The 492,898-nt window shown below is 41.4% G+C and overlaps 2 protein-coding genes, 4 long non-coding RNA genes, 1 other non-coding gene and 2 pseudogenes across 10 annotated transcripts; 4 read left to right on the top strand and 5 right to left on the bottom strand.

Annotated features, from left to right (window-relative positions):
- Positions 1–18,869: 18,869 nt before the first annotated feature.
- LOC118146778 (uncharacterized) lies at positions 18,870–311,821 on the top strand. Its single transcript, XR_013525587.1, has 8 exons — positions 18,870–19,119; positions 20,961–21,120; positions 136,101–136,306; positions 250,548–250,674; positions 289,848–289,941; positions 292,008–292,102; positions 301,453–301,510; positions 311,437–311,821. It is a non-coding gene; the product is annotated as an uncharacterized LOC118146778 (long non-coding RNA).
- Positions 139,647–139,746, top strand: LOC118147030 (U6 spliceosomal RNA; annotated as a pseudogene).
- LOC144578852 (uncharacterized) lies at positions 174,491–185,315 on the bottom strand. The gene is made up of 3 exons (XR_013525279.1): positions 184,988–185,315; positions 176,956–184,563; positions 174,491–175,753 (listed from the first exon to the last, which is right to left on the bottom strand). It is a non-coding gene; the product is annotated as an uncharacterized LOC144578852 (long non-coding RNA).
- Positions 269,292–287,918, bottom strand: LOC108587928 (ubiquitin-conjugating enzyme E2 variant 1-like; annotated as a pseudogene).
- Positions 311,822–338,125: 26,304 nt separating the features above from the next.
- LOC100896570 (uncharacterized) lies at positions 338,126–342,257 on the bottom strand. The gene is made up of 3 exons (XR_613137.5): positions 342,069–342,257; positions 341,084–341,126; positions 338,126–339,016 (listed from the first exon to the last, which is right to left on the bottom strand). It is a non-coding gene; the product is annotated as an uncharacterized LOC100896570 (long non-coding RNA).
- Positions 342,258–342,450: 193 nt separating this feature from the next.
- Positions 342,451–357,057, top strand: PPP1R3B (protein phosphatase 1 regulatory subunit 3B). Of its 3 annotated transcripts, XM_035270230.3 has the most exons (3): positions 343,368–343,459; positions 345,701–345,830; positions 351,978–357,057. In XM_035270230.3, exon 3 carries the CDS (start codon positions 352,003–352,005, stop codon positions 352,858–352,860), a length of 858 nt encoding a protein of 285 aa, XP_035126121.1. In that variant the 5' UTR covers positions 343,368–343,459; positions 345,701–345,830; positions 351,978–352,002; the 3' UTR covers positions 352,861–357,057. The 3 variants fall into 3 exon arrangements, with proteins under 3 accessions (XP_008977500.1, XP_008977501.1, XP_035126121.1); XM_008979252.5 differs by lacking the exons at positions 343,368–343,459; positions 345,701–345,830 and adding an exon at positions 342,451–342,660; XM_008979253.5 differs by lacking the exon at positions 345,701–345,830 and having other exon boundaries at positions 342,451–343,459.
- On the bottom strand, positions 346,582–352,220 carry LOC118146777 (uncharacterized). Its single transcript, XR_004732740.3, has 3 exons — positions 351,859–352,220; positions 347,964–348,028; positions 346,582–347,053 (listed from the first exon to the last, which is right to left on the bottom strand). It is a non-coding gene; the product is annotated as an uncharacterized LOC118146777 (long non-coding RNA).
- Positions 357,058–423,704: 66,647 nt separating the features above from the next.
- Positions 423,705–423,766, top strand: LOC118147048 (U7 small nuclear RNA). The gene has a single exon (XR_004733221.1). It is a non-coding gene; the product is annotated as a U7 small nuclear RNA (small nuclear RNA).
- Positions 423,767–463,312: 39,546 nt separating this feature from the next.
- Positions 463,313–492,689, bottom strand: ERI1 (exoribonuclease 1). 2 transcript variants are annotated; one of them, XM_002756910.7, is made up of 7 exons: positions 492,431–492,689; positions 487,539–487,714; positions 483,746–483,956; positions 479,218–479,301; positions 477,217–477,326; positions 475,184–475,298; positions 463,313–464,422 (listed from the first exon to the last, which is right to left on the bottom strand). In XM_002756910.7, exons 1-7 carry the CDS (start codon positions 492,536–492,538, stop codon positions 464,180–464,182), a joined length of 1,047 nt encoding a protein of 348 aa, XP_002756956.1. In that variant the 5' UTR covers positions 492,539–492,689; the 3' UTR covers positions 463,313–464,179. The 2 variants fall into 2 exon arrangements, with proteins under 2 accessions (XP_002756956.1, XP_078203563.1); XM_078347437.1 differs by lacking the exon at positions 463,313–464,422 and adding an exon at positions 464,433–471,477.
- Between the last annotated feature and the right edge of the window lie 209 nt (positions 492,690–492,898).

Below are 492,898 nucleotides of genomic sequence, written 5' to 3'. Positions count from 1 at the left end.
AACCATTTTCTGGTTGACAATTGGTTGAGTTTGTCTAAAGACCTGGTATTGATAGAAAGGGAATGTTCAGCCTAAGATAAAGATTGTGGAGACCAAAGTTCTTTTGAAGTCTTATACTGGCTGCCCTTAGAGATTAGAGATGACAAATGTTTTCAATCAGATCTTAGTTATCTCTTTCGGGTTGGAAGGGTCTAGAAGAAAAAGATCTAGCTTGTTAATAAATTTTTGGCCAGGTACAGTGGCTCACACCTGTAATCCTAGCACTTTGGGAGGCCAAGGCAGGTGGATCACAAGGCAGGTAAATCACAAGGTTGGCATCCTGGCCAACATGGTGAAACCCAGTCTCTACTAAAGAAACCCAGTCCCTACTGTTATAATTTTCTAAAAATGACTAAAAATACAAAAATTAGCCGGGCATATTTGTGCATGCCTGTACTGTAGTCCCAGCTACTCGGGAGGCTGAGGCAGGAGAGTCGCTTGAACCCAGAGGTGGAGGTTGCAGTGAGCCAAGATCACGCCACTGCACTCCAACTTGGTGACAGAGTGAGACTCCATCTCAGAACAAAATAAAATAACATAAAATTGAATGTAAAAATAAAAAATAAATTATTTAAAGATGCAAATTTCACAGCTCCCCCACCCAACCTCCTCACAGATAACAGCTTTACAGAGCCATTTCAAAATATGGCAAAGAAACATGTTTTGGGGTAAACATGTTTGGGGTAAAATATTTTTATTTTCTTATTTGTCTCATAACGTTATGCCAGAGTCAGGCTGGAAAATAAGTCATGATATATAGAGTTAAATAAAACCCATCTGATGGGAATTTATGATTTGTAGGGCATGACTTCTCAGACTCCTTAGATAGGATTTGGGCAAGATAAAAAAGTCAGAGTTTAGCCCTCACTCCCATCTCATATACTTTATATAAACTATAGAAAGAGAGGAAGAAAATGGGAGAGGAGATTTTCTTATCTCTGCTGGATTCTTGTGTATGTATGCCCTGTTCATAAACCAGAGTGAATTGCTTGTGTTCAGAGGGATGGAGGAGCATTATTAATACATATAAGACTGTTGCTGGTAAACTGAGTTCTTTTCTCACTTTGTATTAGTCACAAAGGAAGAACCTTCTAACAGAAAAGGCAATCAGGTTTTATTCACTAACTAGGGAACCAAGGAGGGAGACTCTGGCTCTCAATGCTCCTTTCTGCTGAACTGCAGAAGGCATGGGTTTTTTTAAGGACTAGGTTCAGAGTGGGAGAGGCATGTTTGCCTGTGCCAGGCAGGACTGCCGGGCAGGACTCCAGACATACCAGTTGGATTCAAACATGTGTCTTCATACAATGCATATACACAAAAGAGTGGAGATTTTCTTTTGGGGAGAGAATTTTAACATTATAATTCTACATTAATGATTTGAAAGCAAGTTGGGGCACCTTTTCCTGTTTGCTCTGGTTTGTGGGGTCTTATCTCCCTCTGGTTCCTAGTCAGGGGTCAAGAAGTTCTGGTGCCATGCCAGGCCATCTAGTTTCTTTAGGTAACTATGCCTAGAAATAAAGGGACTAATGAAAAATGTAAGAAAAAGAACTTTTCCAGTTAATTCATCAGGGCTGTCCTGGTAACAAAATCACAAACAAGCTAAAGCTATTCCTTGTACTGTTTTCCTTGTTACCAGTAGTATTTCCAGTCTATCTTTTGCTTTTTTTCTGTTTTGAGGTTTTTTTGGACACATGGTCTTATTCTCTCACCCAGACTGGAGTGCAGTAACGCCATCACAGCTCACTGTAGCCTCAAACTTTTGGACTGAAGCGATTCTCCCACCTCAGCCTCCCAAGTAGCTGGGATTACAGGTGTGCATCACACCTGGCTAATTGTTTTTATTTTGTTGAAGGAAGGTCTTGCTGTGTTGCCCAAGCTGGTCTTAAACTCATGGCCTCAAGTGATCCTACTGCCTCAGCCTCCCAAAGTGTTGTGATTACAGGCATGAGCCACCATGCCCAACCTCTAGTCCATCTTAACATCAGGCTACATCACTAAAGTAAAGAAGTGAGTGTCAAAAAATGTTGATCCAACTTTGGAGTCCTTAGATCTGTGCTGCTATGCAGTTTCTGTCCTGTGATATTTCATTAGATAGCATAACTTTGAACTTCACAGGAAATTCCATGCATGAGTGTGTCTAGAGATATGAAATACGATAAAAACTAGCACCCAAGTACTTGTCAGAATGAAGATTCATTGACGGCATTCTCCCCAGGGCTTGCTCCTCTCCTGCAAGTCATCAGCAAGGAAGATGCTCCTGGGATGGAAAGATGGAAACTTTCCAGGCATTGCCAGTCTTTGCAGAATCTGTGCTTGTTTATACAACAGGTCTAGATAAAGAGACAGGCTTGGATGGGCATAGGGAAAACACATGACTTCCATTTCTTTTCTCATTATTTTGACAGCGTCTAACCTAGCCTCCCCGCATCTTCCCTTCTGCTTTTTCAATTTATTTCACATATCACTGTAAGAATTCTTCCATAAATATGTGTCTAGTCATATTGTCTCACTTCAACCCCACCAACTCTCTATGGTCTGCTGAATACATTCTCAAGTCCTTGCCACTGTATTGAAAGAACTTCATGGTGTGGCTTCAGCATTTCCTCCCAGCCACATTTCTAGCCACCTATCAATCAAGGGAAAGTCTGTTGTTCCCTTTTTGCCCCAAATCTAAGATCCATCAGATTCTAAAGTTCTGTGGGCTCTATAAATGCATACCAGGAAGTAATGCATTCTATTCAAGTAAATTTTTATTGAAATATATACACACAAAAGCACACAAATCGTAGGTATATAGCTGAGTTTTCAAAATGAACATACCTGTGTAACTCATACGCTGATTAAGAATGAACAATTACCAGCACCCCATAAATATCTTCATACTCCCTTCCACTCCTTCCCTGCTCCCCTGACTCTCACCACTAGTGATGTGTTTTCTTGTTTTTGAACTTAACATAAATTAAATCAGCTGGATGAAGTGGCCCCTACCTATAGTCCCAGCTACTCCTGAAGCCTGAGGCAGGAGGATCACTTGAGCCCAGAAGTTCAAGACCAACATGGACCACATAGTGAGACCCTATCTCTAAATGGATGAATGAATGAATAGATGGATGGATGGAATCCATCATACAGCATATACTCTTGCATCTGGCTTCTTTTGCTAAACATTATGTTTGTGATGTTTACCTGTGTTAATGTATGTAACAATAGTTGGTTTATTCTTTTTTTGTTGTTGTTTTGTTTTGAGATGGAGTTTTGCTCTTGTTGCCCAGGCTGGAGTGCAATGGTGCAATATCGGCGTGCTGCAACCTCCGCCTCCCGGGTTCAAGCGATTCTCCTTCCTTAGCCTCCCAAGTAGCTGGGATTACAGGCATGCACCACCACGCCTGGATAATTTTGTATTTTTAGTAGAGATGGGGTTTCTCCATGTTGCTCATGCTGGTTTCGAACTCTCAACCTCAGGTGATCCACCCTCAGCCTCCCAAAGTGCTGGGATTACAGGCATGAGCCACCGTGGCTGGCAGTTTTTTCCTATTGCTGTACTGTATTCCATTTTTAAAATCTGTTTTATTTTGTTGGGCTTTGAATTGTTTTCATTGTTTTGCATAATGCTGCCATAAATATTCCTCTACATGTGTTTTGGTAAATAAATGTATGCATTACTGTTGGATATATACCTAGGAGTAAAACTGCTGGGTCACAGAGTGTGCATCTCATTCACTTTGGTAGATGCTGCAAAACAGTTTCTAAGTGATTATGCCCATTACATTCCAAGCAGCAGTTAATGAGTGTTCCATCTCCTTCACATCCTCACCATCACTTGGCCAGGCATGGTGACTCATGCCTATAATCCCAGCACTTTGGGAGGCCGAGGGGGCAGATCACCTGAGGTTAGGGGTTCGAGACCAACTTGACCAATGGCAAATCTCTGTCTCTACTAAAAAAAAATAATAATAATAAATTAGCTGGGCATAGTGGTGTGCTCCTGTAATCCCAGCTACTGGGAGGCTGAGGCAGGAGAATCGCTTGAACCCAGGGTAGGGGCAGAGGTTGCAGTGAGCTGAGATCACACCACTGCACTCCAGCCACCTGCGAGATAATGAGACTCTATCTCAAAACAAAACAAAACAAACAAATTCTCACCAACACTTGGAAATGTAGGACTATTTCATATTAGCCATTTTGATGGATGTGGAGTGACAGTTCAATATGGTTTTTTTTGTTGTTGTTGTTGTTTTTGGTTTTGGTTTTTTTTTTTTTGAGCTGGGGTTTCGCTCTTGTTACCCAGGCTGGAGTGCAATGGCGCCATCTCGGCTCACCGCAACCTCCGCCTCCTGGGTTCAGGCAATTCTCCTGCCTTAGCCTCCTGAGTAGCTGGGATTACAGGTACGCGCCACCATGCCAGCTAATTTTTTGTATTTTTAGTAGAGACGGGGTTTCACCATGTTGACCAGGATGGTCTCGATCTCTTGACCTTGTGATCCACCTGCCTCGGCCTCTCAAAGTGGTAGGATTACAGGCGTGAGCCACCGCGCCTGGACTCAACATGGTTTTAATTTGTGTTCCTTGGTGACTACTGATTTTGAGCACCTTTTAATGTATTTATTGTTCATTTTTGATTTTTTCTTTTGTGAAGGGCTTATTCAAGTATTTCACCCATATTCCCTCCTAGAATTATGTACATGACCTATATATAAGACATTTTATATATGTACACACACACACGCACACATGCACATATGTGTATTTCTTGCATCCTGTGTCTTGCTTTTTCTCTCTCAATGTTTTTTGTTGGGCACAAGTTCTTAATTTTAATGAAATTCAGTATGTCAAGTTTTTCTTAAGCCTTTTGTGCTCTGTTGAGAAATCTGCTTGCCTCATGATTAGGAAAATCTTCTCCCATCTTAGAATTACTGTTTTACCTTTTACATTTAGTCAGAAGTTTTTTAGAACTAACTTTTTTACATGGTTTGAGGTAGAAATCATAACATGGTTTTTCCATGTGAATATCCAATTGACCCAATTAATTTTAAAAATCCATCCTTTCCCCCATTCACTACAGTGTTACTGTTGTCATAAATCAAGTAACTGCATTTGTTGTGGATCTATTTCTGGATTCTGTGTTTTGTACCCTCAATCTATTCATCCTTATGCCAATACCACAATACCTTAATAATTATAGTTTTATAGCAAGTCTTGAGATTGAGTAGTGAAAGTCCTCCAGCTCTGTTCTTCAAGGTTAGCTTGGCTATTCCATATTCTTTGCATTTAATATAAACTTTAGAATCAGTTTGTCATATTTTCACAAAAATAGATTTTGATAGGCATTTCATTTAAACTACACATCTATTTGTAGGAGAATTTACATTTTTATAATATCAAATTTTGAAATTGGTACACAAGTTTTTTATTTAGGCCTTTTTAATTTTTGTAAAAATGCTTCATTATTTTATTGGTCTTAGATAATAAAGTGTTTAGGATTTCAGCATCTGTGCTCCTGAGAGATGTTGTACTGAAATTTTCCTTCGTTGTAATATCAGTTTTGGGTTTGGCTACTAAGGCTATGCTGGCTTCATAAAACAAGTTGGAAAGCATTTCTGCTTTTATATTCTATGAAGTTTGTGAAGAGTGTAGTTTGAATGAATTCACTGGTGAAGCCATCTAGCTCTGGTGTTTCTTTGTGAGAGAATTTTAAATTACACATTCCATTTATTTACCATATATATGATTGAAAAGTTGTCACTTATTTTTCTGCCAGTTTATCAAATTGTATTTTCCTTTTTTTTTTTTTGAGATGGAGTCTTATCGTCACCCAGGCTGGAGTGCAATGGCACGATCTCAGCTCACTGCAACCTCCACCTCCCTGGTTCAAACGATTCTCCTGCCTCAGCCTCCCAAGTAACTGGAATCACAGGCATGTGCCACCACACCCAGCTAATTAAGCCTGTCTAATTTTTATATTTTTTGTAGAGACAAGGTTGCACCATGTTGGTCAGTCTGGGAACTCCTGAACTCAGGTGATCTACCCTCCTCGGCCTCCCAAATTGCCAGGATTATAGGTGTGAGCCACTGCGCCCGGCACCGAGTTGTATTTTCTATGAATGTATACATTTTGTCTAAATTGTCAAATTTGTTGACCTAAAGTTGTTCATAATCTCTTCCTACCAGCTTTTTATTATCTACCCTAATCTAAAGTCATGTCTCTTTTCCAATACTTGCGATTTCTGTCTTCTCTTTTTCTTATCAGTTGTGCTAAACATCTATAACTTTGGAATGTCTTTTCAAATAACTTTTGGCTTTGTTGATGTACTTTATTGTATATTTTCTATTTTATTAATCATTCTTTTTTATATTTTTTTCTTCTGTTATTAGAATTTAATTTGTTGTGGTTTTAAAAACTGCTTGATGTGGATACCAGTAAGACATGCATTGAACATACTCTCTTTATAGTAGTGATAGGTTGTATCATTTCATTCACGTTTTTTCCCCATTATCCTTTGTGTGACCAAAAACATGTATTTTCAAATGAGAGCCCCTTAATAAACTAGGGATATATATTGTTAATATGAAAATCTTATTTTTTAAGGGGACAGCTCTTATAGTGTAGAGCTGTGGCCATAATTGTAATTAAGCATGCAGCAATTCAAAACATTGCCCAAGGGTCTGATTTCCGAGGATTACGTATTACACACACAAGTTATTATATGGTAGGAAGTGACTTAGCACCAAGGATAACTGAGCACTGTGGCTGTGGCCTTGGGTAATGCCACTTTTCATCTCCTTTTGATATTAATCTATTAGGAGTACTGTATTAGTTTCCCAGGGCTGGGAAAAGTACCATAAACTAGGTGGCTTAGGAAAACAGAAATGTGGCAGAGTGCAGTGGCCCACACCTGTAATCCCAGTACTTTGAGAGGCCAGGGAAGGGTGATCACTTGAGGATAGGAGTTCGAGATCAGCCTGGCCAACATGGCAAAACCCTGCCTCTACTAAAAGTACAAAACTTAGCTGGGCATGGTGGCATGCAACTGTAATTCCAGCTACTTGGGAGGCTGAGGCAGGGGAATCACTTGAACCCAGGAGGTGGAGGATGCAGGGAGCTGAGATCATGCCACTGCACTCCAGCCTCAGCAACAGAGTGAGACTCCATCTTAAAAAAAAAAAGAAAGAAAGAAAGAAAGAAGAAAAACAGAAATGTATTATATCACAGTTCTGGAGGCTAGAAGTCTGAAGTTAAGGCAGAAACAGAGCCGTACTCTCCCTGAATCCTATAAGGGAGTGGTGCTTCCTTCCCTTCTTATTGGCTTCTGATAGTTGGCTGTCAATATTTGGTATCCCTTGGCTTGAACATGCATCACCAGAATCTTCTGTCTTCATATATCCATCTTTCTTCTTTGCATGTCTGTCGCTGTGTTCAAAGTTCCTTTTTTTTTTTTTTTTTCAGACTGAGTCTTGCTCGGTCTCCCAGGCTGAGTGCAGTGGTGCGATATTGGCTCACTGCAGCCTCTGCCTCCTGAGTTCAAGTGATTCTCTGGCTTCAGCCTCCAGAGTAGCTGGGATTACAGGTGCACACCACCACACCCGGCTAATTTTTTTGTATTTTTAGTACAGATGGGGTTTCACTATGTTGGCTAGGCTGGTCTCGAACTTCCAGCCTTCAGTGATCCACCTTCCTTGGCCTCCCAAAGTGCTGGGATGACAGGCATGAGCCACGGAGCCTGGCCAAATTTCCTCTTTTTATGAGGACATCCGCCATATTGGATTAAGGCCTACCATGATGATCTCATTTTAACTTGCATCAGCAAAGACCCTATTTCCAAATTAGGTCACATTCTGAGGTACTAGGGGTTAGGATTCCAACACATCTTTGGGGAAATACAATTCAACTCATAACAAAGACAATTCCAACATCTGTTAAGAAGGCTCCACAGGGCTGGGCATGTTGGTTCACGCCTGTAATCCCAGCACTTTGGGAGACCAAGATGGGTGGATCATTTGAGGTCAGGAGTTTGAGACCAGCCTGGGCAACATGGTGAAACCCTATCTTTACCAAAAAATACAAAAATTAGCTGGGCGTGGTGGCGGGCATCTGTAATCTCAGCTACCTGGGAGGCTGAGGCAGGAGAATCTCTTGAACCTGGGAGGTGGAGGTTGCAGCAAGCCGAGATTGCATCACTGCACTCCAGCTTGGGTGATAGAGCAAGACTCTTATCTCAGAAAAAAAAAAAGAAAAAGAAAGAAAAATTATGTTTTAGAAAATGGTCAGATGCTAATACATGTGCTTCTAGAATACACTGAGGCTTCTCTCTGGTACTTCTTATGATTCAGAAATTTAATACCTACTCTGCCTCTGTAATGCTGTTGGTTTTCTGCGATGTTTCTTTCTAAATCGCATTTTAGCAGTCTCACCCGCTAGGCAGCATCAATAGATTTTTAAGATCAGAAAGCAGAAGGGCAAATGAACTACTAAGTATAGCTACATTTCTGGGTCAATTAAATCCAAATTGACATCTCTAGTGCTTCTGTAATGCAGTAATGATGATGGTCTACCTCATAGGGATGTTGTGAGGAATAACAAATTAATGATTGTAAAGCACTCTGAAAATAGAAAAGGCCCAATAAAAGCTTGTAATTATTAATGGTAATCATTTGCAACTGACCTAGAAATTACTGTTAAGTTACAATACACATCTTGTAATCCATTATTTTGTTGTAATTTTGGACTTCTAGCTCCAAGCTCTGTGGAGAGATTTTATGCTGCTACGCTGCAGCCCCCAACAGCCTTCTCAAGAGAAATGTGAAAGCAACACTATCCTGTGTCTCTTGCCTCTAAAGTTTTCTTTTTCTTCTTTATAGTTGAGATTGGAGATAATTCTTTTATTTATTTATTTTTGAGATAGGGTCTTGCTCTGTTACCTAGACTGGAGTGCAAGGGCTCAATTATAGCTCACTGCAGCCTCAAACTCCTGGGCTCAAGCCATCTTCCTGCCTCAGCCTTCCAAGTAGCTGGGACCTCAGGCACACACTACCATGCCCAGCTAATTTTTTAATTTTTAATTTTTTTTGTAGAGGTACGGGTCTTGCCATGTTGCCCAGGCTGTGAATTCCTGATATTCATTCATCCAACTGTTATTTACTGAGCATGCCAGGCACAGGCCTGGATTCTGGGGACACAAAGATGAAAAAGAAAGGTAGATGTGGTGCCTATTCTCTTGAAGTTAATAGTCTAATCAGGGCCAGGTGTGGTGGCTCTTGCCTGTCTTATCAGCACTTTGGGAGGCCAAGGCGGGTGGATCACCAGAGATTGGGAGTTTGTGACCAGCTGGGCCAACATGGTGAAACCCTGTCTCTACTAAAAATACAAAACTTAGCTGGGTATGGTGGCCAGTGCCTGTAATCCCAGCTACTCAGAAGGCTAAGTCAGGAGAATCGCTTGAATCTGGGAGGTGGAGCACCGCATTCCTGCCTCGGCAACAGAGTGAGACTCCATCTCAAAACAAACAAACAAAGGAACAAATCTAATCAGACATAAGATAAAATAATCAGGTGATTGTAAAACTAATGTACTAAATATGCTGAAATGGGAAATGCAGAAGAAATGAGGAAGGGCAAATAACCCCACCCTGGGAGCAGGAGTGTGTGCCAGGGACTGGGTTGATTGGGAGTCAAGGTGAAACAGCATGCCTCTCTCCCTTCAGGAGCATTTTGCTCCTGTCCATCACACTTTCCTAAAGAACCGTGCTTAGAGAAAAATTACTCTCCCATCTTACTTCTTCAGGTGATGGTCGCCCAAGGTGCTTTTTGCTTTCTCTCTTTAAAATCTGAATGGGAGAAGTAGGTCTTTTACCGGACCAAAAAGAACTTGCCTTATCTGCTCAGCTATACAGGATTAGTAAGCTGGTAACCAGCCACTAGGAAGGTGTGCAATAAGCTGTTGGGTTTCTGGTTCTGCCAGACCTCGGCATTCTCTATGAAGAATATGGAAGCCCTCCTGCAGCTTCCACTGGATTTTATGATGAATAATTACCTGAATTAGGGGAATATCCTAGACAGAATTTTGGATTATTCATCCTGGTGACCTCAATGCCTCTGTGTCCTGGGAACCCCAGTCTCTCCATCTTCTGAGGTCTGGGTGATTAAGGTCCTAACTACTTCTCCAGTCCCACAGAGGCAGGATGTATTCCTTATTCCTCTTGTGCTTCCAAGAACTGGATTTTCCATTTTGCATCTCAGACTTTCTTCATGATGGAAGAGTCTGTCAGTCCACATCTGCTGGTGAATGGGTCCCTAGTCATAAGCTCGTTCCTGACAACTTCCATTCCACAGCTGGGCGCTCAGCTGTGGCTTTTTCTGTCTCTTCCTGACACATAATTCTAGATTCTAGACATGTTTCAGATGTTTAAATCTGGCCCATTTTCTCCTTCCTTTCCTTCCTGTCTTCAGCAAATATTTATCAAGCCCCTCTGATCCTCAGCACTGGGCATGACTGTGGCAACACAAAGGTTTAAACTAACAGTCAGACTTCCCTTCACAGCTTTCTCTAGAATCACCAAATATTGGCGGGATCCTTGGAAGGACTCATGCAGTTTCTCAGCCTCTTAGGGTGAAATGCATTTAAAATAAGGTCAGATAGGTCAAGATTTAAAGCTATCACTTCAAAAAGTGACTGCTTCCTGGGCACTGACCACAGCAGCTGCCTGCTGGCTCCAACCAGCTTGGGTCTCTCTGTTCTGAATTTTGACTAATTCAGCTTCCTTTCAGCTTCACTCAGCTCTCGTCTCTATGCTATGAGCAAGCCTGACTCAGTGAATGGCTATTCTTTCTGTTCAGTACATCCTGTAATTGTTTCTGGACTCTGTAATAGGCTTTGGTTGTAACCATAAATATTTTTCCAGGGTTTAGTTTCCCCAAGGTCCCAATGGGAAGTACTTTATTCTGTAATTTCTTGGATTTGAACTGTTGGGTCAAAGCTTGAAGAGTTTAATCAAATATGTGGATCCCTATACATAAATACCATTCTTACTGCTTGGACCCCAAAGCTGCTTTACCTCCTAGACCCATCCTCATGCTCCCACCAGAGCAAGGTTTTAGCAGAGAGGGGAGGACACAGTGATCACTCCCCTAAGAGTTGCATGAAATCATGGAAGGGATGTGTCCTGAGCTATTGAGGTATCGCTGTGAAATCTGGCTCTACCAGTTATCAGGTGAACTTCAGATTCTACTCTGTTAATTGAGGGAGATATAATCCATTTCAGTAGTTTGTTGTAAATATTTTAAAATATAGTAAACGGGCTGGGCACAGTGGCTCGTGCCTATAATCTCAGCACTTTGGGAGGCCAAGGGAGGTGGATCACTTGAGGTCAGGAGTTTGAGACCAACCTGGCCAGCATGGTGAAACCCAGTCTCTACTAAAGATACAAAAAATTAGCTGGGCATGGTGATGGGCACCTGTAATCCCAGACACTTGGGAGGCTGAGATAGGAGAATCGCTTGAACCCAGCAGGTGGAGGTTGGAGTGAGCTGAGATCACGCCCTTGCACTCCAGCCTGGGTGATAGAGCAAGACTCTGTCTCTAAAAGAAGAAAATGTAAATATAAAATGTCTAGCACAAAGTCAGGCATATATAGTAGGTGCTCAAAAATGTAGGTTCCTTCATCATATTTATAGTGGCCGCTTCCAGTGTATGGCATCAATATAATCTCTCAAATCCCCATAAGGTTCATATTTTGTTTACTTCAGATTGCACCTTATTATTGTCATTAAATACATTTTTGAACTAGATGTGGGGGCAGGAAAAGAAACAGCTGGTTGAAATCAATAAAGATTAAAAACTCAAGGGAAGAGTACGCATTATATCTATTTTCTTTAATTTCACATGACTCAGAATAATGGCACGTCATAATCCCCAGCAAATAGCAGAAGCCTCTGTCTCCTTACATGTGTAATTCAAAAATCAACTTGTAGACCTCTACATACAGGTCGGCAATGTCTCTCTCACTGCCAGATTTCCCTCCTTCCCTTCTCTCCCTCCCTCCGTCCCTCCTTCCCTCCCTTCCTTCCTTCCTCCCTCCCTTCCTCCTTTCCTCTCTTCCTCCCTTCCTCCCTTCCTACCTTACACTCCCTTTTGAACAGAATCTCACTCTGTCATGCCTAGGCTGGAGTGCAATGGCACGATCTTGACTCACTGCGACTTCCGCCTCCCAGGTTCAAGTGATTCTCCTGCCTCAGCATCCTGAGTAGCTGGGACTACAGGCATGCACCACCATGCCCAGCTAATTTTTGTATTTTTAGTAGAGATGGGGTTTCACCATGTTGGCCAAGATGGTCTCCATCTCTTGACTCTGTGATTTGCCTGCCTCGACCTCCCAAAGTGTTGGGATTACAGGCATGAGCCACTGCGCCCAGCCTCACTGCCTAGTTTCTAACAGGATTTGAAGAGAATCAAGGCTTTTATTGATTATTATTATTTTTTAAAAGTGACTGCTAAGGGAAGCTTGTAAGGCCATACTTTAGTACAATTATGAGGCTAGATTCCAGAGCTGCTAACCTGGCAGTCCTGTGACCTCCCCAAGGACAGATTAATTTAAAGTAGGTGAAGAAGAACAACAATTATTACCTTTTGTAGGACCTAGGAGTGCTTGTTAGGAACAAAATGTGCAATCGAATGCTAATAATGATTCTGCAGTCTGAGCATTTCTGAATAGTTTAAATATACAAATTGCTTTTGGTTGATGTAACTGTTTCTTGTGATATTTGCTCCTCTAGGGAAGCGTAAAAGAAAAATGAAACTCTTTCTTAGGTTTGCTGTTCAGGGAAAAATGGAATTGCTCTCATAGAATAAGAAATAAGGTAGGAAAGGGGGATGGCCCTATCACAATTATTTATATCTATTTTTCCATTTGTATTAGAGACAGCGTTGCTATTAATCAGGGACATTACAATGGCTAGTTTCAAAATATAAGTCTTTAGGTGATGTAGCAGAGATATGGTGAGTTCCTTATGAATTGTTACCAAAGGAAGATATAGCCCTAATTCTTCAATTGTTCTAGACAGAGCCAGGCTTCTGTGCTGCTTTTACATACCTAAAGGTTAAGTAGTATGACACTTATTAGAAAGGCAGGTGATGAAGTATGGTAATAAACCAACAATAATACTCTGAATTTGTGAAATGTCTTTCTTTTTTTCTTTTCATTTTTTTTTTTTGAGACAGTCTCGCACTGTCGCCGGGGCTGGAGTACAGTCGTGAGATTTTGGTTCACTGCTACCTCCGTCTCCTGGGTTCAAGCGATGCCCCTGCCTCAGTCTCCTGAGTAGCTGGGATTACAGGTGCCCACCACCAAGTCCGGCTAATTTTTTAAATTTTCAGTAGAGACAGGGTTTCACTATGTTGGCCAGGCTGGTCTCAAACTCCTGACCTCCCCGCCTTGGCCTCTCAAAGTGCTGGGATTACAGGCGTGAGCCACCGCACCCCCCACCCCGCTGCCTTTAATATCTTTCTTTTAAATAGTTTAAGAGACTTTCATGTATTTTCTTTCCCTTAAGAAAACTGGAAGCTGGGCACAGTGGCTCACTCCTGTAACCCCAACACTTTGGGAGGCCAAGGCAGGCAGACCACGTCAGGAGTTTGAGACCAGCCTGGCCAACAGGGCAAAACCCCATCTCTACTAAAAATACAAAAAAAAAGTCGGGCATGGTAGCAGGCACCAGTAGTCCCAGCTATTTGGGAGGCTGAGGTAGGTGAATTGCTTGAACCCAGGAGGCAGAGGTTGCAGAGTTGCAGTGAGCCAAGATGGCGCCACTGCACTCTAGCCTGGGTGATAGAGCAAGATTGCATCTAAAAAAAAAAAAAAAAAAAGGAAAGAAAGAAAGAAAACTGGAAACTGGGCACATAGTGGCTCACTCCTGTAATCCCAGCACTTTGGGAGGCTGAGACAGGAGGATCACTTGAGCCTAGGAGTTCAAGACTAGCCTGGGCAACATAGTGAGACCTTGTCTCTACCAAAAAGTAAAAAAAAAAAAAAAAATATTTAGACAGGTATGGTGACACAAGCCTGTAGTCCCAACTACTCATGGAGCTGAGGTGGGAAGACCATCTGAGCCTGAGGAGCCTAGGCAACAGACTGAGAACTTGTATCAAAAAAAAAAAGTAAACTAGAAATATTTTCCCTATATGCCTTTGTGTGTTAGAATAAAAATTGTGTGGGCTTTATTGATTCCTGAATGACAGGTTTATACACTCCAAGGTACCCATGTCCTGCTCCTTTAACAACAGCCCTGTTGAATGATTAACCATGGATCTGGAATCTGAAACAGATAGTTTTTAGTAAATTCCAGGCCATCATGTTGCTTCCAGTGGATTTAGGCAAGTACTTTCACCTCTCTGTGCTTTCATTTGTCTCTCTAGGAAATGGGGGTAAATATAGAAAAGCCATTTAATTTCTTGGCTAGCATTGTTACCCGTGTAATTCGGCATTCAGGACCCAGGAGTACCACATAAGCCTCCTCTGTGGCTGGGAGGGAAGTTGATGGTGAGAGAATGCAAAAGCTGCTGGTGGATACCCCCACTGAGGGTCTGCTATCCTTACCTTCCCTACCTGCACATAGGACACCCAGCCTTCTCCACCTGCCTCTAACCTGAGATCTGGCCTTCTCATTGAGTAGAGATCTGGCCTTCTCAGTGGCTTTGGTGGAAACAGCCACTGCAGCAGCCTCCTTGTAAATGCACATTGAATTCCTGTGTCCTGTGCAGGGGCCCACATGACTCATTGGGATGGCTGCTTTGCTTCAACATCTTTCACACACCAAAATTTGTGGCCATTTCTGATACGTTTTCAAATTCAGAGCCACAGCCAGTCACTCATAAGATTGTGATGGATATGTTTTTCCACCAAGAACCTCTTTTCTTCATTCTCTTGTCTCATTCTTTATTCCTTTGAAAGTAACACTTCAAGAAAATGCTCGTCTCAAAAGGAAATCAATGAGCAGACCTAATAAGTTCATAATTTTTCACCCAAAATCTTACTCAACTGTGTACCTTTTTGAAAGCCAGGACTTTATATTTGCATATGGTTAAAAAAATCAGACATACTGAATAAAATCTTTTCTATTTCAACTCCTTTTATCTTTTAGAATAACAAAACAGTTAAAAGATTTTAAGATGAAATTAAATTTCCAATGCTACCAAGAATGAATACTACCAACTCACATTGAAATATTATGAGTTTTCTACTCTAGGAATATCCATTCCTCTGTTCACACTCACATTTTAGGCTCTAACTTTTATGGTATTGCACCATGGTATTACAGGTTTAATCCTTACCACTCAACTGTAGTCCTAAACCAATTCAGCAAACTGAAGGGACTCAGCCAAGGTGGATTTGCTGATGAACAGCCTACTTTTATCTCTCTAAGAATCTGAAGCTAGCATACTTGCCTTTGGGTTTCTGCCAGCCTTTTATTTGAAAAATTCAGAGATCTCCTCAGTTGACAGTGTATACATTAGGGAGACTTCTAAACATCATCTAAAAAGACAAGGCTGCCAAGAGATAGTAAACAGCATTCAATAAATAGAACCTGTTTGGGTGAATGCCTTCTGGTGTTGTATGTTTTGATGCAGTACTTGGAAGTTTTCCTAGTTGGTTAATAATTGATGAGCGATCTGAACATATTGAGGCACAAACACACAACTTTAAGTGGAAAAATTTCTATTGTCCTTATTCACCTGTCATTAGCCTTGAGTCATAGTATTCTAATGATGTCCTTCAGGAGTAATCCCAGAGCCTAGGAAGGTATTAGAAGATGGTTTTAGGCGGGGCGCGGTGGCTCATGCCTGTAATCCCAGCACTTTGGGAGGCTGAGGCGGGCAGATCATCTGAGGTTGGGACTTCTAGACCAGCCTGCCCAATATGATGGAACCCTGTCTCTACTAAAAATACAAAACATTAGCTAGGAGTGGTGGTAGACACCTGTAATCCCAGCTACCTGAGAGACTGAGGCAGAAGAATCGCTTGAACCCAGGAGGCAGAGGTTGTAGTGAGCCAAGATCACACCATTGTACTCCAGCCTGGGCACGACAGAGTGAGATTCTGTCTAAAAAAAAAATAGTTTTACTATCTTGATGGATTCCACACACTCTTCAAGGAACTCCCTAGGGTTAACAATATCAGATATTTTTTAATTACTTAAAAAGGAGTCAGTGGGAATATTTCTAGAAAAACAGTTACTTATAAAGTCTTACATGGGACAGACAAGCCAGAGGGTGAATGACTTGGCTTTTATTTTCTTACCATGTTTGCGGCTTTTCCTAGTGTTCTGGAATGTTCAGCCCAGATTTCTCCCTGTTGTGGGATGGGGATGGCCATGGCTGGGGAAACAGCAGATCCTCCCTTTGTTCTATGAGACAGGGCTTTAGCTGCATGAACTGACAAGCTTCAGGGGTACCCAATAAACATGTAAGGGGAAAGCCTCATGCAGAGCCATGAGGAGAAAATCAGGAGAGGCAAGTTTTAATTAATCAACAAAGTAATCAGATTAGGGTTCCAGCTGGCTTGTGAGGTACAGAGCATAAAACAATATAGAAAATATGTAAGAAGAAGAAGAATAGTGGGTGAAGTAGACGAGAAATGAAGGGAAGGATTAAGATAAAACCAGGAGTAAGATAGGTGTGAAAACACAGCTGCATAACCCAGGACACCCAAAGAGGGCAGTGTGATCAGTTACACTGAAAGACCAGAACAAGTGGAAAACGTGGCTGTCCTCCATCTTCTGACCAGAAAGAAATTCCTCTTCCATTTTTTTTTTAATTTGGAATATCTGCAACAACATATCTACATCAAACACAGTGATCAAATTTTCTGTGGTTATTCCAGATGATTCTTTCAACTTAGGTAGAAGAGAGATCACATCTCTAGAGTCAAATAGATATAATAAAGGTTTCTTTCTGAGACTCATGACAATCTAGTTTCTTGTTCTTCTCTCGCGCTTGTCTCTTTAATTCCCTACATAGGAAGGAGGACCAGGAAAAGGAAATGCATACTCATTTTTACTCACTGTAGGTTAAGTGCTGGGCTAGATTTTCATGTGTTATTTCTCTTAGTACTCATAAACCTATGAGGGAGGTGCTATTTTCCCCTTTTTATAGATGAGGAATGAGTCTGCAAGGTTAATCTCTTTCCCCAGTGCTGTTATGTGTCAGAACAGGGTTTGGACAGACAACTGACTTAGATGGTAAATCAAATATAGCTATAATTTCTAGGTTTTTTTATTTTTTATTTTGTTTTATTGCCACTCCTCCCGCCGCCGGAGCTGCCGAGACCCACAACTGGGGGTGGTGGGAGAACCTGCTATAATTTCTGTTTAAATCAATCAGCAAGATCTAAGTGTCTATCATGCGCCCCGCCCTGGAGATGTTCTATAACTCCCTCAAGTTCCCCTGTTTGCTAACTCCCAGCATGGAGGAAAAGGGCATAGAAAAATATCTGTGGATAAAAGCAGAGTAAAAAGGATTTAATTTTTTTTAACATTTCAGTGATGTTTCATTTTTCTATCTTATTTTTTTCCCTGATCTTTCTCCTTTAAGTAATATATATTGTTTAGGATATTAAAAATGAGCAGAAAACCATTTTTTCCCCAGATGTTCCTTATCTAAGCAAGGCATAGCTAGCTAGAGGTAATTTCAATCCATTTTGGGGAAAAAGATTGCCCTCCTTGGCATGTTTTTATCCATAATACCATCAGGCTGTAGATGAATCCAGGACACATTTTCTTCATTGCATTATATGCGAGGGAAACAGAGTCAAAGTCATCTTAACTTTATAATGAATAGCATTTTGTCAGAGTGAATATCTGGCTCATGGGAGGTTAAAGGAGAAACAGGACTAAAACGCTTTAATAGTCCAGAGACTTGCACAGTGAAATGAATTTATTGCTTTTAGGAGAGTCCCTGGTGGACCGCACATAATGAAACTTGCTATTGGATAAGGCTGCCTGGGTGAGGAGACGGGCTAGCAGGCAGGAGCAGCATACTGAATACAGGGCTGTCAGGAAACCTAAGGTGACCCTCACACCTGCAGCAGAGGTGGCAGGCTTTTCCCCTGCCTGGGTGAACAGATATACAGAATAAATGTGCCAAAGTTCCTAAGAGGAGGGTGAAGAAGAGTCACAGGCCTATCAGTGGTGCTGCTTGAGACCATCTATTTTCAGATATGAAAACAGACCATGAAGATATGAGGTAGACAGGGCATGAATGGAAAACCAACAGCCTGGCTGGACTTGGATTAGCTAGAAAATGAATCATACCAGTTTGCTTTCTGAGGGGATTATTTTTTTTTAACAGCCCCAGATGCCCAGGTGAGATATCTGGATGCTAAATAATGAAGTAAATTAATTTGGCCTTTCTGACCTCCACCCAGAAGGCTACTCATTGGTTGGAAGAAAATAGAGAGGAGGACAAACAACTCTTTGGAAGAGGTAAGGAGCTAATGCTTTTTTGGGGGTGGGGTGCTAAGAAAATAATTGTTTTAGGGAGGGGCTTTTCATTTTGCCAATGAATAAAAGGATAAAACATTCCTACAGCTTCTAAGATGGAGAGAAACCCAAGAGAAGCATATATAGGGGAGAAATAGAAACATCTATATAGACATAACACCAATAAATATCAACTGACTGTCCCCTCATCCCTAAGAGGCATATCTTGAAGCTTCCATTTCATTATTCACCCTATTTATGTGTCAGTAATATTAAATCATTTCATAGGCTTATCTTATGTTCCACTGATTTGGATACTACCCAACAATAAAGACCATTACTGGAGGAAGTAGAAATGGTGCGACCACTTTGGAAAATAGTTTGGCATTTTCTCCTAATATTGAACTTTGATATACCTTAATAACTAGAATTTCCACTCCTAAATATAGACCCAAGATAAATTCTTGCCCATATATTTTAGGGGTTAGGTATGAGATCATCCGTAGTACTAAAACCTGGATACAAATGCCTGTCACTGAAGATGAAAAACAAATGATGAATTCAACTAATTGAATATTATATAGTAGTCAAATGAACCACAGCAATTTTGCAAAGGTATGGATAAATTTCTGCAATATAATATTAAGTGAAAAAATGCACATCAAAATAAAATATAATATATCTTTTTTTTTTTTTTTTGAGACAGGGTCTTACTCTTTTACCTAGACTGAAGTGCAGTGGCGTGATCTCGGCTCACTGCAGCCTTGAACTCCAGGACTCAAGTGATCCTCCTACCTAAGTCCCTGAGTGCTGGGACTACAGGCATGCACCGCTATGCCTGTCTAATCTTCACATTTTTTTTTATGGAGATAGGGTTTCACCGTGTTGCCCAGGCTGGTCTAGAACTTCTGAGCTCAAGCAACCCACCCACCTCAGCCTCCCAAAGTGCTGGTATCACAGACATGAGCCACTGCACCTGGAGAAATATACAGTCTTATAAAGTTAAAAACAACTAAGGATATGTACTTTAATTTTTATTTTATTTTATTATTATTATTTTTTGAGACGGAGTTTTGCTCTTGTTACCCAGGCTGGAGTGCAATGGCGCAATCTCAGCTCATCGCAACCTCCGCCTCCTGGGTTCAAGCAATTTTCCTGCCTCCGCCTTCTGAGTAGCTGGGATTACAGGCACGTGCCACCATGCCCAGCTAATTTTTTGTATTTTTAGTAGAGACAAGGTTTCACCATGTTGACCAGGATGATCTCTATCTCTTGATCTCGTGATCCACCTGCCTCGGCCTCCTAAAGTGCTGGGATTATAGGTTTGAGCCACTGCACCTGGCCAGATATGTACTTGTAAAGGACTACATACATATGGAAACAACATCTATATTCTTACACACACTTATATATAAAAGCATGGGAATGATGACCAGAGAATTCAGGATGATGGAAGAAGATGCCAAGGAGACTATGTGGTTGGATGTAGGTTGTCAAGGTGTAGGCTTTTATTTTAGGTGTGGGTTTGCAGGTAATTAATATAAATGACCAAATAATAAATAAAAAGAAGTCAGCCATGCATGGGCCATTGATGAGAGGGTATCTGCGGATTATTACTATGAATCTAGTTTTGGGTACTTGAGATCTAAAGTAGAGGGGAAAAAGAAGAAAAGAATAAATTATGTTGACTTTAGAACACTTCATTTAATACTTGATGTTTAACAAGATTTCGTGGCCATGATGATAGAATATAAATTTGAATCCTGTAGTCCCAGCTACTTTGGAGGCTGAGACGTTGCAGTGAGCTGAAATCACGCCACTGCACTCCAGACTGGGCAACAGAGTGAGACTGTCTCCCAAAACAAACAAACAAACAAAAAATCTAAACAGGCTCCTTGGCAGTAATGTCACTCATAATTAGTACTCCAAGTAGAGTACTTCTTACCTGCTGGTCCAAGTTCACAGGTCTTGAATCAAGTACTGATGTAATTTGGATGAAGAAACTATTTTTTTCTTCATATTCCAACATTTTTTTTCAACTTTTTATAATGAATATACCAAATATATAGCAAAGTTGAAAGAATTTTACAGCAAACATCCATATACCTACCACCTAGATTCTATCATCAATGTTTTACCCTACTTATTTTTTTTTATTTTTTAGTAGAGACGGGGTTTCACCATTTTGATCAAGATGGTCTCGATCTTTTGACCTCGTGATTCACCCACCTCGGCCTCCCAAAGTGCTGGGATTACAGGCTTGAGCCACCGTGCCCGGCCTACCCTACTTATTTTTTATCATATATCCATCCATCCTTCTATCCATCCATCAGTTGATCTTCATTTTTTGGTTGCATTTAAAAGTAAATTGGAAATATCAGTACATTTCTCTCTAAGTACTTCAGCATTCATATCTGTAATGAGATTCAACATTTATTTTCATTCCTTACTTACAGGGGACTATAGGTTAAAAAAAAAACACTCTTCAATAAATGAGCTATGGCATCTGAGAAGCAACATGTCCAAGGGAGAGAGAGCTGTCCCTTCAGCAGAGGAACATAATCAATCCTAAACATGGCCCAGAAGAAACCGAAGCCCTAGCTGGACCACACAAAGGTAAATGCACATTTGAAACTGTAGAGAGGCAAAAACAAATCCCTAAATTCTGAAGAGCGTGTTTACATGGGCTCTACAATGGAAGCACATGCTACCAGCCAGGAACGCTGCTGCTCAGCTTTGTTCTTAGCTGAACCAGAAGTGATCTTCAGCTCAGAGAAGTCTGAGCACAAAGCCTGAGCTCTCACAAGCTAACAAGGCAGACTTTGGCATCTTTTTGTATTTTTTGTAGAGATGGGGTTTTGCCATGTTGGCCAGACTGGTCTGGAGCTCCTGGCCTCATGTGATCTGCCCACTCCCAAAGTGCTGGGATTATAGGCATGAGCCACTGTTCCTAGCCAATGCATTATGTACCCCAGCATTACAACATGATTACCTGACAAAGTGGTCAAGAAGACTATAGCTGCCACTTCCTAACATCATTACCCTTATGCTGGGGACTTCCAGATGGTTGGAGTGATTTCTGTTCTACTTTCTTTAAACTCCAGTTCAGAAGACACTGTAGATTGAGTTATGACCGTTCCAGGTCAGCCCATTGCATAGATCTCTCCTTCCCACCAAATAATTACTCCTCAGAATTGGTCCTGCCAAAATCAATCCAAGAAAACAAATTCTTGGTGTTACAGGCCTTGATCAGAGACCTCCAGTTAAAATGCACAAATGTATGGGGGTGGGAATAAAACATGGATATATTTAGTTTGTAAGATGAACTATAAAGTATTTAGAAGAATGTAGTGCTTTCAAGCAGGAGTTAGTAAGTGATGACTGCTGGTAGATCAAATCTGGTCCACAGGCTGTTTTTTGTGAATAAAGTTTTATTGAAATACAGCCATGCACATTCATTGTTGTATCATCTGTAGCTGCTTTCACACTCAAGAATAATGTTGTTGAATGGTTGCAACAGAGATGCAAAGCCTAAGATATTTGCTTAGTGCCTCTTTACAAGAAAAAATTGTCAATCTCTGACTTAAAGGAGTGGCTTTTGGACAAGGGACATTTTGATGGAATGGAGAAGATGGAACATTTGACTTTAGAAAGTGCTCCCCCAAGCCCTAAAGGTCCTATGGAGTCTACACGGATGTGTGATTTCTTCCACACTCACACTTCATCAACCAAAACAACTCTAGTCTAATTTCTTTTGCACTTTGGGTTTCTATGTAATAGTGCACTTGGACAAAGGGTTCTACAGCTTCTGCAAGTGTTTTTAAAAAACTGTCTGGAGTGGTGATTTTTCAATCCTGTTTACATAATAGAATTTTCTGGGAGCTTTTTAAAAAATATCAACACTCTGCCCCCAGTTCTAAAGATTCTGATTCATTTGGTCTGGAGTGGAGCCTGGGCATTGAAATAAAAGCAAAACAAACAAAACAAAAACAGGTGATTTTACTCTACATACAGCTTGATAAACCTCTGGTCTAGAGAGGAAAAAGGCCTAAGCGAGGTGCCCCACAGAAGCCTTAGAGCATTAAGTGCTGAAAAACTCTCAAGGCTGACATGAGAGAACCCCAAGGGCAAAGAGAGACACAAAATAAAGGAGATGAATCAGAACTTTCATAGGTCAGTCTCTTAAAGTTGATGTATATCTAAGTGTTGTATTTTTGTTGACGATGCAAGTCAACTTAATGTATTCCCTCCAGGCCACTTAAACCAGGATGACTGCAGTTCAAAGGAACAATTTAGAAGCATATTTAATGTTGGCCTTGATTTCAAATAATAACCTAACCAGAATTTTTAAATGTATGGTGCTACTATACATTCATTCTGGTAGCTAGTCTTGTCCTCAGGGCTTTATAGGAGGTCATTTCAGACAAAGGAGTGGATGATAAAATGGCAATGAGGAAGAAAAATGGGACAAAAGATACCTCCTTTGTTTCCACTGGTGGAAACTTATACTGCATTCTCAGGTTCATGTGAGATTCTTTCTAGCAAGTTTCCTAGCTATGCCCCAGAACTTTTTTCCAGGAGTCATGGAAGCTCAGACCTTCAGCTAACACAAGGGAGGGGAGGAGTGTGTAGTGGCTGGATTAGCAAGGCCCTATGGAGGCAGATGGTGGCCTCTGATGCCTTCTCCAGTGAAAAGAATCTCTTACTCTACAAATAAGGAAAAACTGGAGTCACTTGTGATGTCATGATAGGAGGAGGCTTTTTCTTTCCTTTGGAGAATGATGCCTTAGGTTAACCAACCATCCAGAGATTTCCTACCTCTGCCTACTGGAAGCCACGATTCCCAAATGCAGGACAGGAAAGAGAAATGAGACTGTGAAATCGTTGGGAGGAGATTTAATTTTAAAGTCCATCCCATGTGCTGAGGCTGAGGAATGAGCATACAGACCCAGTATGGAGAGCAGGAGCATGGCCCTGAAGGTGCATTCTTCTCCGTCCTCTTAAGAACAATTTCTGAAAATAAAGTTCCACTCTTTATCTCTCTCTCTCTCTTTTTTTCTGAGACAGAGTCTCACTCTGTTATCCAGGCTGGAGTGCAGTGGCATGATCATGGCTCACTACAGTCTCTGTTTCCCAGGCTCACGTGATCCTCTTGCCTCAGCCTCCTGAGTACCCGGGACTGCAGGAACACACCACCACACCTGGCTAATTTTGTTTATATTTTTGTAGAGATGATGTCTCACTATGTTGCCCAGGCTGGTCTTCAACTCCTGGGCTCAATGCTCCTCCTGACTTGGCCTCTCCCAAAGTGCTGGGATTACAGGTATGAGCCACCATGCCCAGCAGTTGTTCCTTTTTCTCAAAATGCCCTTTGCCCTCCTAAACCTGGCAAATATTACCTGTATTTCCAGACCACTTTTATTTTGTTTTTATTTTCTAGTATGGGATACATCTATAAAACTACAGACGTACAAAAAACATAAGTACAGCTTTGTTACATGGATATATGGTGTAGTGGTAAAGTTTGGGCTTTTTGTGTAACCATGACCCAAATAATGTGCATTGTACCCATTAGGTAATTTCTCATCCCTCACCTCCCTCCCACATTCCCACCCTTCCAAGTCTATAATGTCTATTGTTTTACTCCCTATGCCAAGACCACTTTGAAAGTCACCTCCAGTGTGGAGTCTTCCCAGGCTATTCCCAACCTAATTGTTTGCTCCCCTTGTACCCTTATGGCACTTGATTTCTTTCTCGACTTTTAACACTGTAATGATCTGTCTTCAAGTGTGTTTCCCCACTAGGCTGTGAGTTCCCTGGACCATAGGCAGTGTCTTAGTCCTCAGTATACTCTAGCTGCCCAGCCCAGAGGACACACAATGGAGTATTATTACTGAAACACTAGGAGTTCGGTCTAGATCCTGCTGCTCACTACATAGAAAGCCAATCACTGAGACGTGTATTGCCAATACAGAAAGCTTTAATCGGGTGTTGCAGCCAAGAAGACAGGATAGCACTCTCAAATCCCTCTCACTAAAATTAGGGAAGAAATGTAACTATGTGTGGAAAAACAGGAACTTGGGAAGGGTAAGGAAACAATCATGATGAATGAAGGGCCTGGTGTCTCATTTTCTGGATGCAATGATCTAGTGAGTTGCAGTTCTTTGAAACTTTTTGGGAGGCTTGGATTCTCATGATATGGATGTGATGATTTAGTAAGTTTCAAACTTTAAGACCAGAAGGGTCAATTTCTGTGTTTATAAAAAAAAAAAACTATCTATAGGACTACTGGGTAAGTTTCAGTCTCATAAAAGAAATCTACCTTTATTAACTGGTATCCGAAACTATACTTAAATTGTCTCTTATAAAAGGTCAAGTAAATTATGATATAGAAGATACACACAGCTATAAATGTTTATTAAGAATGGACTATGCACCAGGTATTGTGGTCTTTTCGCAGGCTATAAAGTTGAATGGAATACAGTTTCTGGCTTCTGGGGTGTTATAATTTAGTGGGGAGACAAATAATTAGAGGAAAGTGAGCTGAGCTACTTTGCAAGCATGAACAAGGCAGTGTGGAGGTAGAGAGGATGTGTTTACCTCCTAGTTTGTTTTAGGCAAACTACCTCCCTTGATAGGAGAGCTAGTTAAGGGGACTAATTTTAGAGAGTTTAGGTCTACAATCATGGTGAGGAGAAGAACACAGAAAGGTACTCTCAGCTGATTAAGGGGAACCTACTGTCTTTTCTTGAACTACGACGGTCCTGCAGATGGCCATTTCTAAAAGAAAAAATGATTACTCCTTCAGCTCACTGGTTTGACCCAAAATTGACAACCCCTATTTTGAGGGACCATAAGATTGAAAAAGCTTTTTTCCTGTAAAGTGAGTTTGATTCTACACAAGCCAGTTGGCAACAGCAAGGCTCCCACGTCACTTTGTCAGGGAGAGGTCAGTAATTTTAGGGTGGCAACTGATCCATTTACACGAGAGAATTTCCCTCATGTACAAAGTGTTCCATAGCAATTTGTGGTCTCACAGAATGCCATTTATAGTTCCTACAGTGACAGGAAAATTAGGGGGCAGAGTGATGATTACTCTGACTGCAGAGCTGAAGGACGTATTGGTCATCTGGTCTACTTTTCCCTTCACACCACCAAGGGACTGGCTCCTCAGTTTCCCACATTTGAAAAGGCAAAGTAAAAAGTCCAGTCAGTTCCCTGGTTAGATATTATCTTTCAACTTGAGCAACTCTTCATCAGCTGCTAACTGTAGCCTAGGGTCTGAAGTCATTGCCCAGAATAAAGCTTTATCTGCATTAAAAAAATATATTACATGCTTCTTTAGGGAGCCAACCTTGGCTTGGAAAGCTAGGTCTCAATGAAAATGAGGTATCCAAAGAGGCCCTGATGATATTGCATAAAGCCTCCTCATTGTCATTTCCAAACAGTTCATTTAAATGTTGTACTTTATTCTTGCTAAATACTTGGATGGTTCCCAATGTGCACTTCGCAAGGAAGAAATAAACACGCTCTTCCTGTCTGCATTGTGTGGAGAAGTATTCATAGCAGGATCTCTCTTTGTTATGCTCAGCTCATTACGCAGTGATGGATATAAATTACACTGTAGGCTTTCAGGCTTACAGGCTCACGGTCCATTTCTTCAACCTAAAGGAGAAAGGCTGAGATAAATATTAAGAGACTCCAGCCATATCTTTATCTATGAAAATAGAGTCTAAATGGGTAAAATAACCCTTCAGAAGAGCAGAGAGGTTTTAGAGAAGAGGATACCAGTGGTGGCTCCTGCTCAGACCCTGCGTTGATTTTATATAATAGCAGAGGGTTATGAGGAAAATGTTCAGTGAGTCTCACTTAACATGCAAAGAAGAATAGATACTTCTGCTGTGGGAGTAGCAATGTCCCTAGTCTCTGAATGTTCATTCAGAGATGAATAAATGACAGCAATAGTAATACCTTACCTTTGAAAGCCATGTTAAAGTTGTATGCCTTTCTTACATGCTGCCTCCTCAAATCATTCAATAACAAGGTTATTGAGTAGGTCATGTCATTGTTACCAAACACCAGGGGTTTGGTCTAGGTCCTGCTGCTGGTCAATCACAGAAATGACAATTATTGTCAAGGAAGAAGGCTTTAATTGAGTGCTGCCAAGAGGATAGGAGCTGTTTCAAATCTACCTCCCTGACCAACTAAAACTAAGGGTTTATATAGCATGGAAGAAATGTAACAATGTTGGAGAAAACAAGAACTCAGGAGGGGCAAGGAAGCAATCATGATGAATGAGACATCTGTCATCTCATTGTCTGGATGTGGTGATCTGGTGAGTTTCAGTCCTTTTTGATACTTTTGACACTTTTTTTCTTTTTGAGAAGCCTAAAGTTGTTTTCTGAGGAAGGCACTCAGATAAATATAATTTTCAAGCTTAAAGATCAAAAGAGTTAATTTTTATGTGTATGTGTATATATATGTATATACCTATCTATGGGACTATTGGGTCAGTTTCCTTATTAACCCTGACATGAAATTAAAAACCCAAGAAAGGCTAATGGTTCACACAAGCCTCCCTACCAATTAATTGTAAAGCAGACAGATCCCAATATCACTTTTGCCATTAGTCTCATGCTGATGTGGCCGTAGCCAGGAAGGTGTCTTAGCATTCTATTAATATGATTTGTAATTTAGTTTGCAGGCTCATTTTAAGTAGAAAGGTTTTTATTTATGACTTTCTCTCTTCCTTTCTCTCTGTTGCACCTTTGATGCTGAGAAAGTAAAAATTAGTTCAGACAAGAGAAGTAAAATACCTGCCTGACTACTCATCATCCTGGGATGACTGAAACAGACAAGGCCTGCTGCCTTGTAAACAGCCCTCCTGCACCAAACTTACCACCAGACACTGAAAAGTTGGCTCCCTGTTACCTGGGCGTTATCAATTAGCCCAAGAACCATTCCTGACAGTCACCTCCTTTTCTGCCGATTCTGCCCATTGCAACCTTGCAACGTATTTTCCTACTTTCTCTAATCTGCCTTTCTTTGCCTACAACTGTCTTGGTTAACTCTTTTTTTTTTTTTTTTTTTTTCTTTAAGATAGAGTCTCGCTCTGTTTCCCAGGCTGGAGTGCAGTGGCACAATCTTGGCTCACTGCAACCTCTGATTCCTGGGTTGAAGTGATTCTCCTGCCTCAGCCTCCCTAGTAGCTGGGATTACAGGCATGTGCCACCATGCCCAGCTAACTTTTTGCATTTTAAGTAGAGACAGGGTTTCACCATGCTGGCCTGGCTGGTCACAAACTCCTAACCTCATGATCTGCCCACCTCAGCTGGGTGGCTTTTAGTCAAAATCCTTTTTTGAGACTTGTTTGCTACAGAAGATTCAGTAGGAAGAAACAGACCTTGCCTCTTGCCTTTTGGGTTTCCCAAATCTTACCAGAATCTCTACAGTTTTTATTGTTGTTATTGTTTTGTTTTAGATAAGGTGTCACTGTGTCACCCAGGCTGGAGTACAGTGGGGTGATCTTGGCTCACTGCAACTTCCACCTTCTGGATTCAAGCGGTTCTTGAGACCTTAGCCTGCAGAGTGGCTGGGATTACAGGCGCTCACCACCACGCCTGGCTTATTTTTGTATTTTTTAGTAGAGATGGGGTTTTGCTATATTGACCAGGCTGGTCTGGAACTCATGTGATTCCCCCGCTTCGGCCTCCCAAAGTGCTGATATTACAGGAGTGAGCCACTGGACTCAATCAAATCCTTTGATTATTTAACAGTGAGCATTTTGGTTAGGTTGATGGAGAAATAATTTTCTGTGGAAATCTTTCAAGAGACCTTAAATCACAAAGAAGATTGATCTACTTATTTGTAAATCTGGAGGAGGGAAAGAAAATGACATGTGATTTAAATTCCCTGGCTTAATTACTTTCACCAGTTTGTAATTCTGACTGTGTAACAAGCACTAATGTGATGGTCCTCTGATCTTTTTTCTCTTTTAACAAAGCATGTTCTTTGTAGCTCCCATTGTTCTTCCATTTTTCTCTGGTGTTTACGACTTTCATGATATATGTTGCTTGTGGTTATATTTATGCCACTAAATAATACCATTGTAAATTAGGTGCCACTATTCCCTGGTCTTGTTTAGATCTCATCAGTAGAGCTCTATTAACTTGGAGATATTTTCAGTCACAGATAAATTGCTGTGTTCGATTTGCATTTCAGTAATTTTCTGATTTAGACATGGGGTTGGTAATGGGCATAATAATTCAGGAAGGCGAATTGAGGGGAGGGAATTTCCTGAAATGCTTGCATCTTTAGCAACATCCCAAAATAGTCACTTTTTTTTCCACCATGCAGTATCTTCTTATATGTGCATAAGTAAAAGTTAATTATCTTAAAAGGTGGTGTTGGAAATGGTGTTGGCTATTTTCCTTTCTCTGTGCTACAGTTTTCTGTCTATTTGAATTGAAATTGGTTTGGTAAGAAGTTTTGCCCAAGGGGTTCATTTAATAGCAGCATTTCTGATTTGTCATAGTTCGCTCGAATACATGGACTATTAAAACCTCAATTCCAAAGGCCAATCCTTAGAAGGAAAACACTGGTCATTGATTTTGCGGCTTGATTTCTGCCTGTGGGCTCTCAAGTCCCCGTTCTTCCGTGAAGTCTTTCCTTACAATCTCCTGTGTGTTTATATTGTTCTTCCCACCTTTTCAGAGTATGAGCTTCTTGAGAGAAGGACTTAGTGTTTTTACTTATAGGACCTAATCCAAAGCTAGACAAGTAGTAGGCACATGGAGGATTGAGAATTATATATCTAAATCTTAAAGCATACTACTTGTCTAAAGAAAGAGGGGGAGGAAGAGGAGGAAGAGAGAAAAAACACAGACACATACAAACACAGACACACACACACACAGACACACACACACACACACAGCCATATCCCGAGTCCTGAAGTGGTATATTGATTGGTTACTTTGCCTTCAAAATGCCAAACAAAATGATCTGGGTAATTTATTTCCATTATTGAATTTATGTATTTGTATGTAGGGGGTGGGAAGCACTTAATCAACTGTCCTGACAGGTTGTTTTTGCCTTCTGAAAACAGAACTTTTAAATAACAACAAAAAACTGGATCCATTAACTGATAAGAAATTGCTTTAACCCTATGCACTATATAAAATGTTATATATATGTATGTGTGTATGTGTGTGTTTCTGAATTCATACACACCCAGTATTCAAATCATAAAAGACAAAGAAGCTTGACTATTGTCTTTTAAGATGCTTCTCCCTCTCTTAGAAAAGTAAGTCATACATGTTTATGAAATAAAACACTTCTATGAATAAAACAATAACAAAAAATCTCTTTCCCCGACCCACTGGAAATACTCTTCAGAAACAATTGTTGTGATCAGCTTCTTATGTAGCATTCTGGAATTGTTTAATAGACACACACACATTCCATAGAGTGTTTTGCTCATTACCTGAATGTTGTCTATAATGGACATTTTGCTCATATCGGCAAATGTGGTTCCCTCTCTTTCATTTCAATGGCTGCAAAGTATTTCCACGTAATGGGTGTATCAAATTTATTTAACAATTTCATATTGATTCAAATCTAATATTTATTATTATAATGAAGGTTGTGAGTGAACCTCCTATTGTAGATCCATCTTGGCACATGTGTGTAGGATATGTTTGTTTTAAATGTGGGTAAATATTCTTAATAAAGAATGTTGATCTATACTTCCACCAATAGGATCTAAAAGTGTCCGTTTTCTTGCATCTTCACCAACACTGACTTTTATCAAGATTTAGAATTTTTTCAGGACAATCATTCTACATTCCCTTAGTTGATTTACACTCCCACTCTCATAACATAGTCATGCTATGCATTCTCTTCCTGAACATGAAGTTCACTCACAACCTTCATCATAGTAGTAAATAGTAGATTTAAATCCACATGAAATTGTTAGATAAATTTAATATGCCCATCACGTGGAAATAGTGGGCAGCCATTACAATGAAGGAGAGATGGGTAAAATTTGGTGCTGTCTGTATGGTTTTATCTTTCTTTCATTATGAACAAAGTTGAACATATTTTGTGGCCAGTATGTATTTACCATTTATATTTCTTTCATTTATGAACTGTCTATATCGCCTTTGTCCACTTTAATCAATTGTTTTCTCTCTTATTGATTTGTAAGAGTTTTTGTGTATAATGAGAAAATTAGTCCTCTGTTATATTCATTTGTGTGTTATTCAAAAAAACTTTATTGATTAGCTACTATGTTGCAGTTGCTAGAGATAGAGCAGTGAACAAAATAGGTAAAATGTAAGTCATGTAACTTACATTTATTAGGAAAAGACAGAAAATAAATAAGGTAAATAATCAAAATAGGTAGTATGTAACATGAGAGGAGATACGGTGAAAGCTTGGCCCTCCTAATTGCTTCTGTTCTCTCAGTGAGATAGGAAGCAACATGATTTGCTGAAGGTGAAGGTCAGGGAGAAGATGGTGGAGGTTTGAGGAGAGAAGAAAATGCTTGGCATGATTGTGTATGACAGTAGGAGAGTAAATCAACTAAGGAAATGTAGAATGATTGTCCTGAAACACCAAGGACCCACGTGAGGTTATTAGTCATGAGTTAATATGAGACCAGTCCCCAGGGTTGAGGGTACCTTGTTTGATTGGTTTTGTTTTTTGCAGCCAAATACAACTGTACAGCTACACACAGGGGGTTAGCAGAAGGATTTAACTAGCTTGGGATTTGACAGCTGTATTTATTTGTTAGGGCTGCCATAAGAAAATAACACAGACTGGATGGCTTAAACAACAAAAATGTTATTTTCTCACAGTTCTGGAAGCCAGAAATCCAAGATCAAGGTGCTACCAGCACTGGTTTTTCCTGAGTCCTGTCTCCTTGGCTTGCATATGGCTGTTTACTCACTGGCTGTTTACTCACTGTTCTCACATGGCCTTTTCTCTGTGTGTCTCTTCCGGGTCTCATAAGGACACCAATCATAGTGGATTAGGGTCCTATCCTCATTACCTTATCTAATCTTAATAACCTTCTTAAAGGCCCTATCTCCAAAAAAAAAAGTCATGCTGGGGGTTAAAGCTTCACCATATAAATTTTGGTGGTGGCAGGGGAGACTCGAGTAAGTCAGTGACACCAGATGACTTTGAAGAAGCAAGAGAGAGTAGGTAAGTTGAAGCCCTGTGCAAAGGAGTGATTGAAATTATGGAGCTGGGGATTTAAGGTAAGTAAGGAAATGAAATATTCAAGGTGAGTGAGAGACAGGAGGTTTAATGCTTCTCCTGTCTCCTTCTCTGTGTTAAGGATCAAATAATTGTTCACTAGAGAGAATTAGGTGGAAACACAGGAGTGGGTGATTGAGAACAGAATGCTTGCTGTTGAATTGTAAAGGGATGGCGGTTATTGGTAATAACAATGTTTGACCATGCGAGAGTCAGTGGCTGAGACAAGGTGAGGGACAAGAACATTGGGAGGAAAGAGGTCAAAGAACCCAGATGCCAGGTTGTTACAAAGATCATCTCTGCATGCACTGAAACCATGAAGAGTGATGAGAGGAATAGTGTTGAAAAGAATGAAGTGGACCAGGACGTCAAAAGTCTTTAATAAATGGAGGGAAGTGGCCTGGGACAGCAGGTGACTGTAATGAAGAGTGTTGTTCTTATGACATGGTGCTGAGCTTGGGGGCTGATGGCGCAGTCATGGTAATGAAAAGGGGGAGAACACGTACCTGGTTTCTAGGTCTAGAGATTAAGTGGGGAAGGAGAAAAAATAGAGGCCCCTGGACAGGGATTTGAGGAAGCAGTGTCCTCAGAAACAGCCAAGTTGCAGTAAGAGCAGAAAGTGGTTGGAAATGTCCAGAGAAGAAGTTAGACATAGTGGGGTTCTGCTGTGAACTCAGGGCACCAGGGAATGGTTTTAGAATTGAGAGATGGGTAAGTTGTGGGGTCAGAAATGAGATATATGGACTAAATGGGAGTAAGAGTTCAAGTAACGAGGGGAATCTGAGTTTATTGAGGTGATTGATACAAACGGATAAAAGTCATGATGGAGATTAGCATGGATGATCCACTGGAGGGTGGGGAGGAGGGTTTTGGGAGACTGAAGTTAGTAGAAGAGGGAGCTTCGACATGAGCAATTAGAGTTTTGGGTTGGCTTTTAAACTCCTGCTGATGGAGATGTAGAGGCCAGGTGTGAAGTGGACTATGTGTTACAAATTCTTTTTTTCTCAGATTGTCTTTTGACTTTATTAAAACATATTTGCATTATATATTAATACATATTTACAAGGTTTTACTTTTTAAGAAACATTTGAGACAGGGTCTTGCTCTTTCACCCAGACTGGAGTACAGTGGTGTGAACACGACTCACTGCGGCTTCAAACTGCCAGGTTCTAGCGATCCTCTCAACTCTTGGCTCCCTGAGTAGCTGGGAATATAGGTGTGCACCACCAGGCCTGGTTAAATTTTTTGTATTTCTTATAGAGACAGGGTTTCACTATATTTCCCAGGCTGATCTCAAACTCCTGGACTCAAGTGATCTGTCCGCCTTGGTCTTCCAAAGTGCAGGGATTAAAGGCATGAACCACCATGTCCGGCCACCATTTTTACTTTTTGTGATGTAAAACTTACCAATCTTTTTTCTTTTTGGCTTTTAGGTATATTTTATGCTTAGGAATTTCTTCCCTAATCCAAAATTATAACTACTTTTTAAAAAAATAAAATCATTTTTAGATTATTTGTTTTGGTATTTTTATTTTCCATCTGGAGGCTATTTTGGATAAACTAGCATGCAGGAATCTAAATCTTTTATTTATTTATTTTTTTACATGGCCAGATTAATGCTTCAACACCATGTTTTGAAATATCTCAAGTTGCCCTTTGAATTTTTATTTATCATGAATTCACATCTTTCCCTCTTTATTACTCACCAGTCTTGCACTAAGATTTTCAGTTCACAGCCTTATTTAAAGTTTCGGTGCTCTAAGCCTCTGTCTCTCTGTTTATAATAAAAATCTGAAAGCAACTGTCTTTTACATTTAAAATCCAGATGTATTTTTGAACCTTAGGCATTTAGGAGGGTTTGGTTGTACCTGATCCTGGGGTATTTGTGGTAACCCTGCTGTTTGTGCTTTGGAAGCAAAGATGGTAAAATAACCCCTGAAGGAAAATCCTCTCAGTCAGTATTCTCTTTCCTAATGACTTTATTTTGATCAATATACTTTCTCCAGAAGAATGTTGGAATGCAGAGCCATGGGAAAATGGGAATATGATATTCATCAGTCTATTTACTGAATAGCAATTCCAACAGATGTTTATACTGCAAAATCCTATTGGAGGTATTTTTAGATTCAACCAGGAAGCCATCAAGATCAAGTAACATTGCTCTGCTGCCAAGCCCACTAACGACCCTTTTTTTTGTTTGTTTGTCTCTTATGTTTAGAGTTCCTCTGCTTCTTAAGTCCTTAAGGACCTCCTTAAATTTACATGACTTTTGATTCTGAAAAAGAGGATGGAACACCAAGCAGCATTGCCCTAGAGAAAAGAGTAATAGGCCTGCCTCATTGACACTAGCCATCCACCCTGTCATGCAGGAGCTGTGCTCTCCATTCCCTTCCCACGGTCTCGTTCACCCCTCATGCTCTGCATTTTCACTGTGGTCTTCCTGAGTCCAGCAGGAAGACCCTTCTGATGCGTGGTCCAGATGGCCTTTCCAATTCCCTTTCCAACATGCAAATAAGAACATGCTTAAAAAGTTCTCATGACTCTCCACTGGCTGCAGAATGAAGCCTAAGCCCTGGAGCCTGGTAGGCTAGATTCTTAACACTCTGATACTAACCTACATTCTAGCTGGCTCTCCTACCATTCTTTTCCATGGACCCTCCCATTTATTTCTACCTGGCCACATGTTGTCACATCTCAAGCCTTGTTTACTGAGTTCCCCATGCCTGTAATACAATCCCCTGCACCCCCAGATTGTAAAGGGTTGTAATGCAAGAATGCCCCCTTCCACCTCCCAAACCAGGGAAATATAACAGATCCTATAAGGTTCATCTAAAGAGAGTCTTCTCTACTCCCTCAGGCAGAATCTATCTCTTCCTCATTAGTACTTAGTTTATATCATCATTAAAACAGAGCTTTCCATTTCTTTGAGAGTTGATTAGGACACTAGCTTTACTGCTACAGTGGGGTTGTTTCAGTCATAGAAACGTAGCTAAACCTTTTGTATCCAGCATAGTTGCATTGTGGTGAGCATTTTACATGTATTCTCCCACTTTATCTTTCAAACAGTCTTACAAGCCAGGCATTTTTATAGTCTTCATTTTCAAATGAGATAACTGAGACTTAAAAAGATTAAATAACTAACTTGCACACAGATTTATAGTCAATCAGTATATTCAGTACCTGAAACTCAATCCCTTTGTCTGACTTCAAAGCTTATGGATGAGTAAAAGAACCAATCCACGTGCTGCATGCAACTTGGTGTCTTCTCCCAAAGAGAAATTTCCATGTGCAGAACGCCCACGTGGTATTGAGAGCTGCTTACAGTCTGTGCGACCTTGGGCAAGTTACCGAATATCTGAGTCTTTGGGTGTACATCTGTAAAACTAAGATAATGAGTTGCTTAACTACCTCACAGGGCTTTGGAGAGGATTAAATGAAATAATGTATGCAAAATACATAAAGGCTGGCAGAAGAAGTCAGTAACAGACCCCTTCTCTTCCCTTTTCCCTCACTGCCTATTCCACAAAGACAACAAACTCCTACATGGCCTATCTGGTTGCCCTGACCAGAGAGGAAACCACACAGAGGCTGTGGAGATAAATAACCTATGGAATGATGGGTTTGGGCAGAATTAACCATAGCTTATGCTGCTTCCATGCAGATCGTAAATGAATAATGATCTGAAATATACTATACCATTGTTTTTAACTTCCATACTTATTTTGGGGAAAGAAATGGCTTCATAGAATCCCATAAAAAGGAGAGATAACTAGAAATTATCTCTTGCTTGTCCTGAAGGGACTATCTCTTCTTGCCGAAGTATCTCAGAGTTTGGTCACTGGCTTTCAAAATTAAAAGAATAACAATACTTTAGGGATTATTTTTAATGACATTGCTCATATTCTTATCAAATAACTCTGATAGTCTCTGCTTCAGTGATACAATTGCAGATCCCATGACTGCTGAGAAGGCGGGTAAGGAAAACTGTGACAACACTTTTAGGGGTGTGGCTTTATAGAGCTTTGGGGGTATCTTTATTTTACTCAACTTTCAGATATCCAATTTATGCTTGGCATTTCCTACACGTGAAGGGTTACAGGGTAAAGTTGAGAGTCTGTCCCTGGACCTTTCCAAACTCTTAGTCCAGTGGCAGGGGCAAAGAGGCAAACCACAGCAATGAATGCAGAGAGGTTGGTGATTTGAGATAGGTCAACACAGTGTCAGGGGAGTACAAGAAGAAATCTCTAGCTCATCTGTAAGTCAGATGGGAAGGTGGGGTGGTCAGGAGCTGCCCAGAGAAGGTATCCCAGGGTCTGTGTCTCAGAAGAAGAGGAGGCGGAGTTAGCCAGCATAAGAAGGAAATAATCTTCTTATTCCAAAAGTCAAACATGCTCTTAGAAATGGAAACAAACCTTTACTTTACCAAGCACTTAATCCTATTATGAGTTTCGATGACAGCATTTAATTTAATCTTCACACTAATCTTGTGGAGTAGGTATTTTAGAAATACTGAAATATAGCGATGTTGAACAATACTTCTAATGTTCCACTGCTGGTCTGTGAAGAGGCTGAGATTTAAACCCAAAAGACACTGAAATGTTTGGTCTTTCTGTTGCACCAAACTGCTTTTACATAGTTCCCAGTGATATCTGCAGTCACCGCAGGATAATTATATTTATGACACTAACATCATAATATCTTAAAATTGGATTGAGGTATAATTCATATATATTTATTTTAAAAGAACAAGAAAGAAACCTTTCTATGTGTGATCATAGGTTGCAGCGATATAAATTGCATTAATGAGAATATGATTATTCTTGCAAAAGCATGTAAGGATTAGGCCTTTAAAAAAAATGCAAAGCAGAGCCAGGCAAAGTGGTTCACATCTGTAATCCCAGGACTTTGGGAGTCTGGGGTAAGCAGATTGCCTGAACTCAATCAAGAGTTCAAGACTAGTCAGCAAAGCAAGACTCTGTTTCTACAAAAAAGTTAAAAGTGAGCCAGGTGTGGTGGCATGTGCTTGTAGACCCAGCTACTTAGGAGACTGAGGAGGGAGGATAGCTTAAGCACAGGAGTTCGAAGCTGCAGTGAACTGTGTCATGTCACTGCAATCCAGCCTGGGCAACAAAGTGAAACCCCATCTCAAAAAAGAAAAAAAATTCAAAGTATATGCCATTTTTAGAGGTGGGTTTGTTATTCTGATTCTGAACCCACTGTTGTGAATCTAAATTGAATTAAACATATTAGTGTGTATGTGCACCTAAATTAAAATTTCAATGAAGTATGAAAAATTGGAATAAGATTCATGACAATCTCATTTTTCTTTTTTCTGTCACATCACTTGAATCTCATGACACTCCTGTGACTATCTCTCTTCCCTCTTGACAAGGCGGGTAGCATTCTCCCCTAAGAAATCATGAGGTTATGTAGCTTACTCAAAGTCTTAGCTTAGGGTAGCAGCAAAGATATCATCAGAGCACAGAACTTTCAGAAGCCAAAGGAAATAGACCACTCACACTTATATGCCAGGGACTGTAGATGTAATTTTTATGATAGATATTTAATTCTTATAATAACCTTAGGAAGTAGGTGTCCCCCCCCCCCCACTTTTAGAAATGAGAAAATTGGCTGGTCATGGTGGCTCACACCTATAATCCTAGCACTTTGGGAGGCCAAGGCAGGTGGATTGCTTGAACTCAGGTGTTCAAGAGCAGCCTGGGCAACACGGTGTGTGGTAGCATGTGCCTATAACCCCAGCTACTTGGGAGACTGAGGCAGGAGAATTGATAGAACCCTGGAAGTGGAGGTTGTAGTGAGCCAAGATCGCACTACTAGACTGCACTCCAGTTTGGGAGACAGAGCAAGGCTCCATCTCTTAAAAAAAAGAAATGAGAAAACGGCAATAAACATACATATGTATTTACCTTTATAAGAGAATGACTTATATATACCAAGTAATGGGATTGCTGGGTCAAATGGTATTTGCAGTTCAAAATCTTTGAGGAATTGCCACACCATCTTCAACAATTTCACAGTAGCAAAGACATGGAATCAACTCAAATGCCTATCAATGACAATCTGGGTAAAGAAAATGTGGTACATATACACCATGGAATACTGCACAGCCATAAAAAGGAACGAGATCGTGTCCTTTGCAGGGACATGGATGGAGCTGGAAGCCATTATCCTCAGCAAACTAACACAAGAACAGAAAACCAAACACCACATGTTCTCACATATAAGTGGGAACTGAACAACGAGAACACATGGACACAAGGAGGGGAACAACACACACTGGGGTCTGTTGGGAGAGGGTGGGAGTGGGGAGAGCATTAGGGAAACGAGCTAATGCATGCTGGGCTTAATACCGAGGTGATGGGTTGATAGGTGAAGCAAACACCATGGCACACATTTACCTAATGCAACAAACCTGCTCATCCTGGCACATGTACCCTGGAATTTAAAAAAATAAAATAATTTTTTAAAAAAGAAAGGAGAAAACTGAGGCTCAGAGATGGAATAAGACCAAATTAAAGAGTTGTAAAGGGGCCGAGCTGGGATTTGAACCTGGTTTTCCAGAGCTGCATATCTGTTCTGCATCTTTCTCCAAGCTGTGTACATTTTTCACAGCTGTGTTCTAAATTGAGCACAGTACCTGTCACATTGAAGGCACTCAGTTATTTTATGAAATAGTCATAAGTGATAGAGTGTGTACATTAGTGACTAACAAGGCAGGGTGGCAGAAAGAAGTGTATCTGATACATTCTAAGTCCCATATCAAAGAAATGCATATCATGTCAAGGAAATTCTGTGGTGCTTTGTGTTGAAGAGGTTTTTCCTTTCTGCTTTCCTTTCTGTTTAGTGAAGGACTGTTGTCCAACAATAGAGGTAGAAGTCCAGGCCATGGGAGTGAAATGCTGCCCAATAAAAGCTTATTTGGCAGAAGGAAATAGAGGAAATGTTACTGAAAATCTTTCTGAATCTTTTTCTCTGGGTCCATAAGCACAACATTGTACAATGTGCTTCTCTGGGCCCCCAGCCACCTTGTTTATGGAGTCACTGCATCCTATCGTTACTCTAAAGTCCTTACCCAAAACACCTTTGCCCTTTGTCTGACCTTGAAAGCAATGTAGGGCCTCTCCAATGAATGTCTTAGGTTACAGCCCAAATGCAAAATGCCTTTCCTTATTTATTTACTTATTTATTTAGGATGCCATTTGTCATAGATGACCGTCTGCTAATGCATACTATTAGCTTTAATTGGATTGGATTCTCCGTTATGCTATAAGTATTGATTAAATAGCTCTTACACATAAGGGAGGATGTTGTTAACTTTCCTTTAGATGACAGAGAAACCCTGTTGTCATATGAAGTTCCCCTAACTGAGTTCTAGTCCTGCCTCTAGTATCGATGACTGTAGGATCCGGGCTACTGAGCATCTTACTTTGAACATCTGTAAAATTCAGATATTCACTGGATCTTGGCCATGGCCTAACTGTGCCTTAGGGATATTTGGGGATCTGTGGGAGTGTATAGGATCATTAAAAGGACTGCGGGTTGCTACTGGCATTTAGTGCCTGGGACCAGGGATGATAATGCCATGCATTTCAGGACCCAGTCCCCCACCACAAGAACATATTCTGACCAAGATTGTAACCGTGTCTCCGCTGAGAAACACTGATTGAAATCATCCCCATCTTCAGTGTTCCTTAATTTCAGAACAGCGTCTGAGAGGCAAATTATAGTTCTGTTAACTTTGACAAAGTCAACAAGCAATGATGTTAAATATAGGCAAGCCACTGGCACGATGCCTTCCAAGGAGCAAGAACAAAAGAAATGGGAGTATTAAATACTGGTGGTCTCTGCAATGCATGCTGGCAAAGAAGTTGCTAAACTACCATTCATTTTGTAGTACATTTTCTATTAATTATCTTAGATACTTTGTAAAGCAATAGCTCGAATGCCACATGGAATATTAATTCTGCTAATGAATTCAGTGACTGTGTTTTTCCTGGCTTGTCATCCTAAGCTTATCTTCATATCACTTTACTTCACATGAAAGAGCTGTAGACTTAGTAAGCTTGCCTTCATACCACTGAATTTCTTTTATTACAGAAGAGCTATATGCTCCATACTTACTGCTGCCTAATGATTTTATTTTGCCATTAAAGCTAATTGTCAATAAGGGTAATGAAAATGACTCCCAGACATTTTAGTAATTTGCAATATCATGAGCCTCACTGAGCCTGGTGATCGCATGATGTCGGCTGGCAGTACCATCCCAGGTCAGCTCTGTTGCTGTTCACAAGGTATCCCCTCTGGAACAGGTCCATTTGTAGCCCTCTGTGCCTGGTGAGATTATAGGGTTCCAAAGCTGTTCTCAGATGATACAACCTATTTTTAAAACATTGACATATGCAAAAATGTTGTTATTGACCAAATCAGCGTTTCAATATTTTTCTCCCATGTCACTCAGTTTGGGCATGTTTAAACCAACGTGCTCTTCCCACATTTGGGAGGGGATCGAGGAGTGTTATTTCAGGAGTTTTGTTTTCCCCAGTTTTTAGAACTAACTGGCCTCATTTCCTTATTTTCTCTGGACTCAGATATCCATTAGCATCACTGTATTAGGTTTGAGCCGTGTGTGGTCGAATCCCTTACCCCAACTAAACCTGGATTTTGTTTTGAGCAGCCATAAGTGCAGCTGCAGGTGATGATGGATGGTGATTGGTCATGATCAGTTATGCCAAACCTGTTTCCTCATTTTCCAGCCTCTCTTGCAGAGAAAATTTGCCGTGTTAACTAGGTCTGGCCAATGAGACCTTGAAACCTAAAGGGAATTCTTCTGGAGGGATTTCTGAGAATGCTTCCTTTATCTGAAAAAACAAAACAAAACAAACTAAAGGAGGGAACAGATGAGGCTTTGCGTTTCCCCTCGAAAGTGAACATAATGCCTGAAGATGCAGCAGCCATTTTGTGAATAGTAGGTGGAGCAGAATAATATAAATAGCCTCATTCCTTGATGGCATGTTTCAGCACCTGTCTTGACTGCCTGTCCAACTTAGGACTTCTTAGAATGGGAAAAAAATCAACACCTATTTGTCTAAATCACTATAGTAAAATATTCTTATTCACAAATATAAAACTTATTGATATACCATGTTTTATGCTCAGCTGAAGATAGAATTGTGAGGATCTTGGAAATTTGGGGATGAGAATGTTGCTGACAGTAGTATCATGTATTGATGTTAACTTTAACATTTTAAAACTTCTGTAGGTAAAACATTCCATCCTTCTCCAGCTGATGGAGACTTGGGTGCATCAAGCATGTTAGGGTAAAGTAGGGACGTTTTCATTGCCCGAGATGTGCTTCAAGAGGCAAAACCAACTGTTAAATTATGAGAATGTGCAAATGTCGGGATTGGACATCTTCATGCTATTGCTTCCATAAGAAAATGGCACAACTGGGAGAAGGAAGGAAAACATATGTTTGATGGATTTACTTTAATTCAATTAACATATGCAGATCCAGTTGCGAGTTGAGTGGTATAGATGTCATATTACTCAAATGACTAGAGAGGGTTATAATGGTGCTTCCCAGTGGAAGTAATTTACATTTTTATTTTTGGGTTTCAAAGTATACTGAAAAAAGCAATGGACTGAGAATCCACATTTCTGAATCCTATTTTTAGCTCACAATTTTACTTAGTCTCTCTGAGTGTCAGTTTCTCAACCACAAAATGTGGATAATAACTCATGTCTTGTCTACTTTACAGAATTGCTATAGAAATCAAGGGAGATGAAATGTATGAAATTCCATTTTAAAGTATATTTACTATGCAAAATGTAAGATGCCATCAACATCAACATAACCATATCATTCCAAATTTTACAAAACAGATGTGATCATTATTGCCATTTTAACAATTTGACTTTGAAGACAACCTCTGGTTTATTTCCACTGAGGTAAGCCTGTTCCAGGGCAGGTAATCTACCACAAGATGGATGTTGATGCTTTGGACTTTAATATGCTGAGCTAATGGAGATAACCATTGGTATGTTTCTACAGTGTATTGTATCAAAGAAAAGCAATCCCTAGTATTTCTAATTTCAAGTCTATTAATTAAGGTGTTATGGCAGAGAATGCCACTTAAATCAAATGTATGCTTTAAGAAAGAATTAAGGAAATATAAACAACAAGATATGTTTATTTGTGCCAAAGGCTTTTATGTGAGAACATATTCTCTGTTCTTTTTTAAAAATTTTCTTTATTTGATTATTTATTTATTTGTGGAGTCTGAGTCTCGCTGTGTTTCCTAGGCTGGTCCTGAACTCCTGGCCTCAAGTGATCCTCCAGCCTTGGCCTGCCAAAGTGCTGGGATTACAGGCATGAGCCACCACACCTGGCCCCTCTTTATTCTTATTATGGTAGTTTCCCTTGTCCACAGGGGATATGTTCCAAGATTCCTCGTGGATGCCTGTATAGTATAGTATAGTAGTGAGCTCTATATAGACTGTTTTTTCCTATACACATGTATCTGTGCTAAAGTTTAATTTATAAATTGGGCACAGTAAGAGATTAACAGTAATAATGAATAATATTATAAAGAAAAATTATAATAATATACTGGAATAAAATCTTGTGACTTTCTTCTCCTCTCTCAAAATATCTTATTGTACTGTATTCACCATTCTTATAATCTGTCAATCTGATCATCAAGGTGGTGACAAACGGGTAATCCATGTCTACAGCATGGATCCACTGGACAAAGGGAAGACTCATATTCTGAGTGGTACGGGGCCATGCAGGGTGAGATTTCATCACAATACTAAGAACATTTTGCAATTTAAAACTGATGAATTGTTTATTTTGGGGATTTTCCATTTAATATTTCTGATGGCTGTTGTCCTTGGGTCACTGAAACCATGGAAAGTGAAGTCTTGGATAAGAGAGGCCTACTGTATGAAAAAGAAGACAAATAAACAAAAAAAAAAGAGAGAGAGAGAAAGAAAGAAGAAAGTTACAATCCCACCCATCCTTAGTAAACATCCACAATATCTTAATGTAAGTTCCAGAATTCCAGGTGCCTTCCATGTTCCCGGGCCTCTGGAGCTTCTGTGCAAGAGTTTTTGTGCTTCGGGTTGTGTGGTTGTGCAAACCTGGCCATTGCTGGAAATCAGGTGTCTATGACGATCCCAAAGGCAGAAATACACAGATTGGACACCAGGAAACTAGAGGTCTTTGAAATGATTTGGTACGAGAAATCTAACCAGAAAGGGTGCTCTATCCTGAGTGATTTGATTCCTCCTTTTTGAGCTAGGACAGGAGAAAAACAAAGGTAGATGTGAATAGTAGAGAAGTACAGAGGTAAGGAAATACAGAGAGGAAGCAGTGAGCCAAGGCCATGGGGCAGTAGGAGTGGCGAGTAAGCAGAAACCATGGGTTAGAGAGCAGCCCGAGAGGCGTGTGTAGTCATTTGGCAGTGACTGAAGTAAGGGAAAGACCAAAAGGAACTGCATCCTGTAGGAAATAGAATAAAGCAGGGAGCTCTAAGGTGATGACAGGGCAAGCTGTCACATGGCCATCTATTTCTGGTTTGCCAGATGGGAGCATTGAGCCACTGCTGAGTTCTAAACAGGATGAGGTCACTATAGTTCCATAAAGCCTGAATGCACGTCATTCAAAGTTTCCTTTTCATTCTTCCTCTTGTATTTTTTCTTGTATGTCATGTAATAAAACCTAAACCTACCTCTGTTCCAATCATCCCCTTCAAAACATGAATACAGTCTCCTTTAGGTATACATGTATACATGTATATATGCACCTATTTTGTTTGTTAGTATTAAATGGGAACATTCATCTGTCCTGTTTGGTAATATTTCCTCCTTACATATGAATGTATCATGAATATCTTCCCGTATTAATGAATATACCTTTATCATTTTAAATTGTGTGTTGGAGACTTGCAGAAAACTTCTCTTTCTGTGGCCTGCATACAGAGAAATTACAGATAAGATAATAATAGGATATTAAAATGAGCTGTGCTCCAAAATAGGAAAGGGAATCATCATGAACAGAAACGGAGGGATCCCAAAGCATTTTTATTTTAAGTAGCAGTGAGGAGAGCCTGAAACTTTGTGGTTCAATGGGAACCAGATATCTACATCATTCATTAAGGGAAGCCATGCCTAGGGATGCTTGTGAGATTGAAAGGTGAGACCTTGCTTCATGCTAGAGAACAGAGGCAGAAAAATAGCCTGGGGTTACAGCTTGGAATGAAGCAATTGCCAGGGGCCAGGAGAATAAGCAGATTCTCTGTCAAGCTGGGAACCAGGTTCCTGTGACTTTAGGTCAGAGGCTGTGTTAGATGCTCCTACTACTCAGGAAACCACAAAGATCTTAGTAGTTCTGTGTCAGGAACTGGGGTCAAAGACCAAATATTAGAACAGAAGATTCTTCCAGTGCCCCCTACTAGGGTTCTAGAAACTTTATGTTAGGAGCCAGGGGCAGAGATCAGATGGATATTGTTGTGATTTTTCCTCTAATTTCAGTCTGAGGTCTCTCTTTGGAAAGTGACTATAAACTCTAGCCCTACCCTGATTGGAATCCAAGGAGTTTGGTCAGGGATGTTTATGGTGTGCCTTTCATGGAATAATTCTTTATCCTGGTGGATGGCTTAATGTCTAAGTGTCCAACCTGTGACCACGTGTCCTGCTCACAGGAAACTTGTTTATATTGGCAGATGCCCTTGTGGTTCTCCTCTGACTTGTATCCAATTTATTCTTACTGAGGTAGCCACTTTCTAGGAGAGCCCTGACTGGGAAAGAAGTCAGGTTTAGGTGTGCTGGTCAGGTGAGACAAAGGAAGCAGCACAATAAAACATAGGATGTAACAGATGCAGTGTGTTACTTACAGACCCATGAGAGAAGGGGGATGCTGCTGAAAGACAAGCAGAAGATTGCAGAGGGCGGGACAGGAGGAGACTCAGGATGGGAGTGCTTGGGGAAGGAACCAGGCATCATGCTCAACCAGTAGGTGGTCGGGAGGGGCGGGGAGAGAGAGAGAGAGAAAGAGAAGAGAGAGAACAAACCTATGTGCCAAAGTCGTTATTGGGGTCCAGGGCTTTACCCAAGTAGTTTTCCTGTGGGGATTTCTAATTGATGGGTTTAGAGAAAGTGGACATGAGTCTGTAGGGACTATACTGTGACTTCGGACTTAGGAGTATAGTCACTGTAGCGTATCCACATGGTCTATGAGGTTGTGGGGTCTTTGGGATGAGTCCAGTATGTTGTATCTATATGTGTTTTAGGAAGATGGTTGCCAGGCAGTTGTACAGGACAGATACCTGGATTGACCACATGATCTATCCTAGATCATGCTCCATGTGCACTTCAGAAGAATGTGTATTCTGCTGCTTCTGAGTAGAATCTTCTGTGTTTGTCTGTTAGGTCCATTTGGTCTAAAGTGTCATTCATGTCCTCTATTACCTCATTCATCTTCTGTCTGTAAGTTTTATCCAATATTGAAAATGGAGCATTGAAATGTCCTGTTATTATTGTGAGGCTATTTCTCCCTTCAGTTCCCCAATGTTTGCCTCCTGTATTTGGGTGCCCTGATGCTGAGTCCATTTTGATTTATTATTAACTTCCTAGTGAATTTATCCTTTTATCATTAAATAATATCCTAATTTTTCTGTGATAACTTTTAATTTAAAGTCTAGTTTGTCTGATGTAAGTGTGTCCATGCTGCTCTTTGGTTTCCATTTGCACAGAACATCTTTTCCAGGCTTTCACTTCAGCCTATGTGTGTTCTTAAATCTACAGTGAATCTTTCATAGACAGTTTCAGTGCCAGCCTTGCCCCCAAGCATCTGGAGCTTCTGTGCAAGAGTTTTTGTGCTTGGGGTCATGTGGTTCTGCAACCCTGGCCATTGCCGGGGACCAGGAGTCTGTGACTGCCCAAAGGCAGGAATATATAGCATATACTTGGATCTTGTTTGTTTTATTAAAAATTTATTTAGCCATGATGTATGTCTTTTGATTGAGAGGTTTAATCCATTTACATTTAAATTTATTACTTGTATGTAGGGAGTGTCTATTGTCATTTTATTAATTATATTCTGTCTTGTAGCTTTTTTCATCTTTTCCTCTCTTACTGTATTCCTTTGTGTGTTGATCTTTTTTTGTAGTGACATGCTTTGTTTCCTTTCTCATTTTCCTTTGTTATCTTCTATAGGTATTTTATTTGTAGTTACTCTGAAACTTACATAAAACATTTTATACAAATCAATTTTAAGCTGGTAACAATCTAACTTTAATTGTATACAAACAAAAACTACTTTTTTACTTCTCTTTAGTCCTATACTTTGCTATTAACATCACAAATTGCAACTTTTAGGATTGTGTGTCCTTTAACATGTTTGTATAATTATAGTTATTTTTTATACTTTTGTCTTTCAACTTCTTTTTTTTTTCCTACTGAGACGGAGTCTCACTCTGTTGCCCAGGCTGGAGTTCAGTGGTGTGATTTTGGCTCACTGCAACCTCTGCCTTCCAGGTTCAAGCGATTCTCCTGCCTCAGCCTTCCTAGTAGCTGGATTACAGCCTCCCTAGTAGCTGGATTACAGGTGCCCACCACCAGACCCAGTTAATTTTTGTATTTTTAGTAGAGATGGGGTGTCACCATCTTAGCCAGAATGGTCTTGATCTCCTGACTTTGTGATCTGCCTGCCTTGGCATCTCATAGTGCTCAGATTACAGGCGTGAGCCACTTCACCAAGCCTTTGTATTTCAACTTCTCCACCAGAATTAAAAGTGATTTGTATACTACCATTACAATATGAAAGTATTCTGTATTTGTATACATTTACTTTTACCAGTTATGCTTTATACTTTCATATGATTTTATGTTGCTGTCTGCCTTTTTATCATTTCAGGTTGAACAACTTTCTTTAGCCTTTCTTGTAAGGCAGATCTAGTGGTAACGAACTCTCTCAGGTGGGAAGACCTTATTTCTCCTTCAATTTTGAGGGATAGTTTTGTCATCCTCTTTAGAATTAGTAATACAAAAATAGTATTGTTGGTTTGCAGGATTTTTTCTTTCAGCCCTTTGAGTATATCACCCCACTGCCTTCTGGCCTGCAAGGTTTCTATTGAGAAATTTGCCAATAGTCTTAACTATGTGCCCATGTACATGATGCATCACTTTTCTCTTGCTGTTTTCAAAATTTTGTCTTTGATTTTTGACAATTTGACTATAATGTTTCTTCATGTTGACTTATTTGGGATCATCCTAGTTGAAGTCTTTTGGGCTTCTGAGATCTGGATGTCAATTTCCTTTCCCAGATTTGAAATTGTCATCTATTTTTCTTAGATGAGCTTTCTGCTTCTTTCTTTCTTCCGCTTCTGCCACCTCCATTATGAATATATTGGTTCTTCTGATGGAGTCAATAAATTCCTTAGAGAATTTTATTCTGATAAATTTACTCTTTTTAATTTTGCTTTTCTTTTTGCCCCTTTGATTAGATCATTTCAAGTGACTTGTCTTTGAGCTCCCTGATTTTTTTCTTCTCTTTGATCAGGTCTGCTGTTGAGCCTCTCTAGGGAATTTTTAGATTTAGTTATTCTATTTTTCAGCTCAAAAATTTGTTTGATTCTTTTAAATATTATCTACCTCAGTGTTAATGTTTTAATTTTGTTTATGCACCATTTTCTGGAGTTAATTGAGCTTCTCTATGGTGGTTCTTTTAAATTCATTGTAAGGTAATTCACATCTTCATTTCTTTTTTTTTTTTTTTTTGGGATAGTCTCTCTCTGTTGCCAGGCACCAAGATGGAGAGCAGTGACGTGATCTCTGCTCACTACAACCTCCACCTCCCAGGTTCAAGCAATTCTCTTGCCTCAGCCTCCCGAGTAGCTGGGACTACAGGCACGTGCCACCACACCCAGCTAATTTTTGTATTTTTGAGTAGGGATGGAGTTTCACCATGTTGGCCAGGATGGTCTTGATCTCTTGACTTTGTGATCTGCCCACCTCAGCCTCCCAAAGTGCTGGGATTACAGGCGTGAGACATGGCGCCCAGGCGTGAGACATATCTTCATTTCTTTAGTGTCAATTTCTGGAGACTGGTTTTGTTTCTTTGGGCCATGCTTTCCCGTTTTGTCATATGCCTTGTAACAGCCACTTCTCCCAGTCTTTATGAACTGGCTTCATGCAGAGAGAGAAAGACCTTTACCAATCAGCCTAGCTAGAGGCTTTAGGAGCCTCTCACACCTCCGTACATTTGTCTTCTCTGTCTCTGTGCATGTATATTTCCAAATTAAAACAATTTTCTGTTTTCTTTTTTGGGAGCTCATAATCTCTTACCCTCTCTGGTCAAAGCCTTCCATATTGAAGTTTCTCTGGAACTGGAACTTCCAGAAGGCTCCCAACTCAATTTTGTCATCAACAATTTCCAGGCTTCTAGAGTGTGCCAGTTCCTGTCAGAGCTTTGAGTCAGATGAGACAGAAACTGGTCTCTGGGAAAACCCCTGGAAAAGCAGGAACACTGGTTATACATTTCAGTGCTTTCCCTCCTCAGGGAGAAGCCAGCAGTTGGGAGGTTTTTCCTGCTCATTTCTTGCTGACGTCGGGGAAGGGACTATGTCAATTGAATATATGCTAGTCCAAACTTCACATTTGTTTTTTGTTTGTTTGTTCTTTGAGACAGGGTCTTGCTCTGTCACCCAGGCTGGCATGTAGTTGCTCATTGCAACCTCTGCCACCTGAGTTCAAGCAATTCTCCTGCCTCAGCCTCCCAAGTAGCTGGGATTACAGGTGTGTGGCACCACACCCAGCTAAGTTTTGTATTTTTAGTAGAGAGAGGATTTCACCATGTTGACCAGGCTGATGTTGAACTCTTGGCCTCAAGTGGTGCACCCTGCTCAACCTCCCAAAGTGCTGGGATTACAGGGGTGAGACACTACGCCTGGCCCACATTTGTTCCCAGTGCCCTTCCAGCTCTCTCTCATATCATCAGTGCTTGGACTCAGGCAAGAGAGAAATCAGTCTCTTGGGCAACCTCCTAAAAGTCTGCATGTTGGATATATGTTTTAGTCTTCTCTTTCCCTCCCGAGAGAGAAGCCAGGTGCTGAAGAGTTTCTCCCGATTACACTGCATTGAGCCAGGAAGGGGACTATGGTGAACAGTGCCACAGATTAACGTGGCTAATTTTGTGCATCTGGGGTGCAGGAACCTCGTAACTTTTTTCTGGATTTCTCATGGAGGGAATTATTCTGTGTATTGTGGAATCAGTGTCTCTGTGAGGAGAAGGAGGGTCTGCAGCTTCTTAGTCTGCTATCTGGCTTGCTAGATACATATTTTTAAATATTTTCTTGCAGTGTCATTAAAAAGCAGTGTTAAAAACTTCTCTAGCAGCCTCATGTAAAAAAGAAGCAAGTGAAATTAATTTTAATGATATATTTTATTTAACTTTAATGATATATTTTATTTAACTAAGTATATCCTACTACTATTTCATTATAAAATTCTTAATAAAATATATTATTTTGTAATTTTTTTTTAAATTGCATTTTAGGTTTTGGGGTACATGTGCAGAACATGCAAGACAGTTACATAGGTACACACATGGCAGTGTGCTTTGCTGCCTTCCTCCCCTTCACCCACATTTGGCATTTCGCCCCAGGCTATCCCTCCCCATCTCCCCACCCTCCGCTGTCCCTCCCTATTCCCCTCAATAGACCCCAGTGTTTAGTACTCCCTTCCCTGTGTCCATGTGTTCTCATTTTTCATCACCCGCCTATGAGTAAGAATATGTGGTATTTCATTTTCTGTTCTTGTGTCAGTTTGCTGAGAATGATGTTCTCCACATTCGTCCATGTCCCTACAAATGACACGAACTCATCATTTCTGATTGCTGCATAATATTCCATGGTGTATATGTGCCACATTTTCCCAATCCAGTCTATCATCGATGGGCATTTGGGTTGGTCCCAGGTCTTTGCTATTGTAAACAGTGCTGCAATGAACATTCATGTGCATGTGTCCTTATAGGAGAACGATTTATAGTCCTTTGGATATATACCCAGTAATGGGATTGCTGAGTCAAATGGAATTTCTATTTCTAAGGCCTTGAGGAATCGCCACACTGTCTTCCACAATGGTTGAACTAATTTACACTCCCACCAACAGTGTAAAAGTGTTCCTATTTCTCCACATCCTCTCCAGCAACTGTTGTCTCCAGATTTTTTAATGATCGCCATTCTAACTGGCATGAGATGGTATCTCAATGTGGTTTTGATTTGCATCTCCCTATTGACCAGTGATGATGAGCATTTTTTCATATGTTTGTTGGCCTCATGTATGTCTTCTTTTGTAAAGTATCTGTTCATATCCTTTGCCCATTTTTGAATGGGCTTGTTTGTTTTTTTCCTGTAAATCTGTTTGAGTTCTTTGTAAATTCTGGATATCAGCCCTTTGTCAGATGGGTAAACTACAAAAATGTTTTCCCATTCTGTTGGTTTTCAATTCACTCTAGTGACTCTTTCTGTTGCCATGCAGAAGCTGTGGAGTTTCATTAGGTCCCATTTGTCTATTTTGGCTTTTGCTGCCAATGCTTTTGGTGTGTTCGTCATGAAGACCTTGCCTACTCCTATGTCCTGAATGGTTTTGCCTAGATTTTCTTCTAGGGTTTTTATGGTGCCAGGTCTTATGTTTAAGTCTTTAATCCATCTGGAGTTAATTTTAGTGTAAGGTGTCAGGAAGGGGTCCAGTTTCTGCTTTCTGTACATGGCTAGCCAGTTTTCCCAACAACATTTATTAAACAGGGAGTCCTTTCCCCATTGCTTGTTTTTGTCAGGTTTATCAAAGACTGTATGGTTGTAGATATGTTGTGTTGCCTCCAATGCCTCTGTTTTGTTCCATTGGTCTATATCTCTGTTTTGGTACCAGTACCATGCTGTTTTGATTACTGTAGCCTTGTAGTATAGTTTGAAATCCGGTAGTGTGATGCCCCCCACTGTGTTCTTTTTGCTTAGAATTGACTTGGCTATGCAGGCTCTCTTTTGGTTCCATATGAAGTTCATGGTGGTTTTTTCCAGTTCTGTGAAGAAAGTTAATGGTAGCTTGATGGGGATAGCATTGATTCTGTAAATAACTTTGGGCAGTATAGCCATTTTCACGATATGAATTGTTCCTAACCATGAACATGGAATGTTTCTCCATCTGTTTGTGTCCTCTCTTATTTCGTTGAGCAGTGGTTTATAGTTTTCCTTGAAGCGGTCCCTTACGTTCCTTGTGAGTTGTATTCCTAGGTATTTTATTCTTTTTGTAGCAATTGTGAATGGCAGTTCGTTCTTGATTTGGCTCTCTTTAAGTCTGTTATTGGTGTATAGGAATGCTTGTGATTTTTGCACATTGATTTTATATCCTGAGACTTTGCTGAAGTTGCTTATCAGTTTCAGGAGTTTTTGTGCTGAGGCGATGGGGTCTTCTAGGTATACTAACATGTCATCTGCAAATAGAGACAATTTGGCTTCCACGTTTCCTATTTGAATACCCTTTATTTCTTTTTCTTGCCTGATTACTCTGGCTAGAACTTCCAGTACTATAATGAATAGGAGTGGTGAGAGAGGGCATCCTTGTCTAGTGCCAGATTTCAAAGGGAATGCTTCCAGTTTTTGCCCATTCAGTATGATATTGGCTGTTGGTTTGTTGTAAATAGCTTTTATTACTTTGAGATATGTTCGATTGATACCAAGTTTATTGTGGGTTTTTAGCATAAAGGGCTGTTGAATTTTGTCAAAGGCCTTCTCTGCATCAATTGAGATAATCATGTGGTTTTTGTTTTTGGTTTGGTTTATGTGGTGAATTACGTTTATAGACTTGCATATGTTGAACCAGCCTTGCATCCCCGGGATGAATTCTGCTTGATCATGATGGATAAGTTTTTTGATGTGCTGTTGCAATCGGCTTGCCAGTATTTTATTGAAGATTTTTGCATCTATGTTCATCATGGATATTGGCCTGAAGTTTTCTTTTCTTGTTGGGTCTCTGCCGGGTTTTGGTAACAGGATGATGTTGGTCTCATAAAATGATTTGGGAAGGATTCCCTCTTTTTGGATTATTTGGAATAGTTTCAGAAGGAATGGTACCAGTTCCTCTTTGTGTGTCTGGTAGAATTCGGCTGTGAACCCATCTGGACCTGGGCTTTTTTTGTGTGGTAGGCTCTTAATTGCTGCCTCGACTTCAGACCCCGTTATTGGTCTATTCATAGTTTCAGCTTCCTCCTGGTTTAGGCTTGGGAGGACACAGGTGTCCAGGAATTTATCCATTTCTTCCAGGTTTACTAGCTTATGTGCATAGAGTTGTTTGTCATATTCTCTGATGATGGTTTGAATTTCTTTGGAATCTGTGGTGATTTCCCCTTTATGGTTTTTTATTGCATCTATTTGGTTGTTCTCTCTTTTCTTTTTTTATCAGTCTGGCTAGTGGTCTGTCTATTTTGTTGATCTTTTCAAAAAACCAGCTCTTGGATTTATTGATTTTTTGAAGGGTTTTTCATGTCTCTATCTCCTTCAGTTCAGTTCTGATCTTAGTTATTTCTTGTCTTCTGCTAGGTTTTGAGTTTTTTTGATCTTGACCCTCTAGCTCTTTCAATTTTGACGATAGGGTGTCAATTTTGGATCTCTCCACTCTTCTCATGGGCACTTATTGCTATATATTTTCCTCTAGAGACTGCTTTAACTGTGTCCCAGAGATTCTGGTATGTTGTGTCTTCATTCTCATTGGTTTCGAAGAACTTCTTTATTTCTGCCTTCATTTCATTGTTTATCCAGTCAACATTCAAGAGCCAGTTGTTCGGTTTCCATGAAGCTGTGCAGTGCTGGGTTAGCTTCTGAATTCTGAGTTCTAACTTGATTGCACCGTGGTCTGAGAGACTGTTTGTTATGATTTCAGTTGTTTTGCATTTGCTGAGGAGTGCTTTACTTCCAATTATGTGGTCAATTTTAGAGTAGGTGTGATGTGGTGCTGAGAAGAATGTATATTCTGTGGATTTGGGGTGGAGAGTTCTGTAAATGTCTATCCGGTTTGCTTGTTCCAGGTCTGAGTTCAAGCCCTGGATATCCTTGTTAATTTTCTGTCTGGTTGATCTGTCTAATATTGACAGTGGAGTGTTAAAGTCTCCCACTACTATTGTGTGGGAGTCTAAGTCTCTTTGTAAGTCGTTAAGAACTTGCCTTATATATCTGGGTGCTCCTGTATTGGGTTCATATATATTTAGGATCGTTAGCTGTTCTTGTTGTATCGATCCTTTTAGCATTATGTAATGACCTTCTTTGTCTCTTTTGATCTTTGTTGCTTTAAAGTCTATTTTATCAGAGACAAGAATTGCAACTCCTGCTTTTTTTTGCTTTTTATTTGCTTGGTAAATCTTCCTCCATCCCTTTATTTGGAGCCTTTGTGTATCCTTGCATGTGAGATGGGTTTCCTGGATACAGCACACTGATGGGTTTTGGCTTTTTATCCAATTTGCCAGTCTGTGTCTTTTGATTGGTGCATTTAGCCCATTTACATTTAGGGTTAATATTGTTATGTGTGAATTTGATACTGCCATTTTGATGCTAGCTGGCTGTTTTGCCCGTTAGTTGGTGTAGATTTTTCATTTTGTTGATGCTCTTTAGTATTTAGTGTGTTTTTGGAGTGGTTGGTACTGGTTGTTCCTTTCTATGTGTAGTGCCTCTTTCAGGAGCTCTTATAAAGCAGGCCTGGTTGTGACAAAATCTCTGAGTACTTGCTTGTTCACAAAGGATTTTATTTTTCCTTCACTTATGAAGCTCACTTTGGCTGGATATGAAATTCTGGGTTGAAAGTTCTTTTCTTTAAGGATGTTGAATATTGGCCCCCACTCTCTTCTGGCTTGTAGAGTTTCTGCCGAGAGATCTGCTGTGAGTGTGATGGTCTTCTCTTTGTGGGTGACCCGACCTTTCTCTCTGGCTGCCCTTAGTATTTTCTCCTTCATTTCTACCCTGGCGAATCTGACGATTATGTGCCTTGGGGTTGGTCTTCTTGCGGAATATCTTTGTGGTGTTCTTTGTATTTCCTGGATTTGAGTGTTGCCCTGCCTTGCTAGGTTGGGGAAATTTTTCTGGATAATATCCTGAAGAGTATTTTCCTGCTTGGATTCATTCTCTTCGTCACATTCTGGTACACCTATCAAACATAGGTTAGGTCTCTTCACATAGTCCCACATTTCTTGGAGACTTTGTTCATTTCTTTTGCGTTTTTTTCTCTAATCTTGGTTTCTCATTTTATTTCATTTAGTTGATCTTTGACTTCTGATATTCTTTCTTCTGCTTGGTCAATTTGGCTGTTGAAACTTGTGCATGCTTCGTGAAGTTCTTGTGTTCCATTTTTCAGCTCCTACAATTTATTCATATTCCTCTCTAAGTTATCCATTCTTGTTATCATTTCCTCAAATCTTTTTTCAAATCTATTTTCAAGGTTCTTAGTTTCTTTGCATTGTTTTAGAACATGTTCCTTTAGCTAACAGAAGTTTCTCATTACCCACCTTCTGAAGTCTAATTCTGTCATTTCGTCACAGTCATTCCCCGTCCAGTTTTGTTCTCTTGCTGGTGAGGAGTTTTGGTCCTTTGTAGGAGGTGAGGTGTTCTGGTTTCGGGTGTTTTCCTCCTTTTTGTGCTGGTTTCTTCCCATCTTTGTGGATTTATCCACCTGTCTTCTGAGTATCTGAGTAGTTGCTGACTTTTCGATTGGGTCTCTGAGTGGACGCCCAGATTGTTGATGATGAAGTATTTCTGTTACTTGGTTTTCCTTCTACCAGTCTAGCCCCTCCACTGTACGACTGCTGAGGTCCACTTCAGGCCACGCTTGTCTGGAGTACACCTGTAGCAGCTGCAGAACAGTGAGGGTTGCTACCAGTTTCTTCTTCTGCTATCTTTGTCCCAGAATGATGCTCACCAAATGTCAGTCTGATCAGTCCTTTTTGAGGTGACTCTTTGGATATATGGGGGTCAGGGAGCTGCTTGAGGAGACGGTCTGTACTTTATAGGAGCTCAAGTGCTGAGCTGTGAGCTCCATTGTTCATTCAGGGCTGTTAGGCTGCTACGTTTAAGTCTGCAGCAGCAGAACTCATAAAACCCCTTTTTTTCCTCAGGCGCTCTGTCTCGGGGAGTTTGTGCTTTCTTTATGAGTGTCCGTTGTACCATCCCGCCCAGCTAGGAGGGAGTCTAGTCACTATTTGCCTGCTGAGGCTCTGCCCTGCTGGCGTGGGGTCCGCCCTGTTGCTGCGGGCTCTGCTCTGCTGCAGCGGTCTCCACCCTGCTGCCACGGGCTCCGCCCTGCTGCGGAGTCTCTCTGTTATGGCGGGTTGCCTCGGCAATGGCAGGCTGCGTCAGCAATGGGAGTGTACCTCAGTAAGGGCGGATTGCCTTAGTAATGGCAGATGCCCCTCTCCAACTGAGCTGAACCATCCTGGGTTCAGCTGTGCCCACAGTGAAACTCTCCACCCAGAGCATTTCGGATCGCCGTTTTGTTTGTCCGTGTGGGGGTGAAACCCACCGAGCCTGCTCACCTGGCTCCCTGCCTCAGAGCGCCATTTTTTTTTGTTTTAAGTTGAACGGTTGACTCTCTCCCAGGTGTTTCAGTCACCTGCTGTTCGGGCACCGGGATCTGTGTGATTTCCCATGCAGCAACCCACTGCGCTGGCTCAAATGCTGCTTCCCAGGAATCTACTCTATTTTGTAATGTTTTTAAAACGCAAGGTCTATTTTACACTTAGAACACACCTTAGTTTGAATTAGCCACAGTTTATGTGCTGTAAAATCACATGTGGCTAGTAGCTACTATATTGGATAAAATAAATCTATAATATAGATATCTGTAATATAGATTTACTCCTATGAACAAATTTAAAAGGCAACTATAATACTAATTTAGAGCCATTTACAGAGGAGAAAAATCTGAATGACCAAAAACATATGTTAAAGTATTTTTCTTTATAGATAAATAAAGTCAAAAAATAAGATACGTTTTATATCTACTGGATTGTCAAGATGTTTACGGGAAACAGAAGAAAATTATAAAACTTTTGGGTGGTTCTTTGTATGATTGCCTTTCTTGAGACAGAAAATACTATATTTTCCTTCCACTTGATATGAATCTAATATGCATCTCCTCACTGGAAACGAGGAGATGATGGGATGAAAAAATGAGTAATGATACGGTTATATTAGTTTGTTTCTTGTACTTACAGATGGACCTCTATAAATTTTAGCCTCCAGTCAAATTTTATCATACTTTAGCTTTAAAAATGAAATTACTCAAATTCAGTTCAAGTTTTATAGACTTTAGCTATAAAAACAAAAAATATGGTTTAGATTTTTATATATGAAATGTTATTTTAGCATAGGCTTTCATTATAGTCCAAATGATTCAAATGATTATTTACATCTTTGAGAGATTTTAATTTTCTGGTTTTTCTGACAGGTTGATTTTAAATTTCTCTCCAAATTAATTTTTCTTCTCCAGTGAATTTTCCATCAATCTCTCAATTATAGCAAATGATCTGTATGCGACTACCTGTAGAAATCAATCTTAGGAAGAATTCATTTTTGTAAGGACTATGTTTAATTGCTGTCAGAATGTTTGAAAGTTCAGATTTCTACAGATTGAACATTTTTTTAGACAGTGGCTCACCTACAGCAGGTAAAATGTTTCCCAGCCACCAGCTTCAAGATCTGTCTGTATATCTGCCTGTGGTTAGTCTCAGTCAAGCAGAACCACTGATGAGAACAATCATTTTTTTTTTTCTGTGATTGAATAAAAGGACTAGGGGAATTGCCCTTAATATAAGACAGAAAAAAGAAAGAAGCTGTTTTATTCCCTGGGTATTGTCATGGGAAAAGAGACCAGAGCACAATGGCCAAGCTGAAGAATGAGTGTCATTGAAACGAGAAATCTGGGACAGACCAGCCCAGGGCACAAGGGATTGTGGGTATCGAAGTCTTCTGAATGTCACTTAAAAGGGTTCCACCAGGCACACACACCTTAAAATGATGCTCCTACTTGTTCTTTCTTTCTTTTTTTCTTTCACAAATCACAAAGATAAAGTTGGGAAAAAGCACAGCAGGAAGAGCCAGCTGCTGAGCCTGTTATGAGAAGAAAGAACTCGGTAGAATGCTAATTTTTCTTTATTATCTTACTCTCTACAAAAGGCCAGCGGGCAGGTGAACACTCTGCCGAGAGAATCTGTGGAGTTTTGATCAGGAGCAGCAGTCTGTCTGCTCTGGTGGAATTATCTAAAAATCTCCATGAACAGGGTAGGAGAAAGAAGCAGTAGCCTATGTGATTTCCATCAATTCTCCAAGGCCATATATAGCTCGCCAGTGGATTGAGGAAAGATAACAGGCTCTGCTCTCCTTAGCTGAAGACACACGGCTTCCAGAACACAGGCACATTAAAGAGAAGCAGCAATGTGTACTGTAATTAGTCTGGGAAAGAAAACAGGTTTGGAATCACGCTTCTATAGCAAAAGTGGTATTTGCACAAGCTAAGTCTTTGCACTGTGCTCTGCTCTCTCTCTCTCACACACACATACACACACACACACACACACACACACACACCCCCCAAAGTACTCAGCACTGCAAACACCCAGAGGACCACGATCAATTGTTCAAAGTACAGTGATCCTGATCTGCCACTCATGAAATGCAAATGCTGATGTTGGAGAAGAGTCAGGGAATAAGAATTTCCTGTTTAAAGAAAAAGGCAGAGATTCTGTTTTTTTGAACCTCAGATTAGGAAGACAGAAAGAACCGTCCATGTTTTTTCTGCTCAGACCATGTATATAACCAGAAGGCTTCTGCACTGATTCTGTGTTTGATTGAAAATCATGCCAGGCAGGCCAACATTTCTTTTCTTTCCTTTTCCCTTCCCTTTCCCTTCCCTTCCTTTCTTATTTTTTTATTTTTATTTTTATTTTTGATGGAGTGTCACTCTGTCGCCCAGGCTGGAGTGCAGTGCATGATCTAGGCTCAATGCAACTTCTGCCTCCTGGATTCAAGTGATTCTCCTGTCTCAGCCTCCTGAGTAGCTGGGATTACAGGCATGCACCACCATGCCTGGCTAATTTTTTTTTCTTTTGTATTTTTAGTAGAGGCAGGGTTTCACCATGTTGGTCAGGCTGGTCTCAAACTCCTGACCTCATGATCCGCTTGCCCTGGCCTCCCAAATTGCTGTGATTACAGGTGTGAGCCACCGTGCCTGGCCGCCGACATTTCTTTATTGTATTTCAGACAGTTCCCATGGACTACTACCACTTTCAGCTCAGAGAACTACCTCATCTCCAAGAGTTAAAAGTCACAATCAGGGGCACTTGGGGACATTTACTAGTTCATGCTTGGCCACGCACCTTTAGTGCTCAGGTCTTACAATATATTCACTCCAGACAAATTCACCGTCAGGCCAAAGGGAGAAGATGTTGTTAGTCCCCACCTCTGCTAGTCCTAGTTAATATAATTCACCCTCAGTCCTGCCCCATTTACAAATCAATCTTGATGGAGGTAGAAAAATCCACTGCCAGAGTGGGCAGACCAGACTGTGAGATCCAGAATTAGAACTTACTGTAAACTCACTTACTATCCTGGATTTCCTGTTTGCATGTCTGTTTGGTCAAAGATCTCCCCTGACCCCCAAGATATTGCTTATCCCTGCATAATCACATTGGCTATTGTTAAAAATGCAGATCCCTGGATCTCACTCCAAACTTATTAAATACGGGTGGGCCTGGAAATCTGTATTTTAACTGAGGAAGACCGATAGCCTATAAGAAGGAATGACTAAGAATATAAGCTCTGGATATATTCCCTGCTCCTTCCCTTAATCTTTGTGCAATCTTGGGGAAAATTACTTCCTCTGCCTCATCGGTTATATGGTGATAATCTCCTTAATAACACCATCCCCATAGAAAGGATTAAATGAGTAAACTGATTGAAAGTGCCTAGAATGGTGCCAGGCACATAGTAAGGCTTCATAAATACTAATTACTACTCATAAAGTAATAAGCACCTCAGAGAATTCTTAGAATCAAGTTTGAGATCCACAGGTCCAGTGTGTTTATCTTGGAATATAAATCTACTTTTTGCCTGGACATAGTGGCTCATTCCTGGAATCTCAGCACTTTGAGAAGCTGAGGTGGGTGGATCGCTTGAAGCCAGGAATTCAAGATTGCGATGAGCTAAGATCGTGCCACTGCATTTCAGCCTGGGTGACAGAGCAAGACCCTGTCTCAAAACAAAACAAAACAAAAATCTGCTTTTTGCTTAGCCCTCCTGAATCCTCCTGGGTTTGGGACTCTGTGTTGTCTTCCCAACCTGTTTCCCTCAAACTTAGACCCTCTTTGCTCTCTAGTAAATCCTTCCTATCCTACTCTGTGCATGCTGGGAATGGGTGTCTTACCCAGTTCCTGCCTGCCCTTTAGTCAGAATGGACTGGCCACTTAGAACAGAGATGCTACTGTTGGCTTGAGGAGTATCCGCTCCCCAGATGGGGAGAAATACATTTTTTGTATTTTGGCCCCAACCATAGGAAGTCCCTGAATATTCTGTATAACTTGTCGTCAATGACTGTTCAATCCTAGCCCAAGCTGCTATACTTATTTGGGTACAGTACATTAGGAAAGCACCCTTCCAGCTGGGCATGGTGGCTCATGCCTATAATCCCAGCACTTTGGGAGGCCAAGGTAGGAAGATCACTTGAGGTCAGGAGCTCGAGGCCAGCCTGGGCAACATGGAGAAACCCCATCTCTGTTAAAAATACAAAAATTAGCTGGTCTGGGCAGTGCCCACCTGTAATCACAGCTACTCAGGAGGCTGAGGCACAAGAATCACTTGAACCCAGGAGGTGGAGGTTGAAGTAAGCAGCAGCCTGGCTGACAAGGTGAGACTCTGTCTCAAAAAAAAAGACCCCTTCCCTTAGGAATCCAACCTCAGAGTGACCAACTGTCCCATTTTTCCCAGGACTGTCTTGATTCTAGCACTGAAAGTCTCCTGTCCCTGGAAATCTCTCAATCCAAGGTAAACCAAGTTGGTTGATCACCGTGTCCCCTATAGTCACTGGGTTGGGTCACCGGTAGACCAAGCAGAAATGCCTAATCTGACTCCCACTCGTGAGGCAGACACTGACCTGTGGCCTGGGCCTAACCATAAAAAACCTACAGAGGCATGCATCTCAGACCAGGAGAGCCCTTGATTGTGTTGGTTTAGGACATCCAGGTCTGGAAAACATAACAGTACTCTACAAAGCTGACAGAGTAGAGTTGTACCAAACTCTTTGTGTTTTTTGTAACTCAATAGAGATCTGAGGAATCCTACACTATGGTGCTTCGTGGTAGGCACTCAAAGTTTGTATCCTCCAGTCTACCAAGTTTTCTGATGTGAATAACAGCAAGAGCTACCTATCAATTCTTCCCTGGGTCTAGAGATTTATAGGCTGATTACAGTTGAGTTGAAGAATGGCAGAAAGGTTTGCTTTCCTAATTTTTCAGAAGAAGAGATTTGGCAGGGAGAAAACAAGGATCTAGATTTTACAGAGCTGTAGAAATTACCAGTGTTGCCAAGGTAGTTAATCAACCAAAGACAACACAAAATCTCACCCTGTGCTTGCATATGTATTCCTCTAGCCCCAGTAGGTGTGAGTAATAATACTGAAATGAAGGAAATTACTTGAAGGAAATTGCCTGAATGGGACCGTTACAAGAGCAGGGTAGGGCTTACTTAATTAAAGCACAGTTTAATTACTGCTATAACTTAAGGCAATGCTGCACTGTGCAATAAGATGGGAATATGAGAGGCTTGGGCCTTGTTGGATAACAATTAATTTCAAATAGTTTAGGGGGAGTGTTGATAAAGCATGATTAAATATAGGAACAGGCTGATAAATGAATCATTAGGGAAGTACATTTTTAACTACATAGAAATGAGTATAGGAAGAATAGAAAAAAGTCATTATAATTATCATTGTGTGGCCTTGTTAGGGCAGAGAGGGAGGATGGTCTCCAGGTCAGAATAATAGCCCAACCTAGCTTGAGCTCAGGTTCCACCTCTGTGATGGAATACCTTGTTCTCCTGGGTAGTGCTCAGGAAGTAGTAAGCTCATTACAGCAGCAGGGCTGCTCAGAAAAATCCCTGAACCTCCACTTTCCTTGGGCTCATACCTTGCTCCAAACCATCACTATGTTTCTGCTGTCTTCGAGAGGCCAGTGTCCTAGTGCAAAATACACATCAGGCCTCCTCTTCTCCTTGATTACTTTCTGGCAAGAATATTCTTTTCCCAGACTCCAGTCTTTGATTTTTGTTTTTCATTTGTCAGCTGGGAAGAAAAAAACTCATTTCTTACCAACCTCAAAATAAAACTGTAAGATAAAACAACATATAAAGGTATCAGTAAAGGAAGATTTATTTATTTATTTATTTGTTTATTTATTTATTTTTTAGATGGAGTCTTGCTCTGACACCCAGGCTGGAGTGCAGTGGTGTGATTTCTGGACACTGTAACCTCCACCTCCCAGGTTCAAGCGATTCTCTTGCCTCAGCCTCATGAGTAGCTGGGATTACAGTTGCCTGCCACCGCTCTCAGTTAATTTTTGTATTTTTATTGGAGACGGGGTTTCACCATGTTGGCCAGGCTGGTCTCAAACTCCTGACCTCAGGTGTTTGAGCATGAAAATCCCTCCAAAAGTGCTGGGATTATAGGTGTGGAGCCACCACACCTAGCTGGGAAGAGATTTTTCTAGTCAAAGATGAACATGAGACTAGGAATATAAAATGTTGTTTTTCATTTAAGGGAATTGTCCAAGCCAAATGAGAATGAGAAGAACAGAGGAGGAAGTCCTTGACCTATTCAGAAATTTAAATATGTTTCAGCATATTCAAAGAATTTCCATATACCCTTATTCAAATTCACCAATTGTTTTTAACATGTTGTTACCAAAACACCAGGGGTTTTCTTTAAGTCCTGCTGCTTGCTGCACAGAAAGTCAATCACTGAGACAATGGGTATTGCCAGGGATGAAGGTTTTAATCGGGTGCTCCAGTGGAGGAGATGGGAGATCAGTCTCAAATTCATCTCCCTGACTGACTAAAACTAGGGATTTATATGACAGGGAAGAAATGTAACAACGCGGGGGAAAACAGGAACTAGGGAGGAGTAAGGAAAAGGAGTTGGTCAACACAAAGCAGGTGATCGCTTAGGAAAACAGGAATTAGTAAGAGGTAAGGAAGCAGTTATGAAGGCTGAGGAGTCTGGCATCTCATTGTCTGGATGTGGTGATCTGGTGAGTTTCAGTTCTTTGGTACTTTTTCAGAGGCCTGAGGAAGGAACTCAGATAAAACAAATCTAAGTTTTAAGCTTTAAGATCAGAAGGGTCCATTTCTATGTCTATCCAAAATAATGGTCTATGGGACTATTGGGTCGGTTTCAATGTTACCTCATTTGTTTACTTGCGCTCTCCACCCATGCGCACACAGAACACATATTATTATACAGAGTAGGTTGACTATCACTGTACTTAGAACATGTAACCACAGTAGTTAAAAACTTTGGAAATAATAGACATAATAAATACTTTATCAAAGACATATTCCAATTTTGTCAATGGTTCTGATAAGAGCTTTATACCGTGTTTTTTCCCCTCCAATTCAGGATACAGCCCAGGGTCAGGTATGATGTTAAATTGTCACATCTCTTTTTCTTAACCTGGAATTGTCCTGTCTTTCTTTATCTTTCATAATAGTGGCACTTTTGAAGGCAAAGGCCAGTTATTTTACAGAATGTTTTTCAGTTTGGGTTTGTTTGATGTTTCTTCATGCTTAGATTCATGTTATGCATTGATGGCCAGATTACCCAAAAAACAACCTGATATTGTATCCTTCTGGGAGCATTGTATCTGCAGACACACAATGCCCCTCATTACCAGTGTTAATTGTGATCCCTTAGTTCAGATGCTGTCCAGTTTCTCCATTGCAGTATTACTATTTCCCCTTACCACCATGAAATACTCTGTGGGGAGGCACCGTAAGACCACCTAAATAACCTGCTTGTCATCAAACTCCACTTCTACCTCAGATTTAGCATCTATTGTGGATTCTTACCCAAAACAATCTTCATTGTGATCGTTGCAAAATAATGATTTTTAACTCCATTACTACCTGCACATCTATTAGTTTGCAGGGAGTGATACAGTTAAAAATTAGTAGTTTTATTTTTAATAAATGAGCTTTATGAACAACTCTTCCTCCTCACTCTCCTCTCTCTTCTCTCTATCTCTCTGCCTGGTTGTCTACCATACTGTCAGTATAGACTCAGGGTTCCTGTTCTGGTAAGTGGATTATCATTCAGTATGGGTCTTATTTATTTTCATGCTCAAATTCTCCTAGATGAATGAACTCTTATCTATCTATCTATTTATCATCTATCTATCTATCTAGTCTGTCTACCTACCTACCTACCTTCCTATCTACCATCTATCTCTTTATTATTATTATTAGTTACTTTTTTTTTTTTTTTTGAGACAGAGTCTTGTTCTGTTGCCCAGGCTGGAATGCAATGGTATGCTTACAGCTCACTGCAGCCTTGATTTTCCAGGCTCAAACGATTTTTCTACCTCAGCTTCCCAAGTAGCTGGGAGTACAGGCATGTATCACCTCATCAAACTAATTTTTTAAAGTTTCTTGCAGAGTGAGGGTCTTGCTATGTTGCCCAGGCTGATCTGCAACTTCTAGGGTGCAAGCCATCCTCCTGCCTTGGCCCCCACAAAGTGTTGGGATTATGGGCATGAGCCACTATGCCTGACCTATCTAGGTCTTTATTATCAGTAAGGACTCATGGTTCATGAGTTATTTATTTACATGTCCATTCATAAATAAACATTTTCATGCCCAAATGAGAACTCCTTCAAAGTAGCTATGGTATTTAGAAATGAGTATCTGGCTATTAGATGTGCTCATTGCTTTTAGGTCCTTTTAGCAGATAGTACTAGAAAATATCCATATATTTTAATATATTTGGAATATGAGTCTCTACTGATACTTCCAATTTCAACCCAGTCTCATCGTGTTTTTTTCTTGCCTTTCTCAATTCTACATTCTTATATCTTCCTTCTTCCACAGCTAGTTTCCTAGCTTCTAACAATGTCATCATATATGCTCTTTTGCTCAATTCCACAATACATACAAAATAACTTAAGAATTTTTACTCTTAAACCACTATGTTAAAAAAGAAAACATAAAACTCTCTAAGAAGCTCAAGATTTGTTTGCAGTTTTCCCCTAGACTGAGGGTATATAATTAAAAGACTGTTCAAATGTTCCCTGTGTGTATTAGTCTGTTCTCACATTGCTATAAAGACATACCTGAGACTGGGTGATTTACAAAGAAAATAGGTTTAATTGGCTTATGATTCTGCAGGCTGTACTGGCTTCTGCTTCTGGGGAGGCCTCAGGAAACACAATCATGGTTGAAGGTGAAGAAGCAGGAACATTTTCACAAGGCCAGCACGGGGGCGGGGAGAGAGAGAGAGAGAGGAAGGAGGAGGAGGGAGGAGAGAAGAGACATTGAGATTGCATTAAGGGGGAAGTCCCACACACTTTAAAACAACCAGGTCTCATGATAACTTTCATGTGACAGCACTAGGGGGATGGTGCTAAACCATTAGAAACCACACCCATGATCCAGTCACCTCCCACTAAGCCCCATCTCCAACACTCAGGATTACAATTCAACATGAAATTTGGGTGGGGACACAGATCCAAACCATATCATTTCACTCCTGGCCCCTCCCAAATGTCATGTCCTTCTCACATTGCAAAATACAATCATCCCTTCTCAACAGTTCCCCAAAGTCTTAATTCATTTCAGCATCAACTCAAAAGTCCAAGTCCAAAGTCTCATCTGAGACAAGGCAACTTCCTTCAGCCTATGAGCCTGTAAAATGAAAAAATCAAATTAGTTACTTCCGAGATTACAGGCAGAGGGTAAATAACTTCCTTTCCAAAAGGGAGAAATTGGCCAAAACAAAGAGGCCATATGCCTCAGGGCAATCATTAAATCTTAACGCTCCAAAATAATCTCCTTTGACTCCATGTCACACATCCAGGCCATACTGATTCAAGGGGTGGGCTCCCAAGGCCTTGGGCATCTCTGCCTCTGTGACTCTGCAGGGTACAACCCCCATGTCTGCTTTCATGGGCTGATGTTCAAATGTCCTGTTCAAGAACAAGGAAGGTCTTTTGTTTAGGAATTCGTTAAAATTTGTATTAGAATTTTAAATTAATTAGAACTCTAAGTTCAATTGAATTAACATGCTACAATTAAACCCAAGGGGATCATATTGGAGGAATTATGATCAGCATATGGACACATATGCACTTTTCCAAATGGAAGTTTACAGAATACACACAAACTCTAATGTGTTTCATTTGAATAGCAGCTTGTAGAAGAAGTTAGAATTGTCCATTGAGCTATAAACATTTAACTTTCCTTCCAAAATGAAATGAAAATAGCACAGGAGGCATGACCTTTTGCAAACTGTGTGATTTGAAAATTTCATTAAAAATGCAGGATGTTATTCTGATCTTACAAACATTGACCTCAGGTGAAGGAAAGATTCTTCAAAATGGATAGAAAGATCAGAGCTGAATTGCTGATGACCTTATGCAGAATAGTTTCATTCCTGCATGTGGAGGTTAGCAACTCTAAGTTATTATATAAAACTTGTCATTTGTGTGAGAGAAGCACCTCCTTGCTCACAAAATCTGTTTTTCACTCTTGTGGTATGACTCATGAGAGGAATTTTAGAAATAGCTTGTTTTTGAACTTACCTTTGAAATTGTCATTCAATACTGGTTCACATTGTGCTTGTGGCCATTTGATAGACTGCCACATAACCACTAGGATGCTGAGAAGACCATGTGGTCCTCACTGTTGCCAGGAGACAGGGGTCACCAAGCCAGTAAGTTCTTCCACCACGGATCATTAGGCGCAAAAGCAACCCATGCATAAAGCCCATTGTTTCAAGGGGATTGACCACAAAGGAGTAAGCTCTTAAAATGTTGAATGTCTAAACATTAAAACAACATAACAAAAGCCCTGTGACATTCAGAGGGCTATGGACTCTTGGCTTTGAATTTATGAGCTGAATTCATTTCTGCCTTCAATGTGATTTCTCCCCTCAATGTGATTTCCTGGGCATTTGCCTTACCCACTCATTTCTCTCATGAAATGTTACTTGCTATTTCTATTTCTTTCACTTATTCTTTGCTCTTTAGCCCAGTGGTTTAAATGTTGGGTTCTAGAGTCAGACATATTGGATTGAAACTCTCTGCCGTGGTCCTGGCTGTCCACTTTCAAGCTCAGGTCGTTGTTGGCAGGATTCAAATCCTCGTGTACTGTCAGATTGAGTGTCTCTGATCTTTGCTAGCTGCTGACCAGAAGCTATGCTTGGTTCCTTGTCACCTGGGCTTCTTTATGTTAGCTGATGTCATCTAAGCCAGCAAGGGAGAGTGTTGTCATATGTCATCACCTTTAGCAGATCCTTTGTTAGAAACCAAATCATAGGCCCTGCCCCACTCCAGGGGACAGGATTCATAAGGGTATGAATACCAAGAGGTATTTTGTATATTTGAGAACCATCTTTGAGTCTGTCTACCACATGGTGGATGCAAAAGTGATATATAAAACGTCTGGATATTGTTTTAAAAGAAGAATTTGTGCCTTTTCCTTACTTGCTAAAATAAAAACTTGATGGCTGAAGCCTTCACAGCCATTTTGTGTCATGAGGTGGGAACCTCACACTGAGGATGGCAGAGCAACAAAATAACAGAGTTTATGAGTTTCACAGTAGCTGGACTACACTTCACTGTTATTTTGAATTTTCTATCATTTGAAGCCAAAATGAATCCTAATGGATAATTTATTGTGCCAGTTTTAGTCATTTCATATGTTTATAAAATTAATCTAGTGAGATTTTCTCAAGTATTATTATGTACTTTTACTAGCTTATATTTTAAAATCTTGGCATCTAATATAGTATTTTATTAATTGCTATCTTTTTGCTCATTACATTTTGTCTGAGGTTTATTAATAATTATACATTTTCAATGACCCACCATGTAGTTTATTCTTTAATGTATGTTTGAATGAGTGCAATATAGTACAAAGAGCATATTGAAGTGGATGGATTGAAGTGGATGGTGGAATTAGAGGAATGTTTGAAGAAAGGCTGACTTGAGCTCAAATTTCCTTCACAACTTAAAAGCTATGAAGCTGCCTTTCTTCAAAGTTTGTATGAAGCTATGAAGACAAGCTCCACAAACTTCCTGAGACTAGTGTTCTCATCTGCAAAATGGAATAATAATAATAATACCATATTTGAAACCTTGTATGAATTAGAGAATGCATATAAAAGAACTATAAACATATTAGGCACTCATTATAAGGAAGTTCTTTTTATTTTCTCTTAATTATTTCCTTCCTTGGGACTCTTTTTTCCCTACAATTTTATTCTTACAACTTAGTGTGCTTTTTTCTTTTTTAATTAAACAATTAAAGTTTATGAATTTGTTTCTCAATCCTTCCTGGCCTCATATCATGCTTCAATAAGTACTCATTGTTTTCTAAATGATGTATTGTAGCCATTTCTCAGTATCTGAATGATACTGGTTCCAGGAGCCCATTGCAGATGCCAACATTTGTGGATGCTCAAGTCCCTGATATAAAATAGTGTAATACTGTATACTACCTACATATATCCTCCCATATACTTTTTTTTTCTTAGAGTCTCACTGTTGCCCAGGCTGCAGGTCAGTGACACAATCTCAGCTCACTTCAACCTCCACCTCCCAGGCTCAAGCAATTCTCCTGCCTCAGCTTCCCAAATAGCTAGGATTCGAGGTGGGTGCCAGTTTTTTAGTATTTTTATAAGAAATGGGGTTTCACTATGTTGGCCAGGCTGGTCTGTCTCTAAATCCTGACCTTGGGTGATCTGCCCGCCTTGACCTCTCAGAGTGCTGTGATTACAGGCATGAGCCACCGCACCCGGCCTCATATATGCCAAATCATTTCTAGATTACAATACCTAGCACAATATAAGTGGTTATTATATTGTTTAGGGAATAATAACAAAAAAAAGCCGATACTTGTCAGTTACAGGCCTAACTACATGGTACACATCAGTAACAACATAACATTTTCTGGATTTTTTTCCCCAAATATTTCTGATTTACAGTTCATCACATCTGCAGATTTGGAACCCATGGATAGGGAGGACTGACTGTTTTGTATTATTAATCTCCTCCTTTATGTAGTTATTAGAATACTTCTAAAAAATTCAAAATATTTGAATATATTTTGGCTTATAATTTAAATAAACTGCTTTTAGTTTTATCGCATTGTGAATAGGGAATGTGGCCTACCGAACTTCTGCTTTTGTGAATTTATCGAGATTTTCTTCATTTCTGACTACATGATTCATAGCTGGTAAATGTTCTATGGAGCTCTCAGAAAGAGAAGATTTATTTTCTGTAGAATAGAGTAGTATCAGAGGCCTCAGCTAGATCAATATTCAGGTTCAATGATGCCAGAGCATAAGTTGGGCAACCTCCGGGAAACCAGCCATGGGCCAGATGTGGCAAGAAGCCATGTGGGCAACAACTCAAAATCTGTCCAAACTGGGATTTAAGCATATACAGGCACAGTTAGCAAGCTAGGAAGCTGGGGAGTCCATTCAGATTCCTGGGTGGAATTACACGTTTAAGCAATAAAATGGCTGGAGAACTGGTCTTTAGAGCAAGGCTGTGCTACATCCCAGGGGCAAGTACCAAGGAACACTGATGTGCCCTGGGAGCTCCCTCCTTAGCTCTAGGTAGCAGAAGTGATAAAATTGTCCCCATTGCCTAGGGGATGGTGCTGCTTTCTTTCCTTTTCTCTCCCCGCCAGGAAGAGAAGCTTAGGGGTGGCTCCCTACTACAGCAGGCAGATATGGTAGTCACAGAAATGATTAATTGTGTGCCAGCGACATAGGATAACACTGGAATGAACTGTGTGCCAGTGGAGAGGCCTGGGCAGTGGCCCTTGGCAGAGGAAGGCAAGGGCATATGACAGGAGCCTGCTGCTGCAGCAGCCAAAGCTGATGTGCATTGGGCATCCACACTGGAGCAGACAAGACACTATTCAGGGCTTTCTATGCATTATCACAGACAGCTGTTCTGTTATCCTATTTTACTCATGAGGAAACTGAGACTGAAAGAGACAAAATATTTCCTTTCTTTTTTTTTCTTTTCTTTTTTTTTTTTTTTGAGACAAAGTCTTGCTTTGTCACCAGGCGCCAGGCTGGAGTGCAGTGGCGCGATCTCAGCTCTCTGCAACCTCCACCTCCCAGGTTCAAGCAATTCTCCTGCCCTAAGCCTCCCGAGTAGCTGAGACTACAGGCACGTGCCACCACTCCCAGCTATTTTTGTATTTTTTTAGTAGAGACGGGGTTTCACCATGTTGGCCAGGATGGTCTCGATTTCTTGATCTCGTGATCTGCCCGCCCTGGCCTCTCAAAGTGCTGGGATTACAGGTTTGAGCCACCATGCCCGGCCAATGTCTCCTTTTCTTAAGTGAACAGAAGAGCTAAGAAGTGAACCTGTATGTGTGATCCCAGTATTGCTTTTTTTCCCAAAGATCCAGTGACCAGCTACTAAAGGACCTATGTATATCAAAACAATCATTATGTGTTATATAATCAGTATATAATAGATACATATAAATAGATACACTCCAAGATCCTAGCCTTGGAAAGGTTATAATAGATACATATAAATACAGATTAAAGGATCTATGCATACTAAAACATATTTATCACCTTCAGACATACGATGGTGGGGAATCTTTGAATAACTGGTACAATGCTCAGAAAAAAAATCAATCCTGCTAAGCTACTGGACAAATTATCAGTTTCCAAAAAGATCCTAGCCTTGGAAAGCTTATAATAGATGCATATAAATAGATACACATCCAAGATCCTAGCTTTATAAAAAATACATATAAATACAGATTTTTTAAAAAATTATATTGCTCAAATATATTATCAAGCTTGAGGGGCATCTGTTTGATCTGTCAGAGACTGAAATGGCTCATGAAAATTGTATTTCTGCAATATCTTTTTCATTCTAATGGCTTTTGCTCTAGGTCTTTTGTTGCTGCTTTCTTTGATATGTGGCAGTTTGCCATTGTTACGACTTCCATTTTTTTCTTGCATGTTTTATAGGAGTACTACTTTACATACTAATTATGCAACACATATTGAAAGTTCACATGCATTTACACACACAGTCAAAGGTTTTTCAGTGCCCTGTAGTTCCTGAGTGATCCATCATAGTTGCATAGATTCTTGCTTAAGTTTGATATGATCGTGGTATGGTGATCATATGCCATCTTGTAATGTATATCAAAAGCATCTTACATCAATATTTTCTCTTCCCAGATCCAAAAGTAAATGGATTAATATTTCTCTACACTACTTCTGCTATCTCTTAAAATGTGGATACTTCTTCAATGTCTCTAAATGCCTCATTGGTCCAAGGATTTATTTTAAATTATTTAAATGTACTTTTCAGTAGTTCCTGGTTAAGTAATTTATCACCTTTTTGCGATAAAAAGACCGTTGGGTACTTTTGTGTATGGACATTTCAGAGGATATATAAGGGTGTCTCAGATCCAGATGTAGTTTCATAGTCCCTAAAACATGCATACTAAAACATATTTATCACCTTCAGACATAAAATGGTGGGGAATCATTGAATACCTGGTACAATGTTTCAGAAAAAAAAAAAAATCAATCCTGCTAAGGTACTGGACAAGTTAAAAATGTCTAAAACATCACACCAGCTTCCAAAAAGCAATTGGATAATAATCCACAAAGTCTGTCATTGTTATTGCATGATCACCTTCATTTTCCAATAAGTTTTCAATTTCTGTCCATATAAGACTAATAGATGAAACAGTGATTGAATCTAGATTTGGAGAATGTCATTGTAATTTCAAAGATTCTGAAGCTCCTTGGAAAGTAGCTGGCTCTCTGTCTGCGGGAATGATCTTCTGTCCTCCAGTGCCTCCCTCATCCCAGCTGCCATGAGTATAACAGTTCTGGCCATTGTAACTGTTGGACTTTTTGACACAAGTTGTGAATTTATTAGTCATCAGGGATTTGAATACTTTGGTTGCATGAATTTTCCTGTGCTTTAGATTTGTTATTTTTAGATAAATATCCCCTTGAACTGAGATAGCAGATGTATGAAGACAAGAGTCTGATGCTGAGATGCAAGACTGCCTTGTCTGATTTGAAAAGAGGATGGAAAATGTGTATTTTCTGTAGACTGGCTTGACTTCAAAAAGTATCTTTCAGGTCATTTAAAATTTCTTATTTCAAAATTTAGAAAAAGTAAGAAAAGACTGCCACAAAACAGGTAGTATTGAGATTCGAATTGTCTGTGGTTTAGCCTGTTTTAACTTACTCAACATGGACAAGATAATCACACTTTAAAATTTTTTCAACTATTATTTTATTTTATTTATTTGTTTTTTTGAGACAAAGTCTCACTCTGTCACCAAGGCTGGAGTGCAATGATGTGATCTCGCCTCACCACAACCTCCACCACTAGGGTTCAAGCGATTCTCCTGCCTCAGCCTCCTGAGTGCCTGGGATTACAGGCGCCCACCACCATGCCCAACTAATTTTTGTACTTTTAGTAGAGACTGGGTTTCACTATGTTTGTCAGGCTGATCTCGAACTCCTGACCTCAGGTGATCCACCCGCCTCAGCCTCCCAAAGTGCTGGGTTTATAAGCATGAGCCACTGCTGCACCTGGCCTCAACTATTATTTTAGATTCAGGGGATATACATGTGCAGGTTTGTTACATGGGTATATTGCACGATACTGAGGTTTGGGGTATTGATCCCATTACCCAGGCAGTGAGCATATTACCCAGTAGTTTTTCAGCCAGGTCCCCCTCCTCTCTCTCCCCAGTAGTCCCCAATCTCTGTTATTCCCATCTTTATGCCTACATGTGCCCACAGCTTAATTTCCACTTGTGAGTGAGAACATGTGGTATTTGGTTTTCTGTCCCTGCATTAATTTGCTTAAGAAAATGGCCTCTAGCTGCATCTGTGTTGCTGCAAAGACATGATTTCATTCTTTTTAAAGGCTGCATAGCATTTCATGGTGTATGTGTACTACATTTTCTTTTTTCAAGCCACCATTGATGGGCACCTAGGTTGATTCCATGCCTTTAGACAATCACACTTTTGACTTCAAGAATGAGTGACTTGAGATGAGAACCTCCACTGCAGAATTCTAGAAGTTATTTGTATTTACTCATGTTGTGGGAAGAGGCTACTTCTCATTTCCCAGGTAAGGCAAACTTTGACAAGGATTATTCTAAGGAGGCAAAACTTTTCAGGCTTATTCAGCTGAGATCAATTTCTATAGTCCCTGAAGTGGGAGGATGCAGCTCCTTCCAACTCATGACAGACTTCTTCATCTGTTAAACAGGTAGATTCAGAACCCTGGGCTCCCACTTAGACACTGAGGTATATGTGGTGGATTTTGAGCACCATTTGCTGGTTTTCTCTGCAGCTCTGTTTCCATTAGTGGATGGAATATTCCTTAGAACATCTAGGTTATGTACTAGTAGGGTATCTAAATTAAATGAAGGCAATGAATGCTTCATGTATGCTGAGAGTCTTGCCTAAATGGGCAAATAATTGAGAAGTCCGCAGAAGATCAGAGGCTCTTCTTTGGCCTATCTTCACTTTTTGTATGACTTTTAGATATTAGTAAGTCTCACTGGTCTAGGATAACGAGGACTTAGTCTAGATCATCCACATGTCTTGACCAATGTTGGACTTTTCTTCTTGATTAACCTATCATCCCATGTCTAGTGTAATTTAATGCTTGGTGAATTACTCATGTAATTCATCTTCATTACAATTTCTTCAGCTAAATCACTCTCAGCAGACAGTGTTGAAATGCTTTGCTATCACCTTCATCCTCCTTTTATTAGTATTTTATGTGTTGTTCAGTCTCAGCAACCAAAAGAGAGATGAATAAAATGCTTTTGCAGCATCAGTTTTGATTTTCAAAAAGGTTTCACTGAAAAGCTGCTGTTCATATGTTAAAGCCTGTGGGAATTTTTCTATACAAAATCTCATTTGTAGAATTATCAAATTTACAGAATAAAATTACTTCCTTTAACACTTCATTCACATTTTCCCCCTGCCTGGAATACCTATTGTCATCTGCCTGGTAAACTCCTGCTTAAAGAACCATTTAACAATTATCTCCCAGCAAGCCCTTTAAAGAAATTCCCTTTCCTTTACTCAGCTCTTCTTTTTTTTGAGGCAGATTCTTATTCTGTCACCTAGACTGGAGTGCAGTGATGCCATCTTGTCTCACTGGCTCACTACAACGTCCACCTCCCTGGTTCAAGCCATTCTTTTGCCTCAGTCTCTCAAGTAGATGGGATTACAAGCACCAGCCACCACACCTGGCTAATTTTTGTATTTTTAGTAGAAATAGGATTTCACTGTGCTGGCCAGACTAGTCTTGAACTCCTGACCTCAGGTGATCTGCCTGACTCAGCCTCCCAAAATGCTGGGATTATGGGCATGAGCCACTGCGCCTGACTGTACTCAGCTCTTCTCTACTGTTACAGAACCTCTGCGTTAGGAAGCCTTCTTTCCTCTGTGTTTTAGCACATTTTGTACATATCATTTTATCATACATATAATGTTATATCACAGTTGATTATCCCACAGCCCAGATTCAGTACTTCTAGGGACTATGTCTTATTCTCTCTGTCATTATAACCTAGCTCAGAATCTGGTGTACTTAGCATCTGCTCACAGATGTATGCTGAATGAGCACATGACTGTGCAGCACAGGGCTTTTCCATTATGAGCATGAACTGTGATTGTTTTACACCATGACTGTCTCCAGGTGTCTATTTGCATGAGTGCATGATAAGCCTTACAGAAAAAAGACCAGACCAAAATCAGGCATTGAAGGTGGGGAAGACAGTAAGATGTCTATTCCCCAAGACTTAGGCTTGATCCCTTTTTAGAATAGGGGCTTTGGCCAAAAATGAAAAAGCTGTTTTCTTAAAGATCTTGTAGGACTCTGAGCCTGTCAGTGCTACCCAGGAACCCAGAAAGCATTGTCCCAGACCGGGGGAGGAGAGTACCATTCATGTCTCCACCATAACTGTCTGTTTCTGGGAGTGCAGAGATGACTTGAAAAAACTGCACGACAGTTTGTACCTTGAGGTACCAAAACGCTGCTTTGCAAACTCCCGGAGACAGTGCTCCTGGAAGAAGAAATCTCATGGATTGCTGCAATGCCAAAATTAATGGCAGTGACAAAGGCCAGGCTCTCTTGAAAGTGATCTACAGGCAGCTAACATTTAAAACAAGGCCAGCCAGGAGGCTGAGGCTGCAGTGAGCTATGATCTTGCCATTGCACGCTAGCCTGTGTGACAGAGCGAGACCTTGTCTCTAAAAAAAAGAACAAAACAGGCTGGGCAGGCAGATCACCTGAGATCAGGAATTTGAGACCAGCCTGGCCAACATGGTAAAACCCCATCTCTACTAAAAATATAAAAATATATAAAAGTATAAAAATTAGCTGGGCGTATGGTGGGCACCTGTAATCCCAGCTACTCAGGAGGCTGAGACAGGAGAATCACTTGAACCTGGGAGGCGGAGGCTGCAGTGAGCTGAGATGATGCCACTGCACTCCAGCCTGGGTGACAGAGTAAGACTCCTGCTCAAAACAAAACAAAACAAAAAAACAATTTTTTAACTTAAAAAGTCAAAAATTTTTAAAAATTAAAAAGAGACCAAAAGAGAGGACTGTGAGCACACAGGGCTCCTTAGAAAACTCCCAGGATGGATGAAAAGACTTGGGGACAGAGGTTAACGATCAGCCCTCTGCAGGTGGGGCCACCCTGCCAGCACCATGGGCTTTAAAGAGAACATAACATAATTTGTACTATCTGGTAGGGCCAAGGAAAGCTTGGGTTATAGATGAGTAACAGTTTTATCATTTTGAATAGGGGATATACATAAGATGCTAAAAATCACATGCTATTAGAATTATGGTTTGATAGTGCCTTTATAGACATGTCAAAACATTGACTAGGTGGCTCAGGGTAGAAGAAAGTTTCCCATTTCCTGAGTTTACCACCATGGAATCAATCATTTGAGTGGGCGTCGAACATGGAGTGTTCACCTTGAAAGATGAAAGTCCGCAAGAGAAATGTGTTTGACAGGAGGTGGAGGAAAGGGCGGCTGTCTGGCTGCCAGAAACTTCAAAAGGGAATTTACCTTGGTGATTTCACCACAGTCCAGGGGCTGGCCCTTAGTTTTTCAGGTTCAGAAACTGAGAAAATTGGTTTTGTCAGCACACGGAGGTAAGATCAGTTTATCGGGCCCTCAGTCATATGCACCAAGTTCACAAGAGACGGGTGTGTAAATCAAAATGCCATTTTATTAATTTACAATGACAAGCAAAATCAGCCAAGAGATCAGACACACATTCTGTTTTAAGCACATTCTCTCCCTGCAATGCAATCTAGGTGGGAAGTCAAATGATCATCAGAAGACAGCCTGGAGAGGCTGGAATCAGAGTGAGAAGAGGGAGCTGGCAGCCCGATTGGAAAGTTAAATGAAGCCGATGCTTCATTCTCCACCAAAAGGATACATCTAGCGGGGATGAGACAGATAGTATTTTTGGGACAGGTCACCCACTCCCGTACAGACCTGGACATGCACGCCTCCCTCTTCCTCCTGAACAGTTTTGTCCTGTGTTGGCCACACCTCTTGTGCTAGACATGTTCTTTGTTCTGCAGTGTCAATTCCACTGATTAGGTTACAGCCCAGTTCTTGATCTCCTTTGAGCTTCCCTTCACCCTACCTACCAAGCAAAGCCAGGAAATCGACAACTGTCCCAGAGTGGCCCTAACAGCTTTGGGGTCAGCAGTGGCTATCATGTTCTGCTGAAGTGAGGAAACCTTATGTAATCATGCTTTGCCTGTCAATCTTCAGGGCAGGTCGGCAGATCCAGTGGCACAGGGGCTAATGAATTGATAATGATGGGTGATTAATACCTTTATCTCAGAACAGGGGCTGCTGCTTCTCTGTAAGCCATTTGCTACCTTAATTGAACCCAGAGTAAGCTGTGGTTGGGAGCTGAACTGATGAGAGCACTGCTCAGGTCCTAGAATTACAGGCTCATTTTCTGCATTGGCACTCAGACATGGTATCTGAAATGCCCAGGATATTAGCTGACATCTTTGTGGAAAGGAAAAAATTTCCTAAAGATAATGGTCTTGGTTTGGTTTGTGGAGAAAGAAGCCTTCCCTACCTTCATAGCTTTTGGTGCTGCCCGTTTGTTCGAATGTGGTCTGACTTCCCCAGCTCAGCCCTTCCTTAGATACCTCCCTTACCAACAGGATGGCCATGCCAGCCTCTGCTGGCCTTAAATTTTATTTAAAGACAGCAATGCAGAGAGCTTGCCATGTGCTAGCCTCTCTTTGCAGCCCTTTATATATACATTCCCTTAACTTTCACAATAATCCCATGCTGTTTGGCACTATGATTGCCTTCATATTACAGATGAGGAAAGGAGACATGGAAATTAAGAAACTTGCCCAAGGTCACTAGCTAATAAGCAGCAGGGCCAGAATCTAACCTGTCAGCCCACCTTCCTATCCACAGTGGTAAACAGAGCTAAAAGGTTTCTGTGCATGTATTCAACTCTCCCTGTATTAAAATTTTAGCTGTCGATGCTAAAGTTGCCATCTGGGTTTCCAGGAATCTGGTTAAAAAATGGGGTATATTGCCAGCATATATTTGTTTCTGCTGTTTGTCCATTCTTGCATAAGTCATTAATCTTCTTGGAAGTCAGTTTGTTTAAACAGAATGTCTAAGTTCCCTTCTAGTTTTTACTGTCTGAATTTACTACCATGGTCACCACTGCCACCACTACTACTTTGTATTTGCATGAAGTTTAATGTACATAATAATGGGGTTTAACATTCTACATAATAACCTAGGCATGGTGGCTCACGCCTGTAATCGCAACACTTCGGGAGGCCAAGGCGGGTGGATTACGAAGTCTAGAGATCAAGACCATCCTGACCAACATGGTGAGACTCCGTCTCTACTAAAAATACAAAAATTAGCTGGGCGTGGTGGTGCAAGAGTGTAATCTCAGCTACTCAGGAGGCTAGGCAGGAGAATCACTTGAACCCAGGAGGCGAAGATTGCAGTGAACCAAGATCACACCAGCCTGGGTGACAGAGCGAGACTCTGTCTCAAAAAAAAATGTACATAATAATGTACATACCTACATTTAATTGTTATCATTACAATGGCCACTGAGCTAAAAAGTAATTTTTGTTTACCTTTTCCAGAGATGCCTGGTATAGTGCTGTGTGTAGTAGGTACTGTTCACTTGCTTACTAACTAACTTGAACTGATTCTTGTTATCATCCTATAAGATGGGTGGGAGCATTATTATCTTCATTGTACAGATGAACAAACTAATGATTAGGGCAGTTTAATAACTGACCTGAAATCACAGAGTTTCTTTTATGATCTCCTTTGTTTCCATTCATCCATCCCTCGGTGGCGTGGTAAATGTAGCTGTCCTCCTACAGAAACAAATTCTCAAGCAATACACAATAGTACAGAGTTTATTTGCTAGGCAGCTGTCTGCCAGAGAAACAAGAAGATTATGCCTGGCATAATGGGTAACTTTTCTAGCTACTCATTTAACAGAACAAATTGTGCTAAGGTGGTTTTTGTAAGCTATGAAGCAACTGAATGCTATGGGTACATGCCATTTTCAAATTGCATAATTGGTAGCTAAAGATGAACTTTCTATTGCATTTTGTTTACTGAATTAGAAATTCACAATGTTGAACAATGATTCATGCAAGATCGCCCAGGAGCTTTGTGCAATAATAAGATAGCTCAAGTGACTCAGACTTCAACATCTTACAGTGTGTGTATGTGCCTCCTTTTTTGTTATAGCGTAAAGTAGTCCACACTTCTGCAAACCACTAATCTAATAGAGATGAAAACAGCAAGTTAAAAATTGGATCCATATTTTGAGTAAGTAGGGTTTTATATAGATTCATTAATGACTCTGGCACCAAAGTTTTTCCAAAGAGAAAGGACAAGAGCACTAATGATCTTAAGATCATCCTGAAGTTTAATTTCCCTGCAGTTTTGTTCTCTGGGAACTGTGTAGCTCTTCCAAGCTTCACATTCTTCAGACTTTCAGAGAAATGTCGGCCTCAGATGAGATGATCCTCTGGGAAAACAGAGCTCCATAAATATATCAAGTCTAATTACCAGCATGAAAAACCCTTTTTGAGGATGCCTGGGGGTAGTCAGGATCGGAATACAGGAGTAAAGGAAAGGGCTGAAAGAGATGAGAGTTGAAAAAGAGTCATGTTAGCTGGAACGTGGCCCATGGCCCAACCAAAGGAAACGAGTAGACATTTCTGTTTGGCTGTTGGTTATCTGTGTGCTTGCTCTTTTTCTTCGTGAAATGGCTGGACTACTCTGCAACTGCTGTGCTTTTTCAAAATTGCCTTTGTGGGGCAAAAAATAAATATCTAGACATAGTTCTAGTGGGATATTCTTTATCCCATTCACTCACAGAAGTTCCTACACTCAGCTAATAGATTGTGAGCCACTTGAGGGCAGGGACATTTTGACATCTCTAGCCCCTTTTTTCTCTGAATTCCTTCTTACTCTCCACAATCAGGTTCACATTGTTTCTTGAAGGAATCTTCAGTGGAGTTCTAAATAACTTTTTAATTAGAAAATAAGGTGTTGGCTGGGCCCAGTGGCTCATGCCTGTAATCCCAGCACTTTGGGAGGCTGAGGCATCTTGATCTCACTAGATCAAGAGATCGAGACCATCTTGGCCAACATGGTGAAACCTCATCTCTACTAAAAAATACAAAAATTAGCTAGGTGTGGTGGCACATCCATGTAGTCCCAGCTACTGGGGAGACTGAGGCAGGGGAATCACTTAAACCCAGGAGGTGGACGTTGCAGTGAGCTGAGATCGAGCCACTGTACTCCAGCCTGGAAACAGAGTGAGACTCCGTTTCAAGAAAAACAACAAAAATTAAGGTGTCAGGTGCAGGTGTGTGGCCCATCCCTATAATCACAGTACTTTGGAAGGCTGAGGAGGGTGGACTGCTTGAGCCCAGGAGTTTGAGATCAGCCCGGGCAACATAGGGAGAACCCATCTCTACAAAATAAAAAATTAGTGGGCATGTTGGCCTGCACCTATAATCCCAGCAACTCCAGAGGCTGAGATGGAAGGATCACTTGAGCCTAGGAGGTTGAGGCTGCAGTGAGCCATGATTGCACCACTGCACTCCAGCCTGGGTAAAAGAGTGAAACCCCATCTCACAGAAAAGAAAAAAAGAAGAACGAATATAATGTAATAATGTGTCTTCCATGCATAAGATAACATTTCTGTTCAGATGTTCCAAGAGCTGCTAAAGGGTAATAAAACTAGGTATTTTATATCTTGTACTGCTATTATAGGTTAGTTTTTCCCTTCACATTGTATCTGCTAATTAGTTATTTCTTATAGGAATACTTGTTATTTATTTATTTATTATTTTTGAGACAGGGTCTTACTCTATCACCCAGGGTACATTGCAGTGGTGTGATCACTGCTCGCTGCAGCCTCAACCTCCTGGGCTCAAGTTATTCTCCCACTTCAGCCTCCCAAGTAGCTGAGACTACAGATATGTGCCACCATGCCCAGCCCCAGCTACTTTTTGTGTTTCTAGTAGAGACAGGGTTTGCCATGTTGCCCAGCCTGGTCTTGATCTTCTGAGCTCAAGCAATCTGTCTGCCTCAGCCTCCCAAAGTGCTGGGATTCCAGCTGTGAAACACCATGCCCAGCCTCTTATGGGAATACTTACTGCATTGATTAGGGATTGCTGCAAAAATGCCTTACAACAAACCACCCCAAAGCTGAATGGAATACAACAACAATCTTGGATTCTCATGGCCTGTGGTCAAGTGGAGGTGGCGCACAGAGGCTATACTCAGCCCAGTGGCTCTGCTTTAAGCTGCAGGCCCATCTCACTGAGGTTCCTGCTCCTTATGTCTTCATCCTTGGGCTTGGGCTGAAGATCAACAGTTCCCCCAGGGGAGTAATTTTCCTGTTGATGGCACAAGTACAAGAGGCCAAGCAGAAAAATCAAATGTCTTTTGGAGCCTGTTGTGGTTGAACTGTGTGCCCCAAAAAGATATGTCGAAGTCCTAATCCCTGCCCACCTCCTACCTGTGACGATGACCTAATTTGGAATAGGGTCTTTGCAGATGTAATTAAGTTAGGGTGAGGTCATACTAGAGGTGAGCCTGAATCCAGTGACTAGTGTCCTTATAAAACAAGGGAAATTTGGACACAGACACCCAGGGAGAATGTCATGGGACAGTGAAAGCAGAGATTACAGATACACTGACACAACCAAGAAGCACCAAGTATTGCCTGCAGCCACCAAAAGCCAGGAGACAAACGTGGAACAGAGCCTCTCTCTGAACCTGCAAGAAGAAACCAACCCCGCCAAAGGCTTTATTTTGGATTTCTGGTCTCCAGAAGCACCATGAGAGAATACATTTCTGGTTTTTGTTTGTTTTGTTTTTGAGATGTAGTTTCACTCTTTTTTGTGCAGGCTGGAGTGCAATGGCACAATCTTGGCTCACTGCAACCTTCGACTACTGGGTTCAAGCAATTGTCCTGCCTCAGCCTCCCCAGCAGCTGGGATTAAAGGCACCCACCACCATGCTCGGCTAACTTGCGTGTGTGTATGTGTCTTTTTAGTACAGTCAGGGTTTCACCATGTTGGCCAGGCTGGTCTCTAACTCCTGACCTTAGATGATCCACTCACCTCAGTCTCCTGAAGTGCAGGGATTACAGGCATGAGCTACTGCGCCTGGCCCATTTCTGTTTTAGGCCACTAAATGTGTAGTAATTTGTGGTGGCAGTCCTGGGAAAGTAATACAGGGTCTAAGTCATCACTTCTGCCCACATTCCCTTGCCCAAGCGGGGCACATGGCTAAGTCCAAAATCAAGGTGCAGAAAGAACATGCTGAAGAAAATATTTTAAAATAATAATAAAAAAGAAAGAACATGCTGAACTAGTATGAGGAACATGGATATAGGGAGGGGTGGGAAACGAGATAGCACTTTGATCCACCATGCAAAAAATTCAGATTTGTGTTCTGAAGCATCTTTATATTGGACAGTAGAATCTAATGGCTAATAAAATGGGTCTTAAGAGAGAGTTGTTATAACATTTCCCAGCTGCATCATCTCAGGCAGATTATTTCACCTTCAAGCATCAGTTTCTTTATTTGTAAAATAAAAAAATCATATCTATCTTACAGGGCCCTTATTAATATTGATATAGGAGTTAAAAAGGAATTATTTGGCAGATTTTGAGGGTAAGGAAGTCCTCAGTAAGGTTTTCCTATTAAGGAAAAGCAGCCTCCAAATCATTTTCTTTTCTAACTAAGTGCAGCCTGTAAAATCAAGCTACAGACATAGACAAGCCCAAATCTTACATGGGTGAATGCTGGCAGCTGTGCCACTAGGAAGAGGCTGTCTGGGACTAGGTATATTCAAAGTGGTGGCTCCATCTTCCCTTCTCCTTTCCAGCCATGGGTACAGTAAGGAGCAGACAACATAGCCCTAGCCAGGCAAAGATCTTATTGGTGTAATAAGATTAGGGTGGGGTGGCCAGATTCCTCTTGTGCTGTGTAAGCGTCACACTTGGTCCAAACAATCTGTGGGCCCTATGTAAATCAGACACTGCCTCCTCAAGCCTGTCTATAAAATCCAGTACACTCCTCCACAGGCCAGAGGTCCCACTCAGACACCCCTCTCCAAAAGAAGAGAGATCTCTTCTCTTTTCTCTCTCTTTTGCCTAAACCTCCTCTCCTAAACCTACTTCTTGTGTCTGCATCCTTGATTCCCTTGGTGTGAGACGATGAACCCCAGGTATTTATCACAGACAATGATGCCGCTTCAATATTAACTGAATTGATATTTGTGGAGTTTTTATTTCAGTTGTGAACATATAGTAGGGGCCAATAAATGCTACCTGTTACCATTATTATTGTTACAATAATATAGCAGCAAAGGACTTGGAAATACAGGTAGTATTTTTCTCCTGGGACTTTAGAGGTGAGAGAAAGACTGGCTATGCCAAAAGGAATATTTAAATGTTGATTTGTGAAGCACAGTTTAAGATATATGAATGATGCATTGGGTGGTTCTGGCTTGCATCTCATGAAGAGAAGGAAGAGCTTATTTGCCTGGAGAGTACTTAGTTTCAGAGGTCTTTAAACTGAATATAAAGGAGGGTGAGATCAAGTTCCCAACTACAGGATGGGGATTTTTCAGAAAATTTACCTGGGAAGACATTGAGGGAAGAAGGTGGCATGGCTGAAACAAGACTTGAAGCTTTGCCATGTAAATGCCAACATGTAGAGCCTTGAAATTAAGTGGTTTTAACATTAAAATATAATCTCAGGAACTGATTGCCTCAAACTGTAAGATGGAACTTAGGCCAGGAGTGGTGGCTCACGCCTGTAATCCCAGCACTTTGGGAGGCCAAGGCAGATGGATCACGAGGTCAAGAGATCAAGACCATCCTGGCCAACATGGTGAAACCTGTCTCTGCTAAAAATACAAAAATTAGCTGGGCATGGTGGCATGTGCCTGTCCCACCTACTCAGTACAAACTCCATAAGGTTGTTGCAAGGATTAAATGTGATAAAGGTCGAAGTCCTCCCCATTCCACCACACATTTCCACTATTATTTTCCTGGCATCTGCTAAAAGCAGATATTGCCCCTATGTTTCATCTCATTATGAAACATACAGAAAACTCCAGTAGTAACATGGCCTGAGTTTCTTTTCTTTGACCTCTGCCCACAGGTTCTCCCAAATTTCCTAGGACCTGTGGCTCAACCAGCAGTAAACATTTCTCAGGGCATAGGGCCACACCATATCTCCCTTTCACAAGCTGGCTTCTCCTAAAAGGGTATATTCATCTCATCCCCATACTAAAATCCTGAGTTTAATTTTTTTTTCTGTTTTTGAGGCGGAGTCTTGCTCTGTGCAATGGTGGTGATTCCGGCTCACTGCAGTCTCCACCTTCTAGGTTCAATTGATCCTCCTGCCTCAGCCTCCCAAGTAGCGGGGACTACAGGTGCACAACACCATGCCTGCCTAATTTTTGTATTTTAGTGGAGATGGGATTTCACCATGTTGGCCTGGCTAGTCTCAAACTCCTGGGCTCAAGTAATCCACCCACCTTACCTCCCAAAGTGCTGGGGTTACAGGCATGAGTCACTGTGCCTGGCCTCACCTTTCTTTATATTCTGCTCCCACTGCCTAAAAGCAAATAGATCACGTCTATCTTTATGACCATGGGAAAGTTTTGCAAGAAGATGACCCTAAGACTGAAGTGGATGGTGATCAGAGCCAGCTGCTTGGTGCTGAAGGGCCAAGAAACCTGGGCTTACGTGGCCCACAATGCAGGATTAGGACATGAGCCAGAAGGCATATAAACAATCTATGCTTTTACCAATTTGCAAGCAAAGTCACACCTTTGTTCAAGGAATGATAACTACCCTCTTACTATGTGTACTGACATCGTTTCTTGAACCAATTATGCAATTTTGCACCTTTGAACCTTTGAAGAGGCTGTTTCACTGCTTGGAATATCATTTCATCTCTGCTCCACCTGGTAGACTTCTACTCTGCCTTCAGGGCTCAGCCCAAGTGGCATCCTTTTTTTTTTTTGAATTTCTTCTGTCTCCCCAACCAGCTGTGAGCTCTTTGGGGCCAAGATATTGGCTTCCTACCCCGGTCCGGGCACCTTAACTTAGCACAGGACTTGACACAAGGTAAGTATCAATGCATCTTGAATTGCTGTATCCACCAATGTAAGTCCATATGTGATACACTAGCAAATGATCAAGATGTAGGCCAGGTGCAGTGGCTCACACCTGCAATCCCAGCATATTGGGAGGCTGAGGCAGGAGTTCGAGACCAGCCTGATCAACCTGGTGAGAAACCCTGTCTCTACTAAAAATACAAAAACATTGTGGATCACAAGGTCAGGAGTTTGAGACCAGCCGGATCAACCTGGTGAAACCCTGTCTCTACTAAAAATACAAAAACATTAGCTGGGTGTGGTGGCATGTGCCTGTAATCCCAGCTAGTCAGAAGGCTGAAGGAGGGGAATTGCTTGAACCCAGGAGGCGGAGGTTGCAGTGAGTTGAGATTGCACCACTGAACTCCAGCCTGGGTGACAGTGCAAGACTCCATCTCAAAAAAAAAAGAAAATGATCAAAATGTAATAAACAGAACACTGGGCTATTTGTCTAGTGATTTGGAAGAATGCTATTGCTTATCCTAATTGAAAAGCAAAAGTTAAAGATGCATGCAACCTATTTTCTTTTGAAGGAAAATTTGTCTTGCTGCTTTATGCAACTAAGTAAAATATGCTCGTAAAACAATCTGTTATGAGAATGGCAAATGTTTCAGGGGAATAAGTTCTCTGTGATTTCATTACCTAACTTTCTTTAAAGATGACTGGAAAGACAAAATATGATAGAGATGAGGGGAATGGCTCCAAATATTACAGAGGAAAGCAGAATAGCTGAGCAGGAATTTGTCATTAAGAAAGATTTATGCAAATCTCAAGAGCACCTTAAAAGTTAATCTTAAAAATATCCCTTTAGTCTGAGAAGATTATACTTAAGAAAATCATTTTGGCTAAATCTGTGGAAAAATAAATTTTATTACATCATTTAAAGGAAAATAATATACACTTGTAATAGTGGTTTAGGGTTTATTGTTTTAGGTTAAGTCCTGCCCCAAATGTTTTTCATTGATATATCCTGCTTACGTGTTTTAGGTTATTTGTGAAAGTTCTTATTTCAGCTAAAATATGTTAGTTATAATAAATCATTCAAAGTTATTTCTCAAGCAAAATGTTATTTTTTTAGGAAAAACACCTGTTCTTTTTGGAAGATGAGCCAATTAAATGTTGGGTTGTCAGTCAGAATTCATAGGCTAGGAAATGGTGAGATCTAAGTATACAGTTACTTAGGTAGGTATAGAACAAAAGCAACTGTCAAAAATAAATCTCATTACTTGATTCAGACCCTTGCTCTAATCAGCTAAGAAGAAAATAAATCACCACATCTTGAAATGTGAATTTTACATATTTATCTATCTCATACTCCCTGCACAGGGTATAAAAAGAGTGAACAATAACTTTCTTTTCTTGTTTTTTGTTTGTTTGTTTATTCGTGAGATGGAGTCTCTCTGTGTCACCCAGGCTAGAGTCAGTGGCTCAGTTTTGACTCACTGCAACCTCTGCCTCTGGGATTCAAGTGATTCTCCTACCTCAGCCTCCCAAGTAGCTGGGACTACAGGCACGCGCCACCACCACCACACCCAGCTACTTCTTGTATTTTCAGTAGAGATGGGGTTCCACCATGTTGGCCAGAATGGTCTCAATATCTTGACCTTATGATCCACCTGCCTCGGCCTCCCAAAGTGTTGGGATTACAGGCGTGAGCCTCCACGCCCAGCCAATGAACAATAACTTTCAAGTCCACACCAGACATATGGTGGCAATGTGGCCTCCTCCTAAGCTTAGGTGGCTCTGTGCTATTGTCTTTTCTCTTTGTGAGGACTTTCTATGTAGACCTTAGAGATAAAAATAGACTAGAGTCAAATGTAAGCATCAAAAGTATTTCAAAAGATTATTTACAAGAGCTGCCATGTATTGAGTGCTTACTACGTTCTAGTCACTGGAAAGCATCTCATGTGGATTATCTCATTTAGATCTCAGAACTCTATAAAGTCAATATTATCAGCTCCAGGCTTACAGATAAGGAAAGTAAGGCTAAATAAGTAAACGGCCTAAAGTCTTAGAGCTGTGGTAGTGTTGCAGTTTTCTCACTTCTGTTTGGCAAGTGGGAAGGAGTGATACAAGTCTTTCACTCCCACTGCCCACAAGCTCTGGGTGTTTGTGCATGTCCAAGAAGAAGGCATGTGGACACCAGATGGTGAGTAAGGCAGAGTTGGATTTATTAAGGGACAGAAAAGCTCAAGCACAGAGAGGGGACCTGAAGGATGGTTGCCAGCTGTAAGGCTGAGTCTAGGGTTTTTATGGACTGGAAGAGGGAGGTGTATGCTGACTGGTCTGCAGGCCATCTTGGAGAAAGTGCCACACAGAAACAGGTATGACAGTGTAAAGAACCAATTGAAGACAGAGCTGAAGGCTTGGCCTGGACTTTGGCCCAGAACCAATCAGGGGCTGAAGTGAAAGCTTGGCCCAGGACCAATCAGAGCTGAAGTGAAAGCTTGGCTCCAGACCCTGGCCTAGGACCAATCAGGGGCTGAAGTGAAAGCTTGGCTGGAGACTTTGGACCCAGACCCATCAGGGGCTGAAGTGGTGATTCATCCTATGTAAATGAAGACAGCCCATGGCCAATAGCAGAAAGGTAGGCATATTTATAATAGGTGAAAAGTAAGAGCCAAAAAGGAGTGGAATTTGGTCATTTGGTATCACAGAGTAGGCATTTTCATTCAAGGATACAGGCTCTTTCTTATTTAGGGCCTGCAGTTTAAGTTCCATGATATTCTTTGCTTGAATGAGTTTTAGCAAGGACCCATCCTGTGTGCCTGACTGGTTTCTTCCTTCCTCCCCTCTCAGTAGAGCTGGAATTAGGACCCAGGTTGGACCCTGGAGTTCTTCTTGACGTGAATATTACATTATTACATGCTACTTCTCATTTAAATTGCTCTTGCAAAAATCCCACCAGGCAATCTAGGCCACGTTTTAATACTTTCATGACATTAGCAACTCTGTAAGATCAGAGATGGTGTGTTTTTTTTTTCTAACAACTATCTTCAAGATACTGCACACAACCTTGCTAGCTGTTCATTACTTATGGCTGCTTGTATTTGTTATTTTTATTACTTTTTTTGGGAGACGGGGTCTCACTCTGTCATTGAGGTTGGAATGCAGTGGTGTGATCATAGCTTACTGCAGACCCGACCTCCCAGGCTCAAGCAATCCTCCTGCCTTAATCTCCCAAAGCTAGGACTACAGGCAGGCACTGCCATACCTGGCTAATATTACATTTTTTGTAGAGATGAGGATCCTTCTATGTTTCCAGGGTTGGTCTCAAACTACTGGCCTCAAGTGATCCTCCCACCTGGGCCTCTGTAATCCTGTTGGGATTACAAGCATGAACGACCATGCCCAGCCAAGCACAAGCACATTTGTTAAATGAACAAACTCTCTTAATAGGACTTGGGTATATCAAACATTGATGTGTCTGGAACTTGAGTGAATTCATTTAACTATATTAGTCTTCTGATCCATTAAGAAGCATGGCTTTTAACAGATGGGAAACACTGAAGCCTAAAAGGATTGAAGGAGCTAACCAAACTTGTATAGCAGCCAGTGGCTTTTACCAAATCACTTCTCTCTCAGGACTATGCTTGATGCCAAAAAAAATGTCTGTCTCCTTGGTCTCTGATTTTCTATCTCTCCATCCCTCTTTCCCGTTCCATCTCCTACTTCATCTTTCTCCCTTGGAAGACAGAGAGGCAGGGACTATACCATTTTGCATACCTTAATTGTCTCTAAATACCCAGAACCTAGGCAGCTTTATTTTATTTTTATTTTTTTTGAGACAGAGTCACGCTTTGTCACCCAGGCTGGAGTGCAGTGGCATGATCTCAGTTCACTGCAACCTCTGGCTCCTTCAAGCAATTCTCCTGCCTCAGCCTCCTGAGTAGCTAGAACTACCTCTGTGGCACCCCAAGCTCAGCTAAGTTTTGTATTTTTAGTAGAGACAGGGTTTCACCATATTGGCCAGGCTGGTCTTGAACTCCTGACCTCAAGTGATCCACCCACCTCAGCCTCTCAAAGTGCTGGGATTACAGACATGAGCCACCATGCCTGGTCCCTAGGAGGCTTTTAAAAATACTTGTTAAGTAAATGAATGTGTCAATAACTTAAACGTATGTTTTGACCCCAAACACCATCATTCTTTCCTTATGTGGATCTGAGACCACTTTCTGCAATACAAATGGTTTCTGTAAGCCATACTTTTGTGAAACAACATGGAGAAGGTGCAGAAAAAAAAAAATGCCTGATATAATTTGATGACCTCCTGAAGTTTGTAGTTAGTTACATATGTATGTATGTATGTATGTATGTATGTATATATGTATGTATTTGAGACCAGTCTCACTCTGTCACACAGGCTGGAGTGCAATGGCACGATCTCGGCTCACTGCAACCTCTGCTCCTGGGTTCAAGCAATTCTCCTGCCTTAGCCTCCAAAGTAGTGGGGACTACAGGTGCATGCCACCACACTCAGCTAATTTTTGTATTTTTAGTAGAGACGGGGTTTCACCATGTTGGTAAGGATGGTCTCGATCTCTTTTTTTTGTGGGGGTTGGGGAGAATGGAGTCTCGCTCTGTCCCCAGGCTGGCATGCAGTGGTGCAATCTCAGCTCACTGGAGCCTCCACCTCCAGGATTCAAGCAGTTCTCTTGCCCCAGCCTCCTGAGTTGCTGTGATTACAGGCGCGAACCACCATACCCAGCTAATTTTTGTATTTTTAGTAGAGACAGAATTCCACCACATTAGTCAGGCTGGTCCCGAACTCCTGACCTCATGATCTGCCTGCTCAGCCTCCCAAAGTGCTGGGATTACAGTATGAGCCACTGCCCGCGGCCTGTCATTACTTATTTATTTATTTATTTACTTATTTTTAGATGGAGTCTTGCTCTGTCACCCAGGCTGGAGTGCAGTGGTGTGATTTCAGCTCATCACAACCTCCACTTCCCGGATTTCAGTGATTCTCCTGCTTCAGACTACCAAGTAGCTGGGACTATAGGTGTGCACCACCACGCCCAGCTATTTATTTATTTATTTATTTACTTACTTATTTTTAGTAGAGACAGGGTTTCACCATTTTTGGCCAGGATGGTCTTGATCTCTTGACCTCGTGATCCACCTGCCTCGGCCTCCCAAAGTGCTTACTTATTTTTTAATCACTGAGAAATTGTACCTGTGTTAGCTGATTTGCTTCCTCATCTCATTAATTAGTACAGCTGAGTGTAATGTTCAGTACTCTGATCTTACATTAGCCTTCCAGAGAACCTCCGAAGCAATCAGGACTAAAGTACAGATGGAGTGGGACTATGTTGAATTCCACCTTTCCTGAAAGCCACTGCCAGTCCTCCACACATGGCTGTTTGTGTTCTGGGGCATAAAGAAACAGATTTTTTTTCTTTTAGAAATCACAAAGTTTCCATTTTGTAAAAATGCAGGTCATGTACAATAGCAGGTGCAGAATTGCTCATTGAATTCCAGCTCTAAGGACCATATTGCAACTCTTTCATGCTTATAAATGTGCTTCCTTGCTCTTTAGGAAGATTTCAAGAATAAATTTGGGAAATATTAAAAGGTTAGCACCTTGTGCTCATCTGCAATTGGACTAATTTGTGGGCTTTCTTTGGATGAGCTTCTTCTTATTTTGGGAACGAGGTGGTTAAGGTACCTCTAATGATTCCTGCCAAGTTTTGTCTGAAAAAAAGTATTTTTGCAGGCAGCATTATACATCTGCTGTGAGCTAGCAATGCCAACATTAGTGGTAGGAATGAAGAAAGATTCTCAATATTTCGAACAAACTCAAGAAAATCTTGGTGTCACTTGACCTCACAAGAATCACTGGGGAAAGACATTTCAGAGACAATATCTTCCCACCTACAAAACAAATCTGTGCCCGCAGGCTGCTTACACTCACACAAGTCAATGTCATCACAGGTTGTTTCCATCTTTAATGTGAAGAGCTTCCAAAGACAAGAGCACAGTGTCTGCTCTTAGTGTCAGTTTTGTGTTGCACCATAAGCAAGAAAATAAATAAGTAAATAAATGGAGGATAACCACCTCTCTTGTCCTGAAAGTATAGCAGGAAGAACACAAAGCAGGCAAATCTAAGAAGCTGTGTCACCCAGTGCTATTTGGGAAAGTGATGACGGTGAGAAAAGGTGAGGTGAGGCACTTATATGGTCACGTAAGACAGTCTGGGTTGTAATGGGTTCATTTATCCATTTTTGCAGCCCTCATATGTTCACCTCATTTGAATGTGGGAGAGACAGGGTTTCTGTTTTCTAGGTAATTCTGACTCTTAAGAAGATTTTCTAGGACATGGTGATAACAGTTTTTTTTTTTTTTTTTTTTTTTGAGACGGAGTTTCGCTCTTGTTACCCAGGCTGGAGTGCAATGGCGCAATCTCGGCTCACCGCAACCTCCACCCCCTGGGTTCAGGCAATTCTCCTGCCTCAGCCTCCTGAGTAGCTGGGATTACAGGCACGCGCCACCATGCCCAGCTAATTTTTTGTAATTTTTAGTAGAGACGGGGTTTCACCATGTTGACCAGGATGGTCTCGATCTCTTGACCTCGTGATCCACCCGCCTCGGCCTCCCAAAGTGCTGGGATGATAACAGTTATTTTTCTTCATAGTCCAGAAGGCTGCACCTTCTTTCTCTAGTCTCCATCCTGAAAGGAGGCAGAAGTGCTATTGCTCAAGTTGGGGAAAAGGAAGCTACACTTGCACAGAACTTAATGGTTTAAAAGTCCTTCCTGGCTGGACACAGTGGCTCACACCTGTAATCCTAACACTTTGGGAGGCCAAGATAGGTGGATCACTTGAGGCCAGGAGTTCAAGACCAACCTGGCCAGTTTGATCATTACACATCATAGGCTTGTATCAATATCACATGTAGTCCATAAATATGTATAACTTGTGCATCTACAATAATTAAAAGTGAATAATTTTAGAAAGAAAGAATGTCAATCCCAATAATCTCTATCTCTCCTACATGCAAAGTTCACTCACCTGCCTCCTAAGGTCCCCCAAAGTCTCATCCCTTTACAGCATCAGCCAAGAGTCTAGTATCTCATTGTCTAAATTGGGTCCAGGGGAAAATGGAGTTTCTCAGGGGTGGTTCTTTAATAACAGCTCTTCAAACACATTTCCTCTCAGTTGGAAGACCTGTGAATTTAAGAGACAAGTTGTCTGCAGCCACACACCCAACATACATTAGTGAAACAGGAATATGAAAACTGCTAGAAACCCTCCCAGTAAAGAGGAAGAAAGGGAAGACATACAGGAGACAGTGGGCCATAGCAATTGTTAAATCAAGCAAGATGCAGTTGACAGTTTCAGTTAAGACTCAAGACCTGGGCAGATTCTCCATGGCTCTTGGCTATGCCCACTGAGCATTTGTTTCTGCTTTCAGAATCATTCTTCCATTTCCATCAAAGGTAGCCTATGTGTGCAGCTGAGATGCTTTCTCAGCCTGCATTCTGCTTATAGAAGTTTGGGGATCCAAAGTCCTCTTTATAATTTGTTCTCTTTATATTCCTTTTAGTTCAAGTTGGAGGTAGTTTTGGCAATACAATTCTTATAAAATTGTTATATATATCTCCCATGACTCTTATGGCATTTATGTCATTAGACAAAAGCCATATCCAGAAATCTCTTTGATATAAACCACTGGGCTTTTGCTGAGATGAGGAAGGGACAATGCCCTTAACCTTCTTAGAAGCCTTGTCTGACTGACAATGGCCTGAGACACTGCTTTAGATATATCTAAAATTCTAACAGCTGTTTTTATTACAATCAGACCCTCGGGTTCATCTTTACATCATGTTTTCCTCACACTTCCCTGGATTTTATCTGTATATAGATGCCTTTTCTTAATTTTAGGATCATTTGCCATCTAGAGATGCTGGGAATTTTCCAACTATCAAGCTTCATCTTCTTTCTGCTTAGCAGTCTTCCTGTGGCCTCTATACACTCACATTTTATTTTCAGCAGAATAAAGACACCATGTGGTACCATCCACATTCTTCTGGGAAATCTCAGCTAGATTACCTACTTCATTAGGCAGTTTTTTATTTTTCCATGTTAGGACAGGTAACAGTATTGCTAAACTTTCTGCTGTTTTATAACAGCTTTTCTCCATTTAAAAATAACATTTCCCCTACTTTTGTCTTTTGTTCTCAAAGGCCATCAGGCTTCTACTAACAGTATCTACAATATTCTTTAGGCTTTTACTAACACTATCCTCAAAGTCCTTCCAGCTCCTGACCAATACTCAGTCTAGATTTATACCCACATTTTTAGTTTTTTGTTATGACTTACTTGACTTCCAGGTACCGAAGCTTCATAGTCCAAATAAACTCCAAAACGTAGCACCTAAAGCAATAATAAACATTGTACATAGTTTTGGTGTATCAGGAATTCTGGAGTGATGTAAGTAGGTGGTTCAGGTTTTGAGGTCTCTCATGAAATTACTGTCAAGGTGTTGACTGGTGACCAAAGTCACCTAAAGGCTTGACTATGTAGAGTATCTTCCAAGGTGTCTCAGTCCAATGGTTGGCAAGGTATGCTGGTGTTGGCTGGCTCCTGGCCCTAAGACTGCTTGAATGTCATTATTAATTGTATAAGCTGCCTTCTTCCAGGGCAATTGATCTAAGAGAGTAAGCTGAAAGCCCCAATGTCTCTTTATAACTTAGCTTTAAAACTCATATACCACCATTTCAGCAAAATCCTAGTTGTTACACGATCAGCCCTACTGAACATGGGAGGAGACTGTATAAGGATATGAAAACTAGGATGCAGGGTTATTAGGGACTGTCTCAGAACCTGGCTATTAGTATTTTTCTCATTGTTTTTTCCTATAATTAATAATTACCTGATTTGTTTATTCGATTAGCTTTACATGTCTTAATCTTTATTTTTTCTCTAAGGCTTCATCATCTTTCAAATACCTGGGAATTATTTTTGCAAACCTTGAAATGTATCTGATTATTTCTGCTTCCAATGTTTTCTTATGGACATCATTCTTCATATTCCTCCATCTTTTTTGGGGAGTGGGGGGATGGTGTCTCACTCTGCTGCCCAGGCTGGAGTGCAGTGGCTCAATCTTGACTCACTGCAGCCTCCACCCTCTGAGTTCTAGTGATTCTCCCACTGCAGCCTCCTGAGTAGCTGGGACTACAGGCGTCTACCACCACACCTGGAAAATTTTTGTATTTTTAATAGAGATGGAGTTTTGCCATGTTGGCCAGGCTGGTCTCGAACTCCTGACCTCAAGCAATCCCCCTGCCTCTGCCTCCCAAAGTGCTGGGATTGCAGGAATGATTCACCATGCCTGGCCATATTTCTCTGTCTTTCTGCTCCATCCAGGCTCATTCCTTCCTAAGTTTGATGCACAGTTGAGATCTCAGGACTTCCCTTCAGTGTTATATTATTTTCTGGATCCCACATTTTCCTCTTTGTTGAGTTTCTTATTTCTGCCAAAACATAGGCTCCAGGAGTTTGAACAGTGCATGGGAGAAAAAGTTTGTGAGTTCTGTATTTGAAATGTCTTTATTCCACCCTCACTTGTTCCTTGGCTGTCCTTGCATATGTAAAATTGAAGAACTAAAAAGATGACTACAGCTTGGTGAATATGGGTGCAATTCATCAAAGTGTAGGCTCCTTTGTAAGGTATCAAGGAGCATATGGGTTTTATTTTTATTTTTCCATTGGTAGACTGTCAATTTTCATTGTGCAGAGATCATTCTTCTGGTGCTGATTAGTTTCTCCAAAGAAGAATTTTTCACTCTCTTCCCTGGAGTGGGAGGGATATACTCATGACTTCTGCCTTCACGGACCAGGACTAAGGTGGAGGGCTGGGAGCCTCAAAGTTCAGCAAGCCGGCACTCAAACACCCTGGATTGTGGCATCAGGCCTTCTCTGTCTTCCTCTGTGCCCTAATCTTCACTTCAGTTTCTCCAGAATACAAAGCAAATATCTCCCATTGCTCATGGGAGAGTGAGCAGAGGGGCAGTTACCTGACTCTTTAGAGTGGGCTGGATCCTTCTGGTTCAGCAGCTCAGCATGGAGCCTTCCAAAGGACTCACCTGTTTATCATCACCTACCCCCATCTGAACTCCTTTACAATCTACCTTTCCAATCAGAGCTAAATCAATCCCCCACCTGCTTTCTGTATCCTCGTCCCACCCCTTCATATAAATATCTTAGCTTCTGTCTTTTTCCTTTTTCCAGTGTCATTCTCTTTGCCCATGGGTAAATACCTTTCAAAAAATTTGTTTACTGTTTACTATTTTGAGACAGGATCTCCCTCTGTCACCCAGACTGGAGTGCAATGGTATGATCACAACTCACTGCAGCCTTGACCTTTCAGCCTCCTGAGTAGCTGGGATTGCAGGCTTGTACAACAATGCCTAGCTGATATTTTAAAAAATATTTTGTAGAAACAGGGTCTTGAAGTGTTGCCAAGGTTGGTCTCAAACTCCTGGGCTCAGGTGATCCTCCTGGTTCAGCTTCCCAAAGTGCTGGGATTACAGACATGAGTCACTGTGCCTGGCTACTGTGTTTTAAATTGGCATTTTGAAGGAAAAGAAAGAAAAACGTGTGGTCATTTCTTTATGCATCACTATAAGTCCAGGTAATGGATTTAAATTTGTGAAACAAAAACATAACACAAAAAGTCAAACCAAAAAAAGTTGACCTATAACCACTCCAGATAGGGAGCAAAAACTTACTAATGTTGCCCAAAGTGAGCCTGCCTCTCACAGCCCCTGTATGCTGTCTTCCTGAAGGCAGATCTTTCTTTATACCTTCCCTGAACCGGAAAGTTCCATCCCTTTTCCAGCACCCAGGCTGCTCTCAAGCATCTGTAGTCAGCGCTGCCGATACAGACCTCTCAGCCAAGGAAAGCAGATGGCTTTCAGGCACTGATTAATCACTATTCCTCCACTTAGGTTTCCAGCTGTGGTTTACTTTCTCCTTCCTGGCATGGAGGCATATCTGCTGGTTTCTTTGCTTTCCGGCAAAATGTCAGGAGCACTCCTGTGTTTACCAAGTCTCTTCTGGTCATCAGTTCCACATTGCTGGTGATCAGCATTGCTTTTTGACTTATCTCAAAGCTACCATGTGGCAGTAACTTTCATCTGCTATGGAATAAAGCAAATCTGTCCTCGTCTGGTTCCTTGACCTCTGATTGCATGATGGAGCAAACAGGAAAGTCAAATGAAAGGAAACCTTTCTTTGTGTCTTCTGGAGCTAGACCCATGAGAAAAATCACCTCTGGGGTTTAGCTCCCTGTTTAGCCTCACTTTAAAGTTGCAGGACACATCCAAAACCAAAATGGGGTTACGAATAATGAAGCATCAGAGTCTGGCATATGGCTGGCCACATTTTTTAGTGTGGAAGTAGTCCATCTTGCCATGTGATTTTGGGGATTTGGCAAGCTCTTCTAATCACCTGTTTTCTCTAAGCAGGAGTTCTGCAACAGAAATGCATTGTACATCAGGATCGCCCTGGAAACCTTGACATAAGACATATGTCCAGACTTTACACTGAGAGATTATTCGAGCCAAGGCATTTGTGTTTTGAAAACAGCTCTCTCGGTGATTTTGGTTAAGAAGCATTGCTTTAAGAAATATCTCTAGGGCTGGGCGCGGTGGCTCAAGCCTGTAATCCCAGCACTTTGGGAGGCCAAGGCGGGTGGATCACGAGATCAAGAGATCGAGACCATCCTGGTCAACATGGTGAAACCCTGTCTCTACTAAAAATACAAAAAATTAGCTGGGCATGGTGGCGTGTGCCTGTAATCCCAGCTACTCAGGAGGCTGAGGCAGGAGAATTGCCTGAACCCAGGAGGCGGAGGTTGCAGTGAGCCAAGATCGTGCCATTGCACTCCAGCCTGGGTAACAAGAGCGAAACTCCATCTCAAAATAAATAAATAAATAAATAAATAAAAATAATAAAAAAGAGAAATATCTCTAATGTGAGAGAGGCAACATAGTATAATTATTTATTTTATAAAAAATTGAAAACTCCAGATGCATGGGTGTAGGTCCTGGGCCTGGCTAAGTTGTTTCTCTCATTAATCAGGAGACCATATAATTTATCATCCACTTTAGGACATGTTTGAAAGGCAAAGAGGGAGCTATTAATAACTATGTCAGGACAAGATGCATACATTGAGGCTGTGTGGACACACCAGTCACCCTACTCATTACTCAAATGCGAGGTTGAAGTAGAGAACTCTGAGGTCCCTTTCAGACTGATGATTCTGTAATTTATGACAACTGGGACAACTCCATGTAGGGCAGAGTCTCATTCCAAGCGCATGCAGGACAGAGTTGCTGAGGCATCATCTATACTCAGCGAGGCTGAGATGGGCAGCATTCACAGCTCGGAAGCTGAGAACTGATGATGGGTGAGGCTGAGGGGCCGGGCAGATCAAGCAAACAGGAGGAAGTAACCCTTCTGGGGCAAAGGCCCCAAAAAGCATGGGTCAAGAGGGGCAAATTCACAATCAGGGTTCATTAGAGGCAGCTGCTATTGCCATCAGAGCCCTCAAGAATGGGCATGAGTATTATTTGAGGTCTGTTGACCTTTATACATGCTTCTGGGTCATATTCAGTGTGATACTCTTGGACATTTACACACATTTCTGTATTATCTCCCATATGTTACACAAACAATCTGTACAGCTATCTCCTTGGTGCCTTTCTGCCATGTGGCACAATTAAAGAAAAGGGTATTTAGGTTGCTCTAATGTTGTAGTTAATTATAAATTAGTATATAAATTATACCATACACAAATGACCAATTTTCTGAAAATCAAAGTGTAATAAAATGCCCCAACCCTCCACCAAAACCCTGATCGTTTCATCTGTCATGTTTTAGAAAGCACCTTGGTGCTCTGCACTGTCACAATAAAGATCATGTCACATTGCAGCTGGGAAAAGTCAGCTGCTATCATCAACATGTTTCGATGAACACAGATGATTTAAGTTGGGTGCGGTTTTGATTTTAGGACTTCTTTTCTACTGTATTTTTTATGTTGGGGCTTATCAAGTATGAATTAGTGGAAATCTTTAGGGTGAGATATCAGGCCATAGTGAGAGGGCATAAGCAGATGACACTACTGTCACAAAGCCAGTATTTTATCATTTCAGAGAAGTGGGCTCACCTGACTTGTTTGTGCAGTTTTAGGCATCAGGGGAATTAGCTGAGATTTGAAGAGAGAGGCAACACAGAGAGAGAGAGAGGACAAAGAGAAGGAAGGAAGACGGAGAGACAGAGGGAGAAAAGGAGTGAGGAAAAGAAAGTGGGGAACAGAGGAGGAGGAGGGAAAAGAGAAAGAGAGACAGAAACCGAGACAGAGAAAGTGTGATAACATAAACAGAGAAGCAAACAGAAAGATGGGAGAGACACCGAGAGAGAGGAGAGACATACGTGAAGAGTTAGATGTACACACATGAGCATGTACACACGTAAGCATGCACACACATGAGCGTGTCTCCAGGAAAAAGAAAGGTAAGTCCTAGGTTAGAATTTATAGTCAAACCTTGGAAAGGCTTGTATTGGAACATAGGAAATGGAACGGCTCACACAGTTGCTGAAGCTGTTTTCATGAACACAATCCAGTTCATTTCACGTAGATCTAAGCTCATGCTGTTTGGAAGGAAATTGCTCACTGCAGCTATGCTTTAGGGGTGTGATCAGAGGGGCTGGCATTGATGGAAAGCTTCTCCCCACTGCTCTAGGAGGAAGCCAGCAGATTGTGAACAGCTCTGTTCTCACAACTGTGGCAATGTCATCTGTTTGTCAGAATCGTGCCCTGAATGCAGCATTTGGGATGTGCACATGCTTAGCCCAGGATTAGAATTCTCCTGGCTGCAAAATGGTTTTGCTTCTTACTGATTTCTTACCTTTTTCAGAGAATGGCAGCACAGCAAGGAGAAATTGCTATTGTCTAGATAAGAGTTATTTTTAGAGAGTCTTGGAGAGGGTATCTGTCCCTGAGGGAATGCAGGAGGAGAAGGAAGCCAAGAGGTAATCATTTGGCTTGACAGGTGACATGGAGTGATGTGACTGAAGGGCCAGCAGGAGACTGGGGTCTCCAGGAAGAGCTTTGCAAACAGAAACTTGCTTTCACTTGAAAAATGCTGTGCATACTTCTCCCTGCACATCAAAAAGGACAAACTGAGCAGGAGAAGGCCTAGGGATGGGGCCAATGCAAGTTAAGGGCATGGAGGACTGGGAAGATGGGAAGCGTTGGGATCTTCAGTCCAGAGTGGCAGCGGATGAGGAGGGAGAGGACAGATCTCTGAAACAAAGGAAGGGAAAGGGTGGAGTGCATGGGCTTGGTCAGAAGATTCCTGGATATCAAACCTTTGAAGGTTTAGAAAAGTCATTTTAGGAAATAAATAAATTAATAAAGCATGGATTTTTATAGTGAACAGTCAACTTGGGGATGTTTTAGACAAACTCCATGAATATGCTTAGAAATGATAAATGTTGAAAATATTAATACAGGCAGGAAGAGTGTAAAAGACAAATCTCCCTACAGTGCACAAAACTGGCTTTGTCTACTCATATCCCTTGCTAAGAGGATGGCCCTTTCCAGGGTTCTCCTTCCTAGCTAGCTTGGCTTCAGTTTGCCCTTTTCAGGTCCCATGACCAACTGGACGAACCTGAGGCCAGCCAACTCTATCCTGTTGCCATTTTCCCCCACATTCAATCATGCATGGTGCTGGCAGACTACTCTCCCTCAGATACTAGTTTTATTAAACCTTTCTCTCAAGATCCTGAAACAGCTATACTTCAGAAAATCCCATGACCTAAAGAAGACAGTAAATTACTGAAAATATTAATACAGGCAGGACAGGGCAGGGCTCAACCCTCCTAAGAGTTAACTCTTCATGACACTTACTGTGTACCAGGTAGTCTGCTAAGTGCTTGCCTCACATCACATAGTCACATTTAATTCTTATGACTCAATAAGGGAGCAACTATTTTTAATTCTGTCTCATGGAGGAAAAAGTCAAATTGAGAAAAATTAATAACTTGACTGTGAACAGCTAGGATTGGAGCTTCAGTCAGTTCAACTCCTGAGCCCAAGCTTTAGCTTTATACTGATTCCCAGCAACTCTGACCTCTCTACTCCTCTTGTTTTCCTTTTCTGTTCGTTCCCATTCTCTCCAATAATTTCTACCCTTTTCTATGTCATCAAACTTTTCTGACTGGTTTTGAAGCTCCTAAGTGTCATTTAGGATGCTTTCAGTAAAATCATAGAAAACAAAGTAAAATAATTTGAACAATAAAGATGATAAGATTTTTTTTTTCCTTCATGTAACAGGAAGCTTAGAGGTAAAGAAAATCCAATATTTTTCTAGCTAACGACTGCACAATGACAAGTTTCTTTCCATCTTTCTCTTCTACCATCCTTTGCTTGTTGGCTGGCTCCCCTCAGGCTCACAAGATGGCTACAGCAGCTCCAGACATCACATCCTTAAACCTCAGTTTCAGAGAAAACAAACATGGCTCCTTTCTTGTGTGTTTCCCTTAAATAATGAAGAAATATTTCTCAAAAGTCCCTAGCAGACTTTTTCCTCACATCTCATTGGTCAGGATTCAGTCACATGGCCATACTAAATCAATCACTAGTAAGAAAAGTGGGATAACTGCTATTGTTTAGACCAACCATAATATATATGACTCAATAAGGGGACAAATAAAGAGAAAAACAGAAATCAGAATTCTGACAACATAAAAGAAAGCAGGAGTCACTGTCAGGTAGGCAACCACATTTACTTTCTTTTGTTCCCAGCAAACATTTTCTGCTTCAGTCAGCTAGCATCCTTGCACGTGACTCATTCATTCCTGCCTCATTAATTTCTCATGCTGTCATTTCCTTCCTAGATACTCTCTACCCAGTCAGTTTCCCCGAGATCCAGCCTAGGTCTCTACATAACTGTTTATCTGACGTTTTATCCTTACTAGCTTATTCCTCTGTGACTTTCTTATATTTATGGTGAGTGACTTACAATTTAGTGGATTTATATTACTGTGAGTGACTTATAATTTAGCTATTAGCAGTTATGAAACTGTTGTTAGGATTTACTATTTCTCAAAAAATACATTTGAGAAACTTCATTGATAGAAATTAGGATAAATGACCTTTACAGAGACTTTCAACTCTCATATTTTGACTCCACAAGTCTATGATAACTGGTTTCTCTCCTTTGAGACTATTCACTCATTGAGGACAGGGTCCAAGCCTATGTGTCTTTATGTGTTCAACAACATATAACGTGGTGACTGATGCATTTTTGGAATTCAATCAATAATTATTGACTGACTGACTGGTTGATGGCTGCTCTAACCACCATTAACTCACTACTCAAGAAATTCTCATTGGCTTTGGGCATGAACTCTCCTAACTAGATGGAAGCAGGTGGTTGATAATTTGTTTTTCTGTCATGGCTGGATCTTAATTTTGGTATCTGCCCTAGAATATAGGTGATTTGCCTAATGAAATTTGGACACCTGGTGAAAGGTGGAACACAGACAAATGAGCAGGTGTACAGAGCAAGGAAAAGAAGGTGTTCTGGAAGTGAGCTCAATAAACACACACACAGAAACAGCCAGCCTAGACCATGACAGAGAGTCATGGATGAAGGCACAGGGAAACAGCCCTAGGTGATCCAGAATTCACTAGAGAGGGTGGGGGCAGATCCCCCTTGAGGGTGACCCAGGGCCAGGAGCGTTAGACATGTTTAACGTACTTAATGTTAGTGTAATGTTCCTAAAAACAGAAGATCAAAGGTGTCCAATCTGCTTGATTGGTAAAGATATTAAGGAAATAAAGAAAGCATTGTATTGAGCATGAGATAAAAATACTGAGAAACACCAGTCTGGTGTAGATGTTCCCTGCCTGTCTCCCATAGTTACCAGCATTACCCATCCCAACACCTGGCCTGCTTCATAGTAATGGTCTGTTCAGGTATCTGACTCTGCCTGTATTGTGAGGTAAGTGGTGGCAGAAGCCCTGCATTATTCATCAACATGTCCTCTGTGTCTGTTGGATGAAGAGGGCAAGTGTCCACTTGGCTCTAGACAGGATATGTAGTTGTCACTGCGACCTCCATATGTTTCATCTGCCCTTCTGGGGCACTTAGCACCATCCTTGGGGCTCCTCTTCTCTTTTGTCCTCAGATACAGAAGCTACCCCATAGAGGATTCGATATCCTTAGAGAATATGGAAGCCCTATTGCACAGATAAGGAAACCAAGGCTCAGATCAGGAAAGTCAAGGGAAACAGTGAATCCGCAGCACATCTCGAGTCTCAGCTGAGACCACCTCTACATCCTCACTCCTGTTGCTAGGCAGCACTGCCTCAGATTTTCAAAGTTTGCTGAAATTCTAATATAGAATACTTAAATTGGTTTGGTCATTTTTGGCTTTAAGGAGGGCGGAACTGAAAGGGGTGAGTTAATACTTCATCATCAATACTTTTTTATTTTTTTGAGACAGAATCTGTCTCTGTCACCCGGGCTGGAGTGCAATGGTCCAATCTCAGCTCAGTGAACCTCTGCCTCCCAGATTCAAGCAATTTTTCTCTCTCAGCCTCCCAAGTAGCCAGGACTATAGGCACCTGCCACTATACCCACCAACTTTTGTAGTTTTAGTAGAGACGGGGTTTCACCACCCTGGCCAGACTGGTCTTGAACTCCTGACCTTATGATCCACCTGCTTCAGCCTCCCAACATCTATACTCTTATAGATAAGCTTTTCTTTCCCCTGTGACATTGATGAAGAGACATGGATAGTAACATGAGTAGCGCAGAGGTGAGGGGTAGGGGGAAGCTGACAGAAAAGAGGAGCCCAGTGAACCCACTGCAGCCTTTGTCCCCCTTCATTGCTCATTCAGTTCCGCTCCTTAGCCTGGCACTTAATGTCCTTCCTGTTCTTTGCCTCACCTGCTTTGCTGGCTATGTTTTTCCTAAATAAGAACAATAATAACACAATAAGGATTTTCAAATAACTTTCACATTCACTCTGAATTTGATCCTTCCGATGACTGCATCAGGGAGTAGGAGTTGTCCAGGAGGAAAGATCTGGGGCCACAGCAGCCTGTTGACCTTGCCAAGGTCAGTACAAAGCCCTGCCAGATGCTGCCTCTTCTAGATCTTGCCTGAGGCTCTCCCCCAAAGCCCTGGTCTTTCTACACACCTCATTCACTCACTCTGCATCATTGCTACCACTCAGAATGCACAGCTGGGTGAATCCTTCCTCAACTCCTTTATTTTTAATTAGAGACAGGATCCTGCTCTGTCACCCAGGCTGGAGTACAATGGCATGATCACAGCACACTGTGGTCTCAAGCTCCTGGGCTCAAGTGATCCTCCTCCCTTCTTAGTCTTCTAAGTAGCTGGGACTACAGGCACATGCCACCACACCCAGCTAATTTTTTAGTTTTTTGTAGTTATGGGGTCTTGCTTTGTTGCCCAGGCTGGTCTCGAACTCCTGGCTTAAAGTGATCCTGATTCCTCCTGCTCAGCCTCCCAAAGTGCTGGGATTACAGGTGTGAGCCAATGCATCTGACCCTCCTTCCTCAGCTCCAAATTCAAATCCCACTTACTCCATAAAACCTTCCCTGAACACTCTGCCCTCTCTTAGTCCTAGCAACTTGAGCCTGTCCCAGTGGCCCCACCTTATCATGGACTGCCTTGGATTACTAGGTGCCTATGATGTGTTCATGTCTGTCTCTCCTGAGCATGTCGATACAGTGTGCCTCAATTTACCCACAGAGCCATTGTCAGAATCAGTTGGTGACTTACAGTTCCCCTAGGGTTATTATGACAAGGAGTGAGAGTCAAGCTGGCATGCACCAAATGTGAAGACTTGGTCTGCATGGTGGAACCCAACTGACCCCAAAAAACCCCTGCTGCCTAACGTTTGGGAAAATTAACCTGAGACTGGGACCTCAAATTTCATTAATGTTTTCTATTAAAAGCACCATTTCCCATTAATATTTGGATGGTAATTGATCTCTAGAAGTCAGCCCAGGGAAGGACTGAAGGTGTCATGGCAAGGGAAGGAATGATCCCATAAGTCTCCCACTGAGCTGCTACAAAGCCAAATGAAAATATCTCCAGCTCCCTGGGGACCAGTAAGAACATTAGATTAGCACTCAGGTGAAGACTATTTGATGAGTCACACAGTCTTCAGAGGAAAAGCCACAATTTTATTAGCATTGGCTTGCCACAGATAAAACAGAATTTTAAAAACAGGTAGTTTTAAAAGCCCCCAGTCAAACGTTGAGATACTTTATAAACTTTGAACTATGCCAAAATAAATATTGCCTGATCTTATTACATCTGGAAAAGAGTGTGTTTACAAAGAGTAAAGAGGAATTCGTGACATGTTCATATTTTATGACTGTCAATTCAGTGATGTAATTATACCCTCATTTACTTACTCTCTCACAAATGGTATTTTTCAGGATTTTCTCTGTGCCAGGCACTGCTCAAAGGTGAATAAAATCTTATGGGACACTATGCTTACACACGAGTAACTCCTGTTCTAGTGGATTGTTCTTATGAAATAAGCAAAAGACATTATTTCCATTTAACAAAAGAAGAAACAAAATTTCAGAGGGACTTGGTGAATTTCCCATGTCACATCTCAAATAATTTAGAAAGCCTTTAAATAGCTGTTGTGAGACTCTTCCCTCAAACCTTGACCACAGTCCCCAGCTATCTCTATTTTATCACATAAGTCAGTAATTCTCAACTTGATACCTCTATTCTCTCTCCCTGAATCACAGTGAATCTTGAAGTCTGGAAAAAATGGAGTGCTTAAATTAAGATCTGCATGTCTTCAGAATTCAGGATTATACGGCCAAACTCTGTTGCCTCCCCTAGTGGCATGGGGAACAAGATGCCTGAGAACCCGTGCATCCCAGATTTATGTGCACAAGCCATTTTTATACAGACAAGAAACTCTTTTCTTCACCAACAGAGCGAATCTTAGGGTCAGGAATATTCCTGAAGAGTCTGACAGAGACTCAACTCTGGGGCACTGAGTAGCTCATTTTAAGGTTGCATGAGACTAAATTTATTCCTCCCTCACGCTTAATTGGAGCATTCATTTCCGCCCTCTGGCTCCCTGATCTGAAAGAAACATCTATTACTGACATAGAGGAACAAAAGGACATCTCCTCCAATTTGTTAATTATGCTCTGTTCTATGAACAACAACAGGAGAATTAACCATCGAAAAGAGAAAAAAACCCAAGTCCTGGCCCTTCTGTGAGGGGTGCAGCATCTGTATGCAGGAAGAGATGGAGCCATCTCTTTAAAGGACTAATACGTTGATTTTTGGTGGACTTTGTCCATTTTATTTCCGCACATTGGCTTTAAGGGGCACACGCATAGCAGCTTGATTTGGCTGGGTCCCAGTGGCATTTTCAGACTTGTAGCTGGAAGACAAGGATGCCAAGTGGAGAGGAAGTGGTAGGCTCTGTATTCACAGAGGATGACTTATTCCCGACCTGAATAATGTGATGCTTTCAAATGCTGTGTACCTGATTGATCTGTCCTTTTCCTGTCTTCAAGAATTCATGTATAAATGTTTTAGAAGATTGCTAATGTCATGCCAATGAATCTCTTCAAGTGCTCTTTTTTGGGGAATAAATAGCTATAGTCTCTTCTGCTTCAACATTGCTCATCTTTTTTGATGGCATTGTGTGGAATGAATGGGCAACATTTCAACTTCCTGCATGCAGGCACAAACCACACATGCGTGCGCGCGCACACACACACTGTCTCACTCTCTCTGTTTAGAATTTTTTGCCCTTTAGCCTACTTTTTAAGGAGGATCTTTCCTAAGGATGGTCTTAAATTTTATTTATTTATTTTCTTTTTTTGAGACAAGGCTCTGTTGCCTAGGTTGGAGTACAGTGATAGGATCACTAAAGCCTCTACCTCCCCAGGCTCATGCAGATCCTTCCATCTGAGCCTCCTGGGTAGCTGAGACTACCGGTGCACACCACCATATCCGGCTAATTTTTAAAAATTTTTCAAAAGACTGGGTCTCACTATGCTGCCCAGCTGGTCTCAAACTCCTGGGCTCAAGCTATCCTCCTGTCTCAGGCTCCCAAAGTGCTGAGATTAAAAGCATGAACCACTGCACTGAGCCAGGCTTTTAATTTTTTAAAGGCTTACCTGTCCATTAACTCTCCTCAAGTGCATTCTTTCTAGACGATGACAAGGCTGGAAATACAAAGACTTTTTTATCTTAGCTCAATGTTGGGCATAAAACAGGCCGCGCAGTGGCTCAAGCCTATAATCCCATCACTTTGGGAGGCCGAGGAGGGTGGATCACGAGATCAAGAGATCGAGACCATCCTGGTCAACATGGTGAAAACCCGTCTCTACTAAAAATACAAAAAATTAGCTGGGCATGGTGACGCGTGCCTGTAATCCCAGCTACTCAGGAGGCTGAGGCAGGAGAATTGCCTGAACCCAGGAGGCGAAGATTGCGGTGAGCTGAGATCGCGCCATTGCACTCCAGCCTGGGTAACAAGAGCGAAACTCTGTCTCAAAAAAAAAAAAAAAACAGGCAATCAAACTATTGGTGAGGCCCTTGCCTGGGGAAAATTCTTCCTAAGCCATGAGACTTAGGAAGCCTTACTCCTAAAAGAGAGGAAATACTGTAGTGATTTGAGAAAGACTCTTAAGGATTACAGCTCAATCAACAGACAGAAGGCAACTTCATCTTAAGTAGAAGGCAATGCTAGTTTTATCTCTGATGACCAACGTTGTAACCTTGAAAGAGGTTAAATTAACCTTGCTTAAATGTTCTAAGCCTCCATGTCCTTGTCTGTAAAATAGGGACAATATTACTGCTTAGCTTGGAGAGCTGTTGTGAGAATCAAATGATACAAGCATGTGTAGCATGTATAGCACAGTGCCAGTCATGTAAAAAACACTCTATACTTGGGTTTTATAATCATTATAATACTCTGATAATTATTAGAGTAACCCAGAGGCCGCCCAGTGGAGTAGAAAGATCAATGGCTTAGGAGCCAGAAACCGGGGAACCTGCATGTTAAGTATCATTCAAAAGGTAGCTGTGCCTATCACTGATTTCACATATGATTTCCCATTCCCCAATGCAATGTAAATGACAGTGGAGTTACACACATTCTCTCTCCCCACTAAGATTTGAGAAATGACAGTGAAAAGTGAAAGTTTGACAAGGAATGTTTCCATTTAGTATATGGAGTAGGCTACCTTTATGGCCTTTTTTTTTTCTTAAAATGCTTGGGGCTGAGTTGGAAAAAAGCTAATAGGAACATTTTCTGAGGAGAAGTGTTCTACAGGCTTCACTGGAAGAAGATGGACCATCTTTCTCTTTTAAAAGGCTTTTTGTGAGGAGCTCCAGATGAGCCACAAAACAGCAAGATCCATCATTTTGGCAGGATGGTTTTGCAAGGGCCTTCCAGCCCTAACTGTAGCCCTAAATGGCAATCTCTACTTATCTGGGACAATTTCATAGAAAACGAGGAGAAGCAAGACCACTTTTCATAGAGTTTTAGTTTCTTATTAGATCTGTAGACAGCTCCCAAACAACTTCGGAGAAAAGGATAATAGGACATTTCAATGGTTTTCATAATGATTTCCTTTTATTGCTTATTCCTTATTTTTACTCAACATTTCTACACAGCACACAGCTATTTCAAATCTTGTTTTTCTACTTAATATTATGGTATATATATATGTTTTCATGAATTAGCAGAGCTAATTCATCAGTTGTAATGTTCTTCAGCCGTGAGATTTTCCACATGTCATAAAACTAGAATTATTGAATGATAAAGCTAGATAGCCATCTATATTATATCTAATAAAAAGCCAAATTTTATGAAACCCCTACTATGTGTCAGGCACTATGCTAAGTGCTTTCCATATTTATTTCATGTAACCATCCTAAGAGTCCTATGAGGTAGGTCTTACTAAACTTTCCATTTCATAGATGAGGAAACTAAGGCTATGGTGGGTAAATAGCTTGTTCAGAGTCATACAGCTAGCAGGGCTGAAATGCAAACCTACACTTATCCACTAGGCTATGAGCTAGGTACCATATGGTCTTTATGTTTCAGAAGAGGATCCTTGCAGTCCCCGAGAGGTGTGTGAGTTTGCTCAGAGCCATCCAATTAGTTAGTGGCCATCAGTGCTGGAACCCAGTTTTCTGGACTTCGAGCCCCCTGATCTTTCCACTGTATATGTCACTCTGCCTCTCAGCATGCGAGATGCGGCTCCTGTATCTTTTTGAAACTCTCCTTTTCCTTCCTATGTTTGCAAAATTCACAGTGAATACTCTTATGTAATTGAAAATTAAATTTTTATGTAAATTACTTTTGACAATGGCACAGTTTCTGTTTTTTCACTCCGGCTCAAGTTATATTCTCTTGGGGCAGTCTACGTTTTCCAAATTTTTAGATTCAAAAAGTTCCCTTGAAATCCACAGGAACTCTTCTGGAATCCTCAAATGACAGCTCTGAGGCACCAGATTCCCCTGGGACAAGAAAACTGTCCACTCCAGTTGATCAGTTGCTAGGGCTTTGTCTCTTTAGGAAGCAGAAGAGAACCCACGTGTTCTCCCCATAATAGAACCTAAGTGAAGAAAATGATCACATACGAAATGCACCCAGATTCAGATTAAGTTTAAACAAGCTAAACAAGCTTGTTTTCAGCCTGTTCCTTCTAGATATAGCACTGGCATATCCTTAAACAAATGGTCTCAATGTGCATTACCCATACCTGTCAAAATCACATGCGGTCCTAGCCGATTCAGATATCACTGTTTGCTTCCCATGAGGAGAGTGATGAATGAGACCTGGTCCTTGTGTGTGGCATTGTTTATTTACTTTCCAGGTGAATTCATATTACAAGAAGCCTCTGAAATGGTTGTTATCCCTGTAATCTAATTTATTGCTCTGGGGACCTGATATGTTCTATACCTTAAATAATGTTAATTTTATTCTTTTGTGAGCTGAGCCTGGTGTTCACAAAAAGCCATAAGATGTAATTTATTTCTCCCCACTTGCCTTCTAAATATTAATTCTATTGAAAAATGTTAAGTAGATTATGTAAATCACGGTCATTGCAACCACTTTAAAGGTTAATCCTGCCATCATGTAGCCAGATAATTAATTTGAATTCGCTTCCAAGCACCAACTCTCAGGAAAGCCAAGGTATAATGGGTTGGAGTACCCTATTATAGAGGTCACTGTGGGCCTGCCTTTGATAAAATTTGGAAGAAACAAATCTCAAAGTTTTGAGAAAAAAGTTCCTTTGGGCCATTGAAGAGCCCAGCACATCACGGGATTAGAGCCACACTTTGCTCAGAATTTTGGAGACAGGTTTTACTGATACAACTTCTGCTTCCTTGAGTTTTCTTTTCTTTTTTTGAGAAGGAGTTTTGCTCTTGTCTCCCAGGCTGGAGTGCATTCATGCAATCTTGGCTCACTGCAACCTCTGCCTCCCAGGTTCAAGCAATTCTTCTGCCTCAGCCTCCTGAGTAGCTGGGACTGCAGGCACCAATCACCACACCCAGCTAATTTTTGTATTTTTAGCAGAGATGGGTTTCACCATGTTGGCCAGACTTATCTCGAACTCCTGACTTCGTGATCCACCGCCTCTGCCTCCCAAAGTGCTGGGATCACAGACATGAACCACTTCTTTTGTTGGGAAGCCAGGCATGGTTTGGTTTCAAAGATTTTGGGGCAGTCCTGCTGCTTCCAACAAAAAACTTCACCCACTTTCCAAAAATTACAGGCCAGAGGAGACCTTACCAGATGTTGTTATAACTTCAACTGTCTGTTGCCACACCCTACTCCTGAGGATACCCACTGATCAGTTATCCATCCAAGGGTGTCAGCCACCAGCCATGTGACTCTCTCCTGGGTTGATAGAGGATCCCTCATTGCAAGCTGGCTTGGATGCTCCTCAATGATGGATGCTCTTTAGTCAGCAGTGGGGCCAGGTGATGTGCACTTGAAGCTTATTGAATTTTTTAGACCTTCTTTAAGAAAAAGAATAGAAAAATATAAATTTAAAATTAGATGCAAAATGAATACGTACTTAGAATGTGGAAAGAAACCACAGTCATGAATTTAAAAAAGCTAACACTATAAATATCACTGAAGCCGTATAGTGATGCTATTTTATTTTTCAATTTCCTGACATGCCTTTATAATACATTTTTCCTAATTTTTTGACTGTCTACTGTTTGATCACATCTTCGTGTGACACTAATTTTGTAATACCATTTTCTATAGCGAGAATAGGAAGATAATTTCATCTTTCCTCTAGTATAGATCATCAGAATTTGTTTCTTATTATTGATAGGTTAAATAAAAGATACCAGCTTTATACAGACAAACTTGCTATTTTTAATGCAGTTTCAGATTTAGGCCCTGCAAACTGAGGAATTCTGATCAATTCTATTTCACATAATTCCCATCAAAAAAGAAAAAATAAATGTATATTTAAGGTAAGTTTACAGTTCTACATGTTATATTATTGAATATCTCCCTGACAAAAGAGAGCTTCAATTTTGACTAGGTATTGATGCAAACCAAGTCATTCTCCACTTCAGTTTTACTCTTGTGATGATTAGAACTTTCCTAGACTAGCTTGGCTTCAAACATCTCAAAGCTTGTTTCTTCTCCATTACCCAGACACTTTCCTGCCAGTTGTGGTGAATTCATTTATATTCTGATGTGACCTCTGGCCTTGCATCTTTTTTTTTTTTTTTTTTTTTTTTTTTGAGACGGAGTTTTGCTCGTTACCCAGGCTGAAGTGCAATGGCGTGATCTCCGCTCACTGCAACCTTCGCCTCTTGGGTTCAGGCAATTCTTCTGCCTCGGCCTCCTGAGTAGCTGGGATTACAGGCACGTGCCACCATGCCCAGCTAATTTTTTGTATTTTTAGTAGAGACAGGGTTTCACCATGTTGACCAGGATGGTCTCAATCTCTTGACCTCGTGATCCACCCGCCTCGGCCTCCCAAAGTGCTGGGATTACAGCCTTGCCCCTTGTGTTATGATGCTAAGTAAGTCAGCACAGTCAGTGTTAGGTATATTTCTGGAAGTAGTCCTCCACTGAAACGACTACACATGGAAATAATTAAAAGTCATATACAGGCTGGGCGTGGTGGCTTACGCCTGTAATCCCAGCACTTTGGGAAGCCAAGGTGGGCAGATCACTTGAAGTCAGAAGTTCGAGACCAGCCTGGCCAAAATGGTGAAACCCTGTCTCTACTAAAAATACGAAAATAAGTTGGGCGCAGTGGTGAGTGCCTGTAATCCGGCTACATGGAAGGTTGAGGCAAAAGGATCGCTTGAACCTGGGAGTCAAATGGAGCTGAACACTTCAGTCACTCATGCGGTGGTTGTGTGTCCTCGGGTAAGTTCTGTAGCTTCTCTGAGCCCCAGCTTCCTTATAATATCTTTGAAGTTCTAATAGCTGTAAGAATTACACATGATGCCTGTAAATTTCATAAAATGATGCCTGGTGGTTAGTAGGTGGTTTTGAGTTGGTTTTGAAAAGGTGATACTAAAATTCCAGGGTCCCTTGAGGGTGATGCTACTCTCAGATTGTCTCTTTTTAAAGATAGCTTTCAGAGGTAAAACCTCAGACCCCAACACTGCCACTGCCCACCTCCCTTTTTTTTTTTTTTTTGAGATGGAGTCTTGCTCTGTTGCCCAGACTCTAGTGCAGTGGCTCGATCTCAGCTCAGTGCAACATCTGCCTCCTGAGTTCAAGCAATTCTCGTGCCTCAACCTCCCAAGTAGGTGGGACTACAGGCGCCCACCACCACACCTGGATAATTTTTGTGTTTTTAGTAGAGACAGGGTTTCACCATGTTGGTCAGGTCTCAAACTCCCGACCTCAGGTCAGGTGATCCATCCCCCTCTGCCTCCCAAAGTTCAGGGATTACAGGCATTAGCCATCGCACCCAGCCTCTTGCTTTTCTTTTTTGTGAAGAGTATAACATATTTCTCTGGACCTGTGTGTATTGATCATATTTATAGATTGGGCTCTAAAAACGTCTTGGGGTCTGGTGTACATAGTTCTGTCAGTTCAGACACGAAGTGCCACAGAGCCTGACTACAGAGAATAAATATTCATTTCCCTTCCCTTAATTTTAAAAGAAGTTGCTATTATTACGAACAAGCCCACTGGTGACGGCACAAACATCAGCACTGTCTGCTGGGTGAGACAGTGGCAGAATGTTCTGCACATCTCCTCTAGTAGGAAATGTTCCAAGCATTCAAATGCAAATGAGCACAGAGCCAGCCTGCACTGATTTGCATTCGCTCTCTGGGAACCTGGTTTTTCCCTCTCAAATTCACGTTATGTGCAGATACGATACTGCAGTGAACAGGCCAAAGTAATGTTTTGCCTTTTCCACTCTGTTCATTTTATCCGATTTTGCAAAAATCCCCCAAACCCCATTCTTTCACTATATTGTTCAATTTTGCCCTCGTTTTACCAAGGTTCCCTTGTACTGTGCTCCTGCCAGCTCAGCCATCCGCTCTGGCCTCATTCTGTGTCCTAGCTCACTTGGGTGCTTCTCCTTCTCCTGTGGGATTTTGCAGCTGTTCTCTAGTGTTATTCTCCCACCCTGACCTCTTGCCTAAGTTCTGCAAAAAGCACGTGAGAGCAGCCGAGAGTGGACATATGTAGAGGACCAGGAAAGCTGGATATGCCTAGAATCTAATGCCAGACCTTGAGGGATTCAAGGTTCTGTTAAAGCAAAGTGTATTGAGGTCTCACATACATAAAGAAAAGTGCATAAATCAGGAGTCTAGTTGAATTTTCACAGCGTGAGCTCACATGTATAATCAGCACCCAGACCAAGAAATGGAACATTAGGGCCGGGCTTGGTGGCTCATGCCTGTAATCCCAGCACTTTGGGAGGCTGAGGGAGGCAGATCTCCTGAGGTCAGGAGTTCAAGATCAGACTGGCCAGCATGCCGAAACCCCATCTCTACTAATAATACACAAAAATTAGCCACGTGTGGTGGCATGAAACTGTACTCCCAGCTACTTGGGAGGCTGAGGCAGGAGAATCACGTGAACCTGGAAGGATCACACCACTGCACTCCAGCCTGGGTGCCAGAGCAAGACAATCTAAAAAAAAAAAAAAAAAAAGGAAAAAGAAAAGAAATAGAACATTAGGGCATTGCTAGAAAGTCATCACTTTCCTCTCCCAGGGGTAACCACTCTTCTGACTCCTAGACTATAATTTTGCCTAATAATGACCTTGACCTAACAGAATAACACAATATGTAATTTACTATGCCACTGCTTCTGTTTTGTTTGTAAGGTTTATCCATGCTGCTGCTCCTTCTCACGTCTGTGTGCTATCTTCTGTTGTGTGGGTATCTTGGAGTTCGTTTATCCATTCTGCCTGGGTTTTTGGGTTGCTTTCTGTTTGGGGCTATGAACATTCTTTCATGTGTCTTTTGCTGAGTACTGGGACACAATTCTGTTGAATATGTGCTTACAAGTGATGCTGTTGCCTCATAAGTAGACCTCATGGCTTTTCATGAGACTGTTTTGATGACAGGGGTATTTTGAGGAGGTCTGAAGAACTTTGGTAATCAAGTGACTTGTAAAATTACAGGTTTGTTTTGTGTTATGGACTGAATTTTGTCCTTCCAAATTCGTATGTTGAAGCTCTAACCCCAGTATGACTGGGTTTGGAGATAGGCCTTTTAGGAGGTAATTAAGGTTAAATGAGGTAAAAAAAGATGGGGTCTTAATGGGATAGAGTTGGTGGCTTTTTAAGACGAGGAGGAGGAGAGAGGTCGCTCTCTCAACATGCACACACCAAGACAAAGCCCTGTCAGCACATAGCAAGAAGGCGGCCTTCTGCAAGCCAGGAAGAGAGCCCTCACCAGAGCCCAACCCAGCTGGACCTTGATCTAGAACTTCTAGTCCTCAGAACTGTGAGAAAATAAATTTCTGTTGTTTAAGTCACCTAGCCTGATATGGCAGCTTGAGCAGACTGACATTTTGTTTTCTTTTGTTTTTTTGAAGTTGGAAAAGTACCTTTAAAAAAAATGTAGGGGCTGGGCATAGTGGTTCACACCTTTAGTTCCAGCACTAAGGGAAGTTGAGGCAGGAGGATTACTTGAGCTCAGGAGTTCAAGACCAGAGCAACCTGAGTGACAGAGTAAGACCCTGTCTCCACACACACACACACACACACACTATATATATATATATATATATATATATATATATATATATATATTAGGCAGGTGTGGTGGTACATGCCTGTAGTCACAGCTACTTAAGAGGCTGATGTGGGAGGATCACTTGAACCCAGAAGGTCAAGGCTACAGTGAATTTTGATTGCAGCACTACACTCCAGCCTGGGTGATAGAGTGAGACCCTATTTAAAAAATTATTTTTTTTTGTGGTAAAATACACACAACAAAATTTGCCATCTTAACCATTTTTAAGTGTGTAGTTTAATGGTATTAAATACACTCATAATGTTGTCAACCATCACCACCATCCATCTACATAACTCTTTTCACCAGGTAAAATTGAAACTCAATGCACATTAAACAGTAACTCCTCATTCCCCACCCTGCTTCATTCTGGCATCCACCATTTCACTGCCTATCTCTATGATTTTGATTACTCTAATCAACTCATTTAGGTAGAATCATACGGTATTTCGTCCTTTTGCATCTGGCTTATTGCACTTAGCATAATGTCCTCATAGTTCATCCGTGTTGTAAACTATGTCAGAATTTCTTCCCTTTTTAAGGCTGAATAATATTCCATTGTGTGTATAGACTACATGTTGCTTATTCATTCATCTGTCAATAGACACTTGGGTTGCTTCCATATTTTAGCTATTGTAAATAATGCTGCCGTAAACATAGATATACAGCTATCTCTAAGATGCTATTTTCAATTCTTTGGGACTGCATACTCAGAAGTAGAATTGCTGCATCATATGGTGATTCTATTTTTAATGTTTTAAAGAACTTTCATGCTATTTTCCACACTATTTCCAAGTAAAGTGGCTGTAATCATTTTACATGCCTACCAACACTGCACAGAGGTTCCAATTTCTCCACATCTATGCCAACACTCATTTTCTGTTTTTTTTTTAAATAGTAATCATCCTAATGATATGGAGTAGGTGGTATCTTAACTGTAATTTTAATTTGCATTTCTCTCTCTCTCTCTCTCTTTTTCTTAGACAGAGTCTTGTTTTGTCACCCAGACTGGAGTGCAATGGCATGATCTTGGCTCACTGCAACCTCCACCTCCTGGGTTCAGGTGATTCTCCTGTCTCAGCCTCCCGAGTAGCTGAGATTACAGGCACCTGCCACCACACTCAACTAATTTTTGTATTTTTAGTAGATTCAAGGGTTTCACTATGTTGGCCAGGCTGATCTTGAACTCCTGACCTCAGGCAATCCATCCGCCTCAGCCTCCCAAAATGCCGGGATTACAGGTGTAAGCCGTGGTCCCTGGCCTCCTTTTTTAACTAGTTCAGCAGGAACTTATGATTTTACCACCCCACCCTGCCTCCCCTCAAAAAAACCCTTACAAAACCAGAAAACAAAAATAATAAAAAAGATATACTCCAAACTTGTGGTTCAGCCAAACATATATGTATATATTTTTTGTCAGCTTTGGGGTTTGGGACATCAGTGCATTCTGCTAGAACTTTTGCTCACAACTGTCAGCATGTGATTGCAGAAGAACAGGAGGAATTCTGTCCTGATATATCCTCTGCAGTGGACATGATCCTTTTTCTGCCTGCTCTGCCTCTTTTACTTTGGAACTTTGTTTCTATATTTCATATGATTTGTAGGTCCTGTCAGTCAAGAATTTTTACTTCCGCTGCTATGATGGTAAGCTCACAACTGAGTCAGACTGACAAAATTACTCTGGAACTGTGCATAGTCTAGGGACAGACCTGAGGCCAGGCAGAATCCTGTAGTAATGTAGTCCTTAGGAAAGGAGCTTTAAGAGCCGAGTAAGCTGGAAGCTGCCCCAGGCATTTTGCCGGACGAAGAGAAAGTCTAGATAATAAAGCCAAGCAGAGTGAGAGACAGAATGAGAAGAGTGCCCTTGGCTGTTACTGAACCCTATGAAACTAGTGATGCCTCTAGTCCACCCCTGGAACATTCATTCATGTAAGCCGACTATTTCCCCATTTAAAATTGAAGTTGCCGGGTACGATGGCTCACACCTGTAACCCCAGCACTTTGGGATGCTGAGGTGGGAGGATCACCTAAGCTCAGGAGTTCAAGACCAGCCAGGGCAACTTAGCAAGACCCCATCTCTAAAAAAATTTAGCCTGGCCGACATTGATGAGATCCTGTCTCTACAAAAAGTATGTATGTATGATATATATATTAGCTGGGTATGGTGGCATACCTGTAGTCCCAGGTACTCAGGAGGTTGAGGTGGGAGTATCACCTAAGCACAGTGAGGTCGAGACTGCAGTGAGCCAAGATTGTGCCACGATATTCCAGCCTTGGTGACAGAATGAGACCCTGTCTCAAAAAATAAAAATAAAATAAATAGAGCTAGTTGTGTTTCTGTCATTGTGAAATGAAAAGGTCTCCACTAATTTTCCTACCCTCAAGAATAACTAATGTTAATATAAGAGGGTGTGTTGTCTTTCTCCATAAAGCCTCAAAGGAAAGAGTTTTCACCTGTTTCAACAGAGAAACTCCTCCTCCTACAGATCGCTCTAAATTCCTCCTGTGGCAACGTAACTACGATTCCTTTGTTCTTTTCTTCAGTGAATGTGCAAAATAGCTGGTTACCGTCTTCCGTAGAGTAATCTTTGTATCCTCCAGGGAAGACAACTGTCAACAGTTAATAGGTTACCCAAAGCTAGTTTCCTCCAGGCTGGGAATTCTAGTATAATAACTTAAGTCTTTCTCAAAGATTTTTTTTAGTATGCTTCTCTCTGGATTGTGGACTTTTGAACTTTCTCTTTTGATCTGGAAAGGTAAAGGAAGCCCCCAAAATTCATATAGAAGGTCTTTACTGAAAGAAACATAAAAATTCTATTACTGAAATGAAAAATAAATGCCATTTAAGTAAATGGCAAAAAAATTTCAGGCAGGAAAAAATACAAATATGTGTATCTATAAATTTTTTTTTGCTCCATTTGAAATAGTTTAATAGCAGTTGGCAATTTTGTGGAGATGCAGTTAGTGGTTGGGTTTTGCCATCTTATCAATGTGTTGTTGTGTGAAGAAGGAGGTTGGGGCTCGATGGGGCTCCTCACTGCTTGAATCTTCAAAGCTCATAGAGGCTCGGTAGCTCCCAAGTTCTGTAGAAATAAGCATTTCAGGAATCAAGCCAAAATCTAGGCTTGGTGGCACATGCTTGTAATCCCTACATTTAAGAGGCTAAGGTGGGAGGATCACTTGAGGCCAAGAGTTCAAGACTAGATTGGGCAACATGGGGAGACCCTGTCTTGACAATTTTTTTTTTAATTAGCAGGGCCTTGGGGCACACCTGTAGTCCCTATTATTCGGGAGGCTGAGATGGGAGGATCACTTGATCCTGGGAAGTTGAGGCTGCAGTGAGCTATACTTGTGCCACTGCATTCCAGTCTGGGCCTCAGAATGGACCCCATTTCAACAAAAAGAAAAAAGAAAAAGAAAAAAAAAGAGAGAATCAAGCCAAAAGGACTAGAATTACTAAAAGCATGTCTCATACCAGGAAGCTTTAATTAAAGTGAAACAGGTACCGATTTCCTTAAAGACCTCTGTTAAAGATCAATTTGTGACCTTAATGAATAACTGTTACTTCAGAAGTCTTTTGGGCAAGACCCAAAATTTTACCACGAGGTCTTTTCTTCTGTCTTTAGCCTAGGAACATGATACAAAATCCTTTAAATAGAAAACTTGTTAGGTTTAAAGAGAATTCTTCTCTCCATAAAATAATGTTCAGAACAATTAACTTTCAATTTTCTTTAATTACTTTTAAACATACATAGGTTCTGAAACACCATAACAACACTGTGCTCCAGGGAATCCTGGGGGTGGGGTGAAGGCAAGAGGCTTGGTCCTCAGATGACCTGTACTGCAGATAATCAGCAAATCTTGCATGCATGTTCCCCAATAAACCAGATAACAAAAATCAACTGTTCCTTCTTCTCCCCATTACCCCTCTTATCTAGTGTCTAAATATAATTCAATCATAGTTTGAGTAACTTAATTAAATTACCACTACTGTCTTCAAAAACAATATCTATTCCTGGTTAGCTAAATTACTTTGAGGCAAATTGAAAATGTGAACGTGGCTTACCTCTCTAACTGCACATTCACATTACCTGGGGAGCTTTTAAAAAAAATATTAATATCCTGGCTATACTTTTAGAGAGGTTTGGTTTTCATAGAGATGGAAGGGAGGGCAGCAGCTATTTGTATTTTTTTAAAGATCTGCACAGTTTTAAACTGCAGTCAAGGTTAAGAGTCACCAATTTAGAGACTGAAATAGATCAATCGCGGGTTCAAAAACAACTCACCAGGAAGCAGTATGGCATCACAGGAAGAGCACGAGAATCAGTGCTGGGTGTTTTAATCTTGTCTTTGTTCATGGGGCTTGATCAGTGCACACAGCCTCTTTGTGCATCATTCCCTCATTGGTAAAACTGGGATAATTATATTATGCCCACCTTACAGGGTTATTTCAAAGGAAAAAAGCACCTGGCCCATGATTGAACCTTTACAGCAAGATCTGCCATTTGTATAGCATTAACTTTTCCTGAATAAACCATCTTCTCTCCTGTTCCTCTTAGTTCACTCCTTGTGCCAGTAGGAACCCAAATCCATACTGTTTCTGTAAGCCCTGAATTCTTGGAATGTGCATGGATGGCACCAAAAACTATACTAAGGTTGCAGTGTCTTAGGGTTTAAAAGACCTGTTACTTGTGCTTTGCTGAGAACACCTAAAGTAGCGTGGCTCTGTAAAATGAACCTGAAGGTCCATGTTCCACTTTCTTACAAACCTACTGTGTTACCTCTGTTACTATGGAAAAGTTATTAACTAACTCCTGGCCCCTCTGTTCTTAATTGTTAAAATAGGATTTGATTAGACAAGCTCTCAATTTTCTTTTAATAATCAGAGTCTGTAAGCTTTAAAGAGACTGCATGATCCAAGCCAGACAAGCCTGCACATATTTTACCTGCCTACAGGAGAAAAGAGTGTTCAAGGTGCTTCTGCAATGAGGAGGTTCCATGAAGAGAGTAGATTTTTCTTCTGTAAGGCTGATTCTTTTGTAATCAATAGTGGAAAGCCCCTGACTTTTGGCTTGAGGAGAGCATTCATGACTCTCCCAATCAGTCTTGATGAAGAGTAAGCTCTCATGATTGATCTTAGGGTCAAAATGAGACCACATCAGAGCCTCCAGAGAGACTGAGCTTTCTGGTTGCCAGAAAGGGACTTTACTAAATACACAGGACATAGAGATTACATCGCCTAAGCAAGATTTGGACTAAAATTTCCAGTGTAGGTTGCACTTTACAGGCTCTCTGAGTCCACTGTTTCCAAACTGAACATGCATTGGCATCTCCTGGAGAGCTTTTTAAATCCCAGATTCCTGCACCCTACCCCCAGAGCTTCTGCCTGAGGTGGTCTGAGATGGAGTCTGAGGCTTTGCTTTTCAAACAGATTCCCAGGCGATGCATGTGGTACAGGTGGTGCTGGTCCTAGGATCTTACTTTTAGAAGCACTGCTTTAGGTTTCACTCCACGAACTTCTGTGTTGCTGTGTTAGTCTGTTCTTGCATTGCTATAAAGGAACCCCTGAGGCTGAGCCATTTTTAAAGAAAAGAGATTTATTTGGCTCATGGTTCTGCAGGCTGTACAAGCATGGCACCAGCATCTGTTCAGCTTCTGATGAGGCTTCAGGAAGCTTTTACCCATGTCAGAGGGTTAAGGGGGAACAGGGGTGTCACCTGGTGAGAGATGAAGCAAAAGTCAGAAGGAAGGAGGTGCCAAGTCCTTTTAAATAGCCAGTTCTTGTGTGGGGCACAGTGGCTCACACCTGTAATCCCAGCACTTTGGGAAGCCAAGGCGGGCAGATCACAAGGTCAGGAGATCGAGACCATCCCAGCTAACACGATGAAAACCTGTCTCTACTAAAAATACAAAAAATTAGCTGGGTGTGGTGGCACACACCTGTAGTCCCAGCTACTCGAGAAGCTGAGGCAGGAAAATCACTTGAACCCGGGAGGCTGAGGTTGCAGTGAGCGAAGATCGCGCCACTGCACACTAGGCAACAGAACAAGACTCTTTCTCAAAACAAACAAACGAACAAAGCAGCCAGCTCTTTTGAAACTAATAGAGCAGGAACTCACTATTACCAAGGGGAGGGTACCAACCCATTCATGAGGGATCCAAACACCTCCCACTAGGCTCGCCTCCACCATTTAAGTCACATTTCAACCTGAGATTTGGAGGGGGTACTTATTCAAACTATGTCAGTTATTAAAAAAAAATCACCTGGAACATTTGTTAAAAATACCAATTCCCAGGTCCCTTTTGTTTTAGTAGGGAGAGTCTGATTTAGAAGATTTACAGTGCGGCCCAGGCTATTCTTATAATCAGGGGCCATGAGGAAACCCTGAGTTAGTCAACTACCCATTAATTGCATCAGAGTCACTAACTGGGGAGATGTAAAAAATCTAAAATGCTGATCCCTGGGACCTAGTCCCAAGACTCTGATTCTGAAGAATGGAGCTGAGAGAGACTGCATTTTTAAAGCTTCTCAGATGATTCTGATGTGGAACTAAGTTGTCTCATTTTGTAGATGAGGACCCTAGGAAGGGTAAGGCATTGCTTAGAGCTACTGACAGAAGCAGAGCTAGGACCCACATGGCCTAAATCCCTGTGCTCAGTCCATACTATCATATTCCTTCTTGTCTTGAAACTGTCCCTACAGGGTTGATGAGAACTGCAGGCCAGGTTCTGGACAGAAGCAGAGTTATAATAAAGCATCAATCAGCCTTCACTCTGGCCCACTTTCTTCTTGTTAAGTCATGCAGCACTAGATACTAACCTATTTGCATCCGCATTGTTCCTACAGACAGGGTCTCTGACATCAGACTCATAAGGTTTTTGTTTAAGGATCGCTTAAGATGTTTTTCAGATCCTGAATTCCAGCAACTAGTTTGAAGACCCCCACAGAGGAATGAGACTAGCATGAGAATACAGCTTCTTCATTTCCCTGTCCCAGGATTTCACTCTGCCCTCTTTGACTAACCAGTGACCACACTTCAGCCCACTCCAAAACTCTTAAAAACCCTAACTCCAAAGTCCTTGAGAACATGGATTTAAGGTTCCCTCTCATTTCCTCATTCAGTGACCCTATGATTAAACTTCTTTCTCTGCTGCAACCCAGTATCTTCGTGTATTGACTTGCTTTGTGTCCTGGGCAATGAACCTATTATGGTTATAGTCTGGTGAGTCAGAGACAGTGACTATTTCCTCTGCCATTGACTTTCAGATGGAGAAGTCCAAGGAATTGGATAGTACTCTAAAATCCAACACTACCTCCCTGACACCAATTGGCTGTCCCACAATTCAATTCCAACACTGACTACTCTGAGTTAGTGTCAGATCCCACAAGCTAAAGCACAAAGTCCCTAGCAAGACTGCTCTTACCTCAGATGTCAGTCACAAATGGGGTCCCCAGGATACCCACGCTTCGGTCTAATTTGGCTACAAATTTGCAGCTTCCCACAATACAACTCCTCAAGTTTGATAACTTGTTAGAATGACAGAGAACTCAGGAAAGCACTGTGCTTTGGATTACTGTTTTATTACATACAAATGAACAGCCAGATGAAGAGATACACAGGGCAAGATCTGCAAGAGTCCTCAGCCTAGGCGCGTTGGTGTTCATGGAGCTGGGGTGCACCATCCTCCTGGTACATTGATATGTTCACGAGCCAGGAAGCTCCCTGGCACTTCAGTGTCCACAGTTTTTATCTGGGTTTCATTGTGTAGTCATGATTGATTACATGATTGGCCATACAATTGAACTTAATTTCTAGTTGCCCTCTCCTCCATGGAGGTTGGGGAAAGGCTGGAAGTTCTATAACTCCAATCACATGCTTGGTCTTTCTATCAATATTACAACCACCCCTCCCTTGAAATGCTCTAAGGGCCCACCACCAGTCACCTCATTTGCATAAGTTCAAATGTAGTCAGAAAGGTCTTGCTATAAATAACAAAAGATACTCCTGTTGGGAAATTCCAAGTATTTTTGGAGCTCTGTCCAGGAACTAGAGGGACAAAGACCAGATATAATTTTATGATATCCATGCATCTACATTCTTCCAATCTCAGCCTCCCTTATAACACAGCTTCTTAGATTCTCATCTTCCTGTCCCTCATCATTTACAGGGAGTAGAGCAATTAGGAAGATGCCGATGCAGACTGCACACCTGCTCAACTCATTAAAAAAAAATTCTCTTTGCCTTCACGGAAACAGCCTCTGGGTTCCAGTTCTGCTTAGCTCCCTGAGCAACGTTTTCTCTCTGGATGTGCATAAGAGATTTGGCTTGTGGCTAGCCAGGTCTCAGCTGTAACTTCCTCATTCCAAGCAACACAGTTCAGAGAGCTCTGCATCTTGGTTAATAATACCTAACTTTTGTTTATTGCATTACTACTTTCAAAATACTTTATACTTCTAAGTTAGGCTCCACAATGAATGACTCCATGGGACAGGTAGGAAAACGTAATAATTTCCTTATTTTTAATCCGACAAACAACAGGTGCTGTCTGGGGATGTGCTTAGCACAATTGTAGCCACTGAGAGACAAAGAGGAACAAAATGTGGTCCTTGCTGTCATCAGATTGGGAAACTGTAGTTCAGATAAATGGAATGACACCTGCTCAGAGCCAAGCAGACATTCTGACTCTTTTCCTAGTGCTTTTTCTGCTACAGGATGCTAGGAGCAGCAGCCTTTCATTAGAAAAGTCTCAGGGCTAGGCTGACAAGGTGAGCTGTGCCAACAGGACCTGTGCAGGGCATAGTAAGTGCTTCTCTAGGATGCACAGGCCTCTGGTGGCTTTCCCCTTGTTTTAGCTTCTTGTGGCTATTGTTTTAAAAAAAATTACCACAAACTTGACAGTGTAAAATAATAGAATTTGGTCTTTCCCAGCTCCGAAGGCCAGAAATCTGAAATCAGTATCGCTGGGTTGAAATCAAGGTTTCATCAGGGTTGCACTTTCCCCAGAGGCTCTCAGGGAGAATCTGTCCTCTGCCTCTTCTGGCTTCTGGTGGCTGCTGGCATTCCTTGGGTTGTGGCCATATCACTTCAATCCAACATTGTAGAAACTTCCTGTTCCATCTTTACATCACCATGTGTGTGTAAAATTTCCCTCTGTTCTCTCTTATAAGGACACTTCTGATGGCATTTAGGGCCCACCTGGATGATCAAAGGCTCTTTTTCCAAATAAGATAACATTTACAAGTTCCAGGGATCACTTATGACTTATTCAGCCTACTAGACTCCTGCAAACTAAAGCGCACTTTGAGAAGCAGGGTCCTAAGTGTTGATCTTTTCATCTCCAAAGGCACTCCATTCAGAGGCCAGAACACTGGCTCTAGAAGGGAGTATGAAAAATCCAGTCCAACACAAGCCCAGAGAGGGAAGGGCCTTTCACAGGTTTCTTGTGCAGAGTTAATGGTCACAGAAGATGTGGCCTCCTACTTTCCAGTTTTTCAGTCGTGGGCTGTTTTGCAAAGACGTTGAAACAGGCCAAGGAACCCTCTTGGGGGCCTGCTGGGCACCCCTCAACCATGGAAATAAAGAGAAATCTTGAGTTCCTTCAAAGGAAACTCTAGGCACTGAGCCAGCTTTGAAAAGTAAAGGAGCAACTGATAAGCAAGAAGGCAATAATAACCTAAAACAATAGCCAAGGAAGTCAGAGCCATGGAATGTTTGGTTCCTTTATAGAAACTAAAGATAACTTCTTTTTTTCTTTTTTTTTTTTTTTGATGGAATCTTGCTCTGTCACCCAGGCTGGAGTGCAATGGCATGATCTCAGCTCACTGCCACCTCCCCCTCCTGGGTTCAAGTACTTCTCCTGCCTCAGCCTCCCAAGTAACTGGGATTATAGGCACCTGCCGTTAGGCCTGGCTAATTTTTGTATTTTTCTTTAGTAGATACGTGGTTTCAGCATGCTAGTCAGGCTGGTATCGAACTCCCCTGACCTCAGGTGATCTGCCTGCCTCGACCTCCTAAAGTGCTTGGATTACAGGCTTGAACCACTGTGCCTGGCTGATAAAATCTTAATATATGTCCCTGAGTTGTTTCTTAGAAACAACTCAGAAACCCAGATCTCTTCTGGTTTGGACCCATTGGTGCACAGACCTCAGATGTGGGGGAAGGAAGGACTGAAGTCTGGCTGTGATTCTTTATTCTAAATTTCTTCCTGAGGGGCCTGGAGGGAGCCACACCCGCAGGTCAGAACTTAATATTCCCTTTTGCTAACCCCAAGTTTTTGGACAAAGCTTCTCTCCCTTAACCAATTGCAAATCAGAGAATCTCTGAATCTACTATGACCTGTGGGCCCTCACTTTGAGATGTCCCAGGTTTATAGGTAAAACCACTGTGTAGCCTCCGTATATTGATTTATGACTTTGCCTGTTACTTCTGCCTCCCCACCTTTAATGGCAGCCATTAAGGAGTTTGGGCCTTAAACATTAGCTGCCTGATTCTCCTTGCTTAGTGACCTGTGACAAATACCTCACCTTTTCTCACTGAAAATCCTGACATCAATGTTTGGCTTTGCTGCACCAGGTGGGCAGACCCAAGTTTGGTTCAGTAACGAAGTTTTCCACTGAGATCAGGAATATGTACTCTTTACATATATGAACCCCTCCCCTCTGTACTCACTCCCCTTCTGGGACTCTCTCCAAAGGCCTGTTTTGACACTTTACTTCCCCTACTAGTGTGCTGATGTGAGGGCAGAGGGGATGGAGTAGGGGCAGAGGAGGTGGGCAGGAGCTCACAGCCTGGTTGGGGACTGACAGAGGGCAGAGGCTGGACACTGTCTAGCTGGCGTAGGGAAGATCCTTGGTCTGATCCAAGGATGCTCCAGAGACCACAGCTAACTATTCCTTCCCCCACCCCACCTCTAAGCAGTTCTCCAACAGACCTTCCCAGGGGAGCTGGTTCACAGCCTCTCCACAGAATTCCAGGCTGCCAGGGATGATAAGAGCCAAGAGCAAAGGCATTGCCACATCTCATTAGAGCCAGGCTGCAAGGTAAGGGCTCTCGGAATGCAGAAATGGAGGAGCCTTTGAAGTGCAAATACAAAACTGCTGAAGGATCTTGGTTCTTTAAAGAGAGATTCCTCTTAGTGACTGGTTAGATGAAAACTCTGGAAGTTTCATGTCATATAGCATAAAAGCCAAATACTAGCAGTGAGCTTGCCGGAAAGGACAAATACATCTAAAAGAGACCCCAGCCTCTTTCTTAAACTAGCTCCCCATGCCTGCATGGCTGCTAGCAGCCTAGCGATTCTCTGCCCCACAGGCTAAGCCTGAAGGACAACGAATTCTCCATCGTTCCTGATATCCAACCAGCTGGCAAATCTTAGAGACTTGCTCTCTGCAATTCATTTCACATCAGTCCTTTCCTTGTACAACTGCCCTATTTATGGTCCTCATCTTTATTTTAATTACAAAAATAGCACATGCTTGTTTCAGAAGGGGCCAATAACTAAGGAATGCAAGGGTGAGACTTGAAGACACAAAAGACATAAAGGCAAGTTCTCCCCGGAGGCATCTTGACTTAGGACCAGTGAAACTGGTTTTGGACTTCTTACCTCCAGAACTGTATGAGAATAATTGCATGCTGTTTTAAGTTACCACCTTTGTGGTAATTTGTTACAGCAGCCACAGGAAACTAATACAGGTTGTTTACAACTTTTCAGAATTATAAATATTTTACTATCTTCTAAATCTTGATCGGAACCCTTGACTCCAGCCTCCCCTGGCTTCAGTCTATCCCAAGTAACCACTCCTCTGCTCCAGAGCCCATAATGATACCCCTACTGCTAGAAAGTGAAATCCAAACACTTTTGCTCAAAGACCCTCCACAACAAGCCCCAATCCACTTTTTTCTTTCTCTCTCTTTTTTTTTTTTTTGAGATGGAGTCTGGCTTTGTTGCCCAGGTTGGAGTGCAGTGGCACGATCTCAGCTCATTGCAATCTCCGCCTCCTGGGTTCAAGCAATTCTCCTGCCTCAGCCTCCCGAGTAGTTGGGATTACAGGCACCCACCACCACACCCAGCTATTTTTGTATTTTTAGTAGAGACGGAGTTTCACCATGTTGGCCATGCTGGTCTCGAACCCCTGACCTCAGGTGATCCGCCTGCCTCAGTCTCCCAAAGTGCTAGGATTACAGCCCTGAGCCACCGTGCCCAGCCCCAACCCACTTTTCTAGCCTTAAAATCAGCTATTTGTTCTATGACCACTCTACCCTCAACATGCACTTTGTACATTCATTGCTGGCTCATGAGGTTTTCTATCTGCGAAATGTCTTCCTTAACCCTTAGCTCTCGTATGCAGATGGCCTGAAGCTCTAGCTCAAATATGACCTCTTTCTATAAAGTCTCTCTTTGTCCTCCACCCACGCTAACGAGATGTTATTTTTGCCTTCATTGAACATGCATGTACTTTGCATCTCTTTCCTGGCAAATACCAATTTATCTTGTGTTTGAGTTATATTTTTATATATTATGTGCCTAGCACTTAAACAATTTACTGAATTATTTACTCATTAAATATCTGCTGAATTGAATTGAAATGTGAACTATGCTATGTAGAGAACAAGGCCTACTTCCTGCTTGTGTTCTAGTTTGATACTTATGGTAAGATGGAATCACCATTGATTTAACAAAGTTTTTTTAATTTTAATTATTCTGTTTGTATAATAGTTGTATAAACAGCATTGAATTTAACAACAAAAGACAGTCATTAGAAACGACTGGGTAAACTAGGCTTAAATTATGCTTCTAGTTTTTCAAACCTAATGTAAATTTCTCATATTAATACTATGCCTTCAGAGATGCAAGAATAAATATGATGGCATTCATGAGAAAAGACGTGGAGAATATGAGCTGACCCCAAACTCAATAGTGATTCCCCACTGTAATTCCGTTGTTGAAAATGCTAATACCATCTCAGGCTGCATTTTACAAGAGTGCAAATCCAGAACAAAGACGAGATTGTCTCATGGTTCTTTCAGATGCATCTTTTTTGGGAGATTTAATCAGTGTGGTCACTGTGTTTTTTAGACCTGGTAAAGCCTCAGAATAACCTGTGAAGCTGTGAAAAAAAAATACAGACTTCTGCATCCCACCTCCAAGAAATTGTGAATTCATAAGTTGGGCAAGAGCCTAGGGATTTGTATTTTAACCGGCACAAATTATTGGAAGCTCATTAGTCTAAAAAAAAATTCTTCAGATTGTTTTCAATAATGGACCTCTATTACTGAGAATATTGTGTCCAGTCTCTGGTTCCAGAGTCTCAAGCCCCCTGATTATTGCCTCTGCTGGGTCTCACCATAATCAATCCCAAGTGTTGGTCTTTGATGCTGTACCTACTGGGAAATGGAGTAAGAAATCAATTGGCTAGCAGGGAAGGTCTGGGGTTTTAACTAACTGGTTATTTTTTTGTTAGTCACTGTCTTTGTTCATTTGTGTTGCTATAAAGGAATACAAAGACTGGGTCATTTATAAAGAAAAGAGGTTTATGTGGCTCACGGTTCTGCAGGCTGTACAAGAAGCATGGCACCAGCATCTGCTTCTGGTGATGCCTCAGGCTGCTTCCACTCATGTTGGAAGGAAAGAGGGAGTCTGGATGTGCAGAGACCACATGGAGAAGGAGGAAGCAAGGGAGAGCATGAGTGGAGATGCCAGGCTCTTTTTAACAACCAGCTCTGCAGGGTTACTTGAATTGAGCAAGAACTCACTCCCTCCCCTCTACCCCGTCTCCTGGAGGGCATTAATCAATTCATGAGGGATCCACCTCCAAGACTGTAACACCTCCCATTAGGCCTCATCTCCAACACTGAGTATCGAATTTCAATATGAGGTTTGGGAGACACATATCCAAACTATACCAGTCACTTAATGCTCTAAACCTCACTTTCTCCATCAGTAATGTGGGCTGTAGTTCACAAGCTCCAGCCACTGGATTGATTTCACAAAGATGAATGAAATAGGCCTAGAATATTATCACAGCAGAGGAGCCACCAAAGACAAAAATACGTTAAGTGTTATCAGTAGTCTTATGTGTGTGCGGTGGTGGTAAGATCCTCAAGTGGCGGTGGCACAGGTAGAACTGGTACCTTATCTGGGTTGAGCTTATATTCTAGAAGGAGATCTGAATGATTAAAGGGAGTTATATTGCCCATAGCCTTTCCCTCACCTCAGAGGCAGAAACAGTATTAGCCACTCCAACTGCCTGGGGTGGAAGTGGTAGAAGTGGTGGGGGGAACCAAGGCCGTGAGTCACGAGGCTCTGCCCCTCTCTCACTGTCCATTCTAATTTCAGAGATTTACTGCTGCTACCCACATTAGCAAAGCCATTGGAAGAGCCCCATCCAGACAGATGACCAAGAGGAAGGAATCATTTCTCAGCCTTAACGCTATTTGTTTATCTTGTGCCCACTGTCATTAACCTCTGAGAGTGAAAGCAGGCTGGTCCATTTCATTTTCCGATCACCCAGTTAATGGCATCGTTAAAATTAATAGAGCACTCGTCTCAGCACTTAACGAGCAGACCGTGTTGAGGAGGCAGTGTTCCTGGAAAAATACTGGCAGAGGCCCCGAGTGTATTTCACTGTCAGTGTGGCGCAGCCTGGGCGCAGGTCCCATGAAAGTGCTGAGAACAGCTGGGAACCTTAGCTAAGACAATTGCACAGTTAAAATGGGCACTGTACATTCTCAACCCCATTGTTCCTTAGTAGAAGCCACTGCTGAACTGAAGCAGTCCTTGGAGTCAGAGAGGAGAAAGTAAGATAATTTCCACATTGATTTCTTTTGGATTAAAGAGGAAGTGGAGGGTTTCTGTTTGGGATGATGAAAACAGTTCTGGAAATGGATGGCAGTGACGGTTGCCCAACATTGTTCAATATACTTAACACCACTGAAGTGTACACTTGGAAACAGTTAAAGTTTTCTATGTTATGTGTTAGGCCTCCAAGTCCAGGCCTGGCCATTTTAGCCTTGGTGACCTGCACGTACACCTCTGGATGGTCTCCAGGAACCAGAAAGTCTGAAGCAACCACAAGTAACCAGGTAACCACAGAAAGAAGTGAAACAACTTGTTCCTGCCTCAACTAATTGCTCTCCCCCTGCAACCTGCAACCTGCAATCATTGTTCCTGCGTACCTTAAGGAATTTCCCCCTGGACATTGGGTTTCTTAAGACCTCCACCCCTGTAACTGTGTAATTTACCTTCCCTCTGCTTGCAACTGATACCCCCCACCCTTATGATCATGCCTGTTTGTAGTAGATAGCCCATACCCTTGTGACCATGCATCCCGTGTTGCCCTTCCCCTCGCTAAAATAGATTACCACCTTTAACTGACCATTTGCCCCGACCTATAAAACAAACTCCTATCCCATCGCCCTCTGCTGATGCCCTTTTCTGTCTCAGCCCGCCTGCATCAAAGGTGAATAAACAATCATGTTGCTCACACAAAGCCTGCCTGATGGTCTCTTTGCGCGACTGGCATGTGTGACATTATGTATGTTTCATCATAATTTTTTCAAAAAAGAAGGTGGTTCGGCTTATTCATAGACAAGTCCAATCGTAAGGGGAAGGTAGCTAAACACTTGCCACTATGTTCCTTCTTGATTTTAAATGTCACACTGAACACATAACCCTCTGTCCTATCTGTAGGGTTGACTTATCTTGGGAACAGTGACAAAAGCTGCCTCTTGTTGTAGGGACCATGCATGTGCTTTTGCTGATTCTAATTCTGGCTCATTTGAGAGCAAAGGGGGCTTCTTCAAACACGTCAATAGCTTTCAGAAAGGCTTGAACCCTGGCTGGGTGCAGTGGCTGGCGCCTGTAAGCTCAACACTTTGGGAGGCCGAGGCGGGTGGATCATCTGAGGTCAGGAGTTCAAGACTAGCCTGGCCAACATGGTGAAATCCCATCTCTACTAAAAATACAGAAATTAGATGGGCATGATGGCGTGCATCTGTCTGTAGTCCCAGGTACAGGAGGCTAAGGCATGAGAATTCCTTGAACCTGGGAGGCAGAGGTTGCAGTGGGCTGAGATTGCACCACTGCACTCCAGCCTGAGAGAGAGAGAGAGAGAGAGAGAGAGAGAGAGAGAGAGAGAGAGAGAGAGAGAGAGAGAGAGAGAGAAAGGCTTGAACTTTTGAGACAGGAGTAATGCAGTGTAGTTGCCGGAAAATAGAAAATGCCAGGCAAGTTTTACATGACTAGCAAAAGGAAACTATTAAAATAGCTACACAAGGTAGGGACTGCTAAGACCCTGAAAAACCAGGGTGAGGACCAAGCTGACTGAGACTGACTGGACCAAACATGGTGCTAGACTTGAGCCAGGTTTCACCTAGGACCTCACGACCTGCTCATTAACATCCTAAATCACACACTCACCAGTGCCATAACAGTTCCAGGAATAACCATATTTGGTGTAAAAATGGGTAGCACCACAGTTCCAAGAAATCTCCACTTTTTTCCAGGAATTTTCATGAATCTTCTACCCTTTGGTTAAAGAAACCTATAAAGGTAGCAGCCCCGAACCCCCTCGGTGGATCTCTCTCTTGAGTACACCTGCATCCCCTTTTTATGAGTGTGTGCTCTTCTCTTTGCAATAAATCTCTGTACTTTCACTAATACTTCCCAATCCATCCTTGAATGCATTCTTGAAATGGTGTCAAGATCCTGGACGCTGGTTGGGGTCAAGGTTCCACCAGTGTTTGGGGACCTTCCCCAGCCTACTGATATCACTTTTATCCTCTGAAAGATAGTTAGAAAAGCATTTGTTTCTGGAGTAGACCATCCTATTTTTCCTATGGGAATAATAAACAATTCATCCTAGTTAGCATAGGCAGTATACTGTTTGTATGCCAACTCTTCATTTGTCTTGCTCTTCCAGAACTGGATACTTCAAAAGAGTGCTGGACTAGGTAAGGACTTCTGAATTTCTAGTCCAGACACATCCCTCTGTTAAATTAAGTTTAGCCTAAAGCTGCCACCTTACATATTTTAAGTTCAGCCTAAAGATTTTTTCCATGCATCATAAACTATTACCTAACTGGATGTGTGAACAGACTGTAACCTACTCTTTTGCCAGTCACCAAGTTTTGGCCAATCAGAGGCAGCCAGCTGTTCAAACCAGGTTCAAATAAGGCAAACACTGAGCCCTAACCAATCCAGACATTTCTGTACCTCACTTCCATCTTGTCACATGACTTTCCTTTTTCTCTCCACACATCCTCTGCTACCACAGCACGGAGTTCCTCTGAACCTATTGAGGTTCAGGGGACTGCCCAATTCATGTATTGATTTGCCCAATGAAACTCTGTTAAATGTAATTTGCCTAAAGTTTTTCTTTTATCGCTTCTGTCGTATTTAGGCCTCTGAATGTCTTCACCATCCAGAAACAAATAGAATGTCAAGGCTGAAAGAGGCCTGAAGTGTCCACTTCACTGAACTCCCATGCAATGCCTGTCAAAGGCTCACAGTCTCTGGCCTGGCTTTCTTTTGAGAAAAGTCACACCCTGTAACTATTACTTATCTTATATCCTCAGGGAGTCTGCAGACATAAATAAGAGCTCAGACATAAATTAGGTTTCAGACACAAATAGATTTTTTAAGTATCTTCCACGAATCTCTATATCTCTATTGGACTTAGATTGGGTTATTTTAATCTTCCAGAAAGACTTGTAGGTTCAGACATTTCAGATCAATTCACATTTTCTACTTGCAATGTCTAGCTGGAAATCATGTATGGAAGCTGAGTCACCTCCGTTTCTTCTAGAGCCTGAGCTGGCTGTCACCAAAGCCCTGTACATTATGCAGACTCATTCACATGCACACCAAAAGCAACACTTGATGGCTGTGGAAGATTTCCATCCTCACAGGTCATGAAATGCATCTGCACTGGAATACTTCTTGCTTATCACCTACACTAAGGATTTACAACTGCCTAAGTGTTGTATTTCTAGTGACTGTACTCTGAATCAAAAACTCCTGCCCTGAGGCAAGGACAACTTCTTTATTCACATGGAGAAGGATAGCAGGTAAAGGGCAAACATTTTTTTTTAAATCTCTCTTTTCGTATGTGCAGAATAAAAATCTTAGTATAATAAGACCTTTCAAGTGCTTCCTCTCACTGTTCATTTGGGAAGGTATTTCACAGATGGTACGAACACCCTGAAATTTTGCCTGGTCTGAAATCTTTTATCTGTAGCTTTAGAAGAACAAAGGATATAACATATGGAAAAAAGAAACCAGCAGTAGATGGCACCGCTAAGGACTGGGACAGGAATGCAAATTATGGTTCCTGTCTTGAAATATTGCTGGTTGGTTTCTATCCATGGAGGGCCATCTTGGGGTGCAGGGTAGAGATTGTATATCAGATAATTAAGGGCATTGTGATTTCTTGACATCAATGCAGAACTGCGAGCTTTGCAAGTCCTCACCCTTTATCAAAGACACACTTTTTTTTTCTTTGAAAGACAAAATCATTGTTTTATCTGTTTTATGTACCCAATACATTTTCAATGCTGAGTTGAATTTCTACACAATTTTCTTTATCACAGACTCATGACATTTTGGTTTCCTTTCCTTACAAATGGATTTTTTTTATTGCATTTTAGGTTTTGGGGTACATGTGAAGAACATGCAAGATAGTTGCATAGGTACACACATGGCAGTGTGATTTGCTGCATTCCTCCCCTTCACCTATATCTGGCATTTCTCCCCATGCTATCTCTCCCCATCTCCCCACCCCCTGCTGTCCCTCCCCTATTCCCCCCAACAGACCCCAGTGTGTAGTGCTCCCCTCCCTGTGTCCATGTGTTCTCATTGTTCAACACCTGCCTATGAGTGAGAACATGCAGTATTTCATTTTCTGTTCTTGAGTCAGTTTGCTGAGAATGATGTTCTCTAGGTTCATCCATGTCCCTACAAAGGACATGAACTTATCGTTTTTGATTGCTGCATAATATTCCATGGTGTATATGTGCCACATTTCCCTGTCCGGTCTATCATTGATGGGCATTTGGGTTGATTCCAGGTCTTTGCTATTGTAAACAGTGCTGCAATGACAAAGACAAACTTTTAAAAGAAATGAGGAAGGTGGATTTTCATTTTTACAGTCATTGTTGGGATGGGTAGAATTGTGTTTCACCAAACTTTGTATGTTGAAATCCTAACCCCTAGTACTTCACAATGTAATCTCATCTGAAAAAGGTAATTGTAAATGTAACTGATAGATGATACTGAAATAGGGTAGGCCCTAATCCAGTATTACTGGTGTGCTTATAAAAAAGGGGAATTTGGGTATAGAGACAGAGAGAAGACCATGTGAAGATACAGGGAGATGCTATCTACAAGAAACACCAAAGATTCCCAGAAAGCCACCAGAATAAGGGGAGGCGCATGAAACTGATTCTTCCCTCACAACTCTCAGAAGGAACTGGCCCTCTTGACACCTTGATCTTGGGCTTCTGTCCTTGAACTGTGAGAAAATACATTTCTGTTGTGTAAACTACCCAGCTTGTGGTTCCTTGTAATGGTAGCCCTAGAAAACTAACATAGTAGTCAAAGTAAAAGCATTTACTGCAGTGTATTGTTTTTGCAAAATCATAGAAGCTTTTATACCTAAAAGTACAATTTTATTTTCAAAGCATTATGACTAGAAATATTTCTTACTATCTTGATTTCTATTCTATTGATCATGCAGTCCTCATGCACACATGTAAATTTGTATGTAATTCATAGAATCTTTCTCTATTCCTGATTCCTTATGTTTGGAATTCCTATTCTCAGCCCTTAAAAATATTTGTAAAGACTTCCTTTCTTAGACTCTCCTTCCCTCCCTCCCTCCCTCCCTCCCTCCCTCCCTCCCTCCCTCCCTCCCTTCCTTCCTTCCTTCCTTCCTTCCTTCCTTCTTCTTGCCTGCCTGCCTATTTTTCTGCCTGCCTTCCTGCCTTCCCTCTTTTCTTTCTACTTTCTCTCTTTCTCTCTCTTTCTTTCTTTCTTGACTTAATTGCTTATTGGGGCTGAAAACGTTCTCTCACAAAGATGCACAGAGCCAGATGGAACAAGAACCCCTTTAGATGCTCATTTTCATTCCACTCCATTGATTGTGTAAAGGTTTTTGTTTAAATTATGCTGGTAATTTTTATTTTCTCTAATGTCAAGAAGTCCCTTTTCCTAACTGATCACAAGGCACAGTACCTCCCCTTTATCCATGGGAGATACTTTCTAAGACCTCCAGTGGTCGCCTGAAACTTCAGATAATACTGAACTCTATGTAGACTGTTTTTTCCTGTATGTACATATCTGTGATAAAAATCTATCAGTTATGCACAGTAAGAGAATAACAACAATAACTAATAATAAAATAGAACATTTATAACAATATGGTGTACTAAAAGCTATATGAATGTGGTCCTCTTTCTCTTTCTCAAAATGTCTCACTCTTCTATACCTGTGGGTAACTAAAACCACAGATGGTGGGGGGACTACTGTATTGCATTTTAGTATTTTTAACAAATAGGTTAAAAGCTCACTAAAACTCTTTTTGGAAGAATTTTTAATAGCTTTTTGATAGTTTTGATATGAGAGTTTTTACATTTGAAACAGAATTTTTAAGGTAAAAAAATCTCATAAACTTGAAAATGTTTCCAAATATTCACTTTCAAATTATTCTTTTCATAGCATGCATCTCTTCAAAAAGCATCTTCTCACAGATTGGCCATCTTCTTTTAAAATCTGATAGATCATCTCTGATTTTTAAAATAACTCATGATGTGGGCAGATACAGGGCCCACTTGGCAAGTAGGATAAATGTCAGGGCTTCCTTTTTCTTGATGTTCTCTTGTGCTTGTATTATTATTATCTTCAGTGGACTTCTCAGATTATTTGGACATTTTCTAGGTCAGAGTTTTCTGCAGTGATGACATAGGCAACTCCTTTGAAGGAATCGTTTTAAGCCACTTGTTCATTTTGTGAGGATTAGTTTAATCTAGATAACAAAATCTATAAGTGCATTTAACCAGGAGCATCTCCAGTGCAATCTGATAGCTCATGGCTAAGTAAGGGGCTGCCATCATTATTCATTTTTTTTTTTGAGACAGGGTCTTGCTCTGTCGCCCAGGCTGGAGTACAGTGGCACAATCTCAGCTCACTGCAACCTCTGCCTCCCAGGCTCAAGTGATCCTCCCACTTGAGCCTCCCAAGTAGTTGGGACTATAGACATGTGCCACCACACCTGGCTAATTTCTGTGTTTTTATAGAAGTGGTGATTTGCCATGTTGCCTAGGTCTTGAACTCTTGGGCTCAAGCTATCCACCGGTCTAGGCCTCCTAAAGTTCTAGAATCACAGGTGTGAGCCACTGTGCCCAGCCTATTAACATTCGTGATGAAAGTATCTCCACTCTTAAGATCCTGGGAACACTACATGGGTCTCATGATGATGTTTGGGACATATAGACTAAATGAGGCTCACAATTTAATACATCTATTAATATTAGTTAAGTTAAACTTCTTATTTTTTTATAAAACTAAATATAAATGGAAGTTTTAGCATTTTCTCCAGCACTCCAATGGATCAGTGCTGGACATTCTGTTTTGGAGATCACTGATCTAGATCAAGGGTGTTTGGAAGGGCTATGAAATTCTTTAATACTTAAAAGATTGTGTATTTAATTTAAAAAACTGATGGAAAACATAAGGTTTTAAAATATGTCTACATTGTGGAATGGGAAAGTCAAGCAGATTAACATATGCATTACTTCACATAAATCCTTTGACACTTTTGATTAGATTCTGCCACATTGCTTGCCATAGCTTTGGGAAACACAGTGGCGATATGGATGGATTACCATTGTACAGTCAAAGAAACTCACAGTAAAACATCCTGGTCACTTCCAGAGTGGTGGATTACTGGGGCCATCTCTGTTATATTACCTCTAATCACTAAGTGAGTCTCTGCTCCGTTTTCATAAAGTTGTGTTGTTCTTTTAGACTGGCTCCAGTGGGGCTCCAAAGATAAGCCAGAATGTCCAATAGCAAACAAGCTGCCAAGTTGGCCAGAGTGATTTGTTAGGATTTCTTTTTTGGCCAATTAAAAAATAGCTGTCAAAAGCATGACTTTGCAGGACTCATTAAGGTAATGTTCAAATTGTCTTTAATAATTCCTTGACCATGATTAAGCAAAACAAATAACACAAAACAAAAATCTTCCTATTTCCCAGAGTCCTGGGTTTATCACAAATGCTATTAGTTTTAATGAGTTTGTTCTTTGATAAAAGAAGAACCACATTTGGGAATTATCATTACCCTTTATTTTTCAACACACACACACACACACCCCTACATTGGTTTGTTTCTGAGTGATATGTAAGGGAATTTAAAATATCATTTGGTAAATATATGTGCTAAGTGTGAATGGGTAGGAGTTATCACTTTTAAACACTTTATATAATATGAAGTACAAGTAACAAGGCTCCCAGCTGAAATGATTAAAAAGTGATATTGTAGAAGAAAATGTGGTCCCAGACTCTTCCTGTACCAGTGTTACTTGTTGAGATTGTTCCAATCTGCCTATTCTCAGGTTCTTCCTCCAGGATTCTAATATAGCAATAATAGGGATTTTTCAGATGATTCTTAGGAACACTGGAGTTTGAGCACCATTGTTCTAGGCTGTGTGTCAATAGAGATAAAGGTATCGACTCACTTGTGTACACACTGCAATCTGCTGCACTGGGAATGACTTATTTACTCTAGGTTCATTCACAGCTTCTGTTTATGGCCACATTGCTTACCATAGCTTTGGGAAACATTATGACAACAATGCCTCTGCTTCTTCCAGATTCTTGGCTGTCACTATCCTGACCTATCACCTGTGTCATATCCCATTAGGTTCTGTGGATGAGGCATGGTGCCTGGCACAGACTGACACATGTTGGGACAAACTTGGCAGAGCAGCCAGAGCCAAAGCAAAAAACAGGAATGAACCAAGATACAACCTTTGTGGAAAACCCTGTTGAACAAAAGCAACTCTGTGGAGTATCCTCTTAGCTGCAAAGTGAGACAGAATTACGGGGCAAGCTTGGCCACTGATGGAGGTAAAGCCTGATGGGCCTGGGGCTGGGGTGAACAATGAGGACAGGATTGTTGGTTTCAAACCAGTTTCTTTGACTTGCATTTCCCAGCATATGTTCTATAGAACACTAATCTTACCTGATGTTCCAGGAATAAAGGGTTTCATAGTTAAAACCCTTTCTTGGATATCCTCTTTTTTTTTGAACTTTCTATTTTGAAATAATTATAGACTGAAAGGAAATTGCAAAATAGTACAAATAGTCATGTGTATCCTTCGTCCAACTTCTCCCAGAGGGACATTTTATATAGCTGCTGTACAATTGTTAACCAGGAAATTGATATGGTACAGAGTCATTAACTACATGCCTTACTCCATTTTTTTTCTTTCCTTCTTTCTTTCTTTCTTTCTTTCTTTCTTTCTTTCTTTCTTTCTTTCTTTCTTTCTTTCTTTCTTCTTTCTTTCTTTTTTTTTTATTGAGACAGAGTCTTGCTCTGTTGCCATGCACCAGGCTGGAGTGCAGTGGTGTGATCTTGGCTCACTGCAACCTCTGCCTCCTGAGTTCAAGCAATTCTCCTGCTTCAGCCTCCCAAGTAGCTGGGAATACAGGTGCGTGCTACCACGCCCAGCTAATTTTTTGTATTTTTTTAGTAGAGACAGGGTTTCACCACGTTGGCCAGGATGGTCTCGATCTCTTGACCTCGTGATCCGCCTGCCTTGGCCTCCCAAAGTGCTGGGATTACAGGCGTGAGCCACCATGTCCGGCCCCTTATTCCATTTTCAACATATTTTACATGCATTCAGTTGTGTGTATGGTGTGGATGTGTATAATTTGATGCACTGTTATGCTGTGTGTAAATTTGTGTAACCACATCACCACAAAATGGCTTTTTTATACCACCCCTTTGTATTTATCCCCTCTTTCCATCTCTGTCCCCTGGAAACTCTTATCTGCTCTCCGTCTTTACAATTTTGTCATTTCAAGAATATTATCTATATGGACTCACACAAGTAAGTACAATTTCGAGATGGGGTTTTTTCCACTAAGCACAACGGCCTTCAAGATGGGTCCAGGTTGTTGCATGCATCAATAGTTTGTTCCTTTATGTTGCTGAGCAATATTCTCTGGTGTGACTGTACCACGGTTAGTTTAACCATTCATCAGTGAAGGACAGTTGGACTTTAAATCAGCAGTTTGGGGTGATAATAAGATGTGAACATTCAGGTACAAGTTTTTATATGGACAGACATTTTCATTTCTCCAGAATAAATGTCCAATAATATAATTTCCTGGTTGAATGGTAGTTGCACATTTAGCTTAATAAGAAACAGCCAGTGCGCCATTTCAAATTCCCACCAAGGACATATGAGAAATTGAGTTTCTCTGCTTCTTCTCCAGCATTGTTACTATTTTGTAGTTGTTCTAACAGGTTTGTAGTAATATCTTATGGTAATTTTGCATATTAAGTTTGCATGTTCCTAATAGCTAATGATTATAAATATCTTTGCATGTTCATATTTCATCTGTATCTCCTCTTTGGTGAAATGTCTTCTCATGTTTTTGCCCATTTTATAACTGGATTTGGGAGTTGTTTTAATTGTTCAGTTTTGAAGGTTATTTATATATTCTAGATTCTAGTCCTTTGTCAATTGTGTGGTTTACAAATGTATCCTCCCAGGTGGTAGGTTGTCTTTTATTTTCTTAACTGAGTTTCCACAGCACAAAAGTTGTTCATTTTGTTGAACTCTCACTTATTTTGTTTTTATGGACTGCATTTCGGTGTCACATCTAACCTAACCCTGGGTCTGGAAGATTTTCTCTTATGATGTCTTCTAAAACTTTTACAGTTTTACATTTAAATCTGTTTAAATGCAATATATAGTCCTAGTTTTACATTTAAATCCATGATCCATCTTAGATAATCTTGAGTTAATATCTACATAAGGTATGAGGCTTAGGTCAAGATTTATTCTATTTTTTTTTTAAATTCTCAATGCTTTCTCATATATTAAGGGCGAATTAACATTCCAAAGTCAAATAAATGTATTTTTAAGTTTAATCTCCATTTCTGAAACTTGGCCACCTATTTTGTAGCCAGTATTAATTGGGAAACTTCTGTATATAAGGTGCAGGGTTGGATACTGAGAGAAGGGGCAGAACCTCTGTTCTCTATGAACTGGTTTATTTTTATTCATTTGCATACATATATTATTTGTTTACACAATGCCCTTAGAACTATATTTTGTGGAAATGTTACTAAAACACCAGGGATTCAGTCTAGATTCTGTGGCTCACTGCACAGAAAACCAATGACTGAGATGACGAGTACTGCCAAGGAAGAAGGCTTTAATCAGGTGCTGCAGCTAAGGAGATGAGAGCCCTGTCTCAAATCTGTCTCCCTGACCAACTAAAACTAAGGAGTTACATAGCAGGGAAAAAATGAAACAACATGTAAGAAAACAGGAATTAGGAAGGAGCAAGGAAGCAACCTGATGAATGAGGGGTCAGGCATCTCATTGGATGTGGTGATCTGGTGAGTTTCAGTTCTTTGATACTTTTTTGGGAGAGGTTGAAGGTCATTTCCTGAGAAAGGAACTCAGATAAAGCAAATGTAGTTTCAAGCTTTAGAACCAGAAAGGTCAATCTCTATGTTTATCCAAAAAAGCTATCTATGGGAGGATTTAGTTGGTTGCAGAAATCCTTTAGGAAATACTGCTTGAGGCAGCGGATGGACAGAGAGACTGAGTCAGGTATCAGTGGAAGTAAAGAAAGATGCAAAATCAGAATGGCACACAGGCAAGGGCTAGGATCTGTTAGAAACCTGGAATCAAAAGCAAGGAGGGCAGACAAAGGAAGAGAGCTTGGGAGCTGGAGGGAGAGTGCCAGGGATCAGATATGTCTGATGGACTGTGATGGTTCAGTGTCCAGTCCAGTTTTTAAAGATCTGAGGGCCTTTTTCTTTCTTTGTTATTTGCTAGGCAATGCAACATTAGTGTCTGGCAGGAACCAGCTAGGTTTATATACACACACATATTCACCTTTTTTTTTTTTTTTGAGACAGAATTTCACTCTTGTTGCTCAGGCTGGAGTGCAATGGTGCGATCTCAGCTCACTGCAACCTCCACCTTCCAAGTTCAAGCAATTCTTCTGCCTTAGCCTCCTGAGTAGCTGAGATTACAGGTGCACACCTGTAAATTCTTTATCAAATCCTGGGATCTTCCAAAAGACTGAGTAAAATTATAATTTAATTCTACAGAAGTAGAATCTCAATTGAATATCATCTACCAAAGCACTTCAATGTCTGTCTTTTTGGGATCATGTCAAAGATCCTAAATCTGTGCTTACTTTGGTAGCAAGTATTAGTATTTAGTACATTAATAATTGGTGCTTGGAATGGTACAGAGACAATTAGCATGGCCCTTCACAAGGATGCCATGAAAACCTGTGAAGCTTTCCATATTTTTATTGCATTTGCTCAATCATATGTGGGAGCTAAAAGAAGGTGATCTTATGGAGGTAGAGAGTAGAAGGTAGTTACTAGAGGTTAAGAAGGACGTGAAGGTGAAGGAATGAAGAGAGATTGGTTGCATACAAACACATAGTTAGATAGAAAGAATAAGTTATAATGTTAGATGGTAGAGTACAGTGAATGCAGTACATGTTTCAAAAACAGCTAGAAGATAGGGTTTGAAATGTTCCCAACACATAGAAAGAAATACTCAAGGTGGATACCCTGATACTCTGACTTGATCATAACACGTTCTAAAGATGTAATGAAACATCACATGTACATCATAAGTAGGTAAAAATATGATGTATCAATTACAAAAAGACACTAAATCAAGAAGGAAGGCAGGCACCACTGTTGGGGGTGGCCCTGGCACCTTGTGATGAGTACTGGACAGACACAGACACAGGTGGGGCATAGGAGAGGCAGCAAACTGTAGGTCACCTGGTTCAGGAAGCTGTTTTAATCTGTTTTGAATGTAATTAAGTTGTGTTTTCTGTTCCTAAAGGATAGCTTTCTCTTTGCCATTTGTCTACTCCCCATTTTTCTCTACTAAGGTTTCCTTATCTTACACTGATCAGGCAAACAGGCTATTAAATAATACAAGTAAGAAAACATGAGAGAGAGATTGTTTAAAAGTGATCAAATGGCAAAGAGGATTCCTGACCAAAGGGAAAGAGGAACAGAGTGACACCTGCTATGTGTCAGTCACTGTGCTGTGTCTTTTCAACTGCCTGTCTTTATCCATTCTCATTACACACACACACACACGCACACACACACACATACACACACAGGAAATGGGTATTGTTATCCCTACTTAATTGATGGAAATGGAAGTCTGGTGGGCTACAGTAGACTGAGAACCTTTAGTCAGTAAGGGTAAAGGGCATTGCAGTGATTGAAACACCACTTCTGACTTCAGAGCGACACATTTTCTGCTGCTCTGCATCACCTCCTACCACTGAAATAGAACGTTTCCATGTCACCGCCCTTGAACCAAAACATTTCACTCAATTGTTTTTCAATCAGGAAATAAAAATATTAAAAAAGCAAAGATGACCCCATTTCCTCTTAACTATATTTAATACAGGGAAAGTGATAAAAAGAACACAGTAGATTTGGCATTAGCTATGCAAGCCTGGTCATACGGAATTAGAAGGGCACAGTTTGTAGACAGGCTCAATAGACCGTGGGGTCTGTGAAATGAATCCTGAGACAGTCAACATCGATGGGGAAGAAGCCCACCTACTCATAACACTTTGTGTGGGGCCCGGCTTAGTGCCTTAAAGTAGGGATCGTTATGTTTACAATTTGATAGTAGAAAGACAGAAAGGAAAAAAAAACCCTGGGCTGTAGAAAAAGTGTTTAAGCTTTTTAGATTACAAAATAGGAGCTATAACATCCACTCTGATGGCAGAAAAATTAAGTCTAGCCACTAAATCATATCAAAGCCAAAATACAGAAAAGAGGTGTGCTTCCTGTTAGAAGATCCACATGCACAAAATCTAATCGCGTTCCAGCTCAGCCTCTCCAATACCAGCTCCTCCTGGTCCTGTTTCTGGTGCTGCATGACAAGCTCCCCCTAGTGGGAAGCAGGGACATTTTGGCATCCATGCTCAGCTGATTAAGAACAATAGAAAAGTCTCAGGGTTTCCATTTTTGTTAATGCTGCATTAGTTGGACACTGAGCTAAAACCAGAGCCCAAACCAGTGGATTTTCGTGGAATGAAGATAAGAGTGGGACTTTTCACCATCCCCTCGTGTTTATGCTCAGGAAATCCTAATAGGACACACCCTGAAAGTGCAGGAATGTTTGAACAATCCCGTTCATACCTGTGCGCATATCAGTCAGTCTCTCTCAATCCCTTACTTCCAATGGGACCCAACAATGAAATGCATCCTACGTTGTCATAGACACCGTATGTGGTGCACAGAATTGGAAGGGCCCTTCTAATCCTGCTGACACCTAACTTAGGTGGGTAGAAGGCCAGCTTCACATCTGCTTTGCTTTCCACTTTACTATTAGCCTTTGCATGCACTCAAAGGGCTGCTGATAAGATCTGTCCAGTGACATTTTTATGTGCCCTTCAATCTTATTTTACTAACAGGTCAGCAACCTGAACCAAACATAAGGAAACCACTTGCTCCAAATCATCAGTAGAAGGTTGAGCATACTACAACCAAGAGGAAGTGGAGACACAAGGGATGCCAACTTGGAGGCTAATTTGCTATGTTCACTTCTGATTAGCCCTTGTCTTGTGAATGCCTCCTGATTACTACTTAATTTACTGTCCTTAGTGTAAGAACATAACAACCTTGATGTTGTCACACAAATTATAGGCTTTGATGCATGCAGCACTCTTGTCTCTTCTGGAAGGTAGTCTTTCATTGTCTTGCACAGGGCACATGTACTCTTTCCCTATGATATATAAGCCCTGGTTCTGGGGGTAACAGGTGCAGACATCTCCCTGACTTGCTGCCACTAAAGACCATGCTTCCATCTGTAAGTTCCCCCAGTAAAACATCCTTTACCAACACACTGGAGTTGTCTGCCTTGTTCTTTGGTTGCTTGGCTCTTTTGGCATTTGGGGACTGCTTTGCATATATGATCCTTTCATGGAGCAGGCATGTTCCCATGCTATCCAGCTGGCTGCTGACACTGCCATAGGGCAACCCTCAGAGAGAACTGGCCACCTCTCCCTTCAAGTGTTGAAAAGAGTGAGAAGTACAGGGCTACTCCCTAGGCCAAATGACCAATGCTCTGCTGGAGCTATCCAATTCTCACTGTTAGCCTGGGTACTCTCCAGGAGACCAAACATTCTGTACTTAGGCAGCCCTCAAGAATCAAAGAGTTACACCCTCAGCAGTGGAAAAGTTAAACACACTTTCCAAGTTAAAAACTCCTTGTGTTGCAGATCTCAGGATAGGCTAAAGCTCTTCTGGGGAGCATTTATCCCCGTTAATGTGTTGTTATCAGGGTTGGGGGTATAACTTACAGAGAAAGTCATGACACAGTGATACCACATGCTATCCATCTGCCATAGGAAGAAATTTATTGTGTTGCATGGATTTGTGCAATATAAATATTTCTCGAAAGAAAGAAAGAATGAATGATGACATCACTAGTTTTTAGGCACTGATTTTTGAGAATCTGCATATATGGAAGTTGAGTGTTCTGAAATTAGCACATTATGGTTGTGGAAGGAGTCAACTAGCTTAAGGAAACATAAGAAGCTGCAGGGAACCTGAGACAGAGTAGGATGAGGCAAGAAGAAAGACCTAGTGTGGGGCCAGGACTGTGAGACTCACACTTGGTCCTTTTAACAGGGACCTCCTAAGGCCTAGGGGATGGGATTAGCTCCAGATGTCACTGCACCCAAATGTCTCTTCACTGCTAGGGAGAGAAGAAAGGAAGGCAGAGAAAGCATGAGCGAGCCTGGCTGGGGAGGGCTACTAGGGTCCTTGTGGCAGAGATGACTCTACCCACACTTGAGAGACTGATGTGTCAGGAAAGCATGCAGAGGTAAGTGAGATGCTAGGTCAAGGAATGAGAAAAGAGAGTCCGGAGGGATCTGGGAGTAGATATGGGAAGCCATGGTGTCAAGCCAGAGACTAGAACCTGGGCTCAGAGGTTCTGGAGGGTGAGAGGGCAGTGCTGGCCAACCACACAGAGTAGGCATTGGAGTCAGTAATGGCCTAGGTGTGCTGGCTGCAGCCCAGCTCAGAGCCCAGGGGAAGCTGGCTGCACCTAAAGAACTGAGGCACTGCAAAAAGTTATACCCCTAAACTGTGGAGATGTTAGCCAAAGCTCCTTTCAGGAGTGGCAAGAGCTGTGTGTCTGAACCAGTCCTAGTACTGGCCGTGATCCTGATAACGTGTTTATGAGCTCTTGAGTTAAACCAATCTATAGAGGCCATCTGGAGTGTTGGCTTCAGTCCTTCCTTATCCCCACACCATCCCCCTAACGCTTTGCAGAATAGAGACCTCTCAAATACTGTAAGGAGAGTATGTGAATTTAGGTTGGCCTAATTGGTTTTGTGATTTCTGTTTGGTTGAGCTGTCAGGAATTTGTTCTGATGGGCTGGGTTGGGTGACAGAGTTATTCATTAACCAGACCTGAGAAGGGGAGGGAGCCATGTACAACTTGCCAAGCGCTAGTAGTTGACCTCAAACCCTAGAAAGGCTCCATCTCTGTCAAATGGAGTCTTACCACGTAAGTCTCTTCATCCCCCTACTCCACGTCATTGAATACAGAATAAAGGTACATGTTTATAGGCTCTCAAAGAGCAGGGACCACGTGATGTAATCCTTTGCATCTACTATTAGACACTGTCTAATATGGTATCCTCTGACCCCACATGGCTTTCAAACCCTTCATAAAGGGCTACCCTGAATTGAGATGTGCTGAATTTTGAAGAGTTAATATAGAAAAATAATGTAAAACATCTTATTAGTATGTTCTTAAATTAATTATGTTTGGTTAAGGAAAATATATTATTAAAAGTAATTTCTTCAGTTTCCTTTTATTTTATTTTTTTTAATGCAGCTACTCAAAAATTCAAAACTCTGTACAAGGCATGGTATTTCTGGCAGGTAGCACTATTTACTACCCTCTCTGGGGCAAATCCAAATCACAGATCTTATATAATTTGGATAATAAACCCCCTTCAGTCACCAGTGAGCCCACACTGATAAAAGAAATAAACTGATTGCAGAGCCTTTGAGATCTCAACCCAATTAAACGCTGACCTTTGTTCCTTCTTTTCACAGCCAGTTAGGAAATAAATTACTCAGAGGAAAATCTTAACAATTTCTATCAACTGAAAGTCTAGTCTCAGACCCAGACTGACTTTCATTCAATCCATTCTCTGAAATTTGAACATCTAACCGCAGACTTCCGGGGCTCATCTAGCTGAGACAGGGATCCTTCTGGAAAAAATAGGCAAGTCTCTGGGTGCTTCTAGCTTCTGGCCCTGTTCCCTCAAAAGGTCAGTTTCAATCTCAGATCACACAGGTCATGTGCTAGAACTCCTTCTCCCCATGTTCCCTCAGGCGCCTGATCAGCGTGGCAGAGCCTGAGTTATAGGTCACAGTTCCAGCGGTTGTTCTTAGCTCTTTCAAAGCCACACTTAACACTAATCCTGAAGACTTTCTTTTTCTACATCACTTTATGCTTGGCTGGGATTAAATGGAAGACTTATACCATCAGCAAATTGGCTTTCCACACCTCACAAACCAACTCACATGCTTACTCCCAATCCTTGAGAATACTGGGTCTAATTCCCAAAGTCAGCTGGTATTTCAGGCTAAGATCAGCTCGAGCCTCCATCCAAGGCCTAGTGAGAATGCTCTGTTTGCCTAAGAGGATTAAGTGGAGGACAGCCAGCTAAGCTTCACAGAGACTTTTTAATGACTTCAGCTCTAATCGCTTCCTGTTCTAGGCCTCATCAGCCACCACCAGTTATGACCGGGCTTTTTTAAGTCTGATGTCACTAATCTGTTCCACTCCAAGGATGCCAAAGCCCCTCTCTTTGTTGTCTCTTTTGCTTCCCCTTTGTAGGCTCCACTTTTATTCTTCTGAAGAATGTAACCCCTTTGCCCCCACTCCTCTTACCTCTCAACCTGTCTCTCTCATCTCACCAGTTTGGTCTTCTCTCTGAGTATTTTGGACAGGAAGTAGAACCTCATTCACAGGCTCATGTCATCATTTTTGGAATAACTTATTTAAATGGAACATTCACTGTCACAAAAATAAACTTGCATTTTAGGGCCTGGTGCTGTGACTTGCACCTGTAATCCCAGCACTTTGGGATCCAGGTGGTTGGATTGCTTGAAGCCAGGAGTTCAAGGCCAGCATGAGCAGCACAGCAGGACACTGTTTCTACAGCAAATTTTAAAATTAGCCAGATGTGGTGGCCTGTGCCTGTAGTTCCAGCTACACAGAAGGCTGAGGCAGGAAAATTACCTGAGCCCAGGAGTTTGAGGTTGTAGTGAGCTATGACTGCACCACTGCACTCCAGCTTGGATGACAGAGTGAGGCCCTGTCTCTAAAAAAACGAAAAACAAAAATCTTTTTAAAAAAAGAAATCTGCATTTGATCCGAGAAAGCAGAGACAATATGTGTGAGCAATTTCTGGCTCCAGTTGTCTATGACTTGGAAAACCTGTTTATCCATAGTTCACCTCTTGATTGTGATATAACTTCTTTTACTTGGTAGTTCCCACATTCAGCTTGATCCAAAGACTATGATCAAAACTCATGGTGCCTTGTGGTGTTATTGAAATCTTTAAATTATTCTTCTTTTATAATAGAGTTACCTTTCCTCTCTGGTCAAGGAGCTGTTAGAGTGTGTGTCAGCTGGAAAAAAAAATTCTAATTACAGTGTCAATATTTTAAAAATATTTTGGCACTAGGCTTACTAGGTCTACTGTTTTGTGAGTTCTGTGTGTCCACTGTCCAGTTTTGGTATTAGTGTTATGTTGGCTTATAAAGGACATTGGACATGTTGATTTTCTTTAGAAAAAATTTTAAAGTATTAGAATTATCTCTTTCTTAAAATTTTTAAATTTAAAATTTCATTTGTGAAATTATCTGGGTCTGGCATTTGGACAAATTTTTCACTTCATGTATATTCATTCCTTAGGTTTTCTAATTTATTTGCATAGTTAAAAAATGGTTTCTGTCTTTGTGTTATTTCCCACTCTCCTTTCTAATTTTATGTATTTGGATGTTGCCCCTCATTATTGTTTAAGATATTAATGGTTTATCTATTTTATTTAAAAGCAACAGCACTTGGATTCATTTATTTTTCTCCCAAATACCATTTTTTAACTTTATTCAGTTCAATTCTCATTTTTATTTCTTCATTTTGTTCATAATGATCTTGTGTTCTTTTTCAAACTTTTTAAGTTGAATAACTAGTACGTTATTTTGCTTCTTTGTATTTATTAATGCTAAGTGCTCAAGCCTAATAATTTCCTCAAAACGTTGCTTTAATCATGTTCTTAGGTTATGAAGTACAGCTGGCAAATTTATTCATAATTATTATTGTCTAGGTTTTCTTTTCTTTTCTTTTTTTTGAGACAGTTTCGCTCTTGTTGCCCAGGCTGGAGTGCAATGGCACGATCCCAGCTCACTACAACCTCTACCATCCGAGTTCAAGTTATTCTCCTGCCTCAGTCTCTGGAGTAGCTTGGATTACAGGCACCTGCCACCATGCCCAGCTAATTTTTGTATTTTTAGTAGAGATGAGGTTTCACTATGTTGGTCAGGTTAGTCTCGAAGTCCTGACCTCATGCAATCCACCCGCCTCAGTCTCCCAAAGTGCTGAGATTACAGGTGTGAACCACTGCATCCTTGGCCAGGCTGGTCTCGAACTACTGACCTCAGGCAATCCACCTGCTTCAGCCTCCCAAAGTGCTGGGATTACAGGTGTGAGCCACTGTGCCCTGCCTATTGTCTAGGTTTTCTGCACAAATGTGCTGTGCTCTTTACCCTGAAGACCTGCTTGCTTTCATTTTTTGACTTTCCCCTCTTTTATGGTGTGCAGGACTGGTAGAGGGGTTGTCTTTTAATACACAGATGGGCTATCCAAGTGTTTCTTTTTATGACATCCACAAATCCTGATATTCTGAAATGACAAACTATTAATCTGTTCTCATACTGCTAATGAAGACATACACAAGACTGGGTAGTTTATAAAGGAAAGAGGTTTAATTGACTCACAGTTCTGCAGAACTGGGGAGGCCTCAGGGAACTTACAATCATGGCAGAAGGGGAAGCAAACATGTCCTTCCTCACATGATGGTAGGAAGGAAAAGTGCCAAGCCAAAGGGGAAAAGTCCTTGATGGTTATAAAACCATTAAATCTCATGAAAACTCACTCGCTATCATGAGAACAGCATGGCAGTAACTGCCCTCATTATTCAATTACCTCCCATTGGGTTCCTACCATGACAAGTGGGAATTATGGGAACTACAATTCAAGATGAGATTTGGGTGGGGACACAGCCAAACCATATCACAAACTTAAGAATACCACGATATCAATGTTTTGTTGTTTTTTTTTCTTCCCTCCTGTGTCTTCTCTGGGAATGTAAACCTAATTGTTCCAAACATAGCAGTTTGGGATGGATTTCACAGAATACTTTATCCTACTTTCAGAGATATTAACATCCTGCTATAGATGTGGTGAGCACATGTTGCATTCATTCATTCACCAACAGTTACTGAGGGTTAAGTGCTCATCTGATTGTGGGTATTACTTGCTCTTGTTAATTTTCACTCAGTCAGATCCAGATATTCCTCAGGATGGTTTGGGAAGCTATAGATATAATTTTCTGGGTGTTTCAGAAAGGGAAAGTGACAGAATTTTATCCCACCATCTGTTATCGGATGTGTCAGTAGTTAATTTTTTGAAGAGTATTTGAAAAATGTTTTAGACTCATGGAGCTCATGTGAAACTGAAGCTTGGTTTCCAAGTGACCATCTTCTTCAACAGAGGAAGAATTCTCTTGGCTTAACTGTTTACCTAAGCCTTAACTGATCTTTCATCTTCTAAACGCTATGCAGCCTTTATGCCTTTTACCTTCTTCCATCAATCAGGTAGAGTTTATTAGCCAGAATTACTCTGTTGAAAACATGGGCTTGGGCAGGCTGGAAACAAAGACAAGGGGCTCCCTTCTGTCCTTGTCTAAGGAGAATGCCCAGACACTCAGCTCTTTGCAGACTTGACTCTGAATCTGAAAATGTGCTCAGGTTCTTTTGTTCTTACCTAAGTTAGGCTGGCAACAACAGCTGATATGGAAGGTCAATAAGTGTGTCAATAAGCCCCTGCCTGGAGTCCTTTTTTTCCCACCTGCAAAATTGCTTTGGTCAGCAGAGACCCCGACTGAGAGGGGCCCTCTGTCTTTGGGTCATGCAGTTTCTGTTCATGCCCCTGGACAAGACTAACTCCAAAGAAAGAAAATCGAAACCTAATCATAAGTCACACTGGAGGCTTTACATAAAACTGGAAAATAATCAGATGGAGTTGAGCATCTCTCAGTCAGATCTTTGCTTGGGGCCCTCTAACTTATTAATGTGATGGCCTCTTTCACCCTGTGCTGGATGCTGCAGGCTTCTAGAGAGCAGCTTGGGGACTGAGGCCAACTCTACATTCAGGGAGGCCAAAGGCAGTGCCAGGTGAGTTTGGACGCACTTTCTAGCCACCTGCCTCATGTTATGATACTGCAAAATGCTTCCAAGCCAGAGACTCACTTCATAGGCTGGCTCAAGCTTTTGAAATAAAATACCCACCAGAAACAAGCATTGGCAGGCTCTCCTGCAGGGATGCGGTAGAGGCAGGGACGCTGGCCTTGTCTCCTCAGAGCTTTAGCTGATGGAGTGTTTCTTAATTTGGCCTCTATTTCAAACACTTTCTGAAAAAGAGGAGCATAACCAGGATATTTTCAAGGCAGATGATGCTTCTGCTTATTTTTTTCACAGTAGTATGTGAGAAATGGAGACAGAGTGATTGGAGAGAAGAGGATGGGGGAATCAATGGTCTCTGAAGGCCCCCTTGCTTGTGTGAGGGTGGGAGCTCAGGTGTGGGACAGCCTAGGTATGGGGGAGGGCTTTCCTCTACATAAATTTCTGGGGGAAGAAGTGACTTTCACAGAAAGAAGAAATGCTTCCCTTCTGGACCTCACTCTTTTGAAAGGCAAGATTTGTCTAGCTAATAAGGAAGGTAACAGATAAAGATATCAATAAAAGCAACATTAAACTTTTCCCAGGGTACACCAGCCTGGCCCTTCCTGAGAGCTGACAGAGGCTCTGGGTTAAAAATTACCTCTCCTTCTAGAACAATCTTTGAAACACTAAATCTGATTTTTATCCTGCTGACATTTATTAAACTTCAGTGGCCAGGCCACAGGAGATAAATCCTAGGGACTTCACAAAATATAGACCCTAATAGAAGATCACAGAAAAAACTGGACCCCTGGGGCTTATATCTTTAGTATGACCACAAATTAGATAGAAGCTTACTCCTCCCCACCAACTACTACTACTAACCCCAACCACTGCTCTGACCCTGGACATCAGGGAAAAATGTCTTTCTCCAGCCTTAGTACTTGGGTAAGAGAACAAAGTATCTGTCTTGATTATTCAGAAACACAAAGCCATGGCACAATTTTCCGGCTTTAATTCCCCCTACCTTGTTAGTCCCCACAACTCATGCTGAGAATTAGTGCAGAATGCCGCTGACTTGGAAGTGACTCTAGGCTCATGGTACCAAGAAAAGCAAATCCTCACAAAACTCACAAAGATACCATGCTCTAGAAGCATCATACAGCTGAAAAAACAAACAGCCGATTTAGCCTCCAAAAGGTTTCACAAATTGGGTTATCAGACAAAGAATATAAAACAAGTATTTTAAATTATGTTAAAGGTAAAAAAAAATACAGAGGTCTGTGTTAGTTTGTGAGGACTGTCATAACAAAGTACAACAGACTGAGTGGCTGAAACAACAGAGATTTACTTCTCACAGTTCTGGAGACTGGAAGTCAGCTCAGGGTGTCAGCAGGGTTGATTTCTTCTGAGACCTCTCCCCTTGGCATGTAGATGGCTGCCTTCACCATCTTTATACACTCATTTCTCTGTATGTTTTGTGTCCTAATCTCCTTTTCTTACAGCAAGGCCAGTCATATTGGACCAGAACCCACCCTAATAACCTCACTGAACCTTAATAACCTCTTATGTGGAGACCCTATCTCCACATACAGTCATATTCTAAGGTAGTGGGAATTAGGACTTCAGCATATGAATTTTGGGAGTAAACACAACTCATAATAGAAAATATAATATGAATAATGAACAAAATAATTAAAGGTTTTTAAGGAGATTCGAGAAAAAATTCAACTAGAACTTCTAGAAATAAAACATAATGTACCAAAGTTTATATAAACCTCAGTGAGTGGTTTGAGAGTTTAGCATGAGTGAAGAAAACCAAAAGACAGACCAGTAGTTTATCTACTTAGAGAACCAAAAGACTTAGAGAATCTTCTCAGAGAACCAAAAGACAGACCAGTAGTTTATCTACTGCACTGTCCAGAGAGAAAAAGGGATAAAGAGAAATATTCAGGATTAATGAGACTCCAATCCTCAGATTCAGAAATCCCAAGGAACCCAAGCAAGATTTTTTACAAAGAAAGAAATGTACACCCAGATACAGCCTAATGAAACTTCAAGATAGATTACTTACAAAAGAGTGACAGTGAAATCGACTTCTTGAAAGCATCCATAGAAGCAATAGGTAATAGTGGAACATTTGTTGTTGTCACCATTGTTTAATTTTTTTAACTTTTATTTTAGGTTTGGGGATTGTTTCATGGGGGAACTCATGTCATGGGGGTTTGTTGCATGCATTATTTCATTGCCCATAAATTAAACCCAGTAGCCAACTCCCAGTTGCTCCTCTCCCTCCTCCCACCCTCCACCCTCAAGTTGACCCCAGTGTCTGTTGTTTTTTTTTTGTGAAACCATATTTTAAATATGCTGAGAGAAAATGACCACCAACCTAAAACTGTATATGCCGTGAAGATACCTTTCAAAAATAAGAGTGAAGTTAAAAAAAATTTGAAGTAAAGAAAAACGGACAGTGATTAAAGGAAATTCTGAGGGCTTGTCTTAAGCACAGGGAAGACAATTCGAGTTAGAAATATTGAGATGAAAGCATGATGAGATAAGAAAGTGGCAAATGTATAAGCAAATCTTTAAAAAATTGACTGCATAAAACAATGGCAATAAACTTTTGTAAGTAGAGGTATAGTTGTGAAATGCAAAGCAACAATGGCATACAAACTGGGAAATGTAAGAGGATTAAAGTGTTCTAAGTTCATGTAATGTAAAGAAGGAGAGTAAACCTATTAATTAAATTTAGAATATGATAAGTTAAATATACTTGTTAACATTCTAGGATGAGTTCTAAGAGAAGAGAATTTGTTATATAACTGTATTAGTCAGGGTTCTCTAGTGGGACAGAACCAATAGGATGTATGTGCATATAAAAGGGAATTTATTAGTGAGAATTGGCTCACAGGATTACAAGGTGAAGTCCCATGATAGGCATCTGCCAGCTGGGGAGAGAGAAACCAGAAGTGGCTCAAGTCCAAGTAAGAATGCCTTAAAACCAAGGAAGCCCACGGTGCATCCCTCAGTCTGAGACGGAAGGAGATGGAGTCTGATGTCCAAGGGCAAGAGGAACAGAAGTGTTCATGTTTCTTCATCCCACATGGGAAGAAGAAAGAGTCAGAAGACTCAGCAAGCAAACTTATCCCCCCTTCTTCCGCCAGCTTTGTTCCAGCTGCACAACCAGCCAATTGGATGGTGCCCACCGACATTGAAGATGGGTCTTCCTTTCCTAGTTCGCCACTCACATGTCAATCTCCTCTGGCAACACCTTCACAGACACACCCAGAAACAATACTTCACCAATGATCTAGGCCTCCCTCAATCCAATCAAGTTGACATCTAATATTAACCATCACAATAACTTTTCAAGTAATAGAGAGAAATAAAAAATAATCAGTTCAAAGGAAGGCAAAAAGAAAGGGTAGGGGAAGAAGAAAAGAAGAGATATATACATATACGTATGTATATACATACATTTACATTTAATAGTTATGAAAGATAAAATAAGAAAGAGAAATAGGCCAGGCACAATGGCTCACACCTGTAATCCCAGCACTTTGGGAGGCCAAGGCAAGTGGATCACTTGAGGCCAGGAGTTCAAGACCAGCCTGGTCAGCATGGTGAAACCCCATCTCTACTAAAAACACAAAATTTAGCCCAGAGTGGTGGCACACACCTGTAATCCCGGCAACTCAGGAGGCTGAGACATGAGAATCGTTTGCACGCTGGAGACAGAGGTTGCAGTGAGCTGAGATTATGCCACTGCACTCCAGCCTGGGCAACAGAGCAAAACTCTGTCTCATTAAAAAGAAAAAAAATTTTAAAAATCTAGAAATAAAGCATTTCAGTGATTACATTCAAATGAACATGGATTAAATGCCTCAATTAAAAATCAAAACTTGTGAGACTGAATTTAAATGCACTTTTACGAGAGACACATCTAAAACACAAAGACCAAAACATTCAAAGTACACAGTGGAAAAAGATACAACAGACAAATCTAAATTAAAGAAAACAGTATCACTCTGTTTTTAGACTTTAGAGCAAAAATGGTTCTAGAGATCAAGAGGCTCCCAATGTATTGGTGGAAGTTTTAGTTCAACAGAAAAATACAATCTAAACTAGTGGGTACCTAAAAACTTAGTCTCAAAATACATAAGGCAAAATTAAAGAGACCTGGTAAGGAGAAATAGACACCATAGTAGGAGACTCAAATAATTCTCATAGTGACTGGACAAATATATTTTTTAATTTAAGGAAAATACACCAAACTGGAATAATGCATCAGACAAGCCATGCAGAAATAGGTTCCAAAAATCTGTACTGGAGTTCTTGCAGGTCTGTGGCTGAGAGTTCTGCTGTACACACAATGGACAACAACACCTGAGGCTTGCCAAGTAGCACCTGCTATAGGAGAAACAATGAGATGAGAGATCAAGCTAGCAGTGCTGTGGACATGAGTTCTGACCCTGGCAGACAGCAGAGATAACACTTCATGAACACCCCTGAAATCCAGGTCAAACACAGCAAGCTGTGTCTTAAGGGTACAGATGACATTCTAGAGGAAATATTTTCTCTGAAGAATCAGATGCTACATGTTTTAAACTTTGAAGTCCATATAGTCTCTGCTGCAAATGCCCAACTCTGCCATTGAGGCATGAAAGCAGACATAGGATAAGACATAAATAAATGAGTAAACCTGCTTTCCTGTAAAACTTTATTGGCAAAAAAAAAAAGTGTTAGATGTGGTGATGTTGGCACAACTGTGTGACTATACTGAAAGCCACTGATCTATATGAGTAAACGATATGTGAATTATATCTCAATAAAGCTATTTTAAAAAAAAGCAAAATAGTGCACCAAATTTGGCTAGTAGGTCATAGTTTGCTGACTCTAAGAATATGACTCGTAGGCCAAATTCTGCTGTTGCTTGTTTTTGTAATAAAGTTTTATTGGAACACAGCCATGCTCATGTGTGTCCTTACTGTCTGTGGCCGCTTGGATGCTACAATACAGAGACGAGCAGCCATGCAGGCTGTATAGCCTTAAAATTTTAAATATTTATTGTTTGGCCTTTTACAGAAAAAGTTACTGATCTCTGACATACAGCAGTGCCGATCAATATCATTTTCTGTAACAGAAATGTTCTGTAGTTGCACAATTTTAATCTGGTAGTCATTGACCCATATGGCTATGAAAAACTTGAAATGTGACTATGGCAACTGAGTAAGTACATTTTTAAATTTTAATTAAATTTATGTATTTATTTATTTGAGATGGTGTCTCACTCTGTCATCCAGGCCAGAGTGCAGTGGTGTGATCATCACTCACTGCAACCTTGACCTTATAGGCTCAGGTGATCCTCCTGAGTAGCAGGGACTACAGATGCATGCCACCATGCCTGACTAATTTTTGTATCTTTGCTAGAGACGGGTTTTTACCATGTTGCCCAGGCTGGTCTTAACCTCCTGGGCTCAAGAGATCCACTTGCCTCGGCATCCCATCCCAAAATGCTGGGATTATAGGCACGAGCTACTGTGCCTAACCTAATTCACTTAAATTTGATAGTCCCTCTAGTACAACCTACACCATATCCACTCTTAAAAAACCTGTAGGATGATCATGAGAGATGGTTTAGAGAATGAATTCATTAAGACAGCACTTAGGAAACACTTCTGACTTTTTACTTATCTGTAATATGAGAGCATAAAACCGAACATGCACATTCCAAGGTGATCAGATAATAATCAAACTGCTTGCTAAAATGAGAATCAACATTTTTCTGAAGAAGATAGTAGAATCCAGGTCTCTACAATGTATTATCGACAATGTCCAGTATTCAGTTAAAAAATAATTAGGCTTTCAAAGAAACAGAAAAACATAATTGATAATCAAAGCAAAAAACAACTAACAGAAACTGAGGTGGCCCAGGTATTAGACTTACCAGCAAAAGACTTTAAATCAGCTATTAAAAATATTGTCGAGGTCCAGGCACAGTGGCTCATGCCTGTAATCGCAGCACTTTGGTATGCTGATGCAAATGGATCTCTTGAGTTCAGGAGTTTGAGAACAGCCTGGCCAACATAATGAAACCCCATCTCTACTAAAAATACAAAATTAGCCGGGTGTGGTGCTCATGCCTGTAATCCTAGCTACACAGGAGACTGAGGCAGGAGAATCGCTTGAACACGGGAGACAGAAGTTGCAGTGAGTGGAAATCGCACCACGGCACTCCAGCCTGGGCAACAGATTGAGATGCCATCACACACACACAAAAACTGTCAAATAATTAATGAGAGATGTTCAAAGAACTAAAGAAAAATATGAATTTAATGAATTAATGACTATGAAATCTCACTTGAAAAATGGAAACTATTTTTTAAAACCCTATGGAAACTCTAAAACTGAGGTGTATAATACCTGAAAAGAAAAATTCACTGAATAGGCTTATTAGGGATGACAGAAGAAAAACTCAGTAAACTTGAAGACAGTTCAATAAAATTAAATCAATATGACAAATAGAAAATTAATTGAAGAAAATGATCAAAACCTCAGGGATGGATAGGGCAGTATCAAATGGCCTAACTTACATGCAATGGGGATTCTAAAGAAGAAGAGAATGAGGATGGTGGAAAGAGACATTTGAAAGATTAATGGCCCCAGATATTGCAAAAGTTGTTGAAAAACACAAACTTTTAGGTTTAAGAAACGTAGTGAACCCCAAGCAGGATAGACATAAAGAAAACCACATCTAGGCACGTCACAGTCAAATTGCTGAAAACCAAAAATGAATAGTAAGTAGGGAAATCAGCCCGGCACAGTGGCTCATGCTTGTAATCCCAGCACTTTGGGAGGGTAAGGCAGGCAGATCACTTGGGGTCAGGAGTTCAAGACCAGCCTGGCCAACATGGTAAAATCCTATCTCTACTGAAAATACAAAAATTAGCTGGGTGTGGTGGCACATGCCTGTAATCCCAGCTACACGGGAGGCTGAGGCATGAGAATCGCTTGAACCCAGGAGGTGGAGATCGCAGTCAGCTGAGATTGCATACCACTGCACTCCAGCCTGGGCAACAGAACAAGATTCCATCTCAAACAAACAAACAAACAAACAAACAAAAAATACCCAGAAAATACGGAAATCATCCAAAAAACAAAAGACACATTATATTTATGAAAACAAGGTCAAAAATAATTTCGAATTTCTTATTAGAGACAATGGAGGCCAGAAGACCAGAAATTAACACCTTAAAATGCTGAAAAAATCTCACCAGTCTAGAATTCTATATAGAGTGAAAATAAACTTTAAAATAATGGTAAAATTAAGACACTTTGGGATAAACAAAAGCTAATAGAATTTGTTACAGGCAGAACTGAACTGCAGAAAATTTCTCAGGGTATCCTTCAGAATGAAGGGAAATTGTAGAATATATAAACTTGAATCTACAGTATGAAAATGACGATTACTAGAAATCATGCTGCAAAGTATCTGGCAGAAGATAGTGATGAAAAGACAGACATTTTTGTGTTCTTGACTTTAGTTTAATTTCCTGTTTGGAACTGTCTCTTAATTCTGCTATTCTTTTAACTTCTTAACTAGATTTTTAATTGATTAACTTTAAGTTTTTCTTCTTTTTTAACATAAGCACTTAAAATCATAAGTTTCCCTGTACATAATACTTCATTTATGTCTTACAGATTTGGAGGGAGGAGAGGCAGATTATTCTCCTATATATCTTTCTGTTTTGGAAAATATTTAATGGCACAGGAGTATACTAATAATAATACATGCTAAATATAAGAAGTGACTAATAACAAAATACAAACAATATGATTCTAATTATTCCAAAAAGACACATTTGCCTCTTGGTATCATATATGCATGGGAAAAGAAAATGCACTAAAATATATACTGTGGTTGTATTAGTTTATTTTCACGCTACTGATAAAACTATACCTGAGCCTGGAAAGAAAAAAAGGTTTAATTGGACTTACAGTTCAACATGGCAGGGGAGGCCTCAGAATCATGGCGGGAGGCGAAAGTCACTTCTTACATGATGGTGGCAACAGAAAATGAGGAGGAAGCAAAAGTGGAACCCCCTGATAAACCCATCAGATCTGATGAGACTTATTCATTATCACGAGAATAGCACAGAAAAGACCAGCCCCCATAATTTAATTACTTCCCCCAACATGTGGGAATTCTGGGAGATACAATTCAAGTTCAGATTAGGTAGGGATACTGCCAAATCATATCAGTTGTTAACCCAGGGCAGTAAGATTACAAGCATTTTTAGCCTTCTTTATATTTGGTATATGTCTATAATGAGTGTGAATTATTTGTCTAATTAGAAAATAATTGCAAGAGAGAAAAAGAACGAATACTTACAGAATTGACAATTCAACATGAGGAAGTTTACCAGAACGGAAACAGTCTGCTTATGTTGTCTTGAATAAATATTACTGGAATTTCCTTTAAACCCAGCCTCATGGACATTACCATATTCAAGGGAATAATGAATATGCCCCTGACAAGCTTGCCTTCTTTGCCATGTGTCTAAGAGGTGGCCTGAGCCTAGTTTTGTGATCTCACATGCCTGCTTGCTGTGTAACATGCAACCTCACTCTCCTCTCAAAGGCAAGATGAGGTGAGAGAAGATTCTATAGTTGATGACAAGCATTCAAGATTGGGGTCTTAAAAGAGTAACACACAATACTCTAGAACCTGAATGCTTCAAATAACACATAGACAATTTCTGGTGAAATTGTCTTATTGCCATATCTTCCTGTTGAATTAGGTTTGCTCTTTTTCCAGTGAAGCTTTCTACCAGAGAAAAAAAGGCAAAGAATATGGTTTTTCTGATAGAGTCCCATGAGAATGCTCTGATGACACTGGAAAAGCTTTCTCTCATTCATCTACCCACTGTTGACTTGTAAAATAGCCTCTTTGCCTTCAGAAGAGAGAATAATGCTGAATTTTTCTGAATTTCTAAGATGAGAAATGATGTATTACTAAAATGGTGAGCTCTCGCTGAAACAGGGTATCTTCCAGCAGTGTGAGTTTGAGTTTATCCATCCTTCCCTTCCTCCCTCCTCCCACCTGCCAATAAATATTTCATTTTTAAATTTTTTAAAATTTATTTTTTCTAGAGTGCTTGTTAAAACACAAAATGAATGCTTTGTTGTTTACTTTTTATTCCTTTAATTTATTTATTTAGAGGCAGGGTCTGGCTGGAGTCCAGTAGCCCAATCATGGCCCACTGTAACCTTGAACTCCTGGGCTTCAGCTGTCCTCTCACCCATAAGTGTTTCTGTAGAAACAATTATTCATCATACATACTACTAGGCACTCTAAGGAAGAGAATATAAGATAATCTTTGGCCTTGAGGATTTCATGAGCAAATAAAAAGATACATGCACAGAACTAATTATAATGCAAGTTAGACTGAGTGAGTGCTAGTGTTTATTTATCATCTATATTTGAAATGTCGAGGAGGAGATGTTATAAGAACATAAGTCATTTCCCTTGCCTTTAAGTGACTGATCTCACTTGGGGTATAGAATGTAAATCTGCCAGACAAATCCTGGAAAAATTCCCATGAGTGACCTTGGATTCAGAGTTTGAGGAGAGCAAACGAAAAGAAAAACTCTTCCTGGCCCATAGCTGTGCTTTCTCCCCGTCCTCTGGAGCAACAGTGGTATGTCTCTGAAAATGTACATCATATATGTGTGTGGGAAGGTCTGCTGGCAAATATTTTTACAAGCTGTTTTCATCGGCCCTTTGCCTGCTCAACTGAAATTCCCAGGGCTCAAGAGTCCCATTGCTTAACCAGGATAGAGCTGTATTTCCATGTGCAATTGGCAAGCCTGGCATTTAAAGCACTAACAACAGCAGTGTGGATGCCCTAGCAGTCCCAGGAGCCCATTTGCTAGACCAGCTCTGCTCAGTGGAGCTTTCTGCAGTAACGGAAATGCACACATGCTGTGGCCACCAGCCAATGCAGCTAGTGAGCACTTGAGATGTGGCTGGTGAGACCAGGAAAGAAATTCTTAATTTTGTTTAAGTTTAATGAATTTAATTCAAATTAAAACACCTTAATTTTATTGAATTTGGATTTCTCCCATGGCTACTGTATTAGACAGCAGAGTTCTAGATCCTGAAACTGAAGAACAGGAAGAGATAAAGAGTCTTCCTTGAGCGAATAGTGGGTGCTCTGGTAAGTCACAGAATTACGTAGCTATCAGAGTGGGTAAAATCAGACCTTGGCCTTCAACAGCCAGATGAGCCCATGCCACAGGGTTCATCCTCTCCTCTCATCTCCACCCCCAACCCCAGCTTCAATATAGTGGCTTCTAACATTTTTTACCCCCAAGGAATGAAGAACTTGCAAGACCTCTTAATCTGACCTCCATTAACCTGAAGACTAGTCCCCTTTTCCCTTGCCTTGGCCACTTCAAACCTTTTCATCAGAGTGAATGGAAAGATTAGGATACTGTCAGTGACACACCAATAAAGAGTGAGATTGGGGCTCAAAAACCTGGATGATTTAAAATGTTATCTAGGTAATTCTCCCGAGCTGCCAGGTTTGAAAACCATGTGGCTTCATACTGTAAATAGAAACACAGTACAGAACTGACCATGATGACAGCATTTACTCACACAACAAATATTATTAAGCATCTGATATCAGGTGGCCATTCAAAGAAGTTAGGGAAATAGGAGTGAAAAAGACAGACAAGATTGCTTTCATGGGTCTAGTATGGGGAGACAAAAATAAACCATAAATTTAAAAATAAGTTGAGGCATAGAGTGTTAATTGACATGGAGAAACATAGTTGTGACGCGATAAAGACTAGATTTGGGAACTACTTTAAGCTGTGTGGTCAGGGAAGTCCTCTCTTAGGAGACGACGCTGATGCCAAGACTTACATGGTGCACAGTTAATTGTGCTGAGGTCCTGGGGAAAAGTGTTCCAGGCAGAAGGCACAGCAAGTACAGAGGTCCTGAATCAGGAACAAGCCAGGGCTGCCTACAGGTTAGAAGACAGCCAGTGTGAACGTGAAGAGAATGGAGGCACGGGGGACAGGGGTCAGATTATGCAGGGTCTTACAGGCATGGCAAGTTACCTAAATTTTATTCTGTAATGTGATTATAAGCCATTAGCAGGATTTATGCAAGGGAGTGATATGGTAGATTTGCATGCTTAAGAGATTATTTTGCCCGTTGGGTAGCGAATGCATTATAGTAAGGCAAGTGTGGAAGCCCAGAGATAGGAATTCTTGCTATGCCTAGACAGAAAATGACAATGGCTTGGATTAGGGCTGTAGCAGCGGATGTGGTGAGATATAATTAGATTCTGGACATATTGTGAAGTAAGAGAAAATAAGACTGGTTGGTTGAATGTAAGGTATGATAGAAAAAGGGAGTCAAAGATACATGATTGTTAAGTTTTGGATCTGAGCAACTGGGTAGCAGTTGATGGAATCATTTGTTGGGCAAATAAAGAATAGGGAAGAAATAAGCTTTGGAGTGATATCAAGAGTTTCATTTTGGATATTTGAGTTTGAGATGTCTGCTAGACATCTAAGCAGAGGTGTCATTGAGGCCTTTGGATTTAGGAGCCTGGACTTTCGTGGGGTGATGAGGACTGGAAAGATAGATTTGAGAGTCATGAATGAGACTGAAAGAGATTTCAATGAGAGGGGTGCAGAAGAGAAGGTAAAGGGAAAGAGAAGAGGAACAAAGGGAACACAAGGAAAAGGGAGGGAAGGGAAATGAAGAGAAGGAAAAGAAAAGCAAGAGGAGAGAAGGGAAAGGGAAGGGAAAGAAGACAAAGCAAGAGAAGAGATCTGGAGATTTATTTTTGGGGATTCTAGCATGAAGAGGCAGAAAAGTCAAGCTGATAATATGATAGAAGGAAAACCAAGAAAATTTCTTCCCAGAACCCCAGAGAAGAAAAAGCTCCATGAAGGAGGGAGGGGTCAACAGTGACAATAGCTGTTAGGAAGGCCTGTAGGATGGAGCAGAGAGTTGAACTCTGGATCAAGCAAGTGGGTACCACTTGAATAGAATTGAACCGATGGGTGAACTTATTGGGAGAGAATGGGCAGTGAGAAAATAGAGACAGTAATAATCTGTGACTTTTCAGAACTTTTGCTATAAAGGGAAGCAGAGAGATCGGCAATGATTGGATGGGAATATAAGGTCAAGGGAAAGGCTTGTTTTGTTTTTAAGATGAGCTATCTCAAATTAGATGTATTTGTCAATGGGGAGGATGTGGGAGTACGAAAGATTTTGACAGTACAGAATGATGAGCAATTCTCACTATCCTATGAGAAATCAGTGGCCACCTGGAGAAGCCTTACAGACCCCTGCTTGTCCATGAGTCATTCTATGAAAATCGCTCCTGTGGGCACTCCTGAGTTTCCATGTGTGAGAAAAACCTTTAACTGGAATGGATGGAGGCAATAGGGCCACTTGACGTCACAGTCTGTTAACAACTTATGGATCCTGATATCATCAGTTGGCATAAATCTTACCACCCAGGGAGACCTGCTACTCAAGACATGGCCCAGGAGGAGTGGGAGGCACTAGGTGACTCACCAGTCCTGGTGTTCGCTGGAACAAGAGCCAAGCATGGTCCATTGGCTTTCCATCAACTACTGCAATCTAGTGCCAACCCCCACCCCACCCCAAGGTAACATGGACAGGGCTAGGCTTTAGGACCACTGATTTACCTATCTGGGGTTGGTTTTCTTATACCTTGAACCCTGTCTTTTTTTCTTCTTTCTTTCTTTCTAAAAAACAAAACAGTTCTTCCCTTTCCAGCAGTAGACCCACAAGAACCCAGGAATTTGGTACAGGAGGTCTGGGTTATTCCTAAGTCTCTTTTTGTTCCCTCTAGATTGCTCTGTGGTGAGAAGTCAAGTGGAGATGGAACCAGGCAGGCTCTACACATCAATACAGATATGTTCCCACAGAGCCAGGCCTCTTGAGATTGTGTATCCATAGGGGGTAGATGACTACTGCTCTCCCCTGAAACTCCAAATCACAAGATTTTTAAGCAAGTTGCACTAAAGACCTAGTAATACCCATGACAGAGCGAACTGCTGCCCTCTAGATCAAAGACAAAGGAGTGGTAGTAGCAAGAGGTCCCAATCAACCTGTAGAGCCTAGTTCACAAGGAAGAGGTACATGTTCCTGTCTGGCTGGAGAGCTCAGGGCTGCTTTCTAAATGGCACTGCAGACTGCACTCCCATTCCTGGGGATAGCTGCCACAGCTTCACCAACAAAACCACCAGTAATCCATGTCAATGAATGGACACCCCCATGCTGGAATGTCCAGACTGAGAAAGAAGTGGCTCAGTACTATTGTATAATAGTTTATAGGAGCTAGGCATGGTGGCTTACACCTGTAATCCCAGAACTTTGGGAGACTGAGGCAGGAGGATCATTTGAGGCCAGGAATTTGAGACTGGCCTATGCAATGCAGTGAAATTAGTCTCTAAAAATTAATAGCCAGGTATGATGGCTTGCACCTGCAGTCCCAGCTCTACTCTGGAGACTGAGGCAGGAGGATTGCTTGAGCCCGAGTTCGAGGCTGCAGTTAGCTATGATTGCACCACTGAACCCAGGGCCACAGAGTCAGACCCTGTCTGTAAAAAAAAACTAATAAATTTTAAAAATAGCAATAAAGAAAATAGCTGTTAGGGCCACTACACTCAGAGTAATGGGCACTTAAACTAGAGTTTGCTTACCTGAAATAGAGAGGGAGGTGATTGTTGCTACCATAAGAAGCCTTTTGGGGAAATACTAAAAAGCACAGCTGTGTGGTGTCCTGCAGGGTGACTGCCTTCTCTCTGGTCTCACTTGTGTTTGAATGAGAGAGTTCCAATGGCTACTGGGGGAAAACAGAAATACAGATCAGATATCACTATGTAAGCATTAAATAACTTGCTACTCCAGGAAATGCCATTGAGGAAAGAAGTCAAAAGAACAGCCCTGTGCTAGCAGGTTCTAGATGAAAATCTTGCAGGGATTTTGTGTTTTTTCCTTTGATTATTATTCTTGGGAGACCTGGGAAACAATGTGACTATGAAATTGCAGAGCAGTGGATGTACGAACTTAAAAAGCAGTATCAATTGAAATGGTGATTTGCCCCTAGTTTGTGGCTAATAATAGAATAATATCAGTGCACTAATCACATAAATATTAATGAGTGGAAAAGAGCTTGACAACAAAGACAGAGTGTTTCAATCAGAATGAGCAAAATGACAAGCAGCAGGAGCAGGCTCTGGAAAGGGCTCTATGTTCTCATCAAATATGGAGTATCATCTGCTCCCCCAGCTGAGAATTTGACTCATTGACCAGTATACCTGGGAAGGACTCAGCAAAGTGAAGTAGCGTAGAGGGAGTCCTGGGAGTCACGTTTGATTCTGATGCAAAAAATCTGAGGGAATGTGCAACATGCTCTCAGTGCAGAAAATGGGGCTGCAGGTGCTTAGTTGGTTGCTTAGTGGATGCATTCAAAACTACCACTCAATTTCTACATGATCCTGCTTTCAACAGACATTGTGCATCCCAGGATGAGCAGATGTGGAAAAAATTGTGGAGCTGGTTTTGGGCAGCAGCCCCACTTTGGCTGCTCTTTTCCCTCCTGTTACTATGATCCTCATAATCATGCATGCCTTCAATGAGTCAGAGACACCCTGAGAAAAGCAGTATTCACTTGAACTAGCAGCCTGAACTTTGGAGACAGGATGACTGGGCTGGAGACCCAGCATACTGACTGGTTATGTGACCTCAAGAAAGTTATTTTGCCTCTGGAGGCTCAAATTTTCTCATCTGTAAAATGAAGATTTCAATACCTACTTTGTAGGGTTGCTATGAGAATTTGATGATCTAATATATGCAAAGTGCTTAATGCATACAATTATTGGCTTTGGGCAGGCACTCAATATATGTTAGCTATTATGACTATTATTTGATAAATTAAGAACTGCTAAAAAATTAGTGGATTTCTGAGGAGATCTCCCAGAGGTGCTAAGGCATGAAAAACAGGTAGGGTGAAGAGTCAATGCTTAACAAAAGAAATGAATATCCAATTCTGACCTTCCAACCCCACCTTTGTGCCCACTGGGGAGACCTCTTAGGCAGGTAACTCCAAATTATGATAGATTATTCTACCTGAAACTAAGGTTGTCTTGGCTCCAAATTCCTGGGCATGTGGTCTCTTTCTCTCTCTCTCTCTCTCTCTCTCTCTCTCTCTCTCTCTCTCTCTCTCTCTCTTTCCGTTTCTTAAAAACAGGGTCTCTCTCTCTGTCACCCAGGCCAACTCATGATCTAGAAACTTGTTTCTTTTCCTTTCTCCCTTTCCTTCCCTGGCCTTCTGCTTCCACTTCCCGTTCCCCTTCCCTTCCCTTCCTTCTTAGAGTCTCTCTCTGTCCAGGCTGGAATGCAGTGATGTGATCAGGACTCACTGCGAGCCTCAAACTCCTGGGTTCAAATGATCCTACCATCTCAGCCTCCTGAGCAGCTGAGACTACAGGTGAGCATCAGCATACCTGGCTAATTATTTAATATTTTGTAGAGATGGGATTTTGCTATGTTGTCCACACTGATCTCAAATTCCTGGCCTCAAGTGATCCTCCCACCTTGGCCTCCCAGAGAGTTGAGATTATAGGCATGAGCCACCGCACCCAGCCTAGAAACTTCAGTTTTTATGTGTCACTCTGAGCCACAGAAAGTGGATCTCAATTCTTCCAGAAGTCCCTCTAACTATGAGTATGGGGCTCCCTCCCGGCAGTCAGGACTTCATTCATATTTTGCATCAGCAGGACCACTGTTTGTATGGAAATCTATTCTTTCACAGTTCTGGAAGCCAGAAATCTGAAATCAGGGTGTCAGCTAGGACTTCGCTTGCAGAAAGCAATAGAGGAGACTTCTCCTTTGCCTCTGGTCACTTCGGTTTCTGGCAGCTCCTGCTGTGTTTTGGTTTGTGGCTGCAGAAGTCTAATTTCTTCCCTGTGTGTCTCTCTGTGTCCAAATCTCTCTTCCTTGGTCTTACAAAGATATCAGTCACTAGATTTGGGGCCCACCCTAAATCCAGGATGATCTCATCTCTAGATCTTCAACTAATTTTATCTGCAAAAACATTTATTTCCAAATAAGATCACCTATTCTGAGGTTTCAGATAGACACAAATTTTGGGGGACACTCTTCAACCCACTCTATTGGGGAACATATACTTTAATGAGACAAATAACCATTAGCTATAATACACTGTAGCAGAGAAGTTCCATGAGAGCCCTGCAATGAGTTCTGGGTATACAAAGGAAGGGATGTTCCCGTTCATTAGATTTGGGGAAAAATGGGTGGATAAGGTCATTTGAAAAGTAGGTCTTGAAGGATGGGAGACATTTTACAGGACGGGGCATTCCTGGAAAAGGAAAAAATATGAGTACAAAAACAGAGAGAATGGCAGGGTTACTTGGGAATCATAGGATTTGATTCTTGTATTATTCTGAAGAATAAGTATTGGTCACTTTCTATGTGGCTGGGCAACTTAATTACAAGTGTCTAGCATGGCACCTTGCACACACCACAGAGCTGTGTGCAAGGTGGTGATAATGTTTGTTGATGATACCAAGAGAAAGCAAAAGCATAACTGCGCCTCTTCCAATCAAATTCTTGAATTGCTAAGCTGAGCTTTGTGGTCACACGCATTATCTCTCACCAACTGGCACCAAATAATATAATCAATGTAATGATGACAAACATTAATTCCAATAAACAGCAAATTAAAATTGAGTCTAGAAGGGTAACATGGCCCTAATTACTACATTGGTGAATTGTTTTCCCTATTCCTGGAACAAATTCGTACTTCATTATCCTCCTTTTGTGCAAGAAATTGAGTGTTTGCAAAGTGTAAGGCATGGATTATGGACAGTGGTAACGGCAGCCCAACGCGGCCACTACTTTGTCCAGCTCAGCAGTGAACATGCAACCCAATGCCCATGTGCCACCTGCTGGTGACTACAACCTGGACTCACATTTCCTTTCTTTTTCCTTCATTTTTTTAGAGATGGAGTCTTTCTTGCTCTGTCACCAAGCTGGAGTGCAGTGGCTTGATCTCAGCTCACTGCAATCTCCGCCTCCCGGTTCAAGCGATTCCCCTGCCTCATCCTCCTAAGTAGCTGGGACTACAGGTGTGCATCACCACACCCGGCTAGTTTTTTGTAGTTTAGTAGAGACAGGGTTTCACCATGTTGGCCAGGATGGTCTCATTCTCCTAACCTCATGATCCACCCGCCTCGGCCTCCCAAAGTGCTGGGATTACAGGTGTGGGCCACCAGGTCCAGGCCACATTTCTTTTTATACCCAAATTACAGTGACTCTGGGCTCCCACCTGTTATCTTAGCAAGAATTTCCATCAACAAATGTTCCTAAACAGCCACAAGGTTACAAGGTTGGTAAGTTGGTCCCCTTGCCCTCTGCTTACGGTCAAATTGGGAGGACAGAAACTCAGGCCAACCCTCTTAGTATGACTTATAAACCACTGACTACTTCTAGACTCTTCTGCCTGCTGGGCTCTCTCCTCATGGTGCTGGTGCTTGGTGCAGGAGGAGGAGCCTGGGGTCCCTGCTTGGCTTGCAAGAGCTGTCTGTTGCTCATCCAGACATGCTTCAGTCTCCATTTAATGGTGAGAGTCCCCACTAGGTCAAGATCCCCTCTGGTTCCTTGGTGGTTTGATTTTTATGGCTGCTCAAAGCAGGCCATCTCTCTTTCAGGTGAGCCCTGCCTCTCCTGGGTATAGCTGCTTTTGCTCAGCTTTCACTTCTCAGGTAGAATCTACAAAATGGCATTAAATGGATCAATATTTTATAAAATCAGAATTTTATAAAATCACAGAATGCTTTACCTGCAAGGGATTTCACTAACCACTTGCTCCAATGTCTTCATTTTACAGAGATTAAATGATTTTCCCCAAGGCCATACACATAACAACTTAATTTTATTGATGTACCTAAGTTTATTATTGATCTGTTGTCTTAGCTGGCTAGGGCTGCCATAACAAAGCATGACAGATGGGTGGGTTCAGCCACAGAAGTAGATCATCTTACAGTTCTGGAGGCTGGAAGTCTGAGATCAAGGTTTCGGCAGAGTTGGCTCCTACAAGCTGTGAGAAGGAATCTGTTCCATGCCTGTCCCTGGCTTCTGATGACTTGGTGAGAATCTTTGGTGTTCCTTGGCTTGCAGATGATGCCCCACTGTAACATCCGCTTTCATCTTCATATGGCATCCTCCCTGTGTGAGTGTCATTGTCCAAATTTCCCCTTTTCCTTAGGACACCTGTCCTTAGGACACCAGTCAGATTAGATTAAGGCCCCAACCTACTCCAGTAAGTGAAGACCTTGTCTTAACTAATTATATCTGCAATGACCCTATTTCCAAAAACTTCTCAGTGGGGAATGTAATTCAACCAATAATATCTGTCTTCACTCAGATTGAAGGGTGGGTGGGATGGCACGGTCATCTCCACATGCAATTGAAAACTGTCAAAACAGAAAGATCATGAGTTCATCGAAACATGCACAGCTTTTTTGAGACAGTGGTGATCTTTGTTTAAAACCTTTAAAACAAACTCCATCTTCTTTCTGTCTTTTAAACTACTTTGCGTCAAAATGAACATGCACAATGAACATGCACAAGAATTAATGACTCTCAGGAATCACAGAATGTCTTAGCACGATGGGCACAATCGGAACCTCTAAGTCCGTCTCTGTGGCTGGTCAGCCTTGCATTTACAGCCTCCCTCAGAAACTATTGATATTTATTTCAAAACTAATTGTGCTGCGGTTTGGGACACAAAATGGAAAAAGACCAGTTCACATTGCAATCCATCTTGGAATGATATGGCTATTAAGGCACCAGAAGAAAATTGTTCCATTAAGTCAAAGGCAAACTTCAATTTGGAGGACGAAAAGGCCAGTGCCTTGAGATGAGGGTCTCTGTGTTACAGAACCATCACTGCATTTTAGTGGCATTCTAATCATCATGACACTCAGTTCCTTGCACTCATAAAACTCCCTTTTCTTCCTCCCCTTCCCCAAACCAATAATTCTCCATTATCCATGAGTGTTTTAAGCATGGCAACGTTCTACTCTCAGCCTGGCTTGACACTCTTCCTCTGCAAGAGCTGTGACTCCTCCTCTAGCATTTGGGGCTGTCCCTTACTCTAAACTGCAACTGCATTTAAAATTTGGACCCACCAGTCAATACCCAGCAGGAAATCTTAGAGGAGACCAATTTTTCTGCACACGTATGTCTGATTTCTCCCGGGAACATGCTAGAAATGCTGAATCTTCGGCTCCACCTCAGGCTCAGTGAAGCAGATTCTGCATCTCAACAAGATTCCCTGTGAGTGGAATGGATGCTGAATTACAGAAGTGCCACACAGTATCTCTCAGAGTTAGGGCTGAGTTCAGGCCCTCAAGGGCAATTGTCAAGCTAGTGAATGACTCCTTCTTATCTCTCAGGGACTTATTTTGTCCTCTGGTGGCTACTACTATTTGTAGTCATACAGTGTAAACTACTATTAGCATTAATTATTAATATCACCATACCCACTCAGTTCTCTGCAGAACAATCAATATTCACATATGAAACACAGGATGGTATATCTGAATTTCTAGATCAAATAAATGCTTTCTTGATTTCTTTTTCCTGCTGTCTGAGATTCCCTTTGTCATGATTCTAACAATTCTCATAGGATTATCATGATCATTAGTTAATTGGAACTTCTGATAGTTTTAAAATTGAAGATCAGAAAATGTGAACCCTGAAAGGGAACTTAAAGTTTATTGAGATTAACTTCCTTACTTGACAGATGAGGAAACCTAGTTATGATCTAGTCATAGCCTCAGATGAGTTCACCAGTCCCAGGAGTTTCAGGTAGGGACAGGAATCTACAATTTGTACCCTAGGTGTGAGCATTTTCTATACCACACTATACTGATCTGTGTTACACTGGACTGGTTAGTAGACTGCAGAAGGTGTTTGACCTGGTCACTTCTCAATTTCTAACCAAACTGAAGGGACTGAACAATGAATGAAAGTTTTTGGAAGGGTGGAGTAGCTTCTTTATATTCTAGCCTCTAAACTCTTCTCAGAGCTCACTGGTGTAGACTGCAGAGGAGAGTGCATGAAATGGGAGTTCTCATTGTTGTTTTCTTTATGTAATAAAATCGTTGCCTAAGGCAGCAGTCTGCCCACCATCCCTGATACAAGCGACCTGTGCAAAGGAGTGAATTCTGTCTAGACATCCAAAAGTGCTGAGGCCCTGCTACCTACAGTTTCACTTTATTCTTTGCAAAATAACCAGACTTCCAACATGATGTTGCCTCTCCATCTTCTGTGTTTACAATGCCAAAGAACCATCAGCACTAGAATCAAGTTCCCAGGCTCTAATTAGTTCATTCATTCAACTAATTGAGGTCAAGGAAGTTAACTACCTACGTGGCTTCTGGAGGGCAAGGGCTGTGGGGTCTTCCTAAGGGACATCAGCACTGTATTCTCCAAGACCACAGCTCCAGAGAAGCAACTGCACCCACCAGCTCCACCACCTCCACCCTCACCTATACCCGCTCCACCACCTCCACCCTCACCTATACCCGCTCCACCACCTTCACCCTCACCTATACCCGCTCCACCACCTCCACCCTCACCTATACCCGCTCCACCACCTCCACCCTCACCCATACCTACGTGTGCCCAGCCTGAGCTTGGCCCTTTGCATCTGTTACTAATGCCCAGCACTAGCTCTTTCTCCTGATATGCAGCCTGAGGACAGGGGCTGAATCATTTTTATTCCAATGACATCAAGGTAAAACATACATCAGGGCGGAAAAGAAATCGTAGCCTGAGAAGTACATGAAAAGCAGAACAGTGTGTTTCAAGGTTGACCTCAAAATGGCCCAAGAATATCTATGCAATGTTAATATTATATATTTACATATGCTTAATATATACTCTGTGATATATTTTTACATTTAAATAAAAAGAGATGTTGAATGTAGATTAGCTGAAGCTCATACACACATACAAACAAACATACATATCTCATAGATATCTCATACATATATCTACACATATATCCCATGGCTATCTCATAGATATATTTATGTTATTGTTTTCTTTATGTAATAAAAAATATAGATATATGCAGTATCCATGGGATATGTGCATAGGTATATGTAGAACTCTCATATTTTTTATATGTATGTATATATATGTAGATCTCAGCCAGGCACGGTGGCTCACGCCTGTAATCCCAGCACTTTGGGAGGCCAAGGCAGGTGGATCACCAGGTCAGGAGTTTGAGACCAGCTAGGCCAACATGGTGAAATCCCAACTCTATTAAAAACATACAAAAATTAGCCGGGTGTGGTGGTGCATACCTATAATCCCAGCTACTTAGGAGGCTGAGGCAGGAGAATCACTTGAACCTGGGAGGTGGAGGTGACAGAGCAAGACTCCATCTCAAAATATATATATGTATATATAATATATGTATAGAGCTCTGCAGATATGTATAGATCTCATATCTGATATGTAGATATACAGATCTCACATATATGAGATTTCATATGTATGAGATATGAGATATCCATGAGATGTTTGTAGATATATGTAGCTATAGCTCATGCATATTTCATATATGTAAATACATACATACATAAATAACCTGTATATGTCTATGAATACACATAATGTCTGCTACTCTGGGTCTAACGTGCTCATATTCCCTAGGGATATTTTTCTTGGGCTGTGCTTTCCTTTGCATCCCCACAACCTAGAAGGTTGAAGTGCTTGTCAGGAGGAGGATTCATTTTCCCAAAGGACAGTAGTAACCGGAATAAAATAAAATAAAATAAAATCAATGCTACCTGTAGTGAGCAGGTCTGTCCATGAGGTGGTGGTGTTAGTACAACGGAAGCAGGAGGGAATAAGGTCAGGGCAGAGAGCCCCCTCACCCCGCCGCGTTGAATCCACCATCAGGTGGAAGGATAAACCCATGACCCTCCACAAACTCTCGCCCCAAAGCCTGAAAGGTGCCCAGCCACTGGCTGCCAGGATGTAGGAGATTCGCACACATAGCTTCTCAGCAGATCCTAGATCAGCTGGCCTGGAGGCTTGGAAGCAGTCCAGGCAGGGGACACATGAGAAGCCATCAATAGCAATGGCTCTCTCAGGCAGACTTGAGTAGGATGTTCTCATGGATTCGGACACTCCTCACATTCTCTGGCCTGTGTGTGGTTTTCTTTGCCGCCCACTAAGGGCTTCGAGAAGCTTTCCAGCTAACACACAAAGCCTGGCACTGAGGCTCCTCCAGCTCAGCCTCCTGGGCAGGCTCTTCTACCCTTTCCACACACATCTGCAAGCTCCTGCTGTTGGAGTCCACAGAGACAGGACCCCGGCCAACAAAACATCTCTGCATATTGAAAGCACTCCCAAATACCACTTCTTTTGCAAGCAATGGCTGTTAAAGGCTGAACCACACCAAAGTAGATACTCCCTCTCTGCATGGTCTTTGAAGGGAGTGGAGCTGCTATGAAAACAATTCACCACTGAAGCTTTTCCTGGTGCCAGTCTTGCTTTCTAGTTTCCAAGGTTATAATTTTTTTTTTGAAACTGAGTTTTGCTCTTGTTGCCCAGGCTGGAGTGCAATGGAGTGATCTCGGCTCACTGCAACCTTTGCCTTCTAGGTTCAAGCGATTCTCCTGCCTCAGACTCCTGAGTAGCTGGGATTATGGGCATGCACCACCATGCATGGCTAATTTTTTGTATTTTCAGTAGATATGGTGTTTCTCTGTGTTAGTTAGGCTGGTCTCGAACTCCCAACCTCAGGTGATCTGCCCGTCTCGGCCTCCCAAAGTGCTGGGATTACAGGCATGAGCCACCATGCCTGGCCTGAAGTTCATTTCTATGTTAAAAAAAAAAAGGTACCCCGTGTTTTCACCAGAGAGAGAAGGGAGAAGGAATCTTGGTTGATTCTCTGTCTGAGGCAAGCGCAAGATCTATCTTACCACTTTCAGTTCATTTAGCAACCCTGCTCTCTGAGGACTTCACAGAGGGGGAAACTAGGCTCAGAAGGGTGAAGGAACTTGTCTGTAGTCACATGTGTCAGCCACAGAGATAACTGCAAACCCAGATCTCTCTGGTTTCCTTTGCTTTGTTGACTATGATGTAGATGTTAAACAACTGGCTTTCCAAAGAGAAGTAGTAACAATCATCGCATAACACCCCTTAACATCTTTGTGGCCCTCTACAGTATACAAGGTAACTTTCCACCAGGCGAGGTGGCTCACACCTGTGATCCCAGCACTTTGGGAGGCCGAGGTGGGTGGATTTCCTGAGGTCAGGACTTCGAGACCAGCCTGGTCAGCATGGTGAAACCCTGTCTCTACTAACAATACAAAAATTAGCCAGGTGTGATGGCAGGTGCCTGTAATCCCAGCTACTCAGGAAGCTGACGCAGGAGAATCGCTTGAACCCAGGAGGTGAAGGTTGCAGTGAGCAGAGATCGCATCATTGCACCCCAGTCTGGGAGACTCCCAGATGCTGTTGTTGAGATCATCAACAACAGCAACAGCCTTTCCATTGCTGGGCTCAGACTAGCATTTTGCAGACATGCTCCCTTGGTGGGCAACTTCACTGATAGTCTATCAACTGGTTTAGGGTGACAGGCTGTGCCAAAACTTCAGCCCTGTGGTTTCTGGGATCATAAATTCTGGGATGGTAGGCTCTGGAGAGGTGCAGCTCAATGACATCACATTTGGCCTGTCTCTCTGTTTTACCCAGGGCCAGCCTTGACTGATGCTGAGCAAAGTGTTAGTGATGAAAGACTTGTCAACACTGCCTGACTTCCTTCCTCACCTTCCATCAAAGGTGGTCTTTTGTCCAAAGCTCTTTGATTTGAGAATTAGGTCTTATATGTAACTCCCAAGTTAAATTGGACCCAAGAGTGAATTTGGATCTGTATTGAAGAGGGAGCTGACATTTAATAAGTTCTGGAGTGCCCTGGGCTTGCTGCATAATCGTAATAATAAAGACTGACGCTTTGAGCTCTTGCTGCAGGGGAGCTGTGTGCCAGTGCTTCTTCACTCTATCAGCTTCTTACTTCACAACTCTGCTGGGCACAGGCTATTTGTGGCCAGAGAAATGAGACACTAAGAGATGATGCGATTTGCCCAAGATCCTACAGCTAGCAATGGAGGCGTTGGCATTTGAATTTGTACAGTCTGTATTGCCAGAATGGCCGCTGACCTCTCCAAGGCCATGTGGGAGGTTTTCGATGAGGCCTGAAGCTCTGCGGAGTTCCTGGCATCTGGGGAGGCCTCTGTTTACATCCAAGCCTTGGAAGAAGCCCCAGGACAAAGCAGCCTCTAAGGACCACATACGGTGACAGTGCTGTGGTGGTGGCAGCCCACCATGAGTCCTGGAGCCCAGCTTATTTTCTCTCTTTCTTTTCCTTCCTCCCAAATCCTTTCTGCCTTGTCTGCCATCCAGCTAATCAATTCCAATTGATTCCAACTGATAACATGTTATTGGAGTTTTGTTTATTTGAAGGTCAGAAGGACAAGAATGTGGCAGCCTCCGCCCTGAAGGACCATATCCAAGCACACTTTCTTACACTGACTTCAAGTCTCAACCTGGACTCCAGCCTGCAGCCTCTGGGAGGCAGACTATCTTGTGCTCACCCTTGTCTTGGCAGCACAATCACATGATCATTTTGTGCATTTCCCTTTTGGGCCTCTGAGGCTATAAAGTAAATTTGTCTGAAACACAGAAAACACTCAGCAGCACATCTCACTCTAACAGACACTGTCAATCTAATTAGAGGGCTTGACTTATTAAAGGTCCCTGGCCACTTGGAACTGCAGGTCACCAAGGCACCAAAAACACTTGCCTGAATGGCACTGGATTAGGAAGCGGTGGGCTCACAGCCAGTTGTTACTGTGGACCCCCCAAATTTGTTTGATCATGACTGTTCTCAGTCATGAAATGCCACCCTCCTTTCCCAGGCCCTATCCTGCTGACAGAGCCCTGAACTGGCTCAGGTCCTAGCTTCTGGTCCTACCTCTGCAGTTGAATCGGGGTTTTGACCAATCCTTTTTCTTCTTGGAACCTCCGTATTCCCACCTGTACTGTGTGGCTACAAATATTTGCTTAGGATCATTTTAGCAGCTGTGAAGTGTCCTGGGAACTTTGAATGAAAGGTGCTCTGTTCCAGTTTCTGAATCAAGTGATGACTCTGGCCCTGTCCACACAGCAGGACTCTACAGGAGACAGACTGGACCCATTCATCCTTCATACAGGCCTAGTTTTATTCCAGTGACTTACTGTGGGCTGAGGCAGCAGGGCTTGTCAGAGAACTGAGCAGTCTTCACACTTTCAAAGTCCCTTCTATTTGGTAGGGCTGCTTTTTTTTTTTTTTTTTAATCATTGCATATTAGAAAAGGTAAAATCTACCATGCAAGAAAAAGAACAATCATGAAAGGAGAAAGCCCTTCTCAAGGGAGATCTGCTTATTAGTCCTTTGGAAGGTCAAGAAGGCCATTTGCCTGAGGCTAGGATTTATACTATTAGCATAGTAGACACATCTGGGGCCCACCCTACATAAATATCAGGGTGTCATTTTTACATTTATTTTTACATATGTGTGTGTCTTGTTTCAGGGTGTCCATGGTGCAATACAGCAGAGCTGAGAATCGATAGGATAATATGTCCAGGGCCTGCTGGTGATGAATGTGGGTGTTTTGGCCCATTTGGGCTGCCCCAACAAAATACCACGTAGACTGGGTGACATGCAAACAACAGAAATTTATTTCTCCCAGTTCTGGAGCCTGGAAGTCCAAGATCAAGGTGTCAGCATGGTCAGGTTCCGGTGAGGGCCCTTTCCAGGTTGTATATGGCAGACTTCTTATATACTCACATGGTGGAATGAGGGTGAGAGAGCGCTCTGGGGTCTCTTTAATAAGGGCACTAATCCTATTCCTGAGAACTCCACCCTCATTACCTCCAAATGGCTTCACCTTCTAATCCCATCACATAGGGAGTTAGGGTTTCAACATATGAATTTGGGAAGTACACTAACATTCAGTCCATTTCACTGAGTATTTTTGCTTCTTCAAAATGACTTCATTGTTGCAACATATAATCATGCCTCTGTCTTGAGGCTAAAATAGCATTGTCTTAGAGCTGGAATCTCCAGCTTTCTGCAATCCTGGACCCCTCTGCCAACCTCTCTAACCCTTCCCCTCTAGGAGCACTTACAGAATATTGAGTCTCTGCTTAGTCTCCCCTGAATCAATTTCTGCTCCTTCTTCTTTGAACTCCTCACTAGCCTTAGGGGCCAGGCATCCCATCCAGATATCATCCCCAACTGCAGAGAATCTGAGAAACTTTGCAGTCACTGTCTCCCTCAGGGCTCAAGTCTCCACTCCCAATAGGTCTTCAATCACCATGGTTTCCAATCTCACTTTTCTTCTGGGTATGCAGAGCACAGCTTCCCATTGCTTTCAAAGGGAAGTGCAAATATCTTATGCAAACTTACTGTATTCGTTTGTTCTCATGCTGCTAATAAAGACATAACTGAGACTGGGTAATTTAAAAGGAAAAAGAGGTTTAATGGACTCACAGTTCTACAAGGATGGGGAGGCCTCACACTCATGGCAGAAGGAGAAGCAAAGGCGTGTCTTATACCGTGGTAGGCAAGAGAAACGTGCTGAGAAAAAGAGGGGAAAATCCCTTATAAAAGCCACAGATTTCATGAGAACTCACTCATTATCATGAGAACAGCAGCATGGGGGTAATAACCCCCATGATTCAATTACCTCCAACTGAGTCCCTCCCACAGTGGGAATGATGGGAACTACAATTCAAGATGAGATTTTGGGTGGGGACACAGCCAAACCATATCACTTACCGACACCTTACATGATCTAGTCTGTGATCATGTAAGGTGGGGGGACCTTCTCTGCAGCTGGGGATGATATCTGGATGGGATATCTAGACCTTACATGATTAAGTCTTCCCGTTTGACTTAATTTCCTCTTATTCACCTCTTTGCTCATCAAATTCAGCCACATTGTTCTCTTCCTGTCCTTCAAACCCATCCAAGTTTATTTTCACTTTAGGGTTTTGTACGTTTGCTGGTCTCTCTACCCACTATATTCTGCCCACCAAAATTGGCATGCTATCTTCTTCTTGTCATTCAGATCTTTGTTTAAGTGTCATATTCCCAGAGCTAATTTCTTGAGCAGTTTGTCTAAAATAGCCCTTCTCTCTGTCACTTACATCTTATACAGCTAATTGTCTTCAGACATTTAAGATCATTGACAATTATTGATGCTATCTCTTTTCCTCCAACAGTAGAATACAGATTCGATGAGCAGAAACCTTGTCTGACATTTTCCCTGCTATATTCCTAACATTATAGAATGTATATGGTACTTGGTGGTCTCTATAAATACTTGTTGGATGACTCAATGAATGAGCAAACTATAAATATTTGTTATGAACTATAAGAAGTTGCCAGTGAACTTCACATTTGCAAACCTCATCATCTTTATTATGGGCACTAGAAGTCTCATCTGGATCCTGTGCCTAACCAGTAGAAAGTCATAGTGTTGGGCCTGGGCTGGGTTGCAGTGTCCCAGTCACCTAGACTTTGTGGAGCTTACCTGTGACTAGTAGACCAAGGTACCAAGGGTGAGCCAAGAAGCAACCTCCAAAACTCATCAGAAAGTTCAACCTGGCCGCACTTCTTATAGGCAAAGTGGGAAGATCTTGGTATGAAGCATAGGATATAAACTGGGGAAACTAGACCAGAGTTCAAGCTTGGAGGAATTCCCAGAGCCATGGGAACGTGGTCTTAGAAACCTGCTATAGTTTTGGGTGAGGCAGTGAAGGAGCAGTTAGACTTACTTGGTTCAGGCACACAATGACCTCCAATCCTTCTCTTGAAGGCATGAGCTGGCCACAGTTGCACTTTGCCCTGCTGGTGAGGATCTGATGCCAGAGAATGACAATGAGTCAAGGGCTGGGTGGGGAGAATTCATTGCTGTTAAGTCTTTTTGGATACTGAGTAGAGAATAGGTTTAGAGGAGGGGAAGGGAAGACCACAGGAACACCATTACAGAGGTTATTTATCAGTCCAGAAAAAAGAGGACAAGAGCTGGTGACAGCAGAAGGGAGGAAGAGAAAGAGATTCATGCAAGAGAATGACTGCTGCAAAATGTGCAAAATTTAAATTCAATCAGATTAGGCCAATGGAATAAGGAAAAAGAAAGAAACCATGAAGACCAGGAGGATCTGAGTTTGCTCAGCATTGGAGAGGGTGCTTCGTGCCTTGATTAAGTTAAAGACAGCAAGGGAGAGGCACTTGTGTGCAGGGAAATGTGCTTTACCTCTGGACAGGCTGATGTGACAAGCTCATTGGGCCTCCAGAAAGATTTTTTTCCAAAAGTAGCTAGAAATATAGGGCTACAGCACAAAAGACCCAGGAACCAGGAGAATGCCTGGAAGGATGGAAGAAATTATATTATTAAAAGTAAAATGGGCCATGCATGGTGGCTCATGCCTGTAATCCCAGCACTTTGGGAGGCCAAGGCAGGCAGATCACTTGAAGTCAGGAGTTCAAGACCAGCCTGGCCAACATGGGAAGACCCCGTCTCTACTAAAAATACAAAAATTAGCCTGGTGTGGCAGTGCACGCCTGTAATCCCAGCTACTCTGAAAGAGAGGCAGAATTGCTTGAATTGGGGAGGCAGAGATTGCAGTGAGCTGAGATGGCACCACTGCACTCCAGCCTTGGCAACAGAGCGAGACTTCATCTTAAAACAAAACAAGATAAAACAAACAAACAAAGTAAAATGGGGCTTTTGAAAGTAACCAAGAATTTTAGTAGAGGGAGGGGAGCCAGGGGGACATTTTTAGCTTGAATAAAAACTAATGCTGCTGGAGGGAAAGCTTGAAGCTGGAGGATGGTTTCTTATTTGAATGTAGGGTTTGGGATTTAATTATTTAAAATGTATCACTTGATTTCAGAAATCAGTTGTCTTTTGCTTTACAAAGAGGACTCAGGAGTGTCTTTAGAGAGTCAGAAGCCTAGGAAGCAAAATCCCAAAGGGGCCAGACCAGGAAAACCTAGCTCTCCCCAGTAAAAAGGGGAAGGCGCTCCCGTCCAGTGCTGCTTTCTGGGCCACAACCACCTGTGAAGAGCACTTTGGGCAGGTAATTTTGAAAACATCACACCAAAAAAAAGGATCGCATGTTATTAATCATAAACACAAAAACAAAAACAAATGAAGGTTTCTCCTTGCCTTTAAGTGAAGACAACCAAAAGCATGAGAGATGAAAACAAGACAGACACAACATGAAGACTGAAAACCAGATGATACTGTAGGGAGCATGCATCAAATTAAGAAAATAATTACTATGAGACTTAGATCACAGAACAAAAGGAGTCCTAAAAGAACATCCCACCTACAACAGAAACAAACAACAACTTAAAAATATGAAGGAAGTGGGTTGGGCATGGTGGCTTATGCCTATAATCTCAGCACTTTGGGAGGCTGAGGTGGGCGGATTACTTGAGCTCAGGAGTTCAAGACCAGCCTGGGCAACATGGTGAAACTCCGTCTCTATTAAAAATGCAAAGTGAGCCTGGTATGGTGGCAGGCATCTCTAATCCCAGCTACTCGGGAGGCTGAGGCAAGAGAATCGCTTGAACCCAGGAGATGGAGGTTGCAGTGAGCCGAGATTGTGCCACTATACTCCAGCCCAGGTGACAGAATGAGACTCCGTGTCAAAAATAAAATGAATAGAATAGAATGGTGATATTTCATAAGCCAGTATTACATTAATGAGAGAATATGATCAAGGTAGCCTTGGGTCCTTTTCCCTGAGTTTTTATAATAAGCCCCAGGCCAGGGTTACAAATATCAAGCAAAGGGAATACTAGGGAGGTAGGGATGAGGCTCCTAGTCAGGGCTAGAATAAGGAGATAGTCATGTGGGGGTGGGAAATAGGGCAGGTCTTAGCTAAGAACCTCAGAGGAGGCCTCTCAGGTCAGACCCAAGGCTACATACAGGGAAAGGGTCAGCCTCAGAGACGAGAGGCTGCTGGCTTTCCATGGGTGCAGCTTCTGGTGATGTCTCTTGGACTAGTTCCCACAATTCAGGTTACCTGCAGCTTCCCCCAGAAATGGACATTTTCCTTTTGAAATATAGGTTGGAGAGTAAAGTCTATTTCTTGAGAATCTTGAAGTGCCTCCAGGCAGTGTAGACCAGGAAACAGGAGATTTGGTGGTCAAATCAACTTTGAGAAATACTGGATTTAAATAACTTTCTTTGAATTCTCAGTGACCATTGAATTCTCAGTATATGAAAGGCCCTCCAAAGTCCAGCTTTTTTAATTTATTTAATGGGATGGAGACTTGCTCTGCCACCCAGGCTGTAGTGCAGTGGTACCATCTCAGCTCACTGCAACCTCTGCCTCTTGTGTTCAAGTGATTCTCTTGTCTCACCCTCCCATGTAGCTGGGATTACAGGCACCCACCACCATGCTTAGCTAATTTTTCTATTTTAGTAGAGATGGGGTTTCACCACATTGGCCAGGCTTATCCCGAACTCCTGATCTCAAGTTATTTGCCCACATAGGCCTCCTAGAATGCTAGGATTATAGGCGTGAGCCATCATGCCTGGCCAAAAGTCCTGCTTTTTTTTTTTTTTTTTTGAGATGGAGTTTCGCTTTTGTTACCCAGGCAGGAGTGCAATGGCGTGATCTCGGCTCACCGCAACCTCCGCCTCCTGGGTTCAGGCAATTCTCCTGCCTCAGCCTCCTGAGTAGCTGGGATTACAGGCACGCGCCACCATGTCCAGCTAATTTTTTGTATCTTTAGTAGAGACGGGGTTTCACCATGTTGACCAGGATGGTCTCGATCTCTTGACCTCGTGATTCACCCTCTTCGGCCTACCAAAGTGCTGGGATTACAGGCTTGAGCCACCGTGCCCGGCCCCAAAAGTCCTGCTTTTAAAGAAACCAGTTTAATGAATCCAATATTTTCCCCAATAAATGCCAGAAAGTTAGAGAGCCACAAAACACACTTTATCTTTGCTGCCTTGGGGCTATAATGTGGAATAATCACAATATTGGTCACCAAATTGGAGTTGGCTGATGTGATTGGCTGTGCCCATCTCTTCTTACTTCCGTGTTTCTACTTTATATAAAGTTGAAGGGAGCAACTTTCTCGGTGGAGGGCATCTGAGCAATATGTATTCTGGCTAAAGCCTCTCAGCATACTAACAGAGAAGTACAATACAAATTATCAATCTATTTGTAGAGCACTCTGTGTGTTATAAAGCACTTTACTATTATTTTATATAGTAAATATGTAAATATAGTGACTATGTAAATATATGACAGAGTAATATGATGGAGTTGGAAGAAGCTGAGCTGATTGTATTCTAGGAGTGCAATAAAACAAGCTTGGTCCCTGCAAGGTGTATGTCAGTTGGTTCTAGTAAACTGAATATTTGGGATAATTGGATCCCACTTTCTACAGCAGTTTCCATGAGTTGATGCACACCTACTGCTTGCCCTGGGGGTGTTTTCCCACCGATCCCTTCTCAAGGTTCACTTTTTAATTACTTGAATACCCCTAAGGTGCTGACTGAACAGGTTAATTTAAATGGGAAGACCTAAAACTCATGTTGTTTTTCAGCTCCTTGCTGAGGCATCTGATGATTATACCATCGCCAACAGGGTCAAGTCCAAATGCCTTTGCATCCTTTCACAACATCATCTCCCATCATTTTACCTGCACACTGCCTTCCAGCTCCCGGGAACCAGACCCCATTTCCTGACTGGGCTCTGCTTCCTCTGCTTCTCACCCCTCAACATACACACCCTACATTCTGTTCCTGGCTGCGCTTCTTTCCTTTTTCTACCTGCAAAGCCCTCCCCAGCTCCCCAAGGCAGAGCTAGTTGCTCCTTCCCCTGGATCCCATGGCCCTTTCTACCTATGGGCCTCCCATAGTGCCTAATGGCTCATAGATGATGCCCAGGAAACATTCATTGAGTGGATGATTCATTTAGGCAATGTCTTTTACTGCAGTGTCTCCAGATTTGACATTAAGACACCGGAAAGCATGCCACCAATTGCTAGCCGTCAATCAAGAGTGGTGGAAGGGAGGAGCCAGAGCTGGAATTGGTTGGCTGGGGGTGGTGGAACAGGCCTAGGCAAGCGGCTGCCAAGTATAATCTCTTTGGGGAAAGAGATATGATATGGTTTGGAGGTTTGTCCCCTCCAAATCTTATGTTGACATCTGACCCCCCCAATGTTGGAGGTGGGGCCAAGTAGGAGGTGTTTGGACCATAGGGGTGGACCCTTCATCAATGGCGTGGTTCCCTTGGTGATGAGTGAGTTCTCACTCTATTAGTTATTGATATTTGATTGTTAAAAAGAACCTGGCACCTCCTCCCTCTCTCTCTTGCTCCCACTCTCACCATGTGACACATCTGCTTCCCCTTCACCGTCCGCCATTCGTAAAAGCTTCTGGAGGTCTCCTCCAAAACAGATGCTAGCACTGTGCTTCTTGCATAGTCTGTAGAGCCATGAGCCAAAATAAACCTCTTTTCTATATGAATTACCCAGTCCTGGGTATTTCTTTATAGCAATGCAAAATGGTACAAGGAATATGTAAATTTTAAAAAATGCTTTTCTTTTTTTTTTTTTTTTTTTTTTTGAGATGGAGTTTCGCTCTTGTTACCCAGGCTGAAGTGCAATGGCTCGATCTTGGCTCACCGCAACCTCCGCCTCCTGGGTTCAGGCAATTCTCCTGCCTCAGCCTCCTGAGTAGCTGGGATTACAGGCACGCGCCACCATGCGCAGCTAATTTTTTGTATTTTTAGTAGATGGGGTTTCACCATGTTGACCAGGATGGTCTCGATCTCTTGATCTCGTGATCCAACTGCCTCGGCCTCCCAAATGCTTTTCTAAAGGAGCATAGATTTAATGAGGATGAGGAACAGTGGCCTCACAGGAAGAATGGATTCAAAGTAAGCCACATGGCATAGTAGAGGGAGGAAGAGATGGGGCAAAGGACTGTGCCTGGGCCCCACCCGCTGGCAAAGCAGAAAACCTACTGCGGTGCCAGGGGCGCTCCTTATCTCAGGGACAGGACAAGGCTGAGGAGCAGGCTGAAGCCCCTCCCCACCTTCAGCCTCCATCTTAAAGCCAGGGACTCATAGCCAGGTTCTCCTGGAAAAGAAGTAAAGGTAGTACATGATTTGCTACTGGTTTTTTGGCTATTTTAACAATCATTTCCTCTTCATGTTTAACCTTTTGTTATTTGACTAAAATCTCTAAGAAGAGCTTAGTTCCTTATGAGCTCAGTCCACCCTTGTTATCTTTCCTCAAAATTCCTGAACTCAAAGGGGCAGAAACCAGGTTTCTAGACGTTCAGCTCAGCCAGGCAAACAGCCTCTGGTAATTCCAGGCAAGCGCAAAGGCAAGCAGCAAATCGGGCAAACAGTAGAGGTTGCATCTGTTTTCTTTTTGAGAGTATCCTTATCAGAGAGCCAGAACTAGTCATTAAATTATGTTTGTTTGCTAAAGCTGCTTTATCTCGTTGATCCTGAAAGTGCAGCCATGTACAAAAAAGATCATAGACCACTGCAACTAACTGGGACTACGGAGTGTATTTAGTTCCTCTCGTCTCATTTCACAGGGTGGAAACTGATAGGGGAAAAAGGGAAACTCAAATTACAACAGACTTGATAGAATTTTGTTGCTGTTTTCCTCTAGACAACTCAGGCTCCAGTTAAGGTCCTTCTAAAAAGCCACCATTTTCTGATTTGCTCCTTTAGAAACAGGGCGGCAAATAAAAGGATGGGAACAGAAGTGAGAAAGGCACTTTGAAGCAACGGACACAAAACAAGAGCAATTGATGGACTTCCCGAGCTTGGGTAGATACTTCCACTCTGAACCAATCCTCGCATACAGGAAACACCATAAAATATTGATCTATGAATGGGTATATTGAATTGCCCATTCCTTCTTAAAATATACTAATGGACGGATGCAGTGATACAGGTACATCTCAATTGCTAATCCCATAAACATGATCGAGCATCCACTCTACTAAATCCACAGAGATTAAAGTAAGGACATAAATATGCATAATGAGAAGAACAAACATTTATTGAGAGCTACAGTGTTTTAGGTGCTGGACCAAGTTATAACCTTAATAATAAGTACAATTGTTTGTCCATTTTATAAGTAAGGAAACTAAGACTTAAGATAATGAAGTAGCTGGCCTGAGGTCACACAGCAGACAGGTGACAGTGCCAAGATTCTGAATCAGGTTAGCCCAAGTTCCTAATCATTCTGCCCAGTGACCCCCATGACACTAGATCCCTGGAACCTGCAGTATGGGTGGCACATACCCGAACAGAGTGCCAGTACCACGTGATAAAAACTTCAAATGGGAAATGGGAAAAGGGAAGGTGGGTTAAAGAACAGGGAGATTTGCTAAATCATAAAATTACAGCTGGATAGGAGGAGGAATGCCTAGTGTTCTATAGCACTGTAAGATGACTATAGTTAATAGTAACATAGTTTCAAAGAGCTAGAAGGAGGATCTTGAACATTTCTAAAACAAAGAAATGATAATGTTTGAGATGACAGATATGCTAATTACCCCCATCTGATCATTACACCTTCTATGTATCACATCACCATGTACCCCATATATTTGTACAATTATTAGTTGTCAACTAAAAAAAATAAAATAAAATAAAGTAAAATGGATTCCAAATGGGAAAAAAGAAAGAATTCACAGGGAAGGTAACACTAGAGCAGGTGCTTAAAGAATGAGGGAGGAAGTTCGGTGAGGTGGCTCATGCCTGTAATCCTAACAGTTAGGGAGGCTGAGGTGTGAGGATTACGTGAGCCAAGGAGATCAAGACCAGCCTGGGCTACATAGAAAGACCCTGTCCCTATTTTTAATATGCATTTATATTATAAAATTGTTTTTAAAAAAAGAATGAGGGAGGAAATGTCCATTTGGAGAGGACTGGAAGGGAGAAGTGCAACTTAGGAATGGGGCTGAGCTAAATAGGAATATCGTACCTGATGCTGTAGAAGAGGCGAATGGTGCCAGGGTCAGACTAAACATACCCCAGGGCTCAGGTGGTAGCCTAAATCCAGCTGAAGAGAGAGACCAACCTCCATGCAATCAGGATGAAAGAGCTGTAGACCGCGAGGTGGAAACTGCTGTTGGCCATCCAAGCTCAACCTTCATGGAGACTGGTGTACTGCTGCCCACTCAGGTCACCAGCTGGACGCTGCCCCGGAGTAGACTAGCTGGGAGGGTTGTGCAGGGTAGGGACACAGCCAAAAGGAGCTACCAAGAACCAGGGAAATTACTAAAGATGGTGTCAAGTTCTATGAAACAGTTTCCTTTTCTACAGCCCTTGGCTTCATCCAGCCTCATCCTTTGAGATCAGCACATGTTGCAGTCAGGGCATCTGCAAGAAACACAAGAGGCATCAAAGAAAAGGGTGATTCCACATGATATTGATGCCCAAGCATCCAGCGAAGTCAGCTTTCTGTTCTTTGCTCTGTGCTTGCCTAGGGAAGTCCTCAAGTTTGAAAGACCACAAATCATGGCTAACACAGGGACACCAGCCAGCCTGAATGGCCACAGCACCTCTGGCCTTCTTAGAGAGGCATCCCTTTTTTCTTTTGCACACCTTGGAGTTTCTCTTTTTCCATTTCCCACCCTAATCCTCTCTGAGGTTCCCTCTTCCTTTCCCTTTCTTCTTCCTCTTTCCTTCATCAGTCTCTGGTGGACCTGCCCCATGGCTGGCAGCTCTGGGCCCAGGCAGTTGCCAGTTCTGATTCTCCAGCCCCACTTTGGAAGAGCAGCATCCCCTTGTGGTCATGGACTACCTGCATCTGAATCCTCCAGAGAGCTGGGAAAATGCAGAGCCCTGGGCCCACCTCCAACCTGCTGAAATAGGCTTGCTGAACTGGAAGCTATGCCTCCAGCAAGTCTTCCGGGTCAGTTTTTGCTCACTAAGGTTTAAGACCCTGCTCTAAAGACAAAGGCCCTGGAAACTTTGGTCTCTCTGTGTCCCCCATTAACCCTTCTCTAAAAAGTGGAGAAGCTGAGTTGAAGAAACAGATTGAGTTTTTCCTTTTCTCTTGGTCATCTGCCTAGACATCCTTCTCCTCTACTGGATGGTGGGTCTCTAAGGATGGGTGTTATGTTCTACTCAGCTCTGGAACCCTGAGATTCCTGTTATGCCTGGGTCACCATGGGCACTTAGAGAATGTGGAATGAACACATTGTTGATGCAGGGAACGCCCTCTCTCCCTCCCTGCCCCCTCCCTTCTTTCCTCCTCCTCCCCTTTTCTGTTCCTCTTTCTCTTGGGACCCCCTTGGCCTTGGGCACAAAACCCAAATGTTTTAAGAGATGGTTAATGTTTAAAGGGAGACAGGCGGGCACTGGCAGGGCAAGGGCAGGTTGCTCAATGGGCAAACAAATCCACCTTCTTCTGTTGTCTCCTAAGCCAACAGGAAGCAGCCAAAAGACGGACAGATGGTCACTCACCCTGCAAGGGCTTGGGACAGCTGTCCTGCCTGCCCCACGCAGCAGTTGCATAACCTTGCTGCAATAATTTGGAGCTATAAATAGTCTTTACTGAGGAGCCCCAATCTGGGATTGGACAGGCCCGAGGAGTGGCCTTTATTTGTTGCCCCTTCAAACCAGTGGAGAAAAACATTTTTTAAAAGTCTTTCTTATAGAATCTAAGCCTGGGGCAAAGTATTCCATCTTCTTTGAGTTCAGCCTGTGGTCTTATTCTATGACTGCATTGAGAGTCTTCACACAGCTCTTTCTCCTTCTTACTGTGCCAGTATGTGACCCAGTTCCACTTACATAATGGTGCTAATGATGATAATGATGGCCATTCTTTAGTAGGTCTTCTTTCCTCCATTCCTATCACTCTTATCCTTGTCTAGTCTTTCATCTCTTGTGTATGGCCCTTTCAGTGCCTTGTCTGTTGACTGGTGACTCGGTCTCCATCTAGTATATAAGACTGATTCTCCTGAACACTCATTGTTTCATGTTTTTCCCCTGTTCAGAATCTTTCAGTGGCTTCCTCTTACTTATAACAGCCTACAATTCTCAAAGACACCTCCTATTCTTAATGTACATATTTATTTATAAATTAAGTATGTGTGCTACTGTCAGTTCATAGAAAATATTAGAAAAAGTTACTTTCATTGTTAATTTTTGACAAATCATAAATAGTAGTTCTAATACTTTCTCCCTGATCACTGGTGGGTCATTGTGAATACCCCACAAAGGCTATCATGAGGATAGCATTGAATCACTTTGCTGGGATATCAAAAGGCCTCCAAGATCTAGTTTCAGGTCATTTCTCCATTGTCTCCACATTTCTTAGAGACGACTATGGCCAGGCACAAGTCTAGGCTCAGGAGGTAATAATCAGTAGTTACAGCCCCTACATATTAGGAGCTCACAGAAGGGTAGAGGAGATAAACTCGTAAACAGATAACTTTTGGAGAGTCCTATGTATCATTGGAAAAGTTTGCACAAGGCACTAAGAAAGAACAGTGGAAAGAAAAAACAGCCTGTGTGAATCCAGAAGGACTTCACAGATGACTATTTGAGTGGGATCTTGAAGGATGAGTCTTTCACCAAGTCACAAAAAGGACAAAGGGCCTTCTGGGCACAGGCAAAGGCAAAAAGGTCAAGGAAGAGCTTGGCACACCGGGGAAGGGAGAAGCTGTTCGTAGAGGCTGATGGTGCCTGGAGGAGAGGGATGGAAGATGTGGATTGTAAAGGGAGGTTGAGACCAAATCACAGAGGACCTTTTCTGCCATACCAATAAGACTGGCTTGTATCCTGAAGTTAGTGGGAGTCATGGATGTTGTGACAAACTACATTCTCTCCTAAATCTGATTTCTCATGATTCTCCCTGCAGGAGTAACAGACTATAAAGTAGGCAGAATAAAATCAGCATTCTCTCCAGGGTTCCCATGAAGCCGACAGTCTGGGCTGCTGGGGAGGCCCCACACCAAGGCCCACAGCCTCAAAACAGCAGCACACACCTCTCCCCAAAGTCTAAGGGCAAGGTCAAGAGCATTCAGGGTTCAAACTAAAACTAAGAAAAGCGCACACTCCATGACTGGGACTAATGGTCATTGGAAAAGCTTCTCAGGGGTCACTAGAAGTTGATGAGATGAAGACATATCTCTGGTACATTGTCAGGAATAAATCAACCCAAATTCTAATAAAAGAACAAAGTTGTAAAATAGAACACAATGACAGATGCATGTAGTTTAATAAAACGGAGATTGCAGGGTAAGAATTTTTCATCTCTGGATTGCATCATTTCAGGATGGGAGACACCGCTATTTATCTTCTCTCTTTATCACAGTTTTATTAAGAAATTGATGTTTATACAGTGTTCCTACAGAAGCCATTTATCTTTTAAGTTCATTAGCATGTCCAATTCCTCTTCTAAAAAGCTTCACCTCGAAAATCTTTGTAGAGGGGTTTTCATTTATTTAATCAACCTTTACTGTGTGCCTAGTGGTTGCCACGCACTGCTCTTGGCTAAGGTTTTCCTTCTAAAGTATTTCCCTTCATCTGTGAAAATAGTGAAGGTGACCACTGTCTTCATGATGGGGACTTTCAGTTTTGCCCAGAAGGGGTGCTAGACAGACCCACAGACCGTGAGCTGTCTGCTCTGTCCCCCCTGTAAACAGGGCTGGGCATCCCTAAGCTCTTTGGGCCATGTGTGGAGGTGTGGTCTGTGTTGGAGGACTGGTGCCTTTCTCTGTGGGATAGAATTTTCCTCTGCACTGTACTGATACAGCAGCCTTGAGCTTTTAGCCTAATGTGCTAACAAAATGTCATAATCGTCCAGAGAAAAAATGTTGGACTGAATTAGAAATGATAGAGATGCTCATCTGGATAGGGACAAGACTGTTAGACATTATAAGAATGAAACGACAGGCTTGAGGTGCAGTTGTGTAGGGATGTGACCAGCAAGTTACTGACAACCTGAGCAACAGCAGGGTGTCATAGAAGATGGACTGGACTCAAAATCAGAGACTGGAGCACCAGCCTCAGCTCTGAACATCAGCCATCTCCTTGAAAAGCTCACAACCTTTCTGTCTCTCCATATTCCCTTCTGTCAAAGGCAGATGCTAGGTGGTTGCTAGCTAAGACCTTGATTCTAAAGTGCTGCATTTATTTCATCATATTTCCATACTTGTCACACTTGTCTACAAAAGCAAGATGGATTACGTTGCCACTTCCTCTTGTATGGATATATCTGAAATCTAGCTGCTTTCGTCGCTCTAGATAAGTGTTACTGACCTGCCATTTTTCTTTGGAAATCCTTTGGAAGGGAAGAGAAAGAAATAAACATTCTTTGTTATCCACTGTTCTCATTACGGGCTTCATTCTGTGGATCCTCTGATATCTTCAAATAAAGAGTGAGGCTGGGAAAAGGAGAAAGAGACATGCAAAAGGGGAAAAGGGATCTCGTGGGAGAGATGAGAAACGGGAAACATCAGCCCACCTCATCAGGAAAGTTGACTTTAGTGTCTTGAGTACTTTGTTTAAATATCTGTCATCACAATTCCCATTTGCAAATGACAGTGATAATGCAAGCTTATCTCATTAGGGTGTTATGGGAGAAATAATAACAGTTTAAATACACGGTCAACAAAGTACTGTCGTAATGTTCATTGTCACTGGTAACACGAATTGGTTTTTATATGGGCAGTAGTGGCCCCCAAATGAAGATCCTTGTCCCATTCTCCCTGAGAAGGTGGGCATACCAGGAGCTATGCCCAAGCACTACTACCCAGGTAGGCAAGATGGTCTGCTTATGATTTGCTTTCTATAAAGGCCCAGTGAACCTCTTAGGAGTGACAACCAGCCAAGCAGAGGCTGGCCTCTGGCCTCTAGTTTTAAGACTACTAAGCAATTCAGAATAGATGCTGTTTTGCCCAAGAAGGACACCAGACAGACCCTGAGCCACTTCTAGATGGTTGATTATTTCATTTGGTTAGGCGAGGCAATGAAGAACTCAGTAAATGGCAAAATAGTCTAGGAGTACTCAAACAAGGTGGTCTATGGCCAAGGTTCAGATAGTTTCATGAGTGCAGGCCACAAGTCAGAAAAAATCATGTATATGTATATTCCTTTCTATTTATGTATGATTCATATATTATATATTTTGAATGTATATTTAGATTTAGACTTATCACAACTTCTGACCCTACCTCCAATCCTCACCTCTGATTTGCTCTGAGAAGAGGTTGGCAAACTATAACCTGTGTGCCAAATCCAGCCTGTGGCCTGTTTTTGTGTGACCCACGAACTGAGAATTAGTTTTACATTTTTCAAGGGTTGTAAAACACACACACAGGAATATGCCACAGAGGCCTGATGCAGTGCAAAAAGCCTAAAATATTTACAACCTGGCCCTTTGCATAAAGTTTGCCAACCTCTAGCCTTGAGGAGTTACTGGCCTCCTGTGTATGACATACTTTATAATTGCTTTCTCATTTAATCTTTACAGCCATCCTGGAAGGGAGGTAGGATAGTTGCCATTATGTCCATTTTATAGGTGAGGAAACAGAAGGCCAGAACAGTTACATAACTGCTCGAGGTCACATTCATAGTGGCAAGGCTGGGAATAGACCCATGGCCTTCGAATTCTCCATCCAGGACTCTTATCAGTATATCACAAAGAGAATGACTGGCCAGCTCTTCTATACCAGGGGAAGGTTGAACTGAATCCAAACTGATTTGAGGGCATTGGGTCTGTCTACTCTTTCTTAGCAGGCAGCCCATGTGGGGAAAGTCATGAAGAGGATTTGGAAATCCTAGCAATGTTTAACTAGTCTTATTACAGATTTAGGCAAGGCAGGCTACAAAAGTTCACATACTACTCTGAACTGATCTCAGCTGTCCAGGCTGACAGTGCCCCCGACCCCCTACCCTACAGAGGAGCCCCTGAAGACAGTGGCAAAGGGTCGTTTGCACCCCTGGGCTGTCTGCTCTCCTAGTTCAGAATTCACTCCCCTCTGCTCCAGTGAGTGCTGTGCAGAGCTGCTGGAGTGAATGAATGCCCACATTATCTGACTCCCCAGCCTGTTGTCAGCTTCCTGGCCACAGACTGGGGCAGACTGTGGGCAGCTGGCGTGGACTGTAGCGTCCCTGACATAAACAACCCACAGCTGAGTAGTGGCTTGTTCTTATCCCCACCCTAAGCAAGGTCTCCCCGACCCCAGGCCTCCCTGCTGCCCCAGGGCTGAACAGGGGCTTTGTGCCCGTAATTCAGACCAGCTTCTGCCTAAATCCTTTTAACTGCTACCAAGCAGAGACCTGAAATAAAGATGTACATGGGGTTGATCCCCAAGTCTTTTCCAGGCAGGGGGCAGGACTGAAGGGTGACAAGACCCAGGCCCATCTGCCTGTCAGGGATGATTTGGGGAGCTTTGATAGAACAGTAGGAAGGTAGGCAGGGTGACTTTAGAGGCTCTTCTAAGAACTTACAAATCCAAGTCCTCAAATATCTTCCTTTTGGCTCAGTATGGAGTGACAGATTGCTGCTCTCAGAGATTGACCTCTAAGAAACAGAGTCAGCACTATTCATCATATCAGTAAGTACTTTAGCCCTTACTAGGCAGAGACCTGGACCCTAGGGAGGAACAACAGAGAGGGGAAAAGGAGGAAGACCAGCAAGAGTGGGGCTTCTTGGTGCCATAGTGCGAGAGTGCTGAGAATCCCGGCAGCAGATGTCAAGAAAGGGGCACAGTGGGGATGAAGGCACAGCAGCATTAGGCCTTGCTGTCTGTAATTCTTCCTCATCTTCACTCGTGTCACAGCATCTCAAACATAAGGAAGCCTTCTTGCTGTGTTCCCACTGCCACCTTGCCACCTCCACCCACTGTGGCTTCCCTATCCTCTTTCTCTCACTGTCCCAGAGAACCTTTCGCACAAGCCGGTTCCAAACCAGCAACTCTCATCTGAACAATCACATGGATCTGCAGCTCTTTATGCAAGTCTTGGCCCTGCCTGGCACTTTTTATGGCCCTTATTCCTTTCTACCTTGAATTCCAGTTTTTGGATACCTGTCCTATTTCCATCATGAGACTGTGGGCAACTTGAGGGAGAGCCCTGTCTGATTCAACCATAGCACCAAGCACAGTCCTTTGCCCACAGGTAAACCTGCAATAAATATCAGGCTATTTTAGCATTTCCTCATGATTCTTCCAGCCAGATGCTAAGAAAAACTTTAGAACCCTTGGAAAGGGTCAGCCAGGGTCTTTATAGCTGCTCTAATCTAAAAGGAATACTTTTATGCTCAGGATTTTAAAAAAAATTAATGTTATTCAGGACAACAGGTTGCATCAGACACTAATAGATATTTCCAAACTTCTTAGCAATCCACCCATCCAACACTTCTGCCAATACAAACACACCCAATGATGAGGGGAAGAAAGAGCCTTCCTTTTCTTTCAAAGTCACTCACATGTAAAGATCAATTAGGATTTATAGAAGACAGTTCTTACCAAGGGGCTCACTAGGCCTTAGTTCTGAAATCACATTTTTCCTTCTCAATCACATTTTCTGTAGGTCTCTTATTAGACCTGCCAAGACAGGCAATCTGCTGTGTCTGCTTATTTGCTGAATCACTGCTGATGTAAACTCAGCAAACAGCAACAAAAAGCTGTTTTAATGAGATTTTAAAGCTCAGCTGTGAAAATTGAAAGTCACCCAACATCAAACCACCCAACCACCTGAGAATATTGCACGGCAACGTTCTTGTCGCACAGCCATTCTATTTCTGACCAGCCAGTTTACAGTAGCAGGAAGGAAATAGGCAGGGAGGACAAGAAGCAGTTACTCAGGGACAATTTTGGGAGAATTAAATAATGTTTGCAAAGGGCCCAGCATAGGATCTTGAGTCAAATAGATGCTCAATAAATGCTGGTCGTCCATTCTGCAGGCTTCTTTTAGATCTCATATGAGTAGTGTTCACTGTGGTGTATAGTATTCTTCAGTATAAAACTTGGACTTTGAATGCATTCATCTCTTTGAATAATTAAACAAATGCAGCCACTCACACACTTAAAGAAGGCCACGATAAGAGTGTTACAAAGAGTTATAATTAATTCAATTATAGAACTGGATTAATTATAATTATAATTAATATAAAATTATAATATAAAGTTCACCTGAGTTCAATTAAAAACAGAGTTATGAATGAGTCTATCTTTTATTGTTTTAGTCAATCACATAGGCCCCTACTTGCCCCATGTTCAAGAAGTCAAGTGTCTCTCTCTGGGGGCCTCCACTTCTCATTCAAAAAAATACTCTTCCATTCCACATTGCCTCAGTCCAAAGGTGCTGAGGATCAGCTCTGGCTTCAAGGCCAGGCATCTGGAAACTGGAGACTGTTAGTAGTTAACTGTATCTCTTGCATGTTTGTGCCACACAGTATTTCAGATAAAGCTTTATGTGATCAGTACCTGGATGCTTGCCTGCTCTGTGGCAATGCCCTGCCTGGGTTTCTGCCCAGGCCAAGTGGTGTTCTGCTCCTGAGCTCAGATATGCAGCCTCCAGCAGCAGCCACATGATGTGCAGAAACAAATCTTCCCTCAAGTTCAGGGAATCTTAGGCCAGGGATTGAAAGTCACATGCCTATACAGCAGACAGATAACAGAAATGAGAGAAGTAGACAAAATTTAAGAAAAATTGGCATATACACTTCCTCCTCCTTCTCTTCCTCCTTCTACTCCTCCTCCTCCTCCACCACCGCCGCCTTCTTCTTCCTCCTCCTCTCCTCCTCCTCCTCCTCCTCCTCTTTCTTCTTCTTCTTCTTCCTATTTTGAGACAGAATCTCACTCTGTCACCCAGGTTGGAATACAGTGGCACAATCATAGCTCAGTTGAACTCCTAGTCTCAAGCAATCCTCCTACCTCAGCCTCCTGAGTAGCTGGGACCACAGGCATGCACCACCATGCTCAACTAATTTTTTTAATATTTTGTAGAGATGGGGCCTCATCATGTTGCCCAGGTTGGTCTCGAACTCGTGGGCTCAAGCAATCTTCCTGCCTTAACCACTCCAAGTTATACTTATGGGATTATAGTTAAGGGCCACCACACCCAGCCAGATTTAGTTTTTTATTAAACTTTAGTGTTAGCAGGTTATATGTAAATATATGTAGTATTGACTACATTTTCTATGTACAAAATGCAAGTAGAGAATAAGGAATGTTTAATACATACACTTTTTAAATAACTCATTTCTTTTTTAATAGAACTCTGGAAACCACGCACCACTGTTTGTAGAACAAAATGTCAATGTCTCTTCTGTTTTGTGTTCTAGTCATGGATTGCTAGAAGAATTGCACCTTTAGGTTTCTGGGACTTCAATATAGTTATGTTACATTTTCGGTACTATTTTTCCCTAAAATTCAAGTCTATCAATTTATAGTGCTTTCTTTATCCTATCAAGATTAATTGAGGAAAGCAAACTCAACAATGTTATTTGATTTTCATTAAGTTTGAAATACAAGTTTTTTGGAATCTGGTCTTCAAATGGACAATTTTAAAAATAGAGTTCAGTCTGTCACTTCCATTTCCAGTGCAATTAAGTGGGTCAGAGAATTTGCCACGAAATGAGTTTCTCAGATGTAATTTCTTTGAAATGAGTTTCTCAGATATAATTTCTTTAAAATGAGTGCATTGCATCTTACATTTCTTAACTATGGTGTCTAGGTATCTCACACATGGCCACCCTTCAAAACAAATATTCCAAATGTTTGTTTCTGATGGCCTAGTCTTCAGTGAGTGGGCCTGGAAATTTTTCCTTGGATCAGTGAGCAAGTCAATTTATTTCAGCAATCCAAAAAAAACTCTTTCTGGCCAGGCGTGGTGGTTTATACCTGTAATCCCAGAATGTTGGGAGGCTGAAGTGGGCATATCACTTGAGGTCAGGAGTTCAAAACCAGCCTGGCCAACATGGTGAAACCCCATCTCTACTAAAAATACAAAAAAATTAGCTGGGTGTGGTGTCACACATCTGTGAACCCAGCTACTCAGGAGGCTGAGGCAGGAGAATCGTTTGAACTCAGGAGGCAAAGGTTGCAGTGAGCCAAGAGTGTGCCAGTGCACTCTAGCCTGGGTGACAGATCGAGACTCTGTCTCAAAAAAACAAATATGTATCTTTCTAATTTTAACCCTCCTTGACTGATCTACCCAGACTCCATGAAATACAGCCCAATGTAGTATTCTGTTTCAAGAGGGTTATGAAAATCATTGTACTTTCTGCAATTCAAGGCACAGAAGCATATTCCATACTCAGTGCTAATTGCAACGTCCCTGACATTTTTCAATTCTAACCTTTAGCGCTAAGCAATTGCTGGTGAATAATGTAATGAAGAGACTGAAATTCTATGTCCTTACAAATGTCCCCCTATTACATTTCCTACTAAGTCTGAAATTAACACTAACCAGGTCACTTATCACATCCTGTAACCATGTAACCATGCTGTCTCATACTGACTGGTCTACTGTCTGTTCAAACCATCAAGACTCTCCTGGCACCCTAAATAATTCATTTTCTGATATTATGCCTATCATATTGATATATACAAATGATCTTTTAGCCCATGATTCCTAATTAACTCCATGAACAAATATACGAATTTACCAGGTACAGCAAGAAAACACTAGTAGTTGTTTAACTTTCTTACATAACTTGTGCTGTGGATTCATAGCCATACCTTCAATACACACTGCAACAGAATTTCTGGTTGTTTCTGTTTGGGATACATCATGTCTGTTGCATTCAATAGACATTTCATGTAAACTCATCATCTGTCAGTGGTTTCGTGGCCCACGCAGAATTTTCTCTGAAGATATAATGGCATTTAACTAAGGCATTATTTTAACAGATTCAGATTTTTTTTAAAAAAGCCTTTAAAAATACCTGTCCTCTTTTTTGTTTAGTGTTTTTTTATCATGCATTTTTTTTCATACCCGTCATAGCTATGACCATATTTTGTTGCATCACTTATGTTCTTTTGACACAGAAACACAACAACCTTCTCGAGGTATCTTTTGTTTCAGAGGAGCAGCAGGTGGGAGTTCAGTAGATCTGGTGTGTGACATTAAACCAGGCAACTTAACTTCTCCAGATCTCAAGTTCTGGGTCTCCTCTATAAAAATGATGGCCAGTTGCTGAATAACTCTCAAGGTCCTATATGCATGCTAATATGTTTAAATTGTATGGCCTGAAGTCCTAATGGATCCTAGGTTCCTCCTCTATCCCAGAGGCAAGCTGCCTGGAAGAGGGACTTTTTCCTAGGGAAAGTGAGTCTGTACCCCAAGCTATAACAGACATTCACAGCAAAGCAGCAGTATTATTATTCAACCTAGCACTATCTAATCTTAGATGTGATTATCTACAAAGCATTTCATTGCTTTTCACTTTATGCCTACATATACATAAGATTAAAAAAAAGAATAAAAAAGGATAAATGGGGTGAGAGGGGCCTAACATTATGTACCTACCACAAGTCAGGTGTATGCAAGGACTTCTATATACAAGATCTCATTTAATCCTCCCAATAAATCCATGCGGGCTATTATGTTGTCCTCGCGTTACAAATAACAAAAAAAAGCTCAGAAGAGTTCAATATCTGGCTCAGATGACACAGTTAGCAGCAGATCTAGGATCAGAGCAATTTTGTTTGGCCACAAGGCTCATGTTGTATCCACTATGCACACTGCGTGATTCTTGGTTCCTGGGAGTCTTCCTTGCCATTGGGTTTTTTTGAGTTGCCCATCTCCTGGGCTGTCCTTGTTAAACAAGCATGCCATGCTTTATTCTCTTAGGCCCCTTGGGCTTGGAAACCCTGGCTCAATGTTGGGTTGACCAGGTTGAAGACCAAAATGAGGAGAGATAAAGCCAGGATGCAGAGCTTGGTGTGAAGATCAACAAGACCCAGGAGCTGAAGGTCCAGCCGCAGCCGTGGGTCCAAGCTGGGTGCGCCTGTAAGAGGCAGGAGCTGAGAGGCAAAGGTCAGGAGAGGCAGGAAGTGGGCCCAGGACACACAACCTGAATGTGCTTAGGGACTGTTACAGCCCATGGTCCAACCCAAAAGCACTGACTGCCAGAGTCAAGTCCTTTTCAGAGGAGATGGAAAAACCAACCAACCAATTTCCCCCTAATGTTTATCATAAGCATCGTAAGAAGAAAAAAGAAATAATGAAAAGAAAAGGGGCTGGATATGGTGGCTCACACCTGTAATTCCAGAACTTTGGGAGGCCAAGGCAGGAGGCTCCCTTGAGCTCAGGAGTTTGAGGCCAGCCTGGGCAACTTGGCGAGACCGCCATCTCTACAAAAAATACAAAGATTACCTGGGTGTAGTGGTACATGCCTATGCCACCAGACTCAAGAGGCAAAGGTAGGAGGATTGCTTGGGCATGGGAGGTTGAGGCTGCAGTGAGCTGAGATTGCACTACTGCACTCCAGCAGCCTGGGTGACTGAGCAAGACCCTGTTTAAAAAAAAAAAAAAAAAAAAAGGAAAGAAATCAACAGAAGAACTTGCAATGAAAACCCACCCCATTCTTCCCCATGTGTAGCTTTTGTTCCCCAGGGCAAATGCTTTCTGCTCTCAATTCTGGAAGTTACCACCCTGACAATAACTAATGTGCATGCGATTTCTTAACTTATCAATGTAAGACATTATCAAGCTACTCATATCTACAGAAAGCTAAGGATTTAATTCACCTTAACTTCCCTCTTTTCTTCTTCCTAATTTTTGACAATTATTTTGTCTTACTGTTTATTACCTCTGAATAATAATGTAAGCATGTATTTTTACATTCCCTACGTTTTAGAAAGTATTTCTTGATTTTCAACTCAATTAGATGAAGACATGAGGGCCCCTCTTCCTTCCCCCAAATATTTCTCACTTTCTGACAGCTGGAATTTGCTTTTACACTGGGAAGCTGATCATATCACATTTTCCTCTATAACCATATTTAGTCTTCTGTGTTCTATGAGACTGATTCTCTAAGTTAAAAACCAATAAACACTATTTCTGTTATTATAAATCTGCAGTTGTTGATGTATGAATCCTTTTCATAAATATTGAGGCAGGTGCTGAGCTTGGATTACAAGACAGGGGTCACGAGGCAGGAACTGTGCCCGAGGTGCAGTGGATGCTCTTCATCACATTCCGGCAGCGTCCCGGGACCATGTCACCATCTGGCAGGGCTTCACTTTGGCATAAGCAGACAGAGGAATCTGGCCAGGATGCTGCTTCCACAGGGGTCTAGAAGCTCCAATTCTCAGAAAGAATGTTTGTCTCTAGAGAAGGGAGCTCCAATTTTTGCCTGAGGATGGCTGCCACACTTCCAAACTGAAGGATGGGTGAGGAGAAGATGCCCCCCACCAAATGGCCAGTTCTTCCCCAGATAACGAATTATCTCCTCTGCAACCTCACCCCTCCGCCTCCTCCACCATCCATGGAATATGACATCCATGATCTGATTCTCCAACTTGTCATCTGGTTTCTATTCTCTTTACCTGTCCTGAAATTGTGTATTTCTATTCTCTTTACCTGTCCTGAAATTGTGTGGGGATCTCTCCTCCACTGTTTCCTCCCATTACCTCGACCATTACAAGTTTATTGTCGTATTTTTATCTTATGTCTCTGGAGGGAGAAGTAAGCCATGGTCATACGTGTATTTTATTTTTCTTGATTATAACATAGTTTAAGTTTATTATAAACAAAAATTTTAAACAATCAAGAAAAATATAAAAAGGAAAGGAAAACTCCATAAAATCTTGTGCCTCAGAGGTACTCACTGTTAACAGGTTGATGGAAATTCTTCCCTAATCTACCAACTCTTCCTGCTCTGTGTGGAATTCCCAGAGGGGGTTCACATGTGTTTTTATATTGGAGTCTTCACTCCTCTGGGAGGCATTATGCCAAAGGTAGGCATTCACATTAAAGGGCAATGCTCATCCCTTTCTGCTGCAGCCCCAACCAAGGCTTTAGTGAAAAAGAACTTAGTCTGGGTAAATAGTTTTACTCAGGATTGCCCCTTGCTGCTCTACTTTTCCTACTCCTGGCTTCTAGAGCACCTTATGGTGGAGTTGCGTCCCTATGGCTGCATCCCTAAGGCAGCATCCTGAGTCCTTTTGCAGAGAAGGGCCCTTTCCAGCAGATTCTTCTGGAATCTTTTCTTTCTCTGGGTCAGAGTGTGGGAATACGGAAAGTCAGATTTACTGGCTTATGATATGCACATTTCACAGATGGGTCAGCCTCCCAAGTAAGGCATTACCATTTAGTCTCCTCTTACAGGGGAAGGGCTCTTCATGGATTATACAGTTGCTGGGTTGTAAAGAGAGGGCAGAGGACAGATGTACAAAGCTGAGAAAAGGTACTCATGGAATTTCTGACCTCCCACCCTTTTTCCTTTTAGGTACAAGCGCTTTTTCTTTTTCTCATTTTGCAATGTTTAGATTTGTTGGCTTGTTTGGACATGAATTAGAAAAGAGACAATTTTGTCTCTTTTTCAGTTGACTGCAGAGCCAGGGAGAGTTAGCAGGAGCAAGTTTAACTTTGCCTTCTACTGTGTGGGGTGACCCACAGGGTCAGAGACAAAAGAACTCTCGGAAGGTGTGCACCTGGCAGACCCAGTTTCTCCGTCCATGTGAGGGGCCCGTGTGAAGGCATCAGATAACGCCGTGATTTTCTGGGCCATCAGTCAACTCTCCAAGTCTGGGCTTTGCTTTTGACTTGGCCCAAGCTCCTGGCAGCAAAGAGGCAGAAGAGAGGGGAAAGCCTCAATCTCCCAGTCATTCACAGGTTGAAAGAAAAAAAAACCATCACACTGCTTCCCTGAGGAAGACTTTGGGCTTTTTCTTAAATGTTTATGCTTCTCTCCTTCATCCCCAAGTAAGACATTTTAGACAAATTCTACCACCAAGATACTGAGTCCATGGGTCCCAGGTAGGGAGGGTGCAGAGAGGGGCAGAAGGATTCTGCTTGTGGGTGACAGCTTGAAAAACGGAACTTCGCAGGGCCAGGCTCCCTACTCTTATCATCATTTGCTGACTATCCTAGGAACGAGGAGACAAAATCTCTCACATTCTTAGACACACAGATAATCAGAGCACTCTCTGAGACTTTCATCAAATTATACATTTTTTTTTTCCAGTAGTAGTTCTGGTGGAGATAGGGCATTTTATGGTTATTTTGGAAACAATTTCCTCTATATAAAAATGCATTCTGAGTTTGTTCTCTTGGGCAAAAATGTTGTCACTATAGCATGACAATGAACCCCTCCCAGCATTTTTGTTTTTTGTTTTGCAGTATATCAGGTGATTGAACTGAGAGATAAAACATGGAGATAGGAACAGGAAAATATAAAAGTTGCACCTTGCCAAGCTCACCACACCCAGAAAAAAAACAAAAACTGTCAATAAAACAAGGGCCCTGTACAACTACTTTTCCTTCAAGATTGAACTCACCTTCCTTGTTCAACATAGGCTTCTTGGACCCTGCAAAGCAGGATTGAGACTGCTGGCCTCTGTGTGACATATGTTTCTATTGCACCATTTTGCAATGATTTGTTTTGTCTTTTTTTTTTTTTTGAGACGGAGTTTTGCTCTTGTTACCCAGGCTGGAGTGCAATGGCGCAATTTCGGCTCACTGCAACCTCCGTCTCCTGGGTTCAGGCGATTCTCCTGCCTCAGCCTCCTGAGTAGCTGGGATTACAGGCACGCACCACCATGCCCAGCTAATTTTTTGTATTTTTAGTAGAGACGGGATTTCACCAAGTTGACCAGGATGGTCTCGATCTCTTGACCTCGTGATCCACCCGCCTCGGCCTCCCAAAGTGCTGGGATTACAGGTGTGAGCCACCACGTCCAGCCCTGTCTTTTTTTTTTTTTTTTTTTTTTTAAGACAGCGTCTCACTCCATCGCCCAAGCTGGAATACAGTGGCATGATCTCGGCTTACTGTAACCTCTGTCCCCTAGTTCAAGCGATTCTCCTGCCTCAATCTCCTGAGTGACTAGGATTACAGCCGCACGCCACCACCCACAGCTAATTTTTTGTGTATTTTTAGCAGAGACAGGGTTTTGCCATGTTAGTCAGGCTGGTCTCGAACTCCTGACCTCATGATCTGCCCTCCCAAAGTGCTGGGATTACAGGCATGATCCACCACATCTAGCCTATGTCTTTCCTGCCTATTATAATTTGAACCCCGTTGAGAGTAGAGACACTTACCTGTTTTTGTACTCTATCATTGAGTACAGTGCCTTAGACCTATATGGTAAAAACAAAGTCTAAGTGAACAAATGAATGAATGAATGAATAACATACGGATCATAGACTTGTCTTCCCAAAACATATGTCCACAAAAAGATTTTGCCTCACATTATTCTAAGTGAAGTGACTCAGTAATAGAAAACCAAACACCATGTGTTCTTACTTACAAGTGGCAGCTAAGCTATAAAGATGCAAAACCATACAGAAAGATACAATGTTCTGTGGGGACTCTGCTGTGGGAGAGGTTGGGAGGGGAGAGAGGGATAAAAAACAGCATATTGGGTACAGTGTACACATATCGGGTACAGTGCACCAATGATGCCTGCACTAAAATTCAGAATTCACTACTAAGGAACTCATCCATGTAACCAAAGCCAACTGTACCCCCAAAACTATTAAAATTAAAAAGATTGCCTCCTTGAACCATGTTCTTTAGGCCCTTAGTAATTACCGCTATCGTGTATTGGACACTTAAGTGCTAGGTACCATGCTGTGCACTTCATGCACAGTGTCTTATTTAATCCGGATTCCTCCCCTAAGTTAACATAGATGTGATATGATCTCAAAGTGTCTTCTGCTTCTTCATTGTGATACATGTCACACTTACTTTGTTCACCCTCTGTCTTTCTTGGATTGTAAGTCCCACGAGGATAGAAACGTCTTTTCTTGCATGATGCTGAATCATTCAGCATGCAGCCCATATCACATGTGCCATGAAACACATATTGAGTTCATCTTTGTGACTTTTGTGAGTCCCAGCAGATCGCTGGTAGGTGCTGTTCCAAGTATATTCCAGTATAATTATTGCAATCCTAGTTGTCTCTGTTCCTTTTTGATGCTCAGATAGAACATAAAGGAAACTCACAGATTTTCCTCGTGGCAGCTGAAAACATTGGTAACCTCTAACGTCAGTATTTGTCATCTCTAATGTCACCCTTAGATTACTCTGTACCTCGATCCTTGGTAGAAACTCCTTGCCTGCTCTCTGATCATCCTTTCTTTTGGTCTCCATTTCCATCTCAGTGTTGCTGTCTCCACCAACATGACATCGCTTCTAGGTATTGCTACTGCTGCTTTGGGATTCCAGGGATCAGCAGAACTGGAATGAAGTGGGCACCTCCAGGGGCAAGACAGGGCAGGGCAGGGTACAGGGCAAAAAGCATCTGATGTTGAGACTGTGCTCAGCTTAGAAAGCTTCAGGTACTTTTTCCCACTTTCCTGCAGGAGTAAGCTGGGTCCCCATCTCTACCAATCTGATGGAGTTCCCTTCTGCCTTCAACCCCATCTCCCCACTGCATACTACATTTAACATTTCCATCCTAATAGGATTTTCTGCATGGTTTCTATAGATTTGTTTTTCTGCTTATTTGAGATCTTTGCTAGCACCCTAGCTCCCAACTTCTCTCTCTTCCATTTCCAAATGCAATCATCTCACTGGTCTTGTCCCAAGGCCAGGAAGGAGTTGAGTAATTTCCACAAACTAGGCTAAGAACATTCTCACTGTCCCAGGGCACCAAACCAAGTTTCTGAAAGTGGCACAAGTTGGACGTTATTAATATTCTCTTTTTAATTTCTAGAAATGGAGATTTCCTCCACAGATCCTGGACAAACACACTCCTGACCTCTGGAGTCATTGCTATTCTGGTCCAGGGCCATCAAGGATCTAACCATTTCAGAAAAAATTAGCAGAGAGTGGGAGGAGTATTATTTCAAACTGGCACTGATTGCATTTGGCATCTTAGGCCTGCTGCTGGGATCATGCACTAAATCCCTGGTAGAAGAACAGAGGCAACTCACAGTTTCCATGATAATAATAAACTGCAGATGACTATTTAGAGCACCCAGACATGTATTTCAAAGTAAAGACAATAGAAAACAAACTGGACTGCAAGATGGGAGTCTAGGCCACTCACCGTGTGATGTTAATAGAGTCACTCAACCTCCTTGGACTCAGTTTCTTCTTCTATAAAATGGGGCTGTCATCCTCATTCAGCTCTAAGTCTCCTCTTAAAGCAAAGTGATGGTTCTTGGAAGTTATTTTATTTCTCCAATGAGAATCACTTCAATCTTCAGGCAAGATACCTGCCTGTCTCCTGCCCCTCTCCCCGTTCTGTCCCTGGGCATTGTGAAGCTACTTCTTCAGTTTCATGAACCTTGATTTCAGCCAAACCCTTGATCATTCACCTTAGAAGCCAGATTTCCTTTTCGAAGCCACAACTCTGGGAAAGGTCTTCACAGCCAGTTCCTGTTGTTGCTGAGCTGATCTTGTCCACTCTGAGTCAAGGTAGGATGACAGTTTCCCATGAAAATAAAATAGGTGTTGCATGAGAGAACATCTTGACTATTTACAAAAGATTTTCTATGCATCTGTTTTAAGTTTGTTCTTCAATTAAAAGAGTAATTTATTCTCTTGTATAAAATTTGGAAAACTAAGGTAAGTTTAGAGAAGAGGGCAAAAGCATTCTTAACCCCATAATTTTACCATGGAAAAATTCTGTTAGTATTTTGGTGTGTTCCCAATTTCCTCCGCAGTTTTTTACATTGTTGGAATCATGCTATTTATACTGTTTTATCCTTTCTTCCCATTGAAAATTGTATGACAAGCACTTCCGCATGTCATTGAAGTCATTGATAAATAATATTTTAATAACTCCCTAATATTTTATTTTGTGGGCTTTGTCCTAAGGTTGAACAGTTAGGTTGTTTCTAGTTTTATTTTTAAAAAAATGTTAATAGTAAGGCTGAGCTGAACATTCCTGTGTATATGTCTTTGGGTGAAATTTCAAATCATTTCCATAAAGTACATTCCTAGAAGTGAATTACTAAATTAAAGAGTCTGAATAATTTTAAGATTCATGATACCATTTAATTTTTGATACCGTCTTGGTCTTAATTCTCCAAGCACATTTTGTGACTTAAATCACCACCTTTTCCCTTAAAGAATTGGCTAGCAATATGCAGAAAGCAGAAACTGGAACCCTTCCTGACACCTTACACTAAAATAACTCCAGATGAATTAAGGACTTAAACATAAAACTTAACACCACAAAAAACCCTAGAAGAAAACCTAGGCAAAACCATTCAGGACATAGGCATAGGCAAGGACTTCATGACTAAAACACCAAAAGCAATGGCAACAAAAGCCAAAATAGACAAATGGGATCTATTTAAACTCCAGAACTTCTGTACAGCAAAAGAAACAATCATTAGAGCGAGCCAGCAACCAACAGAATGGGAAAAGTTTTTTGCAATCTACCCATCTGACAACGGGCTAATATCCAAAATCTACAAAGAACTAAACAGATTTACAAGAAATAAACAAACCCATCCAAAAGTGGGTGAAGGATATGAACAGACACTTTTCAAAAGAAGACATATATGAGGCCAACAAACATATGAAAAAATGCTCATCATCACTGGTCATTAGAGAAATGCAAATCAAAACCACATTGAGATATGATCTCATGCCAGTTAGAATGGTGATCATTAAAAATTCTGGAGACAACAGATGCTGGAGAGGATGTGGAGAAATAGGAACACTTTTACACTGTTGGTGGGTGTATAAATTAGTTCAACCATTGTGGAAGACAGTGTGGCATTTCCTAAAGGATCTAGAAATAGAAATTCCATTTGACCCAGCAATCCCATTACTGGGTATATACCCAAAGGACTATAAATCATTCTATTATAAAGACACATGCACAAGTATGTTCATTGCGCACTGTTTACAATAGCAAAGACCTGGAACCAACCCAAATGCCCATCAACGATAGACTGGACAAGGAAAATTTGGCACATATACACCATGGAATACTATACAGTCATAAAAAAGATGAGTTTGTGTCCTTTGTAGGACCATAGATGAACCTGGAAACCATCATTCTCAGCAAATTGATACAAGAACAGAAAAATCAAACACTGCATGTTCTCACTCATAGGCGGGTGTTGAACAACGAGAACACTTGGACCCAAAGAGGGGAGTATCATACACTGGGGTCCATTGGGGGTGGCTATAGGAGGGATAGTGGGAGGGAGGGTGGGGGAAGGATAGTGTGGGGAGAAATGTCAGGTATATTTGATGAGGGGATAGTGGCAACAAACCACCTTGCCATGAATGTACCTCTGCAACAATCTTGCATGATCTGCACATGTACCCCAGAATCGAAAGTACAATAAAAAAAAGAATACTATGTTCATTTTAATAATGAGAAAACTTCAAGTTTTCTAACACTTTTCCAGAAACAACACATTCTAAAATCTCCACCCAAGAAACATCAGAATCCAGATGTTCGTCCCAAGCTGTGAATCCACTTAGTGAACACCTGCCTGACCCTAGGTCTCTTATGATACTTATCCTGTGATACTTATTTTCAACATTACTGGGAAACATGGAATTATAAAGGAAGCAGAGAGAACAACCCTTTAGTATAAGGAAGAGGAAACAGGTGAGGGCAGAAAAAAATCCTAAATTGTATTTATCAGAGCCCCTCTTCAATCACTGTACTTTAAACACATTAAAATATAAGAGAACCAGCTATTACTAGAATGTCTGTGTGACCCTGAGTCATTCCATAGCTTTGCTGCACACCAATCTCCTCTTCTGCAAAAAGAAGCGAAGTTATAGTGATTCCTCAGACCTGTTCAGTCTAGTGTCGGATGAGTCTGTATTTCTTCCCAGCAGTGTGAGGATAATGAAGTCACATGCTACAGGCACTTTTTTGAGTTTGAGGTATTCTTCACAATGGTGAAGTATTCCTCACAAGTTTTGAGTTTGAGGTATTCTTCACAATGATGATTGTTAAAATAACCTTCTTTGGGGTAAGGGATGCTGCATAAATGAGACGAGGCTGAATTTGGGATCAGATTGATTCCCAGCTTTGCTCATTGTTAGCTATATGTGTCCTTAGATGGATTATGCAAGTTCCTTGAGCCTTAGTTTCTTCATCTGTAAAAAGGCTGACAGCAGAGCCTACCCTATGCTGTAGTTGGAGGATTAAATAGAAAATGTATATAGCAGGCACATGGGAAGTCCCCAGGAACTAGCACTGTGAGAACTGCTAAGTCTTGTGTGCCAAAATGTTCATTACTCTTAGTCCAGCAAGGTAAACTGAGGCTCAAGGAATTTGCCCCTTGACAAAAATTACAGTAGGTTAGTATTGAAACAGATCCCCTCTGCCTTACTTGTCCAGTTCACCCCTCCACTGTACATCATTCAAGAACTAGCTGAGTGGAGCTAGTTCCCAGCACTTTGGGAGGCCAAGGAAGCTGGATCACTTGAGGTCAGGAGTTCGAGCCTGATCAACATGATGAAACCCTGTATCTACTAAGAATACAAAAATTAACCCAGTGTGGTGGTACATGCCTGTAATCCCAGCTACTCCAGAGGGTGAAGCACAAGAATCGCTTGAAACCAAGAGGTGGAGGTTGACATGAGCCGAGATCCGTCACTGCACTCCAGCCTAGTTGACAGAATGAGACTCCATCTCAAAATTTTTTTTTAAAAATTAAAAATTAAAAGAAAAGAACTAGGTGAGTGAAGACAAATATTTCAAATGGAAGCTTATGCAAAGCTATCATTGTTTTCCTAACCATGGTCCAAAGTCAACTGCCAGTATTATGTATGTATAAGCTTATTTTATCCAAGCAAGGTGGGAAAGTCATAATTAGGCACCACTGTGTACAGGACAAAGTCTAAACCCTGCCCTCTGGTATTCAAGAGGTCTCTGAGCTCCGCCTCAGGCTCTGTGGCTGTGCTTACTTCCTGTCACAGCCCTTCATGGACTCCAGGTTTCTGTTCAATCCATAGTGCATTATTCTCCTCCTGCAGGGACTTCACCATGGCTCCACAGAGCTGCAGCCTCCTTCTGGAAGACCTCCCCCCACGTCATTGGCAGCTTCCTCCTCATCCTTCAAGGCACAGCCTGCATGCCAGCTTTGGTGAAGTCTCTTCTCTTTCCAGACATACTTATTGTTCTGGGCTCTGGCTGAGTTACTATGGCATCCATGTTTTTCATCACATTTCACAGTGTGACCAATGTGATTTAGCTCCATAACAGATGGGAACAGGACATCTTTCTTCTATGGCCTCTCCAGCATAATCCTTAGTGGGTCAGATCTTCCCAAAGCTAGGAAGTATTACTTCTGCAAGGCTTCAGAAACCCAGAGAGTCTTAATGCAAATGTGTGGTTGTTCTTCTAAGTAGAAAGTGAGAAGGAAATTGTTATCTTTATTTTTTGTGTGTGTTCTAAAAGCAGTAAAAGCTTTTGGAATAAAAGCAAATAAAAAACGAGTATCTTAAATAGATGGTCATGCCATAATCATTATTTATATTTTTCTTCCACTGTTATAATGATAATCTGTTTTTGTTTTACACCTTTGAATCTGGATGTCGGATTGTATTAGTTACTATGTATGCTGGCTGCTCTGATTCATTGAATAGCCCTGGCATGATTCAGTCACTTAATAGCCATTAAGGTTTCCAGAAATGTGCCAGGTGATCTAGAGACTGAAGGAGGCTGGGTGCAGTAATTAATGCCTATAATCCCAACGTTTTTTGGAGGCTGAGGCTGGAGGATTACTTGAGGCCAGGAGTTTGAAACCAGCCTGGGAAACATAGTGAGACCCCCATCTCTACAAAAAACAAAAAATTTAGCTGGGCGTGGTGGCAGTGCACCTGTGGTTCTGGCTACTTGGGAGGCTGAGGTGGGAGGATTGCTTGAGTCTAGGAGTTCAAAGCTGCAATGAGCTATGAGCATACCACTGGACTTCAGCCTGGGTGACAGAACAAGACCCTGTCTCTGAAAAAAGAAAAGAAAGGAAAGAAAAGACTAAAGGAGACACAGTTGCCTTTTCAGCTAAACTCATACCCAGCCACCACAACACTTAGCCTTTCAACCCTAGAGACGGTCAATTTCTGGGGTTGCAGTGGAGCTTCAAGGCCCCACAGAGGTCTCTGCAGTTCTTTGGCACTTTCATTTCATGCTCTACCCCTCTATGTTCATTTTCCGCTTGAGGCCACTCTCCCTCCTTTCTGCCTGTGTAAGCTCCAACATGCTTAGACAGATCCTCTCTGTTCCCGAAGACTTCCAGCCCCACGTAGGCTCCATAACACACTCTCTTCTGTTTTACTCTAGTGGTTTCATGTTTGCATGTCTTATCTCCTCTTTTTAAAAACTCTTCAGTGTACTTAGCAGAGTGCAAGGTACACAACTGACAATAAAGAATTCACTCGTTGGTACTGACATTCTCCACATTCCAACAAATGAAATCGGGTTCCTCTGGTCTTGCTACTCTTGGGTGGGCTGGACTGGCAGCTGCATGGGCGTTTTCTGGGAGCTTGGGAGGAATTCAGAATTGCAGGCCTTGCCCTAGACCTGCTAAATCAGAACCTGCATTTTCACAAGATCCCCAGGTGATTTGCAAGCACATTGAAGTTAGAGAAGCACGACACTAAGTGATATTGATTGCCAAATTTTTTGTCTTTCTTCCTCACATGGTCCACGGATTTTGCTTCCCCCATACCTGGCTCTTACTCACATTTTCCTTCCTTTTCACTTCCTAGTGCACAACTTTAACCTTTTTTCCCAGTATCCTCAATCCTCCCACTCCTCTAGTCTCTCTCTCCCTGATTACAAAATGCCAATGATGCACCTTCTCAACTCTTTCCTTGTTCTTCCTTGAGCCTTTGGCACTTGCAGTGTTACCAATATACAGCAAGGCCTCCTGTGGGCTGTTGAATCAATATACATCTTGCTCATCAAACTGCCCTGTGAGAGGTGGTTAGCAAGAAATCGACCTCAGTTTTCTCTGGAATGGGTTATAGTTCTTTTAGCATTTCTGTTTATCAACACACTTCTAATTGAACAGAAGGAATTCATTGACCAACAAAAAATGTAAGGTGGCAGTGAATCTATTCTCTGCTTATAGATTTACCAGTTAAAAAAGAATTTGAGAACAGTAGCAGTCTTCATTAGTTGAGATTAAAACTTTAACTCAAAAAAAGGTATCGCTTGAAAACCAACATACAAAATCATACTTAGAAAAAGGAATGCTAGCGTTTGCTTTCAACAATAATTCTTCCACTTAAAAAAAAAAAAAAACTTCAAAGAGTCTTTAAACTAGTAGTCTTTAAAGTGACGTTCAAATTACATTTATTTACATCTTGATAAGAGCACGGGTATCTTGAAATTCGGGGGAGAGGGGAGACTTATCCTTAGCTTCAGTTGCTGTATTCTATGGGGAATCCAGGAAAAAGCAGGGTTGGGGCCTGAATTATACAGAAAATTGTATGAATTCCTCACTCCCTTTATTGTAGCAGGAACTAGCAGTAAAGTACTGGCTCCGGCAGAGCTCACCCCTTTCTGGCTCACTTCCTACCTGAGGGTTAATTTACAGTGATAATTTCGTTTAGACATTTTTAAAAGCAACTGCATTAAAAAAGAAAGAAAGAAAGAGATATATTGGACGGCATCTTCCTGAATGTCAAAGGCAGACAATAATTGGGTCATTTGATTTCTCTTCATTTTTCTAAATTCTCTGATTACCTGCACAATAACTTTCTTCCCCCAATCAATTAGTCTAACAATTCATGTCCATATTTTATTTTTAATGGTTGACTACTCATTTCATTAAAAATGTAAGAGCATTAGCTCCCTGTGAAATGATTCCATTGAGATGGGCATATTTAAATATTCATAACATAAAAATTAATAAATCTGAGCACAGTGTTTGCATTTTAAAAAGTCAGGCTACTGTCAGATGTACTTGGTCCCAGATGAGATTCACTAAATTAAAAACCTCAAGCATCCTCTTGTTATTGATTCTTCTAACAAAACAATGCAACAGAAATGCTATGGGAGTAGGAATAGGATTGCTACCCAATAACTCACTGATTCTCTCAGCTTCATTCAATTCTGGCTTGTTTTTCCTCCTTCTCATCTTTCATGCTACCTTCCATCCCATCACCTGATTGTGAACACTAAATCAGCCTTAATATCAAAGAAGTTAAATGCAGGGTGTGGATAGTATTTATTTCCATTGTGTTCAATGTCTCTCTCTCCCCTGCCAAAATAATCCAATGGATCCCAGTCGTTCATAGCAAGAGCTCTAGGGAAAACCTTTCCTGATAAGCTTCCTCCCAATTGGAGGAATGATTAAACACTTCACTGTGGGTAAAAGCTATTTGCTGTTTGTGTGTTCGTGAGCATTATATAGCCTTAGAATCAGCAAATTTGACATATCAGTAGATTGACTTAGAAGTTAGAGGAAACCAACCGGTGCAGCACCTCAATAACTAGCGGAGGCTTGAGAATGCCACTCAGAAAGAGGAAGGAACACTGAAATAGGCAAGACCTGCTCTCCCTGAAGAGCCCCTAGCTGCCCAGCATGGGATTACACTTTCCTCACATTCAACCCCAAGTCACTCCAGTTAGTGAAACTTGCCTGGATTGTCTGTGTTGGTGATATGGTTTGGCTGTATCCTCACCCAGATCTCAACTTTAATTGTATCTCCCAGAACACCCTTGTGCTATGGGAGGAACCCAGGGGAAGGTCACTGAATCATGGGGGACCAGTCTTTCTCATGCTATTCTCGTGATAGTCTGATGAGATCTGATGGGTTTATCAGGGGTTTCTGCGTTTGCTTCTTCCTCATTTTCTCTTGCTGATGCCATGTAAGAAGTGCCCTTCTCCTCCCACCATGATTCTAATTCCTCCCCAGCCATGAGGAACTGTAAGTCCAATTAAACCTCTTTTTGTTACTAGTTTCAGTTATGTCTTTATCAGCAGCGTGAAAACAGGCTAACACAGTTGATCTTCAAGTGATACCTTTGAGTTAAAGGTTTAAGTTAACTAATGAAGACTGCATCGGTTCTCGGATTCTTTTATAGCTGGTAAATCTACATGCAAAGAACAGATTCACCACCACCTCATGTTTTTGTGGACCAATGAGTTTCTACCTTCTGTTCAGTTCAAAATGTGTTGATAGAAAGACAAAAACAGCTAGAACCCATTCAAGAGATGATTGAGGTCAGATTTCTTGCTAACTACCTTTCACTTCTGATAGCAAAACTTGTCTAGATTAGTGTCCCCCACTAATGTGGATGATTTATTATGAACCAGGTTATTGGGAAGAACCTGGAATTTGGAGTCAGGCGATGGAATTTCTAACCCTTAGCTATCAAGTTTCAAAGTTCTAAAATTACGTATGAAAAGAGTACGACTTGCAAGAGAAAGCCTAGGGCTGGACTGGCAAATGGCGATTAAAAAAAAACGGACCCCACCCTATTCCTGTTAGGATCTAGATTACACTCCGTCATCTGGGGTCCACATACAGCCTCTGAGTCCTTCTCTGCCCACTCCTTTATTCAGACTCTGCAAAATGATCACGAGTTGAGATCTATTTGCCATCCCTAAAGATGAGTGATTAACAGAGGAGATTATTTTCACTTGGTCACGGCAGGGCAGGGCAAATTGACTAACTTCCTGGTGCTGGAAGCTACTCTGAGGCATCAGATTTTTGAACTCAAGCCCCAGGTTTAAGACTGAAAGAGTGAGAAGCCATCAGGATAACAAAGTCGGGATCCCTACGTTTATTTGAAATGGTCCCTGAACCACTATGTTTGGTTCTCAGGAAATGTGGAGCTATGTTTGTGATTCTAGTCATCTTTTATAAATTAAATTCCTCTTCTGAGTCAAGTAAGAAAAGAAAATACTCAAATCCGTACACTGCTTATTTGATGTTGCTGAAAACTTATAAAATTCAGTTGTTCTATTATAAAAGAGGCACATGTAGAATCCATACACAGTGGAGACAGACGGTGTACCGTTTCTCCCTGCATGTATACACACAGGTGATGAATGCATAAAATATACAAAGAATGGAATGTTTAGAGGTTGCATATAGCTTATACAGCTGAAAAATCCTGGAGTCACCTGTTTCAGAGCTTCTCCAAGTGTGGTCCACCTGCATCAGAACCTCCTGGGGTATCTGCTAAAATTCCAAATGGGGGGCCCACTCACATTTAAGCTGTGGAGTGGGCCCTTCTGAATCAGTCTTCTTCCTACCCCCACCGAGACTGATTCTGGGTCTTGCTGTTTGTGTGTTCATGAGCATTATATCGCCTTAGAATCAGCAAATTTGACAAATCAGTAGATTGACTTAGGAGGAAGAAGAAACCAACCAATGAAGGCACCTCTAATAACTACTGGAGTCTTGAGAATGCCACTCAGAAAGAGGAAGGAACACTGAAATAGGCAAGACCTACTGTCCTTAAAGAGCCCCTAGCAGTCCAGCATGGGATTACACTTTCCTCACATTCAACCCCAAGTCACTCCTGTTAGTGAAACTTGCCTGGATTTTCTGTTGGTGATATTGTGTGGCTGTATCTTCACTCAAATCTCAACTTGAATTGTATCTCCCAGAACTCCCATGTGCTGTGGGAGGGAATCAGGGGAAGGTAATTGAATCATGGAACCAGTCTTTTCTGTGCTATAGCGAGTAAGTCTGACGAGATCTGATGGGATTTCACACATTCAGTGATGTATGACTGGTTGACAGGGAGCCTTTCAAAGATACAAATGTTACTCTGTACCTCTGAAGGCCTAGGCATGTGTTTCTGGGCATGGCTGTATTTCACAGGCAAGTGTAAATGCATTTTTAAGTTACCAGTGGCTTTAGTATTATCTTGACCCCTCCCCGCCCCATAAACAGAAAGGCAAAAAATAGGTCTAAACCATTCAGGAAAAGATTGAGGTCAGATTTCTTGCTAACTACCTCTCACTACTGACAGCAAAACTTGTCTGAATTAGTGTCCTCCACTCATCATGACTTTAATTAAGTTTGGGTTGCGTTCTTTTGTAGTTCTTCCTCCTGGATTTGTAGTGTATTATATTCAGCAACGGGGAAACTTCTTAGAGCCATCCCATGTTATATCTGTACTTGCTTCTTCCCTGCCAAGTCAATTATAGTCTTTTTGCAGTTTTCCAGCTGTGATTTTGACATAATTAAATAGTCTTGATTTTCTGAAATCCAGTAGTTAATGGGAGAAAATGAGCTACAGTAAAAATGAACAATAGCAATGCTATATATTTATTCTCTTCTCTTCTCACCTGGAGGCCCCACACATATTTAAGCTGATATGATTAATTGGGAATACAGTGAATCTCTTTATCATTAAAAATCAGGCCCCTTAGAGGAGTAAATTATGGCACCTGCTTAGTTGCATTAAAATCATGACTTAAAAGGTTTAGGTGGTAGTTAAGTAATATACCAGAAGAGACAGAAAGTGAAGGGAAAATTCAGAAGTTAAGTGTGCTTTAGAACTCAACTTGGCCAGGGCGCCAAGCACAGCACCCTAATTTGTAGACTCCAGTGTTGGCCATACAGGATAAAGAACTGGGAAGTTGGAGAGCTTTCTTGCATCAGTTAAAGATCAGGGAGGAGAAAGCGGCCATCATCTGAGGAATTACCCGGATGATTTTGCACAAATGAGGTAGGCTGACAGCTAGGACATGAAACAGTTGGTGGCCGCAGGATTCAAAATGCTAAGCCAAGCTCCTGAAAGTGCTGATAGGCCAATGCTTTGTGGGGTTGAGAGCGATTTTTCTCCTGGAAAGTGTTATTTTCCCTTAGCATAGGCATCCTCTGTGCTGTCCTTAGGGAAAAAGAGCTGTTGTCAAAATCTCTGCTCAGGGAAGAATCTTGTAGATTTTATTACACTATAAATTGTTGCATGTCACCACGAGAAGGAATTTATCTCAACTCTTCTGTAGGATAAGGAGATAGAGGTGCAGGATAACTCTTGTGGTAGGGGCTGAGAGAAAGCCACATAGCTAGGGATACCAAGGCCCCTGCTTTGCTAGGCCCGCCTTAGTAGATACCAGAATAATGTGACAAGGCTGCAAGACCTGCTTTGAGCTGTGTAGAGAGCAGATCTGGGAAAGTGGCCAGTGGATCTACTCCAGTACCCTGAGAGGGCAACAGAGACTACAAGCCCCCAGCATGGTAGAAGGTCATATTCACTGAGCACTTTCCAAGTGCCGATTACTATGATTAGTTCCTTTTCTCTTTCTCTTTTTCCCTTTCCATCTTTCTCTTTCTCTCCTTCCTTCTTTCCTTCTTTCATTCTTTCATTTGTTTGTTTTGAGACTGGATCTTGCTCTGTTGCCCAGTCTGGTGTGCAGTGGTGTGATCATAACCCACTGCTGCCTTGACCTGTGAGGCCCAAGCAATCCTCCTTCATCAGCCTCCTGAATAGTGGGGACTGCAAGTGTGCAGCACTACACCTGACTAATTTTTTAAGTTTTCTGTAGAGACAAGGTTTTGCTTTGTTACCCAGGCTTGTCTCCAACCGCTGGGTTCACGTGATCCTCTGGGCTTGACCTTCCACAGTGCTGAGATTACAGGCGTAAGCCATCGCTCCCAGCCTGTGGTAACAGTTTCTTACTACTACTACTAACACATAAGTACCTAGACATGTCTTGTCACATAATCCCCACAAGAAGCCCCTGAGCTTCACTTGCTTTCTGTACAGTAAGGAGAGTTGTTGATCTTCAAGGCAACAACAGACATTGACTGAAGACTGTTTGATTCAGACCCCGATAAGGGGTCTTGCCTGGTGCCACCTCAGACTAAAGCTAACATCACCCAAACCCGGCTGCAGGTGTGCAGACAGAACTCTCCTACCTTAAGCCAAAGTGTAAATTCAGATAACATAATTGAGTGACAAAATGCATGGTTAAGGCAATGATGGGTAGTCAGGGGGAGCAGAAAAAATGTCAGTATGAGTCAGTGGTTGGGGAAAGTTTCCTGGAGAAAGAGGATTTGAGATGCATAGAAAATATGGGTGATATTTGAGGAATCAAAGGGTGATTTAATATGCACCTTCTTCTCCAACGCCTGCAAATGTTTTCAGTCTGCTAGATATGATGGGGGAGGCTAAAGAAATAGGAAATCAATTTTCTACTTTTAAATTGCTGATAATCTAGTCAGTGAAAAAGGAACTACAGGAAATGGTGATGATAAATACCAGCCAATATCCAGTTAATGGCGAAATTATGTTCTATTCTTTCAGAGGTCAGTAAGGGTTAAGGTGGTCAGGAAAGGCTTCCTGCAGGAGGAAGGACTTGAGACATGCCTTGGAGAATTCAGTGGTGAGATGGAAAATATAATGTCAGTAAATGCACAGAACAGGGAGAGAATGTTCATGGGCTGGTGAGCAGTGGAGCCATCAGGGATGGCGGCAAACCTCAGAGATATCTTCCATATTTCAGGGCTACGGTAAACTGAATCTCTTAAAGCTACCCACATAATTTGGAATTAAGGTTGCTCTCCTATGAGTTAAACTATAAAATGTGCACATGGTGGATAAAAGCAAGAGAGGCCAAATCATCTAAGAGGAAATGCCTAATAGCCTTACGAAGACTTGGAAGTGTCGTTTCTTCATCTCTAAAGAAAGAATTTGGCCATCAGAAAAATAGATAGTCAGCTCCCAAACTAGGAATCTCATGGGGTGAACGTTGGCTATGTTTGTCTCAGCACTGTCCAGGAAGAATGGATCCCAACCCAGTTGTCCTCTCTGAGTGGCTGGTGTGTGTCTAGTTTCTAATCATAGCAGCCTCTGTGAGCGCTGCTAAGGTGGGTTCTTCCCTGAGAGAGGCCTCTATTCCCCTGACAAATGAGGTGGCTAAACCTCCAAAACTGATGTTCAGGCCCAGGCTGTGGCAAAACTACCCCATACAGCCACTCCATGGGGATGTGTTAGTCAGCCGACTGGCTTCCCATTGTGACCCCCGGGCTGTTGCACGTCCCTCACTGGTTATGTACTGCATACTCTAGGGGGTCATCACCTAACACCCCCTGCACAAATGCAGACAACCTATGCAATCTCTTCAATGAGTTTCCATTTAAGCATCAGTAAATATATTCCAAAGGTCCTCAGTCATTTCCAGTGCTATGGAGCAAGGAGAGTTAAATCAGGGCCTACTTTTGGACCCCCTTGGGCTCCAGCAGCTGCAGGAGTGCAGCCCCTGGCCTCAGGAATCACATGTAGAGGGGAGTGATTCGCCTTCACCACTGTCATGGGGTAGCATACTTGGCATTCCCATGCTATCTTTCACACAGCTCCGGGTTCTGGCAGCTGTCAGAATATCATCAGCCTCCTCTGCTTTCCACATGAAATGGACAAGATTGTGGAACCAGTTACTGGAGATAATTTAAAATTCCAGGCTGTGGTTATATGACCTAATATTGACCTGATTTTGAAAACAGTCCTATTTCCTTGGTGGTGAGTTTCATGCCAGAAAATTCTTCTGTTTTGTAAATAACTGGCCAATTCTCCTGGGCAGATGGGGGCTCCTAGTGTCAAGGCTTGAGTCACAGCCCCAGGAATGTTGGATGGAAATGAGGATAGGTGACTAAGAGCAGGTGAGTACTGAGAGTCCTGAGGTTTCCACAGAAGATAGGGTTCTGTGAAATCTCTCTCCAGGTGATATGGTTTAGCTGCGTCCCTACCCAGATCTTATCTTGACTTGTAGCTCCCATAATTCGCTCATGTTGTGGGAGGAAACCAGTGGGAGATAATTGAATCACGGGAGCAGTTTCCCCCATACTGTACTTGTGATAGTAAATCAGTCTCAAAAGATCCGATGGTTTTATAAGAGGAAACCCCTTTGTCTTGGCTCTCACTCTTCTGTTGTCTGCTGCCATGGGAGACCTTCCTTTCACCTTCTGCCATAATTGTGAGACCTCCCCAGTCACATGGAACTGTGAACCCATTAAACCTCTTTCTTTTGTAAATTGTCCCGTCTTTGGTATGTCTTTATCTGCAGCATGAAAATGGACTAATACACCAGGCGAATCCATAGCAGCCTCATTAGTGATGTTTCCTCTCAGAGGAAGGAAGCCAGGTGCCCTCCCAGGCCAGATAGTCCAGCTTGACACAGTAGGGATCCAAGATCTCTAGAGGAAGATAGCAGAGGTTGGAAACTTTCAAACAGAAAGGAAAATGTGTGTGTGTGTGTGTGTGTGTGTGTGTATGCTGATGTGCGTGCATGTTGGAGAATACTTAGAATAAAGAAGGGTAAAAGGTTTTCTCTGAATACTGAAGTTTTTGGGATTTAGGAAGCTCACACATAACACCCATTTTCTCCACCTGAATTCCCAGTTCAGAGAGAGGAAGATGCAGGCTGGCCACAGTTGGAGATCAGCAGGTCAGCTGCATGGCTAACAGGCTGGTGCGCAGGTGTGGTCTTAGACCTGCAGCCTAAGTGTTGTGCCAGCACTTTAACCCTATGGACCCTCCCAGTTCCAGGTGAGGCCAGAGCTTGCTGAGCCTTCCCCACAGAGCTGGGTCCCTCTGCACAGACGGAAGCACCAGGATGGGTTGGTGCTGACTACAGGCAGATCTGTAGCAAGAAGGAATGGGGAAAAGCTGTGGCACACAGGCCCAGATTCTTCTCCCACTCACCAGCCTGACAATTGAATCCCTCCTGAGAGTGTGGGGGTGAATAGAGGCTAAGGTAGGGGAAAGTACCTTACAAGAGGTTCCTCCTCATAGAAGCACAAACCCATGTGGAAGGAGTGCTCCTGACCCTTAAGAAGTTCTATGCCAACACGAAGGAAAAACTAGAATCTGTATTACACTGTAAGGTTTTCCTCATTTGTGATTGATCTAAACTGACTAGAAATCAGGTGTCTCTATGAGCATCCCATGGACTTCGAAGATGTGCACAGGTATTGCTGTTGCAGGGCTTCGTTTACAGGCCCAGAGAGGCTTCTATGTCACAGTAATGAAGCATGAGAATGGGGTCAGAAGAAGAGATGTGGCTATAGGTCAAGCGGGCACCCCCAAATCCTCCTTGGGCTTCTTACGTTCCCTGAGTGTTTCATGTACTTCTGTCCAGATAGAAATGCAAGGGCCTTGAGAGGAGGGCGCATGTGTGATCTTTCTCAGAATTTGCCCTGTTCATCTTCATTGTGGCTCAGTGATGGTTCCATGATTTTGTCTCCATCCACATGGGACTGAAAACTGGCATATCTAGATATTAACTTGGATTGTTCCTACCAACTCTGACCTTGATAGGTATTGCAACCATTAAATGCACAGTTGGAGGGTCACCTTATCCAATCTCCAACCCCTGAAAAATTCCCTCAACAATTCCTATATAGTAACTTACATAGCTTCTGTCCTCCACAAACTCCTGTAGTAACTGCACTGAATCCTCTATTCATTTTGACACCATCACCTCAATTAACTAGATGCTTTGTGGCAGGATTATGTTTAATTTAATCTTAAGCTTAACTAGTGCCTTACTCATTCTTTTAAAATGCTGTGATATTAAAAAACATTTCTAAAGTATGTGAGCTCTGTATGTGTATTAAAAGAAGTTTAGGCTCTCCCTGCTGAGAATGGCAATCAGATTTATCTGAGATGGGACCAGGCTAATGGGATGAGGTTGAATATTCAGATGATGGTAGGGGTTGCAGCTAGAAGCCAGATCCAGAACATAGAAGAACAGGTCCAGCTTGTTAAGCCATGGACAAGAAGAGAAGTTGTCAGAGTTGGAAGAGATTTTGCTTATGGCTCAGAGTCAAAAATAGAAGAGAGTCAGGGGCAAATAGAGAGCAGAGATTTTTCAAGCACCAAATGACTCCTCCTCACTTACGGGGATTTCAGGGTGGCTGTTAGTCTCTAGCCCTCTGTCTCCCTTCAAGATCCTGGCATCCTGCTGTATGAGCAGGGGAACCCAATACAGCCAAAGGCTTTGCAACACCCAACACAAAAATTCAGAACATTACAATCCTTATGCAAAAAGCCCTTATGTATATTTAAGATGTTACTTCTGCAAAGTAATATGCATAAAATGGAACTAAGATATTAAATGGAGTGTACCACATTATTCAATACACATGGAATAGAATATAAAGTTATTGACAATCTAGTTATGGAGAGTTTAGTGCAATCATATTTAATCCTAAATTCAGCCGATGATATGATGACACACACAATGACTAGGAAGCTCTTTTTGCAAGTCTCTACCCAGATCTAGAAAATGCTACTTACCCCCCCTGATTAAGTAGATGAGATTGGTCTTGCTTCTTGCTGTGACATTGGAAGGTATCCAGGCAATAGAAGTGAACATGACTTTAGGAAATGATGTTCTCTCTGAGTCTTGTTTACTTCTGAACTCTGGAGGCTTCAGCATTAACCAGAGTGGAATAAACATATATATGGAAATCGTATCTGTGAATTCCACTCTAGCCAGTTTTTCCATCTCTTGCTCTTTGCCCTTTAATATAGTTGAAATGTCCCAGTATGAGATAGAAAAAAGTCTGTGTTTCTCAATGAAATCCAATTTCATCAACATTGCCATGTTCATAAATCCTCCAAATTTAGTCCTCTGGAATTTTCCCAGACTGAAATCAAATACTCACACTCCTGCCTGGCTCTCAAGTTCCAAGTCAGTAGTATCTCTCATTGCACTCAGACTGGATGTGACACTTTTGTGGGAGGTTATCACAATATAAGGACTGTGTGAGTAGTCAGAGCTTATCTAATCAGGTTTTCTTGACACTTGTTTTATTGTGTTCAAATCTCACAGGCTGATCAAGTGACTAGACTGTTTAGTGAGCTATAAGAAAGGAGCGCTTCCTTACAAATGCCTGTCCTTGTTTTAAACCCATTCTCCCACAAGTTAGAGGACTATTGCCTCATCCAGCCTGACTGATCACTATCTTGGAAGCCTGGGCATTAGTCTTATCTCTCTAATTTTAGAAGATACTCCTGAATGGGATAGGTATTTGGAAAAGATAATTCTTAAGGTCCCTTTGTAGATACTAAAATATAGTCAACACAGCATCTAGCACAATTTCTTCCTGTTCCTTATCACCAAAACAATTATTTAATTATTTATTAAATGAATGATTGAGTGAGTGAATAAATGAATAAATAGAATCATCAAGTGACTATGAGGACATCAAGTTCTGTTTCCAGTTCTTCCCTGAAAAGCCATTTTGCTTCGGATAAAACTCTTAACAAAAAAGACTTACGGTGCCAGATATGCTCTTTGGTATGCCAGAGCTCCTGTGGTAGGCAAGCAACCTTATCTACTCTTGGGTTTCTCACCACACAGAGATGCAACTGACATCCTTCAAAGCAAATGGGGTTACCACTTCACACTCATTAGGATGTTTTGTCAAAAATGGAAATGGACAATTGTTCGTGAGAATGTGGAGACACCAGAACTCTTGTGATTGCTGGTGGGAATGCAAAATGGTACACCTGCTATGAAAAACAATAGTGGTTCCTCAGAAAGTTACACATAGAATCCAACAATAAACCAGGAAAGGACATAACCAAAGAAGAAAACCACAGACAAATATCCCTGATAAACATAGTTGCAAAAACCCATAACAAAATGCTAGCTAACCGAATCCAACAACATATCAAAAAGGTAACCCACCATGATCAAGTGGGTTTCACACCAGGGATGCAGGGATGGTTTAACATACACAAGTCAATAAATGTGATATGCCGCATAAACAGAATTAAAAACAAAAGTCACATAATCATCTCAGTAGATGCAGAAAAGATATTTGACAAAATGCAACAATGCTTTATAATTAAAACTCTCAGAAAAATCAGCATAGAAGGGACATACCTCAATGTAATAAAAGCCATATATGACAAACCCACAGCCAACATAATACTGAATGGGAAAAGTTGAAAGCGTTCCCTCTGAGAACTGGAACAAGAAAAGGATGCCCACTCTTCCCACTCTATTCAACATAGTATGGGAAGTCCTAGCCATAGTGATCAGACAAGAGAAAGAAATAAAGGGTGTCTAGATCAACAGAGGAAGTCAAACTATTGATATTTGCTAATGATGTGATTGTATATCTAGAAAACCCCAAAGACTGCTCCAAAAACTCCTAGAACTGATAAGAGAATTCAGCAAAGTTTCAGGATACAAAAGTTATGTACACAAATCAGTAGTTCTCCCATATGCCAACAGTGACCAAGCTGAGAATCAAACCAAGAACTCAACTCCTTTTATAATAGCTGCAAAAAAAAATAAATAAATAAAATACTTAGGAATATACACAAGCAAGGAGGTGAAAGACCTCTACCAAAAAAAAAAAAAAAAAAAAACTATAAAGCACTGCTGAAATAAATCATAGATGACGTAAACAAATGAAAACATATCCCATACTAATGGATGGGTAGAATCAATATTGTGAAAATGACCATACTGCCAAAACAATCTACAAATTCAGTGCAATTCCTATCAAAATACCACCATCATTCTTCACAGAACTAGGAAAAACAATCCCAAAATTCATATGGAACCAAAAAAGAACTCACATAGCCAAAGCAAGACTAAGCAAAAAGAACAAATCTGCAGGCATCACATTGCCTGATTTCAAACTATACTATAATACTGTAGTCGCCAAAACAACATGGTACTGGTATAAAAATAGGCACATAGACCAATGGAACAGAATAGAGCACCCAGAAATAAATCCAAATACTCATAGTCAACTGGTCTTCAACAAAGAAAACAAAAACCTAAGTGTGGGGAAAGCACACCCTATTCAACAAATGGTGCTGGGATAATTTGCAAGCCACATGTAGGAGAATGAAACTGGATCCTCATCTCTCACCTTACACAAAAATCAATTCAAGATAGATCAAGGACTTAAATCTAAGACCTGAAACTATAAAAATTTTATAACATTGGAAAAACCCTTCTAGATATTGGCTTCAGCAAGATTTTCATGACTAAGACCCCAAAAGCAAATGTAATAAAAACAAAGATAAATCGCTGGGACTTAATTAAACCAAAGAGCTTCTTCATGGCAAAAGGAATAGTCAGCAGAGTGAACAGACAACCCACAGAGTAGGAGAAAATCTTCTCAATCAATACATCTGACAAAGGACTAATAACAAGAATCTACGATGAACTCAAACAAATTAGCAAGAAAATAAAATCTCATCAAAAAGTGGGCTTAGGACATACAATTTACAAATATAAAAAATGGTTACAGGGGTAAAATTTTCTGTTATGTATATTTTAGCACACTAAAAAATAGTAAAAACAGCCTGTAATCCCAGCACTTTGGGAGGCTGAGGAGGGCGGATCATGAAGTCAGGAGATCAAGACCATCTGGGCCAACGTGGTGAAACCCTGTCTTTACTAAAAATGCAAAAAAAAAATTAGCTGGGCATGGCTGCGCATGCCTATAGTCCCAGCTACCTGGGAGGCTGAAGCAGGAGAATTGCTTGAACCCAGGAGGCAGAGATTGCAGTGAGCCAAGATCATGCCACTGTACTCCAGACTGGGTGACAGTGTGAGACTCTGTCTCAAAAAAAAAAAAAAAAAAAAAAAAATACTAAAAACAAAAAGCAAATGGGATATTTGAGAGGCTGAAGGTAGAAGATAGATGTCAAGTAAATGATACCTCAGAATTCTTCTAACTACATTAGCCAGCATTTCATGTTGCTTCATGTCTTCCAGGTGCCCTCATATACCACTGTCTCTATCCTTACAACATGTCTCAAGGATGAGATTATAAGCCCATTCACAAATGACTAAGTGAGGCTCAGAGATGTTGACTCACCTAATGCCTTATCACTAGTCAGTAGCAGAGCTGTGACTTGAACACATTTCTCTATACTCAAAACACAGTGCTTTTTCGGTTTCTGCACAGTCACCTTCCTAAAGTGGTCACCATGCAGATTGCAGAAACGGAACTCATTCCTAATACTAGCGAGAAAGGCCAGTGAGCCAGCGATGCGTGCTGGCCCCAAGGGCAACCCAGCCTGCACCCAAAACCTGGCCTTACTCTCCCCCTCCCCCTCCGGGGGAGGGTGATAAAGTCTATAGTTGGGTCGACAGCATAAAATGCATTCACTTTAAAGATACGTCTTGACTATAAAATAAACAGAACCCCCACTGCTCCCTCCCTAAAGCTTTATGTATTCAGAGATCTTTCTAAGGCATTGACCTCAAATTTTAATCTTCTGCATGTTCAAAACTCATACTTGTCTCACAGCCCCATGGGCACTCTTTCAAGAAACTCTTCCATAGTTTCACATTTGAAGCCAGCATTCTTGGCATGAAACCGCTATTTGCAAGTATGAGGAGGAGTTTTCCCCACCTGGTGAAATTCATTCATATGATTTTCACTTTGTATGTGAGGTTAATCTCTTCAGAGCCCCATTTAGCACAGAGATAAGCATATATCACCCAATTTTATGGTTGCAGAAGTCACTACATCAAACCAGCCACTGACTTTTTCTGAGCAAAGCCATGCATCTGTGTAATTAATCTAGACTCCTCTCCTGCCTAAACCGAGTAAGTGCAGCTCTGCTTGTTGCAATCCATAGCAGCTTGAAAGATGGCAGGGAAGGCCCTTCAGTTCTGATGTTCCACCCCAAGGCATCCACTCATGGATTACCCATTGTTCTTGGCATTCCTGCAATGTGCTGTTAATTAAACTCCCCGAATCGTTATTTCCAGCAGTGACTGCCTTGAGCTGCCAAGAGTAGGTTAAGCAGACTCCACCTCCTGACCATCTGCCCTGGATTTGCAGAATGATTCTCTGGAACAGCAAATGTTGGGTTTCCAAGCTGGCCAGTGTGCTCACCCAAACACTGCCCACGGAAGCTGGGGAGAGGCAGTGGAGCCTTGTGGTTAGGAACATGGGCTCCAAACCAGACCACTGGGGTTTTAATCCTGACTCCACTACAAGCGAGTTCTATGACATTGAGAAAGCCTCTTAACTTCTCAATACCTGGTTTCCTCATCTAAAAAGTGGAGATAATAATAGCATACTCACCCTGTAAGTAGTTGGTATTAAATAGATTCTAACATGTGAAGTCCTAAAAATAGTGCCTGAAGTTGGGTGAGAGCTCAATATAGGTTAATTACTACCACTCTTAGCATTAATAATATGTATCTTGATTTACAGGGTAATTCACTAAAACACAAACCCTCAGACATTCCCTGGCTGTGCTTGTCAAAATCCATGGCTTTAATACTCAAAAGCAATTATGTTGAGTGACATCCCTTGGCCTTCCCCAAATCCTCTTAAATCTTTAGAGACTGCAGCAACTTGGAGGTTAAAAGATTACAAATCTCTAGTTGTCAGAGTTTCTGAGTCATTTACCTCCACACCTGTCATTTGAAGACCACTTTGTAATTTACAGACTTCCTCTGATGACTCTACCCTGGCAAAGCTCTAGCCTCGTGCCATATTGATTCATCTTTGAGGTCACATGAATTCTGGTGCTCTCTTAACTTTTGCATATGCCTTTCTCTTTGTGTAGCATGGCCACCTGGGAACATTTTGACCTTTTCCATTCTCTATAACTCTTCATGTGACTATAGCCAATTAGAAACTGGAAAATATAACCAATTATAAATGGTAAAAATGAGGGATGAAAGAAAGGAATTGCATACTGCAGTGTGAATGAGTGAATTACTCCTGAAAGTCTGGTAGGGAGGTCTGACTAGGAGCCCATGAGCAGTGCAGGTGAGTAGTAACCTTTGCCCGCTTAGAGCTCTCCTTTCCAGAGAGCCAAGCCCACTGTGTATAGCCTTGAGCTCGGGGACTCCTTTTTACCTTTCCCTATACAAGTTCCCATTTCAATGACAAATTCTCTTATTTTTTATTGAGTCCCTTCAAGATCCTCGGCTAGCAGCTTATGTTCTGCCTCCAACTGGCCTTCCCAGTTTGCACGTGCAGCCTTTTTGCCCACTACTGCTGTGACTTGTCGACTTTTCCCTGCTAGACCTTAAGTTCCTTGAGGCAGAGACCATGTTGTTTCCTATGGTCTCTCTTGTCCAACAATAGTATTTCAAGAGTGTTCAGAAAATAAGTAAACCACTCACTGGAATACAGAACTTGCTAAGAAGCATACTTAGAGGAAATAGTCAATACGACTGAGAAATTTGGAGAAAGCTTCACAGCAGAAGCAATAGATGTGCTGGGTCTTAAATGATGAGAATAATTTAATATCTATGCTGTTGAAACCCGAGTGGAGTGTGGGGAAGAGGAAGAAGCTGGAGGGAGGGAGGAGGTCACTAGACTGGAAGGAAATACTCATTTGGGAGTATTATAAAGGATGTTTCATACCAGGAAAAGTTTGGGCTTTATTTTGCAGAGAATCAGGATCTATTAAAGTATTTTAAGTGGGTAGTGTTTTAGAAAGCGTGTTTTTTAAACAGCAAGGTGCAAAAGGTGCATAATGCTTGCATCTATGGAGGACATAGATAAATAGATACTTTCGTGGATAGTATCTCTGGAAAGATACACTAGAAACTGGTAGCAGTGGTTAACTCTTCCAAAGGGAACTTTTGTAAGAAGACAGTGACGGAAGGAAGATAATTTTTGCTGTATTCCTTTTGCCCTGTTTGTATTTTTCTCATGTTTGTATTATGTTTTCTAGAAGAATACCCAATTTAAACCAATTATAAAATGTAAAAATGAGAAACAAAAGAAAGCAAGGAATGAAAGAAACAAAGGATTTGCATACCACAGTGTGAATGAGTGACTTACTGCTGGAAGTCTGGTAGGGAGGTATGGCTAGAAGCCTGTGAGTAGTGCAGGCGAGCAGTTACCTTTGCCCACTGAGAATGCTCCTTTCCAGAGAGTCAAGCCCACTGTGCAGCCTTGAGCTGGGGTCTCCTGTTTTCCTTCCCATATGCAAGTTCCCAATTCAATGACAAATTCTCTTATTTCTTTTATTGCAAGTCCAACGTCAAATTTTCAAAAAGGCAAATCCATCTTTAGTTGTCCTAGAAGAGATGACCCTTAGTCTTCCGTTGGTGTCCACTCTTGGCCTCATGTATGGTGTGCTCTGTGGGTGCTCGGCTCTCCTGGGCCTGGCCCTGGCCGTGCTCACTTTGCTGATGCTTTGCACTGAGACCAGCTCCCTCTCAGGGAGCTCAGGAAGGAGGGAGGAGAAGGGCTTGTTCTGCCCTTCAGAAGAGCACTTTGGTGCACAAACGGAGAGAAAGAGATCTGCTATTTGATCTCCCAAGCTGCGGCTTTGCTTTTAGGACATTTACAATCCGAAGAGAAAGAAAAAGCTCCAGATACATGAGAAGAGCAAAGTCAGGCACTGCGGGAGAAATCAAATCAGCACCGTGACCTGCCTCAGCTTCCAAAATGATGGCTTTGGGATTATGAAGAGCTAACAGTTTTGGACTCCTGATGAGAGAAACTTCTAGAGAAATCACTTTTTTTTTCATGCAGGAAGAATTACAGTTTAAGGGACTGATGACAGCACAAATAAAAGATGCACTTCGGTTTAAGAAAAGCCAACTTAAAAAAAAAAAAAAGCCCTGGACTTTGAAGCTAGATGTGGAGTATACTGAATACAAATTTAATGTTTACAGTCCAGGTTTTAGGAACCCTTCTCTGGTACCGTTGGATTGATCCTGAGCAAATAACTTCACCTGTCTGCGCTTTGAGTTTCTCTTTAGATCCCCATGATACATTTCAGTTTTTGCCTTCATTCCAGCAGTGTGAATTTGCATTCTAAAATGCTTCTTGATTTATTCATTGATGTCCTGTTACCTGTTTTCCTAGAGTACACAGAGCATCATTTCTCAGGATGCTGACGTCTCATCTGAGCCAGAAGTGGTGATGGGGGAAGGCGGAGTAACTAAGGCACTTTATGCTAAATCATCCAGTGCTTTAGGCCTTCAAATACTGGGGAGGTGAGAGCAGTTTTATTTCCTTCTAAGAACATGTCTAGTGCTGGCATCGCGTGACTAAAGCTGGGAAGTGCCTGTGATGGGGCCCCTCGAGGTGGCAGCAAGAAGTTCCTTTTGCACATGGGTTTGTTGATATGAAAATCACATTTCTGATACCGCCACCAAATCAGCACTTGTGTCTGTCAGTGTTTCAAAAACCTCTGGATGAAGAGAGGTCAACTCTTGCTTACTAGCGAGGATCTGAAAGTGGTTTGAAATCACGGGAACACATTTTTCAAGACGCTCCACCTTTTGGGAGATCCAGCAAACAGTAAATATCACCAGAATTAACTGTGCCAAGCAAACATACTCTCACAATTTAAATTGAATTGTCATCTTTGTGCAATAAAAGTTGAAAATTATGTGTTACACGAAGAATAAATTTACCCTATTACTTGAGTCAAAAGTAAATTAAAGACTGGATGCACTTACTTTTTAATAGGCTTTTTACATTGTCATTGGGTGTCCCTTAGTCATTTCTATCTAAGCCATATTTCTTCAAAGTGAGTCAGATGAATTTGCTATCTCTAATGTCCCTGACATTACCAAAGCACACGATGTTTCTTCAGTATAACTTTATTTCCTGGTAATAACAGTTGATCCATCTTAATATTGCTGAAGTTTGGGCTTTCAGATTCCTATGAAAAATGATCTATTTCCACACAGTTTCATTCTCTTCATTTAATTTTGGTGACTCTGGCCATAGTAGCAAATTCTAAAGATAATGTTTCTCCCTCCTATGGTCCAACAAGCCCTCTAGAGTAGGGTGGTTAGGTAAAAGAAAGGACTGGGTGTTTAGTTTTTTATTTGCTTTCTCTGACAGTCCTACAGCAGAGACCTTCTAATGTTCTCAGATCTCTTGTCTATACTGGGTTCCACTTCCACCCTGTCTCTCCTCCCATCATCCACCTTCTACTTACTCCAGGCTTTCAGATTCCACAGGCCTCCCTTGAGCCGTTGCTCACCTGCTCACTTCTGTGCCTCCTCCCGATCCCCTATCTTGAAGTGCTGAATTTATAGGCAGGGTACTCCCCACCATAGAGTCCCATCTCCAGCCTTGGATAGCTAAGCTTTCCTCTTAGCTTCAGTTCATCCTTGTGGTAGTTTCTCCTATGCTTGTCACGTCCATGCGCTTGGCCCTTTGCTGAGCGTGGCAAGAGGAATTTACCCTGGCCCAACAGCATCTTCTATTCATAATGATGGATGACCAAAGTATCGGGCTGAAACTAAAAGCAAAGAGAATTAAAAAGCCATCACTCTGGGGGTGGGTTGCTGCCATAAAGAGACTTCTTAATGTGAAAATTATATTTGCAATTTTACAACCAAATCGTGCTGTGTGTCCACAGGCCTTCCAGACAGAGGCCATGGGCTCTGCTTTCTTATTACCAAGTCACTGTTTCATTAAATGAGTTGGACTCAATAGAGTACAAGCAGAAAGCAATTACTTTTTTGTGTGCTAAGTTGAATGCTTCTGCTTTGCTCCTGGATGAAATCCCAGGCAGATCTTACAGAATTACCAAATAGCCTCATTTCTCAGATAATAAAAATGTCCAGTTTAATTCAAAACTCAAATTTGTCATACAATTTAAACTCTTTTCTTCCCACTGGTTGGACCTGATACAAGATTAGGAGCCAACAGTGGGGTAGCATCATGGTTGGCTAGGTCACTATTTCCACTCCTCCCTCATTCCGGCTCCCTCAGAACTGGAGAAGGGTGGAAAGAAGAAACAAAAGGCCCAAGAAAAGGCTAGCCTGGCTGTCACCGCGAGTTTCGGGGTTAGTCTGATTCTTTCTTCTGCATCTGTTGGAGTCTTCCTTTGACATCGAACTTAACATCGTGGGAATCTCCAACCTGCAGTTCTAAAGCAGACGGCGGCTGTGCATGGTGGCTCATGCTTGTAATCCCAGTACTTTGAGAGGCCAAGGTAGAGGATTACTTGAGCCCAACAGTTTGAGACCAGCCTGGGCAATATAGTGAGATCCTGTTTCTACAGAAAATTTGTAAGTTAGCCGGACATGGTGGCAAGCACCTGTAGTCTCAGCTATTCGGGAGGCTGAGGTGGAAGGATCAGTTGAAACCAGGAGCTGGAGGCTGCAGTGAGCTATGATTGCACCAGTGCACTCCAGCTTGTGTGACAAAGTAAGACCCGGTCTCTAAAAAATAAATAAATCAATAGATGTTTTTAAAATAAACAAAATAGGCAAAGTCTCATCCATCTGCCCACTCATCTGCCTGCCCCTTCAGCTCCTGGTACTCCCCTCTCTCTGTGGGGGTGCCTTCATCTCTTATGCTCTGTCTCTTCTCTGCTCCCTGGCAAGGGAGGCTCCAGTCACAATCTTCCCCTTGGGCTTTACAACTGGAAGGTCCATACCAGTCTCTGTACCCACCCAGTTCTGAGCCACACAGGTAAATCTTTCTGAATGGTCTCTGAGGCCTCTCTTTCTTTATCTAAAGTGAGGAGGAAATACCCATGCCTCTTCCCCCATGCCAGGCGCTGGGGTGGAGGTGGCAGGAATGCCCAGCTTCTGCCAATGCTTTTCAAACCAATCCTTGCTACTGGTTGCTTCAACCTCCTCCTAAATTTCTAGTCTTCTCTTTAACATCCGTGAAGGAGGTAGCCAGAACAAGTTTTGGGCCACCCCTACAAAGATGATCTAGAATCCCCTTTAAGGTAGTTTTCATCTTTGAGGTCCTCACTCAAATTTCAGCACAGAAGATACCATCTTAATATCCCATTGCAGTTACAGTTTCCTAAACAACCTCTCTGGTGTTGAAAAGTCACTTCAGGATGGAAAGCTTCTAGAAATGTAATTGTGATAAATTTTGACTCGTTTTACTCTCAATTTATTTCTCAGGAGAGACAGGAAGTGACACAAGAGATGCTGCTCTGAACCTAATATGTGTGCATTGAAGGGAACAGAAGGCATAATTAGATGTGCATCTCATATTTTAAGAAAGGAGATTTCAGAGGGTGATAGGTACATTTCAAATGTACCCATTGGGAGAAACTAAAAGGGAAGATGGGGTATGAGGCACTCAGAGATGCAGAATTACAACAAATATTCTAATAAAAAGGGTAAGCCGTGCGGTTATATGTGCTGTTGAGTTGGGTGCTCTCGGCCCATTCGCATAAGCTAGAAAAACCAGAGCACAGCCAGAGACACAAGCGAAGCGGCAGCTGGAGCCTAGAAGAAAGGCAGACGAAAGCCCAGGCCCAAGAGGAGCTGAAGCCTGCAGGACAGGACAGACAGCACAGTGGTTGGTACTCAATAAAATAACTCTGCTCTGCACTTGGCTCTGTCCTGAGCCTTCCATTTGAACTTGTTTGATCATCACAATACCCTGATGACATTATTATCTCTATTTTACAGGTGAAAAAATAGAGGCACAGGCAGGGCGTGGTGACTCACGTGTGTAATCCCAGCACTTTGGGAGGCCGAGGCAGGTGGGTCACTTGAGGTCAGGAGTTTGAGACCAACTGGACCAACATGGTGAAACTCCATCTCTACTAAAAAACATAAAAATTAGCCTGGCATGGTGGCAAGTGCCTGTAATCCCAGCTACTTGAGAGGCTAAGGCAGGAGAATTGCTTGAACCTGAGAGGCAGAGTTTGCAGTGAGCCAACCTTTGCCATTGCACTCCAGCCTGGGCGACAGAGCAAGACTCTGTCTCGAAAAATAAAGACAAGACATGAAATGGAGGTGCAGAGAGTTAAAGTATCTTGTCCAAAGTCAGGTAGCTAGGAAGAGGCTATGTCAGAATTCAAAGCTGGGACCCCAGGCCTTGGAGACTGTCCTTAACTATTGCCTCACTGCTTTTCTGTGCATTGGTCCATTCTGATCTCTACCATGGCTCTGAGTCTCTGAGAGTGTGACTTACGCTTTGCTCATCTCTGTAATCCAAGCATTTAGCTTCATGCCTGGCGTGTGGCACATGCTTCAATTTTGTGGAGTTGAACAAGTGGGACTGGTGGAACAAGACGATTCCTGTGTCTTATTTCAAGCTCTCCTAGGGAGATCTTGAAATATGGTCCTTGGGTTTGAGGATCCTGAAACTGAAGGTCATGGATGACAAGTGCCCTCCATAGTCTGAAGAGAAGGGTCAGCCACAGTCACCTTGAATCTAGATAGAGTGGAGCACGTGGGTCTGGAACACATGGGTCCAGCAACCACCTATGCCTGTGACAAGGCTAGTGGCCCTTGGAAGAAAAGAAAGACATCTTTGAAGAGAATGTATAGAACTAGAGAGAGCAGTGTTGCTTTTCTCCTCTTCCCTGCCTCCAACCCCACTAAAGGGAAATGAAGAAGGGTCTTGGAGAACCACCAGATGAGGGCTGTTTTCTGGAAGGGGAAGCTGACACTCACTTGCTGGCCAAGTACTGGCTGAGCTGCCCACACTCGTGAGCCTCCCCCAGGCTGTGGCTGTACAGGGCACAGGAGGGTCCCTGGGAGCGCTTGAAATGTGGCCCTTGGGTTTGAGGGTCCTGAAACTGGGACCTGAAGCAGCCCAAAGGCAGGGAGCTGGCTGAATCCCCCCACTAGGCAGGGAGAGAAGAGCGGGCAGCCATGGGAGTGCCCTGCAATCTTCCAGTTTGAGAAAGCCGAGAGCCAAGCGGGATGCCTGCAACAGGGACAGGAGCCTGGGAGTAGAAGGCAGGCAGAGAGAGCTCAGGGGTATCCTAAGAAATCATCTAAAAGCCCATGGCCCATGTCAGGGATGGTGTCCTCATACAGAGCCACATGGATCTGAGAGAGTTGTTTGTTGGGAGGTAGGGAGGTATCCCTAAATAATCCACAAAAGGATCCCCTAGGAAATTTCCAGTATGTGTACATAGGCAGTGAGAGAAAGCATTACACAGCTCAGAGCAAACCACAGTTAGCAGAACCACAGGTCCCTGGACCAAACCAAGAGCAGCAGAGAGTGGGTTAGAGGCAGGAAATGTGGTGGGAGGAGAAAAGGGAAAAGCTTCTGTTGGATGAGAGGGTGAAGTTTTGGTTTGGACTATACTGGATTTGCTAATATCTGAAAGTTGACCAGACCAAGCTCTGGTGAAGGGGCCACTCATCAGCTGTCGAGGGGCCATGATGGAGAAACAGAGGCTATTTCCTGATGTCGCCTACCAAACCAGCCTTTTCTGTCTCTGGGTGTACAAGGAAGCAGCATTTCCCCAATTCTAAGACACAATTTTCTTTAAAGAGAACATTGTGATACTTCTGAAATTCAATGCCCTATAAATCTAAGTTCACATTTATTTTTCCTCTAAAAACATTTTTAAAATTTATGCTGTTTTAAAATGTACCACATCTTCGGAGGGAGACTAGTTTGTAACGATAGAGCTGATGAGAGGCTTTAAGGTTCTGAAAGTGCTCTCTGGCATTACTGCAGGTTGAATGTCACTTTCTGACCTTCCTTGTTGTTGTCCAGCCTAGGCAGGAAAAGGCCAGAATAGGAGTAAACAGAGTTGGCCTGAGGTTGGGGGGTAGAAAGCACAGGGTACTCATGCCCAAGTTCTTGGCCAAGGATGTCCAGGAACCACAAGATGACCCAAGATTTTGAGTTCCAGTGGTGAGGCGGGGCCCAGAATATAATCGGAAGTTCAAGGTTAGCCATATAGGCCATATAGGATATGAAAGTTAGTGAGTCAGGAGAGATTTTTCAAGAAAGATGCAAGGGAAGGAAGGTAGGAAATAAGGGAGAAAGGAAGGGAGGGAGGGAGGGAGGAAAGTGGAAGGGAAGAGTAAGTGCCTGCAGTTGAATTCGTGGACAGAGGAGAACTGTTAAGGGGACTGAGATGATATAGATAGTCACAACTACATAAACTTAGGCAAAGGAAGGATTTTATACCTGAGAAAATTGAATCCTATGAAATAGGGTTAAGCAATGTGTCCAAGGTTACATGACTAGTAAACAACAGAATTCATTGACTTCAACTTTTCTTCAGTTTTCTCCCTTAACGAGAAAAAAAAGTGCCCATAATGAAAGGGGTAAAACAAAGATGCTTAGAAAGAAAATAAAACTTCAGATGGTTTTTTTAAAAAAAATAGTAAAAAAACATCTAGTGTGAGTGTGGTGGCTCAACTGAAATCTTAGCACTTTGGGAGGCTGAGGCAGGAGGATGGCTTGAGCCCACGAGTTAGAGAGCTATGATCATCCTGCAGCACTATAGGCTGGGCAACAGAGAAAGACCCTGTCTCTAAAATAAAAAAGAAAGAAAGAAGAATCTGAGAGTCCACAAAAGCAAATACTATTTTTTTTGTGGGTGCAATATTAATCTCATTTTCTTCATAGTGTTAACATCCTAGCGTGTTAAGGGAATTCATAGAACAAAACAAATTTGACAAAGTTCCTTAAAAACAGGTAGAAATACACAAGATGAATAAAATATGGTTTGGAAAATTCCTAAGTGATTAAAAACTCATACCCAAGGAGAATAAGCTGTATGGTGAATGAATATTAGTAAATCACCGTCCAAAGGAAAGGAACATTTATTTATTTCTCTGTTTATTGCTTTCACTGTCATTAAAATTTTTATTAATGATTCAAAGCAATAGAAAAAAAAATCCTGGTGGAATTATCTAACATTTTTTCGCAGACCATAATTATTTGGGTTAGTAACGTGTATGAATTTTACATGTGTATGATCTTTACTTGTGTCTAAGAATAACTTGCTTCCTTGTTCATGGAGAACAGTGGTTTGTAGAGCATTTTTATTATAAGCTGAAGCTCTCCAGTCTTTTTCATTTGAATTACTATTGAAACAAGTGTTCTTCCTCTTGTTCCCATTGATTTCCTAGAAATAGAATAAATAGCTAGAAATTAATCTCTGTTGCATTTAACTTTTTAATTTTAGCTTAACACACCAGCTAAAAATTTTTTAACTTAAATATATCATTGGTGTATTAGTTTAGCATAGGACTTCTTCATTCATTCAACAAAATCTTGAGTACCTATAATACACTAGGTCTGTCATAAGCAATACATCTTTAAGATATGGGGTTCAAATATTTATAATCCACCATAGAACCAATATCTTTTAGAAGAAATGACCAAGGAATTCTAGAGCGCTGGAACATATTCCATGCCTGAGGCAGGTTTCTCTCAAAGCATCAGTTCATTGGGCAAGAGTTGTTCTGAAGGAGGCAGTGGAGCTTCCCCTGGCCCTCTGCTAATTCAGCTCCCAGTTCTGCTTGCTTGCTTCAGATGCAATTGATTCACATTTTTTTTTTTTGGTAGTCTAAACAACCTCTTCATTTCTCTTAATCCTCAGAAATTAGATCTTCAAATGTTTTCAGTCCTGTAAGATTCCCTGGATTTACATGTCAACTCTCATCCCTTTGAAGCTGGTGGCTTAAAACTTTCCCCCTTCCATGAATTCATCACTTCTACATAGGGAACAGTCAGGCATTTATTTGGGGGCATGATAGCAAGAGCAAATTTCTGAGAATAAGGAGAACTGGTTTTCCCTAAAAACATCTGTGTGATAGAAAGCAAGTCGTGCTACTTCTCCAAGCCTTGGCTTCATTCTTTGTCAACAGCGTGTCATGATGATGGGATTAACAGAATCATTGACTTGTCCTGTGTGTTACAATATCACAGTGTACTGGTTTGGATGCCTCTAAAGGGGACCCTCCCTGTGACAATGAAAATGCTCTGAGTTTGCAGATAAGGACAGGGAAGAGAAAGCCTGATAGAAGAGTTCTGCTGGCTACAGTGAAATTCTGGCTTTAGACTGACTCTGAACCCTGCAAAAATGGTCTGTGTACTAAGCTTTGAATCACTAATTTTGAAAACTGAGGCCCATTTCAGAGAAGCTTTCTCTTGAAGGAGTCAGGGAGAAAGAAAGAGAGATACTTTAAGTGTATATGTATGTGTATAATCCACAGAGATAAAAACTAAAGTTGAATTTACAGTTAGAAAGCGAATATTTGTATAACCACTGGGAGATCCCTTTTTAAAATAGAATTTAACTTTAGGGTACTTTTATTTATTTATGTATTCATTCCTTCATTTATTAGAGATGGGGTCTTGCTCTGTCACCCAGGTTGGAGTGCAGTGGTAATCATGTTAACCATAACCTTGAACTTTTAGGCTCAAGAGATCCTTCTACCTCCGCCTTCCAAGTAGCTGGAACTACAGGCACATGCGATCATGCCTGGCTAGTTTATTTTTTATTTTTTTGTAGAGATGGGGTCTTGCTATGTTGCCTAGACTGGTCTCAAACTCCCAGCCTCAAGCAATCTTTCTACCTTGGCCTTCCAAATTGTTGGCATCACAGGCATGAGCCACCACACCTAGCCTAGCGTAGTTTTAGATTCACAGCAAAATTGAGCAGAAGCTACACAGATTTTCTATATATCCTCACCTTCTAATCCCCCAACCTCTTGGATTATTAACATCTCCCACCAGAGTGGCACATTTGTTAAAATCAATTAACCTATATTGACATCATTATTACATAAAGTCTGTAGTGCCTGTTAGGGTTCACTCTTGGTGTTGTACATTCTTCTGTTTGTTTGTTTTGGGAAGGAGCCTTACTCTGTTGCCTAGGTTGGAATGCAGTGGTGCAATCTTGGCTCACTGCAACCTCCACCTCCTTGGTTCAAGTGATTCTCTTGCCTCAGCCTCCCAAGTAGCTGGGATTAGAGTTGTCCACCACAACACCAGCTAATTTTTGTATTTTTAGTGGAGATGGGGTTTTGTCATGTTGGCCAAGCTGGTCTCGTATTCCTGACCTCAAGTGATCCACCTGCCTTGGCCTCCCAAAGTGCTGAGATAATAGGCGTGAGCCACTGCACTTGGCCAGTGTTATACATTCTATAGACTTGGATATATGACATCTATCCACCACTATGAGACCTTTTTTAAATTGCTCAAAATGCCCAAACTGAAAGTTCAACACCAAAGAGAGCTTGCTGATCTCAGGATGTCAGCTCACCAGGACTTAGATCCTCTGCCTAGCTGATTCCTCTCTCTCAAGCCTGGAAAGTACAAGTAACCACCTATATGCTGGGTGGTCCTGCCTTACCCTGATTCCCAGGGAAGACAGATGGAAAAGCCTTCCAAAGGAGCAGGAGAACAAGAACTCTTTGGGGATCGGGCAAGAGCTGCCTGCCTGTCTGAGAAGGGGGCTCACTGCACTGGAGACATCAGTTAGGTGTCCAGCCCTGTCATGTGCCTGCAAAAATCAGCCTGGGAAGAAATTGTGAACTAGGGGAGCTCATCTTTGGGGCTCCTCCTGCTGCCTCTTAGCACCCCCTATTGCTTTCTCCATTAGCTACCTCTTTGTCTTCCTAGCATATGGACGAGAATTCAGATTCCTCCTGTGGCACACCAAGTGAATGATAACTCAAAGTTAGCTGGTAAGAGTTTGGAGAGTAGCTGCCAGGGAGCACCCTTCCAGGTTCTAAGGAAAGAAGCCATGAGGTTGGAGCAACAGGCAAAAAAGGGGAAGCTTTCTCTTGGCCCACTTTCTCTCTGCCCTGCCCCAGGAAAGACTGCAAGGTCATTGGGATGCACCAAACTTCCAGTCCAACTGGCCTGCAGTAGAGGGACCGGCCATCTCCATTCTCTCCTCCAAAACAGGTCACAATTTGAAATTCTGTTCAAGTACATGGAAACACAACTTCCAAGCAAGTTCATCTACCAAACAAACAAACAAAACCCAAAATATGAGTGTGCTGCTGCTCATCACAAAGAGACTACAACAAAGTCAAGGATAAATTTTGTGAGCACAGAGTTCACAGGACACTTCTGTGTAAGCACCAAATGTGACTCATTGGCATCATCATTATCAATGACAATCTAACACCATGCCTTTTTGGAAGAACATTCAGCATATTACAAAGATTCTGAATTAACATCTGGAATTATAAAATGCTATGGAGAAAGCCAAGGGTATGTTTCCTCTCAGCTCCTATGGATTTCTTAACCAGCATCCCTCTGCAGAATCGAGGACGAGTGGAGGAGTCACGTTTTCTCTCCTCCCCTTGTTCTCTCTGACTAGCTATTGTTGTCCTAAGATGCCAGGACCTTCTCTCCACTACCACTGGCGAGTTTGAGAGTGTTCAGGTTCAAAGCACACAGCATCTTGATGGACATGCCAGTGGGAGCCAGACGTCTAGCTTCCAGTCCCTGCTGAGTTCAACCCTCCGTGTGCCTTAGTTCTCTCATCTATAAAACAGCAATAACAATAAAATATCCCTCATGGAACTAAATACATAAATATCGTTATTTCCTGCCATGCCCTAATCAATCTTTTCTTCTCATCACTCATCTGAACAGCTCTTGTTAAGGCTGCTACAGTATCCCAGTGGAAATTTGTCAGGCCTCATCTTATTTGGCCTATCCACAGCACTTGACATAGTTGATTGCCCCTTTCTGGGAGTATCACTTTGCTTGGTTCTCAGAATAACAGTGTATTCTGGTTTTCCTTCTGACTCACTAGTTACATCTTGATCTCTTTTTCTTTATGATTCCTCATTTCCTAGACATTTGCATGCCCCAGAGCTCAGTGCTGGGACTTCTCTTCCAACCACACTCAACACTCAGTTCATTTGTCTGGTCCTGTGATGTGAAATGCCATCTAAGCCCACCTTAATATTTCTAGGCTGGACTCTCACATGGACTGCAGACTTACCCAATGCTTCCCTCAAGTTCTCAAGTTAGATCTGTCATAAGCACCTCTAAGTTAATAATATGCAAACCCAAACTCTCATTTCACCTCTTCCCTAAATAGCTTCTTGGGCAGTTTCCCCCATTTCAGTAAATATCAACTCTATCATTCTAGTTGCTCAGGAAAAAGTCTTTGGAGTCATCATTGACTTCTGTCTTCCTCTTATATACCACATTCAATCCATCAGCAGATCCTGTGGGCTCTACCTTCAAAGTGTAACCACACTTCTTACCACTTACACTGTTATTACCACAGAGCCACCATCACCTCATGCCTGGATTATTGCAGTAGCCATTTAACTAGACCCTTGGGGTTCACCCTGATGTCCCAGTCTATTTTCAACATAGCAACTAAAGGGTGCTTTCATTTTATTTTCATTGACAAATGATCATGTCATCTATGAGGTACAATGTGATGTTTTAATGTGGAATGATTAAATCGAGCTAATTACCATATCCATCACTAGAGGAGGCTTTTAAAACATGTCATGCCTATGCTCACAATTTTCTTGTGTGCTCCCTGTCCAACTCAGAGTAAAAGCCTGTGCCCTCCGAGAGCCCTGCAAGGTCCCACACGAGCTCTCTCTCTCGGCTACCTCTGGTTCCACACACCACCCTCCTTGTTCACATCACTCCTTTCTTCCTCCCCTTATTCCCTCCCTCCCTCCCTCCCTTCCTCTGTCCCTCCCTTCCTCCCTTCCTTCCTTCTTCCTTCCTTTTTCTCAATATGTGAAGCTGCTCACACCTTGGTGTCTTGGTTTCCTCTGGCTGATTTTGTCCTGGCTTTCTTATTCACATCCTTCAGGCCCCTGCTCAAATGCCACCTCATCAATGAGGCCTAATTACAGCAATATCTACCTCCTGCATCATCTGTTCCCCTCCACTGCTTTCTTTTTCTCCATATGACTCAATACTGTCTGATGTACTTTCTTTTTTCTTGTTTGTTTATTTGTGTTTTGCCTGGAAACCCCCAATAGAGTATCATCTCCATAAAGACAGCTGTTCTGTGTGGGTCATCACTGTATTCCTAGAGCCTAAATCTGTGCTTGGCGTAGAGGAGCCTTTCAGAAATATACTTGAATTAATGAATGAATGAACAAATTTTATATAAAACATAGGAAACACTTAATACATTCTTGCTGAGTGAATGAATGAATGAAAAACATTTATAATAAGATTTGACACATAAGAAGTCAAGCACTAGATGAATGAATGAATAAATACCACTTAGAAGTGGAGGCACAGGGGAAGCACTCCAGAAATACTTGATGAATGAATGAAATAAAGCATTTAGAGCAGTAGAAAAACATAGTAAGCCTTCAATAAATTTTAACATTTGCTATTCCAATGTCAAAATTCCATCATCAAGGGATACTACTCTCCCTCATGCTCACAAAGAATAAGCGGCTCCTAAGTCAGCACTGAGAGTAGGGAGAAGAGGAGAATGTAGAATTAATAGGAACAGGAGGCCCATCCCTTGGAACCTGTGAAGGGACGCCCAGGAAATCCTGGAACAAGTCCTGGGAATGAGCAGTCCCTGAGAGGGCTCACAGTCTCTTTCCGGCATTTCCATCCTGAGGTTTCCACAATTCTCGTCCATTGTCATTGTGGAGCTCTGAATATTAACAGTATGATCTGCTGTTCCCAGATGTACCATTTCCTTACCATCAAACAGTTCCTTTCCAGGTACAGCTTAAGGAGCACAGGAAATGGAGGTAATTGTCTTCTGTTTTGCCCTTCGTCTTTGTGAATTCAATGCCATCATTCCAGACATTAAATTTTCAACCCTGAAACTGTGTAACTGGGATGGTTGAGTTTGTGAAATGTTACAACTGCTCCACAATCAGCCACTTGCTTCCTAGTGTGAATTCATTTCCCTGGCTTCCACCAAACCCCTTATTGATACCAGCGTGAACTCAAGAAGGAGGGTTTTGCTTGGGATGAAAGAAAGATTGAGAGAGAATTTTTATCGTCAAGTTGCCAGGGGAAAGAACAGTGAAGGCATTTTTCAAATATGTGGGCCTCAGAATGCTAAGAGTTAAGTTGATCGGAGGGTGGAAATTCAGGGGTGAGGGTGAGATCAAATGTAAATTTCTTCCAAATGAAAACCAGGCAGTCTCCATATTGACTGCAATCATTGTGTGAGGCTGAGAAACTCAACTCTCACAACCCTATTCCAGGGCAAGAGTTTGATGCTAACTCATCTGGGCAACTAGGACCCAAGGGAAACCTCCCTGCAATCGTTCCTCTAAACATCTTTTTTCTTTTTGCTCCTTTGAAGGATCTCAGCTTACAAGGCTATGTCAATACTTGAGCAATCCCAATGAAGCGCCTAAGTGTCCAGTTCTCTGAGGTCTGGAACTGGCATCAATTCCATGAATGCACCAGCCTAGCAGGCATTTGTCCTCCCTCCTTCTTCTTTGCATGGAAATTTTTTGAATTTTGTGAGTTTGATACATTAACTCTGCAAATGCTGGCTCTTATCTGTAAGTAGCACTGCTGCCTCCTTGCCTAGAATTTGCAGTCACAGGGATGAGTTTAGGACGCATTTGCTTTCCTTGCAAAGATCAGGGAATAGGTCTTCCCCAGGGAGCTCCATGGGTAAAATTATATATAGGAACCAAGTTTTAAGAAAACTCACCAAGGGAAACTTGTAAGTTAATAAATGGGAGGAGGCTGGTTTCTAATATTTGTTTATAGATTCTGAATTACTCAATGGATAATCTGTAAGACCAGAGAAATTTAAAGCAAAAATGATAAACTCCCAGGGCTGCTTAGAGATCTGTGATGCATATTTGGGATCCCAAGATCTGTCCCTGTTTGGAATCTCGAGAAACTTAAAAGTCATCAGTGCACACCATTGATGTTCAGTTTTTCTGTCTTTTCTGCAATGTTCCAGCCACCTTATCCTTAAGCTACTTGCCATAGGAATGAACCATCACCACTAAGATGACCAAGCCAATCTGGGTTAACGTTACTTCTCAGAAAATTTTTTATAATTGATAATAACCAGTAAGTCCAATTGATAATAAATTTTGTTAAAAATTAAATATGATTTTTGAAATGACAATACAGATAGCCCTAACTACACCCTAGTTTGGTTCCTGTAAATCCATGGAAGTCACTGCTGATAAAAGTGAAATCCCATGTCCATGAAAGTTGCCACCAGTCCTGCTTTATACACTGTGAGCCTTTCCAACAGGCAGGGCAATTTGACTTTTTGACCAATGCTACTGCTATTAACAGTTACCGATGACACAGTGCTTACCTCGGGATGGGCACTGTGCGTGTGCTGGCACCTAAGTGGATGCCTTCATTCCTACAGCAGCCCTGTGAAGAGGATGGTATTGTCTCCACTTTGTAGATGAGAAAACTGAGAGGTTAGGGTGGCGGTATGAATCAGTAGCAGAGCTGAGAGTTGACCCCTGGCAGGTTTCTTTTCCAAGCTCCTGCTTTCCCCATGATGTCTCCTCTCAGTCGAACCCTCTCTCTAGCCACTCCTTGTGGTCCTAATGGCAGTGGTCAAAGAAGAGTGCTCAGCTAACCATGGAGGAACCCAAATTAGGCCACTTCAAGGTCATTCCCTTCTAATGTCTCCTCAGCTTCATGGAAATGCAACTCTAACTATCAATGCCTAAAAGGGATTTCAGGAAAGTACTAATAGTAAATGACATTTCTGGATTCCCTTAAAATCTGTGATGCATTTATCTTTTATATAACAATAAGTTACATAATCACAGAGTCCCAGAATTTCAGAGTTGGTTGGTACTTTGCAAATCGTTTAGTTCAGGCTTCTTCCTGATGTACCTGTTGGGAATAATTTTATAAAGAGGTAACTTAAGGTTCATTTTTTTAAGAAGTGAATAAATGTGATTGGCAGGGCTAGAGTGGTTGTTTTTCTCTGCATTCCTTTTGGAAAAAATAAGAGAACCTGAAGCCAAGTCCTTGGCCCTGAAGGTTTGAAGGGTGGAAGAGAAATACTAGAGCCAAATCAGAGCGTTTTACTGGCCTCCCACATTCTCTGGCTCAGTGTACTTATGGTCCAGCTACTGCTATGCAGAGAAATATTCCTGTGCATATATATAGTTTTCTGTTAGCTACCTGGAACTAAGAAGGCAACTAACCATTTCCCAACCCTTTTCTAGAAGCTGTAGAGGACAAAAAAGGTGGAGCCAATGAAATTACTGTGTGAGGCTGACATTTTCAAGAACACAAACTGGTGGTCTGTTCTCCCATATACTGAGCCGCTGTCTGCCCCCATAAGTTAGTTACTATCTCTAAGCCCCAATTTTCTTATCTTCAAAGGGAGAATATCAAATGTACATACCTCCTAAGATTCCCAGGAGGATTAAATAAGAAAGCCTTAGTTATCTGCTTAGAAAAGACCCTAATACATGTAAGCACTCAACTAAATAATGCCTACTGTCCTTTTTATTACCCTGGTGATAAGACAGATTATCAAGCTTCAAGCTGGTGAAAGTTAGAGGCAATTAGGGACCCATTTCTACATAAAATACTTTATAGTTGCATTTCAGTTTGTCTTTTAAATTTTCTTTAATCATATATTAGTGCCTGCTTTCTTCTAATTCATGCCAGGGGGCATTTAAGGCTTTTGGTGAAATTGAACTCAGTTTGTCTCCAGACCAATATGGGAGGTAGAGAAGGGGAGAATATAAACAAAGGCACCTAGAAATTTCTGCCTTGTTTCCCAGATACATAAGCTCAGAGGGAAAAATTCTTCATGCTTTATTCTAGAAGGAAACTCTTAGAAAGTCTCTGGTTAGTTTTATCAATGATCAGTCACTGATTGAGAATTTAATGTGGTCAATCACTGTGTACATTATCTCATCCAATCCTCACAACCAATAGTTGAGAGAGATTAATTTGTCCCATTTTCTGGATGGCTTTCCCCAGATCACCTACTTGGGGAATAGCACAGTCAAGCTGTGAACCCATTTTCATCTCACCCCAAGGCCCAGTCTCCTAACCACCACGCTATATATGTTCACAAAAAGTCAGTCTTAAGGCTCAGCACAATGAAACTGAGAAAGAAAGGAGTATGTCATTGTGTTGTTTTCAGAATACTTACTCTGGCAAATTTAGGGATCTCTGAAAGAGAATCAGGACTGGGTAATCTCTGGCAAATGTCTTTAAGAGCAGGGCTTTGACAAAGCAGTGTTGCAACACAGTGGCTCTAAGGGGCCCGTTTCTAATGCAGGGGCTCAGTGAGAGACAGCTGAAATGGGTTGCGCACAGCCTTCAAGGTTACCCATTGCCAAGAATGCCTCTGTCCTGCCATCTCCCCAGCATGCAGGACCAACCACAGGCCCACGTTCCTGATCTCCCTCAATCCTTCAAATCATTGCAAATAAAAATGATAAAAATAACATAGGAGCAAGTAATATTTTCTTCATCTTACATTTAGAGTAAGTCTTGTAAAATGTTATTGAAAATGGTATCAAACATAAGGTTTTTAATTTCAATGTTTATTTTAGATTCAGAGGGTATATGTGCAGGTTTGTTACCTGGGTATATTGTGTGATGCTGAGGTTTTGGATGAGAATGATCCTGTCACCCAGGTACTGAGCAAAGTACCCAGTAGGTAGTTTTTCAACCCTTCTCTCCCTCCCCTCTCTATTAGTCACCAGTGCCTATTGTTCCCATATTTATGTCTATATGTGATCAGTGTTTAGTTCCCACTTATAAGTCAGAACATATAGTATTTGGTTTTCTGTTCCTGTATCAATGCACTTAGGATAATGGCCCCCAGCCACATCCACATTGCTGCAGAAGACATGATTTTATTCTTTTTCATGACTGTGTAGTATTCCATGGTGTGTATATATATTTTCTTTACCCAGTTCACCATTGATGGGCACCTAGGCTAATTCTACATTTTTTGCTATAAATTTTTTAAGTGGGTGCTTACTTTGCCAACTCAACTTTGAAAGGCCACTTAATACCATGACAGCGAGCACTGTCCAAGTCTTTTGACAACATTTAGCCCCTCAACCCAAGAGCTCTGAAACCCCAGCATGCTTCCAAATGTCTTTGTTTTACCCTCATCTTTGATTATGTTTATTTCATCTCCACATCTGATGTGTCAACAAAAAGAGCCAAACTGTAAAATATTTGAAGAAATTTATTCTGGCCAAATGTGAGTGGCCAATGGCCTGTGACACAGCCCTCAGGAGATCCTGAGAACGTGTGCCAAAAGTGGTTGAAAGATGCCTTGTTTGTTTTGTTTTGTTTTTTTGAGATGGAATTTTGCTCTGTCCAGCCCAGGCTGGAGTGCAATGGTGCCATCTTGGCTCACCGCAACTTTTGCCCATCCGGTTCAAGTGAATCTCCTGCCTTAGCCTCCTGAGTAGCTGGGATTACAGGTGCCTGCCACCACACCTGGCTAATTTTTCTATTTTTAGTAGAGATGGAGTTTTGCCATGTTGGCCAGGCTGGTCTCAAACTTCTGACCTCAGGTGATCTGCCCACCTCGGCCTCCCCAAGTGCTGGGATTACAGGCAGATCCACTGCTCCCGGTCCCACAAATTGGTTTTATACAATTTAGGAAGACATAAGACATCAATCAATATATGTAAGATATACATTCCAAGGAAACTTTGCATTCATAGTAAGCTTTGCTGACAAGCAGTGGTTCTCAAACTATAGTGTGTACTTGAGGGGCTTGCTAAAACCTAAATCTCAGGCTCAGTGTTTCTGATTCAGTCAGTCTGGAGCAGGGGGCAAGAATGTGCATGCTTAACTAGCTCCCAGGTGACCTCAGCACTAAAGATCAGGAAACCACACATCCAGAACCACTGCTTTGACCAGCTGAATTCTTGAGGACTTCCTGAGAGCAATATCTTCTGGTACGTCGCCTCGGAGTCGTCAGATCCCTCAAAGAAGGCTCTCTCAATCTCATGCTTAGGGTCTAAGCCTGGCTGCCAGTATTTTGGTAACCTAAGAGGGCTTGTAGGAAGGCTCTTGTCATTAAATATGTAAATATCCATTCCCCCTGTTTTATATGGTATCTTTGCTATCAGCTAATTCTAGTCTCCTAGTCCAGAGAAACTCTGCTTCACCCTCTCCAGAGATTAGAAACCTCTCAACTCGTGTCAGTGTGGATGATGGGCAGTGCCTCAGCTGTGCAGGATGAAGGAGAAAACTGGGAATACAAATACTTCCTAAGCAGACTCACAGCTGATTTTTTATAGTCCCACCTTTGCCCACAATGACTGCAGCCATCGGTTCCTGAGTGTTTGGGGTGTTCTGCAATGTAGTAAGTTTGCTTCTCACCTCCCATTCTACCAGCTGAGAAGTCTGCAGTTTTCGGTCTGAAAAGTCAGCTGAATGTGTCCTTCTCCCTCCAGCTTCCAGAATTGCATTGTTCTGGTTTCCTCCATCATTTTCTTTGTCCTTATAGGCGTATGCTCTGTTTAAGCCCCATTACTGTTCTTTTTGTTGGCTTTCAATAGGAAAAGGAAATAAATGAAAATAATCAATCTTCTTCTGTTTTTACCTGAAAGTCTTTCACAGGATTTTACCCAAAAGTCCTCTAAAAAAATTTGGTTATTAGTTGCTGATAATGCTGAGCTGCTTGTGTTTATAAAGACAGACGTAGCCTGATTGTGACTATTTCAGGTTTATGGGTCATCTTTTTCTTTCTGTTCTAAAGAAAGCTTCCTATTTCAAAATAATGTTACTTAAAAAAAAAAAACACACACAGCACATCTCCAGTCATGACCCCCAGAATAAAATATGGAGACTCCCCCTTTTCTGACTTCTCAGATGTATATTAATTAGAAAATACCCTCAAGAAACAGTGGAACTGTAAATCTGATTCATTTCTATATTCAATGTAACATATTCAAGTTGTCAGAATTTTTACAATGCTTCTAATGAAGTGCCCAGCATAATGAATTGTACAATTACAATAAAATTGGGTTCTAATGAACAATTATCATTCAAAGCAAGAACACGCCAGGGTTTTTTTTATCCTCCTTCTCTCAGACTGGAGGCTAACAAGTAGTTGGAAAAAAAATTAATGGGGACGGGGGGGGTATGTGTACAAAGGAGCACAGTACTCAATTAAAATGACTCTCACAAAGCTAGTTTTTCTCTAAGTTTGTAAGTGGCAATAAAGCTTGAGAGAATAGCTTCTTAGGTATGGTTGTAGGAACTCTTCTGATCATCTGAGCTTTCCCAGATATGATATGGCACTGTATGAACTTGGGTGTGGGTGTCAGGCACGAATTAATGACTAACTAATGATATCTTTGAATTGAGTCTCATCCATGGAGCCATGTTCTTCCCTTCTGTCCTGTGAATTTGGAGTATCAAGTGACAATAGGAGGGTAAATGGACCAGAGGTTCTTTGCTGCCATCAAGGGTCTGAGGGAGAAAAAGTCTATGAATTGCTGCACCTGTTAAAATGAAAGCTGCTGGCCAGGCGCAGTGGCTCATGCTTGTAATCCCAGCACCTTGGAAGGCTGAGGCTGGCAGATCGGTAGAGTTCAGGAGTTGGAGACTAGCCTGGGAAAGATGGTAAAACCCCATCTCTACAAAAAAATGCAAAAATTCGCTGGTTGTGGTGGCGTGTGCCTGTAGTCTCCGCTACTTGGGGGGGGTGAAGCCAGAGAATCAATTCAGCCCAGGAGGCTGAGGCTGCAGTAAGCGGTGTTCATGCCACTACACTCCAGTGTGGGTGATAAAGTGACACCCTGTCTCAAAAAACAAGCATGAATACATAAATAAAATAAAATAAAAGCTGCCCTTTCCTGAAAGGACCAGTAAACATTGTGCTAGATAATTCACCATGTATTATTTCATATTTTCACAGCAACCCGCAAGGTGCGTATATTATAAATGAGAGAAGCTGAAGCTTAAAGATGCTGAGTGGTCAAAGGCATAACCAAAAAGAACCAGAGCCTGGTGCGCCTGGCTGGACACTCTAGCTGGCTCTCTAGAGAAGCCACTGTCTTGGCTTGATTCTTTCTGGCTTTGGTGCTGAGCCACTCCATGGCCTGCAGCAAGCCGGTCGCTCACTGTCTGCTCTCTAGAACCTGCTTTGTACAACTCTAGGGGCACTGATCATATTCTATCCTAGAGTTTTATAATACAAGGGCTCTGCTTTGACCATACGCTTTTCTCATTGGGATGGTGAAAATTACCATTGTCACTGGTTATGGTGCTTCTTCTGCAAGTAACAGAAAACTCCCAATTGAACAACTTATAAAAGTTTAAAAAAGAGGGAAAGAAAAAAGAAAGAAAGAGAAAGAAAGAAAGAAAGAAAGAAAAAGAAAGAAAGAAAGAAAGAAGAACGAACGAACGAGATCATCTCCTACAAATGAGGTTCTGGTGTAGCCCAACTCTGGGTCTGGTTACGTCAGTGACATCGCAATGTCACTGGGGCCCTGGGCTCCTCCTGTCTTCCTTCCTTGCTTCCACTGGGCCCCCCAGAGCTGCAAGGTGGCCACTATCGTTCCAGGCACCATATCCTGACACAACAATCAAAGGAAGAAGAGGAACAGATGTCTGCATTACTGCTCTTCAAAATCAAGGTAACATCTCCAAGATGGTCCCCAGGAGGCCACTGCTCATGCCCCAGTGGCCAGGACTAGATGACCCCAAACTCATTGCTGACAAGAGGCACAGGGTGGTCATGATTAGATCAGACTAATTTGGGTTTGCTCCTGAGTCAAGTTAGAAAAAAGTAAACATCTGTATAAAATCAGGACTCTTAACTGTAAGGAGAGAGGAAAGAACTGGCCATTGGGTGGAGAACCAAATGTGACTTTACCCAAGTGAAGCACAATGAACTTCTCTGAAGAAAGATCATATAAAATCTGGATTTTCATGTTGCCATGTTTTCTTCTTCTTCTTTTTTTTTTTTTTTATTATACTTTAAGTTCCGGGGTACATGCGCAGATCTTGCAGGATTGTTACATAGGTATACACATGCCTTGGTGGTTTGCTGCCTCCATCCCCTCTTCACCTACACTAGATATTTCTCCTAATGTTACCCCCCAAACTCCCACCCCCTGCTATTGCTCCCCTAGCTTCCCACCCTCCAAAAGACCCCAATGTGTGATGTTTCCCTCCCTTTGTCCATGTGTTCTCATTGTTCAACACCACTTATGAGTGAGAACATGTGGTGTTTGGTTTTCCATTCTTGTGTCAATTTGCTGATAATGATGGTTTCCAGGTTCATCCATGTTCCTGCAAAGAACATGAAGTCATCCTTTTTTTATGGCTGCATAGTATTCCATGGTGTATATGTGCCACATTTTCTTTATCCAGTTTATCCTTGATGGGCATTTGGGTTGGTTCCAAGTCTTTGCTATTGTAAACAGTGCCACAGTGAACATATGTGTGCATGTGTCTTTATAAGAGAATGATTTATAATCCTTGGGTATATACCCAGTAATGGGATTGCTGAGTCAAATGGTATTTCTATTTCTAGATCCTTGAGGAATCACCACATTGTTTTCCACAATGGTTGCACTAATTTATACTCCCACCAACAGTGGCCAGACTGGGTGTTTGGGGAAGAAAAGCATTGGTTTGGGACCTTAGTAGAGGAGGCACAGAGAAACTAAAATAGCTTCATCTATGTTAGGGCTTAAGCTAAATTTCCATGTATTTCGAAAAGTACTGTAACAAAGGAATGTCTCAATACTATAAAGCAGCAGTAGGTTGAGAATCCATGAAGAAGTGGGTATTTACCTTTCGGTATAGTTTAAGATAAGGGTTGTTATTAGCTGATCAGTAACAAGCTAAAACTGGAATCCAAAGGTTCTGATGACAACATTCATAAGGGTGTTCTGTACATCCCTGCAATCTGATTTCAGTACTTTGGGCTACACTGTGGGGTTGTCATGTTGCTCTTGTTCTCCCAGTGGTATTTGGACAGAGTTCTCTACAAGGCTGACAAATCATACAACGTGCGACTCTTCCTACAGATCATTTGTGCTGTCAGCACGCAGTTTTACCAGTTCAGTAAAGTGGGTCATATAGGAATACTGGATTCATCTGTGCCACTCTTGAAGGCTTTGAAGATTAATGAGCTTCTGCTAAGCATGCAAAGTGTTTTAAATTCTTGGAAGAAAAGATTTGCCTGTTACGAAACAGCAACATCCCTAATTATCAGCCATTAAGTTTCCCACCAACCTCAGCCAACAATCAAATGTGTGGAAAAAAAATTCTCTTTAAAAAATAAATCTGATGATGTCGCTACCTATTCAAAAAGCTTTCATGGTTGTGCTCACTTTGGCAGCACATATACCAAAAAGGTTTCTGGTGTCACATTGCCTGCAGGATGAAATCCAAGCTATTTTTAAAAACACCCAAGATTCCCTTGGTTGGAAATCTGACCCCTCTTTGTCCTCCACTCCTGTTTCCTCCAGTCTTACCAAGTCCTTCACGATTTCTGCCTGGTATGAACTGCTGACATCTGTGCCTTTGTCTAACTGCACTTCTTTATGTCCACCATTTAAATATCCATTCATGCATTCACACCCTGATCAAGCCAGTTCCTCTAGCAGCCTCCCTGTATCAGCTATCTAGCCCTATTAATTAATCAGAATTAATCAGTCTCATCTCAAGCTCCCATCTTTGTTTCCGCCTCTCTTTAATACTTTTTACAGTTGGCCCTCCTAATAATAAAGGTATTTTTGCATCTGCTGATCTTTCTGGGCCACTAAATGAAGAGCTTCCTAGGATAGAAACCAGCTATATCTTCAGCAATCCCATTTCCTCTTTCTGGACACACAGGGAGACCTCACTTCCTAGTCTTCCTTGAAGTTAGTTGGAGGCTATGTGTTTGGGTTCTGACTGATATGATGGGGTAGAAGTGATGGTAAGCATCTTCCAGGATTGGCCTTTTAAAATATTTCAGGTAAGCCTCCAGTCCTCTCTTCACCTTCTATAGATAGAGGCCAGCATCATAAGGTGAAAGTAGACAGGATTTCTCATTAATTACACTTAACCCTGAACAACATGGGGTTGAATTGCTACATCCATAATATTTTTTTCAGTAAAATTTACAGCACCGAGTGTGCCTGTCTCTCCTGCCTCCCCTTCCACTTCCTCCAATTCTTCTACCGCTGTCACCCCTGGCACAAAAAGACCAATCCCTCCTCTTCTTCCTCCGCAGCCTAATCATGCAAACACAACTTTATGATAGACCTTTATGATAATCTACTTCCACTTAATGAATAGTAAATATATTTTACCTTCCTCATGATTTTCTAAACATTTTCTATTCTCTAGCTTACTTTATTGTAAGAATACAGTATATAATACAGTAACATATAAAATATGTGTTAATCACCTGTTTATATTATCAGTAAGGCTTCCAGTCAATGGTAAAATTTTGGGGAAGTCAGGTTATATGCAGATTTTTTACTGCATGTGGGTTTGGCACCCTGTGTTGTCCAATAATTAATTGTATTTGTAGGAGAACGGCCAATCCACACTGGAAATTGTGTGAGTGAGAAATACACTCTTACTATATTAAGGCCCTGAAATTTTAGGGTTACTTGTTACTGCAGCATAGCCTAGCTTGCCTTGACTAACACAGTTTTTAAGGTAGAGGAGAACATGTATTATTCATTTTTTAAATTCTCCTTGTGCTCAGTTTTTTGCATGTATTAGGCATTTATTCACACTTGCCAAGTTGAAATAAAGAATAAATTTAAATAGCTGCCATAAGGATCACATATTTTCTCTAAGAAAAATTGTAATTCCCTTGAGAGAAACATCTCTGTTTTCCACAAACATAAAATAAATTATTTAACAAATGGTTGTTTCTGATTTTGCTGGCAGTCTTTAGCCCCCCTCCCCTTTTTTTTGAGACGGAGTCTTGCTCTGTTGCCCAGGTTGGAGTGCAGTGGCACAATCATGGCTCACTGCAGCCTGGACCTCCCAGGCTCAAGCCATCCTCCCATCTCAGCTGAGGGATTACATGCATGTGCCAGCATGCCCAGATAATTTTTGAATTTTTTTGTAGAGACAAATATTATCCTTGAATGTTATCTCTATCTTGGCAGTTTTCTTCATAGAACTGGCTCAGATGGTAATAATTCGCTTGGTTTGTTTGAATTCCAGATTACACTAGAAGCCCCATAAAGAAAGAAACACATCAGTTTTGTTCCCTATTGTTTCCAGGCCCCTAGAGCATGTCTGGTTCACATTCAGGGTGATGGGCAAGGTAAGGATGGAAACAGAAAAAGCTCAGAGTAAAAAAAAAAAAAAAAAAAAATCCCTATCTGTAGGGGTAAACAGCTCACACATCAAAAACCCCAAAGTTTCAGGTGTACACAGTAAAATAATCAATGCTATGTTGATGAAAAAAAGAAGCAAAAAAACTTAAATGATTAAAATCTGTTCCCTATGTGACAGCTCAATGAAGTAGAAAGAGCTCTGAATCAGCAGTCCGGAAAACCTGGTTTTATGTTCTAAGTCTGCCTCTAACTAACCATGTGACCCAAGGTGGGTCTTGGGTTGAACTAGATGGTCATCAAAGATCCCTTTCAACTTGAAAACACCCACAAGTGTGTGTGTGTGTGTGTGTGTGTGTGTGTGTGTGTGTGTTTGTGTGTGTTTTAAATCCTAACAGTACGGGTCCTATTGACCAATATATTGTATTATCTATTCTCAGAGAGAAAGTCGCCTGCTGCTAATTCCTAGGTGTCTAGGAGTTCTGCCTGCTGAATTGCCGTCAAAATGAGACAGAGCCCAGCAGTTGTCAGCTGTCCAGCAAGGGTCCATGAGAGCATCCAAATAAGGCAAGGTGTTTCTTTGATGTTTCTCAGTCTCAGCATTGGGATTTTGTTTCTATGAATGCTTTTCTACCAAATAGGATGTTTATATCACTACGTCCTATGGTATTATTGAAGTTACACAAACAGCAATTTTGAACGAAAGCAGATTTGGATGGCTGGGATCTACTTGGATGTGTGATGCTAATGAACTGCATAATCTAGTTCTTTGTTCGGCTTGTGCTGAAATGCGACGTCCCTGGACTGTGATTACACTCCCTAGTCATTCAGACTAGGAAATTCTCCCCACTTCCCTGTGGAGATGAGCATCTGAAGGATACATTTCCTCATGCTTCTTGAATATGAAGTAACAGCACTTAAAAATCTTTCATTCAATCATCATTTAGCTATCAAGGTCATGAAATAGCATGAAATGAAGCACTCAATCAATTATTGAAAGATAGGCTTTTTAAGCAATGACCATTTTCCCTGTCATAATTACCTCTGCTAACAGGAAAGGGAGAAATCACCACTTAGTTTCTTTTTGCGAAACACAAAGTTGCATCTGTGGGTTCTGGATCTAGAAATGGAGAGGTTTACTAAGTCAGAGAGGCTGTTTTGGGGTACAAACTCCCGGCCAGAGGCTGGCAGGTGACCAGGAAAGAAACTGCTCTGGTCCCATGGGGATGGCTGCCCTGTTTCCCTTTGCTCAGGGGAGTAGTCTGGGGACATGTTTGCTCTGTGAACCTGCCTTGTTAACTCGTTTGTCCCTTGAGTCACCGTCCAGAAGCTGCTTATGATCTCAGTCTGGTCTAGGGAGAAATCGGTCCCGTTCTGTCAGCATCCACCAGGCAGAATGACCAGACATCAATTACTTGGCTGAGTGAGGGCTAAATAACTGAACTGGAACATGTTACTGGTGCAATTTCTCAAACTTTGGGCTGGCATTTATCTAGCCCTGCAGCAGTGGGTAATTTTTCTGTGAACAGTTGTTAATTAGAGAGGGTTTGCTTTCTTTTTAATGGATTGATAACTCAATCTATTATGCTTTAAAATAATGTTTTAGAGTTTGTTTCCTCAGGAGAGAAATGCCATAAACTGAAGGAGATAGTAGTAAAGATCAGGCATTGGATTTTTAGAATACAGGATTTTAAAAATGCCATTAATCTAAAAAGCTTCCAGATACTTCACAGTGATGTTTCAGGAGAGCTTAACATCTGTGTATGTCTCAGTTGTGGTGAATTACTTAGCAATGCTTTTAGGAGGCAGAATCGGACATTGTGCTGCTAGTTGCCTTCCTTCCTTCCCTTCCTTCCTTCCTTCCTTCCTTCCTTCCTTCCTTCCTTCCTTCCTTCCTTCCTTCCCTCCCTCTTTCTTTCTCTCTCTCCCTTCCTGCCTGCCTCCCTCCCCCTCTCCCTCCCTCTCTCCCTTCTTTCCTTCCTTCCTTCCTTCCTTCCTTCCTTCCTTCCTTCCTTCCTTCCTTCCTTCCTTCCTTCCTTCCTTCCTTCCTTCCTTCCTTCCTTCCTTCTGAAACAGGATCTTGCTCTGTCACCCAGGCTGGAATGGGTGGCACAATCAGAACTCACTGCAGCCTTGATCTCCTCCTTGCTGAATCTCCTCCTTGCCTGAACTCTGCTCCAGGCCTCAAGTGATCCTCCTACTTCAGCCTCCCAAGGTGCAGGGATTATAGGTGTGAGCCACTGCATTTGGCCTCATTATCACCTTTAAAGAACAATTGATAACTTGTCCAGGATTTAGAGGTAGAAACTTGGATTTCTAGAGCATGACATAGGAAACCTCATTTAATTTACTTAATAAGAGTAAATATTGGACTAAATTGAGAATTTTTCAAGAAATAGAAATCTAATAGGCAACCTAAACTTACCATATCCAAAACCGAACTTGTTCCTTGCTAAAACATTTGTTCATTCCCCAATCATTGAGGCTGCTGGCTTTCTTGAGTTCTCGTTGTCCTTTACATCCCATAAGCAGGTCCTATTTCCACGACTGCTAAAATGCACTTTAATCCTGCCATTTGTCTCCATCTCCATGTCTCCCTCTCCGTCCACACCACCATCTTCACCTGTCCTACCCCATGTCTCCTAATTGGTTTTCCTGTTTTACTCTGCCTCTCTGTACACATTCTTCCCACAGCAGCCAGAGCAACCTTCTAAAATCATAGTGGGTCATGCCACTAACCTGTTAGGTAATCCCCACCACCTTCCCATTGCACACTGAAACAAACAAACAAACTTCTTACCATAGCTTGCAGAGCTCTGCGATTCTGGACTCTGCTACCCTTTCTGACCTTATCATATGCCACTATTTTTTCTGTTCCCAAACTCAACTCACACCAGACTTTGTCTCTTTGTTATTCTCACCTCTGGGCCTCTGCACTTGCTTTTCCTTCTGCTTGGATGATGCTTTCTTGGATATCTACCTGGTTTGCTCCTTCTCATTGTTCAGACCTGAACTCAGGGTATCTAGAAAAATCCCAAGAGTCTATCGCTCAGAACAGCACATTTCTCATCAGTGTTAGATATGATTTCTCAGGTGAGTTCTGAGTTAGCCTGTGACTCCACCGATGACCACAGTTGAGCCTCTACTTAGATCAGCCTTCTCTGTACTTCAGCCTGAAGAACCAACCTCACCTCATCATTTTCCAGCACGTTGCTATGATTTGCTTTCTTTACAACACTTGTGGCCACCTGGAATGGTTTCGTGCATCTATTTTCTATCTTCCCTACAAAGATGGGAGAAAGACAAGGCCAGCTGACTGCCCAGGGCTCTCTCCTCAGCACTCAGAACAGTGCCAGGCCACAGCCAAGCCTAACATATATTTGTTGGGTGAATATTGTGAGTGGGATCAAAAGGCAGGAGGGACTTGAGAATAGATGAATTGGGTTTTCTTCCTGGCTCTCCATTAAAGAGCAGTCGCCTAGGCTTAGATAATAATGGAGACTCCTTCAAGGTCTAAGTTCTATAACCAGCAAAGGAAAAGGCTTAACTAAGTAGAGGAACTTGCTGCTGAGCCTCATTCATCAGCAGATCAGAGCAACTGATAGGCCCTATAATGCTTTATGAATCAAGGGAAAATTATATTTCTTTCTTACAGTTTTTAATTTTACATGTATATATTTTGAGACAGGGTCTCACTCTGTCACCCAGGCTGGAGTGCAGTGGCATGATCTTGGCTCACTGCAGCCTCAACCTCCCCAAGTTCCCATCTCCGCTGGGGCTACAGATGCAGGCAACTATGCCTAGCTAAATTTTTTGGTATTTTTTTAGATATGGGGTTTTGCCACGTTGCTCACGCCAATCTTGAACTCCTCGGCTCAAGCAATCTTCCTGTCTTGGCCTCCCAAAGTGCTGGGATTACAGATGGGAGCCACAATGTCCGGCTCTTCTTTTTGGTAGTTTTAAAAGTCACAATTGTTGTATTCTAATTCTTTATAGATTGTTCTTTCTGTAAGGCATAGATAGTAGCACTTACTGAATCATGGCATTTTCTAGATGAGAATGACTCATTTTCCACCAGTGGTGGCTGGCGGTGAGCCTATGAAAGTGAGTTCTAAGTTAGTCTTGTGCTGTCTCCAATGAGCACTGCTAAAGAGCATGGAGGCCTTGCTCATTATCAGAGTCTCTCATTCCTTAGAGAAATGGGAATCAAAATGCAGGAGAGGCTTGAGAATAGATTGAATTGGGTTTTCTTCCTAAGCCTCCACTGTAGGTGGGAAGCTGAGGTCCCACGGATGCTGTGTGACTGTGCCCTGTCACACACCACACAGGGGCAGATCCAGCATCCAGGTCTCTACACCCAGGAGCTGCTCTTTCCTTCCTAGCACAGTACTGCAAACTTCATCCCTGGGGGAGCTAGCTGGGCTTGTGTCTTCCCTTCTGAGGCCCAGACAATTCTCTTATTCTTTCAGCTAACAAATGTTAGAGTGTCTACTCTCCCAGATAGCATCCGCTCTCACAGGGTTTTCCTTTATGGGAGGAACATCAAATAGTACAACTTCAATTGCCCATGCTTCTGTAATTCAAAATGGCCTTGGTCTCCTCTTCTAATTCATAAACCCAGTAAAGCCAGGAACTGTGCTCTGCAACCTCAATTATAAACACACAAGAGTCAGTTAATAAATATTTAAAAATCTGTGAATGATTACATTAGGATAAAGGACAATTAGTAGATCTTCTCAAAGAATAAATATGCTATAATCTTGGAAAAGCTGCAATTCAGGTAGGTAACTTGAGACTTAAGAAGAAACTAGAATATTGTTTTCTTTTAAGTTCATTCCAAAGTTAAGACCTGGCCAAAGAAGTTCTCAATTAATTGCCTCTTCCCTAGTTTCAGGATTAAGCTATATTTGATTTGATTATATAAGAAAAAGAGAAGAGACTTTGCCCTGAGTAACAAACTGTGGGTCATTCTTATCTAAAGTGTACAGAGGGGTATTATTTTCATTCCTAAAATAAGGCCGACTCACATACACACACATAAAATATGCCAGCGTGGCATGTGGCCCCATTCTTCCAAGTCCTTGGCCTGGGAATGTGGAGCTGACAGGCTGGCCTAGTGCAGAGAAAATCCAGACTTCCCAGGAACTGAGAATCAACTCTATTTTGGTTTAATGTCTTCAGACATTCAACATTTAAGACTATGCAGGATTCCAACTGCCACACACAGCTCCTGGTTGTAAGTCGATCGCAATTCTGGTTTCAGCTTTGTCTATACATAGTCATCTTCAAGGCTCTAAGGATCTAAGGGATCAAAGACATTTAACTTCTGGTTTCCTGTGTAAAACTCTGCAAAGAGCCCTTCTGGCCACCCAAGAACACTTTCACCCTGCCTGGTCCTGGGTTGAAACTTAGGTGTCCCCGTGGGGACCTCAGGGTCTACTGAGATTGCAAGTTACAGCTGGACCTTCTGATAAGCTTGACATGAAAATGCAGTTTGGATCCAGAGACTAAGGTTTCCAACTTCAAACCAGGACCTATGGTCTGGAATGTGAACTGGAATGAGTGGGTCCCAGAGTACTAAACATTGTATTTGTCACTTCAATCACTTAAAAGAAACTCTAGTACATTGGTTTTAAATACTGGTTTAGCATGTACAGATGTGTATGTGAATCCTGACTAGCTGCTCTGTTAACAAATCTTCCTTGAATGGATAACACTTAGGGTAGACAGAATAACACCTCGATTCCTCCCACCAGAGATGTCCATATCTTAATCCATTGTACCTATGAATATGCTACCTCAAATGGCAAAAGGGACTTGGCAAAGGTAAGGAAATTAAGAATCTTGAAATGAGGTGGTGAATCCACATTACCCAGGTGGGCCCAGTATTACAATGAAGGAGGTTGTAAGAAGGAGGTGGGTCGATAGAAAAGAATGAAAGGCTGTCATTCACAGCAACATGAATGGAACTGGAGGTCACTATGCTAAGTGAAATAAGCCAGACACAGAAAGAGAAATAACCCATGTTCTCAATTATATGTGGGAGCTAAAAAGGTGGATCTCATGAAGATGGAGAGTAAGTTAGTGGTTACTGGGGTTGAGAAGGGTAGCAGGGAGAAAGGGAAAAAGAGAGGTTGATTAATGGCTATAAATATACACTGAGAAGAAATAAGACCTGATGGCTGATAAATATGGTGACTATGGTTAACATGGATCAATTGTTCATTTCAAAATAGCTAGGAGAGAATACTTTGCTTTCCTAGCAAAAGGAAAAGCCACATATTTAATGGGTGGCTTTAAATGGATATCCCAATGACCCTTTGAGTTTATGAATGTGTCAAATCCTCAAATGCCTCCTGAAAACATGTATATCTATTACGTTTCAATAAACTTTAAAAAATTAAATAATAGCCAGACATGGCGGTGCAAGCCTGTAATCCCAGCACTTTGGGAGGCCAAGGCAGATGGATCACTTGAGGTTGGGAGTTTGTGACCAGCCTGGCTAACATGGTGAAACCCTGTCTCTACTAAAAATACAAAAGTTAGCCAGGCATCATGGCACATGCCTGTAATCTCAGTTATTTTGGGAGGCTGAGGTAGGAAAATCACTTGAACCTGGGAGGTGCAGGTTGCAATGAGCCAAGACTGTGCTATTATACTCCAGCCTTGGCAACAGAGGGAGACTACATCTCAAAACAATAAAAATTTAAAATTAAAAAATTCAAAATATTTTTACATGAAAGGAAGAGGCAGATAGGAGATTAGAGTGATTACAAGAACAAGGGTTATAGACACACAGAGAGAGGTCATATTGGCTGTGAAGACAGAAGAAGGAGTCAACCCCCCAGAGCAGGAACTCTATGTGAGTCACTGATACCTGTATAGCACCCAGAATAGCAACTGGTACATAGTAGCTACTTAATAAATGTAACAAGGATTAGAAACTACTCACAGGTTCTTTGGCGAGGGACAGGAACCCACATTTTGCTGGATTTTCCCAAGAGGCCAGCACTGTGTGAACCCTTATGTCATCTCCTAAGAAACGCACTAGGATGAAGGGTTATCCCCACTGTACGTATGAGATGAACAAACAGTACATCTTCTCGGATAGTTAAAAAATGCAAACTGGAGATTCTAATGCAAACATGATCTACATAATGTATGGTCCTATACTGTGAAGTTACTGTATGGGCACACTTAACTGCTCTGAATTCAATATGGAAGAAAGGGATGAGAATAGTCTTAAATTTATCTACTATCCCTACTGTCCCACCAAATGAGTGTGTGCCCCACTCGAGTGAAACAAGGAAGCATGAATTCACTGGCCTTATGTTCTGCATGCCTCTCATGATGTGAGTATATTCCCAGGCTGAGAGTAAATCTAATGTTTAGAGATATACATTTTTCTCAATACAATCCAGCCTCCAAATGGAAGTCCTCTATTTCATTTGATGCTCAACTAAAGAAACATTACAGCACTGGAGAAAAAAACAAAACAAAACAAAACAATACTAGCTAAGTATTGAACCAACCCCACACAGGCTGTCCCTGTGAGCTCCCCCTACAAAGCAGAAACTGAATCTGCTGCAACTTCCCAACCTCAATGCCACCACAAATCCAAGCTTCCAGCATCTCCCGCCTGCACTGCTGCAAAACTTCCTAGCTGGACCTCCTGCTTCCCCCACTACCCGCTTACCATCCGTGCTACCCACAGAACATGAAAAGAGAATGAGAGAGCTGGAAAAGGGAATTCAGATCATGAAGTGCTCTTGCTCAGAACTCTCCCAACACACTTGGAAAACAAACAAGCCCCAAAGCATCTATAATTCCCTGCCTGCTTGGCTCCATCCTGGGCCAGTCTCCCTGGGGCTGCTTTGCTCCGGCTTATTCTCTCCACAGGAGCTTATCCTGGCTCTTCCCTCTGCCTGGATGCTCTTTCCTTCCATCTTTGCCTGAGGCTCCTTCTTGTCACTCAGATCTCAGCTGAAATGTTACCTCCTGGGAGAAGACTTTCCTTGTCATTTTCTATTACCACGTAGGTCTTTGAATAGTGCTTAACACTCACTGATATGTGCTGATTGCCACCCTGCACCAAATGCCAAGCTCCATAAGAGCAGGGATCTTGCCTTCCTCAATCACATCTTCCCAGTGGAGAAAGTTGCCTGATGTGGATGGGGGCTCCAAGTGTGCCCCTCAAAGGGATTTATGAAGGACATGCTGAACTATCTTTGTTTTTTGCTTACTTGGTTACTTCAAAACTTAACCCCTGAAAAAAAATATGTGAGTCTGCTATAGAAAAGAAGTAGTTATTTTATAGAAGAAGAAATGGAGGGCTAAAGAGACCATGTGATTTACCCAAGATCACATAGCTGTAAGTGCTGAGTTGGGTTTTAAACCCAGGCCTGTTCAATTCTAATTCTCAGGCTCTTTCTACCATGCCACAGTACCTTCTTGGGGGTTGGGAGCACAAGAACAGGGTGGAGCTGGCCTGGGAAGCACTTCAGCGAGGAGAGGTGGATGATGTCTGCAGTGGAGATGTGCTGAGAGTCACCATGCTGAGAGCTCCGGTGACCTCCACGCACAGCTCAGTGGCCTTGCAGGAAACTTAAGCTCTCTGAATTTCTGCTTCCTCCAGTGGAAAATGAAGACTATAGTAGTTATTCCATATGCCCTATGGTATAAGGATTTCATGAGCCATTATACATACTATATTTAGGAAGGTACCTGGTACACAGCAGACCCTTCATAAATAGTAGCATCATTGACATCAATATCATCAGGAGAAAATGTGCACATTCACAGTTATCTGCAAAGCCACACTAAGTCTTGACTCTGCTACTGGTGGGTCAGAGGGCCAGGGGGCCCCCTTAAATGATCAGTTACTTCTCCTTTCAGCCAAGGCTTCAGCTGAGTAGGAGCTAAGAGTATATTCCTCTTTTGGTAGACACGAGGGAAGGGGCTCAGGAACCTTGTCCATATATAGCTTGAGAAAAATGAAAACTAGTCTTTTTCTTTTTCAGAATCACCACCCAAGCCCCAGTTGTACTCATAGCTGCTAACTCTGGCTTGATTTCAATGCCATCTCCCCCATCTCTAACACCTGCAATGGCCTGTTGTCTCTGCACACGTGCACTAGAATTAGACTATTAGAAAAAGCCCACTTACATTTATTTTAAAATATCTCGGCCGGGCGCGGTGGCTCACGCCTGTAATCCCAGCACTTTGGGAGGCCAAGGCAGGTGGATCACGAGGTCAAGAGATCGAGACCATCCTGGTCAACAAGGTGAAACCCCATCTCCACTAAAAATACAAAAAATTAGCTGGGCACAGTGGCGCATGCCTGTAATCCCAGCTACTCAGGAGGCTGAGGCAGGAGAATTGCCTGAACTCATGAGGTGGAGGTTGCAGTGAGCTGAGATCGCACCATTGCACTCCAGCCTGGGTAACAAGAGAGCGAAACTCCATCTCAAAAAAAAAAAAAAAAAATCTCTCTTTGCTCATTGTTGGCCCTTGTGACAAGTTAGGGTGAGTCTAATGGCCCAGCCATAGCCTTTTTCACACTGGGAAGCAGCTGTCAGTCTTCCTATTTCTTTCAGTATCGGCTCTCACAAGAATGATCTCCAGCCCTATCACTCATCTGGTTATCCTTTTTAGTTTGTCTAAATCCTTTTTTAAATGTCGTGCTCAGAATGGTATGCAGCACTTCAGATCTGATCTGATAGTGTGGGGATTGCTATCACATCAGACAGTGTGGGGTTATAACCTCTCCATTCTCTATTTCTCTTAGAGTGGCTCAAGGCATTTGGGCAGCCATGTGATATAGATACCTTTTGCTGTGTTCACTGTCAAATGAAATTCCTCAGTTGTTTTTCGACACCCGCCTCTAGGCTTCCCTTTCATTCATGGGTATCTCAGAGTCAGGGAATATATTGGAAGGTTTTGGCACCAGAGAGTTGGCTCCACGTATATCCAGTTTTGATGCTACAACATTAGCTAGTAGCTGAGACCGAATCAAGATCTTGTTCTAGGGCCAGGCTTGGTGACAATGGACCAAGGCACACAAGGTCATAGATTCTTTTTTTTTTTGAGACAGATTCTCATTATTCTGTTGCTCATGCTGAAGTGCAGTGGTATGATCTCAGCTGACTGCAACCTCCACCTCCCAAGTTCAAGTGATTCTCCTGCCTCAGCCTCCTGAGTAGTTGGGATTACAGGCACATGCCAACATGAACAACTAATTTTTTTTTTTTTTTTTTTAAGTAGAGACAGGGTTTTGCCATTTTGGTCAGGCTGGTCTCGAACTCCCGACCTCAGGTGATCCACCTGCTTTGGCCTTCCAAAGTGCTGGGATTACAGGCATGAGTCACCATACCCAACCCAGAATCATAGTCTCAGGAATCTAGTTTAGGTGCAGGGTCTGCTGTTCTTGCCTCTGACTCAACAGGTGCAGTCATCCTTGGGAATTCTGATGAGCTGTAAGATTTGACCATGGGTGCACAATTTTGATGAGCTGTAAGATCTGACCTTGTGCACCCATGGTCAAATCTTACAGCTCATCAGAATAAGATAAGTCAAAAACTAAAGTATCAGTCTGCGTGTTTGTTATGAGTAAGATCCCAAACTTTGTCCAGCCCAGATATTTACCAGCAAAGATCCCAGCACATAAGGGAGAAAGACCTGGAAGTCTGGGAGAGGTACAGAGACCAGGTTCCTGGGGCTGAGTATTAAGAAAGTAGGGTGCATAGCAGTCCTCAGTAGGTCAGGAATCAGAACAGGGTGCTGAGGTCAGACAGACACTGCTTCATGCTGTACTGCAGCCTTTCTAGTCTTCAGCGACCTATTTTCTTCTAGGATGTAGTCTCAGCTCCAGAGTAAGTGAAAGTGAGACAGAACCTTATCTTTGCTCATTGTCCAGCAGCATGGGGTCTCTGGTTCTCCTGGGTGTCTGGCTTTCCCAGTGGAATTCATTTCTCTCCCCTCCATCACTGGATTTCTAGAGAGATGACCAATTCGGGGATTTCTCTGCTGCTAATTAATAAAGGTTTATATATTATGGATATTAAATGCAAGTTAATCATCTTCCATTTCATATTTGTTTCCATTTTAAAAACCAATATCACAGTTCCTCCTTTGTCTCCAACCTAAGGTAGATGCTAGTTAGAATGCTTTTTTGAATTTTCATTGTATGCTATGCTTTCCCTTCTTAACTTTGGCTACAAAGATAAAGAGTCTTTCTCTTTCTTTTCTCTTTCTTTCTTTCTTTCTTTCTTTCTTTCTTTCTTTCTTTCTTTCTTTCTTTCTTTCTTTTTTATTTCTTTCTTTCCCCTCCCTCCCTCCCTCCCTCCCTCCCTCCCTTCCTCCCTTCCTTCCTTCCTTCCTTCCTTTTGACAGAGTTTCACTCTGTCAACCAGGCTGGAGTGCAGAGTGCAACGGCATGATCTCAGCTCACTGCAACCCCCACCTCCCAGGTTCAAGAGAGTCTCCTGCCTCAGTTTCCTGAGTAGCTGGGATTATAGGCATGCACTACCACGCCTGGCTAATTTTTGTATTTGTTGTGCAGACAGGGTTTTACCATGTTGGCCAGGCTGGTCGCGAACTCCTGACTTCAGTCATCTGCCCACCTCAGCCTCCCAAAGTGCTGGGATTACAGGCATGAATCACCATGCTCGTCCAGGAGTTACATCTGTCTCATTCGATGGCTTATCTTCTAGCATAGTGCCTGGTACACAGTGGGTGTTCATAAATATTAGATGAATGAGTGAATGAATGAATGAGGTAAATCATGGTTACAGTTGGGACTCTATTTTTGTGACCAAGATTTTTCCACTAGGCCCTACATCATCCTGGGATTAGAAGGTAGACCAGCTGGCCCATCCCGTTTATCCAACCTGTTTGCAATCCTGTGTCTACCTGCAACCCCTGAGCCTCGTGACCCTAGTCAGTCATCTTTGAGGTCATCCCCTCCCCATTTTGTCTTTATCCATTTTTCTGTCTTTGGAATTCAATTTCTTCCATCTTTATTGTCTGGCTTCTGATATGGATCTGACTTTCTTATTTAAAGGACCTCAAGTTGTGTTTTTCCTTGATTTGTTTTATTCTGATGTAGGCTATAGGTGTTCCTGCATTCTGAGGCCATAATGTTAGATTTTCTTTTTCATATATCACCTTTTGGGTCCTTATCAAGCTGCTATTGAGGCTTTCCTGCCAATCTGGCCTCATTGAAAGTCCTGATCACATACCCTATTTTGTTCTATATAGGCTTTATACAATAAAGCCAAGAGGAGGCCCATGGTTCCCACTTGTAATTCTAGCACTTTGGGAGGCCAAGGTGGGAGGATCACTTGAGCTCAGGAGTTCAAGACCAGCCCAGGCAACACTGGGAAACCCCATCTCTACAAAATAATAATAATATAGCTGGGCATGGTGGCATGCACCTGTAGTCCCAGCTACTCAGGAGGCTGAAGCAGGGGGATCACCTGAACCCAGGATCTTGAGGGTGCAGGCAGCTGTGATTGAGCCACTGCACTCCAGCCTGGGTAACAGAGTGAGACCCTGACTCAAAAAAAAAAAAAAAAAAAAAAAAAAAAAGTAAGGGAATTTCTAGTCAACATTTACTTATATTATAATATAGAAAATGTAAATCTTTTTTGTTCTCCAAACATCACAGTCATTTTTGAGGAGGAGCTGCTTTACAACACAATGGGAGGAGAGAATTGGGGTGATACTTAAGAGAACATCAAGATACACTGTTAAGAATCACTGGGCTACTCAAGAGGCACAGGCTAGCAGTGTGACCATGAACAAGTCACTTTTGTGGGTCACAGCTTCTGAATTTGTAAAACAAAGGAATCTTTAGTTTCTCAGGTTCCTTCTAAGTTTTATGATTCTCCAGCATTTTGAGTTTTTCAGAAAAGTTCATTATAGAAATACTAAGAATAATTGCTAACCACCCCAGTTCACGCACAATCACAACTTTGTGTTAATTTGCTCATAGGCCAAGTTGAATTTGCATTAGTGCCCTTGACAAAATAAGTATTGGCTTTTTAGATTTTTTAATTACCATGAGACTGGTGTATTGACATGGTTCTCAGAGCAATCTTAGAGAACAAGGAACTGTTTATGGGTCTAGTAATCTTGCAGTAGGCTATTTATTCTTTGGTATTTGGTTTGACATTTATTTTTCTTTTTCAGTCATATTGATTTAAATATCATTAGCCCAAAAATGTACCAAAGGGTAATTACATTGAATGTTTTGGCTCCCCTCAACTATTACCTTGCAATTCATCTTTTATGGCAAAGCTTCCCTTGTGAACGGGCCAAGAGGGCTGAATTTGAATCGCAGTCACACTTTTCTCAGCAAATGTGGAGTGTACTTTAAATGTAACAAAAGCAAAGGACAGGATCAGAGACAACATTTGCTAAATGCCAAATGGCTATTTGGATCTACTCGAGAGAGTGTATGTTATGAGAGGTGTGAAGGGCACTATTCAATCGTATTAAAAAAGAAAATGGGTGAAAATCAATTCCCATGAAACTGTATGTTTCCACTGAAAAATATGGTTGGTTACATTTTGAATCTTACAATTAACCTGTTAATTTTCTACCATTTCTTATACAATGGATGTTTAGTGGAAGCTGGTGAGTCTAACCCTAAACTGAAGAACTGTATTTCTTAATTGTAGTTATCAGGGGTTAATTGTAAGATTCAACTGGACAGGTGCAGTGCCTCATGTCTGTAATCCCAGCAATTTGAGAGGCTGAGGTAGGGGGATTGCTTGACCCAGGAGTTCAAGACCAGTCTGGGCAACATAACAAGACTCTGTCTATGAAAAATTGCTTAAAAAAAGAAAGCCTGGCATGGTGGTATGCGCCTGTAGTTTCAGATACTCAGAAGGCTTAGGTGGAGGATCCTTTGGAATTTGCCTGGTGGCAGAGCAAGACCCTGCCTGAGAGAGAGAGAGAGAGAGAAAGAGAGAGAGAGAGAGAGAGAGAAAATGTAAGATTCAAACAGCCCAAAGTTTTCCAAGAGCCCACCAGAGAAGAAAGATAATCTTTTGGGATTCAGAACTTATTGTTTCCAAATGTGGTATCTTTCATACCACAAGGTCAGAGCTGAGAAAAAAGTAAGGGAGTTAGAAAGCCTCTGTCACCTCAGAATTTAAACATTTTTGATTAACTGTCTTTTTAAGTCTATTTTTTCTGATTGAAATTCCAAAGCTGGGGAAGATTGGGTTGCAGGGAAGGAGTCTCCCAAAGTCATCTTATCCTTGTTAAACATGTACCATGATGTTAATGGATGTTTAGTGGATCTGGTGGGTCTAATCCTAAACTAAAGCAGTATTTCCCACAGCCCTTCTGCTGGATTTGTGTTGGAAATCACTTTTTATAATTAACCAGCCAGTGCCCTCTCTTTGGAGAGAAAGAAGAGTCTGCTACAATGTGACAAAAAGAAACAATGAAGAATTTAAAAACTCTATTTCTCTAGGGCTCCAGTTTTTGGGGGAGTTTGTCTATTTTCACTGTCCTTCCCCTCACCTGTCAGTCTCCCTCCTTGCCAGCCTCTAAAATGCCTGGCCTTCCCATAGGTTACTCTTTTCTTATCCAAGTCTTCAAACCTGGATTTGCAACACCAACCATTCTTAAGAAGTGGTGGAAAATTCTTCCAGGAATCCTCGTTCATTTCAACAAATAGAAAAAGAGTATGTTTTCTCTTTTAAAAATTGGAGACAGAGGGAGGGGCTTAAAGAAGCACACAAAAACGAGACTTGGAAGACTAAACAAAGTTAACAATGCAGCTACTAAAAAGGGATTGGAAATTATTGAATTCTGCAAACTTATTGTTAGATTTTTTTAAAAGAAACTAGAACCATCTGATCTTTGACAAACCTGACAAAAACAAGCAATGGGGAAAGGATTCCCTGTTTAATAAATGGTGTTGGGAGAACTGGCTAGCCATGTGCAGAAAGCAGAAACTGGACCACTTCCTGACACCTTACATTGAAATTAACTCCAGATGGATTAAAGACTTAAACATAAGACCTAACACCACAAGCATACCCTTGCTCTTTCTTTCTCCAGGACACAGCAGCCTCTTTTAATTGGCACTTCAGCAGTGGCGATTTCTTTCACCAAATGAGTCTCTATACTAATGTCCTGTTATCATGGAGGTCTCATTTACCTTTGACGGAGGGTTTTCCAATGCTGTGCTTCGGCTCCACTCCCTCCCCCCGGTGCTGCTGCAGAAAGTCCTGAGCATCCAGGGATCCATCTCTGCAGGGATCCACCTCTTCCATTGCCTTACCACAGCTCCATCTTCCCCCAAGCAAAAAAACAGCTTCAAGGTACCTGGTTACCTGTTGAGATGGGTCCATTCTTCTTATAATTTTTTGCAGAATATTGTAAAGGAGAGAGCTAACTGCAGGAAATGCTCCAGGTTTCAAATAATAGACTTATAAATTGTCTATTCAAATCTACTACTTGGTTGGCACCTGCCACTGAAGATGGCACTGGCAGAGTAAAGGATCTATCTTATTTTTGGTGGTATATTGGAGTAAAACCACAGAAATAACTCACATGTCCAGAAATTAGCAGCCTGGCAACCTGACTTATCTTGAATACAGGTAAATATCAGGAAGTAACTAAAAGGGTCTCCAAGTGGCTAGCATACAAGAGGAGATGAAGGCAGAGTGGAAAGCAAAGATGATCCACATTCTGGGCACTCATGGGCACATATTTTACCCAGAGGAGAGTTCCTAAGAACGCTGATTGAAGCCTTTGTTTTTAAAAATGACAATTAGAATAACTTAATTTCATCTGGATTCCCAGTCCACAGAGTCAGAAACAAAAGCTGAGAATGAAAAATGGAACCCTATAGGCTGAAAGTGATGTTAGAAAGAAAGAAAGAGAGAGAAAGGCAGGAAGGAAAGAAAGGCTATTAAAACAGGTACAACTAAGAAACCCATAAGGCCCACGGAGAATTGAGTGAACAACTCACTGTCTGAGTAGCCTCAGTCACCCTGAGGATATGTCTTCATTATAACACAGTTTTACAAGTAATGCACCCAATAGGTTTTTGAGCTTTGGTGTTTAAAAACAATGGACTTTCATCGGTCTGTAAATTTCAATATATAATTGAAGTACTCACTATTCAGAAATGCCTTTAAATGAGCTATCATGCTAGAACAGCGGCTCACACCTGTAATCCCAGAATTTTGGGAAGCCGAGGCAGGTGGATCACTTGAACTCAGGAGTTCAAGCCCAGTCTGGGTAACGTGGCAAAACCCTGTCTCTATAAAAATACAAAAATTAGCCAGGTTGATGGCATGCACCTGTAGTCTAGTTACTTGGGAAGCTGAGGTGGGAAGATTGCCTGAGCCCAGGAGGTGGAAGTTGCAATGAACTGTGATTGTTGTCCAGCCTGGATGACAGAGTGAGAGCCTGCCTCAAAATAAATAAATAAATAAATAAGCAATCATTACCTCATTATAGAGATAACAATCCCTGGATTAATAGCTGTGTTGTGCATACTCGATATGTAAATTAGACTCCCCATTTCCTAATGTACACTCATGCCAAGAGGCTGGAACTAGGAAAACATCAGTATTCCTTGTGGTTGTAACATGACAACAGAAGCAATCCATAGCCTGAAGGTGACCAGGACACTTGGAAGATGGAGGCACATTTTTCTTGAGGGTAGCTGAAGGCTATAAGCCAAAGGCAGAGGCTGAGGCATCAGTAAGAGCATGCCCAGTGGCTTCTGCATCTGCAGAACCCAGAGTCTTACCTGTAAAGTTACTGAAGGAAGAAAAGCTCTCACCTAATATGCTTTTCCAGTATTTCTGTACTTATCAAACACCTTCCTCTTCTTTTAAGGTTGAGTTCAAGCCATATCTTATAATGCCACTTCTTCCCCCTCTTAAGTCTGCTCACATAATTATCTAAATTACTCATTTGGCACTTGTCATAACTGCTTTATTTTGTTTTGTATGTATTGTTAAAACAAATAAGAAGGAAGCCATTAGTTGGAAGTCGCCTTGGTCACCAGAGCTCTTACATAAGCAAACCAGAACTTAACTTGAAAACATTTCCTGTAATTGACTTTAAAACAAAATGAGCCTCAGCCAGTTACAAGCAGCCAATCAGTCGATTGGTTATACAAATAGAGACCTCACATCAGACCATACTCAAATAAAGCAAACACTTACTTGTAGCCAATCAGGTAATTTTGCTTCCATGTTCAGTCTATAAAAGCTTGCTGCTCATGCTGCTGGAGTAAAGCTCTCTGAACCTAAGTTCTGATCACTGCCCAATTTATGAATCATTCTTTGCTCAAATAAAATACGTTAAATTTGTCTAAAATTTTTCTTTTAACAATTTGGTGTCAGAAGTGAGATCTGAAGGAGCCCTTTGGCAACTCCCAGGAGCACTGAGTGATCTAGCAAAGGTGCACACCAGGTTCATTGTGCCCATTGCTCTTTCACTGCAACTGAAGGTCATGAGTGAGTTCCCTCTTAGTATCCAACTCTACAAATTTACATTTTGAGCTCTCTCTCTAACTGGATTTGAATAAGTATTTAGCCAGACTGGATTCAAAATCAGATTGGATCTGATGATTAACCTTACTGAATCCAGTTAGAAGCCTTGGATAGATGTCTTCTGAAAATGAGTTTTTCTAAGATTCCAAGAGTCTGGGGCTCCATTTTGTGAGACACTAGCTACATTTATGTACAAAACATATGGTTCAAAAACCTATGTATTTTTGGAAAAATAGATTAATCTTACTAAAGACAATGTAATTACAGTGTTAACAGGGAAGTTTAAACTGCCAAGGCAGTTATTAGAAGAAAAAAACAGGTTCCTAAATGCCTCAAAAACAATGGGATATATTTTTAATTGGTATGCTGAGGCTTCTAAAAGACTAAATGAATCAAAGACTGCCTTTCCAAAAGCCTCTTTACAAAAGGAAAATGAGAACTCTTAAGTCTTTTTTTCACAAGTACTCATTAAAAACTTTAGCTATAACCAAGAGTCCACTAAATGGGTCATTCAAGAAAAGTAAAAAAACAAAAACAAAACTTTAGCTTCTAGATTAGTAATGTTCCACTGGCCAGAAATACAGCTCAAATCCAGATATTTTTAATAAATTAATGAGCATTATATATTGAACCTGGCACATGACTCACACAGTTAAAATTTAAACAGCCAACCAGGTTATTGGAGATACAATTAGGGACCTCCCATAGGGCCATATCCAAGTAATGCAAATGATTCATTATACAATACTCAAATACAGCAAATGCCTAGCTATAGTCAATCAAGTAATTTCTCTACCTTGCTTCTGTATTCAGCCTATAAAACTCACTGCTAACACAGCTAGGTAGCACTCTCTGGAGCTCTTCTGGTTTTGAGTGCTGCCAATTCATTAATTGTTCTTTGCTCAAATAAACTATTAAATTTAATTTGTGACCGAACATGGTACCTCATGCCTATAATCCCAGCACTTTGGGAAGCCAAAGCAGGAGGATTGCTTGAGCCCAGGAAGCAGAAGATGCAGTGAGCTATGATCATACCCCTGCACTCTAGCCTGGGCAACAGAGCAAGATCCCATTTCTTAAAAAAATAAAAAAAATAAATGTAATTTGTCTAAAGTAATTTTATAATGGTATGTATGTATGCATGTATCTATTTTAATTTTTGTTCTAGATAATTTATATATTTCAAATAGACAAAAGTTGGTATCGTTTACAGTGTCGTAAGATAAATTGCCTTTGAATGAGAGTTTTCTTCTCTATAGTTTGAAGTCTACATATGTCTAGATATGTCTAGAAAACTTACTACTGTAGAGAATAAAGATTGATGAAATCTTTGGGAGGCTGAGACAGGTGGATCACTAGGTTGAGAGATCGAGACCATCCTGGTCAACATGGTGAAACCCCATCTCTACTAAAAATACAAAAAATTAGCTGGGCGTGGTGGTGTGTGCCTGTAATCCCAGCTACTTGGGAGGCTGAGGCAGGAGAATTGCCTGAACCCAGGAGGCGGGGGTTGCGGTGAGCCGAGATCACGCAATTGCACTCCAGCCTGGGTAACAAGAGCGAAACTCCGTCTCAAAAAAAAAAAAGATTGATGAAATCAAATGAGGGAAGGGGAAGACATGTTTTTTCTTTTTAATTTCTTTAATACTGTCATTCTGGTGGTTGGGAGAGTTTCATATTTTCTTTAGATATCATTAGGTACCAAAGCTCTTACAGAATAACTCTAATGCAATATGAATTCTGCCATTTTGCTAGCACTGATATGGCTCTTGGATTTACTATTCTATTAGCACTATTAATTATATTCATATTGATTTTGTTTCAAATCTTATAAACTGGGGGTGCTTCTGGGGATTTGGGTCCACATTCCATTTTAAGGCTGTATATTCAGTTTTCATAAATTGTACTTGGAAGCCCAATGATTATCCTTGTTCATCTTGTATTATGTTTTCTTTATCTTCTAGACCCCAAGCTAACTGTGCCATCGTTTCTTCTTTTCTGGTCTTCTTTGAGTTCTTGTAAGAGTCAGAGATTTCAAGGCACTTTTATTCCTGAGCCAGTGGCTGCCATCTTGCATCAGTGTTCATGGAAATGGTATTTAAAACCATGAGAGTGAGTAAGGTCACCAATGGGGTGAATGTTCATAGAGCTGAAATGAGATACAAGAACTCCTACTTCCTTCCTCTTTCCCCAACTTTTTTAGGGACGAAGAAAAAGTCATAGGCTGGTAGCAAAGCTGATTCTTTAAGAATTTGGTGCTGCTTTAAGATAAGCACATGTAAGTCCACACTTTGGAGCATGCAGAAATGAGAAATGAGAAAACAATCCAGCAGCTAAATGACAAAAGCCATTGAGAGAAACAAATGCAGCAAATCCTCCAATTACTGCAGCTCAGCCAGCCATGCTGCTCGACTGCCTGTGGCTGTGATTGAGCTTTATATTTTGTTTGTTTTGTGGTGTTCTCATTTTGGAAGGAAGAGAAAAATAACTAGAAAACAAAGTTTTGTCAGTATTTTAGGACAAAAAATAACTTCCAGGCTCTATCCATCAACTTTTGACATTCTTTATTCCTGTCCTAAGAGCTGATGAGTAGAATTAACCTAAAAAGCTACAAGGTCCTGGCTAAATAAAGGTTCAGTTTTATTCATCGAGTTATGCTTCAGAAGGCAGAAGTAGTAGGTAGGTAGGTAGGTAATAGATAGGTAGATAGACAGATGGATAGAGATGTATAGATAGAGTTGTATATACATAAAGGTATATTAAGTATGTATATAAATAAGAAGGATGACATTAACAGGCATTTTCTAGTGAATTAAGAGTTAGCCAGGAAATCTAACCATGACACCTTCAACCCCTCCACCCAGAATCCCAGTTAACCTGGTGTTTACCAGACACTATTGTTGAATCCATGGGAGCAGGACTTTTCAAGTTGGTATATATACACACACACACACACACACACATATACACATACACACAAACACAGACACATAAGTAATAAGTCCTGGTATTAACAGACACTATTCTTAATTTTTCAAATACATATATATTATTGTGATTTAATACACATATATAATCTTGCACATATATAATACATATAAAATATATCGTCCTTAAAAGGCTGTCATTAAAAAACACTATTGTTGATTTTTCAAACATATATACAATATCTCAACTTATTGTGATATAATACACATATCTAAATAATCTCACATATATATTACATATGTAACATGCATAGTAAGGCTGGCATTAATAGACACTATAGAACCACTATAGGGAGCAGGACTTTTCAAGTTCTAAGTGCATGAACCATTTAAACAAAACACTACCCAGCCCTTAGAGGATTAGGCTGTGGGTTTTTAACTTCTTTGTGCCTTTGGCCATGTTGGCAGGTGGTACAACTCCTCTTTAATTATCAACTCCAAGCCATCCAGTTTGCCACAGCCGAAACAACCTTGGCCCTAACAAATGGAAGAATGGTCCCACTTGAGGCAAGTTATCAATGAGGTTGTTAGCAGGAGCTTTCTTTATTAGCTCCTGCCAGAAATTACAGTCAGGATGCTTCGTGAGCTGGAAGAAAGAGTAGAGATCCAGAGGAGCTGTTTTCAAGTCATCTGGAACGGCCCCAGAGAGGCTCCATCTGATTGGCTGGGAAGGTCATACGCCTAGCCCATCACAATATTCAAGAGGCCTGTTAAGCAATTTCTTCCAACCTGGAAGGTTAAGATGCAGCTTGAATGTACTATTTTAACAGCTCCTTTCTTTTTCACCAGCCAGACTACCCCTTGCTTACGTGACTTTTATAAAAGACCCAAGAAACTAACCCCAAAACTATTGTAGAAAAAAAGACAGCATTAAGATTTTTGCCCTTTCATTCTCTTCCTCTTCTGGCCATGCCTCTCCGCTCCTCGGGTCTTCCGCAGCCTGGAGGGAGGGTCTTGCATTTCACTCCACCATTCTCTTTTTATTTTTTATATTTTTCTTTCTCTTCTGGAATGAGAGAGCTGCGTTTTGAAAATCAATTTTAGTTTGGGCTTTTTTTTTTTTTTTAATTAACATTTTGTGTTACGTGACACTGCCAGGCTGGGATTGACTTACCAAATAAACGGACATTAGAAATCCACAGAGTCAGATCGATCTTTAATGAAAACCCAACACAAATTAAAAAGCCACTACTAAGTAGCAAGGGGTTGAAGGCAACTCCAACTAATTGGCACTCATAGCGGTTTCGCTTGCTGCCAAATTCCAGAGAACTGGCTCTCAATGCTGCCCCACCAAATGAGGCCAGTTCTTTACAGGGCTTGTGTTGCTAAGCCGCTAATTAGAGTGATGTGGGATACAGAACACCCCTAACAGAATGGAGTTTCTTCTCGGCATAGATGCTTCCCTGAAACTCGAAGCGTTTTAAATGCCCCCTAAAACTCTCCCTGCCATTTTGTAACTTGCCTCGATCAATGGTGATGAAACTGCTAAGCAGTATCTGTTCTCATTGCATAATGCAATATCCACTTTCTAACAATGGGGGCACTGGACAGGGTGGAAAGATCATTGGAGTTAGAAGTATATTTCATATCAGTGGGTCAGTAGACCATGATTTATGAAGTCCAAGTCTTTTAAAAGATGAAACAGAATAATGCTCTTTGCAAACTTTAAATTCTCAGGGTTTTTTCTAGTCAGTTGATTATTTAGAGCCATTTTTCTTACCCCTAGCTGCACATGAGAATGACCTGGGTGGGGTACTGGTGCCCAACAGATGCCAATCATTCAGAAATTCTGAAGATGGAAACCAGACATCAGAACCCTCCTTTCTCCAATCACCCTAGTTGATTGCAATATGAAGGTGGAATTGAGAACTGTAGTTCCACAGGAATAAAGTTTATTGTTTCAAATGATTTTTATAAACATAGAATGGGAAAAAAAAGTGTTGTGTAAAATATTTTAAAACCCGATCATTAGAATCCCTGTTTAGCCTCATGGCTTTGGATATGTCCATTCACAGAGTAGGTTTGACCTGCAAAATTAATGCTTTTTTCAGAGGTGTGGAGAAAATGATGAAGAGCTGTATCAGTTTGCTGGGGCAGCTATAACAAAGTACCACATATTAGGTGACTTGAACAACAGAAACTTACTTTCTCCCTTCTGAAGGGTAGAAGTCCAAGATCAAGGTGTTTGCAGGGTTGTTTTCTCTGAGGCCTCTCTCCTTGGCATGTAGACGGCCACGTCTTCTTGCATCTTCATGGGATCTTTGTTTTGTGTGTGTGTCTGTGTCCTAATCTCCTCTTCTCAAGGATACCAGTCATGTTTGGATTTGGTCCACACATATGACCTCACTTTACATTAATTACCTTTATAAAGGCCCTATCACCAAACATAGTCACATTCTGAAGTACTGAGAGGTAGGATGCCAATGTATGAATTTGGAGGGGGTCACAATTCAGTCCATAAAAAGCATATTAAAGTAATAGCAGATTTTGTGTGTGTGTGTGTGTGTGTGTGTGTGTGTGTGTGTGTGTGTGGTAAAGTGATGGTTAAGATTTAGTGTCAACCTGATTGGACTGAAGGATGCAAAGTATTGTTCTTGGGTGTGTCTGTGAGGGTGTTGCCAAAGGAGATTAACATTTGAGTCAGTGGACTGGGAGAGACAGACCCACCCTCAATCTGGATGGGCACCATCTAATCAGCTGCCAGCACAGCTAGAATAAAGCAGGCAGAAGAAGGTGGAAGAAGCTGACTTGCTGAGTCTTCCAGCCTTCATCTTTCTCCTGTGCTGGATGCTTCCTGCCCTCAAACATCAGACTCCAAATTCTTCAGCTTTTGGATTCTTGGACCCACACCAGTGGTTTGCCAGGGGCTCTCAGGCCTTTGGCCACAGACTGAAGACTGCACTGTCAGCTTCCCTACTTTTGAGGTTTTGGGATTCAGACTGGCTTCCTTGTGCCTCAGCTTGCAGGCAGCCTATTGTGGGACTTCATCTTGTGACTGTGTGAGTCAGTACTCCTTAATAAACTCCCCTTCGTATATATGCATCTATCCTATTCTGTCCCTCTACAGAATTCTAATACAGGTGGCAGTGGCAGGGAGGTGAAAATTCCTCTTTAAATCAAATTTATTATTTTTTTTAAAGACACTGAGAATAGATTCAAAAGTTGCCTGGGCATGTGTAATGTAAAGATCTTGAACCAGGGCCCATCATGATGGGAAGATTGTGCCAGAGGAAGGAAGTCTTAGGACCCACTGAAACTCTAGTGCTGCAGGTTTCCAGGAGATGCCTTGTAAAGACGTAACGAATCACCTACTCATTTGAACTCTTCAATTGCCTCCATTGTTCAGAATGCACCAGACAGCCTAGATTGCTCTAAGAGCATGACATAATAGACCTTCCCTTCCCAAAAGATCTCTCCTTTCTTGGCTCCTCAAATACTTACAAAATTTATATTCATTTAAAAGGTAAAAAAGTCTGTACAATGTGCGAGGTCTTGGTGCTCTTGAATTGTTGACATCTGTTTAGTTAAAATACTGAAAAATAATTTTTTCACCTTAATAATCCACTCCTTAAAATTGTGATTCCTGAGAAGTATCACCTCATGGGTTTGAATTTTAGTACTGAGTTTAGCTTTTATAACATTGAATATTTCCAGAGATGAGAATGAGGGCAAACATAGTAGCAAAACAGAAGGGGAAATCACAATATCTGTGTGTGCATGTGCATGTGTGTATATGTTCATGTGTGCACATGTGTGTATCATGTGTGCATGTGTGTCGGTGCATACACATGTATATGTGTATGTGTGCACATTTATGCATGTGCATATACATGTGTGGAGGTGTGTACATATATATTGTGTGTATGTGTGTGCACATGTGTGTGCATGCATGCACATATATATGCATATGTACATATGTATGTGTGCACCCACTTGTGTATGTGCATGTGTGTATGTGTTGAGTGTGTATGTATAGGGTGTACAGTTAAGGGAACATAGAACCAAGAAAGCGCAAAATACAAGCTCATGGAGGATGTGATTTACCCGAGTTGTGGATTTAGACCTGTCCAGAAAAATGTGGTATTTTGAGTGTGACGTAGTTTGAATGAATCTCCCAGTTCCTTGACTTATCCTACAACAAGAACAAAGATAATCACCGTTTGTGCAGATTGTATGCCCCAAATCGATTGCTGTGCCATTTCTCTAGCAGAGTAGATTGTTTCTGAGAACATTACATGGGCATAGCACTGTGCAGAGAGCCATGGCCACCACAAAAAGTGAAAGATATACTCAGTGAGCTTGGTGTTTAGTTAGGCAGACAGTGTATACTGTCGAAGATAAAGCTGGACACTAGTGAAAGTGACAAGGATAGCTTCTAGTAGTAGTATGCTATTGCAACAGGAAAAATAGTCCAGCATGAAGTGACTTCAATTGTGATTTGTGCAAAGTTGACCAGGCATTTTAAAAAGAGAAGGAAGGACTGGGGAGGGAGACAGGGTGTTTCTCAATAGAGTCAAGGAAGTGAAAAATTACAAAAGGTAGGAGAGGGGGTTGGTTCACATGAAACCTGTCTGGGGTTACTCACTGACTCTGATTGAAGTTAGGCTCTCATCCTTCCAAAAAGCCTGGGAGACAGGGGCCCTACCTTCAGGTAATGGCTGCAACCAATAGTAAATTCCTTTGACAGCCTCAAGTCTTCTCAGGTAGTCACATTAAGGATCTGGGGCCATCTTAGGGACGAGGCTTTGAACTGTCAAAAATTATGTTCGTGCTTGTTCAAGTCTATAGGTCAAAGTTGAGGTCTAGTAAAGAAGAGAGCTTAGAGGAGCCTGGTTATGGTGTGGTCAAAGAGTGTTTCTCAATACGCAAGTTCAAAGATAAGCAACGCCATGAAACTTACAGAGCAATGCAAAGGCTATCATGGGGTTATGATATCCGAATGCCCGTGGAGTGCCCCAAAGGAAAAAACATCCAGTCCTTTCAGAACCAAAGGCTGCAGTGAGAGATGTGAATTTGGAGCCATCCCTGTGGATTGGACTCAGGACAAGGAAAACAGGGAAGAGAAATTTTGAGAATGAAAGGACTGGGATAGTTCTCGTAATGAGTCAGGCACAGCCATTTCCATTTGTTTGTTGTTCACTGATTTGCATTGATCAGATTTCAAATTCAGGAGAAAAGCACTGAACACATTTGAAATAAAATGTAAGTCAAATTTTAGTCCATCTCTCAGTTTTGAACTGGTCTTTCTTTCAGTCTCATTCCTACTCTAAACAAAAAGGCAAACACACATATGACTTCACGACCAGCTCACACTATGATTACTGTCAGTGGGAAACTAGATCTTAGCTAGGGGCATGGTAATTTAAAAGGGTTCAGCTTGGCCCACAATACAAACTGGTCATTACAGAACATGTGAGACCTGACCCTCCTTCACCAACCTGCCCAGTGTGGCTAAAATTGGCATCCTGAATTAGAAATTGCTCAGGAGAGAAAACACATCATGTGCTGAGGGGCTTTCAAAACTCTTTTCTTGGTCCAAAAGGAAACTAGGCCAAAAACAGCAACTAGAGTAGACTCAAGTTTATAAAAGCTATCTAGATTCTACCACAGGAATGTGAAGAAAACTTAGGTCTTTCTTTTCCTTTTTTTTCTTTTTTTTGAGACAGGGTCTTATTCTGTCACCCATACTGGAGTGCAGTGGCACAATCTTGTCTCACTGCAACCTTGACCACCCGGATTCAGGTGATCCTCCCACCTCAGCCTCCAGAGTAGTTGGGACCACAGACATGTACCACTATGTACTAATAATTTTTATATCTTTTTTAGGGATGAGGTTTCACCATATTGAGCAGGCTGATCTCGAACTCCTGTGCTCAAGTGATCTACCTGCCTCAGCCTCCCAAAGTGCTAGGATTACAGGGGTGAGCCACTGTGCCCGCCCATTAGGTCTTTCATAAGCCCTATCTTTTTACCTAATTTGCTTTTTAAAAAGAAGTTGCTGTCATGCTTGGGTTACTGTCTCTTTTCTACTATTTTTTTTTTTAAATTCAGTTACTTCAAAATAAAAGCCAAGAATGTGGGATGCCATAGGATGGCTTCTTAAACGAGGAAGACTTTTCTCAATATCCTGCCCCAGGCTGCAATATAAATGGTACAATACTAACCTGCTCTTTGGGCTTGGGAATATGTGAGCACATGGGGCATGATTTGATTTCCCTTTCTCACTCTGAGACCCATGTCCCCGTTCATCTACCTGGTAGGCAGCGAGCCTTTGTGCAAACTACTTGCTCTCACACAGACCTCAGGCTATTACTACCCTGTCTTTTGTTCTTGTTGTTAGTAGTAGGAAAAATGCATCCTTGCAAATGGTTAAGTCTACTATTGTAAGTAAACCAAGATAATTGCATGGCTTTGGGTGAGTGGCTGAATAGCTTTCCTTGTTCATAGCTCCACTGGGTAGGCAGCAGAAGAGAATGACAGTGAACTTGAAATATGAGTGAGACTTCTCCTTACCCAACTCCATGCTTTGTCCTCCTACTCTTCCTGCTCCTCCTGTTGGAAACATATCCAGTTGGATGCAGCATTCAGGACCCTAATGAATATTCCCTTCTAGAATTGCCACCTTCACCTGGCTGTTTTACCTCCCTGGCAATAAAACCATCATGAAGAAACCTGCATCATGCCACAGTCTTGAGGGTGTACTCTGTCCTGGCTTTCCATCAGGAGGATCAAAGGGTAGTGGCAACAGATGACTCATGAACTGGCTAGACAACTTCAGTATGTAAATTTGGTGACATCTGCACACATGCCAAGGGATCTGGCAGCAAAGATCACAGGCCCAGGATAATGGGGCTATTGTGATTGCACACCAGCCTTTTTCCCTAGGGAACACAGACCCAGGGTTATCTTGCGAGATTTCAAGGGAAGCGCAAACTCTGAAGTTTTATGTGAGATGTTCTGATTTTCCAAGGTTGGCTTAATTTCCTGAAACATTGCAAGAGCCAAACAAATTACGTCTGAGAGCCACCTTTATCCTCAGGCTGCCAACCTCTGCCATGCTCATGACTGCTATCTTGAGAGGGTCTAACACCTCCTGTTTGCATGGGAATTAACATGCCATTTAGTGTGAATGCCTACCTGGTTGCTTTCATACATTAAAAATGCAATATATATCTTCTTCCCAGTGTGTAGTAAAAAAAAAAAAAATGCAACACAGAGTTACAGATACTGGTGATTAGCTACGTGTTTTGTTTTGCTTCGTTTTGTTTCAAAGATAGGATCTTGTTCTGTCACCCAGGCCGGGGTACAGTGTGTAATTCTGGCTCACTGTAGCCTCAATCTCCTGGGATCAAGCAATCCCACCTCCTCAGCATCCCAAATAGCTAAGACTACAGCCATGTCCCGCCACATGTAGCTAACAAACAATGTTTAGGAGCCACCTGTATCCTCATGGCTCCCAATGTAAAACCTCTTTTACTTTTCATTTTTATTTTTTGAAGAGATCAGGTCTTGCTATGTTGCCCAGGCTAGTTTCATACTCCTGGCCTCAAGGAGTATGATCCTCCTGCCTCAGCCTCCCAAAGTGCTGGGATTGTAGGCATAAGCCACCATACCCAGTCTTTAGCTAGGTTTTTTGTTTCTTTGTTTGTAAGAGATGGCATGCTCAGACACGCATTCATCACACAAATGCTGCATGTTGACTCTGCCTGGGGCTGACTCCAGCTGCCTCCCAGAGGAAAGGTCTCTCCTTCAAAATCAAAGCCAAAGATACTGTTAAGGCAGAAAAAGAATCTTGAAAAAATGTTACTTTTGCATTTACATGATAAATAATATTTGAGGACCAGAAATTGTAGAATTGGCAGTACCACAGCAAAGGACTATCTGGGAAATATTTTACTGATGCTAAAAGAAGAGAAGGTTTCAGTGGAGAATAGCTGAAGGGAGGGATAGGACAGGTCGTACATCTCCAGCCCCTCTTTTCTCCCTCTGCTGGTGAAGGATGGGCAGGAATAGTTAACGAGGTACCAGGCTAGCTTTTCCAAATGGAGAAGACTTGGGAGTAAATTGTGGTGTGAGCATGATGGAAAAACTCACATTCAACCAAGAAATCAGCAAGGATAACATATTATATGGGAATTATAGAAAACTGTTAATTTTCATGTTCTCTCTTTGCCTTGCTAGACGTTTTCTCCTGTCTCTTGCCCTTTCTTCAAGCCTCCTACACACTTGGCATCATGCTGCTCTCTGGCTGCCAAGACTACCTTCCTCTCCCGCCTTGATTCACATGCCAATACACTGGGCCTGTGTCAAAATTTCCACTGCCTCTGGCACAATGCAAGCTTGCTCTAATTATCCAATTACAATAGAGGGGAGGTAGGGGTCACATCAACTTCTAGAGAAATGCTGTCCAATAGAAATATTAGGCAAACCAGAAATGTGAGCTACAAGTAAAATTTTAAATTTCCTACTAGCTACATTTTAACAAGTAAAAAGAAAAAGTAAAATTATTTTTAATAATAGATTTTATTGAACTCAATATACCCAACATATTATCACTTTAGGACATCAGTCGTTTTCAAAAGTTATTAATATGATACTTTATATTCTGTTTTCTTTGTACTCAGTCTGTAAAATCCAGTGTATACTTTATACTTACAGCACATCTCAATTTAAACTAGCTACATTTAAGGTGATCACAATCTTTATGTGGCTAGTGACTACTGTTTGGATAGCACAAACATTTCCCTAATATGGGATAGTATTTAAATTCCCGCCTCCTTGGCTGGGCACAGTGGCTCATGCCTGTAATCTCAGCACTTTGGGAGATAGAAGTGGGTGGTTCATTTGAGGTCAGGCATTTGAGACCAGTCTGATCAACATGATGAAACTCTGTCTCTATTAAAAATATGAAAAATTAGCCAGGCATGGTGGTGGGTGCCTGTAGTCCCAGCTACTTGGGAGACTGAGGCAGGAGAATCATTTGAACCCAGGAGGCAGAGGTTGCAGTAGGCCGAGATTGCGCTGTTGCACTCCACCCTGGGCGACAGAGCGAGACTCTGTCTCAAAAAAACAAAAGCAAAAACAAAAACTAAATTCCCACCTCCAAGTCTTTGTCGATCATATAATGCAAAAGTGCCTACTATCCTACGATAATATATTTGAATAAATTAAAATGGTCTATTGACTCTTACAGAGTCAAAGGCAACTAGGCTAAATGAAAAATTCTGTATTTAGGCCCACAAAAGTCAGTTGTATAAATACAGAATGAGGAAGACTGGCTTAGGAGTCCCTGTGGGGGGAAAACATCTGTTTTTAAGTTAAGCGTGCTCTTGGAAGAGCTGCACTGTGATAGGATTTTTTTAAATGGATGCAATCAATGTAGTAACCCAGAACACAAGAAATAATTGGTCAGATCCAGAGCTGGATTTAGGGATGTCTCTACCATGCAAGTGCTCAGAAATCCAAACTATAAGATGCTCCATTTCATTATATGTAAAAAGAGAGGGAAAAAATGTCATTTTCTTGAATTCTTGGTTGAATGTGATACTTTCTGATATGCTCATTGCAGTGAAGGCTGAGTCTCTGAGGATATATTTGAGTTATAGTTGAGGGTCACTAAATGGCTTACAAGGAGGTGGGTGCAGTTATCTATAGTAGAATTAATGTTTGCTAGTAAGTTATGCGGGACTGAGCGAGAGCTGAACTGATTGGAGCAGTAGAGAAGAGGACCAGAGCCTCCGTGAGCCAGTCTTCCCTGCTTGACCCCAAGTCACAGTTAGGCAAATATTGAGAGCATATCCATTTGAAGGAATATAAAATTATTAACTAATGACTATTAATTATTAACTTCCTAGGGCACACAAAGTGTCCTTATCAGGCCATATCAAGAGAAGTGAGCTGAATCTTAAATATAATATTTCAAGATAGTCTTTGGCAAATGTGAGCTTCTGATGAGTGAGGGAGAAGGCTGAGAGGAACGAGGGAACTGGTAAGATCCAGAGCTGGAGTAAGGAGTGCGTCTGCCATGAAGGTATCCAGGGATCCAAACTATAAGATGTTCAATATCACTGGATGTGTAAGGAAAGGGAGAAAATGTCATTTACCAGAATTCTTGGTTCAGTGTGATACCTCATTGCAGTGATGAGCGTATGGTCAATTACCTCCCATGTGAGTTTGAAGTACAACTGACATCCAACCTAAGAGAGTCCTCTAAGAGAGAGAACTAAGAATATTCAGAAGATTCTCATGTAAATGGTGGAGCAGATTTATCCTGATCTCTGATTCTCCAGACAGCAACTGGGTATCCAACAATTCAATTTAATTCTGACACTATCTGGAGTTAGCCTCAGATCCCACAAATTGAAGGGGCTCAGTCCCACAGACTGCTCTCCCTAAAGACATCAGTTATAAGTGACCTGGGTTCCAGGTCACTCAAATTTCTGTCTGACTTTGCTACAAATTCCAGGATTTGTAGCATGCTACCTGCTCCCTTCCCCATGCCACATTTCCTTAATATGCTAGAACAACTCAGAACTCAGGAAAATGCCACACTTAGAACTATAGTTTATTGAGAATGAACAGCCAGATGAAGAGGTGCATTAGGTGAAGTCCAACAATGCCCTGAGCGTGAGAGCCTCTGCCTCTTTGGAGCTGAGGCGTGCCTCTCTCCTGGCATGTGGATGTGTTTACCAACACGGAAGCTCCCATTTAGATTTTACCAAGGTTTCATTACATAGGCTTGATGGATTAACTCATTGACCATTGGTGATTGAATTCAATCTCCACTGCCTCTTCCCTCCCCATAGGTTGGGGACAAAAGCTGAAATTTCTAACCCTCAAATAATGGCGTTATGTTTGACTAACCCCATCCTGAAGCTATCTAGGGGTTCCACTCTGGGGGTTCATCTCATTAGCTTGAACTCAGATTTGATAGAAAGGGGCTCTCATTACAAATAAGAAAAGACACTCCTATCTCTCAGGAAGAAGTACCCAGGGTTTTTGTTTTGGTTTGGTTTTAGAACCTCTGTGCTAGGAACCAGAGACAAACACTAGATATATTTCTTATTATGCCACAACTGTATTATCCCCAGCATGGATTAATAGTGGAAGTTGCAAGAAAGCAAGTTTTAATTAAACATCAGAAAGAACTTCCTCAAAATTAGAGAGTCCCATCAGTTAAAGGTTGGTTTTGTCCCTTGGGTAGTGAGACAATGAGCGCCCTTCTCTCCAGATACATGCAGAAAAGGGCTAAGCTGGTCAGGGTTGTAGAGATTCTCATTTAAAAAAAAAATAGTTAAACCCAAATACCTTTAAGATATTCCCAGCTGGATATGGTGGCTCGTGCCTGTGATCCTATCACTTTGGGAGGCCAAGACAGGCAGATTGCTTGAGCCCAGGAGTTAGAGACCAGTTTGGGCAATATGGTGAAAAGCCATCTCTGCAAAAAAGATAAAAATTAGCTAGACATGGCGGTACACACCGGTAGTCCCAGCTACTTAGGAGACAGAGGCGGGAGGGGTGCTTGAGCCCAGAAAGTTGAGGCTGCAGTGAGCCAAGATCACATCATTACACTCAGCCTGGGCAACAGAGCAAGACCCTGTCTCAAAAAATGAAAAAAAATTTAGAAAAACCCAACTTACCAACTTCAATATTCTAAACTAAAAACAAAGAATCAAAGGGTTAGGATTTATATTTTAAAAGAACAATTCTTTTAAAATGTCAAAGTAGATATAGATCACGGGAGAAATTTCAGGTTTTTCAGGTACCTTGCCAAATATCAGAATGACTCCTGCGGCTGTCCTTAGGCAGGCAGAGGAGAAAACACCCGGGAATCTGCATTTCCGCTCAACACCACTGCTATTGCTCCACCAGCACAGTCCCCACACCCGACTTTGCAAACTTGTGCACACATTCCTCTCAAAGAAAGAGGTAAATCTGGGGGAACTGTGAGGGTTGGCCCAGAAAATCTGACTAGTAGGAAAAAAAGGAGTGTAGAGAATCTTCCTCAAAGTGCAAACTTACTATTCAATGCCTCTTTGGAAAACCCCTTAAATTAATTGAGTCAGAAGGTATAATCATTGCTGTTTGTGTAGCCACAGATTCCTTTCCAAGAATGCATATAATTACAACTGGGAAAATTAAAAATCAGGTTTCCTTCTAAATTTGTTGCTAAATATATTGGATTATTGGGCCCACAAGTCACCAATCTTGAATCAGCTCCATTTTGAGAGTACAGAAATAGTGAAATTGTTCTTATAGAGGCAGGCTGACAGTATTGCTGCTATGGGCATCCAGCACAGAAAGTACACAGTAATACAGCTAGTCTAGAAGAATGACTTACTTGATGAAACAAAAGATCTCTATAATTCAAACCCAATCATCACTGCTCTGACCTCATCTTACTCAACTTCTAAATAGCATTTGATCTAGCGAACCACATCCCATTTCTTGAATTATTAGGTGCTCTAGACTTCCTGAATACCACACTCTTTGTGATCGTTATATTCTTGTTCCCAGAGATTCACGGATTATCCCTGTGAGAGAATTGCCCCTCCCCTCAACCACAAGCTGGATCATGAAAAGTGAATGCAAGTGACATATGCTGTGTCCCAGGAGAGTATTTTAGGGTCCTTGCCTGGTTCTGCCATCTCTCTTTTGCCTCCCCTGCAGACTGTTCTGATGGGCATGTCTCTTTCAGTCTGGGTCTGGAAAGGAGATGTGAAATAGACTCACAGTAGGACTGCAGCCACCATGTAACTCGAGTGAGAAATATACCTTTTTTCTCAGAAGGTACTGAGTTACAGGGACTGTTTGTTGCTGTGTATAATAAAATCTGAATAATGCACACTCCCTTTCCTCTAACTTCAGTATTCTTTACTGAGCTCATTCTTCCTGTCTGAGTTTTTAAGGTGGTCATACCTTCCACTAGCTCATCTCTCTCCCTGCATGAGCTCATCCAGTCCTGGGATTTTAAAGTCAGCCTCTGTGCCCAAATGTCTCAATCCCTGCTTTCTCCACCAAGCTCCAAATTGGTGTTTGACAAACTACAGCTCCACTGTGGCCTGGTGTCTGTTTCTTTATGGCCCAAGAGCTAAGAAAGGTCTTTGTACTTTTAAAGGATAGGGAAAAAAATCAAAGAAGAGTGTATAACGGGACTCTATGACCCTGACAGAAAAAGTTTGACTACCTCTAGTCTACACGCATATATAACTCAACTATAATGTGTCCCAACTGAAATTTTTGAAGTTCTCCTGCCAAAATTTTTTTCTGCCTCACTCTTCTCCATTTCAGCAAATGGCATTTCTATCTGCCAGCTGTCTAAATATAAAAATCTAGAAGTCCGGCATTGATCCTCTCTTTTATATCTTTTACCCAACCTATCAGCCCATTCTTTGGTTCCGCTCTGAAATACACTCTGAATCAGGACAGTCACTGCTCACCACTTTCACTGTTAAAATCCTGGTCCAGGCTGCCATCATCTCTTATCTGGAACCACAAGATTCACTTGGGGTCCTGCTCCCCTACCCCCATTTATTCTCATTTATGACAATAGCTCAATTTCTCAGAGATTACTCTGAGACCCCATGACTTGCTGCTAAATGACCTTCAGGGGCTTCCCATTCTTCCATGGCCTCTCCCTGATCTCACCACTGCTCTTGCCTCTCCACCCAAACCTCCTAGCACGCACCGCTTATTCTCTCCCCTAGAGCCACTCTGGTCCACTTTTTATCCCTCAAACACACCAAGACTGTGCCCAGCTCAGGCCTTTGCTCTTTCCTTCTGTCTGGATTAGTCTCCCCCTAGACATTCACACGGCTGCTCCATGTCATTAGGGCTTGCTTCAAATGTTCTCTCTTCAGACAGCCCTTCACTGCCTCTGCAACAAAATTGAAACTGGTGAAGTAAAACAGAACATCCTTCATCACTTCTTTCTTTTACTGGCCCAAATATTCAGGTCTCAGTCCACTTTTGCTTTAGCCATCGGAACTGGCATTGTCACTGGAGGAACCTTCTCAGAACCTAGAAGTTGCATTTGAAGATTCCAGTTACATGCCTCTATGACCTAGAGAGCAGCAATTGATGTACTGATGTTGCTTAAGCTATGAAAAAGGTGCGGAAGCCCCAGAATCTGGATGTGGCTTTGATGAACAAAGAAAATACTACATCTATTTGGAGCAAAGTGAGAGGTGAGCTGGGTGGGACAAAGCAGTGTGGCAACCAGGATAATATCTTTCTGTTAGAAATGAAAATCTGAATCCAGGGGATAATTTGAAAAGTCAATAAGATGCAGTTTTCTGAGAAGAAGCCTAATCCCTACTCCTAAGCACCACTACGCAAGACCAAACAGCCTTCCATCCAGGACACAGAGGCAACTCTCCATGGCTTTAATTTACAGGACTCAGGAATTCCTGCATTCTCTTCCTTATCTGCCACTGATACCAGAAAGCTCCTTTTATCTTATGATACTGGTTCCCGTGAAGTTGCAAATCCTCTTGGATAAAGAAACTCTCAAAGACATTTAGAAGGACATGAAGAGATACTTTTCAGAAGACATACATGTGGCCAAGAAGCATATGAAAAAAAGCTCAGCATTACTGACCATTATAGAAATGCAGACCAAAACCACAGCGAGATACCATCTCACACTAGTCAGAATGGCTATTATGAAAACAACAGATGCTGGCGAGGTTGCAGAGAAAAGAAGATGCTTATGCACTGTTGGTGGGAGTGTAAATTAGTTCACTCATTGTGGAGAGCAATATGGTAATTCTTCAAAAAGCCAAAAACAGAAATACTATTTGACCTAGCAATCCCATTACTGGTATGCACCTAAAGGAATATAAATCTTTCTACCATAAAGATACAGACATGCATATGTTCGCTGCAGCACTATTCACAATAACAAAGACATGGAATCAATCTAACTGCCCATCAATGATAGACTGGATGAAGAAAATGAGGTACATGTACACCATGGAATACTATGCAGCCATAAGAAAGAACGAGATTGTGTCCTTTGTGGGAACATGGTTACAGTTGGATGCCATTATGCTTAGCAAACTAATGCAGGAACAGAAAACCAAATATTTTGTGTTCTCACTTATAAGCAGGAACTAAATGATGAGAACACATGGACACAAAGAGGGGAACAACACACACTGGGGCCTACTTGAGGGTGGAGGGTGGGAGGAGGGAGTCAGTCAGAAAAAGTAACTCTTGGATGCGAGGCTTAGTACCCGGGTGATGAAATAATCTGTACAACAAACACTCATGACACTACTTTACCTATATAACAAACCTGCACGGGTATGTCTGAGCCTAAAAGTTTTTTAAAAATTACATTTAAAAATACATTTGGAAAAAAGAAGGCAATTAACTTTTGTTAAATACACAGTATGTGAGAAGTCCTGTATTCAAAACTTGTATTAGCTTATTTCATCCTTACAATCCCAGCATCCCTGTTTTACAAATAAGAAACAGCAGCTCAGGGAGATAGATAAAATTGCCAATGGCCAAACAATAGTAATTGGCTTCCAGAATCAGAACTCAGTCTGCAGGCATCCTAAGCCATTGTTCTTTCTGCTCTATGATTGGCCCCCTGTTTTGTCATAGATACTTGGGTTAGAATAAAAGGTTATAAGGGGGAGGAAAGGGCAGGAGATTCACAGACACCTTCACAGTGAATACTGTGGGTCCAGGATAAAGCAGGAAACTGGGCACATGGATTTAGAATCCTAGAAGAATCAAACTGAAAAGGACTTAAGGTACCACATGGCCCAACCAAGCCAACTTCACATGCAATAAAAATGAGCTTCAGAGAAGGGAAGTGACCTTTCTAAGTGAAAAAATAATAATTTAGACATTTTACTAGTAAGCTCTTACTAGATTATACTATGATTACAAACAATGCTAGACCCCAGATCTCAGTAGCTTACAGTAACAAAGATTTGTTTCTCGTGTGTGTTACATGTCAGCTGTGGATTGGCTGTAGACAGCAGGTCTGCACAAAAGCAAGTCGGCTGTGGGTCTGTTCTACATGTCCTCTTCTGGAGTCCAGGCTGAAGGAGCAGGCTGTATTTGGACATAATATTCTCATGGCAGAGGAAAAAAGTGGGGGAACTAGTAGAAACACGGTGGCTTTTAAAGCTTCTGCTCAGACAGGGCATCACGTTGCATCTGCTCATATCCCATCAACAAAGCAAGTTGCAGGGCTAAGTTCAACATCAGCTGGGGCAGGGAATAGATGTTTCTCCCACGGGAGAGCACAGCAAGTCACGTAGCAATGTGGGGGTGGGGGTGGGGGTGTCTAATCTTTGAAGAAAGGGGGAGTGAATAATTGGGAACAACAACACCATGTACCACTGATGTTCATTTGTGTTTAGTTCATACTGAATTTTGCCTTCCCCAGGGAAGATAGTATCCAACTATTGCATTCTTAGCCTCAGAAGAGATTGTGTTGCCGAGACAAAGACAGAGTTTTCTAGTTTTGATTTTGCAAAGCCTAAGTTAGCAATGTCTCTGGAGAGGGAGAAAGAGATGTGAGTACCTGGAGAGAGAAAAGGGGAAATGCTATAGCAACAGAGGAGAAAGATTTTATCCCTCAAGCTTAGAAAAGGAACAGGATTTTTCGGTGGGGGAGGTCCCAAGAATTGCAAGATTTAGCTAAACCTTTCTTAACCATGAGGGATGCCAGACCTCACAAGAGCATGCTTCTGAGGTGTCCTTGAAGAGGCCAAAGATGCCAGCCTTGATGAGAAGCCCAGGTGGGTGCAGGCTCTGTTCTCCATGGCCCTCTCCAAAGAATCCGTCTCCAAAGGTTTTAGATGGTGTGAGATTCCAGAGACCTTCCCCAAACCCAGGGATTCGAGGGCAGAGGCAGAAACATCACAACATTAAAGTTCCTGCCAAACCAGTTGCACAGGGAGCAGAATAAATCTGACTAAGGAAATAAGTGAGACATTTCTTTCATCTTATGCTGCGGAGCAAAATTCATTCAATGACATCTCACAGCTTAGTAAGGGACAAGACAATTCTTTAGATTTTCATTGAAACAATGAAATTGTTCATCATTCCCCATGCCAAGCCCTTTGTATTGGTTTGCTGAGTTGCCATAATGAAGTACCACACACTAGGTGACCTACACAACAGAAATGTATTGTCTCACAGTTCTGAAGGTGAAAGTCGTAGATGAAGGTGTTGGCAGAGCCATACTCTCTCTGAAGGCAGCAGGGATGAACCTGTTCTGGGCCTCTCTACTTGCTTCTACTAGTTTCTTGGCTTGTAGCAGCATGACTCCAGTCTTCATACAGTGTTTTTCTTCTTTCTGTGCATGTGTGTCCAAGTTTTCCCTATTTATAAGGACACAACTTCTATTACGGTTCCATCCTACTCTGGTGTGACTTCATCTTAACTAATTCTATCTGCAATGGTCCTCTTTCAAAATAAGGTCACATTCACGGGGGTTAGGACTTCCTTTTATCTTTTTTTAAGATGGGGATCTCACTCCCAAAAAACAGTGTCACCCAGGCTGCTCAGGCTGGAGTGCAGTGGCACAATCTCAGCTCACAGCCACCTCCACCTCCTGGGCTCAAGTGCCCCTCCTGCCTCAGCCTCCCAAACAACTGGAATCACAGGGGTGCACCACCACGCCCAGCTAGTTTTTCTATTTTTTTTCTAGAGACAGGGTTTCACCATGTTGCCCAGGCTGGCCTTGAACTCCTGGGCTCAAGTGATCCACCTGCCTCACCCTCCCAAAGTCCTGGGACTACAGGAATGAGCCACCACACCCAGCCCAGGTTAGGACTTCAATGTATAAATTTGGGGGGACAAAATTAAATGCATAGTGCCTCCTGTGAGGTAGTGTGGTATGTTGCCACTGAGATAGTCCTGGACTTTGAGCTCATGGGGCCATCCATCTAGGAGAAGGCAAACACTGAGTCCATCAGTGTGAGTGTGAGGCAGGTTCCTCCATCTTTACCACTTCATTCTCCTGTCCCATGGCCATACTGAGGTACAGTCTTCTGGTTAGACGAGTGTCAGAAACACTCTTGAGAGCCTTAGTAAACTGCGGCAGTCTTTGACGGTGTACATACCCACCCCATCAGTCTGCTGAAAGAACCAACAACCATTCCCCTTGTGAGGTGGCCTTGGCTAAAAATGCATCCCATAGGAAACCTCTCAGAACAACGAAGTTAGCGTGTTAGTTGTTCTGTCAAGTTAATTGGGCAACAGATGTAGTACTCCCAAAAGCAAAAGAAAGCTAGCAAACCAGTATGCTGATAGCCCCAGATGCTCTTCTGCTGCCCTGGAAGGAGTCAAGGCAGCCAGAGGACTGCTCATTGCATCTTCATGGCTTTTAAGACATCTGTCGTGCTGTGAGATATTAATTCCCCCACTTAAACTCATTCTATACCAAATACATCCACACAGGAGGCCCCCTGCTGCAGTGAATTACCACCTCCAACTCTGTTCCACTACCTTTCTGATCCTTGTAAAGAGAGAAGCAGCTTCCTTGTGTGGGTTAAAAAGTTAATGAAACCTAATAAGTCCTCAAACCCTGAAATTGAGAAGAAGGTACAGTTCGGATAAGCTGGAGAAGGATGATTCCAGTACATTTTATGAACAATTTCCCACCTTGAGTCTTACGTATGCCAAAAGGCATTTTTTTTTTTTTAAATACAAGGAGAGGCTCTGGGGCCAGCTGATTTATGCAGAATCTGGAATTAGACAGCTGTTTTCAGCATCCATAACTTTGTCTTGTATCTGCCACTTTCTTTTAAAAAAAATTTAGAACTTTACATACATTACATATATACAGATTTTTATATGTCGATCATGTCTCAACAAAGTGGTTTTGAAAAAAATTGATATTAATATTGGTATTAATATAAAATAAATATTTAATTACATTAATGTCATTGTATTGATAATTAGCAATGTTACGAATTCCATGAGCAATGACTTCCACTTGGTCTAGGCGGTCTTGAGATTGTGTGAGTTTTCTTTTTTTTCTCTGTTTTAAATTTAAGATGGAGTTTTTGTGTCTATTTTTTTTTTATGTTTTGGATGGGTTTCAGAAGAAGGGGAAAAGAGAAAATGCCTTTACCCCTCCATTCAATAACTGACCATTTTCTGACCACAAGCCAGAAATTATCCCAGAGTTTTCATGGAAAGATTCTATTTAAACTTGTTCACTCAATGACACTCTGTCTCTTCACAGCATCCCTCTTCTCTGCAAAGGAGCCAACATTCTGAAGCCCCTCAAGGGGGGACGAAGCAGGCCCTGAGCCTGACCCTCCACCTGGAAGTTCAAGGTAAACAGACCATTGTAAGGAGAGGGAGTGGTTGACAGGACCCAGAGAAAGGGACTCAGGCAATCAAAATTAAAATCACACCAGTCATAATAATAGTGGTGCATTGACTGAATACTTGGTATGTGCCGGGCTCCATATTAGGAACTGTAAATGGATTGCCTCATTTAATTCTCCTTATTTCACAAGTGAGAATATGGAGGCCAGGAGATATTAAGGGACTTGTCTAAGGAATTATATGGCAGAGTTGGTGATATGGTTTGGCTCTATGTCCCCACCCAAATCTCACCTTGAAATGTAATAATCCCCATTTGTCAAGGGTGGGGCCAGATGGAGATAACTGAATCATGGGGAGCACTTTCCTCCATACTGTTCTCTTGGGAGTGAATAAGTCTCATGAGATCTGATGGTTTTATAAATGGGAGTTCTTCTGCACAAGCTCTCTTGCCTACCACCATGTAAGATGTGACTTTGCCCCTCCTCTGCCTTCCACCATGAATTTGTGAGGTCTCCCCACTCATGTGGAACTGTGAGTCCATTAAACCTTTTCCTTTATAAATTACCCAGTCTTGGCCAGGCGCAGTGGCTCACACCCATAATCCTGGTACTTTGGGAGGCCAAGGTGGGCAGATCACAAGGTCAAGAGATTGAGACCATCCTGACCAATAAGTTGAAACCCCATGTCTACTAAAAATACAAAAATTAGTTGGGTGTGGTGTCGTGTGCCTGTGACCCCAGCTACTTGGGGGGCTGAGGCAGGAGAATCACTTGAACCTGGGAGGTGTAGGTTGCAGTGAGCCAAGATCACACCACTGTACTCCAGCCTGGTGACAGAGCGAGACTCTGTCTCAAAAACAAAAATGAAAACGAAAAATTACCAGTCTTGGGTATGTCTTTATTAGCAGCATAAGAACAAACTAATACAGTCGGGTTTACAGCCTACAAGATCTCAACCTTTTTCTCATAGAGAGTTTCTGCTTCCTCTGGTGTCTTCCAAGGACTGTAAGAATCTGCCTTGTTAGTCTCTCAGGGATCAAGCCTTAGAGCTTGGCTCCTTGCCTTAGGAGAGTAAGTCTATCCCACTCATGCAAAGTAATCAGTAAAGTGTATTCTTGGGCAAGTTGTTAAAAGAGAAACAAGCACTTGTCATACTTTTGGCTGCTCAGCATCTGAACTCCCTTCTTAAGTTCCACTTTTGTGTGAGCCTTCATAGAAAGCAGATAGGATATGGGTTGCCACCAAAATATGGTCAGGAAATCACTCTTGCCTAGAACTTTGAGTCTGGAACCAGGAGTCCTAGGAAAAGAGACTCTTTAGAACCCATCCTAGTGGCACCACCAGCAGCATTCAGGGGCCAGAGGTACCCAGGCAGCAGTAGTGGTGGCAGCCACCCTAACCAGCCTATATCCACTGTGTGGGTGCCCTTTCCTGTGCCAGCCAGCCAGCTTTCCTTGGTATTTGTCTCTTCTCTGTCCTCCCTGTTAATTATCTGAGCTACTCCATATTCTACCAGCAAGTTCCCTTTCTGCCTACAGTAACTAGAGTTTGTTGTTTGCTAATGCTGAAGGGGTATGAACAATCATGATGTACAGGCAAACAGAGCCAGCTTCATCCATCTTAGAAACAATTAATCTTACTTTGAGATGTCCCCACCACAGAGGCCAGCCTGAGCCATTGATCTCCCTCTGCCTCACCAAAACTAATGGCATCTTTTACATGTTTTAAATTGCTTATATGCTGGGTACAGTGGCTCATGCCTGTAATCCCAGCACTTTGGGAGCCCAAGGCAGGCAGATCACATGAGGTCAGGAGTTTGTGACCAGAAAGGTGAAACCCTGTCTCTACTACAAATAAAAAAATTAGCCAGGTGTGGTGGTGTGTGCCTGTAATCCCAGTTACTTGGGAGGCTGAGGCAGGAGAATCACTTGAACCCAGGAGGTGGAGGTTTTGCATTGACCCAATATCACACCACTGCACTTCAACCTGGCTAACAGAGCAAGACTCTTTCTCAAAAAAATTTAAAAATAAAAAATAAAAATAAATTTTAAAATTTGCTTATATTTTTATAGGCTGAGCTGTCTTTGGAAGACCTACAATGAAAGAGGAATAGATTTTGATCAAGAAATGGAGAAGATTTCAATGGTGTTAAAGATGGTGGCAGATGGTAAGAGCTTGCTGTGAATGCCAAAGAAGACACATCATCTTTTTCTTTGTAGATAGTGAATTTTCTCAGTTGGGATTTTTTTTTTTTAATTTGCTGATGTCATGTTTCCTTAATTTGTTCACTGCAGCTGCATCTGAGGACATGGTTAAGTATAGTCCAATGAACCATGGTCATAGGAGTAGTTTTGAATGGGCCACAATCAACCTGCACTTGACCCTGAGAAACAGAGAGGAATAGCTACAGGTGTGGGAAAACAAACACGTGTGATAGAGAGAAGGCAAAATGCCAGGCCAAGGCCGAACCCAGGCAAGCAGCATGTCGGTACTAGGGCTGTCTGTGATTGACATGGAGGCAATTCTCTGGTTCCAAGTAGGCAATTGACATTAAATAAGCGATACAGGAGATAGCATAGACCAATCCTTGAATCAAGGAGAGGATGGAGTTCAATACACCTATGAGCTGCTAAGAGAAATACAGAGTCCTATTTCTCAAGAATCTGCAGAACCCTGGATTTTGAAAGATAATGATTTAGAGAAAGAAAAAAATGGTAAATGCCAGTCATCAGACATGGGCACAAAGGAAGGCAGAGTCACTGGCAAAAAAAAATGGATTTGATGTAAGTAATAGACCTTCCATCTCTGCTTTCTGCAGTCAAGGCCTTTCCCAAGGGAAGGAGAGCAGCAGAGCCAGGCTCATGAGTGTAGGCCATGCTCTCAGACAGAAAAAAGATGCTACAAAGACTGAGCGACCAGTTGCAATGCATCTTGCCTCATTCAATCTTTCTTACAGGAATCTGGAAGAACTTTACAGGATGAACTGGTCTGTGTCCTACCTCAGGACAGTAAAAAAACAGAAACACTCAAAAATAGCCATTGTCTTTTACTTGTTATAGGGAAAGAGATCGTAAAACTTCCCTCTGTATGTAGCTAATTCTACTATTTATTTTCTACTCTTGTTTGTATCTGACTCAAAGCTCTCAACTTTGCTTAAAATTGAGTCCAGCATACATCAGAAGTCCACATGATTTATGTATACTTGTCAGTACTCTCAAAGAAATTCATTTGCTTCAAGTTCAAAATTATGTTACCTTATTCAACATTATAGAGTGCATGTATTGTGTTCTAGGTTTTGAGGATTCAAAAATGAATAAAACACAGTCCCACCTTTGGTAAACTTACAGTATAGCCCATAGCCGCCTTTGGGCTATGACAATTTTACCCCAATTTACAATATGGTTCAGCAAGAGAATTTTAGAAAGGAGGGGAAGTTGGAATGAGATAAAAGAAAAATAAAGGGAACATACAAGAAAGATTTCAAAAGCGTACTATGATGAACCCCATGTTTCCTGCTTCTGGAATTGGCTGTCTTGGAGCCCAGGGGACTAGGACTGCCACAGGGAGATCCCTACTAGCCCATTGAGGCCACCCTGTCTGTTTCAGACCAATCTGACACACACAAGAAAGCCAGTATAATTTACTCCATGACTGATTGAGAGAGACAGAATATTGTGTGTAATAAACTGTTACCCATATTACCTTTATCCTCACTAATGGAAATAACAGCAGTGGTTATAGACCCCAGGGCTTTGAGATGCCAAGGTAGGAAGATCACGTGAGCCCAGGAGGCTTGGTCCCAGGAGTTTGAGACCAGTCTGGGCAACACAGCGAGACCCCATTTCTTTTTTCTTTCCTTTTTTTTTTTTTTGAGACGGAGTTTCGCTGTTGTTACCCAGGCTGGAGTGCAATGGCACGATCTTGGCTCACTGCAACCTCCACCTCCTGGGTTCAAGCAATTCTTCTGCCTTAGCTGCCTGAGTAGCTGGGACTACAGGCACACACCACCATGCCCAGCTAATGCTTTGTACTTTTAGTAGAGATGGGATTTCACCATGTTGACCAGGACGGTCTCAATCTCTTGACCTCGTGATCCACCCACCTCGGCCTCCCAAAGTGCTGGGATTATAGGCGTGAGCCAACACGCCCGGCCGAGACCCCATTTCTATAAAAAAATTTAAAATCATCCAGGTAAGGTGGTGCATATCTGTAGTTCCAGCTACTTGGGAGGCTGAGGTGGGAGGATTGTTTTAGCCCAGGAGTTGGAGGTTGCAGTGAACTGTGATCCCACCATTGTATTCCAGCCTGAGTGACAGAATAAGAGCCTGCTCACCACCCTCCACCCCCCAAAAAAGATAATTTATTAAGTAGAGATTGTGGTCTTGAGGACAAAAGAACCACAAAATGAGAAACAGTATGTTGTTTTCATCTTTCTAGACTCTCACGTTGTTACAGGAACAGGCTCTACAGAGCCATTTGGTGCTGTTCAAAGCTGCGGTTGATTCATGTAAGTGTGCAGATCAGAGGAGAGATGCTTAATCAGCTTTCTGACTCCATGAGAAAGCCGCTCTAGCTTTGTGTAAAATGCTGCTTGCTGAACTTTGCTAACCCTCTGTCGCTGCACATGTAATTCAGCAGAAGAAAATGTACAAGTAGATCATTTTGCTGTGTGCTAGGGTCTCCATGATGATGAGCCTCTTCTACCATTTAGGGTTGAGGAAGGATTGTCCAAGACTGAAAACATTGCCGAGCAGCCAGGTGTGCCGTGCACCTTGTCCAAATCACAGAACGATATAAAGTTGTTGGATGGCACTGAATATTCAAAAACTTGTTTAATATGGAGCTTGGACACCATGTAAATGATATTTTCTGATCATCTCCTAAAGAACCCTGTAGTGCTGTTATTCGCTTTCCTTTTTAACTCATGAGGATTTCCTGTTTAACTCATGAGAAATTCAGTACACATTGTCCAAACAGAATAGGTTAAGTCACTACACTCTGCTAGTTGTCTCTCCATTTCTTTAGATCTTTCTTCTCTTTATTTCCTTCCGAGAAGTTTTATGTATTTCTTCAAACAGTTTTTTCACATTTCTTTTTAGATATGTCTGAGTATTTTATCATTTTGCTGCTATTGTGAATGGACCTTTTTCCCATCATATTTTCTAACAAAGAATTGCTGTGTAAAGAATAGCAACAGGCGCCGGGCGCGGTGGCTCATGCCTGTAATCCCAGCACTTTGGGAGGCCGAGGTGGGTGGATCACGAGTTCAAGAGATCGAGACCATCCTGGTCAACATGGTGAAACCCCGTCTCTACCAAAAATACAAAAAATTAGCTGGGCATGGTGGCGTGTGTCTGTAATCCCAGCTACTCGGGAGGCTGAGGCAGGAGAATCGCCTGAACCCAGGATGCGGAGGTTGCGGTGAGCCGAGATCGTGCCATTGCACTCCAGCCTGGGAAACAAAAGCGAAATTCCATCTCAAAAAGAATAGCAACAGGCTTTTGTACATATTTTTTTCTCTGTAGTCTACTGACCATACTTATTGGTTTCAATATTTTTCAGCTGATTTTTAAAAAAATTTTCCATGTATGAGACTATATTATCAGAATAATCATGCTTATCTCTTTCTTTCCAACTTTTGTATATATTAATTCCATTTTCTCTCTTATTAGCAAGTTTGGATGCCAATAGTAATGGAGCATTCTTACCTTGTCTCTGATTTTTATAGAAATTCTGTTATTAATTAATCATGGCATATGATGGTGGCTACTGATTTCTTTATATACTTTTGCCATATTAAAGGAACTTCCTTCGACTCCTAAGAATTTAATTAAGATTAGGTCGAGTTTTAGGGCACTAATGAGTAACTTTTTCCCACCTTGAGTTTAGAACCAATTCTGAACACAAGAACCAGACAGACACAGATCAAAACACCAGCTTAAATGGCAAGACTAATTGAAGAACATGGCACAGATGTGTGGACTCAGGTGGCTTTCTCATTTTTCATCCTAGAAATAAACCCACCTAGATGAAAGGGCAAAATGGTAAGCCTCCTCCATAAAGCCATGAATGCCCTGGTAAAATTAATACCACACGGAGGAGAGCATTCCAGAAGAGAGCCTGTCTGCAGGTGAGCACATCTAAAATGGAGAGCTGACAAGGGACAGAGCCGTGTATTCTCCAGTACTCACCAGACACTCCCTGGGAGGAAGATCCAGAGAGAGGACAGAAACATTACTGTTAGAAATCCCTTTATGGAAAGAGGAGGCCCATAGAATCGGAGACTTCTTATGTAAATGGCTAGTCAGTTTTCTCGAAAACTTGTTGGGCATCCGAATGAGTTGTCTATTACAACATAACAATTGCTGCCAACATAGCAACTTCACACACACTTATTATCTCACAGTTTCTGTGGGTCAGAAGCCTGAGTCTGGCTTAGCTGGACTCTCTGCTTTGAGATCTCTTAGGAGGCTGCAATCAAGGTGTTGGCCAGGATGGGGTGACATGGGAATGATCATCTGGGGAAGATCTGCTTCTAAGCTTTCTCATGTAGTTGTTGGACGATTCAGTTCCCTTTGGGCTGTTGAACTGATGGTCTCAGTTCCTAACTGGCTCTTGATCAGAGGCTACCTTTAGGTCCTTGCCTAATGGACCTTCCTGATGCAGCATCTTGCTTCATCACAGCCAGCAAAACAGAGAGTCTGCTGAGAAGATGGAAGTCTAAATCTTTTGTCATTTAATCATGGAAATACTATCTCCTCAGTGTTGCTGAATTCCATTGGTGAAAAGAAAATTACTCAAGAGTAGAAGACTCCACAAGGCTGTGAATACTAGGAGGCAGAGATCATTGGGGCCCATCTTAGAGGTTGCCTCCCACAGGCATCTATGAAAATTACATAGTTACACCATTCTTAATTTTGAACTATTCTTTAATTCTCAAAAGAAAAGTTGCTTGATCATGACTTTATTCTTTTAATGAACAGATGGATTAAGTTGCTGATATTTTCCTTAGGACCTTAATATCTATATTGATGATGTATTGGGCCTACACATTTTGCTTATTTTTATTGGGTTTGAAATCTGGATTCTGATCACCTAAAAAATTGAATTGGCAAGTGTCCATCTTTTCTTATACTGACATAGTTTAATAACACAGGAATGACTAGATCCTTTAAGGTTTGAGCGTATCCGCCTGTAACACTATCTGGAAGTAAATCTTTGACAAATTTATCAATCTATCCTTTCTCATTTTTAATATTATATGCAGGTATCTTTCTTTCTTTTTTTTTTTTGAGATGGGTTTTGCTCTTGTCCAGGCTGGAGTGCAATACCACGATCTTGGCTCACTGCAACGTCCACCTCCTGGGTTCAAGTGATTCTCCTGCCTCAGCCTCCCAAATAGCTGGGATTACAGGCATGCACCACCACACCTGGATAATTTTGTATTCCTAGTAGAGACAGGGTTTCACTATGTTGGTCAGACTGGTCTCAAACTCCCAACTGCAGGTGATCCACCCACTTCAGCTTCCCAAAATGCTGGGATAATAGGTGTGAACCACTGTGCCCAGCCCAGGTATCTTTTAAAGTGTTTTCTTGGCCAGGTTTATCAGCAGTTTGTCTCTCTTGTTGATATTTTCTGAAACCACTCTGTTTGTTTGTTTGTTTGTTTGTTTGAGATGGATTTTCGCTCTTGTTACCCAGGCTGGAGTGTAATGGCGCAATCTCAGCTCACTGCAACCTCCGCCTCCTGGGTTCAGGCAATTCTGCCTCAGCCTCCTGAGTAGCTGGGATTACAGGCACGCGCCACCATGCCCAGCTAATTTTTTGTATTTTTAGTAGAGATGGGGTTTCACCATGTTGACCAGGATGGTCTCGATCTCTTGACCTTGTGATCCACCCGCCTCGGCCTCCCAAAGTGCTGGGATTACAGGCGTGAGCCATTGAGCCCGGCCCTCTAAAACCACTCTTATGACTTTATCAAATTTTAAATTTTGTTATTTTCTAATTCTTCATTAATTTATTTTTTAATTTTATTTTGGTCTTTTGTTGTTAAAACTTCTCGAATTAAATTTTAACTAATCTTCCATCTTTCTTGTTTGATCACAAATTCCTGAAGACTATGGATTTTTCTGCCAGGATGGTTTTTGCTGTATCCTATAGATTCTGACATGCACTGCTTCCATTTATCTTATCTTTAAGTTGTCCAAATTTTGGATTTGTTTTCTTCATTTATTCAAAAGGCATGATAAAAACTCGTTTTTGTTGTAATTTTTAAGAAGTTAGGGCACTTTTGTCACCTTTTAATAGGTAATTTCTAATTCAGTGTACTGCAATTAAATAACATGTCTAATAATCATTTAAATTTTTACATTGTATTGAGATTTTCTGTGCAGTTTAGTACATGATCAGCTTTTGCAAATGCTCATTGGTGATTTGTAAAACTCTGTAAAGAGCAAAATTGTATTTGTTTACAATTAAGTTTAGATATTTACATATTCAATATATATTTTAATGTATTGTTTATTCAAATACATTATTGTATGTAAAATATTTAAATATCTAATGTTAAAATATTTTTGAATATTCAAAGCATTTTTGGTCTTATTTTTATACTACTTAATCTGTTTAATACTGAAATGAAAATATTAAAATTAACTACTAATATTAACATCTATTAAATTCTCATAAGCTTTCTAACAGTTTTATTGCCTTATATACATTTTCGCTATGTTAGTCAGTGGATAATGTTTATGACTATTATAGGTTTTATATGATTCTACCTTTTATTATTTGTAATATCATTCTGTCTCATTTAGATCACTTTGTTTTTAATTTTATTTTGTATAATAATCTTGCCACCCTGCTGGGTTTTTTAATAATACTTTCTTGGCTTATTTTTTCCCATCCCTTATTTTAAACCTTACTTTGACTTTTTTCTTTTAAAATGCAATCTTACATATTCAGCTAAATCATCTTTTAAAACTATATGAGAATCTTTGAAAGAGTCTTGTTTTGGCAGAAATTTCAACCCATTCACATTGATGACGGCTTTTACTTGTACTTACTGTTGGCAATATAGTGCAGATATCTTGGGCCTATGAGGTGGCGGGCTCATATAGTCTATAAGCCATTTTTCTCACTCATACATATTTTATCTAGAGCTGGTCCTGCAGAGGATAAGCAATTCTGCACTGAATAAACATAGGGTCTTGGTGAAATTCTTGCGGCAAGCCACTGGATGTTAACTGTCTCAACTTAGAACTATTATTGGGATCCTATGGTTAAATGAGGCAGAGGCACAGAGTACAAGTCTGTAGGCTCCTTTCCGCATAGCAAGAACTATGTCAGCAACATTTCAGTTCATCTCAGCTGCTCTGTTGGTACACAGGATGACAATGATGTTGTCCGATAACCTGTCTTGAAGGGCCCAAACCAACAATGTTAGGGTATTGAGTTACAGAGAAATACTAAGAAAGCTGCATTCATCCAGCTGTCTTTTCTTTAAATGGGGACAGTGTTCTTGACCAGAGTAATCTCAACAAATCTCCAGAAACCCTTTGTCTTTTTCATGTCTTAATTTCTTCAGGAATTGGACAAACGTCTATGCTTGCATGTTGGGAGCTCTGTTGGTGTCTTTTACTCTGTTAATATGCAGATCAAACTACATAAAAAGATAAGCTAACTATATTGAAAGAAAATAGTTGGATTAAATAACAGTCTCTTTGGTTCTGCTTTGGATATTCTAAGTAAAAGTAGGGAAAGAAAAGATGTTCTATTTCGATTCTAATCTTAGCTCTTCCCCTATAAAGAGCCTCTAATAAATGAGGAAGCCTGGGTTGAAATAAGACAGCCTTGAAATGTCTTTGTAAGTATAAGTGGATAAAAATTTACATTACTGTAGGGAGCTACTAAGGGTGATAATATAAGAAGGAAAAGTAAAGATTTTTAAAATGACATTTTAGAGTTCATATGTAATTCATCACTTTTGTGTAACTAGTCCAGGAACTTAAGAAGATACTATGTTAAATTATTTTATTTATATTCTAGGATTGAGTAGGTAGGTAAATATCTGAGTACTCGGATTCTCATTGTTGTAGAAAAGAGTAATACACAAGAAAATGGGAAGGCCAGAATGAGCCCTATGGGTTTATATTGGAATTGGAGATAGCATGTACTTATGGTTTTTAATATTTATACAGAGAAAAATAGAAACAGATGTTGTTACTGAGCCAAGCCTGGGTCTGCTTGCCTGGGGGTGAAGTAAAGCCAAACATCCACACTGAGGTTTTGCAGTGGGAGAAGGGTGGGTGTTTATTTTCAGGGCACCAAGCAAGGATAATCGGGCAGCTCATGATTAACATACAGCCTCCCTGATGGCTTACAAGCAAGGGTGTTTTAAGGCCGGGGCAAATCTCAGGAAAGCAGAAGTTAAAGGCAAAAGTGTACATTAACACTTGGAGGTTTTTTTTTTTTTTTTTTTTAGATTTAGATATCATTTATTCTATACTTGGAGGTTATACATTGGTTTGGCCTAAAACGGTGGAATATCTTGAAGCAGGGGCTTGCAGGTCATAGGTGAATTCAAAAATTCTATGATTTGTGACCGGTTAAGAAAGTGAAGCTTTGTCTAAAATCTCAGGGCCAGCAGAAAGGAACGTTAAGGTCTGGCCTGTGGCCTGACTTCTTCCAGGTCCTTCAGGAAGAGATTTAGAACAAAGAAAGGTGATCAGAGTTCAGTCCTCAGTTTTCCCCTATCTGAGATCCATGTGCCAGCAGATTCATTTGGTTGGGCTCTAGGTTTCTGAAAAACAACTCAAGGACATGGGTTAAGATGTTGTCTTTAGTTTCTACAGGAAACCAAACATTTTGTGGCTCTAATTTCCTTGGCTATTGTTTTTAAGCTACAATTACCTTCTTGCTTATTGGGTTGCTTATTTAGTTCTCAGGGCTAGCCAGGTGCCTGGTATTTATTTTCCTTGAAAGAACTCAAGATTTTCCTTGTTTTACCATGTTTAGGGGTGGGGAGGGCAGCAGGCTTCTAAGAGGGTATCCCTGCTCTGTCTCAATGTGTGTGTATTATACATATATTTCTTTGCTCTGCCCACTGAGAGGACCTAGAAGAAATGGCTCTGCACCAGCAATAAGAACCAGCCCCCAGATCTTAGATTCTAAAGACCATTCTCCAAGGAAAGACACAGGACTCCTTGAAGAAAAGGCTAATTGAAGGGCTGGAGCCAGGAAAGAACAAGATGAGCCTGGGATATGTTGATAATGTCATAAAATAGGAAAGTGCCCAAGACATGATAGAGCCATGCCGCAGGACACACAAACCCATCTGAAGGGGCTCCCAATGGCCAAATCTGGGATAATTTGAACAAGAAACTAAATAGTGACAGTAATGGGTTATATCTCATAGAATAAAATAAGAATCCATGATCCCATAACTGACATAAATAGATAATTTTAAAGTAAATAAATAGGGGGAAAGGGAGACTGATCATTTCTGTATGATTTCAGGGGAGAGATGGAATTAGAAAATCACCACCTGGAAAGACCACAGTCATAATCGTTTCAGGTGAGAATCCTCAAAGGATGCTAAAAGTGTTGGGTGAATGTCTGATTAGGACCAGGATACTTATTTTCAAAGCACCTCCTTATAAGATACTGCACTATTTGCAAAGGGGAAAAAATAACTGTAGTAATTAATCAAAGTAAATCTCACTAGGACAGATCAACATCCTGATATATGCATGAAAAATGTGCAACCTTCATCTACTTAGGAAGACCTATCAGACAAACCCAAAGTGAGGCACATTGAACACCAGAGCAGGCCTGTATTCTTCAACAGTGTCAAGGTCATGAAAGAAAAAGAAAGACCAAAGAACCACTACAGATGAAAGGAAGAGAACAGGACAATTAAATGCAATGTGAGATCCTTGACTGGACTGGACCAGAATAAAAACATTAGTGGGACAACTGAAAAAATTGGAATATCTAAAGATTAGATGATAGCGACATATCAGTTGATTTCCTGATGTTGATCTTTGAACTCATTTTACTCACATCATTGTGACTGTGTAAGATGTTTAAATTTGGGAAGTCAGAATAAAGGATATACAGTAATATTTTTATATTCTTTAAAGCTATAAATGATTTCAAAACGAAAAGTTAAAAAAAAAATCAAAGCACTACTTTTCTGTGGGTAGACAATATGTCCATCTGGTTTTGAACTTGGTAATTTCAGTTGAACGTGATAGTTGTGTGTTTTACAGCACACTTCTAACAGTGTCTTTAGTCACCCAGAAGCTGAGATTAGGTGATTCAGACTAGGTGATTAAATTTCACGATACACTCCATGGATGCAGTCATAGTCATACGGTAATTAAAGGCACTCAGAAACGTTGGTGTTGGTGGAACCTGGGAAGGAAAGTTGGAAGCATATGAAAAAGGGACAAGCACAATTCTCATCTTTTTTCCTTGCTATCTTTTATTCTGGCTTGCTAGTCACAATCAGCTTTCGGCTGCAAGCCAACCCAGAAGAGATCCAGTGTCTTCAAAATATAGGTTCTGCTTTGTTTTGGTTTTGGTTTGGTTTTTGAGACAGGGTCTCACTCTGTCACCCAGGCTGGAGTGCAGCGGCGTGATCTTGGCTCACTGCAACCTCTGCCTTCTGGGTTCAAGTGATTCTCCTGCCTCAGCCTCCTGAGTAGCCAAGGTTACAGGTGCCCACCACCATGCGTGACTACTTTTTGTATTTTTAGTAGAGACGAAGTTTTACCATGTTGCCAGGCTGATCTTGAACTCCTGACCTCAGGTGATCCATCCCCTTCAGCCTCCCCAAGTGCTGGGATTACAGACATGAGCCACAGCACTCAGCCCAAAAAACAGGCTGACCAAAAACACACTTGTGATCTTAGATTCAGCCCACTAGTAGAAGATTCAGAGAGCGGTAGGGAGTGGGGTACAGGATGTGACTTCCAGTCACCCCCACTTGGAAAATTTCTGCCGACCTAAAGTCTATAGTCTGATAGGCAGATTCGGGGTGTTTGAGAGGAGACTAGGTAAAGAATAAAACCAAGTCAGGTTCCTGGTCAGGTGCTCATCTTCATGTAGCCTTCAAAGCCAGGAAGGAGGGCATGCTAAACAAAGGCGCCCAGGAGCCAAGAGTGGATGGACACGCTCCCCAGGCATCTTGCTACACTGTTGGCATTTTCCTGCAAGGCTACATTTCTCCTGGAAGTTAGAGGTTTAAGAAGTTTATTCGTTATGGTTCCCTTTCTTTGGAAACAGAAGACCTGGTCACTCCATTCCATCTAAATGAAAATAGCTTTAAATTAGACCTGATATTTGATGCTTTTTTTTCTTCATATGAGTTGTTTGGCTGTGTGCTTAATTTGCAGTGAATCTGAGAGACCTATTCTAATATCCTTGCCTACATGAGAAAAATTCAGTATAAACTCATTCCTTTCTGAATCATTGAGAGACTATGGGTATGATAAAATATGGCAATTACTCTACAGGTCATATTCAGAATATTAATGTTTTTTAAATGTGAAATAAGCAGTGACAGGTGACACTGTGCATTTCTTACATTTTTAATATACCCCAGAGCTGCGAAATGGTGCTGGTGGAAGTCATCCCTGCTGTATCCGTTGTCTGCTACAGAGAGAGAAAATCATTAGATTTTTGCTGGGGCAGGACATCCCATCTTTCTGTTTAGACCTTTAGACACTGTACATGTGCCTGGACTCCCAAGTAGGCTAAGTGATGCACTCTCGAGGATCCAGACGCCCAGGCTTAGCCTTTGTGCTTCCTCCCAGGTTAAATATGCAAAGATGCAAGAAGTACTCATGGAAATGCCATTTGCACCCACTTCTAAATTTTCTTGTAGGTAAGGAAGCAGAATGCAAATGGGTGGATTTAAACTTTAATTTGGAACCCCTTCTCTTACCAATGCTAAACTTCCCCGGTAGAAAAGTTGTTTGGTCATGTGCACATACAACTAGTTCCCACCTCCCACAGCCAGAGGCTGCCTGCTGCCTGATGAAAAATGTGTTTAAAATGGAACCGTTTTGTTGTTGTTGTTAAATCTGAGACACCGAGATAGGGCACTCTTTCCCAGAAGGACTTGCACAAATGGAGGGTCTTTAATGAATACTGATAGGTCTGAATCTGAAATGAAAGATTAACAGCTATGTATGCCAGTGACAGATGTTGCAACCCAGTACAGCACAGCCTCATATGCCGTCAGCATCACTCCCAACAGAATTAAAGTAGAACTGCTCATTAATATAGAGAACATCTCCTGTCTTTCTTCTGCTTGAAAAGAGCCACACAGTTTCCTCAACACCAGACTGGTTGTATTAAACACTAGTTAGAATTTATTGCTTTGGCACAGCCTTTTGGTGGGGAGCTTTATTGTTGAATTTAATTCATACAAATCTCGTTACGTTTGAATTATTTTGCAGTAAAAACAAAAATGAAAGACAGTGCTAACATGTACAAGCAATTTTTACTTATATTTGAAGGTACAGAAAAATATCAGAAATGCATATAAATAGCATTTTTAAATGTTTTGCTCATCTAAACCAGGCAACAGTCATACAAATAAAGCAAATTAGAGATAAGAAGACACAGAAGGTAAACTGCTCAGTGTCCACCAATCAGTAGAAAAGCCCTAATCAGAACTAGGAGTTCTGGAAAGCCAGGCCAGAACAAAGAACAGAAGGGCTGGGGGCAGTGGAATAAGATGTTCTTTTGCCATGGTGAGATCAGGAAGTTCTCAGATAGACCACACCTTAGATACTGGTCGATTTCATTTTTCATCTCCTCTAGCAATACATTGTATTTCGGAGAATTAATATTTTAGATTTGAATGGAGCAATGTCAAATGCACTCCTTTTTAATTGTCTCAAACCATAATTTATACATATCTCAAAAGTTTAAATAAAAATGAGGATTTTGTGATTTTTCAAAAAAAAAATTACCTACTTTGAAGAATCCCAAAATGCAAGGAATACACTAACTAAAATAGGTTAGTAAGGAAGCTTGTATATTTTCAATGACAAAAGCAGCTCTCAGACATTTGTATGGTTGTTTTCTGGTAATAAGGTAGTTAAACTTGAGTTAGGAAAGGATTGATCTAGAGGTACAAGGATAAAGAAAATAGAAAACAGGAAAACTAAAGGGTTAGGCATATTATTTCAGCAATTCCTAGCTTGACCATTAATGTAATATCATGTCATTTTTTTTTTCTAATACGTTGTTTTGTTCATGTCATCCGAGCTGGAGTGCAATGACGCTATCAGCTCACCGCAACCTCTGCTTCCCCGATTCAAGCAATTCTCGTGCCTCAGCCTCCCAAGTAGCTGGGGCTACAGGCACCTGCCACCATGCCCAGCTAATTTTTTTGTATGTTTAGTAGAGACAGGGTTTCACTGTGTTGGCCAGGCTGGTCTTGAACTCTTGACCTCAGGTGATCTACCCACATCCACCTCCCAATATCATGTTATTCTTTTGCTTCGTGGCATTTACCATAAACTATCATTATTCAGTTCATTTATCAGTTTATTACCTTTCAAATGCAAGTTCTATGTGATCAGAGGGCCAACCTGCCATCTTCAAAGTCCTAAAGATAAATCCTCGGCCAGGGCCTGACACTTGGTAGACAGGCACTCAAAGATAATTTTTTAAAGTAAATAACAAGGACATGAACCAATGAATGAAATTCATAATCAGAATAAATACAGAATAAAGAATAAATTAATACATAATACAGAATAAAGAATAAATTAATACATACATTAATGGAAAATGAAATTAGATTTTTAAAATTTCATGCTTTTCCATTACAGGCAGTCACGTTATATAAAGGCTGGCAGCTGGCATGGCAGCTCAAGCCTGTAATCCCAGCCCTTTGGGAGACCAAGGCGGTCGATCACTTGAGCTCAAGAGTTCGAGACCAGCCTGGGTAACATGGGGAAACCCTGTCTTAACCAAAAATACAAAAAATTAGCCAGGTGTTGTGGTGTGTACCTGTGGTCCTAGCTACTCTGGAGGCAGACAAAGGAGGATAGCTTGAGCCTGGAAGGTGGAGGTTGCAGTGAGCTGAGATCAGGCCACTGAACTCCAATCTGGGGGACAGAGGGAGACCCCGTCTCAATACTACTAATAATAATAATAAAATAAAGGCTGAGTGGTCTCTAACATTCCATAACTGAGAACTGACTCCCTCCTGAGTCTCCTGGGGATCCATGGGACCTATAGCAAAGGCACCCCCCTCATCCAGGCAAGTGTTTAGGACTGTTGGCTTTGACTGATTTAGACTCATCCTACAGGATTTTATCTGCTGACATTTTGCTAAAGCTTCCATCTGATTTGCAAAGACTCTTAAACTAGCATTTGGGAAGGAGTCACTTAGAACATTTGCTTTACTTTCTTGTTCTCAATTTGCTGAGAAAGCATTTCTTAAAACTCTTTGGAGAAAAAAAAATTGCTCCTCAAACGCCAGCTGGAACCAAAGAGAAAGCTGTCTAAGAAAGTATTGATTGTCAGCAGAAGAGAGAGTTATGTGAGGGCAAGTTTAGGTTTTTATGATACAATTGATTTATTTATTATTTTGTTTTATTTTATTTAGAGACAGGGTCTCACTCTGTCACTTAGGCTGGAGTGCAGTGGTGTGATCATAGCTCACTATAACCTCAAACTCCTGAGCTCAAGCAATCCTCCCACCTCAGCCCCCCAAGTAGCTGGGACTTCAGGCATGCACCATCATGCCTAGCTAATTTTTGTTTTTAGAGGTGGGGTCCACTATGTTGCCCAGATCAGTCTCAAACTCTTGGTCTGAAGTGATTCTCCTACCTTGGCCTCCCAAAGTGCTGGAATTATGGGCATGGTGACAGTCACCATGCCAAGCCTATTATATATATATGGAGAGAGAGAGAGAGAGGGGGGAGAGAGAGAGAGAGAGAGAGACAGAGAGAGACAGAGAGAGACAGAGAGAGATGAAGTCTCACTTCTTTGCTCAGACTGGAGTGCAATGGTGTGATCTCAGCTCACTGCAATCTCTGTTTCCCAGGTTCAACCAATTCTCCTGCCTCCACCTCCCCAGTAGCTAGGACTACAGGCACCTGCCACCATGCCCAGCTAATTTTTGTATTTTTAGTAGGGATGGGGTTTCACCCTGCTGGCCAGGCTGATCTCAAATTCCTGACCTCAAGTAATCCACCCATCTTGGCCTCCCAAAGTGCTGGGATTGCAGGCCTGAGCAACTGCGCCTGGCTCTTATGACAGAATTTTAACCTCATTTTAGAAGTCAGGACTTAATGAGGACTGACATCAGGACATTGGGGCAGCCTGTATAATTAGAGCTCCTATAATTCTAGTCAATGTGATGAAAATACAAGACCCTCCTGATCTTCGAGTATGTCACTCTGAGCCACTTTCTGAAAGGAAGCTCCAGCCTCTACCTCCATTGGGAAGGCTCAAGTCATCTTTGGCCCTGAGGAGAAGCTGGGGATGCCAGTGTTCTAGGTCCCCACAGGAGAGGTCAAGGGAGGGCCTATGTCAACAATGCAGAGAGAACCTGTTCTCTATCACCAGACCTCCACCATAAGGACAGGCACTCTCAGTGCTGAAGAACTTGGAAATAGGAAAATTAGCACAACCATTGAATGGGACCTTCATTTAATAAATGAGTAATTGGAACCCAGAGAGGTAAAGTGATTTCTATAAGACAAAGTCATGGTAGAAAAATTGTGGCACAGGATATAGATCCTAAGTAGATAGAAACTGAAGGTCATGTTTTAGGGTGCAACACAGTCATGGGAATTCCTTCTGTCTTGTGCAATCTATTCTTCAGGAAGCCCCCAGCCTGAAAGTTGTTCTCATTGCAGGAGGGGTTAGGGAGGGAAAACCACAGATTGCCCCTTTTGCTGCTGCAGTATGCGAGAAAGGAGACAAAAGGAGATCCCTGTGTAAACGGAAATGTGGCTGGCATATTGCAGCAAGAGCAGAAAGAAGTTCTAGCCATTGCACACATGTGAAAAGAAACCAGTGAGGGAGAGCAGCCCCTGGAGTACTTGAAATTGAAGTTAATGAAACCAGAACATTCAAATCTAAGCTTGACGTGACTGTGCTTAGTTCTAGAGACATTTCTGCACTTAGTAGAAAAACTCCAATATGTCAGTGAAAGCATACCAACTCTAGCCTGCAGGGAACAGAGGAGAGGCTCAGCAGTGAGACACAGCCATGGCAATGGAGAGGAAGGTCCTGACCGGACATGGCAGACATCACGTCAGCCACTGCCAGCTAAGGCTTCATCAAGGATGCCCAGTATCTGGAGCTGTCACCTGCACAAGAGCAAATCCCAGCAAGCTGTGGGGAGCATCAGTTATCGAAACTGTATGGCTGAGGGGTTTGGCAAACTGTACAAACTGTGCAGTAATGCATTACACACCAAGGTTTCTGTCTCTGCAAATGAATCCCTTTAGAGAGTCCCACATACCTGAAGAATTGTTAGAGGTAGGCATTACATTTGCCAGGCTTACCAATATAACTCTTATCACCTCACAAGATTGGGGCTACATAGAGGTCCCCATGGAGTCACACACTATACAGAGACAGTCTGTTCCAGCCTGGGTGTGCAGCACATGACACACACTGCTCCAAAGCACTAAGAGTCAGGGAAACCTGGCAGGCAGATGTTTATATCCAGAAAAGCATGAATTATGGAGTTAGGCAGAACTAAGTCCGAATCCTGGGCCCTACCACCGATTGACCCTGGCCAAGTAAGTTAAGTTGGTGTCTTAGTCAACTTGGGCTGCCATAACAAAACGCCGCATATTAATACTAGCTTAAACAACAGGAATTTATTTCTCACAGTAAACTTCATGACTTCCTGAAAGCCCCATCTGCAAATACCATCACATTGGAGGATAGGGTTTCAACATATCAATAAGGGGAAGACACAGTTCAGTCCACAGCAGTTGGCCTGTGAGTCAAGTGACCGTTTTTCCCCCAGTTTGTGAAATACAGACAGCATTGTTGTAAGAGCTAAATAACCTAATCTATTGAAAAAGTCAAAAAGATGTTAGCACAGTGCCTGGTTACGTAGTAGGTACTCATATTCACTATCTGATACTTACCTAGACAACGAATCTGTGGACACTTCCCCCCAGATTTTTAAAAATTGTGCTAAAATATGCATAATATACATAATATAAAATATACCATGTTAGGCATTTTATACACTTTAGCACTGTTAAATATATTCACAATGTTGTACAACCAATGTCTGGAATTCTTCTCATCTTGCAAAATTGAAATTCTTACCCATGAATAACTTACCCACTAAAGAATTCCTCATTTCTCTGTTCCCTAAAACTTTTTAATTAAAATAAACAAATTTAAAAATCAAGAACTTTAATTGCTACTCTAAGTAGTTGCTAAGAATCAGGTTTTTCTGATGAACTAAATTCCAGAATTTTTTTTTTTTTTTTTTTGAGACGGAGTTTCGCTCTTGTTACCCAGGCTGGAGTGCAATGCGCAATCTCGGCTCACTGCAACCTCCGCCTCCTGGGTTCAGGCAATTCTCCTGCCCCAGCCTCCTGAGTAGCTGGGATTACAGGCACGCGCCACCATGCCCAGCTAATTTTTTGTATTTTTAGTAGAGACGGGGTTTCACCATGTTGACCAGGATGATCTCGATCTCTTGACCTCGTGATCCACCTGCCTCGGCCTCCCAAAGTGCTGGGATTACGGGCGTGAGCCACCGCGCCCGGCCCCCAGAATTTTTTTAAAGTAGACATCATAGTTGTTTCACAATGAGAAATTCGAACTAAATTCCAGATTTTTTTAAAAAAAGTAGATATCTTAGTTCCACAATGAGAAGTTCATGCAGGAACAAGCAATTAATTAAAGGTGTCAATATAGAATGACTGATCTGGTAAAACTCTATCTTTAAAAGATTATGAGGATTCAAAATTGCCATATTATATTCAAACTCTGTCAAATGGAAGCCTACGTTAGAAAGAGTGTGTGCACCTCCAGCAAATACTTAGCAGGTCTACGTGCATGAGGCAGGAAGGAGGACAGGCAAGTTGAGTGTAGATTATGCAGTGTTTTCAGACCTTCCTGATAACGATCACCTGAGATACTTGTTAAAAATACAAATTCCTGGGCCCCATCCCAGACCCACTGAAGCAGAATTTCCAGATTGGATTTCAGATATAGAGTTTTAAAACAACAATCTTCTAGAGGGTAAGAAATGTGTAGCCAAGAACACGTCCACCTTTCTAAAGAACTGCCCAGTAGTGCTGACAATGTTATAAAGCAAGTACTTGAGGATGGTAGCTCCAATCTGTCAGGTTCTGAAAGGTGAACTTAAAGGTTTGTTCCCAGCGCAGAGGCACATATAGCCTCAAATGAGGCACATTACTAGGGGACACTGCTAGGGGCACTTGGAACAGAACCAGGAACAGGGCACTATGGGATGCGGTAGAAATGAACTAAGAGCACAAGTCATGAATATCACACAGGGGAGGTCACACAGGGGAGGTGGAAGGGCTTATGCCACAGCCATGTCATAGGGCTCCTTCCAACTTCCACGTTCCTTTCAAAACATACTATAACTTGGAATCAGTTTATGGTATGCCTTTATTTGTTTTTTGTTTTTTTTTTTTTTGACAGTGATAATAGCAATTTAAAAAATGAACATGTAAACTGAAAACAAAGAAAAGCTAAATAGCATCTCTTAGAGACCTGCCTGGGTCACCTGGGGCCTTTGGTGCAGGGTGCAGGACTTACTGCAAGCAACCAGGCTGATTAAAAAAAAAAAAAAGGAAGATTCCCCAGGGGCCAGGAGATGTAGTAGAGATTGAGCATGGAGATGGATATAGTATAGAAACCAGGTCACAAGAAGAAGTTAGCTTTGGCTTTGAGTTGGGGGACCCAGCTGTTTTGTGCCAGACGAAGCCTCCAGCCCTGTGTCCCCTGCCCAGCTCCTACTAGTGCCAGTCTATGAGAACAGGCACTTACAGTCTTCTAACCTAATTATGCTATGCACAGTTACAAGTAAGGGTTTTAGTCCCAATATCAACAGCAATAATTCCTTGCTCAATATTACTTATTCTCTTTACTACTACTGGCATCCATCAAAAAGAAAAATACAAAAGAAACACTTCCTTGCAAAGCTCAGTCAATGTTCTTAATTTGCTACAAGGTGAGTTTTTTAAATTTCTGTACATATCTTCCACTTATGATAGTCCAAGCACTGACTCACACACAATTCATGTTGCTAGATTTTCCATGGCTTTCCTTTCTCATTGAGGGATTAATAGATTCTGTTTAATCAAAGTCATTTAGAAGGCAGCGGTGCGGGTGGAAGAGAAAGTGTGGGCTATATTAAAACTATGTTTAAAATACTCCTGTGTCTGTCTAAATTCTAGACTGAACCATGTGGCCCCAGATAAATCAGTCTGTATCAATTCCCTCCTCCTTCAGATCTGCAATACTGAAGCACAGTGCCTCATTCTGAATTAATGCTCTTCAAGTCAATGATGAAAAATACAAACAATTGTAAATCCCTTCTGTGATTGCAACATTCTACAAAATCTGCTGCTGCTGCTAACTTGTGGTTCAACGGTAAAGTGAGAAGTATTCAAGGTCAGAATATGAGTAAGGCAGGGAGGGAAGGCTGAAAAATAAGAAGAGCAATAAATACATTTTTGAGGGTCCTTATGTTTTTAACACTATTAGATTCTGAAAATGCCCAAACTTACAGCATGTTTGTGGTTCCTTAAAATGCATATGCTATATTCAAAACTGTGGCAAGTTTTCAGCAAATTCGTTGGAAATGGTCTGTACCAAATAAAAGTAAATTTTTACTTATTTGTTTGTTTTATTTGTTTTTGAGATGGAGTCTCACTCTATTGCCCAGGCTGGAGTGCAGTGGCACAGACTCAGCTTACCACAACCTCTGTTTCCTGAGTCCAAGTGATTCTCCTGCCTCAGCCTCCTGAGTACCTGAGATTACAAGTGCCTGCCACCATGCTCAGCTAATTTTTTTGTATTTTCAGTAGAGATGGGGTTTCACCATGTTGACCAGGCTGGTGTCGAACTCCTGACCTCTGGTTATTTACCCACCTTGACATCCCAAAGCGCTGTGATTACAGGTGTGAGCCACTGCGCCTGGCCAAAAGTAGATTTTTAGAGTATTAGTCTCTGATAGAATGATCTTAGAAATTACTTCTTTAGAACTAAGGAATTCAAAGAACACATTTAAAGGCTAAGTTAGCCTTTTACACCTCCTAAAAGTAGGATTATACTTGAGGAAAGAATGGAGAATGGGAGGGAGGAAAGAGGAAATATGGAGGATAAGGGTACAACATTATTCTTAGTGCCAAGAAGAAATGTGTTGACCAAACTAACATACAGCAGGGAGCATGTTATTTACCCAAGGCTTACCAGCCATCCAAATTATTATTTGGTTATTGTGTCCAAATAATAGAGATAGAAAACCATATTATCCATAGGAATTGAATATTTTATCTCTATCCCACATAGGAAATGTCTAAGTATAATACTATAGGAGTACTGGGGAGAACTGAATCCAAAACTTGTGGAAATCAGGACAGAAGCTGAGTCTGTGCAACTGCTCACAAATCAGAGTGTCAGAGCTCTGAAATTCCACCATTTGAACTCTATGTTCCAGCCCAACAAAAGTGTTGCATCCCCAAACAACCACCCCCTCTGCAACTACCATCACCCCATTCAGAAGAGTTCCCCCATCTCACCATGGCTGCCCAGTCTTTACTCACATTCAATTTAGGCTCAAAGTCTTCCCCTTCCGCAAATATCCCCCTTGGTATTCCTGCTGTTTCTTTCTCTTCCCTGTAACAGAACTTAGCTCCCAGCACTGGGAGTGCCTGATTTTTTGTCATGTCCCTCTGGAAGACTCTACCCTCTTTGGAAGACACAGATCTTACCTGTGCTACTCACCATTGCACCCTTGGTGCCTAGCACTGGGTCTGATGCACAGCAAATGCTTAAAACTATTTCTGGAATGAATGAGTCATCTAACACCTCCATTTACTGTTGAGGAAGTGAAATTCAGAAAGGCTGCATAGCTTGCCAAATGCCAGACAGGAATCAGGAGCGCAGGTATAAGTCAAAAGCCGGGTCTTGGACTGGTCGTGATAGCTCACACCTGCAATTTCAGCATTTTGGGAAGCTAAGGTGGGAGACTTGCTTGAGCCCAGGAGTTTGAGACCAGCCCGAGTAACAGTGGTGAGACCTTGTGTCTACAAAAAAAATTTTTTTTTAAATGGCTAGATGTGGTGGCATGCACTTGTGGCCCCAGACACTCTGGAGGCTGAACGGGGAGAATCACTTGAGCTCCGGAGAGTGAGGATACAATGAGCTGTGATCACGCCATTGCACTTCAACCAGGCCTCCTACCTCCTAGAGAGAGCTCTTTCTACTTTGTCAATGTCACTCTCCCCGAGAATGCTCCAGTTCTACTCTCTACCATCTCCGTCCTCTCATCCTTACAGCCCCAGCTTCTGTTTCCTCCTCCCTCACACTGACCTCAGCAGGCCCACTGAAGGTCAAAAGCATTCCTTAGGCATTTAATCACCTAACACCTTGTGTTAGAAATCTCACTGTTGTTTCCAATTGCCTTTTACATCTTGCCCAACCATGTTAAATGTGCTTCAATGTCCTCAGCTGCACCTCCACTTTGCTTTGTAGCCTGTAGCAGGGGCTCAGGTCAACGTTAATTTGATTTTGCAGTGCCACAAGAGACAGGTGACCCTTGCTTTTTCATAGGATAGTAACAGTGAAACAATAAATGATAGTCCCCACCCCAAGATGGCCAGAGAAGGCCAAAGAGATACTCATTTCTCATTCATGTCTCAATTCTAACAATGCCAAAACCTAATACCCCTATTCCCAGTGGACTAATGTTTCCTGATGCCTGTCTCCTCTCCTGCCATATATATTGATTTAATGAGAGGCTTCAGCTACCTCCATTATTCATGCTCCTCACTTCCCCTGCCTGTTAGCCATTCTCCAAATTGAGCTATTCAAACCAATTCATCAGATTACCCCCGGAAACAGGCTGGTCAAGGGATGAGAGCAAATAACACTAAGATTGCAAAGCCATTCTTGAACGGTGTGCTAAAGGCAGAAAACTGAACATAGAAGAGAGACAGTGAGAGCTTCAAGGAAGCCATTGAAGTGTCCTCAGATGCCAACAGATAGGAAAACGTGGCAGAGAGGAAAGTCACTGGGACGTAGACCCTGATAGCACCAAACTGTCACTCTGATTTGAACTCAAAAAAAAGGGGGAAAAGTACAGTCTACTAGATCTACATGGTTCCCAAAAGAGGAACATGTTAAAATATATTATTAAACCATTTTTAAAATCTGGTTTCAGGAGAAAAACCTTGGCCCAGTTTTATTCCTCATTTACACAGTAAGTACATTCATTCATCATTTGGCCTCCCCATCTCTTTGAATTCTATGAAGTGCTGCCTACTTCATCTCAAAATATCTATGCTTGCAGAAGAATGTGCAGTTTAAGCACAAAAGCTTTAAAATGCCACAAGAGTAATATCAAAAATCAGCTTAAGAACTTAAACGCAATATGACAAAAGACCAATAAATCTCAAGAATGAGTGCATTCATATTTTATTAAGAGAATTCCTGAGTACAGCATTACAGTTGGGCTTGCCATATAGAAGATATTTTCCAGTATCCTATGTTGATAATTGCAATAAAAGGTGTTGTAAATGCTATGGTCAGAAATGGGGGGCCATCTTAGGTTAAGGAGTTTTATTAAGGAAGGTAACTTACGGTTGCTCAGGAAAATTGACCATTGATTTTCCTGCTTATATCTTCAATTTGAAGTTATGCAGTTGAGTCTTACCTTTTTACATTATTTTTCTTTTCTTTCCTTTTCTTTTTTTTTGTTTTCTTTTTTTTAGTTAGGGTCTCACTCTGTCACCCAGGCTGAAATGCAGTGGTGTGATTAGAGCCCACTGCAGCCTCCAACTTCTGGGCTCAAGTGATCCGCCTGCCTCAGCCACCTGAGTACCTGAAACTATGGGTATGCACCGCCATGCCCACCTGATTTTTAAATTTTTTGTACTGATGGGGGTTTTACTATGTTACCCAGGCTAGTCTTAAATTACTGGCCTCAAGTGATCCTTCCACCTCGAACTCCCAAAGTGCTGGAATTATAGGTGTGAACCTCCATGCCCAACCCTTTATGTTATTTTTAAGGGAGCTTTTGGCTTTTAAAAATGGTTATTAAATAGAAAGATCCTCTTTCATTTCTCTGCCCCCACCCCCTTTTTAAACTTGAAAAAAACCCCAGTATTTACATTGATATTCATTCACCCATTTGTCTAAGTCCTTAAGGATATTCAGATAAACCCTTTTGTTTTAGGGAAAATAACACTTTCTTCCAAGACTCTCCTTCAAAAACACAGATTTCCATTTCACATTGCAGCAGGTGGTAAGACAAGATGGTGGCATCTTGGCTCATGTAGGCAATAGAGAGGAGACTGTCATTGGTCGAATGTGGCTAGAAGGCTGCCTGACAGCAGGGCCTTGGGCCAGATGGCTCTCCAGTGACATGACTCTGCTGTCCTACATCCCCAAGTGGAAGGGATGGAATTAGAGTAAAAACTATTTACAGACAAACACTACTGTAATGTCCTATCAGATGACAACATTGTCCACAAACAGAGGGAAAGACAAAGTAGACAAAGGATTTTCTGCCACTCCTGAAATCGTGAGTCAATGATCTGCACACTAATGTAAGATCTGGATGAGATATTTAATTCCCACTCTCTGTGATTAGAAACATACCTGCACACACACATACACATCCCCTTAACTTTTAAGACAACAGAACCATGCTTAGAATGCCACCTTCTATCCCTAGAAAGACTAGGCAAGGACAACTGAGCCACCATAGGCACCCAGGACAAAGCCTTTGAAAGGAAGTCACACCATCAAAAGCCTTCATAGGCACCTTGGATAGCACTGAAGCAGAAAGTTTAAAATTGGATTTAATGATATTTAGGAACCAAAGATTCATTTATTGAAAATAAATCTTGGGACCCAAAAATCACTAAGTCAAGGGAAAAGTCATGTTAGAAACTATGTCAGGCAAACCTGCCTCCTATTGTATTTCTAATAAGAGAGCTAGAAAGATAAAAAGCTACATGCTTCCCTCACAATTTGCCCACAAGGAAATTCGGTGTGGACAAAGGACAGACAGAACTCAAAGTCATTCCTTTTAGGCTAACCTGAGACAAATGCATATCTGATTCTTTCCTCTGCCCTATTGCTTATGTAAAAATGCAGATTCACTGAGCCAGACTAAATTGTGTATTCAGTGGAAGATTGATCAAGAACTCAAAAGAATGCAATCTCTTGTGTCTCATCTGCCTATGACCTGGAAATCTCCTGCTTCAAGTTGTCCCACCTTACAGGATTGAACCAATGTACATCTTAGCATACTGATCGATGTTCTATGTCTCTCTAAAATGTATTAAAGTAAACTGTACCCCAGCCGCCTTGGGAACATGTCATCAGAACCTCCAAGGCTATTACACAGGTACATCGTTATCCTTGGCCAAAATAAACTTTCTTTTTTTTTTTTTTGAGATGGAATTTCGCTCTTGTTACCCAGGCTGGAGTGCAATGGCACGATCTCGGCTCACCGCAACTTCTGCCTCCTGAGTTCAGGCAATTCTCCTGCCTCAGCCTCCTGAGTAGCTGGGATTACAGGCACACGCCACCATGCCCAGCTAATTTTTTGTATTTTTAGTAGAGACGGGGTTTCACCATGTTGATCAGGATGATCTCGATCTCTCGACCTCATGATCCACCCGCCTCAGCCTCCCAAAGTGCTGGGATTACAGGCTTGAGCCACCGCACCCAGCCCAAAATAAACTTTCTAAATTGACTGATATCTATCTCAGATATTTGGAGTTCGCAGGTGCAATGGCCCACAGAGTCACTCTGGGCCATGGGAAAGATCTGAGTGGCAGGTTTGAAATAAATAAAATTCATCTTCTTTCTTGTATTTTAAAGTGCATCCTCTCTCTCTCTCTCTCTCTCTCTCTCTGTGTGTGTGTGTGTGTGTGTGTGTGTATGTGTGTGTGTGTGTGTGTGTGTGTTTGTGTGTGGCCGGGAAAGAATGCAGTGCTGTCTACCAATTCCCTCTGGGCTCATAAGCAAGTGCTTGTTTACAGGAAAAGAAACAGTGGCTCTTTAGCACCTTATATTGATGAAATGAGCCATACTAAGTGTATCATTGATCAATTTCCTGACAACTCCAAATCAAAAGGTCAGAACCAAAAAGAGAAGGAAACTGGCTTGGGAAAAACCAAGGAGAATTGACCCAGGTGCTAAGTGCAAAGCCATTATCTCTCTGGATTCCCTACAGTGAGGAAGGAGCATCCCATTTGTCACCTCCTGGTACTTATTTCTGGACTCAAAGATGTTTGTTACCAAAAGGATGCTGAACAGTCTCTAGTCCCTCTTTATCATTTTCTTAAGGAGGAAGCAGAGCTCCAAATAGATTTTGGAATTTCTCATAGTCTTAACAGGCAGTGACTAAGTGACCGAGACCAGGTGTCCTGGGTTTCAGTATGTGCAGTGCATAGCAACAAGGAGAGCTGGGGTGTCAGGGGAGAGAAATGAGCCCCAGTCTTGTCCTGTGGCAGTGGTGGGGGGTGCACCTCTTCTTATATTAATAGAGATGAACAAACACTGCCCTAGCATGTTCACATTTTAATCCTCCTGAAAACCCTGCTTTCCCATTTTACAGATGCAGAAACTGAGGCTCCAAGAGCAGAAGTGACACCAAAGTCACCTAGCCCATAAGTTACCCTACATTTTGTGCTGCTGTTTCCCTTTTCTTGTGTGTCCATTATTTCAAGAAATACACCCAAGGAGCAGGTTCATTTCCTACCTAGCCATGCAAACCTGACAAAAAGAAAAAAGCCAAAAAGAAAACCAACAGAAAGCACTTCATATATATTCTTGACCAGCTATAGTGAAGCTGGCCCATCACACACACACACACACACACATTCACTTAACTGTTAAAAACAATTTAACAGTATTTAGAATGCTTGTTGTACATCAATTTCCTAAATGAAGGTTACTACTCACTATAGTATAACTTGAACTGAAATTGAAGTGAAATTCTTCAAGAAATGACATGATCCATTCTGATTCAAAGACTATTGCTATTGCCACATGTTTCTTTAACTTTTAGGAATGTCTTAAACTCACACTCTTTGGTAGAAGAATAAGATGAAGCTGCTATCATTCCTGCAGTCTACTGGCAAGTGTCCATATTTTAACCTTTCTTTTTTAAATTATGGTTCATCTCAACTTCCCTGGCATTTCCTGTTGGAAATGAAAGTCTTACTCTAGGCAAGCTAGAAGCACTGGTGTGCAGCACATTTGCACCCTCTTGGCTCCAGAGCAGAGAATTAAAACTGTCAGATGCAGCCCCTGTGAGGCTGGCTCCCGAATGCCAGCCAGGACAGCAGCAGTAACTGTGAACCAGGGTGCCTGGTCTCTAAGCTGTGCTCAGAGCAGATTTACATCATGTAAATGATTGTTCTAATAAAGAGAGTGGTACATTAGCCAAAACTCAAGGACATGCAAAATGTATTAGGCAATTTATAAGTCCAACAAATTTCCTGTGGAGAAACATTCCCAAAATGAATGTCATTTTAAGTCTTAATCTAAAAAGAATTATCATAACTGCTGCTAGTTTTCCCCACTAAAATTAATTCTGCATTATCGTCTATAATGGATCAGGACACTAGAAAACTGTGATGACCTTCTGTCCCTGCTGACACGAACAGTTCAGCACCTGCTCAGCACTGCAATCACATCTCTCAAATGTACAAAAGTTGAATTAATTCCTTGGAATTATATAAGTCTAGGGATCCGGCATCATTGTTTAGGCTCTTTTAGTATACCTTCAGTCTATAATAATTGCCACTGTGAAAAGGAATCTTCAATGGTTGTATATTTTTAACTGCATTTAAAATCTTTAAAAAAGGAAAAATCTCTCATTACCTGCAGAATCATAATTCCAAGTAATTGCTGTGTTATTAAAAATGGTGCAATAAAATTCATAGTAAAAAAACAATTACCAAAAGAAAAAAACTGGGCATGGTGGTGTGAGCCTGTAGTCCCAGCTACTTGGTAGGCTAAAGCAGGAGAATTCCTTGAGTCTAGAAGTTCAACCTGTAGTGTGCTATGATCATACCAGTGAATACCAACTACTCTGGCCTGGGCAACCTAGCAAGATCCTGTCTCTTTTTTTAAAAAAAACATTGATTACAGTAATATAAACATTCATGTTTTTTAATTTGAAAAAAGGGGCACAGAAGTCGATGCAGGTGATAGTGGGTTCTGCTGGTAGAAATCACTGATAGTAGATGATACTCAAGAGCGTTCTGTGTTCCACTCTGCAGAATACTGTCTATCATCAAGGCTGCTGCTGGCCTCTCTATGAGCTTTTGTGCCCACTAGTAAAAGATATTCTTCTGGCCTGCCCCAGCCTGTGGAAACACTCACCTTGGGGGACAGAGTGCCAGCTGAGTGTCAGCCCACAGCTGAAGGAGCCTTCAACTTAGGCTGGAACTTGGTGCAAAATGCAAAATATGTGCCCCTCTGCTGGCCCTGTCTGTAGAAGTAAAGAAGTTAAGAAACAGATCAATAAATGATGGCATACTTATGTGATGAAATACTAGGAAATTGTATTTTAAAGAATATTTAATAGCTGGGTGTGGTAGTGGGTGCCTGTAATCTCAGCTACGCTGTCTGTGGGCCCTGTCTGTGTAATTAAAGAAGTTAAGGAACAGATCAATAAATGATGGTCTACTCATGTGATGAAATACTAGAAGTCTTCAAAATTGTGTTTTAAAAAATATTTAATAGCCAGGCGTTGTGGTGGGTGCCTGTATCCCAACTACTCAGGAGGCTGAGGCAGAGAATTGCTTGAACCTGGGAGGCAGAGGTTGCAGTGAGCTGAGATCACACCACTGTATTCCAGCCTGGGTGATAGAGAGAGACTGTCTCAAACAAAACAAAACAAAACAAAGAATATTTAAATATTTAAACTCTTCTTTAAATATATCAGGGAAATATATGTGATAGAATGCTGTTAGAAAAGTAGATTATAAAGCCAATAATGCAGTGTGATCCCAACTTTATGAACAAATTATCAGTTGTAAATATCAGGAGAAGGTGTAGACTAAAACGTGAACAATTATCATCTCTGGATAATGCAATTGTGGCTAATTAATGATTTTGTTATTGATCGGTGTCTGCATTTGAAACATTTTCTTCAATGGGCAGAAATTACTCCTATAATAGAATAAATTTAAAATAATTTTTAAGATCTGATTCTATCTGCTTTTCAGCCAGGGAAAGAATGCCATCTTGTTACTTATGTTTTACCACATTCTTTCCAGTTAATACATTGGGATGTTAAAGCCTTAGAAAGGAATTGATTATTTCTCCAAGGCTGTGATATCCTTAAGGATGGGCAAGGAACCTATGGTGGTTTAATAAGAAAAAAATTGCAGCTTAAAGCAGGGGGTGAAGGTTTGAATTCTACTTCCAGTAGCCATTAGTATATGACCTTGAAAAACTACTTAATGGCTTTGATTCTGTTTCTCCTTTTATACCATGGGTTAATCATTCCTATCTTCAAGACTACACTGAGCATAAAATGAACTCATGGAACCAAAGCACACAGCATAGGGCCTGGTACTTAATAGGTACATAACAATTGCAGTCTTGTTACAACGATCTTGTATACTTCACACATCCCCTAGCCCTCTGCTTTGCACCTATTAGGGGCTGAATAAATGATATGATCAATGGGTTGTATTACACTTTGAGGAAGTCTGGCAGTTTCAGGAAATCTAAAATGTTATATAGCTGGGTAAGCCCTACAGAAATGGCCTTATTAGAACAGACCCTAGGTTGTGTTGGTGAGCACAGAGCCTCTCTGAAAGATCACATCTCTACTGCCAACTGTGTGTTTGGACACTTGTTACGTGTGCTGATATATGGTTTCAACCTCCTGGGGCTCTTTACCCTTCATGGGTGGACCTTTAAAAGCACAGTTCTCTCTATGTGGGAAAGGAAACTCAGAGCTTATGAATGAACCTGGACTTGAAGGCCTTATAGCAGCCCAATTAATGTGAGAGGGACCTCCGCTGGAAACTCAACTGCATAGGCAGATTTAATAGGGAAAGGTCCTTTGCAGTGGTGCCAGGAGGGGGATAGAATATTGGGCCTACCTCTCCCTCAGAACACAGAATTAGAGGATATCGATCAAGTGGTCAGGAAGTGCAGAGGGATAAGATGTAGGAAAAGCTAGGTAAGACCTTCAAGGCCATAATCTGGCTTTTGTAGCTCAAGAGAGTCCAGGGCTAGTATTTAAATTCTTTCTGTGCTTCTACTTAGATAGGTAGACTCAGACATTTTACCATAGAATCTTAGCAATTTTTATATCATCTCTATATTCTCTCTTTTACAGTCATTTTTGCTGATGTTCATTTTGAGAATACCCCTTATCTGAAAATGAGTGTTTAGCACTACAGGCCATGAGCAGGGCTATTCCCCCAGACCATCCTGACATCCTCTATCGTGGGGTAAATTATAGATGGGTAAATTACATCCAGGAAAAGGATGTGTGAGGACTAGCAGGGTTAGGTTCACTGTAAACCTGATGAAGTAAAGTGAGGCTGGATGTGGTGCTCCATGCCTGTAATCCCAACACTTTGGGAGGCCAAGGCAGGAGGATTACCTGATGTCAGGAGTTTGAGACCAGCCTGGCCAACATGGCAAAACCCCATCTCTCCTAAAAATACAAAAATTAGCCAGGCATTGTGGCAGGCGCCTGTAATCCTAGCTACTTGGGAGGCTGAGGCAGGAGAATCGCTTGAACCTGGGAGGCAGAGGTTGCAGTGAACTGAGATCACGCCACTGCACTCCAGTCTGGGTGACAGAGAGAGACTCTGTCTCAAAAAAAACAAATAAAAAAAAAAAAATAAAGTGAAGAGGCCTCTCACTTACCTGAGACCTTTGCTTTACAAAATTCTGTACTATTAATGTATTTGCTTTCCTGCACATAAGGTTCTCAGACTTCATAAACTCCAGGCCCCACACCCCTGGATCTACCTCTCGTGCCCGGGCAAATCAAATGAGAGCTACACAGAACAGACTGGCAGAGGCACTGGGGTCTGTCCCCTCGAGGGGTCTGGTCTCTGCTGGAAGATTTTGGCATTGTTTTAAGGATTTGGAGCTGTTCCCATACAAACCCCAACACAGCAAGAGATTCTTATTAGATTGGGATGATTTTATCTATTGATGATTGATATCTGAACAAAGCAAAATAGAATTCTTTGGTGTCAAGTGCAACACTCATTCAGGCCATCCTCAAGATAACATGAAGCAGGACGGGAGCCTCAAATAACAACCTCTCCCTAAGCAGCACTGAAGAAGCCGAGAAAAGAAAAAACAAGAAAAGGAAGGCAGTGCCTCCAGGACCCCAGCACACTTTGATAATAACCCACTGAGTCCACCTGCATTCTTAAGAGGAGCGGGGTGTTCAGGTGACAGCTGACTCCTTAGAATCTGTGGGTGGTGTGGGACACTCTGTTGTTGGTATATCATTCACTCTTCCCCATGTGGCAATACTACACTGGGTCTGTGTGGTGGGGAATGAGCGAAGGGTTGGTGAATATCTTAGAATGACAAACCAACAAAACCCTAAATGGGATTTCTCAAAACACTAAGCTTTTGTTTGCATTGATTGATTGATTAATTGATTTTTTTTTTTTCTTCTAGAAATAGGGTCTTGCTCTGTCACCCAGGCTGGAGTGCAGTGGTGCAATCTCAGCTCACTGCAACCTTGAACTCCTGGGCTCAGAAGCACTGATTTATTAACATGCTCCTGGCTTTGGAATATTCTGAAAAACTCTTAGCTATGTCTTTTAGCATTAGTAAATAAAATGATGAAGGAAGAGGGTGATGAGTGAATTTGGAGGGCCACCACCCTTTGAGAAAGGAACAGAGAAAGCAGACCTGGAAATGAGAGTACGAAAGCAGAGGAACCGATGACAAGTCCGGGATCCCAAGAGCCAAGGCCATACCCGTCCCTGGGCTAAGAAATCAGCTCCAAAGGAAGCGCGTCTCTTGGTCGAGTGTAGATGTTTCTCCCTTGCCTTACTGTCTGTCCTTCTGCAGCTATTTAAGGCACAACATTTGAAGAATTGCATGGCTCAGCACTGATCTCTGGTTTATCACTTGAGGACAGTCATAACTGTTAAGTTTTTTAAGTTAACCCATTGACTTTAAATGGTTTTGGCCAGGAGCTTGCTTAATTCTTTAGGTAGTCATCAGAATTTTCAGTAAGAACATATTTAAAATGCAGGAAGCAGAGTGCTGTGGCCTTTGGATGTGGCTCAGCTGATACAGTAACCAGATCTGCAGGTATATCCAAATTCCTCAGAGGCACGCAGCACCAGGGAGCTCGCACATTTTTTAGAATAGGAAGGAATCCTAAGAGCTGCCAGCACTTAATTAATATTGATGGTTCCCTTCCTAGAAATGCTGGGCTTTGAAAGCACCTTAGATGTCATCAACTGCGACCTCTAAAACGTACAGACTTTGGATGGTGTCATTAGAAGGCAGGGGCCAAGGTACTTTAATTCAACTGGAAGCAGAACAAGAAGGGAAACTTGATTCTATGCAGAGCTGACCTACAGGTGGATATAAATTATTGATGAGGACTCAGCCTGATGAATTTGGGGGTAAAGGTGGATTGGCTACAGATGAATCACAGACTTTCTCTCAACCAGAGTGCCCAGGACTGGGACTGTAATTTTCCAGATGAGGAAACGAAGGCTACAGAAGTTAAGCAGCTTACCAAGGTCAAACCCAAGTTAGAGCCAGAGCTGGGAAGGTTCCCGAAGCTGACCCCTGACTGAGCTCGTTTCCTTCCACCCAGCCATCTCTGGTTTTATCTGATGTGTCTATATCAAACATCATGAATATGAAAAGGAAAAGACCTTGTTCTAGGTCAACAAATGTTTGCAGTTAGGGATTTTTTTTTTTTTTTTGGTAAAGCTTTTCCAATGTATACCAAATGCACCTGTGGAATATGCAAATAAGATGCCTACTGCATCTGGCCCAATAAATCTTGTGTATCTTAAAAACTCAGTGCTCATTGTATCCTTAAAACAGTTTTCAAAAATTAAGTAAAATTGTATCCACAGAGAGAATGTAATTGTGAACTGCCTCCCAAAATCTAACTGTGTTTATTTCTCAGGATATGGATCATAGCACCACAGTGTGCTACAAGGAACTCACCAATTACAGCTTAAAATTTCTTCTATTATATCAACCTAGCACTTCCATATACCTAACTCGTAAATTCACATAATAGCCACCTGACTGAGGGACAGCTCTACTTGGACAGCACACAATGACTTCAAGTGAAATAAATTTAAAAGCATATTAACCTCCCTCACCTGCATACCATTCCCCATTATTCCATACATTACTTCCATTAATGGCAATTTCACCTCTGTCTCATTTCCTGTTTTCCCTTTCGCATCCTTTTAATACCATGTCCTGGGACAACTGGCATGACCTTTTCTCTGGTCTATTTGGACAGTCTGTCAACCCTCTGATCTGTATACGCTGTTACCATGTTGTTATTTATGTCCCTCTTTTAGTTTTTGTTATTATCCTAATTTATTTTCTAGTTAGCTCTTTTTTTCAACTTCAGGGAATACATGCTTCATAGCTTTGCTACTTGGATAAACCGAAGTGCAGATCATGTAATTCCTGACTTTGTTTGACTTCCCCCAAAAGTGACCCTGAGACAAGAATTTGGGTGTAGGTAGTTCATTTGGAAGATAACACCTAGGAAAGAGAGGGGTTAAAGAAGGAAGACAAGGAAGGGAGGGAAGCCAGTGGTATGGTGCACTGCCGAGATTCCCCCTCAGGACTAAGGTCCTCACTCTCCCAGCTGCTGGGAGTGTTGCTGGTTGATGGCTTTTAGCTGAGTCTCTAGCCAGGAATTGATCTCAGCAGCAGAGAGCAGCCTTAACCCAGGTCCCAACCTGGGGCAGCCACGTCCATTGACTAATCAATAGAGGATATAAAGCCCTGCCCCCAACTTGGTCTCCATGGGTCAATGCTGAAGGGCTATCCCAGCACTAGAGCTTCCTGTGGGATCCTCTGAAGCTTTAATGACACCACAGTTCAACAACTCCTTCTATCCAGTCCTACTTTCTTTCATCTTCATAGGTGTTGGTCTCAAAGGAATTCTCTAATAAACTTTAAGCTTCTTGCATCTGTGTATAGCAGGGTCTATTTTTCAGTTGACCCCTCCTAAGAGAGCTAATAAAGTTGCATTTAAGACAAAAATGCTGCTGTGAGCAACTGAGGCTCAATTCTTTCAGGACCCTTCGAGAACCGTGTAAACCTCAGCAATGACCCATCAAGGAACAAGAAAGCTGGGGTGTTTATCCAGCAGCTTCTGTCCTTCATTGGTTGAGAGATGCTTCTAATGCAGTAATGTCCTGGTACTTCTAGCCTGTCTCTAGGTGGCCAGCCCAGAGAATGCTGTCAGGCAGAGAAGCTGGAAGCCACCAGCTCAAGGGGACTTGTCTGCAAGCCACTCTAAGAGTGGACTGACAGAATCTGGGCACAGAACACCAACAGCATCTACTACAATTCCCCTCCCCAAGAATCATCGATGGCTCTGCATTCCCTAGAGCAAGGATCAAGCTCACAGAGCAGTTTTCAGCCACTAAAGTGACTGGTTGTTTGGACAAAAGCAGCATTTTGACATTCTAAATGTAAACAGGGCAATCATACCCAGAGACTTCACACATTTGCTACTTATCCAGCCTCTGAAAACATTTAAGATCTGGGCACTTGGTCTAGAAAATAAGTTCAAATTTCTTTGACCACCCTCTTGCCAACATTTGTGATCTTTCATCAAGTAAGCTTTCTAATCCTGTGTTCTTTTAATCCACTTCCTTCCACCCAGAATTGTCTATGTTGTGTGTGTGTGCGTGTGTGTGTGTGTGTGTGTGGTATGTGTAAAACAAAATTCTAATCATGCAATACTATTCCAGAGACTTTTCACTGACCAAATCAATTTCAAATTCCTTGGTAAGGAAATGAGGGCTCCCACTATCTGGCTAACCCCTTTAGAAAGATGGGTTAGACATAGTCATGCCATCCCTAGGTACTCACGGTGGATTGGTTCCAGGATCCCCTCAGATACCAAGATCCTCAGATGCTCAAGTCCATTAAATAAAATAATGTAGTATCTGTATACAACCTGTACGCATTCTCTTCTATATTTTAAATCATCTCTGGATTACTTATAACACCTAATACAATGTAAATGATATGTAAATAGTTGTTATACTATCTTTTTTATTTGTATTATTTGTATTGTTGTATTGTTATTTTTCTATTTCTTTGAATACTTTTGATCCATGGTTGGTTGAATCAGAACATTCAGAAATCATGTAGACAGAGAGCCACTGTGTTATACATTATATATATAAGGCTATATCTATCTTACCCTTTCTTAGAACAGCCAATCCCATAACTCCCACTCTAAGACTGAAGGCCTGGGAACCAGGAGGGAGCATGGGTGCTGGTGTAAGTCCTGGAGTCTGAAAGTCTGCACTTGTGACATTGCAGTTGAACCCAGGAGGATAAGGAAGAGGCTGCTGGGGAAGGATGATTGCAGTGGGAGCTATCTGTTCCCCACGCAGAGGGTAGGAAGCCTGCCAAGGCTATGTGCATACTACGCATCAGTAGATACTTACCACACCTAAGGCAGAACCTTTAGCTTGGGTCCCCCGGAAACAGGATCAGTGTCCAGTGTCCTCAAAGTGTAAACAGCAGCAACACCAAGAGACACATGCGTGGAAATGTTGGCCTCTAAAATCTTTGAAGTTCTTGGGGAATGTTGGCGACAGCTGAACCTTGAAGAGCCTTTGGCAGTTCTCAGGCTGCTTCTCATTGATTGGAGGTGTCTCTAGGTCAGCACACACAATTTGCAGTTTTTATGGTTTAGTAATAGCTTGTTGTCCATTTTCAAGGATTAAGCCGAGTGGTGTTGATGTGATGATTACAGACATAAGTGCCATGCCCATTACTGCAATTAGCCCTCTATTAAAACGGACAGCATTTGTATAGAGAGCCTGAAGCTTCATAAGCTAAAAGGCAGGGCAACATTAAAATGTGGCCAGGAACAAGGAGACTGTATATTTCTGAAGAGGGCCAAGTTCCCTAAACACACCTCTGGCTAACATATGTGACTAGACAGAGACGCATCTTTGCTAGAAAGGGGTTTTGTGAACAGCTTTCCATTTTACCATCTACACTAGAAGCAACTCAAGGCCATTAGTCATTCCATGCAATGCTGCTGTGAAACACAAGAACAATCTTACCATATTGCAGTTCGACAGAAGTTATAAAGCAGGTCAATGACAGATCTGAATTCCAAGATTCGACCTTTGATCTTTTGATGCTTCTCAGCATCTTCCAGTGTTTTGTTTGACATCTGCTTTGAGAGGCTTCAGAAAAAGAGAATGTTGCCAAGCCCAGTAGTTAATGTTTGGTTTTATAAACAGTTAAATAACCATCTGGTGGTTTGCTTCAGCGGCTGTGAAAGCAAGGCTTAATTGCTGTAAGGATCAAAATGGACATGATACATTTGGGTGACTGCATTTTGGGTTCCATCCAGTAGTTCCGGTCCCCGTACTATTAAAGAACCTAACATATGGGCCTGTAGTGATTTGTTGACAGTCATTCCTCTGTCCAAGGGTGAGCACGCATCACTGCAGCAATCCTGACTTGTCCACTCCACGTCCTCAGCCCTGACCAAGCATCAGGCCCATAAATTGCATTGAATGAATGAGTGAATAAATGTGGATACTACAAAGATGAAAATCCTCTATTTTTAAAAGAGTTTTCCCTGTAACATCTGCACTGGGTTTCTTGCGAGCACCTGTGCTGGTAGAAGTGACGCACTTGTGCATCGTCTCTATGTGTCTGTGTTTATGCAAGGATGGGCTATTATGGTGTCTTTGTTCCTTACTGATAAGCCTTAATCAGTTGAATCTCTCTCATTTGGTTCTGTTTCTTCTACTGTGGTTTGGTTCAGTGCTTGGGTGGAAGAAGGCATCCTTCTCCCTGTCCTGCTATTAAAAAAATTGCTCAGCACATAATATGTTGGAGCTGTTTCCCTCCTTGTTCTCTCGAGGCCTAAGAGTGCACAGAGTAGAATCATGCATAATGCATTTCCCAGTTCTGTTGGACTTTCCTTCCTAAAATTTCATTCATGCTCACTGCTGTGGTCTGAATGTTTGCATGATCCCAAAATTCGTATGTGGAAGTCCTAACCCCCAAGGTGATGGTATTAGGAGTTAGAGCCAAGAGGTGGTGATTAGGTTATGGGAGGGCAGAACCCTCATGAATGAGATCTGTGTCCATATAAAAGAGGCCAGGGAGAGCTCCTTTGCCCCTTCAACCACATGAGGACACAGAAAGAAGACACTCTCCATGAGGAAGCGAAACTTCACCAGACACCAAATCGACTGGCACCTTGATCTTGGACTTTCCACCCTCCAGAACTGTGAGCAGCAAATGTGTGTGTTATTTATAAGCCATTCTGTGATTGGTATTTTGTTATAGCAGCCCAAATGGAAATAAGACATTCACCTGTGTTCATTCAGATGTCTTTCCCACCTTCCCATACAGTAAAATGCAGCTTTGCAAGAACCATGAGTTCTTAGGTCAGTTTGTGAAGTGCCAGGTTAACTAAAGCTAGCTAGAGACTCATGATGCAGGATTCCTCTGAGCCTGTTTTTTTTTTTTTTATTTTAATTTTTAGTTCTTTGTTATATGTTCAGGATATGCAGGTTTGTAACATGGGTAAACATGGGCCATGATGATTTCCTGTACCTATTCACTCATCACGTAGGTATTAAGCCCAGCAGGCATTAGCTATTTTCCTAACACTTTCCCTCCCCCACCACATCCTCTGACAGGATCTAATGCATGTTGTTCCCCTTCCCATGTCCATATGTTCTCATTGTTCAGCTCCCATTTATAAGTGGTTTTTGCTCTGTGTTTTTGCATTAGTTTGCTGAGGATAATGGCTTCCAGCTTCATCCATGTCCCTGCAACGAACATGATCTCATTCCTTTTAATGGCTGCAGAGTATTCCCTGGTGTATATGTACCAAAGATCTAGAACCAGAAACACCATTTGACCCAGCAATCCCATTACTGGGTATATATCCAAAGGAACATAAATCCATCTATTACAAAGATACATGCATACATATGTTCATTGCAGCACTATTCATAATAGCAAGGACATGGAATCAACCCAAAGGCCCATCAACAATAGAATGAACCTGGTTTTGATCCCAGAATACGTTTTGTGATGAACTTCTCTCAGGACTAGTGTTCCATCCAAGCACTTTTGGAAACAATAGCTTACCTGGCTTATTTCTTATTTTTCCTTGTTTCTTTACATGATCATATCTTTTCTCCAATGTTTCTCTAGAGATAAAATAATTTTCCTGGCTTTTCCTGTTTCCAATTTTGGTCATTTCTTAATCAAAATTATTGCTTAAACAAATAGGTATTAAATACATTTATAAAGGTCTTTATTTGCCAAACAGATAGAGAGTCACAAAATCTTGAGGCCCCTGTGCACTGCAAGGAAGGTGGTCACAGCCCATGTCCTGCCTCCCCTGGGAGAAGAAGAGGTGGGCGTCCCTGCTAGTGAGTGGCACAAGTGTAGAGTCTTCTGCATTTTTTTTCTGTAGCTGGAAGTGGCCACAGAAGCACTAGGAACATTTGCCCCAGTGGAGGTTTTCCCACAGTCCCTGTAGAACCCTAAACTCATGACCTTCCAGTGATCTGGAAGCCTTGACATTTTCATTCCTTGTTTCGGCAACATATCATCTTATTTATAAAAATGCCAGATGGCACATATTCATGTTTTAAATTAGTGTAAATTAAAGTTAATTTTTGTTTTGGCAAGATGTCTTTGAGGCTGGTATGATCCTCCTGGAGGAAATACTCTATATTTTGAGATACAGGGAGTTCTCAAGGCACAAAGGTCAGTGGGACATAGGATTCATATGCAAGATGACCAACTGGCAAACTGTGCCCCACTCCTGATCACACTTTCTTCTTGCAAGAGTCACTTGCTTCACATGCTGTGTGCCAAGTGCCAGTCCTGGCTGAGGACCATGAAGGGAGGCTGCAGATGAGAAGACATGGCTCAGCCTCCACTCCCCTCCCGACTCCCACTAATTATGGGCTCAAGTGTGACACACTCTCTGCACATTGCAGCTCTGGGCCCCCAGATGTGAAAAAGACAGAGATGCCAGTGATGTCTAGCTGCCATGGCCTCAAAGTATTCACCTACCCTAGACAACCTCCTCAAAGCAGGTTTGAATAAGATGGATTTCTTTCCGGTTTACTATAGAAATTCCCACCTCCACTGTGTTTATAGCAGGCTATTTGTTAATTTCTTTTTCATGCTGTTTCAGGACGTGGGTGTACTTGAGAACTGTTTAGGGTAGAATTTTTTTCCATGTGTGGCTTCCTCCTGGAAACAGAGATATTTGGCATGTGTTCATCCATTGTGTGGCCTTTCCCTTGTACCCCACACAAACCTTAGAAACCTGCCTCCCCAAGTGTCCCCTCTCATGGTTTCTCTCTCCACCTCCCCAGACTTCCTTCCCTCCTGCTCTGAGGCAGCCATCCAGGGAGGCTGTAAACCTCCCCTCCTCCAGCCAGAGCTGTAGCCACCAGAGTAACTTAATCATCCTCTCATTCCTGCTTGTGAATGAGGCGGTTGTCCTAGCAGTCAAATTGAATTAAGGGCTATATTTGCAAAACCCCAAATTTATTCTACTGAGGCCCAGTGAAGGCCCTAGAATTCAATCTAGCAGACTGGGGAAGAAAGACAAGGTGTCCCCAAAGTGAGACCATCACCCTCTTTCATCTGCTCGCTGAGAGCTGCAGCCTAGTGTGGTGGAAACAGCCTGGACTTTGGGGTCAGATCTTACTTTGAATCAAGACTCTCCTACTCACTGCTGTGTGATCTTAGATGAGTTACTGAACTTCTCTGAGTTTCACTTTTCTTACCTATGAAAGGGGGTTAAACAAAAATACCTAACTTTCAGGATATTGGTATCAAGTATGTAAAGTGTCTGTGCACCATGAATGCTCACAAAAAATAATAGTCCTTACTGTTTAGATTGAGGCTGTGACACACAAAAAAATAGTCATGAGCTGACCAGAGGGGTTTCACCTGTGGAGGTCACGGCTCCTGCTTTGCTCAAAATGCAGCAGCCAGTTTGTCGATGACAGAGACAAGGTCTCACCTGGGTTGCTGACGCTGCTCACAGCCACACCTTCCAGGGCCGACACATTCCCACCGCCTGCCCAATAGAGCATGAGGCATCATCTTGGAGACTTACTTGAGTGTCTCCTCACTGGTAAAGACTCCACAATGAGGCTGTTTCTGACCTGGTACCAAGTGAACTTGTTTCTTAAGCCCTGAACACACCATCCTGCCCTCCCTACTGCTGACTGTCTTATCCAGGGGAAGGGAGAGAGACCACCAAGACCCCTGGAAAGGTAATATGGTTTGGCTGTGTCCCCATCTAAATCTCATCTTGAATTGTAGCTCCCATAATCCCCAGGTGTTGTGAGAGGGGCCTGGTGGGAGATAATTGAATCACGGGGGTGGTTTCCCCCGTACCATTCTCGTGGTGACGCATAAGTCTCACAGCATCTCATGTTTTTATTAGGAGTTTCCCCTTTTGCTTGACTCTCATTCTTTCTCATCTGATGCCAGGTAAGACATGCCTTCCCCCTTCTGCCATGATTGTGAGGCCTCCCCAGCCACATAAAACTGTGCTGTGAGTCCATTAGACCTCTTTTTCTTTATAAATTTCCTAGTCTCTGGTAGGATTTTATCAACAGAATGAAAACGGACTAATACAAAGCGGCTCCGAGAGAGGAGAAAGTCTCCACAAAGCACAGTGGACGCCTGCTTACACATGCAGGTTCCTAGGCCCTCGTGCTCTCTGAAGTCTTTCCTGAGCAGGAGGCAGCCTGGAGAGCGTCCTGTATCTTCCAGAAGTGGGCTTGGTTATGACCAAGGTGAAGGCAATGTAGGGGAATTATTCATTTCTTTTCTCCTTTCTTGGAAACACAAGATATTTGGCAATAACAGCAGGTGGATAATAAACTCTGTACTAACCAACACTTGCTACAGATAATGTAGTGGCTATTGTTTAAATCTGCCCTGTGCCCATTTCCTGCCCATTTTTTTTTAAATTTGGTGACAGAAAATGCTCCTCAACAAAGTGGTGAGCATGGAACCAGGCTGGGTTATCCCTCTGGCCACAATTATGCAGCCACCAGTGTCCCCCCCCCTGGGAATTTTGTACACTTACAACAGGTAGAAGATGCCCTCTTTCCTCTCTGCTCTTTAAGTGGGGTTGGCCGAGAGATATGAGCAGCCATGTTTCCTGCGATGTGAAGAAGTGAATTTTTGGCCCAATTCCGTCCCTGCCTTCCTGGTATTTGCTTATGAACCAGTTCATTTCTTCTTTTTGTTTGTTAAATTAGGCTAGAGCAGGGCTCCTCTCTTTTGCAACCTAAAGAGTTATGACTCACCTAAGAGAAGCTACGAAATCTACAAATGCAGGAGATGATCTTGCCGCTTGAATCTGAACCAGTGTTTGATGAAAGGATGTCAGGTGTCATGAGCCAAGTCTGCTTGCTTAGAAAGGAAGTTTTGTGGGTGCGATGGCTCAAGCCTGTAATCCCAGCACTTTGGGAGGCCAAGGCGGGTGGATCATGAGGTCAAGAGATCGAAACCATCCTGATCAACATGGTGAAACCCCATCTCTACTAAAAATACAAAAAATTAGCTGAGCATGGTGGCGCATGCCTGTAATCCCAGCTACTCAGGAGGCTGAGGCAGCAGAATTGCCTGAACCCAGGAGGCGGAGGTTGTGGTGAGCCGAGATCGTGCCATTGCACTCCAGCCTGGGTAACAAGAGCCAAACTCCGTCTCAAAAAAAAAGAAAAAGAAAAAGAAAGAAGGGAAGTTTTGTTACTAGAGCCCTTAAATGTCAAACTTTTCTTTTCTTTTGGCAGGGTTTCACTATACTTCCCAGGCTGGTCTTGAACTCCTCAGCCTCCTGAGTAGGTGGGATTACAGGGGTGAGTTACTATGCCCCTGGCAAAAGTCAAAACTTCCAAGAACTTTCAAACACTAGCTAGAGCATGTCTTCTGTATCCTTGGACTGTTCTATAACGAATACGTTGAGTTTTCAGTGGCTCCTAGGTGCAGAGTTGAAAGTGTGCCTCTGCTTATTGTTGGAAATTCACTGACTTTCTTATTATGGGGCATCAGCTTGCCTTTGGCCATTCCGCAGGCTTTGGACCCCAGCACTCACGAACTTCATCGTGGTGAAGATGGGATCACTTGGGCCTGCCAATAGACCTTGTCCATCAGTGTCATCCTGGTGAGGGATGCAGAAAACCCAGGAGCCTAGCTGGCCCTAACACAAACAGTATCTGAATCTGTGACTCTAAACAAGTGATGGCTCTTTTCTGGGTCAGTTTTATCACCTGTAAACTAAGGATGCTACCCAGAAGAGTCCTTTAAACTCTAACAATCCCTGGTTTTTCAATATAATTTATAAATCAAAGTCTTAGCATTTGGAGTAAAATTAAGGGACAAAGACTTGCTATGTGGAGCTCTTCCACCTGAGCAAACACTACGCCCACAAAGTAGAAATTCCCAGTGACAAGGCAAACAGTAGGACCACCCTTGGAGTGGGAGAAATGAGGTTAAAGAAGTCATTGGGAGAGAGACCTCTTTTCTCAGCAGCAAATAACACTATCACTGCCAGATTAGAGGATCATTAAAAAACTCCGTGTTTTGACCAGACTCAAAACACACACAGAGAGATGGTGAGGCATAAAATTGGCATTTACAGGTAACTTTAGAATCTCATCAAGAAACTAAATTACCGTGGTGGATAACATAAAATACCCAATCCTTTGAGTACTAATCATTCTCATTGCTATATATGGTAACAAAACTAGGGAGTATTAGGAAGCAAGGTCATTTACACATGAAAGTCAACTTGGCTGAATATAAAATGCTTTTAGGTGCCTCTCCATTGTTTTCCCGACTCCAGTAGTACAGAGAGGTCAGAAGTCAGTCTGGTATTTGTTCTTCCATCAAAAACTTGTTTGGGGTTGGGGGTGGCATTTCCCATCTGAATACTTGCAGCACTTTTTTGTTTTGGTCTTTGGAACTAAAATATGTTGTCAATATGTGTCTAGCTGTGGGTGTTTTTAAATTGATTTTACCTGGAATTTGTGAGCCCAATCTATACACTCCAATCTTTTTCCAGCCTGGAAATGTTTTCTTCAATGAAGTCATTATCACTTATTGCTGTAGTTCTGGTTTTTTATTAGTAACACTGTAAGTCTTAAACTGAATTCCCATTCTTTTTATTTATCAGTATCTATCACTTTCCTTAGTAACATTTATTTTCACTTATCATGTCTAACTCTAGGTTCTTTTCCTGTATACCCTAAAAGACCTCTCAAGGTTTGCCTCCAAATCAATGTTTCCATTTTCTACACTGTCAATTTTGCTTCTTTCCACCTTCACAAGGGATTTTTATCTTTGATTCCATTTTTTTGCCATCCATTCTTATCTCATGTCTCTTTGTATCTTGTCTTCCTAACTTTTCATCTTTTCTCTGTGTGTGGTTTTCTATAATTCATAGACCATGTCTTCTTGCAATCCAAGATGTTTTTAAAATTTTCTTTTGTTTCCAGTAGTAAAACTGTTTCAGAGGGGGTATTTAGCAAACTGGTGATGCCCTTGGAATAATTACCATGCACTTGATAGTTTACAAATGTGTCAGGGTGTAAATTTGTGTTTCATTCTCATATACCCCAACATCTTACACTGGAGGGAAAGGCAGGTCTTTGTTTTCCAAGGGCTTGGTTCTTTTAGCCCCAAAGTGGTGCTAACAGCTCCTTCATGTTCCAGGAGCCTCTGGAGAAACTACTTCGATAAAGCATTTGTTTGGGAATTATGGACCCTCCCAGGAAGGGGCCAGAACTGTCCCAATGTGGGAGGGGCTCCAACCTGGTACTTCTGTGGATTTACAGAAAGATCCAGCCCAGAAAGGGAGTGAATCCCTAGACTCTGCGAGCTGTGGGACTGAAGTTTCTGCAGGTGGTAGGACACCCCATCTGAGTGCAATATTCTGGAAGAGGCTTCTCTCTGAGGGTGCATGAGATTCATGTCAGGCCAGCTAAGTGATCATCACCAAAGCCTGCCTTGAGCACTAGCCTCAGTGGGTAGTGAACACCTGACCTGCACAGAGGCTGGACTGCAGAAGGAACAGTGCTAAGGGCTGTGAACACAGAGTTAAGGAACAAAAGGTCTGTTCCCAGTTCCAAGAGCTGCATAAACCAGTTGACATTTAGCTTCTTGCTGGCCTTAGTAGGTGGAGGGTTCAGTTCTAGATTTCACTGTATTTAAATAATCAAGAAATGTGACTTTTTTGCACTTAGGTTTTATGGAGCAAGTTATCCTGGTTATACATAAATATTGTTCCAAGAAATCCTCTGAATAATCCTACCAGCAGGCATTAGTATTCCCATTTTATAGATCTGGAAACAGAGGTGCAAAGTTGGCAGGTAAATTCCTCCAAGGTCCATAGCTCACTGTGGCAGAGTCAGCATACTCATCCAATACCACCAGGTGACCAAGCTCTTATGCTACACTTCATTATCGCTAGGGCATGAGGATTATGTGAGTCTTCAGCTTTTTGTCTTTCTTCCTAGGAATTTCAGCAGGAAGTTAAACCAGAAACTTCCTTATTTTGCAATCAGTTCCTTTTTTTTCCCCCATAAACTATGTCTTGGGATTGTTCCTAAAAGTTGATAAACAATGCTGATTTTTAAGAAGGGAGAATGACAAAGAGAATTGCTTATTTACTAGTCTTGCAAAATTATAAGAGAAAAATTTCTAGACTTTTTAAACTAAGGAGGAATACTTTTTAAAAGGAGGCAGGAAGAAAAAAGAATAAGGGCTAAATTCAAGGAAGAAAGGATAACTTACTTCTCTTTTTGGAATAAATGGCCATGAGTAAAATAAGAGACAAACGACCCTCCACTTTGGAGGACTTTGCATTTGAAAGTGACCAAAGAATTAATAGGAAAAAAAAAATGAGAATGGTGCCAATACCTTTGTTAAGGCTGAATACATGGTTATCGCAATCTCTAAGGTTCAGACGGAAATAATGGCAAAGTCTGGCTTTGTATATTTTATAGTCCTGGCTATCTACCAAGTAAGACTCACATTGTGAGTTATCACGTTGTTGTTTTTGGTGAAGAATAACTGTATAACAAACTCAAGTAGTCTTTATAACAAATGCGCTATTGTCCTCCGCATCTTATTATACAGTAGGTGAAATAGCCTCATTAGGCAACCGCTGCCCCTCTGCCCTCTGAGATGCGTGTCTCCTCAGGCACACAAGCTGGGGGTTGAAGGAATAATCTCAACGTGTGTGACCTCCTAGTTTTAACTGCTCCATTTGAAACTCCAAAATAGCCTGTGGCTCTGCTTGGCGAAATCTTTAACATGAGTTTTGAGAAGAAAGAATGAAGTCTTTAAGTCATAATTCTCTAGAGGATATCAAATAATCATGAGGAAAACCATGAAGTCAATTCACTTCTGACTCTAAATTTCAAAGAAAAAGAGGAGTGACAGAAAATCAAAGGCTGATGGAAAACATAGTGGTGTACACTTAGGACTCGTTGCACATAAATACTTAGTTTGTTTTCCCTCATCTTTCAAGGGAATCGTTGTTTTCTTAATATAAATATATATCATGGCATGTTTGTAAGTAAGATCCAGGCAGTTCTGTAAATATACGATGAATCCAGGTGAAATTGCTTATACATATTCTGAAGTGCTTGCAGTATCAGAGTCACTTGATTCCAGAGGCATGCAAGAGAAACATCCCAGACCTAAGGCACAAAGCATGCAATAGCCAAGTGGTCAGTTACAGTCCTAAAGGCAGTTTGATATATTTTTCTCCTCACAAAAATGCATGTCGCTTGTCAAGAAATTCTGCATGCAACTTTGCTATGCCTTGCATTATACGTATAGAGTTACATGTTTAAATGTGATTTATGAACAGAGGGTGAATAAGCAAAGAATATAAATATATATGGGCTCTGCCTAATGGTATTTAAGCCTTTGGCAAGGTGGCATTCCCTGGTTTCTAGCCTCTTCACCTTGTCCCTGACCAGCCACCACTTAATGCTATTTAAGTCAATAATATGGGTTATGAAGTCCTTATTCATAACACAAATTGTCTGTGTACTTAGATTCAAAGCTAAAGTACTAGATAAGGTGTGCAGCTATTTTTACCCAGGCATACAGTAAATGATTCATTCATAAAAATTCTCATATGGCTATTTTGCAAGACGAGATATAATTTGCCCCAAGTCCAGATTATTTAACTTAGTTTTCCCCAGTAGCAAGAATGAAAGGTCAATACTAACCTGTCTAAAAGGTTAGTATTCAAATTTGGCAATATAAATCCAGCCTTAAGAATATCTATCCTCTGTAGGAAATAGAGCTGTAGGAAATAGCCAGGAATGCGGACAAAATTTAAATATAAAGATGCTTATTGAAGTATTCGGTTGGTGCAAAATTAACTGTGGTTTTTGCCGTTACCTTTAATGGCAAAAACCACAATTACTTTTGCACCAAACTAACAATAGAGAACATTTGGGAAGAAAAATCTAAGTGTCCCACAATAAGAAAATAGTTAAATAAAGTATGATCTCTCTGTGAAAGAACATTATGCAGGCATTAAAAAGCGTATGTCAGGAAAACTATAATACTAATATACTCAAAATGAGAAGCAGTCATGAATAAAAATGAAGATATTAAACTATATACATACACACACACACACACTATGATTCAGATAATATAATCTTTATGCACAGAATAAATACTGAAAGAAAACATAGTGAATTATGATGGTAGTTATCAATGGGTAGTACTGATTCTATTTTGATATTTTTCTGTATTTTCTGTAATTTCCACAATGTCTAATACTAATACATTATATTAGTATTAGTCAGTTGGCCTCTGAACAATATGGGTTTGAACCGCATAGGTCCACTTACACTTGGATTTTCTTCTGCCTCTGACACTCGTGAGACAGCAAGACCAACCCCTTCACTTCCTTCTCCTTCTCAGCCTACTCAACATGAAGACAACCAGGACGAAGACCTTTATGACAATCCACTTCCACTTAATGAATACTAAATATATTTTGTTTCTTTCTTTTTTGAGACAGAGGCTTGCTCTGTCACCAAAGCTCGAGTGCAATGGTGCCATCTTGGCTCACTGCAGCCTTGATGTCCCCAGGCTCACATGATTCTCCTACCTCAGCCTCCTGAAATAGCTGGAATTACAGGTCCGTGCCACCATGCCTGGCTACTTTTTGTATTTTTTTGTAGATACAGGGTTTCACCATGTTGTCCAGGCTGGTCTTGAACTCCTGAGCTCAATCAATCTGCCCACCTGGGCCCCCAAAGTGCTGGGATTACAGGCATGAGCCACTGTACCTAGCCAACATATTTTCTCTTCCTTATGATTTCCTTAAAATTTTCATTTCTCCAGCTTACTTTATTGTAAAACTACAGCATAGAATACATATAACATACAAAATATGTGTTAATCGCTGATGTTATTGGTAAGACTTCAGGTTGACAGCAGGCTATTGTAGTGAAGTTTTTGACAAGTCAAAATTCTATGTTGATTTTCAACTGCACAGGGGTTCATGCCCCTAGCCCCCAGATTGTTCAAGAGTCAACTGTAATCATAAAAAAGAATAAAAACACAAATGAAAGAAAATACATCGGGCTCACACAAAGCACTGCACGAAGTATGAAGTTGTAGAATAGAAGCAGTTCTGTAGTCACAGAGCTTTCAAACAGGTGATCCATTTATCAACCTCACTCAGGAGCTCAAAAGCCCTCAACGGTAAGAAAAATGCCCAAATGGGCTCGAGGAGCTTTGGAGTGTAAACTACTCAAGATCTTCTCACATGCTAAGGACACAGAGGACTCTGTCTGTTTATCTGCAGACAGAGGCTTATAGAGTTCCTTTGGAAGTATTTCTCTGCCTGTCCCCATAAAACATGACCTTGCAAGTCAATGTCAGTCAAATCTGAGAGAGGGGCAGGGGGCCTCAGGTAACATAATGCGCCAGAACACGTCTGCAGCTCTGACAGGTGCAAACAACTCCACTTGGCTAAATATAAATTGACTTGGGCAGTTTGGAAGCAGTCTCCCACTTACTATTCTGATCAAGCAAAAGAATGTTCTCTTTAGTTCTGACTCCCAAGGCTGGTTATTTTTATTTACATTAATTTTGCAATCATTTTCATTCAAAGAGAAGCAAGTTAGGAGTCAAAGAAGAAGAGGAAGAAGAAGAAAAGAAGAAAGAAGAAGAAGAAGAAGAGGAGGAGGAGGAAGAAGAAAGATTTCTGTTCCAAAATCTCAGATGAGAATAGGACTAGGTCTGAGCTGGTTTTCGAAATACATTAAGTTGAGAAGGAGATAAAACATTAGCAATCTTTTTTAAAACTTTCTGGATGAGCAGAAAGCTGATGTGAACACCGGTATAAAGGAACATTGTTTAATATTTAAGCCAGAAAGAGAACCTAACTTTTAATCAGCAGAGTGGAAATACTTTGGGTACTTACCAAACTCTGTGTCTTTGCCAATTCCTGCCATGCTCCCTGACATGACACTTTAACTCTAACTCCTCCTCCAGGATCCTGCTCAATGGTCTCATCTCCGGAGTATCCTCTGGTCATCCCCTTCCCCACCCACTCTGCTGCTAAACACACAGTCTTCCTCTTAACTCCCCTAACACAGGGACTTACCTTAACATACATTTATTCCAAATCCATATTTTTTAGCCTATGAGCTTCTCAGGGGTAAAATTATATTTCACTTATTTTTTCCATGTTCAGCATCCAGGCTTAAGGGGTTCCTTAGTAATATGTTGTTGGACAAGTAAGTGAATACATGAATGAATGAAGAGAGGTCTGAAGAAGCCACACGTAAGACTAAATGCAAGGAAGAAGATGGACAGTGCTACCACTAATAGCCATGAAAAAGAGCAGTTCGTGGATGAATAATAATTTGCTATGCTTAGCCACTACTGTTTTCTGGTTTAGTGTTTTCTGTTTTGGTTTGGTTTGTTTAGGGGAGGAGGGTTATTAAATGAAATTAAAGCTAAAACCAGGTATAATAGAGGGAACTTGGTGTGCATTGACTGAAGCATTGAAATTTGCCATTTTCACTTTCCCTCTTTGTTGCCATAAAATGAGAAGGTAAGGCAGGTTCGTGTCTGAGGGTGGGTCCATCTCTCAGGTTCTGGGGCTCTGGACTGCTGTGTCTCCTGCTGAAGCCACCCTCTGCCCTTGCATCTCAACTCTATCCTGATGGCAAAGACTGTGCTCTTTTCAAACTCAGATGCCACCCTCCTACCTACTAAGACTGTGGTGTGCCACAACTAAGTTTAATCCCTCTCTCCTGATCTGAAATAGTCATCTAAACCACACGGGAAATTATTGTCTATGGTTTCCTAGACCCATGCAAGAAAAATGCTTCCAACCCCTAATGCTACAAAGTTGTATTTACTTGTCCCAACTCTTTCCTGGTGTGGTTCGGATTACTCTTTGCCTGCATACCTTTTGCAATACCTGTTGGCTCTTCATCTTTGCCCACTCCTCCGGCATGCTCACTACACTTGAGAAACGTAGCCAGTACATGGCTTAAAAATCTTCAACCTACTCATCACCTAACAAGAGCAGATTTAAAGTTGGCAGAGGGAATATTGCATAGAAATGGTATTGCTAACCACCTACCAATAGCTGATTTCACAGGTGGTCCCTTATCAGATCTGCCCATCTGAAAAGAAGGAAGAAGATTAATAATCACACTTCAGACGGGAAGACTTCCTCCAGGAAAGCTTTCTATAGAGCTAAAGGCTTGTATTGGATTATTGTTGCCGATTAGTGTTTTAGGCTTGCATTCCTAGTAAAACTGGAAGCTGAGCTTGTAACACTTAGAGTAAATTTCCCAACTGCCATATTCAACATAATCAGTTTTCAGAAAGCTAAATATATCCAATGGGGAAAGACTGGTCTTTCTTTACACCCTTTCTGCATTTTGTTGTTATTGCTATTAAAGAGTACTTTTAAAAATAAAAATAAGGCCGGGCATGGTGGCTCATGCCTGTAATCCCAGCGCTTTGGCAGGCCGAGGTGGTCAGATCACAAGGTCAACAGATCGAGACCATCCTGGCCAACATGGTGAAACCTCGTCTCTACTAAAAATACAAAAATTAGCCGGGTGTGGTGGCACGCGCCTGTGGTCCCAGCTACTCGGGAGGCTGAGGTGGAAGAATCTCTTGAACCCAGGAGGCTGAGGTTGCACCACTGCACTCCAGCCTGGCGACAGAGCAAGACTCTGTCTCAAATAAATAGATAAAATTAAATAAAAGGATGGTAATAGGAGACGGTAGGTTTGTTTATTTTAATGTCTTTCTTGGCAGTTTTAAGAAGTTGGCAATCCTCTATCAATTTCTAATTTTTTTTTTCTAAAACTTTACTGGTCATTAAAATTAGAAAACTGGTAGCCTTAGGTCTAAAGTGGCTAGTTCAGATCAAGTTACATGTAAAGTGAAAAAAAGAAGAGCCTTTGATTCAAACTCTTTAAGGTTTTCTTTTTTTTTCTAAAATCATTTTCTATAGACCTCAAGGTGCATAATATGTGTCACGGAGGCCCTGTAGATTTAGGTAGTGATTATAACAGACTCACGTCAGGACGTTTCTTCTAAAGTGTACCTACCTGTGAAACCCTCCATATCTGGGACGCTCTGTGCCACGGCTGTCAGTCCTTTGCAACAGCCCTGTCATTCTAACGGGACGCTCTCCTATAGGAAGTTGCCCCTGCACCCTGGCTCCCGTCCTCGGGCTTCTGATGAAACGGTGACCCACCACCCCTTTCCGGGACCCTGGCCCGCAGCCCGATCACTCCGGGCGCGTTGCCGATCACGTGGCGGAGCAGTGCTCCGGGGAACCGTGGCCCCGCGTCCATTGGTCGGCGGCTGGAGTCCCGGGCGCACCCATTGGCTGCGAGGGGCGTTCACGTGAAATGGGGTCCGGGATGGAATCCTGAATCCCGAGAGGTGGCCGGAAAGTTAAAGGGGGCAGAGCGGCCGCCGGGAGCTGGAGTCCCGGGTGACTGCCGGAGGGAGGAGGCGAGCGCGCCGCTCTCGCGCAGGGACTGACGCGGCCGCCCGCTGGGGGCGCGAACCCGAGCCTGGTGCCCGGCTCCTGCCGTCGCGGCTGCTGTCCCTGTTCCCCCACCACCACCGCCCTGCGCGCGGATGCTGCCGCAGGCTGGCACGTCTGCCCTCGGGACTTATGAGCTGAACCCGGTACGTACTTTCCCAAGCCTCCAGTACGAGGGAAGGGCCGGGGACCCCGAGGCGAGGGCTTGCAGCGGGGACCCGTTTGGGTTCCTGCCACCTACACTTTCACCGTGAGATTTGCACTGTCACTCCGGCCCTTGAACACTCTAGGTGGGCCCCAGGGAGCTGTTGCTTCAACGTGGAGAGGGCGATCTAGGGACCGCAGCTGGGATGCGCCTGCCGCGCCCACGTGCTCCACCGAGCTGCTGGGCCCCGCTGCGACGGTGACCGGGGAGCTGCGGCTGGGCGACTGATCGCTTTGCCACCTGTTGTTCTGGCTTCCAGCCTCGCACAAGTTCCCAGCCCTGGGTCCAGACAGGTCCGGAGACGTCTCCAAAGTTGGGTAGTGGGGTTTGGAGCTTAAGGACAAGCCGCTTCGTCTCTCTCTGCGCCTCAGTTTCCCTGTGCAACGCGAGGAAATACACTTGTTAGGCTCTTAGGTCGCCGAGGGCGACGGGACCTAGGACGATCCCTCGTCCCGGGCCCTCGGGGGCCAGGCCGCCGCGCGAGGGTGCTGGTGTCGCGCTGCTCGCACCGGCCGGGGTTGCCCTGTTGCCGGCCCCGCCCGGGTGCGATAACGGGCTCCTCCTCCTCGTCGTCTTCTTCCCCCCTCCCGCCGACATCGCCGGGAACCCAGCCCAGGCCCTGCCTCCGGGACACACCAACGCTCACGTAGTCGGGCAGCGGTAGCCGCCCTTGCTACAACCCTGCAGGCTCTCCGATGAAGCGAGCGAGCTGGGGAGGGGGCTTTTCCGCCGCCCAAAAGGTGGGTGCAGCGCAAGGCCAAGGAGGCTTGTAGGGAGGTTGGGGGCGGAGTGCAGCCCTGGCCGAACTGGACGGAAGGGACAGGGTCGGAGAGTGACTTGTGGGATCCTCCAGCCTGGAGAGCACTGGCCTTTCCTATCTCCCTTTAGAACCCAAAGAAAGGGGTGTGGATGGCACAGTAGCTGCAGAAGAAGGATTAGGGGCCAGTAATGACTTACTGGGAGATTTGGGGCCTGTCAGGGCATTGTTTTCTGAAAAAGAGGAGAAAACAGAGGAAAGATTGGACTTGGGAACTGGGAGAGTTGGTGGAAGGTATTGGAGACTGTGGTCTGAGTGGCTGAGTCTGCCTGGGAGACCCAGGGTGCAGCAGAAGAGACAAGTCAGGCTTTGGGCTGGGAGGAAGAGGAGGAGAGGAAGGAAGGGTTCCTTGGGTAGAGTTGTTCAGGAGCCAAAACTAAAGTGAATACAGCTGGAGGACTTACCACAAAAGTACAGTTGAGCTATTTAGGGAAAAAAGTTAGAGGGAAGAGAAGCGCCACCAGGCATGGGTCACAACATACAATGTCAAGGCCAGGAGGGACCTTGGAGGGGGACCTCAAGCCCAGAGGGGTTGAGTGACTCGCTCAAGCAGCACAGCAAGGTGCAGGCATTCTTAGCCTAGTGCCGTTTTCCCTTGTACGTTTTTCAACGGCATAGGCTGTGTCATTTGAATTTGCCTTTTTCCTAGAATATGCAACCTCATTCACAAATATCAATCTCCAAGATGCTTTGGATGATGAGGATAGAATCAAGGGGTACAAGTAGCCTTTAGGGCTGTGTGAATAGGGCCCCATGGGCTGAGCACAAAGGGGAGAGACGTGCACTCTCTCCACGCTGGATCAGTCAAACCTTTTGGAAAGGAGTAAAGAATTGTTGGAGGGAGGTAGATGGCCATATCTTTAAAAATGAAAACTATAACCTGGGTTATGAATGTTTACTTAATGCAATTTGGCAGTTTTCAGTGTTCCTGGTAGGTTGTTTGTGCATCTGATTTGTGTGTGTGTGTGTGTGTGTGTGTGTGTCTTAGAAAAGAGAGAGAGAGAATGAGTGAATGGAGGGGATAATGTTGAGGCCCTAATTTTTAAAAAAAGATTTGTTTCCTATAAAAGGTACAGCCAGAAAGTCAGTAGCTCAGCTGCCTGAAACCGTGAAGGTCATGGGGTTATTTTCTGTGCAAGTCTGTAGTTTTCACAAGAAAAAATCACCATGGCTGCCTAACCTTGGCCAGCTGTCTTGGGAAGGTGTGTTGTCGTAGTGGAACAGAGAAAGCATTTATGGAAAACTATCTCCATGCTCTGTTAGGGTCTGCCCTGTCTTAGCCATGAATACTGAAATCTACCCTGAAGCATGGCCCAGTCCCTCACCAGGGAAATTGATCCCTTATCTCTGAGGCATCTTTATGGAAGCCCGTCTTTGAGAATTCATACCTACCTGGGAGCAGCACTCATTCACTCTTGTTCCTGTCCTGCAACTGGTATCAGATCCTGAGCCCTGCTCTCCTGGTTCAAATGTATGTCCATAGCTTCTGGTTCTTCTTCTTTTTTTTTTTTCTCCTGGCCAACTTTGGTGACTCATATTCCCTGGCCTGCAAAAAGGACAGAGCTGGAGCAGCCAGAGAGTCTGTCAGGAGAGGAGGCTTGGGGTGCCGCCTGCTGCATCCTATGTTAGAACCGATCATTTTCATGTCATTTGCAAAAGAAACACCTGTCCAGGTGCCTTCTTTTCAGTAACTTAATATTACCTTGCACAACTCAGTTGCTGGAGTTCTTCTGAATGACGGCAGCCATCCCTGTCACCGTCTATTGGGGAATTCCTGAGCAGATCAGGAAAGTCTGCATCAAACCAACACTTTGGTATGCTGATTCTTGGACAATTATCAGGGAAAGCAAAACTGGAATCTGTGAGGACAGGCAAGGTGACTGACAGTTGAGTCACACCCCAGATGGAGGCCACACAGTGAGGTTAGTGTTCTCACCTGCAGTTATGGTGACAAACATAGTGAAGTGATTCTAGACTGGGTTTGCTTGTGCAATGTCTTTGGGGCAGTAGCCCTCCTGTGCCATCATAACCCTACTTTTGCCCTTCATGGAAGAATCTTGCAATAGCAATTTGGCTCCTGCAAGTGCTGGCAGAATTGTTTAATTTGCTCTGGCTCTGACTAGAGCCTGGCCTCTCCAACCCGAACTTCTGCTTGTTCTCACAGCTTGGTGATAAAAGGGATCCCAGGTGCAAATTTATGCCATCAGGTTGAAAGAGTGAAACTCTACCAAGATCTTCAGCTAAGTCTCTTCAGCCTGAGGGATTAGAACTTGGGACGGTGGCTTTCGTGGGCTGTAAGTGTGGAGATTCTTTGATTGATCCTTTTGCTTTGGAATTCTGTTTCCACAGTATCTTGAGAGTTTCCAAGCCTTTTTCTACCATGCAGGAAAGTACATAGGAGATTGGTTTACAGGCTTGTTGGAGGAGCATAGAGAACTTGCAGTTGACCTGTGCTAACTCAGGTGAGGAGGAAGCTGTAAAGAGGAACCCCTCCTCCCTCAGTTCACACCCAGATTGTTAAGGATTGGTAGAGTGGGGGGCACTGGGACGCCAGATATAGCCTCTTGTTTGGTTTTCATGCTTATCTAAAAATGAGGCCAGGCACAGTGGCTCACACCTATAATCTCCTCACTGTGGGAGGCTGAGGCAAGCGGATCACAAGGTCAGAAGTTCGAGACCAGCCTGGCATGGTGAAATCCCATCTTTACTAAAAATACAAAAATTAGCCAGGCACGGTGGCATGCACCTCAGGAGGCTGAGGCAGGAGAATTGCTTGAACCTGGGAGGCAGAGGTTGCAGCTGAGATCGCACACCTGCACTTCAGCCTGGGTGCAGAGCAAGACCCTGTCTCGGGGGGAACAAAAATGAGACAAAACAAAAACACTACTTGTGTTAAAGTTAGAGCTGAGGTTAGAATTCCAACACAGTTTTGCAAAGGACAGGAAGAACTAAAATTTGGATAATTTGTAAGTATAGGATTTTTTTTTTTTACGTTGAACCTATTAGTCAATCCATTGAATCTGTGTAAACCTACCTTGCCTACTTCGGTCAGAACTTTCCTTTCCAGAACAGTTATGTGGGTATAAGAACACATAATTGAAAGCATATTCCCTTAAAATTTTCACTACATTGAGTTTCTTAGAGGGGAAACAGTGAGACAGATATCCTTTAAAATGCGTGTTTAAGCACCTGCATTCTGGCCATAAGTTATTGTTTTATTTGATTCTGAATACATGCATTTCTCTGACTGGCCATCTGTTAGCACTTCTTGCATCCCAGGGAAGTGCTGGACTTTTGGAAAAATGGGGTCAAATCTGTTATGTCTTTGTTCTTTCACATTTTTTCTTTACATGTTTGGTTAATCACAATCGAAAGGTGAAAATGAGAGGTTATTTATTGGACTGAACCAGTGGTCCCAGCTCTTGACTGAAGACAGTTGACATGTTGCCTGTCACTTCTTCGGGTGGCCATGGCTGCTCGAGAGTGAACACCCTAACACATCATCACAGACCTACACCTGTGCCATAAGAAGGGGAGACAGGTTTGCAGACTCATCCACATCCTGTGTTCTGTGATTCTCAAACTTGAGATTTTAATCCTAGTCTTGTCACTCATTTCCTTAATTTACTCCACTGAAACCGTCAAATCAAAATATAAATTTGTCCTGGTAATTAGAATGATAAAAAGTGCTCAGACTCTGGGAGGCCAAGGTGGGAGGATTGCTTGAGTTCAGGAGTTTGAGACCAACCTGGGCAACATGGTGAGACCCTGCCTCATAAAAATTGAAAAATTAGCTGGGCATGGAGGTGCACACCTGTAGTTTCAGCTACTTTGGAGGCTGGGGTGGGAGGATTGCTTGGGCCCAGGAGTTCAAGGTTCCAGTGAACTATGATTGTACCACTGTACTCCAGCCTGGGCAACACAGCAAGATCCTGTCTCAAAAAAAAGTGCTCAGCTTTAGTGAGACGGTAGTGTTGGGATGGGTTTTTGGCATATCTTAAAATATTTGAGGATTTTTTTAAGGTTCATTTTGTTTTGATGATAGATGCAATATTATTTTAGAAGATATAAGACAATACAAACAAGGAAACCAGAAATTCCTGAAATCTTGTCACCTAGGTATTCTGATTTTAAATATATCTCTACTATTTTTTCTCTGCATTTACATAATACAATTGACCCTTGAACAACATGGGGTCTAGGGGAACCTAGCCTCCAACACAGTCGAAAGTCCACATATAAGTTTCAACTCCCCAAAACCTTCACTTCTAGTAGCTTACTGTTGGCCAGAGTCTTACCAATAACATGAACAGTCAACTAACACATATTTTGTATTTTATATGTAACGTATACCGTATTCTTATAGTAAAGTAAGCTAAAGGAAAGAAAATGTTAAGAAAATCATAGAGAAGAGAAAATGCATTTACTATTCATTAAGTGGAAGTGGGTCATCATAAAGGTCTTCATTCTCACCCTCTTCACATTGAGTAGGCTGAGGAGGAGAAGGAGGAGAAGGGGTTAGTCTTGCTGTCTCAGGGGTGGCAGAGGCAGAAGAAAATCTGAGCATAAGTGGACCCACGAAGTTCAAACTCATGTCATTCAAGGATCAACTGCATTTTTCACCACAAGACTAGTTCTATGTATTAGGTACAACTATGTACAATTTGTCTTCTCTCTCTCTCTCTCTCTCTATATATATATATACACACATATATATAACAACATAAATATAACTCTTTTCATTCCATTTAAATATTTTTTAAAACAATGGCTTTAATAATGATATAAAATTATATCACATGGGCCAGGTATGGTGGCTCCTGCCTGTAATCCCAGCACTTTGGGAGGCCCAGGCGGTGGATCACCTGAGGTCAGGAGTTCGAGACCAGCCTGGCCAACATGGTGAAACCCTGTCTCTACTAAAAATACAAAAATTAGCAGGTGTGGTGGCAGGCTTCTGTAATCCCAGCTACTTGGGAGGCTGAGGCAGGAGAATCACTTGAACCTGAGAGGTGGAGGCTGCAGTGAACCGAGATGACACCATTGCACTCCAGCCTGGGCAACAAGAGTGAAACTCTGTCTCAAAAAAGAAAAAAATAATAATAAAAATCAAAGTACATCACATGGATGTGGTGCATTTGATTTAACCAGGTCCCTGTTATTGGTCATCTAGGTTATTGTCACTTTTTTCCCCGTCTAATGTGGCATTGAACATTTTAGTACATTAACCTCTATGCGTTTTTAATTCTTTACTTAGGATAAATGTCTCTATGTGATATTAGAATAAAATGATTAAAAATTAGAAAGGTTGTGCCAATTTAAACTAATGAAAATGTTTGCATTGGTTGGGCACAGTGGCTTATACCTATCAATCCCAGCATTTTGGGAGGCCAAGGTGGGAGGATTGCTTGAGTCCAGGAATTCAAGACTGGCCTGAGCAACATAGTGAGAACTTATCTCTATAAAAAATATTTTTAAAAAATTAGCCAGACATGGTGGCTCGTGCCTGTGGTCCCAGCTACTTGGGAGGCTGAGGTGGGAGGACTGCTTGAGCCCAAGACATGGACGCTGCCATAAGCGATGTCCACACCACTTCACTCTAGCCTAGGTGACAGAGTAAAACCCAGTCTTTTTTAAAAAAAAGTTTGCATTATCTTTTAAAATTTTTTCGTAATTCAATAGGTAAAAACATACATTGTTTTTAATCTAAATTTCTTAAATTAATAATAAGGTTGAGCATTTTGCATATTTATAGGCCACTTTAAAATTTTTTTCATGAATTTTCTATTCATGTTCTTTGCTTATTTTTCTATGTGGAATATTTGACTTTATTATTGCTTTGTAAGAACACTTTACGTATTAAGGTATTAGCTCCGCTGCTAGGCTTGTTGTGAAATATTTTCACAGTTTATCTTTAATATTTTTTGTGTTACTTATAATTTTTACTTATAGAAGAATATAGTTTTTTAAACTCAGATTTATCTTCTTTTAGCATGATTTTATTTGATTTTTATTCTTACAGAGGCTATTTTCACTTGTGGAAAAAACAAATATTCACCTATGTTAAAGGCTTAAAAATACTAAATTGTTGGTTCTTTTTATTTTATTTTATTTTTATTTTTTGAGAGGGAGTCTCACTCTGTCACCCAGGCTGGAGTGCAATGGTGTGATCTCTGCTCACTGCAACCTCCACTTCCCGGGTTCAAGCAATTCTCCTGCCTCAGCTTCCCAAGTAGCTGGGACTACAGGTACATGCCACCATGCCTGGTGAATTTTTATATTTTTAGTAGAGTCAAGGTTTCACCATGTTGGTCAGGCTGGTCTCAAACTCCTGACCTTGTGATCTGCCCACCTTGGCCTCCCAAAGTGCTGGGATTACAGGTGTGAGCCACCGCACTTGGCCTGCTGGTTCTTTTTTTAAAAAATGGCTTCCTGATATTTAAAAACCTACCATAAACTGGCCTGGCTTGGTGGCTCACACCTGTAATCTCAGGACTTTGGGAGGCCAAGGTGGGCAGATCATGAGGTCAGGAGTTCAAGACCAGCCTGACCAACATGGTGAAACCTCGTCTCCACTAAAAATATATAACAATATGCTGGGTGTGGTGGCACATGTCTGTAATCCCAGCTACTCAGGAGACTGAGGCAGGAGAATTGCTTGAACCCGGGAGACGGAGGTTGCAGTGAGTGGATATTGTGCCACTGCACTCCATCCTGCACAACAGAGTGAGACTTTGTCTCAAAAAAAAAAAAATCCTACCATAAGCTTAATGAAAGTAGGGTTGTGTCTGTCTTCACTATTAAATCCCACTGTCTTGCTGGATGCCCAGCATATGGGGAACACCCAATCCATATATGTGGGATGAATCCATCACTTTTTATCAGACTGTAGCAAATATAAAGCCATAAAGAGATGTCACATCACACTTGTTAGGATGGCTATTTTCAAAAAGGCCAAAGAAAATAAATATTGGCAAGGATGTGGAGAAAAGGGAACCCTTATCTCCTGCTGGTGGGAATGTAAATTAGTACAGCCATTATGGAAAACAGCAGGGAGTCTCCTCAAAAGACTAAAACTAGAACTCTTCTATGACCCAGCAATCCCACTACAGGACATATATTCCAAGGAATTGAAGTCAGTGTATCAGAGAGTTATCCGCACTCTTATGTTCACTGTAGCATTATTCACCAAGCCAAGACATGGAATCAACCTCAGTGCTCATCAGTGGATGAATGAATAAAGAAAACATGATAGATAAACACAGTGGAATACTATTCCATTTGAAAAAAGGAGGAAATCCTGTCATTTGTGCAAACATGGATGAGCCTAGAGGATGTTAAGTGAATAAGTCAGGCACAGAATGACAAATACAGCATGATATTGCTTATATGTGGAATCGGAAACAATCAAATTCATAGAAATGGAGACTACAGTGGTAGCCACCAGAAGCTGGGGGTGGAGGGACTGGAGAGGTATCCTTTGGCCAAAAGGTACAAAATGTCAGGTAGACAGGAGGAATAAATTCAAGAGATCTGTACAATATGGCGACTATACTTAGTAATGATATATTATATACTTGAAAATTACTGAGAGTGGATTTTAAGTGTTCTCACTGCAAAATAACGTGATGTAATGCATGTTAAGTAGCTCGATTTAGCTATTCTATAATGTATACATATATGAAAACATCATGTTGTATACCATAAGAATACACAAGTTTTACTTCTCAATTAATCAAGTGTGGATAGGGAGGCTCACACCTGTAATCCTAGCACTTTGAGAGGCCAAGGCAGGAGGATGGATTGAGCCCAGGAGTGTGAGACCAGCCTGGGCAACATAGTGAGAACTGTCTCTACAAAAAATTTAAAAACTTAGCCAAGCATGGTGTCTTGTGCCTGTGGTCCCAGTTACTTGGGAGGCTGAGGTGGGAGGATCACTTGAGCCTAGGAGGTCGAGGCTTCAGTGAGCTGTGGTCACGCCACTGCACTCCGGCCTGGGTGACAGAGTGAACCTTGTCTCTAAAAATACATAAATAAATAGTGTCCTTCAGGACAGTTATCTATGGAAGATACCTTTTTAATCAAATAGGTTTGGGAAATTTTAAAAACAGTATATGCCCTTTTAATGATCCTCTGTGGCACATTAGCCAACGGAAGGTCCCAAGAAATGCTGATGAAAAAACCTGTGTATTTAGTTTTAAAACTAGTGAGTTGCATACTATTTTGTTTGTTTTAACCTTGAACCCCCCATCTTGTCCCCTCCCCAACATAAACTTCCCTCAAACCCGTGTTGTGCTGGACCACACTGGAGTTAATCCTGACCTGTAGCCATGTGGGCAGAGATAAAAGGAAACATTGTTTGCCAGTCCCTGCTGGAATCATGCCTTTACACATCTATCTGATCTGATTGCTCTGCTGTTTTCTCTCTTCTGTCTTTCTAGGGTTCTAGCCTATTCATCTAGCCCCATGATGGCTGTGGACATCGAGTGCAGATACAACTGCATGGCCCCTTCCTTGCGCCGAGAGAGGTTTGCCTTTAAGATCTCACCAAAGCCCAGCAAACCGCTGAGGCCTTGTATTCAGCTGAGCAGCAAGAATGAAGCCAGTGGAATGGTGGCCCCGGCCGTCCAGGAAAAGAAGGTGAAAAAGCGGGTGTCCTTCGCAGACAACCAAGGGCTGGCCCTGACAATGGTCAAAGTGTTCTCAGAATTTGATGACCCGCTAGATATCCCATTCAACATCACCGAGCTCCTAGACAACATTGTGAGCTTGACGACAGCAGAGAGCGAGAGCTTTGTTCTGGATTTTTCCCAGCCCTCTGCAGATTACTTAGACTTTAGAAATCGACTTCAGGCTGACCATGTCTGCCTTGAGAACTGTGTGCTCAAGGACAAGGCCATCGCAGGCACTGTGAAGGTTCAGAACCTTGCATTTGAGAAGACCGTGAAAATAAGGATGACATTTGACACCTGGAAGAGCTACACAGACTTTCCTTGCCAGTACGTGAAGGACACTTACGCCGGTTCAGACAAGGACACATTCTCCTTCGACATCAGCTTGCCTGAGAAGATTCAGTCTTATGAAAGAATGGAATTTGCTGTGTGCTACGAGTGCAATGGACAGACACACTGGGACAGCAACAGAGGCAAGAACTATAGAATCATCCGGGCTGAGTTAAAATCTACCCAGGGAATGACCAAGCCCAACAATGGACCGGATTTGGGAATATCCTTTGACCAGTTTGGAAGCCCTCGGTGTTCCTATGGTCTGTTTCCAGAGTGGCCAAGTTACTTAGGATACGAAAAGCTAGGGCCCTACTACTAGTGACTGCAGGTGACAGGGCGTGGTGGAGCTGCTGCAGACAAGCCTAGCTCTGCTCACTGCGAAGTGGAGATGGAAGGCCAGGGAAGAGCAAAGTGGGACTTCCATGAGGCCTGGTTTTGGAAAATCAAAGCATCCTCTTCACTTCTTTCTTAAACCAGCAAATCCAGCCAGGTTCAGATTACACAACCGGTGTTGCACTCAAAGGAGTGGTGGTGGCTGGCGCGCTTTGGCACTGTGGCAGCCGCAAGCGTCTGTGCAGGTCGGTGCTGGAAAGGGAACCAAGGCTGTGCCAGTGCTGATGAAGCTGGAGGAGTCTCTCTTCTGCTCTCCCTTTGCTGTGGTACATCAGTCGCTGAAAGCCGCTCAGCCCCTGCCACCTCCTGTCGGACCCTCACTGTTCGTAGTGTTCATCTTTGGGTGCTCTCTGCCAGCCAGGCCTTTCCTGCAAGCTGCTGTGGGTCCTCCGGCTACGTGTACTTCACGCTTTATCTCTGCACTGTGACACATTGACCTGACTCATATTTTTAATGCAACTGCAGAAGAGAAATGAGATTGGTTCCTGTTTTCTGCACATTCATCTTTTGCATTTGATGTTCTACCATAGTTCATCTGATGTTCAGGAAAAGATAATAAAGGCAAATTAGCTTGTGATTGAAACAGGCATTTCCTCTCCCCTCTTCTTGGCCCCATAGATTATTCCAGCAGAGAGCGACACACCAGTCATCAAAAGCCACTGGCTCCTGTGCAGTGTCACAGATTGCAGGGCTCTGACAAGGCAGGACAGTCATGAGTGGGGACACTTTCAGCTTTTCCTCTTGCCTTCTGAGAGGAGCGCTCCAAATCCCCACATTTACCCTGAGTTGCTGGAAGGCTCAGTGACAAGATTTTTTAACTTGCTTGGCTGGTTTGTCTCATTCCTTATGAAAGAATTTTGGATCTCCTTTCCTGGAGAGTCATCTTTTCCGCTGTGTTTCAGACATTTGATTTGCAGATCCAGTATCTCCTCGAAGCCTTCAGAAAATGGTTTTATTTTTACTATGATTTACAATATCTAGACCACTTTACCAGCACCCAGGGACACGGATTTGGGTGTTCTTATTTATGGTGTGTGAATATGTAAAGGGATAAGGGAGAAAAACCTCACCCAAGGTGTTATACATTATTTTAAATGTTTGCCATCTCTGAAATTTCAGAGATTAATTGTTCTTAACCATATTGGACTAAAGTCTGTTGGTTAGTGCTGTTGTAAAAGAGACCTCCGGGGCTCATGCCTGTTATCCTAACACTTTTGGGAGGCTGAGATGGGTGGATCACCTGAGGTCAGGAGTTTGAGACCAGCCTGGCCAACATGGTGAAACCCCATCTGTACTGAAAATACAAAATTTATCCAAGTGTGATGGTGGGCACCTGTAATCCCAGCTACTTGGGAGGCTGAGGCAGGAGAATCATTTGAACGCAGGAGGTGGACATCGCAGTGGGCAGAGATCATGCCACTGCACTGCAGCCTGAGCGACAGAGTAAAACTGTGTCTCAAAAAAAAAAAAAAAAAAAACCAGAGCATGAGAGAGACCTCCAGGACATTCATTTTCAGATAGAGCCAAACCTGTGATTTTTCTTGAGCAAGATTGGCGTTTACTTAGGGGTGCTTTAAAACTATTTTTTTACATGTATATTTGTAGGAAGATGGATTTTTTGTTTCTATTTTTGTTTTTAGAGTTTGGCTAAATGACTCTTATTTTCTGTTTTGCCTGATCTTACTGAAGTGAGATCTTGCTTCCCAAGGCAAGCAAGAGGAGGATTGGAAGCACAGTTGCCTGGATTTGGAGGCACAGCTGTCAGGCTTTTCAAGCTAAGAGTCTTGTGCTAGGATTTTCTAGATTAATTTGAAAAGACCTCTCATATGTGGCTTTGTACATAACTAACAGGCAGATATGGAGTGCCTTGCCTCCTAGAGTTTTGTGGTTGGGTTAGGTTGTTTTTGTTGTTTTGTTTTTGCTTTCATTTCTGAAGTTTAAAATGCCTTGACTTTTTAAATGATCTTAAGTGCTGTTTCATGTAATTCTTATTCCTAAAACTGGCTATTCTTAGCCTGAAATCTAATGCTTTGCTTTTTGTAACTCTCCCAGGCAGGTAACACTGTAGGATTACATGATAATATAATTTTAGGGGAAAAAATATTTTTACCTTACGCTGTTACTGGGCAGAACTATGTTTTATATAGACATACCAGACGTCAGATACACAGACAGTACTTTAAATGTTATAAATTTGGTGATCAGAACTATTAATGGCATAAATCATTCAAAGATGGAAACAAAACTGATTTCATGTGGGTCCTGAATTTTACTTTCTTAAGAAGCGCCCTCCCTGCAATGCGTTAAAGGCACAGAGTGTACTGTCATTGACATGTTACCCAACTAAGGATCATTCTGTGTTCATAAGAAAAAGGCCTCAAGTGACTGTTTAATAAAGTCAGTTTAATTTCATCTAATAATGATCTTAAGACATTCCCATGTCAAAATTTGAAATATGGTAATTCACTGATAACTATCTCTTCTAAAGCAGCCATAAACCCTCTTTCTCTCAGCTCACCCCAGCTTTTTTTTTTCGCTGGAGGCGCCGGTTCCAAGCCCCCAGCCAGTACACCTGGGATGCTCACCCCACCACACAGTTCAGAAGGCAAGTCCTCACCTGCTTGCAAAGACCCTTCTTCTCCAATAAAAGACTCCTCATCAGGGCTGTCATTCAGTGATGTATGGGGGTCTGAAGAATACAGTCTGCTATCTGGCTTCTGTTTACCACTTGTTCCCCTACTACCCTCCTGCCGGAAACAGTCTTTTTCCTTTTGTCCCCGTTCTGTCCCATGAAATTCTCAGAAGGCCTCAGGAGCTGCACCAATGGGTTCTCTCCTCGTTTGACAGCTCATGATCAGTAGATAAGCCTACATAGTTCGGAGGGTGACAGGTTTCTTAGTTGGAGACTTCACTGCAGCCTGACTTGTAGGTTTATCTTCAGATAGACCTTGGTTATGGTAACAAGTGGACCCCGAGTCCCAGAATCTTTCCCTGTTGCCCCAGAAAGACCAGCCACCTGTCACAGGTGCAGTTGTCTGTGAATAGGGAAGCAACTTCATTTTTGTTTTGTATTTATTCCCTCAAGTGCCCTGGGGAGCATTTGCAAATTGGGTACAATAAATAAATATAAAAATATTTAATAAATAAGCTTTCAATATCTCTTGGAAGACATGAAGAATTTCAGTGGGTTTCTTTATTTAAAAAGTTATTGGTCTACAGGAGCTGGTGAGAAATAATGGAGCTGTGCATTTCTCCAGAAATTAAAACAATTTCAGAGTCAATGGTAGAATTTATTTTACCACTAAGATTTCATTTTAATGATGGTAAAATAGGATACATTTTTAGAAGATGTAAATTTGGAACTGTTAAAAGAATGCTCTGTGGTTTGATCTTTTCAAACCATTTTCTTTTTGAAAATAGCATTAGTTCTAGTCACATGGACATTAAATGGTACATATATGTTTATCAATCAAAAAAGTGTTCATTTTTTTGGAAGTGCCCATTTTCTGGATCTTCCCTCTTGATGGATAGGGAATGAAAACCTTGGTTGCCTTGTTTCCTCTTTTAAAATTTCTCATCCAAATGTCGTTCTGGGAGAGTCCGGATCACATCTCTCCTGACATGGTCACTGAAATTGGAGATAAGAAGTTACATGGATGATGGGACCTTGCAGGGTCTCACGAAGACAATTTGACAGCTTATCTTAATTTCCTAGAGTGAGACAACACATCTGGAACTGGGAAGGACAGCTGCTGTTCCGGGCAGTTTTTCCTGGCCATGGTTGTAAAGCTGTGCAACCCACGTTGTAAAGCCCTGAATGTTTTCAGTCTTGTGGATGAGATTTTAGAGACTGCTGGACCTCTGAGGGCTTTGAGAACGCAGCTGGAACGATGTTTCACTTTTACTTCAATGTGAATGTAAAACCAAGGACTCATCTTCATCTTATACCAAAAAGTGCCTTGTCAAGAAATTTCTGCATGTTTTAAAAGATAAATATTTTTATACACAAAGTTCAAGGGGAAATGCACTTTAAAAATCACAAGAATGGATGTTTTTCTGTGTGGTATGAGAGATTTGTTTGTATCTCATAAGCAAAAATGTAATAAAGGTAGACAAAACAAAACTGAAACTGTCCTTCTATTCTTAGAGCCAGAGGAAGCGGATAAATATTTCAAATCAATACATTTCCACATGTAGGTCTTAGGTTTCCAAAGAGAAAGCTCACAGTCAACGTCTGAGTTAAAGGTGCAAGGCAGAGAAGGAGATAACTGCTTTTTTAAAGTTGTCACAGCATAGCTGAGAAGGTAAGTGCTAGGGAAGAGATCCAGGGACTAGTGTTATTCTGCACCCATTTTGAATGATCCAAGGTCACAGGCATTCTTATCCTGTCATTTGCACTCAAAGTACAGTGCAGACAGATGTATTCAAACAAAAGCAGGAAAACTCTAAGTGGCTATCATAGCTTTTAACAGCTTAAGCAAACAAACTCTGTAACCAGCAAAACAAACCAGACCTTGGTAGGTAGTGGATACTCACCCTAAGTGAGATTTCCAGAGCTGCTGTTTTTCCAAGGTTCAGAACAAGATGCAGACAGAGTAGGGTGGGAAATTGCATCTTGAAGTTCCATGTCAACGAGTCCCATGCCACCCCAGGGAAGTGGGCGGTGGCTTTAGTGGAAAGGCAGAGTGTATTAAAGTTTAGCAGCTAGTGAGATGCAAAAAGTGAGCTCTGTACTTAACTTTCTCAAGATTTTCACACATTGCCCACAGTTTGCCTTCACAGACATGGGAAGGGTGGAGACGTTAACTCTGGTTTTTGTGAATGTCTATTTGAGGTTCAATGAGGTTTTAATAATCATGAACTAATCATAAGTTGTGAGACCAAAACCTCAGGGATGTCTGGAATAAAAACAACGTAAGAAAAAGAAAAACACATTTCTAGAGCAATGTCTCCAGAATAGCAAAAGCCTAGCTCTGAGTAATTCAGCTGAACATTTACCACTCATCTTCTATATACAACGCAGTCACATGCTTTTTCCCCCAGTCCCTGTGAAGGACATTCACATGTTCTGCATAACTGCTCTGGTGAGCATGGAGAGCCTTGGCAGGTATTGGAATTCAAGAAGTCTGGCTTCCAATCCAAGCTCTGCCACTGACCTCTTTGGCCTCCCATCTTCTGTTAGTGTCTCTGCTGAAGGGGCCCTGAGCATGTTTTGTGGGAATAAGGTGACCAGGGGCTCTAGCAGCGCCCTGAATGCTTTTGAGAGTCAGCCAACATGTTCATTTTTAAGAGGTTTCTAAATACAGACACTCATAAGAAGCGCCGCATACACTATTTGTGTCCTTTCAGAATCACAGGAGTGACTCACATTCCAGACAATCACTTGGACTTCATCACATCCTCAGTGATTGGGCAGGAAGAAATGTCAGAGAGCTCTCTATTTTATGGGTAAAGAGAGGAAGGTTGCTGGGCACAGTGGCTCACATCTATAATCCCAGCACTTTAGGAGGTCAAGGACAGAGGATCGCTTGAGGCTAGGAGTTCAAGACCAGCCTGGGCAATGTAGTGAGACCCCCATCTCCACAATTTTTTTTTTTTTAAATAGCTGGGTGTGATACTGTGTCTGTAGTACCAGCTACTCAGGGGACTAAGGTAGGAAGATGACTTGAACCAGGAGTTTGAGGCTTCAGTGAGGTGTGATTGTACCACTGCTCTCTATCCTGGTCAACAGAGTGTGACTGTCTCAAAAAAAAGAGAGAGAGAGAGGAGTGGGGAGGGAGAGACAAAGTCCCTGAGTGAGTTTCCTCAAGTCCCAGAGCCATCAGTGACTGAGCCAGGAGGACGACACAGGTCTCTTTTCCAAGAACTGTCCTGGTGAACCAGAATCAATCTCATAGAACTGAGGAACCAAGATGGTGATTCTAAAATGTAGTCCCTCATGCTGGAGAGATGCAGTTTCTGGGTGAGGGGTGAACACAATCTTTTTTTTTACAAGAAAAGCCGCATTCCTCCCAAGGGCTTCCTCAGCACATACCAGAACCACAGGCCGCATGAAAGTATGAAAGTTAGAATGAAATGATTTGGGACTCTGAGGGCCTGATTAAACCTCAGGATAAATTGGTGGAAGGAAATCACCAAGGAACGGTGGCTACAGGGGCGTTCCAGGAGACAGGCGGAATTCTTGGCCTCAGCGCTCTCTTATACCAGAGTAGAAACTCTGTGTGGCACAGGAAGACTTTAACTAAATCTCATTTCTTCTTGTCACCTTCCCTTGGAGGAATCTCAACAGATGCCTTTTGCTTTCTGCATGGGAGTCTCTGGTAAGTGACATGCTTGCATTGATGTTGTTCATTCCACAAACACTGCTTTGCCTCTCCAGCACTGCGGGCCCAGGATTTGGCAAAGGTGGGATGAGGATACAGAATTGTCAACGTTCTTTGGGGCCAAAGACATCAAGATCCCAGCCCTCTATCCAAAGCTACGAGATCAAATGACCAGGTCTGGGGTTGGCAACCTTTTCCTGCAAAGCACCAGCTAGTGAATATTTTAGGTTTTGTGCGCCACATGTGATCTCTGTCACATATTTGTTTTTATTTAAATGCTCTTTAAAAATGTAAAAACCATTCTTAGCTCATGGGCCATACTTAAAGCAGGACCAGGGCATACTTAAAGTAGGCCACGGATTGCCAATCCAAAGAAAGAGTCATGTAGGAAGAGAATTGAGAGCCGACTTGCTGAAGTCTTGAGTGAGCAGGTTATTTTCAGTTGCTTTCTTTTTTTTTTTTTTAAGATGACCATATAATTTATGATCTAAACTGGGGCACTTTTGAGAATGGATAAGGCTCCTGTGAGTCAGCCAGGAGCACCCGGTGGTATACACTAGAACACCTGGGCAAACCCAGTGGCATGAACCCTGTCCGAGCTCACCTTTCCTGGTTCTTCTGGATCTTCTTAGATCTCTAGAGAGCTCAGAAAGCCCAGACTGGTCTTGTGCAGGGAAATCAGTTCTGGCTGGATCCTGGATCATGCTTTTTTTGGATGGGTTATCATGGAGTGGTGATTTAGTCTGTGGTTAGATTTGTTTTTATTGGTTGGCTTTTCTTTCCTAATTGTAGTGCTGATGGCCAAAAACTCTCTGGAAACTTCAGCCAATTCACTCTTACCAGTAGCTTGTTTAGGAGGAAAGGGGTGATTCATGGTTTGGGCTTATTTCCTACCAGTGCTTTCCCCCAACTCTGCCCTATGCCCAACAAATTGAGCCTGGCCAAGCTCCCAAGGAAGCTGTTCATTGTGGACAGAGACCCTGAGGCTGGATCTTGCAGTATTCCAAACTCAAGTCCCCAGAAAATAAAATCAAAGTGCTCCTGGGAATTTAACTCCAGGGTCTCAGCTCATCTTTCTCTAGCCCAGCAAGTTCAAGAGGCCTTAATTAAGCATTGCAGGAGACCAAGGATGTAGAAATGCATCTCCGAAGTGCTCTCCCTGGGCCCTGGCCCTGAAGTCCCCCCTGCTTTCCTGGTGGCATCATGAGGGGCAGGCATACATGCTCTTCCTTTTCATCTCTGTCGCCCCCTCTGGCTGGTATTTACCATTACTCCCATGCTGAAGGTGGGTCTGTAATGCCGAGCACCCTACCGTTAGTGCTGAGGGGTCCTGAAAGGTTTTAGGGAAACCCGACATATCAAAGGGGAATCGTTCATCACCAAAGGAGGGTTAGTTTTCCAGCATCCATCCAAACACCACACATCACTGCTCACACTGCTAGAGCTGATGAGAGAGAAAAACCGGTCACTGCTTCAGCCAGGCTCCCTTCCAGAGCCACCACATGGATTGCCTTCCAGTCAACTTCTTGGTCTCATTTGAATGTGGAATTAGCCAGGTGAAATTTCACTGATTCTAATTATTATTACACCATTTTGTTACAAATTATTATATTATTAACTCTTCACCATTATTCAGTTATTTATTGGACCTAGCACTGAAAGATTTCTCCCAATTTTTTTTTTTTTTTTATATTAGGGTCTTGCTCTGTCACCCAGGCTGGAGTGCAGTGCCACAATTTGGCTCCCTGCACCTCCCAGCTTCCAAATATTTTCATAGGATATTTTTGAACACTGCTTTGCACATTTGCCCTTGCAACTAAGTATTTGTTCACGCACATTTTGCAGGGGTTTTTCTCATCAATTGATCAATCACTTCACCACCTTGCACACTCATCGCTTCTATTAGTCACACATTATATTACGCACAGACTTTGAAAACAAACATTTTTTTAAAAGTATTTTCTCCAGAAAAAAGTCCCTCTTACACTGGTTGATTGTCCTGCTTTGAAATGTCATGGCTTTGCCCCAGGGCTTCTGTAAGGCAGGACACACTCTGTCCTCACTGCGCAATGAGCAACATTGAATAGGTGACATTCTGCTGGCTGTGGCAGGAGCCGGAGAGAGAACGACAGGAGGCACTCTTTCCAGACCGCAGGACACCACTCATGCCTCATCTCGGCCTCTGCACTCCCTCCCCACTCAGGGAATGCAGAGGCCCGGTTCTCCAGCTGCAACCTCAGCCTGGTGCCACTGAACTCCGACAGGAACCGCTGGTGGTTTTCTAACATTTTCCGAAGCCATGGAATCTGTTCTTAAACCAAAGCTAATGTGAAGCCAATAGAAAAGCAGGTAGAAAATAGGGCACCCAAGACAGAAATTTCAGAAAGTGGGGAACAGCACCCATTCCCCTCCCTAGACCCCTGAAACACCTCTGAAGAGCCCCAGGGCTCCAGAAATATAGATGCAAACCCTTTCCTTCCAACACAGGAGTTGCACTCTCCTGCCTCCTAGGCTAATGAATGTAGTTGAAAGATATCCTATAAAATAAGGCAAAAGCAAGTGAACAAGCAAAACCTTCGTGGGAAGAAAACACAACTGCGGACCCCAAAATAAATATGGACTCTGGTTATGCTTTCCTTCTGTCCTCAAGGATAATTATTATGTTCTTTCACACACAAAAACTATTGGCTTGTTCACACAGAACCACACTTGAGCTGCCTATTATACATATGTGATTTATATTTACATTCATACATTAAACTGCTTGACAGGGCAATGTCTATTCCACACTAATAATAACACAGAAGACAAAATTACTAAGTACTCTATGGGAATGTAAAAAATAAAGCATGTCATTGTCACCAAGCTATTTAGAATCCACCAATAGTTATTTTAGTCTTTGCTCAAATTATACATTTTTTCCTCCATTTGCTTGCATCTAAGACCAGAGAGTCCTCATGCTTCCCGTTTGAAATGTAAACTGTTGTTTTGAGATAATTGTAGATTCACATGCAGCTGTAAGAAATAATACAGCGAGGTTCCATGTAACATTGGCTCAGTTTTCCCCAATGGTAACATCTGGCAATACTAGAATACAGTATCACAACAATGATATTGACGTTAATCCACCCAAGATATAATTTCTACTCTTTTTTTTTTTTTTTTTTTTTTTGGAGAGAGAGAGGGTCTCACTGTCACCCAGGCAGGAGTGTAGTAGTGTGATCATGGCTCACTGCAGCCTCAACCCCCCAGGACCAGGTCATCCTCCCACTTCAGCCTACCAAGTAGCTGGGACCACAAGTGTGCCACCATACCTGACTAATGTTTTGTATTTTTTTAATGTAAATGGGATTTTGCCACATTACCCAGGCTGGTCTCAAACTCCTGGATTCAAGTGATCCTCCTGCCCCAGCCTTCCAAAGCACTAAGATTACAGCCATGAGCCACTGCACCTGGCCTCAGTCAGGATATAGAACTACAAGGATGTTTCATGTCCTTAATAAGCATAGTTCCTCCCATCTACCCAGCTCTTCTCCTTCCCCAGTCCACTCCCACCATAGTCTTTGACCCCTGGCAACCAGCAATCTGTTCTCCATTTCTTTAATTTTGTTATTTCAAGAATGTTATGTAAGTGGAATCATACATGTAAACTTTGAGGATTGACATTCCCCACAGCATATTTCCCCGGAAATTCACCCAAGTTAGTCCGTATAACAACCATTTGTTCCATTTCATTGCTGAGGACTATTTCACAGTACAGAATAATGATATACTGATAAGCATTTGAGTTTCATCTAGTTTGAGTTTATCATGAATAATGCTATTATGAACATTCATATATGTTTTTGTGCAAATAACATATTTTCATTTCTCTGGGATTGATGTCCAAGAGTGAAATTGCTGGGTCATATGGCAGTCTCACATTTAGTTTTATAAGAAACTGTCAAATAGTTTTCTGGAGTAGTTATACTATTTTACAACGCCACCAGAAGTGTACCCTCATTAGGTGCACCCTTGTTTCTCTGCACCCTCGTTAGTTTTTTGTGTTGTCACTCTTTTTATTTATTTAGAGGCAGGGTCTCACTATGTTGCCCAGGCTAAACTTGAACTCCTGGGCTCACACAATCTTATAGGTACCCACCACCACACCTGACCACTGTTGTCACTACTTTTTATTTTAGCAATTCTGAAAGGTGTGTGGCAACATCTCATTGTGGTTTTAATTTACATTACTTCAGTCGTTAATTATGCTAAACTTCTCTGTGTGCTTGTTTGCCATATCTTATTTAGTGAAATGTATGTATATATTTGGCCCATTTTTTAAGTAGGCTGAGTTTTTTTTTCACTATTGAGTTTTGAGAGATCTTTATATATTCTAGGTACTAGTCTTTTGTTATATGTGGTTTTTGAAAATATTTCTCCCAACCTGTAGCCTGCCTTTCACTCTCTTCACATGGACTTTCTCTTAGTAAAGTTTACTCTTTACCAATTTTTTTCTTTCTGGGATTACACTTCTGATGTCAACTCTAAGAACCCTTCGCCTAGGCCTACATCCCAAAGATTTTTCCCTTTGCTGTACTCCAAAAGTTTTATAGTTTTACATTTTAAATTTGCAAATATGATGCACTTTGAGCTAAATTTGATAAGGTGAGAGGTTTGGGTTGAGATTCATTTTTTTGCCTATAGATGTCCACTTACTTCAGCACCATTTGTTGAAAAGGCTTTCTTTTGCCTCTGTCAAAAAGTACTTAGAGGTATTTACATAGGTTTATTTATGGGTTCTCTCACATTTATATAGGTTAATTTATGGGTTCTCTATTCTGTTTCAATGATTTATATGCCTATCCCTGAACAATACCATACTATCTTCAGTACTGTGGCTATATAGTAAAACCTAATATGAGGTAGAGTGATTCCTCACACTTTATTCTTTTTTTTTTCCAAGATTTTTTTAAATTCTAGAATTTGTATCTTTTTATATAAACTCTAGAGTAATCTTGTCCTTGTCTACAAAAACTCTTGCTGGGATTTTGATCAAAATTGCATTAGATCTGTCAATCAGTTTGGGAAGAATTGACCTATTTCTATGTTAAGTCTTTCAATCCATGAATATAGTATGCATCTCCATTTATCTTGATCTTTTAAAAATTTCTTTAATAGGTATTTTGTTATTTTCAGCACAAAAATCCTTCACATAAGTATTTAATTTTATTTGGAGTGACTTGTTTTGTGTTCTAATTTTGGTTTCAGGATGTTCATTTTCATAAATGAAAATGCAATTAATTTTTGTGTCAATCTTATATCCTGCAGGATTACTGAATTTGCTTATTAATTCTAGGAGGTTTTTGGAGATTACTTGAGATTGTCAGTGTAGATAATCATGTCATCTGAAAATAGAAACAGTTTAATTTCTTCCTTTCCAATCTTTATGCTATTTACTTATTTCTCTTGCACTTGTGCAATTGCTAAAATTTCTAGCACCATGTTGAGTAAGGGTGGTGAAAGTAGACATCCTTACCTTGTTTCTAATCTTAGACAGGAAGCAGCCTTTCACCATTAAGTATGATGTTACCAGCAGGCTTTTAATAGCTACTCTTTATCAAGCTAAAGAAGATTGATTTTTTTTCTTTCTTTGCAGTGGATTACATGGATTGATTTTTTTTAATATTGATCCAATTTTGCATACTTGAAGTAAATTTTGTCATGGTGTATAATTCTTTTAATATATATTTAGATTTGATTTGCTAATATTTTGCTGGGGATTTTTGTGTTTACATTTATAAGTCATGTTGGTCTGGGTTGTTTTTTGTTTTGTTTTGTTTTATATCAGGGTAATGCTAGCCTCATAAGATGAAGTGATAAGCATTTCCTCCCCTTCTGTTTTCAAGAAGAAATTGTGTAAAACTGTTAAATTTTCTTTAAATGTTCAATGGAATTCACCATTGAAACTTTCTGGGCCTAGAAAATTCCTTTTTGGGAGCTTTTAAATTATAGTTGAATATCTTTATTAGTTACAAGACCTAATAAATAGTATTTTCATTAAATATTTTTTCAAACTTCCTTATACATTTGAGCACTCAATAAATAGTTAATCAAGTGGTTTTCTCAGTGGATTTTGCAAAGACTACTTCTAAATTAAATCGGGCATCACAATAACCAATCATATAAACTAATTCTTAGTAAAATAAAAGGCTCTTGTCTACTGTGCAAAGTTTTTGTTCTGTTTTTTTGTGGTTTCTAATAGCTTTGATATTTTAGGCAAGTCAGAACTTGCCTAAACAAAAGTTTCATTAAACAAATCTTATTTATGTGTGATGTACTCTGGTATTTTCTACTGTATTGTGTATTACATTGTTTTAAAAAAAATACTGGTTTCAACTCATTAAATTGATTTCAGGACCCACTAATGGGCTACAACCTGCAACTGGAAAAACAATGATTTAAATATTCTCTCGTCTCTTCTATTTCAGATATTTACTACTAAATGTGTCCACTGCTTTTTTCTCTTGACGATAACACAAAGCTTATTAGACACCTACAGCACTATTTTACAATTCATTTTTCAAATCACTTCCAAAGTGGATTTAAGATAGTTTACAATAAATGCATACTTTATGTTTTTAAGTTAAAAGAGAAAAATGTGAAATGATGGAGAAAGTACTTTTCCACTTTTCAGGAGTAAAAATAATTATGGAAAGAAAAGTAAAGTATCAGGAAATACACGTATCAAGTAATTAGTCTAAATTACTTCTCCCTATACTTTGTTAAAAAGAGATCAGAATTTCAAAGATCAGAAGAGGTTGCTGAGAGTGGAATTGTCCAGCCATTGCAGCCCTCCTTCCATGGGGCAAAAGAAAGAGGTCTTGGACAAATGTGGGACTCCCATGGTCTGGAAGTAAAGCTAAGGTAAACAGACCATCTCCCCACCACCAGAGCCTGAGCCTGGCATATCCGCCTAGCTGGGAAAGTAGTAGCTATAAATGCTGTTTGCTGTTCTTCCTGTAACCACAAGAAAAAGACAAAATTCACTGAGAAAGACAGATTTGAATTTTTGTGACCAGAGAATGGTCTTTCCAATGTTGTCATAGGACACACTTTTCACTCTGTTTTCCCTATCACTTTGCCATACTTGTGACATTTCCTTGTCACTTTGCCCATTATTCAGGATGTGCCCATGATTCATAGTACTTCATGAGATCCAAGACAAAAAACTGTAGAATCACAGATGTGAAGATATCATGAGGTCCAATCTCCCAATTTTACAGATTCAGACAATGAGGCCCAGAGAGGTTAGGAGACTTGCTGAATGTTAAAAGAGTTCCTGGCAGAAACCCACCTACACCTGTGATCCTAGCTGTCCTTCCAAGCTGGATGTCTTGCTCTTCAGCTCTGAGCTTAAAGTAGCACAATTCAGCAGTACAGTCATTTGCCAATCTATAGGGAAGTCATTTTTGCATTCACTTCTGACAGCCTATAAATCAGAGGCAGGGAGGGAAAGAGAGTAGGTGAAAGAGAAAAGGGCTTTGGAGCCTCGTCCTTGCTTAACCATATCAGAAATTTACAGATTTCAGCCCCATCTAAAATATTAATTAGTGAGGGAATGGAACACTACAGAAAAATAGAGGTGAGCCCTCACCTAGTGTTATGGTTAATGGCCCAGCTGGGAAAAATCAAACTTCGAGTCATTGGCTAGTAATCACCTACTAATTGCAAGACACTGTGGGTGATTACATAAGCCTGCCATACTGCCTCTTGCCCTCAATCAATTTGGACGTGCTAGCAAGTACTCCTTGACCAAGTGACAGGATGTGTGAGCTCATAATAGACAGCCAGTTATCCTTGACCATAGAAACACATTTATTTTCCAGTTGCTAATTTCAACAGAGCCCAAAACATAGGCACTGTGACAACACATAACACCCCCACATTTCCAAATGCCCCTTGCCAGAAAAACCAGTGGTCTATTTTTTCATCTTCTATCATCAGATATGATGCATGTCTAGACCAGTTGACAAGCATTCTGCTGATTTAGTGACATTAAAGCCAGCACTGATAGCCTTATTGCCACTGCAAAAACTAAGACTGATGTGCACTGCAGAATACACAAGCACCACCCCTCTCACCCAACTAGCCACAGTTACAGTCTTGAAGCAGAGTTATAGATAGCTAAGACACTTTCATTTCAACTTTTTTTTTTTTAATTTTTTATTGGATTTTAGGTTTTGGGGTACATGGGCAGAGCATGCAAGACAGTTGCGTAGGAACACACATGGCAGTGTGCTTTTCTTTCCTTCTCCCCTTCACCCCATTTCAATTTTTATATCATCCTGACAGATAGGCTGTCTTATATTTTAAATCCTAAGGTGAAACAAAGGAGTAACCATGCTGGTAATCTCAATTTAGCCTTCGCTTACTTCTAATTAAGAAACAAAAATTTGGCTTCCTTCCTCTCTTTACTAGTTCAACCCAAGAGTCACTGAGCAAGCACAAGAAAGGGAAGTCACAGTGGCCTGGGCAAGAGTGATATTGGAGCAAGGTGACAGAGGCACCTAGTGGCACCTGGCGATGAAAACAGTAATGAGGATAGAGTCAGAGTAGTGTGAGTAGGCCCCTGACGTAATTGAGAGAATGGCTACCTACAGGGGCAAGCAAATAAACATACTAAGGATGATGCAACCCCAAGAAATCGAGATAGAAGTATACATGTAAAGGTATATGGGTGTATACACAGCTATGTGTGTGTGCATATATGGAAGGATAAAAATACATCTATTTCCTAATTCTGTCCACCGAGAGGGCCTGGGGAGGCAACACTCCAGTAGCAAAGGCCTACTTTGCACCTAGATCTTGGCTTCTAAATATTACCCTCCATGAAACGAACTGGCTGATCCAGACCTGGAACAGAAAAAGTACCAGATATCCTGGAAGGCCTTTTTGTGAAGAAGTGCTCTAAGAGGAGAAGATGGTGCTGTAGGACCAACTCAGGATTTCAGTTCCCAGTGTAAGCGCAGAGGGTGAGTGGACTCCGTATTTCCAGATGGATCTTTATTGCCCACAGACCTTCCCAAGTGTAGGAGCCTCAGAGGCCACCAGGGCTGTTTGGGCCAGGGCCGCAGCGCAGCAGCACTCCGTACAAAATACACTGATTTGGTTGCCCTGTTGAACTGGCAATTGGAGATTTTGGAAGGCAGATTAGCACATTCATCTGATTAAATGGGACTTAAACAGAAAGCCAGGTCAGGAGATTCCCAGGCAGCAATGTTGTTCCAGCTGGTGCAGTGAGTCACTGCACGGGAAATCACACAGATCCCAGCGCCCTTTCAGCAGGCAACTGGAACACCTGGGAGAGAGTCAACCGTTCAACTTAAAAAAAAAAAAAAAAAAGGGCTCTGAGGCAGGGAGCCGGGTGATCAGGCTCGGCAGGTCCCACCCCCACAAAAACAAACAAAACAGCAATTGGAAATGCTCGGGGTTGAGAGTTTCACAGAAAGCACAGCTGAACCCAGGATGGTGCAGCTCGGTGGGGGAAGGGTGTACACCATTACTGAGGCACTCGACCCCTACGGAGGTACTCTGCCATTGCTGAGGCAACCAGCCATAACAGAGAGAGTCTGCCACTACAGAGGCAGGCCATCATCACCATGGCAGCTCTAACCACACCCATATAAACAGGACTACAGGAAATTACACACATCAGCAGGGCAGAGCCCACAGCTACAGGGTAGAGCCCACGACAGCAGGGCGGAGACCACGGCAACAGGGCGGAGCCCATGGCAGCTCATCATAGCCACTACAGGCAGGCAGTGATTAGACTGCCTCCTTGCTGGGCAGGACAGTGCAACAGATACTCATAAATAAAGCCCTAACTCCCGGGACAGAGCACCTGAGGAAAAAAAGGGGCTTTACAAGTTCTGCTGCAGCAGACTTACACATACCTGCCTAGCAGCCCTGAATGAACAATGGAGCTCACAGCTCAGCACTTGAGCTCCTATAAAGTACAGACTGTCTCCTCAAGCAGCTCCCTGACCCGTGTATATCCAAAGAGTCACCTCACAAAGGACTGATCAGACTGACATTTGGTGGGCATCATTCAGGGACAAAGATAGCAGAATGAGAAACAGGTAGCAACCCTCACAGTTCCACAGCTGCTACAGGTGTACCCCAGGCAAGCAGGGCATGGAGTGGACCTCAGCAGTCCTACAGCAGAGGGGCCAGACTGTTAGAAGGAAAACTAAGAAACAGAAATACTTCATCATCAACAATCTAGACGTCCACTCAGAGACCCAATCGGAAAATCCGCAACTACTCAGATGACAGGTGGATAAATCCACAAAGATGGGAAGAAACCAGCGCAAAAAAAGGAAAACACCCAAAACCAGAACACCTCACCTCCTACAAAGGACCACAACTCCTCACCAGCAAGGGAAAAAAACTGGATGGAGAATGACTGTGATGAAATGACAGAATCAGACTTCAGAAGGTGGGTAATGAGAAACTTCTGTGAGCTAAAAGAACACGTTCTAACTCAATGCAAAGAAACTAGGAACCTTGAAAAAACATTTGAGGAAATGATAACAAGAATGGACAACTTAGAGAGGAATATGAGTGAACTGAAGGAGCTGAAAAACACAACACAAGAACTTCGTGAAGCATGCACAAGTTTCAACAGCCGAATTGACCAAGCAGAAGAAAGAATATCAGAAGTCGAAGATCAACTCAATGAAATAAAATGAGAAGCCAAAATTAGAGAAAAAAGTGCAAAAAGGAATGAACAAAGTCTCCAAGAAATGTGGTACTATGTGAAGAGACCTAATCTACATTTGATAAGTGTACCTGAATGTGATGAAGAGAATGAATCCAAGCTGGAAAATACTCTTCAGGATATTATCCAGGAAAATTTCCCCAACCTAGCAATGCAGGCCAATATTCAAGTCCAGGAAATATAGAGAACACCACGAAGATATTCTGCAAGAATAGCAACCCCAAGGCACATAATTGTCAGATTCACCAGGGTTGAAATGAAGGAGAAAATGCTAAGGGCAGCCAGAGAGAAAGGTTGGGTCGCCCACAAAGGGAAGCCCATCAGACTCACAGCAGATCTCTCGGCAGAAACCCTACAAGACAGAAGAGAGTGGGGGCCAATATTCAACATCCTTAAAGAAAAGAACTTTCAACCCAGAATTTCATATCCAGCCAAACTGAGCTTCAGAAGTGAAGGAAAAATAAAATCCTTTGCGAACAAGCAAGTACTCAGAGATTTTGTCACCACCAGGCCTGCTTTACAAGAGCTCCTGAAAGAGGCACTACACATAGAAAGGAACAACCAGTAACAGCCATTCCAAAAACATACCAACTGTTAAAGAGCATCAACAAAATGAAGAATCTGCATCAAATAATGGGCAAAACAGTCAGCTAGCATCAAAATGGCAGTATCAAATTCACACATAACAATATTAACCCTAAATCTAAATGGGCTAAATGCACCAATCAAAAGACACAAACTGGCAAATTGGATAAAAAGCCAAAACCCATCGGTGTGCTGTATCCAGAAAACCCATCTCACATGCAAGGATACACAGAGGCTCAAAATAAAGGGATGGAGGAAGATTTACCAAGCAAATGGAGAGCAAAAAAAAGCAGGAGTTGCAATTCTGGTCTCTGATAAAACACACTTTAAAGCAACAAAGATCAAAAGAGACAAAAAAGGACTTTACATAATGGTAAAAGGATCGATACAACAAGAAGAGCTAACAATCCTAAATATATATGGACCCAATACAGGAGCACCCAGATATATAAGGCAAGTTCTTAATGACATACAAAGAGACTTAGACTCCCACACAGTAATAGTGGGAGACTTTAACACTCCACTGTCGATACTAGACAGATCAACAAGACAGCAAATTAACAAGGATATCCAGGACTTGAACTCAGACATGGAACAAGCAAACCTGATAGACATTTACAGAACTCTCCACCCCAAATCCACAGAATATACATTCTTCTCAGCACCACATCACACCTACTCTAAAACTGACCACATAATTGGAAGTAAATGCAAAACAACTATAAATGATAACAAATGCAAAACAACTAAAATCATAACAGTCTCTCAGACCATAGTCCAATCAAGTTAGAACTCAGAATTCAGAAACTAACTAAGAACCACACAGCTTCATGGAAACCGAACAACTGGCTCTTGAATGTTGGCTGGATAAACAATGAAATGAAGGCAGAAATAAAGAAGTTCTTCGAAACCAATGAGAACGAAGACACAACATACCAGAATCTCTGGGACACATTTAAAGCAGACTCTAGAGGAAAGTATATAGCAATAAGTGCCCACGAGAAGAGTGGAGAGATCCAAAATTGACACCCTAACGTCAAAATTGAAAGAGCTAGAGGAGCAAGATAAAAAAAAAACTCAAAACCTAGCAGAAGACAAGAAATAACTAAGATCAGAGCAGAACTGAAGGAGATAAAGCCATGAAAAACCCTTCAAAAATCAATAACTCCAAGAGCTGGTTTTTTGAAAAGATCAACAAAATAGACCACTAGCAAGACTGATGAAAAAGAAAAGAGAGAATAACCAAATAGGTGCAATAAAAAATGATAAAGGGGAAAATCATCACAGATTCCACAGAAATTCAAACCATCACCAGAGAATATGACAAACAAGTCTATGCACATAAACTAGTAAACCTGGAAGAAATGGATAAATTCCTGGACACTTGTGTCCTCCCAAGCCTAAACCAGGAGGAAGTAGAAACTATGAATAGGCCAATAACAAGGTCTAAAGTTGAGGCAGCAATTAAGAGCCCACCCCACAAAAAAAGCCCAGGTCCAGATAGGTTCACAGCTGAATTCTACCAGACACACAAAGAGGAACTGGTACCATTCCTTCTGAAACTATTCCAAATAATCCAAAAAGAGGGAATCCTTCCCAAATTATTTTATGAGACCAACATCATCCTGATACTCAACAAGAAAAGAAAACTTCAGGCCAATATCCATGATGAACATAGATGCAAAAATCTTCAATAAAATACGGGCAAGCCGATTGCAACAGCACATCAAAAAGCTTATTCATCATGATCAAGTAGGATTCATCCTGGGGATGCAAGGCTGGTTCAATGTATGCAAGTCTGTAAACATAATTCACCACATAAACAGAACCAAAAACAAAAATCACATGATTATCTCAATTGATGCAGAGAAGGCATTTGACAAAATTCAACAGCCCTTTATGCTAAAAACCCTCAATAAACTCGGTATTGATGGAACATATCTCAAAATAATAAAAGCTATTTATGACAAACCAACAGCCAATACCATACTGAATGGGCAAAAACTGGAAGCATTCCCTTTGAGATCTGGCACTAGACAAGGATGCCCTCTTTCACCACTCCTATTCAATATAGTACTGGAAGTCCTAGCCAGAGCAATCAGGCAAGAAAAAGAAATAGAGGGTATTCAAATAGGAAAGGAGGCAGCCAAATTGTCTCTATTTGCAGATGACATTATAGTATATCTAGAAGACCCCATCTCTCAGCCCAAAAACTCCTGAAACTGATAAGCAACTTCAGCAAAGTGTCAGGATATAAAATCAATGTGCAAAAATCACAAGCATTCCTATACACCACTAACAGACTTAAAGAGAGCCAAATCAAGAACGAACTGCCATTCACAATTGCTACAAAAAGAATAAAATACCTAGGAATACAATTAACAAGGAACGTAAGGGACCTCTTCAAGGAGAACTACAAACCACTGCTCAACAAAATAAGAGAGGACACAAACAGATGGAGAAACATTCCATGTTCATAATTAGGGAGAATCAATATCATGAAAATGGCTATACTGCCCAAAGTAATTTACAGACTCAACTCTATCCCCATCAAGCTACCATTGACTTTCTTCACAGAACTGAAAAAAACCACCTTGAACTTCATATGGAACCAAAAGAGAGCCCACATAGCCAAGTCAATTCTAAGCAAAAAGAACACAGCCGGAGGCATCACACTACTGGACTTCAAACTATACTACAAGACTACAGTAATCAAAACAGCATGGTACTGGTACCAAAACAGAGATATAGACCAATGGAACAGAACAGAGGCTTCGGAGGCAACACAGCATATCTACAACCATACAATCTTTGATAAACCTGACAAAAACAAGCAATGGGGAAAGGATTCCCCGTTTAATAAATGGTGTTGGGAAAACTGGCTAGCCATGTGCAGAAAGCAGAAACTGGACCCCTTCCTGACACCTTACACTAAAATTAACTCCAGATGGATTAAAGACTTAAACATAAGATCTGGCACCATAAAAACCCTCGAAGAAAATCTAGGCAAAACCATTCAGGACATAGGAGTAGGCAAGGACTTCATGACCAAAACACCAAAAGCATTGGCAGCAAAAGCCAAAATAGACAAATGGGACCTAATCAAACTCCACAGCTTCTTCATGGCAACAGAAACAGTCCCTAGAGTGAATCGGCAACCAACAGAATGGGAAAAAATTTTTGCAGTTTACTCATCTGACAAAGGGCTGATATCCAGAATTTCCAAAGAACTCAAACAGATTTACAGGAAAAAAAAAACAAACAAACCCATTTTTATAAAAAAAGTGTCTGTTCATATCCTTTTTTTTTACACGAGGCCAACAAACATATGAAAAAGTGCTCATCATCACTGGTCATCAGAGAAATGCAAATCAAATCTACATTGAGATACCATCTCACACCAGTTAGAATGGCGATCATTAAAAAATCTGGAGACAACAGATGCTGGAGAGGATGTGGAGAAATAGGAACACTTACACTGCTGGTGGGAGTGTGCATTAGTTCAACCATTGTGGAAGACAGTGTGGCGATTCCTCAAGGACCTAGAAATAGAAATTCCATTTGACCCAGCAATCCCATTACTGGGTATATATCCAAAGGACTATAAATCGTTCTACTCTAAGGACACATGCACAGGAATGTTTATTGCAGCACTGTTTACAATAGCAAAGACCTGGAACCAACCCAAATGCCCACCAGTGATAGACTGGACTGGGAAAATGCGATACATATACACCATGGAATATTATGCAGCAATCAAAAACGATGAGTTAGTGTCCTTTGTAGGGATATGGATGAATCTGGAAAACATCATTCTCAGCAAACTGACACAAAAACAGAAAATGAAATATCGCATGTTCTCACTCATAGGCGGGTGTTGAACAATGAGAACACATGGACACAGGGAGGGGAACACTATACACTGGGGTCTATTGGGGGGAATAGGGGAGGGACGGAGTGGGGAACTGGGGCGGGATAGCATGGGGAGAAATGCCAGATGTGGGTGAAGGGGAGGAAGACAGCAAATCACACTGCCACATGTGTACCTATACAACTATCTTGCATGTTCTGCACATGTACCCCAAAACCTAAAATGCAATAAAAAAATAATAAATTAATAAATAAATATCCCTAGTCATAGAGGCATGTAAGTTTGGAATTAGAGATGAACAGGATTTGTGGATTGGAATAGATCTGAAGTTTAAGATTTGATTTTGCTGATGAATTAACTATTGCTTGAAATGTCAAACAAAGCAGTCATTATCCATATAAAGGATAATAGTAAATAATAAATGTTTAGGGTTACTGAGGCAATAAAAAAGATGGCAATAAAAAAAAAGTTCTCTAAGAATGAGAGGCACATGGCGAAAGGATGCAGAAGCCAGCTTCACAGGAAACTGAGTGTCAAAATCTGGATCTATGTGAACATCAAAGTAATTAATGAGAGCAAGGTTTGTAACCCATTGAGCAATAGAAGAATAGAATGGATAATAACACATTTGTTTGTAAAAAATGGGAGCTGTGAAAGTTCCTTCTCACAATAGAATGCCAATTTGTTAATGTAAGGGGAATGATACAATTAGAAAATTGCCATTTGGCAAACATCACAGTAATAATTAATTCCGGCAAGAATGGTTTCTAGAGCAAGGAAGTAAAAATGGAATGAGTAATGGAATATTTACATAATACTTACTAACTATAAAATAAAAAAGTAACTTTACAGTGGAGAAATGGGGCAAATGCCATCTTAATCAAGCAAAGTTACCATCATCGATGAGGCAAAATGACCTCCGGGGCTATTAGAGAGTGGGCAGTGAGACCACTGCATCACTTCTGTGACATTCTTGTCCAAAAGGCATGACCTGGTCTAATCATGAAAAAGCAAAGGACAACTCAGCTTGAGGATCATTCTTCAAAATGTAAACTTCATAAAGGTCAAGGGCATGGAACGCAAAGAAAGATCTAGATAGGAAGAGGCTAGATCATGGGATCATGAATTGGACCCACTGGTAACAATCACATCATGGGCAAAACTTGAAAGGAGTCTGCATGAAAGGCATATGGGGGCCAGGTATGGTGGCTCATGCCTATAACCCCAGTACTTTGGGAGACTGAGATGGGAGGATTGCTTGAGGCCAGGAGTTCAAGCCCAGCCCTGTCAACATAGCAAGATCCCATCTCTATAAAAGAAAATAATATTTTACAAATTTTTAAAAAGGCACACAGGAGGTTTTTGTAGTTGTCTTGCAACTTCTCTATAAATTTGAAATTGTTTCAAAAAAATCTTTTTAAAATTGAGACTGATTAATAATTATAGATTGTGTCTTATACAGATTATACAGATGATGTAAGTGACAGTCAAGCATATGTCGAAGTGCAGTCTATAGACAGATGCTGGTCTGCAAATGGGTACCCTCCCACATCAAGAGGAGAGGCTTGCACCATAATGTGCGTCAGCTGCCTCACCAACCACACTGTAGTTTGACGGACAGGTTTTTAGTGCCGGATTTTCCCCATGAAGAAAGCAGTATGTTGATTCACAGTCGGTGCCAAGCTCCTCAAGCATCAGAGACCCACACTTTGAGTAGCACTGGTGTAACTGACAATCAATCATGAATTGAAACTTCATATAAAGGCATGTTAAATTGGAGCATTCTCTCCGGTGAGTCACAGTTAAAAAAAAAAGTCATAATCATATAGCCCCCAAGATCCCAATTCAGAACATACTCAGGAAAGCATTTTGGATGAAAAAGAAGGACTTGGCATCCACGTGACCCAGAATGGACCATAAATCAACCCAATAACCTTAAGGACCTTTTTGTTCAAGAGTATTTCTATCTATCAGCATCTCTACAGTCCTCAAAGGAAGATAATGCTTTCCTACACTCCCTTAGTTCATCAAATGAACACCAGTGAGACTCTTGCAATAGAGAAGAAAAAGTAATAATTTAAGACTCACTAATGCTTAAATGAGTTAGTACAGAGGAAAGGTTGTTTCATACAACTTTAGGAAAAACATGCCTTGGTCCTAAAGGAGATATTTCTTGAAGTGCTGGCGCCTAGCAAACTGGAAAACAAATGTCTGCACATGATTTTTTTTTAAGAGACGGGGTCTCACTATGTCACCCAGGCTGGAGAGCAGTGACTATTAGTCACCATCATAACACACTACAGTGTTAGACTCTGGGCTTAAGTGATCCTCCTGCCTCAGCCTCCTAAGTAGCTGGGAATACAAGCACATGCCACCATGCCTGGATTGTACTTGATTTTTAAAGTTCTTGGCCATGTGTTTCTTAATAATTATCTTTGAAAATAATCATTGTTGGCATGTTCTTCTCACGTGATTGGAGATAGCTCGTCCTGCTTGTTTCACATTTTTCCCTTTTTGGGGTTCAACTTGCCCATTCCACACTGGTATGAACATCTTTTCCCCTTTCTTTCCTTTTTTTATTTTTTAACTTCCTGCGTTATGCACCAAACCATATTGCTGTGCTCCTGTTGCCAAGAACTTATGTTGCCAGGGTAAATAAGATCACCTGCTTTGTGCCTTATAGTTCAGAGTGGCAGGGGGTTCAAGATCCAGTGGCTTCAGGGTAGTACTCCAGGTTGGGATACTTGGCCTTTTGGACCATCTAAGTCTACCAGCAGGAAGAATGATTAAAGAAATTGGCAGGGTCTTCAGTGTCAGCCAGCATTATCAGCAACTGCTGCACATTCAGGAAGAACATAAACACTCCTACCTTGACCCACACAAATCAATTGTCCTTGCTGCACCGGTTTTTCTGTAGCACCTGGAAGTGCTGCCAAACAAGGGGCTGACTGCCCAGAGTTGGCTGTTCCAGGTAGCATTGTTTGTCCCGGGTCTCCAGAAACTGTCTCATCAGCACTAAGTCTCCAAATATAAGTAACATACACCTGGACAGAGTGCTGGACAGAGTGATGGAGGGGACAGAGAGGCTTTCAGGGATCAGCAGAAGCCCTGAAAAACGGATCGTCTTGTTGCAGGTGTGGTGGCTGCCAAGGCAGTCAGAGCCCTTGGGATAGAGCCACATGCGAGGTACCTTTTCATTTCCAAATTTTAAAAAAGCACGATGTTTCTTGATGTAGGTTCTCCATTATTTGGCCTCTGCCTATTCCCATCGCATATCCGTGCTGCCACACACTGTAGGTGGCAACCAAAGCCAAGTTGCTTGGCGGGCCCCATACACACCCCATGCTATTTCCCACCTCCAGGCTTCGCTCATAAAATTCCTTCTGCCCTGTTTACTAGAGGGAGTGCCCGGCATGGAGTAGCCACCTAGGCATGATTATGGAACTGAGACTTCAGGTCCCTTCTCTCCCACTGGACTACATAATTTCTATGGCTTATTTTTTGCCCACTTTTTTTTTGAGATGAAGTCTTGCTCTTTTGCCAGGCTAGAGTGCAGTGGTGCAATCTTGGCTCACTGCAACCTCTGTCTCTTGGGTTCAAGCAACTCTCCTGCCTCAGCCTCCCGAGTAGCTGGGACTACAGGCGTCCACCACCACACCCAGCTAATTTTTGTATTTTTAGTAGAGACAGGATTTCACTATGCTGGGACTACAGGCACACACCACCATGCCTGGCTAATTTTTCTTGTATTTTTAGTAGAGACAGGGTTTCACCATGTTGGTCAGGCTGGTCTCAAACTCCTGACCTAATATGGTCTGCCCACCTCAGCCTCCCAAAGTGCTGGGATTATAGGCATGAGCCACTACACCTGGCCTGCCCACTCTTTAAGGCTTCTCCTTGGTCCATTTCCCATAGATGTGAGATCTGACCTGTCTCAGCATAGGCCAAGCCTACCCCAGAGGCATAGGTGCTGATCAGAATTGCAACCTGGAGAAAATAACACTTTGCATTAGATTAACCAACAACATGAATATAGCTTCTAGAAATATCTCAGATAATGAAAGAGACTGCCTCATCCAAATTAAAAAATATCCAGAGTGTGACAATACCTGTTTAACATGATGGTCTTTCGTTGCTATGGTAATCTTCTCTGTTGACATGACTCTAGTGATGAGGTTATCAAGGCCCTATCACTTCCCAGCATCAAAGCCATCTTCTAATCCACCATACAAACTAGGGCACTTTTGAAGGTCAGAAGGATTGTTATTTATAATACACCAATGCGACAGGTAAAAAAAAGACAGTTCCAGGCAAATTGAGATACATGGCCACATTTCCTATCAGACTTTAAAGTATCTCATATAAATAGATCCTCAACAAGTGTTTGCTGGATGAACATATCTGTTTTTTCCTCTCTAGTTGTAATTTAAAGTTCCTAAGGACAGAGGTGGCCAGGTATGGTGGCTCACGGCTGTAATCCTAGCACTTTGAGAGGCTGAGGCAGGTGGATCGCCTGCAGTTAGAAGTTCGAGCCTGGCCAACATAGTGAAACCCTGTCTCTACTAAAAATACAAAAAAATAGCTAGGCGTTGTGTCAGGCACCTGTAATCCCAGCTACCTGAGAGGTTGAAGCAGGAGAATCACTTGAATCCAGGAGGCGAATGTTGCAGTGAGTGGAGATCACGCCATTGCAATCCAGTCTGGTTAACAAGAGTGAAACTCCGTCTCAAAAACAACAAAAACAAAAAACAGAGGTGATGTCTAATGTTTCTTCTAGATTATGCATAATAATGGATACATCATACCCACTCAAAAATATCTGTTAACTGACTTACAATGAGATGTTTTTTCCAAGTGAAAATTCCCTATGGGTAACTGGAAATACAAGAATAGAACTTTGTTGAGAAGTGAAAGCTAGAATAGTTGGGCAGATCTTTAGCATAGAGAATATAGTGTTAGCTGGGAATAGAAACCCTCCCAAGATACTATAGATACCAAAGAAAAATCAGTGATGAGACCTGAAATATATCCACAGGAGGATGAAAGCCTCCTGTCATTTGCTGAGCTAGAACAAGATAGAAGTCATGGGCTTTTACTAATCATTGTATTTTATAGTATGGGAAGGGGGAAATGAAGACTGGAGATTATTTTGTTTAGCCAAAAGAGTAGTAATAAAATGGCTAATTTTAGGTGACATTAGTCTTTGGAAATAATACTTGAATGCAATAGAATAAAAAGACAACCGGGTGCCATGGCTCACTCCTGTAATCCCAGCACCTTGGGAGGCCAAGGCAAGCAGATTGCTTGAGCTCAGGAGTTCGAGACCAGCCTGAGCAACATGGTGAAACCTTGTCCTACAAAAAATAAAAAAATTACCTGGGCATGGTGGTGCACACCTGTGGTACCTCCCAACTACTCGGGAGGCTGGGGTGGGAGGATTGCTTGAGCGTGAGAGGTCAAGGCTGCAGTGAGCTGAAATCACACCATTGTACTCCAGCCTGGGCAACAGAACAAGATCCTGTCTCAAAAAAATTAAGAGACAGATTCTTACCCAGTTAACACAGGACAGAACTGTGGAGCACCACCAGTGACTCCCACTGCCTCATTTTACAGATGAGAGAATTAAGGCCCAGGGAAGTTAAATGACATCCGGTTACTGATTCCCCTTCTGGAGAATTCTTGCTGTGAGAATTTGACATTTCATTAGCCATTGGTGATACTTCAGCAGTCCTGGGGAAACTTCAGTCTTCATTCCAAGGCATGGCTGCAGTTTTCCCCCTTTAGATTAGAAAATTGAAACTTTTGAAGTTTTGCCAAGCTAAGGGCCTTCTTCTCCTTGCTTGGTGACTTTAACTCCCATGAGGTCTAGGTTAGCAAATGTGGATATGTTCTTGCAAGCATCAGGGAAAGTGCAAGGAGGGAGATGGCAAATAGAAATCATAAGCAAAAGTGGTGCCACCTGGCCTTCCTATGTGCAAAAATCCAGCCCTTGTCATGGCTGGCCCACAGCGTGTAAGATGCTGACAAGTGATTTAGACACACCTAGAACCAACTGGAGACCTCAGTCTCAGAGCAAATAGAGGGAATAAATTTATGACAAACCAGAAAGCTCCATTTTAAGTCCTGTTATAGTTTTAGCAGTAGCCAGAAGTGTCACTTTTGCAATGTCACTCTATTTTTCCAAGACTCTCCTAGTATTTCAATAATTTTCATTGTCGCAAAATTATGGGAGGTAACACCTTGGACCTTTGCACTTGGACTACTGCAAGGTTAAATTTATTCCTCAAAGGTCTGCAGGGAGCCTAAAGGAAAGCATATTTTATGCCCATAACCTCATACCAAAGCCACTCCTGAGAAGATCAAGAAGGTGAATTCTTCCATTGGCTCTGTCTTAAACTGTCATTCTCAAAAAGATGGCTGTAGCACACTGAGTCTGCCCCATGCCTTTTTCTGTTTCACTTTTTTTTTTCCAAGCAGGATGATTTTTCCAGTATATTTAAAGAAAAATAATACAAGGAGATAAGGAAGGGGAAGTATGGACCTTTAGAGATTTCAGAAATTGACAAGCTTCTTGTGTCAGGAAGGCACTAGTGAGGGCCTTAGTTTCATTAATGAAAACTTATGGATTGATGATTTCTTGGGAGAAAAGGCCCTGCATCCAATCTACTGTGCTGTTAATATAGGGCTAGGCCTGGTACTGTGTCATGGAAACTGAGTTCTGCAAGGGAGTCAGAAATGGAAACAACCTTTTCCGCCCACCTTGGACAGATTAGGCAAGGAGACAATTTTGGGAGGTGAGAAAGATAAGCTGCCCAACTCAGAGCACAGGCTTTCAAGGTGGATGACTATCACACCCTTAAGTTTTCTCCCTTTGTAAGAATTAGTGCCTTCTGATAAAAAAAAAAAAAAAAAAAAAAAAGTGACCCAGCCAGGATCAAGGCACTCCTAAGGAATGGCAGGTCAGCAGCATGGATTGGAACATGATAGACGGGAGGGAAGGGGGTTAGATGGAGTCAGAGATTTGGAGAATACCACATTAAGAACCAGAAATCCTGGCTTTATTATTTGAGTTTCATTATTGGAAAATATCTGGGAATTAAAGGTATCAGCGATATCATGGATACTCTAAGATTCATGGTCCACATCAAAATTTTGCTGAGAGATTTATTTCTGGTTTCTGGCCACCAGAAACGAACCATATAATTAGGCTAAGTAATTTCAGAAAGAGATCTCAGTTCATTCCGAATTACTGAGGAGCAAGTAGAGGTGAAGGAAGGGGCAGTGAATTGCCCAAGATCACACAGGGGTTAGCAGCAACAGGGACCCTGCGGTCCGATCTCATGACTCTCTGACAAAAGCATATCTTCTACATCCACAGGACTCCCTCCCTCTGGGGCCTCCTGGACTTCAGGGGTCTCTTGGATGTGGATATTCACCCTGCACAAGAGAATCGGAAGGGTAAATATTCAGAGCGTGTATTTACATGACCATGAGCCATACTACCACTTTTTGTCTATGAGGAAGGAAAGATAAAACCTGGGTATCTACCCCATTCTAATAAGAAAAGGGACCTCAAGACAGGCAGATTTTAGTCCTGCTCCCAAACACACTCAGTTGTGTGACTGAGGGACAACTCTCTTGATCTCTTTAGGTCTCACTCATTGAGTCAATACTTAGGTTTGGGGGAATGCCAAATGAGATAATGTATATGGAATATTTAGCACTGGGCCTTGCAAAGAATATCTGAGCAATTATTATTACAGTTAACCCTTGAATAATGTGGAAGTTAGGGGTTCTGACCCCTGCTATGCAGTGAAAAATCTGCATATAACTTTTGACTTCTCAAAAATCAATTAATAGCTAACTTTTGACTAGAAGCCTCACCAATAATATAAACAGTCAATTCGCATATGTTTTGTATATGTATTATATACTATATTTTTACAATAAAGTAAGCTAGAGAAAAGAAAATGTTACTAAGAAAATCATAGGGAGAAGAAAATGCATTTACAACACTGCACTGTATGTATTGATAGTGTAAGTTCCCACTGTCTGCTCACAAGATGAATAATCTGTCTGAAATGGTGGCAACCACAGCTGCAGAGCTCAATCTATGGTACATATCAAGCAAGTCAGCTTTTTCTTGTAATGTCATGACTTTTCTCTGTTTCTTGGGAGCACTTCCAGTGTCACTAGGGACACTTTAGGATCTCATGATATTATTCAAGGTTTATGGTATTACACCAAAAATAATGAAAAAGTTTGAAACATTGCAAGCATTACCGAAATGTGACACAGAGACACAAAGTGAGCACATGCGTTTGGAGAAATGGTGTTGATAGTCTTGTTTGATTCAGGGCTGCCACAAACTTTGATTTTGCAAAAAATTCAGTATCTGCAAAGCACAATAAAACAAGGTATGCTCATGTTGAGAAGTTCTGTTATTTGGTCCATATACATACATAGCTGTTAAGTCTTCCTGATAAGTTGATGCTTTTGTCATTATGAAATGTCCCTCTTTATCTCTTGTAATAATTTTAGTTTCAAAGTCAACCTCATCTGATATTATTGCCACCCAGTCTTCTTATGTTTATTGTTTATATGGTATACCTTTCTTTTTCTATCCTTTTACTTTATCTTTATTTTCAACCTACTGTTTTCATATTTACAGTGTATCTCTTATAGGCAGTGTTCATTTAGGCCTACCTTTTTTTATCCATTATGACCATCCCTGCCTTTTAATTGGAATGCTTAGTTTATTAATATTTAATATAATTATCGTTGTGTTGGATTTAAGCCTACTATTTTCATTTGTTTTCTGTTGGTCTCATCTGTGTTTTGTTCCTCTGTTCCTCCTTTCCTACATTCTTTTGAGTTAATTGTATATTTTAGAATTTTATTTTAATATATCTATTGGTTTCTTAGTTATGACTATTTGCATGCATTTTTAGTGATTATTCTAGGGATTATTATTATACCCTTAACTTTCTTTAATTTTCTTAATTACTTAGGGCTACTTTTGCACCACTTTACATGAAATGTAAAAAGCTTGCACTTGTACAGGTTCTTTTACTCTCCCATTCTTTTTTATATAGTTTCCGTATATCTAGATACATTATACCAATGTCCATATACATCTATATACATTATAAACAATGTCTTAATTTTTGCTTTAAATAGTTACATGGGGATTTTCTCTCTTAGGGATCCCCTCCCACAACAGTGTGCGAGCTTGCTCTATTTCTGTTTCTCTCTCTCTGCCTAAATAAATCATTTTCTGTAAAATAAATAAATAGTTATATGTATTTTAAAGAAATTAAAAGGGAAAAGTCTTTTATGTTCACCCAAAAGCTTAACATTTCTTATGCTCTTCAAGAACCTTGAAATTCCAAGTTGCTATGTACTATGGTCTGAATGTTTGTGTCTCCCCAAGATTCATATGTTGAAAAAACCCTAATGTGATGGTATTAGAAAGCGGGACTTTTGGGAGGTGATTAGGTCATGAGGATGGAACCCTCATAAATGGGATTAATGCCCTTATAAAAGAGGCCTCGCTCAGTTGCCTCTTTCACTATGTGAGGATATAACAAGAAGACATCATCTGTCAACCTGAGAGTGTGGGCATTCACCAGACACCAAATCTGCTGACACTTTTAGCTTGCACTTTCCAGCCCCCAGAATTGTAAGAAATGAATTTCTGTTTACAAGCTACCCAGTTTATGGTATTTTGGTGTATCAGCCTGAATGGGTTAAGATGTGTGATACTTTTCTATTATCCTAAAGAACTTATAGTATTTCTTAGCGTTCAGATCTGCCAGTAATGAATTATCCTAGATCGTTTGTATCTGAAAAATGCCTTCATTTCAGTTTCATTCTTGAAGAGTAATTTTACTGGATATAGATATTCTGGGTTGACAGTATTTTTCTTTTATACTTTAAAGATATTGCTCCACTGTCTTTTGTCCTCTATTGTTTCTGTGAAGAAATCAGTGATAAATGACATTGTTGCTCTCCATTGTAATCTATATTTTCTTTAGCTACTTTCAAGATTTTCTTTTTGCCTTTGATTATCAGGAATTTGATGATTACTTATTTGATAAATGTTGTATATGTTCTGATTGTTCCACTGACCAGCCATCCCCCATCTCCCACCATCTCCTCAGTCCACCCTATTCCCTGAGACATAACAGTATTGAAATTAGGCCAATTAACAAAAGTGTTATTGTTAACAATTTCAATAATAATACTGAAATTAGACCAATTAATAACATTATGATGGTTTGCAAGTGTTCATGTGAAACAAAGAGTCACATGTCTCTCACTTTAAAACAAAAGCTAGGGATGATTAAGCTTAGTGAGAAAGCCATGTCAAAAGCTGGTATAAGCCTAAAGCTAGGCCTCTTGCTCCAGTTAGTCATGTTGTGAATGCAAGGACAAGGTTCCTGAAGAAAATTAAAAGGGCTACTCCAGTGAACATGAATGATAAGAAAGTGAAAAAGCCGTATTGCTGATATGGAGAAATTTTTAGTTGTCTGGATAGAAGATAAAACCAACCACAACATTCCTGTAAGCCAAAACCTGATCCACAGCAAGGTCCTAACTCCCCTCAATTCTATGAAGGCTGAGAAAGGTGAGGAAGTCACAGAAGAAAAATTGGAAGCTACCAGGGGTTAGTTCATGAGGTTTAAGGAAATAAGCCATCTCCATAACACAGAAGTGTAAGATGAAATAGCAAGTGTTGATACAGAAGCTGCAGAGAGTTATCCAGAAGATCTAGGTAGCATAATTGATGAAGATTGCTACAGTAAACAACAGGTTTCTGATGTAGAAGAAATTGCTTTTCACTGGAAAAAGATACCATCTATAGCTTCATAGCTAGAGAGGAGACATCAAAGCCTGGCTTCTTAGGAGAGGCTGACTCTTTTGTTAGGGGCTAATGCAGCTGGTAAATTTCATTTGAAGCCAATGCTCATTGACCATTCTTAAAATCCTAGGTCCTTAAGAATTATGCTAAACTGACTGCCTGTGCTCTATAGAGAGAACAAAGAAGCCTACATGATAGCACATCAGTTTACAGCATGGTTTACTGAATATTTCAAGACCATTGTTGAGATCTATTGCTCCAGAAAAAAAGTTTCCTTTCAAAATCTGACTGCTCATTGACAATGCACCTAGTGACTCAGGAGCAGAGATGGAGACATACAGGAGATTAACGCTATTTCATGCCTGCTAACTATCCATTCTGCAGCCCATAAATCAAAGAGTAATTTCAAATTTCAAGTCTTATTTGAGAAATTTATCTTGTAAGGCTATAGCTGCCATAGATAGTGATTCCTGTGATGGATTTGGGCAAAGTAAATTAAGAACCGTCTGGAGAAGGAATTTGCCATTCTAGATGCCATTATGAGCACTCGTGTGTCATGGAAGGAGGTCAAACTATCAACATTTAAAATTTTTTTCTTTTTATAAATATTTTTAGAGACAGGGTATCACTCTGTCACCACCAGGCTGCAGTAAAAATGGCACAATCATAGCTCTCTATGGCTTCGAACTCCTGGCCTCAAATGATTCCATCTCAGTTCTCCAAGTAGCTGGTCCTACAGGCATGTATCCAAAATATCCACATTAACAGGGATTTGGAAGAAGTTAATTCCACCCATCATGGATGACATTGAGAGGTTCAGGACTTTAATGGAGGATGTCAGTACAGAGGTGGTGGGAATAGCAAGAGAACTAGAATTAGAAGTGGAGCCTGAAGATATGACTGAATTGCTACAATCTCATGATAAAACTTGAACAAATGCTTCTTATGGATGAGCAAAGAAAGTGGTTTCTTGAGATGGAAACTACTGCTGCTGAAGATGCTGTGAACATTCTTGAAACAACAACAAAGGATTTAGAATATTACCTAAGCCTAGTTGACACAGCAGTGGCAGGATTTGAGAGGATTAACTCTAATTTTGAAAGAGGTTCTAGAGTGGGTAAAATGCTATCAAACAGCATCACAAGCTACAGAGAAATCTTTTGTGAAAGCAAGTGTCAATCAATGCAGCAAATTTCACTATTGTCTTATTTTCATGAATTGCCACAGCCACCCTAACCCTCAGCAACCACCATCCTGCTAAGTTAGCAGCCATCAACATCGAGGCAAGGCTCTTCACCAGCAAAAGATTATGACTTGCTGAAGGCTTGGATAATTGTTAGCAATTTTTTAACAATAAAGTCTTTTTATTTTTATTTATTTATTTTCTGAGATGGAGTCTCACTCTGTCACCCAAGCTAAAGTGCAGTGTCATGATCTCAGCTCACTGCAATCTCTGTCTCCCAGGTTCAAGCGATCTTCTTGCCTCACCCTCCCGAGTAATTGGGATTATACGCACCTGCCACCACACCCAACTAATTTTTATATTTTTAGTAGAGACAGGGTTTCACCATGTTGGCCAGGCTAGTCTCAAACTCCTGACCTCAAGTGATCCACCTGCCTCAGCCTCACAAAGTGCTGGGATTACAGGCATGAGCCACCTTACCTGACCTGAAGTATTTTTAAATTAAGATGATAGGTACATCTTTTATTAGACATAATGTTTTTGATATTTAATAGACTATAGTATAGTATAAAGATAACTTTTACATGCACTGAGAAACCAAAATATTTAGGTGATTTGCTTTATTGCAATACTTGCTTTATTTATTTATTTTTATTTTTACTTTTATTTTATTTTAGAGATGTAGTCTTGCTCTGTCACCCAGACTGGAATGCAGTGGCACGCTCTTGGCTCATTGCAACCTCCACCTCCCAGGTTCAAGCGATTCTCCTGCCTCAGCCTCCCAAGTAGCTGGGATTATAGCCATCCACCACCACACCTGGCTGATTTTTGGATTTTTAATAGAAATGGGATTTCGCCATGTTGGCCGGGCTGGTTTCGAACTCCTGACCTCAAGTGATCTGCCGACCTTGGCCTCCCAGAGTGCTGGGATTACAGGCGTGAGCCACTGTGGCCAGCCAATACTTGCTTTTATTGCAGTGGTCTGGAACTGAACCTGCAATTTCTCCAAGGTATGTCTGTACATAACATCAGAAAGTTGCATGGGACATTTGAGTATTTTACATGGGAGAGAAGGTGATAGGAAGTAAACTGTTAGGGCAGGAGAATGGAGGTACTGGGTTCAGATGAGCATCCTGTGGCATTTCACCTTCCCCAGCAGTGGAAAGTCTGGCTTATTCCTGTGACCTTTATGAACAAGGCATTTCTATGTCCTTAGACATTCTTTAGTATGACTACAACAACCTGGGCATCATATGGAAGTGCTTGATCAGAGCAGATAAATGACCTTACATATGATAACTAATAGTGCCTTGAATTTGGGGTCAACAGACTTTCTTGAGATCTGTGAGAACATGCCCTTGGCTGCCATTGTGCCACATGCTATATAAATCCTCTGCCTTCAAAGAGCTTAAAATATATTTGAGGATATAAGTCAGAAAGATATAAAAACAATCCCTAACAATATAAAGCACCACTGAAGTTTTAAATAATCCATTCAGATACAAAGTTACCAGGAAAAAAGAGCATTTAAGAATGGTAGGATTTGAAAAGGAATGGGGTCTGGGACTCCAGGGGTGGGTGTGCTGTGAGCAAAAGAAGACAATAATCTTGATGATCTTGGCTTCCCAGGGAAGAGCACAGGACACTGGCTGGAGGGGAGCTTCATGTAATAGTTCCGCCCTTCAGATGAAGGAAGCAGATGAAGACCTACAGTTATTGTTGGCTTCCTCCTTTGCCATTCATAAAACAATATACATGTTTGAATTGAAGCTTTGAAAACAGTGATAGGGACTGTTGGCCAGATGTACCCTACAGGAGGAGGGAGAAAAGCAGAAACTCTCCTTGCCCCATGCAGGGAATGTATGTTTTTATGCCATGCAGAGCCCCCAAAATAGTGTAAAAAGCCAAGATCTCCGCTGTTGCTGTGATGGATTTCCCAGGCAGGGGAGAGCAGAGGGGCTCTTTCCTTCTCTCTGAAACAAAGCAGAATGGTTTGGCCCCAGGCAGAAGCAAGCGGGGGATAACTATTTACTGGCAACTTAAAGGGAAACAAGGAATGATGTCGCTCTGTCCCACCCAATGCAGTTGCTTCTCTTTACTTGACATTCCTGCAGCATTTTGTACACAGTTCCTACCTCCCTATGAGACACTTGCGGATCTAATATCTTGGGATTTTTCCTCTCGTTCTTTTAGATATGGGCGTCTCACTACCATATGATTATAAGCTCTCCAGAGACAGGAGCTACTTCCTCTTCCCCTACAAATGCTCCTGAGATTCAGGATGCTGCAATGCAATGAACGGGTGTAGAGTTAATGCCTATCAAATGAATCCGGACAGAGCTGCTTTCTCTGCAGCTTTTACTTCCCAGACCCCCATGTGTAGGCTGACTGGGCACAGGCTGAGATACCAACTGTCCCACAGGAACTCTGAAAGAAGTGGCCACTGATAACCTGGCCCCTGCTGTGTTGTTCAGTGTCTGTGACTCTGTGAGCACAACAGATTTTTCCTGTCTCACTACAGAAATTCCATGGTGCCAGAGAGGAGGCCTTGCCTTGAGCCAGAGCCAGCTTTGTCAAAAGTATATAGTGGGACACAGAGGGTATTATGTTCAAAAGGAGAATACTATAGAAGGGGCAGAACTAAGCAAAAATGATACCACTTCACTGTAAAGAACATTTTTCAAATCTATCATTTGAATGCAAAAGCTACAAATAGTTTGTCGCATGTCTGTATCTACAAAGCACAAAGGTAGGGGCTGGCGTAGAAACTGCTAAGAGCTTAAAGTTTAACTGTGAAGAATGAGTAGGATTGGATTTCCAGGCCTGGCAATGCAGCCAGCTAAGAAGGTTTCAACAAAAATGTTTTTAAATGCACAGACGAGCTCTCAAGAAAGAAAATTTCACTCAGTTTCCAAAAATGCAGAGAGAAGTTTAAAACAAAGAGCCCAGAGAAAGACACGAGGTGACATTGTAACTTCTCTAGGGGAGAAGTTGGAAGAATGAGCATGATAAAATGTGTGATCTAGGGCAGTACTTCGCAAATTGTAATGTACACAGGCATCTACCTGTGAATCTTGTTAAGATAAAAATTATGATTCTGCAGTGGGGACTAAGAGTCTGTGTTTATGACAGCCCCCAAGATGCTGTTTCTGTGGCTGCTAGTTCCGCGACCACACTTGTGGTCTATGTAGCATTGCATCTTAAAGCCAACATTGAGACTATATGTTGACCTCAGCAAAGCTTTGAGCCTGATAAAACCATGGAGCTGGGAACTGAAAATCCTGCATTAAGCTGGAACGCTGCTAGAGCTGCCTCCTTGATTATAATCTCAACCAGAAATTGATCTTAGTTATAAGATCAACTAGAAATCAGTACAAAGGTATTACAAGAAAGTTTTCTGGTGGAGAAAGAAAATCTCTCTTGAAAAATTGGAACTCTAGGCCTGTACCTTGCATTGCTGAAGGATTTACATTTATTTATTTGGTCTAGGAACCAATAAGTTCAGGAACTAATATTAAAAAACAGCCTTAGGGTTGAGTGTGGTGGCTCACACCTGTAATCCCGGCACTCTGGGAGGCCAAGGTGGGAGGATCACTTGAGGTCAGGAGTTACCTTATTTTTGCATGGATTGTGGTATAGGAAAAAGCATAAAATTAGTTATCCAAATGAACTGGACTTCCAATCTGATTTAAAGCACAAGCCAAGAATATTTTAAAATCTCAACTCATTGTTTATAGATGTTACTGCTTATTTCCAAGGGAGAGGTGAGCTTTGATCTTTTGTCTAATGCAATATCATGTGTCCAACTGAGGCAGTAGAGAGAAGATCCTGCTCTGTGTTTCTGCTAAAGCTTTCACACTCTGGCATGGCCACACTCAACACCACTTAATGATCTAGTCATTCCAGTTTTCTAACACCTGCCTGGATAGACCCCAGGCCACAAAAACCCTGAAATTCCGGTTCTAACAACAAATCACTGAAAATCAGAAGGCCGCACCTTGAGCTCACAGCCAGCCCCACCTCCCTGAAGATGGGGCCCCTCATGCTCTGTGTTCTCAGTGGCACCAGAAAGACACCCTCCTGGGGCCCCTTGAGGTTAACTGTCTGCAGTAGAGAGGACGAAGCCAGAGAGACTCTCAAATTCTGATGCCTGTACCCCACACCACCCCACCAGCAAGCAGCAGGCAGTTTCAGATGCATCCTGACCAGAATAGTTCTTTTCATGAACAGCGTCAGACACTGTGTCTTCATTCAAAGTCCCAATGGCATGAGGGTGACCCTGTACACACAGGACGGAGGGCAAAGAACAAGAAGTATTCTCAGTCCTCACCTACAGCTAACACGTGACCTGGGAAGCCCTATTGGAGAACAGGTTGAGCTGCCGGGCCGTCATAAAGAAAACTGCTAGCTGTGCATCTAGAGACTGATGGAACAATCACAACCTGTCCTGATGGAGAAGCATTCAAGGCATGACCCCATGTCCCTATCTTTTCTGGTATTTGCAATCTCACCTCCACCACTTGCTTCTTTCCCCGGGGTTGAAAGAAGCTCACAAATGAACACATAAACAAACCCTTCTTTTCTTCGTTCATCTCTTTACTCTATCATCACCCACTCTCCCTGAATTTGTGCCTGAAACAACTCCTGCTGCTGACGGCCCCCAACAGCAGCCCAGTTGACTTATCCAAGGGTCCTCTCTTCTTCCTTTGAACATAACCTTAAAGAAGTCTTTTTTCCCTAGATAGCATGCTCTAGAAGTACAAGGGGTACACCTTAGACTTCTTGTTAGCCCTGATCTTTGTATACAGCAGGTGCTCACAATTGCCAGAAGGAAGGGATGGAGAGAAAAAGGGATTGATTCAGAAAATGATGTCACTGCATCCCGTATTCTTTCAAAGCAGTAAATCTCTGACCTTGCAGATCTTGAAGATTATAAAGGATCTGATTTCAGACCCAGTGGAAGCTGCGAGAACAATATGGTTTCGAGTTCTGCTGTTTCATTCTCCTGGGTTGATTCAGCTGCTGGGTGGGTGCCCTCTTCTCTCTAGGAGCTCCAGCCCCTTTTCTGGTCTGGCATTCCCCAGCCTGCAGTGTAGGTCACAGCAGATCCTACCGTATTCAGAGAAGCAGGGAACACGAGCTTGAATCTTCTTTCGTGCTCTCAAGAGAGTGAGATATTGGCAAGCACCTATTTTCTCAGCACTAAGGAAAGGGATCAGGGAAGGGTGAGTAGGAGACACTAGCTCAGATAATGAAGGGTTTTTTCTCTCATTTTGACAAGATGAGAACCACACAGGCAACTTTTAACCACCACAATTACTATAGACAGGCAAGAGCAGTGTTGACAGGAGTGTGGAGGAGAGCTTCCTGGAGCAAGTGGGGTGGAAGCTTGTCCTGGTGCAATGTGGAGTGTGGAAACGACGCCCAAGAACCATGGTTTGCAGGTCTATGGAATGGCATGAAGGCTTTGGAAGGCCTCAGAGGACAAAAGCACTGTCAAAGCTGCAGACACGTTGCAGTTCCCTTCAAAGGACCTGCAGGATGGGGATGGAGTCAACGGGAGGGGCACCTACCAAGCTGTTAAACAGAGAAGACCAGGCTTTTGCACACTGGGGACAAAGAATGAGTCCAGCTTGTGATAAGGTCTGATTTATTCCTGGCCCCGGTCGCCCCCCTGCTTTTGGTGATAGTTTCCATTTAAAAGTGAATTCCTATGAAAGGAGTGCTGGAGTCTGTGACCTGGGGTGGAGTGGACAAACACTGAAAAAGGGCTGACATGTATGGATGCCTCTGGCGATAGCAGTGGTTATATTTAGTCTCGAGCTCAAGTTAAACAGGAGGCCTCCTGCAATATGTATGAAGAGAGCACCAAGAGCAAACACAAGTGCAGGGCCAGTAAAAATAAAAGAGCAAAGTGCAAGACTGGAAAGAATAAATATGCACAGGCTCTGGCCCCTGGATATGCCAGGCGGGTGGAGCTGGTCACTGTGGACAATGCCAGGAGAGCCGCTGTCTCGGCAGAGGGGCCCCTTCCCATGGTCAAGTGCTCATAGTGAGTACAATGAATCCTCCAGTGCCTCCTGCTGTTACCATCTACTCTCCAGCTGTGTGCTTAAGAAAAGGCTGTGAAATCTTAGAGAAGTCACAGGATCCCCCTGGGTCCCAGTTTCTTCATCTATAAAATGAGGAGAACTAGCTACGTAAAACCCAAATTCCTCTCCTGCTTTAGGATTTTTTCAACTCACCTTACTAGCTTCTTGGAAAGGTGCGAGGCTTAAAGGCACCTCCTTTGTTCTCCAAACACTGTTGACATAGTGACCTGTTAGTATCTTGATCATGTCCTCTAAGGGATTAATTGAGCAAAGAGCCTTTTTCCCCCCCTTTTTGAGGACTAGAGTTGATCTACTTTCAAGTGTAACAGCTCAGCTCCTAATGGAAAATCTGATTCTCCGTGTAGCAGAAATACACTGGGCTGGCAGCCTCTATAGCACCTTGGAGCATATTAGAAAAATTTGCCCTCTCCAGGTAGGCAGAGTCCTGAGGGCCCCCAGCTTGGTGAGGGGAGCTCAAGCTGTATCTCAGCACCTCCCCACCCCAACCCACTCCACTCACCCCTTGGCTGGCCCTTCTGTAGGGCAGAACCTATGCAATCCTACATAGCAGTTTCTTTTCAAGAAAATAAACCTTCCTCCAAGTCAGGAAGGTTTATTTTCTTGATTCCTGTTTCTTGCTTACAGGGTCTCTTTTTCACATTCTCCCTCCTGCCTGGACTCTTCTGAGTTTTGATTCATGTACTCAGCTTTCTCTCTGATGTGTCATCTCCATACATGTAAGTATTAAGTTGGTGTGAAAGTAACTACTTTTAAAGGCATAAGTCACAATTACTTTTGCAAAAACCTAATAATAGCATGATAACACATAGATTCACAAAACAGGGCAACTTTTATTCACCACTGTAAGCTGTACATTCCTGAAAGTCAGGGACACAGTTTAACTGAGCCAAACGCTTGATCCATAGTGGATATTCAGTAAATACTGTTGAATGAATGCAGAACAGTCTCACAGTAGTTCTAAACTGCCTTTGAATCATGGATTTCCTTAATATGGTTTGGCTCTGCAGCTCCACCCAAATCTTATCTCAAACTGTAATCCCCACGGAGAAGGGCCTGGTGGGAGGTGACTGGATCATGGGGGTGGTTTCCCCCACACTGTTCTCATGATAGTGAGTAAGTTCTCACAAAATTTGATGGTTTAAAATGTGTGGCACTTCTCCTGCACCTTGCCACATGCGTTGCTTCCCCTTCTCCTTCTGCCACAATTTTAAGTTTCCTGAGGCCTCCCCAGCCAGGCAGAACTATAAGTCAATTAAACCTCTTTTTTTCATGAATTACCCGGTCTCCGGTAGTCCTTTATAACAGTGTGAAAATGGACTAATACACAGGAATATTTTTCCACAAAATGAACATTTACAAACCTACCACATTTTTCATACAGTTTGGGAAGGATCACCAACTCCTAGCATGAAGGGATTTAGATTTTAAGCCAGAATAAAAAGGTATGAGCCCTTTAAAAAAGAAGGGAGCGGGTGGGACTAGACAAAGGAACTAGGAGCTGACCCTCACCAAGAATCTAATGTTTCACTGGGTAATGGGTTTGTCATCTTCTTTAATCCTTTGAACCACCCTTTAAACAGGCATTACTATCTTCATTCTACCAAGGAGAAAATGAGGTTTCAATAGCTTTTCCACTGTGAAACACCAGACCAAATATTCAATCAAAAGCTCTACTGCAAACTCATGTTCTCTCTGCTATGTCATTCTGCCTCCCAATACTACAAATTCTCAGGATTCTACAGTCAATTTCCACTTATTGTGTTTTGGTGGATGAGGCCCTGTAAAAAAAACTACCATCTAAATCAAGCAAACAAATGCATTTTAAATATAGTCATATATTTTAGATTAAACACCTTTTTAAGGAATTCCTATAGAGTTCTAACAGAATCTATAAAATGATTTCCAAATGTGTTTTGCACATTATATTTTCCTTAGATTCTTAGACTAACAGTAGAGCAAAATAAAACCAACATCTCAGCTAATCAGAACTCTCCTCACTGGCACCTGTGACTAGGGGAATGTGCTGCTGTCCATGCTGAAAGAAAGCAAAACACAAGAGTCTTGACCTTGGCATACATTGACTCATTCACTTACACCATAGATAGAAACACAAGCTTTAGGGTCAGAAAGACATACGTTTGAGTTCTATCCTTTTTACTAGTTGGTAAGAGACCTTAGGCAAGTTACTTAACTTTGAAAAGCCTTAGCTTCCTCATCTTTAAATGAGGACAATCACAGCACCTATTTCAGAGGAATTATTGGAGGGATTAATGAATAATGCACTTAAAAGGTCATAGCACAATGCCTGGGTTGTAGTAAATGTGCCATAAATGTTACCTACAATTTTTCTTCTTTACCATCTTGGTCTACATCTACGTGTTCTACAATGAGCTGACGTGAACAGAATGATGGCCTGGAGGTTCAACATAACTAGTAGTTGCTTAGAAAAATAAGCCTAAATCTAGCACATGACTCAACAATTCCACTCACAGTTGTCTACCCAAAAGAAATGAAAGTGTGTGTTCACACCAATATTTCTATGCAAAGATTGCGACATTATTCATAATAACCAAAAAGTAGAAACAACCCCAAAGGTCCATGGACAGGTAAATGGATAAACAAACAGGTGTATCATACAGTGGAATACTCTTCAGTAGTAAAGAGCGTGAAAGCCACATGGAAGAGTACACACTGTATGATTATTTATTTGGTTGGGGTTTGTTTGTTTGTTTTGGCAGGTTCCTGCTCTGTTGCCCAGGCTGGATTGCAGTGTTACCATCACAGCTCAATGCAGCCTTGACCTCCCAAGCTCAAGTGATCCTCCCACCTCAGTCTCCTGAGTAGTTTGGATCACAGGCATGCACCACCACACCTGGTTAATTTTTTATTTTTTGTAGAGACAAGGTCTCACTATGTTGCCTGGTCTTGAACTCCTGGGCTCAAGCAAATCTCCTGCCTCCCTAAGTGCTGGGATTACAGGCATGAGGCACTGTGCCTGGCCCTGTATGATGATTTATACAAAATTCTGAACTAATCAGTAGTACTGGAGTTCAGTTCCTGCTTGGGGAGAAGGAAGAAGTGAGCATAAGAACTCTTTGCCAGAGGATGGATATGCTCACCATATTGTGGCGATGTTTTATGGGTATATACAGATGTTAAAACTTACCAAATTGTGTCTGGGTGCAGTGGCTCGTGCCTGTAATCCCAGCATTTTGGGAGGCTGAGGAGGGTGGATCATTTGAGGTCAGGAGTTCAAGACCAACCTGGCCAACATAGTGAAACCCGGTCTCTACTAAAATACAAAAATTAGCCAGGTGTGATGGCACATGCCTATAATCCCAACTACTCAGGAAACTGAGGCAGGAGAATAGCTTGAGCCTGGGAGGTGGGAGTTGCAGTGTGCAGAGATCATGCCACTGCACTCTAGCCTGGGCAACAGAGTGAGACCCTGTCTCAAAAACAAAACAAAACAAAACAAAAAAAACCTTACCAAATTGTATATTTCAAATAATGTGCAAATTACTGTATGTCAATTATACCTCAATAAAGCAGTTCAACATTTTTTTCTATTTCTTTTAAAAAATTTATTATTTTATTTCCATAGGTTTTTGGGGAACAGGTGGTGTTTGGTTACATGAATAAGTTCTTCCGTGATGATTTCTGCAATTTGGTTCATGCATCACCCAAGCAGTTCACACTGTACCCAAGATGTAGTCTTTTATCCCTCCCTCCCAACCTTTCCCCAGAGTCCCCAAAATCCACTGTATCATTCTTTTTGTTGTTGTTGAGATATAGTCTCATTCATTCTGTCACCCAAACTGGAGTCCAGTGGAGTGATCTTGGCTCACTGCAACCTCTGCTTCCTGGGTTCAAACGATTGTCCCTTCGACCTCTCAAGTAGCTGAGATTACCATCATGCCCAGCTAATCTTTTGTATTTTTAGTAGAGATGGAGTTTCACCATTTTTTGCCAGGCTAGTCTCCGAGTCCTGACCTCAAGTGGTCCACCCACCTCAGCCTCCAAAAGTGCTGGAATCATAGGCACGAGTCACCATGCCCAGCCCATTATATCATGCCCACGTCTTTGCATCCTCATAGCTTAGCTTCCACTTAAGAGTGAGAACACACGGTGCTTGGTTTCCCATTCCTGAGTTACTTCACTTAGAATAATGGCCTCCAATTCCACCCAGGTTGATGCAAATGCCATTATTTCATTCCTTTTTATGGCTGAGTAGTATTCCATGGTATATATACCAGTTTCTTTATCCACTCTTTGACTGATGGGCATTTGGGTTGTTAAACACCTTTTTAATTTAAAAAATGTAAACCTCTACAATGGCTTTTATTGCCTTCAGAATAAAATACACATTTTTATGATGTAGTACACAGTGCTTATTTATGTCTTCTTCCTCTTTCTTTTAAAAAAGTCTCTTAACTGCCTACTAAATAATGCATTACTTTTTTTTTTTTTGAGATGGAGTCTTACTCTGTCACCCAGGCTGGGGTGCAGTGGCACAATCTCAGCTCATTGCAATCTCCAGGGTTCAAGCAATTCTCCAGCCTTAGTCTCCCGAGTAGCAGGGACTACAGGTGCATGTCATTCCATATGGCTAATTTTTGTATTTTTAGTAGAGACCAGGTTTTACCATGTTGGCCAGGCTGGTCTTGAGCTCAGCCTATGATCCTCAAGTGATCCCCCTGCCTCTACCTCCCAAAGTGCTGGGATTACAGGCGTGAACCACTGCGCCGGGCCTGAAATGATAAATTACTTCTGAAGAGAGGCCTTGTTTGTTTGGTTTGCCACCAGGTCCCCAGTACAAAATGCAATGCCTAGCACAAAGATACTCAAATGTTAATGAGTGAATAAGAAACAGAAAATCATGAAGGGCCAAAGAGTAGTTCAAAAAATATGAAAAGTATGTAGCGTATGAGAGCGGCGAGAAAGGGCTGGGGATTGAACAGTCACAAACAGCTTCATGGGAAGGCACTCACAAAGGGTCCGGAAGGATGGAAAGGGTGTAAATGGGAAGAGAGAAGAAAGGGGGACTTCCAGAGAAAGTGGGAGAGCTAGACAGAGTAAAGGAAGAGAGGGGGTGAGTTTGTTTAGAACTTGGGCAGGAAAGGGAAGAGCCTTTGTCTAGACAGTGAAGAGTCCTGACTCCCATCGTAAAGGCAATGTTTAGCATGTGCAGGATGGGTACATGAGATTGAAGAAAAGAATGTCAGGAGAAAGTGAGACAGAAGATGGGAATGGAGGCCAGGCACAGTGGCTCATGCTTGTAATCCAGCACTTTGGGAGGCTGAGGCAGGAGGATTGCTTGAGCCCAAAAGTTTGAGGCTGCAGTGAGCCATGATCATGCAAATTCAGCCTGGATGACACAGTGAGATCCTGTCTAAAAAAAGAAGAAGAAGAAGGCAAAAGAAGTGAAGAGATGGACATTTCATGGAATGGGACTTTGGATAATTTGGGACTCTTCTCAAAGCATGCCTGAAATGTACAATCAATATCAGGCAGCTGGACTATGCTTCCAAGGTCAGCCCCAAGCTACTACTCTCCCTCCTTATTATCCTCACAGTGATACCTTCCACAATCCAGCAGTGACCTTGTCCAATTTCTTTCATGGTGCCTCTTCTGTGACTACCCCCATGGGAAAGAAGGCATTGCTTCTGGGGTACTTGGCCCTGGTTTGAGACTTAAGAGAAGGCCAATCCCTTGATGAAAAACCAAGTGAAGGTGTCCTCAGATACCCCTTGTTTTGATGCCACACTCTTCCCCAGCCTCTAAGATCCTGGGAGCCGGGGCTGGACTTGTAATCTGGCACCTCTTTATAAACTCAGCAGGAAACACTTAGAGGGCCTGGCTTTGTTTTGGAGGGAGAAGAGAGGAAGCAAAGCAACTGAAAAGGCACTGTTGACTTTTCATTCAATGCTAAAGCCAAATAGAATGTGTTTGCTCTGCGCTGAATGCCATGCAATGGAGAGTTTGTATTTGAACCTCATGAATGGCCAAGAGTAAACGTCCTCTCTACCTCAGGCCCTCAGCAATACATTTAGACAGTGCTTCAGGTTTTCCAAGTACTTTCACAGACATTATCTCATTTGATCCTCAGGTCAGCCTATGACGCAAGGGGGATTATTATGATTTCTATATTCCAGATAACCCAGTACCCTATGGTTAGGCAGCAGGGGCTCACCAAACGTTTCTTTAATGAGACTAGTAAGGCTAAGCGCTTTGCTCACAGAGCTGGGTTCACATGTTCTCCCCCTACTTCTATAGATGATCCTTAAACACAGAGCAAACTTCTATTATATAAACATCTGTCCTGGCTGAGTGCAGTGTAATCCTAGCACTTTGGGATGCCAAGGCAGGCAGATGGCTTGAGCCCAGGAGTTCAAGAGCAGCCTAGGCAACATGGTGAAACTCCATTTCTACAAAAATTACAAAAGTTTTTTACAAAAATTACAAAAAATAGCTTGGCATGGTGGCATGTGTCTGCAGTCTCAGCTACTCGGGAGGCTGAGGTGGGAGGATCACCTGAGCCTGGGAGGCTTGAGCCCAGGAGGTTGAGGCTTCAGTAAGCCATGATCACGCTATTGCAACTCCAGCCTGGGTATCAGAGTGAGACCCCATCTCAGAACAAAACAAAATGACAACAACAACAACAAAAAGAAAACCTGTCCAATGGATTTGGGTATCCTGTGGCCACAGCCGGTGTTTGAATTTGCAATGTTGAACTCCTCACCGTTACAGAGTTAGGTTTTAATAAGAGGTAGCCCTCTAGGTACTCCAAGTGGGGAGAGGTATGAAGAAGGGGAGGGGTTGAAAAAAATACCTATTGGGTACCATGTTCACTACTTAGATGATGGGTTCAATAGAACCCAAGCATCACCCAATATACCCATGTAACAAATGTGCACTTGTACTCTCTGAATCTAAAATTTAAGTGTTTTCAAAGAGGTAGCATTCATGAAGCCCTACAGTGTTGCAGGTGCTCTCATGAAGCATCTCATTTGGTCTTCACAATAGTTCTAAGAAAGCAGGTTATAGAATCCTCATCGTGCAGGTGATTGAAGTAAAGCTGTTGCTACTGCCAGTAGGAAAACCACAAGATTCACATCCGACCTTCTGGCTCCAGAGCCCATTCTCTTTCCATTGTGCCATGATGGCTTTTAACCTAAGAATTAATTATTTTTGGATCCTTCCTACCACCCATTTTAGGACTCTCTCAACCCCCATAATACATATACACAATAGCTATATAAAAGAATTATGTTTTTAAAAATATATATATAGGAAAAATCTCTCCAACCTTAATATTTGTCTGAGCCTTTAAATTCAGCAAAACACTTCATGGTTTCCTGTCTTCAGACAGACTGCCATTGTTCAGTGTTAGGGAAGGGCCCATCCTACAGGAGATGAAATACCTTGTAATCCCCAAAGCAGTGAACTCCAGCAGGAACTCACATTGCAAAACAGACTGAATAATGAGAAACACATTTATGTTCCCCAACTAGCACACAGAGAAGAGAGAAAAGGAGATGTGGTCTTTGTTCTGAGCAGTTGGGTTGCTGGAAACTCATCATTCGTCAACACACAGGAGGCAGAGAGGGAGACGGAACAGAGCCAAGCTCTCTCCCCTGTGCACAGAGCAAACAGGTGAGGCAGATGGTGGGAGGGTTTTTGCCTCATCAAAGAGATATGTGGATTGAAAAGTCTGAGACTCAGTGCTTGCAGCAATTGCAGAGAGAGAGATTGCAAGGCAAATATCAATGCCTAGCTCTTGAAGAGGCTTCTGGAATGCTGCCCAAGTCCACACTGAGAATGAGGGCGGGATCCTCTGCCCCTTGAGGAGACTCCGCTGGTTGTCTGGATTCGTCCTGAGAGTCCACGATGGTTCTCATGTTCATATTGTAATATTCTATTATTTTAGAAATTGGAGCTTGTCAAAAAACACTGTAGCTAATTTTTCAATTGTCCTCAATGCCTTGTCTGCTATTTGTATTAAATAAAGCAAAGCTTTTAAATTGCTAATAATCACTACTATCCTTGTTATTACTAAACAATTGATCTAAAGTAATTATTAGTAATTGTTGAAGCCAACTGATTGATGTATGGTGTACCACAATAAAAAATAAAAAAACAAAATAAAAAAGAAGTTTCCTTTATCTGCTTTTGAATGATAAGTAACACTTTAAACATATTGGCATCTTCCCATAAAAGTAACACCAGCTCTTCCATTGACAAAATAATTATTTTAAAGTCTTGGTCGGGCGTGGTAGCTAATGCCTGTAATCTCAGCAATTTAGGAGGCCAAGGTGGGCAGATCGTCTGAGGTCAGGAGTTTGAGACCAGCCTGGCCAACATAGCAAAACCCTGTCTCTACTAAAAATACACACACACACACACACACACACACACACACATGCACGCACACACAAATTAGCCAGGCATGTGGCATGCACCTGTAATCCCAGTGACTCAGAAGCCTGAGGCAGGAGAATCGTTTGAACCCTAGAAGCAGAGGTTGCAGTGAGCAGAGATTGAGCCACTGTACTCCAGCTTGAGTGACAGAGTAAGTCTCTGTCTCAAAAATAAATAAATAAATAAATAGTCTTAAGTTATATTACAAACTTTCTTTCTTTCCTTTTCCTTTTTTTTTTTTTTAGACAAGGTATCCCTCTGTTGCCCAGGCTAGAGTACAGTGGTACAATCATGGCTTACTGAAGCCTCCACCTCTCAGGCTCAAGTGATCAGTCTCCCAACTAGCTGGGACCACAGATACATGCCACCATGCCCCATTAATTTGTATTTAAAAAAAATTGTTTTTTTAAAAAGATGGAGTCTCACTATGTTGCCCAGGTGGGTCTTAAACTCCTGGGCTCAAGTGATCCTCTGGCCTCAGCCTCCCAAAGTGCTGGGATTACAGGTACGAGCCACCGTGCCACTGTGCCTGGACTTTACAAACATTATTTTTATGGCTGCTGTGCCCTTTTGTCCTGTGGTTCCTTAGTATCTTCATATCTGTACCCTACATCCAGCAACTGTTTTCCAGGAGATGAAGTTCTCTTGATAACTCAAGCACTCAAGGTTCTGTTCCCTTAAATGTTGCTTTGCTGTTGGGGTAGATGTGATATTCTCCTGTCCATGATGAGAGGTCAAACCAGATCTGTCTTCTGAAAGACTGAGTACCAACAAACTTGTATTAGCTACTCACTACCCATCAGTTTCTCCATGAAAGACTTCAAAGAACGGGTGAGATCTGTGATCCAAGAACAGGGCAGCTTCACAGAATGTCTGCTACTATGCATGCACAGTGGTCCACCTGCAGCTGCAATGAGGCAAACCTGAATGACCACTTTGGAAATGCTCACACCTACTATGAACATGACCCAGATGGTGGGCATCTGCTCTGACAATGCACGATTGCCCATGTTGAAGCTTAAGCTGGTATGAAATACATAAGTTTCTAAACCAAAATGAAGATGAAAATGATGCTCTTGACCTTGAAAAATGGAAGGAATTCTGAGAAATCATATACTTTTCAGTTGGTCCATATGCTAGTCGCATGCATATGTAGCCGATATTATGTATGAGTGCTAAAAGTAAATACTGTACATGAAGCATCCATCCTTCTACCATCACATTCAAAGGCAATGCCACAAACATACATAATGCAGGGCTGCTGTGATTGTCAGCACACAAGCATTCATCACTACAGTGCTGCAGAAGACCTCATCGTGCAATCAGTATCCAGAGCAGACCAAACTGGCCTTCACTATGCTCATCTCCCTTCCAAAAATATTATCCAGGTGTATGCATATGCCTGTGTGTATATTGGTTATTAGGTTGAATTGCATCCCCCCCAAATTCATGTATGAAAGTTCCTACTCCCAGTACTTCAGAAAGTGACTGGATTTCAAGCTTGTCTAACTGTGGGCTGCGTGTGAACCAGGACGGCTTTGAATGCAGCCCAACACAAGTTTATAAACTTTCTTGAAACATTAAGAGATTTTTTTTTAAGCTCATCAGCTTTCATTAGTGTTAGTGTATTTTGTGTGGCCCAAGACAATTCTTCTTCTTCCAATGTGGCCCAGGGAATCCAAAACATTGGACACCCCTGTTTTATTTTGAGATCTGTTCTTTAAAAAGGTGATTAAGTTAAAATAAGGTAATAGGGCAGGCTTGTTCTAACATGACTGATGTCCTTATATAAAGGGGAAATTTGGAGATGGACACACTCACATGGGGAAAATAGCATGTGAACAGTGAGCATGAAGGCAACCATGAGAGTGATGAGCCCACAAGCCAAGGACCGCCAAAGACTCCCAGAGAACCACCAGCAGCCAGGAGCCAGGCCTGAACAGCTTCTCCCTCCCAGCCCTCAGAAAGAACCAACACTGCCAACATGTTGGTCTCAGACTTCCAGCCTCCAGAACTATAAGCCAATATAATTCTGGGGCTTAAGAAGCCACTCACTCTGTTATTTTGTTATGGCAATCCTAGGAAACTAAGACAAAACACTTCTCTAAAAATATAAATCACCAGTTCTCAAGAACTCAGCGTATAAAGAAGTAAAAATCTGAATCTTGTCCAAGTGGCAAACCACTGCTCACAGCCCTGGTTCCTTACTGCTCTCACTTTCAGCTCACAGCTGTCATATGCATCCAAAGAGGTTGATATGTGTGAGAAAGAAAGAAAAAATTGCTCATTTGATTCCCCATAATCTTCAGTGATGTTCCCTTTCTGTTTATCTATGACAAGAGCAAATCTTAGTTCATGACATTGTCACCTACTTGACTAATAAACCAGTCTGTGGCTATAAACAAGATATTTGCTTATTCCAGCCCATGGAATAAGCTTCACTCAAAGGTGGAGGTGACCACAGGCCATGTGTGCAGTGGTGTAGATGGGAAGATTCTGAACAGAACGAGAAGCCAATGCCCTTCCAAATCCTCTCCAAATAAGGGTTTCCACAGCACCGTGGGGATCCCATCACTGAAACACATACATAGGTGAGGCACAGTGGCTCAGGCCTGTAATCCCAGCACTTTGGGAAGCTAAGCTGGGCAGATTGCTTGAGTCCAAGAGTTTGAGACCAGCCTGGGCAACACAGCAAAACCTTGTCTCTATAAAAAATACAAAAATTAGCCAGGTGTGGTGGCACGTCCCTGTAGTCCTAGCTACTTGGGAGGCTGAGGTGGGAGGATCACTTGAGCCTGGGAGGCAGAGGTTGCAGTGAGCCAAGATTGCACCACTGCACTCCAGCCTGAGTGACAAAATGAGACCCTGTCTCAAAACAACAACAACAACAACAGAAACACATACACACATTTCAGTGTGAGTGTAGAACGCTCTTTCCAACATCCAGAAATTAACAATTTTATTACTTTTTAGGGGTATTTAGGAATGTCTATCTCTTTAAAATATGTGGATAGATTTTGAAACATTATTGTAAATCCAGAAATTTGACTTGACTCCAAAATGTACATTTCACATTTTTGGAAACTGGGAATAATTTGTTCTTAAGTGCTGTTGTATGCTAACCAGACAAATACTTTCCCTTGGGATTCTTTTGAAAACTCTCATAACATTAGACCTTGACCTAAGAACCACTGTCAAATTTATCTTCCCTAATGGATTCGTTTATAGAAAGGCAAAGTTTAAACTTCTGTGTTTGACACTGAAATGCAAAATAAGCAAAACATTTTTATTTAAGCACAAAACCACCAAATAACAGCAAGAATTCTTTCTTTCCTTCTTTTTTTTTTCTTTTTTGAGACAGAGTCTCGCTCATTCTGTCACCCAGTCTAGAGTGCAGTGATGCGATGTCCTCCACGTGTCGGGTTCAAGCAATACTCCTACCTCAGACTCCTGAGTAACTGGGATTACAGGTGCACACCACCATGCCCAGCCAATTTTTGTATTTTTAGTAGAGATGGGGTTTCACCATGATGGCTAGACTGGTCTCAAACTTCTGACCTCAAATGATCCACCTGCCCCGGCCTCCCAAAGTGCTGGGATTACAGGTGTGAGCCACCACACCTGGCCAAGAATTCTTACCTGTGGTGTTCTTTTCTAACTTTCTTGCATGTGTTGACTAAGTTGGATGCTGCAGAAGGGCCGACAGGGAGATCAAATGCATTTTCTGGGTGTTCGTGAATAATTAACCTACAGCATTATTTTAAACTTACACATAAAGAAAATAGGGGAACATATATGTGTAACTATAAAGACCTTTGATTTTGGGGAACAAAAAATTACAGAAAATTATTGGCATTCCTTGCTGAATTCTGAACTTAAATGCAATTTTTTAGCTCTCTAAATGTGAAGTATAAGAAAGTAGTATTACACACTATAAAAAGTTTATAAAACACAGGAAAATAAATATCCCCAATTTAATTGCTCAGAAACAGCTTGGAATATTTCTTTTCTGTCTTACTCTCCTCCTAAGCCTCTCAAACTACAATTATACTGGAAAGTTCATTGTTTTATTTTGCTGTTATTTGTTTATTTATTGTTATCTTGTGTCCTTCCTTCACTTATCATTACTTTGAAACCATTTTCTTGTTTCACCTATTTCTTTTCTAAAGCACAATCTATAACTGATGACATAGTTGTATCTCTAAAGGAGAACCCCAAAGAGAAATTCCTTCCTCATTTCTTCTCTTTCATCCTATTTAAACTTCTTCTCTTGTTTTTTTTTTTTTTTTTTTTTGAGACAAGATTCTCCTCTGTCACCCAGGCTGGAGTGCAGTGGTGCTTTCTTGACTCACTGCAGCCTCCACCTCCCAGGTTTTAAACAATTCTCATGCCTCAGCCTCCCGAGTAGCTGAGACTACAGGTGCATGCTGCCACGCCTACTAATTTTGTGTATTTTTAGTAGAGATGGGGTTTCACTGTGTTCCCCAGACTAGTCTCAAACTCCTGAGCTCAGGCTATCCACCTGCCTCGGCCTCCCAAAGTGCTAGGATTACGGGTGTGAGCTACCAAGTCCGGCCCTCTATTTGAACTTTTAACCATGTGCATGTGTTACTTTTTCCATTTAAAATTGAATACTCCTAAAACATCATTTTCATTGACTGTGTAATTCCATCATATCCTATTTTTTTTCCACCTTGGCCATGCAGATTTTCTTACCATAATAAATAAAAATAATTTTTTCCAATATTTTACCATAATAAATAGAGTAAGTATCCCTAACATAGACCTTCATCTGCATTGCTGATTATTTTCTTTGGCTAGATTCCCAAAACTAGAATGACTGGGTCAACCAATGAGAACTTTGAAAGACTTTTACATTACTGGGCAAACAGTACCAATTGGTACCCCTGTGTACCCCACCAGCAAAACGCAACTGAGCTCACCACATCCCTTCTCTGTCAGCCCCTCTTCCTTTTCTCTCTCACAACAAATCAGGAGGAGAATGAAGCAGTAGAGTTTCTGGAGAATTGGGTCAAGCAAATGTCCTGGGTCCTTGGATTAGGCTCGCTTACAAGGAGAAGGTCGGATTTTTATTACCAGCTCTTGGCATCTGCCTGTCTCCTCGTTGCACATCCGCACATGCACAGATTGGAAACATGGCACAGTGAGACTAGGTGACAATCCAAGAAAATGCAAATGTGATCTCATCTTGTGGCCATCATCCTTGCTTTGCAAGTAGCACACCCTCTTTGCTGTCAATCGAGTCAGGAGCCGTTCTCTTGGGTAATTTCAGGGAATCTGTCTCATTGCTCACATTCACATCCTCCTCCTCCAAATTTTATTTCCATTCCCACCAGCAAACTGCACCTGAACCCATCTCACCACACCTTTCATTCTTCATTGAAAAGCTAAGTGAATTCTCCCACCTTATCCCTCTATTTTTCCTAATGGTATAAAACAACAAAAACCCAAGGCACCACTCTGGCTACCCAAACCTCATCATTTTGTGCAGCTGGTGAAGAAGAGGTGGGGAGAACAACAAAGTATTGGAAGTTGTGGGCTCCGAGCAGGACTTAGATGGTGACCAGAAGCAGAAGAAACCCTGATCTCTCTGAGCTCTGAAGGTAGAGCCAAGAGTCCCCACCCAGAACCAGTGGGGCTCCTCTCTGCTTCCTCTGCATAGGACATTTTCTTCTCCCGGAAATTTGCATCATCTAGGGGACCACAGTGAACCACCAGTGGCCCATGGAACATACGTTGTAAACACTTGTGTCGAAGTCATTCTCAGAAAAAGGAGGAGAATCTTAAGTTCCCCAGTGGAAAGAGATCTAGGCTGGGTGCAGTAGCTCCCACTAATAATTTCAGCACTTTGGGACACCAAGGCAGGAAGCCCACTTGAAGCCAGTAGTTCAAGACCAGCCTGGGTAACATATACCAAGACCCCATTTCGACTTATAAATATTTTTTAATTAAATAAATTAATTAATTAAAGAAGATGAGACTGGTCTGGAATGTGCCAGAATCAACTTTCCCCTTGGCCTATATGTTTTACAGGCAACAAAAAGGCACAGGTGAGAGAAACTCAGTGAAGAAGGGGAAAGATGAGAGTGAGGTAGGAACCATCTTATTTCCCTAATCTATTTGAGAATACTGAGGCTTAGTGATGGTGAATAACTTGCCAAATATCACACAGTGAGGAAGTGGTTAGACTACAGTTCCTCCCTAAGTCTGACTAACTCTAAAGCCAAGACCACTACATTAGACTGTACGTGCTAACCCTGCTGCTTAGGAACTAATGTCATGCTGTACTGCAGGGTAAAAGGAGCACGTATGAGCGTATTGACTCGCCCACATGACCAGGTCAGGGAATGTGCTTGGCCTGTTCTGCAGAGACACTCATTGTCACCTCCCTGGTTAAACCCTCCAGCATGCTATGATCCAAAGGGAATGACGTGCATGTGAGCAATGAGATGGATTCCCTGAAATCACCCAGGAGAACAGCTCCTGACTCAGCTGTGAACAGGAGGTGTGCTGCTTTCAAACAAAGGATGACTGGCAGCCAGCTGAGTCCAAACAAAGGGTGACTGGCAGCCAGCTGAGTCCGCAACTTGCACTTGTTGAATGGGCATTGCTCCCCCTCTGCGCCATCTCTCCCACCACTTATAAATGGGTTCATGGGCAACACACAGAAACATACACATTCTTAATCTCTCACCGTTTACGCAAACTTCTGCTTGCATCACATGTCAAATTTCCTTCCCACGTGAGCTGTGTTTTGCTGGTCCCCACTTCTGATCCTTTCCTCTTTCTCTTTAATGATAAAAAGAATATCAAGAGCTTTACCAGAATGGGCACAACTTGGGCTAACTGAATACAGTAAATGCAACTTCAGCAACATTAAATTCTTTGATGTTTCATAGTAAAGGAAGTGGGAATGACCAATTTGGCCTGAGTTATTCAGAAAACACTTTAATTAACTAATTAATTTTAATTTACAAAGGCTCAGACACAGAGCAAATGCATGCACTGGTGTTCAATGCAGAGAAGAGAAGGTGTCATCACCTTAAATGGGTTCTGCGTTCTTCAGGGTCAGAACCCTGAAGAACTGACCTCCTTTTTGAACTGACCCCGACCTTGCTGAGTTTACCAACTTTCCTGGCCATGAGGGTCAGAAATCCACAATGATTTCATAAGTAATTTCTCATGAAACCACATACCACAGCATGAGTCACAAATGTGGCTGTGTACCTGTAGGAGTATATGTCATTCTTGTTAAATCTGCCAGGAATAGGATGATCAACTTGTCCCAGTTTGCCTGGGATTTTCCCTATTTGTACCAAAAGTCTTATGTCCTGGGAAATCCTTCAGTTCCAGGTATATCTGAGTGATTGACCACCCTACCCAGGAAATAAGGAAGGAGCAAGGGGTCCTTAAAGTGTTATCCCTACCAGAATCTGCCTCTTTCTCTCTCTGCAAAAGTAGAGAAGCTGCAACCTGTGGGACCTGGTGCTTCCATCCAGCTGCATGGGGAAGACATTTATGTCAACTTGAGCAGAAGGTAGGGTATCTATATTTATCTATTTAAATATGTCATTATCTTTCCCAGCTGAGATGTCTGTATATGCATGTGCATTAAAATACATATAATTATACAAATAATACATGATCACTGGAGAAAAATTAAAAATAAAAATAAGGGCAAGGTCTGGTGGCTCGTGCCTATAATCCCAGCACTTTGGGAGGCCGAGGTGGGCGGATCACCTAAGGTCAGGAGTTCAAGACCAGCCTGGCCAACATATTGAAACACCACTAAAAATACAAAAAAAAAAAAAAAAAAAATAGCCACGCTTGTAGTCCCAGCTACTTGGAAGGCTGAGGCAGGAGAATTGCTTAAATCTGGGAGGTGGAGATTGCAGTGAGCAGAGATCTCTCCATTGCAGTCCAGCCTGGACAACAGGAGTGAAACTCTGTCCCCCAAAAAATAAATAAAATTAAATTAAATTTAAAAATAAATAGAAATAAGATGAAGGTGAGGGACAATGGGAGGGAGAGCATTAGGACAAATGCCTAACGTTTGCAGGCCTTAAAATCTAGATGATGGGTTGACGGGTGCAGCAAACCACCACAGCACATGTATACCTATATAACAAACTTGCACATTCTGCACATGTATCCTGGAACTTAAAGTACAATTTAAAAAATTAAAACAAAAAATATTGAGAAGATGAGAAGGAGGTCAAAACTACTCATAATCCTACCACCCAGCGCTAACTAGTTTAAAAACCAGTTAAAAGTTAGGGCCAGGTGTGGTAGCTCACACCTGTAATCCCAGCACTTTGGGAGGCCAAGGTGAGTGGATCACCTGCAGTCAGGAGTTCGAGACCAGCCTGGCCAACATGGCGAAACCCCATCTCTACTAAAAACATAAAAATTAGCTGGGCGTGGTGGCGTGTGCCTGTAATCCTAGCTACTTGGGAGGCTGCAGCAGGAGAATCACTTGAACCTGGGAGGCAAAAGTTGCAGTGAGCCAAGAACACACCACTGCACTGCAGCCTGGGCAACAAGAGTGAAACTCCATCTCAGAAAAAAAAACAAAAACAGTTAAAATTTTGAGAATTTTTTGGTGTACACTTATAGATTATAATGTAGGCATATAAATGGGTATACATAATAGTAAGTCGATTGCAGGAAAATACACAAAATGATGCTTTGATGTTACTGCTCATTCAACAGTAAGAGTATTCATCCATGCCAATGTGAATTTTTTTACAACATTACGTTAATGGCTACATAATATTCCGTAATATGTGTATATCACAGTTTGCTCAACCACATTGATTAGGTAGGACATTTAGGCGGCTTTCCATTTTTTACTGTTATAAACACTACTGAAACCAACGGGCTTGTTGCTATATCACTGAACACATCCTTACTTATTTTGTTACTGTGCATTCTTGATAGTAAAACTGTGGGCCGGGCATGGTGGCTAACGTCTGTAACCTCAGCACTTTTGGAGGCAAAGCTGGGTGAATCATGAGGTCAGGAGATCAAGACCATCCTGGCTAACATGGTGAATCCTCATCTTTACTAAAAATACCAAAAAAAAAAGAAAATTAGCTGGGCATGGTGGCATGCACCTGTAGTCTTAGCTACTTGGGAGGCTGAGGCAGGAAAATTGCTTGAACCCAGAAGGCAAAGGTTGCAGTGAGCCAAGATTATGCCACTGCACTCAAGCCTGGGTGACAGAGTGGAACTCCATCTGAAAAAAAAAAAAAAGAGTGAAATTGTGGGTCAAAGAGAATGCATTTGTTGGTTGGCTAGTTGGCTGGCCAGTTTTGAGACAGAGCTCACAGTCACCCAGGCTGAAGTGCAGTGGCACAATCTCAGTTCACTGCAGCCTTGATCTCCGACTCAAGAGATCCTCCCACCTCAACCTCCAGAGTAGCTGGGACTGCAGGAGCACACCACCAAACCCAGCTGGTTTTTGTATATTTTTGTAGAGACAGGGTTTTGCCATATTACCCAGGCTAGTCTCAAACCCCTGGGCTTAAGTTATCCTCCCACCTCAGCCTCCCAAATAGCTGGGACCACAGGTGCAGGCCACCACACCCAGCTAGTTTTTTGTATTTTTGTAGAACTGGTGGTCTCACCATCTTGTCCAGGCTAGTCTTGAACTTCTGGGCTCAAGCAATCTGCCCACCTTGGCCTCCCAAAGTGCTGGGATTACAGGTGTGGGCCACTATGCCTGGCCCACTATTCCTGTTTTTTAGCATTCATGGCAAATGCTCCAGTCTAGACAGACAAATTTGGACTCGAATGAGGACTGGAGTTATTTCCTATTAGGATAAAGTTATCTTTTCTGTGATTCCTCCTGGTTTCTCAAGAGATTATCTTCTAGATTTACACACACCAACACACGCGTGCTCATGCACACACTTAAGAAAAGCATCTTGATCAAATACGAGTTTGTTAAATTTGTCCTCAGCATGAAGACTGCCATTAACAAGTTAGAAAAAACCTGCTGTTCTGTCTCTCACAGACCTCAGCTGAGGAGAGATTGCCATTTTATGAACACCAATCCCAACAGCTATACTTTGTTATAAATTAGTCTCATATATCCTGTTTAATTCTTATTGACTCCTCCTCTTTTATTGTCTCATTATTTAAAGTGAATCTAAATCAGGGGCCCCGAGCTTTCTTTGTTAAGGGCTGGATAGTACATATTATAGGCTTTGTGGGTCATTATCATCTCTAACACAACCATGGCACTCTACTGGTTTAGCACACAAGCAGAGAGAGGCAATACATAAATGAATGAGTGCAGTTGTGCTCCAATAAAAATTCATTTCTAAAAACAAGCAGTGGGGCCAGGCATGATGGCTCAGGCCTGTAACGCCAGCACTTTTGGGGGGCTGAGGCGGGTTAATCACTTAAGATCAGGGGTTCAAGACCAGCCTGGCAAAGATGGTGAAAGCCTGACTCTATTAAAAATACAAAAAGTAGCCAGGCGTGGTAGTACAAGACTGTAATCACAGCTACTCAGGAGGCTGAGGGAGGAGAATCACTTGAACCTGGGAGGCAGAGTTTGCAGTGAGCCAAAATAATACCACTGCACTCCAGCCTGGGTGACAGAGCAAGACTCTGTCTCAAAACAACAACAACAACAAAAGCCGTGGGCAAGAATTAGCCCTTAGTCTGGAATTTGCTGATGTAAATCACCTAGGGTTTGTTAAAACACAGATGACTAGGCCCCATCCCAAAGTTTCTGATTCACGAAGTTTAGGAATAGGTCCAAGAATCTGAATTTATAAGTTTCTAGGTGATGGTGATCCTGTTGGTTGGTGGGCTAGAGGGCAGTGCAGGGGGGATTAACACTTGAGAATGGCTGCTATAGGGTGGTCCCATAAACCCGAAGTACTTAATAAATTATCATATTTATAATATGACATTTTTCTCCTGAGTGACTGAATTGCTTGTATACACCTCTCCTCTTGGTCTTCTTTAGAAGGTTAGAATGATCAGCTTTTGTATCAGTTCGGCTATTTAGTAAAAGCCTGTAGAATCCCTCTAGCTAGTGTGTAAAGGAAGGGGTTTATTAACGTGGTTAGGGTGCTCACAGACACCTTGGAAAAAGCAGGAGGAATATTTTCCTGGGTCATCTTCCAGCAGCAGCTCCCAGAATGGCACTGCCGAGCTGTCCTGATGCCATGCACCCCACCCCTCCTGCTTCCTCCAAGCCCAAGTGCGAGTCAAAATCTCACACCAAGAGGGTCTGATTTTTAAAACTGAAGTCTGGCATCTGAGTTGTGAAGTTAAGGGAGGCTGGAAAATGCAGATTTGGGGATTTGATATTGGGAAAGCAGATAACTACACAATTATACAAATGCAGGGCAACAAATGTTCAGATTTGGAGCAGCCACTGTCCATACAATTCCACCACTGAAAAAGAAAAGGCACAGTGAGAAATAGAAAGTTACAAAGCAATAAAGCTCCAGCTCTCTGGAATTTATTTCAAAAGAATGGGGTTAGAATGGACAGACATGTGTTGGAATAGATGAGGCAGTATTCTTTGAGACAGGGTCTCACCGTTGCCCAGGCCGGAGAGCACTGATGCCATCAAGGCTCATTGCTGCAACCTCAAACTCCTGGGCTCAAGTGATCTTCCTGCCTCAGCCTTCCAAGTAGCTGGGACTAGAGGTGCACACCACCACACAGGGCTAATTTTTAAAAAATTATTTTGTAGAGACAGGATCTTGTTATGTTGCCCTGGCTGGTCTTGAACTCAGGAATTCAAGCGATTCTCCCACCTCAGCCTCCCAAAGTGCTGGGATTACAGACACAAACCACTGTGCTAAGCATGAAGCAGTATTCTTCTTCCCCCCTCTATTTTTTTACAGGACCCATGCAAATCTCTGTTTCATTTCCATTTTAGTGTATGTGCTGCCAAAGCCAGCATGATGAGGCAGTATTGATTATGAGTCAATGATTGTTGAGGCTGGATACTGAGTACAAGGAGGTTCATTGCATTGTTCTCTCTTCTTTGTTATATGTTTACATTTTTCTTAATAAAGGAATAAAAATTTAAAAGGCATCAAAAGCAGAAAGAAAAAGAATGGAGATAAACATTGATCTCTGACCTCTAGATGGTATGCTTTCTCTTTTTGTGGTATACTTTCTCTACAGAGCATATACCACATAATACAGATCTTTGGATGGGAGTTACTGCCAGAGCACAGCCATCGTTTTGGCAACATTCCCAAAGGAATAAAAGAAGTAATGTCTTTCACTGAAAGTAGGTCAAGGTAAGGGATTATTACCACAGTCATTCACTTTGCTTTTCTCTGACAAATGCGAGGTGACCACTTGTTACATTCAATGGAGCTCTGATTGGCTGGGCTCTTCTAGGGTTACCAGCAAATAAAATATGCAGGGCCCCAGTTAAAATTAAATTTCAGATAAACAGCAAATACATTTTTTTTCAGTATACTTGTGTCCAATGCAATATTGAAGAAATGCTTATGCTAAAAATGTATTTGTTGTTTACCTGAAGTTCACACTAAAGTGGGTATTCCATATTTTATCTGGCAACCCTACTTATATGACTTATACCATTTAGGATATTCCATCCTCCCCACTTTTCTCCAATGCATTCCATGCCTTAGTTCACCCCACACTGTCTAGACTGGACTCTGTAATTATGACTCTCTGGGTATCTCATCATTAACTTTCCCTGCGTTCCTAGAAAGGCTTTTTCCCAGGTCTTAGATAAGTTCAAGGTAGACTTTCTCTCTGACCTTATGGCCCCTGAAGGGAAATGGGGAAAGATAGAAGCCATTTGCCTAAGGCTTTCCAAGCAGGTGCCTACTCTCTAAGATGAGGAGCCCAGATGTAGGTACGCATCCATTTCTTTCAATATCCTTTCAACACAGCAGAGATTGAGACCCCCAATAAGTACAGACCATTCCTGCTGTTGCATTCTTGATATAGATATTCAAAGGAAACAAAGAAAGAATGGTTTCATGCTGGAAATAAGGAGATAGCACCTCATCCAGCTTAACTCTCATTTTGTCAATGTTGGTTCCAGATTATTAGCACCACATAGTCAAGGTTCCATGACAGAGAAGCCCTTACATCTTTTCCTGCCTACCAGTGACTTGACAACTCATTAGCATGTCTACTGGAAGTGAGCCAGAGGAAGGAAATGATAAAACATCATGAGTCAACATGTTACCTACCAGAAGTTCTGGTAAAAGGAGTAAGAGGAAGACAAAGAAAATAAGTCTTAGGAGATTGTGGGGCTCTCTATTCTCCTTCTCCTCTAAACTGGGCTCATAGTGGACCTCCCTGATGAAGGTTCTAGAGAGAGACTAAATTCCATTTCCTGGAATCGTAAGAAATATCTACCATTCATGTTTTCCATTCTACTCTGAAGTTAAACAAATGTTAGAGTTCTAATGGGGTGGGGGAATACAGTGACTTTAAAAGGTGGCTACAGGGCCCAGATGGACTAAGATGAAGGCAGAATTATTCATACAGAGAGAACAACTTTTGTTCAGAAAAACAATATTCATTGGTATATTTGGTCTTCCAGTGTAGGCTAATGAGAAGTCTAGACAGAGAATAATTAAATGGCTTGTTTTGCATAAGAAATGGGAGTTGGTTTAAGTGTTCCCTTTAGGGAGGGAAAACAGGAATTTTGAGAGCTATGGAGAGAGAAAGATTGAAGAAATAGGTAGCAGAGGGGAAGGGGGATCCCAGGGACATATCAGGGGAAGGATGGCTGGACAGAAAATGGCTGAGCTGTCAATGCCTGAGGGATTCCAGCATCCGCTTTATAAAGAAATGATTTATTGTGGGAAATTTCAACTATGTACAAAAGTAACCAGACTCATATAAACAACCTCAATGCACCCTGGCCAGCTTCAACAATTATTCATGCACAGCCAATCTCGTTTCATCTAAAATGCCCTACTCACTCATCCCTCTCCCATGGATTATCTTGAAAGAACCTCCAGTGATAGTGTTTGGCTCTGTGTCCCCACCCAAATCTCATTTCAAATTGTAATCCCCACGTGTCAAGGGAGGGAACTGGTAGGAAGTGACTGGATCATGGGGGCGGTTTCCTTCTGCTGTTCTCATGATAGTGAGTGAGGTCACACAAATGTGATGGTTTAAAAACCTCTCTCACCTACTGCCATGTAAGACGTGCCATGCTTCCCCTTCCACCATGATTGTTAATTTTCCTAAGGCCTCCCCAGCCATCAGAAACTGAGTCAATTAAACCTCTTTTGTTTATAAATTACCCAGTCTCAGATAGTATCTTTAATAGCAGTGTGAGAAAAGACTAATAAACCCAGATAGCATGTTTTATCAGTGAACATTCAGTATAGCATTAAATTTTAAGTAGTAGCCAATTCTGGGTTGTACTGTCTGCCCCCCATTCTCTGTACCCCCTTCCTGCCCCCATTTAGCTGATATCCACACTAAATGCTTGTTCCTGCAGGAGCCAAGTGAGTGGTGCCTTGGGGGAGAGGGAAAATGAAGAAGTGCGCAAGGTCCACACTGGTGATGATTCCACACTCAGAGCTCTGAGCTGTCAGAACCCAAAGAATCATCTAGAAACCAAGAGACAATGGGAAATAAGGCAACAGCAAGGTGGAAGAGGTGAACATGAACCTGGTGAAAACCTGCAGGAAGATCAGGGTAAGGGTATTGCCCTGCCCAAAGGTGGGGGTGGTGCCCAGGCCACCCTCTCAGGACATCACATAAACATGGACACTAGAGGCTCCTAGACACTCACAGCACATATCTATCCAGACTACTTGGACTACATAGTTGAGAAAGTAAATGGACTTTGATGTGAGGAATGCAAGTCCTTTTAAATTATCAGGCCCAGGGAGATATTAAAATGAGACAGCAATCACGTCCTACTCCCTTTTTAAAACTGCTTTCTATTGCCACGAGTAGCTGTAAAGTAACCTAATAATGCCACATTGAACACTATAACCACACCCTATAGCCTAATGATGTATAACTAATCACTGATCAATGTTATTTCTGTAAGCCAGTTCCTGACAACTTTGTATCAGCCCTACTCCCTGTCCCCCCAACTTTTTTTTTTGTCTTTAAAAACCTGGTTATGTGATGGCACAGTGGCTCACACTTGTAATCACAGCACTTTGGGAGGCCAAGGCTGGAGGATTGCTGGAGCCTAGGTGTTCGAGACCAGCCTGAGCAACATGGCGAAAACTTGTTTACAAAAAATACAAAAATTATCCAGGCCTGGTGGTGTGTGCCTGTAGTCCTGGCTACTCTGGAGGCGGAGGTGGGAGAATCACCTGAGCCTGGGGAGGTCAAGGCTCCAGTGAGTCATGATCCACTACACTCTAGCCTGGATGACAGTGAGACCCTGTCTCAAAAAACAAAGGAACAAATAAACAAACAAACCTGCTTGGAACAAAGATGAATGGAATTCATACCCAAGGCTACTTGGGTCTGAGTCTTCCCAGCAGCTGTCAACCCTTTGGCTAAAGTAAACTCCTCCAGTTACATCTTATGCCTCAGCCTCTTCCTTTTAGCTTGACAGTCATTGAGCTTTAGCAAGTTCCTCTTTTTTGCTAGCCCATGCTGGACACATTTTAAATGAGAGTCATAACTAACATATTTGCATTATTCAAAATAGCTTCAAGAAACCAGAAACCTGTCACACATATTTGTTTTCTTCTTTAGAACAATGCATGTGTTTAGGGAAAATGAAAACAGTCTATAGCTGAACTCATGTTAGTGCTTTCCAGAATCAAATGGTCACAGACACTCAAAGCTCTTCTTCAGGAATAAGGGGTTAACCTTGCCTTCCAGTGCTTCACTGTCTGCTCTCAATGTTTGCTACTCCACCCCATTGTTCAACCCTTTTACCAAACGCCTGCTGTCAGCAATGTTTAGTAAATAGCCTTTTTAACAAAAGTGTCATTTCTTTCTCATATTAAAATTCCATAATAAATCTTTTTTCCCCACCCCATGAGTTTTTCTGACACCCATAAAGAATTTTCCTTTCAACATCCTGTCTTCTTGCCTTCTCTACTCAAAGCTTTACTTGACACCTGCCTTCCAGGTAAGACAACACCCCTTAGAGCTCGTAATCTTGCCAAGTTAGTCTTTAGACTTTTTTATCCTGATAAAATGTTTGCTCACTCAGCACTAGTAGCAATCCTCTCCTCTGAGAATTGAGGTCTGTGTACTCGTTAATGATCCCATAATGCCCTTGTAGTCTCTGTAGGACAAGGGCCCCACAAAAAAAAAAAAGATAATCTTTTCTTAGAGTCTTGGTTCTCAGACTTTGAGCATGCAGCAGATACCTGGAGGGCTTTGTTCTAAAAAAGTCTGCTGAACCCCACACTGAAGTCACTGATTCAGCAGGTCTGGATAGACCTGAGAATATGCATTTACATGCACAGATGAAAATAACTTAGTCTTTGGCTTCTAGAAGGATGCAGTCTAATGGATAAAACCCTCTTTTGATCTGGGCAGCACTTCAGAATTTGAAAATCTTCGTCGTATTTATTAGACTAAAAAAAAAAAAAAAACACCCTCACAACTGTGTTAGGGGAAGCAGAGTCTAGACTATGGGTTAGAAAACTTGAGTTGGAATTCCCTACCAAGTATTACCTCTATGATTATGGTCAAGTTGCTTAAACTCTGAAAGCCTGCCTGAGTTATCTGTGAAATGGGAATACTATTCTCCCAGGTAGGTAATACTTGTATTTGTAAAAATACTATATGAGCTAAAAACAAAAATGCTACACAGATACCCAATTAGAAAAAAAGATAGGGCGGGTGCGGTGGCTCATACTTGTAATTCCAACAGTTTAGGAGCCGAAGTGAGTGGACTGCTTGAGGTCAGGAGTTTGAGACCAGACTAACAAAATGGTAAAACGCTGTTTCTACTAAAAATACAAAAATTAGCTAGGTGTGGTGGCACATGCCTGTAGCCCCAGCTACTTGGGAGGCTGAGGCAGGAGAATCAATTGAACCCAGGAGGCGGAAGTTGCAGTGAGCCGAGATCACATCACTGTACTCCAGCCTGGCAGACAAAGCAAGACTCTGTCTAAAAAAAAAAAAAAAAGAAAAAGAAAAAAGATAGGCTGGATCAGTTTGAAAAAGACCATGAGAATATTATGAAACACAGGAAGAAAGCAGTGCATTCACCTGGCATGAAGAAAGGTTGGATGGGGTTGGTGTTGGGGCTCAGAAAACAATTCCCCAAATATGCTGCTTTGGACTTCAAACTGAGAGTACCTGGGGAGCAGCAAATGCAGAGAAGGGCTTTCTCTATCTAGCCTCTCTCATCTGATTAAGGGAAGTTCCTCCAGAAGAATAGTCATCAACCAGGGAAGATTAACTCAGGAAAATAGACTAAAGGTCTGACCTCTTGCTCAGAGAGACTTTTAACATAGGCTGCCAATTCATTCATCTGAGGGTTGCTGCCTGAGACACTTTTTCTGCTTTATAACCAGATAACACAGCCTTTGTTCACAGTGCATTTCCGCCCCTCTCCCTGCCTCACCTCATCACCACCACCCTCCCAGAGCCCCCAGCCCCTATATTTTTCTGTGGGGTATTAAAGCTTCAGTCAGCTGGTCCTCGTCTGAGTCATAGTTTGTGTGGTTCCTGTGCACATGTGCACGTAATACATTTGTATGCCTTTTCTCCTATTAATCTGTGTTTTGCCAGTTTCTTCCAGACACTCAAATTATTGAACCTTTAGAAGGTAAAAGGAAAGTTCCCTTTGCCTCTACATAGTTTCATGAAACAGATGGAATTTTTGCTGGGCCCTAAAGGTTTTCAACAGGTAGGGAATTAAGCAGGGAAGGAAAGTGTCGGGGAAATGCATGCCACATTTAAGAACTGGAGAACATGGGAAAATGATTAATCTGATGATACAGCTGCAAAAGAAGTGTAAAACCACAGAAAACTTTGAATACCAGGAAAAGGAGTTTCAGCATGCTTTGGTAGACAATGGGTAGCTAATAAGTGTCCTGACCAACGGATAAGTTACACTGGTGTGAGTATGAGGTAGATTGGAAGGAGAAGAACATAGATGCATCAGAAGCTGTTAAGTCCACATTCTTTAACAGCTCTCCCTACCACCCCACCTTTGGCTTTGTTCCTGTCTCCCCATCTTCCATTGGTGTGGCCTTATAATAAATCCCTATCTTCTAAATCATCAACTCTGCCCCAGAGAGCTCCTTCAAAGGAGGGGCAGCTCTCCTGTGGTCCTAGCCCTGCCTTCTGTGGCACTACAGGAGAACACACATCCCCCCTCCTCCTAAAGATTCTTGGCAGCCCTCTTATCCTCATTCAGATTTCTCTTCTGGTAAAATGTGCCCAGTTTTTTCAGCCATTTCTCACTGAAGTGGCTTTTCCACCATCTTAGTTACCCTTCTCTGGATATTATGTAGTTTCTCTCACAGAAAGAAAAGCACATGGTATTACCAAAGGCACTGGATAATTTAAACAAACAAACTTCTGATGGGCAAATAAGAACTTAATCCCCCACCCACCTCTTTTTCTTACTGGGTAACTTCATTGGGAGTACTTGAGAGAAAGTCAAGTACAAGGCCCAAGGGAGTTCTCACTTGTCTATGGTACCATTGACACATTGGCACCTTGGGCATATTTAAATCCTTCATCTCATTCTGACTTAGGTTTGCTTTGACTTACAGATTAACCCTAGATGTTGTGTATCTTTCCCTTAGGGAATTTTATGGGTGCCATTCCTGTAATCTACACCGTCTCTTTTATACCCTAGTTTTAGGGGACAGAACTGTGTGTACATTGCTTTAGATTTTCTTTTTTTTCAGCTTGGCACAGTGGCTCACACCTGTAATCCCAACACTTTGGGAGGCCGAGGTAGGAGGATCACTTGAGCCCAGGAGTTTGAGACCAGCCTGGGCAATAAGTGTCTCTACAGAACAACAGCAGCAAAAATTAGCTGGGCATGGAGGCATACACCCGTAGTCCCAGCTACTTGGGAGGCTGAGGCAGGAGGATCACTTGAACCCAGCAGATTGAGGCTGCAGTGAGCCATGATTGTGCCACTGCGCTCCAGCCTGGGTGACACAGTGAGACCCTGTCTCACAAAAGAAGAAGAAGAAGAAGAAGAAGAAGAAGAAGAAGAAGAAGAAGAAGAAGAAGAAGAAGAAGAAGAAGAAGAAGAAGAAGAAAAAGCTGGGTGCAGTGGCTTACCCCTGTAATCCCAACACTTTGAGAGGCTGAGGTAAGAGGATGGCTTCAGCCCAAGAACTCGAGATCACAATGGGCATGATGGCAAGACCTTGCCTCTACAAAAAAAAATAATAAATAAGAATAAATAAAAATGCATAAAAGATTTTGTTTCTCTTTCACTATAATAGTTAACCTCTGGTTGATCATTACATTTTATTCCTTTAGTTCATTTTCATTTTCCCTGAGCCTGAAGGGTTAACCTGCCTGTGGTTGATGTGTGCACACCTTGGGAATTTTTTGTGGCTTTCCTAAGCCCACCCTAAGTCTCTCCAGAAGCAACAACAAAATGCATGGCTAATACATTTCCACTTTTAATAATAGGGTCAGAGTGCTATTTCACATGAAGAATAGGTGCTATTTCACATGAAGACCATGTTCATAATTAAAACAAAGCATTGTAAAAACAGTTTTTTAAATGCCATGTTCAACATGCAATATGAACCTAATGTATACATGGAAGCCCTCAAAAGTGAATGTCTTTTGCTGTGTTATTGTTATTGTACACAAAAGCCTCTGAATGTCTCGTCAGTCTCCAAACCCTGAAAATTTTTCCCAATATGTGTCTCCCTCATTTCCTCACAGTATGTAACACATGTATCCAAGGAAAACGAAGGACAGATTGGGTTTTTGCTTTGTGTGGAAACACATTTCACTTTCCCTGCAAAAGCAAAATGTCTGTCTGAGCCCAGCTGATAAAACAAGATGTTTTGGTTTGATAAGATTTTTCTTCTATGTTGCTTGGTGTGGTGACATACTCAGATTCATTTAGAAAACAATTTTTATTGACTGTGACTCATTAGAAAGAATGTCGTGTGCTGGCATTTCATCACTGAACAGGGAATCTTGGCCATATAGGGCCTTTGGCTCAGATATGATTCAGGAAAGAAATAATGGACTTCCATGGGACCGGAGGAATGCAAGTAAACATGCAGTGCCCCGGTGCTCTTCTGTGTCATCTCACTGTGGTGTTAGTGGGGACGAGCTTGCTCCTGTGACTCCAAAGATTAAGACCACATCAGACCACACCAGGAGATGCTGCTTTTCCCTTAGAAGGACTGACAACCTAAGAAAACGATGTGTGCTATTAATCAAGGCTTTAGGAATTTAGCAATTTTTGAAAAGGAAATATTATAGGAAGTTCCCACATAAATGCAAGCACAATAAATATAAAGTACTAGCTGGGCCCAGTGGCTCATGCCTGCAATCCCAGCAACTTTGGGAGCCCAAGGTGGGAGGATCACTTGAGTTCAGGAGTTTGAGACCAGCCTGGGCAACAAACTGAAATCTCAGCTCTACAAAAAAAAAAATCAAAAAAGTATGTGCCTATAGTCTAAGCTACTCAGGAGGCTGAGGCCAGACAATTGCTTGAGCACAGGAGGCGGAGATTGCGGTGAGCCGAGATCGCACCATTGCATTCCAGCCTGGGTAACAAGAGCAAAACTCTGTCTCAAAAAAAAAAAGATATATGGGCCAGGCATAGTGGCTCACGCCTATAATCTCAGCACCTTGGGAAGCCGAGGCAGGCAGATCACTTAAGGTTAGGAGTTCAAGACCAGCCTGGCCAACATGGTGAAACTCTGTCTCTACTGAAAAAATACAAAAATTAGTCGGGTGTGGTAGTGCGTGCCTGTAATCCAGGCTACTCAAGAGGTTGAGGCAGGAGAATCACTTGAACCTGGGAGGCAGAGGTTGTAGTGAGCTGAGATTGCGCCACTGCATTCTAGTATGGGCAACAGAGCGAGACCGTGTCTCAAAAAAACGAAAATGAACCAAACTACAAAAAATATGTCTGAGTGCAGTGGCTTACACCTGTAATCCCAGTACTTTTGGAGGCCAAGGCGGGAGGATTGCTTGAGCCTGGGAGTTCAAGACCAGCTTGGGCAACATAGTAAGATCTCCTCTGTAAAGCATAAAAATTAAAAAGTAAATTTAAAAATGATAAATAAAATTTTTTAAAAGTACAATGTTTACTAAGTCATGGTGTTTTTTAAGGTATTTTATAGGACTTGACTTTTTCATAAAGTTAGTTGTAAATAAGTAGAAGACCCTAAACAAAAGGTTTACTGGATTCTTTGTAGTTTCATGTCAGTCTTTAGAGTTCTGATTGCATAAAGGAAGATTACTTGAAATATGTTTAAGCCTATTTAAGAAATGAGGCTTTCTAATATCAGAAGAATATAAATATTTCATACCAGAAGAATTATTTCATGCCAGAAGAATATAATTTTTCAGCGACATTTTAAATTATTTTTCTCCCTCCTGCACATTGATTCAGCAATATTTTTTAAAGCCTGAGATAATGCCTCTTCAAAACAAAATTTGAACACAGAATGGTTCAAAATCAAACTGGAAAACCAAAAGAAAAATTACCAAAATTCTACTTGTTATTTTATAAAAATCTTATTTCACTGATCTCCTTTACAATGCCCTATTTGCGAACCTGTCCATCAGTAACCTCCCCTCAGACACTCCCACTTGTACCTTCTCTAACGCTTACCCCTCTTGGAAGTATTCGGGATCACAAGTTGAGATACTTTAATAAGAGTGGACTTCAATAAAGAAGTCTCTGCTTCAGGAAGAGATAGGGCCTTGCATCTTTGGGATGATTTGACAGATTAATGCTACTATGTGATGGTTAAGATACCGCCTTCTGCAAAGATAAATAATGTTAATTCATGTGCTTCCAAAAATCAAGGACAAAGCCAAAGACGTAAGACCAGGTGATAAAGTTTATGGCTGAGAAGGCAACCAAGATTCAAACTGATTGACAGCAGAAGCCAGATAAGGATTATGCATTTGTTCCCGATGAGTGCGGTGAATAAAAATAAAAAATTCTGAAGGCCAGCAGAGTAGAAGAGGGGTGTAAATTAAAGAAAACCACAGAGTGAAAATACAGTGAGCAGCTAGACAACAAAATGATTTTGACTTCAGAGGAGGCTGAAAGATAAATCCCTACAGGTGGTGCTCAATGAAAGGATGTGAAACTGAGGAGGTCCTCGAGGCTAAGTCACGACTTGCAGTTCACCTGAGCATACTTGATGCTGACCCTGACCCTCTACTTCTCTCTCTGGGCTGCTTCTGTCGGGAGAGGGGGTCACTTTGTTCCTTAATGCAGTGGCTTCGGCTGAAAGGCAGAGCACATGTCAAGATGAAGCTCTGAAGAATTGATCAAAAATAGTGGCAGAGTGAGATGGAGATTTAAATCAAAGGGCTAATTTATGAAGGCTTCAAAGATTTTTTTTTTTTTTTTTTAAAGAATGAACATAGAGTAGTGGTTGCTGAGGGCCGGAGAGGTTGGAGGTAGAGGTGCCAACTGAAGGATACTTCAGATTTCTTCAGGAGGTGATTAAAATTTTCTGAAATCGAGTGTTACAGCTCTTTTGGAATTTGTCTAGCAGGTTTTCTGGTTTTCACTGGAAAACTCCCACAGTAAAAAACAGAAAAAAGAATTATTCTAAAATTGGCTGTGGTAATGGTTGCATTTATGCTGTGAATAGGCTTTAAAATATTGAAATGTACACTTCAAATGACTGAACTGTATGGTATATGAATTATATATCAATAAGGCAATTATATATCAATAAAACTTTTTTAAAAAAATAACAAAAACCTATAAGCCACTAGAGAGGAGAGTCAATGTGGTGTGAAAACAAAACAGCACAGCAATCTCACAGGACTAGGTGGGAAAACCAAAGATCACGAACCCCCCAGAAGGAAAGCTATTATCAAATGCTAAGGAGAGAACTACAGGAAAACTAAATCATGGTATTCTGTATTTCATTTCCACTTAGGAGAATTCTGCCTCTCTGTCAGTGTGTGTGTCACAGTCTTGCTCTGTCATGCAGGCTGGAATGCAGTCACGGTCTTGCTCTGCTGTCCAGGCTGGAATGCAGTGGTGCAATTTCCACTCACCGCAGTCTCAACCTTCCAGGTTCAAATGATCCTTCCATCTCAGCCTCCCAAGTAGTCAGGACTAGAGGCACACACCACCACGCTTGGCTAATTTTGTTTGTCTTTTGTAGAAACAAGGTCTCACTATGTTGCCCAAGCTGATCTTGAACTCCTGAATTCAAGCAATTCTGCCACCTTGGTCTCCCAAAATGCCGGGATTACAGGCATGAGCTACTGCACTCAGTCTCTCTTTGTCATTCTATTTCCAAAGTTGAATCACCTTGTCCTGCTGGAGCTCAAAAACTATGGGTGTGATGGAGGTGTTACAGCTTGAACCCTTTAAAGGAAGGCATCAGCCATAGAATGAGCTGCATGAGAACTTTTCCTGTTTCCCTACAGAATGAGGTACCAAGTTAAAGGAGTCAATTATCCCATCCTATCTGGAGAAAGCATTTCTCAGATGAATGAATTGGAAACTGAAAACTGAAAAAGGTGTTTTTATTTCTTTTCATAATTAGGACATCATTTACAAGACTTTTTTTCTTGGATGTTCCCCAAATTTCTCACATAGTCCTGGCATTACTAGAAACTTAATACTTGCTGCTTTTAATTATATCGAATTCCACCAAGGGAGCTTAAAGGTTAGGCATTTTGTGATGGGTGTGCATTCTACTTCTAAATGTAATAACTAGAATAGAAATTCCAGAAAAGGAAAAGTATTTATCAGACACTGAAGCTGCTTTGAGAAATGACCTTGTCAAGTTAACTGGTTATCATTAGATTTATTACAGTGGTTAGGAGAAACTGACCTAGTAGCTGTCTATAACAACTCAATCGTCTGCTTAGAATAATGCCCTGCTTTAGGCAGCTGTAAACACAAGATCTTCCTCTCTCGAGCTCAATAATCTTAGCAACAGTCCTCTTTCCAAACAGGCCAAGAAAGATATGTTGCTTTGGGAAACTGGAAAATCAACAGACCAAAACACCCAGAAGAACTGGGCAGAGAGAAGATAGAGCCCATGACAGCAGCCATGGGCTCTGTTCCAGCTCCCAACCCTGCCACCTGAGACCAACATCACAATTCTCTGCCTAGCCCTGCACACACGGGCTGCAAAAATGCTGAGGAAAAAGGAGATTTCAAATGAATTCATCCCCAAGTTATAAACATAGTTCAGGGAGTCTTGGTAAAAATGATTTTAAAATTTTTACTTTGATCTACAAACATGCGACTTGAACCAGATGCCAAATGTTCTCTTTCTGTGCACATTTGCAAGGATCGACTCCACTGCTTAAGTGGGCTAACTGATCCTTATGAGTAATGAGTCTTGTGTGTGTTCATTAGGAAGGTTTCACAGGTAAAAAAGTATTTGGGAAATGAGTCAATCAATTTCTTATTTTCTGTACCATACTAGTAGCTCAGAACCTACCAATGTGTCCCAAACATAACTAAGTATATTTAGAGTCCTTTTTTTCTTGAGACAATGTGTTGTTTTTTTTCCCCGGGCTGGAGTTCCATGGTGGGATCATAGCTCACTGCAGCTTTGAACTCCTGCTGGGCTCAAGTCATCCTCTGGCCTCAGCCTCTCAAAGGGCTAGGATTATAGGTGTGAGTCTACAATCCCCCACACCCTGCCTCTTCAGAGTACTTTATTTTTATACACAGGTTATTTCTTTTTTATTGTTATTTTTTTAATAGTCATTTTGTTTTTGGTTTGGTTTTTTGCTTGTTTGTTTTGGTTTCTTTTGAGACAACATCTTACTCTGTCACCCAGGTTGGAGTGGGTGACACTCTACCCAGTAGAGTGATCTCGGCCCACAGCAACCTCCGCCTCTTGGGTTCAAGCAATTCTCCTGCTTCAGCCTCCCAAGCAGCTGGGATTACAGGTGAGCACCACCACACTCAGCTAATTTTTGTATTTTTAGTTGAGACAGGGTTGCACCATGTTGGCCAGGCTGGTCTCAAACTCCTAACCTCAAGTGATCCACCTGCCTCAGCCTCCCAAAGTGCTGGGATTACAGGCATCAGCCACTCTGCCCAGCCATAATAGTCTTCCTAAAATCAAGCAAAAATAATCAATGTTCAGAATGATTGGAGCAACTTTCTAAAACCTGCTAATTCCTCTGTTGACTTATAATAGTTAAAATACTCAGCAAGGAAATAATATGTTCAAAAGTATAATCATTTTCTTCTTTATAATTCTTCCTGCTCTCACATTTGTAAAATAGTACTTTATTTTTTTATTTATCTATTTATTTAATAATTTCAACTTTTATTCGAGATTCAGGGGGTACATGTGTAGGTTTGTTTCATGTGTGTATTGCACAGTGCTGAGATACAAATGATCTTGTTGCTTAAGTAGTAAGCTTTTTTTTTTGAGTACTTTAAAAGTGTTATTTGAGTGAAATCGTTGTCTTCTGTCCTCTCATCTTGAGCAAAATAAATGATTCTGACGGTGTAACTTTTTTATACTTCTCAAAATACTTTCAAATGTGTTTGATGCCCATAGCTAAGAGAGGGTGGTACAGTCCTCTTTAATCCATCCAGCATTGCCAGGGAAGATTAACAAGGAGGCATCAACATAATGGAATTTTCTTGACCACTAAAGTTTACATGTTATGTTATCACACCTTTTAAAAATCTGTTGGAATAAAAATCTTTCTAAAATGTATTGCAATAAAGAAATGTCCATTAAAATGTAAGAATTCTTTTAAAAAATTTCCTATCATATTAGCAAGGATTTAAAAAGTTATCATACCCAGTTTTAGGGAGGATTCAAGGGAAAAGATCCTCATAGACACTGCTGATGGGATTGTGAATTCTGGAATTTTAGGAAAGTGATTTGAGAATATGGATGGAGACATTCAACCTGTTAACCCCACAATCCTTTTGTCTTTTTAATAAATATTAAAAGTGGCTGGTGTGGTGGCTCATGCCTGTAATCCCAGCACTTTGGGAGGCCAAGGTGGGAGGATGGCTTGAGCCCAGTAGTTTAAGACCAGCCTGCGCAACACAGTGAGACCCTCATCTCTATAAAAATGATTAGCCAAGCATGATGGTGAACATCTGTAGTCCCAGCTACTAGGGAGGACTGAGACAAGAGGACTCCTTGGGCCCATGGAGTCAAGGCTGCAGTGAGCCGTGACTGCTCTTCTGTACTCCAGCCTGGGTGGCAGAGAAAGCCCCTGTCTCAAAAACTAATAACAAAGTTTAAACATTTATAAAGAGTGCCAACCACTCTCCAGTCACTCAAGGTATACAGGTGAATAACACAAGGCAGCTCTCTGCTCTCAGGAAGCTTACATTCTAATGAAGAGAAAGAAAGACAATAAATATGTACACAGATAAAGAAAGATGATAAATTCAGACACACTGCATCCTAGGAAGAGAAGCAAGTATGGATATGAGGAGCCTAAAGGTGAGGGAGGAGGTTGCTTTGCTTGGTGCTCAAGAAAGATCCCTGTAGCAAATTGGCATGTGCCCCCACCAATCCAGCCTCCACTCAGCATTCATAAAAGATCCCCTAGCCAGGCATTGTGGCACACACCTGTAGTTCCAGCTACTAGGGAGGTGGAGGCAGAAGGATCACTTGAGCCCAGGGGTTCCAGCCTCCAGTGAGCTATGACCCTGCCACTGCACTACAGCCTGGGTAACAGAATAAGACCCTGTCGCCAAAAAGAAGAGAGAGAGAAAGAGAGCCCCTACTAAAAGCAAACCATGAAACCCAACCTACTTTCCCCAAGGGCAGGACAGCCACATGAGGTGTGAGGGAAGTTGTTGGGTGAGGTTTCTAGAAACGCTTCTTTAAATGTGAGATAGTCTCAGGTCAATTGCATATAATACTATTTTAGAAATAGCTAAGAAAATTTGAATTTAAAAAGAAGTTAATTAAGGGCTAAGGAGAAAAGCAATTCTGGATTAGATGTAGCTCCAAAAATATATGTTCTCTGCTTCCTCCACTTTTTTAGCTATAACACTTTGAGTGAAATTGTTCAAGGTTTAGTGGAAACTTCTTGCTTGGGGGAAGGAGACTGTTGAGGGAAGAATGTTGTATCATATATATTTGCAGCATAACTCTCTGTGCTCATATGTATGGGAAAATTGTAGAATATATGAAAGAAGCAAAATGAGGTAGAAAACGTGCTGAAGCAGGAGTTTGTTGACTTGGAGACCTGTCCCATTTCCGCTCAGACTAGCTGTGTAATCTTGAAATCATTCAGTTAATAGCATGGATCCCAGCTTCTTTAAAACTTGAGAAAATTGGACTGCATCATCCGTAAGGCCTTGTCCATATTATGGAAGGTCTTGTCACCTTTTTTTTTCTGAGACAGGATCTCACTCTGTCACTCAGGCTGGAGTGCAGTGTTGTGATCTCGGCTCACTGCAGCCTCATTGTCCTGGGCTCAAGCAATCCTCTCACCTAAGTGTTCTAAGTAGCTAGGACAATAGCCGGATGCCACCATGCCCAACTAATTTTTGTATTTTTTTTAGAGATGGGGTTTTACCATGTTGTCTAGGCTAGGTTACTTTTCTTTTTTCTTTCCTACTATTGACATTGCACACCCACATACACACACACGTGCACACACACACACACGCTCAGGTTAAAGATAAAATCCCACCATGAACTTTATAATAAACAGGTGCATAGAGCAGGAGAATTCCAGTCATAAAATAATGGACTCTTTATATCCAGAAAACTTAATACAGATTTCAGGCTGATGCAGGAATGTGTATACAGTCTTTGACTGTAACATACCTTATGTGTATGAATAATGTACCCTGTAGCTAAATCAATAATGGGGACTTATATTTGTATAGGTCCTAAGTGTTCACAAAACAATTTTATGTCATATCACTTGCAATTTTGGAGTCTCACGTGATTTTTAGAAACAGGGCAATAAGAATGATCTCCCTTTTACTAAGGCTTAGAAGTGTAAAATGGCTTGCCCAGGTTTACGCAGCAATGGGGAGCCGTCAAATCTTCTCCCAGTTCACGGGTATTTATTCCCATCTGCCATGTTGCCAGGCAGCTGGAATGACTCTCACTGCTCATGCTTCCTTCACCCCTCACTCCACTGTAGCTCAGCTGAGGCCACTGAGAACATCAGAACAGTGAGGCAATGTGATCACCAAACTTTCCCAAAATAGAAACCGTCACAGAGATAAACCAACCAAATGCTTCCCTCTCAACACACCTGTTGTCACATTTTAGTCTCTGCAGTGGGGTCTGCCAGACCTCTTATTTTTCCTTTCTTTTAAATTTCAGATAAGAAAATGGAATACTTAAAATGTTAAATTCTTTTCGTTAAAAACAATGACTGGCATTCATAACTGAACACTTATTGAATAACAAAATGTCCTACATCTTTACAAAGTCATGCATCTGATTCCTTTTTGCCTGTAATTAGTCATCCTTCTTCACCATGGCCAAGTGAACATGAAATCAAATCACTGCCAGTGTTGTTGAGTTTGAAAGTCATCAGGTGCCCACTGGCTGCTCTGAGAAGCCATCTTTGCATTGCCCCCATTTTATTGATGGAGTCCTCAAACTCTTGCTTTCTTGTTATCCAATGCATAAGATCATCAGGGGACGAGGTGTGTCACACACATCCATCCATGGACACCAACTCCGAGATGACCACCAACCCGCTTAAAGAAGAAGGAAGTTGTGCAGGTGGAGAAAGGAGAAGAGATGTCCCCGCTAGTGGGAACCCCAGTGAAGAAAATGGGGAGATGAGGCTGACAATGAGTAGGATGAAGAAAAGGAAGAAGGTGGAGAGGAGGAGGAGGAGGAGGAGGAGGAGGAAGAGGAGGTGGAGGAGGAGGAGGAGGAGGTGGAGGAGGAGGAGGAGGAGGAGGAGGAGGAAGAAGGTAGAGGCAAGGAAGAAGGTGGAGGTGAATGAAGAAGCGAAGGCCCCTTGTGGCAAACAGGGCACTGAAGATAAAGAAGATGGTGGTGTTAATATCATGAAGTAGAAGACCAGGAGGATAACCAGACAGCAGAAAAGTCAAAGAAAAAAAAAGCTGCCATGACCTTGTCTCAGAAACTAGACATGGTCACCTTGGAGAGAGAGGCTCATGGAGAGAGAGGCCCAGCAACCACAGACAGTGCCACCTGCTGGTGACACGTTCTCCACCACCCGCCCAAAACCACAACACAAGTTTGCAACAGGAGAGGAAAACAGAACGCAAACTTCCAAGGCCCTGCTTTTTCCTTTTTCTTTTTTTTAAGTAATTTTAAAAGGATATTTATTCATATTTTTTAGTTTCCTTTTATATTTTTGGGCATATTGTCAGGAGTCAGCCATTTTTAATGATCTCAGTGATCAAACCAGCCTCCTGCTCACCTCTATCCTACTTCTGACTTTACTTGTGGTGTGATCAAGTTCGTTATCACCTCAAAGGAGAAAAGAAACCTCGTAGAAAGAAACAGAAACAACTAAACAATCTTATTCTGAGCATTCTAGTAACTTTTTTTGTATATGCACTTAGCTGTACTATAGTAGAGACTGTTAAAAAGGTCAAATATAAAAGATCTATCTATATCTATCTATCTATGAAGCTGCTGTTTATTTTTTTGGCCTATTTGATGGATATGTGAAACAATGTTGTCCAACGGTGAACTGGAATTTTATTTTGCTGAGTTGTTCTAACAACAACAGCAAAGACATAAGGCATAAATCTTGTATAAGATCCACACGTGGTTGCCAAGATAGGAAATAACTATCCTAATTCAATTAAGTAAATTTAAACAGAAGATGATACCTTCAGGGATCATTTCTGTGGTTCAGTACCACAGAAGTTTCTCTAAACGTGTAGAGAAAAAAAAATGTTAAACAGGAATATATGAAGATCACAACATCATTCTCATTTTTATTCATCCTCTCATTAACATGAATAAAACCATTGCCCCTTCTGAGTTCTCGTGGGAGGGATTAGTTCTCATGGCCTTCATATCTGGAGCTCACTCCATGAGTAAATGTGTTTCTGGTTTAACTCTGGAAATGCTCAGACATTAGTTAAAGAACCATGGGGCACAGAGCAACCTATGAGGTCTCAAATAGAAACTGCCCTTGGCCCCACCCTTTCTATCAGCTCACATCAGGAAATCCTATCAACTCTACCAATTCCTGGATCTTTTCACCTTCCAGCTCCAGGGCCACGTGAGGGCTCCGGATAATATGCAGCAGTCTGTCTGCTCCGCCCTCTCCTCTAACTTCTGCCTTTGACCCCCTGAAGTCCGTTTTGAATGCAGCAGCCAGCCAGACCTACTCTTTTCAAATGCCAGAAAGATCTCAACACTCTTGTGGCTGAAAACCTTCTGGTCCTTCCATCTCACCCTTAGGAAAGCCCAGATGCTTGCAACAGCCCCCAAGGCCCTATGAGATCCACCCTTTGGACTTCACTGACATCAACTCCTATTTCTCAGACGGCTTGCCTCATTTTGGCCATCCTGGTTTTCTACTGTTCTTCCCCATGTTTGGTGCCTCTGCCAGACACAGTATCTCCAGGCAGCTCCCAGGGCTCTTTCACCTCCTGGCTGGGCTCTGCCCTGACCGCACTTTACTTCTGCAGCTGATTTCACCTTCCAGTTTTCTCCAGACCACCCCCACCCTTGATGCTCTCTTTACTAAAGCAGTGAACATCTTTTAATTTATTTGACAACAGACATAAGGATGTTTACTTTCTTCCTCTCCTCACTAGAATGTACAGTCCATCAAAAGAGGGATTTTTGTCTTTTTCACTGTGCCTAAAACGGTGTCTGGCACATACAGGGCCCATAAGAAATATTTGATGAATCAGCAAATGACTAGATAGATGCCTAACACTTGTTTTGCAAACCACAAACTAGTTAACAACTGTGATGTCTAAACTCGGACCTCAAAAGTGATTGGGTCTGTGAGTTACGTGCTGGGTCTTCCAGGTGACTATTGTTGCCAATCCCTGATGGGCCTCATTATGCAATTACAAATTGTGTAAGGCAGCACAGCCTGGACTTGGGCAAATCACCTGAAAAAAAGAAATAAGTGGCTAACATGTACACAGGAGCCAGGCACAGTGGCTCACGTCTGCAATCCCAGCACTTTGGGAGGCTGAGGTGGGAGGATCACTTGAACCCAGGAGGTCAAGAGTGTAGTGAGCAGTGACTGCGCCACCATACTCCAGCCTGGGCAACAGAGCAAGACCTGTCTCAAAAAACAAAAAAACAGGAGGCCAGGTGTGGTGGCTCAGACCTGTAATCCCAGCACTTTGGGAGGCCAAGGCAGGCAGATCACTTGAGGTCAGAAGTTTGAGACCAGCCTGGCCAACATGTTGAAACCTCCTCTCTATTAAAAACATAAAAATTAGCCAGGTGTGGTGGCACCGCCTATAGTTCCAGGTACTTGGGAGGCTGAAGCAGGAAAATTGCTTGAACCCAGGAGACAGAGGTGACAGTGAGCCAAGACCTGCACTCCAGCCTGAGTGACAGAGCAAGACTTTGTCTCGAAAAAAGAAAAAAGCAAACAATTACATGGGAAAACTGTTTCCATGTAATTGATGGGATAGTCAAAATTGAGGGGTAATCAAAAGTATTTAATTATATCAAAAGTAATCAAAAAAAGCATTTATCAAATCAATACAACCATTTTTCAGCTACTACATTGGTAAAGGTTTTTAAAAACTTTAATAATGCTAGCAAAGGAACCAAAAAAGGCACCTTTAGACCTTTAGAAAACAGAGCCCTTTGTGAACTTATTTGAAAAATGGTTTAGAAATTAATTTGTGGGAATTTACCCTAAATGTGGAAGCATCTTTATGGACAAATATTCTATTTACAGATGCATTTATAAATGCAAAACTTAAAAGAAACTTACATGACTAGACATATGAACAAGCAAACTATACATGGCTCATCAACTTGATTCTGTTTTTAGTGACTCATTAATAGTTCACCAATGTGGGAAAGCCCTAGTATGATGCTGTATACTCCAACAGAGTAGGGGAAAAGGCAGGTCAAATAGCAACAGAGGTAGGAGCAGGACACACCTGTGCTCCTGGATTCGGGTTCTCTGACTTCAGGGAGTGCCCCATCCATCTGATCCCAATTCCCAGAGACAGAGAGTGTCTTCCACTTCCATCGGAGCTGGGGATCACAGCTCGAAGGCCCAGAAACCTTTCCATTTCCAAATTCTTCTTTGTGATGTCTCCTCTTAGCATCACAGGAACCCATAGCACATAGGCACCCAATGAGATCCCAGAGCTTCTGAGGGATGTATAGGAGTTAGTCTCCAGAGTAACAATGTTGGAGCTCAGAAAGTGATACTTCAATGTGAAGGCATTAGGGGTGAAGTTTCTCTCTGATCTTCTCCTGCCTTTCGGTTTCTTGCCCCTCATTCTTCCCTGAGGCAAGCCATAGAAACTAGAATTCCTCTTCCCCACGGTGGGTCATAGAAACCAGAACCCCTTTTCCCTCAAAGCCAGCTATAAAGCCTAAAAATGTTAGTCTCTTGGCCAGGCACAATGGCTCATGCCTGTAATCCCAGGGCTTTGGGAGGCTGAGGCGGGAGGATCACTTGAGGCCAGTTCGAGACCAGCCTGCCCAACATGGCAAACCCTTTCTATACTAAAAATATAAAACATTAGCCAGGCACGGTGGCAGGTGCCTATAATCCTAGCTACTCTAGAGGCTGAGGCACAAGAATGGCTTGAACCAGTGAGGTGGAGGTTGCAGTGAGCCGAGATCACACCACTGCACTTGAGCCTGGGAGACAAAAAAATAATATATTACTCTCATCTCCCCCCACCTTTCAATGTACCAGCTGGCCATAAATAAAGACCCTCATTCCAGAGGGGTCATGCCCTACACCAGGGAAGAAGAAATGCTACAATCGAGAGCCAAGAAGAATCTGAACAGGCAGGCCTGGCTAGGTTTACCGTTCTGTTTATTACCAACAGCTCTGTTAAATCAAGTTTGGCTTAAATCTCTATCCTTACATATTTTAAGTCTGACCTAAAGAGTTCTCTGTACATCATGAACTAAAACCTAAATGGAGTTGTAAACAGACGAGAGTCTACTCTTGAGCTATTCACTGTGTTTTGGCTAATCAAATGTGGCCAACTGTTCAAATCGCATCCAAATAAGGCAAACACCAAGCTACAAGCAATCTGCCTGTTTCTTTGTCTCACTTCCGTTTTCTGTATGTTACTTTATTTTTTCTGTCCGTAAATCTTCCACCAGGAATCTGTGCTGGAGTCTCTGAGCCTACTCTGGCTCAGGAGTCTGTTGATTCGCAAATCGTTCTTTACTCAATTAAACTCTGTTAAATTTAATTTGGCTGAAGTTGTTCTTTTAACAGTTCATACCCTTTTTATCTAATCACACTTCTATTTATTATGTATTTTATTTTATTTTATTTATTTATTCTTGAAACAGAGTCTTGCTCTCTCACCCAGGCTGGAGTGCAATGGCGCAATCTCCACTCACTGCAGCCTCGACATTCCAGGTTCAAGTGATTCTCCTGCCTCAGCCTCCTGAGTAGCTGGGATTACAGGCACCTGGCAACACACCCAGCTAATTTTTGTATTTTTGGTAGGGATGGGGTTTCACCATGTTGGCCAGCCTGGTCTCAAACTCCTTCAAGTGATCTGCTCCCCTTGGCCTCCCAAAGTGCTGGGATTATAGATGTGAGCCACGGTGCCTGGCTCAATCACATTTCTACATGGCTGTCTCTGCTTCCTTGAACCTAAATGTAAACATGGATAGTTTATTCTGGGGCCTGGATTCTTTATCCTGAAACCTCCTGTACCACATAAAACTATGATCAAATAAATTGGTTGTGCTTTTTTCCTAGTAACCTGTCTTTCATTACAGGGATGTCAGCCATGACCTTTAGATGGGGAGGAAAGGGACCACCCCCTTTCTGTCCTTACAATCTTCACTCCAATTATATAATAGAAACAAAAATGTACGAATAGAAGTACAAAAAAGAGAACAAATGTATCTGTAGAAAAGTAAAGCTGAATTCTACAAAAATGCAACAGAATAGGATTAAGTGGGTACATAATTTATGTATTTTGATGGGCGTAATTTGCCCGACAACTGTTTTCCAATGGGAGCCTGCCATACAGATAAGTCCAAAAATAGGTTATTTAAAATGTGCTCTAAAACACCATTCCTACTACAGTATGTTTTTTTTGACATATCCAATCCCATCATATTGCCTTTACATGATAAGAGAGCTGGACCAGCTCTAGGGAATTTCAGGAGAATAAATCACAAATCTGATCAACTTCATAGGTGAATGTGGAAATGGAAGTTCATTATCACACCTATAGCCTGACAGGCCTGAGAACTTGGAATGCCACAGGATGTTGTTCTCCCCCCATCACAGACATATTTCCTTTCACTTCCAATCAATCTGTTGAATACCACCAAAGAGATGAAGAAAGCAGAAAAATAGAGTACTGCACTCTGTCATCGAGGGTTACAACGTGGTTCTCCAGAGGCAACAGAAGACTTGCTACTTTTCAGAAGAGAGTTCTTATAGCCAGTTCCTCCAAAGTTCTTATGGTTTCAAAATCAATTCTCTGACATTCACTGAGTGTCCTACAGTTCAGTTCTGATACTATTTGGAGTTACTGTCAGATCCCACAAATTAAGGGCTCAGTCCCACAAAACTGCCAGTGCCAGTAGGGTTCCCAGGCTACCTGAACTTCTACCTGGCTGACTACAAATTCAGGACTTTCTATGACTGCTTTAGGTTCAGTAATAGACTAGAGTGACTCACAGAACTCAGCAAAGCACTGTTTTTATGATTCACATAAAGTTTCACATAAAGGATACGACTCAAGAACAGCCAAATGGAAGAGATGCGTGGGACAGGTATAGGACTGGTGGCTGGGGTGTGGAGCTTCCGTTCCCTCTCTGGGCATGCCATTTTTCCCAGTACATCATGCGTTCACCAACCCAGAAGATCCTGGAAGCTTGTTACTCAAGAGTTTCTATTGAAGTGTCATGACTTAAGCATGATCAGTTAAATCATTAGCCGTTGGCTGGGTATGGTGGCTCATGCCTGTAATTCCAGCATTTTGGGAGGCCAAGATGGACAGATCGCTTGAGATCAGGAGTTTGAGACCAGCCTGGCCAACATGGTGAAACCCCATCTCTACTAAAAATACAAAAATTGGCCAGGTGTGGTAGTGTGTGCCTGTGAACCCAGCTACTCGGGAGGCAGAGGCAGGAGAATCGCTTGAACCCAGGAGGTGGAGGTTGCAGTGAGCCAAGATTATGCCATTGCATTCCAGTCTGGGTGACAGAGCAAGACTATGTCTCAAACAAAAACAAAAACTAAACTAAATAATTAGCCACTAGTGACTGAACTCAATCTCCAGTTCCCTTCCTCTCCACGGAGGTTGAGGGGTGGAGCTGAAAGTTCCAATCTTCTAATCATAAGCTTGGTCTTTGTAGTGTGGCCAGCCTCTCTCTTAAAACTATTTAAGGGCCCACCTTGATTGGCCTCATTAGCATAAACTTAGTAGGATCAGAAAGGATTCATGATTAACAAAAGACATTCCAACCACTGAGAAATTTCCAAGGGTCTTTGATGTTCAGTGCCAAGAGCCAGCGATAAAGACCAAACATATTTTGTATTATACCATAGTTCTGAAATGTGTTTTCTGGGTAAATCTCTTTATTGTAGTTTCCCTAAATACATCCTGAAGCTAACATATTTAACCTCCTTGCCAACTGTGCCCCAATTCTGTGTGCAAAGGATGTCCCTCCGTTTGTGTACACTTAGTGTGTTTCTTGATTCGTTCATTGATATCAGTGGTATAGGCTGCTTACCCAGAATGCTGCTGATGTCAGTGAAAGCGACTGCAAGAATCCCAGAAGACTCAGTGCTCTTGGAGAGTTCAACCAATTAGCACAAGGATAGGAAGTGACTGTTCTCAAACTAGCGGAGTCTGTCCATCTCTTTTGGTAGCAAGACACACCTGACTCAATTTTGCTTAAAGGGGATTTATTGAAAAAAAAAAAGTCTATCTAATCCTTTCCACTAACACTGAAGAAAGGAAGAAAGCTGAGAAATAGAGCACAGAGAGAGAGAAAAAAAAACACTGCCAGGAAGCGTACTAGGAGCAGTAGCTGAAACTCACCTAGAACATCCCCATAGAGACCAAGCCCCAAGTTTCAGCCTTGTGCAGACCAGTGTAATAAGAGCTAACACAAATAGGGTCAACACAATAACGGCTAACATTTATTGAGTGGTTATTAATCACTAAGCACTATTTTAAGCACTTTATAAACATTAATTCTTTCATTTCTCACCACAACCCTGTGAGACCTGGTCTGGCATGCCCCTGTTTAACAGAGCAAAGTCACTTATTTAGTGGCATGGCATCTGAGCCTGGGGTCTCAATCCTTACATCATACTCACCCTCTAAGGATGGCTAGAAAATGCCTCTGCAGGTACACTCTGAATTTTAAGCAATTATACTCAAAATGACTGAAAATAAGTGAGCGCATTTGCTTGAGAAAAGGAAGTGATCATTCAAACTCATATTTAAGGAAAATGTGTAACTATATAGGACACTTACAAAGATCTAAACATACAAAGTTAGAAAACTGAAAGAAGTGGTTCTGGGCAGGACCAAGAGGAAGGCGTTTCCCTTAGTTGTGTTTTTCGTTTTTGTTTTTGTTTTTGAGTCAGGGTCTCAACTCTGTCACCCAGGCTGGAGTATAGTGGCACAATCTCAGCTCACTGCAACCTCTGACTTCTGGGTTCAAGTGATCCTTCCACCTCAGTCTCCCAAGTAGCCGGAACTACAGGCCCATGCTACCACGCCCAGCTAATATGGTTTCACCATGTTAGCCAGGCTGGTCTCAAACTCCTGACATCAAGCTATCTGCTCGCCTCAGCCTTCCAAAGTGCTGAGATTACAGGCATGAGCCACCACGCCCAGCTCTTAATCGTGCTTCTTAAATACACCTCCTCCAATTTGAGCATGTTAGCAATCTCAGCCTCCTCACCATGTAATGCCCTGAGCCACTTCAGGACTCTGCAGAGTTCCCACCAGCAAGAAGGCCCTCACCCGATGCAGTCCCTCAACTGTGGACTTCTCAGCCACCATGCTGTAAGAAGTAAATTCTTTTTCTTCTTATCTATATATATATACACACACACACACACATATAAAATATTTATCATATATATTATATATATTTAAATGCCTCCAATTCCCTATGGGAAACTAATTAATATCTCTAATACCCACTTTAAATAATAATTTAGCAAATAACTACAGTTCATTTCGTACAAGTTTTGCTACTTTCAGCTAATTCTTTCTGCTATCATTTTAAAGTCCAGAATAAAGAATCCACTTCCAAAGAGCATTAAATTTCAGTATCAGAACCAGCCTAGGCCAAAAAGAAAAAAAAATTAGCCCACTGAAAGAACAATGCTTTAACAAAGCTAATTTCCAGCTGAAGGTGCTGCCCTGCGTCACGTTTACAGCCTTATCTCTTTGATCCCCACAACAGAAGAGCAATAGGAATGATATTGTTATTCTTATTGCATAAAGAAGGAAGAGGCCCAGAGTTGTGATGGGCTAGACCTAAGTTTCCCACAGCTCACAAGTCCTGAAGCTGAGACCAGAATCCAGGCTCTTCCCTTCCTTCTGTAACTATGACCCATTTTTGTGATAATTTCCCAGAGTTTATATTAATAAGCATCAAAACTCACTGGCTTGGCCTACCCTCTGGTGATTTATCAATGAGTAGTGAAATGTTCCTAATGAGGACTCAGATAAGAAGCTACAGCTTCTAGAACAGACATAGAAAATCTTTTTTTTTTCTTTTGAGACAGAGTTTCATTCTTGTCACCCAGGCTGGAGTGCAATGGTGCAATCTCAGCTCACTGCAACGTCAATCTCCTAGGTTCAACTGATTCTCCTACCTCAGCCTCCCAAGTAGCTTGAATTACAGGCATGTACTACCACGCCTGGCTAATTTTATATTTTTAGTAGAGAAGGGGTTTCACCATGTTGTCCAGGCTGGTCTTGAACTCCTGACCTCAAGTGATCTGCCCACCTCTGCCTCCCAAAGTGCTGGAATTATAGGCATGAGCCACTGTGCCTGGGCTTGACCTAGAAAAATCTAATAGAAAGATAAAAATACGTGTCTTTTTTTCTCTTTTCTTTTTCTTTCTTTTTTGGAGCATTTAGAATGTACCAGGCACTCTGAAAAGTACTTTATATACATTCTACCTCATTTATCCTTAAAACATCACTGTGAGGGGCATAGTATTAGTTCTATCTTACAGATGAGGGAGCCAAAGGTTAAACAGTTTAATTTACCAAGGTAACAGTGAATAATCCTGTATGATGGAGAGGTACGTGTTCAGGTCTAGAACTCATCCCAGCCAAATGAATCCACAGAGACAGGAACTCTACAGGCTGTCCTTGGCATGAGCTGGTGATCATGCGCTCAATTTGCTTTCTCTGTGCATGGTTGTCCACTGTCCCTCTCGCCTCACCTGCGGCCTCTGAATGACTAGGTTATCTCTCCGTTGACATCTTCTCTTTGATGCAGAAATCCCATTTGGCCTTTGGGAAGCCTGGTATTCTTTTTGGGGGGCAGGTACGGGAGGAGGCCTAGTATTCTGTTACTTTTCAAAGAGCATGTTTCTGAGATGTCCCCTCCCTCAATGCAGAAATCAACAAGTCAAAAGCTGTTTAACTCTTTTAACGCCTAAAGGAAATGTTAATTGAGACTCACAGTGGGGCACACAACTTAAGAAAAATAATATTTTCATGAAATATTTTTTAAAAATCAAAATTAATGCCAAAAAGTCCACAAAATTCAAATAAAGACAGGATCCAAGAGTAAACTTACAGGACTCACCTCACTCCCCTTACCCCAATCTCAGCCCTGTCGGATGCTATCCATATTTCAACACTTGACATTTTTTTCAAGTGAATTTTCTTTGCATTAATTTTGCCCTTTTTTTTTTTTTGGAGATGGAGTCTCACTTTGTCCCCCAGGCTGGAGTAGAGTGGCACACTCTCGGCTCACTGCAACCTCTGCTTCCTCAGTTCAAGCAATTCTCCTGCCTCAGCCTCTCTAGTAGCTGGGATTACAGGCTCCTGCCACCATGACCATCTAATTTTTGAAGAGACAGGGTTTCACCATGTTGGCCAAGCTGTTGTCGAACTCCTGACCTTAGGTGATCTGCCCGCCTCAGTCTCCCAAAGTCCTGAGATTATAGACATAAACCACTGTGCCTGGCTGCCCTTTTTAAAGATGGCATTCGGACATTATTTATGTTGATGACTGAGTTTACATCTCACTCACCTCTACTTATCTTGGTCCTGGACTGGGTTCATGAACAGAATGATGGTCAGGTGCAGTGGCTCATGCCTGTAATCCCAGCACTTTGGGAGGCCGAGGTGAGAGGATTTTTTGAGCCCAGGAGTTCAAGAGCAGCCTGGGCAACATAGCTAGACCCTATCTCCACTAAAAATAAAAAAGATAATAGCTAGGAGTAGTGGCATGTACCTGTGGTCCCAGCTACTCAGGAGGCTGAGATGAGAGGATCATCTGAACTAAGGAGGTTGAGGTTGCAGCAAACTCTAATTGTACCACTGCACTCCAGCCTGGACAACAGAGCAGGATCCCGTCTCAAAGAAAAAGGACAGAATTATGACAGTGGGCCCTGATTTCTACTGGACCTTTTTCCCATGTCCTTCCCTGCTTCCTTCACACATCAGCTGTTCTCTGCCGGCCCCACCAGAAAACTGAGGAGTGATCACCTGGTGCGCACAGTTTACAGCTGTGCAGCGTCTCACGCCACCAGGTCCTGGGAGAGATAGAGGAAAGGAAAAGCCTTCTCCATATTCCACCAGAGCTGCAGGAGGAGTTTGGCTTTCCTCTTCTTAAGGACACTTTTTCAACCATCCATTGAGTTATGTGCCAGGAGGAAAATTCCTATCTTGAACCCTCACATCAGTGCTGACATGTAATTCTAATTATTGAATTCCCATCACTGTTTCTCTAATGCAGTGATTTTCAGTCTTTAAAAACACAAATCCCTATGCCCAAGCTGCTCTCAGATCGATGAAGTAAATCAGTGCCTCCAGAGGCGACAGCCTGGCATCTACGCTGGTCACAGCTTCCTCGGTGACTCCAGTGTGCAGGCAAGGTTCAGAACAGTTGCTTTAGAGAAGGACTGGACTTTGCTTTTCTTCGCTCAGGTGGTTGTGGCCCTTCCTAGAGGACAATGGCAGGAAAGGCTGCAGAGTCTGAGGGAGCTAGGTTCAATTCCTGGCTTTCCCACTTACTGACTTTGTGGCCTTAGCCAGGATAGTTGACTTTCATTTCCTCAACTGCGCTGTAGACATAATAACAGACTCTCCCCCTTGGATTTGTTTGAAGGGATCAAGCCAAGGCATCTGAAACACCTGGCATGGTGCCTAGTGGGCATGTGTACACTCGTGCTCCCCAACACACAGCGTGAGCAATTAGCCTTAGCATTTATGAAGCCCTTCTTCAAACAAAATGATATGAAGCTCAATTAATAAATAGGCAAAGGTGGAACTCCTCTGTTTGAAGGTGAGGGTAGCGACAGACGCAGGCCCCATTCTTGTTTTTTTTCTTTTTAAAAGACAGGGTCTCACTCTGCTGCCCAGGCTGGAGTATGGTGATGCAATGACAGCTCACTGCAGCCTCAAACTCCTGGCTCAAGCAATCCTCCCCCCTCAGCCCCCCCAAGTAGCTGGACTACAGGTGTGCACCACACTCGATTTTACACACACACACACACACACACACACACACGTTTTTGTGTAGAGATGGAAGAAGGGGGGACTTCTCACTATGTTGCTCAGGCTGGTCTCGAACTCCTGGCCTCAAGGGATCCTCCTGACTTGACGTCCCAAAGTGCTGGGATTACAGGCATGAGCCACCCCATCCAGGCTTTTTTCCTAGGACGCTCTATAGATCCTTACAGTCCTAGGAAATCATCTGAAGGACACAGTGTCAGGTATGTAGCAACATTATGGACTCAATCTGATTGTATTTGGGTGGGATTTTTTTTTTGAGACATGGTTTTGCTCTGTCGCCCAGGCTGAAGTGCAGTGGTACAATGATCACTACTCGGTGCAGCCTCAAACTCCTGAACTCAAGCCATCCTACTACCTCAGCCTCCTGAGTAGCTGGGATTACAGGTGTGTACCTGTTGTACAGGTGTGTAAAAATCAGCCTGGCTAATTTTTAAAACATTTTTTGTAGAGATGGGGATCTTGCTATGTTGCCCAGGCTGGTCAGGTGACATTTTTCTGCTTCAGAACTGCTTCAGCCTATTTCCCATTGCCTAGTGACAGGCATCTGCCAGCCAGCTGGCTGGCTAGGCCCAGGGACCACTCTGTGGCCACAGGAGTGAGCAGAGGAGGGCTGCTTAGCCTAAGTGGCCTTCTGGCTGCAGGCTGATCAGTGGAGTAAGCCACCACTAGCTAAGCTCACCTACCCACCCAAAAGGTACTGCTATAAATTCCCAGTCTCCCAGCTGGATAAATGTTTCTGTTTGGTTTTTAGGTGTGGGGTGGTGGCTACAGGCTGGAATGTTTCCTAAGTAGGAGAATATTTAAGTGCCCTGTGTAGGAAGACCCTCGGGGCATGCTGGCTTGGCAAGGAGTACTCCTTCTGGGAAAGAACAGCTCGCCTGTTTTCCCTTTTGGGAACAGCTGTGCTTTATTCGTTTCCTGGGCAGTGTTGTTTCTACCGTATGCTAAAACCTAACAGGTCAAAAATCTCAGCCCAGTTCACAGACCTCTGCCAGCCTCAGGCCGATTAGGAGGGTGAGGCAGAAGGTGCAGGCTGAGATCAGCATGAGTGAAATTGGCCCTGCCTGGAGCTCATCTGTGCCACAAAATTGACTGTATTTCCTCTTCCCGTGGGGAGGCCGATGTAGGCCCTGCTTGTGAGAGTGGAGCTTCCACTGCCTCCTTTCATTTCTTCCAATCTCCCAGCATCTTTAATTTCTTTTTTCATAAGGGGATGATCTTTGTACCAAGCTAATAGCTATATAAACGACTCAACAGTGAAAGCGTTTTTTTTTTTTTCCCCTCCCTGAGCTAGAGCCCATGTCCAGAGTTGTTTGGCGAGAAAGTTGATATTTCATACCTAGTGTTTAAAGTGTGTGCCTTCATTGTTCTTTAGGGATGCTGTTTTAGTAAGAATCGTAGTCACCGGGCTCTTTAATTGCAAGTAACAGAAACCAACTTGTGCTGGCCTTAGCCAGAGAGGGGAATTTGTTATAGAAATAAAGGAGCGTCTCATGGGAGCAAAGAGAGGAGTGTGGCCATGTGCATTATGGCCTCAGGAACTGGAGAGACGTCAGGGCCTCTCTGCCTCATCTCCTCTCGGCAGGCTCGCATTTGTGCTCCTCATGTCTCTCTGCTAACTGGCTCTTACTGCCAGACTGCAGGGAGAAATGTTACTGTCACTCAGAGGGCAGAGTCATCACTGCCACTCAAGAGATGTGCTCAGAAGGACTAGCGTCTCTCAGAACCGATTCTCAGGAAAAAGAACTTCATTGGTCAGATTCCATCAGCAAGGGCCAATGGAGATGGCTGATGGCCCAGTAGGCGTCCTCTCAGCCAAGGTTTCCAGATCTGTCAGAGGATCAGAGTTACTTGTGGGAATTTGTCTTTTTTTAACTTAATTTTTTAAATCAATTTTTTAAACACAGGCCAAGCTCCACCCCTTAGAATCTCTGAGTAGGGTCTGGGACTCTATTAAAAATTCATCTATAGATATGGCCACATGCAGTGGCTCATACCTGTAATCCCAGCACTTTGGGAGGCTGAGGCAGGTGGATCATTTGAGGTCAGGAATTCAAGACCAGCCTGACCAACATGGTGAAACCCCATCTTTACTAAAAATACAAAAATCTTAGCCGGGCATGGTGGTGCTTGCCTGTAATCCCAGCTACTCAGGAGTCTGAGACAGGAGAATCACTTGAACCTGGGAGGCGGAGGTCACAGTGAGCCGAGATCACACCACTGCACTCCAGCCTGGGTGACAGAGCGAGACTCCATCTCAAAAAAACAAAAACAAAAGAATTCATCTATAGATTCTGATGATAAATTAGATTTATTTTTTAATACAAATAGGGATCTTGCTATGTTACCTAGGCTGATCTCAAATTCCTGGGTTCAAGTGATCCTCCTGCCTTGGCCTCCCTAGTGGCTAAGATTACAGGCATGAGCCACCATGCCCAGTGTCAACGCAGACTTGAGAGCCACTGAAACACAAGTCTTTGGTATCCATGAATGTTTCTACTGAAGTCTAATGAGAACCTGCCTGTTAAGCTATCTATTTGTGGAGGCTAGACCTATACGGCTGAAGAGAGCAATTCATTTCAGTGCAAGTATATGAGAGTGGGTTGGGGAAGTCCCTACCCTACAGAGCACTGGCTGTAGAACCAGTCTAGTGGAAATCTGAGAAGCCAGCTCAGCGCTGAATCTAACATTACCACTTGAAGAGCTTCGTGGTCAGAACTCTTAGACCAGATTTCAGAACAGTCCTCACCATGTGAAATCTGGCTCAGTGTTAGCCAAGAAGATCATGCACATGTGGCAGGTCAGGGTGAGAGTCAAGGACAGGTTTGGAATCTCTATGTTCTCATTGAGGAAAAGTAGAACTCCACTGGGAAAAGACCACCTTGGAGAATCCAGTCGTATTTTATGTTCCTGTGTTCATATTTCTTCAACATGCTGTTTCTGCTGCTTGGTAAACTCTTGCTTCTCTTTCTAACATCACTGATTTGTTCTTCAAGGCTTAGCTTGTGTTTGCACTCGAAGGAGCCCTCTTTGAGCCTCTGGTGTACTAAGCTTTGCTTCTGTTCCTATACCGTCCTCTATGTACTTTGGCTACATCATGGATTGTAATTATTTCTCCATCATATCCACTTGATGATGGGTAGTTGGCAATTTGGTAACTAGATCTACTTGTATGGGGGCCAGTGTGAACTCTCCTACTGAACTGATGCAGAGATGTGTCTGCTGACCTGGCCCCTGGCTTCCCTTCTGCCCCTCCCATCCTACTTATTCCCACACCAAAGTCACCTTCCTTCTTTTAACAATCTCAACACCATTCCAGATCTGAGATCACTTATTCCCTAATCACAGAAAATTTAAGGAGCTCAAGACTTGTTGCCCTGCATCTGTGGAGAGTGGAACACAAACCTGCTCCTGCCTCATTAATGTCAAGAAGCCTCTCCATCAGCCCACCAGCACTGAGCCGTTTGAGTTTCCTTTGATAATGTCAGTAACACCTGGGTTGGCATTATTCTCACCTCAGTCTAGTGACTCAGTCCTGGGCCATGCTGAAATTGCATGCATACTAAGTATAGTGTAATGAGACAGTTTTCAGTGCAGACAGCTGAACCCCCAATCACTTGCTCTGCTGAGTGTTTTGGTGATTACACAGCACTTCTGCTAGCTTGCCTAAAATTTGTAAAGAGTACAGTGAGGGTGCAATGAGTATGGCTTTCGTTCATTCTGTATGTCTGGTGAGAAAAATGTGGGAATTCTAAGCAACAACTCTCCACTACAAGAGACTAAGCTCATTTTCTCAGTGCTAAGGAGTCCTAAATAAGAACCTTATCAAATGTGCACACACATACACACACACATTATAATATTACTGATGAAAACGTTTCATGAGCATATAAAAATAACAGAAATTTTCAACACTTTGGACTAAAGGTCTTTATATGGGATATGTCTAACCCTAGGGGTACCCCGAACTTTCTAAAGGCTCCCTCAGCAAAGGTAATTTCACAGGATGACCTAATTAATTTGGAATTTAAGGTAATTCTGAGCTTTCATACAGTTTCCTCTAACAAAAGCAAAACCATGGCATCCACACTATTTCTTCCATTCTACAAAACAAAGACACCACTCACCTTCCCAGCTCACTTGGCAGTGCTGCCCCATGGCGATAGTGAATACAGAGGACAAAGCTGAAGCTTCCTACCCAGAAAGTTTCCTCAAGTCAGCTTAAGGACTTAGGGCTTTGTGACTTTCCCTCTTCTAAACTTCTGTAAAGGGGGATTTAGGAATGGGGATATATAGAGACTTGTTAGGATATTCAAAATGTGAATATGTGGTAAATTGAAAGTAATGATTTTTATTGAACAAATTGGCCATTTCCCTCTCCAAGATTCCTGCCATGAAATAAATCACTCTTGGTGGAGGTCCCACCAGAAAAAAACAGCAAGCCGTCGGTAAGAACTACTGAATGCTACAAACAGCTTTTCTTGTAAATCACTTTTTCAACTATTTAAAAACTCATCACAGAACAATCATTGACTGGAAGGAAAAATACTCTTGGATAGTCAAAACAAAAAAAGTTTAGTGACGCTGAATATTTTAATTGTACTTGGAATAATTTTCAGAACTATCAGAATTTTCATAATGTGCTGAATAAATTCAACATGCCTACAGACAAAATGGATTACAAAAAAATTTAAAAACTGCCCACAATCATATTGCGAAATATTTACTCCAAATACAATCAAATGTCAATTTACTGAATCATATGAAATGTGTAATATTTACTACCTATTAACAGAAAATAAATTAGGTTCTAGCTAGCTGCCAGTTAGTTTTTAGTAGGATAACACTCCATATGAAAAATGTGATACTAGTAATTTTTGATTCCCAAATCTACCAAAAGCCAAACAGCTTAGTTCAATATACATACACACCTTTACTGACAGAATATCTTGCCTTTTATCAACCTACTTGCTTCCTAAATAACTTGTTCTTCCCACAGATGACTGCGACTACTTGCAAATAAGGGAAATTTTAAATCTTGACTTATCACTAATCATTTACAAAAGGTGTTCTGTAATTGTTTTTAATGATTTTTGTAAGTTTAAAATACACTAACACAACTTGAATTTTCAAGTCAGGCTTTTGTCTGAAAAAGTCAGTCCAATTTGATTAATGAAATGGATATTTGGATATTTTGCTTTATTTCATTATATGATGGACATGTATCATGAATTGAATGATTAAATCTGTGTTCCAAGGCTTTGATGAAACATACAATAAAAATATATTTAAAGCACTAACTGTACCAAGATTATTATGTCCAAAAAAGTGTTTTGAAAGCAATGGGTTGGATTTTCCCAACCCTTTATGAATATCCTGAATTAAACAAAGGTTTTCTAAGTTAAAGAGTAACAGGTAAACAATTAATTATCATTTTATAGTCTCGGTAGAGCCCTTTAGGTTTACATCCCCAAATACAAAAATTAGTAATTCTAAGTAAAAAAACACTTCTCAAAGGCTGCTTTCAAAATTCTGTTTTTAACAAAAATAAACGAGATACTAAACATGCTGTCAGCTGAAGAATGATTTATCATCACGGATGACAGATCACAATGCGATTTTTGTCATGGAAATTAAAGAACTGAGTAAAAGGCTTTTAGGTAAAGCAACTTCCATTCCTCTCTACGTAGGGGCTTTCAGTATTTAAACAGAAACGAAAGGGAAAGAATTGAAGCTGGACCCTCTTTCATTCTAGCAATGTCATATTAATCCAGATATATAAACTAATTGTAAAAACACTATCTCGTTAAAGAATTTCCAAAAATTTTACATTTCATCTAACGTCAAAAATGGTTAATATATCTTGATCCATTATGCAAATGACTAAATATAGAAGAAACTTAACACATCCTTAGGGTCACAATAAACAAACAGATCACCACTCAGTGTAGCCGTCACCTCCTGGGCTCAACCAATCCTCCTACCTCAGCCCCCCAAGTAGCTGGGACTACAGGCTTGTGCCACCACAATTGGCCTGTTTTTTTCTATTTTTTATAGAGACAGGGTTTCACCATGTTGCCCAAGCTAGTCACGAACTTCTGAGCTCAAGCGATCCACCCACCTCAGCCTCCCAAAGTGCTACCATTACAGTTGTGTGCCACTATGCTCAGCCATTTATCATTTTAAATGTATATACATTTGTTGCAAAGATGTATGGTAATATGATCAATGATTTTCAGGCATAAAAATATAGAGTAAAACCTGATGACAACAAGCTACAAGATAAAAACTGGATGTAGTGACATTGGTTCCTATACTCCAGCCCAGAGCCTGCGCTCAAATACAGGAGTTGAAAGCTGTAAGCTACTCTGAGGATGGCAGGTGGTGATGGTGGCAGCGCAAGTGACTGCCGTGTCACCATAAGGAATTTCTAAGTTTAGTGAATGGTAAGTTAGTGATGGTGAAACAATAAGCTTCACCATCTTACTTCTGTATCTTTGTACAACAGTACAAACTAAAATATTTGTTTCATTTTCTTCCAATAATATGACCCTAAGTTTTCACAACTCAATTTTTTGGGGTCCTACCTAGGCATTGTGGTGGAGTTTTGCTGTACAGTAGCACTCCCTTATCCACAGGGAATACTTTCCAAGACCCCCAGGATGCCAGAAACCATGGATAATACCAAACCTGCTGTTTTTTCCTGTACTTATCTATGATAAAGTTTATAAATCAGGAACAGTAAGAGATTAACAGCAAAAACTAATAAAAATAGAAGTTATAACAATATACTGCAATACAAGTATGAATGTGATCTCTCTCAACATACATTATTGTTACTGCATTTTGGATAACCGAACCATGGATAACAGGGGACAACTGTATTACATTAGAATAAAATCTGTGGGAGAACGGCAACAAAAATACAAGTTCAAGGAGAAAAAGGAATTTTAAAAACCTTCATGTATTTTCTATGTAGATAATGGCACTAAATTTCTATGGTATGTAGACTACACCGATTATATAATGAAGCATGTTTTGTTTTAAAATACCAGTAATTATACTATGCTGGATATTGTATCTTTTGCCAATATTTAAACTTAGGAACAGCTTTAAATGTGCAAATAGATTCAGTTTCTTTTTCAAACAATTTTTTTTTAAGTATTAGGGAGTTTGTGCAAAAGAGTGAAAAATCACTGCTCAACACAGAGGAAAGGCAAGCAATGACCTTTTTCAAGGCCAAAGATACAGCAGATTTTTTTTTTTAATCAGCAACATACAGACTGAACTACCAGGAAGGCCAGCTTAACATCTGTTTGCTTTTCCTGGCACCTAGAGGGAAAGTCAAGCACAGACAGGGATTAAACATTTCTACTCTTGAGGCAGAGCCTCTAAAGATTTATTTATGGTGCACAGTCACAGAGAAGGGGATGACTCATATCTGTAACTCTGCCAAAGCAGCAACTCACTCATCACAGCAGTCAGAACTTAAGCTATCTTTTGCAATTTCAGAACAGGAACTAACCTTAGAGGATATATTTTACCATCACTAATTATTTTTAACTAAGCATCCATTGTGTCTTAGGTTCTTGGGATACAAGTAAGAACCTGTGCCTGAATAATTTACACTCTTGTTGGGGAAACAGAAAAACCAACAACACAGTAAATGTGAATCTCTGTAGCATAAATGAAGGGCCCAGTGAGTATAACAAAAGTGCAATGAACCAATAGAGGGAGTTGTTGCCAAAGGTCTGGGTCATCTGGGAAGGAGAAGGCTGAAATCAAAGCAGGTCTTTAACAAAACAGAATCAAGGGAGTAAGACTGATGGGCTAACTTCCTGGGGACAGAAGTAAGACAGTGCACATGTGACGCAATGCGAGTAATGACAGTGAGGAAAGTTAACTACTACTCCAGAGCAGATGGCTACTATAAAAATTGTAAGATAGAAATCAGACTGTGGAAGGTCTTATATGCCAACAGAGAGCTGAGTTTTATCCCATGAGAAATGTGAGTTTCTGAGATCAGTGTGCAAAACAACATTTTAGGAAGGTTTTTTAAGAGACAGCAAGAGAGAAGTCGGTTAAATTTTAGCAATAGTCTGCGTAGCTATGATGGGAACAGAGGCTGGGGTGAGGATAAAGTAACTGGAAAATAAAGGACATTGTTAAAAGGGGAAAGGAGGGACAATGAGTTTCATGGTTTCAATCATATGTGACTGCAATAATCATGATCCCACCAAGAAAAATAAATCCAATGGGAAAACAGGTCTATGTTCGAAGGTGCAGAGTCAGCAAGCAAGAATGGACACTTGAAGTGGAAGGCTCAACCTCTGCCATCTTTCAATCTGCCATCACTAGTGATGGTGTGCCACACTGCACTAGCAAGCAGAAAATCATAAGCTTTCTCCTTTTTTGTCCTTTTATTCAATTAAATAGGGGAAAAAAGGACTTGTATTCTAAACTTGTTCGTGATCACACTATATACAGGCATACCTCAGAGATACTGCAGGTTCCGTTCCAGACCCCTGCAATAAAGGGAGTATCACAATAAAGCAACTCACACAAATGTTTTGGCTCCCCAGCGCATATAAAAGTTATGTTTAAACGATAGTCCATGAAGTGTGCAAAAGCATTATGTCTAAAAGTATGTATATAGATTAATTTAAAAATTAAATTTCTAAAAAAAGCTAACAATCCTATGAGTGCTCAGCAAGTCATCATCTTTTTGCTGGTATAGGATCTTGCCTCAATGTTGAGGGCTGCTGAGTGATCTGGGTGGTAGTTGATGAAGACTGAGTGGCTGTGGCAGTTTCTCAAAATGAGAAAACAACGAAGTTTGCTCCGTCAACTGATACTTGCTTTCACAAAAGATTTCTCTTTATCATCCTGTTTGGCAGCATTCTATCCACAGCAGAACTTCTTTCAAAGTTAGTCTCAGTCCTCTCAACCCTGCCACTGGTTTATCAATTAAGCTTCTGTAATATTCTAAATCCTTTGCTGTCATTTCAAGAATGTTCACAGCATCTTCACCAGGAATAGATTCCCTCTCAAGAAATCACTTTCTTTGCATTTATAAGAAGCAATTCCTCCTCCATTTAAGTTTCATCATGAGGTTGCAGCAATTCAGTCACATCTTCACTTCTAGTTCTCTTGCGCTTTCCACATCAGCAGTGACTTCCTCCACTTAAGTCTTGGGCCCCTAAAAGTCATCCATGAGGACTGAAAACAACTTCTTGCAAATTTCTGTAAATGCTGATATTTTTACCTTCTCTCATGAATCACAAATGCTTGTAATGGCATTCGGAATGGTGAATCCTTTCCAGAAAGTTTTCAACTGACTTTGCCCAGATCTATCAGAGGAATGACTACCTATGAACCACTACAGCCTTATGAAATGTTATTTATTAAATAAGATTTGAAAGCAAGAACTACTCCTTAATCATGGGTTGCAGAATGAGTATTGTGTTTGCAGGCATTAAAACCAACATTACTCTCCTTATACAACTCCATCAGAGCTCCTAGATGACCAGATGCATTGTCAATGAGTAGTCATATTTTGAAAAGATTTTCTTTTTCTGAGCAGTAAGTCTCAACAGCAGGCTTCAAATATTCAGTAAATGATGTTGTAAACAGATGTACTGTCATTCAGGCTTTGCTGTTCCCTTTTTAGAGCACAGGCAGAGTAGATTTAGCAAAAGGGCCCTAGGATTTTTAGAATGGTTAATGAACACTGGCTTTATCTTGAAGTCACCAGCTGCATTAGTCCCTAACAATAATCAGCCTGCCTTTGAAGCCTTGAAGCCAAGCATTGACTTCTGTCTGAGAAAGTCCTAGATGTTATCTTCTTTTAATAGGAGGCTATTTCATGTACATTAAAAACTTGTTGTCTGGTGTGGCCACGTTCATTAATTACCCTAGCTAGATCTTCCAGATAACTTACTACAACTTCTACATCAGCACTTGCTGCTTCACCTGGCACTTTTATTTTATGGAGACGGCTTCATCCCTTAAATTTCACGAACCAATCTCTGCTGGCTTTCAACTTTTCTTCTGCAGCTTCCTCACCTCCCTCAACCTTCACAGAATATGAGACAGTTACATTCTTGCTCTAGATTAGGCTTAGGTTTCAGCGAATGTGGGGTTTGATTTTTTATCCAAGCCACTAGAACCTTCTCCGTATCAGTAATAAGGCTGTTTTGCTTTCTTATCATTTGTGTGCTCACTGGAGTAGCACTTTTAATTTTCTTCAGTAACTTTTCCTTTGGATTTACAACTTAGCTAACTAATTTGGATCAAGAGTCATAGCTTTCAGCCCGTCTTAGCTTTTGGCAGGCCTTCCTCACTATGCTTAATCATTTCCAGTTTTTTATTTAAAGTTAAAGACATGTGACTCTTCCTGTCACTTGAACACGCAGAGGCCACTGTAGGCTTATTATTGGCCTAATTTCAATATTGTGTTTCAGGGAATAGGAAGGACCGAGAGGGAGAGATGGGGAAAACACAGACATTTATCAATGACGTTCACTGTCTTATATGGGTGTGCTTTGTGGTGCCCGAAAACAATCATGATAGTAACATCAAAGGTCACTGATTACAAGTCACCATAAGATAGATAATAATAATCAAAAAGTTTGAAATATAGGGAGAATTACCAAAATGTGAGAGACATGAAGTGAGCACATGATGTTGGGAAAATGACTTTGTCCATGCAGGACTGACACAAACCTTCCATCTGTTAAAGAAAGAAAGAAAGAAAGAAAACAAAATTAGTATCTGCAAAGTACAATACAGAGAAGTGCAATAAAATGAGGCTTGCCCTGTGGCTCCTCAAAGATTGAGAAGTATTCACCCTAAAAAAAAAAAACTAATGAAATTTATCTTGAGAACACGCATTTGCAAGTAGAAAAGCAGATCTGGCTTAAAGCTTCAGAATCAGTACTTTACCCCAGACTTGATAAGAAATCCACAAAGTTACTCTGACCTCTCAATCCGTCAAGGTTAAGCCGTTTAGCCTCTGTGTCATTATAAACTCTCCAGAACATGGGGGAAATTTTAAAGCAGAAATCCTTCTCTTCTCCACTTATCCCCATCTCCAAAAAACCTTAGAGCTGGTTAAATTAGAAGTTAACAGTATTTTATATGCTTTATTCAAAAAATGAACATCAAATTATCTTCTGATTTGCAACATTTAGTACAATCACATTGAAAATGTCTAATTTAAACTGAAGGATGAAGATGTTTATTCTACCCAGGTCAACCTAATTATTTCTGAAATGTCAGGTTAAGCCAAAGTCCACAAGGGGAGGCAGCATAGCACAAGGGTAAAGGACAGTGGCTCAAGTCAGACAGCCAGAGTCTGCAGCTCCCACTACTTCAACTTGCACAAGTCAACCACTCTGTACCTCAATTTTCCCATCTGTAAATTGGAAATAATGCCTCTCTCCCTCACCGGATTCTTATTAAACAATGGAGTAAAGTACCTTAGCAGTGCTCAATAAACGTTTGGAGCAAGTATCATTATTGTACTTCAACATTCAGCTCTAGGTTCTCATGTTACCAAGTCGATTTCTTGTTTGTTGATGGAACTTACATATTGCATTAGATAAGGGAGGTAAGGGTAGGCAAACTTTCTCCACAAAGGGCAAGACAGTCATAGTTTTGGACTTGCTGGCCAGATGGTACCACTGATGCAGCTATTCAAATCTGCCATTGTAGCACAAAAGTGGTCAGAGATGACATGAAAACAAATGAGAATGGTAGCTCTTTCCAAAACTTTAGAGAAACTAAAATTCAATTTCATGTAATTTTTATATTATACAAAATATTATTTAAAACCATTAAAAATATAAAAACCATACTTAGTAGGCCATACAAAAATAGGTAGCAGGCCAGATTTTGCCCATGGGTGGTGGTCTGCTGATCCCTGCTCTAGATTAACAAATTTATGGGCTATAGAAGCTTTGTGGGACAGGGACGCTTGAAATACAGGTTGGTGGTGCAGAAGAAAGAGGAAATTTTTAATAGAAAAAAGATTTAATGCTGTCCTCCATTTATCAACATTGTATTCGACTATGTGCAAAACATTTTTGCTGCTGGAATCAAAGATTCAGAAGTGACAGTTTCTGCTCTCTTACACTTCTCCATGATACCTCAGAAATGGCAAGTCTTCCTTCAAAGTACAGTACACCCGTGTGTGCTCATCTGTGAGGCAGGTAGCTTCTTTGGCACCTCTACCTAAAGCTGAGGACAAGCAAGCATTATTTATCCTGATCACATGTGCTTCTTCCCCTCTCCAGTAATCAATCCTACTACCAGTTTTTCTCCTGGTCTCCAAATTATTTGTTTTGAATTATCATTTTGGGGATAATACTTGGGATGATATACTAAAAGTCAACTTGTCCCATCTTTTTAAAAATTACCATTTTAATTAGTCCTCAGAGATACCCTCTCTCTTTTAATAGGTAACATGCTTGTGACTCCTGTGGCTTTTTTTCTGTTTCAATCCAGGCAGAAACTTGTCCCTAGGAGGCAGGATAAACAGATCTATCTCAAGGCAAAAAAGACAAATCACAAAAACATTTTTTCAGAGCAAATGTTAAATATTCGATCCAAAAGAACACAAAAAAATAAAAACAAAATATAGTGCTCTATTATATACTTCAGTTTGTTATAAAGATTGTGGATTTGAAAAAATCAGCAGAATCCTACTATGTCAGTGTCAGAGCAAGTGAAGCATAGAATAAAAATTAACATAGCTAATAATTATGAAAACAAGGATTGTTTGTAAATTCTAAGTAACTATTAATAAAAAGTAACAAAAATAGAATATACTAATCTTGTCTTGGTGTGGATACCAGAAAGACATCCGTCTCATGTGTTTCCTTGTAAAAAAATTATACTATTTGTCTGTTAAAGACAACACAATAAAAGTCAGAGTAAAAAGTAGTACTCTTGATGTTTAATATCATCTTATCAGCAAAATCCCTAATCAAATTGTAAGGGAGGACAGAGACTCAATAGGGTAATTAAAGGTACAGAAAAAAGAATGGGAGAAGATGGCACTGTAGGACCAACTCAGGATTGCAGCTCCCAGTGAATCCGCAGATGGTGAGTGGACTCCACATTTCCAGATAAATCTTTATTGTCCACAGACCAGGAGCCAGCCTGGCTGTTTGACCGGTGTGGCTGTTTGGGCCAGGGCCTCAGCGCAGCGGCACTCCGTACAAAGTACACTGATTTGGTTGCCCTGTTAAACTGGCAATTGGAGATTTTGGAAGGCAGATTAGCACATTCATCTGATTAAATGGGACTTAAACAGAAAGCCAGGCCAGGAGATTCCCGGGCAGCAATGTGATTCCAGCCGGCGGAGTGGGTTGCTGCACAAGAAATCACACAGATCCCAGCGCCCTTTCAGCAGGTGACTGGAACACCTGAGAGAGAGTCAACCATTCAACTTAAAAAAAAAAAAGGGCTCTGAGGCAGGGAGCCAGGTGATTACGCTCGGTGGGTTCCATCCCCACAAAAAACAAACAAACCAGCAATTGGAAATGCTCAGGGTTGAGAGTTTCATGGAAAGCACAGCTGAACCTAGGATGGTGCAGCTCGGAGAGGGAGGGGCGTCCACCATTACCGAGGCACTTGACCCTACGGAGGTACACTGCCATTGCTGAGCAGCCTGTCGTTGCTGAGGCAACCTGCCATAACAGAGAGAGTCCGCCATAACAGAGAGAGTCCACCACTACAGAGGCAGGCCATCATCACCACGGCAGCTCTAACCACACCCATATAAATAGGATTACAGGGAATTACACACGGCAGCAGGGCGGAGCCCACGGCAACAGGGTGGAGCCCACGGCAGCTCAGCATAGCCACTACAGGCAAGCAGTGATTTGACTGCCTCCTTGCTGAGCAGGACAGTGTAACAGATACTCATAAATAAAGCCCTAACTCCCCGGGACAGAGCACCTGAGGAAAAAAAAGGGGCTTTATGAGTTCTTCTGCAGCAGACTTAAATGTACCTGCCTAGCAGCCCTGAATGAACAACGAAGCTCACAGCTCAGCACTTGAGCTCCTATGAAGTACAGACTGTCTCCTCAAGTATAAACTACAGATAGTCTCCTCAAGCAGCTCCCTGACCCCCATATATCCAAAGAGTCACCTCACAAAGGACTGATCAGACTGACATTTGGCAGGCACCATTCAGGGACAAAGATAGCAGAACGACAAACAGGTAGCAACCCTCAGAGTTCCACAGCTGCTACAGGTGTACCCCAGGCAAGCAGGGCCTGGAGTGGACCTCAGCAGTCCTACAGCAGAGGGGCCAGACTGTTCGAAGGAAAACTAAGAAACAGAAATACTTCATCATCAACAATCTGGACGTCCACTCAGAGACCCAATCGGAAAATCAGTAACTACTCAGACGACAGGTGGATGAATCCACAAAGATGGGAAGAAACCAGTGCAAGAAGGAGGAAAACAACCGAAACCAGAACACCTCACATCCTACAAGGGACCACAACTCCTCACCAGCAAGGGAACAAACCTGGACGGAGAATGAGTGTGATGAAATGACAGAATCAGACTTTAGAAGGTGGGTAATGAGAAACTTCCGTGAGCTAAAAGAACATGTTCTAACTCAATGCAAAGAAACTAAGAACCTTGAAAAAAGATTTGAGGAAATGATAACAAGAATGGACAACTTAGAGAGGAATATGAGTAAATTGAAGGAGCTGAAAAACACAACACGAGAGCTTCGCAAAGCATGTACAAGTCTCAACAGCTGAATTGACCAAGCAGAAAAAAGGATATCAGAAGTCGAAGATCAATTCAATGAAATAAAACAAGAAACCAAGATTAGAGAAAAAAGCGTAAAAAGGAATGAACAAAGTCTACAAGAAATGTGGGACTATGTGAAGAGACCTAATCTACATTTGATAGGTGTACCTGAATGTGACAAAGAGAATGAATCCAAGCTGGAAAATACTCTTCAGAATATTATCCAGGAAAATTTTCCCAAACTAGCAAGGCAGGCCAATACTCAAGTCCAGAAAATACAGAGACCACCACAAAGATATTCCGCAAGAAGAGCAACCCCAAGGCACATAATGGTCAGATTCGCCAGGGTTGAAATGAAGGAGAAAATGCTAAGGGCAGCCAGAGAAAAAGGTCGGGTCACCAACAAAGGGAAGCCCATCAGACTCACAGCAGATCTCTCGGCAGAAACTCTACAAGACAGAAGAGAGTGGGGGCCAATATTCAACATCCTTAAAGAAAAGAACTTTCAACCCAGAATTTCATATCCAGCCAAACTGAGCTTCAGAAGTGAAGGAAGAATAAAATCCTTTGCGAACAAGCAAGTACTCAGAGATTTTTGTCACCACAAGGCCTGCTTTATAAGAGCTCCTGAAAGAGGCACTACACATAGAAAGGAACAACCAATATCAGCCATTCCAAAAACATACCAAATGCTAAAGAGCATCAACAAAATGAATTATCTGCATCAACTAATGGGCAAAACAGTCAGCTAGCATCAAAACAGCAGTATCAAATTCACACATAACAATATTAACCCTAAATGTAAACGGGGTAAATGCACCAATCAAAAGACACAGACTGGCAAATTGGATAAAAAGCCAAAACCCATCGGTGTGCTGTATCCAGGAAACCCATCTCACATGCAAGGATACACAAAGGCTCAAAATAAAGGGATGGAGGAAGATTTACCAAGCAAATGGAGAGCAAAAAAAAGCAGGAGTTGCAATTCTCGTCTCTGATAAAATAGACTTTAAAGCAACAAAGATCAAAAGAGACAAAGGACATTACATAATGGTAAAAGGATCAATACAACAAGAAGAGCTAACGATCCTAAACATATATGGACCCAATACAGGAGCACCCAGATATATAAGGCAAGTTCTTAATGACTTACAAAGAGACTTAGACTCCCACACAATAATATTGGGAGACTTTAACACTCCACTGTTAATACTAGACAGATCAACCAGACAGAAAATTAACAAGGATATCCAGGACTTGAACTCAGACCTGGAACAAGCAAACCTGATAGACATTTACAGAACTCTCCACCCCAAATCCACAGAATATACATTCTTCTCAGCACCACATCAAACCTACTCTAAAACTGACCACATAATTGGAAGTAGATCACTCCTCAGCAAATGCAAAACAACTAAAATCATAACAGTCTCTCAGACCATAGTGCAATCAAGTTAGAACTCAGAATTCAGAAACTAACTAAGAACCGCACAGCTTCATGGAAACTGAACAACTGGCTCTTGAATGTTGGCTGGATAAACAATGAAATGAAGGCAGAAATAAAGAAGTTCTTCGAAACCAACGAGAACGAAGACACAACATACCAGAATATCTGGGACACATTTAAAGCAGTCTCTAGAGGTAAACATATAGCTATAAGTGCCCACATGAGAGGAGTGGAGAGATCCAAATTGACACCCTAACATCAAAATTGAAAGAGCTGGAGGAGCAAGATCAAAAAAACTCAAAACCTAGCAGAAGGCAAGAAATAACTAAGATCAGAGCAGAACTGAAGGAGATAAAGACATGAAAAACCCTTCAAAAATCAATAAATCCAAGAGCTGGTTGTTTGAAAAGACAGACCACTAGCCAGATTAATAGAAAAAAAAAAAGAGGGCCGGGCGCGGTGGCTCAAGCCTGTAATCCCAGCACTTTGGGAGGCCGAGGCGGGTGGATCACGAGGTCAAGAGATCGAGACCATCCTGGTCAACACAGTGAAACCCCGTCTCTACTAAAAATACAAAAAATTAGCCGGGCATGGTGGCGCGTGCCTGTAATCCCAGCTGCTCAGGAGGCTGAGGCAGGAGAATTGCCTGAACTCAGGAGGCGGAGGTTGCAGTGAGCCGAGATCGCGCCATTGCACTCCAGCCTGGGTAACAAGAGCGAAATTCTGTCTCAAAAAAAAAAAAAAAGAGAGAGAATAACCAAATAGATGCAATAAAAAACGATAGAGGGGAAATCACCACAGATCCCACAGAAATTCAAACCATCACCAGAGAATATTACAAACAACTCTATGCACATAAACTAGTAAACCTGGAAGAAATGGATAAATTCCTGGACACTTGTGTCCTCCCAAGCCTAAACCAGGAGGAAGTAGAAACTATGAATAGACCAATAACAAGGTCTGAAGTTGAGGCAGCAATTAAGAGCCTACCACACAAAAGAAGCCCAGGTCCAGATGGGTTCACAGCCGAATTCTACCAGGCACACAAAGAGGAACTGTTACCATTCCTTCTGAAACTATTCCAAATAATCCAAAAAGAGGGAATCCTTCCCAAATCATTTTATGAGACCAACATCATCCTGAAACCAAAACCCAGCAGAGACTCAACAAGAAAAGAAAACTTCAGGCCAATATCCATGATGAACATAGACGCAAAAATCTTCAATAAAATACTGGCAAGCCGATTGCAACAGCACATCAAAAAGCTTATCCACCATGATCAAGTAGGATTCATCCTGGGGATGCAAGGCTGGTTTCAACACACACAAGTCTATAAATGTAATTCACCACATAAACAGAACCAAAAACAAAAACCACATGATTATCTCAATTGATGCAGAGAAGGTCTTTGACAAAATTCAACAGCCCTTTATGCTAAAAACCCTCAATAAACTCGGTATTGATGAAACGTATCTCAAAATAATAAAAGCTATTTATGACAAACCAACAGCCAATACCATACCGAATGGGCAAAAACTGGAAGCATTCCCTTTGAAATCTGGCACTAGACAAGAATGCCCTCTCTCATCACTCCTATTCAATATAGTACTGGAAGTTCTAGCCAGAGCAATCAGGCAAGAAAAAGAAATAAACGGTATTCAAATAGAAAAGGAGGCGGCCAAATTGTCTCTATTTGCAGACAACATGATAGTATATCTAGAAGACCCCATCGTCTCAGCCCAAAATCTCCTGAAACTGATAAGCAACTTCAGCAAAGTGTCAGGATATAAAATCAATGTGCAAAAATCACAAGCATTCTTATACACCAATAATAGACTTAAAGAGAGTCAATTCAAGAACGAACTGACATTCACAATTGCTACAAAGAGAATAAAATACCTAGGAATACAATTAACAAGGAACGTAAGGGACCTCTTCAAGGAGAACTACAAACCACTGCTCAATGAAATAAGAGAGGACACAAACAGATGGAGAAACATTCCATGTTCATGGTTAGGAAAAATCAATATCATGAAAATGGCCATACTGCCCAAAGTAATTTACAGACTCAACGCTATCCCCATCAAGCTACCATTGACTTTCTTCACAGAACTGGAAAAAACCACCTTGAACTTCATATGGAACCAAAAGAGAGCCCACATAGCCAAGTCAATGCTAAGCAAAAAGACACAGCAGGAGGCATCACACTACTGAACTTCAAACTATACTACAAGGTTACAGTAATTGAAACAGCATGGTACTGGTACCAAAACAGAGATATAGACCAATGGAACAGAACAGAGGCATTGGAGGCAACACAACATATCTACAACCATACAATCTTTGATAAACTTGACAAAAACAAGCAATGGGGAAAGGATTCCCTGTTTAATAAATAGTGTTGGGAAAACTGGCTAGCCATGTGCAGAAAGCAGAAACTGGACCCCTTCCTGACACCTTACACTAAAATTAACTCCAGATGGATTAAAGACTTAAACATAAGACCTGGCACCATAAAAACCCTAGAAGAAAATCTAGGCAAAACCATTCAGGACATAGGAGTAGGCAAGGACTTCAAGACCAAAACACCAAAAGCATTGGCAACAAAAGCCAAAATAGACAAATGGGACCTAATCAAACTCCACAGCTTCTGCATGGCAAAAGAAACAGTCACTAGAGTGAATCGGCAACCAACAGAATGGGAAAAAATTTTTGCAGTTTACCCATTTGACAAAGGGCTGATATCCAGAATTTACAAAGAACTCAAACAGATTTACAAGAAAAAAAACAAACGAGCCCATTCAAAAATGGGCAAAGGATATGAACAGACACTTCACAAAAGAAGACATACATGAGGCCAACAAACATATGAAAAAATGCTCATCGTCACTGGTCATCAGAGAAATGCAAATCAAAACTACCTTGAGATACCATCTCACGCCAGTTAGAATGGCGATCATTAAAAAATTTGGAGACAACAGATGCTGGAGAGGATGTGGAGAAATAGGAACACTTTTACACTGCTGGTGGGAGTGTAAATTAGTCCAACCATTGTGGAAGACAGTGTGGCGATTCCTCAAGGACCTAGAAATAGAAATTCCATTTGACCCAGCAATCCCATTACTGGGTATATATCTAAAGGACTATAAATCGTTCTGCTATAAGGACACATGCACACGAATGTTCACTGCAGCACTGTTTACAATAGCAAAGACCTGGAACCAACCCAAATGCCCATCGATGATAGACTGGACTGGGAAAATGTGGCACATATACACCATGGAATATTATGCCGCCATCAAAAACAATGAGTTCGTGTCCTTTGTAGGGACATGGATGGATCTGGAGAACATCATTCTCAGCAAACTGACACAAGAACAGAAAATGAAATACTGTATATTCTTATTCATAGGTGGGTGATGAACAATGAGAACACATGGACACAGGGAGGGGAGCACTACACACTGGGGTCTATTGGGGGAAATAGGGGAGGGACAGCCGGGGCGGGGAAGCTGGGGAGGGATAGCATGGGGAGAAATGCCAGATGTGGGTGAAGGGGAGGAATACAGCAAATCACACTGCCACGTGTGTATCTATGCAACTATCTTGCATGTTCTGCACATGTACCCCAAAACCTAAAATGCAATAAAATAAAATTAAATTAAAATAAAAAAAAAAAGAGTAATTAAAATGGGTCGACAGTAAAATCTATGGTTGAGCCAAAAGGGTACCAAGGCCAGGCACAGTGGCTCATGTCTAATGCAAGCACTTTGGGTGGTAGAAACGGGCAAATCAGTTGAGATGAGGAGTTCAAGATCAGCCTGGTCAACATGGTGAAATCCCATCTCTATTAAAAATACAAAAATCTGATGGCTTGCGCCTATAATCCCACCTACTCAGTAGGCTGAGGCAAGAGGATCGCCTGAGCTAGGAGGCAGAGGTTGCAGTGAGCCAAGATCACACTACTGTACTCCAGCTTGGCAGATGAGCAAAAACTGTGTCAAACCACAATAGGGTACTGAGAGCTTGTAATGTTGAAGGTCTTAAAGGAGTACAACATGAACTTGTTAGTACTTGGCAAAAATAAAAACAGGCAAAGAAATTAGCAGATAGACCTAAAAAAACCCCACCAATCTAGTGATTTCCTTGCCATCCTCAGATTTTCCAATTGCAGTTTCAGCTATTCATGTGCAACTATGGAGGTACATGAGAGGCAATTATAGTTCTGCTAGAGCATGGATTTGAATCCCACAGCAGGGTGGTTATACAGAAAAAAAATCACCTAAAGAGTGTGTCTAGATCTCTTGCCATCTGTGATTTGCTATTTTCTACTCCTTTGTCCTTTGCCCTGGCACAGTTAAGGATTTGTAGGAAATTCTTTAAGACTTTTAGTAACACTTTACAGTTTATCATACCGTGCCATCTGGGATTCACAACATCTCAGCATACATCCCTCTTGTCCTAAGAGTTAACTGTATAAACTTAAAGTGCTTGGATTTCCTTATTTTACTATAATCTGTAACAGTTTATCTAGGAACATCACACACTCATGCCTTCTGTTATTTACACATTATTCTTTATGATATTGATTATATGACTACTGCTCAAAAGCAGAAATTTATTGGTTTAAGAAATCTGCCCTATGCAGAGAATTCCCATGCTAAGAAAAATGTCTACTTTCCTGCTTTTCTCCTATATATCAGGTTTGGAAACCTCTGAGAAAATTCATTTGGTTATAATATATACATCTTTAAAACAAAGCAGCACCACAATTTTTATTAAAAGGTAAAAGGCAAGAAGCAATTCAATGAAATTGTTCCCTTGAAAGCTACAGGGAGAAAAATTCAATTTTGAAAATACATGGGTTTAGCCTCTAGATAAAGAGTTTTACTTTATTAACTCAAAATGCACATTTTAGATTTTAGAATTAGTTAAGAACTACTCAATATTTAGCAGCCATTATGTAAAATCAGAAAAACAAGTATTTTATTAACTCCATTGGTGGCCAATGAAGTTTTGAAATAACAAAAACATAATATATGGTAGAAAGTATATTTTATTAACCTCATTGACGATACTGAATACAAATGCAAAATTAGGTGGTGACCCTTAATTTTTAGTCTATTTCAAAACATGGTCCCTCAAATTTAAGAATTAAGGAATATATAAGTCAAAAAAGGAAGGAGAACCAAACAACCAAATTGTAAAAGACCCCAGTGATTTATTTATGTATTATGAAGGTTGAGCTACAGCCTTTATGATATTCCTTTTAGTGTTTTCTTCTGAGTTTTCATTAATTTCTTTAGTAACTGAATTTTTAACAAGACCCTATAATCTATCACGATTCTTCCAATTATGAATTGAAAAGAAACATAGACAGATACGTATGCCAAGTATCTTAGGAAATTCACAGCATACATGGTGAAATTTTCATATAAACTTTTAAAATTAAAAGGACTATAATAGTTTTGAAATCCAAAGGCTAGATAAGACCTACCTTCCAATAATTTCTGCATTTTATGATTTCATCTAGTGATGGTAATAAAGAAATATATTCTATATTTTAACACCAGTAAGATATGACATTCAAAAGAACAGCCAATAAGATTTTGCATTTTAAAACCAAAGAGAATACATCTTGAACACCTTAAATTATAAAATTCTGTTCTAAGCAGGAACTGTTACTGGGTAACAAATACTGCTCATATCAAAAGTGCTGGTGACAAAGAATTCAGAATGCCCTCCCACAAAACATGTTCACGTACATATATCCTTATCGCCTGTAATAAGATTTTAAATGTTTTAAGGTGCTTAAAGTTTGCACTACAGGACTAATTCAATGAGTATTCATCTGCTGCCTCTTCATAGCAACTTCAATTGGAATGATCCACAGACAAAACTGATGTTACTTTCTAAAATGCGGCATTTGTGGAGGTGGAGTGCCCTCTATTGGTGAGGAGGAGGACACACTCATTAGCTGTCCTGCATGCATTTTCTCATTGATTCGGAGTTCACATCCATCCTGAAGCATTCGAACTGCTATTCGGGCGATGTTCTTAGAGTCATCAAGACCACAGTGAGGCCGCCCATCATAATCCATTCCTAATTTTTCAAGCATTATTGCCAGTTTGGTTTGGCTTCTAGGAACCTGAAAAATAAACAGCTTAGTAAATATTTCTTTGGTGTTCTAAACTGTAATACATAAGCCACAGATAAGCTGAAAAATAAGAAGCTAAAAATTAGCAATAATAGCTAAATAAAGCTAGGCAAAGGGCAATATCCCTGGTCAAATAAGGCAAATAAAAAAACTCAGGTCGGGCAAGGAGGCCCTGTAAATCTCAGCACTTTGAGAGGCTGAGGTGGGCAGATCACTTGAGGTCAGGAGTCTGAGACCAGCCTGGCCAACATGGTGAAACCCATCTCTCCTTAAAATACAGAAAAATTAGCCGGGCATGGTGGTGTATGTCTGTAATCCCATCTACTTGGGAGGCCGAGACAGGAGAACTGCCTGAACCTGGGAAGCAGAGGCTACAGTGAGCTGAGATCACTCCACTGCACTCCAGCCTGGATAGCAGAGTAAAACTCCATCTCCAAAAAAAGAAAACAAGCCTCAAATGTTCAGAGCTTTAAAATGTGATCTTAGAGTTTTAGTTAAAAATACAGACAGAATCCTCAGACATCTAAAACATCTGTAGTTTTGGGATTTGAAAATCATTTATTAAAGGGAATGTATTGTTCGGGACATGTAAGTTGAAGATCCACCTTTTTAATCCAAATTAGTTACTTGATATGGTAATTTTCTATAGTGCATTACTTTACTTGACTGATTTCTTGGATAAAAGATTAGCCTTTTTGGATGGCTAAAGATAATGAAGATCAAGAATGAAAGATGATGTCATGTGATATTTTTCAAATTATTTAAAATCCTGTTCCTTGATAATTAGAAAAAAAAAAAACTCACACTCTCCAAATTCCAATATGCACCTCTACTTTTGAGAATTATTGGCAGCTGGGTGCAGTGGCTCACACCTGTAATCTCAGCACTTTGGGAGGCCGAGGCAGGTGGATCACAAAGTCAGGAGATTGAGACTCATCCTGGCTCACGTGGCAAAACCCCGTCTCTACTAAAAAAAAAAAAAAAAAATTAGCCAGGCATGGTGACACGTGCCTGTACTTCCAGCTACTTGGGAGGCTGAGGCAAGAGAATTGCTTGAACCTGGGAGGTAGAGGTTACAGTGAGCCCAGATCATGCCATTGCACTCCAGCCTGGGCAACAGAGCGAGACTCCATCTCAAAAAAAAAAAAAAGGAAGAATTATTGGCTGGGCATGGTAGCTCACGTCTGTAATCCCAGCACTCTAGGAGGCTGAGGCAGGTAAATCACCTGAGGTCAGAAGTTCGAGACCAGCCTGGCCAACATGGTGAAACCCCATCTCTACTCAAAATACAAAAGTTAGCTAAGTATGGTGGCATGTGCCTGTAATCCCAGCTACTCCGGAGGCTGAGGCAGAATTGCTTGAACCTGGGAGGCGGAGGTTGCAGTGAGCCAAGACCACGCCACTGTACTCCAGTGTGAGTGAGGAGACTCCATCTCAAAAAAAAAAAAAAAAAAATTATTATTATTGTTACATTTTCTTCATGAAATGTCTATCAAGATTTGTTACGTTTTAAATTCTGTAGTTTGTACAACTATTTTGCCTGTGCATCTTGGACCTCAGCTTTTTCATCTGTAAAATGGGACTAATGACTGACTGTACAATTTACTCATAGGGTTACTGGGATAATCACAAGCAAATGATGTAAACATCCATAGTTATCTTAAGCTGTAATACTGCAATATATCTTGTACCTTCCACTAATTATCACTTGGAAAATGCACTTCTAAAAATAACTTTTCCAATACACTGGCTAACTTATGTGGAAGAGACAAATTCCTGAAAATACACAATTCACCAGGAACTGAATTATAAAGAAACAGAAAATCTGAATAGACCTTCACCTAAGAAGGAGACTGAATCAGTAACCGACAACCTCTAACAAAGAAGAGTTCTGAACCAGATAGCTTCACTGCTCAATTCTAGCAAATATTTAAAGAATTAGGACCAAGCCTCCTCAAAGTACTACAAATAATTGAAGAAATACTTTTCAAATCATTCCATAAGGTCAGCATCACTTTGATACAAAAGCCTGACAAAGACCTCATGAGAAAAGAAAATTACAGATCAATATCCCCCATGAATATCATGCTGCAATAATCTGTGACAAAATGTAAGCAAACTTAAATCAGCAGCATATTAAAAGAATTATATGCCATGACCAAGTAGGATTTTATCCTGAAATGCAAGGATGGCTCAACATTTAAAAACCAATGTTAAACCCATTAAAAGGAATGAAGGAGAAAACCCACATGACCATCTCAATTGACACTGAAAAAGGCATTTAATAAAATTCAATGTCATTTCATGATAAAAACATTCAACAAACTAATACAGGGAAAATACATCAACATAATAAAGGCCACATATGAAAAACCCACAACTAATATCATACTCAAGGGTAAAAGACTAAAAGCTTTTCATCTGAGATCAGGAATGAGACAAGGTGCCCACATTCACCACCTCTCTTCAACATAGTATTAGAATATCTAACCAAAACAATTAGGCAAGAAAAATAAAAAAGCATCCAAAAGAAAAGAAGTAACATTACCTCTCTTTGCAGGTGACATGATCTTACATGCAGAAAATCCTAAAGATTCCACCAAAAAGTTATTAAAACTAATAAACCAATCCAGCAAAGTTGCAGGATACAAAACAACACAAAAAAATTGACTGTGTTTCTATACAAAATGAACAATCCAAAATGGAAATAGCATCAATAAAATAAAATACTTAGGAATAAACTTAACCAAGGAGGTGAAAGACTTGTATGCTGAAAACTTCAAAATGTTGCTGAAAAACTAAAGGAGGGATGAAAAAATGGAAAGACATCCAATGTTCATGGACTAAACTTCGTATTAAGATATCAATACTATCCAAAGCAATCTACAGATTCAGTGCAACGTGTACATAGCAAAAAAAACACAATTTTTTTCAGAAATAGCAAATTCCATCCTAAAATTCTTAGAAAATCTTCAAGAGACCCTGAATAACAAAAGAACCTTGAAGAAAACAACAAAGTCAGAGATCTCACACATTTTGATTTCAAAATGTATTACAAAGCTATTGTAATTCAGAGTGGTATTACTATAAAGATAGACATATAAACTAATGAAACAGAGTAGAGTCTAGAAATAAACCTTCACAAATATATTGAATCAATGGGGAAAACAACAGCCTTTTCAACAAATGGTGCTGTGAAAACTGAATATCCATGTGCAAAAGAATGAAGTTGGACCCTTATTTTATACCATATACCAAAATTAACTCAAAGTTGATTGAAGACCTAAATGTAAGACATAAAATTATAAAACTTAGAAGTAAACATATGGAAAAAGCTTTATGACATGGATAATAATTTCTTGGATTACCAAAACACAGGCAACAAAAGAAAAAATAGACTTTATCAACATTAAAAACCTTATTACTAACATTATCAGCAGAGTGAAATGGCAATCTGTGGAAGAGAAGATACATTGCAAGCATATATCTGATAAGCAATTAATATTCAGAATAAAAAATTTCTACAACTCAAAACATCAAGGTACCTCAATCAGTAAATGAGCAAAGAATCTGAATAAACATTTCTTGATATGCCAATGACTAATAATCACATGAAAAGATGTTCAACATTACTAATCATTAGGGAAAAACAAAACCACAATGAGATACCACTTCACAGCCATTAGAATGTTCATAAACACACACATGCGCGCGCGCACACACACACACACACACACACACACACCCACACACCAGAAAATAACAAGCATTGACAGAAATGTGAAGAATGTGGAAAGTTGTACATTGCTGGTGGCAATGTAAAATGGTATAGCCACTATGGGAAACAATGTGGAGATTCCTCAAAAAAATTAAACAAAGAATTAGCACACGATCCAGCAATTCCTATTCTGGTTATATAGTCAAAAGTATACAGTATTTGTACACCCATGTTTGTAATAGCACTATTCATAGTAATTGCCAAAATATGGAAGTAACTTAAGTGTCCATCAAAAGATCAATGGATTAAAAAAAAAAAAAACATGGTATATTGAGAGGCCGAGGCGAGTGGATCACTAGGTCAAGAGATCAAGACCATCCTGGTCAACATGGTGAAACCCCATCTCTACTAAAAATACAAAGTAGCTGGGCATGGTTGCGCAGGCTGTAGCCCCAGTTACTTGGGAGGCTGAGGTAGGAGAATTGCTTGAACCCAGGAGGCAGAAGTTGCAGTGAGTTCAGATCGCACCATTGCACTCTAGCCTGGGTAACAAGGGCGAAACGCCGTCTCAAAAAAAAAAAGAAAACATGGTACAGGTTAAATATTCCTTGTCTGATTTGCTTGGGACAAGAAGTGCTTTGAATTTGAAATTTTTTTGGATTTTGAAATATTAAATATTTGTATTACACCAGTTTTGCATCCCTAATCTGAATATCCAAAACTTGAAATGCTCCAGTGAGCATTTCCTTTGAGCACGATGTCAGTGTTCAAAAATTTTCAGATTTTGGAGCGTTGCAGATATTGAATTTTTGGTTTAGGTATACTCACTCCATAATACATACAATGAATTATTATTCCACCTCAGAAAGATGGAATTCTGGCAGATGATACAACATGGATGAACTTTGAAGATATTATGCTCAGTGAAAAACGTCAGTCACAAAAGGTCAAATACTGTATGCTTCCACTTATAAGAGGTATATAGGTAAGTCAAGATAGAGACAGAAAGAAGAATGATGATTGCCAGGGGTTGGCAGGAGGGAAGTTCAATAGGCACAGAGTTTCAGTTTTAGAATATAAGGGTTCTGGAGAAGAATGTGGTGATCGTTGTGCAATGATGTGAATGTACTTAATGCCACTGAACTGTTGTGCACTGAAAAATGACTGAGAGCATTTTTAAGTGAACAAGTGTTATACAGGGTGAGCATCCCTAATCCCCAAAACCCAAAATCTGAAATGTCCGAAAATCTGAAACTTTGTGAGCACCAACAAAATGTCCCAAGTGGAAGATTCTATAGCTTATGTGATTTGTCCCAGTCAAAACACAGGTGCATGACACATAGGTAATTTATGTGTGATTAGGAAAGTGACTGCTTATTGGTAGCATCAGGAATGATGATGTCAAAAAACCAGATTAACCATATCAGTGGCTGAGACAGCCACTGATAGACAATTTTGCTTTCTAATGGTTCAATGTACATAAATGGTTTCGTCCACAAAAGTGTATGAAACTTACCTTCAGGCCGTGTGTATGAGGTGTATATCAAATAAAAATGAATTTCGTGTTTAAACTTGGGTCCCATCTCTAAGATATCTCATTATGTATATGAAAAATATTCCATAATCTGAAAAACCCCAAAATCTGAAACATTTCTGGTCCCAATCATTTCCAATTAGGAATACTCAACCTGTATTATGTATATTTTACCACATACAAAAAAGAGATAAAATGAAAAGTCCTAGATAGTTCCAAAAAAAGAGTTATTAACTTTATTGAAGGCCTGGTCACTTCATCATGCTTTTAAAACCAATGTGAAAACCTGGGGAAAAAACAAAAACAAGCTCTTCCTTCCTCTAGCTTAGCAAGGAAACGTTCTCAACAAGGTATCTGAGTTAAAGGTGAACAGTAGGAAAAAAAAAAAAGGCCAGATTTGCTGAGCAGTTTGAAGAAAGGCTGCAAAATGTAGCCTCCTTATAGACATCTTTCATCACATGAACCAGCTGAACAAGTCCCTATAAGAAGCTGGAGAAAATGTTTGACTTCAAGTGACAAGACTCTTGCATTTCAAAGGTAACCAAGTATGTCTTTGGAAATAATCATGTTACAACAGAAAACCTTAAAATGTTCACCTTTTGCTTGGGCTTGATAGTGAGGAAAGTATTTTAAATTCTCAAGTTTAACTGGGTGCAATCTGGAAAAACTATAGGAGAAAATTAAGTATTTTCCTCCCTTTCAACACCAGAGTATGATTAGGTAAGGGATCCTTTTTCTGAATCTCTGCTCAAACAGAGAATTTGACTCTAAGAGCTTTATAGGTACAATCTGATTGTATGCCAGAGATGAGACTTAATGCTCTGTCCCTAGAAAAGTTATGGATTTCTACAAAGTATCCTGTCATTCACTTGAAATCAGTAACATTTCACTGCAGTTTCAACTTTCTACGTGTGTAAGCAAGCTTTTTCTTATTTAACAAGCATGAACACCAAGGGCAGAAATTGTCTAATTTCAAAATAAAATGAATCTATGTGAGCTTATCTTAAATCAACCCACAACTGAGTATTTGTAAGGGGGTGGGGAGGAAAAAAGCAAACATTTTACAGTAAAGAGGTATATTTCAACATTCCTTTTACCTCAAAAACAGCATTTTAATGCATATACACAGACCTATAAAGACATTAAAAAGGCCAGGTGTGGTGGCTCAAACAAATAATCCTAACAATTTGGGAGGCTGAGGTGGGCAGATCACTTGAGGTCAGGAGTTCAAAACCAGCCTGGACAATACAGTGAAACCCTGTCTCTAACAAAAACACAAAAAAATTAGCTGGGCATGGTGGCAGGCGCCTATAATCCCAGCTACTTGCGAGGCTAAGGCAGGAGAATTGCTTGAATCTGGGAGATGGAGGTTGCAGTGAGCTGAGATCACGCCACTGCACTCCAGCCTGGGCAACAGAGCAAGACTCAATCTCAACAACAACAACAAAAAAGTAAAAATAAACCCAGCTGTATAATTTTCTAAATGCTAAGCCCACATTTGAGCCTGATATATCACACACAAAGAAAGTTTGTGTTTTCCCCCCAAAATCTTGTATAAAAAGGTGTCTTAGGCTATATTTTTACTCATATTTTTTCAGCCTACTTTTAGAAAAACCAAGTCACATTTTTGCTTAAGCCAATTATTTCACAGAAATGTATTAGTTACTTGCCTTTTAAATTTGGCCAGGTGTGGTGGCTCACGCCTATAATCCCAGCACTTAGGGAGGCTGAGGCAGGTGAATCACAAGGTTGGGAGTTTGAGACCACCGTGGCCAATATGGTGAAACTCCATCTCTAATAAAAATACAAAAAAATTAACTAGGTGTGGTGGTGCATGCCTGTAATTCCAGCTACTCAGGAGGCTCAGGCAGGAAAATTGCTTAAACCCGGGAGGCAGAGGTAGCAGTGAGCCAAAATTGTGCCACTGCACTCCAGCCCCAGCGACAGAGCAAGACTCTGTGTCAAAAAAAAAAAAAGTCATTTTTCTTTTAAAGAAAAAATGTTTTTGAACATACCATACCTTATTACCAATGCTAATAACATACCTTATTAGCATTACATACAGTAGAAATTTGTGATAGAGAGTTTTGTTTAGGTCTTAGATTAAAAAACAAACAGAAAAGGAAAATAAAGTTTCTTCTACTTATACTACTAACTGCATTATAGTTATCTATTATGAAGAGGGAAAAACCATACAAAAAAGAGTAGGCTAACAAACTGGTCAAAATAAACAGGTCCACAAAGAAAAACCACCGTTTACTAAAAAACACAAGGAGTATTTTATTGCCTTATAATATCTGCAACTTTCTGATTACACTAATTACTCTGAGCTGTAGATTTATACAGACCTGACAGAAAATTAGTTTGAGGTTAATTTTTAATAATAAAAATTATTCCATTTGGGAGTTGTAGCAAAAAAAGAACATAAGGGGATTGAGCTCCTCAACTGGAATGCAAATTTACATGAAATACAGAAGACACAGACACTTCTGAATCCAGACAAGAATTTCGTAATCCTTGGTTTCTTAAGAGTAAAATGGTCAGGCGTGGTGGCTCACGCCTATAATCCCAGCACTTTGGGAAGCCAAGGTGGGTGGATCACGAGGTCAAGAGATCGAGACCATCCTGGTCAACAAGGTGAAACCCCGTCTCTACTAAAAATACAAAAATTAGCAGGGCATGGTGGTGCACGCCTGTAGTCCCAGCTACTCAGGAGGCTGAGGCAGGAGAATTGCTTGAACCCAGGATGCGGAGGTTGCGGTGAGCCGAGATTGTGCCATTGCACTCCAGTCTGGGTAACAACAGCAAAACCCCGCCCCCGCCCCCCCAAAAAAAGAGTAAAATTAATTGCTAGGGAAGAAAAAGAAGAGATTTTTTAAAACTCTTAAAGAAGGTATTTTTAAAAACTTGAGACATGTTAATCAACCACAAATCTGTGAACCTTATTCTGATCTGATTCAACACACAAAAGGTAAAAGAAAATATTTACGACTTTTTGGTGAAGGAATTACTGCTAATTTTTAAAGATGTGAAAATGGTATGATAGCTGTGTTTCTAAGAAAATAACCCTTGGCTTTTGGACATATGTGATGAAATATTTACAGATCAGGTAACATAATGTCTGACTTCTGCGTCAAAATAATAAGGAAGAGGAAAGTGGGTGAGGATACACATGAAATAAGACTGGCCATGAGTTTGTAATTGTTGAAACTGGGTCATGAGGACTCATTATACCTGTCTACGTCTATATGTTTGAAATTTTCCATAACACGGTTTTTTTTTTAATGCACAAAATTAGTTAAACAAAAAAAAAAGTATCCACAAAAGGCCAGGCGTAGAGGCTCACACTGGCAATCCTAGCACTTTGGGAGGCCAAGGCGGGCAGATCACTTGAGGCCAGGAGTTTGAGACCATCCTGGCCAACACAGCAAAACTCCATCTCTACAGAAAATACCAAAATCAGCCAGGTGTGGTGGCAGGTACCTGTAGTACTAGCTACTCGGGAGGCTGAGACAGGAGAACTGCTTGAGCCCAGGAGACAGAAGTTGCTGTGAGCCAAGGTCACGCTACTGCATGCCAACCTGGGCAACAGAGTGAGACTCCATCTCAAAGACAAATAAACAAACAAAAAATCCACAAATAAAATACTATCAAATATAACCAAAGGACTAGCATCCAAAGTAAAAATCTATAAACCAGTAACAAAACACCAACAACAAAAGAACAGACGACCCAATTTTTTTTAAAATGGTCATAAATTTAAACAAGGACTTCACAAAAAAGCAATCCAGATAGCTAATACCTCAATGAGATGGTATCACACACCCATCAGATTTAAAAAAAACATTTAAAATGTCTGGTAATATCAGATGCTGGCAAAGACTTAAAGCAAATGTAAACTCACACATTGCTGATAAGAGTGCAAACTGGTACAACACCATTGAAAAATCATTTTTGCATTATCTAGTAATGTCAATGATGTACATATCCTATGACCCAGCAACTGCACTCTTAGGTTTATATCCTAGAGAAATGAGTGCACAAAGACACCAGGGGACATGCACAAGAATGCTTATAGCAATACTCTTCACAGAAGCTCAAACTAAAAACAATCCAATGGCCAGCCAAAGTAGAACAGATAAATAAGTCTGGTATAGTCACAAAATGTAATTAATAGCAACAAAGTAAATGGACTGCAGTGACATACACAATGTGGATGGATTTCAAGCATGATGTTGTGAGAAAAAGAAAATAAATAATATAGCCAGTATAACACTAATTATATCATGCTCAAAGCCAGACCAAACTATAGGGTATGAAGATATACATATAAGTATTAAAGCTATAAGAAATAAGAAGAAAATGATTACCGTGAAAGGAAGAATTAGGGTTAGCTCCAGGAGGAAGGAAGGGAGTTAAGTGGGTGGAAGTTACAGGGTATTTGCTTTATAACAATCTGCAAAACTCTACTTTTCTGCATGCTTACTTCTCAGTTTTAAAAGACTCTTAAAACAGAAGAGACTGTAAGGAAAAGCACCTTTTCTTATGAAACTACTTTAGAACATGCTTCTCCAAAATGAAACTGTAAAGGGAAAAAGACCAACACAGGATCTAACACATGATAGAGAATCAAAGGAAATCCCCTAAGATGATTTTAAAAGAAGCCTGAAGAATCAACAGTTCAGATTAGAACAGGATTAAAGGCTCCAGGAAGATAGTCTGCAAGGGAAAAATAGAGGGAAAAAAAAAAAAACTTGGCAGACTACCTGAGTGCTTTCAGTCATGAGAAGCAATGTGCAGTATGAATGGAGAGTAAGGGGGTAAGTAAACAACCCTAGGAGTAAATTATTACATCTAGGGAAACACCGAAAACACTCTCCATAGTCACAAGAGTATGAACACTGAGCGATCTGACTGAAAGGTAATAGAAAGATGCAGGGAGGGAAGGATAAGCAGGAGTGGGAGCTTAGTCAAGCTCAGTCTTCATCTTTCATTGCAGGAATTCAACAGATCACAAACTGAAAAGTCCAGAAGTACTATAAGCATGAAACTTAAAATATAAAGGTCAATATTTGAAAAAAAACCACACACACAAAAAACAGCTTTAAAGAAGTTGAAAGTGTTTGCCTCAGAACAGAAACAAGTTCTGGTGAAGGCTATGGCAGAAGATGCCACTCACTGTAAGTCTTGCAAAATCTTGCAATAATATTTTAAACATTTACACTACACATGCATATTAACTTTGATAAAAGTAAAGTAAAATTAAAATCTAGTGGGGAGCATTTGCTGCACAAACAATCCACATACTGACTACCCCTACAGTTTCAAACTTGTCAGATATATATAGTTAACCTATTTAAATAAAGTTAACAGGTTGAATGAGAAAAAGGCTTATCTAATTTGAACATAACTAATTTGGAATCTGAAAAGTAATAACTAATTATATGGCCTTTTTCAGTGAAAAACACCTGGAAAATTACAACTTAATATACACTTTTACCTTGTAAAAGTTTCCATATGACTTCCGAATATTGATCCACTTTTTAGCAAAAGAAGGATATTTGATCCTGCTGATTTGGCACTGAATGTTCAAGAACTTACTCATATCCCAAGAACTATAAATTAAAAGAGGAGAAAAAATGGATTAAATAAATGCTATACTATTTTACAAATAAGTATTTTAAATCATTTTGTATTCATATATGTAAATTTTCTCATATTCACACATGACATCCAGCTGAGAAAATTAACTTTGTTTCCTACAAAATATTAATTCAAAATTAAGATTTAAAAACAAAAAAAGAAGTCAGATATATTAATTTTTGTTCACTAATTCCTATTAGGTTCATCTTGATTCTTTTTATGGTTCTGGGCAGGCTTCTATCTTGCTGACTATTAATTGCTAAGCTTACTTTTAATGCCAGACTTATCGTAGTAAGTTCTTTGAGAGCATGCTTTAAAATAAAACCAAAAACAAAAAATTGAAAGAGACAAAAGTAGCTGATATCAAATGGTTAAAATACAATCTGTTCTGCTACAATATGTTTCTATAACACTAATCAATTTATTGTAGTTAAGAAGGACAATATTAACCGTGTGATATGGAAATTGTGTTCGTTCATATGTGGTTTTTCTTAGTCAAGGAGTCAGAATAATAGCAGTAGAAATTATAACCTTCTGCAGGAAACTAAAAAAGCCCTCAACTCAGCTGTTATACTGGGAAAAGGATATAATCCTTTGTATTTTCTTATAATACTGTCAACTATACTATAAGAAAATTAAAAACAAGTGTATGTCCCCAGGATACCTGTGCCTCTGTGCAATTTTAATATCCATTGAGGCAACCTCACCTTCCCTTAGTTGCTTGTCTGGGCTGTATCTCCAAATTATTTCTGGAGGCTCCAGTGATTGTTTTTTGATAGTGCCCTAGTTACAAAATTACGTTTAAGTTGTGAATGATCTGCCCCAGAAAACAAGACTTTAAAAGAACTGCATACTGTGGCAGAAACACCTGTATATGTTAGCAGAACACTGCTCACCAATGCTTAAAATCAGTAACAGATTTCTAAAGAGGTCCATAAACATTTTCCAAACTTGGCAATTATGATGTGCTTAAATTCAATGCTCTTCTCTTATCATACGTGAGGATCTCTAAGCCCTCTATGTTGGTAACATCTCAAGTATAGAGGATAATCCATACAGTTTGAAACAGAAGTTGTGTAGGACATTCTTTTCAACCTTAATGGACTTAAGGTATAGAAGATACCCTGGCACAGTGTCTGTAATCTGTGTTTTAATCTTTCTAATCTTCCCATTTAACCAGTGCTTTTTGAGCATACACCTTAAATTCATCACCAAGGTAAGCATTATGGAAGATTACCAGGCAGCGAAAGTCCTTAATCTGAAAGAATTTTAAATTTCCTTGCAAAAGTAAGTCCTATATATGTAAACAAAGATTTTATATCAGAATATATGGTCAGATGTCAACATGAATGGTACATAGCATAGAAGCTGTAAGATCAATGGGGTTGTCAGGGTAAAACACAAGATGGGCTTTGAAAAATGATAAATTGTTGAGAAGAGACTCTCAGTAGAGAGGGAAGCGTAAGTAAGCACACAGAGAAAGGACAAACCATGTGAATTCCTGAGCCAGTCTGACTAGAGTAAAGAGGATTAATGGCAGGTGAATTAGATTAAATGAGTCAGTTGGGATGAGATGAAAGGGCCTTCAATGCCAAGCTCAGGAATCTGGACTTTTTTGAGCAAGGCAGTGTCATGATAAAAACAGTTTTATGAAAGTCTTTTTAGCGTCACATATTTATCTTTCTGTAGTGCTCTAGTCCTGGATTAGACTGTGACCACTGCTTTCCTCCTCTCTTTCATTCTTAGGAGAAAGGAAATATACTGTCCCCTGTAGGGTGAGACTCTAGGGTCTTTAGTAATATTTTTGTGATTATTCTAAAAGTTAAATAAATAAGGGTATCTTTAATCTTTAAAAGGTAGATATAAAAAATAATCTTCCTAAATACTTACCCATCTGTTAAAATTGAATATTTATACTTTGTTCCTAATTCCTTCAATTTCATCCAGTCAATTACTTTTTTTAGTACATGAGGGAAGGTATCAGCTCTGTCTACCTGATCCTGAGGATATAAAAGTAAAATATATAAAAATCAGGGCTGTAGCTTCATGTAGCCCTACAAAATACCCAGACCTAACTTGGAGGGAAATGAATAGTATGAGAAAGGCTGATGCTTTAGATTCATGATTTCCTTGGCTTAGCTCCACCTAAAGTTTGCTAAGAAATTTGAAAAGTTTTATAACCAAGTACAAGGGACTATTTCAACTGAAATGTATAATCCTCCCAAAATTAAGATTGAAGATCAGCCCCAGTGGTTTTCTTTTTACAGGCCTCACCTAGTGGCTTGCTGGATTTCTAGAGAGGAGAAAAGAGAAATCTCCTTCTAAGCTGAAAGCCACAGCTCCCTAAGTGTCTTCCCATTTCAGGTCTCACACTTTTCCATACCATACTAACTACTGCTGCCAGATTGATCTTCCTAAACATAAATCTGGTCCACCCTATCATTCTCATACTTAAATCCTCCAACCACTCTCCACAGCTTTCAGGATAAATATATGCACAAGACCCTTCATGACCTGGATTGCCTCTGCCTATCTGGACCATTTTCTTGCTAGCCCATACACATCTGAACCATCCTGAACTACCTGCAGTTCTGCCAGTTCACACCAGAAATGTCCAGCCATTCTTTTTTGCCTACCTACCTTTCATGACTCAGCCTAAGTTCATCAACTTGAGACTGTTTTTCCCAGGACAATCTTTTATTCCCTCTGTCATAAATGGAAGACCTTTTCATAAATGTCCATAATACCCCAGTAAAATACTGACTTATCAGTCCTAACCATTCTGTGACCACAGGACTGACATACATCTATATACACATAAAGATTTATATATAAATCTTGGCATATATTATAGTAGGGACTCAAATACATGTGGAGTGAATGAATGAAGGAACTAAATAAATGAACAAAGTGCCTACGACATTAGAATACAACAAAAAATCAGAGACCTAAAAATTCATGAAACAGGCCAGGTGTGGTGGCTCATGCCTGTAATCTCAGCACTTTGGGAGGCTGAGGCGGGCTTGAGGTCAAGAGTTCTTTAAGACCAGCAGGCCAACTGGGTGAAACCCGTCTCTACTAAAACAAAATTAGCCGGGCATGGTGGAGCATGCCTATAGTCTCAGCTACTTGGGAGGCTGAGGCAGTAGAATCATTTGAACCTGAGAGGTAGAGGTCACAAGGAGCCAAGATTGTGCCACTGCATTCCAGTCTGGGCAACAGAGTGAAACTCCATCTCAAAAAAATAAAAATTAAAAATAAACGCAACATATAAAGTCAGGTTGTAAAAAGACACATTCTAAAACTTATCTCTGGCCAGGCACAGTGGCTCACATCTATAATCCCAGCACTCTGGGAGGCCAAGGCAGGCAGATCACTTGAGGTCAGGAGTTCAAGACCAGCCTGGCCAACATGGCAAAACCTTGTCTCTACTAAAAGGACAAAAATTAGCTGGGCGTGGTGGCACACACCTGTAGTCCCAGCAACTTGGGAGGTTGAGGCAAGAGAATTGCTTGAGCTCAGGAGGCAGAGATTGCAGTGAGCCGAGATCACGCCACTGCATTCAAGACTGGGTGACAGAGTGAGACTATCTCAAACAAACAAACAAACTTATCTCCAAGTTCAGTACGGTAATAATTTGTTAATGCTTCATTTTACAAATGAAATCTTTAGATTCATCACTACAACTCCTTAAGAGGAAAGGCTGAGGAAAAAGTTACCAGCTGTAAAATTTGCTGTGTTTTTAATTATTACAACATGAAAGATCTTTACCAAGCAAGATATTAATTTAAATTGTTCACACAGTAACAATTTTTTAAAACTCTGTTGAAAATAACTCCCTAATTTCAAAAACTCTTTCAAACTCTAGAAGGAAGAAGTTGGAATTATAACCTGAGTAATTCCAGTAAGGCTGATGCAGAAATCAGACAGCCGTGTGTTAATCTCTGGTCTTACATACTGCTGAAATGTGTCTTCCTGCAAGGGAAGGACAGCAAATTAAAGTAATTTATATGACTTAAGGTACACAATACATTATACCGACAAATTCAGTTACACCAGGTTATAATTTTATAAAATCTCATGGCATAAACCCTTCCACAGTTTTTAAGGATAATTCCCCATACCCAAAGCACTCTTAATTTTTAAATTAAAAAATCATTTGGTTCATAACTCAAAACAAAGATAAAGCAAGTGTGTGGAAAGTAAGACTTGAACCCAAAATTTAAATATTTTCCTGAGGAATAAAATATAATTTTGTTCATAATATTTTAAAACTACAAAGCCTATTAATGCAACCTCTACTTCAAGATACTAAGAGTTTTAAAATAATAAATTCTTTTTAAGAAATGCCAGTCTTCAGTTATAATAAATTGGCTCTAAACTATTGCTCTCTCATTTACTCCTGAATAGTCTTTATTTTCATAGAAAAATCCAATTGAACTAAATTCTAAATAGTCAAAATTTAATGTATAATACAGGTAGTTTAAGTGTTGCAGCCAGGCACAGTGGTTCACACCTGTAATCCCAACACTTTGTGGGGGCCGAGGTGGGCGAATCACGAAGTTAGGAGTTCAAGGCAGCCTAGCCAACATAGTGAAACTCCATCTCTACTAAAAATGAAACAACTAGACAGGGCATGGTGGCGAATGCCTGTAATCCCAGTTACTCCAGATTTTAACCTTTTCAAGAAGCTTTCACCATAGTCTTATTTTATGCTTACAACTCTGTAAACTAAGTGAGGCCAGTATTGTTATCAGGCTACAATCTTTAAGTACTTTTTCCTCTAGTCTAACAATGCCTCCCTAACCAGAACATACCAAGTCACATTTCAGAAATTAAGGACAATTTCAAAGCCTAAAGATTTAAAGGCAGCAACTGCTAATCCTAGGAAGTAGATATAGAGAAAATGACAAAAAATATTCTTTATGACAGAAGATTTAAAAATTAAGTAGCATTTATACATCCTAAGAACAAATTCTTTCTACATACTAATCTATTAAGTATATGAGCTATAAATGGTTGTAAAGAATTGTAAATGACCAACAGTAAAGAACAAAAAAGAACACTTGAGGTTGGGCACAGTGACTAACACCTGTAATCCAGCACTTTGGGAGGCCAAGGCGAGGGGACCACTTGAAGTCAGGAGTTTGAGACCAGCCTGGCCAACATGGCAAAAATCTCATCTCTACTAAAAGTACAAAAATTAGTCGGGCAAGGCAGCATGTGCCTATACTTCCAGCTACTCAGAAGGCCAAGGTGGGATAATCGCTTGAACTGAGGAGGCGGGATTGCAGTGAGCCGAGACTGCACCACTACACTCCAGCCTGGGAGATAGAGACAGACTCCATCTCAAAAAAAAAAAATTGAATTTCAAAAGTTAAATATTCTTTACTCACCAGACATACTGCAGAAAAATTCCATTTAACTGAGTATCACAGATAAATTAAGTCTATATCCTTTTAAGTATCACTATTTTTAAATTTTAAATGAAATTCTTTCAAAAATATATTGCAACTTCCCTTAAATTAGAATTCGATAGTACTAAACAGATATTACTAAAATTTTATTCACTATTAAATACTTTTAACAGAAGAATGCTAGAGAGAACTATGTATGCATTCATTGACCAAATCTTTAATCATCACTTAAATAAATTACATAAGTTCAAAGGTAGTAAGGGTTACTAAAAGTATAGGAACCTGGGTGCCTATAATCCCAGCTACTCAGGAAGATGAAGCAGGAGACTCCCTTGAGCCAACAAAGGAAAAAGCAGAGCAGTAAGGGGGATCAAAAACATGGGGTATGTGGGATAAGACACACTCTTAAATAGGATAATCAACTAGGCTTTATTGACAGGTAAGATTTAAGGAAGGACTGAAAAGAAAAATGGGATGGAAGGAGAGAAGAAGAAAAAGATCAGCCAGCAACACTTCGGGGTAAGAAAATTGGAGCTGAAGTCCTGGGAAGAAATGGGATAAAGCATGCCTGGCATTTTTGAGAATCAGCAAACAGGCCTGCAAAGAATGAATTAAAGAAAAGAACAGTAAGACAGGATCAATCAGAGGAAACAACAGGCCAGATCATGTAAGGAATATGGGTTGTACTGTGAGTTAAATGAGGAGCCAGTGCAGCGTTTTGGGCAGAGGAGTGAAATGACCTGACTTACATTTTAAAAGAATTACTCTGGCCACTTTGTTGAGAACTGGTTGTAGGACATGGACAGAAACACAAAGACCAGTTAGATGGAGAATGTAGTAAATCACATAAATGACAGGGGCTCAGACTGAAGTCACAGCAGTTCAGTTAAGTGACTGGGTTCTGTATCTATTCTAAAGGCAGAGCCAAACAGGAATCATTGATGGCCTGGATATGAGAGAAACAGGAGTCAAGGATGACTCCAAAGTTTTTGAACTGAGCAATTAGAGGGATTCTAATTGGAAAAAGCTGCCATCACCCAAGCTAAAGAAGGCTGAAGATAAAATGGGTTGGGGTAAATTCAACAGGTTGAGCCATGCAATTAGAGTCGTCAAGTAAGCAGTCTGGATTTGGATCAGAGGTACGGGTTGGAATGATGTATCTGAAAGTCACCAGCATAGAGACAGCTTCTGAAAGCTATGGAACTAGATGAGATCATCAAGCAAGAGGATGTAAGCGGAGAATAGGAGCTAGGATTGAGACCTGAGTCTTCTGATATGGGGAAACTGAGAAGGAGAGGAGGAACCAGGAAAGAAAACTGCAAATGGGAAACCCAGTAGGGCTGGAGAAAAATCAAGCAGAAGTTAGACCTGAAGAAAATGTTCCAAGGAAAGAGTATTAGAGCAGTGCAGTGTTTTTTTATTTTTTAAGTGAGAATGGCCAGGCGTGGTGGCTGACGCCTATAAACCTAGCACTTGAGGAAGCCAAGGCAGGTGGATTGCCTGAGCTCAGGAGTTCGAGACCAGCCTGGGCAACATGGTGAAACCCTGTCTCTACCAAAATACTAAAAATTAGCTGAGCATGGTGACACAGGCCTGTAGTCCCAGCTACTCGGGAGGCTGAGGCACGAGAGTTGCTGGAATCCAGGAAGCAGAGGTTGTAGCAAGCTGGGTTTGTACCACTGCACTCCAGCCTGGGTGTAAGACTCTATCTCAAAAAAAAAAAAAATGAGAATGGTCAATTTTGACAGGATTTAGGGTAGAAGTCAAAGATGATGTTGATGAATGATTTTCATGGAATGATGGGATTGAATACATAGCTTAAACTGAATTGAATTTAAACCCACAATGGTATGAATTTAAGAGAGAATGGGAGAAAAGACACACACATATAAATTATAAGTACATATAACTTATGTGAAGAATCTTCCCAAAAAGAGGAACAAAGAAATGGGGTAGCTGGCAGTTCAGTGCAATGAAGTGAACTTTTTTTATGGTGTGAAAATAATGTTTGTGTGTAGTGGCAGCAATATAGTAGAAAGCAATAAATCATAATGTCCAAATGAGAGAGAATTGCTAGAGTAATGTCCCTGAGTAAGAGAGAGGATGTAAAATCTAGTGATGGAAGATTACTTGCCTTCATAACTGCCATTTTTCCTTCTAATTTACTGACCATCAATCTGCTTTGGATGAGAAAATTATAGAAATAGACTAATTAAGACTGTAACTAAAAGAGATTGTGAACAGCATGAAGAATAACCTATGCATGTTAACTCACAGCCTTTTTAAACTAACTCCCAAGTGGGTTGGTGGCAACTGAAGATATCACAGAAGTGACTTTTGGAGAGATGAGATGTTAGGATATTCTTGCTCAGATTTCGTAAGGCAAACTATTATTTTAGGGAATTCCTATGATTTCCTGAACAAACAATGCACTGACAAGTATCTAAAGCATACATATTATTTGGCTTAGAAACCAGGGTTATAAAAGTCATTTCCCCCATAACCTCTCCACCAGAGAGAGATTCAAAAGTCATTTTGTAAATTATCATTCTTAGAGATCACACTAGCCCACAGCAGTGGTTATCAAGCCTAACTTCATATTAAAACCAACTGAGAAGCTTGAAAAAAATGCTGATGTTAGGGGCCCTATCAGAGAACAAAATTAGAATCTCTGGGACTAAGGCCAGGCATCAGTGTCATTAGTATGTTTTTTTTATTTTTTTACTTACAAGGAGATTCTGATGTCCACACCCAGATGTTCTAAGCAAATGGAAAAAAAATTTTTAACTTTAGCTACTGCAAAAAGCAAGCAGTAGTCTCTAAAATTGCTTTATAATAGCTTTTCTATTAATCAAGCTGATATAAAGTTCACAGCAAAGAAAAAAGCTTACTTCAGAAGAAGTCTAATTCTAGGTATATAGCAAATGAGGTCTTCCACATTACCAGTAAATGCCAGAATAGTTGCTGCTAGAAATACAATTAAAATATAAATATTCACTTACTATTTCTAAAGTATGCGTATTCAGTAAAACAACCGGAAATTCAATTATTTCATGTACAAACTCAGGTGGGTTTCCTTCTTCACAAGTGGCTTCAAAGTCAATAATACAAATGTAGTCATAGTAACTGTCAGCACAGCTGCTCTCTTTCAACATCAGCTTCTGCTTCTTATAATAGTTTTTCAGTCTCTTCTTTAGTACATCCTTTACTCCTCTAAGTACAAGAAGAGTATTTACACTTACGTAAATTTTATAGTCAAGAATCAAAACTCTTACCTGCGCTGGGTTGAAACTGACAATCATAGCATAATTTAGCAAATGCTAGCTAAAATCAATGTAAGAAAAGCAAGACTCAAAGCTAAGTTAGCAAAGAACTAATTAAAATAACATGTTTATTACAACATTAACATTTTCCTTCATAAGTAGTTTTTCATTTTAGTAGTATATAATAGCATTTTCTCCAACATAGACTGGTATTTCAAACCATAAACATTGTCAGCATATACCACCAACACAGTCACATTGCCTTATATACTAAGATAACATACATGATACAAACATTGAAATTAATATTAAATTATTCTACTGGCCAAATATAAACTTAGGAATATGAAAACTCATGTTGAAAAGATCACATTATCTCCTTCCTTTCTTTTGAGTTTTGTAGGTTAGTCAACTCAAAAGATTCACACGAATATGAAAGTGTTAGGAGCCTAGCATATAAAGGTGAGTGTCTGTTGGCTACTTAACTAGGACAACTAAATTAGAATACACTTTAAGTAAACTATGTCCAGAGGAACATCATCATACTAGTAGGTTCTTAACTACAAGTAAGTTTCTAAATTTATCATGGGTAGAATATGATTTAGGGGATTTTAATACTACAGGTGGCTTTAAAATTTCACAGGCCAGTCATGTTGGCTCGCTTTGGGAGGCTGAGGCAGGCAGATCACAAGGTTGAGTTCAAAAATTAGCTGGGCGTGGTGCCAGGTGCCCCTAGTCCCAGCTGCTCGGGAGGATGAGGCAGGAGAATGGCTTGAACCCTGGAGGCGAAGGTTGCAGTGAGCCGAGATTGGGCCATTGCACCCCAGCCTTGGCAACAGAGTGAGACTCTGTCTCAAAGAAACACACACACACTCCACAAATGGACTAATAGGGAGAAGAGAACAGTCCTAAGAGATAATAATGGTTGATCAGGCGATCTCATTCTTCAAACAGTACTTTTCCAAAAAATTAAGTAACAACCAGTGTTCAGGCTTCCTTCAGTGTTATGTAAATGAATCCTATATGGCCTGCAATATGAAATGGAAGTAAAAATAAGAGAATCTAAATTATAATTAATGTATAGTGCTAAGTATCGTATTTTGGTCATATTAACTAATTAACGGCTATTTTTAAAACTTTAAATATTTTATTTTCCTTTCTAAACATTAAAAAAAATCCTACCCATGAAAATATTAATAATCAACCAGTTAGCTATTTTAAGACAAAATGTCTTAATGTTGTTTCTTTGCTTGAAGTTTTCCAAATTATCAAAACCTAGGGAGAAAACTGCTTAACCCCTTTCATATCAAGGCACTGTGAATGACCTCTGTGTCATGTGACATCTTTGGATTACTCTGTTTTAATTTTTGTTGTTGTTGTTGGCGGGGAGGTGTAGTACGGGGAGTAACTACTACATTTACCGGAGTTGTCTGCAAAGCTAATGGCAGGACAAACATAACTAGTTGTTCTGGATAGAACCTGTTATCTTTAACATCTCCTTTGCTCTACCAAATACTCACCATGTTTGCCAATTCCAACTAAGAAAAATATTCAGAATCTGGTACTCCTTAATTCTTTCTGCTATGGCTCCAATTAGCTTCGTGGACTATGGCAAATGCCTCCACTACCAAAACCCTTCAATTCATTCCTTACCTTACTTGAGAACTGAGCACGAATGCCAATTTCCTGCTTTAATATTTTCAGTGGCACCCTTCTGCTTACAAGGTAAGATGTAGAGTTCAGCACAGAGTTCCTTCACAACTTGGCTACAACCTATCATTTCAGTATCATTCGCAAATGTTCCTGAGGTACATTGTGTAATGAAGACAAAATATACTATAAGTCATGGGTTCCACAGGCCAGATGGCTCACATTCATAATCTCAACACTTTGGGAGGTGGGTGGATCACTTGAGCTGGAGTTTGAGACCAGTCTGGGCAACATGCAGAAACACTATTTTCACTAAAAATTTGAAAATTAGTTAGGCGTGGTGGTGAATGCCTGTAATCCCAGCTACTCAGGAGGCTGAGGCACACAAATCACTTGAATCCAGAAGTCGGAGGTTGCAGTAGTTGAGAACACGCCACTGCACTCCAGCCTGGGGGCAGAGCAAGACTCTGTCTCAAAAAAAATAAAAAAAATTTAAAAGTCATGTTCTCAATATGTGTGGTACACTTTGATGTCCTATAACTTTGGTTACACAACAGCTGAAGAGAAGGCAAGATCATGTTGCAGAAACCATACAAATTATAGAAGTTTCTGTGTTTTTGTCTGAAATACCCTCCTTCCCTTTTCTGTCTGGCACAATTCAAATGTTATCTTTCTGAATTCCTGAGAAATACTCCCCTCTGTATTCTTACGCTGTACTGGGCCAGACCTGCAATATAGCATTGGCCACTCCATATTGTGATGATTTCTGTATGTTTTCCCAAAAGACTAAGATTGCCAAAGTGGGGAACATATCTGTAGTTACCTTTATAACTTCAATGTCTAGTGCAGTACTTAGAATTCAATACAGGCTTGTTGAATAAATGTATAAACATATATCTAGATCTCCAGCTCCCGTGCAAGCCAGGAGTAAACAACTAAACTTCACACCTGGGAAGGACAAAAATTTTGCTCAGAAAATCTTTTGCAGATTACAAGTTGTACCTTCATAACAGAAAGAATTGGGGAAATAGGAGTCAAAAATTTCTTCATAAATTATGATGTAGACATTCTAGAAAAAAAATTTGCTCTTTTGAAGAGTAGTGAAGCTCTATTTTAAAGTGGACAATGAATGCTAATTATAAGAGAATTATGATTCAGAGATGTCTCGAAACAGTAAGAGTTACCACCTATTTCATACAGGCCATTTTTCTTCTTGATGCCTGGCAGTTCTACTGTTTATAAAAAAATCTATGCAGTTTTCTGGACTCCAAAAGCCATTCCTGTCCCATGGCCCAAATCAATGTAAAGTGATCCGTTTTGCAAGAAAGTTACTAAAAACTTAGGTATGTGTATATCTCATTAAAGTACACAGTTGACTAAGCTGCATTGTTTTCTCATTCAATATACAATTAAACATAATGTACGCCATCATTGTAATTATTTTTTAGAAACTAAAACAAAACAAAAAAATATTTCTGGTAAGTGAATGATGTTTTTAAATTACTGTACCTGGTTTCAAACAAACTCTTTATAAAAAAAATACAAATGGCAAAAAGAAAAACAAAAAACAATCTCACAAATATAACTATCCGTCATGTAAATGACCAACTAAAAAAATGAAAAACACACTTGTTATGAAATAGATACACCATACATTGCTGGTAGATCATTAAAACATTCATAGACTTTGATTCAGCAGTCGTATCATCTAGAAGATGGACAGAAATAATCAGAGTTGCACATAAAAAATGTAAATTAGTTTTTTGAACTGTTAATAGGATCATGTCATTGTGGTAGGATTACAGATAATTTTTAATATTTCAATGTTTTCAAGACTTTCTAAAATGAGTATGTACTACTTTTAAAAGTTATTTTTAATTACCTGGTTTCAAGCTTGAATTCTGAAAGCTTAGCTCTGAGTTCTTCCTTACTCATTCTATTAATACAACCATTGGTAATAGCAATCTCTTTGTAAACTGGGTCACTGAAGTCACTCGCACTGGAGGTAATGAACTTGGATCCTTTTGTTTCTTGGCCATCAAATCTACACTGATTTTTCTACAAAAAAAAAAGATATACTTTATAAATAGTACAAACACCACAGATTTAAAGATTCAAACTTCTGAAGACTCTTCACTCCACATGTTCCATGAAAAGTGTTCTCTGCAGTTCGTGGAGGGAGGAAAAGATAAGAAGGAGGAAGATGTGTCTCCAGTACAATTTACCCTGCTCTATTCTGAGTCACGAGGTTTTCAAAGGAAACAAAGCTAAGTGAAAAGAGGACTGGTGTTGGGAGTCAACACCACCTCAATAGAGAGCCCCAGCTGACCATTTACTATAAATAGCAGCAATGACCTTGGGTAGTTATGTACTGGCTTCTGATCTTCAATTTCCTTATCTGTAAAATGGTATTTGGTAATGGTAAATAGTGGTTGGGCAGAATTATTACAAAGATTAAATGAGATTATTTGTATTGGGCTCCTACACCCACAGTAGCTATTAATGGTAACTATTAATATCACAAGCTATACAACAAAGCCTTCACAAACAATATTCTAGTATTTATAAATGCACCCATTTGTAAATGAACATTTACGTTATACATGTATAATGAATTCCTGGGAATTTTTAAACCCAACTTCATTTCATGTTAACAAACATTGCCCAACATAAAAATAAAATGGACTGCAAATCTAATTCAAAGCTTCCTAGTACTTCAAAGCAAAGAAGGAAATGCATTTCATTTTGAAACTCACATTTTCCAAAAGTTATACTTATGTCAGCTATCCAGAAGAACTACAGAATCGTAAATCTTTTCTCTTTTCATAAATAAAAATCTGTTAAGAAAAAATATGACTCAATTCTATTTTCTCCACAGGTAATCTCAAATTACTATTACATTAAGTTCCAAAGATTCATTTATAATTATTTTCCACATGCAATATCATAAATATTAACTATGTTCCAGAATTTTCAAAAATACATGGGACTTACTATTAATCCCTATTAAAGCTTGTTACCTTAGTTAAAATTTACCACATTGTCCTCATGTAAACTTTAATTACAGATAAAGGAAGGATAATCAGAGGCCACAGTCCCTGACTTAGAACTAACTGATCCTGATAGTTCAGGAACTATTTTTTACTCTAAGCTCTCAATTTAATGCAACACACATTTACTGGAAATGTAATGGTAGGTAAGGTGCCAGAGTACTCAGGAGTCACTCACATCCATCTCTTTTAGGAAGAGGTCAGCAGTTCCAATGTGTGAACTGTCCATAAATTAAAGAATAGCCACACTGAGGTTTCTTGTTAACAATGTTAAGGAAAAAAAAAAAGTATTGCTATTTGACTCATAATTCACTTTTAAAAATATATTACGTTTACAATAGATATCTCTCTACTTGATCACAACTCAATAAAAAATTATCTTTTGACTTTAAATTTACATTGAATTTTGAACTTCATCTTTAGGTTAAGATTTAGGTCAACATTAAGTAACAGTTCGTCCACCAAAACAGATGTCTTAATTAATTTAAGTAGATTTTCTCTATGGATAAATCCTCTTTCTGATTCACTTGTTAATTCTCATCCAAAACTGTAGCTACAAAAATTATTCCCAAGTAACACTTAGGCCTCGTCTATAGATGCTATAAATTATGAATTATATAAAGAAAAATTTGCTTCCTTTCTGAGGTCCAGTTCTAGAACTCTTCTCTTCTAGTGAAGTTCTAGGGACAGCCAAGGTCCAATCCTCAGAAATCAGTGTCTCCTGCCAAATTTCACATCTACACTAATGGATCACAAAGAAGGATGCTCAGATCAATCCGCTAAGGAGTAGAAAGAAAATACTAAAAATCGTACTTGTACTGTTAATCTGCAGAAACACAAAATTAGTTTACGAAATACATACTTACATATGCATCAGCATCCACACCAGTATCTACATCCATCTATCACGTATCACATACAGTATTGACCATATACTGAAAAAAGTGACAGATTCCACAATATGGAGAGAAACATTCACCTTCACAGAACAGCAACGTTTTGCAATATTCACATGTCCAATTAAGTGGATGTATAGTTTATATTATCTCAAATAAGAGAAGCTTTTACATTATGGGATATGGTAATGAAAATCTTCTATACCAAACAGAGGTTTATTATCTTGTGACAAAGTACTTTTAAACTGTTGTTGAACTTTAAGATGAATTACATATATTCTTTTACAAAGACAGGTATTCTAAAATTGCTGTCCTCTCTTATTGGGAAGGGAACTGGAGCTTGATTTTTAGCATTTTTGTTTAAATGAATACAAACTGTTGTTGCAATATCAAAGAAAATATATTTTAACAGTAAGCTAGAAGGTAACTGCTTGTCAAAAGAAACTTTTCCTATATAAAGAACATTTTGAAAACATGTACTTGCCAAAAATCTAGGCACTACCTATTAAAAAAAGAAAATGAAAACTCCTGCCTCTGCACACTGAAGAAAAAACTTAGAATTTTTCTTGATTGAGGTTCTTCCAAAAAGAGTTCTGATGAAATTTGAATCTACTTATTCAAAATATAAATATGCAATAGCTTCTATTAGCTTACAAAAACAACTGGCATTAGAGATGATAAAAATTTACCACCTGAATTCAACAAAAAACTTTGCTTGAGACTGAAAAAAAAAAGACTGTACCATGGCAAGGCGTTGTGGCTCATGCCTGTAATCCCAGCACTTTGGGAGATTGAGGCAGGCAGATCACCTGAGGTCAGGAGTTCAAGACCAGCCTGGCCAACATGGTGAAACCCTAAATACAAAAATACAAAAACAAGCTGGTCATGGTGGTGAGTTCCTGCAATCCCAGCTACTAGGGAGGCTGAGGCAGGAGAATAGCTTGAACCTGGGAGGCCGAGGTTGCAGTAAGCCAAAACCATACCATTGCACTCCAACCTGGGCAATAAGAATGAAACTCTGTCTCAAAAAAAAAAAAAAAAAAAAAAAAAACCTGTATCAATACTATTATTTTCTTGAGATAGGGTCTCACTTGTCACCTAGGTTGGAGTACAGTGACATGACCACAGATCACTGCAGCCTCCACCCACAGGCTCAGGTGATCCTCCCCACTCAGCCTCCCTAGTAACTGGGACTATGGGCAAGTGCAACCATGCCTGGCTACTTTTTATTAAAAAAGAATTTATCGGCCAGGCATGGTGGCTCACGTCTATAATCCCAGAACTTTTGGAGGATGAGGCAGGTGTGTCAGGAGATCAGGACCATCCTGGTCAAAATGGTGAAACCGTGTCTCTACCAAAAAGACAAAAATTAGCTGGGTATGGTGGCGTGTGCCTGTAATCCTAGCTACTTGGGAGGCTGAGGCAGGAGAAGTGCTTGAACCCAGGAGTTGGAGGTGGCAGTGAGCTGAGATCGCACCACTGTACTCCGGCCTAAAGACAGGGCGAGACTCTGTCTCACAATTAAAAAAAAAATTATTAAGAGCATGCAACAGTAAGTTTTTAACAATTACTACCGTCACTAAAGCCAATTTGGAACAGAGACCCAGGCCTTAAGTAGCTGTAAAAGTGCCAAGACTTTGAAATACAAAGAAGCATATTCAAACACACTTCTTTTATTAAAAGTAAACTTTGAAATTTATTTTAAAAACCACTCACACAATGAGACTGACACAATATATTTCAGGTTGAAGTGGGAGGCAGGTGGAAGAGTGGTCTTTTTAAGAGAGGGCTGTGTAAGTACTCTTTGAAAGTAACAGCTTTAGGAGGAGAAAGATAATTGCAAATATCCGAAGGAAGTACAAGCAGGGCAAAAGGAACATAGAGACCCTTAACGAGAAAGACCTTCCTTCCAATGTAAAAGAACACAAGGAAGCAAGGGGCACTGAGAGCAAAAGAGAAAAACTGTGTGAGCTACAATTAGCAACTGAGGCAGGCACCAGACCCTGCAGAGCAGCAAATCGAAGTTACTAAGGAGGGGAGTAAGCCAAATTCATGTTATGAAAAAGGTCATTCTAGCTGCCATGCGGAAATTGATTGTGGACGTAAGTAGCAAGAGCTAAGGCGCCTCCTGCAAATACCCACTTTATGAAGTGCTCAACATGTTTATTATTAGGAAAAGATCAATTTTAGTATTCAATCACAATCCGCAGTGCTAGCCAACAATTACATTCGTTAAATAAGATAATAAGTTTTAAGACTGTTCTACAACTGCCACTGTAACTAGGTTCAACCAATGAGACGTCAAAATCATTCAATCAATCGTATACTATGTTTATATGAGTCAGCAGTAAATAAGCAAAGGCAGCAAAGACGATGCTCCGCCTAATTCCTAAGAGAGAGGAATGAGGGAGGCTGGTGGGCGTTTAATTAAAAAAAAAAAGTTATGAAGTGACATACTAGGGTATATAGGGCGATTTAAAAATACAAAGCCTTGCAAATTACCCGTAAGGGCTAGATGGAGTGACAACAGCAACCGTGAACACAGAATGTTTAGAGCAGAAATCCCACTTAGAACCTATTAACCCAGTGTTGACAGGACTCCTAGATCTTGACGATTTCCTCCCACTCAGAAACTGATTCGGCCCTGAGGGGGTTTCATGAAAAACATCCCAGGATGAGGCTCGGGAGCTGGGCAGGGGGGAAGCAGCTGGGCTTCAAGGGCGCGCCGTGGCACCTTCTGCGGGACACCGGAGAAGAAAGGGGTGCTGAAGGCGCTTGGAGTATCGGGGCAACGGGCGCCGACAACCGGGCGCGGGCAGCCTGCTCACCTCAGGACTCGGATGCGGCGACTCTTCCCCGCCCTCCAGCCGTGGCGACTCCTGCAGCGCGGGAGCCACGTCCTCGCCGCCAGCCTCTTTGCTCTGTGGATTTTCCATGCCTGCTGTCACGTCAGAAGAAAGCTGCTGGGGCAGGACCGTCGCTCACTCTCACCCGGTCAAGCCCGAAAGCTTAGCCTTTCTCAGTTGAAAAATTACCGGGCTCGCGTTCCCGCGGCGGCGGCCACACAAACTCCTACGGCCACCTCCTACTTCCGGGAGCGTGTGGCGTCCACACGCCGAGCAGGCGCAGTGAACTCGCGCGCGCGGAACGCCAGCGCCGCAGCCCACAGTGGGAGGGAGGAAGAACCAGAGGGAGGGGCGCGGGGGAGAAGCTGGTGCGTGACCGGCCGTGGGCGGAGCTAGTGCGGGCCGAAGTTGCGCGAGTTACCAGAGGGTAGCACCGGAACGGGTGATCAC

Source organism: Callithrix jacchus, chromosome 13, assembly GCF_049354715.1.
Source record: "Callithrix jacchus isolate 240 chromosome 13, calJac240_pri, whole genome shotgun sequence".
Taxonomy (NCBI): domain Eukaryota; kingdom Metazoa; phylum Chordata; class Mammalia; order Primates; family Cebidae; genus Callithrix; species Callithrix jacchus.
The sequence above is the reverse complement of the archived record's forward strand: the minus strand, read 5'-3'. Positions and strand labels throughout refer to the sequence as shown.

Bases quoted from the DNA above. Each gene is read 5' to 3' on its own strand.
- PPP1R3B (XM_008979252.5), top strand. From the start codon at position 352,003: ATGATGGCTGTGGACATCGAGTGCAGATACAACTGCATGGCCCCTTCC.
- ERI1 (XM_002756910.7), bottom strand. From the start codon at position 492,538: ATGGAAAATCCACAGAGCAAAGAGGCTGGCGGCGAGGACGTGGCTCCC. The intron at 487,715-492,430 runs GTGAGCAGGCTG...TTTTTTTTGTAG, and splicing joins CGCCGCATCCGAGTCCTGAG to AAAAATCAGTGTAGATTTGA. The intron at 464,423-475,183 runs GTAAAAGTGTAT...TTTATTTTTCAG, and splicing joins CATATGGAAACTTTTACAAG to GTTCCTAGAAGCCAAACCAA.